Source organism: Ctenopharyngodon idella, chromosome 7 (genome assembly GCF_019924925.1).
Source record: "Ctenopharyngodon idella isolate HZGC_01 chromosome 7, HZGC01, whole genome shotgun sequence".
Taxonomy (NCBI): domain Eukaryota; kingdom Metazoa; phylum Chordata; class Actinopteri; order Cypriniformes; family Xenocyprididae; genus Ctenopharyngodon; species Ctenopharyngodon idella.
In genome coordinates, this window is record NC_067226.1 from 42,953,267 (window position 1) to 43,515,145 (window position 561,879).

Below are 561,879 nucleotides of genomic sequence, written 5' to 3' on the forward strand. Positions count from 1 at the left end.
AACTGATTATTAATGAGCAATTAATTTCTCACAGTATTTATTAATCTTTCAAATATTCATGTTAGCTCAGGTCTATTAAATAATGTTAACAGATACAACTTTTAATTTGAATTAGCAAATTAAAGGAGACCTATAATGCCCCTTTTACAAGATGTAATATAAGTCTCTGGTGTCCCCAGAATGTGTCTGTGAAGTTTCAGCTCCAAATACCCCACAGATCATTTAATATAGCTTGTCAAATTTGCCCCTATTTGGGTGTGAGCGAAAATACTCTGTTTTTGTGTTCCCTTTAAATGCAAATTAGCTGCTGCTCCCTGGCCGCTTTCCAGAAGAGGGCGGAGCTTTAACAGCTCACGCTTCTGTTGCTCAACAACAACAAAGTTGGAGAATCTCACGCAGCCAAAATGAGGATTATCAGTAACGGTGTTCAGCCTTACATTGTTCAAACCGGAGTCGACACTGATGGAGAGACTCGGAAAAAAGTTACAACTTTTAGAATGCAATTGGATGTTTCTGAATGGTTAGTGGATACATTAATGTAGTTGCTGTGAAGTTGATTCAACTCATCGACTAGCATGTGCCATCATGTTAATCTTTTGTGCAAATCCAGCGTTGAATTGACCCTCGTTTCTGATGCAGTCTGGTGTAAAATGACGGCATTGTAACAACACTCTACTACAACAACTCTTCCTCTTCTCTAAAGCAGCCCAACATGACCTCACCCCCTTTGATGCATGTTCTCGGGGGCGGGGTTTATGTAAATGTTAGGGTTAGTGATGTCACTAACCCGGGAAGAAGCTCGTTGTAGTTCTTACCAGCCTTTGTTGTAGTCCTTTAAAAAGCGATTTCTGTAAAAGAAAATATCTTTCTTTGCATTGAACTTTGAGCATTGTAACTTTGCAGATGTTGTTTATACTCAAACAGCAACATTACACACTAACTAGAGTTAAAAAAGTGAAATCATAATCAACCACCCCTTTAACATTAACAATGATTAATAAATGGTTTAGAATTATTTTACATTGTTAGTTTGTTAATTTATACCATGGTCTGTCTAAATACTCGACTTTGATTGGCTGGAAGGTGTGCATTAAAAACATTTAATGCACAGGTAGTTCCACGTCAGTTTAATCACTGATCTATATTAATGCGCTGTTTTTTTTTATTTGTTTTTTTTTATTGAAACACAGATATATACGTCACTCAGAGATTGTGCTGTGCTCACACAGAAACATTCAGGAGCACAGAAACTTTTATTAATAAATAATTAATTAATAAAAGCTTCGCTACCGAATCGCTACATTATATTTCTCAGCAACGAGGGAGTAACATCACTGGTTTTGAAGTAATTAAACTCACAGCTTAGTTGTTAATAGAGAGAGACACACTGAACGCACAGGTAATTCACAACACGTATCTCTCATCTCTCTCTTTCTAATTAATTTAAATAAATCCTATTCATTCATTCAAATGAATGTAATCTTAATCACTGCTTTATCTCTGTGTCTGATTCAAAGCGAGGAGAATGCTAGAACTAACGAGCCGTAACTGACGAAAATAACCGTCATTTTTACCCTTCCGATCAAATATTGCACTGCAAACATCAATAACATCTTTAAGTGGTCAGTGTTGGCAAATGACCATGGTAATTCAATGCATAGTGTATTATTTTTTTATCGTAAGCATACACAGTATATACACCTTTTGTCAATATTGAGTTTTGACCTGTTCTGTGACAGACAGGTTTGACTCAATGCTCAGATTCAGAGAAACAGGTTGAAAATTGATATAAAATCAATTGAAAATCAGAGAGGAAATAAAGAAAGCCATTTTTTTCTCAGTTTCAGTGTTGCTGTACTAAGCTACTGAATTTTGCCTTTTAGGGAAGTCTGCTATGATCATCACAAAAACATTTAACACAGACAGGTCAGGACATCCCACAAAAAAATGGAGAATTGGTTGTGTTCACTATAGAATTACTAATTGGGCTGTAGAATTACTATTGACTAACAGTGTTTATGTTACTCATGGGCTGAGCTTTGGTCATCTGTGCTTTAGCAGGAGTCTAGCTTTGCTTGGCTGTGTGTGTGTGAAGGTCTGTGATCCCAGCCTTCACCAGTGGGTCAGTGTGGCTCTCCCCTCAGGCGTTGTCTAGCTGCAGGCTCTCTTAATAGAGCATCTCTACTGTTTCCTCTAGAGCCTGGCCTGCCCTCCTCCCGGGTGTGCTCTAGGAACCTGGCCATTTAGAATGGCTCCGGTGCCATTGACCCCATCTGTGAACACAGCCAGTGAGAGGGTCACTCAGCTCTGGGCTTCACAATTCTTCTTTTAACCTGAAACATACCACCACACCTGTGTGTGTGTGTGTGTGTGTATGCATGCCTGTATGTGCCGGATGCCTCTGCCTGCTGCTCCATGGATTATTTCTTTCCTTTTCCATTTTTAAAGTCAGTTTTATCTAGCAATATTTTCAGAGCATTTGCATTGGTTTAAGTTAGCACTGATTTCTTTTATTGGGGATCATTCCTCCATGGATTACCAGATTATTAGTAATACTTAAAAGTACTTGTGACAAAGACATGCAGAAGGGTGTAAATTAATATTTTTAACAAAACAATTGGGAAAAATATTGTAACTTGTCAGCATAATAGCGCTAGCTTCTAAAATTGCTAACGTTATAGCTATTGCTAAAGAATTTACAAAGCTAGTTAATCACTAAAAGTGAGTTAGAGAATTACTGCCAATATCTTTAGCATATCTATGTGTCTAGAAAAGATGTTAGTCTATCTGTAACCACAAAATACAAGGTCAAATGTTGCTCATTAAACATATTATTTAAAGAAAGTTCTAACATACCTTCTGTCCGAATACCTGGAGAAAAAAATGGTGGGTGAAAATCTGGAGACACAGGTGAGCTTGTGCATCATGAAGTCAGACCAAACGTCAGATACATAATCCAAAATGTGAATTATGGATTATGCATTATGCAAGTAGTTATGAAAATAGTTATTGAGTTGAGAGAACTTTTTAATCTATTAATTAAAAAACCCAAAGCCAAAAGCTTAGTTAAATTGATTGCAGTGCACACCCATTTTCACTTTTTAGAGCATGTATGTGTTTTATTTCATTAATTTTATTTCATTAATTATGTTTTATTTCATTATCAACTTTATCAAGTTGATAAAGCTGAAAAAATAAATGTGCATTCAAATCAATCTATAGCAGTCAGTTTTATTATTAAAACAATAACTTATATTCTTCAACTTCAATAATTAATGTGGTTGAGATAACATAATATTTTGAGTTTCTGTTGATTAAATCAACTGCCTTCATTGTAATAACTCAAATTTTTAATTTCAATGAACTCAAAATTTTCAGGCAACCAGGTAACTTACTTTAAGTTAAACTAACAATTCTTTTTTATAGTGCATTAGTGGCCAAAAGTGATGTTCGTCCTAGGAAAATTGACATCTTCACTCTTTATTCAAATGATTAAAAATTTGATAAAGATTTTGTAAGCATATTGCATAGTTGTGCTTGTGATGATAACATAATGAAACATGACAAATTGAGTGGACATAATTTTTGGCCAGGCTATCATACAAAGATATTATGAACACATGCAAAAACAAGAGAGAACCAACAATATTTTAATAACTTATTATGAGCATTTTGTTTTTCTGTACATTTTTTTTTTATAAAATTAAACCTGTAGCTGCAGTTTACCCCTTTTTTGCCAAATAAATTTGTCAGATAAATACCTTAACCAAGTTTAACTTTAACCGAATTTTGTTAAAAATATCAAATATTTTCCTCATATTTTGATGGTTTAATCAAACTTGTAGAGACTAATCCCTTTTGGCCACTACTGTATGTGCAGAGACCACACCGTAAACTGTGTTGAAATGACCATTACTCTGCTTGTGAGAACTGTGCATAGCAGCGAAGCAAGTGGGAAGTTGCAGACGTTATCATGCATGTGTTTTGTGTTGGAGGCTGAAGTTGTTCATAGGGGAGGGCCGGAGGTGCGGCTGGCTTCTCTCTGTAATGATCCTCTTATTATTTCGCTTTTTCTCTTCAAATGGAGAAAAAGGGCATTCATCATTCTGTTGACCTGGGAGATCACAGCAGCCAACACGCCTTTGAAAAGTAAAACTGAACCTCGCTTTTAAATAAGATAAATAGTAAACAAATCCAGGCCAACCCTTTGAAAGGGCTTGCCAAGAGATTTACCTCGCCCTGTGGCAAATAATATTTCTTGAACTGGGTTTAAATTTCAAGTGTCTTGGGCTTAGAGAAACCTGCAACAAAAGAAAATGGGTCTCAGAACAGCAAATATTATCTGCTGCCGGGGCAAGATGTCAAGATTGCATTTTTGTTGTCTCAAATGTAGGAGCAGGGCTGGTGTTTGGCAAATCCCAGAATAAAACTCGATTTATTGCTGTTTATTTGGCCGGAACTGTATGGCTTTCCGCATTGCATAGGCTATATCTTATAGGCACTGATAACATCATTACTATATATAATTTAAATAAAAAAAAATTGCAACATGCTGATTTACATTTGTTACGTATGTACACAATAACACGGCATACCTTAAAGGCATAGTTCACCCAAAAATTATCCAATGATTTACTCACCCTCAAGCCATCCTAGATGTATATGATTTTCTTCTTTCAGACAAACACAATCGGAGATATATTTAAAATATCCTTGCTTTTCCAAGCTTTATAATGGTACTGAAGGGGCGGGCAGATTTTGAAGCCCAAAATAATTCATCCATCCATTAAAAAATAATCCATACGGCTCCAGGGGGTTAATGAAGGCCTTTTGAAGCAAAGCGATGGGTTTTTTTTTTTAAGAAAAATAACTAGCTTTCAGTAGACGACCGCGCGCATACTGCACAAGTGACTTGCGCCAAATGAGTAACCCCTGACGCGATGTATGATTTATGAGTATTGTAAGCTTAGACACCTCTCGTGATTTGAACAAATAGGGCTGGGCAACAAACTCAAGCTCCTCTTCTCTTATATAGAATTCCCCCGACAAATCTCATTAAAAATTATCGTTTTAGACTTCTAATTCGTGACCAGTGTTGTTTTGCTCTAACCTCTGCACTTCCGCGTTTGTCATTATGTCATGCGTCAGGTTAAAGGTTACTCTTCCGCCGCAAATCGATGTGTACGGCCATCTGCAGGAAGCTAGATATTATTGTTAATAAAGTTTTAAATATGGATATTTTTCTTACAAAAACTCATTGCTTCACTTCAGAAGGCCTTTATTAACCCCCTGGAGCTGTATGGATTACTTTTATAATGGATGGATGCGTTTTTTGGGGGGTTTTTTTGGCTTCAAAATGTGGCCCCCCATTCACAGCCCTTATAAAGCTTGGAGGAGCAAGGATATTTTTAAATATATCTCTGATTGTGTTTATCTAAAAGAAGATTATGGGATAATTTTCATTTTTGGGTGAACTAACCCTTTAACCTAATGCAATATAACCAATGCAGTTTGCAAATTGGAAGTTATTCTTGTATATTTACATTAGACTAGTTTCATGGCATTTATTCATCTTGTACCTAACATCAGCGTGCATTGTTGATTCACATTACATTCATTTGTTGCTAATTCGATCTTATATAAACCATGCATTCATGGCAACATCTTGGAAGATAAAAGGAGAGGATGTTATGCGCCCAGAGTTGTGTTGTGTACCTCGTGCATTTGAAGCCAATTACGATGATGACTGCAATAACCGTGTGTCTCATAATAACAGTGCTTGGGCCTCAATAATCATTTTGTCCCTTGATCAGCCTCACAAGGGGCTAAGATGAAAGCACACACGATTATGTTTTAGCCTCATCAAGGGTTTGTGTCTGACTTGCCATTTCGGCCTCCGACAATGCAACAACCCAACTCACCTGACTTAACGTCGTGGCTTGTTGCTTTTCTTTTAAATAAAACATCTGAGGTCAAACTAGTTGAATAAGTCATCCACGGAAGAGAGTTGTGCTTAATTGAGGAGTGAATTGCCAGCCCGAATGAGTACTTACGCTCCCTTTGAACTGATTTTGTGTGTGTTTGGAGTAAACACTTGCTTCTGCCGGCAGCATTTCCCCAGCACACACTGCAGCGGGCCATCGAGAGGGTGGAGAGGCGGTTTCCTAGCCTTGCTATCATCATTATATTTTGATTTCTTCCCCCTCTTTCTTTAATCCCTCTGATGAAGTCTGGACAGGCACAGGCATGCTCTCACAGACAGCAATTTCGGCACACCATATGCGGCTCGCACGTCTGGCCTCGCGGGGAGACTAGAGGACAAGAGGAGAGGGGCCTGGTTGGAGCTCTGAAACACAGTATCAGCTTATAGGGGAGATAGGGAGGACCGAAAGACACATGAAGTCTGAATTGGACCGAGGCGTTGGGTGTGGGGTGGGGTGTTTTCACAGCTTCTACACGCTTGTGATAACCCCTGTTTCATTCGCTCGCCGCCGACCACCCCGTTACAGCTGTCCATCATGCCTCCCGTACCTCTATATCCCAAATTTACTGCCTCAATAACAACACTGCCAGACCCCTGACGAATGATTATACAGGGGGCCATGCACAGTACCTGCAGGTAAACAAATAAGGCAGGTACTCACACAAAATGGCGGCCAGTCATCTCCCACCCGCTGGTCTGCTGGGGATGCGGAGCCTGCACTCCAGTCACGTGACGTAAGTGTGCAACGGAGACGTATAGTGTGATGCCGGTGTGGTACCTAAATTTCCTCTCTTTATCCTGGTGCTGCCCCTGAGGAAGATTTTGCAAGGTAGTGACTCCTCAAAAAAAAAAAAGTAAAACTGTACAAAAAAAAAAAAAAAAAAAATATGATATGATATGATATCAAATTATGTACAAAGCACAATTTTTTTTTTGAGCTCTTTGCATTCTCATGAAGGTCCTAAAACATGACGTGAGAGGGGAAACAGCACAAAAATAGTAAAAAGATACTGTACATGAGAGGAGGAACATATCTACATCCATTCCACATATCTTGCTGAATAGGTGAAACTGGTGGAAATAGACTGACCAATAACAAACTAAACAACTCATACACTCTGACAACACTAACGTATTTTCGACCAAATCAAAGTACATTTGAAATTACTTGAAATAATGTTCTGTGAATGAGACAGATTTTAGCCACCACCCAGCTCGGTTTAAGATGCTTACGAACATCATTACACTTTGCCAAGGATTTACTACGTTGTTGTATATATTGTATTTCTGAAGTGATTTAAAACAATATTTAAACACAGATAAACACAATGAGATGTTGATGTTGATAATGTGGTAAACATACAGTATTGATTGCTTGTTGATAGCGTAAAGTAAATTTATTATAGTTTGCTTGTTGATGGTGTAAAGTAAATAGTATAGTATTGTTTGCTTGTTCATATAATGTAAAGTAAAATTAGTATTGTTTTCTTGTTGATGTAAAGTAAATATAGTATTGCTTTCTCATTGATAGTGTAATGTAAATTTAGTATTGTTTGCTTGTTGATGATATCAATTAAATATTATAGTATTGTTTTCTTGCTTATAGTGTAAACATTTTACTATTGTTCACTTGTTGATGTAAAGTAAATGTACTATTGCTATCTTGTTGATAGTATAAAGGAAAAGTAGTATTGTTTGCTTGTTGATTATGTAAATATAGTAATGCTTTCTTGTTGATGGCATAAAGTACATATTTTAGTATTGTTTTCTTGTTGGTAGCATCATTTTTGTATTGTTTGCTTGTTGATAGTGTAAAGTAAATATTTTAGTATTGTTTGCTTGCTGATGATGTAAAGTAAAATAATATAGTATGGTTTCCGTGTTAAAAGTGTTAAGTAAATTGTTTTCCACAAGCTTATGACTTGAAACCATGTAAATATCAACAGCACATGAAAGAGGCTTCAGAAGTCCACCATACCACTGATTTTTGAACGATATAAAAAAGAATCGTTAGTTTAACTTAAAAAAGTAAGTTACCTGGTTGCCTTAAAATTTTGAGTTCATTGAAATTAAAACTTTGAGTTAATACAATGAAGGCGACTGATTTAATCAACAGAAACTCAAAATATTATGTTATCTGAAACACATTAATTATCTAAGTTGATTTGACAAAAGAAAAAATGTTGTGATAAATTATGAAAATATATTTTTTACAGTGTAATAGTGTATTGTTTGTGAATAGCAATTCTGAATATTACGTCAGTCACTGCTTACACTGCTACTAAAAAAAGTGTTTGAATAAATATCTAAAGTTTCTAAATCATGGACGTCAGCATTCATTTCATATTTTTATGATTGTGTCAGGGCACAGTATTCTCGAGAGGAGAGGGAATACCATAAAGCAGGGATGGTTTTGGTTGAGGAGAAAGTAAAATAATTCAATTTTGCTCAATAGACCTTGCTCAGTTACATGCAAGGAGAGATCCATAATCCCGTATGTTCTCTATCTGCCTGCATTTCTAGTTTGCACGCTGCTGACCAAGCAGCCTGCTCTTTAAACCATATGCCTGCTTCCCATATACATAATAAATCCATTGCGTTGCCCCCACCCCCCCTTAAGCTTCGGTTTGGCCGCTGGGTGATATATGAATTTACCTCAGGAGCAATGTTCTTCATTTGTACCCCTCTCTCTGGCCGGGAGGAACAGAAGAGAAGGTTACATTTAAACAGTGATTGGGGAGTATATAATTAAGGCTTGGAAGGGCAGCTCAGTCTTTTAGGTGTGAATTGAAGGGGAATGAGAATGACTCTGTCTATTAGATGCTCTAAAGTGAAGCCACTGTGCAAGACTGGATCGCACTCTCGGGATTTCGGCTGCGCCCTGTGAAAAACATCTTCTGTTCAGAGAGGTTTTAGTAAAAGGAGTGAAAAAGCTGAGGTGTGTGTGTGGTTAATAGTGCTTATTCTGTGATTTTGCTAGATGTCTTTTGTAGATTATTGCTAGTCACCCCTGAAACTCAACACAAATATCTCTAAATATAAATGAAGCATACAATTACAGGTTCGGGTTAGTGCCTGAGATGTTAAAATAAATGTATGCTATCAAAAAGATGTTCTCTTGTTTTACATGGCCTAAATGAATGCTGAAAAAAGGAAGAAAGGGGAAAAAAAGCCTACATATTCACTCTCTTCTTCGGTTCCTCCTAAACAGTCAGCCCATCACTCAGGGAAAGTATTATTTCCCGTGTGAAATGTGGTTGGGCAGTGGAGGGGACTTCTTTAATGGTACGTGGAGCAAGCTTAAATGTCTTTCAGATGACAGGGATAGAGCATGCTGGGAGATTGATGACATTTATGGGCACACACACCTATGCAGTCCTGCCCCCAGCAGGCCCTCATCGGACCCACATCACCAGCACATTAGGCAGAGGGAAATGTTAAATGCATGTGGGGAAGGAGATGGGAGAGAGGAAAAGTGAGAAGAAAGAAAGAAAGAAAGAAAGAAAGAAAGAAAGAAATATTTTGCTTTTGACTTGAATGATGTTATACTCTTAAAAATAAAGTTTTTTTATTGGCATCAATGGTTCCATGTACAACTTTTAACATCCATTGCACAAACGAACCTTTATAATGAAAAAAGTTTTGGTTACACTTTTACAGTGTAATTAAACATTTAAGTACTAATAATAATAATAATAAAACAAATAAATAATAATAGTAATAATAATTAACTACATGTACTTACTATAGGGTTAGGATGAGGGTTTGGTTTAGGTTAATTGCATGTAATTATGCATAATTTATAGTTATTACTACAGTAACTACATGTAACATGTGTAACAATGACATTTAAATTAAAAAAGTGTTACCAAAGCTTCTTTAGATTATTAAAATGTTCTTCACAATAAGAAAAAAAAATGGTTCTTTTTAAAACTGTTCAATTAAAGGTTCTTTGGAAAACCAAAAATGGTTCTTCTATGGCGTTGTTGCGAAAACCTCCTTTTGGAACCTTTATTTTTAAGAGTGTAGGTTCTTTTCCAACCTGGTCTCATGGAAAGATGTACTTGTGGGAACATTTTTGAAAGTCGCAAAATACGTACCAATACGTACATATCACTGCAGTACAACAGAAATGAACACTAGAGGCAGTAAAACAGCAAGCACTTTAAATCGTTTTCATACACAGTTACGATTACAGGGTCAGATTATGGATTAATAAAGACTTGTTTTCAAGTCTTCTTGCGTAATATTATGTTATGATCTCAAAACGCTTTTACCAAAGTGCACCATTTGTAAACATTTTGGACTTTGCCTCGCTTAACCAGCTCCATATGTTCCGATTTTCTGACATAACAAGTTTGCTCGGTAGCTCAGCTGGTACAGAGTACAGGAAGGCCTGGGTACTAATCCCGTGAAAGACGAGTCATGGTAAAAGAGCTCAAAGATGAGAAATCAAAAACAAGCTAAAATGGCAAGATTACGAATGTTTTTTATGTCACATTTGCTTTTGTTAACACTATCGGGTGGGTGTAGTGTTTGTGATACGTTATTTTAAAACGTAATGAAGCATTAGCACCACTCACCGGACATTTCAAATCAGAACTGTGGTGATACATATAAAACCAACATAATAAAAACGTATCTGTTTCGGAAAAAAAAAAAAAAAAAAAAACTGAGCATGCTTTTAGCGCCACTCAGTGGACATTTCACATTGAAACTATCACGAAACGTACACGGCGCTACGTATTTTCGTTTTGTTCTTTTCAAATGTAATGTTATGAAATTATATAAAACGTTTAACACACACACAAAAAAAAAAAAAAATTATACACACACTGGATGAAGAAAAAAAAACCCTGTAATATTATGCATTACTAAAGAGAACATAAAGTGTTGAAATCGAATGGATACAAACTCCTACATCTACAAGGTAAAGACCCCAAGAAGTACCCAGCTGCAAAATGCATGTCTTGACATACGAAAAAGATATAAACTCTAATTAACACAAATTTACAAACATAAATACAATTTTATACACATTGATGGGCTGTAGTATTAAACTAATGTGCAAAAAACTTCCCATTGACACTTATGTTGTACGTGTATACTCTATGTGTGTAATGATCATTAAATGTGCAGTAAGCAATTTCTGAGAAACTCTGTTGAAAGTGGATCAGACTGAGCAGCACAACAAACTTGTAGCCAATCATCAGTTGGGGGTGTGTCCACTCATGATGGGGGAGGAGAGAGAGTGAGCAAGAGGTAGATTTGAAGGAAGACTGTAGAAAGAGAGATGGCTGAGAGACATTACAAAAGAGATTTTCCAGTGCTGGAGAGACTGAAGCGGGAAGGCCTGAAAACTTTTCTGCTCCATTCATGAGTAACATTAGTGTTGCTATGTTACACAGAACCATGCTGTTGTTGTAATGTTAGTACTAGTACTATAACTATAGTAACAGGACAGTTTTGAGTGTCATTGTTTTTCTGGAGCCGGTGTGCTGCTTGCGACTAATGCTGGGTTCAGACCCTACGAAATCAGGCTGATTTTGGCACAATCTGTTTGTAGCGTGTCATAGTGATTCATAAATGACAATAGGCGTTGGGATGTAAGAGTCGATCGTTTAATCTCGTATGGTGTGTCATAGTGGACGACAACCGACAGGTTCCATCACATCTGTGAAATTGACCAATAGGAACACAGAAGCTCTTATGTACACAGCTTTCAAACATGGCGAAACGAAAGAGTGACGATGGTATTGGTGCTGTTAGGTGGTATTATGCAGTCGAGGAAAGATTTGTAGACCTATGGTAACAATACTCCTGCCTTTACGATGTTTCTTTAAGTGACAGCCAGGCGCTTCAGCAACCCGGTGAGTACTGGAATTAGCATTAAGCTAGCATGCCGCTTTGGTAGCCATATTTTGTTTACACTCTTGTTTTCAGAAGTCAGCCGCTAGTTCCACCTTCTCGATGTCATCAAGCACTTTTTGTAAGACAGCAAGCGATGATTGGTCGGGAAGCAACAGGTAGTCTGACATGTTTTTTGTCCATGACACGACGAGAGTATAGGAGTCAAAATCGCATGACACAGTGACTGGAGTAACAGACAAAAATATTGTGTAGTCTGAACCTGGCATAACAACAAACTCATTTAACTCATTCATTTAATTTTTTGTCCTTCCTTGTCATTCATTCATCATCTGTGCTTTATATTTGTGAAGCATTATTTTGCTTTGCTTCTGCTGCTATGATAAATAGACATCCACTCTTGCATTGCATGTTTGTGCATTTTGGAAGCGGTGCATTGAAGGGAGGGGTGTGTTTGTTTGGCTTGATTTCAAATATCAACAGTGTTTCTCAGAAATCGCTTACTGCACCTTTAATGCTCTGACAATAAAAAACATTCTTTCTATGCTTCTAAAGCTTCTTTCAATATTGAGTGAATGAGAAAGAGGCAAAAAGAGAGAGAGGGGACGTTTAGGCTCATCAGTCTCTTTGGTGACCATTCTCACCTTTATTTCTGTGATTTCAGTCACAGCGTCTCGTCTCTGAGATCACAGCACACAAGTTCATGTTTTTGTTAAGCATAATGGAATTTATGATGTGCTCAAATATTATTTGTAAGATCACTCAAATATTTGTTTTCTCTGTTCTACTCAAACGCAAGCTTTGAAACAATCTGTACTCTTTAGTTTTATTAATGTAAGCTTGTATTTGCACTTTTTCCGTTTCTCAAAATGATGAAATCTTTATTTTATCTCTGATATCGATAATATTATTTTAGAACTGTTTCAAAATGTGCACTTGACTTTGGAAATCGCACAGATTCAAAGGAGACATCTGTTTGTGTGTGTGAGCCAGAGAAATGGTAAGTGTGCACAGCAGATGCTTCTATGCATTTGTATGGGTGAGTGTGGTCCCTTGCCTGGCTAGACTTGACCTCTGACCTCCAGCTTTCAGCCAAGCATTGTCACAGAGAAGGTCAAGGCTACTGCACACATGTTCTGTCCAGACTCACTAGAAGTCCAGAGCAGAAAGGGAATTAAGACCCGGACATTTGAAAGCTTTCTATATGGGTTCACGGTTCAGAATATAGAGGTCTTTAATAGTTTTTTGATGTGGACAGTTCAAGACTGGAATTTTCTTCTGTGAAATTGCCTTTATCATCTTACATTATGAGATCTTTATTATGCTAACAACATAGAGAACAAATTATTTAAGAGTAATATCATGAATACACTAATGTATATGCCATTCTCAATTGTTTTAGCTGCTTCAAATATTAACAATCTAGTTATTTATAATTCACTTCCGATGAAACAAAATATAAACTTTTTATATTTAAACTTTTTATAATGTATTTATAATTATTTAGTTTATATATATAATTATAAGTATTATAAAAAGACCAAGTGTATAACCAAGTACAAGACGCATAGCCTACAAGACGCGACTCGATAGTGTATAAATGCATCGTGTTGTTCAAGGCACTTAGGCAAACTTGACTCCGCCCAAATGGAATTACGTCAGCATACGGAAGTTTGGACACCCGCAATCCTCACGTGAGTATGGCCCTGTCCCAAATGGCACACTTCTACGCACTTTCGGTCTTGTGGACTTACAATGGCTGCCACGTGCGCGTGTCCGTTAAGTCCACGAGTTGACCATTTGTCAATTTTAGGCTTCAGAAGGGTGCTCGCGAGCACCCCCTTTGCGGCCGATATGCGCCCTCGATGCGCACTTTTGCTGAGCCCGCACTGGTGCGAGCTCCGCGGCAGAATTCTTCCCGACAGTCAAAGCGGCGTTACATCACGAAAGTGCGGACTCATAGGAAGACCGTGAGTGTTTAGGGTGCCATCTGGGACAGGGCCACAGTCTTGCGGGCTCAGCAGAAGTGCGCATCGAGGGCGCATAGCAGCCGCAAAGGGGGCGCTCACGAGCACCCTTCTTTAAGCTTAAATGACGAATGGGACCATCGACGGTCTTCGGTCTAAGTCCACAAGACCGAAAGTGCACATGAAGTGTGCCATTTGGGACAGGGCCTATCTGTTTTTGCTTGAGCCTCGAAATGACGCAAATGAAACAAACTTTTGGCATCGCTCCAGTAAAAGTAGTGAACACTACATTCTCTGAATGTCGTTGACTCTACTCTCCTTTCCATCTTACTCTATGGTTTTAAAAATGTAACGTGGTTTACAAACAAAAAGCCTCATAAAACAACTGTTCACCTTTCTTAAGAGAAACGGCATCAGCATTACCACAGAAGGTATATTTACATATAGCGCGGGAAGGGAAAAATGCGTATTTATGAGTCCTAGTGTAAAAGAAAAAATGTTCATACATCTGCAAATTCAGTTTAAAGTTATGAAGGCATATTGCCTGTAGGGTACAGTGTTTGTCAGGTGTCAGAAGTCATGAACCTGACCATGAGTTATGATTATAGCCTATAGCAGCTAAACATTCTGTAATGTTACTACTTTTTGGATAAAAATAAAAGGAAAACGAAGAAAAAAAAATGAAAGATTCCACAAAAACATAGGCTATTTGGGATATTATTTTTTATATATACAAGTATATAAGTAAAAAGTAGAAAAACATTAAATACAACATCATTGCTTTAAACAAAATCATCAAAAATATGAAAACTGCATAATAAACAACCATACAGCATAAGAAACTATTTTCCCCCCAAAGTGTACTCAAAGGATAATGCAAATGGCTTCCCCTCCTGTAATTCACCAGTGTATAAATGTTGTCATTTTGTCACATAAAAAGATTGTTAACATCAAAAAGTGCTCCAGCAATATGCTGTCTTTTGTGTCTGAACGCATCAATCACCCTTATGACACACTGTACACAAAATTGCAGGCTGCGACTAGTCTGTCTATATTTGCAGATGTCAACAATTGTTTACCAAGAATGTTTTTCTGTAAATCAACAAAAATTAGGAGACTGTAAAAAACCAGTAGTGAAAAGCCAGGAGTTTTACTGAACTCACTTTTGACTAACCAAACCTCGTCCTCATTTTATCAAAAAAAAAAAAAAAAAAACATATTGCTTTCTTACAGTAGTACTTGCCCTAAGGTAATTGGCTGCATCCTATATGTTTGCGGTAACGTTGCAGCGGTTTTGGGATATTGTCACTGATCAAAGTACTACTCCTGTACGTTAATAAAGGCTTTTTTGTGCGAGCTTGATTAGCTGTAATGTGCCTGTCTGCTTGTCCATGTCTGACATGATCGTCAGATGTACAAGGCAAGAGGGGGGTGTAGAGAGTGTTGTATTTCAACATTGCTGCCTTTTAAGGGCGCTGGGGCTAGATTTGTATTGATTTGAATTTGATAATGATTCTATTTGCTCTATTAAATTTGTATATATTCAAGGGCTCAGTTACACCCAGCTAGAGGAAAAAAGGGACAAGAAGAAAACAAATTAGTGTGTGAGGGTGGATTAAGTTGCATGTAATCTTAGAGGAGGGCCATTGGTTAGCATTATAGGAAGTGTCCGTTAAGTTACTAAGAACCAGACACAAAGGCTCGGTGGAAGTGTGTGCGTTGTGGCTATTACTGCGTGTGAGACCACATGGATTTCAGTAAGCCTTTTTTTATTTGTCCTTGTCACACCTATTTCCACGCTCATTTGTGCGAGTTCCGGCATATTTACGCACAGACACACTTGTAGATGAGGGTCTAGTTGTGTCAGAAGGCCAGTGGGTCACCTGTTATTAACAGACTTGGCACTCGTAGGTACCTCATTGATGGTAGTCAGTGGGCCTGCCAATACCTGTCCAACTCCATCAGCTATAGACAGAGGTCATTATCAGGCTGCGACACAGACCTCTGGGATTGAGCAGTAACACTGGCCGACCCCTGGCCGCTCAGGTCAATGGTCCCCGGGCCGGTACGAACGGCTCTCTCCTCTCTCACACGCTCACAATCTTCTACATATGTCAGCAGCCTCTCAAGTCTGAACGTGCCCCCACGCAAATGACAGATTATCACCAGAGAACAGTGTGAAGAATCCCACTAGTGAAGTTCCACATTTTTTGGGCTGTAATATTGGGTTTTTATTCTCTCTCTCTCTCTCTCTCTCTCTCTCTCTCTCTCTCTTAGTCCTTCCCTATCTTTGTTCATCTTTCTTTATAAGAGATATATAGATAAAGGGAAGCATTTACAGCACCAGTCAAAATTTGGACACACTTTACTGAATTTATATTTCTAATGATCTTAAAGGCAATTTGATCTACTTATGCTCGTTGCAGTTATTAATTTTTGCCCATTTTTTTACAAACCTAAAATTTTAATTTTTTATTTTTATTTTTTCCATTGAGTAGTAAACAAAAAGCAGCCAGAGTCCAGCCTAGATAAAAGAAAACAACCATTTAACCTTTCAACCTTTTTGGTTTCATGATTTTGAAAAAGTTTGGGGGAGCCACAATTTGTTTTTCCTGCATGTTGGTCACACCACACAGTTTTGTTAAAATTTTGTATGTTTTTCTAATAAATGATAGTAAAAGCATTATGCCAAAGTACTTAACTACTTTTGTTTTCAAGAGCACTGAAAAAAGGTGGTTTAGGTGGTTTACTTTGAAACCATTTTCACTCGGAAATTGCTTGCAAATTTCACAAATAACAAAGAAACGGAGAATAACACATTGAATTAAACTTGATATTTTGAAGTACAAAGAATAAAATAGTATTTTCTTAAAACAAACTTCAGTTTATTTACTATGGAAGCTTACAGGGATGCACTGATACCATTTTTTAAGGACCGAGTACAAGTACCGATACTGTTTTTCTAGTACTCGCCGATACCAATACTGATGCCTATACATTTATTAATTTCTCTCTCTCTCTCTCGCTCTCTCTCTTTTTTTTTGTTTTTTTTTGGTGATGTTGCAGTTTTCCAAGCACAACACAGTGAGACTAATGAATGTAGGGCAGCTTCTTTATTATTACTTTAATGAAAAAAGAAAAAAGTAATAATTTTTATGTGCTTGTCACAAACTTAAAGAACAAAAATTTCACAGTGTCCAATAACCTTCAAAGGACATAATTACCAATATATATAGGCTAATTGTTGTTATATAAAAAGAAATTTACAAACAAATTACAAACAATACAACAAATACTATAGAGATAAAATTAAATAAACTTGTTTTTCAGATACAGTAGGTTTATTTACTATGTATACATTTATTTAACATCTTTTGTTGTTTTGTTAACATTAATGACAAATATAGGCCTACGGTCCCTTTAAGACCGAATCCATGGATACTGACACATATCCTGTTTTCACCCAAATGTTTACGTCCACACTTAAGCCATAACCGACTGTATTTACATGAGATACTCCACACGATGGACATTTTGACAACTATGTGTGCATTTGACCATTCAGGCGCAAGGAGAACTGATCGCGTGCTGTCTGAGAGAACTGGGTTCGCGCGCAAGAAAGAGAGAGAGAGCGCGCGAGAGGGAGCGCTTCTGGTCTGTGTCATTCAGCGCGATTCCGCTTATCGCTTCACTAATCGATAAAGAATTGTGATTGAAAGCATGCAGCTCGCAATGTGTGTGTTGTCATCATTAATTTGAAGTATTTCAACACACCTGGCTGAGGCTGACATTGTTTCTGCTGCTGCCGCCGGTGTCTCTGTGCACGGGAAATTCTGTCAGTTGCGTCACGTGAGGTATCGGTCTTTGGTATCGGGGGTATTTTTACAAGTATGAGTAAAAGTACATGAGCTTGGTATCGGGCCGATACCGATACTGGTATCGGTATTGGTGCATCCCTAGAAGCTTGTTTCCACCACTGAATAAAAAATAAAAGATTTAATTGCGACTTTTTATCTCGCAATTCTGACATTTTTCACAGAATTGCGAGATATAAACTCGCAATTGCGAGTTATAATGTCAGAATTGCAAGATATAAACTCACAACTGCGAGAAATAAAGTCAGAATTATGAGTTATAAACTCACAGTTGCGAGAAATAGTCAGAATTGCGAGTTATAAACTAACAATTGTGAAAAATAAAGTCAGAATTATGAGTTATAAACTCACAGTTGCGAGAAATAGTCAGAATTGTGAGTTATAAACTAACAATTGTGAAAAATAAAGTCAGAATTATGAGTTATAAACTAGAGAAATTTTTCTCCCAATTCTGACTTTTTTTCTTATAATTGCGAGTTTATATCACGCAATTCTAAGAAAATCAGAATTGCGAGATGTAAACTCACAATTGTGAGAAAAAAGTCAGAATTACTTTGCAGTTTAAGTGGCAATTACCTTTTTAATTATTTTTTATTTAGTGGCGGAAACAAGTTTCCATAATGTACACATAATTTCAAAAATCTTCAAATCTTAATTATTTTAATGAGGCTTAGTCATGAGAAGCTCAGATTGTGCAGAGCTGCAATCTAGACAGAATGCTGACTTTAACAAAGCTAAAATATAAGAGTTTTGTTTGAACAATTTTATAGTTCACTACATAATTCCCATAATGTCATTTTATAGTTTTCACAATTATATCATTTCCCACATTTTAGAATAATAGTAAAAATAAAGAATGAGTAGATGTGTCAAACCTTTACCTGCTACTATTAAAAAAAAAAAAAACTTTAACATTTTGTATTTTTCACACCCGCAAAGAAAATATAGCCTAATCCATGCATAATTGATTAGCTGTATGATTGCATGAGTTTAATGTCCTTTTTCTGTGGTGGGAGAGAGAGCTCAGGGGGCTGTTTAGTGTAATAGGATGCTGATATTTTAATTCTGATCTGTGAGAAGAATGGCACATATTTGTGTCACTTCGTCTTCTTGAGAATGTTTGACCACACCACTCAAATCACTCTAATTAAGCATGTTGGCCCAAGGTTAAGCTGGCTTTAATTGCCTGTCATTTCGATAAACAGAGAATTTGTTTGTCTCACGTTCCAGTTTGAGAAACAAGTTATTTGCAGTGTTATATGTGATTGTGTATGGCTTAGAAATCAAATCGGAGTGATGCTGTTTGTGTGTGTGTGTGAGGGTGATCATGCATGTCATAATGAACTCTTGAACCCGTGATCCAGACAGAAAAGCCTGAAGTGTGTGAATTGCTGTCAAAAACAGCAGCTAATGACTTAAATGCTCTAAATAGTGCACAACACTTATCACATAGATAATAGCATCTAGCATCTCTCTTAGGGTTGATGACTCTGAATCTATCATGTATCCTGTTGTTGTATGCATTTACACCAATGTTTGGGCTTTGAAAAAAAAATTGTTTGTTGCTCGGTTGTTTAAATTTTAGTCTTTAGACACACTCTCAGGAAAAAAAAAAAAAAAAAAAAAAGAAAAGAAAAAAAAAGGTACAAAAGCTGGGCCGGTACCCTTTAAAAAGGTTCTAATATGTACCATTTAGGTACTAATATGTACACTTTTGAGGTAGGGCTGGGCGATATGGCAAAAATAAATAAATAAATAAATAAAAATAAAATCTCATTTTTTCATTTTTTCAGAATGACTGACCGATTCACAATTTCTATTTCGATTTTTTTTTTTTATGTTTAACTAGTAGTCAACTTAAAAATGTAGCTAAAATATAATTCAAGTAACATTCTCTTTATTAACAATCTGGTTAAAAAAAGTTCTATTCGATGTGCACCACACCAGAAGTGATCAACATGGTGTAAATGTAAAACAAATGACTTATTAGCTAAATATTTTTCCAGAAAATATGCATGAAATATGAAGGCAAATATTGTACAAACTTATCTTAAACATATCCTATATACTCAGAAATAATGTAAAATAAAAAAAATGCTGAATATTTCTTAGCCAAATAGCAATAAATAACACAGTAATAGGCTATTAGCAAATGCTTTGTAAAACAGAAAATAACAGCACCTTTTAGCCTGTCACCATCATGCAAACATAAAAATCAATCAAACAATTCAAATATGTTTGGCTGTTGCACTCATATCTATATCTATCTATCTATCTATCTATCTATATATATATATCTATATATATATATATGTGTGTGTGTATATAAAGTTAAGCTCATGTCTAATAACTTTGCTTTTTCCCCCATTCCACTACCCGCGTCTCATTTTTATTATTATTATTTTTTTTACAATGCAATAACGCATTTGTGAGTGAACACCGTGGCTGTGTCCGAAAACTGGAAAATGCTGCCTTCGGAGGACACATTTTAAGGTAGTAAGGCATCAAGGCACATTCGAATCCCATGTTAGCTTCACTTCCTGTTTCATGAAATAGCTTCATCTGATCGATTTTTGAAGGCAGCATAGACAAAGCCACTGGAAGGCAAGCCTGCAACCTTTAGCAAAAAAAGCGTAATGGCTAATGCTAACGCTCCGCCTCTGGCGGTACGCAGGGAAGAAGACCAGAGGCCATTTTTTTAATGGATGTCAATGGATGAGAGGCTTCACTATGCTGATTAAACAGCTTTTGTGGGGAAATAGCTAATCATTTAATTAATCGACAGCCTGTTTGCTAATCTTCAGCATGTTTTACACTACACAATACTTTCGTTGGGAACTATATGTAGATTTTAGCTTGATAAAAATGTATTTTTTTAAGAGAAGGCAGACTAGGGAATGTTGCGACTGATGTCACTGCCATTACATGATAGGCTGAGAGGTGCCGCACGTGATTAAGTTAGCCGTTACGCTTTCTCCAATGGTAAGAGAAACCCTCTCATCTCCCTATAATATACAATCTCTGGCATAGATGTATCAAAGCCACTGGAAGGAAGGCCTGCAACCTTTAGCCAAAAAAGCGTAACGGCTAATGCTAATGCCTCGCCCCTGGCGGTACGCAGGGAAGGAGACCAGAGGCCATTTTTTGAATGGATGTCAATGGATGAGAGGCTTCACTATGCTGATTAAACAGCTTTTGTGGGGAAATGGCTAATCATTTAATTAATCAACAGCCTGTTTGCTAATCTTCAGCATGTTTTACACTAAACAATACTTTAGTTGGGAACTATATGTAGATTTTAGCTTGATAAAAATGTATCTTTTTAAGAGAAGGCAGACTAGGGAATGTTGAGACTGATGTCACTGCCATTACACGATAGACTGAGAAGTGAGCGCGTGATCAAGTTAGCATTTACGCTTTCTCCAATGGTAAGAGATTCAGACCCTCTTATCTCCCTATTATATACAATCTCTGGATGTATCCTTCACTGCCTTTGATATCCCATAAACCTGTGCTTTTCATTCTGTGACAGTTGAGCTAGAAAAATAAAGATGGCGTCCGAAAGTTGCGTTTGCTGTTCAGTTTGTGTGTAAATGTACGTTTTTTGACCAACATTTTCCACTTTTGATATCATTTCTAGCGAGAAATTATAAAAATCTAGTGTGAGTTTGAATATCATTTTGCGTCTCTTTTATAGCCGTTCTGAAAGCAACAATGGACAATTCACCTGAGATCTCCAAAACAAATGAAAGGAAACAAGAACGTTTAAACTGTCAACTCACTGTGAACAGTAAGTGTATTCTATGACAAAAAAAAAAAAAAAAGTTTCAGTAACTCAGTATGTATTTTTAATAATGTTAAATTGGTGTAATATTCATAAATTTGATTACGTAGCCTACTTAACCATTTCGTCGAGTGCCGGGAGCTTGCCGAAAGAGCCCGCCCATGCGCTCTTCTGATTGGCTGTGATTTTTTTATTGACTTTATCACGTCTCATAGTCGCGTCGTATCTGGTGTGGACAGACAAATTGCTTGTCGCTGGAATCCTATCCTATCGCATCGCGTCTGTTTAGGACATGGGCTGCATCCGAAAACCTAGGCAGCTGACTTGTTGCCTTGCTCCCCTGTTAGGCAATGACTTTTAAGGCAGTGTTTGAGCATGAAGGCACCTCACAAAACTGATTTCAGACAGACTTCTGAGGCAGCGTAACGGTTTAATGATCTACTGCAAAATAGCACGAGCTTTGGTGAGAACTAAACAAATATTTAATTACTACAGTAGTAATTTCTTGCTAGAAATGACATCAAAAGTGGAAAATGTTGGTCAAAAACGTACATTTACACACAAACTGAACAGCAAACGCCATCTTTATTTTTCTAGTTCAGCTGTCACAGAATAGAAAGCACAGGATTGTGGGATATCAAAGGCAGTGAAGGATACATCTATGCTGCTTTCAAAAATCGATCAAATGAAGCTATTTCAGGAGACAGGAAGTGAAGCTAACATGGGATTCATACGTGTCTTGATGCCTTCCTACCTTAAATGTGTCCTCCGAAGGCAGCGTTTTCCAGTTTTCGGACTCAGCCACGGTGTTAGACTCTATGTTCTACATACACTGTGTATTTTCTACGTCACATGAGAGCAGTTAATCAGGCGCGCCATCATGTGGTCGGATCATTTTCTTGTCTTAACTGTTATCATTGCAGAATTGTAAACATGTCTAACTGTAACGTTTGATAACATTTTTATTCAAATAAAACAAAACAAAAAAAACACGATTTCTCAATTTAAAACTAATAAAACCATGGCAAAACGAATTAATTTTCGAATTAATCGAAAAAATTGCAAAAATTGCCCTACATTGAGGTACTAATATGCACTCTTTAGGTACAAAGATGTACCTTTTGAAAGGGTACTGCCCCAGTGACAGCTTTTGTACCTTTTTTTTCTGAGAGTGCATCGGCAGTATGAATGTGCATGTAAGAGAGAGCAGAGGTCAGTGCACTTTGCTTCATTTGCGTGGCTGTAACCAAGCTAAGCCCATCCACCACGTCCTCCCCGGTGGGTACGCTGGAAGTCTCACACCGCGCATTCATCCGAAACCAGAGCCAATGAAGTCCGAAACACACCGTTCATCTTCCAGATTGAATGATTTACAGATTTATTCGGCACCACCTGTCTCTGGAGGTCCAGTCAGGGAACATTTATATTCTTTAAGCTATTTATAAAAAATAAAGTGGTTGAGATGCATTTGGAGCATTCCGTGCATAACAAGGCCTGAAACAATGTAAACAAGAAAATTACATAAGTGAGAGTGGATGGATGGGAAGGAGTGGACACTGCTTCTCTTAGGGAGTTTGAGGTCTTCCTGAAGAAGGAGGGGCAAATAAAAACATAGAGATGCAACAGAGATTGTTCTTTCTTCCGTGTGTTATCTCAAATGTAGAAGAAAGCCATTTTTTTCACCCTGTAACCTTTTATTATTATGCTCAATGAAGAGGGAAGACTGGATTTCACTCCTGTGATTCTCTCATCCCTCAGACATAGCCACCTGTCTCTTCCCTACATTCCCTTCCTTTGTCTCCTCAATAAGTATTTTCGTGCGGAGTGGAGAGAGGGAAGAGGAAAATGACTGCAGAGGAAAATAGAAGGTGTGAAAGTGAAATGCACAGAAAAAAAACCCTTTGGAAGAGAGGAAATGATTGAAAAGAGGAAGTATTGAAAGCAGCGATGTGACCTTTTTGCTGTTTTTCAGTCTTTTGCTCTCCACTCTGCCCCCCTCTGTCTCTCTCTCTTTCCTGTCTCGCTCATCCGGCACCAGCTATATCTGCTGGTGGAGGAGCCATTTTGTGGCCTGTCTCATTACGGGGTGTTTTATTCAGTGCTGCGATGAAGCGCTGGTCATCGGGGCAGGCGTCAGCTGGAGCGTGTGCAGGGTGGGGGACGAGGGGCTGCAGGGGGTCAGGATTAGACAGACACACCCCTTGGCTTGAAAGCTTGAACCTCAAGTTCATCACGCCAGACAATGGAAAGCTCTTCAGAAAGCCATTGGGGTCTCCATGACAGAACGATGGCTTGATTCCACGAATCGGTTCTTTCGAACTGTTTGTTTTATTCATTTGTTCATTCTGTTTGCTTTATTAACTGGTTTCATAGCTCAGAAAAGCATGGACTTCTCAGTTACGTATAGATTATCAGTTTTATTATTCATTTTTATTTCTCCTAGGGTATTTTAGGAGAAACTTCTTATAAAGAGACATACAGAGACATCTGATACAGAGTAGAGCTATAAAATTATATATATATTATATATCTATAAAATAGCACAGATAATTTGGTCTTGGAAGAATTCGAGTTCATATGGAAATTATGGAAGCTTGTTTCCGCCACAGAATAAAACAATTTAAAAGATAATTGCGACTTTTTATCTCTCAATTCTGACTTTTTTTTTGAAAAAAAGTCAGAATTTAGAGATAAAAAGTCACAATTGTGAGATGTAAGCTTGCCATTGCGAGTCATAAAGTCTAATTCTTTTTCTCAGAATTGCGAATTTATATCTCACAGTTCTGTCTTTATAACTTGCAATTGCAAATTATAAAGTCAGAATTGCGATATTTGAGAAAAAAAAAAGTAAGAATTGTGAGATATAAACTCACGATTGCGAGGAAAAAAAAGTCAGAATTTTGAGATAAAAAGTCGCAATTACCTTTTTTATTTTTATTCAGTGTTGGAAACAAGCTTCTATAGAAAATCACTTGCATATAATTGCCATATTATTTTTATATTTTCAGTTTTTGTTTAAGTTTTAGTATTTTATGTGCTTTTGTAATTTTTATTAGTCTTTTTAATATTTCTGTTTAGCTTTCATTTATTTTTGTCCCTTTTTTTGTCCCGATTTTTAATTATTTTCCATTAAGTTAACAATAATAACGTGTTTTTTTTTTTTGTTGTTGTTTTTTTTTTACAAAAGTCTTAGAAGCAGGTGACTCAAAAGTCTGTATTTGCTCTCTATTTAATGTCACTTCTACCACCCCCCTTCAAATGGGAAGACATTTTATATTTATATACACTTTTTTAAATTAATGTCTGTACTGACAATTTTTGCTTTTTATTATTATTTTTTTTAATTTATATTCATTAATGTGAATTGTTGACATGGAAAGCTTCTGCAAGTCCTATTTGTGAACGAACGAGTCCAACTGGCAAAATGATTCAAAAGAAAGATTCTTTCATGAATCTTTCCACTTTCCACTAAATGCCACTAATGTGAAAGGCTGCTAGAGTCCTGCTCTGCCTATGATCTCTCTGTCTTGTCTGTCTTTCTCCCCCTGTATCTATGTCAGAAAATACTTCACTCTGTGACCCATAACCTTACTGTCCTAATGGGGTCACAGTAAGGCACATGAGTCATTCACTCACAGTCAGTGTATGAGTGTTCTTATTGGCTGGCCTATTGTGTCATTCTGTATTGCGACCTACATATACACAACAGTAGAGTGTCTCCCTTCACGTATTTTCTATGCCTTAAACCTGAACTGACACAATCAATGTCACCGACCACCAGTCTGCCATTTAAAATGGCTGTAATGTTATGAATGGACGCCACTACTGAGTGTGGGCAAAGGATGGTCATAGGCAACTGAGTTTTCATAAATATATGAAATGTATTTATTTCTTTATAAAATGTTGTTTGAGGTATTTGTAATTATTTTTGATTTAGGGTCATAACACCTAAATCAAACAGAAACATGTAGATGCCCCCACATTCAGATTCTTCAGTTTGGTAAAAGACAATAGAATATTTTTTAATAGAAAAGAGAATATCTTTAATAACTCTGTGAAAGTTTCAGGTCTTTAGTTAAAAAAAAAGAGGGTGAAAAAAACTAAGGTGGGATTAATGAAAAGGCAATTTTGGTCTGAGCAAATTATCTTTTTGAAATTAATACTTAATATTTTATTATTTCCATATATATTTTATGTGCTCTTTGCATTTTTGCAAATATAATGTATCCGTCCACATTCATTTCGCCACACTGCCTTGATGAGTACTTCAAATGTGAATTAAAGCACTCCATTTTTAGGGAGAAAATGAGTAATAATTCAGAAATATTAATAATATATAATCATAATGCTGTTCAGGAGAATTGAAAGTTCAAAAACAGCAGGAAAGAACAGAGGCAGAGACAGAACGAGCCGAGACAGGTGGAGACGTCGAGGCAGAGAGGGTCCTGACTGGAGTTGTGTCATGTTAAGTGTTTTGCCGGGTCTGTGTGAGTGTGATGTTGGACTGGTTGAGGTTTGGAGCAGGTAATTGTGTGTATGGAGGCTTGGTTAGTCATTTATGGTGTGCCAGACGAGTTCTCCTCAGAGAAAGCTAATTGAGAATGAGCGTTAACAGGTCTCCCCCACCCCGTCAGCTCGGGCAGTTGTACTTAACCCATTTAAAAGTCTCTGCCAACACAGGCACCCTTATTAATATTAATTGTCCTTCGTGTTAATTTTAGCCAATGGAAATCTCTGTGGGCTTGTAAAATGCTGAAGATGACAGGAGTACTGAGGGATTCACGAATATCCTCCTCCCTCCATTCTATCTTTTTCCCTCTTTCCTGCACCTTGTCAATCTTGGAAAAAGCCTTTCTTTCTTTCTTTCTTTCTTTCTTTCTTGCTTTCTTTCACTTAAATTACCTCTGTAAGGGAAATGATTTCTTTTTTTAAGCATGGCTTTTAAAACTGATGTATAAAAATTTGGATGATTAGGAGTGTATTAGAATGATTGAGTTGTAATGGTACCTGTTCTACTCTAAGCCTTAATGGTTGTGCTGAAATGGCTGCGACTATTTCCTCCGCACCCTCATCTTACCCGCACACAATGGCTTTCTGAACTTCACGAGAATGAGCCATTCAGATGGTTTGGGGAAAGGCAAGAACTGAAGCGGATTTCTATATTTAAAACTGTGTTTTGACTTTGATATGCCTTGTTATGTTAGGTGTGCTGGTCGTTGGTCTGACGTCTGATATCTGGGTTTTGAAGTATGGGGTTTGTGGTTATGACATATAAATCATTGGTTCAGTGTGTGGTTTGGGTTTTCTAGGACTGCTGTAGTGTTTTTGGCCTACAGAGGCCTGTTGCCTATCTAAGAGTATCTAAAACCAGTGGTTCTTGACTAGTTAGTTAATCAAGACAAAAACATTATCTAATGCAACCCTGTCCTTTAAAACCAATATTAATACATTGTATGCATGTTATGGGTAATGCATTACAAGTAACACGTGGTAGTAATCAGATTACTTTTTTCAAGTAACTAGTAATGCATTGCTTTTAAATTTACAACAAAATATCTGAGTTACTTTTTCAAAGAAGTAATGCAAGTTACATTGTTTTCCAGTTTATTGACTGACACCTCTCCTGCCCCCGTGTTGAGAGAAATCGGGATTTCTAAACTAAATGTGAGCATGCATTTACTTCTCTCACTTGCACAAAAACAGATTCAGTATTGCTGAAAATAAATAAAAAATGAAAAGCAAACTCACAATATTACGCAAACCTGCAATCATTAAAAATGTTAAATAACTTTATGTATTTAGTCTTTGCTGCTGACCTTCGATGATCCAATTCAACCATACTAATAAGCAAAAATGATTTAAAAAAAAAAAAGCCCAACCCAGATGAAAAAAAGTAACACATAAGTAATGTAACACACTTCTTTCCATAAAAAGTAACTAACACAATTTGTTACTTTTTTAGGGAGTAACGTAAAACATTACTTTCCATAAAAAGTAACTAAGTAACACAATTAGTTACTTTTTTTAGGGAGTAACGTGACACATTACGTTCCATAAAGAGTAACTAAAGCAATTAGTAACCTTTTTTAGGGAGTTACGCACTATTGTAGTGCATTACTTTTAAAAGTAACTGTCCCAAACACTGGTTGTATGTGATTTACAAATGTATAAGATATATTTTTTCACTTTTCTATGAAAAATTTTGGTACTATGTTCGGTCACAGCTTGATGTCTGCTGTAAAATTGGAGTGCTAAAAATAAACCACTTTGAGAACCGCTGGTTTAAACTGTAATGCACTAGTATGAAGGCTCAACTACTCTCTGTCTGTATTGTAAACACATAATTTCCTTTTTTTATTATTTTTTGTTTTTTTAAGCATTATGAGTGGTCTTGCAGTATTTGTTATTAGTAAACAGCTTGATGTAAATGCTTATATATGATATACTGAACATATCTCTACATATTTTTTTTGTTTGCCTCATCTGACCCATTCTGTCTCTGATGATTTGAATCAGGCATTTTTGAATTGGAAGAGTTTGAAAATATGTACTGTATTTTCTGGAAAATGAGTTGCACTGAGTCAAACGTGCCTTGTTGAGAGAACAAAAAAACAAAGAAAAAAAAACAACAACAACACAAAAGTCACATCTGTGTACAAGTCAAAATACCAGTAAATTAAACAAAACATTTGCAAACATTATAAACACTAAAAACCTGTATTTTAGTTCTCCTCACTCCACAACAAATCTTTTAAATTGATCAGTATTCAGAACAGAAATTAAAAATACAAGTATAAAACAAAGATTATAGTAGCATTCATTATAAACAACATTTATTATAAACCACAAACATAAACAATCCAAATGCGATGTTTTGTGTGCTTATATAATTGCATTATATAAGCTGCTTTGGAATATAAGTTTGTAAGTAGAAGAACTTAATAACAAAACTGATATTTTATGTAAAAATATTTATTCAATAATTTGTAAAGAAGACCTAATTTTATTGACTTTTTATGTTTATTTATTTTATTTTTTTGCCCGATTTATTTGATTGTTTTGGATCTGAGGCTATCTTGCATGAAAGTGTGGACCCATTGGATAGCATTATTCTCAATTTTAGATATAGGCAGTAGCACACTCGCACACACGCGCGCACACACACACACAATGAATTGAAGTCATTTTGAAGAAAAATGAGAGGCAGGGTGATTTTGGACAGCTTGGAGAAGCTGCCAGTGATGTCATTAAGAGACACCGGCCTGATAAGGCATGCGGACTGGCTGAATAAATAAATAAATTAAATTAATATCTTATATATTCTTTTCACCTCCCTCTAGGCCTCGCTCACCAAATCATGACCACTGGCTATATCTCAAACCCCCCACAATAAAATCCTCGCACCCTTGACCCTACTCCCCCCCACCCCCCCATGCATCCCCCTTTTCCATCTATCCGCGTGTGCGGAGGGGGGGAAACTGAATGCGGCTTGGCAATAAATAATAAATTTGACTAATACACATTCAGCCTGAGTCACAATTTAGTTCACCCATCCGCCCCCCTCCGCCACGTCCCACAGAGACGAGCGGCCGAGGGACCGAATCCGAAAGAGAGCGAGGCATTCCCTCTTCAGAAACATGTGGCATCTCGATAATAGGCTAAAACGACTAGAATCAGACAGACAAAAAAGCAAGAGACTGGAAAGCATATTATAACTCATCCATCTGGATCATCCAAGTAGATTGGGAGCAATCCCTTGTCGAAATTGTCTTCTAAACACTTAGAGAGAAAAGAAAGCGCCGTGTGTGTATTCTCGCACCGGCTACCAGCTCTGCCAAAGGTACGCGTGCGGTTGCGTGAACGCCCGAGCCGGCGTCTACCTCTCCAGCCAGCCAGTGACTAGGAGAGCGTACTAGTGTTTGTGTGTGTGTGTGTGTGCGGGAGGGAGAGAGAGAGAGAGAGAGAGAGAGACGGAGAGAGGGAGAGAGTGGGGGTATTATGCACTCTAGATGTTGGCTCTTGCTTTAAGCAGCCTGCCTGCAAGCCCAGGTACAGCGTGCCGGCTCTCTAAATAAGCAGCACATTCAGGAACCCCATCAGGACAGTAGGCAGGGCTGCAGCCTGGGTGTGAAATCACACTAATGCGCCCGCTCTAGTCAGGTTGAGCAGGATCACTCACTCTCTCTCACTCACACACTACCGTTCCTCTACTACTGTAGCCCCAGCACCAGCAGCCAGAAGACAAGTGTGGATTGGACGTCAAGGAGGGCAAGAAAGAAAGGAAGGAGGCAAAAAAAGAGAGACAGAAAGGTCAGTACACTGCTTTCTGCTCTTTGGAGTGCTGTTCCACTCTCTCTCCCTGTATATATATGTGTGTGTGTGTGTGTGCGGTGGAGCTGGGACTGCTGCGTGGTGTTGGCTGAAAGTATTGATTGTAAGAGAGTTTGTGGGGAGTGCACGCTTGTTTGATCCTGCCAGGTGCGAGCGTTGGCTTGTTGGGGGGCTTTGGATTCAGGAGCAGGCCAACTGCCATGACAAGTGTCTGCAAGTTCACAGGTGCCATGTCGCAGGTTTTATGTGTGCGAAAGCCAAAAATGTCTCGCGTTTGCACCGTTATAGATCTGATTGAGTCAGAAACGGGGTGTTCTTGTGTCTCAGTTGGTGTGTGACGGGGGTGTCGGGGTCTATATTTAGGCACTGGGGGGCTGGCTTACTGGTCAGATAAAAAGATTTGGGAGGGGGGTGTTCGGGAAAATATATTAAGTCGCTTTGTCACCATTTGAGTCATAGCGATGCGTCTGCGTGACGGACAGCCGTGCCGTACGCAGGACTTACGTACGCAGCGCTGACATATTACACACGGGGGTCACTGCACTCATGACCCGAATACACGTGGGTGAAACCCCCCCGTCATGAGAAACATTGTCAACTACAATGCTTTTGTAAACAATTTTTGACTATTTGATTGGAACTTTTTTACATCGTATTATTTACATTAGTAGCTAATTGTAACTTGTACATATATGCACCAGGCCTTTTTTACTGGAAAAGAAAACTAGGACTGTTTAACGATTAATCGCGATTAATCGCATCCAAAATAACAGTTTGTTTTTACATCATACGTGTGTGTGTTCTATGCATACTTATAAACACATACACATACATGTATATATTTAAGAAATATTTACATATGTATTTATATTGTATATAATATGTATATTCTACTTTTATTCTGGATGCAATTAATCGCGATTAATCGCATTCAAAATAACAGTTTTTGTTTACATAATATATGTGTGTGTACTATGCATATTTATTTTGTATTTTTAAATACATACACATACATGTATATATTTAAGAAATATTTACATGTATATATTTATATTGTATATAATATAATATGGATATAATACTTTTAATCTGGACGTGATTAATCGCATCCAAAATAAGTTTGTTTACACATAATATATGTGTGTGTACTATGCATATTTATTTTATATTTATAAACACATACATGTATATATTTAAGCAATATTCACATGTATGTTTATATTATATATAATATGTGTATTATACTGGATGCGATTAATCGTGATTAATCGTTAAACAGCCCTAAAGAAAACACACTTTCACCCTTGAACATGGATTTCACTCACCGTCAACTACAGCCTTATGCATGCTTTTGATTAGAATTTTTTTACATTTAATCATATTATTTACATTAGTAATTGTAACTTTTACATTCAAACACCTGACTTTTTGACAGGACGAGGTTCAAATTGACTTTAGCAGTGTTGTGTCGTGCTGATGTCACTGTATGGGCCCCTTCTCGTAGTTTGTGTCAACATTCAGATGCCTCGCACCCCACACGCAATGCTGCGGAGAAACAGGAAAAGGCGAGATTTACCAAATTGTCGGCAACACTAAAGACATCAACACACGCATTTCAGCCATCTATCATGGCTGTCGCTGCATTTTCGTGGCGACAGTGATTTATTCTAGCGCGGGAGCCCATTTGAGCTGTGATGGAGAAATAAGCAGCACCCAGTCTGGCTGGAGGACTGAATGCTCACAAACACATATTAACACACAGCACGACAAGATACACCCTTGTGCGACTTCCCATTCACTTCATGCTAAACGCTACAGCAAATGTGCAAAATGTGTAAAGGTTAGTCTACACTAATATGCTTTTAAGCATCATGCATGAATTTGCAGAAGCCGTATAAAGTTGGATTTTTCTATTTTATCTTATTTATTCTAGATGTTAAGAAAATTGCAAACATATGCTACATATGTGAGATGTAAAAAGGAAATAATTCTGCTTCCAAACCACATGGTGTGCTGTGCTGCATCCGCTCTCCTCTAGGCTGAAAACTCTGCACAGAGATACTCAGAGGACAAGTGCATTCACACACATGCACACACACGCACACACACACACTCATAAACACTATGAAACAGTGGCTGAGTTTTACCAGCAAGAGTAGAGCATGATTTGGATTTCACAGCATGTGTTTTTGTGTGTAGCTTGATGTGCTGCCGGCGAGCTCTGAATTTCATCCAGTCGAGTGTGTGCAAGTGTGTGTGCGTCCTCATCTGGCGGTTTTAAGATGATAAATTCTCACTTCAGGTCTCTAACTCTACAGGCAGATTCATCAGAATGAACATGCACACTTGCATACACACGTACGCCAGCGCTTCAGATCTAAGATCATATAGCCCTGCACAAATGGATCTATATATAAATACAGTAGTCATTGTGTGTTCGTAGTGTTCAGCTTTTGATTTTGATCAAAGATTGTGTGAACATGTGTCATTATCAATGCCATTTTAGGGCCCAGATTTGTGTTTTCATATGCGTTAGATGTGTAAATGTGTGCATTTATGTCCATTTCTTGCCATGTCCGCTGACAGAGTGGATTACTGCATGATTTAAGTGCATGTGTGTATGTTCGGTGGTCCAGGTCTCTATATTCGTTCAAGTGGGTGGCTGTATCAGTACCTGGGATCTCAGCTTGGCCTGCTTGTGTCAGGGGAGAGAGAGAAAGTAAGAGATGAGGGTCTTACATTTGCATCACAAAACTATAGCTATATATATATATATATATATATAATAGGCTTTTGTACACTGTAAAAAATATTTTCATGATTTGTTATCACAATATTTTTCTTTTGTCAAATCAACTTAAATAATTAATGTGGTTCAGATAACATAACATTTTGAGTTTGTGTTGATTAAACTAATCACCTCACTAATCATAATTTCAATGAACTCAAAATTTTGCAACCAGGTAACTTTGGTTTTTAAGTTAAACCAACAATTGTTTTTTACAGTGTAATTATTACACCACAAAATATTTGAGTAAGTATTCTTCTTAGTATTAGGAAACATTACTTACATAATGTGTCATAAACTGTAGTGTTTAGATTAGATAGTAGTATTGTAGTGTTCCCAGGACGCTGCCTTGGTGATTTAGCCAGTTAGCTCTGGTGCAGCTGTTCTGGTGAATATAGAGGTTTTTGGCTCTGCTCTGATAACATGACCAAAATTCGGCTCTGCACCTCAAATCCAGGATTAATGACAGCTTTTGGGGCTTAACACAGGCAGTCATTCATATGGACGAGAACAGCGTGGCCGGCCTCTATCCCGTCTTATCGTCTAGGAGAGGCCGGAGATGCTCTACGCATGTGCTGTAGCTTCAGATGCTGACCCTATTGAACTGTGAACTGAAGCTTGACCTGCTAATGTAAAATGTGTTCAGTGTAAACATCACATTCAGATCGTTTATATTAGTTACTGTCACACTGTGTGCCATTTCAGCCTGTAGTTGTTATGCTTGTGGTAAAGTGATGGTGACAATGATGGTGACCATCATGGCGGCAGAGATATTCTTATAAAGCAATTACAAATGTGGCTCTTTAAAATGTACATGGCAATTTTATATATATATATATTTATATGCATATGATTTAATTATATGTATATTAAGGCCGTCAAATCGATTGATCACATCTAATATAAAAGTGTGTGTATATATATGTTACTACATTTATATATATTATAAATATGTATGTGTGTATACACACACACACACACACACACACACACATATATATATACACACACACACACACACAATCACATATGTTAGATGCGATTAATCGCGATTAATCAATTTGACAGCACTGTAGTTCAAAATTCTGTTTCAATTGTTTGCCATATTTTGTAATAAATATTAATTAACACCAATTATAATCGATTTTTGCAGTTATGTCTGAATGAATACGTTTCTTGATTCTATTAATTTACCTCTAATGTTAATTTGCTGTATATTGTAACATGTTAAACATTAATGTAATTTCATATAAACCAATTCATTGATATTAATATTAATATAAACAAATCTCTTTGTAAATGGTGACTGAAGATGTATAATCATTTCTAATTATCCTTCATGTAAACCTAAACATACTAATTAACTACTTGTTCAATTCTTTTGTAGCACAAATTCAGTTTAATTTTCCTTTTTTAAAAAAAAGAAAGAATAGCAAAGAAATAATTCAGATATTGTATTTTTTTTTTAAAATGTTTTATTGCATTTGTTAGTGTTTTTGTGAGAATATCGTTAGTTGTTATTAATTAATTTATTTTTAAAGAAATTAAGAATAGATTTGAATTCAAGCTTGTATTTACAGGTTGTGTCAGAACTGTGCATGTGAAACATGTTGGTTTCTCTTGTCTGTTGTGTGCTGCCCTGAGGACACGTGGATGTTCTGGTTGGAGATGTGCAGCATGGCTTATCTGAGTTGCTGGCTTTTTAAAGGATTTCGCAATATTTCAGTTGGTCAGACAGTATTTCAAAATGAAATCTGTGCAATACTAATGAAACTGATCTACAGTATTAAAAAGAATGTATTGTGAATTAAATAATTTTAAAATGTAGGCATAATTTTTGTGTCCATTTCAAATTCTTTAAATCCTGTATCTGTTTTTTCTACTGTATGCTTGCTGCTCACAAGGAAGTGTGTGAGTCCAGCATGCTGCGTCCACGGGAGACGAGCCTATTGGCTGCACGGGATGATTGACACCTGTTCTCTGCCTATAAGACATCTCAGTCCGTGTTGACAGAGCATCCGGGAGCCGTGGATTGGTTGCTTGCTTTTGATGTGCATGTTTACATGCATCAGCACAGGCACAACATTCTAGAATCCTCTCAACCCCATTGTGATGTCTGCTAAAAGTGGCCTCCTAAATTTCATTTACACCAGTGCACAAAAAAAAAAACCTTTAATCTTTAATCCTAAAAATCCTAAACTGAAGAACCAGAATTCCAGAGTTAGATAGGTGGAAGAAAAAGGAGCACTTTCATGTTCCGCCTGCTGTTTGTTTTGTGTTAGGACATCATTATGAAAGAGACGCAGAATGCCCAAGGCTGATAAAAAAAAAAAAAAAAAAAGTTGCTGTGCGTCTGGAATTAATTTAATTATACAAGTTTGCTTGATTTGCACGTCTTCTCCTGACATCCCCGTCACAGCGTTTGTTGTGTTTCCTTGTTGTTGTTGTTTCTCCGCCGTGCCGTGCTGCTCTGTTCCATGTTAGTTGAATGTGTAAAATCCCTCAGAGGGTCTGAGGAGCGATCGCGCCGTCTGGGGCAAATACAGATGGTCATCTCGCATCTCATTCCATCTGATTACTGCAATCATGTGGATAATCCTCATCAAGCTCTCGTGTCTGGGCTTCTGTGATACACTCGTACTGTACGTGGAGCCAGATCAAACGAGAGCTTTGGCTTTCCAGCCATCTCGGTTTATTTTCTATGTCACTGATATCCAAGGGGCTTATTACTTTACCTTCTTTGTCTTCCCCTCGTCCACCTCTTTTCCATTTTTGAGAAGCACCGAGAGGAAGAGAGAGGGCTGTCTTGCACCTCGGAAAAGCGTTCGGATCATTTGTAGGCCTGAATCACACATTCTAACTGAAACACACATCCAGTTAAAATATGATAATTCAATCCCGCTCTGTTTTTATTAAATCACGCTCTCGGAATGCTGCGCTCTGCCTGATAGCGCTGTTATTGTTTGTGTAAAACACATTTTCTTTTTCTGCCTCTCTCTCTTTTGGGCTGGGGGTGGATGTTAGTGGCCAGTATGGGGAGGTGGTACGTCAGAGAAGACTAAAATGAGATTTCTCAGCGTGTCGTGTGTGTGTGTGTGTGCGCGCACGCGCATGGGACGTGATGTGTGAGACTAATGGCTGTCGGTTTGATGCCTTGGTGTTTTCATTCTGCCTTCCTGTCCTGTAATCGGGGAGGGGGGGAAAACAAAGAAATAATGGGGAAAGAAAGAAAGAAATAGAAAGAAAGACGGAACGCAGGAGTGGAGGCGAGTCTGTTTATTCCTCCATCCCCCTCCCCGTCATCCGCCTCTTCTCTCTACCTCTGGAATATAATCCACTATCTCCTGACCTTCAAATCATGCCGCGCTGCAGTCATTCCAATTCACTGGCCACTATGAGCGTGAAATGTCCTCTAGCCCATTTCCCTCTCTCAGCATGGCCTCACTTCCTCTTTTGCTCTCTCCGCCCCTGCACGTATTACACACATCATGATCATGCTCCAAGAAAGCCGTAACACACTGAACATTTCACCATTTTAAAGCATCTTTTGTCTTTTTTCCTCTATAAATCAATTTAATTTTGTCAAAAGATTTTTTTTAAATGAGTCGAATTTTCACTATTTGTAATAATCCTAAAAAAATATGACAATTAGAAATATGGAATAAAGAAAAATGAGAAATTTGTCATTTAAGGTGTGTCTTCTGGTATTTTAAAATGGCTATTTCTTATAATTAAATTTTAATAGTGACCAAATTGTTTAATATTATATTTCATCAGCCTTATACCAGGTAATGTACAATATACAGGATTTTTGTGTGTGTGTGTGTGTGTGTGTGTGTGTGTGTGTGCTTGTTTGTGGGTCAGTATGTATCTGATATGATTGTGCATTGAGATGGTGATAGACTAAAGCTGCCAGATATAGGGGGAATCCCGTGGTATATATAGAAGTGTGTGTGTATGTGTGTGTGTGTGTGTGTGTGTGTGGTCCTGGTATTCCCTACATTATGGGGATGTCCCCAAAATGTCCCCACAAGTATAGTAATGCCAGTAAATTTTGACCTTGTGGGGACATTTTTTGGTCCCCATGAAGAAACAAGTTTATAAATCATACAGAATGATCTTTTTTGAAAATCTAGAATAGCAGAAAGTTTTCTGTGATGGGTAGGTTTAGGGGTAGGGGGATAGAATATACAGTTTACACAGTGTAAAAATGATTATGTCTATATGGAATATCCCCATAAAACATGGAAACCCAACTTGTGTGTGTTTGTGGTTCATGTATTCCCTACGTTGTAGGGACAAATTGTCTCCAAAAGGAAGGCAAAACCAGAAATCTTTGACCTCGTGGATATTTTTTGGTCTGCAAGAGGAGAACAGCTTATAAATAATATTAAATGATGTTTTTTGAAAAATGCAGGTTTTCTGTGATGGATAGGTTTAGGGTTAGGAGATAGAATATACATTTTGTACAGTATAAAAATCATTAGGCCTATGTTAAAAACATTATGTGTGTGTTTGTGTGTGTGTGTGCAGGTTTAGCTATACTTGTAAGGGCCAAATGTCCTCACTTAAATAGTGAAATATGACAACTGAAACTGACTAGTGAGGACATTTTACTGGTCCTCACTAGTTAAAAAGGCTTAAAAATCAGCCAAAACATGTTTTTATTTAAATCTAGTGTTTTGCACATGTTTCTGTGTAGGTTTAGGGGTGGAGGTTGAGTTAGGCCATAGAAAATATCATTAACATGATATAAAAACAAAGGAAGTCTTTACAATGTCCTCACTAAGATAGTGAAAGAAACATGTGTTTGTGTGTGTGTACATTCTGTGTTTTGTATAAATGTGTATATGATGTCATTTAAATATGACAGAAAAAAAAAAATATTAAAATGTATTTTTAATTAAAAAATGCACTTGTTTCACATGATCTGATCTGTTAAAAAATCGTCTGTCTGTTTGATGCTCATGAGCTCTTGAATCTGGAGGGAGTTTCTCAGCGCTGTGGGTCAAGAGGGGTTCTGAAGCTCTGGCATTTCAGAGAAAGAGAGAGACAAATACATTTTACAAAATTGTTCAAATATTTTCATCTATACTATATTGAGAAAAGGAAACATACTGGTAACAGTTTTCAGGCATTAATCAATGCTAAATTTTTGATACCTCTGCATCTTTAGAATTCCCTCCTGTACAACTGAATCATATGTTGCAAGGACACCATCGGTGGTTTCTTTCACACTAAATTGAAGGTGAGATTGTGACATGGTGGGCATGTTCATGGTGTGTGTGTGTGTGTGAGAAGGACGTGATTTTATTTCTTCACTTCCTGATGCAGTGGGTTTGAGGTGGCTGAAGAGCGGAACCATTATTGCACTCGACCTCAGAGCTGAGTTTATAACACCCTTTTTCTCTTTTTTTCTCTCTCTCTCCATTCACTTGCTCTTAAGTAAGTGTGAAATAAGCATTTGCTCTGTGTCCCTTCTGGATTTTTCGGGAAGTTGCCATTTTAAGATGCATTGCATCATCTTTGTCCATTCACCAATTATTTTTTTGCCTTACCTGTTTTCTTGTATAGTGCTTTATGAAAGTGATTCCCAACCAGGAGTACTTGTAGGCCAGTGGGTACCTACAGTATAAGTAGGATCCAGGGGGAACATTTTGACATTGTTAAACCTAAAAAAACTTTCTTTCTTTTTTTTTTTTTTAAAGGAGATTAGCATAGTGGCTTTTTCTTTTCTTATGCTTATCTTAAAAGTTTCTCCATCCTTGCCTCCAGAACTGTCAAAAACTGTGAAAAAACAAGAATCTTTTTTTATTTAAAAAATATGTAATTGTAATTTTGGCAATTTTAGTAATATTGATGTTTATGCTAAAGATAAAGGCTTTGTGTTGATGTTGAGAAGGCTGAGAAACATTTATTTCTTGAGAAACAACTTATTTATTTCCATTTAGTAACTAAACATTCATATTGTATTCATGCAGCAGAGCTATGTATGTTTTTACCCAATTTTAGAGCCTGTGATTGAATCAATCAGCTGATCATTGATAAGCATTGACGTGTGAATGTCTGTGAGTAATCAGTGTTTATGATGCGCTCTGAAGTCTGCGTGATTCGACACTATCAGCATCAATTCAACTGTGTGACGGGAGGATCTGTAATATGTAGTTTTCAAATTGTAGCTTTACAACTATTCGTAAATTAAAAGTAATTTAAAGTAGTTAAACTGAAGTCAAGCTACACTGGAAAAAGTAGCAACAGTTTAAGGGGGTGATTTTTTTTTTTCCCCCAAATATATAAATATCAGTTGGTATAATTAACTTTTACAGTATTTATTAGGCAAAAAAGAGAACTTAAATTATAGTGACAGCATTTAAATCTAAATAAAGCTAATAAAACTAGAAAATATGTTATAAAACAGTGATGAGCAACATTTAACTAAATATTTTGCTACAAAAAAGAAGACATTAAAATCCAAAAGAGTGATTTAAGTGAAGCAACTCAAATGAGTATGTGCATAATTTTTGATTGCAAAGTTTATTTCAAAGAACTGTCTGCACTAAACATGTTAATACAAGAAATTTACTGACAAATGTATTTAGGTTTGTACATATTGACACTATATTCAGTACTGATTTTGATTCCAGGATCCTGAGACATTCTCAAATGACTTTGATGATCTTTAATTGTATAAACAGAAGCAGATTTAAGCTAATTGAAACTAATTAGGTAATGTGATGCTTTGTTTGTGTGCGTTTGAGCAGTGTGAAGATGCTCTGGAGGACCTTGATTGTCTCTGGCTATTCATTCTCTCAGGCCCTGCTGTCCATTGAATATGAGCCGTGCTCATACACGTTATTGCGCAGAGATTCTGCCGCTCATTAATCACATGACCTTCAAGGGCGAGCTTAATGACCTTGCAGGAGCATATCAGGTGGAGATGGCTGATGCTGGGGAATTAAATTGTTTCTGATCACGTGGTTCATCATGGGGCCTCCACTGTCTGTAGCAAACGAACTGGTTCTGGCTCCTAAATTTCTGCATGACATACTGTACCATGGGGTGATTTTTTATTTTATTTTATTTTTTTAAAAAACACTGTCTTTATTGATTTTAGAAACATTAACATTAAAGCATAAAAAAAATCAACCACAACTATACATAAATGTCAAAACAACGGTAGATTTATATCATGACGTGATGCATGCTAAGCCAAGTTACACAGAAAATAGACTATTTGGTTCAGCTTCCTTCAAAAATTGTATAAAGGGATTCCATACATTGAAAAACTTTTTAGGTTTTAGCTTAACAATATATGTGAGTTCTTCCAAATGTAACAGACATAGGCCGGTAAGAGCTGTGTGTGTAAACCTCACTCTCCTGATCCAAAGAGGCGATCTAGTGACTGACGCTAGAGACTGGTGTTTTTAGCCTCCTTGTTAGTGGGCCCGACTCCCATGCCGGCAGACCCGGGTTCGAGTCCTGCTTAGAGTGGGCGGTTCAAACAGGAGGGGTTACATTGGTGCCGTGACCCGGATGGGAGTGAGGTTAAGGGGTTACACAAAGTCAAACATAAAACAATTCCTGTAACCATTGTTTAAAATTAGGGCTTTCTGTGTTTTTCCAATGATGAGCGACTACAAGTTTTGCTTGTAATAAACAGAAGATCAACATTTTCTTATCAGTGGAAGTTACAGGAAAAATATTTAATATACAAACTTTAGGACATTTTGTTTCAACACCAGTGATACAAAAACCTTTTCCCAAAAAAGTTGAACTTGGGGACACTTCCATAAGCAATGATATAAAGTTCCTATCTTTAGGTTACAGTTTATACATTGATTGGGAATGTTGGGATTAAATTGATGTAATTCTGGAGTTATGTATACTCTCGGGGTGATATTGTTTTAGTTTAAGTTTGAGTTGAGATGGAAGAACCTGGAAAAAGATGAGTATGACAGAGTAACATTTGTATAAAACATCACTGAGCCAGACATCCTATATTGTGCCATACTGAAGACCCATTATCCTCCCCCATAGGAGAGAAATGAAGTCTCTTTAAGATCTCAATTGTTCTCCTAGACTAAAATGAAGTTAAATGGAGAGGTTTCTTACATCTTCTCAGATATTTCTTTTTGAGGTAAAATACCTTGGTAATTTCACATGTTTCTTGAAGAGATCTCAATAATCTCAAACTGTGCTCATATTTGCCAAGAATGCAAGATTTCAATAAGAACTAATTCTTTAAAAACCAGATGATCTGAGCTGATATCCACATTCACTTTATTGCTTTGTACTCTTATACTGCATGCCAGCAATTGTCTCATTTGTTTACATCTTTATTTCTCATAATTTCGGAATTTTAGAAGAAACATCTGAGGAAAAAGTTGACGCTTAAATAAAACACAACTGACAACTCCATTAAATCCCCTGAGCTATGAAAAAGCAACCTCTGAGCAATGAAGTCGTCCTTTTGCTAAACAACCATCACACAGCTTTATAAAAAATGGTTATGCCTTTTTTTTTTCAGAAGATATGTGAAATCTCTAAAATATTTCACTTGAACATTTTCCTTGTAAGTTCTCTTTGAGAGTTCATCGCAATGAATCTTTTCTCTGATAAGTGTCTTTCAGCACTGAACTCAGTGAAATGCGCCTTTTTTCCCACTTTTTGTCATTCTACTTTCTCATAACCTTATAATTATTAAAGGTGATTATAATCCAGATCCTACTGATGTGTAAACTTCATATAAAACTGTGTCGGCAGCACTTTCGCTTCCAGCAGCAATCTTAGCATTAAAACATGGTCTTTCTTCTCGGTGACATTAAAATGGAGGGATTTTGTTTATCCGTGCCTTTGTTTATTTAACATTTCGCACAGCGGGGGGAGTTTTCAGATAGCTTGTTTTCAAGACAGTCCCTGCAGACAGCGAGCAAACACTCCACAGTTTCATCAAACAGAACAATGCTCAACTTTCCCCCCTCAGCGCCGTGCAGCCAAATACGCCAAAGCAGTGCACCACGGCTCAGGATGATTGAAAATGATTGTCAAAATTTTTTAGAGTCTGTTGCAATATGCATGTGAAATTTGTTTTACTGTCTTTCTCCTTTCCCCTCTTTTTCTGGATCAGAAACATAGGTGTGTACCCCTTCAAGGAGACACGCATAGAGGAAGACCTCTCATAGCATGTACTCTTAAAAATAAAGGTTCTTTATTGCCATTAATGGTTCTACAAAGAACCTTAAACATCCATGGAACCTTTTCGTTGCACAAGTGTTCTTTAGAATATTAAAATGTTCTTCATATTAAGATTAAGATTTGTGGACTGGTCACTGAAAGGTTCTTTTCAGTTTTGATAACCAATATGGCATCATTGCGAAAAAAAACCCTTTTTGAACCTTTATTTTAAAGAGTGTACAGACTATTGTAGAAAGATCTATGTGTATTGACACTGAGATGTCTTATTTTGGCAGCTTTTATTTATTGGAAGTGGAAGTTCATTCAGTAAAATTGTCTTGTCATTGACATGAAACTGTAGGGGAGAATGGGGTAAGATGTGTCGACCCTTAAAACGGTATAATTTTTGTGATTGCATATTTATAACAGGCTAATTATATTAATCTCTCTGTGATTCAGAAAGGTACATTTTTAGTGTGTGTGTGTGTGTGTGTGTCTAATTTTTTCCATGACAGGTAAAATTTATGTTAAAGCAAATTTATCTTTCACTACATTCAGATATTCTGTATATTTTCCATAATTTTGTGGATGGTTTATAATGTTCTGAAATATATGGTCACACTTTAGATTAGGGTCCAATTCTCACTATTAACTAACTATGACTTTTGCCTTAATAAACTCCTAATTACTGCTTATTAATAGTTTGAAAGGTAGTTGTTAAATTTAGGTAATGGGTACACTCTATATGAAGAATACTATATGAACCCAAAATGAAAAAAAAATCAGACACATAATTACTAGAGGCAGCAATAATAATCATAAGGTAACCATTTATTAATAAGCAATTTAATAAATGTTTATTGTTTTAACAATATTTGAGTTGAATTAAACTACCCAGCAGGTTGGGTACATTTAACCAACCGCTGGGTTAAAACAACCCAATCGCTGAGTTCAAACAACCCAATCGCTGGGTTTGTCCATTTTCAACCCAACTTGGGTTGTTTTTAACCCAGCATTTTTTTAGAGTGTAGGAATAAGGGATGTAGAATATGGTCATGCAGAATAAGGCATTAATAAGTGCTTTATAAGTACTAATAAACAGCAAATATCCTAGTAATATGCATGTTAATAAGCAACTAGTTAATAGTGAGAAATGGACCATAAACTAAAGTGTTACCTCACCAACCTGTTCTCATGGAAAGACGTAACTGTGGGAACGTTTTCGCGAGTCGCAAAAATACGTACCAATACGTACATATCACTGCAGTTTCCAACAGAAATGAACACGGTTCTGTCACTTAAAATGTTAGTTGATAGCAGATCAGATAACACATATATTCGATGTGTTAGTTTTACATTTATCTCATTTCTCCTTTTCTAGAGGACAGTGTAAATAAAAATTGCTACGGCTTACTCTATTCTCCCCTACTCAGTGCTGTTCTGAATGAAGAAAATTGAGTGTCTCCCTCATTTCTGTCTCGTTTTCTATTCCTCTTTCTTTGTGTATTCATTAGGCATAGAACAGAATGTTTAGTTTCATAATGAAAAGTGCATTATTAGGAACGAGACATTGTTCTACAAGGTCAACTGGACTGCCAGGATTCGATGTCAACATAAAGATGATCATGTTCAGAAGGTTTCAGGGGGCATAGCGAGAGGACAGACGCAACAGACTATAGTTTTGAACCTTTTTAAATTGCACTTACTCTCGAAAACATTGCATCTGTATAAACTTCTGTCTTTCTCCTCTATTTTCATCTTCTTTCTCTCAAGTGCAGACTTGATTAATATTTTCTTCTTTTTGGTAACCATGGCAATAGGGTCAGTGGATATGATGCTTAATTGAATCTTCCCAGAGCTTTTGTGTTCACCTCTTGTGTCTGAAATCTTCTGCTTATTTCTTGTCTTTCTCTCAGCACTTGTGCTTCATTTTGTGTATGTTTATGCATTTAGATATGAATGCATGTCTAGATAAGGAATGTCCGGTATATCAAATATTCACAATGTATTTGCATCCGTTTTGCTGGTGATATAACATTAAACAACATGGTGAACTTTGCAATGATTTTAAAGAGATTTATATGTAAAAAATAATGAGTGTTGTTGCATTAGTTGTCTCATGACTCTCGAGAATGAATACTTTAAGATTGAATAACACTTCTAGTTTGAAGATCATATTATATTAAAATTGTAGTTTTGTAGATACACACATTAAAATTTGCAGTCTTTCTCTTCTCAGAAAACAGACCCAAAATATTGATGACTCATCCTGCATGCACTCATTTTGTCCAATCAAATGCTCCTTAGAGTGAGAATGCCCCGCCCCCTGTAAAACCACATACTTCTGACTAGAATGTAGAAAATTGTGGCTGTTGGCTATTAAAAAAAGGGACCAATTCTTTGATTATATCCCACCCCAACTTCCCACAGTACTTCAATGGGAAATACATTAACACAGGGAATAAAAATCACCATAGTAAACACAGTAATATTGAGATCAACGGTCAAAGGCTGAAAAACAGTGAAATATATGATATTTTATATATGTATATACCCCCCACCCCTCTTTTTCCACATTGTTCTTTTCTTTACTTCTCTTGATGATGGTTATTCATCAGTGCAATTATATGTTTTATGTCTCTGTCTGTCCGTGTCCCTCTCGCTGCTTTTGTTTCTTGCTTTCACAGTGTCCTGCTGGGAGTGGAATTAAAGGATTTGACTCTTTAATGCAGTAATAGATGCTCACTGCCTCTTCTGCATCTCTTTCTTCCTCTCTTCCTCTCTTTCTCTCTTTCTCTCTCTCTGTTTTTCACCGCCAGGCCACATTTACATACTCAAATCATTCTCAGGAACGATTGTTAAATTGATTTCAAACGACTCTGATGATTCAAGTGGTGAAACAAAAAGCCATGCAGCCAGCCAGGCATTGATACACAGAGTGATCCACTGACACTGAAGCCTCTTCCTGAGCAGGTGCTCTCATTAATACCCACAAAATTGGGGTCCTTCAAGATCCAGGCATAAGTGGAACATCTAGTCGCTATGCACATGCTGATCCATACTTTGTTTATGTTGTCTCATGGGTTAATCTGTGACAACACTGGTGCATGTTTTAGAGAGAAGGTTAAAAAAAAAAGAAAGAACATTTTTTTTTTCTTCTTGTTTTAAAAATAGGCTAATTTATAATAATGATTCACAAAAAAGTAACCTAGCGCATCCATTTATTCTCATGAAATAAACACATTTTCTAAAATAGACATGGCCACCAAAAAAGATTAGATGAATTCTAAAAGATATTTAAAAAATGCAAAATTATATTTTGACAATAATGATAATAATAATGTATGATGCATGTTTTATTGTAGGCTAATGTTTGCAACATTGTAATAACTATGTAGTTATTATTTTATTAGTTATTAGTTATTGTGTCAAAGCAGAATGAGCAAACCCCCCATATTTTTACAGATACTACTGTTATTGTGTCACAGAATGTCGTTTTTTTAGGCAAGAATGTAGTTGTTTAGACCTCAAATATGCAATTGGGATTTGAATCTGTGGCAGAAGGAAGTAGTTTCTCACAAAAGATGTTTTTTAAAGACACTCTTATTTATTTACACTCTGTGCCATCGAACTGTTGTATAAATGCAGTATCACACTCGTAGCTATGCTATATGACTCTATATCAGCACGACTGTGATTTGGCCGTAGGCACAAGGCTAAAAAAAAAAAAAAAAAAAAACAGAACAAACTTTTGTATAAATATATATATATATATATATATATATATAATATATGAAGACTTCAAATGCAAAAGCCTCTAAGTGCCGTCTGATTGTGTTCAGTTCTTTCACTTTAATGCTAATGAAAAGGACCTATACATCTGAAGTCTTCATATATATATATATATATATATATATATATATATTATTTCAAATATATATATATTATATATATATATATATATATATATATATATCAATATATATTATTTCAAATGAGATTTTGCATTGAAATTATCTAGTATTATCATTTTATTACACACAAAACACTGCATATTATGTCCACTTTTTGACAGCTGTAGTTTTACACTCAACCACTGCACCATGTCAAGTAAGACGCTTATTAGCTGTAGCTTAGCTACACCAGCTTGGGAATATCATGATGTAAAAGATAGGTGGAATAGGAAAAAGGGAAAAATAAATAAATAAACCAACACACTCCACATCAGATTTGACATATGCACTATAAAATAACCATTAGCAGTTAGCTACAATCTGAAGTGACAGTCTATCAATAATGTCCGTCTGAAAATGGGACAGGTTTGTTGCTGCCTTTAAATCATTGGAGAGTCCATAGAGCTGAGACACAGGCAGGTATAGAAAATGCATTAAGGCGAGATGTTGATGGGAGTGGTGTGAGCGTGGGGACACTTAAAGCTCCAGGGGATGTGACTTTAGCATGCCCTGTGCTGACACACACACACACACACACACACACACACACACACACTGGAGTAATAGCTCAGCATTTCAGCTCACCACCCTTTACCTTTAAACCTTGTAAATCTGAGCGTGATAAAGGTGATGATGTGGTTGGGAGTCTTTGCGGGATTTTATTTGGATGTCGTAGCTCTGTGAGATTTAATTTAATATTAAGATCTTTCTACCAAATGACTTCTATGGCTGCCAAGCGTTGTTCCACTGAAAGTTAATCAAAAATGAATATGCATTTTGTATCAAGTCACTAAATTTCAATAGCCCAAAAATTTAATTTCCTCTCTATCTAAAAAAAAAAAAAAAAAAGGAAGAATATATTTGCCTGCCAGAAAAAGCCCTTAATTGCTCTTAATCTTTTATCTATATTGATGTCACTTATGATATTCTTTAATAAAACAGATTCATTATAGCTCTATTAAAGTTCTCATAAAAAGGTCTTAACAGTAGCATATATAAATCTCTTCTGCTGTGACCTCTGGTTAAGTCTGCGTTTATTTAGTAGACTAATTCAGACCTTTTACCCACCCAACAGCCCACTCTCGATGCACACAAACACCCACTTAACTCCGTTGCCTCCTCCCCTTAGCTACATTAGCATAAAATTAGCCTAGGCTGTGCATATGAATAGCCTCTATTCATGAATGAAGTGAATGTGGGCAGGGTGGACCAGAGCGCCACGTGCCTTTTCTCTCCTGCTGGTATTAAAGTGGCAGCGTCTGATTGTCTGCTTGCCAGCGGAGCCCAGCCATCTGCCTGCGTGCCGCTCTACTTGGCATAACAGGCTGGCGTTATGGCAACAAGTGTCTCTTTCCGCATTGCCACACTCACCAGCCCTGCAAACTTGGCAGCCAGCCTGCCCGTTTGCCCGCCCCCGTATGCAGATGAAGAGCTTATTATGCCCAGGCAGTGGGTGGGGGAGCAGGAGGCGGGGCTGCTGATTTACATATCACCGCCGAGTTGACACCCTCCAGATGCAAAACAGCCAAGTATCAATTAAGGCTGCTTAGTGCTTTTGTTTAGTGTGGTGGAGTGGGCAAGCCGGGCGGGCATAGCTCAGCCGCCTCCAGAGGGGACGTGTATGAGAATTTCAGCTCGGCACGTGGCTCCTACCGCCCCTCCTTTTTCGTAGCTCGGCACGCGTTCGGCTTGAAAATACGCACCCCCGTCGCTAGGTGGTCTGCTGACTTAGGCCTGGCACTATGAGCTGCTTGCAGGCACTAGCCACTGATTACATGCATCACAAACCACTGATACTGACCAATTACAGATGAAAAGCACTTTACAACAGCCAGCATATTCAGTCTTATTCACATCTTTATGTTGTGCTGGCTGATATGGCAGTCATGTTAGACTTTATACTGACACTTAGTGGCCTGGATGCAACATCTCGCAAAACCAAGTTGGCATTGTAGAAATGTTCTATTCACAGTCAGCCATGATTCATTTTCAAGTAAAAGTGTCTAATGATGGGCAGTTATAAGTAGTATCCATCTGGTGATCTTAAAATGGCAGCCTCCATGAAGTGATCCGCGCCATGTAAAATAAAATGATCTTTTTGTAACTGGAGTCAAATACACACTGTAAAAAAATATTTTCATAATTTATCACAACATTTGTCAAATCAACTTACATAATAAATGTGGTTCAGATAACATAATATTTTGAGTTTCTGTTGATTAAACCAATCGCCTTCATTGTATTAACTCAAATTTTTAATTTCAATGAACTCAAAATTTTAAGGCAACCAGGTAACTTACTCTTTTAAGTTAAACCTACAATTCTTTTTTACAGTGATAGGTCTATATGCTTTTCCTTTTCATTTTAGTTAGTTCTAATCATTTTTTGTGTTTAGTTGTATTTTCAGTTTTTGTTTGTTATTTTAGTACACCAGCTAACTGGTGTGGCAGCTAACTGGAAAAAAAAAGTTTACATTTTTAATATTTTATTTTAGTTAACGTTTATTTTATTTAAAGTAACAAAATTTGTTTTTGTTTGCTTTTTTTTTTAATTTTTTTATGGTTTTAGTATAGTTATAGTTAAATATAACTGTGCTCCAGCCCTGAACTGGAGAGAAGACAGAGTGAAAGGCGTACGCCTGAGTTTGCATGTGCACACAATATGCACTGATGAATTGTGGGTGTGTTTCTTCATCTGTTGAGACCTTCCATAGCTGCGGTATAGAAAAACACTTACTGCTAATGCAAATAACAGGGCAGTATAAATCAGTGGCCAGGAGCGGGCAAGCGAATATTGTGTAATAGTTATTGCGAAATGAAGTGGCATTGGGATCAATATCTCACTATATCTCACTCGGCCATGGTGGGCCATTGGAGGCAGGGGTCCTCTCTACTGCCTCCACGGGGCACCATAAATCTGTCGGTGTGTCTGGATGTGTATGTGAGCCTGTGCCCTCTTATTAAAAAGAGCCAGTAATTAGCACATTGCCCCAAAGCTACTTTAATGCACCGACAGGAAAGTCTAGCCTCACGTAAAGGTATTGCACTAAAATATGTGTCATAGTGTGCATGCTTTTTTTTTTTCTTTCTTTCTTTCTTTTTTTTCTTTTTTAAATGCAAGGACGCTATAACATTACAGTCTCAAAACATTCAATATTTCCATTCAGATGCTACAAAAGAAGGATTATTAGACTGGTGGAAAGTGGATGTCTTTTTTGTATGTTTTCCCACAATTCCTTGCACAGTAACTGTGTCAATACATTCTTAAAGGCTACTGTTTTGAATGCATTCTCGATATCATTTATGCTCATCTCCAGCTAGAAAATGAAAAAATTTACTTAACACATCATCTGTACACTTTACAATTTAATTTTTCTGTGCTCTTGTATTTATTGTTCTAATATAAAGAGCACAATAATGGCTGATCTCAGAGTGAGATGAAGTGGTACAGTGTGAAATATCAGGGTGTCCCTGTGCGTCTTTGTGTCCATATATGTGTTTAAAGAGTTAGTTCACCCAAAAATGAAATTTCTGTCATTAAATACTCACCCTCATGTCGTTCCAAACCCGTAAGACCTTCGTTCATCTTCAGAACACAAATGAAGATATTTTTGATGAAATCTGAGAGCTCTCTGACTCCTCCATAGACAGCAATTTAATTACCACTTTTAAGGCCCAGAAAGGTAGTAAAGACATTGTTAAAATAGTCTATGTGACTGCAGTGGTTCAACCTTAATTTTATGAAGCAACAAGAATACATTTTGTGTGCAAAAACAAAACAAAAATAACAAATTTATTCAACAATTTATTATCTTCCTTGTCATTCTCCTACGCTGTTCATGTTGTAAACACAGTGCAGCGCTTCCAGGTTCTACATCAGAACGCTGAATACAAACAGCATAGGAGACTAACAGGGAAGACCAATTTGTTGAATAAAGTTTTTTTTTTTTTTTAGTTTTTCTGCACAGAAGTATTCTTGCCATTTCATTAAATTAAGGTTGAACCACTGTAGTCACGTGGACTATTTTAACAATGTCTTTACTACTTTTCTGGACATTGAATGTGGTGATTAAATTGCTGTCTATGGAGGAGTCCGAGAGCTCTCGGGCTTCATCAGAAATTTCTTAATTTGTGTCCTGTAGATGAACGAAGGTCTTACAGGTTTAGAACGACATGAGGGTGACAGAATTTTCATTTTTGAGTGAACTAACCCTTTAAGTGCAAGGGCCTCACGCTATTGTTGTCACGATGTACACCTTTGTTCTTTGGCACAATATGCCTCCTATTGTCATGGATGAAGTTTGGTCGTTTCCCTGGTTTGTCCATTACAAGGTTTATTCACAAGTTGATTTTATATGGTGTTAAGTATGGCCTTGGGGCCAGAAATGATTGGGACCAGTCAGAAAGTATTCGAGTAAGAATGTTGATCAGTCAGCTTGGAGATTAGAGACCTTGGTGTTTTCTTTGAGACGGCTGATTGAAGTGGATGAGGAAAATTGAATTTCAGATTTGATTGAAGGCTGTTTGATTATGATTATTTCTTTGTGTGTCCTTTTTAGGTCTGTGAGGAAACGAGGAAAGGGATTTTGCAGCTGCTCTTCGTCGACTGTTGGTGAGTCTGAGCACACAAAATCATTAAAAATAGTTTGTCGTCATACTGTGTGTAATTTCCGAACGTGGCATCTATAACCTACCGCGTGGGCAAATTTTCCGTCTCTTTTCCACAGTGTCCGTATAGTGCATTTAGCTAGGAGAGTGAATTATCACTGTGGCAGAGACGTTTGTGCAGGTTTAGATGTGACAGTATATCTAAAAGAGCTCACTACAATATCGATCTCTCACACTGGAGTCGTTTGCCATGTGCTATTCCTGGCCTCTGTCACTCACTGAGAATTATGGGTAAAAAATGGGATGCCACTGCATGATAAAATGTCACATCGTTTCAAGCAAGTAAAGGAAACCGAGTTCATTTATGCACTCATAAACCACAGCGCTGTGATGGCAATTTTTTTGACGTTAGAGCACAAATGTTTGTAATAAGCAGTGTTGGGGAAAGTTACTTTTAAAAAAGTAACTAATTTACTCCCTAAAAAAGTAACTAATTGCTTTACATTACTTTAGCGTTACTTTTTCTCACCTGGGCTGGACTTGCTTGTTTGTTTTTTAATAGCAACAAAAAAAGTTCTATTTTTGGCAAATGTTACTTTCACACCAAAAGTGAAATGAATAAGCCTCAGGCTGAAGGAAATACATATTTACACCTGTACAGTAGAGGGCGCAGCTCAAACAAACCTGTGCTGCCGTTCTGGATTGAAGAAGAATAGGATACAGGAGAAGGAAGTTCAACACTCTTATTTCTAAATCTAATCTAAAGTCATTTTTACTTATTAGTATGGTTGAATTAGATCACTGAAGGTCAGCAGCAAAGACATTGGTTAATAAAGTGAGATTAAATACATAATGTATATTTTTGTAATTTAATATAGTTAATTATTACAGGTTTACGTAAAATTCTGAGATTGTATTTTACTGTTTTTATTCATTTTGAGGAATACTGAATGTGTTTTTGTGCAATGAGTAAATTCATGTTCACATTTAGTCTAGAACTACAATAACCATCATGTTCATACAGCGCACACAACACCTCTGAACTTTATTTTTCTCAACATGCGGACAAGAGAGCTGTCAGTCAATAAATGTGAAAAAGTATCTCGAGTTACTCATTTGAAAAAGTAACTTAGATATTTTGTAAATTGAAAAATTAAAGCGTTACTATACTAGTTACTTGAAAAAGTAATCTGATTACGTATCTTCAGTTACTTGTAAAGCATTAACCACACCACTGGCAATAAAATGTCATTAATACATTAACTTTCTATTTTAAATGAGCAATTAGCATGTGAGCTTCCTTTAAAATAATTACCAAATTTTTGGGCAGGGTTTTAGGAAGGATTTATTTTGTTTCCCTCAGGGTGAGAAGGTGGAAAAGCTCTCCACTGTTTTAATGTTGCTCAAAAAACATCTCTCTGCCTTTAAGACGTATGATCCTAAAAGGAGTGCTGCTTTTTTAATACTTTATATTGAAGCCCCACTGTTTTAAATGCAAGCAAGTAATTACCATATAAATATCAGCCTCTCTTTTATGAGAAATTTAAAGACACTTTCAGTGTAAAAAACAGATGTTGAGGCAATCTCACATAATTGGATATCGACATTATGTGGTTTTGCTAATCAACACCAATGAAGAGGCATTCTATTATTATTATTATTTTTTTAATTTATTAATCCACTCAAGTGCAGTTTTATGGCTCTGAAGTGGCAGACTTGTAAACCAACAGGCCTGCTCTCTCAAAGGGGAGCCAGATGGAGAGCGAAAGTGTTTTGGCAACATGTTTTCCAGCAAACCACACACACACACACACACACACACACACACACACACACACACACACACAGGCTAACAGTCTCTTCATTTGTAAACCGATGTTGGTCTGTGGGTCTTTGCTAGCCATATGGCTGCTCTTCAAGTCCTTCTTCTAATCTAGCTGTATCTCACCCCAGCCTAGCCTTGAACTTGGAGACACTGGATGGAGGTCAAAGGCCAAAGGTCATCCTGCGTGTCTGAGGTTGATCTTGTCGTGTGGATTATGAAGCGGTGGGTTGTTTGCACTTCCACTCTGGAGTGGAGGAAGGGGCAGTTGCTCAGCACAGCTCAGAGCTACAGCCTCTGGCGATCGAGTTCGACTCATGTGTAAGCTGTGTGTAGTAGGGTTGGGGTTAGTGACCTCTGACCTGCATCAGTGAAGGACGCATGATACAGCATGAACAGTCCTAATGCCCTGCTCAATGAGTGGACAATAGACACTGCTATTGATCCACCGGTGCTGTTTGTCTCACTGTTTAAGAGATCTCGGTCAGCTTGCTGTCAACAACTAGACTAAATCTACTAGAGATGTGCATTCAATATGCAACAGATAAATCAAACGATTATGGGGTGGGGTGATGGAGCTGTTTTTCTTTGTGAGGCTTCATGAATTTTTAGCATTTTTTGATGTCGGTGTCAAAATAATAACTTCAAAAAAAAACAAAAACAATGTCTTGTAAATTCCAGTACAATTCCTAAAGATGAATTGATGTAGAAAATAGGATGTAGAATTACAGTTGTAATCTAGATGTAAGAGCGTGGAATTACAATGAATTGCAGTTCAAAGAAATTCATGCAATTGTAATTTAAAACTAAATTTTATTAAGAAAAATGTTGAAATTTTTGAAAAAAAGTTTTAAAAAATGGTTGGTTGGTTGGTTGGTTGGTTGGTTGGTTGGTTGGTTGGATGGATGGATGGATTGTTTTAAAGTTGTAAATAAAATATATTATTGGACTAAGTCTTACAAGATGTATCAAACAGGATGTAGAATTACAATTGTAATCTAGATGTAAGAGCATGGAATTACAATGAATTGCAGTTTAAAAAAATCATATGATTGTAATTTAAAACAATTTTATTAAGAAAAATTTTGAATTTTTTGAAAAAAAATTTTTTTACAAACTGTTGGTTGGTTGGTTGGATGGATGGATGGATGGATGGATTTTAGATAGAATTAGTAAATTACTGTCATTCCAATTAATTTCCATTTCAACTTCCAGAGGGGTGTGACCAATTCACTTTCACATTCATGTACTGGAAGAGACAGTTTTGAATTTTACACGACCCTGAGGTGTTTGACCCCATGAAAGTTTTCCATAACCTTTGATGTATCGTGCTTTAAACTTAATCCTCAGACATGAAGAAATTATGTTGGCTTTTTCTCGGTCTGTGAGATTAACACTTCACGTGAGGAATCTTCACGCCAACTTGCACTATTCTTTGCTTCAGTTACGATTACAATAAAACTATGTGTAAAACATTGCAATAATAAAACATTATAGCTAGTATAACTGACTCAGGAAGCCCCCGTTTCCCTTCAGATGGCACCATGCGATAAGCAGCACCATGAGGAGTTGAATTGTAAGGGCCACTCATGCTTCTGGTGGGGCCAGGTGTTAGACCACCACCTACTTCAACCCAAACCAGCCAAACCACGTCCTAATGCTCTCTTTCTCCTCCCTACTGGCTTTGCAATAGGAACATCTGGATGTGAAAGCAGCCTAGAAATACACGGGCACAGCGGGCCCTGCTCTCCTTTTTTTCCCTCCTCCTTTTCCCTCTCTCCCTCACTTGTGTCGAAAATCTGCTGGAGTGGTCAGAGGTAGAACAACATGTGGAGCGGCCGTTTTCCTTTTTTCTGTTTTGTTTTTTTCCCCTCCTTCTCGTTCCAGGGGAGATCCAGGCCAGTGATAATCCCTCTCTCTCCTCATTAAAGGGAGCTGAATAAACACAGGCCTCTTCCAGTTGTTCCTGCAAATTTCCTCACCAGCCGTCAGGAGACCTTAGAGCGGGCCGGCCCTTCAAAGGCCTGGAGGGCTGGAGGTGGCTCAGGGAGTGCTGGGTCAGGAACATTAGCCGCCACTGAGGGAGCCCGGCCCGGCCCGGCACTCACTTAGCCTGCGGTCAGAAAGAGAGAGAGCAAGAAAGACAAAGAGCACACGGAGATAAAGCTACAGACATTTTGTGAAAGTTTTGTTGCATTTGGCCCTTCTTTCTGTATTTTGAGCTGGTTTTAGGAAGAAATACTTCAGAGTTTTAATAACACACTCACTTAGTACAACACACCACACACTAATAAGGTTTTTGCGGTGGGCAGGGATTCTAAATGAGTAGTAATACTCCAGACACAGGCCAATCTTCTCCTCGGTTAAGTTAGAGCCTGTTGTCGGCCTTGTTTTAATTTACAAGCTCTGTAGTGACATTCATTTTCTCTTCTCTTCACTTCCTGCCCATCAGCTAAGAGGGGCAGCGGTTCACTTGCGTCGTTTGTGGAAAAGGCAATTAAACAGTCCGAATAACTGCGGCAACTTCAGCGAGGAGCGAAAAGGAGCCAACCCTCTCGTTTAATTGCTTACTCAATAACTCTGTAGGATGAATAAATTGATCAAATTGTGTCCCAAGAGGTATTGAGGAAAAAGCGCCGCCCAAAATGCTAAAATTGTATCTATTATCGCAGTCCACTGTTTTTGTCCACTGGTTTTATTTCATGTTATGTTATACAACAGACTGATTTAGAATTTCATTTTTAAATTATAATCTGTATGATTGAGAGAAGATTGTATTGCCAGAAACTTGGGGAAGCTGTGCTTCGATACATTCAATGTAGTCATATTGGAAAAATGTGCCTTCAAAAACTTACCTGTATATAGAATTCACAGCAGTTTCTAGCTGAAAAGAACACTAGTGGCAGTAAAACGGCAACAACTTTTATTCCTTCCCACACAAATTATAATTACAGGTGCAGATTATCAATTAAAGGCACAATATGTAATTTTCGCCGTTAGAGGTCGCTTATTCAAAACAAAGGCGTAGCTTGGTGACGCAGTGAATAGGTGTGGATTCATGGGAGTTGTTGTCTTCACCTCCACAGCCACTGGACTCGGGAATTCGATGGACTCGGGCAGAAATCGTTCATGGATGAGCTAATGTATTAAAGTTTTATTAACGTTACGTTGGTATGAAGCTGGGCTGCTGGAGCGAATGCTGATGAAAGACACATATGCGTAACGTACACTGGCTTTGAGTCCAGTGGAGCTTTTATTATGCTTATGCTGCAGTCGGCTGCTCTTTTCGTTGCGTATGTAGGCTGACGCAGCGCTGTTTTCTATCGATAAAGGCATCCAAACAGTTGCTCACCTGTCTAATAAAACACATATTTTATTAAAGCATCTTTGGTGTTTCCATGGTTTCTACGAAAGTAAAACTGGAAATCGAGGATAACGCGGATATGGCGTTATTAACAGACGCCGAAATGACACAGTCCGTGTCCTTGTTAAAATTGCTGATTTCTCTGGATTTAAACATTGTTGGAAATGTTTGGGATAACGTAAGTACACAGGTCAACAATATATATATACAAAATATATATATATATATATATATATATATATATATATATATATTGACGTTTGCATCACGTATCCAGCTCCATATGTATGGCTTTTCTTATGTAGTAAACTTGCTCGGTAGCTCACCTGGTACAGCACTTCACTTGCAGGCACTTGGGTACAAATCCAGTGAAACACGGTGCGACACAAAAGCTCAAAGACTTGGAGAAGCAAACTAAAATTGCATGGTTGCTTGCTTCACAAATGTGTTTTTACTCGCTTTTTCTTTTGTTAACACTATAGGTTAAGTTAAGTGTAGGTGGTAAGTTATTTTTGAATGCGATAACCTTTTAATGCCACTCACCGGACATTTCATTTCCAAACTGCCTTGATACGTACAACAACCAATCTAATAAAATGTTTCCAGAAACATCTGTTTCTGAGAAAACAGAATGCGCTTTTAATGCCACTCACTGCACATTTCACTTTGAAAGTGATTCGAGATGTGCGAGAAGAATGTTAGATACATTGATCTGTGGTGCTTATGTGGGCATATTGTATTTGAATGCAGCTTGCAACATTTACCCATGCCATTTATCCAATATTTCTCATCATCGCTCTGCTGTCACTACACTGTAAAAAAAAATAGTTCCATGATTTATCACAACATTTTTTTTCTTTTGTCAAATCAACTTAGACAATTAATGTGGTTCAGATAACATAGTATTTTGAGTTCCTGTTGATTAAGCCAATCGCCTTCATTGTATTAACTCAAATTTTTAATTTCAGTGAACTCAAAATTTCAAGGCAACCAGGTAACTTACTTTTTTAAGTTAAACCAACAATTCATTTTTACAGTGTATAAATAAGTGGTAAAAACTTATTTATACTTAAAAAAATATTAGTTTTTTAGTAGCTATATATAACCTTAGCTACTATATATCAAATACATCATTCATTGTCTGCAGCAGCTTTGTAAATCAAATGTGGACTGGTTTGTAAATTATAGTTTGGATGCATACGTGTGGGTTTTTACGGTGATTGTGTGCGTGTGTGTGTGTGTGTACATGAGAAAGCCTTGTGGCCATCAGACTCCCATCAGGCCATTATTATTGGTTGAGCAGAGAGTCAGTGGCAGAGGCACCTGCCTAGAATACTAATGTGCACAGCAGGCAATACACACATTTAGCATGCGCATGTAGTGTTTGATCACTCACAGTTACTTGATCTTCTGTATCAGAAAGGAAACAAGATGGATACAAGATGGCTGCCACATGGACGTGCTCTCTGGACATAGACGTGTACACTTCACTTCATCAGCGGCACAGACACATCATAGCTTACACATGCTGAACTAACGTCACACACCACAGTGTACACACACCACCGGCTGCTGTGCAAAGGCAAATATGGCCTTCTACGTCCCCTTTTGGTCTGTTCTACGCATACACACACGTGAGGAGACATAGAGGAATGGTCATTACAGCGTATAAGGCAAACACGCAGTTCTGCTGCTTTTGGAAAAAAGCTTGTGTTTCTGGGTCCATTTTTACTCTGCATGTGTAGGGGAAGAAATTTGAAATTTGAGAAGTATCTAATTTTTTACAAAGCCTGGCATTGTGTATTATGAATATTGTGAAAAAAATTCTTGTCATGTTGCTCATTTGTAAGCCGCTTTGAATAAAAGTGTCTGCTAAATAAATAAATTCAAATGTAGTTTGTTGATCGACAAGCTACAGAGTAGCTTGAGTATTGAGTTATTGCGAGCATCTGTTAGTGTATGTTTCTTTTTCATTTTGTAGAGGAGTGTTTAGGGGTGGGGCTAAGGGCTCATTATAATAATAAAAAATGTTATATTATATACATACAGTATAAAATATTGAGACTATGGTCACTTCTGTATGTTGTGTCTTTCAAAAACATCATTATACCGAAAAATTGCCACATTTTGGTGGTGCATGTATAGAAGTTTCCCTGTCCTGCACAACACTTCTTCCCCCAGTGGTAAGATAAAGAGTCAGTTTCAGAATGGCCAAGAGTGCTTAAAAGACTTTTCTGATTAAAAAACTGTACATCCCTGTAAGAAGAGCTAATTAATGAATGCAGACGTATTGATTAGTACAGTGACAGGGCTGAGATGTAATGAGGGGCTGGACAGAAGCTGAAAATGTCAAAGCCAAAAGGTTTCCAGGAATGGAGAGAGTGAAGAAAGAAAGAGAGAGAGGTGGTGGAAGGGTTGGTTAGGTTGAGTTCAAGGCCATGGAGAGGTACGCTGACCCCAAGGAATGGGGGACGCTGGAGAAGAATCGTGAATGGCGTGATGGGCTCAACGTGTCCGACATTCAGCCGACTCTATAGGACCCAAGGGAGAGCAGGGTCAGGAGTGCCCCCTCCATCCCCCCGCACATTACTGCACCATTTCAAGCCGCCCAGCACCTATTTCCTTCAATAAAAACTAATAACCTTCTCTGTCAGGAATCACAGCAACCCTTAAGTGTTGGACTGAAGGGGCCCACGCAGGATGGGCTGTAATTGCAGAACAGGAGTCCAACCCCAACCCCCAAACCTGAACGCACACACGCTCAAAGATCCCTGTTTTACAGGACTTGTGTATGTGCACTTTTTTTCACTCATGGCGCTGATTGCATGCACTGCTCGGACTCTACTCAGCAATCAGCCAAAGGCCGTGGAGCAGCAGCTCAAGGACATTTTTAATTGGAAAGATGCTGCAAAACGGGGAACGGCACATTCACAAAATTCACAAGGAAAGCAGGCCAGCTGCTATAATGCATTATGGTGTGGAATTCAGATCTGCTCATATAAATATGCACTTTCGCTCTACATCTTGGTGTAAATCAGGATGTGCTGAGGGCCTGAATATTTGCGATCATTCATGGAATTTGTCCTCCATTTATTTAAATGAAAAGTAATCAGACTTCTTTGTGTTTAATCACTAGATTAACACTGAACATAGCATCTGTTCAGAACACTGCACTAATACCAGCTTCACTGTAGTTGCTATTCTAGATATGTACATCCAATTTATGAGTAACATTTTCTGTTCTCTTTTTGCAGTAGGCATTTGTTTACTAAAACTGCCACCATTTCCTGTAATAAAAGCCATAATGCTACGTTTGACAGGATGATTATTGAGTCAGTGAGATAAAAGTTCACCCTTCACTGCCATTATATTTTGATTTTAGATACACACTATTAAAGCGACCCAGAAAAGCCAATTTCTCCGATTTTTTTGTTTGTTAGGTACATATCTGCAAACTTTTGTGTTATAGAAATAGAACACATTAACGCTGCTGTGATTTTACTATCAAATTCACCGTTCCCACTAGCCCCCTCCTCTTTTCAACTCTATATCTCCATCTCTTCCTCCTACTTGTCTCATTTTTAATGGCAGATGAATGAGACAAATGGCCCCTCTCTGCTGCCAACACTCGGGGCCCGGATCAATCGGAGGCCCAGCAGTAATTAACTCTTTGCTAAACTTACACCATTGATTTCCATTTAATGCTGAGCACCACGGTCTAAATGAAGACCGATACCTGGGCGCAGGGGTGGAGGACACTGTAGGGTGGTGAGTTGTGAGGACTTGGGGATCTGACAAATTGGGCCCCCTTTAATTGGGAGTGTAGAAGGCTTAGCGAGGCCTGGTTGGATAGAAAGGCCCAGCTGGGGCCTAATTGGGGTGGGTTGTGCGCACCGGAGGGGACCCTGTCATTGTCTTTAGTTTGTTCCTCTATTACTCCACGGGGACCAGCTAGTCCAGCGACTGTAGTGATTCCTTATAGTCTTGGTGGAGCTGTCATGTGATCAGGCAGTAGAGTGTAATCAACAGCCCATGTCTGTCTGCTTTCTCCTTGTCTTTCTTTCGCCTTCCTTATCTATCCCGATCTGTATATCCATCTTTGCGTAGCAGAGCAGGGCAAGTTATTAAATACTTGAGGGCGTTAATGAATAGGATGCTTTCTCAGGCCTCGCTAAGCTTTTGTATTACGGCAGTCTGTCAAAGGCTTCCTTTGTTTGCACTTTCTAATTGAATCTGTACAAACACAATCCCCTTCCGAACGGGGGTCTGCGAGGCAGCGGTTTGCCACACCGAAGCAGTACAGATGGAGCTGTTCTCAAAGTTGGAGAACGTCAAATCTCATTTCGACAGAAGGCCGCTGACGGAGAACAGAAGGCGCGTGAAGCGCTTCCACAGTGGCGGATACATTCTGTCTTTTTCCGTCTCCTCTTCCTGTTTCATTTATTCCTGACTTTGATACATTCTTCAGAAGCATTAATGGTTTAGTCTCAGATCAGTTTACCATCCTGCCACCATCTATCAGGGAAATAGATGGAATTTTGTATTTAAGGCTATTGTTAGCTTGATCCGCTCTGTTCTCTGTAGTGTAATGGTTTGCCCATGGCTTGATGGCTCTTGTCTGAAACAGTTCTCCATTGTTCTATGGCGTGGTGGGGTGCTCAATGTCTCACTTAAACGGCTGTCACTTGCCAGCCAATGAACTTGACTTTAAACTTAGGGAAATCCAATTGGAGGCTAATACACCATAATGGGCTGATCAATACTAATTATGGGGCCCCACATCGAACAAAAGATATCACTCTGGGCTCAAATACACTTATGTGTGCACGCAGCAGTTGACTGAAAGGAAATGTGCGTGTGTGTGCACGTTTGCATGCATGTGCATACATGTTTCACGTGAACTATGTCCTAGTATTCATGCTGCAGTGCAATGCTTGATACGTGCACAATGTCCATTTAGGACCGCTCTACCAAACGCACATCTTGAAATCTCACCCCTGAGCTGGCCAGTCCAGATCTAAAATTGGCAATGCAGCCTGTTTTTAATGAGCCTCGTGTCATTTTAATTGATCAGCCAGCACTGTTAAATGCTGGATTCAGACTGTGAGTGAAGTGAGGCCTGCTTACAGTCTGAAATTTAAGGAAGACTCCAGACGGCCATAAAGAACCAACACTGGAAGTTTCAAATGGAAATGCAGGTCAAAAAAATTGTGTATATAATGACCCCAGAAAGTATTTGGAAACATATGCCATACTATAAAACGTTCTTTTGCATTATATCAGTATTATATCAGTACCACACTTCATTTGGAACACCAAAGTACCTTCTACCAAGTCTTTTTAAACGCAAGCTTAATGATATTTAGCTGCATGCTTCATATTTAGATGTTTAGAAGTTTTGCAGTCCAATTCAAAATTATTTTGCAAACCACTTCAAATATTCCAATCCAATTTAAACCCACTAATTTGTAATAAATATATTTATGATATAGGTACAAATTACTGTACAAAGTTACTCTGTCTGACGTCATTATCACTATGATTCTCGGAATTGAATGTTTCACATCAAAAAACCGATGTGTGTGTATATTTCTTATTTACTGCGGTGCACATGTGGGAACTGTATCATTAACTGTATCAATAACAGCGCATACATAGCCGAGCACTAACGCGAATGACTGATGTAACATTAAAGTTTGTGAAACAAATCTTGCTCCATCCTTTATCATTACTCAGAGTTGTAAGAACGAAAGACAATCTGCATTAATGGACTCAATTTTAGGTAATAGTGAGCCACAGCTGATTAGCATAAATATTTCAGTAAGACAGTAGTAATGTGCGTTAGCCGGAGACATACACAATATAGCTAAAACACAAAAGTATGTAATTTGAACACTCGGTATAAAATATATACATCAATAATTAATCATACTTACAGGTTGTAATTCTAAGGAGCAAGTTGGTAAAAAAAAATTACTTTCACAGTGTCTTGTCGACATGTTATCCACATGAACAAGCTACAGCGTTTGAGGGGGGTTCAAGTTTTAGCGGGTTGTCCACGCAGAACGTAGACGGGCATTATGCAAATGTGTTAACTTGTGTCGTGTGAACTTGGGAATGGGATTCGAATTACAAACGACTCGTTCAAGCGGTTCAGAGTTGACTCTTTCTTTTGAGAGACAATAACTTTATTTATGATGCACTTTCAGCTTTACAAATTTGCAGACCATTTACATTCACATACAACTACATTACACACTACATGATAGGTCATTTTCAAAAATCCATAAGAGGGGAACTTTCATGCCAGGTGTAAACAAGGCCTAAAGAAAAATGACCTATTTACATCATATGCTAATATCTGGCGATGTATGAAGATATATAAAAATTGTAATTTTCCTAAAAAACATTTTATGAATGAAATGTCTGTTTTTATATTCTGCTTTTCCAGAGTCTTTTTTCTTTCTTTTTTTTTTTAATCTAATACAGTATCCAATTTTATCTGAATTCATACATTTTAAGTGAAGTGTCCAAATACTGTATTTCTACATATGAGTTGTCTTGATGAATTTAACTTGATGAATTTGTCTTGTCCTGTTCCAGTGTCAGATTGGGTGAGGGTAGGCCTGTGACATGTGTTGCATGAAAAACGAACATTTTCCGCTTGCTCTCTCACCCTGTAGCACACAAATACGTTTGTGTGTGTGTGTGTGTTTTCTGTGCGTACACATCCTGTAATTGCATTAAGAGAATGACGCACTTTCTTACTCTGTTTAAACTCATTGTAATTGTCAGTGAATGGTGCACTAGTGTGGTAATGTGAGAGGACAGAGGGACATCAATGAGACATCGTTCATAAAACCCGGCTCAATGAGACAGACCCTGTCTGGAATGTCACGTGTGCTGACACAAACTGCCTGAGTGTGTTTGAAGCCCGAGTGGCATCCACTCATTGTGACATTACTTTTATGAGGAAGAGATAGACACGGCCGGACAGAGGGGGAGAGACAGTGAATGAGTGGAACTGGGATAAAAGAGGGAGAGGAAGATAAGACAGGATGCAGAGGGACAGAGACAGACAGATAAACAAAGAGAGGAAGTCAGTCTGATACCCTGATAAATTAAACCTCATATTCTGTTCAAATTGACTTTGTTTTATGTTTGGGGTCCCACATGTGTAAAACCATAAAAATTAACCTAATTTTCTTTAAAAGTAATTAAATATGATAAATATATAATCATTTTAATATGTTCCTCTGACTTAATCAAAACCCTGTAGACAGATATCATTGTAGCTTTAATCAAGTAGACTTATGCTGCATCCCAGTTCGACTACTTATACTTTACTCTCCTCATGTTTTTGCATAATAATGCATTTAAAGGTTAATGACCAAACGTATCTTTATAAAAGTTTACAATGCTGTTGCAGATGAAATATAATGTGGATAACACTGAATAAATATCTTATCGTCAGGTTAGATACTGATTATTAATCACTCAAACCCCTTTATCTAAACCTCAACCGTCTATCTCGCACATCCACCATATTTGTAGTTTTTTAACATGTTTTGTAGTTCTAATCAAATCCTTGTCCAACTCAAAATGGGTTGTGGGCAATATTCTGCACTTCGGATTCTAACCGGAAAAAGAAGCTCATCCGGGTAACTTTGGAATACTCATTTTAACATACTACGATTTGGGATACACTTAAACTATTTAGGACGGATAGTATGCGAATTAGGATGCAGCAATACACTTTTCGGAAATATGACAAGCATCTATAGAAAAATGCAGTAAAAATTGCAGGGGCTTTTTAGCACTCCACGCTACACCAACAAATCAAGAGGAATGACTTACACACGTTTGCAAAAACAGTACGTGGAGAAACACAGTAATACTATGGAATGTTTTCTTGGCATTATATGCTTTGTTCTGAATATTTCAGGCCAAATATAGCCACTATCTCCAGCATCTGTGGAAGATATGGTCACACAGTCATGGTTGACTTCCTTTGTATATAACTGTCAACCTGTTTTTACAAGCTGAAGTATGACTGTGTTATTTTCTATGGAAATCAACAGGCACCAACTTTATACTAAGTGTCTTTAAAATAATAAGCATTAATTAAAGTATGCAGTAGATACTTATTTTAAGTACACAATAAATGAAATGTAAACTTGATATTAAGTATTGAATGTAAAAAAAAAAAAAAAAAAATGTTTTATAAATAAAAATCTATTTATATGTGTATTTATATAAATATATTCTCATTCTCATATGTAAATGTATTCACATTTCAAGTTTAAAAATAATAATTATTGTGTAGTTACTTATATCCAGTATATGACACATATGGCATGGATAGACCTTAAATTGTATTTAACTTAGAATATTTGGTAACACTTTATTATAGGGAACACATATAAACTATTAACTACGACTTTTCTCTCAATAAACTCCTAATTTACTGCTTATTAATAGTTAAGTTTAGGTATTGGGTAGGATTAAGAATGTAGAATAAGGTCATGAAGAATAAGGCATTAATATGTGCTTAATAACTACTAATAAATAGCCAATATTCTAGTAATATGCATGCTAATAGTTAAAAGACCCTAAAATAAAGTGTTACCGAATATTTCTCTGTTATTCTTTCTTTAACTCTGTTTCTTTCTGATTGAATGATTTTGATGGTGACTTTGAGACCACCGACCCTCACGTCATTTTGATCACCCATATATTGCGACTTGTAATCATATTGCGGCTTATAATGATAATGGTCCTGCAGTCCATAAAAACCGCTTTATATTTCATAAATATGAATTCATACTACAGGTGTGTCAGAAGTGTACAGGCAATAATGACCTAAGCAGCTAAATAAAACGCTATATTAGTTTACGATCCCTTTCTCTAGATTAAGAGGAGAGTGCACAGGCATGTCTCATGCGTATGAATTTATATGTGCTAGCTGTAAATCCACTGACGTCATGCATTAGCTTAATGGCATTGTTTCGAAACATTGTATCAGGATGTGTGAACACAATAGCGTGTGCAGCGTTCCCTCCCCCGAATCCCCTCTTTTCCTATTCGTTTTTCTTTTGCTGTTTTCCCTTCTTCGCTCATATTTTTATGCCCCTGCACTATCTTGGACAGTCTCTCTCGCTCCCTCTCTCATCATTTTAATAGTGGACCTCAGAGCGGTTGCCATGTCGACCAGCCAGCATATTACTATGGCAACGGGTCTGTGCGGCGAGCCTGCTGATTAGGGAGAGATGTCTAGTGTAGCCTGGCCAACAGAGAGGTGCAAAGAGAGAGAGAAAGGGGAAAAAGGGAAAGGTGTTGGGGGGTTGTGTGTGTGTGTGCGTGTCGTCTTGAAGTGTGTAAGGCTTTCTATAATTAGAACTGGGTAGACATTTTTACCAGCCCAGATCAGATCCGTATAAAGCCACAGCCACAAATGTGCGGCTCGCTGCTTTATTTCCCACAGCAGGACATGTTTAGTTAGTGCTGTTGACCTGGGGCTCTCAAGTTAATTGTCTTTTTGCCTTTCTATTTCTTTGTCTGCCTCATACTTCCATCATGCATCTCAATATGTGTCCTGTTTGTTTCTATTTCTATGATTATGCACTTAATTTCTCTTCACCTGTCAGCTTGTTAATAGTTGTTCCAAATACACTAGTCACTTTTACTATTAATCATACTTGTTTGAAGCCCATAATGCAAACTATTAATTTTCCTTTTAAGTCCTTCTAGGAAGTTCATAATTACATTTTTACATGATGTGATTTTAGTCAGAGTAAAATTGACTTTTCCTTTTCTTTCTCACTTCTGGACAAGGACTATATATATATATATATATATATATATATATATATATATATATTGTTAATACAAAAAAATATATATAATATAAAAAAATAACAATGTTTCCACTTTATTTTAGGTGTCTTTACATGCTATGTACTTGTCAGAAATATTAATTATTTGGTACAACATACTTATTGTGTTCATGTTGTATTGCAAAACACTTTTGCTGCTGTCGAGGTGCATTTAATATAAAGTTGGTCCATGAGAATTTCATTTTTTTTTTTTTTTTTGTGTGTGTGTAAATACCAAAATATTATTACACTTTGTTTGAAGGTGACGTAGTTACATGTTACTACATGTACTTATTATAGTAATAACAGTAAATTATGCATAATTACAAGTAACTAACCCTAAACCAAAACATAACTCTAACTGTAACTCTATAGTAAGTACATGTAGTTAATTAATATTACTCAGTACTTATTTGAGTAAGTACTGTGTAACTATGTCACCTTAAAATAAAGTGTAACCCAATATTGTATTGTCTTTGAGAAGTGAAAAGTAGGGAAGCTTTTTAGTGTTAATACAGAAAAAAAGGAAGGGGGAAAAGGTTATTTTTTCATTCTTTTTTTGCCACAGAGAATTGATGGGAAATGTGGTTTGGTCAAGTCTGACCAAATGTTTCCTCAAAAACCGGCTAAATGAGTAGTATTTTCTATCCACCAACCTCCCCACCCCTGCTATTTTTAGTTCACAAAACTAAACAACTACCCTACTAGTCAAAACAGATTTATATATACAGGTGCATCTCAATAAATTAGAATATCATGTTATTTTTTCTGTAATTTAATTAAAAAAGTAAAAAAAATAAATATATTCTAGATTTATTGGACATAAAGTAAAATATTTCCAGACTTTTTTGTTTTCATTTTGATGATTACAGCTTGCTGCTCATCAAAATCAAATAATCAGTATCTCAAATTATTAGAATATTTAATTTCAAGTTCTATTAAATTACCATTCTCAGGGTATAAATACTGGGTTTAGGTCAGTAATCCTAACAGCAGTCATGGGGAAGTCTGCTGACTTGACAGTTGTCCAGAAGACGATCATCAAAACCCTCTACAATGAGGGTAAGCCACAGAGGGTCATTGCTGAAAGAGCTGGCTGTTCGCAGATGCTGTGCCAAAGCATATTCATGGAAAGTTGACTGGAAGGAAAAAGTGTGGTGGGAAAAGGTGTACAAGTGAAAGGAATGACTGCAGGCTTGAGAAGATTGTCAGGCGAAGCCGATTTAAGAACTTAGGAGAGCTTCAAAAGGAGTGGACTGGAGCTGGAGTCAGTGCATCAAGAGGCACCGCACACAGACATCTACAGGAAATGGGCTACAACTGTCACATTCCACGTACCAAACCACTTCTGAACCAAAGACAACGTCAGAAGCGTCTTACCTGGGCTAAAGAGAAAAAGAACTGGACTGTTGCTCAGTGGTCCAACATCCTCTTTTCATATGAAAGTAAATTTTGCATTTCATTTGGAAATCAAGGTCCCAGAGTCTGGAGGAAGAGTGGAGAGCCACAGAAACCATGTTGCTTGAAGTCCAGTGTGAAGTTTCCACAGTCAGTGATGATTTGGGCTGCCATGTCATCTGCTGGTGTTGGTCCACTGTGTTTTCTGAAGTCCACAGTCAACGCAGCCATCTACCAGGAAATTTTAGAGCACTTCATGCTTCACTCTGCTGACAAGCTTTATGGAGATGCTGATTTCATTTTCCAGCAGGATTTGGCACCTGCCCACACTGCCAAAGGTACCACAAGCTGGTTCAATGACCATGGTGTTACTGTGCTTGATTGGCCAGCAAACTCGCCTGACCTGAACCCCATAGAGAATCTATGGGGTATTGTCAAGAGGAAGATGAGAGACACCAGACCCAACAATGCAGATGACCTGAAGGCCGCTATCAAAGCAACCTGGGCTTCCATTACACCTGAGCAGTGCCACAGGCTGATCGCCTCCATGCCACACCGCATTGATGCAGTAATTCATGCAAAAGGAGGCCCAACCAAGTATTGAGTGCATAGAAATGAACATACTTTTCAGAAGCCTGACATTTCTGTTTAAAATATCCTTTTTTTTATTGATCTTATGAAGTATTCTAATTTATTGAGATAGTGAATTGGAGGGTTTTTGTTAAATGTGAGCCAAAATCATCACAATTAAAAGAACCAAAGACTTAAAGTACTTCAGTCTGTGCATTGAATTTATTTAATACACGAGTTCCACAATTTGAGTTGAATTACTGAAATAAATGAACTTTTCCACGACATTCTAATTTATTGAGATGCACCTGTATATATATTTTTGAAAGAAGACTCTTATGCTCACTAAGGCTGCATTTATTTGATTAGAAATACAGTTAAAACATTAATATTCTGAAATATTTTTTAAATATATTTTAAAATGTAATTCCTGCATTGCAAAGCTGAATTTTCAGCAGCCAGTAGAATTGCATCACCTTTCAGAGAGTCTTAATTCTTAAAAATTATTGTAAAAAAGAGTAATTATTTAAAAAGTTTTGAAAGGTAGTATATATTATACATATAAATATTTTCTTCAGAAAAATGTGCAAATTTAGTTTAAGCATTACACCTCCAACATTAATAGAGGCTATAAATGTTCACTTAGAAAATTTCAGAAATAATTACAAAGAAACTTAAGTAACACATTGAATTAAACCTGAATTTTGAAGTTGAAAGCCTGAAATAGTATTTTCTTGTAAAACGGATTCCAGCAATCTTCATTTTATTTACAACTACAGTGTAGTCTTGCATAGCTAGTCTTGCAAAAAGCAATACACCCTCAACATTAGTAGCTAAAATCATATTTGAGGCTATAAATGAGCTCTGTGCGGAGGGTCCGTTGATCTGGTTGGGAAGGGGAGGAGGGGGTCATAAAAGAGCTTCACCCACAGCTATGCCATTAATGAACAGCACACGGGGGGCTGTACAAAGTTGTCTCACCCCTCACGCACTTACTAGGGCCCCTCAGACCTTCCTGATCTATCAGAAAAACTAATTACAAGATCTAATTAGGGAGAGAGAGAGAGAGAGACTGACCCACACAGCTCATTTAGGACTGTAATTACGCCTTATTTATTATTCATCTCACAGCTAAATAAGACTCTGACATTTCAATAACAATAAAAGATGGAACATTTAAAACAAAAAGTGTCCGTACTAATTGACCATTTACAGATGAGAAGCAGGATGTTGTTATTTACATTCTTACGCAGTTTGTATCCGTGGAGGGCGACGTCACCCTGAAGTCGGAACGGAAAATTAACACGGAGAATAAGGTTGCACCGAGCTCGCAAACGAGGCTGACCCTCATCACAAGCCGACCATTATTTTTTAGTGGCGCTGCATTTATTAGGGAGTCTGATTTTAATGGCCCTCTTTTTCTCTGTTGTGTCAGGTCTTTACAGAGAGCGGCTCTTCCGCCTGGCCTCCGCCGTCCACCTCTTGAACTGCTTCGCGACACATTAGGTCGCCACTTTGTTATGAGCCTGTGTGTGGCCCGCTGCCAGAATGGAATCAAAAAATTACTAATAATAGTGTTCAGAAAATGGCCGCCATGAAGGATGCTGTGGGATATTTATTAGATTTTTATGGCCATTTTTTACAGTAAACCTCCCCCAGCCCCAGCCACCTTTGTACATTACAACGTTTTATCTCCCATTTCTCTAACAGTCCTACTCTGCTTTTACCGTTTGGCTCATTTCTGCAGTCCGTACCCACCCTGAACGCCGAAACAGCTCATTAGGGCAGTGTGCGACTGCTGGTCTCATTGGCTGAGCTGGAGGTGGAGGAATAGCACATAATTATGAAGTGGAGATGGCATTACGCTCATCAGGAATTATGGATGAGTCTCTGGGCGCCGGCCCCAGTGTCGAGTCACCACGGGCCCCGGCACGGGGAGGACGGTGGTGATAGCAGACATTTGGGTTACAGGTAGAAAGGTCACCTAGAGGAACTGCACCCCTCATCACTCAGCATTCACACCCATAGCTCACATCACCAGCCTTAACCTACACACACACTTACCGCAGACATCACTAGTCACAGCTGACACTTGTGTCCTCCAACCTTGTGTACTGTTGCTGAGGCAACCAACACCCATCTTAGTTCACCCTATAACATTCACGGACATCTCTGATGGAAACCCTGCAATCGGAATTTTCGCAATCAGAATCAGGGGGGCTCACTTAAAACAGGCATGTATGATTGGATGACCTAAATATCATGGATTTTATCCTGTGTCAAAAGTGAGGAACAAATTGTGATTAATACAAGCAAAAAATGACATGAAAATGTTATTATGGCTGTGCTAACTAAAGAGTATACACACAGACTTTTTGGCGCTTTTGTACAAGTAATTTAATTAATTAAACATTGTTGATAAAAATGTAAGATAAATAAGCAATCAAATGTGCGAATGTGCAACATTTGAACTGCTTTTTTAAAGTCCCCCTGTAGTCAATTCAATAATTGTATCCCTTAAAACTCATCTTTGATGACCAAAATGTTATATTTAAACATTTTTCCTGTGAAAAAAATTCAAATGTAACTCTACACCTTTGCCTCATTTAGTATACTTGAATACGCAAATTAGCCCTGCCTCCATTCACTCGCACGAGCTCAGAGATCCACTCGGTCAACTTACTGAGGTGCACAATGGTATCGCTCTTTACAACGTCGGACACATAAAGGTGATTAATATGATTTGCCTTTTGCTTGACTTTGTTATCAAACAGCTCATAATGTGTTGCTAATGTTACACAAACCATGTTCCTGTTTGCTATCTCAGAGTCAGACAGCTGCCTTCTACAAATCAGTATTCTTAGAAATGCTTTGAATGTCGCAATATACATCATATACATAATTCCCCCACTATATTGCTAAATGTACACAATTTTTAATATCAACAGAAAAATATACCGGGATAACCTGGCTTCTCTTGAAACTCCCTTCCTCGGAGCATAGTTAATGATACACTAAAGCCCGCCGGCTGTTGATGTGATTGGTTACAAGGTAGTTTGTGAAGTCAGAAACACCGGCGATTTCAAACCGCGTCTTTGAGGTTCACTGGAATTTTAAGGAGAAAATACTCAGCAATGGTGTTGACTTAAGAATTTGCACATGGTTTGTCTTAAAGCATATTAAAAACACCACATAGACATATAATCAACATTAAAACCTTGATTTTCACCACAGGGGGTCTTTAACAATTACAATTATCACTAAAATTAACTAATTTATCTTTACCCTTAAATACATGAATGTTTCGCTAATCATTATTACATATTCGGGTCTTTAGTGACCCGGCCCTATGTCTAACACGGATGGATCGCTGACTGCTGCAATAGTATAAAACTCTCCTGATATTTTAATAACAATTGCTAAGGAGTAAAATAAAGCATATTTCGTAACCTTTTGGAACTTGAAAGGGCTCAATTTGAGCAGATGCTTTTTACCATCATCTCTGTCATCGCCAAAGCTCATTTTCCCAGTACATTCAGCATCTGGCTCATATTTGCAATCTCAACCATATTGTCAAAACTATAATTTTCAATGTCTTCAAAATCAATATTTTGCTCTCTTACAGCTTCTTTACTAGATCCACCATCAGTGACAGCGACATTATATCTGATATTTGATTGCGTACAGTACTTGCTCTGCAGTAAATCGCTCAGTCATTTCAAGTTTTGCTGATGATACTTGTATTCTTTTGTTTTATGCCTGCAGTAATTATGATTGAAACATCAGGTCAATATTGTGTTTCAGACATTGCCACCTTCAGGAATAAAGGTGAATTGCACTTATTTAGTCATCAGAGATTCAATTATTGTTGCGCAGATAAAGATTACACTATTACACTAGTGACCAAATACACCCAGAACGCTGTGTCTCACAATGCGCAAATACTCTTTCATGTCTTTCTGAGCTTGCACAGACATATTCACACAAAAATATGCCAAAATGCCTGTCTTCTCATTCCCCATTTCCTGTCTATTGTGAGGGTGCAGGAGGCATTGTGCCAGAGTCTCGTAAACACAGTTGGTTATGTCTTAAATGAACGTAAACGTGAGATAAGATGCATGTGTAACAGTATATTGGATCCGATTGATTGGAGCTCTTAAAGTGACAGCAGCCTAATATTCCTGCTGCTAGGCCTATTTTATTTATTTATTTTTATTTTTTTATTTTTTTTGGTGAGGCCAGTGAAAAAATCCTTACTGTTGAGCCCTGCCTATACACATATTGTACAGAAACTGCCTTTTTTTTTTTTTTTCGATAGCATGCTTGTATTTCCTTGGCCATTGATGGTGAGTGCCGTAGTTTTTCTGGACCATGACCAAGAGATATTTGTGAGCATTCTGTAGGTGGAACTGATGCGTTTGAATACATTGCGCTTAAATTTAAGATGAGCTGCGATTTTGTAAAGAAGGATGCATTTAGGAACGTTTTGTGCATATGGACATTTTATAAATTGGTCTTTGGAACATTTCGAAAACTGTCGTATATTCACATTTAGGATAATTATGCTCACATCTTTATGTATATATATATATATATATATATATATAAATAAGAAAAGATGAACTTTTAAGACACACTAAAAAAAAATTGCTGAAATATCCCCATTAAAGACTTCCTGAATGACTCATTACAGATTGAAGAATTAACCTTCGAGAGTTTTTAAGCATCTAACTATTGATGGTATATATTTAGTTATGTAACGCTGTTTATGTGTAATGGGGACTTTTGGACAAGTTAGCTTGTTATTTAGTTTGGCTTGGCTCTCACATTACCATTAGATAGATGGGCTCCTGTGAGACTACTAAACCAGGCTGATCAGAAGAAAAGAAAGGAAAGGAAAAGGAAAGAGAGGAAGAAATTGCAATCAGTGACTTGCTCGTGATCCAGTGCATTTAGAGTGTTCGCCTCCTCCCGCCCACTCGAGACCTAAACCCAGAACTCACTGTGTGCCAGTGCAGTAAACAGGTCCAATTAGAGCAGTTTCCCCAACACACACACACACACACACACACACACACACACACACACACACACACAATATATAATGCAATGCCAGTAGCTGTTGCCAGCATCTTAATGCACACTAATCTTTCTGACGTTTACCTGCTAATATGGCTTGATTCAATAAGTCAAGTGGCGACAGACAGTTTTCCAGGGAACAAGAAATCAACTGTCAATATTTAACTTTGTATGCACAGTGTTTATTTGTGGTTATGTGTAAGGTGAGTGTGTACATCTGTGCGTCTTTCCATTGCATCAGAACTGATATTAGAGATAAATTAACATATTTTCAGTGATGTTGACCCTTATGGGTCAATGATGAATAAGCATATCCATGGTAAGGAAATTAAAAAGAAAATGAAATCATATGTATATCTCACACACACACACACACAAACACGCACGCACGCATGCACATACACACACAATTACTTAATAAGCTATTATTCTTTTAATTGGGCTTTTTTTTCATTATGATATCAGAACAGGATCACCCTGACAATTTTGACTATACCCCCCGAAAATATGCCATTTGAATTGCATTTTTTAATGCAAAAAGTCATATTAATAATAATTAGGGTCATGTCATTGACCCTTATACACATTTATCCACATATTTATATAGAAGCATGCACACTTCAACAGAGAAAGTGATTTGGTTGTTGACCTTGTGAATGCAAAAAGCAGAGTTGAAGCCCAATGACCCATATATACTCCTTTCCCCTCCCTGCATCCCTCCTTTCCAGTCTGCCTCGGCTCCCTCTTGCTTTCTACGCCACTTATCAGCTGAAATAAGTGCCATCATCAGAGACTGGGATTGATGGCGATCCCAGCATGCACTCTGCTACATTATTTAAACCTGGAGTGGACATCAAGATTTCTGCTTTTGTCTTCTAGTCTTCAGCTGTCAGAGGTCTCAGATCTGTGATTCCTGTTGTGTCATTTAACCAGGCTCCAGCGTGGAGCAGCACAAAGAAGTCCGACAATTTGACAGGGCCATGCCAGATTCGAGCTGCACCGCTGTATCTCAATAGCCCAGCCCCAAAGAAACTGCATTTTGGCTTCATGACCATTTGAATCTGCATGTAAGTCTTCCAAAACCAGATGCACAGACCGAGAGAAAGTGAGTGAGAGAAAGAGAGAGTGAGCTCTTCACCTCAGGGCTGTGGGGGAGAGTTTGAACAATGTCTCCCCAGGGGGGTGATATTTTATAGTTTGTGTCCATCAGTGGTGTGGCCCGGGGCGCTGGGGTTGACAGTAAGTGCTCTCAACACCGCTGACACTGATTCATCTGAGCTACGACATACATGAGACGAGGGGAGGGGGGTGAAAGAGGACGAACAAGGCAAAAAAAAAAAAAAGAAGGGAAGGGTGTTGGGGCGACATCTTAGAGCCTTGCGTGCATGACACGGACCTTACCTTTTCATCCGCTCACCCAAGACCTTTGTGTTTTTGCGTTTGTTGGTTGGGCCACCCGGTTTGAGAGCGGACCCTCCAATCTAACATGGCATTTCAATTTCTCCTCCACTCCACCTGCTCTTTTCCCCTGCTTCTACATTTATATAGAAGAGGAAGACTGCGAACCCCGTGCCCGCAGGATACGCATACTAAGCAATCAATGTGTCACCTCTTCTTGGCAATCCTTTTTTCCCCCCCATACAGAAGACCTGCTCATTTTTTCTTGTCAGCAGAAGGTAATTTGCTGTATTGTGATTCGGCCCAATAGCTGGGTGATGGAGGTGCATGATGGGTCCGCACCCAAACCCCCCCCCCACCCCGCGTACACACGTTCTAGACGGCTCCCCACCCAGAGCCGCATCTCCATCTGAGGCTGTTAAATGTGATAAGCGTGGAGTGTGGCGCAGGGGCCTCTGATTAATAAAAGATGGGGCTGCTCCGAGCTCCCAGGGGGATGTCCTTTCTGAACCGACCCGCCCCTCACACGCACAGACGCTCCACACAATGCCTCCTGCACCCTCACAATAGACAGGAAATGGGGAACGAGAAGCAATCATGGAAATATAACATTTAAAACGTCTGCGTCCTGTGCCCCTCGCATCTAGCACATGTGCATTAGAATGGACAGTGGTTTGCCTTTTGAAAAGCCAAAAATATGACTAATATATTCACATATTTGGGAGATACATATGTGAGACGAGGAGGTCTGATACCCTGCTGTTTCAGAGGACAAAAAACAAATTTAGTTTTTATATATTCAGATTTTGAACGTGTGCACTGATGCAGTACTGTTTTTATTGTAGATCTATATTGAAGAGAGGGACATTACATCCGTCTGCATATTTATGGGCATGTGTGTGTGAGAGTGAGTGAGCATTCCGGGCGCCTCCATGCAGAGAAGCTGCGTGGAACCATGTCACCTCTTCACTCATTGACATGTAATGGCTTTGTTACCAACAGACGCTTTGTCCTTATTCTCCTCATGTTTACAAGAAAAGACAGCATAACCCTGGTTGCCCATGGAGACCGGAGACATCCCCCTTTCTCCCTTCCTTCTTGGCACTTCAAATTTAGATGATTCATTTTCTTTAAAGGGATAGTTTGAAAAAATGAAGATTATCCCATGATTTACTCACCCTCAAACCATCCTAGGTGTATATGACTATCTTTGAGATATATTTAAAAATATCCTTGCTCCTCCAAGCTTTATAATGGTTGTGAAGCCAACCATCCCCCCCCCCAAAAAAAAAAAAAATCCATCCATAATAAAAGCAATCCATACGGTTCCAGGGGGTTAATAAAGGCTATCTGAAGTGACGCGATTTGGTTTTGTAACAAAAATATCCATATTTAAAACATATTTAAACTATAAATTAAAATAACTAGCTTCCGGCGGACGACCATACACATACTGCGCAAGTCGACTTGCACCAAACGAGTAACCCCTGACGCAGGATGTAGGAGTAGCGTAAGCTTAGACCCCTCTCGCGGTTCAAACAAATAGGGCTGTACAACAAACCCAAGCTCCTCTTCTCTTACATTGAAAATCCTCCGACATTTCTCTTTAAAAATTATCATTTTAGAATTCTAATTCGTGACCGGTGTTTTGTTTTGCTCTATCCTCTGAGCTTCCGCGTTTGTCATTGCGTCATGTGTCGGATCAGAGGTTACTCTTCCGCAGGATTTTTGGATATTTTTCTTACAAAAACCCATTGCTTTGCTTCAGAAGGTCTTTATTAATACCCTGGAGCCGTATGGATTTCTTTTATAGTGGATGGATGCATTTTTGGCTTCAAAATGTGGCATTCACAACCATTATAAAGCTTGAAGGAGCAAGGATATTTTAAAAATATCTCTGATTGTGTTCGTCTGAAAGAAGATAGTCATATACACCTAGGATGGTTTGAGGGTGAGTAAATCATGGGATAATTTTCATTTTTGGGTGAACTAACCCTTTAATTTTGGTTTTAAATGAATCAACGTTGTGGAATAAATCGTAGAAACACAAATGTAATCATAACTGGACACCCAGTCTTTTTTGCAAAATTAAGCATAATTGCATAGCCATTAAGCTAAACACACACTCACAAACACAAATGCTCATCAAACCTCTGTCAAGTAGCATGTAGTGTTTCTCTTTAAGATTCTTGAATGGTCCAGTTGCTGCTCTTTTGTAGACACTGCGTTTATCTTTTCGTAACCACGCCCCCACCACGGAACCAGACAATAGCTGGACGTTTCTAATTTTCTGCTGGATAATGGCGGTCATACTAAAATGAAATAGGTCAGAGGTCGGTTTTGCTGAATGCGATTTCTGGGGACACGGACCTTTCCCTTTTGATAAGACAGAATGCAATTCTTTAATTCGATTCTATTGAGATTGTCTTTTCAGAATGGCAGCTGAGAAAATAGATCATGCTTTGAATGAATTTCATATGACAACATTATAAATTCAGTTTTACGACCTGCATTTTGGAATTGTATGTCAACCTTTGGGTTTATTTACTTATTCTGTAATGAGTGCATCCAGGTACGATGCAGCTGTGCTTGTGTGCTTCTGATATTCATGTGCCTGTGTCCCTTTTGACCTCATCAGCGGACTCCTCCCACTAGCCTCAGCTGAAATAGATTGATATTGCCAGCGCATGAATATGTATGCATATGCACATTGACTTGAACTTGATTTTGACCTTTGTTTCCATAAACAGTATACATATACACATGAGCCATCCGCTTCACTCCGGAAAATTGAGGCACATAACGTTTCCATACATTGATATATCTTTTTTTTTTTTCCTTCACAGCATTTTAGAATTACATATATACACCCACAAAACAATATCATTTATTTTGTGTTGACCTGTATTTTTTACCAGCACACTGTAGTAGATATACTAGCCAAAGATGGCAGTTACTCTTACTAAAGGTAGTTTTTGCTCAATTTAATTAAAGGGATAGTTCACCCAAAAATTAAAATATTTGGAAGGAAGATATTTGGAAGAATGTTTGTAACCAAGCAGATCTCGACCCCCCATTGACTGCCATAGTAGGGGGAAAATACTATGATAGTCAATGGGGGGGTGAGATCTGCTTGGTTGCAAACATTCTTCCAAGTATCTTCCTTTGTGTTCAGCAGAACAAAGAAATGCATACAGGTTTGGAACAACTTGAGGATGAGTAAATGATGACAGAATTGTCATTTTTGGGTGAACTATCCCTTTAATATTATTGTCAAAAATGTAATGACAATTATCTAATGGAATTCTTGGCAATCTTGTCAAAATATAGTAACAGTTATTTGTAAATTTTAATACAATCTATTTGCAATTCCTGTCAAAATATAATGACTATTATTGACAAAACTAATGCTAATGTTTGGTCAAATCTAATGGCCATTCCTGTCAAAAAAAAGTAATTGCAAAACCAAATAGATAAGATATTACTGGCAATAATCTAATGGCAATTACATGTTAAATCCAATGAAATTCATTAAAAAAAAGAAAGAAAGAAAGAAAGAAAGAAAGAAAGAAAGAAAAACTATGGTAATTATTGGCAATACTTGTCAAAATCTAATGATACTTAATTAAAAAATCAAATGGCAAAATCCAATGTTAATTATTGGTAAAATCTAATGGGAATTCTTGACAAAAAGTTAGTGGAGAATATTTCATTATAAATTCCAAAAGTTATTGGATACTCTAATTGCAAAACTGAATGGAAATATATATTTTCTGGCAAAAATCTAATGGCAAGTATGTGTCAATTCTAATGGAATTCATGCAGAAAAAAAAAAAAAAAAAGATTTGCAATTATTGGCAATACTTGTCAAAATCTAATGATACTTAATTAAAAAATCAAATGGCAAAATCCAATGCTAATTATTGGTAAAATCTAATGGGAATTCTTGACCAAAAGTAATGTAAGTTAGTTGGGAATATTTCATTATGAATTCTAAAAGTTATTGGTTACTCTAATTGCAAAACTGAATGGAAGTATATATTTTTGGCAAAAATTTAATGGCAATTATGTGTCAATTCTAATGGAATTCATGAAAAAAAAAAAAAAAAGATTTGCAATTATTGGCAATTTTTGACAAAATCTGATGGCAAAATCAAATGCTAATTTTTGGTCAAATCTATAATGCCGATTGGTGGAGTTTATTTCATGACAAATTGTAAATTCTAACTACACTAATTAGATGCTGTAATTGTAAAACCGAATAGAAATTCTTGGAGAAATCGAATGGCAATTCCTCTCAAGTGGCACTCTTCATCTGAGCACTGTATTTATGTGTTTGACATTTCTCTCTGTTCCATGTTCTCATCTGCATTTCAGCCCATATGTATGCTGGCATGAGACTCCATTTCCCAGAGAGCAGCAGAGGAGAGGAGGTGGGGTTGCTGTACTCTCTTAAACTGCTGCCCTGGAAGGTCATTGCTCACAGTCATGTGAGAGGCCAGTGCGGCCCCTTGGGCCCTATGACAAACAGGGCTGCAGTGCTGAGGTGTGTGTCAGGGGTGTTTTTCCACAAAGCATTCTATAAAAGTGTAACCGCTCCATGTTTGCCCTTTCCTCCCTGTACGCACGCACTGCTCAGCCAAAAGGCCCCTAAAGAGCTCTTAAGAAGTGCTGAGCCAACACACAAGCTGGCCCTGCTAGCAACTCTAGTAATTCTCTTTCTCGCGCTTTCTTCCACTTTTCTGTCCCGTGTTCCGTCGCTTGTGCTGAATCACTGCCGCGGCGGGGAGAGCGGGAAAGGCGGTGCTTGTTTGGGGCCTGAAGCTAATTATGGAGCATTAGAGCAGGGCTAAATAAATGTGTAGTGTTACTAATTGCGTGCCAGTGAAAACAATAACTCTACAACAGATGCCCAAGGGCACAGGGGGACGAGAGGCTCTTGGCACGGGGCCATCAGCGGCCCCTCCTCCAACCCTCCGGCTACCTCACCCACTGTCTATGCCAGCAGCACTGAGAAACACATGCAACCTGGCATCGGCAGTAAGCAGTCAAGCTGCGTTTGTGCATGTGGATGAGCTTGTATATGTGTTTCCCAAGCTGATGTTGCAAACATGCGCCGCAGCAACAGCGGCAATCTGTCCCCGCCACCTTCACACATCACTGCATTAATAAACATGAATTAGTAATAGCACAATTAGACCAGGCCCGGGCGCGTCGGCTGCACTGCGTGCTTGTGCGGAAAATGTGAGCTTCTGAGAAGCTCTGTCACTCATATCCCAAAAACTCCTAATACTGTCCCATTGCATTCTTTTTCTTTTATGTCTCACACGTCTTTCTTTGTATTTCCGTGTGTCTGTGTTCTAGATTTGGATTCGCTCTGTGACGGGAGACGGCGTTTGAACGGTGCACACTGCTGGATCTCCGGTGGCCTGCCGGTACGTACACCCACTCTCACACAGATTTCCCAGCAGCACCTGAGTGAATGAGGCTAACGTGAGTCTTTACACCCGCTTAGACCACACGCAAGACATGAGTGACAGCGTCACATCACAACTTCACTTAAGTTCACATGTCAAATCGAAACTAGAGATCCAATCAGACTCTGTCCTACTACAAAAATGACAGTGGATCTGAAAAACACACTCGCATACAAACGTACAGTGGCCTCTCAGGTCTTTACGCAGTGTTTAGATAACAACCAACTATCTCTCACAGCCAGAAATGCTGCGATGAGTAGCAAACATATGAGTCTGAACTGTTACAGCTGGTTTGGGCTTAACACACACACACACACAGGTGGACCGCAGACTGCCTGTCTCAGGGCCAGGCCAACGCTCCCTCAGCAGGACTTACGCACGCACATTGCAACGGAATCTCACTGTAATCCAGTCGTAATGTAGTGCTAACATACTGGCAGACACACACTGCCACAGGCTCTTATTGATCATTTTACACACACACGGATACACTCACAGGTGTGCACGTATAGTCTTTTGTGGCCCACTGACATATTTGTCTGTTGCAACACTGGCCTAAGGAAGTGAAATCATTTCTTATTCTGCCTTTTCCTTGTTTCTTGAACCCCTTTCCCTTATTCGTCTCTTAATTCCCTCGTTTATCTATCTTTTTTTTCCCTCTACTGATCGTGGCATTAGCACAGATTACTAATGATCCCTTCGTTTTGAAGCTTTTCTGCATCACAGTCTCAAGGGAGCCGTCTCCGTTGTGTTTTTACTAATTGCTGTAATTTATTGACTTGTTAAGGATTTCTGAGCAATTAATTCTGTTTTTTATTTCTCTCATTCTTCACAAATACATTCCTTGTGCTCCTTAAAGTAGAAGAACATTTTGCAGATTACTTATTATAGAATAAGGTCATTCAGTTAAAAAAATAATATAATATAATATAAAAAAAATTATAAATAATAATATTTGGTTTCTTTTCATATAAAATAATATTGTTACATAAAGTATAAATATCATGCTTCTTTTTTTTTTTCACATCCATCTTTGAAGGAAGCCAGTGGATGATACCCACAGCCTAAACCTGACTCTAAACTTAAGCTATTAAGGTCTAGTAGTATAAGTAAAGTGTTTTAGTCTTTGGAGCCACAGCACACCTCAATTTCTCTAATGTAGCACCTACTGCAATAAATCAGGTGCGGATAACATAATCACGCTAATAACCTGCGGTGTGTCTGTATAACCACTTAAAGGGATAGTTCAGCCAAAAATTAAATATGTCATTCCAAACCTGTATGACTTTCTTTCTTGTGTGGAACACAAAAAGAGCTATTTAGCAGAATGTCCAAGCTGCTTTTCTCCATACAATGAAAGTGGTGAGCACAGCTCTGATCCTCATCCATTCACTTTCATTGTATGGAGAAAAGCAGCTTGGATGTTCTGCTAGGTAACTCGTCTAGAAAGTCATATGAGTTTGGAACAACTTCAGTACTGTTGTTTCCCACTCCATAATATACGTTTTTATACCATTGTATCTCTTTTAGATCCATGTTTCAGATGCTAGTTGGCAGCTAAGGCGCTACAGCCAGCAAGGTGTCATGCCAGAGGTGTACGCCTTGAATGTGTGTGTGTTAAAGTGTACATTTCCATTACACAAAGGTATTCATCTAAATAGAGACAAGGCTTCATTCTCATGGTTTTAGATTGTGGGCTGATAGGTGATCAGTGGTCCGACATCCTGCATCAATTCTCTTCATTATGGCCTGCAGACCAGGCCTGATCTTCAATCAGCCCTGATCACATGAGCTGAGCATAACCACAGTGCTGCCGAAATACACTTTGGTCTGGATCAATACAGGCCTCCCTTGGGCTCTTATGCCTGATCCCCCCTGGTGAGTCATGTGACTGAGTGGCAAGACAGGCCTGATTTTCTCCTCATCCATTGTTCTCCATTGTAAGACCAGCTTTTCTGTTAGTTATCCAGACTTTTGTCCAAAATGTGCTCAAGTTAAAAAATATTCAGTCAGTAGAAAGTTGAAAGTGTCTATACTCCAATAGCGAGGAACTGGTCCACGTCCAATGAGTAATATCCCATTTTTGAATGTTCCACCATGATCCATTGCTGCACAGTTGGAGTTTACGAAAAGATCAGACACCAAAATCCTCAAAGTGGCCCGCAATTATCCTCAAGGCTATCAAATATTTGGTATGTTGTTTTCTCATTATGAATTCCCTTTGGAAGTGATCACCGCCGTATTTAGCAGGCCTCCTTATGAGCGAGAAGTCATCGGGTATAGTCGTTCGCAGGTAAATTTTATGGTACGCGACTCCATTCCCGTCAACCACAGGCGTTTTTTTTTCCTAGAGAGAATAAATGATAATTAAATTTACAAAGCAATCAGAATTAATCGCGTACCATCTCCCACAGCGATTACACACCTCCGCCTCCCCCTGCGCACACATACGCTCATTTACTCACCAGGCCAAACCTGCGCCTGTTTTCGCTTATACGTTACCTCTCTCGCCCACTTCCTCTCTCTCCGTAAATTATTTTGTATACTTACGGCGAGACTCATTAGTCACCCCTCCCTTCCGCGGCTTAACGAGAAAGCGATTAGAATGCATGTTAACGCAGTCCCAATGGCTGCTCCTGCTCGCTTCTCTACGTCCACACCACACTGCTTTACCTTCAGCACTGCCTCCTTCTGCCTCTCTGTGAGATCTCCCCTTCTCTCCCCTCTACCTCTCTCTTCTGTGGCTGCAGCCTCTCTCTCCTTTCCTCTCTCTCTTTCCCTTTCCTCGTCCTCTCTGCAGCCTCTCTCTCTCTTTCCCTCGCTCCTCCCTCTCTTAGAGCTGCAGGCTGCTGGGGGTTTTAGACGGATCACTCTCACAATGCCTGATCAATACGGCTATTGATCGGCTGGCAAAATGTTTATAAAATCATCCCGGGCAACCGGAGCGACGGGGTGGAGAGGAGGAGCGTGAGCGAGGGGAGGGCCGTGAGGGCGATGCCATTCGGCCAGGGTAGAGGAGGCAGCGTGCCCGTTATTGGTTGCTTCTCTGCCCGCCTTGCCAGGCAACTAACGGGGTACGTTGTTCTGGCACGCAGCTCCCCGCTTTCGTTCCTGCGGCGCTGAGGCGAACTTTTCTGCCTCACGAGCCGCCACCTCCACCGCAGCAGCGGCACCGTTTTTACTGCACACCGTTGGCTGCCAGCCAAACTGTGACAGCACCCACCCCCCGACATCCCACCTCCCATGAGTCAGTAACCTTCATTTGCATAAATTAGCAGGCGGCAGGCAGTGCCAGGCTCTTAACGAGCCCATGTCATGTCATGTCGTCCCTCCTCCCCTCGTTCGCTTCCTGCTACACGAGGACACCCGTACTCCCGGCCCACCTGCCTTTGGCATGGAATACCCTCTGGACCGTGCTCCATTTCACCAGCTCTCTTTGTGACTCCTGGGACCCTGCTCCAACTATATCAGCATTATCAAACAACACGTCCCCATAGATCCCCCTGTTCCCGTGTGAGCTTGTGCTGGGAGATCTCAAACTAAAACACACACTCAGTGCTGCCCTTACTTTTCTGAATGGTTCCTACAGACAAGTTTTTCCACCTCGCACTTAGAGATGCTAACCACAGCAAACCTAGCTCACTGCTAATCTTTTCATCTAGAGCTCCATTCATGATGGAGAAGGACTCGTCCTTGACATCCCGCAGTCCTGACTGTAAAGGATCATTAGCATTCATCAGTCATTCATCAGCGTTTGAGGAACAAATCTGATATGCAGCCCTGAAGATAATGGAAAGATACCTAGAACAATTAAACTGCTGCATCAGGCTTTAATTCTCGAAATGTATCAGCAGCTGCCATGTAGTTTAGCAAATTTAGAAAGAAGATTACAGGTTATTGCTATAAAGTTTTCAGACACAAAATATAACCATTCCATATGGTGTATTTAGTAGGGCTGATTTCAATGCATATCATTTTTCTGTGTAGACGCAAATCTTTAGAAAGTTGAGGTGGCTTGTTTTCAAATTCCTTGTAAAGATTCTGCATAATAGCTGTAGAATACACCAACCCACCAATAGAAATGGAATAAGAGGCAGCACTGCAGCTTTATTCTGTGTGAATGAAATGCTCAATCAGAGCTACGTCAAACTTGATCAATTTGCCAAACAGTGCGTGTCTTGTTTTCTGTGGCTGTGCACAATGATCAACTTTTAAGTGTGTAATACATTGTTTAAACCTCTATATATGCCGGTAATGATGTGGCCTCAGTGTCGTTTTTGCATTGCCACGCACCACATGGCACTTATCTGTGTCTGTAATGGTTTTTTTGATAAATAGAATTTTTAATAAATAATGTTTGATGTAGGACTGTTTGATAAAGAATCACAGTGTATCTTTAAGTAGGTTCACCCTACTCCTAGTGCTTGGCAGCCCTAGCGCTTCTCCTCTGGCACTAGCCGTGAAACACTGTGTTTGATAGCCTAGGGCAAAGTCACGTTGGTCAAGCCATCAAGGGGAGTCTGTTCAATTAAGGTGCTGTTTTTAATTAACCATAAAAGCTACTTCTCTCCCAACTAATTGGAGCAGAGAGAGTCTAAGCATCAGGTCTGCTCTGAAATGCTGACTCCGCTGGAATTTATTGAAGTGCCTAACAATACGGAAAGTAGAAAAACACTATTTTTGCAAAGTTTTGCATTACCGTATAGTTTGATTGGATGCACAGCCTTTGACGTCAGCAACAAAGGATATGGGAAGACTTTTTTTTTTCTCCCTTTTTAAAAGTTGATAGGATGTTTATGTTGCTGTGCTAACTATATTCTCAAAAATGCTGGGTTAAAAACAACCCAAGTTGGGTTGAAAATGGACAAACCCAGCGGTTGGGTTAAATGTTTACCCGACGTGCTGGGCAGTTTTATTTAACCCAACTATTGTTTAAAAATTACTGTATTGCTAGCTTTAAAAGTTAAATAAAACTATGCAGCAGGTTGGGCAAACATTTAACCCAATTGCTGGGTTTGTCCATTAACCCAGCATTTTCTTGAGTGTATGCTTGATTATATTTTGAGTTATATATTATTGTATATGAGTTACATTTTATTATGTGCGTTTAGCATTATATTTTCCTGCTTTCCAAGACTCAATCAGAGCAGACTTGTGACCTGTGTACTTTTTTGGCCTACCACTTGATCGATGAGAACCACCATACTAGACCAGTGTAGGTGACCGATTCTGTTAGTAATAGCAGGCCCTAGATCTATACCCTTCTCTCCAGTTTTTTGTTCTCCATCTCATCTCTGTAACGTCTCAGTCTTTATCCTCGCACTCCTTTTCCTGGTTCTCTTCCTTCTTTTCTCTTCATTATTTTCCTTTTGCTTCTGTTCTCTCCCATTTTATTCTTTCATATGCCCCCTCCCCTCCTCATGATGCATAAGAGGGTGTTTTATTTATTCCATCAGAATGCAGAGGGGCTTGGGGTGTGCGTGCCTCACACAGAAATCAATTTCGGCTCAGCCAGTGGAACCAAACAAAGCGCCATGCTCATCGTGGCATCCATGTGCGCTCACAAAACCTAACGCACTCATCTCTCCTCTACTTCCCTCCCTCCTTGGGAGACATTTTGTTCTCACTCTACCGCCATTATTGTCAATCATTGTGCACAAGTGATGAGGTGTGAACACAGCTGGCAAATGAGTGATGGTCAAGTGTATATCATTAGCAGCAAAATGAAGGAAACTCAAACAAGAGCGCTTGTCTGTTTGTAGATATCTCTTTAATGATTTAGAGTTGCAGTTTTCTCTCTTTTTATCTGTCTTACTCTCATTCTTTCTCTGCAAGTCTTCCTTCCCCTTTCTTGTTCTTTCCCTTTTCTTTGTCTGTCAGAGGACAACTGTTTTGCTCATAGGGTGCTCCTACATATCTCAGGAGACTTAATGGAGTTCTCAGATGTGTTCTATTCAAGTATTTATTTTGATTTTGCTATTATAGCTATGCACAATTTCAAGATTGTTCACTTGATTTTCTCTTCTTGCATTTAGCATAATTTTTCCCTGATGTCTCAGACTCAATCAGAATAGACCTGTGACCAGATTTTAGGTGGCAACCTCATTGAGAATCACAAGAGGAGGATACCCCATAGTGGGTTACAAGTATATTCTCATATTCTCAACAATAAACTTGTTTATTATTCATATGAGATGACAAAATCATATGACTCACCCTCATGTACAAACCAATAAGACTTTCGTTCATCTTCGGAACACAAATGAAGATATTTTATAATAAAATCTGAGCGATTTCTGTGACTCCGTTTACAGCTAAGCAACTACCATGTTGACGCTTCAAAAAGTTCATAAAGAGATCGTAAAACTAATCCATATGAATTGAGTGGTTTAGTCCAAATTTTCTGAAGAGACTCATGATATGATGAAGAGATTGAATTTAGACATTTATTCACACATAAACATTAATCATCAAACATAAACAGAAGCTCAACCGAACCTGCTTGACGTGCGAGAACAAACCTCATTGGTTCTGCGTAACACGAGAACGAACCTCACTGGTTCTCGCACGTCAAGCAAACATGCTTGAGCTTCCGCTTACCACAACTGATGTGTGAGCTGATGAATGTTTATAAGTGAATAAAAGCCTAAATTAAATCTGTTCAGTGTATAAAGCGATAGTGTCTCTTCAGAAAATCTGGACTAAAACGTTTAATTCATATGGATTAGCTTACGTTCTCTTTATGAACTTTTTGAAGCGTCAAAGTGGTAGTTGCGTAGCTGTCAATGGAGGGACAGAAATCTCTCAGATTTTATTCAAAATATCTTCATTTTTTTTCTGAAGATGAACAAAAGTCTTACAGGTTTGGAGCAACATGTGGGTGAGTAAATTATGACAGAATTTTAATTTTTGGGTTTAACGCATTAGGTATCGTGAACTAGCATTTCTTAGCCATGGTTAATGTAATTTTTTTATATATTAATACATTTTTTAAGTTTTATAAATTAACATTAGTTGATTTATTATGAACAAACATGAGTTAACAATGAACAATAGTGTATTTATAAATGAGCATTAACCTAGATTAATGAATGCTGCATGTAAAAGTTGTTCATTGTTGCTTCATGATATGGTTGGGTTTAGGGGTTTGGCATTATGGTTAAGTATATGTTTTTTACAATATCTTAGGATTTCAACATCTCATTGAAATTATTACGACTTCTCATGAGGCCAAGTAGGAGAAACAAGAAGCAAGAGACTTACTTAAAGTAAAAGTCTCAATTGTCCCTCCATTTAATCTCATTGCAGCCTAGGAGAAAATATTGAGATATTTTTTTTTCCCTACAAGTATTTCCCTTTGTGTATATAGGCGTGCATATGTATGTTTATCTATGGTATGAGTCATAAATCTGTGCGTTAGCATGTGTTTGTGGGTGTAAATGTGTCCTCGGGGTGTGCTGAATAGTAAGTAAGTGTTGATGATAATATGCTTTTGTGGACTGTGCTGTATAGAGGCCTATGGAAGCCACATCTCTCTCTTGGTCTATTTTTCTCGTTCTCTTTCTCTCTCGCTTCACTTAATGTGAGTTCTGGATCAGCCTTATTCCTCGCTCCACTTTTATTGATTTCAGCGAGAAATAGAGGGAGGAAGAAAGAAAGGGCCTTTTCACAAAGAAGTTAAATGGTCAAGTAGCGGGTGGAGGGTGGCTTTCACCACTTATTGACGAGGTGGAAAAATGTCACTATTATGGAGGCCCTTTCAGGAGATAGCGAGCTGATTGGATGAGTGCCCTGGGGTCAGGTGGAGCGCATTCCTAGCACAACCAAACAAGTGTGTATAAAAGGCCAGAGGATTCAGTTGAACATGTAGAGGTGCCTCTTCACCGGTCGCCCTGTCTATTAGCTGTGTCCAGGCTACTGTCCGAGACTACAAGGCGCTGTGCGAGTCTTTCTTCTCAATCTCTCTGCGGGAGGGAGTCTTGCATGTCTGATCTTGCCACCCATGATCAGTGAAAGTGTTTGTTTGTTAGTGTTCTGGCCTCAGTGGCCTGTCTGAAGAGGAAGTCAAAGGAAGCCAATGCCTGATGTGGCTCAACCGCCTTCAAAGCCTCCAGCAGATAATGCCTGGTGCCAACTGGACGCCTGTGGCTGGTGTCCAAAATTCAAACTAAAGTGCAGTGAGTGGGTGCTTGTGTATGAGAGAAATAGGTTAATAGGAGCACAAGAGAATCAATGGAATTTACAAGGAACAAAACAGTGAGAGAAAAGAGTTGGGTGGACGAAACAGCCATGAGATTCCTAAAAGACTTCAGCTGACCTGTGGCTAGGGGTTCAAACATAAGTCACTCATGCAGCTCTGGGAGTTTGACGTCAAGGCCTTTAATTAGGGAGGCGCATCATCTGGCCAGCCAGTCTCCATAGAACGAGAGAGAGCCTAGCAAAGGTCAACGTGCCACAGAACAGACACTGGATGGCTTAATCTGAGGTGAAATGGTTGCTTTTCTAAATTGATTCCAGTTTGGCAAAGACAAGGGCTGTCTTGTGTTCTAATTGAGCCACTTCAAGACTGCGGCGGAAAGCGGGAACCCTCTCTGAGGAAGGGTTCATAAAGAAGGACACATGAACAAACAAAAATTGTTCAACTGACATCTGGAGCAAAGCTGTCTCCGGGCCTGAGCTGCTGCGGGAAAACCAGTAGGCATGCAAGCCCAACCTCGCACTCATTCACACATGCTCTTCCAACTGTTTCACAGTGCTGTCAGGGGTTCATTGTTTATATCAGTTATATAGTTATTGTGGTTCCAAAAATTGAAATCCCATTTAAATCACCATTTAGTAAATTCATTTCATTGCATTAGATATTTTGCAGAATAACAAAAGTTGTGCATGTGGTCTTTCTTTACAATAAATGCCACTTTGTTAAATATTTTATTCAGTGACTTTCATGCAATTTTAACTGTGGGTTAAACCATACATAACCTTGACAAACCTTGACAAAAAATAGTTTGAGTCTTGAAGATCAAATATATTATATTTTCACTCCAAAAGGCTCTTTTTATTAAGCTGTAAGCACAAGAAATGCAATTTTGTGAATATAGTCACAATGCTTTATGAATATAGTCAGCTAAAGGTTGAGTTTTTTATTTTTAAATATTATTAAAACATAGAAGATATTTTTATTAACAGTTTTTTTTTAGTAATATTATTATTTTAAGATTTTTTAAGATTTTATTTTAATTATTTTACTAAGCAAATTCATTAAGTCCCTGATATAACATTACTATGCAACAATAATAATAGTTTGCTGTTACTATATCTTAACTATTTTCACACAGCTGGAGTGCTGTATTGACCAATCAGAAACCAGGACCATAACTCTTTGTTTTATTATACTGTATATATTCCTACTGTAATAGGTTGCAACCCCCAAACATGGTGTAGCCACATGGTTGCCAAAGCCCTTGACCTAAGATGGAAATTGAGTTTTTCTCCCACACACACATTAACACATGCCACGTTGGCTTACAGACTTTTTTCAAGCTGAATGCATAATATATTAAATGAAATAATGTTTCTTGTGGGGATGGTTGTGGCATGGAATGGATATGCATTGAATCTCAATGTAGCTCAGATCCCTCAATTGGTGTGATGACAGGGGGTAAATGAGTAAGTGTGTGAGATATGGGGGAGGGCTTAGCATATCGCCTCAGGCCAGTCTGTGACGTCCAGAGACGTACATGAAGACTGTACCCCCCGCCATCCCAGCAGACACCGGCAGACCACTAGACATGGACCCAGCAGTCATTAGCGAGGTTAAGATTCATTGGTGCTAATTGATGACTATTCTCCCTCTCCTCACATTCTGTGTCCATGCAAAAAGCTCTTGCCCGCCTTCACCCCTCCAGTCCTCAGACCCTGAAGACTACAACTCCTAATTGGACCTACTCAACCCCCCCGCCATTAAAGATTTAGTAGGAAGGCGCCTTGTGAAGCATTGAATTTTGTGGAGTTAAGCTCAATAGATGGTTCTCACTAGGCTGTGCCAAAAGGTAGTTGTGAGTGGGAGATTTGATTGAGCCCATAATGGTGGTACCCCAGGCCTGAAAACTGCCCAGTACAGGAGGGAAAGGTGTTCAAACCTCAGATTGACCAGAAGAACCTTTTAGAGGCATAGTGGCTAAAGTTCAGGACTGGTGGATTTTCCATATCTGAATTCCAAACAGCATTTTTGCATCCATGGAAGGCAATGCAGGAAGTGGACACTATTCAAAGGGTCGTTCCAAGTGAAAGTGAGCAGCTGAACCCTTTCCTTCCATGAGGGTGATAGCAAAAAGTATGGTAAAGTAGGGAGAACCTTCTGTAGCAGATCTAGATAGGTGGTGCTGGGGTGGAGGAGGCCTGAAGAAAATTCCCAAGACATGCAGTACTTGAGCTGGATGGAAATAAATAAGGTTGTGTACATAGGAAAAAGAGATTGATTGGCCACACTTCCGATTTGGAAGAACCATTCAGTTACTCAGTAGAGTTTCATGACTGAATTATGCATTCATTTTTACTGTTATGTTATCAAGACAGCATTCTGATTCATGCTTCAGAGTACTCCAATTGTAGGACATTGTGATGCTCACTTTCAAATGGATTTCGCCCCATGTGTTCACCTTGAACAGTCCAAAAATTTTAAATATACTTCGAAAACATTTAGCACGGCCAGTGATATACAGCAGTTGATTTATTATCACAAGGGGTCAATGCTAAATTTTCAGATTCTGCCAAGAACTGAATTCTTCTTTTACTGTTAATACATCATATTTCCACTTTGATTTTGATCTTTTTACTCTCCTAGTTTCATAGAATCAGTTTGGCTAGTTGTTACCATACATAATTGATTTAACACTGACATTCAAGTAGATTTTTTCACTTCTGTGTTTGTTCTATTATGGTTTAAAGGGTTCCTTCATTATGATTTCACTTTTTTAATTTTAGTTAGTGTGTAATATTGCTGTTTGAGTAGTAACAACATCTGCAAATTTACGACACTCAAAGTTCAATGCAAAGGGAGATATTTTCTTTTACAGAAATTACTTTTTAAGGACTACAACAAACGGCTGGTAGGGACTACAATGAGCTTCTTCCCATGTTGGTGACATCACAAACCCCAAAATTTACATAAACCCTGCCCCCGAGAACACTCAACAAAGGGTGAGGTCTTGTTGGGCTGCTTTAGAGAAGAGGAAGAGTTGTTGTAGTAGTGTGTTGTTACTATGCCATCATTTTACGCCAGACTGCTTCACAAACGAGGGTCAATTCAACTCTGAATTTGCACAAAAGATTAACATGACGGCACATGCTAGTCCATGAGTTGAATCAACTCTACAGCAACTACATAACCACTAACCATTCAGAAATGTCCAGATGCATTCTAAAAGTTGTAACTTCTTCCTGAGTCTCTCCATCAGTGTCCGACTCCGGTTTGAACAATGTAAGGCCGAACACTGTTACTGACAATCATCATTTTGGATGTGTGAGATTCTCCAGCTTTGTTGTTGTTGAGCAACTGAGGCACGAGCTGTTAAAGCTCCGCCCTCTTTTGGAAAGCGGGCGGGAGCAGCAGCTTATTTGCATTTAAAGGGACACACACACAAAAACGACGTGTTTTTGCTCACACCCAAACAGGAGCAAATTTGACAAGCTATAATAAATGATCTGTGGGGTATTTTGAGCTGAAATTTTACAGGCACATTCTAGGGATTCCAGAGACTTATATTACATCTTGTGAAAAGGGGCATAATAGGTCCCCTTTAATACTGCCTTTAAAACGTTCAAGTCACTGACCTTTGAGTTGCATCCAGAATGCAAATGACCTCAATGAAAACTGATTATACACATGAATACAAATTAAGAGTTTTGTGAGAGAGTATTATGAAACTTTGTGGGAAAAAATGTCACTACATGGATATGCAATTATTTGGTGTCCTAGATATCACCTTGACAACCTTGTTGAACACAGAAAACAAACAAATGTGCAAAAAAACAAAACAAAAAAAAAAAACTATTTAGTATTTGCTCGCTCTCTGCTAGAAAAACTCAATACTTTATTAGACCGTTCCACTGTGTTTGTGTTCCTGGTGCGGCCCACTCATTGGGCCCGTGTGATCTGGAGACGGGGTGAGGAATGTGAGAAGCATCTTAGGAAACATGAGCTGCTATTTTCCCACAAGCGTAAAAAAAACAGATGCCAGTGCTCTGGAATCCTGGTGACGCAATGCTTTCATGGACGAGCCAGAGAGGAGGAGAGAGAGGGAACGAAAGAGGGCAAGAGGGCGAAAGAAAGCAAGAAATAGAAGGAAATGGAGGTCTGGCTTGAACGAGGGAAAAGTAAAGAGTATGAGAGGCAGCTGTAAGTTCACTGGGTCTCCGCTGGGACAGGTTCCTGGCCCCTGCCGTCTCTGTAGGAACATCTGTGAAGGAAGACCATTAATTGTTTGTTGGCTAAGTGATCATTACAAAAGCAGATGCTTGATGCCTTTTTTAAGATGCAAGAATAGAGACAAAGAGAGCGAGAGCAGCGAAAGGCAAGAGTATATGTTCCCTCAGGCTCTGATTGAGAGGAATACCATCAGCAGCAATTCCTCTACCACCCTAATTTCTCATACACTCCGATACCCCCTAAAACACAAAAACAGTGCACATCAATGCCTGCTCTTCCATCTCTGCCTCTCCTCCTGCTCTAATTATCGGTGCCTCTGTAATTGCTGTTATATTCATCATAGCTTTTGGTATTTATAGGGTCTGTTTTGATCATAGTAATAATGTCACTCTGGAATTCCCATGCTTGGGAGGAGAAGAAGAAAGAGAGAAAATGAGAAAAAGGAGAAAGGGGGAGGGCAGGGGCTGATGTTTGGATCCTGGCAGACTCTCTCAGACATCAGTTGCAGTAGGGCCCAGAGGCCACTGCTCCAGGCTGCTCTGCTGCTCGGCTTTAGGTGACCCGGGTCCCGTGTGGATCGGGCCTGGCAGGGCTGCATGCTGAATGGATCTACTCTGAGCTCAGCCAGGTCTTGCCTGCTGGGGGTGTTCAGGACCAGAGCTTTGCCGAGTCTTGGCGTCCCTGGGCCAGAGGAATTGTGGTCTCATCTTCCTTGCCTTTTCACTCTTATTCCCTCCCTCTGTCTTTCCTTAATTTCTGTTCCTTAAAAATCCTTTTTTTTTTTTCATTCTTCATTCAATCCCTGCTGCTTAAATGACCAGTTAAACAGATTTTTGCTGGTCACAAATCATGGCTACATTTAATTAAGTCAATTCAAGTCTAATTTAATACACATTGTTTTAAAGCAGCTTCACGGAAAATCATTATGTTAGTGTTTTTATATTATTTTAATATCATGCAGCTGAGATTTGATATAGAGTATGTATTGCTATTAATCACCTTCGTGCTGTTATTTTTTCCCATAGAAAAGAAAAAGAGAATTTTAAAGAATGCTCACGCAGCTCTTTTCCATAAAACGTTTATACAACAATACAGCGACCATGGACTGTCTATAAAAGCACCATAAAAGTAGTTCATACAAATTGTGTGGAATATTCCAAGTCTTCTGAAGCCATTAAATGCTGTAGCTTTTTGTGAGGAACAGATCCAAATTTGGTGTAGCATATCATTCAACCGCTGGTTCCTATGACATGATCATATTTTTTTTTTCTTTTTGCAGAGCTGCAGCTATCACATGGCAAGACTTGAAATATAGTGCACAAGTCATACAGACCACTTTTGTGGTGATTTTAGTGCTTGTGGTATCTGAATTACTGTTGTATGGAAAAGAGCTGTGTGAAAAATCTTATTTTGTGTTCCAAAAAAAAAAAAAAAAAGAAGAAGAAGAAAACAGTAAAATACAGTAAAAGTTTGGAATGACACACACGGTAAACCCGTTAGTTAGTTAGCAAAACTTGAGGTAAAAATTGAGGTAATCAGTTACATCAGCATTTTTACGTTAAGAAATTCAAAGTTTAAGTAAGCAGAACTGGCAGATTTTTATTTTGTACTTAAACATTTTAATTGCTCTTAACTCAAAATATTTGAGTAAGCTAATTCATACATTTAACATTAAATTAGCATGTAATCTCCACTTAAATATTTGTAGTAGTGGAAACTTGGCTAGCTTTAACTAGCTAATTCGGTAAATGCTAACACTAATTGGTAACACAGTGCTTTGATAGCATTATTGCTGAATGAGTACACAATTGTTGAACGAGTACATCAATATAGAACAGTTAACATATATCTGTTTCCAAGCTAATGCTCTATTCGACACCATGATGGTACCAAAAAAAAAAAAAAAAAAAAAAAAAAACACATAAAAGAAATTCTTCTAAATTAGCATAGCAAAACATTACACTTAGCATTAATCTTGCACACAAAAAAAACAAAACAAAAAAAAACAAAACATTATATAACATTTCATTTTTACTCTCCCTTTCAAGTGTCATGGCAAAGCATGCTGGGAAATAGAAATCCCAGCCCAGTTTCCATTCATTTAACTTTGTCTAAATAAAGGAAACAAGTTCATAAAACTCAAAACAATGAAACAATTCAGTTAACTTAAAATGTGTCAGTTTTGTGAACTCAAAAGAAAAAGAAAGTTCTAAATACTCATAAAAGTTAATTTGACTGAACTAATTTGTTTAATTTAAGTTTACACTACTCAAACCAATTAATTATTGTGAGCATTAGGGTTTAGGGATAAAATTGTTAATAATAAAATGTGCTATATTAAAATATTAAAAGTGAACCATGACAGAATGTTTGTTTTTGTTTGAAATATTCCTTTAAACAACTTTAATGCGTTGACATTAATGCACTTACGCCTAACTACTGGGCAGTCATGCATATACATATTTTCTATAGTAATCGGCAGCACGCCACCCGTTTGCTTGTAATGAATGTGGAATGCTCTTTCAAGACCATCTTGGTCTTAGTTGCAGGGATCTCACCTAGTCCAAATCAAGCACACCTTTCTTTAAGAGCTATGACTGACCTCCCCGCTCATGTATCCACATCTCTACACTTCTCTTGCTCTCTTTTTCTCCCCGTCTCTCTCCCCCTTCTGCACAGCTCCCAGTGTTTGGGTATATATTTACCACCCTTGTGTGAGGCCGGGTGAGTGGGCCAGGGGAATGGAAAGGAAAACAATCATGCCCTCTCTCCTGGCCCTTCGGTGCAGGCCGCCTATAAATAACTACGGGTGGCGCGCCAGTCCCACCGCCTATGGCATGGGAATCTCGTCTCCTTCAGCCCAGCCCTGGGCTACTCGACCACCCTGGGAACCCTTCAGCCAGGCCACTGAGGACGGACAGCAGGCCAGGGCAAAGTCAAGGCTGATGGCGGAGGAGAAGTGTTCTTTCTTCTTGACTTTTTTCCAACCCTCCTTTGAGACTGTAATTGTCTGTCTCTCTGTTGTGTCTCTAAGGAGAGTTACAGACTGTTTCATCCCTCTATACCTAAGCCTCTATGGTGCATCCTTCTCTTTCAAAGCAGTTTTACACTGCATTTAGTCTGTTTTTGCCTTATAAAGATTGTATGAATATGTGCTTTTAGAAGTGTTAGAAATCCGGTTCGTAGAACTCAGATGAAGCGTTTGTTTTACCCCACTGAAAATTGATTTTGACTTTCAAAGGCTTGCTCTTCACAGTGCTGTCTTCCGTGTCAGTGTGAGACAGGTTTAGCTCACATTTTTGGAATTTGAGGTAATAGTTTTAAACTGACAGACTAAACATCACTCTTCTTGACTGTTCCACTTCTGAATAGTAAATACTTACACAGACACACACACTCAAACATACTCTTAAATTCACACACACACACACACACATCGAGAGGCAGACGGTGAGAATGAATCTTGTAGCCAGTGGTAATAAAGTTCTGAAGATTTGTTATGTTAAGCACTAAAGCCACAACGTATCTACAGGTGGTTTTGCCACTGTGTTAGTCATAAACATCCAATTCCTCTGACACTGCACTACAATGGCAGGGTTGGGCAAAAATGTGGAATTTAAGAACTGGATCCTTTTCAGTTCATGAGTTAGAATGTAAATGGCCGCACCCCACAAGGAATTATAATTCAAAGAAATTTAATATAGTTGATGTGAGACATTTAATTAATTGTAAATAAAAATAACAAAATGGAGGAAGAGAACACATAAGTAGTCCTTTTTGAAGGTAAATCATCTGTTTACCCAGGCTGGCCCATTTATATTAAGTAATTATATAATTTAAGTGTTTAAATATTATTGTTTTTATATTATTATTATTGCATGATAATTTAGATTTGTGTTTCATTACATATATAAATTAAATACTTATGAATTGTCTGAAATATATAATGGAGAAATAAAACCATAAATGATTTGTTACAGAACCTTGACATCTTTAGTGAATGCAGGCAATTGTGCCTTCCTTGTCACTTTTTCTTCCTTTTTATCCTTTAGTGAAACATGTCAGTCTTTTCAAAATGTGAACTTGATTTATAAAAGATATCCCAGATAATATGAAAAGCAAAACTGGGTTATTCTCTTTTTTCAGCTCTGTTGGCTGTACTGTCTGGTATTAAACAGAGTTTTTGTAACAAATCCACCGCATGTCTGCTTTTTTCTTCCTTTCTGTTAACTACTACCCTCCGTTTTATGTCTTGATAGATTTTCAGTCCTTCCCTTTAGCCCTTAATTTTTTTTTTCTGCATATCCCCATTTTTCTCTCTTCCTCACGAAACCCCCCGCTCCCTCTCCTACAAGGCACACTTGTTATTTCTTCGTACAAGGTCCCGTAATTAAGTTTGACATAAGCGAAGGGATTAAATATGTGGTTTGGGAGGGGGAGAAAGGGGCTCTGTTACAATCTCAAGGCCAGCTGTAAAATGGAACCAGATTGCGACACTTGGAGTTGGAAAGTTTGGGAAAGCTGCCGAGACTGAAGCTGTGTTCATACAGCACTGGTGTATGAATCCCTCTGCAGAATAAGAGTGGCCAAAAAACTACTGCTCCCCCTGAAATCCACCCTGTCTCAAAACCTGCCCCCTCTCACACGCTAATAGACCACAAGCCCCCCGATGCCCACATGCCAAGCATCCATGCCAATGGTATTACTATGGTAAATGGCCCAGATCCATGACTCCTTTCTGTCTTAAGAGAAAATGTGACATGTCTTTGTAGTTGACACATTTAAACCTAAGACATACTTATTTAAGAAATTATCTTATAATTCAAATCAAGTATACTGTAGCCCTTTTATGGGTTGTTCACATAGGATGCATTAAAACAGCCATAGAGAACACAACTGAACGGAAAAAAGTGTGTATTACATTAGGTGCAATAATTCCCATAAATCATTGTTTGTCCATATGTATAAATGAATATGCTTGTCCATATGGTAAAATGCTTATCCATTGTTTTGAAACTAACACTGCACTGCGTCTCAAAAATTGAACGATTTGTAACCCTTTATGGTACGCAATATGATATCAGTGAGGAAAAAAAAAATTGTGGTGTTTTTCCTGCTTAAAATTGGATACTATAACAATATCAAAAAAACATTTTCATGTATTTTTAATTTATTTATTTTTTAAAAGTTTGTTGCCTCAAGGCAACATTGTACCACAACAGACAAATTGAAACATTTGACATTTTCATGTAGAAAAAAGAAATATATTTATTGAAAACATCTTTTTCATATTTAATAAAAAGTACAATTTCATATCCAGCTGTTGCTCTCAGGCAACATTGTACCATCATGGAACACAAGTAATACCAAACCATCATATCATCAAGTTATCTATATCAAGTTATCATATCCATCTTCATCCTCATCTCCATCTTCGCTCTCACCCTCACTCTCTCGATCGACTGTTCTTCTTTGTCTTCTGCGCTTTTTCCTGTTGTGGCGGTTAGCAAACGGTGTTGCATTACTGCGCGCCACCTTCTAGATTGGAGTGTGGATCGCCTATGACTGGCTGTATTCGTCGTCTGACTGTATTTACCGAACCGTGACGTCCGTACCGTATGGTTCGGAATGAATACGTGTACGTTACACCCCTAATATATAATGTAAAGTTCTTGAAAATGTTTCCGTGATGTGCACATGTGCTGAAACAAGACACAAAATGGATCCCTGTGGGTCATGTGACCACGTTTTTTTGCACTTTCATTGATTAGTATTTGAGTTCTTCTCCCCCGAGATAGGTTTGACCAATAAATGGGTGTCTCATTTTATAAAAAAAAAAAAAAAAAAAAAAAAAAAAACAGCTAAAATAGACTATGTTGCCTGGAGGCAACACAGTACCATAGAGGGTTAACTTGACACGCCCCGTTAAAGCCATGGCGTGAGATGCTGAAAAACAAACTGTGAGATGTAGCTTAACAACCAAAGACATTCATGTAGTGGATAATCAGACAAGTAGCGCTGATGGAATGCAAGAACGTGTCCTGTGTGAATGGCCCCTCAGACTGTTTTTATTTCATTCTATTTTCAACTATTTTCCTAATCCTAAAACCAGCATTCTTTGGATCTAAATATTACCACAAAGCCAAGGTACTTCCAAACAAAACCTCTCAGCCTGTTCAAAGAACAGAATTGCAAGAATTGCTTAGGTAAAAAAAAAAACAGTCATATCATGGAAAATATATTTGTGTAAATGAATAAATATAACATGTGTTCTGAGGATTATTAAAGCAGGAAGAGAGATTTTGGTCTTTCGTGCCAAAGACCTCTGCTTCTTTAGTCATAGGACTTTGGCCTCCTATGCCAAACCACTACTGCAGTGCTCTCAAAGAACCCTACATTCCTAAACAAAACACAAGCTCTCCCAGCCAAAACTCTGACACTCAAGCCGCCAAAACAAACACACTCTGCACCCTTTTCCCCCAACCGCCAACCGTACATATGATACATGCTCTGTAGCTGTTTCAATTATCACAATTTGAGCTGTTTCTTGAAATGTTGATTCACCCATTGTTTGCCTTGAACTTTGTAATTCAACTCCGCTGTCAGACACATGGATAATTTGCTGTCTGTCCTAATGAGTTCAGTGTTCGGGAGAGCCGTTTCACTAGCTAGCGCTCAATCCATGACACGGAGCGTGGAAATGTGAGCCGTGATGGTCACGTTATGAGAGAACACAGCATCTCCATGAGATTTCCCTCCTCCGTGAACTCTGTGCGGTCTTCGACGGGGAACTTTGCATTCTTAAATAACTCTGGCAAAAACGTTTCTAATCTTAATGAGTCTGAACAGCAAATCTCTCATCTGCGGCAAAAAGGGATTAGGAAAGCAGGGAGAAAAACACTGCCGTTCCACTTTGATGAATTGTGTTTAGTAAATCCCTGGGTATGAAGTTCCTCCGACGAACAAAGCGCTGGAGAAGCATGGATGTTTTTAGACAACATAACTTATCAGAGAGAAACAGAACATGCATTTAAGGGGAAATACAAAGGAAAAGCAGATTCGTCACTTCGGCATATGATAAAAGTGGTTAACTCTTTTTCTCAATCCACTTAGCTAGTTTTGGTTAAAAAAAAAAAAAAAAAATCAACCCAAAGTAGCTTTGCACAAATTAAAGGCATTGTGTTTCTCCCGGCCTTATCATCCTCGTGTTTATTTATTTTTACATGATGCGGAGGGTCTTTGTTAACAGTAAATAAATAAATTGATAATTTCCTGCCTCTTAGTGGAGATGCTATAAACAGCTGTCATAGTGATTAAGGAGTTAATGAATAGGCATAAGCGGAGACCATGAAGCTTTGCAGTTTTGAAGCAAATTGTAAAGTTACACTTGGCCTTGAAACTTTCCCAGGTCTGAGCTTCAGGCTTTGTTGTAGGTCTATGTGATTTATTGTGTATTTATTATAATAAGTTGGGCTAACTCAAAAAATATGAGGTAATCAGTTACATCAATTATTTATGTAAGCAGCAATTTTAAGTAAGCAGAACCATCAAGTTTTAAGTTTGTCGTACTCATGCATGTTAATTGCTCCTAACTTGAAGTACTGAGTTGACTCATACATTTTGATAGCAATTAACATAAAACTTTTTTTATTTTGAGTTCTTGCAAATCAAATTAGTTATTTACTTCACTGTAAACCCTAATATGTTGCCAGAACTAAAAAGAAAAGCCTTGCCTTGCCTTGTTCTTAACTTGAAATATTTGAGTACACTAATTTATAGATTTAACTTAAAATGATCAGGTTATCTCAACGTAAATATTTTGCTAACTATAACAAACTAATTCAGAAAATGCCAACTTGCTATTTAATTGAACTAATTTCTTTAATTTAGGTTTGTTCTACTCAAACCAATTAAGTATTTTAAGCGTTAGGGTTTGACAGACTAAAAATATAATAAATGCAGATTTATGTTGGAGGAAAAAAATGTATGTAATATCTATGTATGTGTGTGTGCAAGTATGATGAATATTTTCACACTTGACCTCTGTTAATGTGGGAATACAGCATGTTCGTCACATATACATCTGGTCGCCAGTAGTCTTCTCTTGAGTGACAGATAACATCTGGGAAGTCTGTAGCTATCACAGAATACATGGGCCCTATCTGCTCCTCCCTCCCCTTATACACACTCACTCTTTTCCCTTCTCCCTTTGCGTTATTCGGTTCATTCATGAACGTATCCCTCCGTTATTGATTTCCCATTAACCCCTTCCAATCTGGGAGGATCTAGGCGGATTGACGCGGAAACACCCATTTCATTGATTAGCCATGCGTCACTCATTTTAAATTCTCATTTTGACTTCTAGTTTAGCTCTGTCTACTCACAGGCCTGTGGTGTATTGGTCTCATTGCTTTTGTCGCCATAATTTATTTAACCTGTGCTCAACACATCAGAAGCACATGCACTAACCAGCAGGCTATGGGTCTGATGGGCCCTTTTTATTTTATTATCATTTTTTATACGTTTAAATATTCCTTTTCATATGTTGTTTTGATGCCCCATGTTTTCTCTGTTAAATATTACTCTTGCCTTCTCATTGATTTCTCTCTGTTTTTTCTCCACCTCCTTTCCCATCTCTCTCCACCCCTCCTGCTGTTTCTGACAAGTGCTTGCTAATGCTCAAGTAGCACAGTGCCTCTAGGTCACACATGTAGACGTGCATCAGAACTAAAGACACATAGTGTTCCCATTTGAATTGACAATTCCCTGACAGAACGTCTATGATCATCCAATGGGCTGAGCGGTTCTCTGACATCCATCTTGAGAAAGTGCTGCATGGGCCTTAACATGGGCAAAGATGGAAAGTGAGCCATTGTGTTTTAAAATGTGGCATAAGAATAGACTTGCATGCAGACTCTTGTTATTTAAGAGGTTTTAAATCAAGGGTCTGTCAGCTACATAGACTCCCATGTCATTTTCTGTGAACGAAAGTATTGTGTGTGTGTAGAAGTGGGTGGAAAAGCGTACATTTCAGCTTTTTCATGTATGTAAAGTGGGGTCTAATCTTTCTTTTTTTCTTTCTTTCTTTCTATTTTAAAAAATAAAAGAAATAATTCAAAATTTGTGACCGAACAAAGAACAAAACTGAACAAAATTCCATTGAAGCAAAGGCTCTCAAATTATGTTGGAGAACGTGATCATCAGGTATAATCTCAAAAGGTTGCATGCAGCTCGGGTGCTGCTGTCATTAAATCAAAAGGGAGACAAACCAAATACTAAGAAATTCAGAAATTCATGACTAACTTTTCATATTTTAACTGTTTTGTTAACACTCTAAAAAGTAATTTAGGGGACCTGTTACCACAACTTAAATAAATGCATGGTTGCAAGTTAAAAATTCTAATTTATTGTTTTTAATTAAGTCCTTTTAAGTCGCAAACATTAATTTGTAGAGTTCTGTTGACATAATAATGTTGATCATTACATCAACTTAATATTGGCTGTAATTTTAACTAATTTTAACTTTAAAGCGTTAATTCGCTTTAAAAAACAAAAACAAAAAAAAAAGGTTGTAGTAACTTGTCTGAATGAAATTGTCTTGATAACTTCAGAAATTAGGCAGTGGATTTCTAGTTCCCAGCATGCTTTGCATAGGACTGGATAAGGTTTTAAATTTATTTGTTTTTAGTGAAGAGAAAGACCTGTTAGTTTTTAATGTCGTTATGTTTGACTTTTAAAAGAGTTTCTGTAATGTTGGAATGTTGGAATGTTCTGTAAGTTTTTGTGGTCATCATTGTGCCGAAGACTAGATACATGAAGGTAAAAACTACATTGACTCAATAAGCAATGACTGCGCTAATGCCAGTGACAAGTAATATCTTACTTATTCATTAAATATACATGTAAAATAAGTTATGTGCTATGATAGCTGTTAATTTGAACTGAAATAGATAAGATTAATTGTATATAATAATTGGTTCCAGGGCTACAACTTGGCGCAACTCAATTTTTTTGAGTAATCACCTTAAAAATTTGTGTTTATGCTACAAATTATTCAATTCTTCTAACTCAGTGTAACTTGTTGATTGAACATAAATTCACTCAAAGTTGTCGTAACTCAAAAAAATTGATACAAACTGTTGCGTTAATTTTTTGGTTGAGCCAACACATTATTTTTTAGAGTGTAGTGACATAATTTGGCATATAAAAATAAAATAAATATTATGTCATTTATGAAAAATGTAAAATCCAATACTTTTGGAGCCCTCAGTATGACTGTGTGCAGGAGTGTTTGTGGAAAGAAGCAGTTTGCATGTGTTTAGAGTCTGAGAGAGTGTAGTGTATGTTTTGCATGTGTATTTATTCCCGTTCAGAGTATTTGCGCGAGATCGAATGCGTGTGTTCGTGCTTTTCTGTTTGTCTGGGAAGCACACGAGAGAGAAAAAGTGAGACGCAAAGAGCAAGAATATTTTATTGAGGCATGGCGCACATGTACCGGTCCAGCCGTCTGATGTACAAAGAGCCCAGAGGAAGGAGGTTCACAGCTGTTTGTAGACTATACGAACAGGAAAGGTCAATGTCGTAATGCAGCACGTTTCTGTAACGCGTTTTCATTTCTCCCCTTTCCAAAGTGCCACTTCTGTAGCACTGGTGCATTTAAATTACTGTTCTTGCCCAGAGAAGAATGGTTCAAGCATAACCCCATTGTATTCTTTGATAAACTCTGTAAAATGCACAGTATAAGCTGGGGGAAGCAGCATGGTTTAAGGGCACAATTGCCGTGCAAATTTACCATGGAAAGTTCCGCCACCCTTCCTCTGCCGAAGTGAGAGAGGGGAAGAGAAGGATCGAGAGAGAAGGGTCTGACTGTTATCTGTAGATGCAGGGCAGAGCAGGGAAGATTGTCTTTGTGTTTGTCATCTCGCTATGGGGGCTCAGCTGTAAAGGAACAATAGTGCTCTAATCCCAGCTCTGATGCCAGATTAATATTCAAGCCCACCAAAATATTAATTCCAGCCAAGAGCAGCGCATGCAAAATAATGTCAAAACACTCAAACAAATAAAGACAACAACAAATCGAGAACACACAAAGAAAACTCTCCAGCTTGCTTCAGCGGTGTCCGCACACACGCACACACATCTCCGTGTAGAATTCACAGTTAATCTTCATAATAATTTCGTTTTCAAAGCAGACTATTTGAGGTGTGCTATGTTGTTTTTCGCAGATTGTCTTCACTTAGCCAGGGGTTTTATTCTAGGATTTGAATATTTACAATTTGAAATAATGGAGGTTGTAAAAATAAACCCTGCTTTATGCTCTGTAATCCACAAGGCTCGAAATTGCCTCCCAACTTCAAAGACAGTCCTGGAGTTGTCGGCCGTTAATATGATTTGATGCGAAACTGTTGCAGCCACAGAAAGTGTCCGATATCGATTTTTTTGTCAATGTTTGCACGTTGATATCGGTGCCATCTAGCGGCAGTGTGGATGGAAGTGTATAGAATGACCCTGTTTTCCCAATGGCGGTGATGTGATGGCAGATCCAGGGCTTTTCAGTCAGCGATAGTTGGTGATTTTTATGGGTTGAGATGTGTCAGAGGGGTCTTGAAGGTTTTCTAGTGTCTGACATGTTGAAACGGACAGAGGCCTGGAGAAGGTGACAGGTGAAGAGTTTTAGTCACCGTCATGGCTTGATGAACAATGATGAATTGCCTCTTTTTGCTTTGGCATGGGCATGAGGGCTAGAACGGGCCAATGAAGCAGAGCTAAGTGATGGAGGAGAACGGGCAATGGGACGGCATTCGGCACGGGTTGTCTGGATTGCATGGCTCGAGGTGTTAATGAAGTGTTTGAGGTCCTCTCCTGCTTTAGTATAGGTGCGATCCTTTGTCAGTTAAAGCTCGGTCAGCACGCGCACACACATACACGCGTCTCTCAGTCACTAATCCAACAGCAGGGGATGGGTTGTGCTCTGGCCGACAGTGAGATCTTCTGCACAATGATAAGGTCTAATGTGATCTGGGCTAGTTAGATTAATCTCTCACACATGGCACTAAATATGAAGGGTCAGCTTATTTTAATCCTCAAATCTCCCCCACACAGACGCATGGACCACTGTCTCACAAACTTCACCAATAATCTCACTCTTAATTCCTTATCTTAAGCCTTTATCTGCCTTTCAAACCAACCAAGGAGTGTTTTCAAATGTGTTTTTGATGGGCCTCATGGTGCACCGAAAAGATGATAAAAAGGGATGTGGGTTTGCTCGAAAAATTACACTCCAGTTGAAGTTACTGTTTTATTGGCCACCTTTTTTTTATTTTTTATTTTTTTTTTTTACTTTTTTTATTATTATGTTTTTTTAATGGTTTAATGAAGCAAAGTATTTTAGTTCAGAATCTTAAAGCAGTATTTATGGAAGCTTGTTTCTGCCACGGAATAAAACAGTTTAAAAGATAATTGTGACTTTTTATCACCCAATTCTGACTTTTTTCTCAGAATTGCGAGATATAAACTAACAATTGCCAAAGTTAGAATTGTGAGATATAAACTCGCATTTGCGAGTTGACTATTTTTCTCAGAGTTCTATAACTCGCAGTTGCATGTTATAAAGTCAGAATTGCGAGATATAAACTAGGGCTGCACGATTTATCGCACAATACGAAAAATAACATTGAACTTAAACGCGATTATCACTTAAACATGATTCTTAGTGCGATTATGAAATCGCAAAGGCTGTGATTATTTATTTATTTATTTTATGCACAGCTTGTCAGTGAAGGATGGCTCTAAAATGCTAATCCATCTGAAAGCACTGCGAGTTTGAGTTGCTTATAATGTACATTTGAAGAAGCAACACGCGTCAAACATCTTTCCAGACATGAGAAGCATTTATTAACAACTTGTCCAACAAAAGACACCATTTAATAACATGTTTTTACTCACTTCATAACGACAGTTGAGCATCCTTCTGTGAGATGATGTGGCTTCTTACACAGAATAAGGCAGTTGTGTGTTTATTAGCCATGTTTAATCAATCAAAGCGTTTCAATCTTCTGTTTATTCAGCTACAGCGATATGACGCGTGTTTTCTTCTGCGGCAGGGCATATTTAGAGTTTCTGCGCAAGAGCGCCCTCTAGCTTTCAGATGGAGAAGCATTTACTACTGATCACAGAGCCGTAAAGCTCTGACAAGCTGCACATTAAATAATCGCAGCCTTTGCCAAATCGTGTGTGGTTTAATCGCGATAAATCGTGCAGCCCTAATATCTATAACTCGCAATTCTGAGAAAAAAAGTCACAATTCTGACTTTATAACATGCAATTGTGAGTTTATATCATGCAATTCTGAGAAAGAAAAAAAGAGAGAAAAAAAGTCAGAATTGTGAGATAAAAAGTTGCAGTTACCCTTTTTATTTTTTATTCAGTGGTGGAAACAAGCTTCCATAAGTATTAGACCTGTGGTTCCAAACAGGTTTTATTTCAGGATCCAGATTTTACATTTTTAAATCGAATGGTGGGCCAACACAGTCCTAAAATTGTTTATTTTGAATTTTATTGTTTTGTTTTTGACTTTTGAGGATGTCACATAACCAATCCATCTTAGCATCAACCTAATTTTTGTCTAGTTCCTATAAAGTTACAAATGAACCATATTAAAATTGTCTTTTTGTAGAGTAGTAAATGAAAATGTATTTAAAATCTTATTGGAACTTTAAGTAAAAGTAATATTAATATCTTCATTTAACCCATAATTAATGTAGTCAGTCTAGTCTTTTTTTTTATTATTATTGCATTGCATCGCATCGCATGTTATAATAATGAATAACGAATAACGACTTAAAGTTATAAATACGTATTTAAAACAGTTCATGTGACTACAGTGGTTCAACCTTAATGTTATGAAGCGACGAGAATACTTTTTGTGCGCCAAAAAACAAAATAACGACTTTATTCAACAATATCTAGTGATTTGCGATTTCAAAACACTGCTTCATGAAGCTTCGAAGCTTTGCAAATCTTTTGTTTCGAATCAGTGGTTCAGAGGGTGTATCAAACTGCCAAAGTCACGCCCCCCAAGTGGTGAACCATTGAAATTTCGAAACACTTATGACGTAACGAAGCCTCGTTTACTGAAATCATGTGACTTTGGGAGTTTGATACATACTTCGAACCACTGATTCAAAATAAAAGATTCGTAAAGCTTCGAAGCTTCATGAAGCAGTGTTTTGAAATCGCCCATCACTAGATATTGTTGAATAAAGTCGTTCTTTTGTTTTTTTGGCGCACAAAAAGTATTCTCGTCGCTTCATAACATTAAGGTTGAACCACTGTAGTCACATGAACTGTTTTAAATACGTCTTTAGTAGCTTTCTGGGCATTGAAAGTGTTAATTATCTTGCTGGCAATGCAGTCCTCACTGAGCCATCGGATTTTATGAAAAATATCTTAATTTGTGTTTCGAAGATGAACGAAGGTCTTACAGGTGTGGAACGACATGAGGGTGAGTAATTAATGACAGAAATTTTATTTTTGGGTGAACTAACCCAAAATAAACTGATACCGACTGTCCACTATTCTAAACATCTATGGTGTTTAGAGTCCTGCTATCACCCACAACACATTATTTATTTATTTTCTTTTTTACACTAATAGGGTACCATTGATATTCCCGTGTCTGTCTGTAAAGAAGTTATCCGTGATCCATGTAGTCTACAGTATGCAGTAGTGTTTTTACAGCTTTTTTTCAAGCACCCTCAAATAAACCATCATCACGTGGGTCTGACGGGATCGCCTCGCTCATATCTCTTTAAACTGTTGTTGATATCCAGCTACTGACATATGACATGTCCTTTAAAGGGAATATCATGAGGGATGTGTCCAAACGTAATTGTCCCATTTTCCTTCTGGGGCTTATTTTGGGGCTGTTTTGCTCTTTGTTGCTCTGATTGATTTGTTCCATAACCGATTTAAATTCACACACAACAAAGATAAGAAAGTGCCCAGCTTTTGAGGGAAGTCAAGACAAATTGAGGTCAAAACTTCATTTTGATGCAGTGTCTGAGATACTCTCGAATTCACGTAGACCACTGGGATTACTGTCTAAAACTAGGGTTATTGTTTAAAAAAAAGAAAAGAAAAAAGTCTTGGTTAATTTGTTGTTTTGAAAACCTGTTTTCCTGTCTGAAAGTGTGTCATATGTAGACAGATGCAAGAATATTTATTCAGACACTGAGATTGTATTAGGATGTTATTGTTTACTTCGTTACTTCGTAACCCCCCACAAACACACACTTTTCCAATGATACAGTTTTCTGCCAAAATCCAACCAACACGCATCAATTTGAACAAAGATCGCCCTATTCTGTAGCCTTAATTAGAAGAAAATTGTAAACAGACGCACGCCTTTCTTAAGGGATTATCCATACTTTATGACAGAGCGTTTGAAGTCAGGAAGCTTTCTGAATCAGCATTGCTCAAGTGGGTCTCTTATAGGACATTGTTGTCTTCAATTATTTTCCCGTTATATACGTGTCTGTATGAAGCCAGGATATCATCTATTATTTAGAGATGCAATCGTTTCTGTTTATCAGGTCTTTTTAAAAAAGGGGTTATCTGCATGCATCACTTTTTTGATTAAACGGAACAAAGCGTAATAAAGCAAGAAGGGTTGAAATAGCTGCTCGTCTCTCCTGCTCCGCAGATTCCCGACCTTTATTGTCATTTAATGCGAGCGATGCCGAGCGAGAGAGAGATCTGAAGAGCAGCTGGCACTATGCTACTCTAACACACAGGGAAAGGGGTTTTACACAAGTTCGGTTACACAAATACACACACATTTGTATGAAACTTTCTCAGAATTGCTCACATGCATACTATTGAAGCCGGGTCTACACAGAAGCTGACAGCTGCTTAATCTTACAAACAGTTTAGGCTTATGAGAGTATCTAACACTGATTTGTTCAGGTGCTGATTACTGCTGTGTCCCTTTAAATGAACTGGTTTCAAAGGGACGCAGGGCTTTAATTGGACATTAGATTTTGGTGTTAAAAAGTTTGATATCTGACATACATATGGCTGCACTTAAAGTATAACATTTCATCTAAAAATTATTTAAAAACTGCTATCATTATTTACTCACTCTCATGCCATTCTAAGCCTGTGTGACTGGACATGGAACATAAAGGGAGATATTCTGAATATTGTACTAGGTACTCTTTTCCACACAATTGAAGTGAATGGAGCATTCAAGATTCAAAAATGATGCTATCTTAACCCCTGTGTAAAACCAAAATAAAACCATTTCAGAACAAATTTCCTGGTTAAACATTAAAGCACACTAGTATGATAAACCGTGCCATTATGTTTTTTTTTCATATTTTATGTAAACTTGACAAAATTATCCGCTTTTTTCACTCAAAAACTAAGGTACATAAGCTCAGATAAATAAAATCAATCAATTCCAAAAAGAAATATAAACCCTGTCCCAATTGAAAGAAAACAAGTTGACAAAAAGATTGGATCCAATATTTGGTCATAAGGTAGCATAATGAGAGATTTATACGCCATGTTTTGTAGGCCGGTCATTTTTGACTGGGAACATCACAAGTGTTACATTGTGGAGAAAATAAATAAATAAATAAAATACAAAAAAGTGTCAAAAAGTTTATTGGGAAGTTGTTAGACTCTGGGTGAGTAAAGTCAGTAAATTTTAGTCAAATGCAATAGCATTAACTAGCATTTTCAGGTACAGGAAACTCCTCTCCGAGTTAACTATATAATAGGGTTAAACGGGGGTTAAATGTATAATAAAAGTACATTCTAATTAAAAGTGTATTTCCCATATTCTGGAGGTTACACGTTATTTAACAGTACATGTAATTACAGTGTACGTACAGTGTAGTTACCCACGAAAGTAGGTTTAGGGATAGGTTCAGTGTTAGTACCTAGTTATAACCTAGTTATTATAACTGTAATAATAAGTACATAGTATGCACATGCAAAACAAGACTGTAAAATAAAGTGCTACCGTTCTGAGTTACGCATTGCATTGTGTAGTGTTTTAGGGTTAAAGAAAATGTCCGTAAACTTAATGGATAATGGCCTGGCAGAAATTTACTAGTATCTTTTCCAAATATGCCTTTATTCACCGATAATCATCCATTGCAGTGGGCTGTTAACCACTGCGACTGGATCATTGGGTCACTGAATTTAAGTATCTGATCTCTCTGATTTTCAGAGAAAATGAACTGTATTAGCTGATTACAATGATTGCATTGAAAATACTTACCTTTTGTGTTCCATAGAAGACAGAAAGTCATGAGTACATAATGCCAGAATGATCAAACATTTCAATTTTAATTTACAGTTGCTCTGTGAAATTTTGTGGGTGAAATCCAGTCATTTCAATAGGAATCCATGAGATTGGGAATTTCACGTAAGGGTGAAAGATTTCCCCATGCAGATTTTGCATCGGGTTAAGTTGGTCATGCAAATTCACTGCATTGACGAACAGAAAGCTGCTTGGTTTGAAAGTGACTGTTGTGAGATGTGCTTCATATATCGCAACACTATTGACAATCGATAATAAATATTTTTTGCCCACAAAATTTTGCTAATGCGACAGCACCTTTACATAAAGCAAAGTTACTTAAGCTGAGTCATTTTCATAAGCAAGAAACCTTGCAACTCTTTTTTTTTTTCCCCCCTGTGTTCTCTCTAGTCTCAGTCACAGACACATCCACTGGTGCTTAACCGTCCTTTGGAGACTCTGCTATTGGTGATTAGCGTGGCCTTGACATAAACGGCTGGATCAATACGTGATGCAGGCAGTCAGCCAAGGTCACTGCCCCTGCTGTACGATGACCTGGCTGGGCTCGGTCAACTCCTGCCTGATAAATTCAGGGTGACTGACCTTTGCTGACCTAGGCAGTGCATGTCGGACTGACCAGAGAGACTTGGGCTATGGTAGCTGGTCATTGGGCTGCTTCTATAATGAAGTGTTCAGTATTGCCTTCCTGTCAGTCAGTAATTAAAGGAAGAGATATGAAGCCTTAGATAGGTGTTGAATGGACAAGCAGGCCATTGGCTACAGAATAGCAATGAACAGGCAGTGGAGCAGTAAAGTGACATGTAAACTACTCTGATATGGACTGCTAATGGCTGCCTGGAAGATGGATTAGATGGGCCGCCTGCGAGTGCTGTACGCAAACACGAACAGATCTTTAAATCTACATGATGAGTGTCTAATATCCAAATAATTTACTAAGAAATATAGCATTTTAAATAATTCTTGTTATTTTATTTTATTTTATTTTATTTATTTATTTAAAGAATCTTTAAGAACTTAAGACATGCTAAGTTTAAATTTAAGTTTAATAAAATGTAATATATTTTTTTTTATAAAAAATAATACGTTTTATAGAAAATTATTGCATTATAAATAATATAAATATAATACATTATTTAAAAAAAAAAAATCATTTTAAAAGTCTGTTAAAGGTAAGTGATTTCTGAGAAACGGTGTTGAAAGTGGATCGGACCGAGCACCAAAACACACTTGTAGCCAATCAGCAGTAGGGGGCGTATACACTCATTAGGGGGGAGGTGCCTGTGTGGGTAGGGGCGTGTTTGTTTTGGTGATTCCAAATATCAACAGCATTTCTCAGAAATGTAGTTTGTTTGTCATTAGATGAAAGTGATTTTTGGAACTGTTGGTCTTGCAGTGCCAGTGTTTCACATGTATAAGAATTAGTTTTGACCTGGTCATGCGGCACCTACATACTGTAGGGCTTTCCCACTGCAGGTGAGGGGAATCCTGGGAATCCCGGCTTCCCAGTCATCCATGCAGCCAGCTGCCACCACCTGAGACCTTGCACATTCCTCCGTCCACTAACTATTTAGTTGTCAGTGATTTGGTTAAGTGGAATTGACTTTTATCTTCACTGTGCTGTGGGGCTGCCACTGGCGATACACATTCCCCCATCCCTCAGCCGCCTGTCTGCTCTCAGCCCCTGTGTCACATCTAGCACATTGCTATTGGCAGCCGAGGAGCGGCTGATCAATAGCCCAGGTCAGGGATGGCCCGCGGCCCTGCTGCGCTGCAGGCTGGGGTATTGATCCAGATCCGCTCCGTTCCGCTGCTCCGCCCAGCGTAAGGCCACAGTCTGCCCAGTGGAGAAGGTGTGAATGGGGAGGTATGGCCTGAGAGAGCACAGCATAGGTGCTTTGCAGGATGCATGTGTTTGTGACGCACCCATGCGATTGAACTGCTCATTTAGTGTTGTCCAAGTTTAACCAGTACAGTATGTTGTAATAGTTTTTTGCAGTCAGACCTTTGTCAAGTATCAGTATTGATTCTTCGTTTATTTAGAGCTATTTGTAGAGTGTAGTTTCTGTAAAACTAGAGTCACCCAAAAGAGTTTCAAAAACCACAAACAGGCTTTCCCATCATTGGCCAGATAGCCCCGCCCCGCCCCCAAAGACAGGTTATGGTCTTTTTATTTAGAGGAATTAAATAGATATAAAGATTTAAAGAGATTTAGGGGAATAAAAAAGGGGAAAGAAGTCCATTAGAATAACTGGAATTTATTGTTATAAATTTAAACTGTATGCACATATATATATATATATATATATTTTTTTTTTTTTTATTTATTTATTTTTAATGCACACATTCACTCTTAATCATATACCTACACTCTAAAAAATGCTGGGTTAAAAACAACCCCAGTTGGGTTGAAAATGGATAAACCCACTGATTTCTTATTAATTAATGCGTATTAATAAATGTTCGCCTTTCGATTATTATTGTTGCCTTTTGTAATTATGTGTCTGATTTTTAATTTCCAACCTATTTTGCGTTCATTTTAAACCAGCCATATAGTAATTTTTAAACAATAGTTGGGTTAAATAAAACTGCCCAGCATGTTGGGCAAACATTTAACCCAACCGCTGGGTTTGTCTATTTTCAACCCAACTTGGGTTGTGTTTAACCCAGCATTTTTAGAGTGTAATATGTTGAAAACAGCTTTGTTAATGGTTCTTGTTACATTCAGTTATAAATTACATGAATCACATAAATTATACCCTTTTTTAAATAATTTCCAACCTATTTTGGGTTTATTTTAAGCCAGCCATTTAGTAATTTTTAAACAATAGTTGGGTTAAATAAAACTGCCCAGCACATTGCACAAACGTTTAACCCAACCGCTGGGTTAAAACAACACAGTCGCAGAGTTTGTCCATTTTTAACCCAACTTGGGTTGTTTTTAACCCAGCATTTTTAGAGTGTGTTGAAAACAGCTCCGTTAATGGTTCTTGTCACATTCAGTTACATAAATTACATGAATCACATAAATTATAGCCTGTATTTTCAATTCAAAAAGGTGAAAAAGTTTAGTGGTTTGCATCACTGGTTGTTTTACATTTCTATCATAAAACATAGATATTAAATGTTTAGCTACTTACATCTTACCTTACTCTTTTTCACCATTAAAACTGATGCATGATGTTTGGCTTATGTGAACCTTCTCACCATCTCAATCTTTTTGTCATTGATGATCACTGTTAGATCGCAGAGACAAACTTTTTGTAATCCAAACAACAAACAGAGCAGTGCCTAATGAAATGCAGCATAGTAGCATCAAAAGTATCAAATATTGAGGGGAACAATTTGGCGGTTTCTAATTCTTGGCAGGGACTGGTCCCCCTCATTGTCTATAGTGGTAACGGCCCTGGCGCAGAGACAGACCTGCAAGCATAGGCATAAGTCGGCGTCAAAAAAGTTAAGACCTTCACACTCCATCCATTTACCGTCAATCTCGGAACCCCCGTCGCACCTCCTCCTCCGTCCCCTCACAAACGCGCCTGCCTCGACTGCTTGTTTTTGTTGCAGTTTTAAGTGCTTCTCCCTGGAGCTCCTCATCAACAACTTAATAAGAGCTCTTGGGAACAATTAAACAGCATCTTTAACCCTGCTCTATCCACAGAGGTAAAAATAATCATAAAAATGTTGCCAAATAGAAGAGACTCCAGGGGGACCGTTCAGAAATCACAGTCTGTCTCCTTCTCTGTCCTTTATTCCCTCAACTGAAGCCCAAGCAGCACAGGCGAGAGCTGTCAGAGCCGTAGCCTATGATAGACACATTTACTCGGCTTTCTATCCCAGCCCCATGTGGCGTTCCCTTTTGCTTTTCCCTCCTCCTTTTTTCTCTTTCAATGTTGGAACTGACATGTGAATAAATATGTACTGTCTAAGTGGCTTTGTTGTTGTGTATGAGAGATCTTCCGCAGAGTGCACAATTATGCATGTTATTACAGGAATATGTCTTGTTCTGGTTATGGGGGAAATTAAGTTTCTCCGGAAATTTCGTTTTTTTTTTTTTTTTCTCCCCCTTCTTCTTTTATGGAGAGAAAGAGCCTCTAATGCCACAAGAGGAAAAATTACTCAAAGAAATGCACTTATTACTTAATGTAATCTGGAAAATCATAAGGTTTTGTCCTGCAGCAGTAATAAAAATAATTATATATTAATTTTCTGTTCTCTAAAACAGCTTATTACAGAATTCAAAAGACTTGATAGAAGCCATATTGTTCTGTGTCCTCCCCTCCTGAAAGAGATTTAGCCGCTCTTTCTCAGGGGGAACGAGCACGCAAAGCGAAAAATCTGCACTCACTTATGGAGCATAACTAACAATGGCCTCACCTCCTCTCGGCTCTGCTTTAGAAAAGGCAAAGTGTGTGTTTATATGTCTGTGTTAGAATCTATTAAATGTGTTCCTTGTTTCATCCTTTGTTCCTTTACATGAAAGAACTTTTGCTGTGAATGCTAATAGCTTGTTTTTATTTCTTATCCCTAGGTGGCGCTATCACTCCGAAAGGCTTTTCCACAGACTGTGGATGCTTCAAACCAAATCTCATAACCGGGTCTCGTAGCTTTGAAAAAAAACCTGGAAATACCTGGAATTATAGGACTACATCATCCCAAGCCCTTGCCAAGGGACTTACTAATAGTGCCGAGGCACTGGATCTGAAAGCTTTACGTTCTTCTCTACTTTTGAATATACCAACAGACCAAAAAAACTAAAGAAGAAGAAGAAAAAAACGATAGCTTTAGCACTAGCGATAGATTACGGCCATCCGCCTGCCATTGCACCAAACCTGCTGCGACCGCAAGGGTTGTGACCTTTCCGGCGCCCACTTCAAACGGACACTTGAAAAGAAGGACGCGGTCAGAGAGGGCTTCCGAGCGGTGGCAACTGAAACCAAAAACCCCATCAGGTAAGGCTGTGAAGTCACTTCTCTTCCTGCTGGCAACACCCCCAAAGCTCCTCGGAGGCTTTTGAAGCCCAGTTGGCCCCCCTGCGTCCACGCCCACATAGGCTGCCTCTCCTCCATGCTGGGCCTACAGGAGAGCCCACTGTAGATAAAGGCTTCCCGGTTTGAAGACTCAATCACCTGTCTGCTGCTGTAGGATTAGAGGGAATGTGTGCTGATTGAATTTGTTTGGCTCAAAGATGCTTAGGTGCAGGGAAGTCCTGGAAAGAAAATGAGAAGGTGATTGATAGATTGACTGATAGAAAAGAAAGAGTGTACAGACACACGTTAACATCATTGGCACTTGCATATTTTCACGTTAGGTTGTGCTACAGGAATATTCCGAATTCAAGTTAAGCTCAATCGAAAGGCACAAAGAAAAAAAAAAAAAAAGAATTTCGACTTTCTTACAAAAAGCGAGACACTAACAGTGTAATAGGGCCAATTCATGAAAATCTGGTAACACTGTATTTTACAGTGTCATTGTTACATATGTTATAGTTACTATAGCAATAATTACATGCAACTAACCCTAAACCAAACCAAACCCTAATCCTAACCCTATAGTAAGCGCATGTAGTTACTTAATATTACTTAAATGTATAATTACAGTGTAACAAAGACACCTTAAAATAAAGTGTAACTGAACATTTAAATACGCATTGTTACTCATACAAGACAATGTATGTTAACATGATTTTAGAATTTTATGAAATAGTATGAAAAATTGCATACAAACTTATTCTGGTAACACTTATTTGGTAACACTTTATTTTTCAGTGTCATTGTTACATGTAGTTACTATAGTAATAACTATAAATTATGCATAATTACATGCAACTAACCCTAAACCAAACCTCAATCCTAACCCTATGCTAAGAACATGTAGTTACTTAATGTTACTCAGTACTTAAATGTATAATTACAGTGTAAAAAATACACCTTAAAATAAAGGTTTACACTTTATTTTAAGTACTGAGTAATATTAAGTAACTACATGTTCTAAAATAAAGTGTTACCCTTATTCTGTATATCCAACTTCATTACAATATATAATGCATAAAACCCTAAAATGACTGTTAAAACTTGTGTATTATTTCAGCTGTCAACTTTTTCTTCATCATTTTTACAGAGAAATTAATGTTTTTTTTAACTTTCACATTTCTGGATACTTCCTTTGAAAGTGCCTCACTGTAACTTTTTTTGTTGGAAGAGTTGAAATTACTTTTTGTGGTTATCAACACATTGCCACGAATGCTGTCAATTGAGCTTAACTTGCATTAACCCAGAATCTATTCATTTAATACTTGAGAGTAATTTTTTGTACGTTTATGATGAGAGATGCGGTATGAACAAATTTCTCACCTTGAATCTGAATACTTTGCCACACAAATTTAATTTTTAATGTTCCTCTGACCATTTCACCTATATTGTGCATTGTAGTTGTTGCCTTATGGAGTTTTTTCAGTCTGATCTGGCCCTTAAAATGACTTTCATTGGTGTATTTGGTGATTATGAAATGATTTATTTGATTTGAATAAAACCAATTAATTTAAATGTTACCACATGGGGTACATCTTAAGTTAATTCTATAAACATTTTACAGTGTAGTTACAAAACAGCCACACCGTGCTGCCCCGGTGACTAGCATATTCGTGTGTAAATGTTAAGCAGTGATATTTTTGTTTCACTAACATGACAGACATACATGCTCTTTAGCTGTTCAAAATGATGGTATTCGCTGCTCTCAGTGTAACCCTGAATGAAAGTAAATAGTGTTTATAGAATTAAGCATTTAAAAAGAAAACAGACGGCCAAGGATGAAGCACACAAGACTCTCTGGGAATCAGCCAGGTTCCGAGAAGAGAGCAGGGCCTTTGTTTTGAAAAGTTCAAAGTAATTTTGCCAAATTTAGGTCATTTCATATTAATACTCAGCGGGGAGCTGTCATTTGTGGGGAAGGAGAAAGCAAATAAATAAATAACCTAACAGATGGAGCACTAAAGCTTTCCGTGCATCTTGCTCATTTATTATTATTTTTTTGCTTAAAACAAAAAAATACAACACTTCAAAGCATTAAGCAAAAAAATCCATCTCTGCTAAACTAATTAGCGACTCCGAAATGGGCTCTCGCGAAGGGCTACGTCAAAGGTACAGGGTCTGAGGGGTCAGGCACGCTCACAACAGGACAAACGTAAGTCAGAAGAAGTCATAAGCGGTGAACGCCCCCGTCAGGAGAGCCAGTCTCCCCCCTCTCTCCTCTTCACCCTCCTTTTTCCCCTCCATCCGAGAGCGCTAATGGAACAGTGCTCTTAGCCCAGGGCTCCGGCACCAGACCCCGCTCTGCATGAGGGATGTACTGCACCGCGGCCGGGGTCGCTCCCTTTGTGCCGGCCCTCCTTGGCCTCGCGGTAAAAAGAGCCATGCATGATTTCATACATGAAAGATATATGTAATTGGACAGCAGCAATGCCTATACGCCATATTTACAATTCTAAACAGAGGATGGGAGAAGCAATTCCCTTTATCTCTCTCGGTCATAGTCTCTTTCTCTGCAAGGAACGAATTTCTGCATATCGCAGAGTCCATGATGTACAAAAATACATGAAATGCAGATTATCACACTTCTTATTTACTTTCATTATGGATGAGTTGAATGTGTCATTTTGACACAGCCCAGCTCCTGTCTCTTTGCTAGATCTGTGAGACAAAAATAGAGGAATAATTCCCGCTGGCCTCGCATACTGACTAATATTGTGGCGGTGATGCCGTCGTCCAGTTCCTGAAAAGGACGTCCCGATGCTTTGTCTGTGTAGAGATAGCGAATGCAGTTGTATGTTTGTGGCCTTCATAATACATTTCTAATAATGGAAGTGTTATTTTGCAAGGCTAAATGGTTCAATTTAATGCTTTTGATTGACTGGGGAACATATATGTAATTTATTTAGGTTTACTCTCTGTATAGCTGGACTTAAAAAAGAATTGTTGGTTTAACTTAAAAAAAGTAAGTTGCCTTAAAATTTTGAGTTCATTGAAATTAAAAATTTGAGTTAATACAATGAAGATTGATTTAATCAACAGAAACTCAAAATATTGTGTTTTCTGAACCACATTAATTATCTAAGTTGATTTGACAAAAGAAAAAAATGTGATAACAAATGAAAATAATCCGTTATATGTGACATTGAATTTTCTGTGTTGGGGACACACACAGTCGTGTTGTTTGGTGGCCTGTTTTCCCTCCTGGAGTGTTAATGTAGTGCCAAGTTAAACACCTCTCTTGTTAATTGTCCTAACGAGCTCATGCCTTGCCCGTGAACGGCTTTTTTAATGGCTTGTTTTATGGGCGTGTGGAGCTCCAAGGCCAGACGGGGTCTGCGTCGACCCTTACGGGGCAGCATTCATGTGTTACTGGCCGTGATGCACAGCTTGTCCCCCTTTTGACGTCAACCCTACCCCCACCCTAAATTTTGCAGGAGCCCACCTGCCTCCGAGTCCTGGAGGTCACAGGGGCGGGGGAAATGGCAGGGTTAAGCACCGTGCAACTATGTTCCAGCCGCTGTGGTCACTTGCAATTATACCACAGCTACATCACCCACAAGACTAGTTGCAGGTTTTAGGCTTTGGCAGCATTTGTTGTTCCACCTGGCCTTTTCCTCCTCGTTCCTTAATTACTCGTATTACCTTTGCTCTTATTCTGATATTCTTGTACATTAAATTTGTGAATTAGGATACTGAACACATTATGTATATTTCATAATATCATTATTTTTTCATTATGGTCAACATAATTACACTTATTTTTTTTAAAAAACACTTTGCAATTGCTATTAGTGCATTTTTTTTACATTTGCATATAACATCAATTTCAGACTATATTCATTGCTATCTAAATTAATATTAATAAATTCATTACATTAATTCATTAATACATTAAATAAGTTTAATGCATTTTGCTTTGTCTGCATTTCATGTCACTTTTCTGTTTATTAAGACTTTATGCATCATTTTCGTCTTCATAATGTTTTACTCAAAATTATTAACTAAATATTTAATTTGCATATTTAAGTATTTTATACATAATTACTTAATAATTACTAGATGTTTGTCAGGTAACTGTTTAAATATATAGTAATTGTGAGTCTCTTAAAGTCACATACACACACACACACACACACACACACACACATTAAACAAGGCTGCATGGAAGTATTTGTTCCTAGGTTTGTTCTTTCATTTGTCTTTGAAAAGATTTGTCAACAAAATGTCATCTGTCTAATTTTTAAGCTAACTATTCATGGCATTTGGGTCATGAAATCACCGTATTTCTCGGTTGGAAAGTCGGGGTCTTCGCTTTGAGATGAAATGATTTCCTGAGCAAAGCTTTGCACATAATCCTGCCATAGATGTCAGATGATGGAAGTGGGGAAGGATTTGCACGGTGACCCTTGGCGGGAGCCCCACGTCGCTGTTGCCCTTCTGTGTCTTCTGCTTCCACCTGCTATACATGAAACTTATGTGGGAACTGTGGACATATAGGCCTATATAGGCTTTGCTTTAATAAGACGCATTTTTCTATTAATATGGGTATCCTTTTATTTTATGGACAGGACAGTCAGGTGGTCATATTTGTTTATTATTATATGCTTAAATGTTTCGTAAGAATTGTTAAATTTAACGGAATGCATATTGAATAGTTAAAACGCATATATTGGCAGAATTGTTCAGTTCAAATGTAGGTTCAGGCCTGAAATACGCAGATTGCACGCTTTACTCAATCTATATATTGCATGTTGCGCGAAGAGAATCTTCACTTTTCTGCCTTTTTCTTGATTCCTTTAGATCATTTTGTTGCAGTTCAATTCAGACCGGAAAGTCGCTTTATTTCTTCTTGTTTGTGTTATTCTCTTACCTGCACAAAGATAAAATGGAGGTTGCAGAGAATCTGCGGTCTGAGGATGAGCTGCTTTGCAGTTGTTGTAGCTCCTCTGGACGCAGACTTGCTCCAGGCTGCTTTTCTTTCTGATTGTTGCACGACCGTGAACAGATACATTTGTACTGCTTAACCGCGCAGACAGTGAATATGATCTGTTCCTGGATTTTTAAAGCTTTATTTGAATGTGCTTTTGCTGTTTTCTGAAGATTATACACTTACTTAGAAACATAAATGACTGTATATGTATACGTGTTGCTTTTAAGAGCTCGTGTACTGATATCGATAACAATAATGATAGAATTTTGCCAGCAAAATGCCGAGGTAGATTTTGGATTAAAGTAATAATAGATAAGATGATCGGTGACACACACACGGACACACACACACACACACACACACGGACGCACGCAGGTGTTTTATGATACACTGCGTGCTATTATTCGATTGACATTCACATGTTCGGCTTTTTTCTTATTATTTTAAGAGGTTATGATAAATTAATATTTTTAAAAGTCTTTTCCAAATATGTTATCCATTTATACATCTAAACCGTTTAGGCTTCTGAATCTGAACAGGTCTCGAATGAAACCGAGCCTAATAACATCACCATACACAGCATTTTACCAGTCTGTATGCAAACGTACGGTTTTTAAATATCCTGTTCGTTGTTTTTTATTTTGTTTATTATTTTATTGCATAATTTATATAGCTACAATTGGAGTTCAAATATGTTAATTTTGTTTTTGAATTACACTTTTTGGACGCAGTATTAGGTAACTTCAACGATCCAAATCATATCAGAATGTAATGTAAGGATAAATATTAATTAATTTGAAGAAAAAATATTTGCATAATTAATTAATTAATCAAAAAAGTTAATGCGTAATTTTTCAAGAAGCACAAGATATGAGCTATTTTTTTCATAAATATTGTAACTTTGATTAATTAGTGTTTATCATGGTAAATTAAGTTTTTTATAATTAAGATGATAAATTGACATTTCTGTTGTGCGTTATTCAAAATATTCGTCCTTCAGTCTACCCAAAACAAGAAACTATGTATTACCAAGGTCGTTCTCCTTAATTAATGAATTAATTAATTTACATTTATGCTTCTAAAATCAATTTAAAAACGTATGTTAATTGATGTTTGGATTTTATTTGCAGATATTACGGTATACAAAACATACAGATAATGTGTAACAGCACATAACATAAAGACACGAACATATTTAGCCCCTGACAACCTTCTGTTGTATTCATGAGCACAATCATTGAAATATCCAAATATTTCGACACAGTAAAAACAATAGCCTACATTTTATAATTTAGCCCGCGTGTCCGACATTTTGCGTTAATTAAGAGCGTCCAGCTCTCATACTGGACATATTTGTTCCACATTTTAGGTGCTTTGTGGTATCAGATTATAACCTAACTGTAAAACATCATTCTCCTTACAAGTGTATGTTTTTATTGACAGTGCTTTCATTGGCTTTAATAGTTAATTTAAATGTTTATAGTTCAGAAGCATTTAGGAGGGAGTTAGATTCTTCGATTAAATAATAAAACCATGTCAATAAAACAGCGTCTTTTATAAACATCATACAGTGACATTTGAGATGGCATGTCTTCATCTGTATGTAAAAAAATAAAAAAATAACGATGTTTGTTTTGTTTGTCTTTAAGGTGCATAATTAAGACGCGCATCATATTTGATTCACTCACCTGCTTATCATATCTGCGAGCTGATTTATATCATAATAAGACGGATGTCGTTTTATCTATGTGAAGCATGATGTTACACAGTCATAAAATAATTTAGCAGTAAGTGCAATATTATTTATTCTGTCTTAGAGCGTTTATTTATTTATACAGTGCGGTTGTTTCTGCATTATTATTATTATTATTTATGATTTCCTTCATATCAGATTTTTCCTAAGTCATGATATTTTGTTTTTCTGCTTTAAAATTGGCCCCAAAAACTCACACAAGTCGTGCGCGCTGCACTCCTTTCAAGTATATGGTTTCGTGCGTAAAGTTAAGATGTTTTATGATGGTGGATGGAATTTGAAGCAAGGAATCTGTTAATTTGCCAGCAGACATTTACATTTATGCAAATGTGTGCTTGATTTGACACTGTCCGGTGACATAGGACGCGTATAGAGATGGCAGATAGGGAGCATATATCCCTGACAAGGCAGGTTCATGTGGTGTTTGAGCCCCATGGCCAGAGTGAACATAAGAGGGCGCTGCCATTGCACCTGGTAACACGTCCTGCCCCATGCCGCCACCCGCGGCTTCAGACCGGACAATGCTCCTGTGCTGTCAATGAGTCCCAGTGTGTGATTCAGACCAGCCATGCGCCAACTCTCACCTCCTCTGCTGCGGACAGTGCATGGAGGGCCCATTCCCAAAAAAAGCCGCTGCTGTTGACTGGTGACTAAGTTAAAGTTGCATTAGTTAACCATGCAGAAAAATGTTAATTAAGCGCGATGTTCTTTCATTAAGGACGCATGAAGATGAAAAACCTTTGATAGCTCTATGCGAATGCAACTTGAACTTGCTTCCATTTTAGTAACAAAATCCCCTGTGCCTATATTTAACCTGAACTACAACACTGTAAAAAAAAAAAAAAAAAAAAAAGAATCATTGGTTTAACTTAAAAAAGTAAGTTACCTGGTTGCCTTAAAATTTTGAGTTCATTGAAATTAAAAATTTGAGTTAATACAATGAAGTCGATTGGTTTAGTCAAGATATTATGTTATCTGAACCACATTAATTAAGTTGCTTTGACAAAAGAAAAAATGTTGTGATAACAAATCATGAAAATATTTTTTTTTTTACAGTGAACGTTCTTCGCCTTCTTTGCCCTTAAAGACAGCTGTCTTTATTTCTGAACGCTTTCGCCTCTTTTTATTTCCTTACTGCTCTTCATTTTTCAATGGTGGCACGCGTGGTGCATGATGTTTTTGAAATAGGCCTACTAAAAAAATACATACACGCACATTGATTTAAACCCGTTTTTATCATTTTTGTCCTCTCAATACTATTATAGCTTTTTGTTTTCATCATAAATAAAATGGCATCGGATTGTGATTTTGTTACTGCAGTTTAGGGTTCATATGTGGAATTCATTGTTTGCACGGCGATGGGCCGAGGTTTACGCACACATCTCCAGTCAGATCAATCAGCATGTTCACCATGAGGGGTTGGTCATGCATATTTGGTTGTCTGTTCAGTCATTCCCAGTCATATTTAGGATTGGACCTAACAGATAAGAAACACATTAAAAGAGCGTGCAATGACGATTATGTGCGTATATCTGTTGAAGAAAACGAAGCTGAGGTGATACTTGCGTCCATAAATTCGGCTATCAAGCGCCAGACAGGACCACACTGCATATTCAAATGTGCTTAGATTGGCCATGGCAGGTTACAAAGCGACAGACAAGCTCTGATTCTGTCCCTTTTCACGCACCGGCCTCTTATTATCTCACTGCCCCTCTAACTCTTCACGCACTCTATTTTCCATTCATTCATTTTTACAATCCCTCTTTCCCAAGAGAACAGGCACATCACCAATCCTGAAGATTCTCTCAAGGCAAAGCCTGTATGCATATCAAACATATCGACGTTTTATTTTGTAACTTTTCATTTGTCACTTGTTTTTCCTCGCACGTGACGGAAGTTATATGTAGTCCTGCTTAACATTTCACATATCTATGCACTACACGCGTCAGCAATAATAAAATATACGCTTTTAAATCTAGAACTTACATTTACGCGGGCACACACACACGGACACCCACGCGCACTGTCACGTCTAACCTATATTATTCCACGAGGATGTGTTTAATATTGCTATTGTTTGTATAATGCATCGATAGCCGTTTGTGATAATGCTTCAATGGCTTTCATAGAGGTGTGTTTCCTTGAAAATCCCAAAGCGAGGAGTTCCATGCTCTCCAACATATTCTGTATGATATGACATGAGATGGAAATAAAATAAAATACAATGCTTATTATATTCTAAATATTTATTAAAACATAAAATATTTTACTGGAGTGTTATTACATTGAAATATGACATTTCATGTTAGCATTATTATTCTATATAGCATGTTGTATGACCACTTCAATGTTTAACATACAAACATCAATCAATTATAATTGTACAGCACACAATACACATATTTATTAGCATTATTTCAGATACATTATGTATAATGCGGCAGCACGGAATTTGTCAACATGTATTCTGAAAAACAATTCGGCAAAATACATTCTGTCTAAATGTCGTCGTGCAACCAAAAAAGGAAAAAGAAAAAACAACTTACAAAACACAACAACAACTAAAAAGTTATATCTGATCATTTTCCAATAAACATTATGTAATCGATAAAAGCAGGTTAGTTGTATTTGGCAGGATTAGGGCCCCTTAGAGTTGTCAATAGTGAAAGTAGTCATTGAGGGAGAGAGAGAGAGAGGAATTGTCATTTCTTTAGTGAGAATCAACAATAGAATTATCATGAGAAAGGACACTGGCCTGGGCTCAAAGGTCGGAACTGGGATACACGCTTTTGATTCGGGAAGAGGGCGTTTTAAGTGACCACCAAGAGTAGAAGAATTGTTTTGGGGCAAAGTGAAAAAAGCAAACCTGTGGAGAAACCCACCGATCTATACTACAGTTGTTACTATTGATCAAATGTCACCTCTTTGAACGCACGCGCTTGAAAGTTACACTACTTATCGAGAATTATTAAAAAAACAAAAACAAACAAAAAAAAAAACATAGCATGTAACGCGTAGCCTATCGTGTCGTTTTATGCCGCTGCCTGTTTAAGGAACGATTTACATGATACTGAAATGTATAACTAAATAAACATTGCGTCTTTTCAAATGCTCTGTTTAAATTCTTGAAATAACATATTAAAAACAACATATTGAGCTGTTTAAAGTAATGTTATAACATGACACAAAGTAACTAAATTACACCGAGGAATAGAATGTTCATTAAAGAACTTGTGATTTTTACATTGCACTCTCTCCCTCTCTCTATATACCTACTGTGTGTGACTGTGTGAGAGAGGAGAGAGGGGGGAACAGAACCAGAGAATTTCATATATTAAGATTTTTCATATGCCTAAAATCTATACAGTGCTTTTTGGTTCAACTTTCTATCGAGTACTATACTCCTAAAGACAATATCTGAAGAAGCATCTCTTATCATGTAGGTTACTGCTCGTCTCAAACTCAATATTGTGTTTGACTCTAACAGGAATTATTTCAATTTGTCCAGAAAAGCTAAAAAGAAGGAAGTGCATGGTTGCTTTTGCACAGTTTTTCCTCGCATTCGGTTCCTCCTCGTGCACTCATCTCAAGATCTAGTATGATGGGACTGACCGGGAGCGTAAATACAGGCTGTATATTAAGGTGTTACTACGAGAGATAAAAGTCCAACTTAATTTATTGCACTTAAAAATTACTATGCTTTATAACGATGTTATATGCATATGCTGCATATTGCTAACGTGTCATTTAAATTAGCAGTCTATATTTACCTCAGAAAATAAAAACACAAAAAAATCTACAGATATAATCCTATATCGTTAACGTGCATGCAGATCACATTTAAGATTACGCAGTGTTTTCATAGATCCTATACTACAGAAGTTCAGAGGCTCAGCCTTTCAGTCAGATTTTAAAAATGAAGGTGTTTATTTTTCTCAATGATTTGTCAGTACATAGAGTGTTTATGCAAAATGCGTGTCGTTACAAGCCTACTTTTTGAAAGTAGCCTACTATTTTGAGTTTGTTGTTTACGATACAGCAGATAAGTGCACTGATGTATTTTGCTTATTTAACATTTGCAACGATAAAGCTTCACTAAGAGAGTTGCGTTTTATTAGTGTCCACATAAAGCCGCCTTTGTTTCACTTTTGCCTATTCTGAAAGAAAAAACAAGAAAATCTAAACAGCGTTGATCCTGTCATAAGATGATTTTATTAAATAAGAGGCGACTGAAAGTGTGACGAACTTGTCGGGGTTTGTAAGCGCTCCAAAGTTAGCGTTTTCGAGGCTAAAACTGCGCTATTTCATTTCATAAACATACACGTTTTGATTTCTAAATCTAAACTAGCGTCTCGCGACCAAATAACACTGTGCAGCAGGGGCTGCGCGCGCCTCTCCACTATTAACTTTCAGTGTCTTCCTTCTCATCCAACTCTTACTTTGTGCTGTACTTAATTCCATATTTTCAATTCCCGATCACTACTTTCCTCTTTCTCGTTCTCCATCTATCCATCCATCCCTCCCTCCCTCCTCTATCTCCCTCCTCCCTCTCTCTCTCCTCGGCTCTCTGCTGAATCTTATTGATCCAGAAGGTGGCTAATTAGCCCTTCCCGTCGTGCCTGTGTAATGAAGCACATGCGCACTGAATTAATCACAGCCATTTTTTGCAGGAAACTAATTAGCAGGAATAAAGATCCAAAGAGTTTTTTTCTTTTCAATCATCAGATCTCACTTTCACCTCTTCCTCTCTCCCTCTAACACAAGACTCATCGCCTGCTTTGCATCCAAATTATTTTTATATTGCCTTTACAACTAATACTCCGGTTTTTTACTCTCCGCAACAACAATGATCTTTCTTTTACCATCATCCTAAACGCAAACTGACCAAAAGGGACTGCCTTGATGGGATCTTTAGCCAAAGCGTCTCAATACTGGATTAAAAAGCAAGGATCTCAAAGCGGCAGCCAAACATTGTAAGTTGTAACTTTGCTTTCTCTTTCTTTCTGTCTTTCTCTCTCTTAGCGTTACGATTCTCTTTAGTTTCAATAACAGACTAAAGCGATGGCTTTCGGGATTTCGCCGTACCAGCCCCGGCTTTGCCTATTCTCCTAGCAGGATAAAGAACAGGCGATCGCAAGTTATTTTCATGCAAGTTGCTTTTATTTGCTGCCGTTTATTAGTATCGTTACCTGTGTTTACATCTGGCTTCGTCCTCGCTCTTCTCATGACTGGAAGAAAAGAAAAGGGCAAGACAGCGATTCCTTTTCCAAACAGTTGGATTTAAAACACACTTCTGCATGTTCGTGTATTCACACGGGTCACAAAAGGACCGAATAGTGTCAAGAAAGAGGTTTTTGAGAGGGTGTCGATGTGCGAGGCTGGTGGGAGAGTAGCGGGAGCTCTGCTCGATCGTAGCCGGGAGAGGAGCGTCTTAGTCCAGCCTGCGAGTCCGTCCGCGTCCGCTGAGCGGGAAGCGTCTCCCGCTTTTCCATTTTTTACACCAAAATGCTCGTTCGTCCTTTACTTTCATTTCCTCCCTCATTTAGCGAGCAGAAATCCTCAATATTGCGCCCATCGTTACTTTTTCGAGTCCCTTCTAGTGTGGATTTTTCCGCCCTTTGCTGTGCATTTCAGTTCCTCTACTTTTCGCTCCTGTCACTTTCACCGTCTTTTCTCGTTTTATTTTTCATTCCAAGCGACGTTAAAGTTGTTCTTTGCTGCTTCCCAGCCGGAGTCACATGCAAATCGATAGGCATGTGTGTGTGTGTGTATGTGTGTGAAGTGTGTGTGAGTGTTTAGGGGAGTGTGTTTGGTATAGAGACGGAGCCCCGGGTCTCAGGAGCGGATCAGCCGGAGCTCACAGAGCCCGAAGAGCCGCGCGACACACACAGCGAGGACGGCAAATGACTTAAAACAAGAAACCCACACATACGGCGTGAATTTGTACATCTAAAAATCAAAACAATGAAATGTAATTTCAGCAACAAAGACAACGAGAATGAAATCAGTATTGCATTTTACAACTTGCGTACGTTCTCCTGAGGGAGAAAAATACGACGAAAACGACTGTTCAAATTATAAACAAGGCTAACAACTTCGGGACGCTTAGCTCGAACTAGCTTAAACTATTGAGGTGAAATTGCCCCACAAATAGACGAGGGGCTCGAATTTTAATAAAGCTAAAACTTAATGAAGACCACAGGTGTAGCATGAATTTAAAAAAAAAATGAGATGGGGACCTCAAAAGTGGCGTGAACGAAGAGCTATTGAGAGATAGATAGTCCTTCCAAGGTATAAGAACAAACGGAAATGTGGATCCATAACAATGATACAATGTAGCCCACAGTGAGATAGAAAACGAGAAAACATAAGAGATGCAATGGAAGGACAGACAGACCCAGAGCTGACTGACTGTTTGCGAGCTGCTCATGGATGTGCTGGGTTGGGGAAGAAAGAGAGGGGGAGGTTGAGAGACTTGGGGTCAGACGGCAAGAAACAAGGGAGCAGGGGTCACCGAGTGAGTGGAAGAAAGATAAAAAAGAAAGAGAAGGGAAAAACCCAACATTACCGAGCCAGCGAAGAGTGGGAAAAGAGTGGGGTGGGTTATGTTGTGGGGTCAAACAATACACAGAGATTGTGGGGGTTAGCAAGACTATAAAAATGTACCTCAAGTTTGACCAACAAAAGAGCAGCCGAAAAGAGAGCGTTTGATTTTTGCACTGGGAAAAAGTCCTTAGTTTGAAGTAATGAATTTTTTTTTTTTTTTTTTTTTTTTGGAGAAAGAGAGAGAGAACGCTTATGAAGGAAGGCATGCATGCAAAGAGAGTTGAGAGGATAGACGGGGTCAAATAGCCACGGGCCATATCGAAGGAATCAGGGAAGAGGTCAGAAAAACACAAATCCCAAGACCTTTTTATCCTTCCCGACGTGTCGTAACAAGATGAACCAAGAAGCTAATGCAGGGACGACACACACTTCTTTAGGTTAAGACTGTGCAGTGTCTGGAAAGCATAGGTCTATTCATTTTGTTTTTTTTATATATATACAAGGAAGAAGTATTACAACAGAATTGCAAAAATCTGTGTGTGTGTGAGGGGAAATTGGCAGGCAGAGCCATTGTGTGATTTCGTTATTATATTTCAATCTTTTTCCTTTTCTTAACCGTTTAAAAGGGGGCATAGTGGACAGCCCAGCGTCTCTGTTTTTAGGAGAGAGAATAAGGGAGGGAGGGAGGAGAAGGACAGATAAGTCAGGGGTTTAATGTCTCTCGGCTCCCTAGTAGAGGGGTGGCAATAATTACAAGCGTCACACAAAAAGTATATATAGTATAATTCAGATGCTGTGCATGGACTCTCTCTCGCTCTAGCTCTCCCTTATCCTTTCCCTTCCCCTCTCTCTCTTTCTCTCTCTCTCTCTCTGCTCTGGCTTTCACCATCACAAAACAAAGACAGCAGGCAAGGTCTTTGCCATCTCACTCACTCTTCAAAAACTCATGGAAAGGCTATTCATGGCTAATCCTTTTGCGGACAATGATTTTGATGGCAGTTGACTCATTTCTAGGAAGTCATATTGTTGCAGTATTTGTTGTCTGTATTGCCTTTTGTGTTTCACCTGGTCATGAAACACTTAAACACGTAGCATTTAGTAACTCGCGTCCATATTCAAGCAGTGTAAAACTACGCTGTGTTGTGTGTATGTACTTAACACTGTATTATTATAGGCTCTGAACAGATTTGTGTGCTTGTTGGGCTGCTGTAAGGATATTCGCTGTGTTACAGAAAATGTCTGACTGAGTTGTGCATATGTTTGCGTTGTGGTTTGGCAGAACGTTTGCATTGTCTCGAAATTCTTTCAGGCTTTTCTCAAAGCTACAGGAAGATACAGACAGGCGTTGTAGTCCGTCTTTTTGTACCTGATTTGAATAAAATAATAAACTTCCCACCGTTTCTGACATACAGGAACACAGACTGGAGTGTAATGTTTGATTTTTAACCTTAGTTTATATTTATATATATATATATATATATATGTGTGTGTGTGTGACTCTGATTAATTTAGCTTTCAGTATAGATATTTTTAATATATAGACATTGTGTTGGATGATCAGGAAACTACTTCAATTAAGATCACTTTTTCTTAATTATAATTTAATAATAATTTATTACACACATATATATGAATTAATGTTAGCATAGAACTTTTTTAATTGTATTACAATTCAGTTATTAACATTTTTTTCATAATAATTATGTTATTATTATTCCTGTTGTTCTTACTGTTTTTAACAATGCTGTTATAATTTTGTAGGATTTTCATGCTGTTCATATGATACTGTCGCTTAGTGAAATTGCTTGTTCAGCAGTAGATTTGCTATATTTGCTTTCTTTCCCTTTCTCTTTCTGAGGCTTGATTTCTCGTTGCTTCATCTTACAACAGCAATTGTATATATTGCCAAGTGTACTCATCCTGGTCATCTATGGCGCATAAATTGGAGATGCTGCTATGACGAGACGGCTTGCCGAGTGGCATGTGAGTGTGTATGGATGTCGTTGTGGAGATATAGGGCAGGGGGAGACTGTGCTTTTCTCTTTACCCCTCCCTATTCTCTCTCTCTTTCTTTCTCTCTCTCTCTCTCTCTCTCTCTCTCTCTCTCTCTCTCTCTCTCTCTTGCTGGCACCCTTAGGGAAAGCCTCAGTGATGTCCTCAGTGGTAGAGGGCCCTCTTTGGGTCAACATCAATGACAGGCCGCCTTTTAGTATGCTGTGTGATAATAACAGTAATATTACATGTTTATAAATTTTATGCACATTTTTTTGTAATCACTTACACTATTTAATATGCATTAAAAGCAATATTTATTTCATAGTGTGTTATATTATTTTATATTTGACAATACAAAATATCATAATCAGTGGTATTTTTTAAAAACACACTAAAAATTATTTTCATGATTTATCACATTTTTTCTTTTGTAAAATCAACTTCAGTAATTAATGTGGTTCAGATAACATAATATTTTGAATTTCTGTTGATTAAACCAATCGCCTTTATTGTATTAACTCAAATTTTTAATTTCAATGAACTCAAAATTTTAAGGCAAACAGGTAACTTACTTTAAGACAACAATTATTTTTTTACAGTGCATATATATATATATAATGTACATATGTATGTGTGTGTGTGAGTGAGTGTGGAGCACTCACAGCGCTCTGAGATGGTCCAATGTGAAGGTGAAAGCAGTGTGTGTATGTGTGTGTGGAGAGGAGACGATCTCTGTCACGAGTTTTCCATTAATCCAGTCGTGCCGAGGAGGAGCGCAGAGAAAGCCCAGCCACCTCCATTTGCTGTAGGGCTTGGATTGTGTGTGTGTAAATTAGGTTAGCAGGAGCACTGGGTCTGATTACACATGATGGTTTTGAATATGCAAGCCTGTGCAGTCAGGACCAGTTCTTCCAGTCGTCCCATAATGAGGGGGAGGACAATGGCGTACATGTCAGTGCTATCATTAAACCACAGACTGGGGGTAGGCTGAGCGTGGGTGGGGAGGATGGTCTGTGTGTGTGTGTGTGTGTGTGTGTTTGGGGGGGGTGTTCAGAGATAGCTAGGTACGCTATACCTGTGTAAACTCAGCTTTTACCACAAGCTCAGCTCAAGCCACGGTTTCACCTTTCAGACGGTTGCACTGACTGTCTGCATGTTCCTTTCTGCTTCCTCTTTTTTTCCCCCTCCTCTTTTTTTTTTTTTTTTTTTTTTTGCTGTTTTCTTTTATTTGTTCCTAGTAAAGTTGGCAGAAACGTCTGCGGCTTGCTGTTTCACAATACGTTATCATGTTAACTGTCTCCAAATCATTGTGGTGGAGATTTATGATAGACTATGTGTGTGCACATGATCTCATCTGCCTAATATGTATATAAAGATATTATTTTTATTTATCTTTTTCTTTACCTAAACATTTTGTGCATATACAAACTCATGTACATTATACATGTTATAACAGCATGATTAAACTAACACATCCAAACTGCTAAATAAAGTGATTTTATTTTGGTTTTGAAAGGAAAAAATGAGCGATAGAAGAGAGAAGCAGAAGTCCTCACCTGATCTAGTAGATCCTGAGCTGTTTATAGGCTGGGTCAGCCCTGAAAAGGAGACATTTATGTGTGTGTGTGTGTGTGTGTGGAACGGGGACAGGAATTCCTCTTTTATTGCAAGAAGCTGCTTTTGCACATTTTCCGTCGGTCAGGGAATATTTTGAGAGACAGACGTAGCCTTCAGCATTTGTCATTCACAGCTAATGTCATGAGGACACACAATGCCTGCATTTCACAAACTCATGCGAAGCAAAATGGCTAATTTATGAAAATCCAGACAACAGAATGAAGCCATTTTTGTGTATATACTGTGAAACTGTCAAATAGCAACTGAAGAAACGAATTTGATATTTGCGTAAATATATAATAGATGTTATCTCAGGGTGTTTTTGCAGTGGTACACCTCCAAGCGTGTCGTGTGTGTGTGTTTGTGAGGGTGAATTCTAGCATAGTAGCATGGCTGTGCAGGCGGCAGTGTTGTGGAGGCCGTGGTTGAGGTGGATAATAACAGCGTAGCCGGCCGCTAGTTTCGATAGGCAGCTTCATGTTCTCACCACGGAGATGGACCAGCTCTCAACCCCTCCTCTTCGCTGCACCCCGGAGCCCAGCGTCCGGCCCTCCGCGCTGTCTCTTATCATCACAAAGAGGCAGAATGCATAAAACATGGAGGACACACAGACACTGGCAGCCCAGGTCGCCTTTCTCTCCATGCAGAAACAAAGCGTGGGGTCCTGTGGCCTGTGACTTTGACCCGATCCTTGCCTTCTCTCTCTCTTTCACTCTCGTTCCCTCCTTTATTTATTTTTTTGTTCCCTTTCACGCATTTCATAAGTGTGCACATTTATTTTTGTGTAAGTCCAAGTGTATTACAAGTGTCATTTTCAAATGAAAAGTCCTCTTCATGCACATAGTAGAGAATGATCTAGTTTTACATATTTATTCCTTTAAATATGAATAAATACAATATATGAGAAAAAAATGTTATGTTTGTGTATATATATATAATAAATATTTGATATATATAAATATATATATATATATATATATATATATATACACACACACACACACACACACACACACATATAAATATATAAATGTGTGTGTGTGTGTGTGTGTATATATATATATATATATATATATATATAATCAAATAAGATTTTTTAAATGGCAATAAATACAATAAATAAAGAAAACATTATGTATGTGTATATATATATATATATATATATATATATATAAAATAACATATACAAAATGTTCTAATATTCTAAAGCTCTGTTGTAATGGCTGTTTTTGTGATATGATATTAATATGATTTGTCAATTGTGTTCGTGTGAGAAGCAGACTTGTGCGGTGGAGTTGATCAGTCAGGCTGATCGGGGCCCTGAGAGCGTCTGCAGATGTCATTTTTCCAGCGCATTTTACGCTTAGCATGCCATGTGATACAGCCAGTGTTAGCCTCGGCTAGATTAGCACCATGACATGAAAACAGACCTGGATTGAGTGTGTGTGTGTTTCGGTCAAGGAGTGTCGCTGTATCATGCTCTGTCTCTCGATTTCGCGGCTGGGTAATATCACAGAAAGCAGTCATTTGTTGCATTACTGCTGCATTTCTAAAGAATATAATAGTGTGGTTTTGCAGCTATACAGTTTTTTTGCGAGAGTATTTGTAGCTAGTTATTCATTATTTTTAATCATATGAATTTTATTTTATTACTTTTTTTTTTTTTTTTTTTTCCGTTTAGGCTGCATGTTGCTCAGCAGTGGTGCGGACATAAAAATAGATTTTTATGAAATGTGCAGCACAATTCTTTCCTGAATGACAAATCGGCGAGCGCGCTTAGATCATGTGCTGCATGTGCTGTCAGTAACGCGGGCCTTTTCTGTGCATGTGAGTGAGTGATCGACAGCACGCGTGCGTGTGTGTGTAGTGTGTGAGGGCTGCAGGAATGCTGAGTGGGAACGGGTGAAGCCCGACAGGCCGATGGCACTTCCTCTCTGTGTACGGCACAGCTTATCCTCCTCAGGATTAAAGACAGCAGAAAAGAAAAGAGCGATGGCAGGAGCCCCCCTCTCTCTCTTTCTCTCGCTCGCTCGCCCTCCTCTCTCCCTTTTTCCATGTTTGGAGAAGGGGAAAAAAAACTCAAACAAAAAGCGTGATTCATTTGCAAATGTGCAGCAGCCCATACGGGTCCCCCATGGTGCACTGGGAGAGGAGGAGCGGAGAGAGCGAGGATGAGAGGAAATAAAGGTATAGTAGAGTCGTTCGATTCTGTCTTTGTGTTGTTGAGGCCTAGCTCTACCCGTCAGACCGGTCTGACTCTTGTATCCATTAGTATGGTCTGAGACGGAGCGGCTATTACAAACTGTCCCATGTATCGTAGAGTGTTTATGTGCGGGGTGCTTGTGGCTTCGATGTGTGTGTGTGTTTAGCATTGAAGGGGTTAAGAGGCAAAGAGATACCCCTTTGTCTCGGCGGCCCTCTTTGTCATTGTTGTGCTGGAATTGAGCTCGCTGCACCTCACTTGACCACAGCAAAGCAATAAAATGGCCCCTAAGTGCTACAGGCTCCGTGTCCCTCTAACAGCACCTCTCCTTTGGGCTTTCACCTCACACACACGTGTGCAGGATTTAATACCATATATGTTACATCTGTTTCCAGTGCCATTTTTTTGTACACATTTTTCTTTCTTATTTTGAAAAACAGGAAATGAGAATTTGTTTTGTTCTAATTTCCATTCTCAAAATGTACACTTAATCATCAAATTCATAAACTGGTACTAAGCTGTGTCAGTGATTGGATGTTAACCTAATATTAGTACATATATTTTTTTTTTTTATATATATATTTAACACATTTTTTTAATCAGTTTGTTTATTATAGTATTTATTTTTCTTTGTATATAATTAATGTTTTGTAAGAATTATATATGTATGTATATATATATATATATATATATATATATAAAATGTCATGCACCTAGATATAATTATTATCTTTTATATAATATAAATAATTATAAGGACTCTGAACAATATGCTAAAATTAAGCATTTTATGGTCTGTATTTATATTTTCTCACGTATAATTGATAAATGATTAAATGTAAATAATTTAAATTTAACTTTACTAAATCTAATGTAATAAATAAAAAAAATGCATTTATGAAATTTGTTATTTTTGTACCTATTTATACACCAATTGTGATCCTGTTTTGTCTATGCTAGTGTGTGTATATATATGTGTGTGTGTGTGTGTGTGTGTGTGTGTGTGTGTAAGGATCAAGGCCAGTGTCTGGTAGAGTGTGCAGACAGATCACATTCGTCTCTGATGGCAGCCATTTTGGTGCCATTTCAAATATTTCTATGAGGAAATAAATTTAGGATTCAGTTCTGCTTTGCTTTCTATAACGCATCATTTATGAAACCACAGTCTCAGACTGACAATTTAATATTTTTAAATGATTCTAAGAAGCACTGTAATATGTAAATGCATATTTTATTCAATAAATTATTTTGTTGAGGCTTTTAATTTAGTACTTTTACACTATTTTAGTAGCTTATTTACGAGTTGTAAATAAGCTGTATAAGCTTTGTTTTAATAAAAGAAAAATATGACAGCAGTGTGCAAATATCAGTGTCTGTGTCTCGGCGCTCAGAATAAGTGGTGTTGTTTTCAATAGTAATGATGATTGTTTACTTCACTCTTTTCTTTTCCTCCCAGACATTATAATTAAATGTTGGGCGGAAAAAAAAGCTGTCTCTCCTTGTCGCCTTCCTATCACATAGGTATTTAATGAGACATGAGAGGTGCGGTGTGATTGGTTTATTGGCACGAGGAGTCCTGTGAGAGGTCAGCTCATTGGCTAAGGTGTTTAATTGGTACTGTTGGACACCCCTCCACCCCCTCTTGGGTGTAACTTGTTTTTGCCAGGTGCACTGTGCTCTCTATTAAGTGTTACATAGGACCACAATTAAATCAGGCCTGAGTGAAGTCGTACTATTGCTGTCTGTCCTTCTGAGGATGGGGCGTCTGGTTACTCATCTGTTACCTACATGTGCACACACACACAATCTCTGTCTCTGTGCTGCTAAACACTTGTTTTATTCCTTTTATGCATTTTAAGAATCTTAAATGGGAAATAAATCAAAGGAGCTATGTGACTCTATACAGAGATGGACACACATGTAAAAAACACTCAGAGGACAGCGGGCGACAATGTGTGGAAAAAGGCTTGAACCCCTTCTGTTGTTTCCGTTGAACTGACCTTGCGTCCTTAGGTTGTAACATATTCAAGCAGCTCCTCACCCTGATTCTAATTTGGGGGACTGGATGAGTGGGCTTGGGGTGCAATCGTGCCACTGGGGATTCCTCAAGGCCAGACAGCCACAATAGATCGGTGACCCCCACACCGTGACGTCACACATGCTGTCTGCCGTTCTGTCATGTGTCAGACCGACCTTTTGTGACACACAATCAGTATCAGCTGCTGTTTTCAAATTCAAGGCAACATAATTGACAACCAGTGTTGGGGAAAGTTACTTTTAAAAGTAATGAGTATTGCATTACCCCCTAAAAAAGTAACTAATTATGTTACTTTTTGTGAAAAGTAATGCATTACATTACATTTGTGTTATTTTTTCTCACCTGGGCTGGGCTTGCCTGTTTGTTTTTTAATAAAAAAAAATAAATAAAAAAAAAAGTTTTTGCAAATGTTCAATATTTTGGTTGAATTGGATTATCGAAGGTCAGCAGCAAAGTTATTAAAGTGAGATTAAATGCATAAAGTATATTTGTATTATTTAACATATTTAATTATTTCAGGTTTGCATTTCACTGTTTTTATTCATTTTGATGAATACTGAACCTGTTTTTATGCAAGTAAAATGAGTAAATGAAAGTTCACATTTAGTCAAGAACTACAATACCCATCGTGTTCACACAGCGCACAACGCATCTGCACTCCCGATTTAGCTCAACTTGGGGACAGGAAAGCTATCAGTCAATAAATGGGAAAACTTGCGTTTCTTATTTGAAAAAGTAACTCAGATATTTTGTTGTAAATGTAAAAGTAATGCGTTACTTTTCTCGTTACTTAAAAAAAGTAATCTGATTACGTAACTTGCGTTACTTGTAATGCGTAACACTATTGACAACATTGACTATATTTTGTTTCTTAATGCACATTCCTTGTATTATTGCAAACAATTTGTCTGTGCATGTAATAAAAAAAATGATTACCTTAGCTATTAACATTACTAAAATACTGTCTAATTTTTAAATGTAATGACTTGCCATTCCACTAAAATCTTTCCTAGTCACATTTCATACACATGTGTTTTGCTCTCATGGAGCTGCTGTGTCCTTATCTCTCAGCTGTTTTTCATCTAATTTAAAGAATAATAGATGATTTTTTTTATGTTTGTATTTTTGGTTCTCTCTAAAGCTGAGTGAACTAACCGGACAGCAAATAAGCGAGAGAGTGGGAGAGAGAAAGAGAGAGGAGTGTAGGGGGGTCAGGCAGAGGTGAAAGACAGGCTTGGCGCTCACATGAAACATTTATGGATCAGTTACTTTGTCAAGTGCCAATCTTTTGTTCCCTTTTTTCTGTCGCCTTTTTCGATGCGCTTTGTGATGAGTTTGTAACTATACACATGAGCAAGATAACCTATTCTCCCCTCTTGTTTCTCTCACTGTAGTTTAACCTGATGGCTGTTTAAAGGTAGACTGGATGACACAAGTCGAGGGACGCATTGGCTTGCGGTTGCTAGAAATACACATCAAAAGCTAATTTGTTCAGTGGCACGTAAATATTAATGTCTCAAGCTGGTAATGACAGACGTGCTGTCAGGGAATATGACACTCGTGTGACAGGGCGTCAGAATTTGTCAGAAGTCCAAATCACATACAGTAAATGGAACTGAATCATGTTGCATGTAAAAATATCTGTCTGCTAAATTCAACATTGGCTCCCTCCCATAGAAAAGAAGAAATGTTAATGAGGTCTATTTAATAACTCAGTTGTTTCTCTGAGCCAGCTTAAGTTTCCTGATCCTCAGATGTTTCTCCTGAGGAAAAAAAGACTTCTCTAGAATTTCAGAAAAGATCTCAACAACGTCACACACTGTGCCAAGATACCACCGTCTGCAATTAAAGCCAAAGATTTCACAAACGTTTCTCATCAAATTCATCCCAGAACAAATTGTTTGAGCTATGCTATTCACTAATTGCATAGCTTTGCTCTAAAAATTGTCAACAATTGTCTATAACTCTATCTTTCCTAAGGAATTTTAAGAAAAACATCTGAGAAAAAGTTGCTACTTAAATAAAGAATAACTGAAAACTCCACAGAGAATATCCCGAGCTCTGAAAGAGCAATACAATTTATCAGAGTCCGACGAGTGTTAGTTTTAGGCAGGGAGAAGAACTGCTAGCAGTCACTGCTGCGAGGGCCAGCTGTGTGTGTTTTTCTGAGTGTTCTGTAGCTTATCTCCGTTCTGGTGTGGGTATCTCCTGTTGGTGACTTTCATTGTGTTTACAGTGGATGGGACGGAGGGGTGGAGGGTGCACAGACACTCGTTTCATCACTTCCTTCCTCCACTCCGTTTTTATGAATCGATCTGTCATAACAACTGCTAGAGACGTGGAGGAAACTGAAAGAGAGAGAGGGAGAAGGGGGAGGCTCATGGAAAGGAAAGAATTGTTGCATGTTGTACAGAAAGAGAACAATAGCAGCCATCCCAAGGCTAGATGAGGTGATCACAGAGCAGTTACAGGGAAGAGGTCTTGTGTTATTTTTGTTTCTCAACTCCATCTATGGGGCCAGGCGCTTTACTAACACAGTCTGAACGGACTGAAAGAAAATGTATTAAAGAATTAGTTCACTTCAGAATTAAAATTTCCTGACAATTTACTCACCCCCATGTCATCCAAGATGTTTGTCTTTCTTTCTTCAGTTGAAAAGAAAGAAATTTGAGGAAAACATTCCATGATTTTTCTCCATATAGTGGACTTCAACAGAGTTCAATGGGTTGAAGGTCCAAATTGCAGTCTCAGTGCAGCTTCAAAGGGCTCTACATGATCCCAGCCGAGGAATAAGGGTCTTATCTAGTGAAAAGATTTATAAATAAAAAATATATACTTTTTAACCACAAATGCTCGTCTTGCACTAGCTCTGTGATGCGCCACGCATTACGTAATCACGTTGGAAAGGTCACGCTTGACGTAGGCGGAAGTACCGAGCAAGTGTCTACAAAGCGAACGTGCAAAGAATAAGTCTAACGGCCTTTACAAAAAAAAGGTAAAACAACAATGTCGGATGATTTTGAAGTTGGAGGAGAAAATGAGATGAATTTTTCGCCCAACTTCCACCTACGACCTTTCCAACGTGATTACGTAATGTCTGGCACATCGCAGAGCAGTGCAAGACGGGCATTTGTGATTAAAAAGTATATAATTTTTATTTTAACTTTTTAGAAAATGACCGATCATTTCGCTAGATAAGACCCTTATTCATTGTCTGGGATCGTGTAGATCCCTTTGAAGCTGCACTGAAACCACAATTTGGACCTTCAACCCCGTTGGTAGCCATTGAAATTTTAATTCTAATCCTTTAAAATATCCTGAGAACACTATGTGTGCGCCTGCCTGTTTTTGTCAGGGCTCATTTTATAGGGTCGAAACGCTCTCATGACATAAGCAGAGAAACAGGAAGCCTGGCTGCCATCTTTCACAATCTCCTATGAAACAGGAACTGAGAGCAGGCTAAGCCGTGGCCCCTCGCTGCTAGCAGATGGGTGCCAACCTGTTGAAGGCAACGGGCACGGGGGAGGAGAGCCACAGAGGGGGCTTGTGTCTGCGGAGGGCCCCCTGGGACCCCTTTCCCTCTCCTGGAGGGTCCGGAGGTGTGGTCACCGTCTGTTTTGGGCATGGTTCGTGATGGTGTGTTTAGCACTTGCCAGCAAGAGCATTTATATGCAAATGCTAAACAAGCATTGGTGAGACTAATTACGGCAGATCCCATTGAGTCCGTGCCAGCCCAGAGAGAGGAAGGGAGGTCCTACAAGCTGGGGTGGTCTTGCCCTACTTGTTTACTCATTGTCTTTCTTTATTAGCCCCTCATTGACACTCCTCCTCAACGTCAAGGGGGGTCTGTTTGCAGGGCATCTCCATTCTACATGGAACTGATTCCAGGGCTTGATATAGATGAGAATCGCAAGGCAACTTGTGTTCCTCAGTTCTTGTTCTCTATTAGGAAGGCAGTGGACTTTGTTGGAAAACCAGGGTGTACCAATTTAAGGTGGTCAGGTTGGTTTTTAGAATATGGTAGCTGGTTTGTTACTTGTCCAAGGTGATCTACCAGCTCTAACTAGATAGATCTATATGATCTACAAGGCTGAAACCAAGGCTGATCTCCAGAGTCTACCAAATGGGATCTCAGCTGATCAACTATTTAGAACAAGTTGGACCAGCTAGAAACCAATAAAATTGTCTTCCCACTAAAGGCCTCGATATACTCAGGGTGGCGTTCTTTTTCGTTCTTCGCTTTGGGGTAAAAAGAAATTTGAAATATGTGAGCAGCGGTATACCGGTAGCGAACATCCTGACGCCGTCCACTCTGCTGAGATTGCTGTTTAGATAAATATGTTAATATGTTCTGCACACTTTCCTCTCAATAACAAAATAAACACACAACAAAATCTGCATCTGATCATAGTGATGTAGATGTTTGCATGAGCTCTGCAATTTGGCACTCTAGTCAAGTGAAGTCATGTTTACTTACATTGCTTTAAACCAAACAGCTTTACAGTATTAAACATGAAAAAACGGTGTCAGTGTTTATGCTTTAAATTAGAATTACACTTCAATTTCTACTATAAAGCAGCTCTCCAATGTTTATGTTTTCACTCACGGAAGTCTGACCTTGGACTCAACAGAGGAAATTAACCAGAGAAGATTTCCACGTCAAAGAAGACGAAGTCCCAAAGCGCACCTACCTATTACGTAATTGCCATAGACTAATGGTAGTTCATAGGTGTTCACCAGCCGGAGCAAACATTTCCGGAAAGTTCACTTTGGCAAGCTGTTTCAAACTCCCAAAACAAACTCCAAACGAACTTTGTTTTGGCCTGATTTTGTTCGAAATGACGACACACAACTTCGTCCTTTGATTTCGCTTGAAATACATCGGGGCCTTAACAGGTTACCAAGTTGCTAGTAGTCATTGGTAGTTGCATGTGCATAAAGTTGAACTTTGTCACAGATGTCAGCTCAAATTGCCATTTCTCACTGAAGATAATGAATTTTCAGTTGTTGTCTTGCACTGCCTGTATGAACACTACATCAATCTAGCTACCATCTGAAGCTGGTGTTAGCTGGATTTTCCAAAAGGGGGGATAAAACCTCTTAACACATGCCCTCCTACAAAGGATGCTCTAACTAATTACTCGTGGTGCTCAAAATGCATTTAGGTCAGCTTTTTTAATCACATGCAAATTTATGGGTGGAAGAGAGGGAAATATTAACTTTTGGAGTCAGTGGCTCGCATTGACTGCGGACAGGGGCAGTATACACTCGACTCTGCAGTATCCCTGCAGTGCTGCCAGAGAACAGGGCCACACTTACTAACTTACAGTCCAGGAACAAGCTTTAGAGACCAAGAATGAGCCAGATATACAACAGCACAATATTTCACCATAAAAAGCAGAGTTTACAAACCTGGCAGCACATTATTTTTAGGCTAATTATTTTTAGGTGTTTGCCATAACATGGAATTTGAATTTATCACGTCGTACAGATCGTGCTGCTCCAAATGTTTACACACAACAGCAGATCTCATATCAGCCACGCTTCAGCACGGACAGGCTTTTGTTGATTGAAAAGTGTCCCTCTCTCGCAGAAATGACAACGGTGCTGGAAGCAATTAGCTCTGATGGAATTATGGCAGAAGCAGGCAACTCTCCAAGAGAGACAAGAGGGCAGGCGATACCTCCATTTTGAGCAGAAATGTTTTGAGGTGGAGGAAATTAATTTTGACAGTGTTTGAGACTAGCCAGATCCTTGAATTTGGGTTTGACCTCTGTGAATATAAATCAATTGGATAAGCTTTGCTCTGGTCTGCTTTCCAGCTCTTTCTTAGACTAGCTCATCCCTCAGTGCCTGTTTCTCCTGCAGTTAAAACTAATTAGTTGTGGTGCCTCTTTAGTTATCCTTATTGTAGGCTTAGGAGAGACACTATAGCTCTATTCCACAACCTAGTGAGCTGCCTATCTAGACAACATTATAAGGGATTAATCATAGGCTCACTGCCAATGCAGCAGCTGATCCAGAAAGGTAGGCAGCAACATTATGCTGGCTTCTAAGATACTTGTTTTATCATATTTTTAAAACAGCATAGATTCAAGATTATTGACTGTCAAGAGAAATGTCGATGATATACTCAACATTTTTGACTCCAAGGCCCTTCTTTGCAAAGGCTCTCCTATCTAAGCCATTTACCTCATGTACTTATTCTATTATTTTTTTTTTTTTTTTTTTTTAGTGTTTGAGCATAATAAGACCCCTGGAAGTTTGCAAAGGCCCCCTAGTCCAGTGTTGCCAAGTCCATGGTTTTCCCGCTGAATTGGGCTACTTTAATCCTGATACTGTGTGTTGTTTTCATGTTCGCGGGCTGAAGTGACTTCAAATAATATGATATTTAGCCCCTGGAATGCGAATTTTACCAGGGAACCCCAACAAAAATGTGAATTTTACTCCCCGGAACGGACCCCCCCGAAACATGATTGGGCTAGTTTTGAGTAGCAATTGGGCAGGTTTCGTTATGAAAACCTGGCAACCCTGCCCTAGTCAGCCCCGGCCCCTGATTGAGAACCACCGCTAAATTCTTGATAATTGTTCATTCATTATTGATAATTTAAAACTGACTGATTTTACCCAATGTTTGCAATGCCTTTTTTAATGCTTAGAGTATCATATCGTTAGCATAGCAACATGCTAAGATCAAACTGGTGGAATCAATTGCTGTGTCTCATATAGGCTACTTCATCTGAATAATGCTATTTTAAATTGGAAAGTAGATGACAGATTCAAAAGAAGTGTTTACATGTCCTAATTTTTTCCAACATTTGTCATGCATTTATGCAAGTATCATGTTGTTATATACAAACATGCTAACACCAAACTCTATTGGAATCAGTTATGTGTTGTGTCTCTCATATGCTTCATGCGATTAGCGGCATTTTGCCACAGAAGGCAGCTGTCTAAGTAAGCCATAGATGGCTAGGGAGCTCACTAGGTTTTGGAACAGAGCCCATGACTGTGTACTGCAGCCATGCATGCTAATAATTAGCATAGGAGACAGACAAAGTGAAAGAGAAAGATTCTTACTGTCTTTTCATTCTTTATTTACACTGCCTCTTGAGTTTCACACTATGTTGCCTTTTCACTATGCCAAGCTCAACTTCCACACACGTACACACACACTTAAACATACAGCTAGATCTATGACTGTTTGTATGCTCTGTGTCTGCTTAAGGGCATGTTTGGCTGGGCCACGGTGGTTTGATCAAAGGTTGTGTGTGTTTGTATAAGCCATGGTTCTTCACTGAACACAGCTGGTCAGTACTGTCTCTTGCAGAGGATAAAACAAGTTCTTATAGACCTCTGCCCTGGACAAGGGCCTCTCTCTCTCCCCTCATTGTGCCAAACAACTGTCACACATACAGTGGCCCAAAAACATATTCAGACGGTCGAGGCACACTTTAAATGCATCAGTTCATTACTGTAATCACTTTTCTGAGACATTTTTATAGTTATTTTTAATCAGCTGGTCCCAAGGTGATTTTTAGTAAATGTATGAAGTTAGTTCTTCTTAAGTTCAAACAGGTGTCCTAAAAGAGTAACTACAGATGTAGTTCATTACATTTAACAGTGAACAAAATCCAATAACGTTTGACAACAAGAAATATCTAAGGTTTTATCATATAAATATAAATATATATATATAAAAAAAAAATTTCTTAAAGTGTGCGTCTTTTTTCAAAAAGTAAATGTTTTAATATTGTATGATAAATGTAATTACATTCGTACATTTTAAACCACTGTTAAAGATCTTCACAACAGCTTTTTTTTTTTTTTTTTTTTTGTTATTGGTTAAATACATTTTCTTTATATTCCTGACTCTCTCCCTCTTTTAAGTTGTCTTTTTTTCCTTCTGCATTCCTTTCTCTCGCCTACTTTTAACATTTTTTTTGTATTTTCTCAAGGTGCTTTTCTTTTCATTGTCCTTTCTCTCTCTTTCTCCATAGCCTTTTCTCCCCATGTCGTCCTGCTTTTTCTCTCTGTGTTGTGTGTTCAGACTCTGTCAGAATTGAGAAAGGCATTCAGGGCCCTTAATCCCAATTCCCTCTATCAGGAATGCAAATGTGTGTGTGATTGTGTGACCCGCCAGGGCCTGGCAACATCTGCAGGGCTCAACAATAAGGTGGCCCGCTGGTCTGCGACCGGTGTGAGAAAGAGTTTGGGCCAGTTGACGGAACTGTCACTTGCCCTAGCAGGTCACAACATCACTACGCTTTATTACTTGAAAACGTAAACATTTGGGTTTCCGTAGTGTATTATGTAATGTTGTTATGGATTATGCTCGTTAAAACTTGTCACCAAGGTGATGTTATCTAGCTGGCATGCAATGCACTCTCAGAAAAAAAAGGGTACAAAAGCTGTCACTGGGGCAGTACCCTTTTAAAAGGTACATCTTTGTACCTACGGAGTCCATATTAGTACCTCAAAGGTAAATATTGGTACCAAAAGTGTACATATTAGTACCCAAATGGTACATATTAGTACCTTTTTAAAGGGTACCATCACAGTGACAGCTTTTGTACCTTTTTTTTTTTTTTCAGAGAGTTTAGATAGTTATATTGAAATTGTGAGAATGACTTATGTTATTGTTTGAAGCATCGGTAAGAATTGGCTGAAATTTAGATAAACAAATCAGTAGTTTTATATTAGATTAAAGGATTAGTTCACTTTAAAATGAAAATTACCCCAAGCTTTACTCACCCTCAAGCCATCCTAGGTGTATATGACTTTTTTCTTACACAAACGCATCGATTCACATCAGAAGGCCTTTATTAACCCCCTGGAGCCATGTGGAGTACGTTTATGATGGATGGATGCACTTTCTTGAGATTCATATTCGTTGGTCCTGTTCACTGCCATTATAAAGCTTGGATGTGTCAGGATATTTATTAATATAACTCAGACTGTGTTCATCAGAAAGAAGAAAGTCATATACACCTAGGATGGCTTGAGGGTGAATAAAGCTTGGGGTAATTTTCATTTTAAAGAGAACCAATCCTTTAAACTATATATTTATTTTTATAATTTTACTGGAGCCAAAAATCTTAGCTACTAGCTTGACCAGGCCAGAAAAAAAAAAAAAACCAAAACAACGTATTGTTTGTCCCTGATCTGCATGAGGAGCCCCCCTCATACTCGCACTCTCTGTGAAATCATTGTTTCTCTTCACGGCACCATTAACCCTGTGCTTCATGGCCAAGCTCCCAGCCCATCCCCTTTCAGAGGCCATGTTTCTATACCACGTCTGACCATCTGGACACTAGACATAACACACTGTTGACTTTCCCTCAGTAGTATGTATATATGCGTCTTAGGGCAGGGGGGTGAGCTGGGTGAGCCCTTCTGTCAGGCCTGTGGTTGATACTCATCTGGCTAGTAGCAACTGGAGGATTCATCCCTCATGTTTAACCCACTTCACGAGTTTAGGTGGAGCCTGTCCATGTGTGGGAGTGAAGCTGTGGTGTCGGCCAATAAAATGTAGTTATTAGATTTGCACCCGCCCCTCTCTGACAGGTATCAGAGGAGAGAGAAATGATTGTTTGGATTGTCTCTGTTTTCGAAATGATAAATTAATGGTAAAGCGCAACTGACAAAGTGAATCTGCCTCAAAGCCAAATGGTGCTGATTGAATTACAGTTTCAGAGACCTAAACTCTGGCCACATTCCTGCATTGACTCGCAAGCTGCAACATTGGCTTGTATGAACACATACACACCAGGGCTTCAACTATCTGTAGGGTGAATTCAGTTAAATCGGGCCACCATTTCACATTGACATGACTGTTAAAGTGTTGCCCAGTTTACCCGAATTTCCCATTTTTTAAGGGACGCATGCTCATGGAAAACCTGTAATTATCAGGGAATTTATTTCAGACTATCTATCTATCTATCTGACGTGCCGATATACGGTATATCATACGATATATCACGATAATGAATATGCATGTATTGTTATAGTGGGAACTTCAAAATACCGTGAATAATTATTTATTACGAATTAGATTTTTAGAATGCATTTTAAGAATACTTTTCCCATCAACCGGTTAAAATGCACAACACCGCTGCATCAAAGAGGCACTGAATGAAAATGCACATTCACTCTCTGACAGTAGATGGCGCTTTGGGAACAGCAAAAATGCAGCCGTTAAACTGGTAACACCGTAAACAAAGCAGCTGTGCTACTTTCTGTTTCTGAACAGTATTTAAATGTTTTAAACAGCCATTCAGATTTTTGAATTCACATTGATTTATTTTCAAACTTAAACATTTTTACATTTTAATCTGGACTACAACATGCCCTAGATAGCCTATTGTTTGAAAATGTTCTGATTTCTTATTATTGTTCGATAACACTTTACAACAAGGCTCCATTAATTAACATCTATCTATCTATCTATCTATCTATCCTCACAAGAGAGCACATAAGAGAGCCAAACTTTCAGTCAAGACTAGTTTTCCGATTTGTGTAGTAGTGCGAGCAAGCACGTGGTCACACATGGCCACACACCCCTCGCATTCAGCGAATGGTCGACAGCAGGGAGTGAGTGTGCGTGTAGATCTGTGTATGGATCCCCCTGCAGTCACACACTGTCTTCCTCACAGCATTTATGTTGGAACAGCGGTGCCGGCCATTGTTATCAAAGGCGCGATTAATCATTACATTTGTGCAAAGCAGGGGCGCTGTTGCCATGGGGACCCAAATGATCTACACTGCTTTGCATATCAACAGAAAAAGTTTACAATCGTGGCAGAGCAAGGGCGAGGCCTCAACTGAAACCTGCAAACCTGCCTCGTTCTCCCTCTCTCTCTCTTTTTCATTTTCTCATTCACTCTTAGTGAACGTACAAATAGCTCTTCAACAAAGCCTTCCGCAGCTAATCAAGATGGCCCCTAATGAGCAAGGCCTGAGAACACAGAGTAAAAAAAGTGTAAGCACTCAGGAAATCCCATTCACATTGATTTCACTTTGTTTAATATCAGTTGTGTCCACTAATAAACTTTGCAACAAGAGGGCTGAAACTTTTCACCTTTTTTTGCTGATGACATCCACCGATCAGACAGTGTTATGACATCATGCGATGCTTAACCGCTTGAGTAATCTGCAGGACAGAAGAGGAAGTGAAAGCGAGAGAGACTTGGCAGTGCTTGAGGAGAAGTTTGAGGGTTATGCAGCGTCTGAGGGCGTTTGCTTCCAGCGGTCGCTGTCTGCTGAGAGCTCTGGAATGTTCTTTATAATGCGTTCAGACCTCAAGCCCTGACCTGCCCGAGCTAAAGAGCTTCCACTGACCCCCAAAACACTCAGAAGGACTTGACAGCATGACGGTAATACGCCGTTCGTGCTGAGTGCTTCGTTTTCAGTCAAAACACAATGCGACCGCATTCAAACCATCCATATTTTTTCATTATCTGTGGGGTACGCATTGGACACATATTCATCCTGTTTGTTTTGTCGTTTCGAGCAAACTCTGCTAGCTGGTTTTGCTGGAATGATCTCTCGGCAGCCAAATGGGATTTGTATATGTAAATATCATTTGGACATGCAGCGAGGAACAAAGTTGGCTAATTATAGCAGCTCTGAGAAACATGAGGGTTAGTGTGGAAAATGGGCCCCAGTATGGCCCTCTTTTTAGAAACTACAGTGACTTACTCTATCAAAACAAATCTGGACATCATCAAGGACTGTGGGATTGTTGCGTACATGATTGGAGATCTTTGACAGGCATTTTGTGGAAGTGTTACACAATTTTCAGAGCATAAATCGTTCATTGTTTACTCGAGCACACACTCGTGTCCTGAATATTCTGGAAACCAGATTTTGTCCATTCTTCACATCGCATGCCATTCATGTGACAGCTCTGATTACATGTTACCAGTTTATTAACACTTGGTTAACAGGATTTTATGGCAGTAGGTGCCAAAATGGCTGTTTTGTGTTTGTTCATCTTTAAAGTATGTGTAGCAGGTTTGGGGGCTATAAAACACACACACTCACAGATACTTCAGTCTGTGAGTTTTTTTTTTTTCATGCGCGTAGTACAAGAGGAAGTTTTTCTTCTGTAATTACATGCAGTCCTGACACATGTTTATGCTAGAGTCCGCCAGAGTGAGGCTCACTTCGTGACAAAATAGCACTTAAAATTCCTCCCCAAATCATTTATCAGTGCCTTATTCTTCTCGCTCTCTCCATTTCCGGTCACTCACCGTCAGAAACGTTTGGTGAAAGAAGGTATGGTGTGCGTGTCCTCTGTTGCCTGTCGTGTGTATAGTTCGAAATGTACACACCAGCCAGTGTGAGGATGAATGTTGTATGTGGCATCTGTTTAATACAACCCAGCATGTGTTTCCTTTCATTTATTTATTTCACTCTTGAAATATACGAAGGAAGGAAGAAAAAGAGAGAGTGGAAAAAGATTCTTTAGGTATATTTTAAATGGCATAATAGCGTATTATTCTATTACTTTACTGCTGTATATTCTAAAGTATGCATACTTTACCCAGAATGAAAATTTATTAAAATCAAGGAATATCCAGATGACCTACTTCTAAACTAATTACTATACTACTAAAATGTGTAGTATACAAAGTTCATTGCGTAGGATACTTTATCTTACAATGCAGTGCGATCAATAAATGATCTGGAAGCAATATCAACTTTCTTGACTTATAAAATGTAGACAATTTTACACCCAGTTAGGTTAAAAAGACAAAATAATGTTGTTAAGACTTTACAATAAGGTTTAATTCGTTAACATTAATTTATATAGGTAAAGTTTTTTTTTACAGCATTTTTGTTGATTTTTTTTTTTTTTTTTTTTTTTTTTTTACAGCATTTTTGTAAATTATTGTTAATTCATAAATATAACTCAATGATTCATGTTTATTCTAGTGCTGTCAAATCGCATCTAACATGAAAGTTTGTGTTTACATAATATATGTTTATTTACTAGGGGTGTAACGGTACACAAAAATGATGGTTCGGTATGTACCTCGGTTTTGAAGTCACAGTTCGGTACGGGTTCGGTACAGCAGTGTGAGAAAACAAAACAATTTTTTTTCTCTTTTTTTATTAAACAATGTTCTACTGAACAAAATGTGTCTCTGTCTTTAAATGTATTCAATTATAATGATTTAATAAAGATAAAAAAATCTATCTTTGCTAATGCTGTAAACTATCTATTTATTTTTAGATATAATCATCAACACTCAAATAATAATAAAAATGTATGCATTGTAAGCATGTAAGTTACACATATGGCAGTTTTTGCATTAACTTCTGTTTCACCAATTCGTTGTTGAAATATAATCATTTACACAGTGGCTGTCATAACTTGTTTTCATGACGGACTTATTTAGGCCTTACATTAACTAACAGGTAAAGTAAAATATAATTAATATATAGGCTAATATAGTGAATATATTTAGCGAAACATTTCATTTCTCTAGCAAACTAACAAGCTGTTGACACCGAATGGCTTTTCTGAGGTAAATGTAATACTACGTGACATATTGTTTACAAACTTTTACTGACATCTTTCCACGGTTGAAACACTGATTAAGCGATTACACGAGATATGATACTTTTCAGTAAGTTGTACTGTATCTTTCAACATACCTTCATGTTCATTCTGTAGTAGTAAAGAGGAAGGGATGGTCACGTACACTCGCACTCCGCGCTGCCGTTTGAAGCGAGGCGCCTATACAGTGATCTGTCACGCCACATCAAAAAGCATCAAAACGGCATTTATTGTTTGAATTTCGTGATGAAGTGGACAGAATTTGAAAGATGGCACTTTGCTTCTAATCAAAAGTTACAAAACACAAAGTTTATTGCGGTTATTGGTGGTCAATGCTGGTTAAAAGTGTTTAGGCTAAAAAGCATTTACTGTGCGTGCCCCCTTTTGGATTGGAGTGTGGATTGCCTGTGACTGACTGTATTCGTCGTCTAACTGCATGAACCGAACCGTGACCTCCGTACCGTGATGGTTCGGGACGAATACATGTACCGTTACGCCCCTAATATTTACACACACAGACACACATGCACACACACACACACACACACACACACACATATATAAATATATATAAATATAATTCTTACCTGAAGGGTAGAACTTTCACTGTAAAGATTGGGTATAATTGTTACAGGGTACCTCAGGGCTCTATTTTAGGGCCGTTGATATTTTCTCTATACATGATTCTACATTGTAGTGGCAGTTTTCATCCTGTGTAAAAAGTCATGCCACTAACTTGGGCATACTTTTTTGATTCTGAGCTCAAATTCGATCGTCAAATAAACACAGTAGTAAAAAATAGTTTCTTTCAATTGAGGAGGATTGCAAAATTTATGTCCGTTTTAACAAAGAATGATCTTGAAAAAGTTAAACATGCTTTTATATTTTCATGCTTGTGATTAATCGATTTGACAGCCCTAGATTATTCATAATATGTAACTAATTTATACCACTAATTTATACCATGTTAAAAATGTATTAGTATATGTAGAAATTAATATTAACTTAGATTAGTAAATGCTATAAAAGTATTATCCATTGTTAGTTCATGATACCTAATGCATTAACTAATATGAACAAACTGATCACTATTGTAAAGTGTTACTACTACTGTTACAAATGTGTATCATTGCATACTGCATACAGTTTCCCTTTGTTTTTAAAAACTAGCATGCAGTATACAGTATAATAAGTGGTATACTGTTATTCCATTGAGAACATTGCCAACATTTTGATTGTACTGTAGTTCTAGTGTATACTTTCTCAGAGCTTAAAAGGAGTATTTCAAATGTGTGTCTGGGCTGAATGGGGGTGTGGGCAGTAGTGTGGTCACTATCTGCTGTTATACGGAGGAGAAGCTCTTGTGGATGTGTAGCTGGCTGGCAGAGCACAGCACAGTGATATTGAGGTCAGCTGTCCAGAATGATCTCATGTTAAGGAATCGGCGAGTCAGCAGGGTCAGAGCAGAAATGCTATGACGACACTTTCTCCATGCCGATAAGGACTTGCCCTCTTTCCGCTCTTTTCCTGGGAAAGAGAGTGAGAGAGTCCCACCGGCACCCTGCCCACCACACAGGAGAAACATCACAGATAACACACTGTTTACACACACTACTTCACCCCTGTTATGAAAGAAGGTACCTTCACCTTTTTACGTTTCATGATCTTTTCTTCACATTTCCTGAGCACAATTTCTCTCTATTCCAGACTTTTCTACCACACACAGCCTGTGAAGTTCTAAACAAATATCAAAATAGTTTAAAATAGCCATTGGGACGTTTCCTGGATGTCATGGTGGTGCAAACCGATGCCTGAACAATCCCTGCCTCTGTTTCCCATGTTGCTCTGACTCTCAGCCAGACGGACGAACTGAGCTCAGGAATTCGGCATACGGGCAACGAGAGCGGATTCCTCCTGAAGAGTTCCGTTTGGAAAGCACAGGATTGTAAACAGATAATGACTCTCATGCAGAAAGGAACCGGAAGTGGGAGGGATCAGGCCAGAGTTGGTGCTGGAGTTTTTCTCAACACATGTGACTAGCATTGTGTAATCTCGATGTCTTAATTTGGCCATTTGAATGCTTGGATTGGTGTAACAAACGCGATGGAACTGTACAAATCTTTGCACATGTGGCCAAACTCACACACCCTACCCTCAGCTGCCGCTGTTAAAAGATAGAGCCCGAGCTCTTTGTGATTTTGAGGGTGTGTAGATGTAAGACGATCAGCTCTGTTGGGGGCAACTTTGCGCTGCCTGCAGCTTAAACTTTCCCATCGTTTCACTTTTCAACGAAACAATTCCCCCGGCACGGACACATTCCACCACACACACACTGACACACAAACATATGTCTATAATTTATGGCTGCGAGGTCCTTGATCAATTGATAGCAGCGAATCCTTTGGTAAATAGAGTTTCAGACATATTGCCAATAGACTTGGGCTATTGATTGGAGTGTAAATTAAAAACTTAATCAGGTCTCTGAGATAAGATTTATCTCCGCCCCTAGCAAATTACAAGGCGGGCTCAGAGTCAGGCGAGGCGGCCAACAGTGCCCTAAGAGATCGTGCCAGTTCCGGGTATCAGAACGCACTCCTCTCTGCCTGGTTGTGGTCTACACTCACTCAGAAAATCTTTGCACGCTCTCTTTCCCAGCCTATTGAGTGTGCTTAGGGTATTTGACATAGTGGATTACATTGTCAAAGTCTTGAGAAATCGGGATTGGCTCTAAAAAGATTGCTTGTATTTCTTTAATGGATTGACTTGTTTTGTAATCCTCTTCCCCGCATTTTCACACTCTTTCCTCGCCTTGTGATGAAATATGTAAATCGTTAAACTTTTGCCTCGTTTCCTCAATAGCCGCAATCCCCTCATTGGTCATTTTCACAGTAGCATTTATGCAGCCTATCATTGTATACATATTCAGCACAAGCCATATTTTATATGTATTAAGACAATCCCTTTGAATTGCGCATTGATTAGATTATGGATTTTTACAGTAATTGCGAAGCGGAGATTTTCTCTGTCCCAACCTGTCTCCATTATTAATATTGGGAAATGAGAACACATCGGAATAAAAGCGTTCCCTGTGATGCTCATATCTTGGTGTAGGGATGATGCGCCAATAGAATAACCACAGATTTTGTACGATAATTGGCGTTTACCGGTTTTTCAAACTTCAGTGGCATTGTGCTCTTCGGATATCTTCCTTTCTCTGTAATTAAAACCAACATTTAGTCTGTGATTAGAGGATGTACTAGACTCCTCTGTGGGATTATACTGCTCTCATTATCTCTCCATTCTGCTGCTCATATTCAGAGCAGATAGAAAGACAGAAGGAGGAAGAGGAAGAAGCCTAATTGCTAGATCACCAGACTTAATCTATAGGTGAACTTTAGGAAGCCCTGGAGAGCAGATCTATCTGGAGATGCTTGTACGTTTTAATAAAAAAAAGTTTTCTCAATCAGTATTGTAATCCCCCTCCCTCCCCCAATATTTATTTTAATTGATTTGTTTCACATAAAATAAAAATGTATAAAGAATCTTAATGAAGAAACCAGGAGTTTTACCAAAAAAGTTTTGACGGTTGAGTTAGTTAAAAGGCCTTGTGGGGACACCAGTATCCCACAATGGGAACCAGTGTGCAAAACATAAAATGTTCTGGTGACTAGCCATGCAGGTCTCTTCAGCAGGGTCACTCGTGATGAGGGAAGTAGCCTCACCAAAAAGCCATGTTAACTCCTGTCCTCCCTAGTGAAGGGTGTATTGAAGGTGTAAGTAATAGCCTCTCTGGCCAGATAAGCTGTGGAAAGACTGGTTTAGTTAGGAAAAGTGTAGGGGGATCTTAGACTGATAAAACCACTCTTTCCCTCTGTAATACCCAACAGCTAAAATCAATACATAGGATAATACTGCTGCTATTCCTTCAGTCGCTTTTGTCTTGCTCAACGCTCTGCCCACATAGACTACATCAGAATAAGTGTGTGTTTTTAGACGCCTATGTAACTGGTAGGGACTGATAGGCTTAATCTACTATACTTTAGATTTACTGATATATTGCTAATTTAGTTCCTCCTGAGGTCATACATACATTTTCCCATATCACACTTCACTTTTTCTCTAGATGTGCACCAGTGTGCAAGCTTGTGTTGTGAAGTTACACATATAGGTCATATGGTGCTAGTGAACTGATTGCTACTTCCAAGGGATATGAAGCAAAAGGGTGTGCGTGTGTCTTCTGTTTTCACTCAGGTCAGGTGTATGGGTAAATCTGAGTGAGGGAAGTTCCTGTCAGCACCTTGATATTTCTGGAAGTGCATGTCTGAGTGTTTCTTTCGTCCACCAAACTTAGTGGTGGAAAAACATTCGGCTCAGGCCTGCTGGTTTTCGTCATACGTGGCGTACTCAAAAACACTTTTTACCTCAGAATTCTTGGACTACGGTGACCTCTTTCAGTTAGAAATTGTGTTTAAAACATTGCAAACATTGAAATTTGTTTAACCAGATCTGTGGCCTAGCAGTTAGCTCATATGCTAAAGTTGTATGGTGCTTATGTTAAGTTGATTTCCTCTTCTTTTTCACATTATTTCCAGTCTTTTCTATTACTGTACCTATCAAAGGATGTAACAAAAGAGCAAGAATAAAATTAACTAGTGCATGCTAAACTCGCTGCCTCAATGCTAAGGTGTTTTGGGGGTTTGCTGAGCGGTTATTAATGTTTTAGTGCATTGCTATTGTACTTGTAAACCTTGTATTGCATTTTGATAAGATGTATCATTTTGTCTTTAGCACACATGTGATGGACTTATTACTTTAAACTTTAGCATACTTTAAAAAAAAAAAAAGAATAATTAGTATGACAATAATATACTAAGAATGTACTTAACTGAATGTAGTGTTTTTAGACACTTGCATGTTAATTGCAATTAAATTAAAATGTATTATAGTTTAAATTTGTATTAAATTCAGTTAGCTGAACTTTAGAGTGCTTTTGTGACCCACTTAAGTAAGACTTAAGTACTTAATTAATTCTATTGTCTAATTTGATTGAAGTGTATACTGCTGAGGTCACAATTTAGTATATGTAAAATATATAATGACTTTGAATGTAACCTTGAATAATAGTTTAACAATAAAAACATTTTAACAATATAGGAAAAATTATAATCAAGTACTTTTACATTTAGTATGTTAGTAAACACATCAAAGCGTACATCTTTAAAGCATGACAAAAGATTATTATAGTTTAAAATGTACATTTAAAGTAAAACTTTGGTAACACTTTATTTTGTGACATAGTTACACGTTACTACATATACTAACTATAGTAATAACAGTAAATTATGCATAATTACAAGTAACTAACCCCAAACCAAACTCTAACTCTAACCGTAACCGTAAAAAAGTACATGTAGTTACTTAATATTACTCAGTATTTGAGTACAATGTGACTTTGTCACCTTAAAATAAAGTGTAACCAAAACTTTTAATTTGACATTATTACAAAAGTGTACTTAAGTGCATGAAAAAATGTTGTTGATTAAAAAAGCGCCATGAAAGTGTACTCAAATTACACTTAAAGGGATAGTTCACCCAGAAATGAAAATTCTGTCATCATTTACTCACCCTTAAGTTGGTAACCAGACAGTTGACGGTAGCCATTGACTTCCATAGTAGGAAAAAAAAAATAAAAATAAAAAATACAATGGAAGTCAATGGCTACCGTCAATTGTCTGGTTACCGACATTCTTCAAAATATCTTTTGTGTTCAGCAGAAGAAAGAAACTCAGATTTAGAATAACTTGAGGGTAAGTAAATTATGACAGAATTCATTTTTGGGTACTATCCCTTTAAGTTGCCTTTAATTTGAATACTATTATATTAAGTACAGTTTTGTAAAAATATACTTTTAAGATTTGAAATAGACTACAAGTGCACATTCAATACAATTAACCGCAATACAATTAAGGGTACCGATTGAAGTTTAATACTAAGATTCAAGGGGTTTGTTCAGATCTCTAATCTTACATCCTTACAAATGAGATATTTTAATTGTAAGACCACTAGTGTTTTCTTTTCCAGCCTTCTCAGCTGTCATAGTACAGCTGTAAAATATTGCCCAAGGTGCTGTGAGGTTAGCCTGTGACATCCTCACCCAAAGTGCAGTGTATTAAAAAGCAGTGGGGCCCCAGATCTCAGTATATCACTGAGAGAGAGAGTCTGTGATAAGGCCTGCCTGCCTGCACGTGGATCAATGAAGGTTACTGACATCATATCACAAAGTGATAGCCAGTGCCTTACCCCCGGCTATTTATCAGCCCACAATCTTACGGAGCGAGGAGACCGCTCTATGAGGGGTTTTCTGCTTTCTCTCTGTTACCCCTCAACTACCTCGTCCCTTCACCTTGTCACCTGTCTATCATTTGCTGAACTGCTTTGGTGGTGGGCTGTCCACATCGATGCTACTCAGATACTTTAGCACTACAATATTCTTTCTCACATTCGTCTCTCCGCCTTTTTGTTAGTTTTTTTCTTCTTCTTCTGTGTCAATACCGTGCTGTGTTTGGACTCAGCGAGCTGTTTCCAAGGGCTTTAATTGGCTATTGAATGCTTTCATTTTTTTTTTTAATCAAGTATTTTGATCATGGCCACATGTATCGAGCGTATGTTTGTGTACTATAATTTCCCATCCTGTAATCTTGTGCCTCTTGAAGCCGAGCAAAATGATTTCGGCGTAGAGAGAGACAAACATCTGTGTCCAAGGAAACATCAATGACCTTCACATCTTCACTGACCATTTTGCGCCCTTGTACGTCTTTCTCTTTGTCTCACTTCCTGTTATTATCATCAGACTTCTTTGCTTTGTCAAGTTTTCAGTGTGTCAGGCCTCGTTCTGTGTGTCCATGCCTCTGTGTTAGTGTATGTGAGAGAAAGCGTGTGTGTTTGTGTGCATATAGGCGCTTATACTCTCAGGTAGCGTATGAGTTCCATTTATCAGCTGCCCGGGGCACATTGTAGAGGATTTCCCCCAATGGGTTAGTGTGTAACTGCTCTGTCAATACCTGCTTGTCAAGGTAGTGGAGAGCAGAGGGAAAAAGACCCCTCACTCTGTGAACCGAAGCCACTTATTGAGCAGCCAATAGCTATTTACCTCCTGACAGGAAGGGGGAGAGAAGGCCCCAGCTGAGGTAGTCAGACTTTGGTTCTCTCTCTCTCTTTCTCTGCCATTTGTTTTCTCGTCTTGTTTAGCGTGATTTTAAGTGGACTTATGAAGTATACATTAACAGTATAACCTAGCTTCTGTGTATTTCGCTGATCAATAGCTGTGGAAGAACAGATTAAGAGCACGCTCGAGGTGATTGACCCTCCCAATTTAGAGAGTTTCACGCTACTGTAATGCTAATGTAACATTTCCTCTGAGATCTAAGCTTTCCAGACTGAATTTTCTCGTTTACTTTGCAAATTTTGGGGGGAAATCAGTGGGTTTAAATATGATATAATGTGTTCAATGGAGCTGAGAGTACTACACCGAAAGTTTGGAAGGAGCTAGTTTATCTAATCTTGTCAATCACAACACAAGTACTTACTTCACTGTGATTATTCCTCACCGTGCATCCCTTCACCACCCCATCTTCACCTTCATTTTTAATCTCTACTATTTATTAAGTAGTCCTGGCTGCACGGTTATGACAAAAAATCATAATTGTCGATTATTCCCTTGAAATCGTAATTGCGATTATTAATTACAATTATCGCATTTTACATTGAATGATGTTTTGAATAGCTTTATACTATTGTTTGAAGCAACTGCATGCCATATTTGTATATAAAAATAAAAAACAAGCTGAAAACACTCTTCCTGAATATTTTTTATTGCTTTTCTATAGCATTAAGCCTCAAATGTCAACTATACGTTGGTTTGGTTTCTTCTTTAAATAATAAAAAAAGTAAACATATGCATGATATAATAATAGGGGCTTTCGCACCGATTGTTCTAACTAGAGTTATAGGAACTAGCCACCAGGGTGGTTCCCTGAGAACTATAATGTATAGCGCCATTTTCCTGGTTGCATTTGCGCCGCCAGTAGGAACTCTGAAGTGACGTAAACTGCGCTTGTTGTTTTGACTTTTATTTTGACGGCGCCGAGAACAGCTCAGCCAGAGCACACAGTGCTCGCATTCTCTGTCTTCATTAGTTTATGATCTGTTTAACAGTCCTATCTAATATGTTATTAGATAGAACTGTTATACAAAGAAAGTATATATGAAAAAGTATTAGTTTTTGCCCAATGTCGCTAGCTGAGCAGAAATACATAATCATGTTTCGCTTGGTCCGCTCAAAGTCGTGCTAGATTTTCTCCTTAGCGTAAGGTTGAGAGAGAGGTCCATCTATCACAATTTTCCATGTTTGTAGAGTTAGTTTGTGGAGTAAATATATAGGCTGTGTACACAGCTTTTTAAAAATGGCGGGTGCTAGTGTGTTGCGTGACCACTCAGCGTACATTTACGTCACTGGTTCTAATCGCGATTAGAAATTCGATTAATTGTGCAGCCCTATCCTGAAGGGAACCAACAATAATGCATTTGTATGTACTGTACATGTATATCTAAACTATACTATCCACATTATTATTATTATTATTTTTTTTTTATAGCTTTATACCTTTACTTAATGTCAGAAATCGTCTTATTTGTGTCCTGAGGAATTTTAACAATAGAATCTGAGACAAAGTTGATACTGAGGTCTACCTAGCTATGAAAGAGCAACATCTACGCAATACAATGCATGTTGGGTGGTGGCCGGGTGCTCACGGTGCAGTGGTTTGTCCCTTGTGCTGTAAAGCCCTGTTTCCTCGGTGGATTCGCTGTGTTGACAGAGAGCATCTGGATCGGAGTTAGCTGCTACATACAGTAAATGCTCAGCGGCTCGCAGTGTGGAGGTGACCCAGCCCAGGCTGATTTTCATCTGGCAGTCACACCCTGCCCCTCACCCCCTCCGCCCCTGGGTCGCAAACACCTCTCTCCTCTACTACCCCACTGCCTGTGACCCACCATGAATGCCTGTTTTGGTGGATATTTCATTTAAGCTGATCTACTTTGATTCAACAAACAAAAGGAGCTTTCTCTGTGATCTGCATTTTTTCCTCCTCTTCTTTCCGTCCGCTTTTGTTTTCTTTAAACTTCTCACTCTCTCGCTCTCTCTCTCTTTCTTTGTGGGTTGAGCGGAGCGTTGTGTTCCATGCTGGGCTGTTGGTGGCCTGTTGGGACATGTTTGGTATACCTGAGTCACAGAGCAAATGTTTAACTCATGCAGGTCCACAAAGAAAACACACACACACACATACATGCATGCACAGCTGCCCATATCAGCCAAGCATCAGGCTTTGTGAGGAAAAAATCTGTACATTAAAGCAGGCACACACATACAGGCTCAATATAAAACAAAGCAAAATCATATGCCCGCACGAATGGCCTCTCAAACATACCTCACACGAATCGCCCTCGGTAACCCGGGAGCCTTCCCGTTGCCAAATTGGAAATGTATTTCATGTTTATTAAGTTGAAATGAGACGTTAATTCCGCAAAAAAAAGCAGAAGAGTCATGCTAGAGCAGCATCTGAAGATGTCCCGCTGTTAAAGGACAGCTGTCCAAACAAGGAGAGGGGGGAAAAGGACTAGAAAAAACACATTATATAAACATTTGACAACAGTTGCTCTGTAATCTGGTATTACTTCCACAAGCGGAGGAGAGACCCGTGGTCCTGGGTTGGGCCGGGCTGAAGGGGGACACCACTGTGGTGGGGTTGAAGCCTGGTGCGCTGAAGAGGTCAGTGGCAGATGAGAGAGAATGAGGATTCATGGGAATCCTGCTGCGGAGAGCTAATCACGTTTGATGTGCATGTGAACCTGAGCAGGTTCGTCGATCACTGCTGGGCATGTGTGAGGGGACACTGGTAGGGGGTATGAACCGGGCACGATCACCTACTAATTGGCTGCCATGGTATTCTAGTCTTATAAAGCTGTTTTTATTATATACTCCAAAATACAATGCACCCACATCTTCCTTTTTTCTTTTAAAAAAAGAAAGATTACACTTCTCATGTCTCACTTTCCTTGTGTGTTTTGTGTGTGTAAGATGACTGTTGCATGCTTGGGGGGTGGGGGGTTCCAGCATAATACCGCTCTAAAACAGAAGGAGGTTCATGTCTTTGGCCTGGTGGTGGGTGGAATCCTACACTCTAAAAAATGCTGGGTTAAAAACAACCCAAGTTGGGTTGAAAATAGACAAACCCAGCAATTGGGTTGTTTTAACCCATCAGTTGGGTTAAATGTTTGCCCAATGTGCTGGGTAGTTTTATTTAACCCAACTATTGTTTAAAAATTACTATATGGCTTGCTTAAAATGAACTTCAAATGAAACCCAACCGCTGGGTTAAAACAACCCAATTGCTGGTTTTGTCCATTTTAAACCCAACTTGGGTCATTTTTAACCCAGTATTTTTTAGAGTGTAGCATTCCCATGTACATTGCAATTATCTGTCAGACTCTGAAGGGAAGAAGTGTCTTTTTCTGATACATATAGCCTATCTGTGACTGAAACTAAATGGTAGCCTATACCATTAAGTACTAGTTCATAAGACCTACTAATATGCTGATGTATCGATGTAGTCAGAGCCATGACCTACTGTAAAAGTCAGCATGACTTGACACTTTGAGCCATAGTGCTCAAATGGGTAATACAAATTTGAATCTGGCTTGTGACATTTCTTGTTCCTATTCTTGTTGTTTTTAGTCACCTCTCAACTATTGTGTCAATAAAAGTGGCAGGAGGTCACAAAAGAACATAATAAAGTCAAAAAATAAGAAATATGTGTGTCTTGCTCTGATACATTCATCCGTGATTGAAACCGGATGCTTTACCATCAGACGTTACAAGAATCATAGAAGTACATAAGTGTAGATTTTTAGGATACAAAATGTTATCTTCTATTGCTTTTAGCCAGAATTTGAGTGTATTAATAGTTTGTGTTCTAGGCTTTCATATCAAATCTGTGAAGAGGAAGAAAGAGAAAAGCCATGAGAATGGTGATGAGTGGTGGTGAGTTGTACCAGGATAAAGTAGTTAAAAGTGAGTCAGCTGCTTCTTTGGATCTTATCACAGACACGCAAACATACACAGACTTCCCGTGCCCTGACTGTCATCCCTTTAATATTGTTTTGGAGCTGTTCAGGTGTGGCTACCTTTGGCAGCAAAACCTAGTGCTTAGGGCAATAACAGGCTAGTAGGCAGGTTGCCAGTTCAACTCTGCAAACTTCTTCAGCTACTCCCTCTATTTCTCTTCCGCTCCTTACGTCTCCCTTTCCCAAAGTGAGATTGACCTTTATACAAGACTTGGAACACTTCAGCTGTTACAGACTTCAAACATAGCTTAAAAAGAGCTCCGTCTATTAAAACATACATAAAGCCCTCATTTGCTCCTGTGATTCTGTGGGCATGTTAGTGACTCAGAAGGACAGAGAGGGACAAAAAGAGGGCAAGGGACGCACACAAAGCCATTCTTCTCTTTTAGTTGGCCTCAGTCTTTTTAGGATGTGATCTTCCCACATCAGAGTTTAGAGAGTAGGGGTCACGTCTGGAATCACTCTCCAGGCTTCATCTCTTGCTCACTTCTAACCCTCATAAGTCAGTCGCTCTTCATAGAAATGCTGTGTGGTGAAGGTATGAGGTTGTATCTGCCAGACATTCTCTCGTGCAAACAAATAGATAGCTAAGTGCATTTTCGGTCAGCTCTGGTAAAGCTGAGGACATTTTGTCACGGAATGGAGCTGTTGGAAAAAGTTAATATGAACACAGCTGAACATAGCAATCTGGCCGCTCAGCACTGATTCATTAGTGACTCATGTGCTTGATGCCAGTATTCCTGGCTGTTTTTAAAAATAAACCTCCCCATTTCTCAACCTCATCTCACTGAACTCTACATAATAGATGAGTTTATTAATTCACTCACCACAGCTTGTCTTGTTCAATCATTACTCCGTCCCAGAGTTGAGGAGCCCCAGTGGACTAGAGCAGTGCCTGCTTTCCCTCAGGTCCCTGTCAACCATTCGGAAACCTACAGAGATAGCAGAAAAGAGCTGGCCAGATTGAGTTGCTAAAGAGGTCTTACTTAAGCTACAACCTTCTTTTCACCCTGTTTCCATTACAAGAACAGTTTAAAAAATTAATTTAGGTCAGAGCCGTGTCTTAAGGTCCTTGCACTCTGAGTCCGAAATTCTCGTTCAAAATTTTCACACGTTACAAAAATAAAAACAAATAAAATTGTGTCAGTCAGGTTTACACACTGCCTCCAAAACTTTCATCCGTCATAAAAATCAATTTTCTGCGTTTTTCGCATCTGTAGCAAGCATTTTGAGAGGTGTTTTGACAATTCAGAGCCACTGTACAAAAGAACGCTAAAATCCAGAATACCGTTTGACTAGTTGATCCACTTCGTCTCGCAACACAAAGTATGACAAACAAAGTGCGGAATACATATACATTGGTGGTCTCCTTTTTAATATGTGGCTCCAGTATCACTAGAAAAGCATCAAACTGAGCCACTGACATCCTGAAGTAAACTTTGAATTGTTTGGGATAATCCCGCAGCTCCTTCATAAGGAGGTGGAACTTTCCTTCCTCTCTACACAATCTCAGGATTGGATGGACCCAGTATTTCCTCTTTCTTTTTCTGTTTTTAAGAAGAGAGGACAACCAAATAATCCTCACTGCTTGAAGACTCCATTTTGTATTTTGCGACACATATGAAAATTTCAGACTCCGTGTGCAAAGACCTTTAGTGAGCAGTGATGCCCATGCAGGAAACTTTAGTTCAGATCCCGCATTTCCATTTCAATTCTGCATCTTTCGCTATTGTTTACTTTCACTGCCCTTTTTAATTTAAAGTGACAAGAAAAGTAGCAATTTAGAATTGATGTGAAAAACAGCGGAAGTTTAAACTACGGCTAGGATGGTCTAATTGTAGTGTGCTCAGGAACACAGCTTCCCTTGTGTGCTCAAACAAAGACCTACAGAGGCAATTTTTCCTCAACTGTCTTAAAGGATAGAGAAGAGCAACAAACTGCTTTATTTTGTATTTTAAACTTTGATAGACTTTTCTAAACTGTACCTTTTTGAGAAAGCTATCAAGGTCATTCTGTCCATTGAGTTGGACTTTTTATTAACAATAAACTGTTTAAGGCTGCACACTGAACGTGTATATATATTTGTGGATTTGATTATTAGCGTGGTCATGTGGATGTTTTTGTTTGCACTCTAGTACAACAGTAATTAGAAGCTATAGGGGCCGTTTGCGAGCCTTTTTATTTGCTGGCTGCCAGGTTTAAGCTGTCATTATGAAAATGGCCATCCTTCCCCTGCCGATACCTTTCTTCGGCTTTTGTGTGGAGAGCTGTGCTTTAATTACAGGTCTGTGAGTGATGTCACTGCTGTGGCGTCTCCTGCCATTCACCCAGCGCCTCCCCATTCTCCCCATACACGTGTGCTTAAACACACACCTGCCCCAGCTGCCCTCCATACCTACCTTCATCTCACCCCTGAGTCCTCCTCAGCCACACTGGTGCTCGGATCTAAACAACTCCCACCTAACCCCAACCCCCACCCGCGATTGTTTAGAGATGGCTTGATTATTTGTTCTGTGAATGTGGTTATTTAACTTTCCTCAAGCGGAAGATAAGGAGCCCTACAACTGTTGTAACAAGAATGAACTTGTGCCAGAACGGAAAGAAGTTGGTATGTACGCGAGTATGAGCAAACGTCTCATTTAATGTACGTATGTACACCTTACACATGAGTTTTAAAGGTGTGGGAGTGTGCAGGGGACGTCTCGCTGAATAATTTGGATTCCTCAAGAGGCTATTGCCGGAAAGAGCAGAAGAAGAAGAGACACTCCACTGAGGGAACATTTCAGTGGTGGAACACCGGAGAAGTTAAAACGGCTGGACAAGAAGGATAAGGGAATGTTCAAAGCAAATTGGTGTGGACGTCATCAGCACTACAGCTGACCTAGGGAATGTGTTACCTAAAAGGCCAAAAAAACACCTGGGGACCATGGAGCTCTTATCGTAGATGTTAGATGACCCTGCTGAAAAAAGAAGGCTCCATCATGAAGTCTAAGAGCCCTGCAGAAAAACAGGATTGAAGGATTTCTCTCTGCTTTTTGTATGTGCGGAGAGAGCAAGGGGAAGAATGGTAGGTAATGTTATCTTGTTCACAGTTACAAGAATCCTGCTCAGAGAATTCTATGGGGTTTCAAGTTTCTAATATGTATATAAAGTTTCTCTGGCACAATGGAGCTTTTGTAGAGTGCAAAATGACCCCCCTTTGCCTCTCTCCCTTCGTTAAAAAAATGCATTCATATGCTAGCAGAGCTGCGAATGTGGACTCAAGTTTCTGCTATCTTTATGTGTTGTGTCGTCACGGAGCCCCCGCGGGCTGAAATGTGCATCTCATTCACCAGCTCCGGCACTCTGCCAGCACTGCCAGTGCTCCTTCCAGACATGGATTAAGAAGAAAATCTAGGAGAAACAACAAGCTCCTGACAAAAAAATAGCTGGGATGACAGGTAACCCAAGTCAAAGAGAAAGACATCGAGAGAACGAGGAAGAGAGAGAGAAGGCAGACGATAATTACAGAGCTTTTTGTTTTCGGGGCCACTTTTAGCTGGCTACTTAAGTGCCTGATCCCAAATATATGCCTTGTAATTACAGTAGTGGGCCCCATTAGGGCAGAGGTCTTTGGGGGATTATGCTTTGTGTGTGTGTATGTGGCGAGGGAAGAGATGGCACAATTGTGTACCATATCTTTGTCCTTGATTGGCTGCTTGGGTCCTTGGTTGAGTCCCTGGATTCCCCTTGTCAGAGAAGCACAGTACTTGCTTCCTGCTTGCAAGTCTGTGTGCGCTGTTTGAATTGCCCATTCTCAGAGTTCACAGCTGAAACATACAACCTTATTCACATCTGTGGGTGTCTCCCTCACTACAAGCCTTCCTTCTCGTTCTTTGTCTGTGTGCTGATGTAGGGAGATTTATGGAGATTATGACAGGCTGTCTCAGTGATGACTGCCCAGTGTGGCGTGTGTCATGTCGAGTTGACTGGGACTTTTTGGTGGGGTGTCCATAGAGGCCGAGCAGTAGGAGAACCACCAGTGCTGGATATCACTAGACTGAAGGAGATGGTGCCAGACCTCACTTACAGGGGGATTTTCAAGCCATGGCACCCAGCCAGATCTTTCCATTGTCTTAGCCCTTGTAGATTAGCATAGTGACACACAAACACAAGCTTACACGAACAAATGGGATGGAGCCGTGCCTTGAGACTAAATAGCGGAGAAGGTGAAGGCGACCAGGGGCGTAGCTGTGCCTTGTGTGTGTGCTTGTGGGTACATTAAGCCAACCTGAGAGCAAATGAGGAAGATCTGCCTCTTTAAGCTGTTGGCTTTCCTAATAGATTCTTAAGCACTGGCTTTAATGCATGTTAAACCAGGATTACCCAATCAATTATGGCCAGTACAAACAAGGATTACTTAAAACACTACATTTTTCTTGTGTAGAGGGTAAAAAAAGGTGATAAAACAAGTAACTTGTCCAGGTCAGCTTGACCCTGAGTGAAAGGGACGCAGGGAGATGTTAATTGTTAGGGGGTTGCCAGGAAAAGGAAACTGCATGCCCTTGCCACAAATGCCACTTTGCTACCAAGGTTATTTTCATAAACAAAAACTAAGACAGATTGATAAAAAAACATTTTCGTAAAATAAAATACATATGTCAAAATAAAAAAAAATAAAAAAAATAAAAAAAAGTGAAATGAAACTAACAATTATTGGAAAAACTAACTGATATAAAACAATAATTATCAAAAATAAATAATCATTTTTATAATCATTAAGCTCTCATCCCATGGTGGAAAAATGTGAGCTGTGTGGCGGTTTAGGGAAATACCTGTAGATGGCGCATCATGCACATGAGGTTAGCTGAGGGAGCGGCACAAAGCAGTGCACTGCGGACGTCATAATCAGGAATAAGGGATAATTGATACATCACTCTTAGGGCCGGGACAATAAATCAATTCCTCTTGCTTCGTGGATCGATTCTGAGATTTTCTGAATGCATTGCGATTCTCTCTTGAATCGATTCTGATCGATTAGCAGAACTAGTTTAGCAGACTAGTCTTTAACAGCAGATGGCGCTCTAGGCTAGTTTTTAACCACAGGCTCAAATGCTCACGAAAAAGAGCGCTCGTGCGTTCGGCTATGTACTTGCACCTTAGAATGCTTTTATGATGGGAGATTTGTAATTCGCTTCAACCTTTTTAAACTTTACAAATGATTTTTTTATAGAAGGTTCAAGTGGTGTGTGTAAGGAATCGGATGCAAGCAGAGTACGGGTGTTTCTAAAGCACACAGTGCCATCTGCTGTTAAAAACTAAGCTTAGAATCGATTCGAGAGAGAACCGCGATGCATTCGGAAAATCTCAGAATCGATCCAAAATCATTTCTTGATTCCCGATGTAATGATTTATCACTCTACTGGAAGTTGAGAGGGAAATTTACCCATATGTCAAGCACATCACAACATACTGTAAGAAGTCTGACTGAAATAAACATGGTGAAAAGATGTTGAAGCTCTGCTGTTGTTATTGAGTTTCATTAGTCCCAGATATGATTTATGCAAGGTTGTTTATGGAGTCAAAATTCTTGACTGATTCATTTTGGCATTTATTTGCATACTTTTATTATTTCATATCTGATCAGTCTCAGCATGTTTTAAGTTTATGTCACTACGTTTGCATCACTAAGCTTAAATTAAAATGTCTTGCTTTGGTCTGCACCCTGGAAGTGTTCTGTTAATTCTGCTAAACTTTAATTACTAAAAAGTAAATAGACGTGTTCACAAAATAAAAACTAACAAAATTAAATGAAATTGAAATTTATAGCAAATTTGAAAATATTCAAATAAAAACGAATTTAAAAGTGCTAAACTATAATAACCTTGCTTGACACCCTCTTCCGGGTCCACACTTTGGTGATCTAATGCCATGTAGACTTGTAGCCCACTACTACTCGTATCAGTGTGAACTCTGCAAAAGGTCATCTCGAAGGCACATATAGCGTGCACAAAGGGGGAACTAGTGAACAACCTTCTGCAACATAAAATGTCCATTGGGGCACTATATGGTTGTGCAGATATGTGCACACTTCAGGCATCACAGAAGTTCAGATGTGTGCATCAAGAATTTTCCTTCTGCTTGTTGTTTGCAATAAGACCCTAAGAGGACCCCATCCACAGATAGTGATTTTGCTATGGGTGCTGTTATATCAGCTTCTGGAGTAATTTATTTGCACAGGTTGGGTTTTTCATTTGAGGAACAAAGCAAGGAGTTATGCTTCTGTAGTGAATTACATGTTGCCAGTGTAATACAGTTCTGGTTTGGCCATGTTTAAAGGTGTTATGCAAGATTTGTTATATGTAATAATAGTTTCTTGGATTATAGAACAATACCATGAATGAATTGCATATTTCTTTAGCTGACGTTTATGTGTACGTGTCTGTGTTCTGGCTCTGACCTTCCTGAAACCTGATCCGGAGGGTGTACCGTAAAGTGTACGTGCTGATACATCCCCAACTCTGCAAATATACAGAAAGGGCATAACACTGTGACTGTTTACTTATTTTAATCTCAATTAGCAGCCAGAGTCTCGCTGCACAATGTAAAGCAAGTATGGACACATTCTTGCCAAACCAGCTCTGTGTGTATGTGTGTGTACTTTTGTGTGTTTAATTGAGCTCACCTCTCAGTGAACCAGTACATACTCAGTGCATGTTGTAAGCACATGATGGTTGGAGCTTGCCCACACTCTACCGCCTGTTCCCTTTCCATCGTTCCCTCACTTTTCTCTGACTCACATTTCCGTGACACCTTGACTGCCTGTTGTGTCATTCCATGAGTTTCTTTGATGGAGTATTTTACTCTGTCTTGCGGAGTGTGAGTCCTTCCTTTGAGACGATACGCAGGGCCTTTGAAAATAGCTTGTATGTCATCTTAACCTCCGAGTGAGGGGTCAGCCCCTGTTGAAAAGAGTGCTCAAGGCATAAGAGAGCAAGAGAATCCCACTGGATGTCTTTTATAAACCCTTTCACCCTTTACATTCCTGTGCCATCCCTCTCTTCTCGCATCTCTGTCTGGGTGAGTGAATGGTGACTGTAAACCTTCTCTACCCTTCCTTCTGGCAGGGTGAATGTGGTAGGAAATAAGAGTGGCCTAATCAGGCCTAATAAGAATGTGTTAGTGACAGGGGGGCTGTTGAAAGGGTTTGAGTCCTCTGTCGAGACACAAATAGACAGAAGACATGCTGGGTTTTAAGTTACCAATGTCTGGGCCGAACTAGCAGAGCTCTCTTAGTGTCTCCTACATAATGTACTAACACAGGGCATGCCAGTTATTGCAGCTACTATCAGTAGCAGGAAAGAATGTGGTTGCATGTGCTTTTGTTACATGGGTTATCGACACATAAGAGTGTCACAGTAATAAAAAGGAAAAATCTTTAAAGGGGTGGTTGATTATGATTTTACTTTTTTTTAACTTTAGTTAGTATGTAATGTTGCTGTTGGATTATAAACAACATCTGCAAAGTTACGACGCTCAAAGTTCAATACAAATGGAGATATTTTCTTTTAAAGAATTATCTGTTTAAGGACTACAACAAATGGCTGGTAGGGACTACAACGAGCTTCTTCCTGGGTTAGTGACATCACTAAGCCTAAAATTTACATAAACCTTGCCCCCGAGAACACGCAACAAAGGTGGCGAGGCCATGTTGGGCTGCTTTAGAAAAGAGGAAGAGTTGTTGTTGCCATGCCGTCATTTTATGCCAGACTGCTTCACAAACGGGGGTCAATTCAATGCTAGATTTGCACAAATGATTAACATGCTAGTCGATGAATCAACTCCACAGCAACTACATAAATTTATCCACTAATCATTCAGAAATGTCCAGATGCATTCTAAAAGTTGTAACTTCTTCCTGACTTTCTCCATCAGTGTCCGACTCCGGTTTGAACAATGTAAGGCTCAACACTGTTACTGACAATCGTAATTTTGGCAATGTGATATTCTCCAGCTTTGTTGTTCTTGAGTAACCAAAGCGCGAGCTGTTAAAGCTCCGCTCTCTTTTGGAAAGGGGGCCGGGAGCAGCAGAACATTTGCATTTAAAGGGACACACACAAAAATGGCTCACACTCACAGTAGTGGCAAATTTGACAAGCTATAATAAATGATCTGCTGGGTATTTTGAGCTGAAACTTCAGACACATTCTGGAGACACCAGAGATTTATATTACATCTTGTAAAAGGGGCATTAAATGAAATAATAATATATTATCACGTCATTGACAAACAAATGTTATTGTTGTTTTTTCGTAGTTCGATACACATTTTGTTGGCTTTAGACATGTGCAGCACTTGTATTTCAGATCTTCTTTGTCACACTAGCAACATTTGTCTTTGATATTGTTTGTGATGTGTCTGTAGTGCAGCTGTATGTTTTCTAGTGTGTGAATATAATCCCATCTTTATCACATCTGTGTCAACAGCTGTGGGAGCCCTCAAGCTAACTCCCACCTCCAAGTGAGCTGAGAGACAGGGAAAACACAACAAAAAAATGTGACTGTTTTACCCCCTTTAGAAATGAATCCTACTTAATTAAGAAGCAATGAAGAATCCACAGATAGCATTCTGTAATTAGCTTAAGCAGGGGCTGCTGTAACCAGATCCACTGCATTAACGACAACATAAGGCCCTGTGAAAAGCATCATTGTTCTCCGGATAATTGTCCTTTTAGTTAACGGTGGGCAGGGGAAAGGCTCTCCTTGTTAGAGGATCTTGGCTTGGGGCTGTTGACAGCCAGGGGAACAGATAAGAATGGGTATCCAGGGATGGGGCTGGCACTGGCCCTGTGCCCACTTTGACAAGCCCACTTGTGCCCTCTGCCGAAATCCGGATGGCATGTATAGGAATTAGGCCTCCCCTGGGTGTGAAGGGGGGCATGTGTTAATGACATGCCCCTAAAGGCTAATGAATGAAGAGAGATCAATAAAATAAGGCAGATGTATGCAAACAGCATGCTGATTATGCTGCCTAATGACGCCTGCTGGAGCAGAGCTGAGAAGGGAGGAACGGGGAGGGAAAGGAAAGTGCCATAGAGGCACATGGAACATTTACCGTCTCCTCACACACTACCATGGAGTAAATTAAATGGCTTCTACTCAAGGGGTAAACTGTCAACTGATTAAATGTCATAGATATTTATGCTAGTGCAACTTTTTTGTTTTCCTCTATGTCCATGTTGTCAGTGTCGCATTTATACAAATAAGCCAATGTTTTCTGCACAGCTTAGTCTACCGCCATTGCAGAAAAAAATATATATAATTTATCTGAATTGTGAGCTTGCAGCCTGAATGGAATGTGATGTAAACACTGTGTAGCACAAAGTTATGCCTTGAAAACACTGGCTGCAGGCAAAAACAAGGAGCGACCAGTGTAGTCCAGTTCACAAACAAATCACAAATAACTTTTTATCACATTAATTTAGGTTCATGTTAATTTATAAGTGTAATATTGTTTATTCATGTTCATTCATACTACATTTAACTAATGTTAATTTAAATTACTGTAAAGCACTAAAAGTATTGTTCATTATTTCATGTTAGGTGATGCACTAATGTTGAAATATGGAACGTGTATTCTTACAAAAGCTTTTGTATATAGTGGTAATATTGTGGTGTTAAAGGGATAGTTCACCCAAAAATTAAATTTCTGTCATCATTCACTCACCCTCAAGTTGTTCCAAACCTGTATGAATTTCTTTCATACACAAAAGAAGATATTTTGAAGAAAATGGGTAACCAAACAGTTTATTGAACTCATTGACTTTCATAGTATGGGAGAAAGAAAAAAAAATACTACGGAAGTCAATGTGGCCCATCAACTGTCTAGTCACCGACATTCTCCAAAATATCTTCTTTTGTGTTCAGCAGAAGAAAGAAATTCATACAGGTTTGGAACAACTTGAGGGTGAGTAAATGATGACAGAATTTTCATTTTTGGGTGAACTATCCCTTTAAGTCACACTCCACTGTATTCTTTCAATAACTTTTGTATTGTGGTTTATATCAGTGTTGCTATAGAGTGTTTTAGCAGCATTTAACAATAAGGTTATGTTATGAACATATCAATGAACAATACTCATCCTCTATTTTTTTAATAAACTTATACATATAGTTACTTTTAACATTTTATTACAAGTTATTCATTAAGCTTTTTTGGAAGTAGTCAGGAGCTGGGGGTTAGGGTGCAGCCTAAAAAAGCAGATAGGTTCACCTCCTCTTTTCTTTGAGCTCCCTTTTGTATCCAACCAGTCGGAGCTGTTAGAAACACGATATCTGCCTTTAAGCAGAGAGGGAGAGCAGCCAAGTCTTAACTGCTGTCTCATCCTGGCAACTGCATGGATGCTGTCTGCCTCCATTCATGAGGACTCAGGGAGATGGAATGAAAAGAGAAGGATGAGAAGAGAAAGAAGTCCCCTCCCCCTGTTCCCTCTCCATTTATTCCAGGATCAGGTCCTCTGAGGAATGTGTCTAGCTCTGTGTACTTGTCCAATTCAGCCAGAACTAGAGACACAGTCTAAGTTCAACAGATAAAGCCCAGGTCTGCACTTTCCCCAGCAGGACGTTTCTGGTGTTGGGTTTCGGTGTAGGAGACTGTACATCTTAGATTTTGAGTGTTGTTCTCTTTGTTTCCTCTGACCAAGCCACTTGGATTTACAAAACGACAGGCAAAAGACTTCATGAGAACAGACGTCCAACACCGTGGCTTTGTGCCAGTCTTTCAGTAGTTGAGGCGTTTGCAAGTGTGCTTAGAGAGATATTGTAAATGAAATCGTCTGGTGGAATGAAAAACTGATGACATCAGAGCCAGCCACTGATGACTGGGTTGACGTTGTAAGGCTGCATTATTTTAATGAAGACAAAGATCCAGCGTACATCAAGCCAAACAACGCGCTATGCAATGCATCAATTGTTTTATTGCTTTGGATTGAGAATATGATTACGGATCTGCACTCCCCTTGGGCTTGAAATTAAAACCCTAGTCCACTGTTGAAGACCTTGGAGGACTTTCCAATAAGAGGCCAGAGAGCAGGTGGTGACCCCCTGTGGCCTTGGAGTATATTATTGACCAGGGTCCGGCACCCCGGTTGATTGCTTTATTGTATTGCTATGGACCTCAGTGGCTGGAGACCTCTAGTTGACCCGGGACTGGAGGGAGCATTGCAGTGACCCTCACCTTAGTGGAAGAGATATGTGGCTTTGACCTGTGCCTTAATGAGGGAAGGCTTGACCTGCAGACCTGCAGGGATAATGGTTCCTCTTCCAGTCACCTTCTTTCTGTCTCAGCCTGTAATTTAAAAGCTGTTGGGTCACTGGTGTCCTTCGCATTTGTGGTGGGGCTCTGCCCTGACTGCAGACCCTGTACATGACCCATTGGTGTTCATCATGTTGGTCTGGCAGGAGGGAGGAGGAACAAAATACAGATTAATCTTCTACAAATAACAGCAAAATGCTGCAGGATCACTTTGATACTCAAGTGCTGAATCTACACTTCTACTGGTATCCAGTGACGCCTTCAAAAACCTCTTTATCACTGGACATGAAGGATCAGTAGCATAAAGGCAGATGAAAACTGGTTAAGCATAAACTCATGCCTCCCCCTAGTCGATAATAATGTGTTACTGAAGCCCCAACTGAAGACATCATGGATTTTTTGCTTCCTGTCTCCATTTCTGGATAAGACTACAAACCCTGGAGTGGTGATTGGCACATAGACCTGCTGGATCTCCCGTGCTCTCCATAAACTGTCACTCTGTCAACCTGATCAAGGCACTTTAGACTTGCAGGAGAAAAACCTCTCTAAAAGCACATACACACGCTTCTCACTTCCTTATTACCTTTTGTTTTCCTTTGTTTTGTCTTAAGTGCCAGTTTCCAAAGGCTTCCATCAAAGCTCCTGCAGTAAAAGTGGGTTGCTGAAATGTTTAAATAACAGTCTCGAGTGAAGCATACTTGATCCCTCTTACATGTAATACCACCAAAATACATGTAATGTGATGTGTTTCTCTTAAGATTTTATTTTCAAATTGACTTTTCTCTCTGTGTCCTCTTAATGAGGAACGAATAGGTTGAGATAATGAGCAGGCGGTGACAGGGCCAACAGGTGTTGCTTTGGCGTCCTTGTCCGTTCCGCCTCCCCCTCACCCGTCCCTTTATTCTATCATGTCTTATTGGCTTACATTTAAGTTTTAAAGCTGATCTTTTTAGTTTTGGCTGTTAATCTTAAGACTGTATGTAGTCCTAGGTTCGGTTAGGCTTTTATCCAAAGACGTCCTGGCCGTTCTTTCGCTTCGAGCATCACAGCACCGTTTACTTTAGTATGCAGAGCTTTGTTTGTCTAATGCAGGCTCGTTCACCATGACCCAGTCAGGCTAGCCACTGAACTCCCTCTGCACCTGCCCAATGAAAGGAGTGCACCTGGCATCATAGAGTTCACTTCAATTAATCCCTCCGAATTACAGTCCCTGAGCCAATTAAGCACCTCTCATCTTACACAGTCCCTCCCCAGCACGAGGCTCTGTCCATTGCTGACATCAACCATTCAGCCCCATTGAGAGAGGGGTTGGGCTTAACACCTTTGCTCTCTTCTCTGTGTAGTCCATGCAAATTTCGGCCCGTTCTCCTCTGTTTGCAAAGCAGGTTTTATAGATTGTCTGATCCCTGAAACTCTCCCTAAAGAGCCGGAAATGAAACACTTGGACCTTTTCAGAGCTTCCCAGTGGTGACTGCAACTCTAGATAATAAATGTCAACAACATTTCAGAGAAATACCTGTCAGATAACTTCTCAGAAATGATTGATTGGCATTTCAGTGCATGTCTATGCATTTGTGGCACAGCTTTGCTTATCTGCGTACTAGGCCATGTTAACCGTTTTCCATGTTGTCTTGGCATGTATACATAGCCTCCTACTCGTGCCCAGAGCCCTGGCACCGTCAACACACTACAAGCTTTCTGCTCCGCAGAGCGATTTCATTCACAGTATAGCACTATATCTGGCAGCTTTCCCTCACCTTGTACACACACACACAGGCACAGCATCTGTGTGTGACAGGTTCTCTAATGGTAAGGAAGATTGAGCAGAGTAGTACTGTGGCCTTAGGTTAAGATTCAAAGTGCCTTGCTGTTGATCTTTTAGTCCTGTTTCCTTTGGTAATCTAAAAACGCATATCCTGACAGCCATTGAATGTTTATCTTGTTTTCTGGCACGCTTCCTCTTTGTCAAAACAGTGACGACATTAATTAAGCACAGTTTCAAGCTCTTCAAGACCTGGCAGATTCCAGTCCTTTCGAGCAGCACACAGACTTCATTGTGTTATATTTTATTAGCATTGAGTGTTTGGATTTTACAGTCAGTGAGATATATATATATATATATATATATATATATATATATGTATATATGTATATATATATATCACTATATATAGTGTATATAATAAAGAAAAATCTTTTAAAAATCTAATTTCAAACACGTCAATATGTTTTTGTTTTTTTTTGTTTTTTTTTAAACCTCTTTAATGTGTAAAGATTTATTGGCTCTTCGATATCGAAACATCTATCAAGCTCTTATCAGCTGGGTTACGGTAGGTCACCACTGGAGTGTCGCAACAGTGACTCTCGCAACAGTGACTCTGTGTGCACTGCTGGAGAACAGATCTAAAAACCTTTTGCTTACTGTGCTCTAAACTAGCATGTTCTCTTTTTTTTGTTAGTTTTTTTTTTTCTGTTGCTGTTTTGGAACCATATTTAAGCTCAACTTACATATGAACAAGTCTCTGTTGCAGGTTAAGAGCATAGACATGTGGCCTTTCTTTAAACATGCTTAATTCTCATTGCTTTTCTGCCTCTTTTACCCCTCTTAATCCACCCGGCCTCCTCCCCCAGTGAGAGGCAGCAGATGATGGACGGGAGTTTATCCCTTCGACTCGCGGCAGTGAATGGGCCCTGTCGTTACATTATGATGTGTTTGCAGAAAAAAGGTCTCTGTGTAACTTCACCATCATGCCAAAAATAACTTTCTGGGTGTGATACTGATTTGTCTGTACTCAACATTTACTTGTTGGCATGTTCCACAAGTATGCATTGCTTACGGCTTATTTTCTGGCCCATACGTTGAGCTCTGGGAGACCTGTGGTTATTGAAGAAGGTGTGTGTGTGCGTTGGAGGTGAGGGTGGGGTGGGGGGTTTCCATGTATCTTTGAGTCTCTCATTCTGCAGGTAATTACACAGCAATGTAAATTACAGCGAGGCAGCAAAGAGCCATGGCCCCTGCCGGCACTAGCCTGGCCCTGCATGTGTCCCTCCTGCCTGACCCTGCAGCTAACGGCTTAACACAACAAGCCACATCTTAGCATAGACCCCTGTTCATGGCTGCCCTTGGATAAATCATTAGCAGATGATGCTTTCTTTTGAGTTCCATTTCTTTTTCTCTTTCACTTTCCATGTCTACCTAACCCTGCCATATACTATGTGTAGTTCAAAAGAAATCATATCTGGTTAATATTTAGCTGCAAGATCTCTGGATAAAGGGGTGGAGTCGGTTGCTTTGAAAAGCTGAAGCTCATAGGCACACATACTGAAGATATGTTTCTGTCTATGGAGGAATGTGGCTTCTCTTCCAGGATCTGACCTTTGACCCTGTTCTGACACATGACTGAGATTCTTTAAGCTTCTCTCTCTCTCTCTCTCTCTCTCTCTCTCTCTCTCTCTCTCTCTCTCTCTTTCTCTCTGCCAGGTCTGTCTATTATTACACACACATTGATCTGTCACCAGCAGTTATAGCTCCATGCTCCAGTCTCTTCCTCTGCTCTTAGACGTAAATCCTAAAAACATGACCACAGAGTGACTGGAGATCAGTTTCTTTCTCTGTTTTTCTACCTCTCTCGCTCCATCTCTCTCTCTTTCACCTTTTCTTTCCTCCTTTCTCTTTCTGGCCCAGCTGGGCTCCAGATGTAATCTGCATTTCATGTGGTGAAGTGCAGGGAGACAGGCCATTTGAGCGGAGCAGCGCTGGGCTGAGATTGAGCCGGGCTTTGGGTCCGCCGCTCGGCAGTTCAGCTAGATGTTGCGGTTAGTGTGATGTGAACTTTGACAGTCTGTGTCATGCCTAATGCCTCACTTCCCAAACACAGCTCAGTGAGGCTGATTTATATCTAACAGGTGCTGTGTTCAGCGCAGCAGCAGAGCTGATGGGATGTGGGACAGCTTGTGGCCGCCTCATTAAAGAGAGGAGGAGATGGAAGGCAGTTCCTCTGTCTGACAACCACACCCGCCAGATACGAAGTCTAAGTGTAAGAGAAGGAAGAACATGGACTTGCAAACAGTTGCCATGCTTCTTCAATTTTTGACTGTTTTTCTTCCTGTCGCACATGCTTTGGATTTCCTCTCGCCCTGCTTGGGCTTTTAGGCGCGGTGGGCTCGCTGACCTCTGCTGAGTGCACAGTGGCTTAAGCCCTGGCAGACACCACAATGCCAGGATTGTCTGGGAGTGTTGACATGCCAGCAAACTTTGACGGGCTTATGTTAGTGGCGCGGTGTCGGTTTTCCCCCTGCTGCCCCTGTGAAGGCAGTCCTTAGCCTCCTCTCTCTTCTTTCTTTCATCTTTCTGCCTGTTTCTCTCTTTTGCCTTCTCTCTGATAGCAGTTCTTACCAGTTGGCTTGTAAACTTGGATCTAGATCCGTTTTAAATCCTGATAATTGACCAAGGGTTTGCAGATATCCTTTGTAACTTTCAAGTCTTTGTCTTTAGTCTGTAGGTGATTATTAGGAATCTGATGTTTTCTGGTGAGTGTGGCCAGACTGACTAGAATGGCCGCAAGTGTGACAAAAACCAAAAATGTGACAATTTCAAATATAGTTTCCATTGGTAACGTCTGCAAAAAAATGTCAATATGCAATTTTATCAGATGTCATCTCAGAGTGCACACCAGCAACAAGCACAGAGTGAGGCCCTGTCCCAAATGACACACTTCATGTGCACTAAAGCCCAAAGTATAGTTCACATTTTATACTCTATGCGCACCGCCGGATTTTTATAACCGCCCATACTTTGTATGCGCAGGTCGCACATGCGCATTTAATGTTTTCTGCAGTAATTAGTTTATCAACAAGGTGGCAACCGTGCCCTGGGGGCATCGTTTCGCAAGGTAGTCGAAGAAAACCTGCATAAACAGAACAGACCGTAACGCATGCAAGCTACAGCGACAATGGAGGCCTATATAGATGACAGATTGTGCGAAGAGGTTAGAAAGTACCTTGATTTGTACAACTCTAGCATAAAAGAATACACATGGGTTGTAACTCATGGCGAGAGATTGCTCAAAACTGTGCATGTGCCGAACGCCTGTGTACATGTATGAGTCAGGTGAATCATACTTTGGAAGGCTGTGCGTCTGACTGCATATGCGTAAAAAAATGAAGTATACCCAGGGTTTTACAGTCTTGTGGACTTACAGTGGCCACCGCATGTGTTCAATGTGCCCATTAGGTCCACAAGACATGCAGCAGACTTCTACCCGACAGTCAAAGTGGTATTAAGTCATGAAAGTGTGGGCTCGGCGGAAAATCGCGAGGGCTTAGGGTTCCATTTGGGACAGGTCCTGAGTCGAGATGTCCGATTCATAAATACATGACTCTTGTAAACAGGTTCTTTTTAATGAGTTGGTCTGAAAGATTCACAAAACGTTTTGGGGTTAGTAGCAGTTAGCGGTTTGAGTCAGACTCAGAGAATCGTTCAGAGTGATTCCCCCACAACTGCGAATCACATGACCTTTATATGGCACAAAAAGTGGTGATAGCATCAAATGAGAGATAAATCTGACTAAATTATTGATCTGTAATTCATCACCTAAAAAAAGTCTGGCTTTTTTTAATTTTAGACTCCCTAGCAATTTTTTTTTTTTTTTTTTGTTGAGCACTTTTTTGTCCATCTCCTAGGTAGGGCATCCGTTGAGTGCCCTTCATATTATCAAATTAGCTTTCAGTTTATAAACCCGAACTTCATGCTGAGCTCAGCTTTTTAGTACCCCTCCCCTGCTGAATGAAATGTTCGTTGTGTGCCTCGACAAGTTGGAGGAAGACTATTAATTGTTTTCAACGTTCCTCTTCACCCAGAGCGTCGGCATCTTTCAGCACCTGCCTCGAGGCCACCTTGTTACACACTTAACTACTTGTATTCTCATAGTGTTTTTCTCTCTCTTCCTCTGTTGAGAGTTACTCATTTCATCACCGCTGAGGAAGAATGCACATAATTTCGCTTGCATTGCCTTGGCCTTTTTTCTCGTAAATAGTGCGGGCTAGGTCTGTACAATGCGATAAACCGCAGGCATCTGTAGTTATGTTTATGATTTATGGGTAGTGTCTACATACCACAAAACGATACACTTAGATAATGAAAATTGTTACAGAGCGAACCATCTGCAGGTGGATTGGCACTGTGTAGTTTAGAAAATAATAGTGTAAACCTTAACAATTTGGATGTTGTGAGTAAAATGAAGCTTTCAATGTCATTATAGCTGTCAGCTGCCCTTTTGTTTATGATTCTGCTGAAAACAAGACTGCTAAGCTTCTGTAGCAGCCCATAAAATAGACTGTCAGTAAGTCAGTGCATGGGTACCTAATTGGAGATGTATTCTGCTGCTGTTCGAGAATTTAGTGCCATCACTAGGAATCTCTTTAATTCGTCCCGGCAGTCCCTCAAACTCCCACCTGTAGGTTATGCTATGAAAGCGGCCTGCGAAAAAATGTTTAACCGTAATTTGTTCACTCTCCCTCATTCGCTTTGTTTTTCTTAAACGTCTGGACGTTCAACGCCAATAGCGCTCCGGCTTTGCTTCCCTCTGTTTCTCCAAAGAACACATTATTCCTTGTACTTTATTAACACTCCATAATTCTTTAAAGGGGGTCGGGGGTGGGTGGGGGGTGCAGTAGAAAGCCATCCTCCCTTGAGGTTTATTGCTTAAAGCAAGCACGGCTCTTTCCCAGGATAAGAGATTTAACTAAGCAGAGAGGAATTTGGGCCAGAACTCATAAAAGAAGTATTTGTGTACCAGAGAAAAAGTTTGTACTTTCTTTCCAAATCTTTGTCATTAATGACTTTAGCAAATGTGAAGTGGAGAGTGAATGGAGATGCAATGTAGGGTCTTCAAAGATAGCCTCTAATTATTTATCCAGGATATCCCGCTGAAGAATTAGAGTGAAGAAATAACTTTCACAGAATGGTTTCACTGGGACACCCTTTAATCCCCCTTGTTTGTGCGAGCGTGCTTGCCTTTGCGCCGGTTTTAGATCCTCAGTAACTATTTGAATACTCAGGGCCAGGATATCGCATCTTCTCCTCCCCATTACTGCTTTCCGACTCCTGAACCCTGAACAGCTGTCGCCCTCTTCGCTCAAGTTTCCTCCGTAGTCTGCCCTCCCATGCCATCCAGAAGGATCGTATCGCGCTCCTTGGGTTTAAACGTTTAACAAAACACCAGGCCTCGCCGTGACTCCTCTGCCTGGCAGCCTTCAAGCCTCTCAGTGTTTCTGTGCAACCTTTGCTAGCCTGTAACTCTTAGCACCCTGGCATGCCAGTTATTGGAACGTTTGTGAGTTTTACACTTGTTGACACAGAGTTTTAAGCTCAAGAGTAAGCCTGCCTCTTCTTGCATTATGATTCTCGTCACTTTTGGGACACCTGATAGCTTGGATTTGTTTCAGCAGTGCACTAAAAGGGTGTCTGCACCTTTAAGAATGCCCTACTTGGGTTATTTGGCAAATTCCAGGTGCTGTCTCTCCCATCGCACTGTTTTACCAGGTGCAGGACTGGGTCATTACTGAGGTATTTGTTTTCCAGATTAGTTAAAAAGGCCTTGGATTAGAGGCGGGTTATCCAAGCCTTATTCAGCCTGCCTGATGCTGATTCTTTAGTTGAAGCTCAGGTGCTTAGCACATAGTTGAAGAACATATTGTGGCATTACTCACGAATAATTCTTTATGACTTCTCCGCAGGGTGAAAAAAATATAACTAAGGGTCTTAAGCCCAAAGTATACTTCACTTTTTACGCCTACGAGGGTCAGTGTACAGTGCACATGACGCGAATTTCGTCATCAGAAGAGAACGCGCGTACTGTATGCGCACCGCCGTAATTTAAATTTTTTTGCAGTAATTAGTTTATCCACAAGGTGGCAACTGTGCCCTGGGGGCGTCGTTATCTTCGACAAGATAGTCGAAAAAACCTGCATAAACAGAACAGACCGGAACGCATGCAAGCTACAGCGACAATGGAGGTCTACACAGACGACAGATTGTGCGAATGGGTTAGAAAGTACCCTCGTTTGTACAGCTCTAGCATGAAAGAATACAAATACATTTACATGGGTTGTAACTCGAGGCGAAAAGAGATTGCTTAAAACTGCGCATGCGTCAAACGCCCGTGTACGCGTACGAGTCAAGTGAAGTTTACTTTGCAAGGCCGTGCGTTCACGCATAAAAAAACAAAGTATACCCAGGGCTTTATACAGGTCTCAAATCCTGAAGTGTACAGCTCTGGAAAACAAATCCAGTGTCCTAGTGCTGTGTGCAGCTGAAGTCCCTCTCTCAAGCGTTTACATGGAGCTTCAGCGATTATGATAATGAACAGTTTTATCATCGGCCTTACAATCAATAATGCGGCTTTTTAAGGTTTAATATTTCAATGGTATTGATCATCTTAACAACCGTGTTTGCGGTCGACTTGCCTTAACTGCAGCCTCAGTGAGAGGAGAGATGAAACAGTGAGGGTACATATGAGTGGGGGAGATGTTTGGACAGCAGGAAGTTGGGGAGGAAGTGATTGAGGAATGACAGAGAAGGAGTGGGCTTACTCAGAGGGCCAAACTCCTTATAGCAGATGAAATGTAATATTTCTTATTTGTGTAATAATTCAGTGGTGTCATGAGGGAGTCGGAGGGATGGTGGTCTCATTATTTAGATGTTGACAGAACTCAATCTCTTTATCTGACCCACAAGACAGATAAGCATGCTTTGGAAAAAAAAAAAAAAAAAACTCTGTAGTTTGCATATTTCTCTACTATCCTTCCACACTCACTTTTATGTTTTCTCTATCTGTCTGTCTCTCTCGTTCTGTCTCACTCCCTCACGAGAGAAGAGAGAGACGCTTCCTTGAGCTATTAATAGAGGAGATTTGATAATTAATGAAAATGAAAGCCTTTGGGCCTGGCTGCCTTTGACACACACACACACACACACACACACACACGAACGCACACTCATACATGTTTACCTAGCTATCTAAATGGTGACTTATCCTTGACTTCTATGGTTTTTAAATTACTGATCTCTTACTAATCCTAGGGTTAAATATAGCATTAAATTACTATATCCTAACCCTAACCAACTGCAAATTTAAGATTAAAAAAAGACATTATTTGCTTCATTTAGTTAGTTATTTTAATTTGCTTTATTTAATATTTATGAGGTAGTCTCCAGAGGGAGATTTTCCAAATTTAGCTAAAAAAAATAAATACCAAATTTGCCTTCCAAAATAATTTTTACAATTTACTTAACTGAAAAACGATATTGCAATTGAATAAATATAATACGTAATATATTTTTAAATGTTGTATAATTTGCATGGAATTTTAGGATATATTCAAAATTAAATTGTATCTATGTGTAGGGTTTCTGAAACACCAAATGGTGCAACTTGGACACATCATCAGTGATTAAAAAATAAAATGTTGATAATAATAATAATAATGTGTGTGTGTGTTTGTGTTGCGTGACTATACTAAGCATAGTTAGTAGTCATATACAACCAAATAACCCCTTATTGGAGAAGCAAAGTCTAATATTCTTAGTATTCTTTTTTTTTTTTTTGAATGATGTCTGACCATCACTTGCACTACTGTACCTTTGAACATGCACGTTTGAAGTCAGAATGTTGTGCTGTTCCTTTCTTTTTATTCTTTTTTTCCCCCAAAAAAACCTCTTCTGTTGGGTTTGCAGTGAGCACACCTTAAGCATGCCTTCAGTGTGCATGTGGAGAAAACATCCTGTAATTAATTGTTTGTTCAAATTGATCTCTTTCACAAATGCAAAGTGAACAGGCAGGCACATGAAAACAACATTCTTCATGATAGGTAAACAGGCAAATGCTCTCTCTCTTTCTGAAAAGTAACTACGCTCTCTCCACTCCTCCCTCCTGTGTTGTGGAGCATGCTGTGCGCACTCAATGTGCCTGGGGGTGAATGGAGGGCTTTTTGCAGCACGAACATGATCACCCATCTCTGATTATACATCAATACCTTTATCCCTGGGATAATTTATGCACTTACAAAACACAAAGCTTTATCTGAACCAACCACTGGGGAAGGTGGAGGCAAATAATGTGCTATTACTTTCCTGTAAGATTTGTTAAGAGGAGAGAGAAAATAGACAGGGGCCAAAACAAGAAGATATTTTCCTGTTTTAGAAACGCCTTATTCATATTCATATTATCATTATTATTAAAGGATTAGTTCACTTCAGAATTCAAATTTCCTGATAATTTACTCATAATTTGGTTTTTGAGGACAACATTCCAGCATTCGTCACGCGTGACCTTTCCACCGTGATTAAGTAATGTGTGGCACATCGCAGAGCTAGTGCAAAACGAGCATTTGTAGTTGAAGTATATAAACTTTTATTTTTTTTTAGAAAATGGCCAATCGTTTCGCTAGATAAGACCCTTATTCCTCAACTGGGATCGTGTAGAACCCTTTGAAGCTGCATTGAAACTGGACCTTCAACCCAATGGTAGCCGTTGAAGTCCACTATATGGAGAAAAATACTGGAATGTTTTCCTCAAAAACCATTATTTCTTTTCGACTGAAGAAAGAAAAACATAAACATCATGGATGACATGGGGGTGAGTAAATTATCAGGAAATTAAAATTTTGAAGTGAACTAATCCTTTCATTTTGATATGGTTCACTTTTATGTAGGTATATTTATTAGATTTACAAGATTTTCTAGTAAAAAAACGCTCCTTTTAGTCTTTGCATACGATGAAGAAACGAGTGGCTGTTGGGCAAATGGAAGCGCTTACCAAAAACAACAGTGAGCGGAGAATCTCCAACAGTATGCATTTTTAATAGGGGAATGTGGATATGTTGAGTGTGGTATTAGCTCAGTGGCTGCGAGTGGGCTGGTGTGAAGCTCATTTGTACTGCCGGCCCCGTTCCTCCGCCAGCCCCCCATGCTGCCTGCTAATTGGCAGGAGACTGGGAGCTTCCTGCTGCGTGTTCGCCACTTTCCCCACACTCAACCACCCCACCAGCTCTTTTTGCCAGCTTTCCCCTCCGAACTGAGTAATTAACCCACAGCTAATTAACCACTTCTAATTACACCGAGGAGCCTGTTTCTTTCGCACTCACCAAAAGTGATGAGACACTTTGCCGGCGCGTGTATTCCCCTTCAGCTGCCTTTGAAACCGCTCCAGATTTCATCGGCTGAATAAATGCCGCTAAAGGCAGCCTGACGTTGCATCACACGCTTTGTCAGGAAAACATTTTTATGCTCCCTTTGTTTTGCTACATTGATTGCGTTTACAGATCTTATGCTGTTACCCGAGAGCGAAAATTATCACCAAGATTCAGTTTCAGCCCCTAGAACAGAGAACGCTATTGATACCTCGGAATCAATTCGTTTGTGTTCAGGCCAGAGACCAATTAGTAACAGATGAGTTTGCAGATGTTTACTGTTACATTAAGTCACAGAGGAGTACCTTCCATTTCCACAACAAACATAATCTATTAACCAGTGCCAGCGTGCAGGTAGAGCACTCGGGCCTGACACACTAATGGCTGTGGCTCTGGGAGAGATGCATGCTGGGAACCGGCATTTAGTTCCGTTTTCAGCGCTGTGTTGGCAGTACAGTAGCAGCAGATAGCTGTGCTCTCATCTCTTACCCACAGCCGAGCTGTACCGATCTCTCTTTCTCTCTCTATCGCTTTTCCTCCCTCTCTCCACAGCCTCAGTCTCATCACAGCCACTGCTATTTCTGTTGCACAGACTGATAGCTTGAACTAAAGATCATTGATTTTACGGGAAGCAGTGTTTACAGCCAGAGTGCCATCGACCTGAGGTGACTTTTTGCCTTCTGACACAGCAACTCCTCTGAAGTGTCGCTGTGTCTACATTAAACGTACAGGACAAGGAAGAGTAGGTTGAGGAATTTTTCAGTCCTCTCGGTTTACCTTTGCTCACTAATAAAGCTGAAATTGAATAAATGCTGACTGAAAATAGCCAGTGTGGTGCTTTTGCATTATATGAGTCATGACATTCAGTCACTATTAAAGGGTTAGTTTACCCAAAAACGAAAATATTGTCATTAATTACTCACCCTCATGTCGTTCCACACCCATATGACCTTCGTTCATCTTCGTAAGACAAAATAAGATATATTTGATGAAATCTGAGAGGTATCTGACTAGTCCATATAGACAGCAATTTAACCACCACTTTCAAGGTCCAGAAAGGTACTAAAGACATCATTAAAATATTGACCGATTGACTATTTTTAATAAATGCCTATATAACAATAAATGCAGGGTTACTTATTTGGTGTGCATAACAGTGTTTTTCAACCTCTACCCCTTTCTTGGCCAGAAATATGAAGCATTATCATATTGTTATGGCCTTTATTATACAATAACTCACGTTAAATCAACAACAATCAACATTTAGTTTGAAAATATTTATTTAGTACTTTTATTTATTATATTTATTATTTATTGAATAACTATATTTACTGTGATATTGATTTATTTGCTTTGATTGGCTGAAACTTATGATGGGAGGTGAATGTTATAAAAATAATATGAGTAAAGAGCACTGCTGCAGAAATCTACCTTATTGTCCTTATATAAATATGAGTTATGCATTGCACATGTATTTAGCCACACGTGTCATCCACATATCGTCCCCTTGGAATTGTAAGGTTCTATCTGCATTCTGAGCAGTTTTGAGATATTGAGCTTCAATGTTTTTGCATTCCATATATCCTTTCAAATTTGTAAATGGGGATTTTTTGAACAGGTCAAATGCAGATAGAACCTTCTAATTCTAAAAAAACACTTTTCGCTTGGAATTATAAGGTTCTATCTGCCAAAAAATTAATTGAAGCAATAATTTTCAAGAAACACAAACAGTATATAATTTGTTTTAAAACATAAAATTAGTGTTGTAACACTAATTTTAGTGTTACAACATGACATGCATGAGAAAGTGACATGCATGAGAAAGTTACATTTAATGGTTTTTATGACATTTATTTCATATTCTAAATGAATATTTTTTTTCTTGTTCAGGTTAAGCATAAAAGGCAGTACTAAATCTTTTGTCCAGTGCAGATGTTAAATTTAGGTAGGAATATGATGGGTAATTTAACACATTATTGCAGGAACCATTTAAGTTTAATTTTCCTTTTGTTTAGACAGAATGCAGCAACTGTAATACATCTGAGCAGGACATTATTCCACAGAAAGTGGGACAGGTACAATGGCTTTCTCTTTAGACTTCAGTATGGCTGAAATAACATGCTAACTTTTATTGTTGTAATCAAGACCCCATCAATTAAATGGTCGACTATTTGACCTTTAAGGCTTAATATTGTAAAATTTAAGATATTTTAAGACTAAAAAACTGCAAAAAAACAGACAATGCTTCAGCAAAGGTGTTTAACAAAGTTGAATAAACATTGAAAAATGTTTCACCGACTATATATAATTAAAAATATTTCACATTTAAAATATTTAAATTACTTCAACTATGCAACAACTCAGTTTTTACCAACAATGTAAAATTTAACATTTCATCTCACTTAATCACTTTAATTCAGTATGCCATAGCGTAGAGCTTTATAGCTATACAACTCAATTCAAGTACACAGGATGGATCAAGGTTAAAACATATCCTAATATATACATAACTTTCCCTCGTATGACAATGACGTGACTGGAAATAAGCAAATAGACTACAAAACCCGGACCTATCCTCTTAATAGCGCTTCTGGCTAACGTTAACTGAAAATAACTCCTCAGCATCAGATACAGCAAAACACACAAAAAGACTGTAATTCCCTGGAATTTGGGCTGCTGTCATTGACAAGATCATAAATAAAATAGTCGATCATGAGTTTTCTAATAAACATCGTGCTGTGTGAAATTATTTAGTCTTCTCTTCACTGATTTAGCATTTTCTGTGATCTCTTCTGCTATTGCGGCGACATGACAAAGAACGCTGATCCTGATTGGTCCTCGTGTGTGCATTCGAAATGCTGATTGATAATACAGTAGTGTGGTGAACAGTTTCCTACATATATTTGCAATTCAATCTTTAATGAATACATCCCCTTTTGCAAAATCAGAAGGCCCTCCCTGCTTTATCAATAGGAACTTTCCCTTCCCATATCTTCCTGTAACTTGCCTAGCATTTATGCCATTGATTTTTCAATAAGCACCCTAACCCTGTAGTGGCCAGTCTGTGTGATGGCTAGATCTGGTGGGAAATGGGAAAAGAAAAGCAGGGCCTGCTGCAGACCACAGGGAGGTGATGATGAAGCCTTTTTCTTCCACTAATATTCTCTGGAAGGATATGTTTTTTTTATGTATTGAGGGGTGCTGGGGGTGGGGCATGAGGGTCAGGCCGCACCCCATGGCTGTTCTCAGCTGGGGCCAAGCAGGAGTTAATTCCCCAGGAGAGGGTAGGGAGCACTGGGCCTCTGGAGGCCTGGCCCCTGGGCAGGTGATTGTGCATGCTTATAATCAGACGGATCCTTAGCCTTTAATTCCCTTCTTGCTTAGCCAGTAAATCCCACCAAATGAAAAGGCCCATAAATAAAAACTTATCTAATTTTCTATCCCCTCTAAATGACATCTAGAAAAGCTTCTGACAGCATTCTTTATGTACTGTGTTTTTTTTTTTTAATAGTTAAAAACCTTATCTACTTTGTTTGGGAGGTTAAAAGGGAATGTTTTCTATTCTGTTTGACTTCTCTGCTGTGGCATTACATATTTTAGCCAAAGGCTCATCTACGGGGTGAGAATAAAGCCTAATACGCATTTCCTGTTGTTAACTGAGTGTGTGTCTGCTTGTCTGTTTGAGCCTTCGTTAGTGCGGTGAGATTAAAGATTCCCTTCTTTAAACAGGTGTTGCTTCGGAAGCAAACCTTGAGCGGACAAACTACATTATATCTGCCCGCCCATCTGCGACTGGCAGACTCCAGACAATCCTATTGCACATCAGTAACCACTGCAGGTTATTGAATTAGACCATCTCCATTTTAAAGGGCAATCCTGTTTTCTGTAAGCAGTAGACGCGCCCAGACGGCTTGGGCCGCCACTCTCTAGCACTGTTTAATTCTTTAAAGGAAGCCATCTCATTTGCGTTAAATGAAAAGCGTATCATGGCAGATTTTCAGGAATGACCATTTGTGAGTCATAATCTTTAAGCTGTTTATGTTTAACAATTTAAGCATCTACAACATACAATCCCATAATGCTGAAGCAGCGCTGGGGGGGGGGGGGGTTCTATTATTGTTTCATAATAGAAACAGGTTACTGGAAAGTTATTTTTGGACTCCTTCTAACAGAATTTAAGTGTATTGTTGTTGATTGACTTTTTTTTTTTTTTGTACTGGAATGATAAAACATTTTAACTTGGCATAGTATATATTTTTCATGTTTTAGTCAATAATCACCTCACTATTTATATTGGGTGTATTATTGTTCTGTAATTTGAGTTATTTTTTAGAAATGTAAGTAAAATTATATTGAATTAAATCACCATAATTAACTTGCGCATATATATACACATATGGGCATTGTTTGGAGGCTGTGCATGCACATATTGTGATTTTGATGGGTGGGGGAGGGGGTGGGTGGCTCTGTGTGTTGGAGTTGAGGGGTGTCAAATTTTCATCAGACATTCATGAAGAGGGAGTCAAACATTATCAATCTCCCCAGCCAAACGCTCTCATGTTAATACATTTGGTGGGGGTGGGGCCGCAGACACAGTGTCTGATCGCTTCTGAAATTTGCATCCCTAAGTAAATAAGTAAATAAATCAAGTACAGGCAGTGAATGTGCTAATCAGGCAGGACGCGGTGGTTAGCGTGCTGCCGGGAAACTTTGCTCATGTAATATTCAGCAATGGAGGGTGAAAGGGCAGGCCAGAGTTATTGGTTTCAGTCCGGTTGCCCCCTTTAATCAATGCTGCCTGCATCCCTTTATTAAAATTATTAGCTCAGCAGTATCTCTCGCTATCATTTTATCTCCTTTATCGCCTGCTTGAAATTGTGGCATGCTCATGGCTCTTTCATTGCTCGGGGCAGCACTACCCTCAGAAAGTTCAGCTCCCATTTATTATTTCAGAGGCAGAGGAGTGTTTGAAACCAGGCTGAGCATGGAGGTTATTGGATGTTAGATAGTGCATTTGGAGTACCAACATTGCTGTTATATTTAAGTTTTTAAAAATAATTTAAACAAATCTTTCTTTGTATGTTGTGTGCATTTTTATACACAAGTATATAAGTGCTTGCTGTAAAAATCATATACACATCAACTAAATGCATCTTATTCTCATGTTCTATTCATGCAGTGTGTTCTGTGTGTGGGATCTCTCTATAATGGAGGTCCTAAAACAGCGTGGCTAATATATTTTTGTAACCTTCAGTTCTTTCTGTGGGTGTGAGATGGATCATGTGCTGATGGCGGGTTTCACTGTGTCTAATTAGCAGCACAATGGAGCTTTTTTGTCCATTAAGTTATTCTGTTACTGTGTTTCTCAGACCCAACGTTAATTAAAAAAAAAAAAAGAAGAAAAAAAAATGTATGCAGGAATTGGAACATAGCAGACTCCGGGTGTTGTGTGTAAGGTCTAGATAAAAGATGGTAACTGGCTGATATGACAGGATAAGGCATCTGAGCTGCCTTATTAGTGCTTGTCTGAGGTATTGTTTAAGTACCTAATCTAACCTAATGAGCACTCTGTCATTTTCCACCATTATATCTCACACTTTTGTTTCTCATCTAATCTACTATACAGCTCCCCACTCTCTATACATGTACATTGCTTCACCATTTATCAAGATGCTTCTTATGGCTGGTTAAATGTTCAGCATCGCAGAACTGAACATTAGCTTGAATAGAAACAATGAAAGGAAAACATTATAGGTGTCTATTATGTACTTTTTTACTTTCTGAGACATTATCTGTTTCAAGCAGTGGGTTAACCCTGTCTCTTTCTCTCTTTTCTCATCAGGCCTGGATGCGATGAACGCCTCATGTAGGCATCAGCATGGAAAGCTGTGAGTCTCCCGTGGTTTCTGGGACAGACGATGGGCTTGGCTCCTCCGCCACCTCCCAGCAGCAGCACCATCCACAACCCTGGAAAGATCACCCTAACGCACAGGTCCCACCATTCAACCAGCCCCCTTCCTTGGAGCCCCTGTCTCTCTCTGCACCCCACTCAGCCCAGCTACAAAATCCCAGCATACCCTGCGAGGCTGTGAGAGAGCAGCAGAAGCAAACACAGGCTCCCAGCGATAACTCCAATACCAGGCGGCTGCACCCCAAAAGAGAGGGGTTAGAGGAGGAGCAGGAGGGAGTGAGCTGTGGAGAAGAGGACGAAGATTTTGAAGACTTGGATGAAATGGAGATTGACAGCTGTTTTCCTAGTCTGCAGCCCTTCCCTGGTGTACCTATGGTGCCAAGTGGAGGGGGTATGCCCATGCTCATGCGGCAACAGCCCTCCCATCGGAGGGGAGCCACCGAGAGTGGGAGCGAAGAAGGAGAGGAAGAGGAGGAAGAGGAGAGTAGTGACGTGGAAAACCTGGCTGGAGAGATAGTCTACCAGCCTGATGGCTCTGCCTACATTGTAGAGAGTCTCAGCCAGCTGATCCAAAGCGATGGGAGCATGGAACCAGGCCTGCTCCCCTCAAACTCTCTCCCCAGTGGGGGAAAGACTGGGGAGGCTGCTGGGACTTCTTCTTCAGTGTACCCTCAGATCATCAACACGTTCCATATAGCCTCGTCTTTCGGAAAATGGTTCGGCTCCTCAGACCAAGGTTTCCCCAATACCTCAACCCTGGCAGGCCTCAGTCCTGTCCTGCACAGTTTCCGCGTCTTTGATGTGCGGCACAAAAGCAACAAAGATTACCTGAACAGCGATGGGTCTGCCAAGAAGTCCTGTGTATCCAAAGATGTTCCCAACAACGTGGATTTCTCCAAATTTGATGGCCTGGCCCTTTATGGCAAAGGCAAGCCCATCCTCATGTGTTTCCTCTGCAAGTTGTCTTTTGGCTACGCACGCTCTTTTGTCACTCATGCAGTCCATGACCATCGTATGACCCTGTGTGAGGACGAGCGCAGGCTTTTAGGTGACAAGCATGCATCGGCCATTATACAGGGCATCGGGAAAGACAAAGAGCCACTCATTAGCTTCCTAGAACCAAAAAATAAGAACTCTCCTCCACCGCCTACCCTGGTACCCATAAATTCAGGCCAGAGCTTCTATGGCACATTCAGTGGGGTTCATTTAGAAGGCAGTAGTGAGGGAGGTGAGAGCCTCCTCAACAAAGACTCTGACTCGGGTCTCCAGCAACAAGCCCTCCGCACATTGGGGGGCCTTGGCAGCCCCAAACCATCCTCCCTTACCTCAACCCCAGGCCCAGCCAAAGACTCCAACACTCTGTCCAAGCCACAGGGTAGGAGAACAGAGGGGTCTGTGAGGAAAGAGGGGACTCATAGAAGGGAGGATGGGGATGCAGAAACCTGTGAAAGAAAGGCTCTCCTTCACAGTGAGGAGATGGCCTCAGAGGAAGAGGATGAGCTTCTTTTAGAAGAAGAGGATGAAGAGATAGAGGATGAAGGCACTGCGGTGGCCTGTAGTGGAAGTAGCAGCAGCGGTGGCGGATTTGTGGGGGAACCGGCTGTCTCAAACCAAAGCATTTCCAAATCTCCTTTATTAATGCCTAGTAGCGCTCTCCAGCCTTCTGCTTGTCTCTCTGCAGCCAGCCCCGCACTTAGCAGCAAAGCCTCTGCTTCCATGTCCTCCTCTTCTATCAGAGGGTCAGAGGATGGGATGGCTGCAGATGGTGGAGGGAGGACCTCAGAACTCCCTCTGAGCTTTAACTGCCAGGGATCTACAGTCCCCCCGGCAATGGCGGCAGTCGCCAGCAGAGGAGGCGAGGAGGATGGGGCTGCATGTTCTGCTGCAAGCACGTCCTCCCCTTTAGCCTCCAATGCTGCTGCTGAGGAAAGTGCCAATCGAGATAGTGCCACAGCTCATGAACCAAATGAATGCTCAGCAGAGGGAGATGAGGACAACGGTGCCCTCCTCCACCACCACCACCACCTTCACCACCATCACCACCCACACCCTTCGCCCAATGCCCACACACACCTCCATCACACAGCTGCTTGTGACATGTCAGGACTGAGTGAATGCACCCAGAACCATGGGGCTGGAGGCAGTGGAGGGAGTGGGGTGGAGTGCCCAAAGTGCGATACTGTCCTAGGCTCCTCTCGCTCATTGGGTGGCCATATGACCATGATGCACTCGCGGAATTCGTGCAAGACACTGAAGTGTCCCAAGTGCAACTGGCACTACAAATACCAGCAGACCTTGGAGGCCCACATGAAGGAGAAACACCCTGACTCTGGAGGCTCTTGTGTGTACTGCAGCAGTGGGCAAAGTCATCCTCGCCTTGCCCGTGGGGAGAGTTACACTTGTGGTTACAAGCCCTTCCGCTGTGAGGTTTGCAACTATTCCACTACCACCAAAGGCAACCTAAGCATCCATATGCAGTCTGACAAGCATCTTAACAACATGCAGACGTTACAAAATGGAGGAACTATTCCAACCGCTGGTGAACAGGTGTTTGGGCATGCGCCAGGTGGGGTGGTACCTGTCTCTTCTGCTACCCAGGCCAGCAGCCATCATCCTAGTCACCACCATCACCCAGCCCAGTCCTCCACCCACATGGCAGGGCCCTGTGGTGCCCCTTCACCTACCAAGCCAAAAAGCAAGCCCACCTGGCGGTGTGAAGTGTGTGACTATGAGACCAATGTAGCACGTAACCTGCGCATCCACATGACAAGTGAGAAACACATGCACAACATGATGCTGCTTCAGCAGAACATGACCCAAATGCAGCACGGCCGGCTTGGTCTAGGGGCCATGCCTTCACCGTCAGAGGCTGAGCTGTACCAATACTACTTGACCCAAAACATGAGCCTGCCACAAGGCCTTAAGATGGAGCCCTCTGGAGCTGATGCCCAGTTCTTGCTTGGCGGTTTTCATCTGGACCCCAACATGGCAGCTCTGGCCCCAGCACTAGGTAAGTTTAATGAGTTTCAATTAACACCTTGTAGTTCATGTGGGTTTTGAGCACTATCTCTGTTTTTAACTATTTATCTGTATTTTTTTTACTGACAAATAACAGCCTTTCCTGTTTACTTGGCTTACAACTGAAACTATTAAAAATGTATCTTATATGGGTGATAATTTTATTTTTATTTTTTTATCGGATATATTTCTATTTTATTCCCACATGTAGAATTTTTAAACTCACTTTTAATATATTTTTATCTCTTCACCCATACTAACACACAGCTACAAACACTTTATTTCCCCAAGCTGACAGCTCTCTGTCTGTGCCTGTAGCCTTCAGGCACACCTTCCTTGTTTAACATGCACTCACTCTCTTAAACAACTGTTAAATAGGTGTGTGAGGGAAGCTAAGAGAAAGAAATAAAGAAGAAGCACAAATAAGGCTGATTTGTATTTGAAGGACAGTGAGTGTCAGTATGCCGAGAGATAAGGGCCACTCAGCCAAGTGCGTAGAAAACTAATTGTATGTGGTGGGAAAGAAGTCATCATGCTTTATGAAAGGTTCACTCTTCAGTCTTGAACTAACATGAGTGACATCACTGAGGTGAGCTATTTAACCTGTTGTAAAGCATAATGAAAAGGTCAATCGCAGCATATTCAGTACAATATGTAGCTTTCTTGAAATAAAGGCACGACACAGACCTCATGCTCTGTCTAATGCCTAAAACAAGAAAAATAGTGTTTGTGTAAAGGCTGACACATTAAAAAAAATAAGCATAGCTGGTACATTGTATGATGTATGAGGATGTGGTTTTAGTGTATTTAATTTAGTGTATTCTAGCCCTGCAGATTTCAGCTTCCACAACAGACACAGGCACACAGAGAAAAAGAAGGAGTGAGCAAGTGGGAAAGACAGGCACACACATCTTCTTAACACTCAAGCTTCGGTTTATTTTTCGCATCCTCTATGTGTCATTCTATCTGGGTCACTTTGGCTGGGAAATTCCCCCTTTTGCTGCCCCTGTGTTTCTCGAGAAAGATAGTGTGACGGAGTAGGCTGGTGCCGAGGGAGTGTTCCTCATGATCCTGTCCTCTAGACTCCTACTAAACATCGCTGTTTTCATGTCAATACTATACAACTCGTCCTTTTTTTCCTACTTTTGTAATTGCAGCTATATACATTATCCATAGTAAAATTAAATAAATAAATAAAGTCAAAGGGCCAAGTTAGAATAATTCAGCAGCATAGTGGAGAATTTGGCATTCCAGCTACAAGCCCACAATTTGCACAGACTTGTTTCAAACTGTTGCCAGACACAAACAGGAATTGATTGCCATGACTAATAGTTTTTTCCCTCCTTCTTCTAGCCATTTAGTTGGTTTTTCAGTGAGGGAATGTTCAATAAACATATTACAGGGAAGAAATGACAGGACATAAGACTTACAGTGGTTCATTTCACAAGCAATCTGGAATGTTCAGTGCACTTCCATTTATTTAAAATCTCACACAACTAAATATAAAATATTTAGATGTGTGCATAGAAGTAACAAATTACATCTCTGGACTCTAGTCATCATAATATAAATTATTATTATTATTATTATTATTATTTTTGGTTGTTATAAAGTAGAACTTGTAAATTCTTTTAGATTAACGTTAACAATGTTCTCCTAAACATTTTTCCCTCTCTACTTTAAACATTAATATTGACTGACACAAGCAAAATATTTAAAATATTATAAGTTTATTACAATACATTCTTAAAAGATTATGAATGCTGAACATAACCTACAGATTTACAGGTGTTTACATGAGAGGTTTATGGAAAGAAATGAAAATGGCTTTCATTGTCAGAGGTCTCTCTGTCCCTGCACTAAAAGCTGAAGGTAATGGTGAAATGAGCAGGCCGCATGCTGCCCCAATAAATAAAAGGAGCTGCTGGAATTAATTTAGTGTAAAGCCATACTGGTTCAGCGGGTGCGCTCAATCTGGGCAGTGACAGATTGAAGATCAGCGAACTGAGAAAACGGCTTCTATGCATCTCTTGTCTCCAAATCTCAGCCTCTAGTGTCTTCCCCAAGCTGTTCTTAGATGCCTTGTGCTTCTGTTTTTGAATATTTAATTTCTTTGGCTCATACACCTTCTTTTCATTCCTTAAAAATACATGAATACATAAAATTACAGACACTTCGAGCAGGAGGGTGTTTGCATTGATTCCCAATCAGAGGTGAAAGAACCAGAGTTCAACAAGGAATATCTAATTTTTATATTACTATTTTTGTGGGGACAAAAAAAAAAAAAAGGCCTGTAGTTGATTTACAGTAATGTGTGCTGAGAACTCTTTAGATCTCCAGTAATGATTGAATAACTTTATTTTTACGCCTCTTCTCACAGCCTCTGGAGTTGATTTAATTGCAGGGCTATGAAAGTGCAGGACTGTGTAAATCCACACCTCCACTCTCTCTTTTCTCACTTTTTCTTTGAGCTCAAAGGAAAGGATAATCTTGATTTAATAAAATATTGTAGATAAATACACACATGCACATTATCCTAGAAAGCAAATCCACTTTGACAGGACAGACAAACATGACTCTTTGTTAAAAGGCTGAACTATGCACCTTTTCTCTGTTTCCCAGGACATTCTTGTAACTTGAGGAAGTTTAAATGAGGAGGGGGGGGGGGACAACACAGAGAAAATGCCCAACCCTCACTGTTACGTTGTATTGGACCATGTGTCCATAAGTCCCTTAATGTCACAGATAAAAGTTCATTGGTGTGGTGTTAAATGCTGTATTTCAAAGAGACAGTACATTTGTGAAAGCAAACATTCTGTCTGACAGATCAGTGATCACATTTCGTATCTTCTACTTTCAGTTGGAGGGGACATTGCCATGGATGTACGCCTGGGTGGTGGACAGCTGGTCTCAGAGGAACTGATGACTTTGGGTGAAAGCCTATCCCAGACCAGCGACCCCTCCCTCAAACTCTTCCAATGTGCTGTGTGCAACCGCTTCACTACCGACAACCTGGACATACTGGGCCTGCACATGAGCGCCGAGCGCTCACTCCCAGAGGAGGAGTGGAGAGCGGTGGTGGGCGACTCACACCAGTGCAAGCTGTGCCACTACACCACGCAGCTCAAGGCCAACTTCCAGCTGCACTGCAAGACTGACAAGCATGTACAGAAGTACCAGCTGGTGGCACACATCAAGGAGGGTGGCAAGGGCAATGAGTGGCGCCTCAAGTGCGTGGCCATTGGCAACCCTGTGCACCTCAAATGTAATGCCTGCGATTACTACACCAACAGCCTGGAAAAACTGAGGATGCACACGGTCAACTCTCGCCATGAGGCCAGTCTCAAACTGTACAAGGTGAGTCACTCTGGTAGTCCTACACTAACCAAGCACTATGCGACAAGTTTTCAGCCTCAAGTAATTTTTAACTCTCAAGGAATTTTTAACCAATAAGATTTCACTGTGGGTGGAGCTACCCAGTGCAACGCAACAACAAAATGCCTCATAGCTTGTTGTGGGAGGTTAGGACAGAAACTCTGATCAACATGGAAGAGATAGGGTAGCATCTTTCTGGTTAGGACACAGTGTTACACTATCCACAGGTTTTAAACACCTCTAGTCTACTGTACGACTGAATCGACCAGCACTTTCCGTCTCTACCGTCGACTATGAGTGATGGCCCAGTGCAGTATATTAAGGCCTAATGCGCATGCAATGAAGAGGGGAGAACAGGGGCACTTAGAGGGAGGGAGGAACATGGCAGGTCAGCAGGGTGGGGAGAAGGGCAGCTGATGAAATTGCTGGAAGAGAGGATGAAGAAGTGTGAAGAGACAGAGGTTTGGTGCTAATACCGTTCGGAGTGGGAAGGGCAGAATCGCTCTCGACAGCCGTATTGATTTTCGCCGGACTTGGAGCTTCACCTTCTACACTAATCATTCCATAATAGCCAATGGATGAACACTCTCTGAACAAATGGCCATAAATCTAACAGGCCTGATTCCATTTAGGCACCTATCCTGTGTGTCTGCGAGCCCCGCTCAGGCTGTGTTTAACCTAGACTGGCACGACTGCACACAGGGACTTCTCTTCTTAATTCTGCCTTTCTTTCTATCGCTTGCTCTCACATGCTCAATTGGATACTGAATCAAATTCCACCCATTTTAGCAGCATATCACTGCCCAAGCTTACTTGACCTTTATTTACTCTCCTTTCTCAAGTGTTTTACCTTTAGATAGTGAACAAAAATATGCAAGAAATGTAATTGCATTCTATTCAGGGAACGTCTTTAAAGATAACATGCAACAGTAGTTGCATGCTACTTTAACATAAGTCTGAGTGAAACAGAATATTCAAAAAGAAAAAAAATTGTAGGGTGGGACATCATTGCCTATTAACCTTACCAAACATACCCTAAAACAGTGACTCAGGAGCTATTTAGATATTGGCTAACATTATTTTCCTTGCCAACACCACCTAAATGAGGACAGCTGAAAAGAAGTGACTTCAGAGGCAGAGCTATGTTATGACATTTTGATATAAAATTACCAAGACTAGGTCCAGTTCACCATTGACTTCACTTGAAGTTTCCTAATTGTAAACCCTTTACAGCCAGAGATATTCTAGCATTGTCAAGATTTGCCCTGGGCTGAGGGACTCTTGGTCAGCTGTTCCCCTGTCGGACTAGTTTGTAATGGTAATTAGGGGAAGGCCAAAAACCAGCTTCCTCTGCATCTGGAGATAAAAGCTGACAAGTCTGAGCCGAGATTGTCTGCCATACTCAAGCTGGGACACGCATTGAGCATATTTACAAATACCACAATGATTCAAATATGTAACACAAGACTCCTGACGTGTTTGGCTGACCTGTGGAGGCATTGCTGTAGTCAGGGGCCTCGTGTAGCTCCAGGCAGGATTTGAGACCCAGGGAACAAGGCTGAGTTTTAGAATCAATGGCTAGCAATAGCAGAAAAAATTACTTATCTAGCCACTGACTGCAATTTATTGTGCTGTATGGAGCTGTTTCTCTGGGAGATTCCAGAATTCACCTCATACGTACAATAGGGGTGTCGCGATATACTGGTATTGACGATAACCGTGATATTTTAAAAAAAAAATGAAATATTGTTATCGTGTTAATTAGGGGTGTCGCAATATACCGGTATTGACGATAATTGTAATATTTCAAATGAATAGTACACGTATGATAATATGACATGTAAATTATCCAGCAACAGTATCTGGTTGACATCCACAACCAACGTACAGTAGGAGTTAGGGTTAGGTCAGGATTATGGAGTGCTAAACTCACATGTAATTAATGTTTCATTCATACACAACGCCGGAGGGCACCCTCGCACAGAACGTCCACAAGTGAGACTCAGGAGTAATAAGTTCCAGGAAATCCCTAATATGGACATCCAGCGATTACTCTAGCTGAATAAAACAGATAGACAATTTAACTGATTAAACATGAAGAGAATTAACGCGCCATTGCGACAGTATTATGGTTTATCTGTTCTTCAAGCCATTTAGGTTATTTTCATAAGGATAATGTATATTTATAATCCAATGCCAGTCGACATAGCCTTCATCACTGTATATAATACAGTAAAATAACATAATTTCTTTTTAATTTCTATTTGACTGACAGAAAAAATATTTTTTCAAGATTTCTGTAGATATCGGGATATATCGTTATCTTGAATTCTTTTAGCCACGATAAACGTGTAGTGAAAAATCTGATATTGTGACAGCCCTTACGTACAATATTAAAGTATACTGTTGGCACCAAAATGCTTTAGAAGCACCATAATATTCCTTCTGCTGCCAGCGCTCCCTTTAAAGAAGGAGAGCTAGCGGAGAAGAGACTAGTCCACCTAACTGCAAATGTTCAATACTCTGTGGCAGATTAGAAATGTTCGACACATCCAAGCATGATAATTTGTAAGCTTTAAGCTGCTTAAAATGGTTCCTCAGCCCTAAAAGCCCCACAGATCCGAACAGAGGAAGAGAGAACAGAGTTGACTGACAACAGCATCAGCCTTGTAAGCAAGCAGCTTCCATCAGTGGCGACAGGCCTACCCGCAAACTAAGACATTCACAGTTTGAGTTATAGCTGTATTTCATGACATACAAATGTGATTAGAGGACGATAAGCACATGCTGCTGCTGAGGTCTTGCTGTAGCATGGGTTTCTAACCCCACAATGACACAGGCTTCACTTTGCAGTGAATTTATAGCCCTGATAGACATACTGACTGCCTGACATCAACAGTATAATTTGCTTGTTCAGCTAAGCTGACTGTACAAGTGGTAAAACAGAAAAGGAAAATAAAAAACTCTCTATTTATCCCCCCCCCACCCCAACCCTAAATGCAATATGATACAAAATGCAAAATTTTTCGACCTCCTGCTGGGAGAAAATAAATTATCAAGTCAGCATAAACAGGCCCTAAGATGTGGTAGATCCTTGGGACACTTTGCCCAAATCAAACTGGTTTGCATTAAACAGGCCCTTTGTGTGCACAGCTCCGTAAATTGGAGCCTGTAATTACTGGAATTAAAAAGGAAGGTTTAAACTGAAGGCTAAGCTGGATGGGATAATTTGAGAGTCTGTGGTATGCGGCACATATTAGGGCTTTCTAAAAATACACCTTCCCCCACCACCCCACGGATTGGAATGTTCCGAAAGCCTTTGGTAGGCTTGGGAGAATTGTCTTAACCGCATGGACCACTGCACAGCAGGGGTGATGCTTCCCGACTTTGGTGTCTGTGGTACTGGACTGAGTTCCTCTCTGGTTTCAGACACACCCATCAGTCAGTCTTGCACTCATCTCAGATGAACTTTTACCTTCCACTGCTCCCTCCAAGTTCCCGCTCGCTGGCTGCTTTGTAGTGGTGAGAATGATGTCATGATGGTCACCCATAAGCATTTGCAGATGGGCCATACAACAATACCCAGGTCATCACAAAGCTTAGGCTTCTCAAGTTCTAAATTGTTGCTGGAACTTGCAATTTGCAGAGTCAGATAGTTGCCGCACGTAGTTGATCTATGTGTATTAAAGTGAAATTGAAATCGAGAGACCCTAATTGCTTTCTCAGTACACATTCCAGATTTCATTGTGCACATTTGATCTGTGTACATTATTCCAATTAAAAAAAAAATGTCTTCATAATCTTTCATCAAAATGTAATAACTTACTCTGCCTCTGAAGCTACTTTTCCTTTTTGGCTCACATTACCGATCCCTCTTATTTTTCAGTCTCACTCCTCCAACCACCTGTCATTAAGAAACTCTTCACAATCCTGACAGTTCTACCCTACATTTTGTGCTCACTGGATGTGTTGTTTCACTTAGAAACACATCGTTACAGAAGTAAAATGAGTTGTGAAAGCCATTTAATGATGATTTTAAGGATACTCCATGCTTATTCATGACTCGTCCTTCAATTTTCTCTGACACAACCCTGTAAAGGACACATTCACTTGATATTTGAGTTCGTGTTCATGCTGAGCAAGCATGTCTCAGGTGCTGGGCTGCACTCATGTCAGTCTTGAGTCTGAGACTTGGTTCTCCGCTCCAGACAGGATGGAGAGAGGCAGGTCTTCCAGGCAGGCCTTTCAAGCAAAGAGGAGGAGCTTCAGGCTGGCTACCTTCCTTGTCTCAGGGGCCGGTACAATCTGGGGTAATTGAGATTGATTGGATGTTATTTTTCCTCTTGCAAATGTAGTCCATTAGCTTGGCACATGCATAATCAGTTTAGAGCACAGTTAACTGAATGTAATCATGTTCTTCGGTGTCTGCTCGCACAAAATCCACTCCAGATGCCGCTTGGCCGTGGAAAGAGAGGAAGAAAGTGCCGTCACTATCACATGGGGAATCTTTACCCAAGAAAGGCCTCATAACATTCACCCCCGCACCACCAGCACCAGTGTGCTGGTCTCGCTCCATTAAACACACAAACTATACAAACTGTGTGCTGCACACATTTACACACTCCCTGTACATGCACAAATACACACACACATGCTCACACATTCTGTCATCTGTTCACTACTGCCCAAAACTCCTCCAAACAGAACCCTGTAGCACATGTTGATGTGTCTCAGCTATGCTAACAGTGCTTTGACTGCGCTCCAAGCACGGCCCAGGATCCAGCACAAAACGTCTGGATTTTGGACTCTCTCTACTTATTTTTCCCTCCAGTGCAATCCAACCAGATCAGCTGGGGCGTGAGGAAGGAAAATGTCTACGCTCTGGAGAAAACAAAGAAAAAACACAGTAAAACAAAACAGACAGTAATGCGTAGAAGGGGATTAACCATAGTGGCTATACTGAAAGGTATTAATGTGCTTCTCAGATATCGCTCTACCCTTTAAAACAGAATCCTGATCAATGAGGCCGACCATCTCCATTAATAATTATGATCTTTATCATGACTTATCCTTATCAGAGTAACTTACTCCAGTCATCAAAAACAAATAGACTGAGAATGCCCTGGCTCCAGCAAGATTGTGTTTGTTTTTTATTATCAAATAAAAGTGCAGAGTAATTTCGAGTTAAAGTCGCAAGGGAGCATTTTACCACTATTGGTACGGCCCGTGGTTATATCTTTCATCTGTGGACAGTGAAGCTTAACCTCTATGCCAGAGAGAGCGCCACACCCAAACTCCATAAGTCCCTCCAGACATCAGTTAGAGATGAGACGGAGTGAAAGATGATGGAAGGGAGGGGGGGAAGAAAGCAGGTCTGAGAGCGATAGAGAGAGAGAGAGGCGCTCGTTTAGATGGAGATACTCTGCTAATTATCATGGCTGGCCTGTGATTGTTCAGTAATAGTGCTCAGTGGGGAAAAAAGGTTTGCTGCTGTTCCAGGAAGGGCTGAGCTTTGATTTACCGGTAGTACCACGCTAATAAAGCGCCCATTCCATATCCACAGAGCTTCTACTGAGACATTCGGCCTCCCTCCAGTCAAAGATACAGTCCATATCACGTATATGAGCCCAGGTTTATAATTAGGAGACTCTTTTGAATTTGTATAGATCATATTTATGTATATCATAATATCTCAATGATGTAGATCCATGTCAGCACAAGGTTGCCCATAGGGTGCTGAACTCTGCCTCACGGAAGCCAAACAGAGGCTCAGCTCCCTTTAAGACAAAGGGCGGAGGGCTTTTCTCCAGAAGAGGAGTCGAGTTTTGCTGAGAGAGCTCTCCGTTAGCGTGGGAGGAGCGTGACATTGGTTTGTAGAGTAGTGGGCAGGCTTAAAGCAGTGTCTGGAAGTCTGCAGGAATTTCACAACTCCTTCAGCCCCCACCTCAGAAAGGCCAGGCGCTGACCCGTTGCACAGCTGCAGCTGATGATTACGCATGCATCTGCACCTATAAGTGTGTGTGTGTGTGTGTGCTCGTGCATGCGTTCAATGGAGGGACCAGCAGCCAAACAGATACACATGGTAGGCCATGCATAGTTTTCATATGTTGTCCTATATTACAAAAGTTGGGAGAGAGGGATAGGGGAGTTCATACGGATTGCGAGAGAGTGCGTATCTCTTTGTAGAGAAGCTGAGGAGCTGATATTATTGTGTTGTAATAGCTGTTTGTTTTGATCGCCACCCCCCCCCCCCCCCTTTCTCTTTGGGCAGCCAGACAAGAGCAACTAAGCAATGCTTCTGCCACTGCTGAAGGAAGCTGTTGATCCTATTATCTGCTGCCTGATCAGCACAAACAGGGGATTGGAGACTGATGAGGGACTGGGGTGTACACAGGGATCAGAGAGTATGTTACGCCACAGTAGGAAGGCGCAAGCTTGTGGTAGTTTGTAAAGTACGTGTAGACATAGGCAGAGATTTAAACAAACCCTAAGTGTTTGAAACTTTGCCTACAGACAATTGATACCCCAAACTGTGTGGCTTGTTGAGTAGAGGTATGCTATTACTTTTCTGGACAATCAGAATTAGTTTTTTCCTGGCGAACAATAACATTAAGAATCCCCCCCAGAACACTTTAGAAGCTAAAAACCCTTACAACATCTTTTTCACGTCTTTGTTATTGTGATTTAAAACCATATTCCCACCTTCGCCTTGTATTTGTGACTAACTTCGTCTGTGCTTCTACTGCCTGCATGTGCACTCTTTCCTCTTGCACATCTTTCTCAACTCTTTGTCTCCTTAAATTTAATAAACAAGGCAAATACCCATCATGCACAAAACAAACCAGCATGGGTCACAAGCTGGTGGGTGGTCCCTCTCCGCTGCTCTCTTCTTAAGGTTAAATAGCTTTAATCCAACCAGCCTGGAAAACTAAACATTTCTCCAGCCAAATCTTCTTTCTTCCTCCTTGTTTTCTCTCGATGTTTGCAACTTTTCCTTCTGTAATTCTCTCTTTAATATGCTGAAGATCTGTCTTATAAAACACCTTAAACAATGGAATAGGATAAACAATGGAATTTACTATAAAGATATAACGAAGAAAGTTCTTTAAAGGTAGACGCTCGCACCATCACACTGACTAAGTAATCTGTTTTAAATTGAGAGAAGTTATCTTGAGTGCAATTATGCTGTCGAGCATTAAACATGTGCAGGACTGACCTGACTCCTTTTTTTATGTAGTTATTTGACATTTAGTAGATGCTCTGAAGCAATTTAAAAGTTCACTTACTACAGGCACAATCCCCCTGGAGTTAAGTGGCTTGCTCAAGGGCACAATGTTGATAGGTCTCTGTAGTTCTAGCATTCATGGATTACACCCCCAGGTTTGCACCTCTTGACTTTTACGTTCCCGGTTCCCAGTCCAAATTTTTTAGCAACTTTGTCTATTTATAACATGCCTTAATCAATGTTTTATCTTAGTAGTGCCAGCCTCAGTCTTGTAAAAGATATTATAGTTTTATAGTTTATATTGCAATCTCAGCCCACATTCCTCTAGTCAGAAGCCCCTCAACCCAATCCCAATCCCTCTCTGGCATAGTAAGAGTGCACGTTTGCTCAGTCCGCAAAAATACTCTTTATTAGCCTAATTTGATCAGCTTGATGCATGTTTTTTTGTTCATTTTACATGTGTTTGTTAGTCAAATGTGAGTCAAATTAGTTCAAACAAAGCTTTTAGTGGCATAGTCCCTGGATGGGTAAGGCCGAACCTTCTCACTGAAAGTGACCACAGTAGCAAGTTGGCAGGTATGTTTTCTTTGAGGCAGACTTTGGGTGAGCCTAAGGAAGAAAGAGAGAGTGTTGGGGAGAAAGACAGTGGGTGGTAAAGAGAGCAACATGCAGGCTTACTGGTTCACCAGCATCAATACATCAGTGACTTAGCAACCAGATTAATGGCCTGTGAGTGACCCAGGCCACAAGGCTCCTCTCGGCGCTTAGTGGAAGGCAGAGCGCTGGAAAACACACTGTGTTTAGCTTTGGGCTGCTGAAGAGAGTCTTGGGACAAATAAATCCACACATGAAATGAGGCTTTGGACCTCACTGTTTTTCACTCACCTCTCATCACAGACAATGTCTCTCTTCTGAATATTCACAATGAAGTTCTGCTGAAATGAGGAAATCCACATCCTTCTAATGCTAGACAACTTGGAGTGTTTACATGTGTGAGATCAAGGTCCACTCTACAGCAAACTAGTTAGGTGCTGGACTGGAGCTTTTAGTGTGGAACCGTTGAATGCTGGGACAAGGGTTTAGATCCTGCTGGAACCACTGCTTAGAATTTCCAGGCTGGTTCAGACTGGTTTATGACATTTAGGTACTGGTCCAGTTGGTTGCCATGCTGTTTACCAGCGAAGCGTAACAGTTGAAGTTGGTCAGTCAGCATGCTGGTTTATGCTTGTTAGATACTGGTCCAGATGGTAGCCATGCTGTTCAATTGGTTGTGAAATTGGTTTACCAAGAGAATCTGGTTGCTGGTTGAGCTAGTTAATAATCCGCAACAGGGCAAACTCTCTGAGCTTTCTTGAGTTCTAAAGGTCTAAAACCGCAGCCCAGGGTAAAAAAAAGTCAAGCCTGACTTCTCCCCACTGAGATGGACATTCATTGAGGTGTCTTATGCATGGCCTAATTGCCATGCACTGAAGTCCAAGGTTAGGTCTGGGAGCTGTAAATCTATCAGTGTTATGGGGGCAATGTTCTCACCAGATGCAGACTACAGATTTTCATCCCTTTGTAATTAAGCAGTTCAGCCTGAGGTGTCATATGGTTTTTATTGAGACCCCTCTGGAAAAAATCATTTCACACCTTGTTTTCTCATCATGTGCTTTTATGCATGTAAAAAGAGGGAAAACCAAGAGAAGTGAAATTTAAAAAGTGGGAAATGAGGGATAAAGGCTATGGTAATATGTGGAGATGATTGTTTGTTGCATTAAAAGGCAGAGATGTGAAGTCATCAGCAAGTGACTCAATTAGAGTTCAGTAAGTTGTGCCCAAATACTTTCTTTCTTTCTTTCTTTCTTTCTTTCTTTCTTTCTTTCTAATGAAAAGAGGTTAGTGGGTAGAGAGAGAATGAGAGGGCCACAAACAGAGTGGTCAAGGACTAGCACTACATTTTCAAGGTCAAACTTTCATTGCAAGTTTACAACCCTTGCATTCTCTGCTTTCAAACTCTAGTCGCCCATACAGGACACCTAGAGTTTAAAATGACCAGTCTCAGATATGTATCCCAACATTCTCTTTGAGGTTTTCTCTTTATGAAGCCCCTCCCACTGATGAGGTGAATTCTGAGGTCATCCTCTCAGAGGTGCCTTATTTTACTAGCTGCAGCTGCTGAAAGTAGGGGAAACACTTTTGCTCTGTTGTTAAGTGGTTTCACACATTTGTGTATCATGAAGCATTTTTCAAACAGCAGTTCTGATTTATGAAGTGGAGATCTTGGCGCTGTGGGTGCAGAGATGGAACACAGAGACAGCGGAGGAACTCTTCAACACAGCCACCACATTCCTCCACCCACTCCCCACAGGATCAACCAAACTCTCTCTCTCTTTCTTCAGCCACACAGCATCACCACATTCAATCAACACCAGGCCTAAAATTAGGCTGCCGCAGACTTGATCGTTCGTTTGAACGGGTTATGTCTGTCACTGCAAAGGAATTTTCTTAATTTATACTCGTTAGGTTGGAATGGTCTTGTTCTGCTAATTTGAACCAGAAAGCCTGTCTTTGCTACTGAATAAACGAGGTCTCAGGGAGACGTTATATTTTTGCCACTAGAGAAGATTACAAGATCTTGGTATGCAAATGATTATTCAAATTATTGTTATATTAAATTAAGCACTGAGAGAAGAGTGCCATATTAATGAGTTATATGAAGCAGGCTTTATTAAATATTTGTTGATGTTGCAAAGGGAGCAGCATGTGTGTATTAATTCAGTACTGGCTGGTCCCAGTGGGTCCCTATATACACACATGCACATACATACGCATGCTCACAGAATTACATTTTTGTTCTGATTAGTATGAGCAGATTTCTAGATTTTTAAAATCACCTTCTATTAGAGCATCATATTCAGAGTTAGGAGATTCTCAGCTCTTGGTTGACCCTCGACGCTTTTAAATATGGATTTTTGTTACTTTTTGTTGCTATGAATAGGAAACTCACTTCCTTTCTATGTTCTTTCAATCAGAAATATGGCTTGTTCTTTTCCAATCCACCTTCTTTCTGATGAGTTCCTTCATTTCTTTTTATGGCTTGAGGAATCCTGCAAAACTTTCAAATTATTGGCTGTAAAATTCACTGCAGTTTATGGGAAATCAGTTGAATAAAGCATGTTATATGGGAGTGTTAGCCAAATTATTTCAAATCTCGCTAGACATTATTTGCTGGCCCTCATATTTAGTTCATTTTTTTTTAAATCATGAAAGCACCAAAACATATCTTATCGTTTAATTTTCATCCATTTTAACTCTTGTGTGACAGTGAGTACTGTCCCACAAATAGAGTGAGTAGATGGTGTCCTGTACTTAGTATTGTTTTAACTTGTGGAATGAAACTTGAAGCAGGTTGTTTAAATTTGGAAATCTGAAATCAGCGCTCTCCTATTTACAGAGAAGTCCTAGTGGATTGTTCAGACACTAAAGCTTCACCTCTATGCCTGGGCAGAGAGGAATTCCCAGTATTCAACTTAACTTTTAAATGATTTAACATGATGAAGCCATCTCCAAAAAGTCTGGGCTTTATATACAAAAATCAAACGCAATCTGCCATCTCTGATCAGAAGCAACAGCCATCAGAGCGAGGTTACGAAGGCAGAACAGGAAAAGCCATTAACTGCCAATCACAGCATCGATCGACAAGCCAGTCCACCACTACCATCACCACTGCCCCCCTTTTACTCACTTGCACTCTCAAACACTCCAGCACATACACAGCATTGCATATTTGTGTCCACATTGCGTGTTGTCATCAAGCTTAACAAGATATAACTCCAAATTGATCCAAATTTTTTTTAATAACTGAGTCAGAGCCCAATAATTTGTAATTCACTGTTGACTATTTCTGAAAAATGCTAGCCATCTTCATCTATTCTTTAAAAGCATGATTTTAATTCTCCCAAATATGGCTTCTCCATACAAACTTGAGTCTTCAAAACAATTTAAATTACAACACAACAAAGCCACACATTTCTCTAGAAACCAGACACGTGATGTATACAGCTTTGCATCAAACCGCAAAACACAGCTGCCCCCTCATCAGCACCGGTCTCTGCGTTTTTGGATCCCGACATCAGATAAAATGGGAAAACTAATAGAGTTGGCGAAGGACAAAAGAAAAAAGGCGATTGATTTTTTTTTTTTTTTTTTTTCCTCCATTTTCAGTAGTGCCGTTAGGATGGAGGGTCTTTAGGAGAATATTTACCTACTTCCCAGCTTAATAGAGATGCTGTATATCAGAGGGTGATCAGGAGCAGAGGTCAGGACTGGGGGGAGCAATTAAAGCCTGTGCATCTGCCAGTGCGGGCCGTCCCATTGTGTGCACTGCAGGCGGAAACAGATAGGTGTGCAGGGAGCAAGCAAAAAGGCAATAGTTATTGAGCACATTCTCATGTTCTTTATTGAGCTTTACTGGAGGAGACTCAGACCTCACCTTGCCTAGACCAAACCCACACTGAGCTGGAGAGGCTTGCAAAAAAACAGACCCCCCTATCAACTTTTTGTGTGAGCTTTTCAGATATCTTCCTCTATCTCCTGGATATCTAGATTTCCTCTGCCCTCCCCTGGAGTGCCTTTGACCTGCGCTCCATGACCAGCCAATAAAGCTGGACAGCGTAGTCATGATAGATGTGGCCTGGGGCCTGTGCTCTCTCACCCCACTGCTGTGGCGTCCTCGTCGACACATGAGCCGGGGGGAGGAGGAGGAGGAGTTGAGGGAGTGGGATGGGATGGGGCAGCTAGGAAGAATAGAAGGCCAGGGATATAAACCAGACCAGCCATTTTCTCCCATCCAGCTCATAAATATTTGCATTGCTGATTTATAAACAGGCCATGCTAAGACAAGATCAAAGTTAACTGTATCGGTTATAGAAAAGCCTGGCTTCTCACAACACCGCCCCGCACGCCACGCTTATACCTATTAGAGCTCAAGGCCATACATCAACAGACGTATTGGCAGGGTTTCAGATCAGCCCGCTCTCGCTGAAAGGCTAATGGTGCCCCTGCTGAGGCCGTATGGGGCTTCGGCCACAGCGCGAGAGACACATGGATTAGTTTAATACCACGTCTTTGTGCTAATGAAACTGCATAGCCTTGTCGAGCAACCCAGGTTGAGTGGCAGAATGCAGGTGGTGGTCAGGTTTCGAACTATGCGCTGTGATGTTATGTATAGCCACGTTCGGAAGCAGAAGCATGGACACCAGAGACAGCGTGTCCGCGAAGAGGACAGCAGACAGCTGCGCGGGCTTCTCTAGCTATCCAGCCAGCCAGGCGACCTACACAAAAGGCCAAGGTGGGGGTAGGCAGTTAAGGGTCAGTACTAGCGTGGGACTGGTGATGCCGGTCCACATGGTAAATCTGTGACACATAAACATATGTTTGCACAGACACACGAATGCGCACACACCACAGTCGTTGTGGACGAGGGGTGTCCAGGCCTGGGTCACTCACACATTAATAAGTGCGCAAGCTGGCAGATGCGGTCGGCTTGGGGAGGAGGGCTGTTTGTTGACCCCTGTGGGAAGGTTAGCGAACTCAGTAATGGTAGAGAAAGAGAACCATTCTCCATGGAGATCTCCTCCTTTTGTCCTAGAAATTGCTGAATAAACAGGGAATCCATCACCAGGACAGGGTGTGGCCCGGGTGCGAGCGCAGGGACAGCCACTGCTAAAAAGCCTGTCTGAAGACATCTGAATAAAAGACCAGGGTGACACACAGATAGCAAGCAGGACATACATCTACAAGACCCCCTTATGCAACATTCAAGTTATCTTAACTAATTTTAATGTTACTTCTCTCCAGGGCCAGGGGACTGTCTTGTGTACTGTAACAATACTGTTCACTTATCTGGCATGTTTGCTTTTACCACAACATCATTTTGACAGATTAGCCCCGATCTTAACAAACTGGTTTCTAAAAACCTGCCGTCTCAAAAAGCCTAATAGAAATTGCCAAACATCTGTTGGCCGTCGTGGTGCAGACATTAGAGGATATGCAGCTACATTTTTGTCTGCATTCAGCTCCATTAGTAGAAAACTGCAATGTCTTTGTGGCCTGGCCAGCAGTTGTGCTCTATTCTACAGGTATAGCCATGCGTAGAGCGCTGAGAGTTTGTTATGCACCAACTTCAAAGATCTCCCACCGCAACTGAGAGCTGCTGCTGAACAGGCAGACGCGGCTTTGGTCTGGGAAGGGTTACTGAATTATTACTGATGCTTTGGGGGGTAACTGTCCGACCGCAGGTCTGGGGAATATTAATCATTTATTTGATTGTCCGTATGTGCTGATTAATCAATTTGAGGGAGATCTTCAGGATTAACTACCCTATTATTCCCTTGTAAGAACAGATAAGAGATAAGACTTTAAAATATCATGTACCATTTATCATGTATTTTTAGTCCTCTGCAGATGAAGGCGGGCGAAATAAAAACTGAGGTGAGATTAGGCAGAAGAGCAACAGAGGAAAAGAGGGGGAGGGAGAAAAAGAGAGAGAGAGAACGATTCTTTAGATCCAACTAGGACAGAGCACAACAGATTTAACTGCTGTACTTCACAAGAGGTGCAGGATGAGGAGTGAGAACAGCTCATGTACTAGGCTTACATAACCAGACAGAGCCTTACTTCCAAAAGCAACATGCGAGGAGAAATCAGTAAGTGGAGGATCAACAGGAAGTAGAAAACAATAGCACTCTGCACCTGTAACCACCTGACTGAGAGAAAGGTAGCGAAAGGTGGGGGTTGGCGCCAATGAACCAGTGAACTCGGGACCTGTCATAGGTGAGTGAGTTGTACTTGCTTGTGGCTGTGCATGATCAAACAATGGCATAGTTCCTGGGTGCACCACCCATGTTCGAATCCGCCCTATAAATTCTCTATCCGCTGGCTGCTTGATGTGTTATGTCATGTGGTAATTCCTTTGATTTCGACATACCTCCGTTTGTAAATACATGAGCCTCTTAAAGAGCTGTGGTTACTTTTACAAGCATGGCGCTCCCGGCGCTTTGGTGGAGAATGCAGGGAAGGGAGAAGGCAAGAGTGAGACACAGAGCTGGTTTAGAAACTGTATACACTTCTCTCGTAGCGCCATTGCCAAGTGCACTTATGCCTCCAGCCGCTCATCGTGTATGCAGTTCAAAGTGAAGTGACACGGAAACTCGAGCCGGAGGAGGAGTGCGGGCCTCTCTGTTAGCAGCATGCTCAGGCCCAGTTATGCATTTTCTAGCAGTCTCTACCTGTTAGCACTTTGCACACTGCGCCGCTGTCATCCTGCATCTGCGGCGCTATTTGCATGCAAAACAGGGTTGGGTTTGGTGCCAACTAATGCCATTCTGCTAGATGTCATCACTTCTGCACTTCCTTTGACACTTAAGTGAGTAAGAACTACTTATTTTTGCTAGTACCTAAACTGGCTGCAAATCTCATAAGGAGGGCACTCTTCCACAACATTTAATGCATTAAAATCACAAGTCGTCCCGATGGTTGCTTAATGCTATCCTATAACTAACGTTCAATTTACGTTAAGAGCAATACAAAGCTTTGCTATGCTGACGCAGTAGCAGTGCACGGAATTAAATGCCTTCGAATGGGCAGCCATGGCCGCAACCTCTACAGTGACACAAGGACTGATGGCGTGAGCAAGTTATTTTAGGAATCGCATGCAGAGGTCCTTCAGAGGGCCCTGTACAGTATTTGTACAGCCCAGCGACGCTGAAGCAATGGAGCTGCCTCTAGTTAGACCTGCACCTTTTTTGATTTTAGTGATAATGACCATATCTCAGCTGTAATTATGCTGGACTTGGAATGATGAGGGCTTAGGTTATCGATCCACTATTGATTACTCTGATCAATGAGCGCTTTGTTTCTTTTTTATGGAAAGTGAAGTTGTATTTCTTCTTTCCTTTGCAAGCTAATGAGTCGGCACTGATGACGGATCCCATAAAGCGCTGTATGTTTTCAGCACCCTTGTGTATTCTGCTTAAAGAGAGAAGAGGGAGATTATGGGATGGACAGGTGAGCCTCTCTCAAAGAGCTCCACTTTTCAGCACAAGTGTTCAGGCTCCTCTGGGCATAGGCTAGAGGCCAGGGCTTATTTCAAATTCATGTCTTGCATACACTGTCAGAACATACACAGCTTCATGGGAGTCTTTTTTTTTTTTCTAAACTAAAAACTAAAACTTAAGCCTAAATAATAATATTACAGTATATTATTAATATAGTATGTATTCAGTGGAGTCTAAGCGAGAACAGTCCTTTTATGAAGAACAGATTGCACGACCACACCATATGTTTTGTTTCTCACAATATAGGCACTGTATGTTTAGGTTAATGACACTAATTAACAAGTTAATTCGCTCAAATCAAGTGACAACAGCTCAGTAGGCTATTGGGACTTTAAAGCTCTTTATGCAGTTAGTAGAAGTCAAAGCAATTGAGTGAAGGCAAACAAAGTGTATCTTTAGAAACAGAGAGAGAGCCACTAGAAATGGATAGGTGCTCAAAGTTTGCGTTACCACTACATTGCCCTCAGACACTCAGAATGCTTATGTGCTATGCAAATAAGGTTCCCAAAGTAACCACCCCCGGCCCGCCCCCGCTTATTCATTTGCATGTTAAGAAGGTGAGAACTCTTAGGGCCTGTTGCGCCATTGTAGGCCCAACACAGCTAATAAAAGCCAGGCTTTTTAAGCTGAGCTTAAATATTTACTCTGGCACAGGGCCACGATCTGGCCCTCTCATTACACTAGTCCTGTGGGTGAAGGTGAAGCTGGGCAGATGAGAGGGGCAGATCCTGGCAACTCAAACATTTCCTCATCGGAGACCAGTTCAAACACTCCGCGCAGCCGACTCCAGACTGCCCTTTGTGAATTTTAGAAAAGAAGAACAAGGAAGAGGGGAGCATTCTTACTGCCTCATAACCTAGCCTGGAGCATCAACCAATTATGTGGTAATGAAATATTCACGTAGACTAACAAGGAACGCTGGAGGTGAAAGCTAGATAATACAAACCTGAGGAGTTAATACTGTAGGGTGTCCTTTTCATCACGTCTATGACTTTTTAGGATAAGGGCTTGTTCACTTGGGTTGGATTTGAGTATTCGCTAATTTGTGGGTTATTGGTAAGTGTTTGCCTTTTATTAACTCAGATGTTGATGATCATCATTCAGGATCCTTCCATACTTCAATTTTGCGCTGACTCCGGTGAAGCATTTGGTATGTTTCCCAGAAGAATGTGGACGAAGAGTTTGATGTTTGCTGTTAGCAATGTATTTGCCCAACCTTGTGTTACATCAACCTCTATAGATAAACAAAAATGCAGTGAGTCAGTCCCTAGTTTCAGTTAAATTCAGACAGTTACTGTAACTACAATGTATTGTTACACTTGCTATTCTCATAAATACAACATGGCTTATTTGGTATCTTCTTTTATGTGTTTGACTTTGTGAAATAGATGCAGTGCTTTCTTTTGCAAGTATGTTTTTCTCACAAATCATTCTGTTCTTGCTAGATCACCAGAACAAGTCATGTGTTTTCAGCTAATATAACAAATAAGACATCATTGAACGGTCTAAGTACCTCTGAATGTCTCTCGATTGATCGTGTCTGTCTCCTGTCTGCATGCCCTGAGACATACACAGAATTCTTTCGCTGTCCTGTCCTAATAATTAGCAACATCGTTTCTTACCAAAATGGAGGGTTAGTTATGGGAAGCGTGCTGGAGGTTGCAGGGGGTAGGAGGATCTGTACAGGTCCTAAGCTGCCCTCCTAAATTTCCAGATGGCACCAGGCGGCCGCAGATGTCTAGGGACAGTTGGAACAGCTGTGTGTGTCGCCCCTAGAGCTCCACACAGCTGTCGCCTCCTGCAGGCAGAGTTATTGTACTACGGGGCTGGATGCGGCTTGGCGCTACAGGGCTTGCGTTCATAAAAACAATGGGAGGCTAAGCTGTTAATTAGCCCTTCATGGTGGAAGGCGACGTCTAGCGATTAATGTAGTTTTGCAACTCTTTTTCTTTTACCCAACCCTGGATTAAACTTAATTTTCTGCATGATCTCCAAGTCACTTAATGTAAAATGTGGCTCAGCTCATTGTACAAGTAAAATGTATTTATTTTGACTTCAAATACTACATTATGTGTATATTCTCGTCCTTATTCAAAAAGGCCTTGGCCATTGCCACTGCCGTATTATCTCTGATCTGGGTATTGATATCTCCACTGCCCTGAGTTCCCATTCTCAATCCCTTCTATAGAGTTCCCTTGCTCTCTTCCTTCCTCACCAAGACCGATTCGCACAATGAATTATGTGGACACATTGATCAGCTGATTGAGAACCATTGTTTGGAAATGCAGGGGCATTACTGGAGGAAGGATTACCCCATGCTTGTTTTGCACCGGTGTATGCGAGAGGGTATTATTTAACTGCTTGTCACTACACCCTCCCTCTAACCGCTATTGCTTTTTACTCAAAGACACAAAGAAACATACACAAACGAGCGTACGCATAATCAACACAAGCCAAATGACTGCAGGCATTGATTGCTTTCTTTCTACAATTATGTTCCTATTGTTTACTTTCTAGCTGCTTATTTATTCCAAAGGAATTCAATAATTATTGCTTTATTTACTGTTAAAGTGCACTGGGGTGGTATAAGCTGCTAGAGAGGATTGTTTTTAAGGCCCCTATCTCTCTGTTTTTCACCCTTATTTTTCCTGAACGCACGTGTACAGTAATCCATCCAAACCAGTCTAATCTATCACAGAGAACTGAATCACAGATTCAACACATCTATTGTTTAAATCACTGTATCACATCTGGAACATGACTTATTATAACTTGGTAAAGTTTAGTGAAGATAAATCACAAACAAGATCACTTTAATGTCTCTGTTGTTTCTCCTAGACAGAGATTAAATAGAGACTGACTTTTCTCCTCAGTAAATGTGAGAACAATATCACAAATTATGCTCAGATTGGACAAGATAGCAAAGTCTTTCATTTAAGAGACAGAGATTTCAATGCGATCTCAATTAAAATCTTCAAAGATCTCAATTTCTCATCAAATTCCTTAAAATTATCTGAAGTTCGCTATCTACATTCATTTATTTCATTATAAATCTATACTCCCACATTATGTCAACTGTTGTTTCGTTTGTGTCTGTTTTTATTTCCCATTTTTATCAGAAACATCAGAATCACAGCTGATTCTTGAGTAAAACATAACTGAGAACTCCATTAACTTCTGAGATATGAGAGAGCAACATCTGAAGTAATAAAATGTTCCTCTGGGAAGTGGTAGAATGGCTATTCCAGGAGAACAGAGCAAAGTGATCCTGAAAACACAGGATCTCAGAGAGTGAGAGAGGTGCAGGAAGTGGCAGGTATGCAGTTAAGGGGTGGGTAAGTGCTGTCTCTCCAGCCACAGTGCAGCGTCTGGGCATGTCGCCGCTCGCAGTGGCTAATTTGAACCAGCCGCTGAACTTGGCATCCAGTGCAGCTTCTGTGGTCGCGGTTCTGCTACTCCTTAAGCTACTGCTGCTAAGTGAGAAACGAGATAGAAAAATGGAGAAGTGAAGGAGGTAGGACAAACTCATTCACAGCATACTAACTATTAAAACACTGTACCTGCTGTAATGAAGATGAACTTAGACTTCTAGAGTTTCTGTATAAAGCTAATTTTAATTCAAGAGAGCACCTAACCGGATGTGTGTTGTGTTGACATGAGAGTGGACGTTGTCATGTGAACGTGCGATGGAGATTAATATTTTGCAAATAAAGTGGTAAATTATGTTTTTTTGCGCAAAGCACACCCGTCGCTTTATAAAACCACTGGAGTCACATGGATTACTTTTATGATGGCTTTACTACCTTTCTGGGGCTTGAAAATGGTAGTTGCATAGGTTGTCAATGGAGAGACAGAGAGCTCTCTGATTTCATTAAAAAGATCTTCATTTATGTTCCGAAGATGAACGAAAGTCTTACGGGTTTGGAATGACATGAGGGTGAGTAATTAATGACAGAATTTTCATTTTCCGGTGAACTAACCCTTTAACAAAAGCAAACGAGAGTTAAAAATGCATTTGCTGAAGCAACCATGCCATTTTATCTTGCTTCTACAAGACTTTGAAAAACAAGACATTACAACCATGCCTTTATAAATAAATCTTTATTACCATGCCATTTTAGCTTGCTTTTACAAGTCTTTAAAAAACATGTTTTTAATAATCGATAATCTGCCCCTCTAATCACAATTTGTTAGAAATGAAAGAGAATAAAGGATGTTGGTGTTTTATGTTCACTAGTGGTCAATTTCAGCTGAAATCTGCAGTTAACTGTAGTTTTGCAAAAAGCAGCCTAGTTTGTATTTAGATTTTTTTTTTTTTTTTTTCCCGTAAGTAAGGTTTTGCCAATTCTAGAACTTTTCGGGTCAGTTTAGCCACTGAAGTACAGCTAAGTAAACCTACACAACACACACACACACACACACACACAGAGTGAGATATGAGAAAGGGTGCAGCTTCCCGTCTCATCTCTGCTTGGGTTTTTTCTGCCCATTAGGCAAATCCCTTTGTCTCGTCTCAGGATGCAGAGCAGTGATCTCATTGGCTATTATTTAACCAATGACATCATTAGGCTGGTTACAAAGGTGTCAGTGCACTTGACTGTATCCATCAAGATGACATGTGACTGAATCCAGTTTAGTGTGCTGCCCTTAAGGCACTGGTGTGACCCCACAACAGCATGATATCAATTGATATATAACATAGCATGAAATGTTGTGGCCAGTGTTTAAGCATTTTGGCTTAGATTGTGCTTTAGTCCAGTTTCTGTTAGTTTCCTGTCTCTGCATCAGTATCAGTACCAAATGTCCCTACAAGTATAGTAAAACCAAAAATAACCTACATTGTGGGGACCAACCCCCACATTTCCCTATGAGGAAAATGTCTTAATAAACATGTCTTAATGAAAATGCAGAATGGTTTGTGCTGAGGGGTTTGGATAGGGTTAGAAAATATCATTAGCTTAGTATTAAAACAATAGAAGTCAATGGAACATCCCCACCATGATAGAAAAGCAGACGTATGTGTGTGAGCGAGTTTGAGTGGAAATCACCAGGCCTCGCCACTAAGTGCCGAGAATCATTGGGATAATTACAAAGCAATACACATTCAGACACTCTCTGGCTCACTCACAGTGGGAATTCGTCAGCTCTGGGAGAAATTGATAGCTATTTAGCCACTGGATAGTCATCTGTTTTAATGCATTAATTTTGTATTAAGAGCACTGCCAAATTTAATAGTAGAAATCAGGGTTGGAGCAAAAGGGGGTCTGTGTGTGTGGTGGGGTGGGGGAGGTGGGTGATGGGTTGTACACTCACCTCATGCACATTTTTGTAAGGCTTTAGGCCAGAAAAAAATACTCTACACAAGTACACAATTGCATACGTGAATATGCTTGGCCAAAGCATATCAAGCGTCCGGTCCTGTTGCTCATGCATAACGTGTAACAAACCACAGTTAGAAAAATAGAGTTACCTTCAAAAGTCTATAATATTAAACCAGATATTTTACTATTCAGGTAAGCATGGTGACAGTTTTAACTTACTATAAATAACATGCTTGCAATTCAACTTAAAAAAGAAAATTGGCTGTAGATGGTGTTAAACTCGTCAACAAAATTACTGATGAAAATGTCTTTCATCAGGAAGCACTGAGACAAGATTTTAAAAGAAATGTGCATCATGATGATTATTAAACAATTCCATTTTTAAAAAATGTTTATAAAAATGTGAGTATGGAGTAAGAAATATTATAAGAATATAATAGCAACAATTCAATCATTGTCAATAATGTCAAAAATTGATGTTTCATTTATGTTTCATTTATAACTATTTGAATATGTATTTTAATTTTGCACTTTCTCAACCATATATATTTATTTTGTAGACTAAAATTAGACAAAAAACAAAACAATGTGTAAAAATTAGTACTGACTCTAAAAGACAGTTTGTGCTAATACTCTGTATAGCAACTCTTGCAGCAACATTGAGAATCCCACACGAACCTGCTTAGTGTTATGAATAGCTTGAATAGCTAGAAGCATTTGTGCCCATGTACTTGTGTAGAGTATGTTGTGGAACTTAAGAGTTGCTTTACCACGATTCCGCTGTGGGCCTGGCATTTGTGGAGGTTTTCATAGAGTATGCTGAGTGCCTGCCCTGTATTCGGCTCTCTGGCAGTTAAAGTGGTGATGGGTGTGAAAGGTGTGTGTTTTTTCAGCCCACATAAGTGGATGCTTCTGTAGATCCATGCACAGGAGCAGGTAGGTGTTGAAAGTGATAGCTGTGCGTTATGGGAGCAAAACAGGCAGAGATGCAGTGTTGAGATGCGGCGGGGTGGACGAGGTGAGTCGCCCTTGCTTTTCCTCACCTACACGAGTACAGGGGACTGATTCATCCTTCACTTGGGTCGTTATGTGCATGTGTGTGAGAGAGAGAGCAACTCCTGTCCTGTAAAGATGGACCGCACTTGCTGCACACACGTGCATTTTCTCTCTCTCTCTCTCATACACACACACACACTCACACACTTACTCCCTCCAGCCCACTCAGGTTTCGCTCCACTGCACTTCCCCACAGCTCATGTGCTCTCCTGTAAGTCTGCCATTAACTTCCAGCCAATTAAATGAATTTTGAGTAGTAATGTAAGCCATGCTGACTCTGTGGCCTTCTCTGGCTCCAGGGGCCTGTACGCGGCTGTTCTGGGGCCCCTGCGGAGGGGAGCCTTCTCAACAGCACCCTGACCGGCCCCTCCCTGCTCGGTGAACATGACTTTTTCATTAAGCCGCTGAATTCCTGCACTTCAGTTGGAGGTGATTTATCAGCATGGAGCTTCATCTCAGGATCATAGGAAACAGACACGCCGCACACAAGCGCTCTCTCATGCGTTATTGTGTTTCATGTTCAGACCCAGGGGTGTGTGTGTGTTGGGTGGGAGATTAGGTGCAGGGATCATCTTAGGGATCCCTCGTGTGGATGTTTCAGATGGAATCATGTAGATATATTTGTGTGAGAGAGAGATTGTTTTGGCCCTCTGGTGTCAGACCTGAAGAGCAATTCATTTATCTCTGCTATATGGATATTTAGGAATATTATATCTTATGTTGTGTTGGAGAGACTTAAAGGGATAGTTCACCCAAAAATGAAAATTACCCCATAATTTACTCACCCTCAAGTCAACCCAGGTGTATATGACTTTCTTCTTTCAGCCAAACACAATCAGGGTTATATTAAAAATATCCTGTCTCACATTCGACTTAAGTCCAAAAAGCGTTCCGCGACGTAGTACACAATGACATGATGTGCTATGCGTTATAATGTAGGACATAGTGTAGTACGTCATGGTATAGTGTAGAACGTCATGTCATCGTGTACTACGTCGCGGAAGTTAATGCTTTTTGGACGCAAGTCGAATGCGTATGACTGTCGCACCGGAAGCATTATTTTACTTTATAAAGTTTTAAATGAGTATATTTCTCTTACAAAAACGCATCGATTCACCTTAGAAGGAATAAATGGATGCACTTTTTTGGACTTCAAGTCACTCCCAGTCAGATCCTCCAGTCACTCCTATTATAAAGCTTGGACGAGCCAGGATATTTTTAAAATAACACTGATTGTGTTTGGCTGAAAGAAGAAAGTCATATACACCTAGGATGGCTTGAGGGTGAGTAAATTATGGGGTAATTTTCATTTTTGGGTGAACTAACCCTTTAAACCTTCTAATATCCCTTATAAAAAGTTTTTTTTTTTTTTTTTTTTTTTTTTTTCGCAATATGGTAATACCATGTTATTCTTTGAAGCACCTGAGCACCATGGTACTCTGGAGTAAATATGTTAGCTGTACCAAAATGGTAATGATGCCATCACTGTATAGCATATTGGCTAACATATTTAGCATCCAGTGTGTGGTAGACTGGCTTTAGTTTGGGTAAAGAAGTGATATATTGCTCTTCTCTGGGCTAAGGTCGACCCGTGTAAATCCTACCCTTTTTATGGGCGCTGTAAAACTCCCCACATTTTTTTTCAAAGACCTTTGAAGTTTAGTTCAGGTGTCGTCTTTTTTGCTGCACTTATTTTCACAAAAGTCAGCTCAAGTAAAGATGTGCGTTTCAGTCCATATATTCTCCTCCTCGCTTGCGAAGAAAGAAGAAACCGTGCCATCTCGTAGCACACAGCGGATTGATTTGGTGTTTTATACAAGCAAATCCGTGACAGATCAGTGTACCTGAGCTCTGATACGCTGCATATGTGTTAGGGGGGTGAGGCGGAGAAGCTCAGCTCAAGTAAAGCCCAAAACATCCAGCAGCACCTACTCAATGACATCATACCCCCACTTCAAACAGGAAAGGGAGTGAAGGAGAGCGAGAGAGAGCGTGAGGAGAAAGACAGAGCCTTTTACGATCACCTAATAACTCCATTACATGGAGCTGAGGGGCACACACAAAAAGCAAAAACCCATTCCTGGAAGTCAGTGGCCCTAATGCACATCTTAGGTATACCAGGGTGACATATGATACCAGCACCACAAAAAAAAAAAAAAAACCCTTATAGCAATGTTACCCGAAAATTAAATATTACCAGAGAAGGAGAACATTTCAGGGAACACAATATTTTTTCCTCTCTCACTGTTGTCAACACCTGATGTGGCCTTAATTGGGTTAAAAATCTAATGTTACTCTGGCTTTGTGCATCCGAAGCCGATGGAAAAGCATCTCATCTCTGCGCTGCAGGGCAAAGCCAACTCAGCCGCGTCTTAATGAATCAATTTGTTTTCCCCGACCTTTGTCAGGGTTTGGGGGTGGTCTGTGCAGGAGATTAAGAGCTTCTCCACAAGAGAGAAAATACATGTTTTGCCAGGCAAAAAGGCAAAGAGATATTTTTACAGATTTGCATCATCTCATTCATGGTGCAATTTAGTTGCTTTTTCGTGACTCACGTAACAGAAGGAAGGTAAACAACCAATACAAGCTAAAGAGACTTAGGAAAGATACTGCTATTTGATGAGCAGATATGATTGGAAATGTTATGAGCCATTTTTGTAAACTCATATCACCTCTTTAAAGGATTAGTTCACTTCAGAATTCAAATTTCCTGATAATTTACTCACCACCATGTTATCCAAGATGTTTATGTCTTTCTTTCTTCAGTTGAAAAAAAAAATGAAGGTTTTTGAGGAAAACATTCCAGGATTTTTCTCCATAAAGTGGACTTCACTGGGGTATAACGGGTTGAAGGTCCAAATTGCAGTTTCAATGCAGCTTCAAAGGGCTCTACATGATCCCAGCCGAGGAATAAGGGTCTTCTCTAGCAAAACGATCGGTCATTTTCTAAAAAAAAAAAAAAAAAAAACATTATATATTGCACTGCTCTGTGATGTGGCGCTCTGTGATGCGCCACGCATGACGTAATCACGTTGGAAAGACATAGGTGGAAGTACCGAGCAAGTGTTTACAAAGCGAACATGCAAAGGCTAAGTCAAACGCCCTTTACAAAAAAAGATAAAACAGCGATGTCGGACAATTTTGAAGTTGGACTAGAAAATGAGATGGAGTTTTTCATCCTACCGCGGTACTTCCGCCTAAATCACGCATGACCTTTCCAATATGATTACGCAAAGTGTGGCGCATCGCAGAGCTAGTGCAAGATGAGCATTTGTGGTTAAAAGTATATAAATTTTTATTTTTTTTTATAAAATGAGCGATTGTTTCGCTAGACAAGAAATTTATTCCTCAGCTGGGATCGCGTAGAGCTCTTTGAAGCTGCGTTGAAACTGCAATTAGGACCAAAAACCTTAATTTCTTTTCAACTGAAGAAAGAAAGACATGAGCCTCTTAGATGACATGGAGGTGAGTAAATTATCAGGAAATTTGAATTCTGAAGTGAACTAATCCTCTAAGTACCACAGCTCAGTGTGGCGAAGTCGCTACAACCATATTGGTTTTTTTTTTTTTTTTTAGTATTAAAGTTACCAATGACCTTCATGCGGCTTTGTCATATAGTTGCAAAGATGTAGCATATGCTGTTCCTGAACACACAAAGGTTATTTGTTTCTCTTGTTCTACATGGAGGGTGAACAGTAAGTGTATGTATAGTCTGACATATATAAATTGCAGTTAATCTTTCGCTCTACATACACAAACATAATTCACCAAAGAGATGACGGCCATGAAGAATGAATAAGGGGAAAATTGCCATTGATTAACACTGACACTATTCACAAAAGTTCATTGATAGCTTTCATAAGGCTTAAATAACAATCATGACTTGAAAGAAGACATGAATCAAGGTTAGTCAAGATGTATTAGTCAGTGCTTTCAACATACATGCACAGGTGCTAACTAGGGACTAGCAGTCAGATATATAGGCCTGCAGTGTCCTTATTGTGTTGGTCTTATCTCATTGATTAGATGTGGTGTGCTCAATGAACACAGACTCGGCTTGGGATTGCTGTTACCGTTGGGTGTGCGGTGTGGTTGGCTTGTTTTGGGTTTGTGGATCATAGCACATATCTCTGGTCCCCCCCAAGGATCCCTATACCCTCTTCTGGATATACTCAGAGCACCCCACCACCACCCGTCTCTCTCTTTTTGCTTTGCTCTCAAAGAAGCAGGATTTGACTCGCTGGTGATCAATATTTAGCATCCCATGCGTGAAACAGGCAGATGTTTGGAGTTTCCTTTTCAGAGACGAAAGACTTCTCTTGAGTGAAAGGGATCAATGCACTTTTCTCAGTGTGTCCCTGCTCAAGCTCTTCCTGTAGATGCTGACATGCTCTTCTGGTCTACCTTGCCAGCCCAGAGGACGCCAACGTCCCTCCTCTGTCTTGTTTGCACACACTCATGCTAGGGTCCAGAGACCAATGTAGTGTTGAAGAATGACGTTGACTTTGTGTTAAACAACAGAGTCCTGATTGGCAATTGATTTATTCATTTGTAAATGGCATTAGGTGTCCCGTTCGTTAAAAACCCCATGCTAACTCTCTTTTTCTCTCTCTCACTACAGCATTTGCAGCAGCACGAGAACGCTGTGGAGGGCGAGTCGTGCTACTACCACTGTGTCCTGTGTAACTACTCCACCAAGGCCAAGTTGAACCTCATCCAACACGTCCGTTCCATGAAGCACCAGCGCAGCGAGAGCCTGAGGAAGCTGCAGCGCTTGCAGAAGGGACTGCCTGAGGAAGAGGAGGAGTTGAGTGCCATCTTCACCATTCGCAAGTGTCCGTCTGCTGACACGGGTAAGACTTAAATTAATACAAGCTTGTATGCTCACCTGATATGCATTGGGATGGATCCCTCTTTAGTAGTTGTGGCGTTCCCCTCTTTTGAAACTGAGAGTGGAAAATACCCACTCCATTCATAATTCAGATTGATAATAGATAGACATTGCATTATAAATAGACTACAATATTCATTGTTGCGTGGCTTCGGATCCGGTTACCAATAGAGCAGATTCTTTTAATGCCAGCATCTTCACCTGGTTTTTGAGACCTGGTCACACTGGAGTCATTGAGATGCTTCTAAGTGAAAGAGCACAGCACATCTTCAGTCCCTGGGCCGTGCCTATGACGTCACTGCTGTGGCTCTGTGCTCCATTGATGACTGATAAGGCGAGAGGATATCCTAAGGACAACGGCGATCTGGCACAGCACATTCATTAATACGAGTACAGTCCCATTGCTGTGCCGGCATTAAACAAACAATCATAGATGCCATTAAGCTCCAAACGGCGAGGGGAGGGGGCGCTAAAAACAAAAGGTGGGGGCCGAGGCCTTCGTGAGGCCATACGTTAGTTAGCCATTAAGACGACAGAGCCGCAGTCAATTAACACACTGTTTCAGCATGGATTTGGTTTTCTAATCATTTTGACTCTCGTGCCCTGACAAAAGACTTCCATTGTGCGTCGCTCCCCTCCCTCCCGTGAGCCAGGCGGCCCGACCGGCTCTTAGCGTTGTGCCATGGGGGAGAGAGAGAGAGAGAGAGAGAGAGAGAGAGAGAGAGGGAAAGACGGCGGGGGGAGTTGGCCTCTAAAGACGCTTTGTTCCGAGGAGGCAGGGATAATGAAGCCAGCGGCCGGGAAATTGCGCAAAAGGCAGTCACAGATCTGAGGAGAATCATTAGAGAACATATTTAGCCGAGCAATTAAGGACAATTAAGCTTTCTGCTCGCTGCACTCCAAATATGTTAATGACTATAGTACAGTGGACAAGTGAACATGCAAAGGCAATAGGAAGGCCCACTTAGGTTAAAAGGGTGGGGGTGCTGGAGATTTAGAGTGTGTTTCTGGGTAGGTGGAGGTAAAGAGTTCACAAACAAGTCTGGTTTTCTCTCTCTCCCTAGCTCTCTCTCTCTTTTTTGGTTGATGTAGCATTTATTTATATATTTTCTTGGCTAACCTTTGATGTGCGTTAATGGATTCCCTTGTTTGTGAGTCTGGTTGGAGGTTAGGTAATGACTCCTGCAGTAGGGATGTGTGGGCAGAGAAGCATGCAGTCGCTACACGCAGGCACACACACATTCGCAACCCTCTGCCATCTTTTTTTTCTAGTCGCAGCAATCCAGTCGTACCCCCTTGACGTCAAATGAGCCAACAACTCACAAACAACACATTATGTCTGCAACTTTTCCGAACTCTTCCAGGATTAGTCAGATGAGATGTTCTTTTTAGTGAGAAATGGCTGCGTGCTTTGATGATGGCTGATTGCGTGGCCATGCGAGCTTTTTGATGTATTTAATTACTGGCTTTTTCTAGACTAGATATTATTGAATTTCTGTACCTTCAGGAGAGAATATGTAGGTGATTAAGGCTGAGGTCTAGCCCAGTGCTGACTGGGAAATGCTGATGAAGGACAAGGTGAGTGTAAATCGACCAGCAGCTCAAAAGGGAACCAGCCTGCCTCTTATTATCAGCTATTGTTTCCTACGCAGACAGAATGAGCGAGAGAGAGGGGTCCCAGCGTCCCTGTCCTTTGATAGCTGATACCTGCTAACTGACGTCAGTATTGGGCCTATGAGCGCTCTGTTAGAGAGGCTGGGTCTTCAGAGAGGAACCACTGTCCTAATTGCCTTTGACGCTCTGTTTACCAAACGGAGCGGGCTGCAGTCGGAGCGTTGAACAGCTGATTGATTGCCCTACAGATGCAGGATCAAACTCGAGCTCCTGTCGACCAAGCCGTGGTGCGCTGCTTAGCTTGAAAACAAGTCCCATGCCTTTAAATAGCAGGGCCAAAGACGGACTTTTTTCAACTCTTGTATATATAAATAAGTACATATATTTAAAGGTCAGTTAAATTAAATGAGGTGTGTAATAAAGAATGTCGGCCTTCTTCGCCTACTCCAACTCCCTGCTTCAGCATCTTGTTCGAATTACACTGATAATGAACATACTTCTTCATCAGTGAGTACGAACATCGCTAATTCCTCACCGCTGTCGCCCTTGCTTATGAACCCGCCCTCCCCTAGACTACCTTTACACTTCTTAATGTCCTGCACCCCCCACCCCCCTCACCCGAGTGAAACCATTCCCTGATGGTGTAATATTTAATTTCCTCCCTGCTAGCTCTTCTGAGGCACTGGGCTCTTTCTTGTGGTTGAGACACAGTTGCTAAAGTGGTAGAAGGCTCCCCTGCTTGTTAAAACAAAGCTGGCCCTGGATTTCTGGGTCAGCTAGGCAGCAATTCCCTTGGCTGCTGCCGTGTAGTGTGCAGCTCTGTTGGTGTTAGGTGCTGGGCTACTTCCCTAAGCAGAGCTCAACTTTCCCACTCCCCAGTTTTCCCAAGTTTCCGACAACCCTGGACAAAAACAATATGGATTTTTTTTGGAAACCCCTAACCCTAACTCTAAGTATTAAACTTCGGCATGTAAGTCATCCTGCGCCATTTGTGCTACGGACATGAATTATACCTCATATTGACTTGTTGAGGAGATTTGTGTTTTCAAAGCGATAAAACATTGTTTTTACTTTTGCATGTCATAATGATGTCTTTAATGAATTTTTTTGTGTGATTTTTTTTTTTTTTTTTTTTTTTTTTTTTTTTCTTTTTCTGTTTGGTCATAACGTATTGTTTTTTGGAATGTTTTACTTCATTGGAATTGCACAAAACTTGGTAAAGGTTTTGGCACTTGCTGTGTGAACACACAAAGGTTATTTGAAAAGATTAAGTGGTCCTGGAAAGAATAGTCACACTTGTATTGTTCGCGGACAAAAATTACTGTATTGGAAATGAATAGGAGACAAATTTCATCTATTGGAAACATTTGGTACTGAGCCCAACCAAAATCTTACTGAAAGCTCAATTTGAGATATCAACCTCAAATTTGGAACAAAGCTTGTTTAGATTTATGGCTTTGATTTTTTTTCTTTTTCCACAGATTTAGAGTAAAACATGTTTTGGAAAATATATATTTCATATAAAAATTGAAAATTGTATTTTTGTGCATTTTTCATAACAATAAATGTAAAAAAAAAAAACAAAAAAAATTCCCTTTTTTGCCAATAATCTGCCAAGTGTCATCTGTAAAAAGAGACCAATCTTAAGTCTGTGCTCAAAAGCATTCAAGATTTATGACAGTTTAAGCTGGAAACTTCATTTTCAGGTCCATGCTCAAAAAATGAATAAATGGATTATAACTACTGCATAAATATAATTTAGTACCATAAAATCTCCTAAAAATACTAAATAAAAAAAAAAAAAACATTATTAAACTAAAATATAGTACAATCATTTCATTGAAATAAAAAAAATTGTCATTTTTGAACGACACACAAACAGCACCAGAGGGTTACAAAATGGTTATTTTCATGAATCTTTTTAAGTGATTCACAATGATTTATTAGAGATTGAATTATATTTTGTAAAACCTTATCGAGTAACACCTTAGCAACCTCATGGCAGTGCCCTAGCCCAGAATATAATTTGTGTTTTATCATGGCAGCAATTTTTGCACAGGCAAGGAGAATTTTATTCAGAAAATCAAAACATCTAGTTTTTAATTAGTCTAGAATTCAATCAGTTCACAGCACAGTACGCAGACAGTCACACAAACTTGGATATGTGACAGCAACCTAAAACTCAAAACTCTTTGACGATCAATTAGTGTAAAAGTTTATGAATTAAGAGCCCCCAGTAACACACATTAACCAACAGATACAGCACTTTAATAGTTCCCAAATTAAGGCTGCACATCCACCCCTGAGGGAGGTCTTTCACGTCTCTCTCTGGAACTGTCACATTCCATTTTCTGGTCATTTGTTAACAATATCAATGAGGATCATTTTTTAAAAAAGATCCATACCACTAATTCAGAGAAAGTGTGCCATAGCAGATGCTGTTGATGAAAACAATTGATTGTGGAAATATTGATTAGCTTTGTTTTCAGTTCTGATCCATATAGTGTTGTGATATTGTTTTCTCTCAGAACTAACCATGTTCAGGCTTGATTAAAGTAACCAATCACCCGTGAGTACATTCCAGCTAAGCATTATTAGGCCCATAACACACACAATATAGGATATTCACATATGATGACAATGCATACACACATGCACAAAATACATTAAATCTGTTATGGTTATGGTGTCGGGCGCAAATGCAGATATTGTAGGCTGGTTTCTGTGCCACATTTTTTTTTGCCCTCTGATTCGCCCACAGAGTGCCAAGGCGGCAGAGTTTCCCATCCAATTAGAGCAGCGCGCGGATAAAAGGCATGCATTGTTTTAATTCCTGCCTTTGCTTCGAAAATGTGCTCAAGCATGCCATTCTCTCACTCGATGTCCATTTGTCATTCTTAACCCTTTCTCTCGCCACAACACAAAGGAGCTCTCTGCGAGAAGAGTTTCCCAAAATTATAAAGCTCAGACACCCAAGACAACACACACTAACACATGCTTACATGCACACAGTCGGCTTCCAGAGTGTGTGTGCGTGTGTGTGTCTGAGCTTGATGTGTGGGAAGAGACACTACAGCAGCAGATGACAGGTTCTATGAGTGATGTTCACCAGGGCATATAGCTGGATGACACATTGGGGTCTCTCATTTCAGAAGACTTAATGGACTGAAGTTTTTTTGAACATTGCAAACTGACAGATACAGGAGAGAGAGAGTAAGAAAAGAGGTAAGTGAAATTGAAAGATGGTTAGTTGGCTTTTTGATGGCGCTATAGGCCTTTGGGTGGCATTGCCAGCCCAGAAGATTTGTGTGTGTTTGTGGGAGAGAGGAGGGAAAGCTGTTTTGGAGAGCGAACACATTGCACTGACGCTGTGGATTAGCTGCTGATGTAAATCTTTTTCGGTCGCAGATGGCAGCACCGTGATTGCTGAGCTATGACGTGCTGCAGGAAATCCCTGTCTGTAGACACGGGAACAGTGGCCTGCTCGGATTCTTGTGCCAGCTGCAACCCTCCCCTCTCAGTGCCCAGGCGGGAGATGGAAGTGCACTGGAGACTCTGAACTAGTCTTTGACTGATCCAAGGGTCACTGACATGACTTTTTTATTATTATAAGAATGCAGTTCATGCTTAGAATGAGTTGAATACACCTCTTCTCTGATGAGAATGTTTTACATTTTTTAATTAAAATTCATTTTGATATTTTTGGAGAGCATAAAGTCAGAATGTCAGGGTGATATAACTGTCCTGATATCATTATGAAGAAAAACAATGCTAATTCTTCAAAAGAAGAACCTTATTAAGTAGTTTGGTGTAATATTTTATTGTAATGTAACTTGTTATATATATATATATATATATATATATTTTTTTTTTTTTTTTTTTTTTTTTTTTTTTTTGGTGTGACTCTGTGGACATGGAATTGTGGACACTCTTTATATATATATATATATATATATATATATATATATATATATATATATATATATACATATATACATATATATTACAAAACAGTAAAATCTTTTTTACAAAACAGGGTCCCAGTTTCACCCTGTCCCTGCAAGCATGGCATCTCTCTCCTCTCCCTATGATCCACCTGCAGTCTCATGAATAATATCAGCTTCTATGCAAAAATACCTTTCATGCACAGATTGATTCATTATTAAAGCAAACGCTGGATGTTTGCTGGGCTCTTTGCTTTACTTACTAAAGCTCTTGGACAGCGGACAGGAAATGTCAAGTGAGGGGAGAGTCGAGTGGTGTTAAAAAGTCCTTACCTTTATTTTTACTGGACTGGAATGTCATCCTGAGCTAAGAGGGATGTGGATGTGTGTATGCACATTTGTATGTGTCTGTTTCTTATTGACCGGGGCCACATGTCTGCATGAAGCACATAAACCATGTGCATTCCGCAGGGGAAGAGGCGCTATGAAGGCTGGCTAGGGCTATCTAGGGCAAGGCTCAAGCCTGGACCCAGGGCCCCGTACAGTCCTGCAGACAGCAGCCGGGCCTGGAATGCCCTATACTTTTTACATGCTTGTTAAAATGCAAAGTAAACCTTCCTAGAAACAGGATATTATAGCCGCTAACCACGACCCCCGCGCCCCACCCAAAACCATGCCATGGTACATCTGAGTAAAGACAGGGCAAGTCATGCAACAAACATCATTGAGGATTCTTTTAATAAAATCTGGTATGATACTGCTCGAGACCAGGGGAAGCGATCCGATTGGTAAGGGCCCCACCGAGGGCTTCGGGTCGGCTCCTCTCGGACGTCTGTCCCTTAATCCACAGCTGAAGGGCACAGCCTAGCAGAGGAAATTGTTTTTAGTCCGCTGAGCGTGCCACGAATTTCATAAATGCATTACCTTTCATTTTGAAAAATATTAAAATGAAACTGGCCCTTTTATTAAAGAGCCTAAGTGATGGCTTTATGGATTTTCCACTCAGCGCAATGTTGGGCTGGGCTCATATGTCCGCGCCAAGCTCACACAAGGAAGTCTTTTCTTTGCCGGTTGGTTTATAGACAGCCGCTGTATAAATTCCTTCCCTGGCTCATCCTGCTACTGCAAATTGACCAAGAAGCGCAATTGCTATTCTGGGATTGTCTGAGAATCAAAACGGATTGCGTGGCGATTTCTTCTGCCGTTTTACTGGCCGGGCCCGGATAGCTCTGACCATTGGCTGCCCTAACAAGGAAGTAGAAGGGACATGGGTCAAACGGAGGGCCTTTCGAGGCAGCACGTGTGTGTTTTTGTGTGTATACGTTGAGCAGAGCGGTGCAGAGAACATATTTCTTTGCTCCATTTTGATCTGGAGATGATAAGAGGGTGTAAATTATGCTGCAGATTTGTACTGTATACAGGCACATGCTCACAGACACCCAATTAACACACATGTGGGTGTTCACCAGCCCACAGTGGGATCCTACGTGTGGGTGAGAGAGGCCTCCTCTGTCATCAAGCCCACTTCAGGGCCCTCCATTTCAGGCCATTGCGAGGTGCACTGCCCAGAGTGAGCGCAGAGAGCATTATAATATTAGTTTCTCTCCCCCTCTTTCATTCCCTTCACCCGTCATTACGAGACACTCTCCCTGAAAGCTGATCCAAAAGATAGACAGTCCATCAGGAGGCAGTCATCTCATTTGTACTTACCAAACGTGCTAATGAGTTCTATTCCGGGGCCTGGAGGCTGCGGTGGGGAGCGCGAGCAGGGCGCGAGGGTTTCGGGTGGCAGGCTGAAGGCTCGCGCTCGTCCTGTGTCAGTCAGGGCACTGAGACCGCAGAGGACAGGAACTGTCAGTCATGTGTCCAAGCTGACTGCAGCTAAGGAGAAATTTGTGGCTGGAGGAGAAACAGCAGCTGACATGGAGATAGTTGAAAAGGTCTTTCGTAGTCATATAATGGTCTTTTCTATAGCAATTTTTGGTATCACCCGCTGACTGTACCCATTGATTTAATATAAGTGCCCAAAATCTATTTTCAAAATTGTCCAAAATGAATGTTAGTTTGTTTGTGTACATTTTTAGGTTATCAAAAATACAGTAGAGGCTCAAATACAGCTAGATTATTACATTACATTTATTGGTTTAGCCGGCACTTTTATCCAAAGCGGTGTACAATTGAGGAACAAGTACAAGCTATATACATTAAATAAAGCATTATAGTAAGTATATGATGAATTCAGATATGTATGTATGTCCACAAACACACACACACACTAGACTTAATAAATGTAGAGCTCTTCTCCAAGTGATATTTTGTACATCTGGCTTTGAGAAATCACTGTACATTCATATAGATTTTCTGTTTAGTTAATGGATCTCAGGTACACTAGAGACTGAAGCCAATGAGTTTTTAGCTGCTACTTCAGACGGGTATTTTTTCCCTCAGTTAGAGTTTCATCAGTTTGGTGTGACCACAGGTGAGAAAACACTGAGGGATTGAGAGATGGAGTTTTCCCATTGTCGATCAGTTGAAAGTTTTAGATTTTTGTCTTTTTTTAATAAGCTGATTTGTCCCCTCTAGAGAGGAAGTGAAAGATCAAAGGCTATGATCTTTGGCTGTGGTTGAGCTGGTGTATCTACAACATACAGCTCTGACAGCAGAATGCCCTCTCTCTCGCTCCGACTTCTTAGGGCAACTGGCACATGAAACAATCCCTTGCTGATGAGAAGATGTACATTTCATCGCAGACATGCTGTCTGTTGTTTTGCGGCTAGAATGCAGAAGATCAGGCTTTCACACACACATAAATACTGAAGAAAGCCATCTTGTCCCTCTGACCTGTCAATTAGAGGCAGCCAAGCAGATGGCACTGATGAGAGAAGCAGGAATAATTCAATATTCCACCCTGCTAACCTTTACCTGTGGAGCCGCACGGCAGCCATTGATTCAGCCCTCGCTTGATTATTCACACACAGCCCAGAGGAGAGAGGAGCGAGCGACAGAAGTGGGGACGGAGGGATGTTAGGGAAGGCAAGACGGCTGATCAATGTGACATTAGTGTATTCTGACAGGGGTCTTTGAGGGGAGCGAAGGCTGGATTCCTACACGAAGATGCCATCGTGTTCACTCCTTGTACATGCCCGGCAAAACTTCACAGGCAAGAAACAGTGATTCTCACGCTGTAGGCCGTCGCAGTCCCCTTGCTATGGGGCTTATCGATTAGCCACACTGTAACGTCTGGTTAGCGCTGTTGATGAAGGCTTCTGATTAGTCTCCATAGTACTGCAGAGTAGTGTTGTCAAAAGTACCAACTTTGATACCAAGTCGATACTGAAATTTTAAAAATGTGAAGCTTTGAGCGTTGTTGAGCGGATTTGTAAACACCTCTGATTGGCCGTTGCGTTCACGTGCTCAACATATAGGTCTGTGATTGGCTACAATGACCAATGCACGGGAGCGTTTGAAAGCGTTTTGAAAGTGGGAGCGTTTGAAAGCAGGCATCTATCAGCGGACCGGTATCTGTACTCGGTGAAGAGCGTCATTGATGTCTATTTACCACATGTTTTTGAAGTGTTGATCATTGTAGCCAATCACAGACAAATCTGATGAGTGCATGAACACAATGGCCAATCAGAGGTTTTTACGAATCCGCTCAACAGCGCTCAAAACATCACATTTTTAAAATTTCAGTACCGACTTGGTATGTAAGTTTTGACAACACTACTGCAGAGGCCTTCTGGGGCAATATGATGCCTCATCAAGGCCTTGTTTGTCCAAAATGGACTCGACCGGATTCCTGACAGAGCGCAAGGTCTGTTTGACCAGATGTGAGGGCTCCTTTGCCCAGCAATGGTCGGAGACAAGCTGCTATTTGTTTTTGACAAACTGGGACATTCCTGGAGTTTGACTGGGCCAGATTTATGATGTCTCAAGCTTTCACACTATCTCTTTGTCTGCTTGGACTCGGTCTCTGTCATTTTCTGTTTTATTAGCTGCTAGCAGACACATTCTCACCGCAGCTCGTTCAGATGGGCCTGAGCCAACTGATTGATGATCTTTAGACAAAGACATTCAGTGATTGTGTATTTATTCTAGCACTTTGTGTCCTGTCAGACCACTGCTGGATAAAGTACAATGAAAGTCACGATAGCTGCCATGGCACATCAAAGGACGAGCTCTCATGAGAAGAATCAAAGCCATTTTTGCAACTCTTGGTGTCAATTTATGGCCATTTGGCAGCGATCGCACCTTTATTTTAGCCATATTTTACCAGCTCTATGTAAAGACAGCGGAACAATAGCACTACTGAGCCCAAATTTCCCTCTTTCTTTGTTTTACACATTGCTTGTTAAACGCTTACTGCATATGCAATCATTGTCTGTTGATTTCCAATCCTTGCTGCAGTTTACAAGCTTTTTTGCCCTTTTTTATTGTGCTGGGATTCTTGGCATGGTCATTCACCAAGGTCTTGGAGTGCATTATTTTTTCAGTTAGAAATGAGTTTTAAAGACACAGAGGAGGGAAGGGAGAAGGCAAATATGTCAGAAGGTTCCAGCTCAAGCCACCCTGACCAATTGAAAGCATTAGAGATGAATAATCCACAGTTCAGAAAGCAAGCAAAGGTCAATTTTCATGCTAACTGCTCAGTCACCATACAGGAGTGCTCTGCGTATCGAGTCAATTCAGCTGTGCCGTACAGTCAAGAGGGAAGGACACGCAATTCCGACCCCACTGCATTAATAGTGAGTACCACTATTAAAAGCTGCCCTCTCTTTTCTCCCCTCATTCTCTGTGGTCAATAATTCTACACACCTGTTTTGAAGACTTTCTTCGAGTTCTTCTCATTCTGAAGGAATAACAATCAGCTCATACGCCCTTAAAACTTTGCAGCTCCTTAAAATGGAGTTTTTATCACTAGATATTAAGTTTTATAATGTTCATATGTTTCGTAACTCTCATGAAGATGGATAGCATGCCAGAAACACTCTTGAGGGCTTCGTTCTCTCTTTGTCTCTCTATATTTGCCCTCTCTCTTTACTGATGCCCATATATAGGGGGTGCAGATGGAGCCCAATGTAGGACTTAAATCAGAATAAAGGGATTTAATTTGTGCGTTTCTGGTCCCTGCTTATCTGAATATTCAAACAGGCACTAATAGTGTCTCAGAAGGGTGGTAGAGCAGACAGGGACGGAAATTAGCATGAACTTACCAGAATCACTCCGCTCTGTGTCCTTAATGAGCCAATGCTGTGGAGCAGCCATAGAGATGACAAGCCAACCCGTGCCTATTAAAGAAAACATACTGTACACACACATACACACACTCGCTTCACATCTACTAGTGCGTCAATTTCATATAAAGTCCCATGGTGTCAGTCATTTAAACCAGCGCAAAACAGGACACATCAACAAATGATAAATAATACAGTGAACCTCTGTTTATCTCTGAGCACAGCCTGGAGACTCGAACGATTATTAGCAGAGTGCAATATATTAATAGTACATAGCATTTCTCGGGCCATGGTCAAAATGAAGCGAGGAGACATTTTTTAAAATGTGTCTTTCGCGTGTATTTGCTGAATATCACACGCCGTTGTAAAGGAGGTGGAGAGACGCTCACGGAGAGGGAGGGAGGGAGAGGTCATGGTTGGGATGGAGCCGCGGCGTAGGTGTCCAAAACAAGTGCGCAGGTCGCTGTCAATCATGCCGTGCCTGGCGCTAATCTGCTCCTGGTTTAGTTTCCGAGGTGCCTGTGTCAGTGGCAAGGAGGAATTAGGCAAAAATGGACCCCTTTTTTTGTAATGTAAAACGGGTGAGAAAATCTAATTGGGAAGGGAGGAAAGAGCGATGTCTCCTTTGTTTAAGGGTCTTCCGCAGTCACTTCGCAGGCCCTATTGTGCGCAAACTCACAATAGCATTAATTTGTGCTCCTGGCCCGAGTTCTTCCTTTCTTAGCTTCGCTGTGCAGTCAGCTCCTGTCCGTTCCACTCTGTCTTCAAGCTTCACCTCCACGCCCCAACAGAGTCCAAAAAAAGGGTGGCTGAGAAACAGAAGTCCCCATGTCAAAATCCTATATATGCACCCATTTTTCTTATTCGGTCCCATTAAAAAAAAAAAAGGCAAATTCTTTCAAGCTTTGTCTGTTCACAATTTCCCACCTCCCGGAAAGTTTTTTTTTTTTTTTTTTTTTTTCCCAGAGAAATCCATTTCTCGGACGAAGCCAGAGTCTCTCCCCAAATGTTATCTGATTTCAGGCGTTCAGGATTTTAATGAGAAATGATTGAGTTTTGATTGCTCAAAGAGTTAAGTGCCGCTCTCGCCATCAATACAGAGTGAGTTCCCGGCCACGAGAGATTTCGCTTCCGAAGTCTAAAACCGCTCGACTCCCATCTAGAGAAAGTGAGGGGGAAGGACTACGACTAGTAATAACTGATGAGCAGATAATTAAAAGCACTTCGCTGCTGATTTTATTATTCTTTAAGATGAAAAAAGTTCAACCCAAACACTTTCAAGTGGATCCGTCTGTTGGAGGAAACCCTCGGAAGGCGGAGGACGTCTTGTTTGTCCTAATGGCCGAGCTCTAAGTCATTTTGAGTACTAACTGTATCAGAGTGATCAGCTGAATGATAGCGTAACATTGTGCTTGATCATAAACAGACTTGGCTTTGCGAGTGATTCCTCTCAAGTGCGACAGCTGCTCCAGTCGTCTTTTATCTGAAGATAGGAGCCATCTTTAAATTAGCTCTTGAACATCGCTACAAAAGAAGTGCTCTTAAAGCATATGAGATCCTCTCACAGATGCTACATGTAAATGTAGTGTGACTTTGCACACTGCTGCTTTTTACTCCGAGTAAGCAGGAATTGAAAAATGTGACACTTAAGATATGAAGCAATTGAAATAATATGAAAATGATTGCAATGAGTGGCAGCACAATATGTTTCTGGGTTAGTCCGCTCGTTCTGTGCCACACTGAATGACAGATGGATGTCCAAAGAATGACAACCCCCATCTCTCTCACCGATTTGCCCCTTGCCCTCTTCTTTTGTGCTAATTGAATAATGACTAACCTTGTCATATTTAGTGCACTATTAATGGCCCTGTGCCTTGTGCAGGTGTAATCATGCGTGATAAAAAATGGGCCAAAGTTACTCAGCTACATGTAGTCTTGTGCACATTAAAGTGTCCTTTTTTTGTTGGAAAGGTCATTCATAACTTGGTTGCGCCGTTGATGTACAGTGAGAGATATTGATTGATTAATGCATAAGTGCTCGGAATCCATTTGGCTCAGTGAAAGGGAATGGAGGGAGGACCTCTCTCTCTCTCCCTCTCTCTCACTCTTTATATTTTCACCTCTCCCCCCATTGTTCGAAGGGCATCATTTTTCGCTGGCTGGGTTTAAGGGACAAAAGGCCTGTTTCTGCCAAGTAATGCATTCAAAGGAGCATTGATTCTCATCAGTGTCAGTTGAATTACTCTCAAAGCCTTGACAAGGATTGCTCTTATTTTAACCTCCTGTTTTTTTCTGCCTGAAGAGAATTTCCAGCCCCAAACTCCCCCTGTATGACCAAAAGAAGGGGCCCTTTCCAAACATAGGTGTTCACCATGCATGAATTAATAAGGTTGTGTTGGATATGAGTGTAAAACGCAGGCCCTATGATTGACTTGTGTGTGCACACACACACACATTCAGAGCTTCCTGGACCTGTGTGTTCATTTATGATGCAATCACTCCTCATCGGCTGTTACTATAGACTGTCATGGGGTGTTAAACCATGCCACTGCTGTGCGCCTATTGTCTGTCCACAGATTAATTCCGCAAAGACATGGATATGCTCCCCAACAAATGCTGTGAGACCCCCCCAGTCTGGCCAGGAGGGCTTTTTAGGCCAGGGTCAAGGGGTCAGTACCTTTGCACAACATGACAAGGCAGGAAAGAGCTTCATCAGCCAGCTCCTCAGCAGGGAGCTCTGTGAACCGAGCCCCTGAAAAGCGGCCGCCCGCCTGAGAAGCTGAGAGAGACCCCGGGCCTGTGAACCCACTCAGCCCTGCGGCTTTCATCTCCTCTGGGGAAACCTCCATTACATGCCCTCTCCCTCTGGGCTGATTACTGCTACTGATAATGCCCGTACACACACACACACACACACACACACATACTCTGTGATATCCTGCTGGAGTTTGCTCAAAGTGAGTAGCGAAAAACGAATTTTAAAGCAATAGCTGTGGAATATGTATGCAATTAAAAGGAAGTAATGCAAGTTTTTTTTTTTGATAATGTCGTTTTACGTTCGTTTTCATCAAATACCATCTTTTAGGGAAGATGGCTACGTTACAGCCTGACTTGAACACAGCACAGTGAATACCGTATCACCCGTCTGTTGAAAGCTAATTCTGCGGAATATATGGAAAGTCACCACGTGGCCAATTGTGCGTCCAGTTAAACGCAATGAGAAACAACATATTAATGGCAACAGCCATTCAACAGCAGAGGCAGTGGGCAATATCTGAATTAGCCCTCTTACACTCACGGTGAAATTGCATTAATGCCGCTCGCAGCTGTCATTCTCTGAAAAGCCCATCTTTAAGAACTTTGCTTTGGGGGAATGAAAAACAATCATATAATGGTATAGTAATTTATGCAGGCCAATGTTTTTCAAATGTTGTAGTAATTATGAGAAATACTCTTACTTTCTCCTGCACAGGCGTGGAGAGCGAAATCTCATTTCCGAGGGAAAAGCGGGGAAAAGGAACACCCTGAATAATCATTGTGTTTAATGCTCTAGTCATAATCCCAGGTTTTATGATGGTTTTCTAATGATTTTCTAATGATGTTAAATATTAGTAGAGAGTGCAGCTATAATTTGAACGCAGCGGTCGTTTTTGCAACGCTCTATCAGCGCACCCGATTGCAACAGCAATGAATATTGCGGCGGGAAATAAGATTTAGGGTCCATTCCTTTTGGTGTTTTATTTTGCCGTCTCGCTGTCCTCCATAAATCCTCATCAGGTCCCTTTCCCTATTCCTCCCGCCGAAGCCGCTGCCTTCACCCGCGCTTCCCAGGTGGGAACGCAATTAGGTGCCGGGGCCATTTCATTCAGTGCCACTGTCTGTCTGCTCGCTCTCTGCAGTCATTCGTACTGAAAAAAATGCCCCTCTCAAATGAGTTGCACCAGCCCTGGTGGAGCAAGCACCTCAGCGGTCCCCTGGGAAATAACAGCATAAAAAAGAGGGGATGGGAGGAGGTGGGAGAGGTAAAGAGATTGGAGGGGGGGGAAATGGAATGGACCGAGAAGGGAAAAAATACTCTGAATGGCTATCAAACGAACGCCAGCAAAAGCACGGTCCCTGATGACTGGCAACGCACAGCAAAATATGTATTGGAGACAAAGCCTTTGTCTTCTTCCTGGGCCCCTACAATGAATTACACAACCCCCCCACCCCAACACACCACCACCACCACCACCCAGCTTTTTAATTAAATGGCTGCTGTTCCATCTCTCTATCCGTAGCTCCCCATTACAGAGGCTAGATAAGGGATTGCTATCTGTAGCATGTTAAGAAAGGCTGCTGGGCAGCCAAGCCTCATGAAATTTGTCACAAGATCTCATTTTCCTCATTGCCAGACGTGATGCTTATAATTGATGTGGAGGCAGTAGTAATTTATTGGCCGTCTGCAATTATCATCCCCTACGAGCTGGGGGTTGTGACTGCAATTTAGATGGTGTGGTGGGGTGGAATGGGGGGGGGAGCAAGAAACAAGACGGGAGGGTGTGCGTGCATCAATGCTGGATCCTTTTGTAATTCCCTCCTTTCAAAGCCATGATCACCTGAGGATGCAAAGTAATGTCCTGACACTGTATGAATGAGACATAAAGTCTGGATCTAAATTGCAGCTTATTCTGGCAGGAAGCATTCATTTGACAGGTAAAGTGACCAAACGTAATGTCTTTTAATGTGTCCTAGCGCCATGAAATTGTGTGAAGTCAGCCAATCAGATTGAAGCTTTCCATTTTCTGAAAGCTCTTGCAGTTTATTTGTGCATTATGCATCAGGCAGGCTTCCATCACTACTTTTTCCTAACACCTCTTCCCGATCCTTCCCCAATTCCCTCATCTCTCTTGGGAGCGTTTCTAATGCAGTCATTTGAGTACTGAAGAGGATCAGGGACTTGCACTCTATCAGTGCAAAATGCAATCAAGCATTCATTATTATATTTTAATCAATTCTTGAATTTATTTTCCTTATTACCTTTTACTGGCAGATCTAATTGGGAAAAGAAAAGAAACAACAACCAAGGGCAAGTAGACACTGTATACCATGAAGGAAATGTATCCATTCAATGCGAAATAGCAAGAAATCAATCTCTTTTTTTTTCCTCTTGTTTAATGTTCACTCTCACTGTTTTGATTTTCATCTGTCTCAAGTTCATTAATTTCCCTTTTCTGGTCATAACATTAAACAATCGATAAATAAATCCTCCAATTGCCAGTATGAGCCGAGCAGCTGCTGCTTTAAAAACAGGCAGTCATTAACACAGAAATATCATTAGTGATTTCAGACTGAAATGAGTGTTTGGGGCACGTGAACTGTCTGGTAAAGGGTTTGTGTGTTCATTAGCAGTGCCCGCTGTGTGTGGGTTGGTATGTAGTGTTTATATTTTGCCACGTCCTTATTTACACCCGTCACTCTGAATGACTCACAACATTAAGGGCAACTCTCTGAAAATCACCTCTATATTGGTGCTCATTTTAGCGACTTGATCCAGACACGCATGTGAATATTTCCCAGTTTCTGAAAACCCCGGAGACTCGCGATTTTGCGTGAACACGCAAGACAAATTTTTGATGCACCCGTTTTATTGTCACTTTGCAGCCAGACGCTACCACAAGAGTACAGTTAGCTTCCTGCCTCTAGTCTCCGCTACACTTTGATGTGCACATTGTACGTGGGCTATTGCGGAGAGGTTGATCAGAATCAGCGGTTAGCGCAGTTTCTGCCGTCACAAGCTGTCACGCAGCCAGCCTCCAATGGCAGCGGATGATAAATCTGTCACCACCCCTCTGCACAGAGCATGCTCAGTGCATCACGGGAACCGAGGCGGTTTGTTTTGTACAACCTGTACGCCTGTTGTGTTGCGGCCAAATTAGACTTTCAAATCACCCGATGCCAGTGGGAGACTGAGAATCTCATCTTTTTTCCCCCGTTTTTTTTCACATCCTTTAATAATCATACCTGTTTACTCTTCAGGGAGTCCTTTCTATATTTTTCTTAAATGTGCTGTCTGAGTGTAGAGCGTCTGTAATGAAGCCAGCAGGCAGCACACTCAGAACTCAATGAATGGGGAAAGCGCATCACACGGGACTGGAGGATTGGAGGCGGTCTGGAATTATGGGTAGGGATTGGAAGGGGTGGGGGGGTCTAGACTGTGGCGCCCTTCATGCTATTATCTTTATGGTATAGAAAAGCATGCTTCAGGCAATCAGCATGAAATTGTTAATTGCTCAGCCCACTTACGTGTCGCCCAGGGGACTGAGTCTGGGGGAGCTGCCTGAAGGACACAGATCGTGTGAGTGACTGGGTGCCCGTCGAAGCGCCTGTGTGCATGTGCTTTCCAAGGCAAACTAGTCTGAATCCAGCCTTTTCCTTTGCATCACTCGTTCCTCTGACCTTGATCTTCCTCTTGCTGTCGCTTCTTCTGCTAATGTGCGCATCTGAGCTGCCTCGGCTTCGACAGTGCCCTTGTCTAATGTCAAAATGTCTCAGGAAGCCTGGCTGTGTGCGAGTGCAACTAACCTTTGTGCTAGCCCTTATTCAAGTTTAAAATATGCTTTTCAGGAATTTTGTTTGCAGTCTCTGATATGTGCAGTCTGAGTTAAAGGGAGGGGAGAATGTTAGAAAGGATGCCTCTGGGACGGTGTGCTCTGGGTCGGGCTGTCATGGCTGCGTGGAGAAATGTGCCAGTTGAGTCATTTAGAAGTGAATGAGCCGCTCGGGCAGATGAACTCCAGCAAAACGAGTCTCTCTTTTAATAGGACTCTAGGGGAGTTTGGATTCCACATCTTCGCAGGACAACCTCATTTGATGTGCAACATTTGACCGATGTTCTACATCTACTTTGAAAAGGGAATTTAAGGAACTTGCAAAACAATTACACAAAAAAGTAATATATTTTAAAAAATAATAGTGTATTTTACATATTAATGTATTTTTAGAGGGCGTCTACACGTGTGAAATGAACATAAAAATTTCTTTTTGGACATAAAATAATTATATTTTTCCCAGCTAAGGATAGTTGCTGGTGAAGGGTTTGGGACTGTGACCACTCTTGGTTTCATCAGCCAATCAGTGTTGTCCTGACGGCATCATTCTTGCAGTATTTTTAGTTACGTGGCATTTATGGCTCAGATGATAACCTGGCTTTTGCTATTACAGTTTTCAAATTGTCTACTTCTGAGGTGTCCTGTGTCAGCCGAGCAACTGCCATTGCCTGAAAAATGTTCTGCGCAGGTGATATAACACTCGTCTTCACGTTCTCGCCATCCAAATGATTTGTTATTAGGCAAATGAAGTGCTGCACACCTGCCATTAAATCCCTCCATTTTGTCATGGTGCATGTCCACCTATGATGGGCTGTTTTCCCTTTGTCCTCTACCCTTGTTTTTCCACAAGAACATTGTGTTTTAGTTCACTATGCTTCTGTAATATTTAACATCTGCATTCCCTGTAGAACCCTCGGTGATAGAGAGAGGATTTTAAGTGCAAATCAATGTGTCTTAAAAAGCAGCATTGATCTCAATTAGAAAAAGAAAGAGGGAAGTTTGGAAAGGAGCGGCTCTAGGAGTGAATGTAGCACGTTTAACAGCGGTAAGGATGATCTTGCTCTTGACGTTGTAAAGGTTATAGGTAATCCTACAGAACATTCCAACAAGTCTTGAAATAGTGGTTAGAATTTCCCATTGCTATTTCCGTTTTTAGTGGCGTCTGTCTGCACAGATGTCGCTGTGTCTGCCTGTCTTTTCTAGAAGCACTACATTGTAATAGTCAGAATTTGAATTTGAATTAATAATTAATTACAAAAATACAGACAGCTTAAACCAGCAGATCATAAAAGACCACAAGAAACAGCAAAAAAAAAAAAAAAAAAAGAAAGACAAAATTTCCATGCTTTTTGTCCAAGTCCTCTTGACTGTCTGCTTTTGGCGCTAAAATTAAATTAGACTGACTTGTGGAATAACACATGGCCAACTTACTTTTTTAATATTTTATTATTATTATTTTGCCACCTGCTTGTGTCCTACAGTATCTCTCTGTACTTCTGCTTCCTGTCCGAGCTAAGCAAGCTAGCACTTCCTCTTAAGCAGAAATGAAGGAATCTCTCAGTTAATTCCTGGATGACATCAGGCTGTTGTCTGGCCTGTCCGAAGGAATGATGGGGATGAGAGGGAGCGAGTGCCGGGCCCAGGGAGGGAGGAATGGCAGCTGCTCGGCAGGAATTGATTGCATTAATTGATATGCCAATATGTAAGCTTGTTACATCCACCATTGCTTAGGATGATGGCTAACAAGTCCTGCTGATCAATGGAACCAATAAAGGCTTCATCCATTAATGAGCAATGTGGTAATTAATGTTAGCCCTAAACCAATTAGAACGGCTACTGCATCTGCTGGTAAGAACCGAAAGAGGTCCTGTCCATTTTATCTCTTTTCCTATTGCTCACTGCCCTGTTCTCAGCCGACTCGCCCAAGTCTGTGGCTTACATTGTAGCTTTACTGTACACCATAGTACTGTATGACTACCGTACAATTTCCAAGAGTGTAGTGAATAAAATAATAATATTCTTTTAATTCTTTGATGTTAAATCAGTTAACTCAACTAATTTGTTCATGAATTTATTTATTTGTTTATTTTACCGTGGCGCTATATGTTCAGCAGCGGCACAGGAAACACTTTTATGTCCATGATGTCTAAAGAAATACCATCACTGTAAAAAAGAATTGTTGGTTTAAGTTACCTGGTTGCCTTTAAATTTTGAGTTTATTTTGTGAGTTAATACAATGAAGGCGATTGGTTTAATCGACAGGAACTCAAAATATTATGTTATCTGAACTACATTAATTAAGTTGATTTAACAAAAGAAAAAATGTTATGATAACAAATCATGAAAATATTTTTTTACAGTGATGATATTACCATCATGGTAGTGTCCAAAAATGCGATGACGTGAATAAATAACTGTGGAAAAATTAAAAAAAAATTGACAACATCAGAATTGTGAAGTTGCATACTCACTTTCACACAATTAGCAAGTTAATAACACGTCACTTTCACCCTTAACTACACACATGATCATTGTCATGTGATGACACATTGCTGAAGTCTGATATCAGCCCTAGTAAATGTTCACGTTGCAGCGTTCTGGTTTAAAAAGGACGTGATTCTTACACGCAGATATCGGGTTACAGAGCTAAATGTGAATCTCATTCCACTCCTATGACATCATCACTCACCTGCCTATTGTGGAGGTATTTTGCCAAGAACCTCTTTCCCCTCTCTTTTTTTTTTTTTTTTCACCGCAGCTGTGTAGACAGAGTGACAATCCCAAGCACTCAATCAAAGGGCCTCTGATAGACACCCGGTCTGTACAGGAAACACAACACGCTTATAAATCAATACTATTGTTTTCACATTGAAGAGCAGGACCAGTCCTGCCTGGAATCCATTACCTCACTTATCAGGCTACACCATTTTAACAAAGGACATTTTTCCCTACCCTCCCCCCTGCCCTTCTAGACTGATATAGCAAAAGTAAGTTTTTTTTTTTTTTTTTTTTTCTTTTAATCCAAGAAAAGGTTATTACCGCAGGAATAGATATTGTAGATAAGGTGGGACATTGTAAATCTCAGCGAGAAAAAGGGACAGGAAAGGAGACTGAATTTGGAAGGAGAGGACAGCTCACAGAAATGATGGTAATCTTGGTTTATTTGCCATTATGGTTCAGCCTCCCAAGGGCTTGTAATGAATTTATGCACTTTAAGTGAATGTGAGAGCTGGCACTGTGATGGGTTGTGTGTATGTCTCATTGTGTTTCATAAATTATGGAGGTCATCCTTAATTATGTATTTGTTTTTACGTGAGAGATTATGCGAGGGGTGTAAAACGTGTTATGTTTTGCATGTTTTGTGTAGTGTCAGGGGACAGGAAGTGGAGACTCTTGCCAAGCTGCCAGCAGATCGCAAAGATACAGTATGAAATGGTACATTCACCTCTCAAATACGTCTGAAAGCATACACAGGAAATTAGGACATGAGAAGACAATTTATTGCTCAGAGATTGCTCTTTCATGGCTCAACAAACCTAATAGAGTTCTTAGTGTTGTTACTTTTGAGTTTCAAAACTTAAAATCCTTTACAGGAAAGAAGATTGTTGACATATAAGTGTATAGAGCTATAAAACTAATGTGGATGACATCAGATAATTTGGTCTTTGAAGAACTTGATGAGAAATATGAGTTCATATTGGAATTTGACTTTTGTATACATTTGTGAGATCTCTTGTGTTTTCAACCAGGGGCCTGAGGCCCACTAGGGGGCCTCAGCAAACTTGACTTAAGCAAGATGACTTAAACGTATTTAAATTAATAAATTATTAGTAATATATTAAAATAATCTAACTTTAATCAAAATTAAAATGTCAATCAAGCAAATAAAACCCATATGTAAACTGAAATCATATTTCTTTTTATTTTCCCTCTATTACTATTGTTTTATTAAAGAACATGCAGTTCTATAATACAGAACATGACTTCTGGAATCACAGAATGAATCATGATTAATTATTTAATATTATAATATATTCATTTAAATTAAATTAATACAAAATAATATATTAAATTAACCATGTTATGTAATTCAATATATATCAAAGTTTAAAAATAAGCAGCTTTGTCATAATTGGAGCAGAAATATCTTGGCGTATATGGAAGTCTAATAAGATGAAAACCATATAGATCTAGAGGAGACATGTGTGGGTGTCTTTTTTTCTTATTAGAAACATCTGAGTAGTAGTAAACTCAAGCAAACATCTCCATTTGCTCTCCATTTATTCTCATTAGTGTCTAAGAGAAACTATTGAGATATTAAAGAGCTCTCATTTGTGATTATCCTACAAGATTGACTGGAAAAAAAAGTAAAAAGCAACATGCAAAAGATAGCAGGAGTGATTAGAACAAGAGAGGCGGGCGCTCCATCCATCTCTTGGACTGAAACCTATTCTCCTAATTGGTGCTTACAGCGGGGCAGACCAAATAAACAGTAAGTAAGGTGTCTCGGTGGTGGAGGAATGTCAATTCTTGCAACTTGCTCAAGCCTGCACTCTGAATGGTTGTGTATTGACCCTAGCAGACCCCCGGAGGATACTCTAATTGAAAATTAATATTGAATCAATGCCGCAGGCCATTTGCATATTGATTATAAACATCCAGGAAGGCACCAAGTATGCGCAGGATCAATAGGGCCCTTCTGCAGCTGGGTGAGCACACTACATCACATGGCAGCTGCCTGCTCCGGAGGTTAATGACTGGCGCTTGTAGAGCTGCTCTTGTCAGGTGGAATCCAGCCATAGATGCGGCTTCCAGATCTAGAACAGGCTGCTAGAGACAGACAGATGGAGAGAGAAAATGAGGTATGAGAGACGTGTCAGTAGAGTTTGAATTTTAACAATTCCGATTCTGATTCTTATCGATTCCTAATTTCGATTCCAACAAAGTAACATTACAAATATAGTTACAAAAGTTACTCAGTCAAGAACAGCGAGTGAATTTTCTCTTTTCTCTTGTTTGATGGTAACATTTTGGTATAGGAAACACATATTCACTATTAACTATGACTTTTGCCTCAATAAACTCTTAATTTACTGCTAATTAATAGTTAGTAAGGTAGTTGTTGTAGTGTTTAAGTTTAGGTATTGGGTAGGATTTAGGAATGTAGAATATGGTCATGCAGAATAAGGAATTAGTATGTGCTTTATAAGTACTAATAAAGCCAATCTGCAAGCTAATAAGCAGCTAGTTAAAAGTGAGAATTGTTCCTCATACTAAAGTGTTACCTGATTGATTAACGTTATTATAGAGACTGCAGCATGAATATTAGGCCGCTGTCACTTTAAGAGCAGCATGGATCCAATATACTGTCGCACATGCATTTTCTTTGCTGTTTATGTTCACTTAAGACATAACTGTCCGTGTTTATGACGATATTTTTCAGTGTATTTGTCTGTTTAAGTGCAAAAAGATGCAGAAGAGAACAGTATCGCACACTATACGGTTTGAGAGGTGGCTTTCTGTGTGCACGTTTTGGATGTTATCTTGCGCTTGAATGGTTTAAAGTCATATTAAAATGCACACAAAAGAATCAAGAAAAGGAATCATAATTTTTATTTTATAGCAAGTATCTGATTCCTGACCTTAAGTATCCGATTCCAGAATTGGAATCAATTTTCGATTCCCAACCCTACGTGTCAGCCATTCTTGAGGCCAAACAGCTAAGTTCTTTTTCTGTAGATTTAAGCATGATTTACGTCCGGTCTTTGTTAGCCCATAATCCTATTTTAGAGTGGAATGATGGAAGGCATTTTTTAAAGGTCCAAATAAAATCAAAACTTGCTCCATCTTGGTTTTCTTTTACTTTTTTTGACCATTTTTCACCTCTCGCTCCACTTTTTTTCTCACTGTCACTTATAAATATGTCACATTACGGAAGTAAAATGCACTGAAAATGGTGTTTCATTTAGTAAATGTGTGTTTGCTAGAAAGGAAAGGACGATTGAGGTCTGTCTTTGTTGCTTTATGTGAAGTGTTACACTTGTTAAAACCCAGCTGAACAGCACTGAGTGTTGATTTAGGAGGACACATTGACCTTGTTTTCTGCCCTGCAGTTGAACCATGAACCTACAGAAAGCAAATTATGAGTACATCTGTGAAGCCTGTGATAGCATGGTAACCTTGACTTCCTCTGTCTTTTGAGGAAAAGATGATGATATGAGACAGATCAAACGGGCCCCGTTTTAATTTTGGTAGAACATTCACAGCATTACGAGACAAAGGAAAACAGAATCCAGCACTTTAAGGTCCAGATTATGATTCAACACATGCATTCCTCTCCCCGACTCCCTGTAATGTTTTCCACATGTTGGACGGGGACAGACCAGAAGAGGTTGAGAGGGGAGAGGGCAAATAAATGAGAAAGGGAGAGGGTGAGAGTTAGCTGTGAAAAGAAGAAAGAGAAAGTTTGGCTGGATATAGTTTCTTCTCTAAACCTCTCTAACACAACACACTACCACAGGTGATGGCCCTGCTATCAATTCACTGTGCAGTGTAGCCGCTAAGACACTTATAACCATTACTATTGCTCAGGCACAGGGTGTGTAATTCATGCCATTACTTGTAAATTATGATGATTTTTGCCTGCTGGAATTCACTGTAAAACCTAATAAGTTGGCAGAACTCCAAAAATTTGAGGTAATAAGTTAACAAACTCAAAGATTAAGTTAGCGAATGTTAGTTGAAATTTATTTGAAATATTGACTAAACCAACTCGTACAGTCGATCACATAAATGTCATTAAACATTTATAGAAACCCCTATAAATCCCAACATACAGAGGTGAAAACTGTTCAACTTTGGGTAAACGCAGCGCTCGTCACTGTCACTTTTTACCCAGCCATCCAATCACAGTGGAGGAGGGGTGGGACAAATACTATACCGACCAACCATCCTACTTGTACACAGACTGAACAGCAATGGAAAAGTTAATATTGCCGGATTTCTGCATTTTTTTTTATTCAGTAGTATTCTCCAAAATGAGATACTAGTAACACGTTACTGCCTTGGATATTCTAAATCATAGCAACCAAAGCGTCTCAGCTGAAAAAACTCTGCGCCTCTCTAGCACCCCCAGCCATTTTCAGAAGAGCACCAGGCATTTTTTCAGCTGGCTAAAAGCGCTTTGGTGGACACACGTTAATTGAATATTTATTTTTAGGCATATGGCCTATTAGTCTCTTTTGCATTTACGCAATATAATGGAACCAAACCTGAAAAGGGAGTCCAGAAGTTTCCACAGCATTCCTGGACACGTAATTTGCGTAATTCATAGGTGGGGATTATTCTAACTGTGAATGAGCGTGAACGCGCGCCCTATTTACGAATGATTGGAATTCAATATCATATACACGTTTACCTATCAAATCTAATGTTAACGAAGCATTTGTGAATCCGGAGGAGAGTTTTCGGGAAGGTTCGTTTTACGTGCAAATTACTCCGAATTTACTCATGTATTTACGAAAGTTTTGTGAATGAGGCCCAATGAATTTTCAGTAATATTTGAGTGAAATGAACTCATTTAATTTAGTTGTTCTGTATTGCAATTTGTACGGTTTTTCAGTGTTCATTGTGATAAAAATTCGCAAAAAAGATTTATATTGAAGGAGAGAGGCCGGTGCTGAGATCAGACTGATCTTCTCCCATTTTTATGAGCAAGATCTCGATCTTACAGTCGTTATAAAGCTGTAGACCATCTGCGCGAGCACAAACTCCCCCCGCAGGATGGGCTGGCCTGCTCGGGAAGCCTGGAGCCGAGGCCGGGGCCCTGGGAGCCAGGCTGCATCTGATTGCTTCATTACAAGCCCTTTCATTGACTTGGCTGCACTGAACTGATGAACTGAAGCAGTGGACAAGAGCACATAATTGGGAGAAATGAATTCTTATCACAGCTTTCTCATGAGGCCGCCAGTCCTGGCTGGAGCCATGTGAGGCTGTTTTTGCTGGAGCTCAGACAGAGAGGGAAAAGAAAAAAGCACAAAAAAAGAGGATCTGGGATGAGGCTTCCGCTTGTATCTGGTTCTGGATAAAGGGAAGCAGAATAAATGTGCAATTTGGGCTTAATTTGAAAACGGAGGCAGCCTAAGCTTAGTCGGCCCGCCGTGAAACTTGCGCTTAGGCAACTGTCCCGTTCTAATACCTCATTGCTCCTAGCGGTATTAGAAGCGCTGTTGTTTTGTTACAACTAAAAAAGTCAAAAGGATTCTTCAGCGTCTAATGCACTCTGTTTATTTTCCTCCCAGCAGCCCCCGGGGGAGAGGCCTGTATTAGTTAGTGGCTTCACCCAGCTCATCTTTTCAGTCCACTCATCAGGCATGGCCGCCCCAATGTTTACCTGTGGGATGAATAATTAATGTGAGCTACCTGCTCCCTCATTTCAATGAGACAGACCTCTGGCTAATTAGAGAGAGAAGTCTTCCGCTCCAAGCCTCCACAGCGGGGATGACATCAACAGCAACAATAAAAACAGCAATAACAGGAGCTCTGTAAATAAAAGCGGGAATTTGCAGCGCTGGCCCGCGATTGCAGAATTTGGTGGAGGGATTGGTGGAAAACCATGGAACCAATTTAGGTGCACTGGTGGTCTCAAAGGAGCAGAATAATAGTTAATCCCATGCTTGCCCAAGAGAGACCAGTGACAAGCAGGCTCTCTCTCTCTCTTTCTTTCTCTCTCACTTTGCAGAGTCAGCACAAAGAAGACACAGACACACACACACATACAGTATACACACACACGTACACACAAGCTAACCTTTCATTCCACAACATGCTGCTGAGTTGATCCTGAGACCATTAGCCTTACCGTTTCCTCTGAAAGTTGGAAAGTAATACTAATTGCATGGCCAAGCATTCCTCTCACACTGCATAAATTAATAAGAATATTTAGCTCGCCTGGCTGATGAGCCCATCAGTTGCTGTTTTTTCATTGGTTCTTCTTATAGCTACCTAAACCACAAATATTTGAACTTTACATCATCAGCATCATGTTTTTTTTATTTCTATATTTAATTCATTTTGTGAATACCTCACAACATTTGGCCCATATTAAATTTATATTAGATGTTCACATTGCAGGCATTAAAGCCTTTTTTACCTCAAATTTTTGTCTGATGTGGACACAGTTTATCCTCGTCTATGTTGTGGACAAAAGGTAATTTACAAAGAATGCTTGTTAAAGGGTTAATTCACCCAAAAATGAAATTTCTGTCATTAATTTCTGTCATCACCTTTGTTCATCTCCAGAACACAAATTAAGATATTTTTAACTACCAAAGTCACATAATTTCAGTAAACGAGGCTTTGTTACGTCATAAGTGTTTCAAAATTTCAATGGTTCTCCACTGGGGGGCTTGATTTTGGCAGTTTGATACACGCTCCGAACCACTGAATCGAAACAAAAGATTCTTAAAGCTTTGAAGCTTCATGAAGCAGTGTTTTGAAAACACCCGTCACTAGATATTGTTGAATAAAGGTGTTATTTTGTTTTTTTGGCGCACAAAAAAGTATTCTTGTCGCTTCATAACATTAAGGTTGAACCACTGTAGTCACATGAACTGTTTTAAATGTCTTTAGTACCTTTCTGGGCATCTGAAAGTGTTAATTAACATGCTGTCAATGGAGGCCTCACAGAGCCATCGGATTTTATCAAAAATATCTTAATTTGTGTTCTGAAGATGAACGAAGGTCTTACGGGTTTGGGGAGACATGAGGGTGAGTAATTCATGACAGAATTTTCATTTTTGGGTGAACTAATCCTTTAAAGAAAAAGAAATCAACATCCTGTCCTCCAAACCAAATGAATGACTACAAATGAATATGCAAAATCTGATATTTATTGAATTTGACAAAGCCAATGCATATTCTAAACATAAATGCATATTCTAAATTCTGAATTGAAGGCAAGTTATTTTTCATGAAAGGAAATGTAGATGAAGTTATATAAACATTAATATTAACTTTTTCTTTTGTCAAATCAACTAATTAATGTGGTTCAGATAACATAATATCTTGAGTTTCTGTTGATTGAATCAGTCGCCTTCATTGTATTAACTCAAATTTTTAATTTCAATGAAAGAAAATATATATATATATATATATATATATATATATATATATAGGCCTAAACTTAGGAGCATTTTAGCATTTTAGGACTTAGGAGTCCAAAAAGCATTTTATGTGATATTGTGAATAAAACACAGGCAATGTTGGGGTTCTTTTACTTCCTGTTATTTTAAGGCAGCCAGCGTGTGTTTGAGCAATGTTAGTGAGATCATTCACATTTCTAGTCTTTTCCTTCTCTTTCCCTGAGCCAAAGATAACTCGCTGAGTAACAGGAGTGACTGTAATTATTTCTGTTCCCCTCTCCAGGAGCTCGTCACAACGCAGCACTCAAACTTCACACTGCACCACGTGTCCTGTCTGTTCAAACTGACTCATGACACATGTCAGATGAAGCCGAACTCTTATGGCTAGCTGAAGTAAATATGAAGCACAGTAATAGGTATGTTCTGAGGTGAAGGACTGTGCTTTCGGCTGTGGGAGGAAGCGGAAGGCAAAACAGAGACGCTCTTGGAGCAAATCTGTAAAAGCACAGACGTTTCAAGGGCTCTGCTTAAAATTTAGTCCTGGGTGCCATGCGGCTGTATTTAAAAGCGTAAACGGTGTGTGAAAAAAAATCGAAAAGAAATGAAGTGTGTTCACTTGACATATGTGACCCACACTGGTGGAGCTGAATACAACCAAACTGACCGTGGAACTGCAGCCGCTGCCCATCATTAGGGCTGAAGAATAGATAGATCGAGCAAAGAGTGGAAAGGAAAGGCACAGCCAAAAGCCCAAATTTTTGCGTTGTTAGCATCAATTTTTTTTTTTTTTTTCAAAGAATGTTTTTGAGTCCTTTCTTTCCAGTGAGCCAGTCACCATACAGCAAATTGGTAAACTGATTAGACTGAGATTAGAGGCTGCTGATAAGAGATTGGATGGATATACTCTCGAGATTAAATGGATAACTAGATCGACTGATAGCTGAGTTGGTGCGTCGCCTCTCTTCCTCGACCTCCCCAGTTTCTATTGTAATTAAGGCTTTAAGGTGTGCATGTAATCAAATAAATAAATAATGCCTGAATTATGCGATAATGAATTAATACATTACAGGAGGAGAATAAATAAGCCCCAGCTAATTGCATAAGATGAGTCTTTTTTCATTAGCTTTTTGAGGGGAAATCTCATTATATGCATCACAAACTATAATCCTCCTTTAGAAATATGTAAATTTGCAATCATAGAAATAATAAATAAATAAACTGACAAGAGGAAGGAGAGATACTTTTGAGCAGTGTAGTGTCATGTTCGCATTCTGCTTCCTTGGGCACCTCATTTGTCTCGACGTGACAAAAATTATCTTCGCCCACCAGTACATTTGATGAATTTTGACTGCTGTGTGTATTGAAATCAAAACAATCGTCTGGTTAATGATACTGCAGTAATTCTACGGTTTTATTTCATATTTTATTTATTTTTTTATTATTTTCAATCAAGCTTACAGTGAATAGTCTCTTTATGGACGCTAGGCTGTCCTAATATTTGCCTAATGTGCAGCTCGCTATTGTTACCATACACATTTCTTTCTCAGTCCTAGATGCTCTTAAGCACTGTAAATTTTCATTTTGCTATTTACACTTTTCACCACATCATTTCCTAGATGAAAATGTGCTCTGCAACCCTGTAATGAGAATGTAGTGTGACTTTAATTATGAAAAAATGAGCATTTCCTTTCATTTGGCATGAGCTCTGAAGTACAACGTTTTAGTTGGGCTGTCAGAATGCATACATATACTAGGGCATATACTCATGCACAAAACACACACACAAATATTAATTGTCAGCCGGATAAACATATCTATAGTAATTACATCAGAAAATGGAGATGGGGCCGATCATGTTGTGCATAATTACTGCAGAAAAACAATGCATGTCTATTAAGCGTCATTATGGAGCTTTCACGGATAGCAATCCAATTACCACTAGTTTGTTTCTCACTGTAAATAGGCACATTCGAGACAGTGCAGCCCCACAGTGTCTGGGCGTCTCGCGGCACGAAAAGAGCAGCGGTGATGCGATTCTGCTGTGGGTTTGTTAAAGCTGCCGTATTAGATATGTGACCATCAGCTGATCTGAGATCAGAGGGCAGGCTGGTTGTTTGCCACGCAGCCGGGGCATCTGATGGCTGCTGAATTATTTATCCCGGCTGCAGGACGTTAGCCACAGAGATCCAGACCCTGGTATGGCGACGGCGGTCCTCGCTAGTGGCCATTAGATGCTGGCTTGTTCTACAGAAGGAGATTGTGTGTGCGGTGGAGGGCGAATAACGGGGGTTCGGGATGACCCCCCTGCTCAATTACTTCACGCTGGGTTGACCCAAACGCCTCTTTGTCACTAAAGAGAGTGAGCAAGGCGAGATTCTTCAGATCAAAGTGCAGAACTTTTTAATTAAGAAAGAGAAAAGGCTTTATTTGTAACGAAAAAAAGATAGATAGAAGCAACCAGACATTTTCCTATTAAGGAGAAATGTCAAGCGCAGTGGTGAAGCGATAGTCTGCGCGCTTTCCTTTGTTGTCCCTCCTGACATTGCGGGCTAATTTTTCATGGTTATTTGAACTGGAAAATGAAAGAGAGGTTTGCGATTATTTCCTATAAATGACAACACAATCGCATTACGCTTCAGTACAAACACAGAGAGGATATTGCCTTTTCATATTTCATGTGAACGTAATGGATGGGTTATGCAAAGAGGCCCAGAAAGAAAGACAAATGGAGGAAGGGAGCAGCAAGTGTTTGATTTGTATTAGAAAATGGCCTGAAAGTGGGACGGATGAACCGTATTTCCCTTTTTTTCAATAACTGGTGGCGGTACTGAGCTTGTTTTAAGTGCCTGCACGACGTAAAGATTGGATTTCTGTAGCGGATTGCTATTAGCTGCCACTGGGGGTGGAACTGCAGCGATCCGGTGTGTGTGTGCAGGGGGAAGCTTTTCTGTGTGTCCACACCGCTGCCTCTGCCTGGCTGTGTTCCGAGTGGAATGCTGGTGTACTGTTTACTACATACTGCACACTGCCTACTATTTTTCAAAAATAGTATGTGAAAAAAAAAGTAGAATGCTACAGTATTATCACAACAACAAAAAATGGTAGCACTTTAAATTGATGGTACCTTTTAAACATTCTGTTGACTATAAGTAATTTTACAACTCAATGTCAGCTAACTCTTATTAGAGAATTAGTAGACTGTCTTCTTAATAAGCTTTATTGAGATACTCCCCCAACAGACATTCTACTGACTATAAGTATCTTTGCAAATACATGTCAACTTATTCTAATCCTAACCCTACCAGCCTACTAATATTCTACTAACAATCTAATGAGAGTTAGTAGACATGTAGGTGCAACGTTACTTATAGTCAACAGAATGTGTTAAATGGACCTTCAAAATAAAGTGAAACCAAAAAAATATTGAATTTCTGTGTAAAAATGAGTGTTCCAAAAACTACTTGGCAGTCTGATTAGCCAAGAAGGATTAAAGTAAAACATGTGGATATTCCTTCCAGTTTGCTTGTCTCACTGGAAAAGAATTGTCAGATATAGGGATATAACATTCTGCGCTGTATGATTTTTGCATATATGTTGGTATTCCATGGCCAACAAATTAGCACACTATCCACAGTACACTACATTCTAAAAAAATGTGTTGGCTCAACACACACACAAAAAAAAAAAAAAATAATAATAATAATTAACGCAACAGTTTGTATCAATTTTTGAGTGATTTTACGTTCAACCAACAAGCTACATTGAGTTAGAGGAACTTAATAATTTGTAGCATAAACAAAAATTTTTTAAGTTGATTACTCAAAAAAATTAAGTTGCTCCAACTACCAGAGATGTAGCCCTGGAAGCAAATAATCTCATCTATTTCAGTTCAAATCAACAGCTATCATAGCACATGCTAACATAACGTATTTAAAATGTATATTTAATGAACAAGTAAGATATTACTTGTCACTGGCATTAGCGCAGTCATTGCTTATAGAGTCAATGTAGTGTTTACCTTCATGTTTCTACTCTCCAGCACAATGATAACCACAAAAACTTCAACATTACAGAAACTTTTTTAAAAGTAAAACATAACTGCATTAAACACTAACAGGTCTTTCCCTTCACTAAAAACAAATAAATTAACACTTAATTTCAACATTTATTCCCCTTATCCAGTCCTATGCAGAGCATGCTGGGAACTAGAAATCCACTGCCTAATTTTCGAGGTTATCAAGACAATTTTATTAAGTTACTACAACCTAATTAAAAAAAAAAAAAAAAAGCCAATTAACGCAGAAATTTGAGTTTAAATTATGGACAATATTAAGTTGATGTAATGATCAACAGAACTCAACAAAAGAATATTTGCAACTTAAAAGGTTTATTAAATCAATAAATTAAAATTTTTTACTTGCAACCATGCATTTATTTAAGTTGTGGTAACAGGTCCCCTGAAGTACTTTTTAGATTGCACTGCATACTGCAGAAAAAGTAAATAACATACTAGAATGCTATTCTAAACACAACCCGACTTAACTTATGAACGCTACACACGGGCGGCTCTTCCCACACCTCTCACGTCCTTCCCAGCTGCGAGGGCGCAGTGAAATCCCAGGGCTCAAACACATCAATATAAACCCCACTCTTATATTTCTAAAATAAAATTGATTAAGTCATCTGGTATTCATAAACCTTAAAAATTCTGTTTTATCTCCTGGTCCGCTGACATAAACAAGCGGGTGGTGCTACACAGGGTCTTCAATTGCAGGACACACTTTTCCTACAGAACGCCTCGGTGCGTACAGAGCCCACCTATGGCGGGATGCTGCCCTGTTTGAGTTTGTGTTTACTTAATGTCTGTTTTTTGAAGAACGTGGACTCGTGTTGCATTATCCACACGGGAGCCGCGAGCAGCAACATGCTTACGCCGTAACGACCGCACGCCAAGGTGGACGCTACATACATACGTGCGTACGTTCAGACCGCATTGATTTTCTGAGCTAATACCTCTACAGAGTGATCCACAGGCAGATGGATGCACTACAAAGATATGCAAATGCCACGCTCAATATATCGACAGGCGGAGATCTTTCTCAGACGTCCCACTGTACCAGGCAGAGCAGTCTAAAGAGAGACGTAAACAGATAAGTAGCTGTTAATGGACAGGCTCTGGCTTATACAAACATTGGACAAACCTTGCTGGACCTCCACAAGTTCACAGTCAAACTTTTTTTTTTTTTTTGGTAGGAAGCCCGGCATGTTGGTTGATGTGCAGTATCCACCTTAATAGTGAACATTTGAATATGAAATATGAAAAGCATGGAATATGAAAAGCAGCGACTGTATTGTGTTCTCACAAAGGGGAAATGTGATATAATGACATCTGAATTTCGTTAGAGAAAAACTAGTGTTTATTCGCTTCCGTCACAGTTTGTAGATTAGCACTGTGTTCACATTCAAACACATGCATTTCCACATCAAATATGACTGATCAAGTCGAATATCACATTTAATTCTGTTACAAATGCAGTCGTATGTTGTTTCTCTGTATGCAAACACTCCACCTGGTAATTAAATTGAGTTTGTGGCCAGTGCCGTACACGAGGAGAGATGAGCTATGAACAGAAGAGCTGTGACAGTTTCAGGTTATATGATTTTTATGTCCCTTTTTACCAAATGAAAAATCAATATGTTTTTTTCTGGGTTATACATATTCAGTGCGCCGTCAAGCCCCTGCCCTTAATGGGAGGGGGGTATCCGCTCGGCTGTCACAACTGTACCATCACATTTTCCGAGCCACTGGTGAATATATCAGACTGGATGTGGATGCCCTTCTTGACTTTTTTTATTTTTTGTCCTCCTTACGTTCCTCTTCCTGTCTCAAAATAACAGAAAGCAGTGTAGTATGAGATAAAGATGAAGAAGGAAAAGATAGGTTAGGGTAGAACGAGAGCAGTAGGCCAGTAGTGCGGTGCTGTGGCTGTTGAGGGACGCTCTGACAGTCTGTTCTCTCCTTTGTGCAGCAAAATGTCTCCAGGCGCAGGAGAGCAACGTCCATGCGGCCCTTTCAACCTCACAGAGTGCAGGGCAGAAAAAAGCACAGCGCACTACTCTGCTATTAATGCGTTTTGTGTTTGAGAGACTGCTGTCAAACACTGCCTAATGGCTCCTGTGTGCACAAATGTCCCCGCAAGGATGGTAAAACCTAAAATCACGTACATTGTGGAGACCAGCGTTCCCAGTGGTATTATCATTTCATGCCATGACTGTACCATGGTATTGATACAGTAGTTTTTGTAGATATACAGTCAAACCAAAATTTATTCAGACACCTAAACCTGAACCACAGTTTATTCACTATAGTTTAAAAAAAATGGTAATAAAATATGACAAGATCTCAGAGTTAAACTGTGTCAGAAAAAAATAATCTTAATTATGTCAGATAACACTTAAGCAAAACATGGTCAGGTCAAAGTGTCTGAATAATTTTTCGTTTTTACTGGTAGTCCACTGTATGAAGAATTTTTGGGTATAATATGTCACAGTTTATTTTATTTTGCTATGCTCACTTACATAAATTGACTATAGTGTCCTGCACCCACTTGTAAAAATATATCAAAAATATCAAAAATGTCTGAATAATTTTTGGTTTGACTGTATATAACAGTTGAGAGCTTGAAAAATCATCCATGTTTTGATTGTACTTTAAATACTTATCCATAATTTGTTTTTAAAATCTTTAAAAATCTGGGTTCCTATGGCCTGGAATTTTAAAATAAAAGTCATGAAAATTTCTATAGTTATTATGGTACGCTTTACAAGAATGCATTAACTAACAATGAGTAATAGATTTGTTACAGTATTTATTAATCTTTGTTAAAGTTAACTAATACAAATATGACTGTTCATTGTTAGTTAATGTTAGCTTGGATCCATTAAATAATATTAACAGATACAACTTTTAATTTGAAAAATGTATTAGTAAATGTTGAAATTAACATTTAAGATTAATACGTTCATTATATTATATTATATTATAATATTATTAAAAAAATATGTATTTTTAATGGGATTGAATTGTTCTTTTAAGTTTTTTTTAATAAATTGGTCAATTCAACACACAAAATGTTCTGAATGATTAATTAGCGATTCAATCTGAATAAAAATGATTTTTAAAAATTCTCTTAAAGTAATAAAAAAAAATGACTGGACATTATCATGGATGTTTATTGGACAAAAAAAAGTGGGAACCAAAAATTGCATCTTGATGTGGCTCAATGCCCAAAGGCATTCAGCTGACATGTGTACATAGACAAGCAATTATAAAAAGCATGGACAAAATGCAGGCATGCGTCCTATGCGAACAGCTCCAACACGGTAAAACTGCCTTCTGTTTATTTATGTATTTCACTGTAATTTTGTGCGAACGGTGTGATATATGTCACTTTCAAGTCACTTCCTCATGATGACAGGCACAGATCAGAAGCTATTGGAAATGTCATGCCTGTGATGCGATGTCACATCAGGTATTGAAACGAAATGATGTCTGTTTAGAAGAGGAGGATTTGACAGTGCCGGTGTAAATTCGATTTCCCCTGATTAGCCGTCTCCTTCCGCAGCGGACTGCACCGTCCACTGAAATGGCCAATGATTTTGAAAGGCTTGGGGGATCAAATTAAGTGTTGCGCAGAGGGCGTGTGGGGTCGGCTCGGAGGGTGTATGGAGAGCCGGGTGCGAGACGGAGAAGGACGGGGGAGGGGCGACGTGAACCTCTTGTTCTAAGGCAGAGTGAGCTTTCCCTTCTGTTTGTGATCAACTTGCTGTTTAAAGTTTGCTAGCTGTTAGCTAGCCCACCCTCCTCCTCTTCCTCCTCCTCCTCCTCCTCCTGCGCCTCCCCCCTCTGGCGCACAGCCCCATGGAGACACAAAGTATTCATTCACATTTAGATTTGGGGGTCACGACAGGGCCAGTGCTGAGCGAACGCCATGGCTTCTGGAAGGCAGGTCAGGAATCTAGCACATAACTCAGCCCCGCTCCGATACAGAGCCACGGCCCTTTAAACCAAAGAGGTACTTAGCTTTTCTTTTTTCGTGCTCGAGGTGAGTGTGTGCTTGTTTGAGAGTGAGGTTGTCCTGTTTTCGTCCTAGTGTTTTGGGGTGTGCGTGAGAGGGAGGGTGTTGCCGTTGCTTGGGAGTGTGGTCACCATGCGTACTATGTTGGTCTCGCTGACGTTTGCCTGACTCACGCTCTGTGTTTATGGTGACGGAGGGGTTTACCCAGAGTGCATTGTTTTGAGTGCATGAACTGTTTTGCTTCAAAAGCAGTTTTGGCGAGCAGCTTAAATATTTTGTCATGAAATTGTTTTTCATGTCAAGATTATATGGTTAGGTTTGCTCACAGCATTTATTTTCTAAAACAATGTAGTAGTGAAGTGGCTTTGACTGGAAAACATTTTTTTTTTGTGTGTTTATATTTTTTAGTGTTTACTTTATTCTTGATTCTGATTGGTTGACAGATATTCCAAGGTGTTGATTAGTTTTCTATAACCTCACGACATGAAATTTCACGTTTACTCTGCATGTTTTTCTGAACTAGTGAAGAAAGATTCAGAAGTGGGGCAATGCAAGAGCATGTTAAGGACGAAAAATGTCAAATATACAGCTTATGTACACACATACATGTGGTAACTGTGGTATAAGTGAATTTTATTCCGGACTGCTACGTTGATCTGCTTTTCATTTTAAAAATTCAGCGGACAATCATTAATTATTCCTCACATATTATATATAGTGCTTTTGGTGGACAGTTTCAGAAGGGTTTTCGCCCATCTACAGATCATGGCTGGTCTGGGACGAAGGCAGTGTTTTTTTGTGTGTTGTGGTTTAGAGGGGGGTCCTGTTTGGGGTGGGAGGGGCACGGACGGGGCCGGAGAAGTGCTGATATGAGGAGCGGACAAAGCGTGAAAGCCCCCAGCATGAAGCCTATGTCCCATTGTCCCGCAGAACCCTTCTGTCACTTTCATTTTACACCGCGCTCTCCGAAGTCAGGACAGCTTTGATATAGGGAAGGGGTGCGGGAGGGGATGGCGGGGGGCCATAGGGGGATCTCGTAGAAAAAAAAAAAGAAAAAACAGGACAAGCAAGGGAGAGAGAGATAGAGTCCGTGAGGTGTGAAATAAGATTGCTTTTTTATCCAACAGTGCAGCGTTAAAGACAAGGAAGCTGTCTGTTGTGGGGCAAAAAGAGGGGGAGAAAGAGGTAGACGGAGGGGGAAATGTGGCCCCACAGATTTACAGTGATGTGCGCTGTGACACCTGGTTAAAATGATAACCAGTGCTTCAGTAATCCTAATGAGAGTAATGAGAAAGAGCAGCCGCTCACAGAGAGACTGGCTCACACTGCGCTCTGGCTGGAGGAAAGGTGAAGCGAGGCAGGCCAGAGACTCGCCTCGCGAGCCAATGCTAGACCTACAGAGGATCCCAAGAGCTTCTCAGGTACGGTCCCTCAATGTGTTTTCGAGAGCACCAAGCTGATTTCTGACGAGTTCGATGCTGGGTTTGTGGTATGAATACGCACACCGGCCCTACGGTCTGGGTAGGAGAGGCTGGATGAAGCAGTGGTTAGCATGTATTATTTATTTGGCGGTTTGTGCCTGTCAGTATGATTAGTATGTGTGTAATCACCGTTCTTCTGGGGAAACGGGGGAAGGCAGCTCGGCCTCATCTGAAGGTAATCGCACTGTCTTCTGAGTCTCATCGCTTGGCGCTGACTTCCTGTCTAGCATCTGCTTTTGTCATCTCCACATATTTCTCTGTCCGCGTTCTGTATATATTTGTCTGTGCCTTTCTAACCTCTCTGCCTTCATCTGCTGTGTATGTGTCTTGCCAATTTCTCTTCCTTGCTTGTATAGGGTGACACCTATAGGTCAATGTGAGATCCTGCATGCTGGGAGAGACTTGAATGTTTCATCTGCAGTTCTCTCACACATTATGCGTTTCTGAGTCCGCCGAGACGACCTCCGTACAAAATTAAAGTCCATTTTCTGTATCCCTCCACATTGAAATGTTGTGGTATTGTGTTTCCTCAGAGAACAGACGTGCTTTGTGATTTCAGGCGCTGCGGTGGGCTTATTCGGTTGGCGTGATTAGATTAAGGCAAAAGTTTAATATCACTGTACGAGGACGGGTTAATGAGGACGATTAATTAGAAAGCCTAACCTTCAGGGTATTGTCCTTTACATTTTTAGGATTTGGGTTAGCAAATGGCCTCTCGCCATAGCTGCGAGTGCTTCCTCTTAATCTATTTCCAGGCCAGATCTATGACTACATCTGGGTGGGTCCTTTCATTTGCAGCCTACTCTAAGGCCACTTGTGACCTTTCATTAATTATGGCTGGCCCGGGTTTAATCATTGTGTACTGCGGTGGTGGCGGAGATGAGGAATAGGCACATTCATTTGCCTCTTAGACACACGGCCATGGGTGGAATTAAATGTCTACCTATCTGAGTACTACTGGGGGGAGGGTGGCCGGCGTACAGTCAGGGAGCGAGATGTTGATGAGAAAAAGGTGAGAGATGATTTTAGGGTGGCAGCTGTTGCATGAAGTGACTCCCTATTAAGAGACGCAAGTGTGCTGGAGCAGGAATTAGACACTGGCGACGGCTCTTCTAGAGGTGTAAAATCTACCTGGGGATTATTTTGTAATCTGGCTGCTTCTGACTCCGTATCATATAGTAATTCCCAGCCTGGTGAAGGTGGATTTATCTAGACTGCATGTTGCTTTTTTTTTTTTTTTGCCTTTCCAGCCCATTTCTCAGCCCAATGCTGGGTAATGTTGGGTTGTGGAGAACGGAAATTGCTGGTTGCCTTGGGAACATAACAGAAACAGGCACGTTTTTGAAAGAATGAAATTTTCTATATGTATATATAGGCAGTTATTCCGCTGTCATTTAAACAGAATCAGTGTGTGCTTTGGGTAATATGGCCTAACTGCATAATCCATACTGCGATCAAGCGCTAGGTGCTTCATCTACACCGAACACTTGTGCAAAATCACTGTGTTTTTGCTTTACAAAGCTTTAGTGTTGTTTTTAGAAAAATGAGACTGTTGAAATGAAATGAACAACAGCTCTGTTCATCTACCGCCTCCTTCGAATCTGCACTCCTGTAGGTTATTATTGAATAATTTGCCTGTTATGCTGAAAAACTGCTCTTGTGAATTAACACATGTAGTTTTATAACCTTGCAGTGTACGGAAGACTCCGTATACTAGTGTTTTCTTGTGTAATTACTTTCTCCCAGAATGCCACAGCGGAAACCACAGCGATTGTAGGCTTTGGCAAACGGTCTGCCCCAGTCGTGTTTCCTCTTGGTGCATCAATAATTAAAACAGTGCAACAAAATGCAGAATTACACATAGCAATCCACACAAGACCATCAGATGTAAATGGCTTTAACTGCTCTAGATACACACACACACACAAGCTCACACTCAAATGGTTTCTTGTAGCACATTAAGTCAAGGAGATGGAAATGTTTAGAGATGTTGATGTATTACTCGCAGCGAGAGAGTTATGGCGGAGGCGTTTATTAAATACGCCGCTCCATGTTCACGCAGAGACCAAAAAAGCGTTTTTGAAGAATGATGGATTGAGGTTGTACTTTAACAGTTCTAGAAACCGAACACTGATGAGAATAAACTTTAATGGATTGCGGCACAGCTTTTTGGAACTGGCTGGTCCGGATTCAAGTCGCGTCCCGGGCGGGCTTCTAAAGTGGCTGGAACGTTATTGGACAATAAAAGCTGTTTTAAGTTAAGGGTTTGAATGTTGTCGTGGAATAGCTCTCTTTGAGCGTGGAGATGAATATTTGAACAGGATATTTCAACGGCTGTTGTTGTCCTGTCGATACATCAATAACCCACCTGATAGAGTGTAGAGTGCAGGGGGAGGCATTTTCAAAAGAACATTTAAGTACATTTGCTGAGAATTAGCTGACTTGTGTAATAACTGATAAGGCTTATTGACTGCCACGGACTTTACTGTTGCAAAATCAATGTTTGTGTGTGCTAGCCACGGTACTTTTAAACAAGCTCGGCCCGGGAAAAGGGGGTGCTCGGGGGGCACGAGGTGGGAATAAAAAGGATTGATGCCCATTTTATTATCTGTTTTTCAGCATCTTCTCTCTGTTACTTACACATGGCATTATTGGAGATCCATTGTTGGGAGTTCGCTGCCTTTAAATGGCCTAATATATTGAACAGGGGGCTTTTAAGATGGTTACAGGGGATTTCGGCATTTGACTTGGCAAAATAAAATGAATTGCGGGCTGAGTTTTAAATATTTATGATTTTTTTTTTCCCCCTTTGCATTACCTTGGGTTTTAAAAATGAACTTAAACCGATATTGGTGAGCGGCCCGCAGCAAACTGCAGCAAGGGACTGTAATTATGAACGTTGGGAGAGGTACTAGAGAGAGCAACGCGCAGAAACTCTCCTCTCTCTCGAAACTCGCACAATTATTTTTCCTGTCTGCATGCTCAGAGCCGCTGTGGAAAATGTGTGTATGTCTCTACCACATGTGTGCGGTTTGCTGCAGTTTTATGTTCATATTAAACAGAGGAAGCCATAAAGATATTTGTGTCATGGTCCTGCATAAATGAAGAATTATAACTGTGGAGTCGAGGCTCGTTTTAAATGAAATCTCTATAAAATGATGCCATCAAAAATATAAGACATCATGAAAATAATCATGTGCTTAAAAAGAGTGAAATATATAATTCTGCAAATGCATTTTGGAGATACAAATACTTTATTACAGAAAAATGCAAGTGTGTGTGTATATATATATATATATATATATATATCTCGCAATTGTATTTTCTGTAATTATATGGTCCTGCGTGTATGGTAGAGGAGAAGAAGCAGCTGCTTTGTCTCGTAGCCTTGTAAATGCTTGTAAGAGAATGTAATTGTTGTGCGCTCCTATAGAAAAAAACGCTACCGTCCCTTTAAGTGCTTCCACCAATTCTGATGGAGTGCTGATTTACATATCCCATCCTCTCCTCCCCCTTCAGGAGAGCTGAGTGAGGATGTGGAGGCTGCCAGTGAGACCACCACAGATCAGGAGGACCAAACCAAAGACAGAGAGAGTGGGGGGGAGAGGGAGCTCACCAAAGGGACAGGTAAGCCCTATCTTTCCAATTCACTAATATAACAGGGGGCTGTTAGATTTTTCACTTAGACACTGAGCAACCTTTATAGTCCACAGCTCCAGTGGTGTGACTTATTAAATAAGGTGATGTTTTACCACAGATACGTCAGTGCACTTTAAGAAGCTCAAATTATTATTATTTTTTTTTTTTTCCAAGAATCAAGCTTAATTTAATATGTTTTATTTCTCACCCCTGAGGATTGAGTTGGAATTCCCAGGAAAAAATTATCCCTGATTACAGCGAATCTGGTCAAGTGACAAAAACAAGCCAGGGCCTACGTACAGAGTTACAGAGCGGCCATGTGTCTAAACACATGTGACCGTGTTCTCTGCCTCACACACACACACCTCTGAAGAATGCGATCAGATAGGAGTATTTTGCAGGCGGGGATTGGGGGCGGTTGTGGCAGGTGCAGGTGTCAGGTTTCATAGAGAGGTGTGGTTTAAGAGGAGGGGGGCTGCCTGGGGTGTTGGAGTGGAGTGGAGAGCAGAGAGAGGCCTGTGGAGGTGTAAGTGGAGATCAGTGGTGCGTTGCTGTGCTGCTGATGTGTTCGGAAAGCTGCGAGGGCCTGAAGCACGTGCTACGTTACGAGCTGGTGTGTGTGTGTGTGTGTGTGTGTGTGTGAGAGCGTCAACTGGCCTCTGGTTTGTTACTATAGTCATATGTACCTGTGCATTAAAAAAGGGGATAAAACTTTAGTTCTGTTAGTTGGCTTAGCTTTAGTTGATGCACTAAAATGAACTAACAATGAACAATACATTCGTTACAGTGTTTATTAATCTTTGTTAATATTTGCTAATAAAAATACAGCTGTTCATTGTTAGTTCATGTCAGCTCAGGTCTCTAAAATAATATTAACAGATACAACTTTTGATTTTAATAACGCATTAGTAAATGTTGAAATTAACGACAACTTTAAATGTTTTAGAATTATTTTTCATTGTTAGTTCATGTTAACTAATGAAAATGTTAACTAGAAAACAGATATTTGGATGATTGTAATGTAAATTAAATGACACTATATTCTTTAAAATCTCGATTAAGACTACCTCTATGGTGTCTCGCAGTCAAGATTGTTACAAAAAGTTGCAATCCCATATATTTAATAAAGTGCAGAGGGAAGTTTAAAAAGATTTTTTTTTTTTTTTTTTTTAATTTAAAGCTATCAAAAATACTTAAATATCTTACCAATACAAAAAATATAACATTTGAATAAATAATAATTAAAATGAATTAATTAAAATAAATAATCATGATTAATCATGTTGATTGACACTCTTAGAAGAATATGTGACCCTGGACCACAAAACCAGTCATAAGGGTCAATTTTTTGAAATTGAGATTTATACATCATCTGGAAGCTGAATAAGTAAGCTTCCCATTGATGTATGGTTTGTTAGTATAGGACAATATTTGTTTGAGATACAACTATTTGAAAATCTGGAATCTGAGGGTGCAAAAAATTTAAATATTGAGAAAATCGCCTTTCAAGTTGTCCAAATGAAGTCCTTAGCAATGCATATCCACTCACAAAAATACATTTTTGATATTTTTAGGGTTGGAAATTCATGGAACATGATATTTACTTAATATCCTAATGATTTTTGGCATAAAAGAAAAATCAATAATTTTGACCTATACAATGTATTGTTGGCTATTGCTACAAATATACCCGTGCGACTTATGACTGGTTTTGTGGTCCAGGGTCACATATATATGTACTACTTGGCTGCACAGTATCGATTCTTCTTTTTTTTTTTTTTTCTATTTTATTTATTAGGTGACTTTAATATTGCTAAATGATATCTAGAATAATATGGTTTAATAGGAAAGCACTTATGGTTTGGTCTCAATGAATGTATATTATGAACAAAAAATGGTTGGGAACTTGGGAAACACATCAGTATATATGCATGCATGTGCAGTTTGGACGTTGAGCATTAGTCATGTCCTTCGACAGGTGTGTGCTGGTCTGAATGTGTTGGGTGTCCATTTTTGCTTGCCATCTTGCGTTTGAAGTTCCATTCATGAGGAGTTCAATTGGTGCCAGTGCAGAAGACGTTTGATTGTGAGGTGGAAGTAGTCCGGGCGAACACCTGTCTGGAACAAGTGTTTTCACTACAGCTGTGCCTCACAGGCGACCGGATATAACTTCATTCCTCACGATAGGAAAAACCATTTTAGTCTTTTGCATGTTCCACATTTCATTATTATTATCATTATTTTTTAAATTCCAAAACTACAGCAAAAAAATTCATTTGAAGACAAATCTTTTAAAGCGCCGTTTGATTTTTTGCAACTTTCATTTTAAATGAGGCTGAGTTGTTTGTGCACTTTGAGCGAGTGCCACTCAGCTTTGATGGGGAGAAATAATGATATGCATCGCCTGCCTGAAAATGGCTAAAAGTATATTTTAACACATCAAAATAAAGCACTTTAAAAAGCATTAAAATGAGCTGTTTGATTAATAATTCAGACGTTACCTGTGGTGCCGAAGAAGACGACTATGCGCATTAGGAGCCCTGCGTCTTTTTCTGAAAGGCATGCAATTCCATACAAGAATATTCAATTCTTTTCCTCCCCCTGTCAGTTGCTAATCACCAAATAAGTGTGTTTCTGTGTTTTCACAAAGGAAAGATGTGCTTGCATATGAAAAATTTACAGGCTTCCCAGCAGCTTATTAGGAACGCTTAGTTAAAAATAGCGTGCATTAGGAAGCCAGGTCTAGGGTGCCGTTTGATGTCTGAGGAGAGGTGGAGAGGGGAGGAAGGAGTGACGGGGGTGGAAGAGTGAAACCTGGCGGTGTTGTGATCTAAGATACTGGTGCTGCTTTAATGGAAGCTCTTTTATATTCTTCTTCTAATCGTGTTTAGAACTCACTTTCATGATTGACGGACAGAGCGGCGTGAGACGGCGCTACGAGAGGCTTTCTGAACCCTGCCTGGGAAGCACTGGAATGCTTTTAGTAAACAGAGGCACTCTTGTTTTGGCTGGAGATTGTCTGAGAATGTGTGTGGAGAATGCGTCAATGCTGAGCCGCTGGACTCTGCCGCGATGGGGACGTGGCTAACCTGTTATTTAAAGGCACGCATCCGAGCGGATTTGAGTCACACTGTCTGACTGGCCTGTTATTAGGGTCTGTCATTAGTGTTGTTGAACTTTTTCCTCTCATCCTAGTCATGCGAACACAGAGCGTTGAAATGTGTGGCTGCTTCACAGATGACACTCAGGTCGAGCGTGTTGGCACCATCCGAGTTGAGCCGTAGCCGATCCTGATGGCTCTCGTTTAGTGCATGTAGAGTGAGCTTGTGCATGATGGGTATCTTTTAAGCATGTCAACACATAGATTAAAGGATTAGTTCACTTCAGAATTAAAATTTCCTGATAATTTTACTCACCCCACATGTCATCCAAGATGTTTATGTATTTCTTTCTTCAGAAATTAAGGGTCTTCAAACTTCACCAGGGTGCAATGGGTTGAAGGTCCAAACTGCAGTCTCAGTGCAGCTTCAAAGAGCTCTACACGATCCCAGCCGAGGGATACGTTTCTTGTCTAGCGAAACGATCGGTCATTTTCTAAAAAAAAATAAAATTTTATATACATTTTAACCACAAATACTCGTCTTGCTCTAGCTCTGCGATGCGCCACGCTTTACGTAATCATGTTGGAAAGGTCACGAAAAACTCCATCTTATTTTCTCCTCCAACTTTAAAATTGTCTGACATTTTTGTTTTACCTTTTTCTGTAAAGGCTGTTTGACTTAGTCTTTGCACGTTCGCTTTGTAGACACTGGGTCAGTACTTCAGCCTACGTGACCTTTCCAACGTGATTACGTAATGCGTGGCGGATTGCAGAGCTAGTGTAAGACAAGCATTTGTGGTTAAAAACTATATAATTTTTATCTTTTTTTAGAAAACAACCAATCGTTTTGCTAGATAAGACCCTTATTCCTCGGCTCTGGGATCGTGTAGAGCCCTTTGAAGCTGCAATTTGGACCTTCAACCTGTTGTATCCTGGTGAATTCCACTATATGGAGAAAAATCCTGCAATGTTTGACTGAAGAAAGAAAGACATACACATCTTGGATGACATGGGGGTGAGTAAATCATCAGGAAATTTTGATTCTGAAGTGAACTAATCCTTAAAGTTAGTATAAGCCTTCCAAAAGTATTTGTTAATAAATATGTGACCCTGGACCACAAAACCAGTCATAAGGGTCAATTTTTTGAAATTGAAATGTATACATCATATGAAAGCTGAATAAATAAGCTGTCCATTGATGTATGGTTTGGATTAGGACAATATTTGGCCGAGATACAACTATTTGAAAATCTGGAATTAAAATACTGAGAAAATCGCCTTTAAAGTTGTCCAAATGAAGTCCTTAGCAATGCATATCCATTCACAAAAATATATTTTTTATATATTTACGGTAGGAAATTTATAAAATATCTTCATGGAACATGATCTTTACTTAATATCCTAGTGATTTTTGGCATAAAAGAAAAATATGATAATTTTGACCCATACAATGTAATGTTGGCTATTGCTACAAATATACCCGTGCGACTTATGACTGGTTTTGTGGTCCAGGGTCACATATATGAACATTTTAAAAAAGGTGAGCCCTGATCCAGTGGGTGAACAGGGTTAGCATTAGTACAATGGGATGATTGGGCTTTATTAAAGCAAGAAGGGTGGATATGAGGCAGAAAATAAGGATAGAGGAAGTTACGGATGGACAGAGAATGGGAGGATTCATGACAATGTGGAGCTGAAAGAGATGAGCAGAATTGTTAATTTACTTAAGGACTGAAGGAGCAACCACGATATGATTTGAAATGTGTAACATAAATATAGGTGGTGGTTTACAGGCAGGGCGTCCTCAGCAGGTTTATGAATATATCCTCTCAACCCCCAACTTTCAAATCACTGGGGTTATAGTGAGGGAGGAAAAATAATCTGATGCAGGTCAGATGCTATCGCGGCAGCAGCGGCCCTCCAAATTGGTTCCATCTCTTTTGCCTTATACATTTACTTAAATATATGAATGTCAGTAATTGGATGCACAGGGGACGGTGTGTATTTGTGTCTATGTATTCCACTGTGTGTGTGTACAGGAAAGAAGTGAGAAGGACAGCAAAATAATTGTCCTCTGACTGCAAGGTGAACATTAGCACCCCCTGGACGCGGAGGAAGTGTATTGCAAGCGGAGCGGCTTCCATCTCCAGCATTATTTCATGGCCTTGATGTCCATCAATAGATTTTACAGGAGTTGATGTGAATAGACAGGGGCTGTAGCCGCGGTGTGTTATAATCGTAGTAAATGCAACCGTAGCTGTCAGGGTTGTCAGCTGACTCGGTGAATATCGCTGAAGAAATGGCACATATACGGATGAAAACTGTCATGATTTTTATGATGCCATATTTATTGCATCATCCTGAGGGTGTTTTAAGATGAATTTACCAGGTAGTGAAACAATCTGAAAAGCATGTCACTGAAGTTCTTCCTAACGCCCTGTCTCTGAAACAAAGCATCAATCAGAGCAGTTTTAAAAGCACCAACGCGTTTGCATATTCATATCGTGTCCTTTAAAAGCTTGTCATCCCTAAATTAATTATTTTTTTTGTCTTGAGGACTAATAGGCTATAAATTGTCCTTGTTTGTGAGCCAGCGCTCACATAGACCTGTGTTTATGAGTCTTACTCCCTATATTCTAATTGGCATGCCGTCCTGAGAAAGAGAGAGCGAGTTGCATGTATGTGTGTCAGTGCGTGTATGTCCTCTAAAGGTGATTGCGGCGTTAGCTCCCGCCTAGCAATTGGAAGATTAATAACACGTCCACTAATTGATATCTCCTTTTAATTTCTTCATTTTAAATTTGTCTTTGTAGCAGTCACGCCTGTGGGGCTACATGGGCACTTCCTTTGCAGAGCCATGGAGGTGGTCCTTTCATTTAATAGTGGGTTATACACCAAGGGAACTGTGATATGATAAGCCGCAATATGGAGTGGCGTTGGCGTTAGGCTTTGGTTGTAATTTTCTTTATTTGAAATTAATTGATGCAGAGTAATTACCTGAGAAATATGAGGTGAAATGGAATATAGCCCTTTGTTGCTCAGGGCACCAACGCGGCCTACAGATTAAAAAGAGGAGGGAAAAGGGGGGGAGGGACTGAGCAGAAAAAGATAATATTCGGTTATTGTTAGCCGTGGTAAAAGTGAATGACTTATAGCACTGGGGAGTTAGACCGCTCCTTTGTATTAATGGTTAAATAGCAAAGGGACTAGGAGGAGAACTGTCATGAGGAGTAGGGATAGAGATGCCCAAGTGAGGTCTGGGGGAAAAAGCGGGAAAGACAAGAGAATGATGGAGGAGGTTTGACCTCCCAAAAAGGTCAAAAAGTGTTGTTTTGATTCTGCCGTTTTAACTAGTCTAACAGGTAGTTCCATGGTCAACCAGCTTACCCAGAAAGACCATACTGGTTGATCACCGTCTTGGTTTCCAGTACAAATATTTAAACATTCTTAAATCAAGATACAGTGACTAGAGATACTTAAAACAAGAAAAAAAAAATCTGTCAATAGGGTAAGAAATATAAAATTAAAGGGATAGTCCACCCAAAAATGAAAATTACCCCATGATTTACTCACACTCAAGCCATCCTAGGTGTATATGAGTTTCTTCTTTCAGACAAATACAATCGGAGTTATATTAAATAATATCCTGGCTCTTCCAAGCTTTATAATGGCAATAAATAGAGGATGAGATTTTGAAGCCCAAAAAAGTGCAACCATCTATCATAAAAGACATCCACACGGTTTAATAAAGGCCTTCTGAAGTGAACCGATGTGTTTGTGTAAGAAAAATATCCATATTTAAAACTTTACAAACTAAAATAACTAGCTTTCGACAGACGGGCGTACTTTTCGTTCGATGAACGCCGAAGCGAAGAGAGACCAAAACAAAACACTAGAAGTCTAAAATGAGAGTTTTTAGAGAGAAATGTTGGAGGATTTCAATATAAGAGAAGAGGAGCTTGAGTTTGTTGCCCAGCCCTATTTGTTTGAACAGCGAGAGGCGTCTAAGCTTACGATACTCCTACATAGCGTCAGGGATTATTCTTTTGGCACAAGTTGACATGTGTACGGTCATTACCGGAAGCTAGTTATTTTAGTTTTTAAATGGATATTTTTCTTACACAAACACATCACTTCACTTCAGAAGACCTTTTTTAACCCCTCGGAGCCGTGTGGTTGTCATTCATGATGGATGGTTGCACTTTTTTGGTCTTCAAAATCTCATCCTCTATTCACTGCCATTATAAAGCTTGGAAGAGCCAGGACATTATTTAATATAACTTCGATTGCATTCATCTGAAAGAAGAAAGTCATATACACCTAGGATGGCTTGAGAGTGAGTAAATCATGGGGTAATTTTCATTTTTAGGTGAACTATCCCTTTAATTCATAAAGAATTTTTTTTTTGTTTGTTTGTTTTTTCAGTGTAGACTAGGACCAAACCTCTCTAACCATCATAAACCATCATTGAGCATGCTGATGGACTGCTGCTGATTATGTTGGAAAGTGGTCAGGCTTTTTGTAGGACTCATTATGTCCAAGTGGAGACTTGCCTTTTTTAGGAGCAAAAGCTGGGCTAGATAAAGTAAGGATGAACTGATCACCTGATGTTTCCCACGCCTTCTTGGGAACACATCTGCTGAGTTTTTGCAAATGCACATGATGCACTCTATGTGCCAGGAGAAATAATTTTTCTGCTCTTTCCCTGTCCGCCCACTTTCAGTGTCCAGTTAGTCTCGTAGGAGACAACTTCCCAAGGACACCTGGGTAATGATATGATGGCAGCTGTGGTTACATTTGTGGACATTTTCAGTGGCGCAGGACTTGTTGCGTTATTGCTGTCCTGCTCGTGTCAGTCGCACACTTGTTCGGTGCCTCCCTTCCATGAAAGCGCTTCACGTCTCTGATTTAGAGGCTTAGCACTCAGCACTGACAGCCTCCTCTGGCTGGCTGAGAAATGCTGCTCAGCTCCAAGGGTTGAGAAAAGGTGCCAAAGTCCAATTCACTTACGGGACACTCCAGAACGAAAAGACCTCCTGCTTACGGAAAAGGCCCATGAATTAATAATCACCTAATTGACTTTTAAGACTTTTTTCACTGCTTCTCCTTTGGCTTTTGTGATGTCAGATGAAAGTCGGGGCGTTGTCGCTGTCTCTGTGGGTTTTGCTGCAAGCGCAGTCTACTGCTGAATGGTAGAATTGAGGTCAGATGTACAGATACTACATTAGGATGGTTTTGAAAAGACACAGGGGGCAAGAACTGCACATATAGGAAGACTGATATAGCTCCCAATGCTAGTAATTTTTCTGTAACTGTTTTTGTGAGGGAAAATCAAGTTTGGATATGTACTGAATATCAGTTATGCTATCTGTGTGGGCCAACATTTAGCCATTTAGAGACCACAAATGTTTTAAAACATTTTAAAATTATTTTATTCAGCCTAAATTTGACCATTTCGAGAGGATTCATCTGTCGATATTTGGGCATTTTGAAATATTTCAATGTAGACAATAATTATCCATTTTGAGATTATTTATATTGACTGATATTTGGACATTTTAGATTGTTTTATGATCTGGGAATACTTTATTTATACATTGTTTGTATCTGTTAATATTGTTCTTTTATCTCTTGACTAGCTGATACAAATAGCTAATAGTTGTATAGTAAATTTTCAATAAACATTTAAAACAATATATATTTGACATTTAAAAAAATACATTTTAACATGTTAATTCATTTTGTCTTCGTCTCCTTTAACGTTTTGTCTCATTGTATTACAAATATAATACCCTGCTCTCAAGATTTGGCATTTAAAAAACCCATACTGGTCGACCACTAATACACAGTGAACATACCGGAGCCTGACACACATAGCCAGGTTCATGAGCGGAGACCATGGAGAGGGAGGGGAGAGAAAGAGAGACCCCTGCCATCAGGTTCTGGTCATGGTCTCTAATAATGGATCTGACCTGCTCAGATGTTGAGGCATGTTCCTGCGGCCGCCCAACCGTGCCGAACACACACGCATCGCACATGCCAACAGTCCACTTTCTTTGCCTGTTTATTGGTCTCCATTTTGTTCCAGCGTGCTCTGTGATGATGTTTTTTCCCCGCTTTCTCCCTCCGTCTCTTGACAACAGAAAACAGGATACGGTAGCTGGGCTTTAGTCACGGGGGTTTGGTGGCAGAAGTGGGTTTTTGGGGCTTTTTAAAAGCAAACAATTGATCAGATTTATGGAGTCCTAACAGGGCGTGACGAGGTGCGACTGTGCCCAGAGGCAGCGGGCTGCCCTCCCCTCCACACGTGCTGCAGGCCTCCGGCAGGCAGCTGCTCCCCTGACCTCACGCTATTCACTTGCAATAGACAGAATTTACAATAACACATTTGCAAGTAATACTCAAAGAGTGTACTTAACCCCTTTTCAATCATACTTAGAGTCACAGGCAATTGTTTTGTTGGTTTGTTTACATGTATTTATCTTAAATGCATTTAGCATAAAAGCATTAGCTGAAGTTTTCTATGTTTTAGAGTAGCTTTAGCCACTACTCTAGCTCTCTATCCCTGCACTCACTAACAAAAACGTAACATGCAACCATTGCTTCCACCAAAATACCTTAGTTACTTTTAAAACACAATAATATAACTTGGCCTTCAAATAGCGTTAGCAATTTTGAAGAAATTTCTTTTTGATGACAGTGCCAAGTTTCCAGAGTTTTATTGTAGTAAGAATAACTCTGTGTTTTGGTGGACAATTTGGTTACTAAACAGGAACATGTCCTACAAGGAACCTGAAAAGAAGTTTCCTGAAAGAATGTTTGTAAGCAGAAAATAGAGAGGTTAGGAAGAGTCAAGGGACTGCCACTGTCAGTAGGAGCAGTGCAGTAAGGAGGAAGTGGCCAGGACAGTGCCAGGACGGAGAGTGGAGGTTAATGGCAACAAATGGGAGGTTCCTTTGTTTAACATTTCCTTTGTTTATTGGTGGATGTGTCTAATGGGATTGGCCATGACTGGACCTAATAGGGCAGCACTGGCTGATTGGGGGAGTCTCTGGGAGCCGCAGCAGGCAGCGTTCCCCAAAGTAGGGCCCCCCACTGAAGCCAGTGCTCAGCTGCCCTGCCATGATTGGACCTGACACTTTAATGTCTGCCCAAGGAACATGGTCAGTCCGGCTTAAACTGACCCCCACACCCCTTCCCACAATCCCCTGCTCTCAATTTGCTCTTTCAGGACTGGACAAATCATGCCAAATTTAACTCTTTATAGCCTCGTTATGGGCCGACGAGAGAGAAGGGCGTCTTAAGTTTCACTGTGAATTCTTTCCCTTAGCAGTGTGAACAGTGTGTCCTCTTGACCCCTCTCTTGCTTAGAGTGGATTTACTTTTTATATGAGGCTTTTTTTAATTCTGTGCTCTGATTGCTCTGTATTGCCAAAACAGTTTGTTTTCTTCAGTTGTTATTTTGTTGTTTCCAGATACATTCTGGTTAGCTAAGCTCTGGGCTTGTTGTTGTTAGGATTCGCTCTGTCAGTATAGAAAGTGAAAAGACTAGCACACAGATAGCTAGCTATAAACATGCTAACCCTGTTGAAAAAAACAGCATATGCTGGTTAGGTGTGTTTTGAAGCATGGCAACTGGTTTGAGCTGGTTTAAGCTAGTCCTGAGCTGGTTATAAGCTGGTCCTGAGCTTGAGCTAGTTGCTTAGGACCAGCAATTGACCAGCTTAAACCAGCTCATGACCAGCTGCCATGCTTTAAAATATACTTAACCAGCACATGCTGGTTTTTTCAACAGGGAATGGCAGTTTAAGTTGAGCTAACTGACAACAACACGTGAAATTGAGCTTGCTTAAAAACACCTACTTGAATAGACCACATTTCATGTGTTTGTTGTTTTTTTTTTTTTTTTTTATTGTTTTCCAGAAATTAGTGAGCCATGCCAATAGTGATAGATTCAATATTAGCATCCGACTAACATATTTGGATAGTTCGCAAAGAGTCTTTTCTCTTATAGCAAAACGTGAAACTCATGCAAAACTAAGATTTGCTGAAAACCTAAATAACTAGGGAATGTAATTTTGTATTCCAATGAGAAGTGCAAATAAGCAAGGGAAAAGAATCGAAATAGGAACCAGAACATATCTCTTTCTTCTTGATACATTTTGAAGCTGCCTGTGGTATATTTGACTCTTTTCAAGTTGGGCGAATCCCTTCGCTGAAGCCACACTTCAAATGGCTTCATCTGAGAGAGCATGCATCCTAAAGCTGCTCACCGTGGCAAACTAATGTTTTGATTAGATGTCTGTGCCGGTGTCTGATGTCCTAAACATCCAACATAGGGAGAGACAAGCCGTCAAAGCATTGCACACTGCCTCTTCTAAGTGCCATGGGAGGAGCGGTTAAAAGACTACATTGGTTTGGAGGGGGAGCAGCCTGCCTTAGCAATCTGCCGGCCTGGCTGATTCCAGTTCAATGCCTATATATCACAGTTTAGAAAGATATGCTACTCATTGCAGTAACACCACATCCTTTTTTTCCCATTTTATCGACATTGTAAGTGGAGAGATGACAGCATATTATATGGTGATATGACACAAGTCTGATTTGAACCACATGCGCAGCATTTGTTTACTTTTACTGAAATACTGAAAGCTATATTTGGCATTTGGCAGTAATACGTTTAATTCACATTACCATTCATGTACTACAGTCCAAATGAGCACACTTACTGAGAGCTGTTGTGTTACCATGTCCAGATGACCACACATACTACTGTACTGCAGACTGTCTCTAAATTTCCAGTTCCTGACTTCCCACACTGCTGCAGCTATATCAGAACATGAGAATATAGTTATAAATATTTCTTTCAAACTATTACGTGTTCCTTGATCAAACCGAAGGCAAAGAACTTTGCTTTGTTTCAACATTCAGTGAACTTTTACTGTAGGTTACACTTAATAGCAAGTTAATTTATTATTACAAATCTGCTTTTTAGCTCAGCATAGTAGGCTTCATAAAAGCCATTTTAACTGTGATACAATTTTTTCATTGTGCATTGTCATACTGCACAAAACTGTGTTTTACTGCATTTCATTTTTGTAAAGCCTGACTTATTGATTGATTGCATGCCCTGACTGCCAAATCGGTGCTGTGTTTTGACAAGTATGCATCTTTTTGTGTGTCTATGGCAGCATCCAACCAATCGGAGAGGGATCAGACGGATTCCCCGGTCCCCTCCAAGCGGCCTTCTTCGAGGTCCGAGGCAGCAGAAAGCCCTCTCTCGTCGAAACGACCCAGGACCGCTGAGAAGAGCAGTGGAGAGCAGGTATGTAGGAAATTCTGCAACATTTAGAATTCTCTCTGTCTGTTTCTGTGAAGTAGATTCAGAAAGACCTTATCTAATCCCCAGGCATGTAGGTCTCATTAACTGTACCCATTAATTAACAAAATATCTAAGGATGTTGTTTTCAGCCCTTTTTAATATAGAGTAGTAGAATGTAGCTGGCCTTTTTAAATTATGCATGCATTTTTTTTCTAAAAATATTATATTTCTACATCTTTTCTGCTGCTCTTGCAGTGCTAATTGTGCAAAAGGTGAAAAATCAATATGAAATTTGACAGATGAGAGCTCTTTGAAGTGTCTGCCTCTCAGAGTAGCCCACTGCTCTCTGCATGGGAGAGAGGCGAGTCTTGCTTTGCCCTTGATTTGACCACTTTTCTCAAGAAAATAATATTCTCTCTCTCTGTCTGCCTTCTTGTCATTGTACAGATGTACCAGTGCCCCTACTGCAAGTTCAGCAACACAGATCTGAACCGGCTCAGAATGCACGTGATGACGCAGCACTCAGTGCAGCCCATGTTCCGCTGCCCGTTGTGCCAGGACATGCTCAACAACAAGGTCCACCTGCAGTTCCATCTCACCCACCTCCACAGCGTGGCACCAGACTGCGTCGACAAACTAATTGCCACTGTAAGTTGCTGCTGAAAGTATTTACCACTGCAGATTTTGTCTTCCACTTCATATGCTTACATACCTATAATGAATGTCCAAGACATACAACCAAGTTTTCCTCCACGGTCAAAAGAACCTTACTAATAATTTCTAGTGGATAGATATCTATTCATCACAGTTAATTTCTCTCTGCAGTCTTTTGTTTATAATGTGAGATGAGAGCAAAGGCCTCAATACCCTTCTGTTGTGTGGTGCAAAGGCCATATGCTTTTACACACAGCCCATGTTCAGTGGTGTTCATGTCAGGCATTAACCTCACCGATGACTCACAGTTTCTTACTCACCCTGCCTTTGTGGACCCAAGGTTGTTTCCTTTTATCTAATTGATGACATTTTAAGGCTTAACTAAAATGGCAAAAGAAACTGATCATTGTCATATGGCCCCTGGGAATCCTGCATATATGGTTGGGTATTTTTATGGCCAATATAATTTCCATGTTTTATTATGCTAGCAGGGATTAACATGAAGTAGTGTTGTCAAAATTACAGACTTTAATACCAAGTCGGTATTGAAATGTTAAAAATGTGACGCTTTGAGCACTGTTGAGCAGATTCGTAAACACCTTTTATTGGCCATTGTGTTCACGCGCTCATCAGATTTGTCTGTGATTGGCTACAATGAGCAATGCACGGGAGCTTTTGAAAGCACACGGAAGTGTTTAAATTGGAAGGCGGGAGCATTTGAAAGCTGAGCCAGTGTGTATCTGTGTACGTGCTCGACGAAGAGTATCATTGATGACTATTTACAATGTTTTTGAAGCATTGATCATTGTAGCCAATGACAGACATATCCGATGAGCACGTGAATACAGTGGCCAATCAGAGGTGTTTATGAATCCGCTCAGCAGTGCTCAAAGCATCACATTTTTAAATTTCAGTACTGACCTGGTACTTTTGACAACTCTATCTAGAAGAGAGACATATAAGATTACTAGGGTCTTCTCAGGCAAAAAAATAATAATAATAATAATAGTAATAATATTTCTGCAAACCAGTAGTCCCTCCATTTAATTTCAATGCTGATTAGAAGAAACAGTTGGTTTGTAAAAAGTAGATGAATATTGTAATTCTTAACCTTAGAAGAAATTTTCTTGGTTTAGTGGAAAAATTATAAAAGCCTCTTCTGATTACCAAGGTCATTTGTATTCCAGGCACTCTCTAGAAGCAGTAATACTTACATCATCCCTTTACGTTATTTCCACCTCTCTAGTCCCAGAGCGCTCAGGCCTCCAGCAGCCTACTCTGCCCGGTTCCTCAGAGAATACTCACCTTATTCCATTTCAGCTTCTATTGAGACTACCCTGCTTTCATGGGTTTTTTTTTTTTTTTTCTCACCAAATTTTAGCAGTGAAATAATTACGTGCAAGTTTGCCTGTGGAGTTTGAATTGCTTGCTTGGCCAATCACTCTAAATTCTGTGAAGGCATCTCCACTCCCCCAGCCCGAAACAAATGGTGAACACATTAGTAGAGGCCAGACGGCAATATTTTTTCTTTTATAGAGGTAATAATGCACCGAGCGCTGCACAAGTGCGGTGCATGATAGAAACTGAGCTAATACAATGCACATTAAAACCAGCACCTTTTTTACAAGTAACGAGAGATGGAGAGAGGTACTCTATCCTGTTCCTCATGTCAGGCAGACAAGCTTAATGAATTCTGAATCAGGTGACTTTTAGTTCTTGCAAACATTGCATAAAGATGCACTCTCTTCCAGTCTCACTCACCCTACCTCCTCCTTCCTTCCTCTTCTCTCGCTCTCCCTCCCTCGCTCCCTCACTCTATGTCTAATGTTCTGTCTGTCTAAGATAGGGGTAATGAAAATAATTGTGCTTCATTAATTCTGAGTCTGGCTAGATGATAGCCATTTGGAACTATGTTTGCCAATTAGACGGTCCAAATTAAAAGTGACCTTGGGATACTCTCAGCACTCGGCGCTCTTTGCCTAATGATGCAGTTGTCTAGAAACAGTCCACTTTGTAATGTTAATCACAGGCATGTTTTGTTTCTGGAATTCTCCATACTGGTCACAATCATTTAACACTTTCATTTAGGAGGAGAGTGGGTTAGGGAGGAACCTAGAAAGCAGAAAAATGGCTACATTTTGCCCAGTGTGGTTTTGATTGCAGTTACCAGATGGTTATGAACCGCTCTGGTTCACTGACTATTTCTCAGAGTTTCAGATTCAAAGACGTTGGGTTGCGTGGGACTTTTCATTTGATGGCACTTAGTTAAAGCTGCTGGCTGACTTGGAATGTGATTAGGTTTTAAATCCACTATAAAAACAGCTCCAGATCTCAGAAGACCAGTGAAACAGACATGTAATGATACAATGTTTGCTTAGGTCTCTCACAGGTAATTAGACGTTTTTGGTTAACATGACCCCATTAACTTGACTAATATCATGAGGCAGAGTATATTATGTTTGAAGGATGTTATGATTTTGTTATATATGGAAAAAAAAAATGTTTTCAATGCAGTAATAAAATCCATACTCCCACAGACATGAAGCTGTTGTCTGATGTGAACAAAATAGAATTGGTTGTCTCTTGGGGAGGAAAAAGGGGCACTGAGTTGCAAGGGCACAAAGAGGGGATGAAAAATATTATACATGTAGAGAGAGGGGGCACTAGAGAGACAGAAGGGGGATATATTGGGGAGATTGGGGTATTGAAATGCATGATGAGTGAGGTTGATTGTTCAGTTTGGGAAGTTAATTGAAGGAAGGTGAAGCACACAGTGGCTCATCTCCCAACCTTTTCCAATCTCAATCACTGATTACTGTTAAATAGGAGCCTGTTAATGAATCTGTTTTTATTATTATTCTGAGAAAGAGAGAGATAGCAGGAGAGTGAGAGCCATGCATGGAGAATCATGTGCACTTAAAAGATAGAGGGGAGGTTGCTGTCATTCACACTTGATTAACTTCAACCTTTGAAGTGCCAAGCAAACCTTGGTGCACCTTTATCACAACAATATTCTTTGCTACTTAAAATTTCCTAATTAAATCGTCTGAAAAAACATGCTGTTTGCCATCTACCTACATTTAAATTTATCTACATTTTTTATTAATGACTTTGTTTCAAGTAATAATATGCATAATAGTTTAGATTATAATATTATGGTTGCTGGAAAACACATTAATGAGCACTGTATGTTAAATTAAGAGTGCTGATCATTATCCAGAAATTGACAGTTGTTGTATTACCCAGAATTCCAGGCTGAATGACGGCATTTCACCATTGCACCATGCTTTTCTATTGGAATGAAAAGCACATTTTATGAGGTGGAAGACTTATTTAATTAGGCTCTCTAATAAGCTTTTCAACTGGCCAAGGTAGACCACTCAGCCCATCACACTAATTGGCTGCAGCAGGAGAACTATCGTAGAGCATGACAAAACACCATCAGTGATCAAAGTGCAAATTCCATGGATGGCAAATTAAGTCGCTTGTGTGAAAGAGGGGGACTGTGAATGTATTTGTGACCAGTTCAAATAAGATGATTATCAAATTATATGTTTATAGCACATCTCTCACCTGTACCACCTTAAAGGGATAGTTCACCCAAAAATGAAAATTTGATGTTAATCTGCTTACCCCCAGGGCATCCAAGATGTAGGTGACTTTGTTTCATCAGTAGAACACAAATGATGATTTTTAACTCCAACCGTTGCAGTCTGTCAGTCGTATAATGCATGTCAATGGGAACACCATCTATAAGAGTAAAAAAAACATGCACAGACAAATCCAAATTAAACCAAATTATTGACATGCATTACACGACTGACAGACTGCGACGGTTGGAGTTAAAAATCATCATTTGTGTTCTACTGAAGAAACAAAGTCACCTACATCTTGGATGCCCTGGGGGTAGGCAGATAAACATCAAATTTTCATTTTTGGGTGAACTATCCCTTTAAGTTAATCTTTTTCTTTTAAAGACTTTTTTTTTTTTTTTACAATGAAGAAATTACTGTATATGATACAATAGTATATGATAGGCATAGTTAAAAATGTCTTTGTCCATGTCCTTGTCCTTTGTGCTTGTCCTTTACATTAATTTGAGATGTTCTACATTATAAAGAGGCTGTTGTTTAAGGCCTATAATTAACGTGACAAATACTATGTTTTATTTTTCCAGGTGGCAGCATCAGAAGTACTGCCAGCAAGCATGTTCATACCAGTCCCTGGACCAGAAAAAGATACTCAAACCGCACCTCCGTCCATAGCTAACGCAAACTCTGATGACACTAAGAAACAAACAGGTTAGAATGTTGTGCAATTGAGAAAACACATTTTAAAAACATGCACTTATGTATGTGTTATCAGAATTTTAATGTGTGTTATTTTTTTGATTGCAGAGGTGGCAGATGCTGAGCCTGAAAAAGGAGTTTGTCTGGCTTCAGACATCACTGAAGCTCGCAAGTCTCCTCTTGAGGAACAACAGCCTTCAAGGGACGATTCTACTGGTTTCCTTTGTTGGAAAAAGGGCTGTAACAAAGTCTTTAAATCATCCAATGCGCTTCAGATGCACTTCAATGAGGTCCACAATAAAAGGCCCCAACTGCCTGTCTCTGATCGTCATGTCTACAAATATCGCTGCAACCAGTGTAGTTTGGCATTCAAGACAATAGAGAAACTTCAGCTGCATTCCCAATACCATGTAATCAGAGCAGCCACAATGTGTTGTTTGTGCCAGCGCAGCTTCAGGACCCTACAGGCGCTTAAGAAGCATCTGGAGACCAGTCACCTGGAGTTAAGTGAAGCTGACATCCAGCAGCTCTATGGAGGTTTACTAATGAATGGAGACCTAATGATTATGGGTGATCCCTCACTTGGAGAGGACCAGGGAGGTCTTCTTGATGATGAGAAAGAGGGAGACGAAAGTGACCCTGAGGAAAAGCAAAGCCCAACTGGCAGTGACTCTGGATCTTTGCAAGAGGATTCTGGATCTGAACCCAAACGTGCCCTGCCATTTAGAAAAGGCCCCAACTTTACTATGGAGAAGTTTCTAGATCCATCCCGTCCTTTCAAGTGTACAGTCTGTAAAGAGTCATTTACTCAAAAGAATATCCTTCTTGTACACTACAACTCTGTGTCTCACTTACACAAAGTCAAAAGAGCCCTACAGGAATCCACCACTGGACAGCCAGAGCCTACCAGCAGCCCTGATAATAAGCCCTTCAAGTGCAGCACTTGCAATGTAGCATACAGCCAGAGCTCTACACTGGAGATTCACATGCGCTCTGTTCTTCATCAGACTAAGGCCAGGGCAGCAAAGCTTGAAGCAGCTGGCGGCAGTTCTACTGCTGTTAGCAGTAGTGGCCCAAGCGGAAGCACTTCCAATAGCACTTCAACCCCAAGCCCTATTCCAGCCACTAACTCAACTACCAGCTCCAGCAACAGCAGCAGCTCCCCAGCTGGAGCTCAAACAGCACAGAGCATAATGGGAGGTAATCATCTGTCAAGTCATTCTCACAGTGTTGAGAATTTGGGTAATTCTGCTTGTCACTCCTCCCCTTCTGAGAATCATGAAGTGAAAAAGAAGAAATTTGCAGATATGCTCTCCTCAAGAGGTCATCAGCAACAGCTCCAGCAACAGCAGCAGCAGTTGGCCCAGGCTCAAGCACAGGCACAGGCACAGCTCCAACAGGAGCTCCAGCAGGCTGCTCTCCTTCAGTCTCAACTTTTTAACCCTCTTCTTCAGCACTTCCCTATGACAACAGATGCTCTTCTCCCTCTTCAGCAACAGCAGCTGCTCTTTCCGTTTTACATTCCTGGGGCAGAATTTCAACTAAATCCAGAAATGAACCTGAGTAGTTCTTCACTGAGCTTGAGTGGATCTGCTGCTTCACTGTTGGAAGAACAGAAAAACTCTGCCCAACAGGCCCAGCAGAGCTGCTTACAACAACAGCTTATGCACCACCACCTTCAGCAACAGCACCAAGCTCATACCCACTCCCAAGGATCGAGTCAAATGGCTTTACTTCAACAGAGTGCCCTTTCTCACCCTGTAGACAAAAAGCCAAAGCCATCTCCTCACAGTGAGAAAGAAAGAGAGCTGCCAAAGGATAAAGAAATTAGTGATAAAACAGAGGATCATGTTCCAAAAGATATGTCAGACAAGTCCAAAGAAAAGAAAGATGCTCCTCAAAATGTAGTAAATGTAAACCATGACTCTGGATTTCCTCCTCCAAGGATTGCCTCAGATGCCCGAGGGAATGCCACCAAAGCTCTATTGGAGAATTTTGGATTTGAGTTAGTAATTCAGTACAATGAGAACAAGCAAAAAGCACAAAGAAAGCCAGCAGGATCTCTGTCAGGATGCAGTGGGCCAGCTGGTATCACCAGAGTGGTTGACCCTATTGAAGGATTGGAGAAGCTGGAGTGTGAGTCTTGCGGTAAGCTCTTTTCCAACATATTGATTCTCAAGAGTCACCAGGAGCATATCCACCAGGCTTTCTTTCCGTTCAGATTCCTAGAAAGATTTGCCAAAGAGTACAGAGAACAATATGACAAGCTATACCCATTGAGACCTCAGACACCCGAAACTGCTCCACCTCCTCCACCCCCTCCACCCCCACCTCCGCCTCCACCCCCCCAGAGGGTACCAACACCAAATATACCTGTTTCTGCTCCTAATCTGACACCACCAACTGCTCAAACCCCTCAGCCTCCAGTTCCACTGGCCCAAATTCCAATGCCAATGGATCTCCCTCTATTTTCTCCACTTATGATGCAACCTATGTCACTCCAATCATTACCTTCTCAGATTCCTGCCCAACTGCCAGCTGTGGAGCCCAGTCTGGCCACTGATCTGGCCCAGCTCTACCAACAGCAGCTTACCCCTGCCATGTTGCAGCAACAGAATAAGAGACCCCGCACCCGTATCACAGATGACCAGCTAAGGGTGCTCCGGCAATATTTCGATATCAACAACTCTCCCAATGAGGAACAAATTAAGGAAATGGCAGATAAATCAGGACTCCCCCAGAAAGTTATCAAGCACTGGTTCCGTAACACACTCTTCAAAGAGCGACAACGCAACAAAGACTCACCTTATAACTTTAACAACCCTCCAATTACAACTCTTGAAGATACCAAAATTGATTCAAAGCCACCTTCCCCTGAGCCTCAAAAACAGGAATCATATGGAAATAAGAGGTCCTCAAGGACAAGGTTCACAGACTACCAGCTGAGGGTACTGCAAGATTTCTTTGATGCTAATGCTTACCCTAAAGATGATGAATTTGAGCAGTTATCCAATCTTCTGAGCCTTCCAACTCGAGTCATTGTTGTGTGGTTCCAAAATGCCAGACAAAAAGCCCGTAAAAATTATGAGAACCAGGGAGATGGAGGAAAAGAAGGTGACCGACGTGAGTTATCCAATGACCGATACATTCGGACAACCAACTTAAACTATCAGTGCAAGAAGTGCAGCCTGGTTTTCCAGCGCATATTTGACCTTATTAAACACCAAAAGAAGCTCTGTTACAAAGACGAGGAGGAAGATGGGCAGTATGACAGCCTAAATGAGGACTCTATGGATCTCTCCCATGAATACTATACTCCATCTGGGTCATCAGGTCAAACACCAATGCCCTCATCCTCAAGCCTCTGCCCTCTTCCTCCATCAACCTCTGCATTCTCTCACATCACATCATCTGAAAAGGACGAGCCTACACCAGCTAACACATCAAACTCCTTTGATGAAAAATCTAAACACTCTGCAGAAGCATCATTGGGTCAAAGAGAGCAGACCACTTTAAAACAGGAAACCAGTCATCCACCTGAGACCCCACAGCAGAGACCGCAAAGAGAGGAAAAGATGCATGCAGTCCCAAAGAATTCAAAGCTTTCTTCACCGTCCCTCTCCCAGCAGCAACAACACAGTGGTCCCTCTGTTTCACATACCAGTCAGACCTCCCAGAGTTCCCACATGTCCCTTAATCCTCATTTAGCCTCTGCCTCACAGCAGCAGTTGGCCCAGCAAATGATCCCATACCAGTGTGAGCAGTGCAAACTTGCCTTCCCTTCATTTGAACACTGGCAGGAACACCAGCAACTTCATTTCCTGAGTGTCCAAAATCAGTTCATTCATCCTCAATTTTTGGATCGCCCAATGGACATGTCCTTCATGTTATTTGATCCTAGCAATCCTCTGCTTGCTAGCCAGCTCCTTGCAGGAGCAATACCACAAATGTCCAGCAACTCTGCCACCTCTCCATCAACGCCTACATCCACTATGAACTCCTTGAAGAGGAAGTTGGAAGAGAAGGCAGGAACTAGCCCAGGAGAAAGTGATAGCATGAATAGCGGAGAGGAGCCACAACGAGACAAGCGCCTCCGAACCACTATTACACCAGAGCAACTAGAGATTCTGTACCAGAAATATTTGCTTGATTCCAATCCTACTCGTAAAATGCTGGACCACATTGCTCATGAAGTGGGGCTGAAAAAACGGGTGGTACAGGTATGGTTCCAAAACACAAGAGCCAGAGAAAGAAAAGGGCAGTTTCGGGCTGTTGGGCCAGCTCAAGCCCACCGACGGTGCCCATTTTGTCGAGCCCTATTCAAAGCTAAAACTGCCCTTGAGGCCCATATCCGTTCACGCCACTGGCATGAGGCTAAACGTGCTGGTTACAACTTGGCTCTTTCTGGTATGTTACCTGAACAGGAAGCCATGCAGTTGAAGATGGATCCTCTGGATATCTCTAGCTATGCTCATCTTGCCCAGTCTAACAGTGATGCGCAATGCTCATCACTGTCGCCTGTGAGCAAAAGCATGGACTTGTCCCCCAGGGCTCTCCTGAGCCCAACATCTATCAAGGTTGAAGGAGTAGAGGAGTTTGAAAGCCCAACCATTTCCTCAGTAAACACAAACTTTGATCAAAATAAGCTTGATAATGATGACTGTTCCTCTGTGAATACAGCCATCACCGACACTACCACAGGTGATGAGGCAAACATTGACAATGACAGTGCTGATGCAAAGCACAGCCATAACAGTGGAGATTTCCTCTCAAAGTCTGGGGGTGCAGTCCCCTCCATTGAGAATGATGAACAGATGTCCTCAGGACTGGTGAGCCCTGCAACAAGTTACTACATGAAAGACTTTGAAAATGAAAATATGATAGACTACAGTGAAACATCTAGTCTGGCTGACCCTTGTTCACCAAGTCCAGGAGCCTCTGGAAGCAGAAGCATTGATAGCGGAGACAGGCCTGGTCAAAAGCGCTTCCGAACACAGATGACTAATCTTCAGCTGAAGGTGCTCAAGTCCTGCTTCAATGATTATAGGACTCCAACCATGCTGGAGTGTGAGGTACTTGGCAATGACATCGGACTTCCAAAGAGAGTTGTGCAGGTCTGGTTTCAAAATGCTCGTGCAAAGGAAAAGAAGGCTAAGCTGAGCATGGCTAAGCACTTTGGTATCAACCAGACTTCTTACGAGGGACCTAAGACAGAATGCTCTTTGTGTGGTGTTAAATACAGTGCTCGTCTCTCAGTGCGAGACCACATCTTTTCCCAACAACACATATCCAAAGTAAAGGATACCATTGGAAGCCAGCTTGATAAAGAGAAAGAGTACTTTGATCCAGCAACGGTTCGTCAGCTGATGGCGCAGCAGGAGATGGATCGTATCAAAAAAGCGAATGAGGTCTTGGGACTAGCACAACAACAAGCCATGCAGCAACAAGGGATGTTTGACACACCTGCCTTGCAAGCCTTGAACCTTCAGTCAGGTTACCCAAATCTACAGGGGATCCCCCCTGTTCTCCTGCCAGGTGTTGGTGGTCCCTCTATACCAGGCTTTAACTCATCCAACTCAGGTATGTCATTAACTCTCTAGTATGAGTAAGAAAGACTTTTGAAATAAAACTATAAAACTGACTACTAACTCTCAGATGTATATCTCAGTATTCATAATCATGTTGTGTTTTTCTGTGTCAATTTCTGCAGCTTTAACCCCTCCAAAACCTCCAAACCTCCTGAACATGCCTGGTGCCAGTGTACCCTCACCTAGTCTCCCCACATCTGGTTTACCCAACAAGACCCCTTCCTCCTCTTCATTGGCCTCGCCCAGCCCAGCTCAGGCCAGCACATCTGTTGCCCACTCAAGCCCTACCCCCACATCTACATCAAACTCTTTGATGACCCAGCCAGGCCCTCGACACGAAGCTCAGAAAGATCGTGATTCTGAGAGGGCCAGGGAGAAAGAGAAACCCAAGGAGAAGTCTGAGAAGCCCTCCACACCATCCTCAGCTGGGGGTACTCCCGCTCCTTCCACTTCTGCTGCCAGTGCCAAGAAAGAAAAACCAGACACTGCTGTTCCGGCCACCTCAATGCCAACACCTGGCATGGAGTATGTGGTCGATACTGCCCAACTTCAAGCTCTACAAGCAGCTTTAGCTTCAGATCCAACAGCTCTGCTAACAAGTCAGTTCCTGCCCTACTTTATGCCTGGCTTCTCTCCGTATTATGCCCCTCAGATACCAGGTGCCCTTCAAGGTGGATATCTTCAGCCCATGTATGGCATGGAAAGTCTTTTCCCCTACAACCCAGCTTTATCACAGGCCCTGATGGGGCTTTCACCCGGATCTTTGCTTCAACATTACCAGCAATATCAGCAGAGCCTGCAGGAGGCACTTCAGCAGCAGCAGCGGCAGCTTCAGCAGATCCAACAGCCCAAAGCAAGCCAAAGTTCACAAAACTCGGTGGACCGTAAGGACTCTGCCAAAGATCCAGTAAAAACAGAGGAGCAAAAGAGCACTCCCTCAGTTGAATCCTCTACTTCTTCCACTCACAACAACCTAGCCACTGAGCAGCATGAAGTGGATGGCAAAGGTGCAGACCCCCATCTTGACCAATATATTGTCCCCAAAGTTCAGTATAGGCTGGCGTGCCGCAAGTGTCAAGCTGTCTTCAGCAAAGAGGAAGCGGCTATCAGCCACCTCAAGTCAATTTGTTTTTTCGGTCAGTCTGTGGCAAACCTGCAAGAGATGTTGCTTCGGATCCCCAACAGTGGGAACGCAGCAGAGGGCGGCCTCTATGACTGCCTTGCCTGTGACACCACACTAGAAGGGGACAAAGCGCTCAGTCAACACCTGGATTCAGCCTTGCACAAACACAGAACAATCAAGAGATCCAGAAATGCCAAAGAGCACGCTACTAATTTATTACCTCACTCTTCAGCCTGCTTCCCCAGTCCTAACACCGCATCTACCTCGCAGTCTGCCACTCACTCAAACAACACCCCATCCCCTTCGCCAACAATGTCAGCCACCACGCCGTCCTCATCAGCATCTGCATCTTCATGCACCTCCTCCTCCTTCACGGCCACCCCACTCAACACAACAGCTACAGGCAAATCATGGTCCCAGACCCCTTTCTCCAGAGCTTTAGCTGGGAAGCCCAATCCCTCTTCGTCTGCATTGTCTTCTTTTCCTACAGTTTCCTCTCCTTCAACGGTTACCTCAAGTTCATTGAGCACCTCAGGGGTCCAGACCTCGATACCAACAGACGTCTTTACCGACGAGTCTGATTCTGACAGCAGTCAGAAGTCAGCAGACAGGCTGGGCAGGCCAGCAGAGGAGCCACAACAGCCTGGCTGTCTCAAAGACAGCAGTAGTTGTAGTAGTAATCTCACTAGTGTAGGATCGGACTCCATCAGATTGTAAAAGCTTTCAGTGATGAACAATATTTAAAAAAAAAAAAAAAAAAAGAAAAAGAAAAAAAAAAACAGAAGACAAAAGAAAACACAAAAGAAAAACAAAAAAGCAGCAATGTTTAAAATATGTTTAAAGTATACAAACCAATTTCAGAAAAAGATGTGTAAAGACTAACTGCAATTCCAAAGCTTGTAACCAAAAATTTAAATGTTAGTGGATTGTTTTCCCATATCAACATGCTGGTTTTAGTTTATTACAACTCTTAATATATATATAGATATATATACATATATGCACATATGCAGTATATATATATATAAATGAATAGAGATCACAGCAGTTAACAGTCGGTTATTGCTAGTGGAATGCTGTATTGCAATGGACTGCCTCAAAGTTATTTGAATGGCCCCACAACCCTCTCTACAAAGAACGAGTCAACAAGCTGTCCCTTGTTTGCATAAGTATTTCCGCTTAATAGCACAGTCACATAAAGCCAGTATGTACTGTATGGGAGAATAGTCTTACAGTTTTCTTGCTATCTAAGCATTCAGATACCAATGGCTTGCTAAAGAAAAGAAAAATAATGTAATGTCTATTTTATTCTCAGGTCAACAGCTCACAACCTTTTCTTGTGTTACAAAAAAAAGTCATTATTTTATTCATTTTGTTCCAAACAAATGATAGACATTTCTGTTTTTGTATGTCTTTTATTGGCAGAAAGTATTCAGAAATGATACAAACTCAACTAAAGTTTCTGGGCATTCAATGAGTAGCTGAATTGCTGGTTTTAAACCTTCTTAATTATTACTGTTTTGTTTTGTTTTGTTTTGTTTTTAATGGGAAAGTTACTAATCCCATTTTACCCAGACACGAAGAGCATTGCAGACTTGGTGGGGGAAAAAAGATTTTTTTTTTTTTTTTTTTTTTTTTTAAGAAAAAAAAAACCTTTCTGTATTTATGATAGATATATACATTTTTGGTGTTCAGTAGATTGTTGCATTGGAAATGAATTTAAACAGTATGGTAGATTGAAAAATCTTTGTGTACATTTAGCTTTTGTATCGTCCAACTTTAAGGCGCTTCATTTGATGTTGTCTTGGTCATTCCAATAGACTAGATTAAGGAGCAGGAAACGATCTCTACTCTATTTCTGTCCAATTCTCAGCTTCTTATTTTTGTTCTCCCAGCTGAATCTCTTTGTCACAAGGGGTTTCTCACCTTTGGTTTGTGCAGCATTGACCAAATCCGAAGAGAAATCTGGGGTGTGTTTGAAAATTGTTCAGTTATATTTGTGTTACCTTAGTGCACTTACCACTGTCTGACTTTCTCTCTTTTCGTCGTTATCTGTTCCTCCTTTCTTTCTTCATTCTGTACCCCCTGCCTTTGTAGATTTGGAGATAACTGCCTCTCCTTTAGCACTACAAAGCAGATACTTGTTTCCATGTAGTGTGGCTGCAGTCTGCTATAGGCTTTATGTTCATTTCAATTTTTTGTTGTTGTTGTCATATATGAAAATGAAAAAAGAATAATAATAATAATAATTCTCACGCTTTAAAACAAAAAGAAAATCCAAAGACTTAACACTTTCACCATTGGTGCATAAAGATGAGAAAAGAGGCTTCTTTATACTTGAGAATTTGTTGCTGTTTTTAAGGAAAGAAAACAAAGTTTTAAAATAAAAGAAGTACGCATCAGAGTTGCCGTTTTTGCTTCTTTGCAAGCAGACAGGTGGCTTTTTTACGTCAAATACTAAGAAAACCAAAAATCAAAAAGGGCCCTTGTCCTTGCATTGTGGAGTAGCACCGTTACAGAGCCATTGCAGTTTGTAAGATAGAAAAGGTTTTGTTGAAGTTTTTCTGTCACACATGAAATCCATTTTTTTTTCTTTTTTTTTTCTTTTTGTAAAAAAAAAAAAAAAAAATGAATATATATATAAGGTCTGGTCTTTGAGGACATATGTTTTGCTGCTAATGTAGATTTGGAAAGGAAGAATACCTAGATGCATGCTCCTTTTGCTTTTTGGCTAAGCTTTAAGAAAAAAAAAGAAACAAACAATAAACCATTTCCCTGCCCCTGCAACATCTTTTTTCCCTTCTTGTTGCAAAAACGGAACTTTGAAGACTGTGAATATATGTTCCAAAGGACATTTTAGCTTTTTTTTTTTTTTTTCATTTTTGAACAGACCAATGTTAAAAGCCAATGATCTATAATGTTTGTAAAAAATAACAGTGCATTCCAAATACTACACCTGAGTTTTAATTTCTTAAGCAAGGACTGCTTCATTTTTATTCAAATTGAGTATAATTCTATTTTATCCCATTTCTAAGGTGACTGTAAGCTGTTGTGTAACTCTGCCATCATGGATTGCTGAATATCACCTCACTCTGACTATGATGTGTCGAGAGTGAACAGAATCCCTGCAGCCATTAAATGACTTTACTCACTTGAACTAGATCACCAAGTCATAGTGGTTACCAAAAATTTACATACTGCGTGCCGTCTGGTACTTACACATCTTGCTGATACGGTGTCATCGTGCTTCTTGATTTTATAACTAGGCTGTTTGGCGAATTCGGCCTCCCCTCCTGGGAATTCGTTTTCTGCAGGGTTTAAAGCCATTTTCATGCATGAAATGTCTGTTGCAGGTCTGTAAGGGGCATTTTCATTCCAAAGCATTGTAGGACTGGGGAAAGCAGGATTTGTTTTAGGTGTCCCTTGTTTTGCATGGTGACAAGGTAGAATTATGCCGTTGTGTCCAAAGAGGTCCCTCACTCCAAGTCATTGCAATGGAAATGGTTGCGTTTTAACAAAATGGCCCCCATCCTTCCGTAAATGGAATTGCTTTTCCAAATCAAGTCATTTTAAATTTGCATTAGATGCTTTAGGGGGGCACAAATGTATTTGGCTTTAGTAACATATTTCCACACTTCTCCTGGTGTGTAAACGAGCATTACGTCTTGCAGAACAATTTGATCTGGTGTTATTTGGTGTGCATGCTATTGAAATTGGATTCATTTGATCTGCAAGCTGATCCACTCCTTTCAATCCATGGTATCTATAATATTGTTCATTTAATTATTTTGAGAAGTCTGCTATTGTATAGTTTATTTTTGAATGCTTTGCATTGTTTTGGTCTCAGATAATATCTTTATGGTTATTTTCATATAACTGTTTATTTTATTTTATTTCATTTTTTTGTTGTTGTCCATTTATAAATTAATGTTACAATGCCAGCTTTAAATTGAAATCTCATCTATTTGTTTTCTATCATTCTCTGGCCACTTTATGGTGTTACAATGTTCCTATATTTGTTTGTCTTGACACGGTTGTATCTCTTGCTTCCAAAGTGTTCTCGTTTTTTATAGGCTCTCGTGTGGGGCAGATTTCCTCACAACTGTTTCAGCCAGCATGGACTTTGTATGTGCGAGCGTGAGCGTGTGTGCGTGCGTGTGTGGGTTTCATAAGAGCCAGCATCAGTCTGAGTTTTTATACTTTGTATTCTATTTTCTACTTTCTTTTCGCACCAAAACATACTGAACTGCAAAGCTGAATCTTCAGTAAAGGGTTTGAAAAGTCCGATATTCAACACAATAATTGCGTAATGTGGTGAAAGAGGATATCGAAGCACTGAGCAGTTATTATTTTCATTAATTATATGAATGTGGCCAAAGCTTAATGCAGTCGAAAACACGAAAAACTTTAGTTGGTGCCCCTGATGAGTGTATATTTATTGTGGTTAATCCAACACGTGGCTGAGATACATCAACTCTCATTGGGATACTTGATTTTTGTGGACATTTTGCAAAGAGAGAACGAAAACGACAGGTTTTGCTGTAGAGGTCATCCTTTTCGCCCACTGTGAAAATAAACATGTATACAGATATAGATATATTTAAAGAAGACATCAACACTTTTCTTTGAAATGACAAAGAAGGAAATAAAGAGAACCGAACTCTGGGAAACTTGAGAGATGTCATTGAGATGTCTGAGAAGGCTGTTGGCACACCAAAACTGGGCATGGGAGCCAAAGGCGGGGCCGACGCGCCCCGATATCAAGTCATTACTTAACTAACACTATATGCCGATGGGAGTGGACTCTGCAACCAGTGGACATATGTGACACGGAGGGGAATTTATCTCCTTTTTCTCTCTCTGGTTCTGCATCTACTTGGACATTTTCTGCACTTCTGAACGGGATGGACTCAAACACTCGCATACGTTGTCTCCCAGTTCACGGTGTTGCTACCTGTTTCATTTCCTCCTGCCCGTTTCAGTGACTGACACATGGTTCCACTCTGGCGTGGAGTCGACCGGTTCCATCCAACCATAAAGAATGACTTTACTGTTCAAGGGGAGGGGATTTTCCTGGGTGTTATTCCTGAGGAAGCAGATAAACACAAAAAAGCGAAGCAACCAAAATTAATAACCAAACTAACAAGCAACCAAACAAAAAAAACATTTGCTCCAGTTTCAACGATGAACTGCTGCTGGAGCTTCCTGTTCCTTTAGTGGCTCCTGGTGCCACAGCATTTTTGACGCTTTTTGTGTTTCCTTTTTTGTTTCTTTTTTTTTTTTTCTCTCTTTCGTTCTCCTCAAATTATTCCTCCTCCTCCGAGCCTCGCAAGCACGGCTCTGTGGCTCCAGGTAGCCCATCCGAGGGTAGAACTTACAGCCTTGCAATGTACAAAAAGAGCAAGTTAAACCAAAAATGTTGTTCTTGATGTCTTTTCTATACTGTAGTCTTGTTAGCTTTTTGTTACTGTAATTATATGATGAAGATTTCCAAACTGTACCAAATTACATGGAGACTAACATACATAAACCACATGGAACTTCAGACTTTTAAAGAGAAACTTTTGTCACAAAAACCTTGTTGTCCTAGTTAAGTTGATTGTAGATGGTAATTGAATATACTCCTTTGAAAATATTTCATCAAGTATGTTTCTTGCTCATTGTGATACATTAAAAAGTATGAGCATAAAAGCCCTCTTGTCTTGGACCGTTTATTGTGTGACACGTTTTTGGCATGATTGAAGTGAGCGAGAGAGAGAGAGAGAGCGAGCACAACCAAAGGTCACATTTGTTTATTACTTTTAATTATAATTCACATTTTTGGCATTAAACCACAAATAGAACCAATAATAAGCATAGTTCATCTGATCGCTGGCGTGAGCTTGATTTTGAAAACATAATTAACCCTAATTGCAATTAATCTAATGCAACATGCACATGATTTGACAGCCCCCTAACACACATTCCCAGTAGTTCATTGTCTTGTTGGTATGGTATTCTCTGCAAGAGCAGTCACATTGAAATTCCTCTTAGGGAGCATTCATGAACAAGATTAATTAAAATATATTAAGCAAGATATGTAGACACGTAGCTAATTAGAAGTGGCTGTTTATGACAAATTGAACTTGATTAAGACTTACAATCAAATATAATTCCAAGTGAAGTTTGCTGTTAAAAGCACTGCTCGTAGATTCGTTTTGACTCGTGTAGAGGATCAAATGCAACGTTCCAGGCTAATTCAAAGCCTTGTACAGAACAGGATCAGATGAGAGCTCCCTCGTGTACGCCCTTTGTGCGTGTTATCATATACTGTATGCGTTTGCTGGCGATTACAATATGCCTGTGTTTTTTGTGCATGTGTCTCACTTTGTTTCTCTTGATTATTTGATTTACAATATTTGGAAGAGAACGAGAAAAGATCTGATTACTAGCAGCAGGGATGTTTCACAGTGATGATGCTCAGGTCCATTAATGAACTCCTGCTCTCTTTACAGCTTTCAACTAAGGTTTTTCACAGGATATTTGACAGGATGTTGGCAGAAACACAAACACTCACATATCATGTTGCAATCAGACACAAACAGTCTACATTTACATTTCTTCATTTGGCAGGTGCTTTTATTCAAAGCAAGTCGCAGCTTGTATGAGTCAGATGTAGCGGGGGTAAATGTAGCACTTTGGTCATTTACTCAAAAATATTTCGCCGAAACTTTGAAAAGTTTTCTCAACTGCTAAATTTATTACAATCAAGTTGGATGATAAACGTTCACACAGACAGATGTCGGGTTCCTTACTGTTCCTAGACTGTATAATTGTAAAGGTGCTATGTGACAAATGTAGCAGTAAATGAAAAAAGATTTATAATGTGAATTACATACTGAGTACAATTACAAAGCATTCTCAAACATAGACTCTTCTTAGATTATGAAGCACAGTAAAAGTATACACATCATATAAGTAAACACAGCAAGAAAAGTTGATAAATGAAGTTCATGACATAAGTTTGGCAGGAGCTTGTTCATCTAATCCAGCCAATCATGTTCCAAGGGGTATATGGGGGGGGGGCTTGAAGGTTTTACCATGGACAGCAAGCCAAATCTGTTTACCTATACTACGCCTTATGATTATGATCAAGCAAACTTGTGAAAATACATATTTTAATTAATGTTAAACTACCCCAAATATATATTTTCCTCCAAAATTACATTTTACATAAATCACTTAATACATCAACTTTTGAAAAAAAAAGATCTGTGTAGAACATGAATGTAACTGTCTGTTATTTTGGAAGGAGGTTGAGGGCTGCATTGTGTACAAATACTGTAAGTACACACCAGTACCGACTGAGTATTGAGCATTGTACAGTAAGTTATTACCAATGGTACACTTATTAATCATTAGAATTACTGTATCTCTTCTCTCAGTAGAATTTTTGCCAGCACCATGCTCTTACAGTAAAGCTTCAGCTACCTTAATTCATTAATCTCATCTGGTAAACACATGACATTAAATTTTGGACTGATTTGATTTTTATATATATATATATATATATATATATATATACGTTTAATTTAAAAAATATATTTTCACTGAACTTTGAGTGGCATGGCATAGATGCTAAAGATCAGGGGACTGTCAAGCTTCAAAAGAATAAAAAAGACCACAATAAAATGATCCATAAGTCTTTTTTACTTATTTTTAAAGGGTTAGTTCACCCAAAAATGAAAATTCTGTCATTAATTACTCACCCTCATGTCGTTCCAAACCCGTAAGACCTTCGTTTATCTTCAGAACACAAATTAAGTTCTGAATAATAATAATAATAATAATAACTTTCTGAGCTCTGATAGACTGCAACATTTTTACCACTTTCAAGGCCCAGAAACGTAATAAAGACATTGTTAAAACAGTTCATGTGACTACAGTGGTTCAACCTTAATGTTATAAAGTGATGGGAATACTTTTCGTGTGCAAAAAACCAACACAAATAACTTTATTCAACAATTTCTCCTATGCTGTTTATGTAGTAAACAGTGCAGCGCTTCAAGGTTCTACTTCAGAACACTGTCTCAGTATTGGCCGGCTCCTGCGTCAGTATCACACGCATGTGTTGTGCTGCTCACGTGAACAGCGTTGGCCAATGCTGAGCTGGCATTCTGACGTAGAACCCGGAAGTGCTGCACTGTGTTTACTACATCAACAGCGTAGGAGACTGACATGGAAGAAAAGACATTCATTATTTTTGTTTGTTTTTTGTGCACAAAAAGTATTTTCGTCGCTTCATAACATCAAGGTTGAACCACAGTAGTAACATGGACTATTTTAACGATGTCTTTACTACCTTTCTGGGCCTTGAAAGTGGTAATAACGTTGCAGTCTGTTGGAGGCCAGGAAGCTAATGGATTTCATCAAAAATATTAATTGATAAAATAATAATTTTTGTTCCGAAGATGAGCGATCTTACAGGTTTGGAACGACGTGAGGGTGTGTAATTAATAACAGAATTTTCATTTTTGGGTGAACTAACCCGTTAAGTTTTCTGAAGCCATAATAACTTTTTGAGGTCATTATTCACTGATAATATTCACATCTGCCAAAGCTTGCATCTATAGCCTTCATCTGTGTCCATATTCAATTTTATGTTTCTTTGCTCAAATTAAACTGTTGTTATATGGCAAGAGCCAGGTAGCAATTCTTCAAAGGGGGTGAATAAATATTAACAGTAATTAATATTCCTTTACTTAATGAGCTACTTTTATGTTATTCAAAGTGCCCACGTAGAGTGTGCATTTGTGCAGAACACTTTTACGCAGAAACTCAACTCTTGTCCTGTGTTGAAACCAATATTTCCTCATTATGAAGAGCAGCCAGTGGGTCTCTACTAAGGAATGTGACACACTCACACCATATTGTTTTGATTCTAATGCAGGAAACCTCCCTATGAAATGAGATGCTTTTTTGAAAAACAAAACTGCTTTAATATGGCAGGATGATGGTAGGCCACTCATGCAGCTAACCAAGGGCACGGTCTGCACTTTTGAAGTCTTCCCTGATAAAGGACTGTGCTATTGTATCTGCCTGTAGGCCACAGTTCGCATTATTTCGCCATTTGAAGCACTTTTGGTTTTGTTAGAACAGTCGTCGCAAGGGGAGATAGAATGACCTTGAGTGCTCCAAATTGTCTGAATTTTTAAAGAAATGTTTAAAGAGGATTTGAAAAGAGTCCAAACCTAATGACATGGTTTCAAAGGACTTATGGTTTTAAATTCATATTTCAAACAACCACAAAGGCACATTTATGCCACAGTTGACCTCCACTGTCCACTGTATTGCTTAACTGATTGAAGAGATGCAATTTGTCCTTAGCGTAAGAATATGATACTTGACAAGGTGTTGAATGACAAGGCACACAGTGAGATCAGTGGGCATGGATTTAGATGGGTGTCTGAAAACATGTTTTTCACCATCTCACGGCTCACATTTCCACAGCAGCGGATCAGCCCTCCTGTTTCCAATATTTCTTGCCTGTGGGACCAGCTCTCTATTGTTTTAGAGCTTGTGTACCAGAAGAACCCTATACTATGCATCCCTGGCCCTAAGTGTAGAGTTCTAAGAACAGGAAGTTGAAGAGGTGCCTCTGAAGTCCCTCTCTGCTCTTCCATACCCCCTACTGTCTGGACTCAAGGAGTTTAAGGAGTGTCAGATATAAGCTATCCTGGTCAGCAAGTGGCTTCAGATCCGCTAGGCATACTGAGCTAGTTAACACACAACAGGTCATCCTTAATTAATTAAAAAACGCCCTAATTGGATCAGTGTGAAAACCCAAGCTGCTTCCTCTCAAACTTCAGTCCAGATGGTATGCATACTCAGATGTGATGTTGGCCAAGCATGGGGCCTGAGTTTAGGAGTGTGAAATTGAGTTAGCGCCTGGGTGTAGTGCTGATATTAAGCAAAGGTGCTTCCTCTTTAAGGTTTCCTGACCTGTTGGTGTAGAGTTCACCTCACTGATTCAGGGCCCCAGATTTAATTAGCTTCACAAGGCTAACGTTTGAAGTACAATGTTCCCGAACATTTGTACACTGAGTTTCAGAGATTTAGCCAAAGTTTTGTCTTACACGTGAATGGTTTGGTATACCAAAAAAATCTGGATAACTCAAAGCAAAACAATGCCAAAGAAGTGCTGCACGGGGTGTAAGTTCTGTCTCGGTGCTCTTTGGATGCAAGGGATAAATCAGCTTTTAAACTTATGAATAATCCAAGGCACTCGAATCATGTAAAAAAACTATTTTAAAAAGCCTTTATTTCATCTTGGCTAAATCTTAAAAACAGGTGACACGTACAGACTGCACACCTACGCGTTGCGGCTAGTATTGCCTTCAACACGTTTTAAAATAGTTTTTTACATGATTCGAGTGCCTTGGATTATTCATAAATTTACAAGATCTGGATAACTTTTGCCCAGGATTCGATGAAAGCTAAAAGAGGAGGTAAAACAGTACACTTTCAATGAAATTCAAAATGGTGGACCATGGTTTGACTATAGGCTACTTCAAATAACTCAAAGAATCCGAAGAGCTTATAACAGGCCAATGTAATCAAAAGCTATAAGCATTTACTTTGAGTATCAGAAAACAGTATGGATAGTTTAGAAAACGGCATGAGAGTATTGTACCTGATTAGTATCTGCATGGTCTCAATAGGTAGCACAGTTGCCTCAAAACAAGAAGGTCACCAGTCCCCTACAAAAAGACAAGCAGCTTGGAGAATGGATGGATGAATGGAACAGATGTAAAGTATCTCTCCTTGAGGCATGATAAGGTAATCTCCCAGTTCAAATATCCAGTAAAATATTGCACAAGGGTGTTCCAGACTTTGTTGTCTCAGAGCTCAAGTTCATGTGTCACATGTCTCATATGTGGGGTAAGCACTGAAAAGATTCTTCCTATTTTGTTTAGTTCATATAAGGGCTTTCCACACTGAGCTTACCCCAGGTTATCGTCATTCTAAACCCATCTTTTAAGCCCGGGTATAGTGGAAAATTTAACACGTAATTTTAGTCTCAGAAAAAAAAAATGTGCAAAACTTGTACCTATAAGGGAGGCAGTGTCTCTTCAAAAAACTGGATGAGAGAATAATCGATATTACAAAAATGTAAACAATGCAAATATTACAAATTGTGACATTAAAAATTTTAAAAGTCACTCATTTTTATAAAGTAACACTGTCCAACAGTGACACCCGCAGGTGAAGTTACAGTGGGAGGCTTGCCTCCCCTAAACCCATTGACTTTTAACAGACACCCCAAAGTGTGCTGAGAATTTGATGGGGGGTAATTGAGAATGAATGGGGGAAAGTCACATGAGAGGAGGCAATGCCTCCATTGCGCTATGATTGGTTCATGCGATAAATCCCGCTTCTTGTTTTCGTGCACATTCTCAAATCGACCTGAATGAAGACAATGATGGTGTTAATGGGAAGACTAATTAAAAAGTAAGTAAACAACTCAGCCACTTATCACCGCTTTATTTCACATTAAAATCAAACTTGAAATGGCCTGAAAACATGATGACTGTGGCTGAGAAATCAACTTGGGGAAATGAAAGGTACATCTTCGTGTCTGTGAGCAGGGTGTACAAGCTTGATGACTGCTGAAAATAAGTTGACTATTAAAAAAGAACAGCTGAACATTAGTTCAAAAATAATATATACTGTTTTGTTTAAATTGGTACTGCCTTTAGTTATTATTTTGGAATAAATGTAAAAATACGTAAAAATACTAACTTGATGAAATTTATACTTGGTTTTAATAAATAGAACATTACATAGTGTAAAAATACAAAATAGAATTGTATTTGGTCTCTCTTTTTCATGTAATGTTTATTAAGTGTAACAGGGACATAAATTTTACAGTGTAAAAGTGTTAAGCAAGTATGGTACACTGTGGCGGTGGTGCTATGTGATGTCTCATGTATTGCATGTTCTCTCCTAATCTGTCTGTGGGTTTAGCAAAACCCTCCAAGCTCTGCTTCTATCATTTGTGGAACATCAAGGGTACGAATGTTCGACAAGTTAAGCCGGAGTGACTACAAAAGGCACAAGTGTACAGAAGGCTGTGTGATCACAGTCATTGTCTTAAATGGAAAACATGAATGGTTTACTGGCTGCTGGCACCGAGACGTATGACCACATAGGCAGCAAATGAGGAGCAGAGAGCTGGAAGGGAAGCCATGGCAGTACAGATCTCAGAGTGGCTTTAAAGTCTGCATGGTACTGCCCTTCCTTTCCTTATTTCTGCCTCAAATTTCCATTAGGTCTCAAACAGCCATTTTAGCAGTGCTTGCTAAGGCAAGCATATCACTATTGCTCATACTTGAACAAACACAAAACCGCAACCCCAAAACTAATAGGACAAAATCCTACTGTAAATAAATTACCGTAAAGCAATGGTAATGGTTAAAAAATGAGATGGGAGAAAAAATAACATTGCAATGCTTTTGCATTTCCTAGAGAAACTTTGCATTCAAAAAATGCAACGAAAAAATGATATTTCTACTATATTAAGTTCCATAGGGGAACGCAATAGTTTTGCGGGAAAACGCAAAGTATTTTCCTCCCATCTCATTTTTTCCCATCACCATATCCCATTAGTGGCTCTGTAGTAAATACATGAACCCTTTTATAGAATTATCCTATTTCAACACCAAATTTGAAATTGACAGTCACAAACCTATAGTATTATATTATTTGGTCAAGGTCTGAAATCAGTGCAAGGTTCCTTCTTCATTGCCATGCGTACTGTGATCACTTCCTTCCACTGTCTTCCCTCTCTCTTCCATCTATTCATGTCAGGCATCTTCCCTGCTATCAATGTCAAAGCCAAATTACGCTCGAACTGCGAAGACAGGTCAGACTAATTCAATCTCATCCGTCAGAAGAAATGATGGGTGAAGAGGATTCGAGGAAGAGACGTCCAGAACAGGGGGGAAGACTTAAATGGGAATGACGAGTTACTCCCTTGAATTGAGGGAAGCGGCAAGAGCTTTATTTAAATATGTCCTCCTCACAGGCAGGAATATGAGGGCGTCCCTGACAAGAGAGGGCGAACTGATCAATTGATCACACACACCTCCACTTGAACATTGCCAACAATTGCTTTCTAAATGAATAGACAGAACATGTATTAATAAAAGAATAGCTCATCCATAAATGAAAATTCAAGTGCAATCTGTCTAAAATTACTGATGAAAATAGTGATAACCAAGGATTTTTCAGCAACAACAAAACAAGACAAAAAAGTGCATCATAATGATAATTAAAGGGATTTTTCCCCCAAAAAATGAAAATTATCTAATTTACTCACCCCCAAGCCATCCTAGGTGTATATTACTTTCAGCCAAACACAATCAGAGTTATATTAAATAATATCCTAGCTCTTCCAAGCTTTATAATGGGAGTGAATGGTGCCAATTTATTTATTTTATTTTTTTATTTTTTTGGCCCAAAAAAGTGCATCCATCCATCATAGAAGTAATCCATATGGCTCCAGGGGGTTAATAAAGGCCTTCTTAAGCGAAGCCATGAAAATTAAGTGCTAAAATGTACATATAATGTAATATGTGATTTAATTTGCAGTTTCTATTCAACTAAAATATTATTTTCATCAACTAAAATTAATTGCCATTTAATCAGTAAAACTGACTAAAATGTGACATGATGAAATTCTAAATTTAATGGATATTTTAATTAAAGGACATGACTAATCACTGAAATAAACAAACAAACAAACATAAAAAAGACTAGGTAACTTTGTGAAACCTATATGAAAACTAAAAGACTTTCAAATCACAAGAGCCAATATTTTATTCACAATAGAACATAGATAACATAACAAATGTTTAAACTGAGAAATTTTACAATTTTATGCACAAAATGAGCTCATTTAAAATTTGATGCCTGCTACAGGTCTCAAAATAGATGGTCCGGGGGCATGTTTACCATGGTGTAGCATCTCCTCTTCTTCTTTTCAAAACAGCGTGAAGACGTCTGGGCATCGAGGTTATGAGTTTCTAGAGTTTTGGTTTTGGAATTTGGTCCCATTCTTGCCTGATATAGGTTTCCAGCTGCTAAAGAGTTCGTGGTCATCTTTGACATATTTTTCTCTATAGGTGAAAGATCTGGACTGCAGGCAGGCCAGTTCAGCACCCGGACTCTGCAGTGTGTGGTTTTGCATTGTCCTGCTGAAATACACAAGGCCTTCCCTGAAATAGACGTCGTCTGGAGGGGTGCATATGTTGCTCTAAAACCTTTATATACCTTTTTGCATTCATAGTGCGTTCCAAAACATGCAAGCTGCCCATACCGTATGCGCTTATGCACCCCTATACCATCAGAGATGCTGGCTTTTGACTGAACGCTGATAACACGCTGAAAGGTCTCCCTCCCTCTTTAGCTCGGAGGACACGGCGTCCGTGATTTCCAACAAGAATGTCAGATTTGGACTCGTCTGACCATAGAACACTTTTCCACTTTGAAACAATCCATTTTAAATGAGTCTTGGCCCACAGGACACGACGGCACTTCTGGACCATGTTCACATATGGCTTCCTTTTTGCATAATAGAGCTTTAGTTGGCATCTGCAGATGGTACGCTGGATTGTGTTTACCGACAGTGGTTTCTGGAAGTATTCCTGGGCCCATTTAGTAATCCCATTGACACAATCATGCCGATGAGTGATGCAGTGTCGTCTGAGGGCCCGAAAAAGACCACAGGCATCCAATAAAGGTCTTCTGCCTTGTCATTGTTTTTAAAGTATTTTACAATCTTTTTACGCACTCTTTCACAGCTCTGCCCATCTTTAATTCTGAGAGACTCTGCCTCTCTAAGACATCCCTTTTATAGCTAATCATGTTACAGACCTGATATCAATTAACTTAATCAGTTGCTAGATGTTCTCCCAGCTGAATCTTTTCAAAAATTCTTGCTTTTTCAGCCATCTGTTGCCCCCATGCCAACTTTTTTGAGACCTGTAGCAGGCATCAAATTTGAAATGAGCTCATTTAGTGGATAAAAGTGTAAAATTTTTTCCTTTAAACATTTGTTATGTTATCTATGTTCTCTTGTGAATAAAATATGTGATTTGAAAGTCTTTTAGTTTTCATTTTATTCACATTTAAAAAACGTCCCAACATTTCCGGAATTCGGGTTGTATATATATATTAATAGTTATATATGTTTTTTAAATCTTTATATATATCTACATATATACAGTGTATGTCTTTATACAATCTTTTTTATTCTGCACACAGAATAAATTTAAACCAAAATAGACAACAAGCTTTTTATTGTTCAATGGCACATTTATAACACTCAAGCATTCTGGTATTTCATACTCATATGTATCAAATCTCTGCACCCTTTCATGATTATCTTCGACCAACACCCCTGACCCGTCCCACTGCCCATTTTGAATCCTAGGGAGGGCGTCTGTGGAGAGGGTGCGTTGGCAGGCACCAGGCCTGGCGGTGCACTTCCCGTCTCTTGGACACAGGATCAGGTGTCGCAGTTTTCACAGCACCTTCTGTTTCTGGTTAACATGAAATGAGCTCCATCAGAAGGAGTCTGAGCAAAACTGAGCAAAAATCAGGGCTGACAGGCAGGAATATTAGCCTGTGACGGCAGCCAATAATTGAGCGATCGGCTCCCTCTCTCTGGTAATGAGGAGAATATGTGCAGGGAATGTGGTTGTACTTTTCTCTCTCTCTCGCTCTTCCTTCTTGTTTGCCCTCTCCTTCCCTCTCTACTCTAACCTCCTCTTTTCTTCAATACCCGATATATCATTTCAACAGAAACGGAGGGATAGTCTTACTTCACTTCAAAGTTGTGCTCCAGGTGTCATCTCGGTAACCTCAAAGTAACGTTATGCAGAGAGCTCTCTCGGGCCTCTGTGAGAGAGCAAAACTTTTTCTAACTTCTGAAATGTTTGCTAAGATTTATGGGAGCGAAAGTATATGGTGCCGTGAGAGAGTGGACCATTACACTTCATTACTGTTTGTTTTTTCTTTCTCTCCCATGCAAAAATGATAATGGGAGGACCATGTACGCTCTTTTTCCTTCTTCTCTTGGGGTGTCCCAGTGAATGTGCTTCTCAGATTTGTCTCAGATGGGTCTGGCAAAGTGCTTTAATGGTTAACCCTTTCAAATGTCTTTCAGATATTCATTTATATAAAGTGCTGCAGTGATGACGTATTTTTGTAGGCCAACCCCGAAGTTGGGGAAGTTGGTTCCCTCAACAAAAACCCAATTGTATTTTTCCATTGGCTTTTCGGTTATTGCAGAAAATAAGGTCTGTGACTAACAAAAGCTTATGATTCTTACACGTTTTGTTCATTGTGATCACAAACGAACACAACTTTTATGAATTTTGAGCGTAAATACAATCGGCAGAAGTCAAAAGCTAAATGTAGGGTATAGATGAACTACACCACGGTCGTATGACTTCAACGTCACCATCACTAAGCTTTGGACAACTATTTCAGTCTTTGTTTAAACACATTTTCCCTCAAAGTTTGAGTTATAACAGTTTGCAAGTGTGTGATTATAAACCCATGAAGGCTGTGAAAGCAGACAATTGAGTAGATGAGTTTACCTGTTTGGCTGATGATGTTTTATGTCTCTGACAACCTCTCTAGTCCCATTTAGCCACTTGTTAGCAACCGTCTTTTACAAGACAAGAAAAAGCTTTAAAAAAAATCACAAGAGGGTATTATTGAACTATTTTATATCATAGAATAAAACGTGAAAATATCTTGAGCTTATGTTTACCACATGACCATATGCTGCCTTCACATGCTCTCTGAATTATCATAAATACAAGTTTCCTAAGTAAAAATTGCACATGAAAGCCCTCCCATTTCGAAAGTTGAATGCGATGAGCTCGTAATATTTCCGATAGCACATGAAGCCAACATTATTTCAAGCATTTAACCAAAAACCCCAATGACTTCAGGACGATGGAACCAGAAGTGCTAAAATGCTAACTCGTTTCCGGATTTTGGCCTACAAAAATACGTCATCCCTGCACCACTCTATTGTCGTGAATAGGTAACAAATTATCAAAGTAAAATCGACTGACATGTTTGGGGTCAAAGGTCATTTTGACGTGGTTTCGCAAAGTGACCACAATACATTAGGGTCTTCCAGCAAAACTGTGTAAAACTACACTTTACTGATTCATTCTACTAATATATTGTTTAAGTTTTATCAAAATACTTTTTGATTTGACTAATAGTGTACATTTTGTTTGATTATTTAATAAAATCAATTAATATTTCCTTTTTCTAAGCAGAACTTTTTATTTAGCCATTTAGCTGTTTGTTTAGCTTTGTTTTACATAATTTTGTGTGTACATCTGTGTATATTTTACATATACAGTATGCATAGTATTTAAAACCATTTACCTCATACATTAATACATCTTATAGCATAAAATCTCACTCTGCAATATTTCCTTTGGTAAAACTTACAGGAAAGTGTGCATTAATATAATCTAGTTTATCTGGTAAGAAGTATTTCAGAAGCCCCAATCATCTGACAACCTATTGGCTTCTTTCCCCCCTAAGAATATTCATGAAATGGGACAATTCATATTTTAAACTGTTATTCGAAATGAGAGGTGGTTTCTCTCTGAAAGGGTTAATTATGTGGAAAAGCGTCAAGGAAAGGGAGGTGAATGAGAGCGAGGCCTTGCAGATCCATATGTCTCCAGCCGTCACACTTAAGAGTATGTTTAGGAGGGAAAGCCTGCAAAATAACCAGAATAAATCTACCACTCAGCATATTTCAGCCATATTCATGTTTGAAACCAAGGGTGTGGATGCATGTGTAAATTATCTTAATGTACCCCTGCTTCACTAGGTTAGATTTTTCGTGTCTGTGTGTATATGTGTTTTTAACAGCTAACAGTGTGTGAAGGCTGTATGGAGAGCAGTAGAGGTTACAGCTGTATCGGAGCGTCACTTACAAGCGGGGTCTGTTTCAGACAGACAGAGACGCGTTTCTCTCCGAGACCCTTTGAGGTACGGCTTCAGGTTTCACATAGTTTTTGGGACAAGGTCCAACCCCAAGCAGAATTCTTAATACAATAATTGGTAGAAGACTTGCTCTTATTAATACTTCTCAGACTGCAGCCTGTTTCATATTTCTTTCTTTCTTTTTTTTCCTCCTCCACCTTCCTTTTTTTTCCTTAACCAAAATCAGTTTTGTGTGTTGCTGCTTGGAGGGCTGCGGGACAGGGCCCTGACCCCGGGCGTTGCTGCTCTAATGATGAGAGGATGAAAGCAGTGAAGCTGGTTCCCAGGCTGGCCCGTGAGGGGGTGCAGGGCTGTGAAATGGGCAGATAATGGAGACCAGGTGTGTTTAGGGGATCCAAAGAGGAGAGGGATTCTCCTCTCCTTTTTTTTTGAATGGGAGGTGCATTGGAAGTCCATACCCTGCCTGGCAATTGATGCATTTATTATTATCTAAGAGAGTGGAAATTGAAAGATTAAATTAACTGTAGATGTGTGATATTATACTGTCACTTTTTTTTTTTCTTTTTTTTTTTACTTAAGTGTGGATTGTATATGAGCATGATGTGATGATTAAGCATCAAAAATGTCAGAAAGTGGTAATTCTCCTTAAAATGTGGTCACATCAGGAAACATCATGGCTGACTGGGTTAATTTGTTAAAGGGTTAGTTCACCCAAAAATGAAAATTCTGTCATTAATTACTCACCCTCATGTCGTTCCAAACCCGTAAGACTTCGGAAAACAAATTAAGATATTTTTTTATAAAATCCGATGGCTCAGTGAGGCCTGCATTGACAGCAAGTTAATTTAAACTTTCAAACGCCCAGAAAGCTACTAAAGACATAATTAAAACAGTTCATGTGACTACAGTGGTTCAACCTTAATGTTATGAAGTGACGAGAATACTTTTTGTGTGCCAAAAAAACAAAATAACGACTTTATTCAACAATATCTAGTGATGGGTTAAAAAACTGCTTCATGAAGCTTCGAAGCTTTACGAATCTTTTGTTTTGAATCAGTGGTTCAGAGCGCGTATCAAACTGCCAAAGTCACATGATTTCAGTAAATGAGGCTTTGTTACGTCATAAGTCTTTTGAAACATTTAGAAATTTCAATGGTTCACGTGACTTTGGCAGTTCGATACGTGCTCTGAACCACTGATTCGAAACAAAAGATTCGTAAAGCTTCGAAGCTTCATGAAGCAGTGTTTTGAAATCGCCCATCACTAGATATTGTTGAATAAAGTCGTTATTTTTGGCACACAAAAAGTATTCTCGTCGCTTCATAGCATTAAGGTTGAACCACTGTAGCCACATGAACTGTTTTAAATATGTTTTTAGTACCTTTCTGGGCATCTGAAAGTGTTAATTAGGCCTCAAAAATATCTTAATTTGTGTTCTGAAGATGAACGAAGGTCTTACGGGTGTGAAACGACATGAGGGTGAGTAATTACTGACAGAATTTTCATTTTTGGGTGAACTAACCCTTTAAAGCTTACATGAACAAGGTGGAAAGCCAAATATGGGACTTTTAACTAATCTCAATCAACATGTTCATGTTTAGATGGAATATAGTTCTATTCGGAGATAAGAGAGCAAATTCAGCATAATAACATTCTCATCAAAACATTTGCATAAAAACATTATTTAAATATAGTTCATGGAACATTCTTAAAAAATACCTGGACATTTACATAACCAGTTCAATTCACATTCAGAGAACATTCAGAATAATGTTCCCATACCATTTGCAAAATGATAAAATTGAACATTCCCGTTTGCATAACCAAGAAAAAAACAAAAAAACAAAACATAAAATATGTTCAGAGAACATTCAGAAATAACGTTTTCATAACTTAATGGGAATGTTAACAAAAATGTGTGTATTTTTGTTTGCTGGGTTTCTTGAGCGTTAATTAACTAAATGCATCTTATAAGAGTAATCATATACATATACAACATAAACAATATTACAACTTACATGTGCACAAAAGGAAGCAGATGCACAAGTGAACTTGACCGCGCTAGTCAGAATGTGTAACTCCCATTGTGGATGCGCTCTTACCATAACAATGCACTAAAACATAGACAACAAAGAATTTATAACATTCTCTTAGTAGTATTCTCATTATAATATTATGTATTTGACAGTTTGGTGCTGCACTTCTTGCACTTAAAGGGATAGTTCACCCAAAAATTATCCCATTATTTACTCACCCTCAAGCTATCCTAGGTGTATATGACCATCTTCTTTCAGATGAACACAATCTGAGATATATTTAAAAATATCCTGACTCCTGTCCTGAAAAAAGTGCACCCATCCATCATAAAAGTACTCCACATGGCTCCAGAGGGTTAATAAAGGCCTTCTGAAGCAAAGCGATAAGTGTGGGTAAAATATCCAAATTTCAAAACATTATTAACTAAAATAACTATTTTCCGGTAGATGGCCATACGCATCGATTTGTGGCGGAAAAGTAATCTCTGACTCGACGCATGGCGCAATGACGAACGCGGAAGCGCAGAGGATAGAGCAAAACAAAACATCGGTCACAAATTAGAAGTCTAAAACAAGAAATTTTAAAGAGAATTTTCGGAGGATTTCAATATAAGAGAAGAGGAGCTTGAGTTTGTTGCACAGCCCTATCTGTTTAAATCGCGAGAGGCGTCTAAGCTTACGATACTCCTACATCCTGCGTCATACATCGTGTCAGGGGGTTACTCTTGTGGCGCAAGTCGACTTGCGCAGTATACGTACGGTCGTCTGGCGGAAGCTAGTTATTTTAGTTTGTTTTAAATATGGATATTTTTCTTACAAAAACCCATCGCCTTGCTTCAAAAGGCCTTTATTAACCCACTGAAGCCGTGTGGAGAACTTTTACGATGGATGGATGCACTTTTTTTTTGGCTTCAAAATCAGGCACCCATTCACTCCCATTATAAAGCTTGGAAGAGCCAGGATATTTTAAATATATCTCTGATTGTGTTCGTCTGAAAGAAGAAAGTCATATACACCTTGCATGGCTTGAGGGTGAGTAAATTATGGGGTAATTTTCATTTTTTGGGTGAACTATACCTTTAACTGTATTTTTATTATCTAACTGACTCCAGGCATCACTGCACACTTTAGTTCTCCAGTCTGGACCACATTGTCCTAACTCTAACCAATCAGACAAAGTATCGCCAAAAAGCCACCATAACCAATCGGTAAAAAAAAAGTGTGGGGGGGGGGTAATAGTCACGCAATCATCATTTTTATGATCAATCATTGCTGTCGCTTCCAGGTACTCAAGTACTCGGCAGACAGTCATGAGGCTTCATGTGGTCAAGTACTGCAGAAATGAATTTTATAGCAATGAACCAAAGCTTATTGGTTCTTCTGTGGATTCCTGCACAAACACCCTTTTATCTGGAAACTTCCCACCGATTAAACCAGACCAGAGCAGTGGTCCTGTGATATAATGACTCTCTTTGATGCTGATAAGTGTTTTGCTGCATAGATGAGCCTTTGTGTTATCTTTCATCCAGAAGACCTTCATTTGTTGAGCGTTTACCCCTGATGCTTGCTGTTAATCTCGAGTAGCTGAAGTTTTAAAGGAAAGGTCAGGAGGATCAGGCCACAAAAGTGTTTCTAATCAGAGCAGACAGTCTCACAGAGCTCCCCCGTAATTACAATCTAATTAGCAGGCACCAGATGAAATCCAGCATGCCATTTCACATCAATAATTTAACCCCTTCCTAGACTGCCTTTAAAGAACATGTCTGAGGAGCGGATATTGCAGCTGGGGTTAAAATACAGAACGGCTCACTCTCTCTCCTCACCGCAGGTCATAGAGTGTGTCAAACGCAGGCGGTTAGAGCTGCTTATGAGGGCCTTTACACTAGGGGACCAATTTGGGCCCTCGACATCACAGCTTTTCTCAAAACTGCTCTTCCTTCAAAGGGATAACATTATAAAGCTGGATATTGTTTCACTCAGATTTTCCCATTATGATCTCGGCTGTGTTGAGCAGAAATTCAGATGTTTCTTGGGGGGTGCATTTGATGAGAAGGGACAGAAAGTTGACGGATGCTAAGGCAATCATTTCTGAGGAATATTGAAAAGAGGAAGATTTCCATTTGATTTACTCACTCTGGCTATTGAAATGCCTGTCACTTTCAACTGTTTATCTTGTGAGGGAAAATACGCAATTCCATTTTTGGCGTATTGGCTTTTCTGGCATATTAATCAAATATTGACACTGTGTTTACTATAGAATTCCAGGAAGAGAGGAAATCAAATCAAGGAGTTAAAAAAAAAAAAAAAAAAGCATGGAAGTGTTGTATACCACAGATATTAAAAAAGAGCCGTGTGGCGAGAAGGTGGCTTCCTATGTCCAACCTCTTTATAATTACAGGCTTTGTCTAATGTGGAGAATCGCTTTGACATACAATCGTGCACAGCTATCTGAAGTTATTCTTATAAAAAGCTCTTTTGGCAGAAGCAGGCGTACTGAGAGTCCAAACAGAAGGAAATAGGATTTCAAAGACAGATCCCTATTACTTTGTGAATTAGGCTGTTTGCAGCAGAAATGTGCGCTGTACTGTTAGTCAATTGTGATGTGTTGATCACATTTTTGTGTCCTTTCCTCTCAGACTGTGAAGTCACCTGACAGGCCCTGATAGAATAAGTATTGACTGCACAGGAGGGATCAGTATTTTGAAGTCTTGAACTGACATTGTGTATGTGCTCAATTTTTCCTTGTCTCACATTTTTTCCAGCAAGTTAGCCGCAAATAAATCTTTTTTTCTAAGGGATGTTATTTGGTGTCCGATTAGAACATTTTCTAATACTGCACTCTAAAAAATGCTGGGTTAAAAACAACCCAAGTTGGGTTGAAAATGGACAGACCTGGTGATTGGGTTGTTAAATGTTTTATTTAACCCAACTATTGTTTAAAAATTACTATATGGCTGACTTAAAATGAACCCCAAATAGGTTGGAAATTAAAAATCATTAAAAATTACTAGAGGCAACAATACTAATCAAAAGGTTAACATTTATTAATAAGCAATTTAATAAATCTTTATTGTTTAATTATTATTAATTACACTTATTAATAAATGTACATTTATTAAACATTAATACGTTATTTTCAACATATTTTGGGTTCATTTTAAGCAAGCAATACTCACTAAATTGAGTTTAATAAAACTATCCAGCAGGTTGGGCAAATATTTAACCCAATCGCTGGGTTTGTCCATTTTCAACCCAACTTGGGTTGTGTTTAACCCAGCATTTTTTTTTAGTTTGCCTTGTTTTAACATGACATTTATGGATGGATCAGTCAATAAACATCAGTTTCCACCAAGAACTCAAGGTTTGACTGGCTAGCATGGTCCAGTTAGCACCTATTGATAAATGTTGTAACTACAATATCTGACCGCAAAAAACATCTTTCTCTATTTTATGACTATTCAAAGGTACCTGTGTATTAACAAATAACTTTTTTTTGCAAGCAACATACACTGATGAGCCAAAACATTATGACCAGTCACAGGTGAAGCGAATATCATCGATCATCTCCTAACAAGGCCACATATTAAGGTCTGGGTAGATTAGATGTAAAGCAAACAATCAGTTTTCGTAATCAACATGTCGGATGTCCTGTTTTCTTTAATTTCATGTGGATGTGTGTGCTGTGAAAGCACCAGGATGCAATGTGGGCTGACGACAAGCTGGTGGAAGAAGTGTGATGCTCTGAGCAATGTTCTTCTGGGAAACCCTGGGTTCGGCCATTCATGTGGATGTAAATTTGACACGTGCCACCTACCTAAACATTGTTACATCCCTTCATGACAATGGTGTTTCCTGATGGAAGTGGCCTCTTTCAGCAGGCTAATGCACCCTTCAAGACTGCACACACTGTTCAGGAATGGTTTGAGGAACAAGAGTACAAGGTGTTGCTCTGGCCTCCAAATTCCCCAGATCTCAATCGAATTAAGCATCTGTGGGATGTGCTGGACCAACAAGTTCGATCCATGGCGGCTCTACTTCGCAGCCTATAGGACTTGAAGTCTTGGTGTCAGATACCACAGCACACCTTCAGGGGTCCTGTAGAGTCCATGCCTCGGCGGGTCGGTGCTGTTTTGGCAGCACGCAGAGGACCAACAGCATATTAGGCAGGTGGTCATCGTATTTTGGCTCATCTTGTATAAATGACATACAGATGAAATTAAAAATAAATAAAAAGTTTACTGTTGCTAATGTTTTTTGCATCAAACCTCTCAAGATCTATCAAATATTAAATGCCATGATCCTCACACAAATCCAGCGCTTGCCATTTATGTGTGTGTTTTGCAAAAGGTCCACATACATAAAAACGACATGCATATGCATATCATCACTAGTACCTTGTGTTTAAAAAACGTGGCTTAAACTATTACAAAAGATAATTTCTGAATCCTTTTCCACCTTGTTGTGCCTTCAAGGAATTTCTGAAATCATTATTTTTAAGAACACTTTGGGACACACATTTTCCTATTAAACATCAATCAAACTAAATATTATTTTGAAATGAGCAGCAGAAAGAAGGAACATTTGACCTGAGGAAACACATATTAAAAAGTTTTCTCTCCAATGAAAGATAGACGCTGCACAAAACTAATCTTGTTCGCTGCTTATCTGATGATAATCACTTAACAAGGAAATTGCCTCATATTAGAATCTGGGAGACTGTAAACGTGTAAGTGTCTCGTGAACACAGATGTGCTGGATTTGTATGAGGTGTTGGAGAGCAGTGATGTCGTTGCCTGTTTGAATGACAGGATTATATTGTGTATGTTACTTCTATCATGTGGAGATAAAAGCCTTTGATGCTTCATACTGATGTTTTCCTCACTAGTGCCACCACCATTTCAGCCTTGCATTCCCTTTCTGGTCCCTGAGAATATCTAAGCATTTTTTTTTTCTGTAAAATACACAGACATGCTTTCTGACATACTGTATGAGGCATTTAGGCTTAAAGTTAAAAGACAGAAATGAATCTAATTTAAAATCGATAAAAAAAATCTCAATAAACAGCATTTGTGGCATAATGTTGATTACCACAGAACTGTGGTGTAAAGTATTTGAGTAAATGTGATTAGTTACTGTCCTTAAGTATCTTTTTGGCTACTTTGTAATGTGACAGTATCAATAAAGGATCCATGATATTAGCAACTATTACTCTTTACATGACTACATCTTTGAATAGTATATGCACTTTTCACTCCAATACATTTTGCATGGCACCTAACTTTTTCTGCAGCATTTTATTTCTGCTATAAAAGAAGTGTTATTGCCATCTACAGGGCATCGATGGTTGAAACTTGTCAACAGGGCTACTTTGAACGAATGTAGGTGCATTAGTTGCTAAATTGCAGGTGTTTCATGTATGAGATAAGGACATGACTGCAGCCAGTGATGAGGCCGAAACCAGCACGTCCAGTGCAAGTCTTTGATTATTTAATTTTACTTAATGTTATTTTATTTATCTGTTTTATTGAAGAGCCTTTTTGAAGGATATTGGTTTACTTATGCCCTTTTTGAGCACTTGAGCTTAACTGGGACTAGCGTTGGAATCACTTTCAGAATGTAGAATGTAGTTTAGGAATATTTCCAGAATGTCTAGTGATGAAAAATTGATTAAAAAAAAGCCAAAATGATGCCAGAAAGCAATTGATGTAAATGATTTAAATGCACAATATGTAAGATTTTTGGATTAAAATATTAAAAATCCACTAGAACAGTGTTATATATTTTATTGACTTATGTACTCACATCCCAAATGTTTCCAAGAATGTTTAAATCCAGAGAAATAAGCAATTTTAACCAGGACACAGACCGTGTTATCCTTGATTTCCAGTTTTATTTTGTAGAAACCATGGAAACACCAAAGACGCTCTAATATGTTTTTATTAGACAGGTGAGCAACTGTTTGGATACATTCATCAACAGAAAACTAATCATTGTTATATAGCTCAACACAGTGAGTCTTATTCAACCTGGTCTCATGGAAAGACGTATCTGTGGGAACGTTTTCGCGAGTTGCAAAAATATGTACCAATACGTACATATCACTGCAGTTTCCAACAGAAATGAACACTAGAGGCAGTAAAACAGGCGGTATGAAATAATAAAGACTTGTTTTCACATCTCCTTGCACAATATTATGTTAAAACGCTTTTTACCAAAGTGCATGATTTGTAAACTAATATATTTTGGACTTTGCATCGCTTAACTAGCTCCATATGTTTCGCTTCTCTGACATGACAAGCTTGCTCGGTAGCTCAGCTGGTACGGAGTTGTACTTAGGACGAGGAGGCCTTGGGTATGAATCTGGTGATACATATAAAACCAACGCCATAAAAACGTACCATATTCATGTTTATCTGTTCTGGCCAAAAAATGAACACGCTTTTAGCACCACTCATTTCACACTGAAACTGCAGTGATATGTACGTATTGGTACGTATTTTGCGTCTTTCGAAAATTTTCCCACAGGTACGTTTTTCTAATGAGACCAGTTTCGTCTTATTGTTTAAATGTCATTTTCTTGATTTACCGCAAGTACCACGTTTTACCATGACTAATATCGATCTAGCTTACTGCAGTGTGCAACAAGTGTCTCATAGCAGCCGCCAAACGAATGCACAGAGTAGCATTATAACAACTTTCAACACACAAATGTATCTAATATGATAAACAGCGCTGTGTTACCCCACATACTCATGACAGGAAGAAGCAGATGTGCTCGTCTGCGGCATAATAAACGATCCACTGCTCTCTCGTGTGTCGCACTCGTCTTTCATTAGCAATTGCTCCAGCGGCCTCGTTCCACTCCAACGGTTTTCAGCCCTGCCCTGCTTCATACTACAGTAATGTTAATAAATCTTTAATACATTAGCTCATCCATGAATACGATTTCTGCCCGAGTCTCGTCGGATTCTTTTCCACTGGCTGTAGACTTCAAGACAACACCTCCCATGATTCTGCAAAATCAAGGCGTCATCAAGCTACACCTTTGTTTTGAATAAGTGACCTCTAGAGGCAAAAACTACATAGTGTAACTTTAAAGGCACAATATGTACGATTTTTGGATTAAGATATCCAAAAACCACTAGAACAATGTTATATATTTTGTGGACTTAATGCTGATCCCAAATCTGTAATTTTACAGGGTAAGGGCCCATGTCATTGCACCGTTTGTCAGTGACGTCATATCCGCATTACCCTTGATTTCCAGTTTTTCCGTAGAAACCATGGAAACACCAAATACGGTTTAATATATTATGTGTTTTATTATAAAGGTGAATAACTGTTTGGATACCTTTATCGACAGAAAACTAATCATTCTTATGTAGCTCAACACGGTTAGTCTTATTGTTTGAATCTCGTTTTCTTGATTTACTGTGAGTAGCATGTTTGTACCATTCTTACAACTCTGAGTAATGATAAAGGATGGAGCAAGATTTGTTTTACAAACTTTAATGTTATATCAGTCATTCACGTTAGTGCTCGGCTAACGTTAGCACTATTATTGATACAGATAAATGATACAGTTCCCACATGTGCACTGCAATAAATTAGAAATGTACACACACATCGGTTTGTTGATGGACAAACACTTTTAGTGCTGATGGTGAGGAATTACAGTTGCAACATCTCATGATGAATGTCAAACTGAGTAGCGTATCACTGAGAAACGTCCTGCTCAAGTCGTCCTTGCGATGGAGGTTCAGGTTGAATAACTCATTCTTCCAATATTTCATCATCGGACTCGCGGTCGGATTAATATGGTAAAATCAATGCCATCGTTACTGTCTTTACAGTGTGTACAATCGCTAAGCTCCAGAAGCTTCCGGACCGGAACTGAAGTTCTGTTATGGTAATGGGAGTTTTGCTTCCAACAGGCGCTGTAAGCGGCAGACCAATCACAACAAGAGAATATAGGCTATATTCGAGGTGAATATTTCTTGTTAAACAAGTTGTTTTTTTAATGAGGAATTAGCTAATCTAACATCTTATTGCAACACGTCGGTTATGTGGTGATGCACTATGTAATAAAAGTAGCCTATAATTATCATCTTCATCATTCAGATCATCGCAGAGGGGGCTTGAGATTGCCGGGCCTGGTCTGTGCTATTTGCAGCGCGTTTTTGCATTTGGTTGCGTTGTTAGTATTTGCAGCGCATTTCTGTATTTGGTTGTGTTGTGGACTTTTGCAGCGCGTTTTTGTATTTGGTTGTGTTGTGAGTATTTGCAGCGCATTTCTGTATTTGGTTGTGTTGTGAACTTTGCAGCGCGTTTCTGTGTTTGGTTGTGTTGTGAGTATTTGCAGCGCTTTTTTGTATTTGAAGATGTTTTCTTTATTTGCTGGTGTTTTTTCTATTTGCGTGCATTTTCTTCGGTTGCAGTGCGTTGAGCTCTCTCTGCAACCATATATAAAACAGTGCTGCGTTACCCCACAATTTTAATTCGTTAAAAAAAGTGACCTGTATGAGTAGTAATTCAAAACTTGCGGCTATTTCATTAGAATTAAATAAAATAATGTGAATTTAAGTGATCAAACCTAACTGTAACAAAGTTTAAGTTCAGGGAAGAAGGAGACGGGAACAGGTAAACATAACTTTAATCATAAAATAAACATAAACAACGAAAAGAGTGGCAGCAGCCGACTGCAACATATAAGCATAATAAAAGCTCCGGATCTGCTCCATGGGACTCGGGACTGGTGTGTCTCGCAGGTGTCTCTCATTGGAATTCACTCCACCGGCTTCATTCCGCTCCCACGGCTCTCGGCCCCACTCTGCTTCATACCACAGTAACGTTTATAAAATGTTAATACATTAGCTCATTCATGAACATAATTTCTGGATACGACAACTCCCATGATTCCACGCCTATTCACTGCGTCTTTTTTGAATAAGCGACCTCTAGCGGTGAAACTTACATACTGTGCCTTCAACAAAAATATATACTTCACATTTTTAGTATTTTTTTCTATAAAACTAAGTGACTCGTTGGTAATTAGCATTATGCCACAAAAACTGATTGAGCTTAACTTGTATTTCATTCAGGAACATTTATGGTCAAGCTGGCTTTTAGCAGGTTTGTTGTTTGTCTACAGGGCTGTCCCAGGCATGGGGCGGGGTCCAGTGCCAGTTAGTGGAAGCAGGGCCCCCCTCGGTCTTGTGGGGATTTAGAAGTGGTCCATTCCGCGGGTGTGGGAATGGGGTGGTGATGTTCTGTGCGGGACCCCCTAAAGTGGTCGCACTAGTTGCACCTTCCTAAGGACGGCCTTGCTTGTCCACCTACTGTAAACCAGCTGGAACAAGATGGTCAATAACATGGTAGTGCCACGTAAAACCCATTATAACCTTAAGCTTGTTTTAGCTGGATTTTTATAGTAACAATCTGAAATAATTTAAAAAACAAATGGTAAAATGCAGGGTAATCAGTTTTCTGTAACAGATACTGAGCAATCCATCCCATTTTTTCTTCGATTTATTAATTTTTGACCAAACGTCCCCGCTTGACTACTGTAACGAGGTATGATGTATTGAGCCTTTGCTGTTGCCATGGAGACCATAGTCCCCTGTTACTTGTCGCTAGAACACAAACACGCACCGGCATCTAATGTCATTCCATTCTAAATGTGGGAGAGTAGTGAGGAAAAGACAGAACATCTGTGTGTCTCTCTACGCACATACACATACACACACACACACACACACAACATTCTGTGTGCAAAAATTGTGTTTTATTTTTGTGAGATTAATCATCGTGATCCATTCCCGTGTGTAAGCAGGCAGGGGAGAGGAGGGCTTCAGGGGAGGGGAGACACCTTGTCTGCTGCCTCCACCCAAGCCTTCAGAGATTGAAGGTGGATCTGTAGATTACAAAATGGAGTCAGCATGTCTCAGAATAATTGCTTTTTCCAGAGAGACCTCTGTCATCTCTCTCTCATCCTTCAAAGCTGCTAGTCTGCCGGTGTCTTGCAGGAACCATTGAGGAATCCAGTGAAAATAAGGAGATAAAATATTCATTCTATATAGCTGAGCTTCATGAAGTATACATTTAATTTGATGCTGGTTTCAAATTGAGAACTTAAATTTATCATTGACTTTCATAGCACAAATATTAGGCCACAGGTCAATAAATAGTTAAAAATGTCTACACTGTGGCTGTAGTTTTCACCCAAATAGATACTATGGTTATTGCTCCGGTCATCAAAATAAAATAAAATAAAATTAAATTAAATAACACGTTAACATCAATGTCATGGCATTTACAGCCCTGGTAACTGGAAACTGCCATTGAGATGATGGATAGCTTTCTTCAGATATTATAGACCTCATTAATCTGATAGAAGTAAAAATGGAATTTACATACAGGTCAAGGGGCATGATTAATTGTTAGGGGTGAGCCATGAGATCTCACGATATTAAAATGTGACAAGATTTCTCGTTGAGTAAAAAGCTGTCTCACGATATCGCCATGACGGAGCGTGAGGGTGAAATTATCATAGAATATGCTACCGCTACCTTTATATTACATTATGGTGCCCGCTGCGGCATCGCCTCCACAGTCATTTTGCCTTTATAGAAATAAAAACCATTTAATTCAGTTGGATAACGGTCACTTCAATTGTAAACGTCTGCTCTGCTCATCCAGTACGAGCTGCAGAGTCGCACACAGTGCAGCAGGAATCAGTTCAGTGATCACGTGATGAGAGTAAGGAGAGATGACTGACAAGACCATGGCGGAGGATTCGTTGCGCAACAGAGCCTAAGCGTCTGATAAATGTCTTATCTTGTAGAAAGCATGCTCAGCACCGCCGCTCTCTATACACAGAGTACGTGCAATCGCGAATTTGAAAGCGAAAGTAAAACGCAAGCTCCCTGTTGCGAGCAAATTAGGCTACATACAATAGCCTGTCTCCCAATATCAAACCTATCTTAGGCTGAGCTGTGTAGTTGTAATCTCCTCTTAACTCTGGTCTCTGTTTTAGTCTCTGTTTGAACTTTGAATATTGAGAGAGTACTTTGATTATGGTTGCACTTATTGTTTGCACTTAATAAGACTAAGAAAAAACTGTTGTTATTTTTTTTATGTTATTTATACTGTTTTTATTTCTATGTTCAATTTGTGGAATGAAGTTCAATTAGGATGTCACACGCAGCTTCAATCAGAAGTTCTGGAAGCTCATAATTCATGTACAGTAAGGTCTGAAGAGACTCATGTGAAATCATACAGGAGAGAAGCCAGTCAGTTGAGTTTGTGGCTAAACCTTTTACAGTGCTTGTATATTGTTGTCTTTCAATGCATATATTAATTCATACTCAGAAAGTAGAAATGAAATGACATTTATTACAATATGATTAGTTAAAACATTTCAAAATGCACCTGCAGTCTATTTTTCCAGTCATGAACTTTGTCATTGAGGATTTTTAAAAAAAATACTGTGCAAAAATCTTGTCTCGTCTCGTTCTCGTGAACCCAATCTCTTGTCTCATCTCATCTCGTAAGATAAGTGTCTTGTCACACTCATATTAATTGCACTACTTTGTTTTATTTTATTTTTAATTAACTACACTACTGTAAGTGAACACCCTAAAATTGACTGCCATAATTTAAACTATAGAATTGAGATTACGATCGCTTTGTGAGAAAAAAAAAAAAAAAAAGTCATATTCCAAACTTGAATGAGATTCAAAATGAAGTAGTCCTCATTCAGAAGTGTTTTATTCTAGTGCTGTATAATTTGCAAGCTGCTGGCTGTCCTCTTGAGCTTAGCTGTGGTGTCTTTATTGCTGAATATTGCTCTCATTTAAATGGAGATATGGTTGAACAAGCAAACAGATTAACAGCAATCAGAATACTTCACACCGCAGTGACTCACACACAGCAGAACATGATCTAACTGTCACAGTGACCTAGACACAACGTGAGTGAATGAGATTGTTTATTATATTACAGCTAGCTCCAGACTTGTATCCTGATTGTTCAATACAGAAGTCAAGCTGTGCTAAAATTTACCATATAGTAACAGCTATGACAAAAAAACACGTTCACCAAAGTCACTAGAGGCTGTGATGTATTGTGAATATCAAGGACTCACGGTTTAGCTGGTTAGTATGGTCTAGTTAGCCTCTGCTGGTAGACTCTGTAACTACACCATTTGGGCTTAAGAAGCATCTTCTCCATTGGCAGTCTTTCAAAAGTACAGAGCCCTACACATGGTAAGCGGGAAAAAATATGTATATCGTGACCAGTAATTAACAATTCATTCCCACAACTTACTAATACGTCAGCATGTTTTGACCTACTAAAAATGGTGATGGAGTGCAGCAGAGCAAATATCAAATATTGGTGGGTACAATTTGGCCATTTCTAATTATTGTACCCCTCAAAGAGTTAGTTCACCCAAAAATGAATATTAATCTGTAATTAATTATTCACCCTCATGTTGTTCCAAACCCATAAGACTTTAATTCATCTTCAGAACACAAATGAAGATATTTTTAATGAAATCTGAGAACTTTCTGTTCCTCCATAGACTGCCTTCACAACTGAAACTTTTATCAGATCCAAATTTTCTTAAGAGACACGATCGCTTTATATGATGAACAGATTTAATTTAGGCTTTTATTCACATATAAACATTGATCAACTCACACATCAGTTGTGGTAAACGGTTTATTCTCGTGTTACGCAGCACGTTTGAGCTTCAGCAAGAGGTTGGTTCTCTCGCATCAAGCAGGATCGGTTGAGCTTCTGTTTATGTTCGCTGATCAATATTTATATGTGAATAAAAGCCTAAATTAAATCTGTTCATCATATAAAGCGATCGGGTCTCTTCAGAAAATTTAGACTAAACAACTCAATTCATATGAATTAGTTTTACAATTTCTTTATGATCTTTTTGAAGTGTCAAAATGTCAGTTGCGAAGGCTGTCAATGGAGGAACAGAAAGCTCTAAGATTTCATCAAAAATATCTTCATTTGTGTTCCGAAGATGAACGAAAGTCTTATGGGTATGGAACGACATGAAGGTTAGTAATTAATGACAGAATTTTCATTTTTGGGTGAACCAACCCTTCAGTGTCTATGGTGGTTACGGCCCTGCATTATAGCACGGCCTCTGATATCACGTTGCTTGTTTAAATCACTGGTGAGAAAAGGCCTCTTCTCATACTGAAAACCTGTGCTCTATTGGATGAATTAGGGGAGAAATTAAGCTGAATTATGGGTAGTCAAGATGGTGTTGAAATGGCTGTAAAAACAGAAGTGCTGGGGGAGTGATCACAGATGAGTGACGAAACTTGTAGTGTTGAAGACAGAATGGGATACTGTTCAGAAAACAGTTCGCACATTCTAGCTTTCTTCCTTATTCTGTCATCATCTTTTTGTATTGATAAACTAGTTACCTTGTTATAATATTCAGACAAAAAAAAAAAAAAATCACCACAAACAACAACATTGACAAAAAACGATGGGAAAAAAAAAGCATAAAAATGACCCATTATGATCTGTGTTATTACTTTTATAGCCCCAAAAAATTATTTTATACAGGTAAAAATGTCTAAATGGCTTTTGTTTCTTCTTTTTTTTTTTTTTTAAGTTTTAACCAAATGGCCACAAAAGCAACTTTAGTGTGTGTAGAAAGTCAGAGTAACTACAGGTGTAGCTCATCACATTAACTATGAACTGGAAACATTAAAGTAATTCCACTAAAGTTTGAAAATGTTCATTTACTTCAAATTAATTTTGAATGCATTTCTGCTGTTTTATTATTCAGCAACACTTAACAAACATTTGAAAACTGTGCTTGTACCTCTGCTTGTGTCTTTCTTAAAATAAATGCCATTTGGTTTTATATGGTGTTTGGTAATGCAGCAATATTCATACATTTTTATGTGTGGCTTAGGAGTCTAAATGCGTTTTTTGCAATACATCAAAGAATACATAATTTTCTAGGTTGTCCAAATCAGTCCCAAAACAACATAAAAATGTAACCTTTAAAGCAGAGATTAAAATTATGAATTAATTGTAACATTTGTTTATTGGCTGGGTGTTATGAATGTAACATTATCTTTCTATACTAATTGAAAGACTAATGTTTGTACATTTAAAAAGGTATTTGTCTCATCGCAGGAACATTTAAAATGAACAGGTGGGGGCAATAAGGTGATTATAAAGGGTGAAAATTAAAAAAATAATAATAATAATTTCTAATTAAGATAAAGCTGTGTTACCCTGAGAACACTTCAGAACACTTTTTGTAATAGCCAACCAGTCTCTGTCTCATCCAGCACTGATTCATCCAAGTATTTTTGTTACATTTTCCCCTCGTTCTTCTTTTTTCTGCTCTTCAGAGAACAAAGTTTGACTGTTTCTTTCTAAAACTAGCACAATGCCAAACAAAGGCTATTTCTCCCGCCTTACACCCCTCCCAAACCCACGTCTGCCTGAGAGCGAGACGGGGCTTTTCTCACCTGCAAGTAATAAAGGGTCCAGCACAGAGAGAGAAAATAAGTGAGGATTAATGTTCAATGTGAGCAGATTATTTTCCAAGAGAAGACAGGAAGGAATGCAGCACACAGACAACAGTGCCAGAGGAGAAAACATACATGAGATCTGCACTGCATGTAAACAGAAATAGGCGAATAAAAATGATATAATGAAAGGGGAAAGACACAAAGATTCACAAGGTCACTGTTGTCTGGACTAGCAATAGCAGATGACTTTTAACATCAAAAACACTGCACAGAATGAAAAATCTTGAAAAACCTGACTTGTCATTCTAAGTAAATATCTTGACTGAATAAATGTCAGGTTGCCATGACTCAAAGGGTTAGTTCACCCAAAAATGAAAATTCTGTCATTAATTACTCACCCTCATGTTGTTCCAAAGCCGTCGTTCATCTTCAGAACACAAATTAAGATATTATTTGATGAAATCCGAGAGCTGTCTGACTCTTCTATAGACAGTAAGTTTTCCAGAAAGGTACTAAAGACATCGTTAAAATAGTCAACGTGACTACAGTGGTTCAATCTTAATGTTATGAAGCAATGAGAATACTTTTTGTGCGCAAAAACAAAACAAAAATAAAGACTTTATTCAACAATATCTTCTCTTCTGTGTCATTCTCGTCAACCAATACTGAGCCGGCGTTCTGACATAAACACAGAAACCTTCACTGTGCTTACTGCGTCAACTGCGTAGGAGACTGACAGGAAAGAGAAGAGATTGTTGAATAAAGTCAATATTTTTGTTTTTGTTTTTGCACACAAAAAAGTATTCTCATCGCTTCATAAAATTAAGGTTGAACCACTGTGGTCATGTTGACTATTTTAACAATGTTTTTACTACTTTTCTGGACCTTGAACGTGGTAATTAAATTGCTGTCTATGGAAGAGTCAGAGAGCTCCTCAAAAATATCTTAATTTGTGTTCCGAAGATGAACGAAGGTCTTACGGGTGTGGAACGACATGAGGGTGAGTCATTAATGACAGAATTTTCATTTTTGGGTGAACTAACTCTTTAAAATTTGCCCTCATTGTAACAATTATTGTAACAGCATGTGACATGCTCACACCATTACAATATCAGATAAATGCATGAACAATTCAGTCCTCTAACTTCTCCCAAAATAACAGTTCCAATAAAGATCAGCATATTATTATATATTTTAACGTATATTTTTAAATGGGTTCAGTAAAATGTCTTCCTTGTAAACTTTTGCTTGCTTGTTTTATAATTCACAAGAAATCAAATCATATACATTATTTTAAACCACCATTGCTTGTTGTCGTTGTTATTCTTCTTCAAAAAATAATATATATAAATATATATAATATAAATATTGCTAACAAATCAAACTTCTCTCTCTCTCTCTCTCTCTCTCTATATATATATATATATATATATATATATATAGAGAGAGAGGTTTGACTTGTTAGCAATATTTAAACACATCTGAATTTTTATGGGTTTAAGGTTTATTAAATGATATATTTTCCACATCAACCGGTTTGTCTTGTTTGATGTGTGTTTAGCAAAATTAATATCTATATTGATATCTGTGTTACTAGTTGTTTTGACAGTGTGAACTTAGAGAAATAAATGAAAGCTTATTTCCACAATTAAATAAAAAATAAAAATACATTTATCTTAGAATTCAGATATTTTTTCCCTCTCAATTTGTTGTTTATCTCACAATTCTGAGAAAAAATTCAGAATTATGAGTTATAAATTTGAAACTGCAAGAAATAAAGTCAGAATTTTGAGATATAAGCTTACAATTGTGAGTTATAAAGTCTAAATTGTGAGATATAAACTCACAATTACGAGAAAAAAGACAAAATTGTGAGTTTATATCACACACATATAATTATAGTTCTATCTCACATTACATATAATTTAAACTTTTTTTCTCAGCAAGATATTAACCATATAAATGTCTGATCAGCTGAGAAAAAATAAATAAAAAATCTACCTATCAGGGGATAATATGCACAACTGTTTAAAATGAATTAATTTAGGCAATTATTTGCCGCAAAAACGAATACAGTTTTCTTTTATGGGATTGTGTTGAATTTATTTGAGTTTCATTTTAACAAAATTCCTTTCTTGTCCTTCCAATTCCACATCCTGGGTCTGTCCAGTTCAATTCCAACCATTGACCAACCATCATGGACTGGAGTTTGTTTTATAATGAACACCATGAATTTGACAAATTACTGACTAATTATGCTTTTGGTGATGACAGCCATATCAATGAGATTTTAAATGCTCTAAATAGCTTAATTTTAGCTTGAATGCCACATGAAAATGTCAACATGACATGCTGTATATCTATACAGTGCATGGCTACCTGCTTGAGAGGAATGAGGAATGATCCTGGGCCAGACAGTTTGTCGACTCAAACCCCCTACTTTCCCCTCTGGACTTTCTCTGTTTTCCTGTAAGCCGCTAAACTGAGATCCCATGTACTTGCAATGAAAAGTGACAGGAAATTGACTAAACCATTGGAAATCAATGGAAAGTAAATGCACTTCTTAAGTACAAGTGAACAGCTGAGAGCTACCCTTCTGTCTTTTCTCTCCTTTTTCTCTCCTTCTCCTCAATCTCAACCTTTCTCTCTCTCTCTGTTTCTTGCTGTATCTCCACATTTTCTCTATCTAGAGCTTTCAATCTCTGTCTTGAGTCTCAGTGTGGGTCAATACCTGAGCAAAGGCATGAGAAACGTAGCTGATATGGATGGTTGGAGCCTGAAATGCTGTTTGTTTGTTTGTGTGTGAGTATGTGTGTGTGTGTCTGAACAGAAGCTTCACCAATGCCAACACACTCAATAAAAGTAAAAATGTGCAAGTTTATGTTGCACACATTGAAACCAGCACCTGGCAGTCTCAACCTCAGAAAAATCACATCAATGCAAACCATTCATGGACCATCAGATGGATATTGCACACAAAACTGGTAAGAGTTTTCTCAAAACTTCAAGCTCCAATGAGATTGGCTGGCACTTCCAGGAGTCAAGCTGCTCTGTCCCAAATGTAGCCCTCAGCCCTTATGGCCCTCCACATAAAATATCGGGTGGTAGTGCACCATTTAAGCCTCTACTCAGAAAAGGGGCACATTGAGGTGCTTGTGAGCACCATTCAGAATCATAAAATGACACAAGAGACACCTTGCAGTCTTGTGAACAAGCACAAGCCACATCAAGTAGGCCATTCAATCAATAGTTGTGTACCTAGCAAGTCCCTAGACCCGGGGTGTCTAATCCTGCTCCTGGTGGGCAAAATTTACCTGTCCCAACACACCTGCCTTGAAGTCGTTTCTAGCAAAGCTATAGACCTTGATTAGCTGGATAATAAATCATATCTATTCTGCCCTAGATTGTTACTTTATGCACTTCTAAAGGAACTCACTAGATTATTCAAAATTTGTGTGATTCATGCTATCACATAATAGATATTCAAGAGTTTAGTTTGAGACTTAAAGCAAGTAAACAAGAAATCCTTAAGCACGCCTGTATATTCCACTTTTGTATTTACCTGCCAACAGAGCTGGGTAGTAACTAGGGCAGGGTTTTTTCAGATCTTTCCATCTAAATGGACAAAATAAGCTTGCGCAATTTACTTATGAACATGCCCGGAGATGACGAAAAAACATACAGCGTTAGCTTTCGTTTCTGCTCTGATAGCCGCAATGGTGAGAGAACTCTGTGTTTGGTATGTTTTTCGTCTTCGAACCAAACTTGGGTCTTCAGCTGACAAAGTTTAAATCCCATCTGGCTAGAGCGCTTCCCATAATGTTTACGCATTAGATCAGTAGGCGGTCTTTTGTGGCTGTTCGAACACATTCAACCACATGAGCGTTTACACTACAAAAGCAATCTGGTCAAAAGCGTTTTCGACTACCTCTGGAAGTGGTCGAAAGTGGACAAGCTCAAAACGTTTTACATCCCATTTACACCTGCATTTAGCGTTGTCCACTTGTGATCCAATCGACCAACGCATCTTAATACCAGGTGGAAACAGGGCCTCACCTAGATTACATTACTAACTACAATTTTTGTCATGTAATTTGGAATGAGTAACTGACTACAGTTTGTAAGTAATGTACCCAGGACTGGCTGCCACAAAATGTCACCTAAAAAGCAAACTGTGGTTGGTTACTAATCACTCCAGCTGTCTTTTCTGATCGAAATGGACTGTTTTTGTCCAGAATAAGCTGCAGTGTGGGCCAGACCTTATGCTGGTTAGTAAAGTCAGTCTATAGGGTGTTTTTCGGGTCAGAAAGCCATTAAGACCATAAAAACCATCAAAATTAAAGGGTCCAATGTTGGGAAATGTACAAATAAGGAAAACTTAATATACAGAGATGTAGGTCATGTCCCAAGACTAAACTTTCTCTTAAAGAATGCAAGAACCAAAGCAAATCTGTAGCTGTCTTGAGAAGAACACTTGAACGTGCTCAGATGAAATCAAAAGAATAAAGCTCATTTACTTCTCCAAATGATGTTCCTGAAATTGAGTCAGTTCCCCTCCCAAATCTAGTTACCTGTACCATATTTGGCCAATGAGGCCTGGGGAGCTCTTTGATGATGTAATGCCCCATCCAGGTTAAAAGACTTTCTTCTTAATCCAGACCACCGCTGACACTCCAGAGATCAATGGGGGTGGGGCCTGATCAATAGAATTACATACAAATCTCTGTCACTTTCCCGCAAACAGTGCTGGCACACAATCTGTCTTTCTGTGAGTTGTCTTGCTCCTGTTCTTCCTCACTGTATAGTCAAAAAAAAACAAAAAAAATCAAATAAGAACCTAAATGCAGTGTAGTACAGTCTTAATGAAGCAGTGCATCTGATGCAGAAAGAAGTTACAGTCTTGCAAAAACATTATTACACAAATGAGAAGACATAGGAGCACTGAATTAGACTGGATGGTATGACAGTATATATACAACACAGCCATACTATATGGCTTATTACACTTACTTTATTAACACGTGAGAGTCACAAAAAAAAAAACAAAAAAAAACTTAAGAGTAATGTAAAAAAAAAAAAAAGAAATACAGAGCTGGGAACAATTTTATATTTTGGTTTGCGTGATACATACAGTATATGCCTGCTACTGTAATATACACCATACCACCCACATATAGTTTCTGTGAAGGACCTTTGCCATGTTTGTGTCTGCTTTCTTTAACAAGTCTGCTCAGCCTGAAAGGTTAATGAGGTGTGTGTATCACAGCAAGAGAAGTGAGTGAATGGAGGCCTGCACAAAAAAGGGCCTATATAAAAAAAAAAAAAATTGTTTTATTTGTTAATTAGAGCTGCCCAATTCTGGATAAACTGAGAATCACGATTTATTTGTTTAAAACATAGATCACAATTCTCCCTAAATTCTGAACAGACAACTAAACAAAATAGCATGTAATTTACTAGCGGTTCTGACAAAATGTTAATTGCTGCAGTCTAATTAAAATGGTTAAATAATTTGAATGAATTATTTAAAAAAAAAAAAATAGGTTTAAATGAACGATTCAATGACTCACTCATAAATACTTCACTTGTTTCATAACTGGATGAATCAGCGTTTCTGAACAAATCTCTTGAATGAATGATTCAATGTCAAACACATTTTATAAGAGTCACTTGTCGCCACCTACTGGTGTAGCAATGTAATCGATACAATTGTTATTTGAATTGTCAAGTTACTTTCAAAAGGTGATTTGCTGTACTTTGATCACTTGCTTCAACATTAGTGTTTATATCTTAACTATAAACTTTTATTCCAGTACTTCCATTTTAATTTGAATATTTGTAACACGGAAATAACGATACTGTGTGGTAGGCCTGGGCGATAAAACGGTATCGATATTTATCAACGGTACGTCTTAATCGATAACGATAGAAAAATTTTTTGATATAACTCTTGATATAGTTTCACTTAAATGCATTAAAATGTAAACAGACATGAAGTTCGGTTGCATGAATAACTCTCACAGACGCGCTACGAGTGACACGCAACAAGTTGCTGTGGCGTTCAGTTGCGCAATCGCCACGTGAAATCATAACATACAAACACATGAAAATGAGTGCTGTACCTGCCGGGGACGAGGAGATTGTGAATAAAAAAGGACAGATCAGCTCGTCAATGTGGCAGTTACATGGTTTCCTTACGTCTTACAGTTGATCTACTTCAAAGTTCGTCTTGAGAGAGCAGTTGTCATGTAGGTATTAACAGCTGCACAAACAGTGTTTTCAACCACACAGTATCTTTATTTCTGTTACAAATATTCAAATTATCACAGAAGTACTGAGATAAAAGTTTATACTTCAGATATAAACGACAAAAAAAACATTGCGCTGAAAATGATGCATTTATTGATTACATTGTTTCACCACCAGGTGGCGAAACAAGAGTATTTATGGGTCATTGAATCATACATCCAAACAGATTTTTTTTAAATAATTAATTCAAATAAATTAAAAATTTTAAAATAGACTGCAGCAATTAATCTTTTGTCAGAACCTGTAATAAATTACGTTATTTCATTTATTTGTCATTCAGAATCGTGATCTTAGTTTGACAAAACAAAAAAGTTTCTCAATTTATCCAGAATTCTGCAGCTCTAAGTTTCTTTAATGCTTATTTATTTAAATTTTCATATAAAATATAAGAAAGATTTAACATTTTATTTATTTTGTTTTGTTTTAAAATTATTTGTTGTTTGCCTTAATTAAAAATGCATTTGTTAAATTCAAACTGTTTTTTTTTAAAAAAAAAAAAAAAAAAAGGTTATTAAAATATTTTCAATAATTATCGATACCGAACAATATGAAACATCATATTGTGATAAATTTTTTAGCTGTATCGCCCAGCCCTACTGTGTGGTTAAAAAGACAGCTGTGAAGCTGTTTCATACCTAGCATTACTGCTTTCTTTGAGTCAACGGCAGCACAAACGCAGATCTAAATGTTACGGTGTGATTTTGTCAAAGTTTTAATAGACATGGCCAAAGAGTTGTCATTTAGGAATGAGAACGTGTAGGTGTTTGAATCGAAATCATAATTTTTTAAGGATTAATCACGCAGCTCTATTAGATACAGTCGAACAGGCCAATAACTCTGAGGTAGACAAGGCCATATCACAGGTAGCAAATGTTTTAAATTAGGTATTTTATGTTATTTTAAGTAACATATCTAATAGTTCACACAACAACAACAACGACAAAAATGCACACTGTAAAAAAGAATTGTTGGTTTAACTTAAAAAAGTAAGTTACTTGGTTGCCGTAAAATTTTAAGGTTATTGAAATTAAAAATGTATGTTAATACAATGAAGGCGATTGATTTAATCAACAGAAACTCAAAATATTGTGTTATCTGAACCACATTAATTATCTAAGTTGATTTGACAAAAGAAAAAAAAATGTTGTCATAACAAATCATGAAAAAAGTATTTTTTTAGAGTGTATTTATGGCTCTAATGCTTTTTTTTTTTTTTTTTTTTCTTAAAGTCATGGGACACTAAAGTGTACCTTTTATTGGTAATGGCTAGCTCCTGGCAACAAGACTAGGTTGTTTCTCATTTTGCTGCCTGTATTTTCATTACATATTAAAAACCATCTCTGGGGAAATTAAGCTGCAGGTACAACAGAAATTAAGAACAGATCTTTGTCACGAGGTAGCCAGTTGTAGATGATGAACAGGAAGATGTTTGCGACAGTTTATCTCCATTATCTCCCAGCCCTGCAGCAAACACACTCGCATGAGCAGGGGTGCGACTAGGCAGGGGTTAAACCCATTGCACCATAAAACCAGAGCTGTTCATAAAACGGGGGAATAAGACGGAGAAATAATATTTCAAGTGTGATTAGTTCATCCGCAGGGCACCTTGTGCGATTGAGGACGGGGATATGTGGGGGGGGGGGGATGGGAGTGTTGTGCACAAAGAGCAGTAAATTATATCTAGCCTTTGAATGATTCTTGCAGATCCTATTACAACAGTGAGCGTGAGAGAGCGAGAGAGAGGAAGGGAGAGAGAAAGAGTTGCAGCAGAACAAATCGGATGAATTCTGTTTCCAGCTGTCTGAATGATGGGGGGGGGGGGGGGGGGGGGGGGGGATTGCTGAATGCTAAGTGCAGCGAACTGGGCTTAAGGGAAAGGGGAGGCAATAAAAAATGCATTTGTCTCAATTCATTATGCTGTCACTGTTACACGCAGGTACCAGCTGCTAAAACACAGCGCATACTGTAAATTCTCTTTGTTATTCACTTCTGCCAGCCTTGTGCCCTCTCTCTGTGATTGGCCTGCCTCTCTTCCTCCAGCCTATAAAGAAAACTAAAGTGTAACTATCTTCTTCCTCATCTGAGCCTGTACCTGCTGGCCTGCTGGAATATTTGAGATGCTCTTGTCCCCCATTTGTCACCTCGAGTAATGATAAAGTAGCTGACACTGGCTATTGCATTAGCGCTTCGGTGAAGATTGCCTCCTCACGAAAAAAACGTAAGACAGGCAAAATTTACTCGCCCCGCTCTTCTGTCTGCTGTGTTTGTGTGCAGTCACCCAAACATTGTGCCTGATCAGAGTTTTCCCCAGCTCAGCTGAATTAAAAACACACACAAGTGATGAATAATTTCCACATTTGTCATTGTGCCCGTGTATCTCTTAAAGCTGAAGTGTGTCATTTTTTGTGCTATAATATTCTATATACTATCGCTACAAGTAAAAGTCATTTGTAGGATGACATCCTCATCAAAACATCGTTTAAAAAAGAAAAAAAAAAGAAAAAAAAAAGAAAAAGAGGAACGCTGGCTTAACCAATAGCATGATTTTGGGGCGGGACTATCTACTTGACTGACCACTGGCAGATTGGGGAGTGTTTAGGAGAAGGTCATAGTTTCTGCAATTCAATTTTGTGATGCTAGTGGTGCAGAAATTATGCATTACAGCTACAGATAGAATGGTACTTGTTTGGGTAATCAATTGTAACCTTTTAGGTAACCTTTAGGTATTATTTTAATATCTAAAGACTCTTTTATAGTGTTACTAGAAAGAAACAGTACTAGAAAATAATAGTGTGATATTATAAAAACATGCGGTTTAAAAATTAAATAATTAGCTTTTATATTGTCATCACTAAAATCTAAGAAATTATTATTAAAATATTATCTCTAAAATTAGATGTATAAGAAACACATTTTTGATTCAGATTAATTTGCATAGTGCTTCTTATAATATTGTTCCAAAGCAGCTTTACAGGCTACCATATTGCCTCACAAGAAACACCCTGGAAAGATACAAAACGCTTACAAACTTTCAAAATCATTTAGCTACATTTTAAGTAACACACTGAAAAACTTTTTTTTTTTCTTTACAAAACTGTATGCAGAATTGTTTCTTAAAAAAAAAAAAAAAAGTCTTCAAAAAATCATAATTAAACTATAATAATGTCAAATTCTGTAAACATGAGATACTTTACATTTACTTTTTCAAAGCTGCATACGAAAGATGAGGAACAATGAACAAAATTATATTACTGAGCTAGTAGCTACATACAAATAATCTGTGCCTAAATTCATATTCCTGTCCCGATTCACTATATTTTGAGGTGTCGGGTCTGATTTCGCGGGAAAATACCAGGCTTGCGTCATTCGTGCGTGTTTGTACCATACAGAAAACTAGGCTGTGGCTTGTAGATATAAATAGTGCAGGTGCGAAGAATTTGAACTAGCTAGTATTTTGTGCAATTCGAAGAAGGAAGTCGGAGTCCGTGACAAAACAAAATTTGAACCACAGAGGCAGATAATACTTACTTACTTGCTCAAATATCATGTTCCTGATATAAGTTTCGTTGAAAAATCGTCTTGCTATCAGCGAGGCTTGATGTAGCGTAGATCCGCTGCGATATGGCGATCACAGGTAGGCTACCATAGCGATTCCTCAAACCATCTAATTCATCCGCACAGCAGTGCCGAAGCACAACTAACGTACAAGAGCAACTCCGCAAGTAGGCCTAACGTGCAACTTTATTTTCAACCACAGAAGGCGGCAGAGATGTCAAACTTCCATAGTGTAGATCTCTCATGCAGATTTAAATTTATTCATGCGAAATTTATAGTGAACCCTTTAGCAAAGCATATATGGACCGCCATTTTGAAATAAGCTATCCTGAGTAAATGCAGTGTTTTTGCATTTAACAGCAAATTAATATAGTAATTCAGATTTGTGTTCAGATTTGTTGGCTATTAATAGGTCAACATAATACTATGTTACTGTATATGAAATAGCCTATTTAATAAACCCTAGGTTTGAGGAAATTATGTGGACTTTAAAGGAATAGTGTGGACTTTAAATTTTAATTCTGTCATCATCATCCTCACCTTGCTCCAAATCCTCTCAACTAGTCCTCACACAAAGATTTCTTATGTCGACTTGGAATACAGTAGTCTTATGGAAGGTTTTTTTTTTTTTTTTTTTTAGAGGCTGGGTAGTACGGAAAAGTGCAGCCTTGAACTCTAACATCTTTGTGTTCCACGGAAGAAAAAAAATAAAAAATACCAGATCAACATGGGGTTTTTTTAGGTGAACTAGGCCTATTGCTTGAATGTAATACAGTGTTGTGTTCATCAGCACCACTGACATGAGTGAAGTAACAGCAAATAAAAATAAACTTGTTCAGGATTTGACCCTTTCAAACAGCCAAATGAGCATCTCTTTATATGTGGAATTTATAGACACAAGTGTTGCCACCCGCCAGCATACTGAGCGCTCAACATTCTGCAGAGGATGAGAAATGAAAACAGGTGAGACTCTGACAAAGACACACTCCTCATAAGTCACCTCATCTTATTGCGTTGTATTACAACCCGCCGTGGCATGTGCTACGCCCCCAACCGCAAAAATCCCTCCTGCTGACCACAGTCTCACACGTTCAGCACCAAAGAGATTCCACTGGGGTCAGAGATCAAGTGCCCTTTGGTACAACATTTGTCTCGACAGAAAATTCAAACTGCAGACTGGAGAGATAAGAGCAGACTAATCATAATATAACCAGAAGCTAAATTAATGTCTTTGTGCTGGACTTGTGGGTTAGTTAAAGCTGCTCAGTCCCTGTTCTGCTGAAAATGTTGTACTTACGCATTAGAATATTAATCAAGTCTTATTTTCCCTCCAAACATAGGGAGGTAGACATAAACGTAATAGGGTGGCCGGACATGTAATGCAGAGCATTATTAATAAAGTGGGGGTTGGGGGTGATTGGAGAGGGAAAATTAAAACGAGAGAATCTTGCACCCTACCTCCTTCTTTAATTGCAAATTTAAATTCCCCATAATGGATTCTGACATCTCAAGTCACCAAAATCCATCATTCTGAAGGGTATTATTCTTCAATTAACCCGTCACCCCACAGCGTTTCTCTTCTTTCTGCCCAGGTCCACACAAAAGAAATGAAGAATTCTAATCACCTTCAAATGTAAAGCAGATTGATAATTCACTTTCCCCCACCTCCTCCTGTCTCCCTCTCTGCTTATTTTCATCTGACTTCTCTCAGATCAGAGAAGCACCTGCCAAGAGTTGCTGCCTCCCAATTTCCATCCACACATACAGTTCTGTCAGATGGTGTTTATTTCATTTTTTCCTGCTATTTAATAGAAAAGTCATATCGTTGTCATAAATACTAATCATAGGAGACCGTAACTGAGACCATGGCAGCCATTTTGGTTTAGAAATGGTCCACCCCTTCACAAGTGCGAAATATATCCCTAATTTAATTTAATATTTATATTTTGAGATGTTTATTTAGGGAGATGACATAGCATAATGCAGTTTATGAGCACCAAAATAAATTCTTTGTCTGATAAAATGTTCTTATATTGGTCACATGTACAATAAGGTTTCGTTCTGTAACATTACTTACATAAAAACATTAGTTAAAGTGCCCCTATTATGCTTTTTCAAATATTACCTGTCATGCAATGTGTAATAGCTGTTTGTGAATGTAAAAGGCCTGCAAAATTTTCAAAGTGCACAACAAATAAAGTTATTGTCTCCCTAAACAAAAAAGAATAGATTCTGAACAGCCTGAAACGAGTCGTCAGCAATTCCAGTCTCACTTCCTTTTACATATCTATGTAACAATGTAACAAATTTGCATGATGCCAGCCAATGATCTTAAATGGCTGCCTGCGAACAACATCTACTTTGACCCGCCCTCAAACACTGTACTTGTAGCTGAGACTGAAAGAGTTTGCTTCGTGTTTTCGACATGTTGAGAAGATGCTGTTTTCATGTACTTCAAAAGGATGAGGACTTACACTGGAATTGATAAGGAAAAAAACAACGCCATCATTAATGTTCATATCACTGTGTATCAAGAGCTGAGGAAGCTTCTGAAGCTGAAATTCAGATATGGTAATGGCCATTTAGTTTCTGACAAGCGCTGTAAGCCAATCAGAGCAGGCTCTCAGAAAGAAGGGGTTTGGAGAGACTGTCTTCAAGTTCGAACAAATCGTTTTCAGAATTTTTGAGAAATTAGGTAATGTGCAATGTACATTATGAAAAAATTGAGTGTTTTTGACCTTTGATGCATGTAAATCTATTGTAGGAAACATCCAAAATAAAATTAGGAACATTTAAAATAGCATAATAGGGGCACTTTAACATGAACTAACAATGAGCAATACTTCTACAGCATTTTAAAAACTTTTTAGAGCACACTACATGAACTCATACATCAAACAAAAGCCATTAAACTCCTATTTGATTATTAAAAACCAATATGGGCCACATACATTATTGGAACACTCTATATACTGCTCTAAAATGCAAAACACAGTAACTTGTCAAAACTAAAAAAGGGATTTTTTTTATGGTTTAATTTTGATTGATTTGATATAATTTTTTAGCACTAAATTTCCTCATTTAAAGAACAGATCATAGTCTAAGGGTACATTTACACTACAATGGTGTAAAAAAAAAAAGTTTTTTCTTTGTATAGATGACAAAGCTGTCAAAACCGCCACTGAAAAAAAAAAAATAATAATAATAATTGCGACTTTTTATCTCAAAATTCGGACTTTTTTCTCAGAATTGCATGATATAAAGTCACAATTACGAGTTATAAAGTCAGAATTGCATGATATATATAAATATATATCTCACAATTCTGAGAAAAGAAGTCATGCAAGGAAAAAAAGTCAGAATTGAGAGTATATATCTTGCGAGTTTATAACTCGCAATTCTGACATTATAATTCGCAATTGCAAATTTATATCTCACAGTTCTGAGAAAAGAAGTCAGAATTGTGAGATGAAATTTCCCCATTTGTGAGATAAAAAGTCGCAATTACCTTTTTCATTTTTTAAAAACGTGGCGAAAACAAGCTTCCACAGATTCCCTATTCACACGGATCCGCGAAAACGACTAAAAATGCTGTATTATGCATGCCAGGCCAGTAGTTGGCAATGTCACTTTGTAAAGAAAGACGTATAAATGAAAGGCCAAAATGCATTAAGAAGTTTTCCTTTTTTGGTTCTGGTTGAAAACAGTCCCTAAGGGACCTGATTCCATGCAAACCTCAATTTTGACAAAATGCGTAGATACCGTGCTTTATGCACAGCGGTATATATGAACGTCACCAGCCTGAGTGTGTGCTTCTCTGTTAATGTTCACGATCTCCCTGTTGCCAGCACATAAAGCTTCTGAAGACAATACATGAGCAGGTCTCTATATCAGCTTTTCAGACATGAGACTATTCAATGTGCTTTTGCAATAATGTTTTTCAAAGAAAAAATCATTTATGTTTTCACTTAGGTTGCATGCACAAATGATTTTAGGCAGCGGTTGCTTTTATTGTACTTATTCACTTTCCATTTAGAAGATGCTTTTCACCCAGAGCCACTTACAGTAGACTAACTGACAGTCTTCCAGGGGCAACCTAGGGTGAAGTGCCTTGTTTAAGAGCACAATGGTGAGAGAACAGGACTGCGATGTCAGTTCCTAGGTCAGCTGCTCTTGAACATGTAGCCCAGGTGCTAATCCATTTAAGGAAACACCCAGCCCATTTTCCTTTTTAATTTTCCCTTTTTAAATGTTTCAAAAGAAATGGTAAGTAGAGAAATATCAAACATTTTCCATTAATATTTTTTTTCTTTCAGCACAATTCAAGGGAATTGAAGAAAAATAAAGGGGGAGCACCATTAAGACAGAACCTTGACCTTAAAACATGATTCTGAATGTTTTTGTAAGTTACAGCAATCTTTCAATGAGACAAATGACAGGCTTTGCGGAACGTTTTACGAAATGAGGGCTGAGAAAATGTGTTTACGAACTGTCTTTTTGTTGTGGGACATGAAATAATAATAAAAAAAGATTCACTCTGACAAAATCCTGCTTAACTTCTCAGTTCTTGGCGGATGAGCTGTTTCTCTAAACAGTGACATTCACAAAGCCGATAATTAGTGACGACAGACATGGTTTTACACACAATATAATTGTGTTTTCGGTGTCTGTCTAAGCTATTCACCACAGTCAATCACTTTCATGTCCTTTCATGTATGTGGAATTAGATATAACACAAAGAGAGTGAAAGCACTCAAGAAATGGAGTTTTTTTTTTGTACTGCTATTCTGTCACCACAATGTCATAGAAAATTGCATTGTCTTGATTGTAAAAGAGAACATTAACTATTGGTATGCGGCTAACCAGCATTCAGAGTTAATGGGACAGATTCGAGCACTAAGCTGAGGAATTTTTAAATCAATAAAACAGCCCTGAAAGACTTTAAAGGATGGGTGTAGTCGGTTTGAAGTAATGCACTATTCCATTAAATCATTTATTCCTAGATCCATCTATGTAGCAGAAATAAATGATCCACACACAGACAACTGAGTGGACTGGAGGAAAAACTGGAGGACGGACGGACAGACTTACTAGATTTCTATGGTCAAGGGGGACGATGGCATAAGAATGAGCTGTAAGCATGCAGGGACAGTCGAACGGCATGCAGGGACAAGGCACCTGCCTGCTGGCACAATGTCAGACTAGCCAGCAGTTAGATAGCTGTTGATTTTTCTTTATTTTTCATAAGATTCAAATTTAATTAAGGGGTTGGGAGAAAAATGGCCTAAGCTGATGGTATAATGAGTTGCTGCGGGACATCTTTTTAATAATCTCAGTTTGTAACAAAGACATTGCCAAGTCTTAGTGTGCTCATGAGTCACAGGCTTCGGTGGCCATGTACTTTCATTGCCCAGATAAATCTCACAGAGCCTAAGGAATGCTTTTGTTTGCACGTAATCTTCTGATTAAACTGATGACTTCATTTCACCTTCAGCTCTAACCTATAACTGACAATAGAGAAAAGCTAGCGTTATACATCACATTCACTGTGTACTTTTCTCAGTGAACCTCTAACAAAGACTTTGCTGTTGCACATTCATAGCTGTTGTCTTTAAGGATGTGTTCACACTTGTAGTTCGATTCTCTTGGCTGTTTTTGAAACAAAATTATACATTTAGTCTTAATTCGCTTAGCGTTCACACTGTCATTTTTGAAAAAAACGGATTTTATGACGTATTTGTATGTATCGTTGTATGTGCATACATATGATGGTATTTTTACTAGCTGAGAAAGAAGTCAAAACAACAGCAGCAGGAATTCCTCCGTGACACACATAAACGAAGATCTGCTGCAAGGAGATGGCATTTCTGACGCCTTTACTGAACTGTGATGGGCAACGTAACTCATGACAAGAAAAACCAGGGCTGTGTCCGAAATCGCCCCCTATACCCTCATTCAGTATTCCCTACATTAGTGCACTAATATAGTTCACTTGAGTGAGTGAAAGAAAACAAGTGAGCGAATTCGGACACTAAGTGCCCTGGAAGGGCTGCCGCTTTTGTGGTTTGTGCTTGCTGTTTAATATTTGAAACTTAGCAAACTGGCAGCTCCAGTAGAAGAAACTATGTATAACCCTTAATTAAACAATTTAGTAATCAATTAAAAAGGAATTTATACCTGTATGTGTCAAGCCCAAAGTATAGTTCACTTTTTACACGTACGCGAGGGTCAGCGTACAGTGCGCGTGACGTGAATTTCATCATCAGAAGAGTATGCGAGTACTGTACGCGCATTGGCAGATTTTTGTAACCGCACGTACTTGTACGCACAGGTCACACATGTGAATTTCAGTTTTTATTGTTGCAGTAATTAATTTATCCACAAGGTGGAAACTGTGCCCTGGGGGCATCGATTCACAAGGTAGTCAAAGAAAAACTGCATAAACAGAACAGACCAGAACACATGCAAGCTACAGCAACAATGGAGGCCTACATAGACGACAGATTGTGCGAAGAGGTTAGAAAGTACCCTCATTTGTACAACTCTAGCATGAAAGATACAAAGATGTTTTCATGGGTTGTAACTCATGACGAGAGATTGCTCAAAACCGCGCATGCGTCGACTGTGCGCGTACACTAGCGTACGTGTAAAAAAACTAAGTATACCCAGGGCTTTACTCTGTAGCCATGTTGGACCAGCGGTTTGGAAAATGGATGGATGGATGGATGATTCAGCTGCGGACAGCATCTTCTGATCAGACGCGGGAATTCATTTCCTCAGGACTCTCACAGTGCATTATGGGTATTCTCTACCCATTGAGCATACATCAGTTGTACACTTGTTACTGCGGTGCATTGTGGAATTGAATGAGTGCACTTGATAATGTTCACTATGGTTTCGGACGCTACTACAAATGGCTGTCACCTCAAATAGTGCCCTATTTAAGCGTATAGGGGGCGATTTCGGACACAGCCCTGTTTTCTGAACTCAGGTGTGCGCCCACAAACCGTATCCCGGATAAAAAGGGTGGTCTGGGGTACGATTCATGTAACTTCCAGTACGGTTCACTGCTGATATGAATGCAAATGTACTAAATTACAGAAGTGAACGACTATTAATGATGTATGATTTAATAAAACTCTGTGTTTGTGTGTTTTCACTCACTTCGCTGACAAGTGTGACCGACAAACTGCAAGCAGAGAGAATGTATATAGCCTATCTGCTCGACTTCAGCAGAAATGGACTTTTGCAGTACATTGGCAGCAGATAGACGCAAGTGCTGTTATGTGCTGATGCTTTGGAAACAAAATCGAAGATTCAAAATTTTGTTGTTACCAAGCAGCAGGGGTAAAGAGTTGCTGCTTTGATGATGCGAAAGCTCTGTGGTTCGGAATCAAATAATACAGTGTGGACACAATCCAGGGAGAAGGGGGAGCAATTGAACTCTGGTTCAGACCAGGCAATCGAACACACCCTCAGGGGTCTCGGTCCGCTTGTTTGGTGCGTCCAGGGGCCTCATTTATAAAATGTTGTGTAGAAACCATCCTACATTTGATCTTACGATCACTTTTCAAATGTGCGTACGTGTGATTGAGAGAATGAATGTACTTCTCTTCCAGAAATGAAATTTATAAATCGCAAATGATCTTGAAATTGTGCGCAGCTGAATGGTTTCAGATCTCTGCCGCATAATTAATGTCATTAACATATAAAATAGCACCAGTCAACATCCAAATCCTACTTGAGAATGGTGAGTGGCAAGAAATGCTTAGATTTCCAAATACCTGCAGTACTCCGACTCTCTGCCACAAGGAAAAGTGCGTACGTCTGCTTAGACCCTGACCCTTAGCACTTTTCCACATCAAAGACCTTTTTTATAAACATGAACATTGTTGCCATGGATTTTAGCGTACGCACAATCTAAGATCAAATCTGCGTGTACACACGTTTTATAAGGTTCGGGTGGCAGCATTCACACTTTTTCAAATGAAACGCACTAACAGAAAAATTGCACCAGAGTTTGTTCTAATCAAACCAAACCTGCCAAGTGTGAACATAGCTTAAATGTATCCAGACCAAAAAAAAACTTTTCTCAGTCTCATTACTGTAACGGAGTGTCTATTTACACTAAGTGAAAATAGTGTCCCTTGTTGGCAAACGCTATTTACACTAGCTCCACCCACCAATGTCTGGTTGGGCCACTCAAGTTTAAAAAAAGACGTGCAGTATTCAATGTCTTCAGTGGTGCCACAGAAGCAAGTAAGCCTCACTGTCCTGGATTTTACTGCGTTCTACGTGGGTTCAAATCCGCTTTTTGCCGAGCTCGCTCTTCTCCGTTTTCCCATCACATATCACATCAGAAAGGCATTTATTTTTAATAAAAATGAAAATAATGTTCTAAAAGTGGAAATAAACTGCCTAACGAGTGTTTAATGATATTTTAATGAGTATTTATTTATTTGTTAGGGGAAGGTGTAAGGAGGGTTTTTATTCTCCCAGTAAGGCAGTATCCATTTAATAATTTTAATAAATATAATCATTTACACTATTATATTATTGCATCCTGATAATGTACAAAATACATTAACAAAAAAAAGTAAATCTGCAAATAGTATCTGCCAATAATATAAAGTATAGCATCTAATTACTATTTATACTTCTTGCAAAAAAAATGCTACTTTTACATGGTGTAAATGGAATATATTGCTATTTTCACTTAGTGTACATAGCATCTACAGCGATTTGCACTTAGTGTAAATAGCATCTATCACTATTTGCACTTAATGTAAATAGCATCTATATACACACACAAAAATAAAAACCAACAAATTAAAAAAAAAAAAAAAATTAATGTCTTCTCTTTTTCTTTTAGGCTGAGACTCATATACATATTCATATTTCAGCAGCACAGGATCAGTTGGAAGTATACAGATGGCTGGATGGACTGACAGATAGAAAAAGCACCAGCATGCTTTAATAAAATGAAGCATGGTTTAAAACAACATTAAAAGACACTGATTTAACATCAAATCATATAACACTGAAAGAGGCAGGGTCTTATTAATATTTATATAAGCTTTAAATCTGTTCACAGAACATTAAAAAATCATTGTTAGTAATTTCAATTGGAATTCACTCAAATTTATGAATGATAATCATGCTATGACAAAACATGAAAAATAAATTATAACTGACACTAGGTCAATCACTGACTTACCAGTAATTGAAATAGAAGTGAAAATAAAAATGGATTCAACATAAAACAGGGTCCAAGTTTACCAGAGGCAAAAATAATCACACGAAACAACTATTTACAACAAAACAACATCAATAATACTAAAAAGAGCTAACACCTCTGAATTCTTAATGACAGTTATCCTATTTAAAGGCCACCATGACTAGCATACGTAATTATATTAATCAAAGAGCATATGGGTAGTCTATATCACAGCTTACTTGGTCATTTTGAGCTATTAACACTTAAAATCTTATATAACCACTTAGCCTTTTTATAGGACCCTAGATAGGCTATTTGAGTTATGATTTCATGGTGTTTAATTAGGACAAATTGGTTGTTTTCGCTATTGACAACAACATTAAGCTTAACTCTAATTACAGCAATCATAATATTGGATTCGCTTGACTTTGTATTAAACGGAACATACAGTCATTTGAATAACAAGGCCAATTTTTACATATGAGTATATTATCTCCATGTGCTTTTGGTTATATTACTGATTGAAATAAAACCTACACAAAATCTCATGTTTATAAAGAGCAGGCTACAGGTTACCAAGAGACTTTTGCCTCGTACTGCTCTCTAGAGATGAAGATCCTCAAACGACATTTTCATCTGCCGCTTACGCTTCATGTTTGCCATGTTCCCATGGAGACCAGCACCTTTCACTGATAGAGTTCCGCCCACCTGGTCGCAGCTCTGACTACGATTGGTCGTCAAGTAAGTGACAGGCGAGTTCTGAATGGCCATTGGCTCGCTGCGCTGTTTGTCAATCTGTGAGCAGGATGTGTACGGGTGGGTGAAGCGGGAGAGAGGGCGCCGGAGCGGGCGTTTAGAAATGATGAAGAAGTAACAGCACAGAGATTTCACTCTTTATATTGACTGTTGTGAATGAATATACTGGGAAGTCAAACGTCTACAGCATGAAGAAGATGAGAAACAGTCATCAAATCACGAGACACGGGTGAAATGAAGCACTGCCTGTGTAACTGTGCAACAGGTAGATGAACTTTATGAATTCATTTGTGTATTCCGTCAAACAGGAAAAAAAATACGATGATTTGGTTAGAAATATGTAGCAGACTTCCTATTTACAAACATAATCAAAGCCTGTCTAATATTCTAACATGCAAGACCTGTTTGTGTTTACTGGACACACTTTTTTAGGCCAAAGTATATTGAGAATAATTTACAACACCTTTAAAAAGCTTAAAACATGTTTTCCCTCTAAGTATAATCAGAATAATTTGTAAAGTTTTTTTTTTTTTAAAAAGCAATGCTAATTGCTTGTTTATTCAATGTGTGGAGTAATTGCAATTATTGCATTCAACAAGAGCTGCAAATGAAACATAGCTCACAGAGAGTTTATTTTATTACATTTTCTGAGACTGCCGGGATGTTTCCATTAGCTGTAGATTTTCTTCTGTAATACTGAATTACTGCTAATCAGATTGCTGGAGTTTGTTAATGCAATTGGTGTCAGATTTACAATCTTCTCATTAACTTATTAAGCAGATAAATGTTATTGATATCTAATATTGAATGAATTTCCCTCTTGATCATGTTGGTTTGCCTGATGGCGTCTACCTTAAATTTCCAGTCCAGAAATGAATATGATGCAAATAGAAAAAACACTTTACAATAAGGCTGCTTATATGTTAAAATTAGTTAAAGGCACAATATGTAAGATTTTATCCAAAAACCACTAGAACAGTGTTATATATTTTGTTGACTTGTGTACTTGCATTATCCCAAATGTTTCCAAGAATGATTAAATCCAGAGAAATAAGCAATTTTAACCAGGACACGGACCGTGTCTGTGCGTCGCCTATAAATGACATCATACCCGCTGTCCTCGATTTCTGGTTTTATTTTGTAGAAACAATGGAAACACCAAAGACACTTTATTATGCGTTTTATTAGACAGGCGAGCAGCTATTTGGATACATTCATTGACAGAAAACTAATCATGTTATATAGCTCAACACAGTAAGTCTAAATCTTGTTTTCTTGATTTACAGCGAGTACCATGTTTTACCATGACTAATGTACCATGACTAATGTGGCAGTGTGCAACAAGTGTCTCATAGTAGCCACCAAACGAACGCACAGAGTAGCATTATAACAATTTTCAACACACAAATGTATCTAATATGATAAACAGCACTGCTTTACCCCACATACGCTTGACCAGAAGAAGTGGAAGCGGCAATTGTGGCATAATAAAAGCTCCACTGCTCTCGAGCTGTGTGTCGCGCTTGTCTCTCATTAGCAATCGCTCCAGCGGCCTTGTTCCACTCCAACGGTTTTCAGCCACACCCTGCTTCATACTACAGTAATGTTAATAAATCTTTAATACATTAGCTCATCCATGAATATGATTTCTGCCCGAGTCTCGTTGGGTTCTTTTCCCCCAGCTGTAGACATGAAGATGACAACTCCCATGATTCCAAGAAATCAAGGCGTCATCAAGCTACGCCTTTGTTTTGAATAAGCGACCTCTAGAGGCGAAAACTACATAGTGTGCCTTTAACATAATAGTTAACATGAGTTCAATGACCTAACATTAGCAATAAAAAAAAAATAGTATGTTTATAAATTAAAATGAGTATAACATATAGAACCTTATTGTAAAATGTTACAGAATAACATATGGGGTGGTGAATGTAAAATAAAGTGTGATCATTAATTGTTTTAGAAGTGTGATTTTTATATTTAATATTCATATGTCATTTATATTTAATAGCCATAAATGTACCAAAAAAGACATTTGAAACCAGAATTATTATTTTTTTTTTGTAAATTCTTAGATCAGGTAAATCTGACAAGCTGGACAGCTTTTATTTATTTATTTATTTATTTATGCTACAGATGACAAACTTGGACCATTTTATTTACATGCTTTATTTTATGTCTCCATCTCATATAAATGAAGCACATCCTGTCTGATTCCACAGAGATATGAGTGTTACACTGTATTTTGATGATCAGTCACGGTTCATCTGGTGTAGATGTTCTCCGTGCCATTTGTTTTCTCTTCAATGATTTTGGTTTTTGGTGCATTTCTTTACTAATACGAACCAGGTTGCATCAGCACAGACAGAGATCAGGCTTTTTGTCACAGATGATGAGAACTCCAAGGTCTATCTGGCAGAATTTAAGCCATATATTCTCTCTATGATGTACTTTTTTCCCTAAATCTTCCTTTTTTTCATGAAAGAGTTTCATGAAAAGTCTGGTTTTCTCATTAATTACAGCTGTGGTAGAAGATACAACTAGCTATTGTGATCAGAGGCAGCCAGACCTCGGTAAGTTGTGCAGCACATTGCCTAATTAGAACTGGTTACATGTGGAAAACAAAGGCAAAGTACACTTGGGGATTGTGATATGTTATTAAAACCGTTTATTGCGGGGGCGGCTGGCTTTTAGGACAATGAGGGGGCCTATTGGAGATCTGAGGAGCTTTAGCTGTCAGCTGAGGCTGTGGTTCACTTTCTTTTCTTTACTGCTGCTCGAGGGAATTTTTAGTTTGTGTGCCACAGAACTTTGTACTTCTGACCTTCATGTTGAATTTGTCTGTGCGCAGATGACCAGCCCCATTAAGAAGACAATGGATAATCCAGACCAGAGGAATGGTATTCTATAATGCATGTACTTTTGAAGGAGACTATCTGCACCCGGCATATTTTATGTACCGCAACTGTTAAGTGCTCAGTTTTAATGACTGACAAAATGTGATTGAAGGGGTTCAAAGATGGGGATGGGAACATTATGCTGGGTTCAGACTTCACAATATCAGCCCCAATTTTGGCATTATCTGCTTGTGTCGTGGTGATTCGTAAACGACAATGGGCATCGGGATGCAAGAATCGATCATTTTATCTCGTATAGTGTGTCAGTAGCTGTGTTTCCATTACCCTTCAAATTGCACAAATCGAAGTTGTGAATTAAAAATACGCCCAGTGGAAACACGTCAATTTCGCAAAAACTGCCATATATTGCGAAAAGTTTTTACGCTTGCATGAGGTGGTTTTTTAGGCAATTCAAAAAAGGAATATTTCGCAAAACTGCAATACAAACAGTTTTTTTTCGCATTTACAGGTACCTGCCGTACGTAAAAGTCGATCATTCTTTAAAGAAGGCGTGGTGTGTTTGGACACAAAAATGAGACAGAGTTCTTTATTAAACTTTTTACTGGTCGCCGAGAGTTGAAGAATGTTCAACTTTGGATAAAACGCAGCGCTCATCACTATTACTTTAGGGGCGGGACTACACCGAGGAACCGCCACGTTCTACTTGTACAACGTCAACAGATGACAACAACAAGCACAACAACCAAACAAAATCATTTAAAACAAAACCCAGAGCAAATACTTTATATAGAAACAATGCAGAAACAAACTATTTGTGAAATGAGATACTAGAAACGTTTCTGCGGACATTCCGTATCATAGCAAGCGAGGCGTCTCAACTGAAAAGAAAAAAAAAAAACACGCTGCCAAAACACTTTCAAGCGCCCACAGCTAGGCGTTTTCAGCTGGCTAAAAATGCTTTGATGGACACAGTTGCCTTAATGCTTGGATAACATGTCTACGTCTCCTTCTGTTAAAAATAATGGCTAGTGCTGTGGCTGTGATATACGTAAACCTACTAACATCCAATGCTATGAGTTTTGGAATGACTTATCGCGGGATGAAAAAATTACATTTAAGTCGCATAACATCAGTTAATGGAAACACCGTCATTTCGCAATAGTTTTTTATCGACATTTAGAAATATCACAAGATTTGCGCAGATATGTAATGGAAACCCAGCTAAAGTGAACAACAACCGAGGTGACACTTGTGACACAATGTCACGACAGAAAGACTAGCATGTTTAATTTTTTTTCGGTCCTCTGTGGCGGGTTCCATCGCATCTGTGATGTTGACCAATAAGAGCACAGAAGCTCTTTCAGAGATGCCAAAATGAAAGAGCGACGATGGTATTGGTGCTACTAGGTGGAATTATGCAATAGAGGAAAGGTTTGTGGAGCTATGGTAACAGTACTCCTACCTTTATGATGTTTCCTCAAGGTACGACCACGACAGAGTGAAATAGCGATAGCATAGGCGCTTCAGCAACCCAGTGAGTGCTGGAATTAGCATTAAGCAAGTACAACCATTGTTTGTTTACGCTCTTGTTTCCGGAAGTCAGTCACTAATTCCACCTTCTCAATAACATTACGCATATCGTTAAAGTTGGCAAGCAATGATTGGTCGGGAAGCAACTTGTAGTCTGACATGTTTTTTGTAAACGACACGACGAGATTATAGGAGTCAAAATCACATAATCTCACACAGTGACTATCGTAACAGACAAAAATATTGTGTAGTCTGTAACCGCCATTAAATGACCGGAGCAGGTTCATACCGTGTGCACTATCCACCAGGCCACATCTGACCTATATGCTCTCTTTTATAGGACCATGAAAAACTTTACATTGTTTATGTTGGCTAAATTACTTTTAGGGCCACAGTGTAAAAATGGCTTTAAGTTCTTGTGCTGTTCATGTCTGAAGACTGAGTCTGATATGAATGAACAGCAGGAAATCTGATATTTTGAGGTACTTTGAAACTCTATTACCACAGTGCATGACTGCTAAAAGGTATTGTACCATAATGAAAGCCTGACAGTTTGATCTGCATCTTTAACAGAATTAGTTTCTTTACATCAAAAAGCTTTTTGGGTTATATTTTCTTACTTTTCCATTAAGTAGCCTCGCACTGAATATCTTTCAGATGCCCTTTTTCACCGGCGCATACCAGTCAGAGAGGAAAAGAGTATTTGCCACGACATGAAGAGAGTAATTTCTTTACCTGCACTTGCTCTCAGCTCATGTAAATGTATTACTAATTCATTGGGTTCCTCCTCAGCATTTAAAAAGGAGCTGTTTTTTTAGATGATTCTGGCCGCTGATGACTGATGAAAGCGGGTGGTGTCATGTCACAGGTTCAGGGCTGCTGCTAAGGATTGTGGGAGAGGATAATGCGCACCTAGCTTTGATGAAAGATGATGAAAATTTCAGAGAGTAAAGGGCCCCAAAGTGTCTTCCAGCTTCAGGAAATAATAAATGTCATCTCCATGCTTTAAGGAGCGCTGGAGGTTTAAGCAAGACTTTATTTTAAGAATGCAGATTTTAGGTGTATTCTTGGAAGTGTCAGAGAATATTTTTAGCAAGAATGAAAGAGGTGCACAAATTTGACATCCTAATTGTCGAGTATTTCTCTTGATATTATAATTGCGATTATAAATTTCAATTAATTGAATTGACATATATTTAAATGAAGCTATTACTGCAATATGGATGTGAACATTTTTGTATTTTCATTTTTCAACATCAACTAGATGGCTAGTTGCCTAAATGACTAGACGACTAATTGGGCTCAAAGATATTGTCCACCCAAAAAGGAAAATTTTGACATAATTTTATTCTTTGCTCAACATTTGCTTCTGTCAAACACATCTACTGTGTAGTGACCATGTTCAATAGTAGAAATAATGGGGACAAGTACATTGAAGCCTCAAAAAAGATGAATATAATAAAAGTTTTGCATTCCAAAAATACATCGCATCACTGCTTATACAGTATATATTGGGTGTTGGCCCGTCTATATTTCAAGCTGATTGAATCAAAAATTTTTTGCAATGCTTAATTGCTGGAAAAACAAAACAAAACAAACAAAAACAAACACAAATAGAATTTTTAGTACTTCAGGAGTAGATATGAATGGAACACTAGTGCACACATTTTATTCTTATTACAAATAGCTATTGTACAAAACCTTTTACAAAAATGTGTATGTTTTAAATTATGAAAAACAATATTTTTTCATCAGTTTCTGGTTGTCAAATATTTGAGCATGTTCATAGTTAATGAATCACATCTGTGGTTATTCTGCTAGGCATCGAAGCTTGTTTCCGCCACTAAATAAAAAAATAAAAAAGGTAATTGTGACTTTTTATCTCACAATTCTGACTTTTTTTCTCAGAATTGCGAGATTTAAACTCACAATTGCGAGTTATAAAGTCAGAATTGCATGATATAAAGTGAGAATTGCGAGATATAAAGTTGCAATTCTGACTTTTTTCTTACAGTTGCAAGTTTTTTTCACGCAATTCTGACTTTATAACTTGCAATTCTGCCTTTTTTTCCCCTTAGAATTGCATGATATAAACTCACAATTATGAATTATAAAGTCAGAATTGTGATATATAATTCTTAGAAAAGTCAGTTTTTTCCCCTATCAGTTGGACATTATAACATGCAATTGCAAGTTTATATCTCACAATTCTGACTTTATAATTCACAATTCTGACTTTATAACTTGCATGTGTGAATTTATGTCTGAGAAAATTCTGATTTAAAAAAAAGTCCAAATTATAAGCCATAAACTTGCAATTGTGAAGGGAAAAAAAGTCTGAATTGTGAGATAAAAAGTCGCAATTACCTTCTTTATTTTTTATTTCATAGTGGAAACAAGTTTCCATAGCTAGGACACCTATGTAAACTTAAGAAAATCTGTAATATGTTTGCAGATGCCACTTTTATTCTAATATTTTAAGTCAAATACACTGACATTTAGACATTTCTAAGTGTTGCTGAAGTTTGATGTTTTGTTGGCCACTGTTTTTGTAATTTTTCTCATACCAAGTTTGCAGTTTACAATGAAATGTTGTTTTGACAGATAGTCTGTAGTTTCATTGCACACAAAGGACCACGGCATAAAGGGGATCATTTGTGATCCATTTTCTCTGTACATCTCAAGTTCAACGTGGTCAGAATAAATGCACATTTTCTCTGAACTCTGCGTCTGCCCTTCCCAAACCTCTTTGGCATCTGTCCTGTTGTGAAGAGAAACCACCATGACCCAGCCAGTCACATTAAATGGCATTCTGCTGTTTACAAGTAGCAGTTTACTTGCTATTACGCTTGTGTAAACAAGAGTGAGTGCGGATCATTGTAAAAACAGGGTCTGAGTGGCTGGGCTTTTATAGGGCATATTCTCTTACCCTCTCTGACACTGAGAAAGCTTTATATAGACTTGTCCGATAAATAGTGTTTGTCCTCCCTGGTGTATTGTGGGAAGACAGGGGCGGGCAAGTGTATGGAATCTCTGATACGTCAAAGGACAGGTCGGATGATTTAGTAGACGTGTAGGAACCCGCACGGACAAATGAGCCTATAGCCACAATTTACAGAGACAGGTCGGGCTTTGTCTTTTAGATGTGCAAGTGGTGTTGTGATGGTCTAAGAAGCAATTCATCTACTTTGAAAGGATGCTCCCTGAAGTAGGCCTATGGCTTAATACCTTGACAAGCGCTTTAAAGACGTGCCTCTTTGTCAGTCTCCACAAACGTCTCTCCGTTCGTGCTTGCATGCAGTGCACTACGGGAGCTGTGGGGGTATTAGGAGCAGGGAAAGATGAAGAGATGTCTGTCTGTGGTCTGTTTGACGTTACAGACCGCATGCGCTTGCTGATACTTGATCTGATGTTAATGTGCCGCTCTGTGAGAGGGAGAGAGCGAGTAACGGAGGGGGAGATGGGCAGATAATCCCGTCTGCCTGATGAGATTGAAGGCTCGGATTGATTGATCGCCTAATCATAGGAGGAAATGGGCCTGAAAATGAATGGGACTCTGCCCTTGGCTTGCCGGGGAGCCGTGCGGCTGGATCGCAGGGGATGTTAGCTGCAACTCTACATGGCCTTAATGTGCACGGGACCTGATTTCATTTGCGTCTGATATACAGTTATACGATCCCCACTAAATGATCAAATATAAAAAGCTAGAGGGGGAGCCAGGCAAAGGGTGTAAATCAAGCTTTATTGCTGGAATATTACTTTTTCATGCCATCTGAAATTGATGCTCGCAGAAAGGTGAACGAATGAAAATCCAATACGAATTAGCACGAGTGGAAGCTGCAAAGAGAAAAAGGAAGCTGAAAAAGAGATGACGAGGATATGAAATACTAGTTAAGGGTGCCAGCGGATTATATTTTTCCCTCCTGATTAGGTTCGCATTATCAGCCCGGTTCCTCGCAGATTTGTTTTGAGAAATTTCCTCGCAACTGGAAGGCAGGATTACGAGAAGATCCTGTGCCGTCATGAGATAACGGGTGGGGCTGAGCATGTAACCCAGAGCTATTCTTCACCTGAGTGAGGTAAACTTCATCTCAGAGGGATCTCTGCTGGTGGGCTCTGCTTTGCATGAAACCCAGCCCTCGGTGGTGTCTGTAAATGAAACGGGCCTGTCACATCCACTCGGTCTGTGAATCTTTGCTGGTGGAGATGCACGTTGGACGTGAGTAGCTTCTACTTGCACTGCGCATTTATCTCTATTTCCACCTGAAGCCCGACAGACCGGCAATAATACTGGCGTGTCCATCCATAGCAAATTGTAATCTTCAGCCCAAAAGACAGCAGCCCTTTTGTGATTGGAGCGCAAGCGTAACGAGGGTAAATTTAGCTCATAGCTGCCATTTGTAAGTGGAGGTGCCATGGCAGATCAGGGGCGGTATGTGACTAATGAGATGATGTGTGTTATCACCAGCAGTCTCGTAAACAGGGAGGTCATTTGGTGTGCCAGCCCGCGTTGTGGATATGTGAATCTTATGTGACAGAACGATGACCCAACCCGCCCCTCCTGGCTTGTCCCATTGGATCAGTGGCAGCGGCTGTCACAAAGCTGAAGATGATTCCAACTTGCTGGATATACTCGGAGCTGGCAGAAAAGGCTTCAATTAAGCTCTCTTTCTTTTCACGCCATCCGTTTTTCACTGAATGCTGTCAGTGACTAAGAATATATTGTGTATTTTGCCACACTCAAATGTACCAGTTTTTTTTTTCTTCTTTTTTTAAAATTTATTTATGGCCTTTTTGCACTTTTATTAGAGAGGATAGACAGATTCCAGGGATCGTAATGTGACATAAGCCAGCATTGAACCTGTATTTTCACAAGCACGTTGGCTTTTATATGTTCAAGCCCATATACTTTACCCCCCAGTATTCTGATTTGGTTGATCAATTGGTTTTTCAGTGATGAATTCACTGAACTTTTACATTTGTTCCCACCCATGACTCAGACACCTTGCTTGTTTCATTTAGTATTTTCAAAATGTCATTTGTGTCATTTCAAGTAGGCCAGGTGAATCTCACTTCTGACAGATGACTCCCTGGTAGATGGTGGTTGATTCTCCTCTCTGTCTCCTCCTAGAGGAAGGTGTCTCGGCTGCAGATCTGGGCAGGTTTCCAGTCTGCCTGTGCTCTGGAGTCAGCAGAGGGCGAGATGGAGACTTTGTGAGGGCTCAGTGTGCCTGCTGAAGGAGGGGGATCTTGCTGATCAATAGAATTGATCATGAAGTCAATACCCCAGTTTATATCCCTCTCTGTTTACTCCCACCCGGCTGTTGGCGTGTTAAACCGAGCGTGCTCTAAGCAGTCACCCTTGGGACCCTCTAAAAGCCGCCCTCGCACCCACCATTGATTGACGCGCAACAAGCAGCATGAAGTGTCGACAGTGCGGTGGCCAGATTCTGTTTCCAAATTCCAGCAGAAGATCAAGACGGGAAGGCTTTGCATATCCCAGCAGCTTCACACGTAGCGATTTCAACAAGCATTCGCACATCCTAGTGGTGCTGAGTTTCTGATTAGCCTGGCTCAAAGGCTCAAAGAGTCTCCAAATGCAACATTTAATCAATTTTGTGATTGATTTCTTTTCAAGGCTAGGAATGGATGACCTCACTCTCACTCAAAATGATTTCTCTTACATTTTCCTGGCCATTATTAACAAGAATCTCAGTTGTTCTGTATATCTTCCGTCCAGAAAAAATAGCTTTGTTCATTTATTTGTAAAAGCTCAACATGTCATGTTTTCGGTTTTGAAAAGTATTTGCGAGAAATATTTTTAATGATATAGTCTACATAGTTTCACGCTTCCAGCTAATTTCACCCTCTTTGTATGCAGACCTTGGGCTTTGCTCATGCAATTAGGGGTGGGAGATATGGCCAAAATCTTTTAATCAAGATTTGAGTCATTTTATTTCATGATAACAATATATGAAGAATTCCATTGCAAAAACCTCTAAGTCCATCTGACATCTTTTCTTATAAATGAGCGTTTATCAGGCTCTTATGTTTAGGTTTAGTAATTTCACTTTAATTTCAATGGAAAGGTTGTTATTCAGTTATTGAAATGCTTTATTTTCAAAAATGTCACTTTAGTCAATTCATTGGTATTTAACAAATTTCACTGTCTTTTGCTGCAAAACCAGCTAAGTCCATGTGTGCTTTTTTTTGCAAAACCTCAAAGTCCACCTCTTTGGACAACAAGACGTCAGTTTCTGTCAGTTTTACAGCAGCAAAAGGAACTCTGTTGGGTTTACTTGCTACTCGTGAAAACATCGTCATTGACAATGTAACAATGGACAAAACATGATAAAAACTTGCAGCTCTGCAATTGAAAGCAGCTCATACGCTCACTGTCATTCATCTTGAAATCATATGATTCAATTTGCATCTTCTGATTGGTTGGCTTGCTGACAAAGGTTTTTATATCATTTTTTTATACCATTGAAATTTCATAATTCTTGTCACCAATTTCAATTTCACAAAAAACCCTAATACTAGCCTACGTTAAAAACAAACAAACAAACAAAAAAACCCTCAAGCTTACTAAAGACAAGTAAACAGTCAGTAATAAAATAAGAACAAGGAAACTAACTACAAGCAATAGGACAACAAACTACAATAGAACAAAAAAGTAGACCTACCTGAAAAAATGTTAAGCACTAAAAATAAGAAATACTAGCCTAGATAAATTGTATAAAGTAATCAAATGAATAAAAAAAAAAACGCAAAGTGAGAAAAAAGTGATTCAGTCAAGAGCATTGAGAGATTTTCTCTTTTTTTGTTGTTGTTTGATAAACAGTAATGAAACAGACTCCAGCAGGTTTATTAGGCTGCTGTCACTTTCAGACAGAATGCACAGATCCAATATACTGTTACACATGCGTTTTCTTTCTCAACTGTTTACGTTCACTTAAGACACAAATGACTATGTTTACAGGGATACTTGCAAAGACAGGCATTTTGACACATAAATATGTGTATTTATCTGTTGACCTCAATTAGGCTGCAAAAAAAACTCAGTTCAATACTCACTTGCTCAATGAGCAGCGGCTTTCAAATGTGCATATAGCAAAATGAGTTTTCTTTCACTGCTTGTTGCATTTCAATGGTTTAAAATCACTTGTTTTTAAACTGCAATGCTTAAAAAAGGCATTCAAACGATAAGCTGTCGTAGCCACGCAGAATAGCAACGTCACGTGAGCATTACCGTGATAGCAACAATGTCCAAATTCTCTACTGGTTGGCAAATTTCTACTGGTTAATTGTGTCTACCAGTGTATTGCCCACCCCTACAGGCAATATAATGAGAAAGATAATTGAGATATCAAAACATTGTGTTTGGAGAGTCTATTCACTTCAATTTTCCATTAGCACAAGCTCTGCTCTGTAAAGTGAGCTGACAGTAATCATGAAACAGTGAATTATAACTATGACACTTGACAGAAAAGTTAAATGACTGTTTTTGTGCTGGATTGTTCCAATAAGACCAGAGTTCTCTTGAGAGTGACTGCTTTTCTCTGTCTCTCTCGCTATTAGTCCAAGTTTTCTCTCCCTCCCGTCCCTTTCCCGCTCCTCCCTTTCCAAAGACACTGACCTTGAAGACCCTGCAGTGATTTAATCTTCACGTGATTTGAATAAGTTTGACCTGTTACAGACAACACTCATTAAAAAAACCAAATCAGCCTTTTAATACAGTCCTGCACATATTTGTGAATATTTGCCACTTTGACAGTGCAGAGCTGCTTCTGTGATAAAACTTGGCTGATGTCTAGCTCACCCTATTTGCCTGTAGGGTTGAACATCACATAGCCTTTTTAGGGCCAGAGTTTAATTGGTGCCAGGTTGTCTTCGGCATTTCGGAGTGCAGTTGTACATAACAAGTCAACATTGCCCCTCAGTGTCTGTTTGCTTGACAGCTCAAGATGTGGTAATTTGGGATGGACGATCCCAAATCAAGACGAATTTAATGATTACAGTTCTGGTTCTGATGATTGTCATTCCTTAAGGGTTCTATTAATGATTCTTTTAGTACTTTTAAGGAATAAATATTTGGAAAAAAAAGACATGATATTCCATTGCAAATAGTGAGGTAATACATACATACATAAAAACATATATAATGAAATTTTTATAGTTTAGAGTTGCCATACATTCAATAATTGGTCATAACTATATACTACATAATAATTCTGTGGTAGTATATTTTATTCATTTATTTTCTTAAAACACTACTGTCAAAATTTGTATCTTAACCTACATGTTATCAAGTGAAAAACCAGTCAGTAACCAATAACAAAACCAAACCTATATTGGTTTTGGTATTTTTTTTTAAAGGAGATCTATTATGCCCCTTTTCACAAGATGTAATATAAGTCTCTGGTGTCCCCAGAATGTGTCTGTGAAGTTTCAGCTCAAAATACCCCACACCCCTTTTTTTAAAAAATGGAAAATTCTCTAGCGTTTAAATGTGTGGGCAACAACCACTTTTGAGAGGCCGACAGTTGTGCGAAGCCAACATGCACTACCTAACCCAACACAGCCTCTTTAAACCCACCAGCCATCCTGTTTTCTGTTTAATGCATCATTTACTGCCCGTAAACAGTTTGTGTAAAGGTGTTTATAGATGATTCGTGAGCACCCCTCACCCCACCCGTCCTCCAAAAGTGCTGGCCTGAGTTACACAACTTTGATAAGGGCTCAGTAAGGGTAGGATGGGCTAGACTGTAGTGGTGGAGGTGGTTTTGGGGTCTGAACACATAAAAGCTTCACGCTCAGCTGGGGCCATCTGCCTTCCAGCTTCTGAATTACTCCACACAGCATGGCACCGACTGCAAACGAGAGTGTGAGTTCATTATGGTATGCCGCATGTGTTTTTCTGCACACTTTTTTGGTCAGGCATCAGATAAAAGTCATCCTGCACTGGGCGGAATAACAGAAGCTGTGGAAGGCTCTTCTGTAAAATTGACTTTAATCTTTTTGCCTTTTCCATGTCACCTCCAAACATGCAGAGTCTGATATGATAATAATGTGAACCTGTCCTGGGTATTAGAGTTAAGCTGGCTGATTAGGCCACACATCGATTAGTCTATCACTCAGTACTGACCGCACAGGTTGAGCAGTGCAATGCCGCTCTGAAGGACGAGGGCTCACACACACATACACACTTTTTATGCATTTCAGAGGGAACGTGGCTATTTATCACACAGACCTTCCATTCATTCTCATTTCTGTTTAGCCCGTTACTCTACTGGTGTGGGTGTTTACGCTTGCGAAACAGAGAAAAAACATTTTTTTTGGGCCTTGGGAAATAAGAATCGAGGGTAGTTTTTGTCCAGAGGGTAATTAAAGGAATAGTTCACCTAAGAATTAAAATACTGTCATCATGTATTCACCCTCAAGTCATTTACAATTTTGTGTGCGTGTGTGTGTGTGTGTGTGTGTGTGTGTATATATATAGTGTATATATATATATATATATATATATACACACACATTAAAAATAGAGACATGAAGACTGAATAGAACATTTCTGTCAAACATATGTCTCAAGACTTAATCAACTGTATGTTGTGTGTCTTTCATTGACCTTTAAGGTGATAGATCACATTTAGGAATTCTTTTAAGGGAATTTTGAAGTGAAAGAGAAAGAAAAACAGAAAGAGAGAGAGAGAGAGTAGTAAAGGTTATAACCCAGCTCTTGTCTGAACAGTCTGAGGCCTTTAATCGAGGAACAAAGTAATTAAAGTCCACCTTTGCAGAAAAGGCCAATTAAAGTGGACCGCACATCTCAGAAATGTGAGCATTTGCTGGAGAAAGTGATCAGAGCAATGGGAACCTTCACCCTGCTTCTCATGCTATCCTTGAGAGCACACCAAAACTGAGCACTTTAGGGCCAGGCCACACAGAACGCATTTTTGCTGTTAAAGACACGAGACACAGGTCAGTGGAGCTTCTTTTAAAGTCCCCCTGTAGTCAATAATTTTATCTTTGATCACCAAAATGACATTTAAAAATTTTTTTTCCTGTGAAAAGAAATTTCTTCATGCCTTATAATAGCTTGAATGTAACTCTACACCCTTGCTTCATTTAGTATACGCAGATCAATGAATATGCTAATTAGCCCCGCCTCCACTCACTTGCACGAGCTCAGAGATCCACTTGGTCAACTAGTAAATGATGCAAAATGGTAAAGCTTTTTACAACATAAAAACTGGATTTTCACCACAGCGACACTTTAACTTGAGTGCCATGTTTTTAGAATGCCATCTAATGCGCGAGACGCTGCAAAAGATGCAAGCTCAACGTTTACATTGAAAAGTAACGCAATGAAATGGAAAAACTTGTTCTGTGTGAACAGCCCCTTACATGCTAAGAACATGTGCTGTATCCCTTTTCTGTAAATAGTGAAAACTAGAGCTGCGTATCACTAACTACTGATACATATGCAATACATTAATCATGATTCAGTACATTGCAGTGCATCATAATTAGATTGGGATGGAAACTATGCTAAATGTGTAAGAGAGACCCAGCGTGTCCACAGGAGAAATAGTAAATTTGTTGTTGGTTCATGTTAAATCTCTCTTGCTCCTCATAGAGAAGGTCTGAGTTTGAACCTTTTTAATTATATATAAATGAAGTAAATAAGTTACAATTAGTGTACTTCAGTACCAACGCTTCAAAGATGTCTGTTTACAACATGTTTTTGAAGCGCTGATCATTGTAGCCAATCACAGACATATATGTTGAGCACGAGAACACAATGGCCAATCAGAGACATATATGTTGAGCGATGGCCAATCAGAGGTGTTTAAGAATCCATTCAGCAGTGCTCAAAATGCAGGGAAATGCTGGTATCATCGCATTTTTTAAATTTCAGTACCGACTTGGTACCGAAGTCGGTACTTTTGACAACACTAGTTATAATACAATTTCATAATATATCAGTATATACTGTGTTAATGTTTTTCAAAGAGCTTGCTATTCAAAGAGCTTGCTTTTTTCAGTTTTATTGTTGGCTTTTTGTTTAAAAATAGACTTATATTTCATTCTGTTCTGAAAACCATTAAAAATAAAATGCTAAGTCTATAAGTATCGTTTGTGAGTTGAATCTCTTTGTGAGGCCAATTGCTTCAGATGAGTGCTATTTGCTTGATGCTAGTTGCTACCTAAATTATCCCAAATCAGTGACTTTTGAAGTTCTTTTTAGTTAGGGTGCTGCCTATGTAGACAGCAGTAGTGCAGTAGTGTTGACAATAGAATATATTTTGAATTTGTTTTCCCCAGTGTTTTATTGTCCATACAATGATAGATAATGTTGTTTTGGACCACACTTACATTCATTGTATGGGCCAAAACCGGAACAGCACTCTTTCAAAATAAGAAAGTCATACAGGTTGTCAATGGCAAAGCATTTCATAGATGTCACTGGAAAAGTTTGATTGAGTGTAGTATGTTCAGGGTGATATCAGCATTGCTACTGTGTTATTAGATAAGACATAGCTTAGGTTAGACAAACAGGCCTGACTTAAGACCCTAATGTGGAATATTTGGGAAGAGAGTATGATGTTGGTTGCTGTGCCAGGCCCCTGTCCTTAAATCCTTCTCCAAATATTAAGAGCACTGGGGTTGAGAGGCGTTACAGTGATGAAAGAGCCAGCAAAGCAAGGCGAACAGCCTTAAATGCAGCCAGAGTTCTATCAGATTATGTTTACTTAACCTCTGAGCATCTATTAATCTGTTCCCAAACTCTCTGGTTACAGTGAGCGATGGGCACCCCTGCCATCGGTCTCCAGTACAACTGGCCCCAGCTGCTCACCAGCTGTGCTCTCTGGGTTTTGGCCCGTTAAAGGAGCCCCAGCCTCGTTCACATCAGCCCATCAAATCTGCGCATACATCTGTAGCGCATTCACCTCACAAGGCTACATTAAAGAGTCCTGCGTTTACCCAGAAGTCACCTCGACACATGATGCACACACATTTCTTTGCCTCACAACTCATTCACTAGGGAGTTCTGAAGGATGATGGATAAGTTGTTTGAGCTATTGGGCTGATTGTCAGTTTAATATGCATGTATTGAGTGCTGCTTTACTTTGTTAATTTGTTTTGGCTAAAACTCAGGAGGGATGTGAGTTGAAGTCTGGTGCATGTTTGAATCGTGTATGTGTGTGTAAGACAGATTAGGAACACTGCAGGCCTGCTGTATGGAGGGATGAATGCTGTTTGTGCTGTCAGGCCCAGCAGTCCTCCTCGTGTGAGCTCTGCAGCAGCATTCAGCAGGTTGCCACTGTCAAACACTAAATCCACGGCGGGGACCCTCTCTTCGCCTCTGTCCTTTCTCCCTGTAGATGGTCTCTTAGTCCTTCTACAGATCCTTAAAAACACACACACACCCACATACACCAGTCTAAAGAGGCCACATCACACCTTGAACTCCCTACTTCTTTTGACAGGCTCAAACAGAGCCACTGGTGGTCTTGCTCTACTCAGCATCAGCCTTCTTCACACACAGTAGTTAATCAATACTTTTCTGGCAAAAGGCCTATTAATATTCATAGAAATTTTGGATGATAGCTTGACCAAAGCTGTTAGATCAAGCAGTAAAATTTTCACAGCACTAGGGTCAGAAGTCTTCATTAAGTTTAAAATCTTTATAAAAGACAAAATATGCAGAAATTGAGTTTAGATAAAAACGTCGTCTTCAAAAATGATTCTGTGTGGTGCAAAATTTTAAACAAACCATGTTAAAAAAGTCAGATTCACCAACAATCCAATTTTGCAAATAAGCTACTGTAAATAAAAAAGTGGAGTTTTTTAAATATCTAGTTTAACATTTATTTTAAATATTGCAGTTAAAAAAAAAAAAAAAAAAAAAATTTAAATATGAAATATCTACCAATCTTAAATATATATATATCCTTAAATCTAAATATGAATCTTGAGTTAAATCTGCATTGTGTAATTTCTGTGCCATTATACTCACTAAACAGAACTGCAAAAATAACACTTTTCTTGAACACTCCCCCATCTACTGTTGGTTGAAAAAACGGATCTTTTTTCTCTGGAACACACAAAATATATTGTGATGAGGAATATTTCAACTGATTTTGTCCATTGTGACTTAAAAAAAAAAATTAAATTTCTGTCATTAATTACTCACCCTCATGTCGTTTTAAACCCATAAGACCTTTGTTCATCTGCGGAACACAAATTAAGATATTTTTGATAAAATCCGAGAGCTTTCTGACCTCCCTATAGAGATAGACAGCAACGTCATAACCAATTTCAAGGCCCAGAAAGGTAGTAAAGACATTGTTAAAATAGTCCATGTTACTACAGTGGTTCAAACTAATGTTATGAAGTGACGAGAATACTTTTTTTGCACAAAAACAAAACAAAAATAACGACTTTAACAATTTCTTCTCTTCCTTGTCATTCTCCTACACTGTTTACATTTTAAACACAGTGCAGCACTTTCGGGTTCTACATCAGAACGCTGTCTCAGTATTGGCTGACGCTGTTCACATGAGCAGCACGATGCATGCGTGTGATGCTGACGTAGGAGCCGGCCAATAATGAGCCGGCGTTCTGATGTAGAACCCGGAAGCGCTGCACTGTGTTTACAATGTGAACAGCTCAGGAGAATTGTTGAATAAAGTGATTTTTGTTCTGTTTTTGCGTGCAAAAACTACTCTCGTCGCTTCATGACATTAAGGTTGAACCACTGTAGTCACACGGACTGTTTTAACAATGTTTTTACTACCTTTCTGGTCCTTGAAATTGGTTAAAAGGTTGCAGCCTATGGGGAGATCAGAAAGCTTTCGGATTTCACCGAAAATATCCTAATTTGTGTTCTGAAGATGAATGAAGGTCTTATGGGTTTGGAACGACATATGAGTGAGTAATAAATGACAAATTCCATTTTTGGGTGAACTAACCCTTCAAGCTTCTAATAGAGTTCATGAGAAAGTACCTGCACATTACTATAATGTTGTTTATACTCATATTTTGTATATTATAAAAGTGAAATAGACCCATTTCCATTATCACATGTATGGAAGGGCATAAATGAAGACGGCATGAAACTGACTTTCAGAGGATAGAGACTAGAGGTGGATTAGGTGAATGGTCAAACAGGAGAGAAACCTGTAGATTGTTCTTAATAATGAATGAAACAGGCTTTACAGACTTTATGTCATAAGAGCAGCTCTTTAGTTGCTGCTTTACATGTTCACCAGGATTACATGCAGTGGGCTGCTGGGAGAAAGACCGCACTGGGACTCTCTGTCAAGATTCATAGTATGGTTTCTTGTAACATGTGGAAACTCAAGCTGTGTTATCCAGTAAATGAGGCTTCCTGCAAAATCTGTTCAGTAAGCAGTCCGGGAGGCCATTTTCAAGGCTGCTGCAGTATGCTGTTAAAGGGATAGTTCACTCAAAAATCAAAATTTTGTTGTAATTTACTCAACTTCATATGGTTCCAAACCTGCATGACTTGCTTTCATTTGTGGGAGACAAACCGAAATACAGTAAAAATGAATGTAGACTAGTCTCCAAATGGACAACATAAAAGAAGCCAGATACCAGGCATAGGATAGCTTTGTGTGAAGATAAACTAAAATTTAAGTTGTTATTCACTGAAAAAATTCTTTGGTCACCATTCACTTTTATTGTGTTTATGGCTACAATGAAAATGATTTGTTTCAATCTTGTTTCCCATTGACTTCCACCGTTAGATTAAATCTTAAACCTCCCGATCTGCTCGCAGACACATCGGGGTCGCTCCAATAATTTCATATGTGTTTGATATTTAGATGATTGATTACATCAGTACTTTCACAATAGCCAATGAGAGACAAGTCAGCAAGGAGATGGAGGTGAATCAGAGAAGTTTTGAAACAGCAACCACGAAACAAGCTGATGTACAGCTGAGATGGAGGAAACGGCTTGTGGAAGTGTGGCAACAACATGACTGCCTGAACTATAACGTATCTTCGAAAACGAACCACAACCGTACTGACAAAGAGAAGAGCTTGGGCGAAATCGCCTCAGCTTTGAATGTACCGGGTGCGCCACGATTTTCTAATGTGCATGTTTGAGATTTGAGAGAAGACAGTCTGTAAAGATTATTCTATTATGTGTAATGCAACCAGACTTCATAAATAGGATTTAAAAACTCCTGTAGTCTGAGCACGGGGGTTGTTCTAAACCCCTAACCCTAACTTTTAAACTTTGGCATGTTAATTATCCCACTCCGCTCGTGCTAAACCTCAAATTGCAATCAAACTAAATAAAAAAAAAAATCGAAATATTCATATCTATAGAGGAAAGAATATCATAGGGGATGGTCTCTTCTGATCATTGATGCCCTGAAATTTTTTTATTTTTAAGAAACACAGAAACCAAAATGAAATATTTTATTTAGCTGAAAACCAAAACTGAAAATAAAGTTTATTTAATAGTCAGTTAACTAATTTACACTTTTAATTATTTAATTAAGTTTCTATTCCAATTTGCTGTTGAAATATAAACATTTAACTAGTGGCTGTAATAAAAACTTGACAGATTTATTCAAATATACATTAAATAATTACAACAACACTACCAGGTTAAGTAAAATATGTATGCATGTAAAATATGTGAGTATGTAATATATTGCATTTTTAGCAAAATGCTCGTCTCTAGAGTATTTTTTTTTTTTTCAAGCTAACTAATGAGCTATGAACATCGAATAGCTTTCCTGAGGTAAATGTAACATAACGTGACATTGTTTACAAGCCGTTTTATTGTCTGGTTGAAATGCTGATTGGACAATTACATGAGACATACACCACTTTCTCAGTCAATGATTTTGGCCTTACAAAACCATTTTGAATGAAACTTTAAAGTCATTTTTTGTCAGTTTCCACTAGTGTTGTCAAAAGTACCGACTTCAGTACCAAGTCAGCAAATTTTAAAAATGTGATGATACCAGCATTTCCCCCTAGCATTTTGACCGCTGTTGAGTGGATTCATAAACACCTCTGATTGGTCATTGTGTTCACAAGTTCAACAGATATGTCTGTGATTGGCCACAATGATCACCGCACGGGGGCGTTTGAAAGCACACGAAAGTATTTGAAAAGCGTTTTGAAAGTGATAGCGTTTTGTATCTGTGTAAGTGCTTGGTGAAAAGCGCCAAAGATGTCTATTTACAACATGTTTTTGAAGTGTTGATCATTGTAGCCAATCACAAACATCTGTTGAGCACAAGAACACAATGGCCAATCAGAGTTGTTTAAGAATCTGCTCAACAGCGCTCAAAATGCTAGGGGGAAATGCTCACATTTTTAAAATTTCAGTACCGACTTTGACAACACTAGTTTCCACCGAATACTAGCATCTTGGTTTTGGGTTTGCACTGGCAGGAACCACTCACGTTTTTTGTTTGTTTATACTAATATTAGTTTTTAACATTTAAATTTGCTAATAATAATCATGCTAAATTTTTTTTTTGTTATTTTCATTCCTCTTCTATTTGGGTGAACGATATTCCTGGCTGCAGTTTGGTTTTTCAATTCAATTTATATTCAAGTATTTTAAATTCAGAATGCTGTCTTTCTTTGTCTGACTGCGTCGTTCTTTCTTAAAGCACCTTAAGCCGAGCGTCCACCACTTGTCCATTTTATTTCACCATTGTAAACAAAGCGCCCATTTTTATTTGTCTTTATTCAGAGACAACATTTCAGCCACCGCCACGGTTACCTACTCGCAACAGACCCACATTATGATTAAGCGCAATTTCATTCCCTACCGAGCTCAGAATAAAGTGCTCGCTCATGTTAAATGGCCAGTCTGGAATAACAAGCGCTTCCTAATATGCAGCGGAATCAACATGTTCAGGAAAACAACCATACACAGGAAGCAGATCATAGCGAGGGCGGTCAAGGAGAAGGATGGTGGGGTACTAGAGGAAACCACATTGTGTTCTAATTATTTTCAGAAATGTCATCATCACTATTCTTTTATTACTCTCCACATTGGCGGAGAATGGCATAGGGAGATGGTTATCTCGGGGAGCCATTTTAGTGAAGGAATACTCCTTCAGCCTCTTCCCCTCCCTCAGCGGTCCATTTTAAATGTGAGTGGCTGGCTATGTGGTGGGCTTGGTAATTTTGCTGGCTTTTCATGTGTTGGAGGGTGATGAGTCCTCCTCCATTAGGTAGCGTCGGCCTGTGATGTATGATGTATGCGCGGCAAGGCATTCTAATGTTTATTCATGATTTTCAAGGCAATGTCTCAGTGAAACCCTCTGATTTCCTTTTAAGGAACAAACTTTGTGAGATTGAGATTTCAGTTTAAAGGCGCAGAGCCCTATATCCTGCAGCGATTCAGCCCCGCTTCTTTTCGTCCCTCTCTCTTTTTAATCTTCGTCTCTCCTCTGATATTACCTCTGTCAGCTTTCATTTACTTGACCACCCCAAGTAAAAAGATCACATATAGTTATAATTCTGCAAGCTAGTTTTCCTTCCATGCCCTCTCCTCTCTGAAGGACTTTGTTAAACATTTTAAATGTAACATGTTCATATCTAAATTTTTCACACACTTTTTATATTTATGAGCTTTAATGTTATTTTGTATTTATTGTAAAAGACAGCAGAGATTAGACAAGAAAGTGGAAGGAGGTGTAACGTGGCGTGACTGGGTTAAAACCATTCTTACCATGAGCATATAGCTTTTATGTCATGAACATGTTTACTATTACTCTATGCTTACAGCTGAACAGCTGTTTCAGTTTTGAAAGTCTTATATTATAAGGTCATTTTAATAATAATATTAAGAATTAATAACCTTTTTGTTAGTGTGTCAAAGGAATGCTTGGCATTTAGTACAAGTTTTTTTTTTTTTTCAACAGCATCTGTCATGTTGTTATTTACCACAAAAACAACACATATAGTCACCAAGCACCTTAGGAACGCAAAACTTCTCGATTCTTGATGTACATCACTGAAAGACTTGCAGTTTTTTAAGTTAGTCAGATGTTGATTCTGTAATCATTCAGATGGATTCTGTTTGTTCAATAAGGGCTGACTCAGAGCGATTAGCTTGTGAGTTCATTAATCCTTTCAAAATGTTTATTAAAAGATACGGCTCATGCGAGTGAATCAGACTATACTAGACAACCCAATAACCATGTAAAGCTAATAAACCTGGTAACCTCGACTTATTACGAGGTTGCCAGATATTTACTTTTTGCAAATTGAGGCGGGAGTTAAAATTATTTACTATTGCAATTAACAGCATGTCACTCAATAGACCATAATTCATATTAAACGTGGAGCATTCTTGTAACCTGGTGCCAATCATAAGTCAAGAGTAAACATGAACTCGTTGTTTACAGAGAGGCAAACCAGAATCTGCTTTAGCAACTGTAATGTGCAAAGCTAGTCCCTATTTGTCTTGTAAATTACTTTTTAATGATAATTAAGCCACATCCATCCATCACATAGTACATGACTCCTCCTATATGAAAAAAGGGACATATTTTCCAATAACCGACCAGCAACGCAACAAATGCATCATAATGTAGCAACACAGAGCAGGAGAAACATTAAAGATCTACGCAGAGCTAGACAAAGCCAGACGTTGTTGCATTGTTCAATGTGAATAAAAGTGGCGAGGCTACAGCGCCACCTGTCTCCAGAAAAAGCCTATAATAAGCTTCCACACAGAGTGGGAGAGCCTCATTGTCCACATATACACGCTCTCACTCACACACACGTGCATGACAAATGGCCTCGTGCCGCCAAGCCACTTCATGCTAATGCCTGTTTGGTGTGTGTGTGTTTGGCCGAGTGCCTCTATTTGCATACGGCGAGCAGCGAGTGTCCTGGCACCTCGCTGTGTCCTCCTCTCTACCCTCCCTGCTATGTTTGGTGTCAGAGCCTCTGGGATATTAATAAGAGCCCTGTTTTATTTTCAGGGGCTGAAAGCGGTGCAGTGGAGCGTTAGTAAAGGGAATCCGTCTCCTTGTGCTTAACATATGTAATGCCACACTAATCAGCGTCAGCTCTGCCGCACAGTGGCCCCATATTCACACTGATATGATAAATAATGCAAATGTGGCCAACCACCGCAAATGCCAAAGTGAGCCAGGGAGCAGAGAAAGCGTGCCGAAGACCGAGAGCCGGCGGAACAGAATGATTGTTGTGCTGTCAAATTGATTTGCATGATAAAGGGCAGCCTAATTGCAACACTTAGCTGTGGCGTCCTGATAATACGCTACAGGATTATTAAAGGACGCGTGGCAGCTCTCCTTTGACTTGACTGATATACCCTGGACTTTTTGGGAGGCCCAACTTGGAGCTGTTTGCTGCCACCACTCCCAGTGTGAAGCCTAGTAGTTGCCGTACACCACACACTTGCATTCCCACTTAAATGGACACATGTATTTCTGTTTCTCGTTCATTTCCTGTCACATGGGTGGGATCGCATAGTGTGGACTTTAATTCTATCTTTCCTACACTCAAAAAAGTGCAAAAAGTTTACCTTTGCAACAGCTTATCACTAGGGCAGTACCCTCAAAGGGACATCTTTGTGCCTTATTTAACCCTAAAGGCCAATTCACACCGCAGACAAATGCCAACAAACAAGTTGGCCGTAGGATTTAGAATTTTATGAAAAATAAATGTTCATACTGCCCCAACAGACATAGACAAACGCTGATTGAACATATTCACTCGGTGAAAACAAACTCTGACCAATGCCAACAGATGCCGACAAGGGTAACACACTGATCCAACAAAACCCAACAAACGTGTTTGTTGGCATTTGTATATGCAGTGTATTGGCCTTACAAGGTAGTAGTAACTTAAGGGTACATTCTGTAAGTTACTAATATGCACCTTTAAGAGGTAGATAAGGTACAAAGTTATCTTTTAAGGTACTGCCCCACTGACAAGCTGTTGTATCGCTAAAGGTAAAATTTTGCAAGAGTGTATGGACATAAAGAAATAAATGCAGGATATTTCCTTCTTCCCTTCCTTTTTACTTTCCTTCCTTTCTTTAATAATAAATGATGGATGTTTCAAATTAGAAAACAATGTAGAAAATCCAATTTAGTCTCAAGTATTGGAGGAAAGAAAAAAAAAGGAGTGGAGTTCTGTATCACTGAGCCAATCTTTAGCTTTAATGCTCACAAAGGGGCCAGCACTCTATGATTTAATGTGGCTTGTGAAAATGGCCGCCATTATGTACACTATTAACAAATCAAGTGCTGTGCTATCCCAGAGTGAATCTGTGGCACTTATGCCTCCCGCTTTTGATTTATGGACCCTTTATAATCAAAGCGATTGTAGAACACTGGAAGTTAGAGATTAGTATTCCAGTTTCAGCTATTTTTAATCAAAGAAAGAACCAAACGTTTGGTCCAAGGTGGTCTGCTAGTCAGTCTCAGCTCCACCATCTGGTAGTCTAGCTGATCAACCATCTAGACCAGCAAATGACTTTAATGACCAACTTGGATCAGCAAGAGTCTATGCAAGACTAGCAGGGACTCTTTAAAGACATAGTCTTCCCACTTCTCCCTTATGTGCTCCCTTCTTCTTCCTTGTCCTGATATTCCAGCTCTAATTCCTGCTCTCTCACTCTGCTGGAATCCTAATGAAGCCAGCATGACCAGCGAGCTTCAGCCAGGAGGAAGTCTGGCTTTTCACTCTTGCTGCAGATTGGTTAATATCCCTGTGCACCACATTAAAAAAATAAAAGAAAAAATGGGCATTCCTATTTAATGAACCATTTCCTCAGAACAGGGACACAAAAGCCAAACCATAAAATTGCAGAGAGAGCAAGGAATAAAAGCAGTGTACGCTATAAAAGACACATTTCCTCTTTTTGTTCTCGCTGTGATAGCAGTAATGCTCGGCGATCGCATTGAAAACACTGTTAATTCTTTTGGCCTAAGTGCAGAAGGAAAAGTTTGCTCAACTCCCAAATGTGCTCAGCAATGTCCATATGTCCATAATCTTGAAAGCCTTAAAATACTTATTTTTTTCAACCCTACTTTTATGCCTCCCGAAGGAACTTCAACAGAGTCTGGATTTAAGGCAGAATTATCTGCTTATATTACATATCCACTACAAAATTTTGAGCCAAGGTAAGAGACACAGATCTAACAAAGCACTAGTATATATCAATACTCATAAAAAAGCATGTACTGACATAGTCCTCAGCATCAGGTGACATATTAACACTCTGACAACCGTCTCCTCCTGAGAAGCAAAGCGTAAAGCCCTCTGTAGGTCTGACACCCGCAGTCAACAAACACTCACACTCTCAGCTCACACATAAACAGGTACAGCTGCTCTAAAACAACAACCCGCCTTTCATACACTTCATCATAGCATGCAGATGTTTTTCTAAGTCTTTTCACACGTTAGAAATGGCTTCTACTTCCAAGGCCACAGCTGTGTGGATCTAATGTCTTTTCCCCTCCCTCCTCTGCTTTAGTGAATGACTCTCAATTGTGAACTATGTCAGCTCTATAAAGATTTGGCTTGGAAAGGGGACAGCTCTGTAGAGTACATGTTAGTTTTATTTACGTTGAGGTTTTACTCGCGATTCGAGCTGGGCTTAAGTGGGTCTCCTGCGTATTGTATTTAAGCAGCTACAGATGCCGTCCTGTACGTCTCGGGGTTCCCATGTTGAAATTGGCTACCACTTTTGAGAGGTACCTCTGACAGGAATCCCCGAAGTTGCCAAAAAAGCTGCAAGATGCATTTTCTCTGATCCAATTAAGTCTGTCATTGCCCTTTAAGTGAACATGTGGACATAGCAGAAAGATTTTTGCAGCAGTCAGAGGTCATATACCAGAGCCTCCACTCATCTGTTTGGAAAGAGTCATCTTGGCCTTTCTCTTGTCAGGCGTGCAGCCCGATCTAATTTGGCGGGGTCCGAGACTTGGATGCCGATCTCCTGACAGAACACGTAATTTGGAGGGGTGACAGGCACTGGGCTAGGACTGAGTGATTCAGCAGGACACTTCGGCTTTATTAGATCAGTCCGGCGATTACCCATCACCCCATGCGCATTGGCTGTGTTCATGGGAGCCTGGACACAGGTGTCAAGGTAAAAACGCACAAGTCAAATGCGATAGAGGAGGTAAAACAGATTCCAGGCTGAGAATTTTTTGGCAGTTGTAGCTGTATGAAAGATTAGTCTGCTTATTCTCATGTTGTGTCTGTAACATGGAACTGTGATGACACAAGCTATATTCCAAAACCAAATGAGCTGCCTTTCTATCAACTGCCTAATTGAACAGTTGCCTTCTAAGCAAACAAATTATTTGAAATGCTCTATATGAATGTACACACTACAAAAATAGCACTAAAACTTTAACAGAGTTTTACCATGACAGTGCACTCAAATTTCTATGAATGGGAGATTCTCAATATGGCAGAATCTGTTCCACCTTCTAAATAAAAGAGCCAGTTGCCAACTGGGAAAGTCATTGGTTCACTGCAGCTAGTGTTAGAAGCTCTGGTTGCCATAAAATGTGTCAGTGTCCAGAGACGCGCGCCTAGGACTGCACATGTGCATTGGCTATTTCAGCCTGAAACAACATTTATGGAACAGTTCATGGCAGATTTTGTTGTTGATTTGAAATATTTATATTTAAATGTGAGTATGACAAGCCGACCAACTAAAAAATCCAGCATTGCTGGTCACTGGCATAACTTATGTTTGTCACCTGCTCAGTTTTTGCTTGAGAACAGCATGACTTTAGACCAGCACTTCACTAGCTCAAACCAGCATAAACCAGCCTGGTCCAACATAGAATTCTAGAGTTTATGCTGGTTTTATATGGTTTATTCTGCATTTTTCAACAGGGGGTTTTTAGATTTCAGGATTACCCCATTCAAATAGACTTGGTTTGGATGCCCGAAATAGCTTCCCGGAGGCGTTGCAAATATGGTCGCCGAGTGAACAGACTTTCCTTGAAAAGGACTTTGGTTTGATGTAAGCATGTTGCTAAGCTAACAACTTGATATTAATCTTAAAAAGTCAAACAAATATTAGGTAAGATAGTTTTTTATTTCATTTTTATTTCGATATAGTTTTATACTACCCAATATGTGTGTATCAGTATCATGTTAGCTTAGCAACATGCTAACGCCAAACTGTAAATGTTTTGCATTTTTACTTTTTTTTTTTTTTTTTTTCAATAATTATTGAAAAAAGGTGTACTTTGAAATTCGATCTGAAAATCACAGATTTTCATATGCAGTGCTGCTTTATATTGTGAAAACAAGGCATCTTAATGTTCCCTATCTTTTGAAACAGGCAGCTCCCTAGGTTTTGGAACAGAGCTACAGGTAAATACAACACCATGTAGTGTAGAGCTCAGAGGTAGCAGGAGTTTGAGTGTTCAAGCTCGCACCCTGGACCAGATTATATTCTGATAAGTGCTGTTCTTTGCCTTCTCTGCAGCAAAGTGAAGACACTATGTTCAGCAGGTTGAGTCCTTTGATTTACTCACAGCTTATGGTGACTACAGTCTACCGTGAACCAAGCCAGGCTACCCAATCATACCACATGTCCCATGGAAAAGAAGGGATTTGAGCTGTGTTTGGGGAAAAGGAAGATGTCTGCTAGCATGAGGAGTAGGGCCCTGGTGGAGAGAGAGAGAGATAGAGAGAGTGTGGACTACAGGCATCCTCCTGCTGTAATGAGAGCATGAGCTGTCAGAGGTGCGTATGTAATGACTCCCCTGCCAGTTGCTCAGTTCAGGCCCTGCGGGACGACATGCAAACCTGCAGATGCGAAGACATACACTCTGACATGCACACTACACCCACACACGCACATTACAGACAAACTTCTGCCCTCCCCTCTTCTTGATGAGAGTCACAGCTTGATGTTTCTGCACACACACTTAAACAGTTCTAATCAGACTTTTTATATAGTTTACACATGTTTAACATTTGTTTGAAATAAGATCATATGTTGCATTCTGTTTTTTATACTGACTTATAGTGAACAAGACTTAATGATCACAAAAGGCTGCAAGTAGTCAGCCAACATACAATAGTACAAACCAAACGGTTTATAAAATGTTAAACAGATTATTTTGTGTTTAAGTTAAGTTAATATCAGGGCAGTAGGCTACTGAAAATATATAGTACAGAACAGTATGTAAACTATGTAAATGTTGAGTCTTGCTGGTTAAGCTAGTTGAGGACATCCAAAACACATTTGATTTTGGATCTCGTCTGAGTGGTCCTGGCCATTGCGCTAAGCTATGATGGCATGTTTTCAATCTTAATGCACCTTTGACAGCTCTGCCAGGCCTCAGCCAAAAAGCTCCTAACAGCACCTGCTTAGCAATGTCAATTTGACTAATTCATCAAGACACTTCTCACATACCAAAATGAATGTCAAAGGCACTGAATATTCAGGCTTTAAAATGAACAGCCTGCTCATGTGGGAGCTGCAATTTTATAGATAATGCTGCACAGATGACTTATTTTCCTGACTTACATTTTTAGCATTCTTGCAGCCGTCATATTTAAATTCCACAGCTGGGTTCCTAAACCTAATAAGCAGCCTTTCTAGATAGCATTTTAAAGTATGCTGTAACATTATGCTGCCTTCTGTGATGCCTCATTTTGGGTAAACTGTAAGACTGCATATGACAGACTAGGCAATATCAGAATCCATTACAACTGGCTCAGTGAAAAGAATAAATCTAAAATGGCAGACAGAAGCGAAAGGTAAACTATACAGTATACAGTAATTTATACCCATTTTTGGTAACGCTTTACAATAACTTTCATTACTAAATCATTAACTAACGTTATATAATAATTAACCAGATCATTAGTTAACATATTCACATAGCTAGAAATATGATATGAGTTAATGAATAATGTGTTAAGATAAATAGTATGTGAAGTGCGTAAAATTACTAATTAAACTAATTTATCATTTGTAAATATAAAAAAGTGCATTAGGTAATATATGAACTGAAGTTGAATGACATTTGTTAGCATTCAGATGTACATTACTAAATAAGCTTTTAATTATTGTATAATATAACATTGTTAAAATCATTTATAGATTAAGAAGCGCAGGATCACATTCTCATGTTTCTATTTGTATTTATATTAACCAATGATTTGTTAAGCATTATATGTTTGTTAATGATTTATTAATGAAAGTTATTATGAAGTGTTACCCTTATTTTTCATTTAATACCAAAAGTATGACTAAGAATAGTTGTCATACTGAAACATTTTACCCAATATTTGTTTGTGCTATGCATTTGTCGAGTTTTGCTTTGTCATTTTAGCAACATTCTAACATTAACTATTAGAGCCAGTGTTCTACAGAGTGTTTCAAAACGATATATATAATATATATATGATATATTAAACTCCATGTCCCGCCCTTTCAACTGGTGAGAGTTTTGCGTCTGTCTTTTTAAAACATGCTGTATTTAAGCTACTGCATATTAAGAGTGCTCCAAATCAGTCACTTATGAGGATGTATTTTTGTTAACATGTTGCCTTAGAAAGTAACTACCTATGTAGGCATAGTTCCCATCAATCCTCTAAACCAGTTGTATACTGCCAATAACATCTCTTGGTCTTATTATAATATAAGGCCTATTATCATATTGTGTGGAATGATTGACAGTTAACCTTCACATGAGTTCATGCTGTACAGTTAGTGCAGGTGACCTCTGCGGCTTTAGCAACGATGTATTAATACTAATCTGATAGAATTACCGGGAACCAATTAATGCGCAGGCTGGTGCCTGGGCAGCAGTTAAAGAGATAAATGTTACTGCACTGCTGGTGCTGCAGAAGGTCTGCGGATTTCAGCGGCAGGAAGTGCCATCCCTGCAGCCTCCGTCTGGAAATGTGAGAGGCCAGGAGGTGAAAGCATCAGCATCCAGGAAGCTTGTAGGTTGGCTTACAGTGTCCCTGCTTGGTCTGACTCAAACCTCCCCACTCAGCTCCCTCATTAACTGTGTTGAGCAGAAGGGGGAGAGGACGTTGAAAAGGGCAGTGTTTTAAGGTCACTTAAGAAAAATACAGCCACAGTTATGTGGCGAGAGGAAAGCATTGATCAAACTGCACATGCTTTACTCTAGTTTTTTTTTCTTCAGATCATTTTAGGAGAAAAGCCACTCTTCTTTAATGCAACTAGGTGCCGGTATTTTTAGGCTGCCTGATGATGCTCTTCATTATGGCATTTTAACATGAACACAGGCTGTGTGTGCTCTCTTAACAGTGTCAGCGCGCAGAGGTTGGCGACACAAAACCATTGATTGGCTGTATTTTTGGACAGCAGCATTTAAGTGGATTTGGGCCCTGGATTTAGCAGAAGTGCCTCTGAATGTAACAATATATCCAGCCAAAGACATGGATGCCCGTGCCTGCCTACTTATATCATGTGACCAGACAACCTTCACCGCTTTTTAAATCTTCATTAACCCTTAAAAGAATGTTCTGGGTTAAAAACAACTTAAGCTTTGTGGTCAAGAACGTGTTGACAGTCACATACTTAAAATGGAAGTGTATAGGGCAAATTAAGTTGAATAAAGTCATTATTTTGATTTTTTTTGGTGCATAAAAAGTATTCTCGTCGCTTTATAAAAATAAGGTTGAACCACTGTAGTCCCATGGACTGTTTTAAATATGTCTTGAAAGTGTTAATTAAATCGCTGTCAGGGGAAGCCTCACTGAGTGTTCTGAAGATGAACGAAGGTCTTATGGGTGTGGAACGACATGGGGGTGAGTAATTAATTACATCATTTTTGGGTGAACTAACCCTTTAACAATCACGTCATCCGCATCCCTTCAGTTCTCAGCCTCGCCCCACTCATCATAATGTTAAATACATACAGTTCATTTATATAAACATCACATTCAGATCTTGGATAAATGTTAGATAGCAAATAACACATGCTATTATAACTATCAAAGAGACTGTCAATATATACTTGCATGTATATAATCAAACAACATGTGGTCTTAAAATTTTCCAGCCCATCCTCAACCTAACCACAGGCTCTACTCTTCACCACAATGGTAACCCTACAAAACTAACAGAACCACCTGTAAATCCCAACATAACACAACATTAAACACTAAGTTATCCCAAAAAATAACCCTTAATTTCAATATTTATTTTCCTTGTACAGTATGATGCAAAGCATGCTGGGAATTAGAAATCTGCTGCAACTCAATCATATTAAGTTCAGCTTACTACAATCAAATTGAGTTCACGCAACTTTCTTCTATTAAGTACAATGAACTTTCATTATTATTTGAGTGAAACGAACTCAGTTCATTTAGTTTGGTTAGAATAGTCACTGCAACCAATGTCCCTTCTCTTATTATGATAATGATCCCAGGCAGATACAAGTTCAGCTCCTACTTGATCGACGAAAGAGAGAAATCTCCAAAACTATCTGTCAAAATTAAGTTTCGGCAATATCTTTTAAATCAGCAATGAAATTTGACTAGAGTGGTGTCATACCTTATTTCTTTAGCTCAAACCACACTGAAAATTATTTTCTTTCAGGCTGGTCCAGTTAATGGATGTGTGAAATGATGAAGAAATCATAATGAATCGCATTCTAGGGTAAACAAACAGCAGTACCTCAATGAAAAAGGAAAGTGGCTCTTTTAACTGAAAGAACTTCCAGGACTGCCATATTGAGCGTTATCATCTTTCCCATTCATATTTCTACAGGTTGTCCGTCTCCTCAACTTTCCTATTTGTAAGAGCAATGTTCGTATGTAGTAAAACAGTATGTCTTGATGAATAACACAGTACAAGTATGAGCATTCAAACTGCACTACTTCTAGAACCATTTAAAAAATCAATCAATCTTAAAAAATCTATTCATTAAAAGTACAATCTAATACCCCAACAGCAAGCAAACACCATGACAGGGATGATTTCAGAGGACTTTTGAGTTCACGCTTGACTGATGCAACATGTTGCTTATGTTGGGGTTGCTAACACAACAAGTAGTTGATTCCAAACACCTTTGAAATCTGAAATGTCTAGAATTTTATATATTAGTCTGTTTTAACCTCACAGGGAATGATAAATGGTCTCTTGCTGAGAGATCAGCCAGCTCTGTAGATAAGGAGAACATAGAATTACTGTCCCTGACAAGGTCAAGAGCTTCCGAAAGGGCAGAATGAGCCAGAGGCAGGATTACTGGGAGCAGGTAACTGAGTTTTGCCATTGGTTGTTGGCAAAACCCAGTTACCTGCTCCCAGCAATCCTGTCTCTGGCTCACTCTGCCTTTTCAGAAGCTCTTGAGTTAGTTAGTATGACCCTTTAGTGTCGATTTAGACTCGGAGGGATGGGAACCTGACCATGGCCTGCGTTACTGATGGGCACGACCCAATGATATGATCACAGTGAGCACTGGACTTTGCAAAATGGCAGTTTTATTGCCAGATTTTTGCCAAATGGCAGTTTTATTGCCAGATCTTGAACACTGTCCTATGAATCTTCTACAGAGATTTTCCTCTAATTTGATGTTATTTTTCAGGATCTACATCTAAAACTGATATGACACTGCTTGAGATGGTTGGTGTGCCTCTCTGCTTTTGCTAACTGTCATAATATAGTGCCACTTTGAATCGGAGACGTCTGGTGCATAAACAGTCAGTCATCTGCCTGCTTGCACTTGAATTTCTTGTGTTTTCTTTTTTAATCAGAGCAGCATATAATTAAATATTTTGAAAGTGGTTAGTGAGGAAAAAAATGGGAGTCTGTTTGCTCTGAGAAAGATAATGTTCGGCTACTGTAACAAGAGCATAGCTGCAGCTCCAAACAATATTGCTTTAGTGCAGGTCTGCATAATAAAGAGGCTGCTTATGCATATTAATGAGGGCACTTTGCATAATGTCTGCTCCATGTGACATGCACAGCAGAATACAGACACTCTGTCAGTTGTACTTTACTTAGGCGGTGCATGAATAATGTTATTTTCGTCCACATTACTCCATACAAAGATCTCTGGTTTAACTTCCCCCTCACCCCATCTTAACTTCACTTGCCCCCACGGCCATGCCTATACCCCAATTCCGACACACATGCGCGTCTTTAAAAACATATGGTAGAGGGGTGTGTGTGATTCCAAACGAGGTCCTCGTTACACCACCCCCCCCACCCCCTTCGTTCGTGCGAGCTTTTGGAAGAACTACAGCGACATCTGCATGTATCATGGCTCAAAAGCGCCAGGCAGATACCCGCTGCGAGCGGGCTCTTTCTGCCAGGCTGCCGCCCCTTTGCCCTACAGCTCTCATTACAGCCTTCATAAACATGGCTAATTGCGCCATTCTGCGTCCTCTCAGCATTTGCATATGCTAAGAACCACCCAAGGGCACTTAGCAGGTGAGACGTGGGCAGGATGGACGCTTTTTTGCCGTTTGCGATTACATAAGCTAGTTTAGCGAAGAACAGAATGTAATGTAATCTAAATATGGATGTAAATATTTTTTAATATACTTCTATTTTGTATCCTGCAACTTTTTGTGCCACATAAAATATATTTTATATATTTTAATAAAAAAAAATATTTATAGTTATGGCTTCTGTTTGGCTCTGTATTTTTCAAAATTGAAAAATGTATTTAATACATATATTATATATTTTTTTCTTTTGGATAAAGTGCCTAGAAAGGTTCATAAACCATGCTAAATCAGGCTTTTGTTTTTTTGTATTGTCAGTCTCTTCCTGTTAATTAAGTGTGTGTACGTTTGTTTACATTCACGTGTTTGTGTAAATGCGCATATGTGTAAAGCAGCTCTTTTATCTATTCCGTGCCAGACATAATGACAGCGAGCACATTTAACCAGAAACAAAGGATCAATTTTGCCAAGTGATTTAATACAGGCAATCATAGTCTCGGCAAGCATACTAATTATGCGCATAGTTTGTTTGATGGGTGGTTGGCAGAGGGGGCAGATGTGAGCAAGTGTTGGATTTGTTTCATACAAGGTGAAAGCTTGTGACAGAATGCCCCTAGCAATTCCCACGCTTTCCTCCCAACCCCGAGTTGCCAGTCCCCTGCCTCCTGATCTCGTTGGCGCCCGGTGCCAACTTCTCACATCCCCACTTCTGTATCAAGCATATTTAATGTTTCACAATAGCAACAAAATGCCCCAGGGCTCCTTAATAAACATGATATTTAAAAGTGTGCCTTTAAAAAGCAATGTACAAGATAACATTACACATGAGAAGTCTACAAATATACATTTCCTTTCTGTGTAAAAGTGGCCAATGTTTTGGCCTTCTTTCGTAAAAAAATATAATTCCGGTGATTACGAACAGACGTATCCGCATTCACCCAGCACATAAACAGTACTCTTGTTCCTTGGAAGACGGTCAATTAATCCGCATATGACAGGCTGAGCGAGCCCCTCCTTCTTTTTTTTTTTTTTTTTTAATTAACGTTGAATTAAAATGAATTGGCAGGATGCCGGAAAGCAGGCACACAGCTTTGAAGATTGCCATCGCATAATGAGTCGCTTTCTTTTTTTTTTTAACACTTTGTGCTCCTCATTTCCCCACTCCCTGTTCTCCGCTGCCAGTTGCCAGTGTGCCTTAGCGATTTAATGATATGCAAATGAAATATGCATAAAACCATTCTGCTGTACGATGATTAAGCGCTGAGGACATTAGCAGGTGCCCTGCCATAGGCTCTCTTGTTGTCTCCTCTCCATTTCGCTTCGCCCGCAAACGCCACCTCTATAACAAAGCTCAACACTAATAACAGCAGAAAACTAACCATTTTAATAATGACGGTAATATCCAATCGGCAGAAATTTAATCCCGTGTAGCGTTTGTCTCGCCCATGTTTTGTAATATCCACATCCAGAGAAAGCAGAGGTCCTTGGCATTTGAAGGATTTGGCTGCAGTGAGCAGGGAGAGAGGAGAGACATGCTGGGTTTTCCTGGGGAGGACTTGGGAGAGACTAGCATAGCCAAGCATTGCAGTTGCTTTTCTCTGCTTGTTTGCATGTGGTATTATGTGTATGTTGGCTCACAAAGAAGGAAAATATTCTCCCTTTCTTTTCCTTCTGCCTCTCCCTCTCCCCCTCTCCCTCCTTGTTTCTGCCAGCCAGTTTTTTCCTCCTTTTTTTTGTAATCCATTTGTATAATGAGGACGAGACGCAATTAACTTCCCCTGTGGAATTAAAATAAAAGACAGATCATCCAAACCTCATTAGCTCCAAACGATTATATCCACACGTGTTCCGCGGCGACAATTAAAAAAAAAAAAACACACACACACACACAACAAGAATTATGAATTAAAACACTAATCGCATGTGCGACAAATACTTAATCGATCGCGCTGGCGATGCCCTAAAAGATGCCACCATTGCCCAGCCTATCCTTCCTGGTGGCAGCCTTGATTCTGTCATCTTGGTGGTTATGCCAAGGCAGTGTAGGAAGCACAAAGATCTTATAATCCCTCCCTTTGGATGACTTCTTCAATTATTCATATTCCACAACCGTGCCCCTTTGTCCAACAAAAATCGAGAGCCATGAGAACTGGAAGTAAAAGTTTGGAGTATCCACTCGTAATTAGCGCACGCTGATGAGCCTCCTTCCCCCGCACTAATTGCCGATTTAATTTTCGCCATGCATTTTAATCAGTGAAAACGAACTTAGGCAAATCATCCGTTCTCGCTGGTTGCACCGCCGCCCGTAGTTGGCTGTGTGCCCGATGCCCATCGTCTTTGCGGAACCAGGGCGACATTCCTCCTCCGAACCCTGCAGGTACCAGCTCTCAGAAAGGGCTACTACTTCTGTGGTCTATTATATATCTAAAACATAAACAAAACGAACGGGAGGAGTTTGCCCATTTCTTGATTGGGTGGCAAATAGGGGGCATGCAAAAAAAAAGTGGGGGCTGCTGAAAAGGTTCCCACAGCCCCCCTGCCCCATTTGGCAGAGTTACAGGCGGGCTGGTCTGGAGGTTACCGCCTCCCCAAAGAGTCTGATGGTGTGATTCTGTGCCCCCTCCATCAGGTTCCTGCTTGGCTGTTGTGGGTGGCACCCCCCTTGTCTCTTGTCTCCCATACGGGTTGATGGCGTAAAGAATCTACAGTCTTAGCCATTCATCTCCCTGGTGATTGCTGTGAATGTAGATAAATCGCAAATGCCTGCCTCCTCCTTCCCTCTCTGGCATAGCCTTGCTTGCTGCTGAAGTGGAGTTTCATACTTCTTGTATTTCCTCTTCTTATTTTGCTTTTTAAAAAGTCGATCTCGAGCCACACCTGAAAAAGTCCACAAAGCGGGAAAAAAAATGTGTTTCTTCGTTGAACGAATTAAAACGATTAGTGCGTCATTAAGAGAAAATGCATTAATTAAACCCCATCTGGTTAGTTGATTATAATTTTATGTGCTGGCTCATTAGTATGCATCCTCATGTTTGCTGGTTCTCTTTCTTGCCCCTTTTTTGTGTTTAGCTTTTCTAAACAGCTGCTGTTCTGCCATTGGCACCGTCCCCCAGGTCCTCTCGTGTTAAAAGGCGATTGGCAGATTGGCAGCATCTGACGCCGCAATGCCCGTCCTAGACAGTCTTCACTGCATTGGTTGGCAGGCGGTTGACAAGAAGTGGTCGTTTATATAGAGCAAAATTAAAAAGTAAAGGGGGGAACGGGGCTGGCACAAAAACAAAAACACCTCCCCTTTTCGTATAACAGCTTGCTGCTTTAGTTTTGTTTTGTCTTGTTTTTCTTGCGCCAATTTGTTTTCATTTACAGCCTCCTCGTTGCCTTATTGAATCCGTCACGCTAATTAGCTGAGCAAACTTTTCTGTTTAATTAGTCAACAAAAGCACCACCGTTGTCTTTGTTTGTTCTTGATTCCAGTTATCTTTGCCAACCGAGCCGCGTCGGGTACGTACATGTTCACCTTGTCCATCTTTCCACAACAGATGCCACTGCAACGATCCTGGCATCGTGTTCAACAAAAACGCCTTGGCATCCCCAGGAAACACATCGCCGCGGTTCTGTAATTGTTGAAAGGTGCCACATGTATCCACCCGGTGTCTGCAGTATGGTTGCCAGCAAGGAAGTTGGCATGGCATATGCTGCCTGGCTGGCAGACTGCCTGCTTGGCACAGGGAGATGCGCAGTAGGAGAGAAGAAAGCGAGGAAGAGAGAGGGAGGCGCTTCCTCTTGCCCCGCCTCCAGTGCCTTTCGGGTGGACAGCGCCACCATTGCCATTTTGTCCATAAAAGTGTGGATACACTTTGTACCTTTCCCGTGGGGTAGTGCGGTTTTACTCGACTGCCATTGGTGTCCATTGTGATGGCATGCAAGGACTTTACGCCGCTTGTGTTGTCTGTCCCGCTCCAATGCCAGGCAGGCATTGTCGACTTCTTCCCAATCTTAAATTCCGCTCTGAACGTCACCAATGTTCCGTAATCACGGGCAGCAGATGGTATTCCCCTCCTTTTCCTGTTCTCATTGAGTTGAGGTTTAGCCTCGTACTCAAGAACCCCCACCAGCAATCCTACTTTTAATATTAGTTGTATACACGCCGTTTAAAAATGACCGTTCTCTCTTGCCAAAATGAACCAAATGGCATGGGTCTTCATGTATTTTTCTTGTGTCTACCCGCCTCCCCCCCACAGCAAGCGCCAGTCCGCCTTGGTGCTGCCACTGAGTGGATGGCACCGTGCCAGCTTTTCACTGCCACAATCCGCATTCGCAGCTTGTTTCTCGCACTCGCCCATCCCCTATCCTCTCTTGTCTTTTCGCACCCTCCCCTCCATCGCTTTCAGCTCTGCCAGCACATCCCCCCCCCCCCAACTTTGTTCCATAAGCCTGACATTAATTAACATACGGGTTAATTGATTCTAAGAGCTGATGAATTGCTCGTAACATCTGTCGTAGGCTGGCTACCCCGCTGCCCGCCCCACTGCACCATTACCCTGGCATCGCCCGCTTGTCTACTTTGCCCTTCCCTCCATGGAGGTGCTCAAAGCCCTGCAGCCCAGCATCTGAGGTGAGCAGCTCCCCTGCTCCTCTGTACGCTGGAAAGGATGCTCCTTATTGGACTATAGCTGATCGCAGTTGACGTTTGCCATCTGATCCCTGCGCAGAATGTTGCATGGCATTTTGTTATAAATAATCAAAGTCCTCCTCGTAACCACCTCCCACCTTTTTTTCCCCCTCTCAATCATGCTTCTATACTCTCTTTTCCCAATCCACTCAAGTTTCCAGGGAGACAGGAAAGATTTTTTTTTTTTTCGGGGTCTTAATTTTGTTCTAATTCAAGCTATTTTCATAACCATCTGATCAATAACAACACAAGACGAGTGTGCCATTTATTTTAATCGCCGTTCTGAACTTTTCATCTGCACTTAATTATCTTCTGTCTTATGTGAGCGCCACTGGAAACGCTTCTGCAATTTACCACTGAATTAACAGTGTCGTCATATTTGATTAATCAATTATCAGAAGCGTAATTATCAAATATTATCGCACGGCTTACATCTCCTCTCGCTTTTTGGTGTAGCTCTATTTGGAGCTGACGATGCTAAAAACACAAGGCTGTTTTGAATTATTTAATCATGTGATTTCCCCGTCAGCTCAGTCTCCCCTCTGTAATTAATTAGTCTATGGCATTATACTCGCATGCTTGATATCACTTACTCATTAAGATGGATACATGCATGCTAGCGCATTATCTTGTCTTATTTTTGCAAATAATACTTGTTAGTTTTCTCAACCACACCATTTAATCAGAAAATGTAACTCTAGAAGATCTAGTTTTGAATTGCCTTTATCTGTCGGTATTCCATGGCAAGTATTGCCCTGAATTTTTCTGGGAATCAGTATGCATTTTGGGGCACTGGCACACACGACTCGATGCAACATACTTCCCACTTTCTCGTCTTTTAGCTTTTTTTCATTATTAAATAAAAAGGAGCACAAGGCTTCTGAGGCAACAAGAGGAATCCATTATGCAAATTGCCTGTTATTTGCATAATGTCTTATGCCAGGAATATGCAAATGAAGCATATAATTTATGAGTGCCTGCATCTGTCTCGGAGTGTTCCCATAAGTTACAAAGAGAAGATTTATTTTTATTTTTTATTTTTCTTTCTCTCTGTTCTTTTTCCCAAACTGGCAAAGATGACAAGCATGGAAAACAAGCACAAGGTGCATTCTCACAGGCTGTGTGCCGTCAAAGAGTGAGAAAACTTGGCAGCTGGTGGCTAGGAGACAGGGGAGGGGATGTGGGGATGGCAGATATGGGGAAACTGGCACAATAAATCGCTTTTCAAAAGGGCGGTAGCAGAAGGCACTTTTCTAAAACAATTGATCGTGTTAGCGCGACACAAAAAGAAAGGGAAATGCAAATGTCAACAAGCCTCATTTAGGGGGAAGTTGGAAGTTCCCTGCTGTCCCCCCACACTATTGGGTGCCGTCCTGCCCACTTGGCTGGGCGTGTGCCCCTCTGAGGAGCTGCCAGCTTTGCTTCTTTCCCCACAGGAGTGTCTGCGGAGTCATTCGTGATGTTGGCTGCGTAGTGCAGCTTAGCTAGAGAGAGGGAGAGAGAGAGGGACGTAGAGAGAAGCTTCACGAGGAAATGTAAATGCATGAGTACGTAAGTATGTGAGAGCACGGGCTCCTACAGCACCCAGGAATGCCAATGCTGCCTTGGCCAGCACTGCGATGCTGAGAGCGGGACCGTCGTTGTCGTCGGGCATTCCCTGCTGGCTGCAATCTCGCTAATTCCATTCATTCTTACCTTTTGTGTTTGGCTCCTTGTAATCACTGGCCTGTTTTGCATACTTGATCGTGCAACACTGTTGTAGAAAGCAGAGGGCGGGTGTGTGGTAGGAGGAAAAAATTGTCTGTTTTTTTTGTTTTTGGTACAGTTGACTGGAAAAGTGATAATCGTTTTTCTATGTTGTTCATCGCAAGGCCTCCTTTCAAAGCGAACAAACTTTGGACGTTTTTTCTCACCTACTGTCATGTCGGAATTCTTCAGGACAACTTCAGGATTTTGCCCATTTGTTGTTTCTGGAACTATTTCCTTTGGATTGGGATGAAGTTGGCATGACGCTGTGCTCACTTACCCGGATTACTCTTTGCCCTGGGGATGTTCTCAATCCCTTTTGTAATATTTCCACAGAATTATACAGCCAAGTGTGTACTTAACTGCTTTCATTCAACTGCCCATTGTACCCTACATGACTGCTAAGACTGATGGTCCAGAGGTCGTGTGGCAGTCTGGCAACTGCTCGGAGCAGTGTGTGGGCATCTGGATGGGTATGAGAGGATTCTAAGAGCCTGAGTGTACGGGGCTGGAACTCTTGTCCTTGGTTTCAGAGCGATCTGATGGCTGTGGCGCTCTGTCTCGGCAGGTCTCCTACTCTGAGATTCTGAGAGCCATTGTTAATTAAAGCGACGAGATCATTATCCGCATTCATTTCATTCGCCTGGAAATTTTTGCTTTAAGATATGAGTTCGTTTGGGTCATGAATATTAGCGTGATGTAATTGGGAGAATTTTTTTTTTGGTAATAGCAATTCCTTTTCTTTACATTGCCGTTAAGCCTTCATCTTAATTATGCAGAGCAGACGTTTCATTATTCGCTTGCATACTGATGAGATTCGTGGAGAAAATGATTTTTTTTTTTACAGCCGTTTCTTGAATTAATGGTTTAAGAGATGATGTGTATTTCTTTTACTTTTTACATTTTTCCAATTTTTTTTTTTCTTCAAAGACCATTTGTTAAAAAAAAACAAAAAAACAAAACATGAATGGCATTTTAATGAATACAGGACATTTCTAAACTGTAAAGCGGGATTTATATGGAACAAAAATAGTGTGACTATTACTTCCACACAATTATCAAGCTTTCTTTGTTTTTAATTGTCTTGTTTATTGTCACATGATGCTTCTGTAAGCATATACTGTATGTATCTTCATTTACTATTCCTTCATTTGTTAAACCAAAGAAAGACAAGTTTTAATGTAGTTTGGCTAAGAAAGGAGATTAAAGAATTTAAATACCTCAAATGATATTTGTTCTTTTTCCTTAAAAATAAATAGTGAGATTTTTTAAAGTCAAGAGAAAGACACAATTTGTATGAATAAAAATGCTTGCTCATTTAACTTGACATTTAACATGAGTCAGCAGTTCACCAGGATACTAAACTCTAAACTTAAGATGGCAACCAAGAGGAGAGACATTGGAATAAGAATTTAAGTTACATGAAGTGAAATGAAACATTGTTTGTCAATAGTTAAATGATTTGTTCTCTTTATGTGCTTGAGAAATACTGTAAGATCTGCAATGCTTAATTTGTGGAATTAGCTAATATATTTACAAAAAAATCAATATCATTTCAAAAATGTTTTTAAAAGTAAAATAATTTTGTTTTATTTTTTAAAAATATATTTTATCGCATAAAATAATTTTTTAATAGAAAAATGTAATTAGAAAATAAATACAAATTTTGCTAGTGTAAACATTCATGATTTATACAATAAACTGCAAACATAGATCATGATAGTGTGCCAGGTTAACATCTGTTTTGAAAAGTAATTTGTATGCACTGGTGTGCAACATAATCCTTAAACTGGACTATATGAGAACAATACACTCGCATACGCAACAACATAAAAAAAAAAAAAAAAGTTCCTATGTGCTAGTGAAAATTAGCGCTGTAGCTGGGAAGGCTGTATAATTGTTCAGTAATTAAAATTTGTTTCTTTTTTTTACATTGTCGTTAAGCCATTGTCTTAATTTCGCAAAGCAGACAGTTCATTAATTGCTTGCATACTAATGAAACCATTCAATCAAACCTCTTCTAGCAGAAAGATTTAACGTGCTTTCTAAAATGACCGCACAGTAATACTTTTTTATCAAATATTTTTAGATTAGAGTTACAAAGAAATAGTTGTCCTCTAAATAATTAAACTAATAAATAAATAACTAAACAATTGTGTTTTTATTTTTTATTTTAAGTGACTCTCATTATGTTACGATGGACTCACTTTTGGCGAGCCAATTTTAATGTGTACTGTACTCTCTCTAACACACTTTCAAATTCATTCTTCTTTTAATGGAGCAGTCGAGTGTGTAGCCTTGATTGTCTTTATGTGTAAAAAGCATTTCTAATCCTTGCTTCTGTGTAGCTTGTGTACTTGACTGCTCTGATCAGAGGACACTAATGAAGATGTATACACAGTGTTTGGTAAGAAGAGGGGAGCCATGCTAGTGCCGCTCTGTTTAATTGTGTGTTGTGCAGTTTATTATCAGTATTTTATTTTCATTTCATGTAAAGCCAGGTTCACACTGTATGATTTTGGCCACGATATGGCCGTCTTGAGACAAATTTTGAGAATCCTAAAAGATTCCTCTGATCCTGGGCCAAAATCTGAAGTCTTTGATCGCTAGTTTGACATGTTCGCCCACAGCCGACCATTGCGATCAAATTTGACCTGAGACAAAATTCTGGCAGTGTCAAAAATTTTGAGGCGCAGTCCTGCATTGTGACTTCTCCTGTGACAACGGTCAATTAAAAATCCAATAGGAGCGCAGAAGCTGATGACGCAATTAAGGAGACAACAACAAACCACACTAGGGAGGCTAACAATTAATCAGCGATTGATTAATTGTCGATAATAATTTAATCGATAAAACTTAACAATGGTCGATTAAGCAAAGTCATCATTAGAGTACCTTGTTTGAGGTCCACAAAACACGTGTAGTAAGCAAGGAAAAATGAAGTGAGCGCAATATGGCTGCCGTCGCATCATCCAGGTGGATGCTGCACATTGGAGGTGGTTGAGGAGATTCCCCCTTCCATATGTAAAAGCGCTTTGAGTACCCAGAAAAGCATTATATAAATGTAACGAATTATTATTATTATTCTGTTATATTATATTCTTGTTAAGTGTTGGCCATATGGTCATATATAAGCTTCTAAGCTTTAAAACGACACCTATTCCGTGTTGTTTAGGTTTAAGTGTTTAAGTGTTTGTTGAGTAACATGATTACTTAAAAAAAGTAATCATGTACTCATGTAAATCATGTAAAGCCCCCCACTTCGGATTTAAGAGGTTAACAGTTAATCAATTAATTGATCGTTAGTTTTAACAACGATCGATTATGGGAATTTATGTAAACTGACATGACGTGAAGGCCAAGTATGGTAACCCATACTCGGAATTTGTCCCCTGCATTTAACCCATCCAAGTTAGTTCACACCCATTAGAGACAGTGAGTAGTGAACACACACACACCTGGAGCAGTGGGCAGCCATTTGCTGCAGAGCGATTGGGGGTTAGGTGCCTTGCTCAAGGGCACCTCAGTCATGGGTATTGAGGGTGGAAGAGAGCGCTGTTCATTAACTCCCCCACCTACATTTTCTTGCCGCTATTGAGAATTGAACCCAGGACCTTCGGGTTACAAGTCCGACTCTCTAACCATTAGTCATGATCAAAATTAACACTAGATATGGTTTTTGTTTGCTAGTCCCCATATCCCACGTCTAAGTGCAGCTCACAGTCACCAAATGTGTCACAGATTAATGATGTAAAACTACGGATGAGTCTTCTTGCGTGCGTCCATTTTAATGTGTCTTGACTGCTGTGCAGTCTGACATTAATGACAGCTGAGATCCCACAGCGTAACATGGCTTACAGTGGGGATCATTTTCGTAAAGTCTGACAAGCAACAGTCATAAAGGACTATTATAAATCGTACAGTGTGCACCCGGCTTAAAGGGTTAGTTCACCCAGAAATTTCTGTCATTAATTAATCGGCCTTGTGTCGTTTCAAACCCATAAGACCTTCGTTCATCTTTGGAACACAAATTAAGATATTTTTGATGAAATCCGAGAGCTTTCTGACCTCCCTATACACAGCAATGTTATAACCAATTTCAAGGCCCAGCAAGGTAGTAAAGACATTGTTAAAATAGTCCATGTGACTACAGTGGTTCAACCTTAATGTTATGAAGTGACGAGAATACTTTTTGTGCACAAAACAAACAAACAAACAAACCCCCCCCCGACTTCATTCAACAATTTCTTCTCTTCCCTCTCGTTCTCCTACGCTGTTTAAGTTGTAAACACAGTGCAGTGCTTCCAGGTTCTACATCAGAATGCGGGCTCAGTATTGGCCGATGCTGTTCATGTCAACACCACAACACATACGTGTGATGCTGATGCAGGTGCTGACCAATACTGAGCTGACATTCTGATGCAGAACCGAAGATGAACAAAGGTCTTACGCATTTGGAACGACATTAACGAGTAATTTCATTTTTGCGTGAACTAACCCTTTAATTTAGTTGACTACAGTCATTTGGGAGTCATATTTAACAGTTTTGTGTATTTATGAGGTATAAGATATAAATAGCCTAATATAATGAGAGAAATGCAAAATCAGTAGCTTTTGTTAGTTTTCAACAGTGGAAATGTTTTAGTTTAATCAGCATTGAAAGCTGATTAATTGCTGTTTAATTTTGCCATTCCAATGCGCTACATTCCCATTGTTTTTCTATGTAAACACGCACTAGACGGACGTGTATGACCGTTGCACTTGCGTCTTGCATCTTTTGCAGCACCTCGCGCATGACACAGCGTTCTAAAAATGTGGCGCTCAAGTTCAAATCAGTTCAACTTTTAAAAAACTCGAGACCTTGCGTTTTCCTCCCATTCCACTGCCCGCGTCTCTCAATTTTGAAAGTGTGAACCAGCTCTTGGCCCAGCAGGAAGTGCACATGCCCTGACAAAGTGATGATTATGTGTACAATCCAAGTTTGAATCTGTCTGTTGTCGTTTTCTGATCACATCCCTCCCCCCCTGGCTCCTGTCCTAATCTGTCTCCTACTTGACTGTCTTTGTCTATAACATATATTAAGTTTTTCATCTATTTCTCTTTTATTTCAGCTTTATTTCAGTTATCAAAAACAATTTTCAAAAATCGTTTTAACAGTAACAATGCCAATGGCTTTTGAAATTTTTGAAAAAAAAAACAAAAAACGAATAGACAGTGATTAAAGTGAAATCTCGCTGAACCTTAGGTATAAGCCTGTTTAGGATTTGATTGATTTTTATAGTTATTCTAGCCATAAAGGGATATTTAATTTCTGTAACACTTTATAATAAGGTTTAATTTGCCAACATCAGTTAACTACATTATATACTTACACTTCAGCATTTATAATTATTTGTTAATGTTGATCATATTTTAAGATCAAAAGTTAACTAACATGAACATGTTTTTTAAATAACATTAACAAAGGTTAATAAATGCTGTAAAAATATATTGCTCATTGATAGTTCATATTAGTTGACTGATTAACTAATGTTAATAAATGAGACCTTATTGTAAAGTGTTACCTTAATTTCTGTCATAAATTACTCACACTGTCATTCCAAAATCATTCCCAACTATTATGACTCTCTGTTGCCTAAAACAAACACACACACACACACACACACACACACACACACACACATAGGGTTTCCAAGTTTTATGGGGACTTTCCATAGGTTTAATGGATTTTATACAGTACAAACTGTATATTCTATCCCCTAACCCTAAACCTACCCCTAAACCTACCCCCAAACCTACCCGCCATAGAAAACGTTCTGCATTTTTACATTTTCCAAAAAACATCACTTATTATAATTTATAAGCTGTTTTCCTCATGGGGACCAAAAAAACGTCCTCACAAGGACAAGGATTTTGGATATTGCCAAGGATTTTGGATATTGCCGTAGCGTTTACCAGGACCACAAACACACACACACACACACACACACACACACACACACACACTAGTGTAAAAAAAAAAAAAAAAAACCTTTTTCCCTTTAATGAAAGTGAGGAATGCTGGCCATAGATGTCCCTGGTCTTTATCCACTTTTATTGTATGGGAGGGGAAAAAAACCTTAACGTTAATGCATCAAACTACAAGAATAAATAAATCTCAGAACCCCCATGACACATAATGCAGTGTCCTTTTGTTTCTGTTTTTCGCACTTTTATGTGAATTCATGTGAAAGGTACTTTTTATGAAAACCATTCAGGGACAGTCTTACACAATTTCTTTAAAGTCATATATGTCCAGGTCTGAACTTTTATAATGTGTTCTATTCATTACAGTTCGGCTGGGCACTTGAGATGTGCTCTATTATACCACTCAAGAGTGAATAAGACATGGTACTTGATTACAACCCAATCCATGCGCGCTCCTTCACATTTGCTGTGCACCTTGACCCCATGCTGTATGTCACTTGGCTAGCATTTATTTCACAAGATGCTCTCCCATAAAACTGGCAATCTAGCTTCAGCTCTGTGAAGGTTTTAGCATGCTGAGTAACAGCTCCACAGAGCACAAAGACACAAATAGGCCTAGGCTATGAATAATTGAGGTGGCCCTTGGAAAAGATGGAGATTGGCTCTCTCTGAAAGGACGTAGACTGCTCTCTGTCATGGTAATCACATAAGTGACTCAAAACACTTCAAGTAAACAATCATCCATTCACTGGTAGATAGAGAGGAACAGCTTGCTTTGTGTTTGATGTTTGACGTTCAGCGGGTACACAACTACATATTGTCAAAATCAAGTTGGTGGGTTGCGCACTAGTATCCATCTGCATGTGTATGTCTGTTGTGGCATTGCTTTAAAGAAGATAAATTTAAGGATGTTACTTGACAGAGATACTAAACACGCTACTAAAATATAATTGACAAACTAATCGATGATTCAGCTTTTGCATGACTAGAGTTATTGGAGGAGCACTGAGACCTTGGCTGTCTCTTGTAAAGCCTAATACTAATTGCATGTGATTGATTTGTTTCAACCTAGGCTCATTGGAACACGTGCCTGTACCTACATTTCTGTAAAAGTCCAAAAATTAATTCACTGCAGATTCCAGCTGAAATGAACACTATGGGCCCTATCATACACCTGGCGCAATGTGACGCCAGGCTCCACGCAAGTGTTATTTGCTAGTTTCAGGCCGACACAGTTATAATTTTCATGTCCAACGCCCACGTTGTTTAAATGTTAAAAAACAAATGCACTCGTGCCAATCTGTTTGCCCATGGGCGTGCTGGTCTAAAAACGATGTGTGTTCAGGTGCATTGTTGGCGTGGTGCTATTATGAGGCAACTGAAAATGACAGTATTTATTTATTTTTGTTATTTAAAGGGCATGTTAGTAATATGCAGGGCTGGGTAGGTTACTTTTAAAATGTATTTCACTACAGATTACAAATTGCATACTTTAAAAAGTAATTTGTAACGTATTTCGTTAGATTAAGTTACAAAACTTGGGTAATCTAAATACTTTAGAATACTAATAAGTATGTAACACAAAAAAAGGTAATTGCAACTTTTTTCTCAGAATTGCATGATATGAAGTTGCAATTGCGAGTTATAAAGTCAGAATTGTGAGATATAAACTTGCAATATTAAGAAAAGAAGTCAGAATTCTGAAACATAAACTCGCAATTTCCCAGAAAAAGTCAGAATTGCAAGAAAAGAAGTCAGAATTGTGAGATTTCTCGCAATTGCGAGAAAAAAAACCAGTCAGAATTGCAAGTTATCATGCAATTCTGACTTTATAACTTGCAATTACGAGTTATCTCCCATTCTGACTTTATAAAACGCAACTGAGTTTAAATCTCGCAATTCTGAGAAAAAAGTTCAGAACTCTGAGATGCAAACTCGCAATTGCAAGGAAAAAAGTCAGAATTGTGAGATAAAAAGTTGCAATTACCATTTTTGCAGTTGCAAGGGACTCACAAACAACTATCGCAAAACATGAAAACTGTCGCGGATCATCAGGTAATGACATGACAGTTAAGATTCAAGGGTTTATACATTTTTGAATGGAGCAATCTTTATAAATTCAGTCATTTTGTCTTGTGGAGCATATGTAAACATCTGTTATGTGATATAGCTTATTCTGTCAGAGTCGGAGAATCACCAGTTTCTTTTTACATTAATTACCCGTCACAGTTTACATTAATGTTTAAATGAAATTCAAAGTAATCACTTTGATTACCACCCATTTATGTGTTGCCAGTGTTGGGTGTACGCGTTACTGTAATTAAATTACTTATCCACTGAAAAAGTAAAGTAAGGGATTACTGTTCATGTTCAGGTAATTTAATTACAGTTACTTATAATGTACTTGCGTTACATACTGTAAATTAGTTCAACAGTTCTGTTTAAATCAATAGGCTATTGAATTTAAAATCTAAATTTGTCGTCTAAAGGTAAAAGTGAACGCTGCCTCTTTAAAATCGTTAAATGTGGTGAGTTGCGCCGAAGAATATACACTAACAAGAAGCGACACTTAATAGAACGTTCCATTGCAACACCGGCGCCCAGCAGCCGCCCTGCGCTTCCGCCATTTTGGGGTGAAAGCGAGTCGGCAGTCCACTAGTTTCTATGGCAATATCAGCTGCTTTGTTAAAAAAAAAAAAAAAAAAACCTACATTAAAGCTGAAATCAAACTTGAACGATGACAACACGGAATAAAATACTATCACTAGTGATCATCAAATCCTTTTAACAGTTTATTTTACACACTTTGTGTTTAAGTCTTCCACTTTTTTCACAAAACCTTTTTGCTCTCTAGAAACCCAGTCAGTTTGGGTTAAAATTCTTTGAAGTATTAGCATTATGAACACTGAATTAATACCAACATATGAAATTAAATTAAGCACATGCATCAAAAGATTGTTATGTTTGTAGCGTGATCCATTAAAACGTAGTATATATATTTAAATTCAGACCTAGTGATAGCCTATATTATTATTATTATTACTCCTCTAGGTCTGAAATATATTGTTCGCTGGAAACATGATGATCTTAAATTTATAGATTATTAATTTACTATTAATAAATGTGTAAAGTTGCATAAAATGGAAATACTCAATAAAGTAGGCTAACTACGTTACCTCAGATGGTTGAATGGTTGGAGTCCACAACTGGTAAAATAAAACATATATAAGAGAATACAACATTTACTGTAGGAGCCTATGTGTATGCGCTTTGGTTGAGAGCGCACTGACTAAAGACCGTCTCTCAGAGAGCGCGTGCAGTTTTTTCTCTCTAGGACATATATAGCTTACATTTTACCGTAACGCCAGTGTCAAATTTTCACGGTTTATTACACATAAACGTTCAAATGCACACACAGTTATGTCAATATGCCCGTCTTAGCGTATATTCGCGTTGCTTATGTGAATGTGAACAGCATGTGTTACAGCATATTGTCTCCGTCCATTAGGTCTTAGTGACAGCAGCCTTTAAAACATGCTACTGTAAACTATTGGCTGTCTAAATGAAAATCAAACAACAAAAGAAAAGCTTTAATAAGGATTAATCTATATTTAATTTATACAGTTATGACTATGCAGAGTTATTTTATATTTGATTATTCAATTTCTGTGGTATTTTTACTAACTACTATTAGACCTACCTGAAAAAAATATATAACATTGTTTTATTTGTATCTTTATATATTTTTATCGTGGTATCGACTTTGGTATCGAGTATTGTGCACTTTTGGTGGTATCGGTACCGACTACTAGATTTTTGTTATCATGACATCCCTGTTTGTTACTAAAATTGTTTTTAAGTATAATAGTATGTTTTAATAAAGCTAAAATGTTTTAAAAAGCTAAAAAAGGCTAAACTATTCCATGTTTGACTCATATTTAAATTATTAAAAAACTTTCTATTGTCTATCCTGTCAAGGTTTATAAGGATTTTAAGAAGTAGCCTAATTAGTAACGAGTTTAATTATTTATTGAGTAATTAAATTACTTTTCAGACAGAGTAATTAGAAAAGTATTTAAAATACAACATTGATGATGTAATTAGTAATTAATTACTTTTTTGAAGTAACTTACCCAACACTGACGGTGTTGCACAGCTGCAGAGGCTTGCGGTCCATTTTCAAGAAGTATGTCCTTTTCATGTTTTTCCCAAGTATTTGCTAATATATGCATATAATATCCAGATTTACCAAGTTAATTTGCATCTGGATTGGATGAACACTTCCATACGCATTTTATGACCCTGTCCGACTCATTTCCACAGATCGGTTTGTTGAGTCGGAGTGCGTTATTATATCACGTTATCACAAACGAGACATGCAGATGGAAATGTTGTTCGTTGTGTTGTTTACTGTAACGCTTGTCTATACATAAGTTTTGTTACTGCCGGCGCTCACTGGAAGACTACGTTATCCAGCATTGCTTGAGAGCTACAGCAAACTACGGCAACTCAAATAGCTCAAAATACACAGCACTATTGTTCCTTGCGGTTGTTCTAAATGGTATAATTTTGTATAAAGTTGGAAAGTAATAGTAATGATTTAATTAGTATTTTGTGTGCTTTATTAGGCAATTTTAAAGTAAAAGTAATCTTAGTTTTGATATTTCAATACACTGTTAATTACAATAACAAATAGCTGAAAAAATATTGCTAAAAATAGAACAAAGACTTGATTTGAGACTTGACTTGGACCCCTAAAGACTTGAGACTTGACATGGACTTGGACCGCAGGGACTTATGAACTGTCTGGTGTTTGGGACTTATGAAATGTCTGGTGTTTACATCACATAACCAGCTCCTTATATATGACTTTTCTAACATAGTAAACTTGCTTGGTTGTTCACCTGGTACAGCACTGCACTTGCAATGCAGAAGGCTTGGGTACGAGTCCTGTGAAACGTGAGTCATGCTAAAAGATATCAAAGACTCAGCAAAACTTTGACAGATTCATGTTCATTAGTTTCAGCGACGTTGTCTGCACAAATGAAGCCATAGGCACATTTTTCCGCTTAGACTGGGTTGATTTTTTTCCTTGGTTGAAGTTAGCCTACTTCATGTGAGTTATTGCTGACATGTATTCATTTTCATTTAGTTAAACCTAAACATTGATGTGGCATCTCTCTGTCTCCCTCTCCCCACTACTAGTTGTCTGAGATATGATGGAAGCCAGTCAGGATGTTGTACAGGAGCAGCCTGAGGAGTCTCTGTCAGATCAAAGCACAAAAGCTAAAGTAAGTATCAAATATTGAATTTCCATGAAGCCTGAATCAGCTTTCTCTGTTGTGACAATCACTGTGTTCCAAACTTTACTGAGCTGCCTCGCTGTGTACTGTTTTACAACTTAGCATGTTGTTAAATTCTTGAATTCAGAATAGCATATTAGCTTAGTTGCTAAGGGTAATTCTGGTAGAAATAAGAATATAAGAAATATACACACTTGGTGAAGCTCATTTAAAAAATGTGCCTCTATCTACATTTTTTGCAAAACTTTAATTCACTGCAGTTTCCAGTGGAAATTAACAATGACCGTAAAACACTCATCACTTTAATTTATTTCACTATTACCGGGGCAGATTTTCAAATAATACTAGGCTTATTTGTGTACAGTTCCTTGCACAATACTATGTTATGACACTTTTACCAACTTTTAAACATGATGTTTGCATTACTTAACCTTCTCCATATGTATGGCTTTTCTGATGAAGTAAACTTGCTCAGTCGCTCACCTGGTACAGCATTGCACTTGTAATGCAAAGCACTCGGGTACCTAACTTTTTATCTCACATTTGCTTTTGTTAACATTATCGGTTAGGTTTAGGGTAGGGTTTAGCATAAGTGGTTTTAATATTTTTAAACGCGATAGAGCATTAACTTTTTATCACCACTCACTGGACATTTCATCTGAAAGTGAAAAAGTGAAAGTGACATGATGTGTAGCCAAGTATGGTGTCCCATACTCGGAATTAACGCTCTGCATTTCACCCATCCAAGTGCGCACACACACAGCAAGTATTGAACACACACCGTGACATCAGTGGGCAGCCACTTTTTCCTGCGGCGCCCGGGGAGCGACTGGGGGTTAGGTACCTCGCTCAAGGGCACCTCAGTTGTGGGTAATGAGAGTGGAAGAGAGCGCTGTTCATTCACTCCCCCCACCTACATTTCCTGCTGGTACTGAGACTGGATCCAGGTCAGACTCTCTAACCATTAGGCCACAACTGCCCTTATTTCTGAACTGATGCAATATGAACAACAACCAGCATAATTTTTGAAAAAATCTGAACATGCCTTTAGTGCCACTCAATGAATATTTCCCTTTAAAAGTGTCGCTAAATGTGCAAGAAGTCACGTGATATCATTTTGCAGAAATGTCACCACAGGCACATTTTTCCAATGAACCTGGGTTGAATAGTCCAGTTTGTAACTATTTTCCATCATTATTATTCAGTCCTGAATAAAAAACATTTAGAATTTATATTTTTTCTTGATTCTGTCAACTGTCTTGGGATGAAAAGTTTTAAAGGGATAGTTCACCCAAAAATGAAAATTCTGTCATCATTTACTCCAAACCTGTATACATTTCTTTGTTCTGTTGAACACAAAGGAAGATATTTTGAAGAATGTGGGAAACTGAACAGTTCTGGGGCACCATTGACTTCCATAGTATTTTTTTTTCCTACTATGGAAGTCAGTGTTGCCCCAAAGTGGCCTGGTTACAAATTGGTTACAAAATATCTTCCTTTGTGTTCAGCAGAACAAAGAAATTTATACAGGTTTGGAACAACCAGAGGGTGAGTAAATGATGACAGAATTTTCATTTTTAGGTGAGCTATCCCTCTAAAGAGTTCGTCATAATGACTTCCTGGATTGCATTTTCCGTGAGCGATACAAAACTAAAACATGGTATCTTATAAGGCAACATACTTTTTCTACCTTCTTTTCAGTGTAGTTACATGATTGTCAATGCAGGCAAGTAGCTCACTAAGTATTACAACAGACCCAATATTTACACAACAACAGCCACTACTGACTGGATGCTACCGTGTGTTGTTGCATATGCAGTGCATGACCTCATTCCCGTTCCTCTGCTCTCCATCTGCTAAATGGAAAAACCCATGTGTCTTTATTCAGCGTATTGCACCTGCCTGAGTGTAAGGAGGACCTGAAACACATAGATACCCCTGAGGGTATCTGATGCTTGGTTAGGCAGTTATGTTAACTATAGCATGCCATAAACGCCTACATAAGCAAAGGACTGAATAATTCAAAGTGCTTGGCAGATCTGTAATTAAGAGTATTTGGTGGGCTCCTCCATAATTCATATATGCTGCCCATGTGTGGTAAACAGAGCTGGCACAAAATGAGGTGAGAGAATGAGGTGACATGATGCTCAGACCCAACATGTCCATGTTCCTTCATTTAGCCTGAAGGGACGTGAGGTCCTCATGAATACCATACATACATGTATATATGTAGGGGCACTTGTGTGCTAATGTTAGCATAGGCAGCATTAGGTGGTCCTGAATTATTATTGTTGTTTGCCTTTTTTTGTGTGAGCAAAATTGAGTAATTTTAATAGGAATCCACACAATCTGGAAATTCACTTAATCATGGAAGATTTCCCTATGCATAGAACCACGTCCCTATCCTACATTTTTTTTTTTTTTTTTTTTTTAATAATCCGTTACGTTAAGATGTACGTTACGATATTCAAGGAATGCTCTAGCGCAACTTCAGTTTCATCTCAACTTTAAAAGCTGTTAGCTCACTGGAATTCATGTTTTAATCTGATCTGGATCATATCATGATCCTATTCCCCTCCTTTTCCTCTATTTACTGACTTATCTACAGGAAAATGCTTTATCATAATATAAGCTTCACATTGCTGCTTTACATTTTTCCTCTTTTCATAATACATTTTTTATTTTTTATTTTAGGTTGGCACGTGTAAATTTTATTATATATTCAAAGAACAACACCAATGACATTTTCACATAAAATGTTAATTGATTTTTGAGATATATAGCTTCATATCGGATGAAGATCACAGTCTAAAACGATTATTCAATATGAAAAGTTGATGTTAATTTAAGTGAAAGTCTTAATTTCTTTGATAGATGCACCCTAAAATGTGGCTGGACTCCATTTTCGCAGACGATGGTGGGGATTTAGAGCTGCTATTGATTTGGCATATTTAAACAGCTCCAAACTAAGAGAAAGGCTTAAAAAGGGCACAACTAATTAGTCAGTTGTCAATAATTGACACTTAGATGTATGCAGTACGACTAGAACTGGCTTTGATTGAAAGGCCCGCTTATCTTTTACAGATCTGAACGGGGAGGTTTTTTTTTTTTTTTTTTTTTCATTTTCTTTTCTCAAGTGTTCAGTGTAGAAGGAAGTGAATTAAAAGCAAACTCTGTTGAGTATAAATCATTAACTTAAAGCAGACCATCTCTGTTTCATCAGACATTGAATACTTACTAATAGACTGTCAAATTGTTGCCTTTGGGTTATGCTGTGATAACCTTGGCCTCAGTCCATACATACACACATATGAGATGTGCTCTGGCAGGGAATCGAGTCATGTCAGCTGTCAGCCTTGGGGACAGTGGTTCAGTTCAGTGTCTAGCTTCTCCCCTTGAAGTCTGCTAAACACAAAGTGATTCCCAGAGCTGTTTTCTGAAAAGACGTTTATACCACAAAAAAGGTTAAAATTGAATGAAAATGTGACCACATGACCTTGATTTGGCATTTTCAAATATTAATAAATAGTGAAAAAGTTTTGTTAAAATACTATTTTTCTAAGAAATAATATTCAAAGGTAAGTTTTTTTTTTTTTTTTTTTTTTTTCCCCAAGAATAGTATTTTTCTAATAATGTTTTTCTGCATTATATCAGGACAACTCTGATATTTCTGACTTTATGCCCCTGGAAAAAAAAAAAAAAAAAAATATATATATATATATATGTGTGTATTTAAAATGTTTTCCTTAAATTAAAGAGAAGAGGTGTATTCAGGCCATTGTATTTTTCTATGTATGTTTTAAGCAAATTAACAGATCTGTCATTGACCCTCAGAGCACCCTAGCAACCACCCACGTTTTCTTTATAAAATGCAAAAATCTAGTTACAATGCTGACAATATTGTGGGTTTTTGCAATACTGGTGTTTATTAAACTCATCAGTATGACAGTGTTTGTCCTTGTGCCATGTCACACTAAGGGGCCATACATGGGGTCATCGCTGACCTCTCCCTCTCTCTTTTTACCTCTAAATCTCATTTTCAGCGCCACGGCATTGTGTGCAGCGTGCTCTGGTGGCTAAAGGTGCTTGTTAAAAGCTATAACTTATCTCACGTTTGAAGCTAATGGGAAGAACACTGGCCACAGTGAAAAATAAATTACATTTTTCCCCCCTCTCCTGCGCTGCCCTTCTAACCCATCGCGTAATATAGCAGTGGTGAGAGTATGCATTACATATCCGAGGCATTAGAATTTATCTGTACTGCACAACGCTGACTGATGCATTTGAAAATAATGTACTGCAGTCCCAACATTACAGGACCCTGTAACTAATGGACAGCTCTCGCCTGAGCTCGCCTCTGTATATCATTCAACTGCTGCACCTCATCAAGCCCAGAGTCCTTTACAGAGCAGCACAGAACATCCTTTACTTTCTCTCTTGCTCTTATGGTACGTGTCCACTGGATTGGAATAAATCTGCTCACTGCTGCTTTGAGTTTTGTCTCTAAAACATTCAGCAGTGTGGTTGTCGGTCTGTGATTGCTTGAAATAGTCATCATATATGTTTTTTTCTAGACTCTGGGCACTTTATTAAATCTAAGAAATTTTAGCATTTAGTTTTGCCATACTTTTTAATGTTTATGCCTTTTATGTATATGCCTATTTTGTTTTACCCTTGTACCAGAACCAGATTTTCAATCTTAAAGTGATCTTTCAATCATAAAAATAGTAATTATTAAATTTTAAAACAATAATAGTCTAAACAAAGATTAAAATAATCATAGACCATTTCAATGTTTGTTACGTGAAAAGGATTTAAATAATTTGATAATGTTTTATATTTTATACTTATTAGTTAGTGTACTTGGTAACCAAAGAGACAAAAGTGTCAATTAAGATCTTGATTGAAATGGAATATAAGACATGATGCATGAAGAAAATAAGATATATCAATATCACTTATGAACGGAATATTTTTATTGTGCAGCATTTCCAATCAAGCTGTATATTTGTCAAAAATGTAAATATATTATTTAGTTGTGTTTAGGAAACAACAAATGCTATCTATGAATTAGAAGGAAACAAATTAAATTGTCAAAGATTATTATTAAACAAAAAGCATAACTTGAGATGTGGTGGAAACGGCACTGTCATGTAAATGTTGTGAATTATTGAATTTGTTTATTATTTCTACATCACTATCAGCACCAAATAGAATTCCAAACAACGTAAAATAGTCATTTATGGTCATAAGATATGAGTAAGACATCATTCGAAAATGTAAAGGGTCTATTTTTCATTTGTGTACACTCACAATAAAAACAAAACATTGTGCTTTTGTACAATAAAGAAAACAACCGGGATGCCGCTTTCTGCTGTCCTGGTTTCTTTTCCGTGAAATTTGTGTAGCGCGTCCCAAAAATTAATCGAAACTCAGCGTATAGGCTACTAGCAAGCTTTTGTGTGCCATCTGAACTCTTGTTTTGGGTTGGTGCATAGATCGTCTCTTCTTCTGCTCTTTGTCCTGTTGTGGTGGTTAGCAAACAGCATTGCATTACCATGCGTGCCCCCTTCTGGAATGTAGTGTGGACCGTCTGTGACTGACTGTATTTGTTGCCTGACTGTATGCACCGAACCGTGACGTTCATACTGTGATGGTTCGGGACGAATACAAGTACCGTTACACCCCTAATGGTTAGTAGAGCTTTCTAGATTGATAGGTTGTTCTGGGTGGTTGCAGATGTTCATACACTTCTAACTTTGCTTTTCTTGTATTGTATTTTAGTATGATCATTATTATTTTTCTCCATGATTAAAGGCCTGTTCACACCAAGAAATATACTATAAAGATAACCAAGGGACGGTAATGTTTTTTTTATTATTATTATTATTATTGTAAGAGCGTGCTGCAGTAGACCTTTCAGAGATTTAAAAATAAATTACATGCATACAACCTCAGATGCAGTATTGTCATGATAATAATATGAACCTTATGAACTTCTAGATTATTAATAAATTAAGTCTCAACTGGTTCTTTATGATTATCTATCTTGTTAATGATGTTGAATCTCTCAACACTCTACCAAGGACATCTAGCATTTGCCATCAGTGTATAACAGTAAAAAGGGCTGTTCTAACTTTTTTTTATCTAACCTTTTTTTTTTTATTATTATTATTATTTAATAAAATAAAATAAAATGTGTATTATGTGGACTTATTTAATAATTATTGTCAAGGTTAAGCCTTTTGGAAAGAAAAAACCCCAAAAAAACATTCAAAACCTGCATACATATAAAGTAAACATGACCAAATCAGTCGCACATCCGCATTCAGAAGGTAATAAGCGGCTGATGAGTCTTCTTTGAAGCGCAGCTATATCCCAACTCTTTTATCCTCCATCCTCTTTCCACTGTCCATATTTCTTTAATAGTGTTTATCTGAAATAACCATGGCCAGCTGCCTGCTTAAGCCAAATCAGCCCAAAGAAGGAGAAGACGGAAAGGCCAAATGAATTCCATCCACACAGAGGTCAAAGAGACAGAAATGCAAAGCAATGCAGTTTGGTCAGCAGGCAGGAGAGAAGATGGGATGCTAATAAGATCACAGAGAGATGGGGAGCTCGGGCCCCTGGGAAAGGTATAAAAGTGTGGTCCGCGCATTACAAAAAAGGACTAGCTGAAAAAAATAATGGTGCTTGCCTTAAGGTTTATTAATAATCAGAGGCAGACTTTTTTGTCCAGAGGATTGTTATGGTGTGGAACCAGCGCAAACCAAATCAGAGTAGATTTGAAGAAAGAAAGAGAGAAAAAACAAGAGTTGCTTTGATATGAGGCCTCTTCCTTCCAGTACTGTCTAGGTGTTTGGCTCAGCCGATGTGGACTCTCATTATCTGCACTCTCCTTTTACTCTTAATGGAATACTCAGAGGGTGCAGCAGCTCACGTTTGGCATGCTTTTCCTCCCAGACAATGCCCTTCCTCTAAGAAAGGTGCACGGGAGCAGTTCTTTGTAAGAGTACCTGAACAGGGCTTGCTCGTCCCCTGTGATAAAAGACCTGAAAGCTCTGTCTTGTTGCCCTCAGCCTAATTGGAAATTCATAGAATAGCTAATGAAATGAGAGACCTGGATGAAGCATGCAGTATTTTGTATCGCCCATCAGGAAAGGCCAGTGCTGCGCTGGCTTTATTATGCTGTGGATAACTTAAGTGGATCAGATCTCAGTTATGAAAGAGTAATGCGATTATAATGCAACAATGCGGAGTGCCGAGTGCTGCGAGGAGAAGACAAATATGTTCTTAAGCCCTGTGGGTGTATGAAAGCCATACATCAGCAATAACTCTGTCTAACCAGATGCACATGCTTCACTTTGAAGCTCACTTTAAGGTGTGATGTCTACGGGTGCTTCTTATTTCTTATTTGTGCACCCTCGCTTCCTTTCCTCGCGTCTTAGTTCTACCTTAGGATGCGAGGGAAGGGTGCATCTGTGTATCCTCGCTCGTGACTCCTCAGGAAGCTTCCTCGTTCCTCGCCTCCTTGTGGTGCAATCAGAGAATTGAGATGTCCTTCAATATGGCTGAGTACGATCGGTATATAGGTCACAGTTTGAAGGATGTAGGAAGCATCAATTTGTGTATTAAGAAGCACCCTTCATATTAACTTTCTTGGTTTGTCTGCTCACCTAGATCATTTGTTCCCAAATGAGCTGATGAGTTGAATGAATTGTGATTAGGGAATCCTCTGAAATGTGCCTCCATGAATAGGGCTGGAAACCACTGACCTAGATGACCATTTTGCCAAGTGCAACTTGTTTCTGGATCTCCTGTTGGTACTAGAACAACAGGACCAAGGAAACAAAAGTCCTAACATTCTTCCTAACCCCACCACTAAAGCCAGAAGAATGCTTCATAGTTTAGTTGTTACATCTCATGGACTGTGTGGATGATGACAATTTCTTTATCACCAGGGTCTGCACAGACTGTCCGTGTAAGTCTTGTCTTCTTCTTTGAACGCTATTAAATAAATATGAACAGTGGAAAGAGGATCGTCTTTGCATTAGAGATACAACGGTGAAGAAATTTTTCCACCAAACATGGAAAAAGTCGATGAGTTTGAAATTTGGTGTTTGAAAAAACAGAGCAAATGGAAAGAGAAAGGGCAAACTATAGCTCTCTATATGAAGCATATAGATTTCATTCAAGCTACTGAAACAAACATTTTACTGAAAAATACACAATACACAATCTTCCAGCCAAAGGTGAAATCATTATGTACATTACAACGATTCTGGGACCCATGTAATGTTATTTAATGGAAAACTATGTGAGTGGCATTCTGTAGCGTGGCAGGATTTTGAAGCTGGGCACTGTGGACAGATGCCGAGTGGCGCTACCTGTGGGTGCGGTGGGCAAGTAATGTAAGCGGCGAATGGCCAAACACTGTTTAACATCGTTAACACCTACTACTGCGGCAAGCCTACTTTGCATGTGTTTGAAATTGTCTGCACTACTAGGACAACTCACAGTTGAACTTTTCTGGACAGACCATCTTCTCTTTTTCTTATTTTCTTCTTCCAGAAATATTAGGTAAAACAGTATGTCTTTCTCCATCTTTTTTGTTCTTCTTTGTAATTCAATGCAGACGACCTGTAGAGGATACAACTCTATCTGTCCAAATGGGCGTACCATCAATTAATTATACTTAGAAAAGTTAGAATGTAAGATTATCCACAATAATGTCTAAAAGCTATACTCCAGTCCTGCACCTGGAGGGCCACTTTCCTCCAATCTCCTCCAACACAACTGTTTGAAATTTACTAGTAATCCTGAAGACTATAGCTGGTTCAGGTGTGTTTAATTAGGGTCTGAACTCTAGGGAAAATGTCCCTCCAGAACCAGGATTGGACACCCCTGCTCTAGGCTTATACATCAATTACTCCCAATGATAGATTGATGAGAACGTTTCACAAGTCTCAACCTCAAGCCTTAGCCCAACTCTAACCTGAATTCTAAACCTAAAATCTGATTTTCTTTTTATAGCAGAGGTAGCCAGCCCTGTTCCTGGAGGCCTACCATCCTGCAGAGTTCAGCTCCATTTATAATCAAACACTTTATCCAGCTGATCAAGGTGTTCAGGGTTACTTGAAAAATACCAGACAGTTATGTTGGAGCAGGGTTGGAAATGAAGTCTACAGGAGGGTAGCTCTCCAAAGCAGGGTTAGCTACCACAGGTTTATAGGAATATTTTTTGAAAAACCAACAAGTCTTACCCAGTGAGGTCTCATGTCAGAGGTCTCAGTGTTTGAGCTATATATGGTCTAGATATTGCAAATATTTTGTTTGGATTTATGCAGGTTCATACAATTCGGCTGGTCTCCACTGTCTTCTTAAATGAGCTTGCTTCAGATGAATGGCATGGCGAATCAGACTTGAGAGTTTTAGTAATTGGCCTATGTGGAAAACTTTGCTGGGAATGGTTTTAAACCTGGAAAGCACTGAAATGCATTCTGGCTGGTTATCTGTTGACCGCACCTGATGCAAAATGGAGCCAGGGAACGACTGTCCCAATTTTAGCAAATTCCTGCTGCTTCATTGTCTCCTGAAGTGGCCTTGCACTGCTCACATTTATTAATGGTCCACTAGAGGATTTATTTGATTATTGGCTTTATTTCTTTTTCTGCATGTTTTCTGTCTGGCTATCATTTATAATTTCCCAAACTGCGTCCATTGCATCAGCTTGATTTAGATGGATCTGATGGAGTCAGAGTGTTTTTTTCATGGTAAATAGCTCATGTTTCAATGTCAAGGCATTAACGGTAAAATTGTGCCTGGTATATTTTCATTTGCTGACTATAACAGCCCCAGAACATAGTCATTGTGTCCTACCCCACCCCCACCCCATATTTTCCTCTCTCTATAGCTTTGATGTGTGCTATCAGTAAGCCACATCGCTAACAACCCTCTGCACCCCAAACCACTCCATGTCAGCACCTTTTGATGTAGCCTATGTGCACATCCAAATAGAATTTTTAACAAGCCGCCATTATCATTTTGATTTCTGCCTGAATGAAAAGAGTGACCTCTGGCATTTGTGCGGAGAGTGAGGTGGAGGAGGCAGTGCAGCAAATATGGCTCATTGACATAAAGCCCAATGTTGTGTGTGCCGTTTCTGAGATTGTAGCATAGGAGTGAAAAGAGATGACAGACTCACAGATAAGGCCTCTATAGTTCTGTGTTTACTCAGAGGGGCTAAGCTGACATGTGAGGAGTTTCTGTATGATTTAGCTGAGGAGGAGATTTTATGTAGATGCATTTATTTAGAAATTGTTGGTCTTAGAACAACACTCCTATCAACCAGTCAGAGGGTTTGGTTAGGGTTCAGTTTAGCGCTGGGGTTGAGGTATCAAAATTTATAGCAAATGTTTCACTCCTGATTTTAGAGGTAGTTTATGGTTACGATTTAAAGTTTTGGGTTCAACACAATATTTTGATCCTGAAAAGATCTTAGTAAAATAACAGTCACCCTAGAACGTATGTGTGTGTTAGCTGGACTAACGTGAAAAATACATTTGGCCTGATTCTAGCTAAAGAGCCAGTGCCAATGATTGCCAATGGTTATTTGACAGGTTATTGAAACAAATACAGTTTTGGAGATTTTAGTGTTTCCACATTCAAATAAATAGCATTCTAAAAAATGGATGATGTTATCAAGATGGCCACCAAGTGAACCGACTGTACTTCCAAAAGGACTTTTCTGCATATCAGTTGCTTCTATTTATATATTAACGAAGTGTTTTGGTAACCACAGACAGTATATTAGTGTATTAATCTAATAATATAATATTTTACTGTATTACAAAATCAGTAAAATAAATACAATCACTTTAACACAAGGCTTATCATAATCTTTAAACGTAAATTTCATGATATAGATCACTTTACATTAGTCAATGGTTGGAGTATCATGTTGTGAACTTTTATTTATTGTGATTTGTCCAGACTCGCTCTACCTTTTTGGAGGTGAGATACATAGGACATAATGTAATTCTGATCAAAAAGGCTATTTGTAACAGCTGATTAAAAAGAAATCCCATGGCCCTAGCCGGACAAAGTGCTTCTCTTCTTTTCTTTTCTCTCTCCCTCTTTTTTTTTTTTCTTTTCAGCTCCGCAGACAAAGTTGCAATTAGCATGCTAATGCCGAGATCTGAACCTCAAAAGCTATAGAGTCAGTAGGAGGCTTTTCTGGGTGTCTGGAGATAACAAAGGACCTTTTCCAAAAAAAAATTACTAGATGAAACACTGCCATTTATTCTGAAAGGCCTGATTTCCTCAAGATACAGATGTTTGGCTCCTTTTAATCCCTTTTCCTCAATATGCTATTGAAGTTGTGTGTTTATGGCTTGTTGTGGTTAATTAAGTTGCATACACTTTACCATTCTCCTTTGGACAGAATACAGTGGATCATCCAGGGTTTTTTAATGCTGTTGGCTGTATTTTAGAGTCTGGAGTGGTTCATTTAGGAGTCCTACCTGGTTTGTCTTTTCAAAGAGTTGAAGGATCAAAGGATCTCCTAATGCAGAGGTGCTGGGCACCAGCTAAGACCTGTGGTTCAAAGATGGATGGTCTTAGCGTTAGGTTAGAAATAATGAAGAGTGCATAATAACCCTATTAATGGGACCTTGGAGTCCTGACCCCAGTGCCTATAGTACAGGAAACAAAGAAAAGTGTACAGTGCTGTAGTTGAGAAAGAAAATAGACGTTCTCTTTGATTATGCAGTCAAAGGGAAACAAATGGTGTGAAAAATGGCCCCACTAGTATAAAATACAGTGGGCTTCTGTGATCAAAGCACTTAAGGCCTGGTCTTTCTTTGCTGAGCCCATTATTTTTTTTTAATAATTCAATAGCCCATCATCAGTTATTACTTACTTATGTCATTCCAAACTTGTATGACTTACTTTCATCTGTGGAACACAAAAGAAGACATTTTGAAAAATGTCTTAATGTTTTTGGTCCATTCAATGGTGTCAGTGTATGAGCAAAGACAGCTGAAATGGTCTTTAAAATATTGTGTTCCACAGAACAAAAAAAGTAATATTCACTGTAAATAAATATAAGTACAATGATATATCATCATTTTGAAGTAGTAGCAATAGCATTGTGCCATAAGCTACAGTAAAATTCTTCAAAATGTATGGTTAATTTTCAGTTTTCACTCATGTTTCAGTTAATATCTGTAACCTTTGCTTCATAAGCCATGGATCACAATCTTCTGTAGATTTCATACAGCAGTCTAAACACAATTAAATCTTGATTAGATCATTCAACAGTTTACATAACAGGCCTTCAGTTTATTGCTCTCAAATGAGTTCACTCGCTTAGCAACATCAGATGTTCAATCTGATGGAAGACAGTGCCTGGAGAAATTGATTTCCTAACCCTTCTGTATCACAATCTGATTTATCGGTGCACATTTCAGATGTTCATTAAAACATCTTTATGTGTGTTATCCAAGATTTTCCTCGCTGATGTTCTCACTTATGCTCTCTAAGATATGAGATCGACCTCTTCAGTGCATAGACTCATTTAGACTTTGACCTTTTGAATTTATATATATACAGGGTACTTCAAGTAGTTCACAGTGAGATTGTTGCTTCCAAAGTGAATCCTATTGGGTCTTCTCACTTCTGCTGCATCTCTCACTGTATATCATATTGTGACCCACAATTGCATAGGCCAATTTAGCAGTAGAAAACGGATTCATACAATCACCGGGGCTCACTTACAAGCACCGCCATGCCAAGCAATTCCACACGATTGATATGTACTGTAACATGTCACAGAATGGTGCCATATCTCTCATACTGATATATTCACTTCATATGTGGAGCTTTGTGAAGGTGTTGATGTCCCTCGTCAACATTGTTTTGAGAATTGGAAAGATGAACTAGGTTTTTATATCTATTCTTCCACTGGTCCGTCTGTCTGTCATGTACACTATCGGTCAAAAGTTTGGAATAATTAAGATTTTTTAATGTTTTTGAAAGAAGTTTCTTAAGCTCACCAAAGGCTGCATTTATTTGATCAAAAATACAGTAAAAACAATAATATAGAGTGGTGCAGGAATTACGTTGCTGGTTCCTTTCAGATTTTCCTGTGGGGTTTTATATTGGAGTTTTCAATTTATAAGTAAAATAATGCATGTGGTAAACATTACTTGACGATACTTTGACATTTTGTTCTTCAACCTAAACTTCACAAACCCACACCCCAAACTGTCTTATCTCGTTACTTATATTAGAAACATACGTTTTCAAAAATAAACATAACTGCTTCAAAATTTGCTTTTTTGGTATAGGTGTGTATAATTTACGTTGTAGAACAAAACATCAAAGTATCATCATTTTATGTTTACCATAGGCTTTATTTTATTCATAAATTGAAAAAGGAACCAGTGGCAAATTAGTCTTCCAGGTTCTGACTTCATCCCTGCACCACTCTATTGTGAAATATTATTACAATTTAAAATAACTGCTTTTTGTTGTGAGATATTTTAAATGTAATTTATTGCTGTGATGCAAAGCTGAATTTTCAGCATCATTACTTCAGTCTTCAGTGTCACATGATCCAAATCATTCTAATATGCTGATTTGCTACTCATGAAACATTTCTTATTATTATCAATGTTAAAAAATGTTTTTGTTGCTTAATATTTTTGTGGAAACCATGATAATCTACCATTCAAAAGTTTGGGGTTAAAAAAAGAAAGAAATTAATATATTCAGCAAGGATACATTAAATTGATCAAAAGTGACAGTAAAGACATGTATAACAATACAAAAATGTCCATTTCAAATAAATGCTGTTTTTTAATCCAAAAACTGTAAATTTAATTGTATTTTACTATAAAATTACATTAAATGTATTGTTAGATCTATTACAGTTATTCACCATATATAGTACGGAAACTTTTTGTAAACCAATTAACTGTTTTTCACCATAGCATTTTTACAGTCTTTTACCGTTAAAATCACCATAATTTTTTACAGTGATAGTATGCAAAAAACAGTACGCCAAAAGATTAATAAGTCCGAATACAAAGTATTCGAAAAACAGTAGGCAAAAAGTCCCCTGATGACCGATATTTTGAAATGCGCATTCGATGGACACTTTACTATCCCATGAGGCCACGGGAGAGGATTTGTGAATGGCACTGAAGCGACGCAGCTGACGCTGGTAGGTCACGTAACAGTAACAACATGGCAGATATAGTACGTCCGAATATCATTCATACTACCCATATTCATATTTACAGTAGAATGTAATTTTTAATGGTCGCAATGTAAATTCAAATGTAGTACCTACTCAAATTTTGGATGCAGTGGATGTGACACTGAATACTGGAGTAATGGTGCTAAAAATTCAGCTTTGCCATCACAGGAATAAATTACATTTTAAAATATATTAAAATAGAAAACAGTTATTTTGAAGTGTGATCATATTTCACAATATTACTTCCCCCCCTTTATTTCTGAACAAATAAATGCATGAAAAATAATAGACTTCTTTCAAATACAATAAAAAAAAATCTTAATTATTTCAAACTTTTGACCGGCAGTGTATAATTAAGGGTTCTCCTCTAATTACAAATTTTAATTATATCAGTAATGAAAAAAGCCCCCAAAGGACCCATTCTTACATTATTGTAGCAGATGTGTAAAATATTTAATTGTTTTTTTTTTAAATCACATTATTTTGTGATTTTGTTTCTTAGGCTTGTCAGAGCCATGGCACAGTATGTAGTGAATGTTAACAAAACATAAAGCTCATGGGGATGCAGGTTCAAATCTGGTCTGTGTCCATGATTCTCTTCCTCCATTTGCCTGTTTTTTACGGTCTTAAAATGTAAAATAAATAAATACTAAAAAACCTTTGGTCTTTAACATAGTTGATGTTGTGATGGGTGGTTAGGGTTAGGGTTATGACATCTGTCATTGTGAACACACAAAATCAGATTTAGCTGCAATAGCAAGATGGCATGACATGGACATTTGTTGGTGATTTCTTCCCAACTCTCGCACTTATGTATACATGCTTGTTAGGCTGAACATGTCCCTGCAGCAGTCACTATATTGAAACCCAAACATCTGTGTGTGATCTTACAGTGGCCGAGTGTTTGTTTTGACATTCTTAATATTTAATACCATCACAAATAGCCATCCAACTCCACACATAACTATCATGGATAACAGTGTTTTGACATGACAGCGGTCATGTGTTGTAGGTGGAGGAGCGAGAGGCTCTGATCCTGGAACTACAGGATGTCATCACTGAGCTACACCAGGAGATGTCTCTGAAAGAACAGCATGAGCTCCAGCAGCTTCAACAGCTGCTTCAGCTGGAGGCCAGAGTCAAAGAGCTTCAAGAGCAGGTATCAGACAAACCACAGACTTTTACAGGCCTAGCTGGATGTGAATTCCTCATATTTTAATCCCATATACTCCATGTGAAATGTGCTTTCACTACTACTCAAAAGTTTGGGATTGGTAAGATTCTTGAAAGAAGTCTCGTATGCTCACCATTTATTTAAAAACAGTAAAAAAAAAAAATAATAAATATTATTAGTTTAAAATAGCTGTTTTCTATTTTAAGATATATATTCCTGCGATGCCAAAGCTGAATTTTCAGCAGCCATTGTACAGTCTTCAGTATCTCATGATCCTCCAGAAATCATTTGAATATTATGAATTGGTGCTGCTCAAGAAACATTTCTTATTATCAATGTTGAAAACAGAGCTACTTAGTATTTTTGTGGAAATCGTGATACATTTTTTTTTCCATGATCCTTTGATGAATAGAAAGTTCAAATGAAAATTATTTATTTGAAATAGAAATCTTTTTTAACATTATCTTTTGTCTTTACTGTCATGTTTGATTAAATGAATGTGTCCTTGCTGAATTGAAATATTATTTTTTGACCCCTACTTTTGAATGGTAGTGTATGTGTAATAATGAATTCTAATAATGAATTCTATGGAAGCATGTTCACACACAGGTTGTGCACAAATACTGAATGTGACTCTCATTTTCCTAGTAAAAACAAACTAACAGTTGTGATGTGATATATTCCATTGTGAGATAAATGAAAGGTAGAAGAGGGAATGAAGAGTAGTGTGAATGCAGGCCATTGCAATAAATGGAAAAGAGAAATGAGGTCATATGTATATTGCAGGCAGTTCAAACTCTACAACATCATTAAGTTGAAAATGGTTTTAATACATTTTTCTCAGGATTCTTTAATGAATAGACAGTTCAAAAGAACAGCATTTATTCAAAATGTATATTAAAAATGTGAAAGTCTTTAGTGTCACTTTTGATCAATTAAATGCATCCTTGCTGAATAAAACTATTAATTAATTTTTTTTTAAATCATACTGACCCTGAAATTTTGAACTGTACAGTGTGTAGTGTATAGAATATATATTTGTAATTGTCCTTCATCCTTGCACATATTTTAACATCAACTTTTCTTAGCTTCATAAATGTTCTTCATATAGTCCTCTCCCCTTCCATGTGAGTGAGGGAGCAACGAATTTAGTGTGCTGAGCATCTCATTGACTTTTTAGGAAGTTCGGTGAGAGAACAGAAACACTTCAGGAAAGAAGCTTTAGAGCAAACTATTCAATCAGCTCAATGTTCCCGTTCAGCCCAGATGACTGGATGAAAGATTGGCATGTCAGGATTTGATTGAAGAAGTCTTTCACAGGCATAATACTACAGCAGGCATTCTCTAGTGTTCACAGTGATGTCCAAATAAACCTGTGAAGATGGGCAACCTAAAGCCTCTTTATGCACCCATTCAGAAAGACAAATGTATCAGTTTATAATGTTTATTTTGAAGTGTTCAGTGAAGACAGCCTCAAGCTGTTGTGGTGCCTCATGTCATAAAATGGCGCCCAATCCAGATAGGTTGAATGTATTTATTATAAATGATCCGCTCGACTTAATTGCTTACTCATGATACATAGCAACAATCTAAAAGTATTCCTAAGATGTTGGACCATTCATTGAAAGTAGCCTATGTAACCCCTCACCCAGGTCCTACTCGCCCCGCTCTGAGCAGGCCTCGAACTTGGGTTTCTGGCGTGGGAGTCGGACGCTTTAACGAGGAGGCTAAAGGGTGCGACCTCTAGCGTCAGTCGCTAGAGCATCTCTTGAGATCAGAGGAGTGAGGTTTACTTGCACAGCAACTACTAGCTGGCCTCCGTTACACTCACCCCCCTAAACCTCACTCCCATCTGGGTCACGGCACCAATGTAACCCCGGTCCTACTCGCCCCACTCTGCACGGGCCTCGAACCTGGGTCTCCGGTGTGGGAGTCGGACGCTCTAACGAGGAGGCTAAAGGCTGCGACCTCTAGCGTCAGTCACTAGAGCATCTCGAGATCAGAGGAGTGAGGTTTACTCGCATAGCAACTACTAGCTGGCCTCCGTTACACCTACTTTTACCTGTTGAGACATGCCTTTACAAGCACCCATAAGAGCTGTATTTGTGATGTTTGAGTTGGGGCAGGCGCGACACATGAAAGGGGCGTTTGCAAGGTTGTTCGAAAGTATGCTTTATTTTTGTAATTCTGCTAGATGCCACTAGTGTTGCAGAAACTACATACTTCACCTTTAAATTGCTCTTGGTTTGTCCTTTGTCCTTCAGGAGGGACAAACTAAACAAAGTTTGTTTCTCCTCTGTTCAGGTACAGGGTTCAGAAGAGACTATAGCTCAGCTGAGACTAGAACTGGCTGAGAGAGCGCAGAGCAACAGCGGCATGCTGAATGTTGTAAGTACCCTCAAAAGCAAGCGTTTGTTTACGAGTGTGTGCTCACACCTCCTTCACTCTTAACCTTATGTGAGCATGGTTCTTATAACAAATCTAACGTGTTGTAAAAGGTGTTGGAGTTAAATGAATATCCTAATGGTTTTAATTATTTTAAATGCTAAACAAGATGATCTGTGTTCATACAGTATTAGTAATTTGCATTTTCAGCGAAGTCTTGATGGAGAGTTTATGTGAACCCAAGCTCCTGTGTGCTCTCATGTCAAATGATTGTGCAGTCATAAATAATACAACACAATACACAAATTTTTACGCCATGTAGTTCATTATCCTGTATGTTGTTTAGGGAGCATTGTAACAACCTTGTACATTAAAATAGAAGTTAATGGTACATAGGATGTATGAACAGCTTCAAATGTGGTTCATCCAATCAGATTGAACCAAAACAGAGATCTGTTTAGTATAGTACATGAATTAAAGTAAATTTACCATTGGATTAGTGAGCTTCTGGTACGAATAGCCATTATACAGTATGTTAAGCGGTGATCAGTGTTCATCTGAATTAGCTGTTTCACTGCATTTTCATGATAAGGTGATTCTCTTTGCTCTTATGTCAATTGACTGTGCAATCATGTATATTACAAGACGCTATTGGATTGATCCATATGGGAGCTGTAGCTCTCTGAACTGTTCATTACAAAACAGAATCAATTAAATTCAATTCACATTTATTCATACATTATCAGGAAGGCTATTTCAGAGTTTAGGAGCCAAATGTGAAAACGAAAAGACAAGTTGCTGTCTAATATAACACCCAGGTCTTTAACTGTAGAGGATAAAGTAACAGTACATCCTTCTAAATGCAAATTGTAGTCTAAGAGATTCTGTGTACAGGTTTTTGGTCCAATAAGTAATACCTCAGTCTTATCTGAAATTAACAGAAGAAAATTACAGGTCATCCAATATTTTATATCTTTAATACACTCTGCCAACTTGGATAATTTGGAGATTTCATCTGGTCGTGTTGAAATATATAACTAAGTATCATCGGCATAATAGTGGAAACTAATTCCATGTTTTCTTATAATATTACCAAGTGGCAGCATATATATTCAAAACTACAGGGGGCCTAACACAGATCCTAGTGGGACTTCATAATTTACTTACATTATCTTAGATTTTTCCCCGTTTAAATAGACAAAATGGTAATGGTCTGATAGGTACGATCTAAACCAATACAGAGACCAGAGCAGTTCATCTGTCCTGGTTTCAAACACATATATGAAAAACCCCTAACCCCATTGAGTGATTGGAGGAGCAGCGAGAGTCTGCGTTAAATGGTTCTGATGAGGCTGAAGTGGGAGCTGAATGGAACCACTGTCCCTCCTTCGTCTACTGACATCTTCACGCATCTGGCTGAAAGCCCAGAGACACTGGGAGTCAGATAACTCTAATGAATTGTAATATTGTGCAATTTTAATCAGGCACTAATTTGGTATAATTATCTTATAATTTCTGGATAGGATTAGATGGCAATTAAATCCATGACAGAGAAATGGGAAAGAGGTCAGATGTGGAGCGAATAGATAGACAGTGACGAAGTTCATTTTGTTTTTGTCTAACACGAAAATTGTTCTAAGAGGAAAAAAAAGTGCTTTTTCCTCAGTCGGTTATTGGATTTGGTATGGTTGGATGCAGTGATTCAGGATGTAATTATGCATGTTGTTTCATGTTATTAGGTGACGTCTGGAGATGAGAGATTTTTTTCTTTTCCGTCTGAGGTTTGTGACCCTCAAGTAAAATCAAATATCAAGGGTCTTAAGGTGGTTTGAGACAGTGTAGGTGATTGATTTGGCTGTTTTTAAAAGCTTGAGAGTGTCTCTTCCTGTTCATCATGGAATAGAGTGGTTTCAGGATTTGTTTGGCAGAGGTGAAATGTCAGATGGCACACGTGTTAGAGTCAATGACAAACAACAGTCTCCCTGATCAAGAAAAAAAAAAAAAATTTTTAAAACATGTGCCAAGATCTTAGAAATGTACTTTTTGGATTCAGTTTGATTCCATGTGGTTTTGAAAAACTTGTGTGATTTTCAAAAAAAGTTTCAATTTAATGTCTCTAAAATGTCATGTGGTGTAACCATCAAATAAAAAGTAGTAACATATTTCCCTTACACCTTAAACACGTTTTAAAATATATTTTTCTATGCAAAAAAGCTTTTAACCAACACAGTCATGAGAGTTTGCAGAGGTCCGGTCTGTGAAATCACTTCCTGTTATATGTTTTTGTGATTTGGTGGACAAAAGTTTTTCAAATATTAATAAGTAATTTTACTAAAATATTATTTTATTTTATTTTTCTTAGAAATATTAATAAAAGATTATGCCAAATTACTTAAGGATTTATTTATTTATTTTTGTCCATTTTTGTCTTGACATTGTCCTTACTGCTCCCAAATATCTTTTAAGGGTTTATGAATTAATTTTATTTTAAATGTATTGCAGGCAAATTAATAATTCTGAAAAAAAAAAAAAAAAAAAAAAAAAAAAGAGCTTAAATATGGGTAGTTTCAACACACAAATCTATTATACGTCACATGAAAACTTGGAATAAACTGTAGCTCTCAAGTTGAATAAGTTACTTCTGTGGTGCTTTAATTCATTACAAATACAGGATTTATAAAAAAAGTGCTACTGACTTTTCATTTTTGAGTGAACTATTCCTATATTTAGAGAAACTGTGGCGGTTTGTAAAGGTTGCTGTTTTATTCCTGTGGTGCCGATGGGCAAAGTAAGTAGAAGGGGAAGGTTATCTGTGTCAAACCACTTGCTCTTACTGCCCACTCTTTGGGTATTTCCCATCTGCCCCAAGGGCTGTCAGGATCCTTACCCTTGCCTTCTATCTCCCTACTTTGCTCTTCTCCTCTCTCCTCCCCATCATTCTTGCCCTCACTGTAGTGGAAACGCATTGCAAAGGAGAGCCAAAGTCACACAACATTAGTTTGGTAGTAGCAGCAGCAACAGAAAGCCATTACTCTTCCCTGACAGTATCAAAGAGAACACTGGAGCAGGGGTGCGGCCGGTCCCCCTCCCTCTCGCTTCCTCAGCTACACGCTGCTCGCAGGAAATTGCCTCATACTTCAGTGCGCAGGAGGTGACACACTGGTGACAACCACGCATGTGTCACTTTCAGGGCCTGGGTGGGAGCAGCCTCCCAATTCTGAGACAAGTGCTGCCCTGGGAGTTGCATGAGGCCAGCGCCTTGGAGGGCTGCATCCAGCAGACCCGCGGCTTATGCGCAGTCTTGGGTTTGAAGCTTTCTAATGCTAGCAGGGCTCTGTCGCTGGATTCCATACGAAGGTCAACACAGAGACGGAGAGTCAAGTTTGAAGTGAAGTGCTCCTGTACTTGTTGTGCGACACTCTCTGAAGCACTCTTCTAAAGGTGAAGCTAAAGAGATGCTAACAGGCATGCCTGCCCTGAGACGTGTGAGCTGAGCCACACACTCACCAGTGAAGAGCTGTTGTGCTTTTGACCCTGTCTTTTAAAGCGCAGGGGCACATTACATCCCGAGATAATGGTGTAGTAGACCCCTAAACGACCCTCAAATGCTTTCCGAATTATTCACGTCTACTTTGTCTGTTTACACCAGGGGTACTCAAATTCAGAGGCCACATTTCACATATCACAATATATATATATATATATATATATATATATATATATTAGCACCATCAATCGATTACAAAAAAATGGATTAATCACACATTTTTCAATAATTAATCATGACTAATCAAGATGTTTTCCTCAATTTCTGGGGATGAAATGAGTAATTGTAACCATTCAACATAGCCATCATTTTTTAACATTTAATAATTTATTTGAACTTAAAATAATCTTCACATAAACCCATTATAATAAATGTCACATTTAGTTGTACCTTTAATATAACAAGGCTCAACACACTTTTTTCCCCTACTGGCCCCGCCACATTGTTTTTGACCCTTGTAATCTTGTATTTTAATTAATAAGGAAGAGGCTGTTCACTGCAGAGCCAATTGGTAGGACTTGGCATCCAGCTCCCCCTTTCTCGACATAATGGGTGGAGCTTGAAGGTCTAGCCACACCCTAACCTTACCCCTAAACCTAATTAGGTAAAGCTCCTCCCATTCGGTTCACTTGACGGTTTAGCTTGACCTAGTGTAGCTCCACCCATTGCGTCCAGGGATGGGGAGCTGGACGTCATTTGGCTTTGCAGTGAAGCACCACTAGAAATAAGGTTGTTATGACACTAACGTTTTTATGGTCAACATACCAGTGAAATTTCACAATTCTCGATTACACTTTTTATACCATAACAAAAACCATTAACCTAACTAATATAAAGTTCAAATTTTTTTAAAGACAAGTAAACAGTAATAAAATAAGAACAAATAAAAAAAACAAATTACAAGTGATAGCGCAGATAAAGATAGTAGAACAAAGATAAAAATGAAATAAACAGTGCTTTAGCTTTTTTAGTTTAACAGTAGTATTCAGGTAATAATACAAAAATTGAATAAAGTAATCAAATGTAAACTAACACTGCATAGTCTTCACAGTATAAATTAAATGTAGATTAATTCTTATTAAAGCTACAAAAATTATTCAGTCAAGAGCAGTAAGTGATTTTCTCTTTTTCTTTTATTCTTTGATTACCATTAATGACAAACTGCAGCAGGAATACTAGGCTGCTGTCTCTTTAAGACCTGGCACACATTATGTGAATCTGACACACATCCAATTTTTTCCCAACTCTTTACACTCATTTAAGACTTTTTAACTCATTTAAAATGGGCATTTTGACATAATAGTGTTTTGTTCATTCTAGCGCGACAAGATGCAAAAGAGAACTTCAGGTTCAGACTACACTATATATTTTTGTCGGTTACGATAGTCAATGTGTCAGATTATACAATTTTGACTCCTAAAATCTTGTCACGTCGTGGACAAGAAACATAGACTACACATTGCTACCTGACCATTCACCTCTTGCCGTCTTTAATGACGTGTGCTGTCATCGAGAAGGCGGGACTATCGACTGACAGAAGGTGCTGTAAGCGTAAACAATGGCTAGCGGTGTGTTTTGCTCATTGTCTTGTCATCAGAAAAGCCCAAAAGTGGACACATATCTTGATTACATGGATATTTGGATTTCCTCCCAAGAGAACTGAGGTAACATAGGTTTTATTTACCTTTTTTCTCTCTGTCGCGGTAGTCCTTTGAGGAAACATCATAAACACAGCAGTACTGTTGCCATAGCTCCACAAACCTTTCCTCCATTGTAAAATTCCACTTAGCAGGAACGATACCATCATCTCTCTTTTGTTTCGGCATGTTTGAAAGCACCTATTGGCCAGTGTCACACGTGAAGAAACTCGTCGTGGACGACCAAAAAAAATTAAACATGCTAGTCTTTCTGTCGTGATGTCGTGAAGCATCGCAGACGCGGCATTGGTTGTCGTCCACTATGACACACTACGTACATGAGCTGAAATGATTGAATCTTGTGCCCCAGTGCCCATTATCATTTACGAATCCCCACAACACCCTACATCAAGCAGAAATCGTGTAGTCTGAACTGGGCATAAGAAGCATTTTGTTGTGGGTGCCATCTCGTTAGACTGTGCATCTTAGGAGAAACCTGTTAGAAATATGTTAGCATTTCCATTCATCTCAATGAAAGTTGTGACATTGCTCTGGAGAAAATGACAAGTCATGACAATGCTAATTGGCTATTGACATCGTAAGAAATTCCAAAACTGTAAGAACTTTCTTTCTTCTGCAGAACAAAAAAGAAGATATTTTGAAGAACGTTTGGAACCAAACAACATTGGAGCCAATTGACTTCCATTGTATATGAAAAAAAAACAAACAAACACTGATACATTTCTCAAAATATGTGTCTCACAGAAGAAAGTAAGTCATACCGTTTTGGAGCGACATAAGGGTGAGTAAATGATGACAGAATTGTCATTTTTGGGTGAACCATCATTGAATAAACTTTAGCGGGGTTTCTGTCAAATGTTTGTGGGCAAAAACGACTCGTGTTGTTGCTGCCCCTCCAACTGGGCCCCACATATCCCTCCATTCTACCACTCAACATTAAGCTTCAGACTTCTGGAGGAGCAGGATGTTTATTACTATTCTGCAGCAAGCCTTTGTTACTATTGTCTGCGTTGTCCGTCCTCTTCTCCTTGCACCCCCCCAGTCCTTTAATTTGGCGCAGGGTTGGGGGGATTGCGGCAGGGGCCGGTGCGGTGGCCGCGGCTGTGTGATTAGAGCAAGAGTGCTTCTCAGCAGGACTCTCTGTTTTATATTCATCAAAAGCGCTCGCTTTGATTTGCTCCTCCTTGACGTGTGGCGGCGCAGGCTGTCGCACCGCTGCTGAGGAAATCATGCGCTTACAATGTCCCAAACTCCTCCTCCTCCCCCAATTCCCTTTCTTAGCCAACCCCCTCAAATCCCCCTCCCACCCAAAAGACTCCTCTGCCCAGCCCTCAGGCTGCCCTGCCATCTTATTAATTTCTCTATTATTACTAATATCGCCTTTTTCCCTCAGATGGGCCGACTTTCTCCAAGGTCACTCTGGAAGATTTGCTGAGCTGAAACTTAAAATACTCCCCTGCTACTCTCAAGCCCACATATATTGGCTTGAATTTAGATCTTTGGTGTAGTTCATTTCATGGTAAAGGTGATGTTTTCTTGCCTTTCTTTGTCTGTGTCACAGACACATTTTAAGAGAATGCATTCACAAAATATGTATTCAGCTTGCTGCTTCTATTATATTCAGGCATTATTTCTATTAGCCTTTTTAAAAGCATGTTTTCATTTTTGTTTAATATACATTAGAGAGATAAGTAGGAAAGGACATGGGAAAAGAGGGGGAATGGGATCAAAAATTGTCACAAGCCAGTTTCAATGTATGTATCAGACACGGAGCATGTATGTTTACCACTTTGCCCTGGCTCCATCTGAATTTAGCAATTTATTCAAACCCTGCAGTTTTGTGACATTTTGTTTACAGCGCAGTTTTTGGCATTTGCACTTTTTTTTTTTTTTATTCCCAGGGGACTGTTTAAGAGTAGACAGGTAACACTTGGGAGAAAAGGGCAAAGTGGGACTGGAAAATGACCAGAGTCATATTCAAAATTCAAACGCATGTCAGAGCAAGTGCATTACCCACCAGGTCTCATCCTCAGAGCAGTCATTCATAGGGCTGTTAATAAATTAAAGTTTGAATGAGTTAATTATAGAACCAGCTGATTAATTCATTGAATTAATTGCAATTAAATATTGTTGATTAAAAAAAGAAAAGATATAAAGATATTACATTGTGGAAGACAAGTAAGTCACTGAAGACATAGGGATAGGTTGCCAAGGGATAGTTGACCCAAAAATGAAAATTATCCCATGATTCACTCACCCTCAAGCCATCCTAGGTGTATATGACTATCTTCTTTCAGACGAACACAATCGGAGATATATTTAAAAATATCCTTAGTCCTCCAAGGTTTATAATGGTTGTGAATGGGGGCCGCGTTTTAAAGGAAAAAATAATGCATCCATCCATAAAAAAAGTAATCCATACGCCTCCAGTGGGTTAATACAGGCCTTCTGAAGCAAAGCAATGCATTTTTGTAAGAAAAATATCCATATTTAAAACTTTATAAATTTAAATAACTAGCTTCCGGCGGACGACCGATTTGCGGCGGAAGAGTATCAACGTAATGACAAAACGCGGATGCACAGAGTATAGAGCAAAACAAATCACCGGTCATGGATTATAAGTCTAAAACGATAATTTCGGAGGATTTCAATATAAGAGAAGAGGAGCTTAAATTTGTTGCACAACCCTATTTGTTTGAACTGCGAGAAGCGTCTAAGCTTACAATACTCCTACATCCTGCGTCATACATCGCGTCAGGGTTACTCATTTGGCGCATGTCGACTTGCGCATTCTGCATACGGTTGTCCGCCGGAAGCTAGTTATTTGAAATTATAAAGTTTTAAATATGGATATTTTTTTTTACAAAAACGAATCGCTTCACTTCTGAAGGCCTTTATTAACCCCCTGGAGTCGTATGGATTACTTTTTTTATGGATGGATGCATTATTTTTTACTTCAAAATGTGGACCCCCATTCACAACCATTATAAACCTTGGAGGATTAAGGATATTCTTAAATATTTTTCCGATTGTGTTCGTCTGAAAGAAGAAAGTCATATTCACCTAGGATGGCTTGAGGGTGAGTAAATCATGGGATAATTTTCATTTTTGGGTGAACTATCCCTTTAAATAATATAATAATAAGAACCTCAAAGTATTTTTTTTATTCTTTTCAGATCTTTCAAATAATAAAGAAATCTTTAGAAGTTCAAGTTATAGGTTAAACTATATGTCATTTCTCATTCCCAAATATACGTGTGTTATCAGTAAGAATAAATTAATGTTGCTAACTTAACATTTAATTTACTTTCGATTCAGGTCACTGTAGTGTTGCTAGTAACTCAAGACATTAAACAGTAGCGTAAATGTACCTATACATATACAGTGCTCAGCGTAAATGAGTACACCCCCTTTGAAAAGTAACATTTTAAACAATATCTCAATGAACACAAAAACAATTTTCAAAATGTTGACAAGACAAAGTTTAATATAACATCTGTTTAACTTATAACATGAAAGTAAGGTTAATAATATAACTTAGAGAACAACATTTTCAGTTTTACTCAAATTAGGGTGATGCAAAAATGAGTACACCCCACAACAAAAAACTACTACATCTAGTACTTTGTATGGCCTCCATGATTTTTGATGACAGCACCAAGTCTTCTAGGCATGGAATGAACAAGTTTTGCATTTTGCAACATCTCTTTTTCCATTCTTCAAGAATGACCTCTTTTAGATACTGGATGCTGGATGGAGAGTGATACTCAACTTGTCTCTTCAGAATTCCCCATAGGTGTTTGATTGGGTTCAGATCAGGAGCCAATGAATCACTTTCACCCTGTTCTTCTTCAGAAATCCAACAGTGGCCTTAGATGTGTGTTTAGGATCATTGTCATGTTGGAAAAGTGCATGACGACCAAGGGAACGGAGTGGTAGCATCTTCTCTTTCAGTATAGAGCAGTGCATCTGTGAATTCATGATGCCATCAATGAAATGCAGCTCCCCGACACCAGCAGCACTCATGCAGCCCCACATAATGACACTGCCACCACCATGTTTCACTGTAGGCACCATGCATTTTTCTTTGTTTTTCTCACTTTTGCGACGCCATACAGTTTTGAAGCCATCAGTTCCAAAAACATTTGTCTTGGTCTCATCACTCCAGAGTATAGAGTCCCAGTAGTCTTCATCTTTGTCAGCATGGGCCCTGGCAAACTCTAGGCGGGCTTTTTTGTGCCTGGGCTTTAGGAGAGGCTTCTTTCGTGGAAGGTACCCATGCATGCCATTCTTCTGCAGTGTATGCCATATTGTATCACGGGAAATAGTCACCCCAGTTTGGCTTTCTACTTCTTTAGATAACTGCAATGAACTTGCATGCCGATTTTCTTCAACCCTTCTCATCAGAAAATGCTCCTGTCGAGGTGTTAACTTCCGTGGACGACCTGGACGTTTCTGTGAGATGGTTGCAATTCCATCTTTTTTTTTAAATTTTTGTACCACTTTTGCTACAGTATTCTGACTGATAAGTAAAGCTTTGCTGATCTTCTTGTAGCCTTCACCTTTCTGGTGTAAAGAAATGATTTTCTTTCTCAGGTCTTGCGACATTTCTCTTCCATGTGGTGCCATTGCTGACAGGATGTAATGGGAAAGGGTTTTAACACCCTTTTATAGTCAACTGTCTGCTGGACACCTGTGTAATGAATAATTAGACTCACCTGTGGTTGAATTCTTGTTAAATTAGACATTTGTAGTCTTAAAATTTAGCTTTGCTCCAGAGACTTTTAGTGGGGTGTACTCATTTTTGCATCACCCTAATTTGGGTAAAACTGAAAATTTTGTTCTCTTTCATGTTATAAATTAAACAGATGTTATATAAAACTTAGTCTTGTCAACATTTTGGAAATTGTTTTTGTGTTCATTGAGATATTGTTTAAAATGTTACTTTTCAAAGGGGGTGTACTCATTTACGCTGAGCACTGTACAATTCACCGCAGTCTCCAGCTGAAATTTACACTAGTGGCAGTGAAACACCAATAATTTTTATTCCTTTTCATACAAATTATGATTACAGGGGCAGATAATTGATTTTGCACTGTTCCTTGCACAATACTCTCATGACCTCAGAACACTTTTACTCAGCACATAATCAATACATTTTGGTGTTTGCATCACATAATTTGTATGGCTATAAAGAGTGCTCAGGTAAGTCCCACAAAAGTCATGATAAAAGCTAGCAAGCTAAAGTAGGTAACCCCCCAAAATAACCAAAGCAAGCAAGTACAACCCCCCCCCCCATATTTATACCATGGTTAATGGAAACATAAAATCGGCCTATTAATTAATTATATTCTTCGCATGTTCTGAGCTTTTATAAGCACTAAGTTTCTGTATGAACTGAATGCCTGTGAATGGGCCATAAGCGCAATATGACTGCATGAGGTGCACGAATCACGCGCATTCACAAGCTTGCTCTAAAATTGTGATAAGATTTGCGAGAGCTGTTCCTATCACGACACTGAAGATAAAATGTGCAACCCATTTGAATTCAATTGAGAATGTACAATATTAAAACGCTATGGAGAAAGTTAAACATGATCATAAAAAAGCCACATAAACTAAAAAGACAGATGAAAAGAGGTGAAAACATCATCCTGTACCAACATATATTAGAAAGTTTTTTTTTTTTTATGCTATTCATGACCATCTTTACTAGAGTTTATCACGTTCTATTGTATTTATTGTGGGAAATTTTTACTAACTTGTAGAATTTATAATAGATAATCTGTTAAAGGGTTAGTTCACCCAAAAATTCTGTCATTAATTACTCACCCTCATGTCGTTCCACCCCCGTAAGACCTTCATTCATTATCAGAACACAAATTAAGATATTTTTGATAAAATCCGATGGATCAGTGAGGCCTGCATTGCCAGCAAGACAATTAACATTTTCAGATGCCCAGAAAGCTACTAAAGATATTTAAAACAGTTCATGTGACTACAGTGGTTCAACCTTAATGTTATGAAGCGACAAGAATACTTTTTGAGCACTAAAAAAAACAAAATTTCAACTTTATTCAACAATATCTAGTGATGGGCGATTTCAAAACACTGCTTCATGAAGCTTCAAAGCTTTACGAATCTTTTGTTTCGAATCAGTGCTTCAGAGCGTGAAAGTCACGTGATATCAGTAAACGAGGCTTCGTTATGTCATAAGTGTTTCGAAATTTCAATGGTTCACCACTGGGGGGTGTGACTTTGGCAGTTTGATACACGCTCCGAACAACTGAATCGAAACAAAAGATGTTCAAACCAAAACTAAGCCCTTGGTTGAGATATGTTATTTTCAAACATGATTAACAGCATCAAAGCATTAAAGCATTAATCTTTTTGCGCAATCCCCAGACATTTTGAAGTGCCACGATATGTGCAACAGCCAACATAATAAAGTGTTGCCAAATTCACACTAATCTGTTTCAAATTAAACTGAACACACTTTTAGCACCACTCACTTTAAAAGTGTTGCAAAGCTTCACTTAGCAGATTTCACTTAGCAGAAATGTCGCCACAGGCACATTTTTCCAATGAGCCTGGGTTGGTTAAAATGATAGCCCTGTTCTTTTCACATAACAATTTGCCAACTATTATCTCATTTTTAGCATTATCTTCAAAAATAGGGCTTACCAGAATACTGAAAATACTGGCTCTCCTGCAGTGAAGCACTTTGAGGCTATACAAGTCGCCAGTGAGGACAATGGTCAAAGGTTAATGAAGCTGCTGGACCTGTAGGCATTCCTTACCGAGTTTTATGTTGTGACATGCAATTTGTAGTGTTATTTTACCTCTTACATGATAGTTACTGATATTGGATGGAATAGGTTGGTTTTATCCCACACTTAATGAGCTTCCAGTCTCATCCCATCCGCAAGCGTTTACATTGGAATCTCATTACCCAGAGCAGCCGTACAGTCAATACAGCAGAGTCTGTGAAGCCTCCAGCTAAACTCACACACACTCATTTCTCTCTCCATACAGCTCATTCAACGCACAGCTCGGGGGATTTCTTGTCACACGCGTTCCTGTTTGAACTGCGCTGGTCTGAGTATGGCCAGGAAATTAACTTTGTAAATTATTAAAGCTATTTCCAACTCGGCAAACATTGTCAGAGAAAACACAGCGACCATAAGAATGCATGAGTGTGCATGGATGTAAGTGTGCAGACACACGTGTGTGTGTTCAAGCTCCATGGGGAGGGATGGACCAACAGAGGCCGTTTGCTTGGTCCAGAAGTGGACGACTAACAAGGTCACACCAACCTCAAGGTCGGGAGGGAACAAACGCCTTGCAATATTTCACAAGTGTCTCAGTAGACACTCAAACAAATGTACACATACACAAAACACGTCCCTTCAGTAAGTGAAAATCGTCATGAAGTGTGCTATTTGCATTCAAGAAGAGCAGTAGCAAAATGAAGTGCAGGAAAAGGCAGGTTTGTGTGTGTTCAGGCCGTGCATTTCATTTCTCACTTTCAGAAGCCTGTGCCGCATCTAATTCAGCCTCCAGTGCCCCCCACATCATGTAATGTACTATATGCAGGTGAGCATATGAAGGCTTCTTTGTCAAATTCAAATTAATGTGCGCTACAGCAGTGGTTGAGTCCCCTACCGGACTTTTTGTGAATTAGATCTAGCGTGGATAGGAATGGAAACTCATCTACATTATTTTGGATTTTCTCCCTTGAGCTCGCAGAGTCTCTTTTAGAATAAACACCTGGTCCTTCTTTATGAGCTCTCCACCAAAAAGGAGTATCCACCAAAAAGGTACCATCACTGTTAACCCGAATAAGTTGGCAAAACAGTTACATCCAAATTTTAAGTTAAAGGATTAGTTCACTTTCATATAAAATTTTCCTGATAATGTCATCCAAGATGTCCATGTCCTTCTTTCTTCAGTCGAAAAGAAATTAAGGTTTTTGATGAAAACATTCCAGGATTATTCTCCTTATAGTGGACTTCAATGGACTCCACTGTTGAAGGTCAAAATTATAGTTTCAGTGCAGCTTCAAAGGGCTTTAAACGATACCAGACGAGGAATAAGAGTCTTATCTAGCGAAACGATCTGTCATTTTCGAAAAAAAAATGTAAATGTATACGCTTTATATAAACAAATGATCGCCTTCCAAGTGGTTCAGCCAAAACCGCACTTTCGTATTCTTCAAAAAGCTTACGCTGTATGTCCTACACCTTCCCTTTTCTACTTACGGAAAAAACGGAACTGGCGCCGTGTTCTTTCTGTGAGTTGAATAGGGAAGGCGTAGGACATACAGCGTAAGCTTTTTGAAGAATACGGAAAGCGAAAGCACTTCCAAGGCGATCATTTGTGTTTATAAAACATATACAGTTGTATTTTTTTTTAGAAAATGACTGATCGTTTCGCTAGATAAGACCCTTATTCCTCATCTGGTATCATTTAAAGCCCTTTGAAGCTGCACTGAAACTGTAATTTTGACCTTCAACCGTTTGGAGACCATTGAAGTCCACTATAAGGAGAATAATCCTGGAATGTTTTCATCAAAAATCTTCATTTCTTTTCGACTGAAGAAAGAAGGACATGGACATCTTGGATGACATGGAAGTGAGTAAATTATCAGAAAAATTTTATTTGAAAGTGGACTAATCCTTTAAGAAATTCAAAGTTTAAGTAAGCAGAGCTAGCAGATTTTGTGCTCATACATTTTAATTGCTCTTAACTTGAAATATAGAACATTTAACGTACCTGTTCTCATACCAATCACATGCTCCACTTGTCACCATGAAAAAACCCACATAACAGAATCTCTTCTAAATTAGCATAGCTAAACATTAAACACTACTAAATCTCCCACTTAACATTAATTTTACACACGGACACACACACACACACACACACACACAAAAAAAACATTATATAACACTTAATTTTAGCATTTACTCTCCCTTTCGAGTGTCATGGCAAAGTATGCTGGGAATCCCAGCCCAGTTTCAGTTAAATTTAAGTTTGTCTAAATTAAAAGAAAGTTCATAAAACTCAAAACAATGAAACAATTCAGATTATTAAAATGTGTAAATTTTCTGAACCCAAAAGAAAAAAAGAAAGTTCTATATGCTCATAAAAGTTAATTTGATTGAACTCATTTGTTTAATTTAAGTTTACCCACACACCCGGAGCAGTGGGCAGCCATTTTGCTGTGGTGCCCAGAGAGCGACTGGGGGTTAAGTGCCTTGCTCAAGGGCACCTCAGTCATTTCCTCCCAATATTGAGAATCGAACCCGCAACCTTTGGGTTACCGGTCTGACTCTCTGTCTAACCATTAGGCCATGACTGCCCCTAAAAAAGCTAGTTTTATCAAAACAATGTGTATGAATAGTCTGTGCACATGTTCCTGTTGTGCTACAGACAGTTTGAGACTGAAATAATCACATGCTCCAAACGTGGTGCTTATCTGGGAATTGCAGGTTTGTTGTTTTGTCCTGATTCTCCTCTATCACCTTAAATATTATCCCTATAGTTTCTATAAAAGTGGCAAGAATCTCCAAAATACAATATACTCCTTGTAGCTGTGACATAGTATCATCACACTCAGATTAAACTGCTGAGGCATTGTAAACTTAACAAGCTTGCTAGAGTGTGATAGTCATGGGCAAATGTGTTTGGAGTTGCTTCCCTTGTTTAAGCTACACTTTTGTTTATCTTTACATATGGCTTATCGGCAAGTCCTACGTAACAATCCGACTGCTTCACGGTTGTCTGGTGCCGGGCTGCTAGTTTTTTTTTTTTTTTTGCCCTGAGTTCTGAATATAGTAGCCTTCCACATCTGGACACCACACTGGAAAAAAAAAAAAAAAAAAAAAAACTAATTAGAAATTAGTTAAGAATTAATTAACTGTAATTTATGCTGCAGATTATTTAATAGCATTTTAAACCATAATTGTAAGTACTTTCACACAGGACAGGTTCTTGCTTTTGAGTATTTTTTTTATTTTTTTATTTTTTTTATAATCAGTTCTCAGGTGCCTTTAGCTTAGTAACCAAATATATCAATTCCTTTTGTCTGGCCTGTAATATTTATTATATTGTTTTTTTTATGGCGTTATTTTCTAAGAATCAATTACACTATTGGCACCCACTGTTTAATAAATCGTTTAATATAAAGACATTTATTGTCTCTCTTTTCTATTCATTCATATTGCTAAACTCATTCCTCAGGTGCCTTTAGCTTATGTCTCTTATTCTTCACTCTCTCTGTTTGACTTGTGCAGGTTCTTAGAGCTTCAACATCTCTGACAGCCTCCTCAGGATCAGTGCAAACATCGCAATTCAAATTACACCAGGAATCACTGACGAGCCTTGTGCTGTTTGTTTCTGCTTATTTTGACATGTGTAATGTTTTTATTTGCAGGCTGTGTGTATGATTAAGAAAAGGGTTTGTGAATCACACCAGCATCATTTGGTTTATCTGCATGAGCTCCTCAGTATCATCCTCTCATCCGTCTCTCCTCTCACCCTGTGAAGTCAGAGAGTTTGATTGTGCTGTTGACGAAGTCAGCTCTTGGCAGCCGATCCTTTTGTTCTCCATCGGCTTAAAGTGCCGGAGGTGTTTCAAAAGCAATAAAGAGTCAAGCCATTTCAAAAGATAGAAGTTCTCTCATCAGACGAAGGAAAGTACTTAAAGGCAAAGCTAGACAATGTGATGGTTGTAGAAATTTAACTTTAGGGGTGGCGTTGCAACCAATATCAGCTTGGACACTTCATCTTACACTGATCTTTAGATAACAGGTTTCTCGTAGAGGGTTCATATCATACATATCTTTTTTCGTTTCCCTGAAGTCAACTTAGAGTGTTTGTAAAGGTCTTCATTTAATTTTGTTCACAACCATTTTCCACTCTCACTCTCTTTCTCTCTCCCTCTCTCTCTCTGACCCTTTGAATTAAGTGAGCCATTTTTAGCTGCCTTGCTTTTAATGAGGCAGTCACACTAGACACATGCGAATAAGCAGGCAAAATTTCTATGGACACTGCAATGATTGTGATATGACATCACACTGAAGTCTTAAAAAAACAGAAAACATGAATTCAACATATAACAAGTAATAATAAATCCAAAATGTAAAAATAAAAAATATCCCCTTTACTGCAATGCTGCAAACCTGCAACTTTAAAGTTTGCATTCTTTTAATTCAGCTAAGAGGTCACGCCATTCTATTGGTCACACAAATTCACAGGTCAGCGGTCATCTAACTTGATTTTTGGGATGCAGCGAAATTGGCACAAGCATTCATTTTCGCTTCAGTCAGTGGAACGATAAGTGTAGTGTGACTGCCCCTTTATGTCATGATGAAACTGAAATAGCAACAGATCATTTCTTCTGTATAGTGATGTACATCCGAGTATAACCAATAATTAAAAAAGAAAGAGAATGAATGGAACAGATTTAAAATTAATTCAAATTCTGTCGGATGGATTGATAGATGGATGGATGGGATGAGACAGACAGACAGACAGACAGATAGATAGATAGATACATACATACATACATACTCCAGAAGATACTCAGGTAATGTGTCCCGGGATTGTTTGATTTTTGGTTCATCCACACTGCCAGTGATTTTCTGGAGTCTGTTCGTGCGTTCACACACATCCCGTAAAGATCCTGTAAAGACATGTGACATTGATGTGATGTGTAATGTCTCCACAGCGTCTTTAAGTTTGCTTACGATCTGTGATTTCTCACTTGAGAAACCACGCTTGTGCATTTTTTCTTCTGATTCGATCATAAACTAGCGCATCGCGTACCATTCCATAATCTGGCGAACAATCTCAGCTTCAGCGGCTTTTGTTCACACAGTGCATGTTCCAGGACTGATCCTGGCAATGTTACTAGGTCCCCATCCCGAAATCCATCCCTGGATGTGTTTGCTTTCACACAGAAGGCACTCTGGCAATTTTATGGCAATTTTATGGCATCAACGTGCTGTGTGAAAGGGGCTTCAGACAAGACAGACAGACAGACAGACAGATAGATAGATAGATAGATAGATAGATAGATAGCATATTGAATTTCTTTGAATTGCTGTCACTCCAATTACAATTCCAATTCAATTTTCTGTGGGTTGTGTCCAATTCAAATTCACACTCATGAAATTTAATTTTGAATTTTGTCCAGCCCTGATCTAAGTCCAAAAAAAAAAAAGTCACCCTAACTCCCAGACTGAAACACCTGGCTTTGAGAGAGCTGAGCGGAGGCCATTGCAGGCTCCCAGCCAGTGGATCAGATATGGGCTGGATTTATGCCATTGAAGTGCTGACTATGACTGTTACCAGCACACTTGGTCAGCTGAGGCCCTTTCTGGACCTGTAGGGCTTCATTAGAGCAACTCTACAGCTGTAGTTTTGTTGGTTCCTTGCAGACTTTGTAATGTTAGATAGGTAATCATTACATCTGTCAGCAAGTGGTATGGGTCATTACAGCATTGAATCTGATATTATTTCACAGAACTGGTTCATTTACTGAGGTAGGTTAAATGAGGCTTAGATTTTTATTTGGTACGTTGTGTGTATATAAAGGTGAGCGACCACATTGTGAGTCTGTGTTCTAGCTGAGGACGTGATTGTGTTTTGATGAGGTCTCTGTGCCGCGTCCTGCTCTTCTCTTGTTGAGATGCTCGGCACCATGCGTCCCCTTCACTTTCCCAATTTGTCCGCTGATGGGATCTTATATGGAATGTTGGAGAGTTTGAATTGCCCGCAATATACATAATGACCTAATTTCTCTTTTCCATCCATTTCTCCTCACCTCACTTTCCCTCTGTTTTTACCTCTTCTACCTTTCATTTACCTTTCACTGGAATACAATATCTCACTCCCAAACAATTGATGTGTGTGTTTTTAATAAAAAAATTAGGGTCTCGTTTAATATTTGTGCATTCAATCTGTGTGTGAACATGCTTGCATATAATTCATGTTAGGGGTCAGAAATTAATATTTCAATTCAGCAAGAACACATTTATTTAATCAAGTATGACAGTAAAGACAAATGATAAAGTTACAAAAGATTTCTGTTTTAAATAAATGCTGTTCTGGAAAAAATATATGATGATTTCCACAAAAATATTAAGCATAACTGTTTTCAACATTAGTAATAATAAGAAATGTTTCTTGAGCACTAAATCACCCAATGATTTTTGAATGATCATGTGACACTGAAGACTGGAGTAAAGATGCTGAAAATTCAGCTTTGTATCACAGGAATAAATTACATTTGAAACATATTAGAAAGAAATATTAATAATATTTTACAATATTACTGTTTTTACTGTATTTTTTGTTTTTGCAAGCAAAAGGTATGTCTTGCTTAGCTAACTTTAGCTAGCAACCTAACAAGCTAATGTTTGCAAAGTAATGCTGTTTCGGGCCTAAGACAAAGATATTATGATGTTCTACTTGCAGATAATATAATACTGATGAAAATAAAAGGCCACTTAAGTGTCCTAAAGTAAGTACAATTTCCTGACTGTTTCTTAACACACTTAAAGGATTAGTTCACTTTCAAATGAAAATTACCCCAAGCTTTACTCACCCTCAAGCCATCCTAGGTGTGTATGACTTTCTTCTTTCTGATGAACACAATTGGAGAAATATTAATAAATATCCTGAAGTGATGCATTTGTCCTGAAGTGATAAAGTGATCCTGAAGTGATTAAATAAAATAAAAATCCATATTTAACAAGTTATGAAGTAAAATATCTAGCTTCCACCAGACCGCCTTCCGTATTCAACTTACGAAGAAAGTGTAACGTCTCTTGCAGTTCAAAACACTTACGCTACGTCCTACACCTTCCCTATTCAACTTACGGAAAAAGCTTAACTGACGCGACGCCAGTTCCGTTTTCTTCGTTAGTTGAATACGGAAGGCGGTCTGGCAGAAGGTAAATATTTTACTTCATAACTTGTTAAATATGGATATTTTTTTTACACAAACGCATCGCTTTGCTTCAGAAGGCCTTTATTAACCCCCGGAGCCGTGTGGAGTACGTTTATGATGGATGGATGCACTTTCTTCAGCTCATACTCGTTGGTCCCGTTCACTGCTATTATAAAGCTTGGATGTGTCAGGATATTTATTAATATAACTCCGATTGTGTTCATCAGAAAGAAGAAAGTCATATACACCTAGGATGGCTCGAGGGTGAGTAAAGCTTGGGCTAATTTTCATTTGAAAGTGAACTAATCCTTTAAGTACACTTTTTAAAGTGCACTTTGTAATAATGTCAAATTAAAAGTTTTACTTTAAAGCTTGACAAAGGATTATTAAAACAATGATTAAAAATTTACTTTTAAAGTACACTTATTTTGATGTGTTGACTAATATACTAAAGCACATGTAAAGTACTTAATTATAATTTGAACTGTAGTGTGTCATTCAATATTATATTTAAAGTTCATATATTTTAAATGTACTAAATAGCAACTTCATTACAAATGTGTTTTATAAAGACATACAAGTTTCAATAGAAATGCCATTAAAGTATATTTTAGTTTACCATAAATGCTTGTCAGTACATTCAGCAGTACACTTTAACCATATTTGACAATAAAAATAATTATGAAATTACATGTAATTACTTATGTGGGTTGAAAAAAAAAAAAACTCTCAAAAGTTCAGCTAATTGCAATTGCATAAATGTAAACTTTAATACATTTGACATTTATACATGTCAATTAACATGAAATGAATGACTGAAAACATTACTTAAGTATATTCTTTTGAAGTATATTATTTCCGTAATAAGTACTCTTTTTAGGAGTATGCTAAAAGTGTACTTCTTTTTCACAAAGGTAGGCTTGACAACTACATTAAAAATGTTGGTTCTATGTTATGCATTCCTTCAGATCTTCTTCCTTATATCTGGTGGTGAATTATTTGAAAATATAATATTAAAAGCATTATGCTAAAGTCTATGATATAATGGTAGTGGAGCAGAAGGTACGCACTTCATATGTTTTGCGGTTCTTGCTGTGGGATGATTCTGACATGGGCCTGCAGGCACCGGCTATACTTTCTGCTCCATAGCTCATCACATCCAGAGCCAGAGTGGGGAATATTCATACACATCTACATCTATACATCATCTTCAGCAGCTCACTTTAAATTTGTATTTACCCTGCTCTGTTTTTTATGAGATCTGACTATTTATGGCATTACCACAGTCTATTGTTCCCTTAACACAAACGTGTTCAGCATTTGCCTCTGTGTATTTGGATAAACTGCTTTTTTGCCCCCTCTCCCTCTGAGCAAAGCAATCCTGTTTTATTATTCATCAAGCAGACACTGTTCCAAATCTCCCTGCAGCAAAATGGAGGTGCGGTCGTGGCAGAGGAGGAAGGCATGAGACGGATAGTCACATGGACACGGCCACTCCTCCAATTCCCATGTGAGTTGATGCTGGGTGACAATGGAATTCATTTCCTAAGAGCTGCCACGTTTGTGTGTGTATGCGCATCAGACAAAGCTGCTGTAATGAGCTCTGGCAGCAGCCTGCTTTAGTATTAAAGGCGCACATACACTTTTTTTCACTGTCTTCTCCACCTTTAGTGGGCTTCAGTGAACTGTTTACAGCTAGCAAAGGAGAGGCTCCAGTCTTGCCGAATTTAGCCATGCAGATTACTGCTTCCTTCCTCTCTATAGACCTTAGTCAGGATAGACCACTGAGTTCTATAATACCTAGAGATCTGTTAGCATTCCCATTTATCTCATTGGCAGTTGCTTGGCTGGCTATTGTCATTTTCTAATATTGTATTTTGTTTATCTTAATACATGTTACATTTAATATGTTTATATTTTTTATTAGGGCTGCACAGCATGCAAAATTTGGGAGGGTGAAATTGAGATTTTCTGTTATAAAAAACTGTCCTTATTATTAATATTATTTTTATTAGGGACCAAGCATCGAAGGTGCGTAGAAAGTAACCACTTGCGGGAAAGTTATGAAAATTGGCACACTGATAGACAACAGTCTGAACTGACACCATAGCAAATTTGGAGTCTCTAACTCAATCTCTCTAGCACCACCAAACTGTCCAAACTTGCACTTATATTTATGCTAATAACTTTTGAACCGTAAGGGCTAGAGACAAAATTCAAGGCTCAAGACAATTAGATTCCCTATGATGTCATTTTCTGTCACTACAATTTGGCAGCACCACCTACTGGTCCAGAGATAATGGCTAAAAAAAAAAAAAGAGGCTATTTTCATAATCATGGTCTTGTTAGATTCGGGGCATCATGTCAAGTTGAATCATATCCAATTTTCCCATATCAGCTATTTTGGGTGTCAGCCATTTTGAATTTTGTAGTAAAATGCTGTATTTAACGAACGCATAAACGTATCGTTACAAAATTCGGTATGGGTCATCGGCACGCCAGAATTATTTACATGCTTATAACTTTGGATGTGGTTGAATTTTATGGGAGTCATCTCCTTGGATTCCCGAATCCTTGCCGAGTCCAACGATACCAAACATGCTAGGTTTTGCCTTATGGTTAGTGCAACGTTGTGATTTAGCGTTTAAACAACATTCATGAATACCTTAGAAACTGTTAGTCCAATCAAGACTAAACCACTGTAGGAAAATCGAAAACATAGGTCGTTGACTATACGCTAATTTTGATAGTAAGTGGCAAAAAATTGCAATCAAATTCAGGTGTGGGTCATTTTTTTATGTGTTTATACATACAAATGTCTATAACTAAATGAGATATTTTCACAGAATTTGACACGCTTATGTATGGGGGCACTCTGAGGACACACTTAAACAGCGGTGGGACTGTGCCACTTGGTGGTACGCAGCGCATACCTGTATTTATTTCATTGAATTGTAGCCTTTGCGATTTGTTAAATGCACTGAACCATATCACGATTTTGGTTTTATTTCATAATTTTTAGTTAGTATATTTGGTATATTTTGAAAATTTAGTGTCAGCTGCTAAACAATCAACACCAATGTACCTCATAGTCTTGTTTTCATTTGTCCAAAACTAAATATGGAGTCAAAGCCTATAACAGCTCACTTCTGACCATCAGTCCCATACTTTAGGGTCACATCCCCAAGGACTCTCTCTGTGCTAATAATCATCAAATGATGTTAAACATGGTCCATTATTCATAATGATGTGCCAGGACCCATAAATGGGGCGGCCAAGGATTTGGTCCACTTGTCCAGTCCAGAAGAGGGCTGTAAAGGGGGATCGCCATGGGCAGGAGGTGTGACCGCATGTCAGAGTGAAACTGTAGGGGCTGATGGAAGCTTCCTGAAAGTCATTGGTGGGACGGGGAGGTCAGTAGGAGCAAGGAGGTGTGAAAGTGGAATAATGAAGTTGTGCTGTGCTGAGTTTGAGGGTCACAGTTCGGCATAAATCACCTCGGTGGCTAAATTGGATTTATATGCCATTCAAAGGGCCACATAATCTTTTACACAAATGATCCACTTTTTGGATAGATGGAAGTTTGTGCCATCAGAGTGTGAAGGGAGTTTTTGACAGGCTGTTTTCCCTTCCTCATGCCAGGGGTAATCAGCGTGTGAGAATGGTCTTGTGGTGGAGATTCCCTGTGTCATTATGGGGTAGTAGTGGCTGCCTGTTTATCCTAAGCCACCACAGCTGCTCTGCGCTGATTTCACATGCATTCTGTGGGGAATTGCTATTGCACACAATCATCACATTGGATTAAAAGTTGTTGTGATTTTTAAGTACTCAACTCCTTTGCCAAAATCAATAGAGTAGGTCAATAGCTAACCGTACTCTTGCCACTATGCGGTTTTGCTTAGCGTGGCCAACTCACTTTACTATAGCACCTGAGTTACAGTCGTGTGTCAGACTAATCCTGGAAAACTCAAACACCGCTGTTTAGTCTCACATCTGTCTTTATCCATTCAAGGTCTTTCCATTTTGATTATCTTTAGGCAGACCTACCACGCAAAAGCCGGAAACATGCAGGTATGTGCTAACTCTTCTACAGTACATGCTAATGTTTCATTCTTAAATGTGCCTGCAATTGCTGTAAGAAGATCTATAATGGACAAAATGTATTTTATGGTTTTCTCTTTTTGCTCAACTACTATCAAGGCAAAACAGTTGAAGAGAATCTGGCAAAGCAAGTTAAAGTAGCTGTGGACATGCTGACAGCTTTGAGGTAGAGGTACTTAAGAAAGCGCTTTTATCTGAATCACACACCAGCAATGTGTTGCCCGAGCCTTCGCGTGAAATTATTGTCAAATACAGTTTACTTGTGTGTGTGTGTGTGTGTGTGTGTGTGTATGTATATATATATATATATACTGTATATATTAGGGCTGTCGATTTAATGCACCTGCCCTGTCCTAGACTTACTTAGGTCATCTGACATTTCATACAGTTGATGGTGACACACATGAAGCAGGGCAACAACTCACTGCATAATGGAGCCTATAGAATGCAGTTAGAAATGCCCCTAAAATTCAAGATATTGCCCCTGTATGGGTTTTTCTCCCATATTTAGGCTATATCACACAAGTAACTAGTGCAATATCACACGAGTGGTGTTTTTGTTCCAAATAGCATGAGTGCCAATGTGATAGTTCACGTGACTCACGTGACAGAGCGCGTATCAAACTGCCAGAGTCACGTGAACTATTGAAGTTTCAAAACGCTTATGACGTAACAAAGCCTCGTTTACTGAAATCATGGGATTTTGGTGCTCTGAACCACTGATTCAAAACAAATGATTCGTAAAGCTTCGAAGCTTCAAGCAGTGTTTTGAAATCGCCCATCACTAGATATTGTGAATAAAGTTGCTATTTTGTTATTTTTGGTGCACAAAAAGTATTCTAGTCGCTTTATAATATTAAGGTTGGACCACTGTAGTCACAGGAATTGTTTTAAATATGTTTTTAGTAGCTTTCTGGGCATTGAAAAAGGGAGTATTATTGCTGGTGATGCAGGCCTTACTGAGCCATCGGATTTCATCAAAAATATCTTAATTCGTGTTCCAAAGATGAACGAAGGTCTTACGGGTGTGGAACGACATGAGGGTGAGTAATTAAAGACAGAATTTTCATTTTTGGGTGAACTAACCATTTAATATTGTTATATTTTAGACACAATATTGTCTGTTTTTATCAACAAAAATATTACATATAAAGCCACAGCAGTCTCCAAGCAACACAGCTGTGTTACTGGATAAATTCGCGTTTTGAACAAATCAGGTGAACCAATGATTCAATGGCCGATTCATAAAGAGAACCTTTTACTTCATTCCTGAATGAATCAGCCATTTGAATGAATCAAATGAATGAATGACTCAATGTCTTACTCATTTAGACATTTACCGCCACCTACTGGCAGTTTTAGTTTCTTATTTAGAGTATTATTTCATTAGGTATAGTTCACCCCAAAATGAAAATTCTGTCATAATTTACTCACCCTCATGGCCATTGTACCCTAAAAGTTTGTGTAATAAATTATGTTGAATCAAATATAATAGTTCTTTCAAAAGCTACTTTTTGTAATGTATATTTGATGCTTTTTTGATGCTCATTTAACAAAATAATGACTTTAAATGATCTTTTGGGGGTAATTTCTCAGTCAGATTTGATGTGAGATTAATTTTGTTTCACATCATGTAATTGTGCGCCGGCACGTACATGCATATCAAACAGCAATAGAAAAAGAGCCCATAATTCAACATGTAACACAAATGATTGTATTTTTATGAGAGCAGAAACAGTAAAGATACTATTGTAATGGAGAATAAATGTAATGTCTTCAGATGAATATGTGTTCCCTCTACTGTACATTGTACCATCTGAAATACTTAATTTAGTGACTTCTACTTTCTAATGGTAAGCATTCAGTTTAAATTTTAACCCATTTTTGCATGCAATGTTTAATAGCACATAGCCTATATAGATACATTCATAATATTTGTTTTCATTGCCTTCAAATTGCACATTGTTTTATGGACTGGGCAGGATGTGTTAAAACATGTATTTTTATTCTTATTTTTAATCATTAATGGGGTATTTTTTATTCGACAAATCGAAGAAATAATCGATAAATGAATTAATGATCAAATATAATTGTTAGTTGTAGCACTGTTTTGTTGTATATCCGATAAATTGAAGTCATCAGTTGTAGCCCTAATATTTTATTTAATTTACCTCACACAGATTTGTCTCACACCTTCACCTTGTGAAGGTCAAGTGAACGCCATCTTTACACAGACTTCCGATTCTAGATCCAAGCAGACTTACTTTTGTTTGTGAAACAGGCTGAGTGCTGATGTTAATTGAGCAGCGCTAATAGCGAAGTGTCAAGGATGCACAAACATTCTCAGCTGAAGCCAGTCTACCAATGGGCTCTTGAGAATTATTTTTAGCTCATTCGATAGACAGATGCAACTTTTTCTCTCGTTTGTGTAGGTGGCGGCGATAAAATGAATGTTTGGCCCAATGTCAGGAGTGAGAATAACCACGCAATGTGATACTCAGCAAACAGAGTTAATGGTGAGTGCTCAGTGGAGCGAGCAGAGCGAGTGGGTGGCAGGTTTACAGAGGACAGAATGGAAAACTGATTAGATGACTTTCGCTTGCATTTGTGAAGGTGAATACGTAAAGAAATGGGCAAAGTCTCCAACTTCTGTCAAATTCTGGTGCCAGAGTAGAGGAAAGGTGGACCTATTTAAGGTTGTGGCTTTGAAAATGGTGTCCGTGTTCTGTCTTTCTCATTCTCTCTCTCTTTTTCTCTGTTACTGTCTCAGCTGTTCACACACACATAGATACGTCTATGTCGAGGGATGAAATAAGCTGCTGTGTGCTGTAAGACAGGTGTCAGCGTGTCCTCTTCGGCAGCCATAAAAGTTAATTAAAGAAGAGGAAGGTTTATTGTGCTCCAGTACAGACGCAGGACCGCTGCTTAATAACAGCCTGTCCTGGATCTGCTGTCAAGACGACCAGCCCAGCTGAATAATACACCTCTGTCTGTTATTTGCTGCTCTTCAAAAAAAAAAAAAAAAAACTTATAACGTGAGATATTATTGTTTCTTAAATAACCTGTGACAGATATCTGTGAATAAAGTGAATTTATATATGTATTTACTTATTTATCTTAACTTTATTTTCTTTTTTTTATTTTACTTTTTTCATTTACCGGGACATTGAGACAGGAGCCAGATGTCATTTGAAATCACGTCGCCATTACTCAACAGCTGTATTCAAAAAACTAGTGAGCTGCCTTGCTTTTTATAGCCTACATAGACAGCTGTCTTCTAAGGCACCCTGACTAAAATAGACGTTATGCGGTTATTGATAAACTTTTTATAGACAGCAACTCCGCATGGTGCACAAAACGCACAGGATACAGGGGTCAAAATTGATTCTCAATACAGTTTGATGTTAATGTTGCAAAGCCAACACAACAATACTTTACTAAGGATACAAAATACATAGCACTCACAATGAGAAAAACAGTTTTTACTTAGTACCCTTTGAACAAATTTTTGGAAAATTTGTATATTTATTATTGGCATTTCTTTACAACTCATTACTCCTCATTTAAAATCTTGGAAGAATTTTTTTTTTCTTTGTGCTTGTGACAGTTAATTTTGGGATTGCCTACCCTGCTGAAAAATCCAGCTTAAACCAGCGTGAATTCCATGTTGGTCCAGGCTAGTTTATTCTGGTTAGATCTGGCATATAGTGCCAAGCTTTCATTGTGATTTCGCCAAGTAAGACATGTTCCTGGATCAACATATATTGTTGATCCTGGAACAACATTTTTGCCCTAAAATTTAGTCATAACCCTGTCCCTACCCCTAAACCTAACCCTAAACATAACTTATCCCTAAAATCATAGGGAAATGAATATAGGTGAATATAGAAGCGTCTACCCTAGGTTGTAAGCCTAAACTTGACTTAAACTGTAAACTTGTTCCTCTAATCTGATGTTGTGGACTGTTGTTCTGGGACAAACAAAGATGTTGATCCAGGAACATGTTGTACTTGGTGAAATCACTTTCACCAGTGCCCAGCACTCCTGGTGACCAGAAAACCAGTAACCAGCATCCCATGCTGGTCCCAGCATGTTAAACATCTTATAATGCTTTAACAATTAGCCTGCTAAAATAACCAGCTTACTGGTGGATCTGGTAACCAGTAATAACCAGTAAATGTTGTGTTTAGGTCATGAGATGTTGTTGTTAAGCCTTTTGACTTTCTGGGTCAACCAATCTCACCAGGAAGACTATAACTGAGTTTTACTGGTTAAAAGTAATTCTGTGCTGTCAACCAAAATGACCAACACCATACCAGGTCTTATAAACTCATAAAAACACCATTTTATCATATATGGTCGCATCTGACCTTTTTATTATTTTTTTTTTTTTTTTAGATTTCAGATTATTGTGTTATTTCTTGAGTTCTACTATTGTTTTTTAAAGCCCTTTATTCTGTTTTTAAGTTGTTTGCACTTACTATGACAGATTATGTCTCCATGGCATGACAAGCATTTCCACCTTATGTAAAAAATATACATAAAGAGTATCAACCCCTTTTCATTGACCAAATTAAACATAGTAAAAAGTCTTGGCATTGACTTGTACCTGGACTTTAAAGTGGACTCAAACCTCTTTTTTTAGTTTATTATAATAAATGATTATTAGGGGCCAAGCACCAAAGGTTTATATCCATTGTACCTATTGCTCTGAAGAAGTCTGAGAAGTTTCAGACCACCTAATGGTGAAAAAATTGCCGCCTAGTGGTTAAAAATAATTTGCATGCTTATAACTTTGAATATGGTTGACTTATTTTCACAACTTTTATTTTCATCTCCTTGGATCCTTGATTTTTTTGTCGAGTCCAACGATACTAAACATGCTAGGTTTTACCTTATGGTTATTGCAACATTGTGATTTAGCGTTTAAACATCATTCGCGAATATCTTAGAAACTGTTTGTCTGATCAAGATGAAACCACCATGGGAAAATCGGAAACATAGGTCGTTGAGGATATGCTAATGGCCAAATCTCCAAATTTTCATAGTAAGTGGCAAAAAAATACAATCAAAGTCAGGTGTGGGTAATTTTTTATGTATTCATTCATATAAATGTCTATAACTCCTAAACGAAATGAGATATTTTCACAAAATTTGACATACTTTTTGGCACTCTGAGGACACAAAAAAAAAAAAAAAAACAAAAGCTTGGTGGCGCTATAATTAAACAAAACATGAAATTGGCTCTAACTACGGTACTATTGGTCTGATTAACTTCAAAATTGACATGCAGTGTCTTTGTCTCAGTTGCTACCATACTCCATTATGACATTGTTGGTCTGCTGGTAGCTTCCTTTGTTTCTGTTTCTGTTGTGCTTGGCCTCTTAAAGTGTTATTTCACCCACAAATGAAATTTCTGTCATTAAGTACTCACCCACATGTCGTTCCACACCCGTAAGACCTTCGTTCATCTTCGGAACACAAATTAAGATATTTTTGATGAAATCCGAAGGTATCTGATCCACACATAGGCAGCAACATCATTGGACCTTTTGACATCCAGAAAGGTAGTTAGAAACATGGTTAAAATAGTCAACGTGACTACAGTGGTTCAACCTTAATGTTATGAAGCGACGAGAATACTTTTTGTGCGCAAAAACAAAACAAAAATAACGACTTTATTCAACAATTTGAACCATTGTCATACGTAATGAACTCAGTGTGGTCTTCCTTGTTTACGTCCGAATGTCGGTTCATTATTGGCCGGATCCTGTGTCAGCATCACATGCATGCGTTGTGCTGCTCATGTGTTCAATACTGAGTTACCGTTCGGATGTAAACAAGGAAGCCTGCACTGAGTCAAAAGTGTTTCGAAGCTGAACGAAGATCTTAGGAGTTTGAAACGACATGAAGGTGAGTAATTAATGACTGAAATTTCATTTTTGGGTGAACTAATCCTTTAATTGCTGCTTGCAGCTATATTTATTATTATTATTATTCATTAATAATAATATTACAATTATTATCATCCCTAAGACCGTAATATATTACTATTATAATACAACTGCACTATGAAATAAATGAAAAAAATATATTTCATAAGTATATTAATTATTTTGGTTTACACTATAGTAAAATACTAGTGTATTAATTTCTCTTGCAAGAGTTAAACTCACAAGCTTTTATTTCAGCAGAAAACTGCAGTTTACAAACTGTTTACAAACTCGACTCAGTGAAATGCTGCAGTCATCTGTCCACAAACAATTATGCGAATGTGAAAATACAGTATCTGGCGCATATTGCGTTCCCAGATGCAGTACAAAAGACTGTATACTTATTTCATTAAATCACAGCCTTTTGCAATTTGGAAAGCACACTAAGCCATATTATGTTTTTGATTTTAATTCTATTGACATACTTTGCCAAAGCAATGATACAAAATGTTAGATCTTTTATGTTACAATGAGATGTGTAAACATATTTTCGGTTCATTGTGACACTGTGGCAGGAGAGATTAGACTGTGGTGGGTTGACAGAGTCTAGTTAATAAATGGGAAACACTTGACTGGAGCTGCCTCTAACTACAACAAAGGATAATACTTGAAGTAACAAACTTATGTTTTCACTGACAGATATCTGGAGAATTCAGAACGACATAACCTCATGTATCTTTTTCAGCAAACGTTTAGAGATCTCACAAAGTCTCTGACTTATGTAAGAGAAAGCTGAATTCATTGCAGATCTTTAGAGGGTCTGAGATGAAAAAGGGGGGGCTGGGGTGGGTGTTCTATGGAGGCGAATAGCCCACTAAATAGGTCTATCAGCGCCTATGCATGAAATGGTGGATGTCATCACATTTTGCTTTATGTCCAGATTCGGTTTTAATTAGCAGGGCTCAGCTGCAGTATGCTGCAGTGGATGTGAGTGAGAGAAACAAAGAAAAGAGAAAGTGAGTGAGAGAGAAGGAGGGAGGGAGGGAGGCAGAGGGTAACAGTCCAGCAGTAAAGGATGCATTAAGCAATTAAAGTTAGGGAGCGCAAGAATGAAGTGAAGCGATGATTTCTTTTTCAGTAATTGCCTGGTGATCACAAGGGAGTCAGGCATAGGAAAGAAGGCAGCAATATACTGTGCATCAGCATTTTATATTGACAGCCTTTAATACACACACGCACACACACAAATACAATCCTTTTTTCTCCTAGTCACACAGAAACAGCCTTTCTTTCTGTGTGCCTCCATATACTCTTATACTAATAAGTCTTATATATCAACCTACGTGAATGAACACACAAACATACCGTATGCATGCATTTGACATTGTCTAATTATGCATGCATAAATATTTGATGAAGAACACAGGCATTCTCAGTTTACTGTATTAGTCAGTGTGAATGGTGGGATTATATGATCAGCGCTCAGACTGGCTCATCTATGATTTATCTGGTGGCTGTGGCAGAGCTCGGCTTGCTTTCCTGCCGCTTTCAAAGCATTTGTCTCGCCTGTCTGCGCCAGATAAGATAGAGGAAATTCTCCAGTCAGGATGCAACAAGAAGAGAGCGGAAGAATAGGAGAGATGGAGAGAAAGGGGCCAGAGGAGAAGTGTAACCTTTTGTTTGTCGCTGGTATGAATAGTGCAGCAGGGCGCAGGGCTGTGATTAATGCTAATGTATGCGGTTTGGTGCGGGCAAGGCCTCCTGGCCACTGATTACCTATAGTGGAAGTGTTGAGGGGGAGAGAGGGAGGGTGGCCTGGCTGGCCATCTTATTTCGGTTAATACGTCGCAGCATGCAACACACAAAGCGTTGAAGAGGCAGGAGATAATCAAGAGCCCAGCCCATGGGGACATGCCAGATATTGGACTTCACAAGGAGCGAAGGCAAACCAAAGCCAGATGGAACACGATTTATTCCTTTTTTTTTTATCCCCACTGAAGTATTGAGGAAAAACATGAATTATGGGTTAAATAAGTCTTTTTATCCAGTTTTACACCGAAAGAAATCTTTAGTTGTGTTTAAAATGTTTAGATCACATAACCAAGAAAATGTAATTTTCAATTCAATTTTATGTTGCTTTTTCTCAATTTTCTCTGACACTTCTGCCTGTGGAATAAGTTATAAATATGCCAGATAAGGTATTTCTTTTCATGGCAAATATTAAATTTGAGTGGCAGTCAAGAGGCAGAATTTATAAAACTGCTTGTTTGTTTATATATATATATATATATATATATATATATATATAAATATATAAATAATTTTACTTTTTTTTTTTTTTTTTTTTTAATTCACATAAGGGTGCTTATGCTTATAGCACTGGTTCTAACTATTTATGTCTGTAGTAGAAATAGTATGTCCACTATTTCTATGAAGGGAGACAGTAACAATGACAAATTAGCACAAATCCCTAAATTTTCCCCCTAAATTAGGGGCTGCCATGATAGTTTTGAGGTCAGGGGACATTTTAAGACTTATATTTATAAAAAAAAATAGATTAAAATATGTCCAACCTGTAAGATATCAGCATTACACCACAGACTCTAATTAAGTGTGACACATGAAAATTAGCAAGCTTTAGGAAAATGAATAAGAATGAACTCATCATGCACCCTCTGATCAACCATCACCTGTAATGACCTTTACACACAAAAGTAGTCCAAATATAATTCAAATATAAAACTTTTTTAACACCACAGACTTAAGGCCCCGATATACTCACAGCGAAGTTCTTTTTTTTTTTCTTCGTTTAGGGGTAAAACGAAGTTCGAAATACGTGAGCAGCGATAAACTGTTATCGAACATCTGACGTTGCCCACGCCGCTGAGAGTGGCGTTTAGATGAATATGTAAATATGTGCTGCAGGCTTTCCTCCCAGTAACAAAATAAACACAACAAAAATGAGAAAACAGCAAGCATTTTTTATAGAAAGCATAAGAAAAGCATCTGATCATAACAACATGGGTATGTTAGCATGAGCTCTGCAAATTAGCTCTCCAGTAAAGTCATGTCACATTTATTTATATGGCATTTTATATTCAATAGATTTCTTAAAAGCACAGATGAAATGAATCAGAGAAGAGTTCCGTATGAAAGAAGGCGGAGCCTCAGCGCACAACTCCTGTTACGTTATCGTCACTGACCAATGGTAGTACGAAGGTATTTTGCAGCTGGAGCAAACTTTTCCCGAGAGTTCTCTTTGGCAAGTCATTTCGAACTCCCAAAACGAACACAAAACAAACTTCATTTTGGCCTGATTCTGTTTAAAATGACGTCACATCAGTTCGTTCTTCAATTTCGTTTGAAGTATATTGGGGGCTTTAAAGTTTGGGGACTAACTTTTTCTTAAAATAAAATGTTTTTTTTTTTTTTTTTTTTTTTTAAGCAGTACATGTTAAATATTATTCCAACAATGTGTTTAATACGATTTAAAAAACAAACTTTAGAGCAAATTGCAACTTGGTCAGTTCACAGACGTTAATGTGAGCACCACAACATGTCATTGTGATCCTGTGTTTAAAATAAACAAATGCAGCTTTATTCAGTTACACTGAAGGACATGGGGTCTTTACTGCTGATTATCGTTTCATGAAATGACGCTAAGAATTAGCATTGCTTAGGCTAATTTGATTTATTACTGCTCTGAGAAATGCCAGACCACTCTGACAGTTTGAGATGCTTGTCGGGGGTCAAATGGAGCCATGAGCTGGATTAAACTTCTCATCTGAAAAGTTCAGTTTGGATGAGTTCAGTGGATTAAATGTACAGTGGTAAGGTTGGTCCAGAGCAGAAGACCTTTAGATATACCCAAAGAATAAGATCAATATGCAAGGAAACCGAAACATTTCTTAGTGCACAGGAGGCCATTTTAAAGTGCTTAAAATGGCCTAAAAAGCCTAAAAACTCAGATCTTTGAGTGAACATCTGTCCTGAACCTTCATATAAATATTTCACTTTGTTTAAAGACTTTTTTATTTTACGTTTAAGGGCTCTAAATCCAAGGCTGGATATGCTGGGCTGTTTAATACAAATGATTTGATAAGTGCTTTTTTTAAGTAACTTAAAATTATTAGCTTACTCAAATGTTGATGACTTATAGGCCATTCACACAGAAGGCTTTTTTTTTTTTTTTTGCATTAAAAAAAAAGAAGACATGAGCAATTTAAGATTTATGCATTTGAATTGCATATAACATTCCCATCCATTTGAATAAACAGTTTCAACATAAACTAATACATTTAATGCAATGCATATTTGTTTGTCATACTGTACGTAAATGAAATGGGTAAGATTTCTGTAGTAGTAATAAGCTGAATGTGTTTTAAATACACAATAACCCTGTTTGTATATTTATCATCAATAAATCTAATTTGTTTCAGGCTCATATATTTTGACAAATATGCATCATGTGCTCCTAAATATGTGCAAAACGCTGCTGTAAGACACAAGATGCAAGTACAATGGTCAACAACGTCCATCTATCACATTTATGTAGAAACACAATGGAAAAGTAGTGTAGTGGAGAGCAAAAACTCCTTAGATTTGTTTTTGTTCTTGCATTAAAATTTGTGTGTAAGTGTGCAAATATATTAATATGATAACTTGTTCTTATTTGGTAGAAATGATAAACTTACTCTTACAAATCAAGCTCAGGAAGATTTAGAATCTGTTAATATGTATAAAAGATTAGTTAGATTAGGATAAATGGGAAACTTTAGTTTGTCCAGGGCTTATTTTAGAGAAGAGAACGAAAGGCTGGACTTTCAAAGATAGGCCATATTGTGCCAATAAGGACAGAATTTACACTGAGCATGGATTGTGCATTCCCATATATGGGAAATACTAGAGGTCATAGAAAAACAAAAAAAAAAAAAAAAAACATGCTCATGCTGTATGGAGAAGTCCTAAGCTCTCTCTGCCATCAGCCTATGTGACCTTTCCCCTCTTCAGAAGAGCTCTCAGGGTCACATTAATGCATTCATTAATGCATTTCCATGAACTTATTGCAAACCAATTGCTGAATGGTGAGCAGACTGGAGACCCACACAACCCCAGAGAAAAGGGGAAAGGGAAAGAGAGTGACAGAGATAGATTGTGCTCCCCTCCCCATTTGTGAGATGGAGCAGTAAAGTGTTGTCTGGCAGACGAAGAGCTCGTTTGGTGGAGTGTGCCACTAGGGAGCGTGAGGCTGGGGCTATGAACTTAATGAAGTTTGACTAAAGTCATCAGCGTCTGAGTATCAGGATCTCAGAGACAGAGAAAGCAGATGCGGAGGGGGGAAAAAAGCAGACATTTCCAAAGGAAGCGGCTCACTTAGAGGTCATTACTGTTCTACAGGAAGTCCCGTGTGAACGGAGAGGGGGTAACAGAAAGAGTAGGGTTGTGGGGTTGCAACCCACCTGCTTGATCCTCCTTCCCTTTTTATGTTTTTTCTTTAGTGAGGAAAAAAGTACAGAGCCCTGCAAATGACATGCGGGAAATAAATATGTATATCGTGGCCACAAATTAACAGTTTACATGACTTATTAATACATCAGTATGTTTTACTAATCCGTTCCCTCATTTTAAGTAAACTGTGAGCATGATGTAATAATTTGTTCCCTCGATTTACTAAATCTTGACCACATTTTAATAATTTGTTCTTTGTTTTAGTTAAATCAAAACTGGTGAACAAATTAGTTCAATGTGGCCATAATTTACTAAAACAAGGGAACAAATTAATATATCTTAAGAACAACTTCTTAATTCATGGCCACGATTGAACCAAAACGAGTGAACGAATTAGTAAATCGAGGCCATGACTTACTAAAACGAGAGAATGAATTCTTAATTGGTGGCCACAATATATATAATTATGTCAACACATCATGTGCGGGGCTCCGTAGAAAAGAAATCCAAAACTGACTTAACTTTAAAAAAATGCAGGGATTTAATGTACTAATGGTATTATGATGGTTCTATGTAATGCTTACAACTTTTTCTTAAAATGAAGCAGTACATGTTAAATATTGTTCACAATATAATGCCTCTTTGATGTATGGCAGTAACATGCAGATGCAAATGGTTTTGCCCTACAGAATACAATAATGCAAACATTTTGTGATTTTTATTGGTATTTCAAGTTTATTTCAACTGTTGCAAAGTAGAGGGACACTACTTGTCGCCACAATGAAGAATGGCCCATATAACTGAAAGCTCACTTGCGTTTGCGTGATACTTCCTCCACGCCAAAGGGTGTCAGTAGAAAGTCCAAGATCACTGTGGAGCCAATTATTTATGAAGACAAATTAGAGCTAGTGAAACGACACAATCATTAAAAAAAAAAAAAAAAAACACAGACAGCATGTTTAATAAGATTTAAAAGCCAAACTTTGGAGCAACTAAGTCAGTTCACAGACATTAATGTGAGCACCACAACATGTCATTGTGATCCTGTGTTTAAAACAAACAAATGCAGCTTTATTCAATTATGCTGAAGGACATGGGGTCTTTACTGCTGATTATCGTTTCATGAAATGACGCTAAGAATTAGCATTGCTTAGGCTAATTTGATTTATTACTGCTCTGAGAAATGCCAGACCGCTCTGACAGTTTGAGATGCTTGTCGGGGGTCAAACGAAGCCATGAACTGGATTAAACTGCTCATCTGAAAAGTTCAGTTTGGCTGAGTTCAGTGGATTGAATGTGCGGTGGTAAGGTTGGTCCAGAGCAGAAGACCTTTAGATATACCCAAAGAATGAGTTCAATATGCAAGGAAACCGCCACATATCTTACTGCACAGGAGGCCATTTTAAAGTGCTTAAAATGACCTAAAGATCCTAAAAGTGCTTTTTCAGGTGATTGATATGTCATGTTGAAATGACCACAATGCCAAATCAACAACTCTGGGATTTTTCTTTAAGAATTTTAGGCTCTTAAAAACATTCTTCATGAAATAGACTTATTAAAATGTCGCTCAGAAGAAATCTACAAGCGGCATTAAGTGTAGTTTATGCCTTTTATTTAATTTCAGCATTTTATATATATATATATATATATTTTAATGTATGCGTTATAAAGAAATTATCAATTGGAAAACAATTAGAAGTTGTAAAGCTGCTATCATTTTGGTTGTTTCAGAGTTTCAGGTTTCAAGTCAGAGTTTTCATACAATTCCATGTTTCCAACTTTTTACTCAAAAAATATATTTTATTCAATGCACTTATCAAATTTTCAACACAGTTAAAATGTATACAACAAGAATAGATCATGTTTTATTGAACAAACTTTATCTAATAATTAACAATACATTTATTACAGAATGTATTAATCTTTGTTAACATAAGTTAAAAAAAAAAGTAATTGTTAGTTCATGTTAGCTCATGTTAGCTTAGTTCATGCTAGCTCAGCTCAGCTCAAAACTTAAGTGAATTAATGAAATCCAAGTAAAAACTACATTTATTAAAGTAACCCAAATTAATCTCCTTCTACAATTGAGCATATTAGCATGCTAATTACTCTCCCAGTCCAGTCACATGCAAAGCATGAAAATTAAAAATCCACTGTCCAGCTCAGCTGTCAACAAAAATGATTTATGTAGTCCCAACAGAAAAAGATTAACTTAACTTCCATTTTACAAATGTAAGTGGACTGAATGTAATAGAATTAAGACAAAATTTTCAGAATTGTGTTGTAGCTCATTTTAATTAAGTAAATTCTGTCATGACATCTTTTGGAGTATTTGGCATGGTAGTGGATATGACAATACTGATATGTTTGATCTCGGCGGAATAGATCTGCTACTCTGATGCTGCTGCAGAGCAAGTACGAACTTGCTACTGCCAATACAAACACAATACGCTGCTGTGAGCAAGTTAGACCTGCTGCTGCTATACAAAATAGCACATATGAATTACCCATATCAGATCTATACAGGTGGAGCTGGGGAAGGTGGAGGGTTTCTGAAAGCGTGCTGCACTGCTATTGCTAATGCTGAGTATTTGAAGGTTGAGCAGCGAGCTCATTGGCTACTGATACAGCAGGAACTAATCAGCTGTGCCCTATAGAGAATGATGTGATTGCAAGCAGATTTAGTTAAGGACCTATCAGCCTGTGCCATCAAGAGTTTCATGACAGAACTTTGTATTTGAACAAGCAGCAACAAGGAATTAAGAGTTCTGCAAAGGTGAGATTTTTTTTTTTTTTTTTTTTTTTTTTACATTTTAAGTCATTTTAAGCAGTTCCAGTGTGGAATGACTGCAGCATAAGTTTTGAATGATGAAATATGAAAATGTGTTGTATAACAGCAGAAAATAAGGCACAAAGACCTAAAAAAAACAACAACAAAAAATCAAAAAAAAACAAATAGGTCTGTCAGATATAAAAGTATCACTAAATCAAACTAGTTTTGTACTGACTGTACTCCTGAGACTAGACAAGTCAATACATCTGTATACTGTAGTATAATATAATGTCTATCCATAATATAAGCAGTAGCAGCACACATGTACTGCAAGAAAACAGTCACTGAAAAAAATATATTAAAAAACCAAACACATTCTTAACATAGCTGAGAAGTGAAGCACATACTTAGGACCATCTGGGCCATTAAAACATAATTCATAATTCTACGCACGCAAAAGTTTGTCCTTGTGGTGGGCTGAAAAAGTGTCATTTAATATTTCAAAACCAGCTTTAATGAACCTGTCAGTTTAACTTGCATTCACTATAGCACTTCAACAAAACCAAGTGGTAATTTGGTTAAAGTCAACATTCTTACATTTTTAACACAGATTCCTGGTCTTATTGTAAATTGGCTTGTAAAAGGTATTACTGTAACTTGCTACAAAAACCTTGAGCATTTTTTTTTAACTACAGAGGTTGTACTTTGAACATCATCAGCCAAACTAATAAACTCATCTACTCACTAGTCCACTTTCACAGCCTCGTTGTGTTTTTAATAACGCTCTTGCAAACTATTATAACTCAAACTTTCAGGGAAGTTGTTCTTAAACAAAGAAGTCGGAAGCTTAGTGATGGTGACGTTGAAGCCATTGGACCGTGGTGTTCGTTTATAGCCTACGTTTAGCTTTTGACTTCTTGTATTTACGCTTCAAAATTCATAAAGGTTCTGTTCATTTGTGAAGATTATTGCGATGAACAAAATGTGCAAGAATCATAACCCAGCAAACATTTGGACATTTAATGACCATTGAAAAGACGTCCCTCTGACACGTCCCGTCGTGGTTGAAAAATTGTTTCAAAATGAAATTTGAATTGACGTCTTTGATGTTATCTTATCAATCAATCAATCAATCAATTAATTATTATATATTGAACTACACATAGCTAAAAGTCAAAGTAAGAATTATATATGCAACCCCAGAGAACTGTAGACATGTACGAATGTATCTGAATGCATTTTTAGGAAATGTTCTGTGTTACATATTTTTACAGATTTATCCCGTCCTACCACGACTATTTTTGGCCAGGGACACGACGTTGCCATCTGACTAATGTTTGCTGGGAAACTTTTGTTGGTCACAGACCTTACACTCTAAAAAAACAGTGGGTTAAAAACAACCCAAGGGCTGGGTAAATATAGGACAGAACACATGTTGGGTTAATTTTACCTAGCAAATTGGGTTATTTAACCCAGCATAATGGGTTGATTCATTTCTACTATAATACTAGCTTATTGTTTTTACTTCATACATGAATTAATGTTTACGGATTAACTTAAATCCTCTAAACTTTTTTTAAATACTCCACACAACCACTGGTTTGCATGGTAATTTCTTTATTTTCGATCATATTTTATAGCATAATTTATATTGTTTTTAATACATATTGCTTACATTTAATCTTGTTTAACAAATATGAGAAGTAAAAATTAAACATTTAGAAGAAATTCAAGAGTAATCGACCAGTCTCTGTTGTCCTGTTTCCACCATAAACGGCGCTGTATCTCGTGCCGGAGATGGCTCACGTTCGGCGGGGAAACTGATAACTTCAGACTGCCGCCTGCGTTTCACTCGTAGCCGAAAAATGCTGTGACCCACTCCATAACCTGTCCATAAATAATCAGTGTACAATTCTGAGAACATATGACATCCTAAGTATTTATGTTCAGTATCTTTTTGAATAAAATCATAAAATTTTCTTTTCCATCACACGAAAAGACTGATGGGACACTCGTTTAGGTGACTCGCATCGTGCCCCTGTATGTTGCTTTGCATAAAATTAAAGGATATACAGACCAATAACGAATTTTTACACAAACCTGGATTTTACCAAAGACATGCACTAATTTGACGGAGCTGCATTGCTCTCTCCTGAAGAGGTCGCAAAAAGCATGCGATAAATAACTCAACCCCTGGGTTATTACATCTGACCCAGGAGCTGGGTAACACAAAAACTACCCAAACACTAGAAAAAACAACCCAAGATTTTTTAGAGTGCATTTTCTGCAATAATCCAAAAGCCATTGGAAAATCCTATTGGGTTTTCCTCACATTCGGTCCGGCTCCATTTTGGTATGGAATGCCTACTTTTCACAAACCACACAAGATGTACATCACATTATGGAAGTAAAATGGGTTTGAATGGAAATTTACATTTAATTAACAGATATTGTTGGTATTATTAGAGTTCTTTATAGTTCAGAAGACTTCCAGTAAAGATTTATGGTTAATAATTAAGCCAAAGAATACAAATAATAATAATAATAATAATAATAATAATAATAAAATCGATAAATAATAGTGGCAAGAACACAAGCTCAGACAGACTGTAGATATATAAGTTATGGTTAAGAATTCATCTGGCATAGCAGTGGCTTTTCAAACAGGGTAGTTCAGTATATATTACATCCCTTGCATACAGAAATAGATAAACATGTTGCACATGAGAATTTTTTATTTTTACAGATTTTCCCTCCTCAGTGTTTCGTTCGGCCTCACCCAATGGTGCGTTCGCTTATATGGCTGTTTTGTTTGTGCTATTGATATGAATGAAGTCTTCCTGACTTGTTTTTCTCCTTTCGCCTCTCATGCTTTTATTCCGTGATGCTGTTTTTCTCTGTCTGTCGTCCTGCTCGCACCCTCCCTCCCCTCTTCCATCTCTGGTGGCAGGGGGGAACTTACAATGCATTTCACGTCCAAGAGGAAGTGTGTTGCTATGGTGGTTGCTAGGGATTTAGTCTGGAGTGACGTGAAAAGTCCGAATATTTAAGGTGTCCTTCTAACACAGGGATGTTTGAAGCCGCTCGGAATGAGCAATCACCTCTGAGGGTTTCATTTTCTCGCCTCTCTCTTTCATTATCATGTCTGCCTCTCTGGAAATATCACCATTGATTTTCAAAAACACACTGACTGAAAAACTCAGAGACATCAAGCTATGCAAAAGAGCGTGGCTTTCTAGTAAATACCTGAACATCGCTATTCTACAATATCTCTGTGTGAATCTGTGGTAGGAGTAAACATCATTTTGATGATGTGATGAGAATGTCACAATAAAAAAAAAATAAAAAAATCAACAACACAAGGCAGCATCACAAGGCAGCATTTCTGTTTTTTTTTTTTTATCTTTCTTTGCCCGGCAATGAGAAAAGCAGGTTCCTAATGTCCTTTCCTCACCTTCCTAATGGAGTGTTTCTCTGGTGCAGATTGTGTGCTTTAAGGATGTTCTTGGCCATGGGTAGTGAGGAAATAATTGATTGTGTTGAAGTGGAGTTGGCCGAGGCCACGCTAGTCATTGTGAACAGGATTGTAGACAATCAGTGTTAACTAACTGTTCTCCAGAGACATTACTGAGGAAAAGGCTCAATACGAGCGTGGAAGGAAGGATCAAGTGTCGTCATCATCTCTCACCAGCAACTCTTTTGACTTCTTTCTTGTAAAACTTTCTTGTAAATTTTCTGCCTTCACAACAAAGCCTATCTCATGAAAGACATGTTCTTCAATTACACACGCTCTGGAAGAATAGATGTTTTTCCCTGTCTTTCATCTCTGTATCGTTAGACGTGTTTATAGTTCGTCTCTTTAGTGTTATTCTAATCAGCTCTATCTCCTAAAACTCCTTTGGAGAAATAAAAAAGGACCAAATGTTGGTGCTATAGAGTAGGAAAATGGAGCTGTGAAATTAATGCTGCAGCTCAGATAATTTGGTCTTGGATGAATTTGATGAGAAAATGAATTCATAAATTAAAATGCCTGACTTTACTCTTTGGTATTTTAATATATAAAATGTTTATCTGCATGTATGTATACTGTATGTAATGTATGTACAGTGCAATTGATTTATAATATAAGAGTCTCCACAATAAAGAAAAGAAGAAAGAAAAAAAAAACATGTGCCAAGGTGTTTCAAATGGTTTCGAAAAAAATAGTCTAAAAATGACTCTAAAAATGTGATGTGGTGTAACCATCAAGTTAAAAGTACTAACCTCTTGAATACATGTGTACATCATTTAAAAATAAATAAATATTCAAGACAAGAAGTATATTTTACAAACGCCATGAATTAATTATTGTTTTAGGGAATTGTACAACATGACTTTTTACAACGTGAACTAAGATTACCTTCTCATAAAACTGTCAAACTATCTAACATTTTTTATGACCTGTCCTGTTTAATGATTGTCTCAATTTACTTTCCATTTAATTACTAATACAGAAACATTACTGGTAATTTTTCTTTCATAGTCTCATCGGATGCATTGTCTTACTCTTTAGGCTTCCACTGATTTCACAGCCCTCAGAGGAACACAGCTGTTGAAGACTGAGGTACGGCCACAATGCATTCACAGAGTTTTTGACGCTCATTGCTCTTAATAGTCTGTCCTTAGACCTTTTATTAGCAGTGCACAAATTATTCTTATAATTCACCTAAAATCCTCCTCAAAATCTAATCGCAAGTGGTCAACTATTGAGATTTGTTATCTGTCTCTTCTGACGTCTGACCGAATCACCTGAGATGGGTGTTAATGGAAGAGGCATTCTCAATTAAATTCTGAATGGCCACGACCCTGGAGGACCCTTGATTTCACATGGATGAGAACAAGTCAGTAAGGGATAGATGTACAGTCTTTTCAATGGGTTATGCTGTTGTTTTTGGTGTTTAATGTTTAGCTGTTAAAGCTTTTTGAATATGCCTTCACCTGACATGGAAATTACATGTGAACCTACAAGAATAGTTCACCCAAAAACTAAACATTTTCCTCACCCTCATGTCGTTTTTTGTAGGTCTTTCTTTCTTCAGTGGAACACAAAATGTCTTTTTTTTTTTTTTGTCCATACAACCAAAATCAATTGGGACCCCACTGATATTCAACCAATTTTCAAAATACCTTCTTTTGTGTTGCACAGAAGAAAGAACATCATGCAGTCTTGGAACAACATGAGAGTGAGTAAATGATGACAGAATTTCCATTTTTGGTTGGACTGTCCATTAAAGTCTCTACAGCCTATTGAAAAGACTCTACGTCTTTCCCTTACAACCTTGTTTTAATTCGTAACCCATGATATGCACTCATGGTTATATCTTCCCAAGAACCCTGATATCTGCAAAACATGGCACTTTTTCTTCAGTGGTCTTGGAGACACATCTGGCTGCGTAGTGTATTGACAGTTGTGTGGTCTACATTAAGTGCATACATTGAACATGCACGTCTGTCTTGGGAGGGGGGTTGTTTAGGAGGAAGATCAATATAAGGTTAAATGACCAGGCCCTCTTCGGCACCACAGGCCCAGCGAGAGCTAGAGGGAGTAGCCCTTCCAAAGTCTCCCCCTCCTTCTCTTTTTCCCTACTGCTTCTGCAGCCATCACACATAGCTTAGTTAGCCTGGGAAAAAGAGCCCCAAACCCCGATCAATAACTTTGGTCTTGTCTGCCTAATTGCTCATTGGTTGACATTGACACCCGACTATATGTAAGTGCATGTTCCTGGAGTGATTCACTCTTCCCTTCCCTCTCTCTCCACCTCCCTCTCTTTACTCTCAAAAACACCTCACGCCCTCCGTTCCTTCCTCACCGCCACGTTTGGGATGGGAAACCCGAACCGCAGTTGTCACGTCGGGACGTGAGCATCCAAAGACTCCGGCAAGACCTGCTCCTCTCTCATCAGGCCCGTGACGCCCAGAGCGTTCAGGTAAATAAGCTCCGCTAATGACCATTAGGCAGATAAGACTCGCTCTCTCGTGCGCCTGTTATGCAGATCTGCGACAGGAAATTACCTTTTTTTCTTCTTCTTCTTTCTGCTCCCACACCCCCCTGCATCGATGATTACCATCCCTAGTCTAGACCAAGTCTTAAGTGTGGAGTGTTTGCATAGCGCTCTGATTATTCTTACAGCATCCTGCATGAATAAACAAATGCATGACGGCGCATATCATGCCACCGCCAATGCGTATGGCTACATGTTCTTTGTGTATGGAAATATCATTAGGGTTTGTTTCAGCGGGACATGACGATAACGTCTGAAATACGTGTTGATTACGGCAGAGCTATTTGCATTTCATTTAACGTCGAGAGCTAAGGCGACATTCCCCCTCTCTTTAGATTCAAATGCGATATTGATCAGTCAGTCTCGGGAGCTCAAAACAAAACAATGATATTGGTCCTGAGCGTCACATGCATTTTAACCTTTGTTTTTACATATAAACAAACAATTATGGTCACTATTTGAATGTATGATCCATTTTCCAACACTCCATTTGCCACAAGAAGCGTTTTGTTATTCCTTTCAGCTTTTTATCCAGTTGTAGTGTGCTAATGTCATGATTTAAATGAAGTATTGATCAGTTTAGGAGGGGAGAATGGAGAGAGAGCGCAATTGTAAGGCAAAGAAAGAGCAGGGTTATCGGCTTGCATCACACACCGAAAAGCAGAGCAAAAGGATGAGCTGGGTTTTTAGGATTAAAGGGAAACGATTCTCATTCTTCCCTCATCGTTTTAGTCCACAATCTGGCAGGAATTCGAGCGTTTGCTATGCCAACAAACGGATGGGAAGACGAGACAAGGTTTGAAGTGCTTGTCACCAGACCACAATCAATGGGTAAGGCGAGGGGCGACTTTTTGATTTAGGTGACTTAGGCGAATTTGTGGATTACTCTTGGGCCTCTAATGAGCACGGCTGATTAATTGATCGTTGCGGGGAGTCCCCGGGCCTCCATTTTGGATATGCAGCTGTCATCGTGTGACAATTTGAAATGCAGATGAGGATGCTTGATAATGTCGGACTGGACCGGAACCAGGGGTTTGCCAAACCTCCTCCTCCTCTCTCTTTTTCTTGACTCCCATCTTCCCCTCCTCTCGGTTCTCTTTAGCAGGTGACCATATTGTGGTAATTACAATAATAATTATTTATTTTTGATGTGACGTGGTGGGCCTTGCTTTAATGATTTGAAAAAATAACACCATTAGTGAATACTTTTTGTTGCAAACAGTGAATAATGGATTGACGTTTCGCAATGGTACAGCAAACTGCTTGTGTATGTAACTGGAAATCGTAAAGATTAAATATTGCTTGTTCTCTTGCTCTTCCTGTCGAACAATGAGCTGCGATTTCGCATTTGGTTAAGAAGCATTGATTTTTGTTTCTGCATTCAGTGCAGGGCTGTCCTAGCCTGTCTAGAGTGTCAGGGTGTATGTGAAGGGTAGAGCCGCTCAAGGTGGATGTTGGGGCTGCGATGAGGGCCAGATGGACACCAGTTCCTCTTTGCCGGAGCTCTAGTCATGGCGGGTTCTGCGAAACGGGGAGTATGAGAAGGAGACTCTTTGTAGTGGATTGATTTTCTCTTCCTCTGCGCCCTGCCCTCTATTGTGGTTGGATAGCTGGACGTCCAAGAGCAGAGGCTGTGGGATCTGCAGAGAGAGCTGCAAGAAAGCCAGCAGGAGCTCCAGAGGGGACACAACTACAACCAGCAGCTGTACGGACAGCTACAAGATGCCAGGAAGCAAGACCAAGAGCTACAAGCTCAGGTAAAAGCTTCACGGCCAGGCCCAGGCTGCTCAGGCCCACTCTCTCTCTGTCTCTCTCTCTCTCTCATTCTCCATGCTTTTGTTTAGGGCTCTTCTTTGTGAGATACTTTGATCTCAGACCACTGCATTTGCAGTCATTTATGTATTTTTTTTTCTTCTTCTAAGAAGGATGATTTCCCATAAGATGAAGAATAGCTGTAATTATAAAGAATTGGCTTGTGCTGTTACACACAAAGTTTACCAAGAGGAAATGTTCAGATGGGGATGATTTTGAAAAGGCTTTGAGAGGGAGAAAAAAAAACAAAAAAAAAACATGAAATGATCCTAATCAAAGCTACCTTATTTAGTGGAAAGCTTCTGTTGTTTTTATACATTACAATGTGGTACTTGCTGTAATGGCAGCGGCTTGTAAGCTGCAGTTGTTATTTTAACGTGGACGAATGATTTGATTTGCACAGGATGGTGAAATACTTAATATGCAGTTTTTGGGGGTCTGAAATCTGTTGTTTTTTATGTATCAAGTAAACTCTTTGTTTGCTTAGGTAACTCTGCTAAATTTGTTATATTCCATGTTTGCTATAGACCGTGCAGTACATGTGTTGAGCAGCTGGCAGCTCGACTGAAGTGAGAGTTTACTTTGAGACAGGTGTTTGCCCCTCCCCTGTTGAGGTGAGGAGGGTCCCAGAATTTTTTTCTTGCCAGATGCCAGAGAGCATGATCCCAGAGAAGTCAGTTTACTCTGGAAGGAAAAATGCCGATAGATACTTGAAACATGTCACAAAACCCTACTAAATTTGCACTTTCAAAGCTCAGGAGACTTAATGGGGATCTAAGTTATGTTTCTTTTTTGTATCAACCTTGTCTAAGATGTTTCTCAAATTCCTCAGGAGAAATAAAAACGAGACAGTTGTATTAATAAGTGTGATCTTATGAGAATCTGATGAGAGTTCAGATTGAAGTCTGATTTTTGGAATCATTGTAAATCTGAGCACAGTGTGAGACATTTTGGAGATCTCTACTGAATCTCTAGAAAAGGACACATAGCTAAGAAGGACAAAAATCTGAGAAGCAGGAGACTTGTCTATGTACTCTCCGTTTAGTCTCACTGCTCTTATTTAGATATTGAATGTGATTTTCCTTTCTTTTAGACTGTAAGTGTAATACATGCATACTTTAAATGCATACAAAACAGTTTGTTGTATTAGACATGTTGCTACAAGCTAGTGTTTGCTGCAGTGAGACTCTCAGCCCTCCCCTCCTGGATCGGACTGCTGACCAATCAGAGCTCAGGCCAGTGCTGTCCGTCACCAGTGGCTGTGTCACCTGTCGCTAGGCATCATGGCAGACTTATTAAGGGAGCTCTACACTGATTGCTCAGAGAACAACCTCACAGTGCCTTTGTTTACTAACACACTCACAGTTAAGTTCATGGCCTTTTTACGCTCCAGTCGCAGTTTGTTTGTTATCGTGTGAGGCACCTTTATTATGTCTGTGTTCACAGCTTCAAACGCTTTTAAATCAGATTCATTTCTTTGTGATACTGAATTTCATGTACAACATTTTCAGTTCCAAAGACTTGAGCAAGAATAAGTACCTCAAAAACTATTTATAGTATTTAATTATTAAAGGTTCACTAAGTATTTTTTTTTCTTCATGATTCGCTGATTGATATGTCAGTGCTGTTGCACTTTATACTGGCACCTATTGGTATGGATCACGTTTTTGGTTACCGATGCCATTTTAAATAAATATCATATTCAAAGGCATAACTGATTCATTTATACTGCAGTAAATGGGCTGGGGAGAGCTATCTGGATGTTTAGTTCTGTATTGGTTGATCCAATCACTAGTGATCATCTGAGAAAAATTGCTGTTTACATCTGGTAGTAACATGCATTAGCGTTTACAACAAGACTGTAACCATGTCTTGAACATTGGGGGGACCAAACCAAATTGGTGGGATAGTCTTTTTATTTAAAGTAATTAAATAATTAAAGGGTTTAGGAATTTAAGGGAATAAAGAAAAAGAAAATAACTAAACATTTTTGTAAAGTAATCCATTTGAATAATTTGACAAAAAAAAGAAAAAAAAAAGTGTTTTGCATCACTGGATATTACTGTCGTTCGCTTAACATTAAAACAGTTGTCAAATATTAAATGTTTAGATATACTTACATCTTACATCACACTCACTCTGTCATCGAAACCGAACTGAAGCGTCACACTGGAATCCATATTCATTGTCTGTAAACAGTAAATTAATATAATTTGGCTTGTCAAGCTATTTGTCAGTGGTGGTTATGGCCTTGGTTTACAGTGCATTGTGGTCATATGTATTTTTGTCCACTTCAGAATGTGGTTGAAGTAAACTAATCTCAAAACATTTGTAACGCAATTTATATTTCTATTTAGCCTTGTACCATTTCAAAGTGAGATCACCTGAACAGGATGTTAATACCGGGTCTAACTGAAGCCAGAGGATGTAGTGCTCTAATCATGCTATCCACTCTATGTAGAATAAAACAACTATTCTAGGCCACTTGTCTTCATTTCATGTGAGTGCACATGATCTGTCAAAAGTATGTATTGCTTTAGTTTAAAAAAAAAAAAAAAAAAAAAATGTAATGCTAAATGAGAGCTATATGAAGTGTGATTGCTCTCTTGTAGCTCTCGGAGGTGAAAGGGAATCTGGTGAAGGTGCAGGTGGAGAATGAAGCTCTTCTGGAAATTAAACGGCACCAGGCCACTGAGGTACCATTTTTGATGTCAAATATTCACTAAAAACTAAGCATTTATCTTAATGTCATATTTTATTGGAGCTTTGAAATATGGTATTGGCATGTAAGCTCAGGCAACAATTTTGTAAATTTTGGTCTATCATAATTCAAGAATTTAGGAGCTATACTTGCATGACTAGAAAATAAGTGCTTGAGATGTTACTTGAAGGCCGCCTTGCTTTATAGGAACTTTTGTACCAAGTTGTTTCTTTTATAAAGTTTGTTACCATGAGAACCTGATTCTGATTCTGAATGGTACAAAAAAATTAAGTTTAAGAAAGTTTAACCCTGTGCCACAATAAATACTTTGATAGGTGCAACTTACATATCTCATACCTTTCATAACATCCGAGATCTTTCTAGCTTGTTTGTGCAGCGGTGTGCTTGTGCTCTCTCTTCCTAATTAACCTGTATGGCCATGGATCTGAGCTCTAGCAGATGTCTCTCTCTAGGGGGCTGGATTTTTTATTGGAGTTATACATAGCCATGGCTGAGGGGCTGCTGAGAAAAGGTCAGGCCTTAGTGAGCGAGTCTGATTATAGCTGGGAAATAAGTGCTCCACGGGGCTGATTGCAAGGAGGTCACCTCCACCAAGGGTCAGATTGAATGAGTGTGTCTGTGTGTGCCCTTGGAAAGAAGATTCTATTGCATTATGTTTCTCATGTATGGCGCCGCCCTGTAGGTGGACAGAGTCTCTGCGGAGCTTAGTTTGGTTCGGTCCACGGTGTTGCAAAAGTGCGAAGAGGCCCAAGAAGCTAGGAAGAAATGCCACGAACTGGAGGATGAGCTGTCTGTTGTCCAAGCCAACCTGAGCCGGCGCCAGGAAGGGACGCAGGATGCCAAAAACAGGGTGAGATTGGATAATTCACAATTTACAAATACAATCGCACTGATGGTGACAACTGTATATGCTCTTGAGTAGATGTGCTAGGAATGGAAATGTACTGAATGGAGAAGTACTCTGGAGATACCATACAGGATTATTATTGTTAACTAAAACTAAAACCATAAAAAAACACAACAAACAAAATAAGCGTTAACTGAAATAAAATAAAATATACAAAAAAATTCAACTTTCAGCTAGCCAATCAAACTTATTTCAGCTAGTTGCCAAGGCAAGATTTCACACTTTTGTTTAGTTTAACTTGAACTACTAAAATAACTAAAACTAAATAAACTAAAACAAATAAATAAAAACTAATATAGGCATTAAAAAAACTACAAAAAGTTAATACATTTTAATAAAAATAACCAAAACACACAAAAAATTACTAAAACTTTAACTAAAATTAAAGTGAAAACAGAAAATATAAAAATAAAATCTAATTTAAAATATTAACAAAAATATAATAGTATATCAGTGATACTAAAATAACACTGCTACCATGGTGCAGTGATGCTATCAGCTGGAGATACCATAGTACTGAATGATAAATATCCATACACCATAGCATCTACATGGTATTCCAGGGTACTTCAGTGAATACCATTTATTACAATGGGATATGTCCAAGAAACCATGGTAATACTGTAGTACTTGTTTGTATGGCATTACAGTTCCTGTCATTTATAAACCATCTGCTGCTTGTTCATAGTCTCTGACCTCTCTATAATGTCACATGGTCTGGGAGTCATTACTGCGGTTAATGCTATTCTGTTCATCCAGTTGACCCCTACTCATTTTACTGAGCTGTCTTAAGCAATTCTAAAGACTTAAAATTTTCTGAATAGTTTGTTTTTACCCTGAATACACATTATACTGACAGATGTTTACAATAGAGAAACTTGTTAAAGAAAAAAAATAGAAGTATCATGGCTGAGCAGACGAGGGAGAGTTGTTATGCTTACCAGTGTACTGTCTTTTATGTTCTTGCAGATGTTAGCAAACTGCATTTTACTTTATTTTATCCATGCTAGTGTAACTCCTCTGGTTCTACTCGCCCTGCTCCGAGCGGGATTCGAACAGGCGTTTCCGGCAAGACCACAGCCTTTAACGCGCCTCTTGAAGCCAGAGGTTCACTCGCACAGCTCTTACTAGCTGGCCTAAACCTTACTCCCATCCAGGTCACGGCATAAATGCAACCCTCAAGTTCTACCCGTCCCGTTCCGAGCAGGATTTGAACTGCCGTTTCCAGCATGGGAAAGACCGCAGCCTCTAACGTTAGTCGCTAGCCGCATCTTGAGGCCAAAGGACTGAGGTTTACTTGCACAGCTGCAGCTCTTACTAGCTGGCCTAAACCTCACTCCCATCCGGGTCACGGCACCAATGTAACCCCTCCAGTTTTACTCGTCCCGCTCCAAGCAGGATTTGAACTGGCTTTTTCAGCATGGGAAAGACGGCAGCCTCTAGTGTCTGTCGCTAGCCACCTCTTGAGGCCAAAGGAGTGAGGTTTACTTGAACAGCTGCAGCTCTTACTAGCTGGCCTAAGCTTCACTCCCATCCAGGTCACGGCACCAATGTAAGCCCTCCAGTTCTACATGTCCCGCTCCAAGCGGGATTTGATCTGGTGTTTCCAGCATGGGAAAAACCGCAGCCTCTAGCATCAGTCGCTAGCCACGTCTTGAGGCCAAGGGAGTGAGGTTTACTCGCACAGGTGCAGCTCTTACTAGCTGGTCTCCATTAAACTCATTCCCATCCGGGTCACGGCACCAATGTAACTCCTCAGGTTCTACTCGCCCCACTCCGAGCAGGATTTGAACCGGCGTTTCTGGCATGGGAGGTGGGCACACTAACAAGGACACGAAAGACTGCAGCCTCTAGTGTCAGTCGCTAACGCACCTCTTGAGGCCAAGGGAGCGAGGTTTACTCACACAGATCTTAAGGCCCCGATATACTCACGGCGAAGTTCTTTTTCATTCTTCGAAATACATAAACAGCAGCATACTGTTAGCAAACATCCTGACGCTGCCCACGCTACTGAGAGCGGCATTTAGATGAATATATAAATATGTGCTGCACACTTTCCTTACTATAAAATAAACACACAACAAAAGTGACAGTGATGAGAAAATAGTAAAGAAAGCATCTGATCATAGCGATGTGGATGATTGCACCAGCTCTGCAATTCGGCACTCCAGGCCCGTGAAGATTATTTATATACCACTTAATACAATAGATTGTTTTAAAGCAAGCAGTTTTACAGTATTAAACATGAAAAATAGTGTCAGTGTGTCTTTCAATTAGAATTACAACTATATTTTACTATAAAACAGCTTTCCAGTGTTTTCATGTTTTTACTCGCGGACGTCCGACCTCGAGGGACTGAACAGAAGAAATGAACTGGAGAAGATTTCCATGTCAAAGAAGGTGGAGCCTCTGGGCACACCTACCTGTTACTTAATCACCAATGGTAATTTGAAGGCGTTTACCAGCCGGAGCAAACGTTTAGGAAAAAATCGCTTTGGCAAGCTGTTTCAAACTCACAAAACAAAATCAGTTTTTGCCTGATTTTGCCTGATTTTGTTCAAAATGATGTTAGACCAGTTCGTTCTTTGATTTTGCTTGAAGTACATCGGAGGCCTGTACTAACTCTAATTTGACAATAAAATAAAATGACCTTTTTTTGTGTTCATTATTATTGTAATGTTATGTGCTTTTGAGACATGGTTTACAGCCATCTCTTGTGACGCTTTTGTTTGCTCCTTGCTGTACACGTTCATATGTTTTGAAGGAGGCGTGGCTGTGGAGATGCTCTGAAGTGAGGGTGATATCTTATGCTTTCAAAGCTAGCTATTGCTAGCCTCTACAAAAATGACCTACCCTACCTTTAATATTTACAGTCTAATAGTTAAAATATACATTTATTTTTATTGTTCTTTATTTTGTTCTTAATTACCTCTAGTTTCTTCCTCTCAGCTTTCAGATTTTCTTCAGTTCCAAGAAAGGCTGAATTTTGTATTGAATGGAATAGTCCTTGTCAGAATATCAATGTGTGTTCTTATTCTCAGTGACTATTATCTTTTGTTCATGATCTGGTGCTTAAAACAAATTTCCTCTATTGAGAAGCATAGTGTTTTTCAGCATTTCCTGCAAAGAATCAGACCTAAAATTTATACATTTATACTGTGAAATCATACTGTGATTTTAGATTGTCAAGCTCAAAAAATGACTAATGACATAGAAGTGGTCCATAAGTCCTTTACTCTATATTCCAAATCTTCTGAAGCCATATAATAGCTTGATGTGAGGGACAAAATTCCTAGTCCATCATCTTACTCAAATCCCATACATACTTCAAATAATTTTAATAAATATTTTCTCAACAGAGTGAAAGAAGATGGATTTTGATCTATTCTTCACACAATAATCACATGGACTACTTTATACTTTAGAATTTTGTCCTTTTTTGAAAAGAAAGAAATAACATTTATAAATACATTAGTATGAGTAAATAAAAGAATTAGGTTACACTTCATTTTAAGGTGTCCTTATTGCAGTGTAATTACACATTTAAAATTGTTGGATGATCTATCCCTTTTAAAATCAGTATTTCACCAATGCACAGCTGGACAGTTTTGCTTTTTGAAAGAACTTCACATCTGAGGTTAAAATAAGCCCCCGGCACAAGCCCCTCTTCCCACAGATCACACACTTTCACGCTCTGAACAGCCATGATTTTCACATAGAAATGATGCTGCATTTGTGATTGAAACTGTGGCCGCATTATTACTCACCGGTGGCTCTGTGAGTGTGTACGTGTCTTTCTTGTGTGTTTTAATGACGCATACATCCTTTATCTGCAGCCTGCACTTAATCCCAGCACTGCTGGCTCAGGAACAGATTACTGACAGCAGATGTGATGAGAGCAGAGCAGGGGAACATGACACACACACACACCTCCGATTCTCATTATGAAAGAACAGTGCAGCCATTTTCTCACTGCTTTGTTTGTTCTGAGCTACCATCTTTGCTCTGGTTATTGTCTCCTTCTCAAAACATTTCTGTGTTTGATGGTAAACATTTGTGATGTGAATTTCATAATCTTTGTGCATGTGTGTTCACAGACTGAGCTGATACAGCGGCTGGAGGAAGAAGTGTCCAGGCTGAAATCTCAGCATAGTTCAGTCTGTCAGCAGGTATCTGTCTTTACTACCCCACACTCTTATTTCTGCCTTTTGGCTTGTCCCACACCTCCCAGTGTTACCATGTCAACATACTGTAACTGCCACATCTCCACTATAATATTGAAAGGCAATCAAAGGTTGTATGGTATTAATTCAAGTCGTATGGTTTTGGCAATGCCCTCAAGCAGTTATTTAGTATCTAGACAAGTTAGCTAAGCTTATATTTCAATAATAGTAATACAGTTTAATCAAATGTAAGCAAATGTGTGACACTGATCATGATCACTGATCATTCTTGCTTTCATAGAAGCAGTAAATGCTTTTTGGATCAAGACATGCTAGACAACATGATCTGAGTTTTCACAGAACTTGTGAAGTTTATGCAGCTTGTGTGGCGCTGCCATTATAGAAAAAAATAAAAATAAAATAAAAAAAATATATATATATATATATATATATATATATATATATATATATTTTATTTTTAAATAAAAAATCAAGGTGAAATAAAATTAAATATTATTTATATATATTTTCTATAATGGCAGCGCCACACAAGCTGCATAAACTTCACAAGTTATATATAATATATATATATATATATATATATATATAATGAAAAATAATGGGGAAAAACGCCAAAAAATAAAATAATAGAGGTCACCACTATATGTAAAATCACCAATAATATTGCTTAAAAAAACTGGCAAAAAACTGGGGATTTGCGGGGGAAACTGCAGGCGGTTTGTGGTTTGTAACAGCTCTCTGTGCATGTAATTTAAACACAAAAAAAAATCACTTTTTTTTTTTTTAAATACATAAATAAATAAATATTAAAAAACATTAAATAAAAACAATAAATATTAAACACTTTGAATAAAACATTGCTTGCATGCCATGTGATGATTAACCAAGATCAGCAAACTGTAAACATTGGAATGTGTTGTTAAATGATTAAAATATTAACTTAAAACCTCAGGATGTGGTTCATGTAAATATTTCAGATCTGACAAAAAAGCAAAAGATAGCCTTGCGCAACCTTCTGGTCCCAAAAAACATATTAACCCATTTAATGGCTATTCAGCTGTGTATTCTTAAAAAATAAAAATAAATAAAAAGTGAACTGCATTGTTTTATTGTTTTATAATGTTTCTTGGTGTGCACTTATAATGTTAGTATGCTTTTTACATTAAAAATTGTCATAATTTAGAAATAAAAGGCATTTTTCTTACCCTGATTTTAGCCCTCTTATTTGAACGCTCTGTTTTAAGGCAGGGGCATGTCTGCTGTGAGACTTCAGTGTAAACGCCCACTGCTGTGATTGGCTAACATCTTTCTATTTGAAATAGCGAAGGATTACCCTCTCTTTTAGCACGTTTTTACTATTACAACTCTCAAGGTTAACTAATCGTGAAAAGTGCTGCATTACATTTAGATCTGTGGCATTATATTTAGATCATGGCATGAAAGGTTGCAGTGATGAACATTGTAGCCGATCACAGACATGTTGTTGAGCGCATGAAAGCAGTGATCTCGTCACTGTAACTAAATTTCTGTACACTAACAAATGCTTTCATCATCACTAATAGTGCTAACACGATGTAACTAAGAGATTCGTTGAATAAAATGTGAGTTTTGGTGCGTGTCCAGAACTCAGTCACTGATAAACTTGTGCTGTTTGATTGACAGCTCCAGCGATTGTAAAGGGAGCGTTCTTTGAACACTTTCTTTTTATAATTTAATCACTCTTTAAATAACAGATTATTTTCATCCTACTAAGAGAAACAACGTGAAGTTGACCGTTTAGTCACTGGTTTGATTTTTTGACACATAGACAAAGAACATCTGACTGTACATGAATCATTACATATCAGATCAGGCATTAGAACAGTAGGAGTAACTCAGTTACTTACATGTTGTTGCATTACTGTCGAGTCTATATCATAAAAGTCTGTTAGTAAAGCCTGCGCCGAAATGTGATTAATTTACCAAAGAATCCACAGTGAAATACCGAATAGAAATAAATAAAGCTCAACTGAGATATTCACGTTGTTGAAAATAATTAACCATATTCCTAGCATAACGATCCTTTGAAAGGTAATGTTATTTTTGACCTGTTATATCGCTCTTCTCTCCCCCTCATCTCACTAACACACTAACGTCACAATGATGAAGTAGGCGTTGATTTCTTATGCGGAGGCGGCGTTTCACCTGTCTATGACAGATAGGCACATTCCGGGACGAGTTGTTCACTGGGCCTGGTGTCAATAAAAGCTTTTAATGGACTAACAAGGAAGTTTTCAGTTCTGAAACTTACAGGATATTCTTATAGTACGATGAACTCTTATATATCAATAGCTCAAGGAAAAGTTGATTTCTCAATTCATGACCCCTTTTATTCAGTGCTCAGTTCTTTTTGGAGGCTCTTAAAAGTGCTTATATCTTAAAATGGACTTATGTTATTCCTTGTTTGCTGCTTTTCTCGTCACAGCTCAAGATAGTCGCTGTAGTGAATTGTTTGGGACAGTGCACATTCTTGTGGTGTCAATATTCATCATTGAAGTCATGACATCCCAATTCGCAAACTATCCATCCTAAATAGTATTAAAAGTTAGAGTTAGTGTGTCCCAAATCATAGTATGTTGAAATTAGTATCCTAAAGGTACGTGGGTGGTCTACTAATTCTGATGAAAAGTTGAAGTGCAGATCCATACACACTTCAAAGGGCTAATATTGCCCACAACCCATCGCGCTTCAGATGAGGATTTGGTTAAAATACAAACGCATAAAAGGTGTTTAAAAAAACAAAACAAACAAACAAAAAAAAAAAACCATTGCAAATGTGCAAGACTGATGGTTAAGTAGAGAGGTTTAGATAAAGGAGTTTGAATGATCAATAATCGGAGGTTACACTTTATTTTGATGGTCCACTTTAGACATTCTACTAACTTTGCAACTACATGTAAACTAAAGGTGATGTTACACGGGGCAACTTTTTGAGCAATGTTGCTGAGCGTTGTTGCTTGGGCACTTTCTTATTGAGAATGGGCAACAAATTTCGATCTAAAGTATCCAAATAGAAATTTGTTGCCCATTCTCAATGGAAAAAGTGCTCAAGCAACATCGCTTGGCAACATTGCTCAAAAAGTTGCCCTGTGTATCAACACCATAACTCTCATTAGAGTATTAGTAGACTGTTAGGTGTAAGATTAGGTGTTAGGGTTAGTGTTAGTGGAGTATGTTGACGTAGTTGCAAAGATACTTATAGTCAGTAGAATGTCTGTTGGATAAAGTGTTAGCAGATATTAAGCAGACAGTCTACCAATACTCTAATGATAGTAAGTTGACATGTAGTTGCAATGTTACTTATAGTTAGTGGAATGTGAAAGTGGACCATTGAAATAAAGTCTTACTATAATCGATAACATTTATTTCAGCTGTAAAATATAAAGATGTGTTTGGCCATTAACTTTTAATGCAACTTCTTGATGCATCATGCAAAAACTTGAGGAGAGTTCTCGACAGGCAGATCAACACGCTACTTCTTTTGTTTCCAAGGTCAGGCCAGTTTACATATGCGGTCCGTTAAAGTCACAATTATGATGTGGTAGTATGTCGCAAAACAGACCTACTCTTCTACTACACACTCAAAGGTATGTACTTTTTCTTCACAAAAAGACCACTTACTTTTAGGACATAGTTTAAGTAGGCGAATTGGGATGCAGCACAATTAGAGACATTTAGAGCTCAGGTGATTGACTCAAAATGTTCCAAATGTAGCAGATTTCAAATCGTATGCTTCAGGGTGGAAGTATTGCTAGAATTGAACCTGCATGTCCCACATGAGCACTATAGCCATGGTTCAAACTGCCTTGCGTCTCCCCTAAATTCTTTCTTTGTATTCTTCTCTCTGTTCTTTGCGTCTCTCTGGTTGTGTCTCCGTAACCCTCCGTCCTCTTGGGGAAGCTGTAGGGACGGCTGGCCGCTTGAGCCTTCATGGAGGTTAATGGTGACTCTGGCTCCAGGTGGGAGTAATCAGCTGTGTGCAGTCCAGCATCTGTAGGCAGCTGGGGAAGCGGGGGTCAGCGGGTATCAGCACACCATCCTGAAACCCCTCTCGCTCCCTCCCTCGCCCCCCTCCTTCCTCCGGCAGAGGAGTGTTAGGGCCCGGAGAGTGCCGAATGATTGCTAATAAAACATTTGATTGAGAGGAGAGCGGAGTGCCAACCATAAACAGGCTGGATTCTGCCCTTTAATTTCAGCATCTCCAGAGAATTGCTTTTGCTGTGCCGCAGAGCGAGGCTTATACACAAACAGTTAGTTGTCTAGCCTAGAACTGAAGATCTAATTTTGCACGCGCGAGCGTGTGTGCGTGCACACGTTCGGGTGTTTGTCTATTTTGTGTTCCTGGGGACAAAAACTAAGGGCTTTTCATTTTAAATTCTCACTGCTGTAGATGCTGCCTCGACGCTGATAAGAAAAAAAAAAAAAACAATCATTTCATACTGCTGAGAAAATTGGCCGTAGTGCAGCTAAGATGGCAACAGCCTTGCGCAGAACATGCCGGATTCTAATTTGCTTTTTCTGTCAGGTTGAATCGTGTTTCTGATGTGTGTGCTTGCATCTACGTGACTGCATCCAGACGGCTACAGTATATTAATGTAACGTATGATTTACTAAATGCCTTTCTGCTGCACTTCCAGTATATAATCACCATGTTCCACTATAACATTCACAACAACACAAAATTTCAGTGCATTTCTGCATAAAACACATGCCTGTGTGTGTGTGTATGTGTTGGGCTCAGATGAAAGGTTAACGCAGGAGCATATATCAGACACTAGCGTGCAGTAATAAAGGGCCGGCTATAGAGCTGCTACTCTCCTTCTGGGAACTGTGCGCATTTTTATAACCTCACTGACAGCAAGATAAAGTGCTCGTCCAATTAGAAAAATATTTGGGCGCATACCTTCCTGCAAGAGTCCCTGGATTTTTTTTTATTTTTTTATTCTCAAACCCATTTTATGTGGTATTTTCATTGTTTGTTTTTTGCTCCATGAATACGACACGTGTGTTTTTGCCCTCGCAGCATGTTGCCGTGCGCCTCGTTTCTCGATTTAGAGGAGAATGATCACATGCATCCAGTTTTTGTAAGGGTTACAGTTGCAGACATTGCAATGCCTGCACTTCACAGCCTCATGCACGCTCCCTGATTAATTCTTAACCCTTGTCCGTATTCTTTCCTCCTCCTTTTAAGAATAGATGTATTTTGGGGGGCTTTTCTTACAGAGTGCATTAAAATTAAATTCTCTCTTGTTGTTGTGAAAGAGGCTCACGTTAAAAATAATTGGATGAGGGAGAGAACAAAGGGCTGCCTCTCCCTTGTGCGGCTGCATGGCCCAGCGAGGCGTTAATGCCGCGCCCGCCGCATTGTTCGGCTGTCTGCAGCCATCTCCCCAGCCAGACACTCAGCGCTGCTCAAGTCACTTTTAATGTCTGATAATCAAGGTGAATTTTCAAAAAGCTGCCATTTTCAAATGATGGTGTATATATTATGTGGAGATGGGGTTTTTGAGGGAGGGGAGGGGGCTGGCAGTGGGCGGGAGACAGGGTGAGGTCCATGCACAGTGAAAGAGAGACACCTACTGGTTGCGGGCAGAACTGCCGGGACGCTGTGCAGGGGGTTTGATGGTTGCATGACAGATGTGTGATTGGCTTGCGTGTAAGCCGTATAGCTTACGTGGTTGCGACGGTGGAACTTGGCACTCTGAGAACCACAGTGTTTTTTATCAACTGTACTGTTCATGGTACAGCACAGTAAAAGATAGCCAGACTGTATGAAAATGAATAAAACTAGGGGGTGACCATGTACTTTAAAAAAAAAAAAAAAGGAAACTGAAATGTTAGCATTAGTTCATATGTTGTTTCATGCATTAGCAATCATTAAACTAGTCATAAATATAATATTTGTGCAACTAAAAATGTATTGGTATATGCATAAATTAATATTAATTTTTATTCATATGTTTATAAAAAATATATAGTTTATTGTTAGATCAAAACTATTTCATGATTTATCACAATTTTTCTTTTGTCAAATCAACTTCAATAATTAATGTGGTTCAGATTACATAATGTTTTGAGTTTCTGTTGATTAAACCATCGCCAACTCAAATTTTTAGTTTCAATGAACTCAAAATTTTAAGGCAACCAGGTAACTTACTTTTTTAAGTTTAAACCAACAATTATTTTTTACAGTGTAATGAATTAACTAATGTTAACAAATTAAAAAGTGTTTAATTTTGCTCACAAACCTGGCTAATGGTTTGTGTTTTTCTGGACTTTTAAATGGTTTGTATCTTTTGTGTGTTGTTTTTGTGTGTGTGTGTGTGTGTGTGTGTGTGTGTGTTTTTGCCACTGAGATGCACCGGGATGAGATCACAGGAATTCTTGTGTAATTTTTTCATGAATTTACATTTTTGTTTGGGCAGTGTAGATGGAGAGAGCCATTTGCTACTCTACCTGAACCTTTGTCACGCTTTTTACGCCGGTTTCACAGTTTGAGTGAGGTGTTTTCATTTCAGTGAATTGGTCAAATTTTGGGACATGACAGTGTGAATGCTGTAATGTTAATACGGTCGTATTTGCTGATTGAAAAGTAGTTTGACCAATAGCGTACAGGCATTGTACCTACTCGACCAATTGTAGTGTGCAAGAAGGCAACAGTTAAAGCAAAGCAAATATGTGTACACAGAATGTCAGGATTCTAGAGAGCACATCAATATCTAAACAAACCTCAAACGCAGACATTTTAGGCAATTTATAAATTGCTTTTTTAAGGTCTGAAAAGAAGTCACTTCCCAGAAAAAGAAGACGTGTGGTCACTCTAATAAAACCAATGCTATTTTTTTTAAATGTATGTCTGTAGCTGCTCATTACCATGGTAAAGTCTCACTTCATTGCTGTAGTGTGTAGAAACCAAGCTCTGTCTCCCTATACATCCTTTTTTTTTTCTGCAGTGCTTCTGCATTCTCATTTTTCACCCCAGCATGCACCACACCGAATGCTGCAATACATTATGGAGGTGAATGTATGCAGCACGTAGAATGTAATAAGTGTGTATTTATTTCCTCCAGACTGATTTACTCTCTCCTGTCTTGGAGGAGGGAGAGGAGAACAACCATCTGCATTGGAGTCTGGAGAAATGAGCTTGATGTATTGAATCATGCTGTTTTTTTTTGCAGTACGATCCTTTTTATCACTACATTGTGACTGTTTTTGGCTTGTATGTGTATTTGTACACCCCTATCAAGCAAAACAAAGTCTCTGTGGTGCAGGATTAAGGGGACTAAATACAAAAATGGGATGGAAGCCTGAAATTGCAGCTGATCTTTGTGAGGGCTGTGACGCGACGGGTCCAAATGCATTATCCTCTCATAAGGCCTCGACCAATGGTAAAGATGGAGAAAAAATACTTTTTGTGTTCTTAGAAGAAAATGTGCGAGTAAAAAGCCTTTGGTCCGGTGCGTCTGTTTTTGTCATTGATTATGAGAGTGGTGGGGTTTGTTTTAAGATGCCTGTCTTCAGTGGACTGACTTAATGCACCGGCAGAGCGGGGGAATGTGAACGAGGAGGACAGGAGCCTGTGTCTTCACTTCTCTTTCATGAAGAGGCCTCTGCGGAAGTGTCGTGCTTCCTGAGAAGGATCCTTTCCTTTTTGCATGTTTATGGCAGCGAACGAGGATGAAAGTATTTTTGAGGCACACAAACATTCATAAACAGAGAGGAGGGCTTTTAATGGGTCACAACACAGGGTTGTCAAGGGTATTTGTGGCTTCAGTAGTAGTGGATGTGACTCTGGCCTGTTGATTGACTGTGCTGTTCAGAATCATCAAAACGGGAAGTTGGCTCAAGTCATGCACTAACCAGATGCAACTGGATAGGGTTCCAGCTGCAAGTTTTCCTCACTAAAAGCAAAAATGCAAATCATAGCCAATCAGAACATATTCAGTGTTTACTATTCAGATGTGGAGAGGGATTATGGACCAATTAGATTTCACAGTGGGCGGAGCTACTTTAATTTAAAAGTAGCGATTAAAATATTCTTATAGTTTTTATTAAAGGGGACCTAATATGCACCTTTTCACAAGATGTAATATAAGTCTCTGGTGTCTCCAGAATGTGTCTGTGAAGTTTCAGCTCAAAATGCCTCACAGATCATTTATTGTAGCTTGTCAAATTTGCCCCTGTTTGGGTATGAGCAAAAACACGCCATTTTTGTGTGTGTCCCTTTAAATGAAAATGAGCTGCTGCTCCCGGCCCCCTTTCCAGAAGAGGGCGGAGCTTTAACAGCTTACACTTCTGTTGCTCAACAACAACAAAGCTGGAGAATCTCACACAGCCAAAATGAGGATTGTCAATAACGGTGTTCAGTTCATTCAAGTGTTGAATTGACCCTCGTTTGTGAAGCAGTCCGGTGTAAAATGACGGCATGGTAACAACACTCTACTACAAAAACTCTTCCTCTTCTCTAAAGCAGCCCAACATGGCCTCACCCCCTTTGTTGCGTGTTCTCGGGGGCGGGGTTTATGTAAATTTTGGGGTTTGTGATGTCACCAAGAAGCTTGTTGTAGACCCTACCAGCCTTTTGTTGTAGTCCTTAAAAAAATGATTTATGTAAAAGAAAATATCTCCCTTTGCATTGCACTTTGGGCGTTGTAACTTTGCAGATGTTGTTTATGCTCAAACAGCAACATTACACACTAACTAAAGTTAAAAAAGTGAAATCATAATCAAGGACCCCTTTAATTTTTATTTCAGTTTTAGTTATTTTAGTACATCAAGTTAAACTAAATGAAAATGAGCTATGTTGCCTTGGCATCTAGCTAAAGAAAGTTTTTAGTTTTAACTATTATAACTTGATTATGTCACATCTAGTTTTATTCCCATGATGCCTCATATTTGACCTTCTGAACAACATATATGTTTATTTGATTGTTTTCCACACTGTTTGTAAGTAGCCCATTCTATTGTGTGATTAGTTGGATTTAAGCTCATTTTGATCCATTGAGGTCTACAAAGTGTAGCCATTTGATAAGGTTTGATTATGTGTATGAGTTTTGAGCGAGATCTGGCACTGTGGTTTCTTCTGGTCTTCAGGATACAATAGATTAAAATATAACAGAGCTTAGCATTGTCACTGTGCAGCAAGGATGATGAAAGGAGAGTTGAGTAGAGGATATTTTGCAGCGGTTTTAATAAATAAAGACAATTCAAACAGGAAAATCAAATCAAAATGCAGTGTAACAGCTTTGCTTAAACAAAGACAATAATTGACAACTCAAGATAGACACACAGGGCAATATATACTAGAGCAAACAAGCAATCAAACAAGACATGGGTGAAGAACATAATCAGTAACTAAGGCCCCATTTACACTAGTGCGTTTTCGTTTTAAAACGCATAACTTTGGCTTTCGTATTCCGGTGTTTTAGACCCTCGGAAACGGAAACCCTGTTTTAGTTTGATAATGCCAGGGTTGCGTTTCAATGTAAACTGACAAAAACTGAGACTTTTGAAAACGAAATCCTTGTGAATCCTTGACATCCGCGTTCTGAAACACTATGGAAACAGTGTAGACGAGGAGTATAAACGGGGCCCTAAGGAAACTCAGGGAAACTGAACACATGCAAAACAAGGAAATACAAACTAAAAGTCCATGAATACCAAAATGTAACAATCATACACTTACACTTTTATTATAGCTGAAAGCCTGATCAAGTTAGCCAAATGCTGCTTTTTTACTGCACCACCGTGATGGACTATCATCACCAAACGTGATTGCAAAAATAATGATTGTTTTCAAACACTCCCTCTATATGCCATTGGTTTAGCCAGTGTTCCTGTGTTGGACTGCAAATGCGCAAATGTTAGGATATGATCACATTAGCAAGTATGAAGCACTTTCAAACCAAGCAGCTTTCTGTTGATCAGCCCGGCATATTCGCATGAACATCTTGAACATGAGTGAAATCTGCTCATGCAATTCTCTATCAGAATGATTTCGCCAGTGAAAATTCACTGAACAATGGTAAATGTGATCACACCTTTAAGGTTAAAGTTAAGATTAGGGGTTTGTATCTTGTAGAGAGCTGCAGGCAATTAAATATGCCATTCTTTTGGTGACATTATCATACTGGTGTTTTGTAACACAGCAGTTACAGGACGTATGTATCTGTATTGTGTAACTTCAAACTATGTGAAGTGGTTGTGTGGCACACAGAGCCCAGTTTGATGCCAATACGGGCAGGGTGCCCACGAGGAGGCAGTGTGTGGCCTGAGTCCAGCTTCACACGACAACATTTGACCTGCCAGTAATCGATAGAAAAGTCAGAGTTCTGTGTGTCTGTGTGTGTGTGTGTGAGTATATATATATATATATATATATATATATATAGTTCATGCAATTATTTTGATAGTATTTTTTTGAAAAACTAAAAATGTGTTTCTTTGCAGAGTACAGAGAATTATTTTCCCCATCCCCCTTTACTCTTTCTCATTCCTCTTCTCTGCTCTCCTCTTTGTATCCTTAAAATATTCCGCACATCTCGCTGCAGTTCCGCATGACAGACACCCCTAATATAATCTGTGTGTCTGAATTCTAATTTATACCGTCAGGATAAAATAAATAGTCTGCAGTTAATTATAGGGAGCCAGCGCCTGCCTTTGCCCGGGTGATTTATGAAGTGCGTGCAGGCATTCTCCAACGCATTTTTCTTAATTTATTTTTAATCTGTCTTTCTATTAATTCTACAGCAAACGTCTTAATGATGTGCGAGGTGTGCGTTAATGAGAGCAGGTGGAAGGAGAGGAGCTGGGGGTGGGGGTGGGGGTGGGGGTGGGGGTGGGGGTGGGGATGGGGTTCAGGGGGGTCTGGACCTACCAGGACCACTCTTAGACCCCCCTTTACTCTAACCCCCAAAAGCTTTCCCTGCCTCTCTCTCTCTCTCTCTCTCTCTCTCTCTCTCTCTCTCTCTCTCTCTCTCTCTCTTCATGTGTTTGCTTTGTTCCAGCTGCTGTGGGCTCTGAGGCTCTGTGTGTAGTGTTGTAGTATCCAAAATGCCAGTACAAAAAATGGTGGTACCATGATACATGGATTGTATCAGATGGTAATATAGTTCTTTGATATATGTCTTTGATGACCATATTTATACCAATGTATTACATAGTTGTCCAAGGTACTTTAAAGAATACAATGATGCATATCCGAATACCATGGTATTACCATAACATGGTGCAATGGTATGTGACAGGCTAATATATCAGCTGAAGCAATTGCCAAATGCTTTAAACTTTGTGCTCTGTCATACAAAAAACCTCAAATGGAAAGTTCAGCCAAAAATGAAATTTCTGTCCTCATTTACTCAACCTCATGCCATTCCAAACCTGCATGACTTTCTTTCTTCTGTGGAAAACACAAAAGCAGATATTTTGAAGATTGTTGGTAACCAAACTCAAAATATGCTCAAATTATCTTCTTTTATGCCCCACAAAAAGAAAGTAAAACAGTTTTGAAATTACATGAGTAAATGATGACAGAATTTTAATTTTTGAAATAATGTTTGAAACACAGCCCTGAAAATCGATTAACTTTAGAAAATTCATATTATTTTTCTGCTGTATATGCCTCCCGCCATCTTTAATATCGATACTTTCGGATACTTTTCATTTTAGAATATTAAAAATTCAGAGTTTCCAACTGGTAGATATGACGTGCACATAATGAAGGCCACATAACTACTGTTGTAAAGGCTACTGTTATTTGCGATTATAAAAAATAATAAACAGCTATATTAAAAGACTGCAACATTTGTCAACAATAGCCATGATTCAGCTCCTGATAGAATTAAATTAAACTTTGGGGTTATGATACTTTAGCTGGTGTAGTATCATGAATATGATTAAGATATCATGGCAACCCTATTGTACACCTTTTTTAGGCAGAAATCTTTAAGGATGTTGATGAAGACATGGCATTTTCTCTGTTTAGCGTGCTCATGTTAATCTTTTAGATGCATGCAGATGTGTCCTCTCTAAATTAAACGGGATACAAGTGTGTCGCTCTGTTCCAAAGCTTATCTTGCTACTTTTGAGTCTCCCATGCACTTTATGTACAACGTGTGGTTTCGCTGCCTATTTAGACCGTTCCACGTCAGTCACTTATGAAGTTCCATTTGAGTTAGAATGCTGCCTTAGAGGGAAGCTGCCTATGTCAGCTCACTAGGTTTGGTAACAGAGCTTACCGATAAGTTCCTCAACTCCTTTTTCTCACATCCTTACCATTTTCTCCCCATCTGCCTTCCTTTCATTTCCTCCTCCCTAACAGATCCTCGGTGAAGCAGCTAAGCATGGGCGGCTGCAGTGCAGCTCCTGCAGGAACAGAGGGATAATTTAATTTATCTTCCTTTTTGTCTCTCCAGTCTGCTCATTTTATTCACACACAGATCATTACACACCAAGACCCCATTTTCATTTCCTACTGCGTACAGACACATACACACATACACAGGGCTTTAACTAGGCTGGCAGGCCCAGGCCTGGTGCTGCTGTCGATCAATACCCGTGCTCGGATAGGAGAGATCTGCACTGCCTTAATAGGTCCTGCAGGTCCTACCATAAAACACCTCTACAGACCTGAGGACCAGAGGCTTCATAAATTTCTCTCTCTCTCTCTGTCTCTGCAAGATGGAGTGGGACTGAATGCAGCCGCATGGGGTTGGGGCTGAAACAGAGTCATGCTGGGTGGCACAAGGGCTCGTCTGAACAGGTTTGAGCGTGTAGCTTGAAAGGAAAGGATTGGGAATGTTTTTTGAAGTGGACTGTTATAAAAAGACTTGTTTTAAATATGTTTCCTTCTCTAGCATTGGATACTTGTTTTCCCACCTGCCATCTTAAGCTTAACCAGCAAGACAAGTTCCATTTTTATATCAATACTGTAACCGAATGAATTTCATGACCTTTGGTTTCGTGAGTTGTTCTCGAACGTTCATTCGTCCGACAATGTATAAAATGTACTAAAAAACTCTGAAAGTGTTCCCACAGCGGCAAGGGCTCTTTGACAGCATTTTCCCCCTTCCTCCGGGGTTTCTGCACTAGTGTGGCAAAGTTCACTTTCAGGGAAGGAGGCGGGACCCAGCGAATGTTCAGACAGACTTTAATTATAAAATAAACAAACAGAAAATGAAAGTAAAGTGGCAGCCCCTCACGGACGACTGCCACACAAACATAAACAAAACACAACGTAAAGTCCAGGCCTGGTCTTCTCTCGTCCTTCACTGTCGTCGCTCCTCCTTTTATCCTCCTGGAGCTCCTCCGTGAGTTACTCGAGGTGCACAGGTACTCATTAGAACTTGCGCCACCGGCCTCGTTCCGTTCCCACAGCTCTCAGCCCCGCCCTGCTTGCCACACATTATAAAGTATATTTAAGACTATAAAGACCTGGCTATGTGAGACTATAGTTTAAATTAATCTCTTTTCTTTGCATGACACATTGACATTACAGTATAGAAAAGCTCTTTCGGCACTACCCATTGAACATTGCGTTCGTTTCATATGTCACAAAATGGAAGAGAGGCTCTCGGGAGCGTATATAAAAGTCACATCCTTTTGATTTTTTTCTGGGAAAAATGTCTCGAGTCTTACACATAACAATTCATCTACAGGATTTCATAGAAAACCTAGGAAGTCAGGGAAGGTCTCATTTTTTAAGTTTCATTACAAGCTGTTCATACATTGGCAATTAAAAAAGCTATTAATACATGAAATTAATACATTAATACATTCTTACATATAGCCCCTTTAAATTATATGCTTTGCCTTTCAGAGTGGCTCGATTCTCAGTAAATGCGTATTAGTATTATTTTATAGTCATATTGATATATAATCACACAATTTTTGACCAAATTGTACAGCCTTGCAAACAAGCACAGCAAACTCACAATTTGTATTTGGGAAAATAGCAATTAAATACCCCCCCCCCAAATGGAGCAGCCCTAAATGTTGTCTCTTTTTTCTTCCTTAAAATTTAAAAGAATCATTAATGGGACAATTAAGGAATTTGAATTATTAAGAGTAATTGTTTAAGTCATCATGAAATCAAAATGGATAATTATTCATTTTATTGAATATATTTATTATAAATTATTTACCTGTGCACATCTTTTTTTTTTGTTTTGTTTTTTTCTTTTTTTTTGTAAATGTATGTTCCCCCGTAATCTTTATCCAACAATCTAGTCAGTTCCCGATAGACAAAATCATGTCCCGTCCTACATTTTTTTTCTTGTTCGAGAAGCTGTTTCACTCAGACATACGTCACAGTAGGGAAGACAAAACTATCGCAACTTTCGTTTCATACTGACTTGCAATTCCTATACTTTGTTGCTGGTAGTTGCCAGGACATCACGGTTGCTAAGTCGTTGCTGAGTTTTCTGTGGGATTTAAATTAGTAATAGGGGTTATTTAGTGGTTAGTTCTATTTTTCTTAGACATGAATGTTGCTCTTGGACCAACAAAAGATGTTGATCACATCCTACTCTGTGAAATTACAGTCGCTAAAATTCATGCCGTCTAAGCTGATCTTTTCAGCAGGGAAAGCTTGACTGTTGATGAGATGTTTGTAAGACGAAAAGCATTTGTAGTTGAAGAGGTTCTCCAAGTCCCAGCGTGAATCATTACAAGTGATTTTTACCTTCAAGATGCTTCGCAGTAAGAACACACAGTCGTGATTTGGCGCGTGAAACACAGTGGGCTGAAATGAGGCGCGCCACTCTCGAGCGCGTGAGATTGGATTAAGAGTTACATTGGCAGTAAAAGGAGATGGCCGCCCAGCATCTGTTCTCCCTCTTTCCTCCTGGCCCTCAGGCAGCGTACGAGCGTTATACAATGTGTGTGCGCCTGCATTAGCCAAACAGATAGCTACCAACTTTAATTGCCTCTGCATCCACTTACTCACCCCTAACGCCCTTCAACCTCATCCACCCATCCCGCTTTCCTCGCCCGCGCAAATGAAAGAGCGAGAGGCGGGGAGATGGAGGGAGAGAGAAGGCAAGCATAATTACTTATTTTAGTGGACTGCTGTAGAATGCCTCTCGCCAAATGACTCTAATTCCAAATGGTTAACAAGAGCCGAATAGAGCCGAATCCGTGTGACAGCAAATTGCTTTCCCATTTGCAGCCTTAATGGCTTTTCATACTTTGCACTTCCAATAAGCAGTAAACTCGGAAATTAATATTGCACGCTGTGTTATGATGCAAATGGGAGGGAGATAGGAGAGCCGTACCTTCATGCAGAAAGCTCTGATTAGATCTGTAATTGCTTCACTCTGATTTCTTTCCCTCTCTCGCCCTCCGTCTTTCTCGTTCGTAACTTTCCGACGTATTTATTGAGCTATTTTGAGATTTGCCATTTCACTTATGCATCAACATTGACTGCACTTTTGATTTGTGTCACGCTGTGGTTTTTGTTTTCAAATCAATGCTAATCAGCGGTAATTTGCCAGTGGCGCGGAGACGCTCGTCCTGGGGGTTTAATGTCTTTGCTGTCACCTTTAAGGTGTTTGTCACACATTCTAGTCAGAACAGGTTTTTAAAATGAAACAGAATAATAACAGGAGGCTTGTAAACGAGACACGAGCGTTTTTAAGGTGTCTTATTGAAAATGCACGCCGCTTGCACGTATACAAACGTTTCACGGTGAATAGACAATCTCACAGGTTTGAAGATGTTTGCAAAACACTCCGAGGTGACGTGTTAATAGCGGTGCTAATGAAAGCCTAAACTCTAACCGCTCGCTCTTCTGCCTGATTAGCACATGCGTCTCACATTTAGCTGTGCTTGATTAAATGTAGATTGCTCTAGATGAAATGAAATTAAATCTTGATTAAATAACATCAGGGCTGGAATGAAGCATGTAAATGTGTAGATAATGTAAATAGGAAGATTTTCCTCTCTGCTGGGTAAAAGAGACATCCGACCATCAAACTTCAAGATTTGCTAAAACAAGCATCACTACTGTTGCTCAATCTCAGGGTTGAAGATCTGAACGAACCCTTAACCCTATGTTTTATACTTTGGCAGGTAACTTGTCCAGTACTGCTGGTGCTACAGACAAGAATGATAGGGCTAGGTAAAAACATTTATCTTTTATTTTTTTACTCTTTATTTTGAGTTATTCGGTTTAGTCCATTTCACAAATGACTCTTGTGAGCTGGTTCTTTTTAGTAAATCAGAAACATGCAGCATAGACAGCTTGGACAAAATGGACATAATTGAGAGTGTGAGAATGTGAATTGGAATCAAATCAGGTAACACCAAACTATATATATATATATATATATATATATATATATTAGGGCTGTCAAGCGATTAAAAATTGTAATCTAATTAATTACACAATGTGGCAATTAATTAATCTAATTAATCGCACATCAAATTTGGCTGAGAAATTATCCCCAAAAGATCATTTAAAGTCATTATTGTGTTAAATGACAAAAGCATCAAATAGACATTACAAAAATTTGCTTTAGAAAAAAAAATATTTTATTTGATTCAACATAGAATTTATTAAACATAATCTTTTAGGCTTCAATGGCCATGAGTAAATTATGACAGAATTATCATTTTTGGGTTAATTATTACCTTTAATGGTTTTTTTATTAATATGGAAAAATGAAATAATTTTTTATGAAATTATACTCTAAATAATAAACTAAAACTGCCAGTAGGTGGTGGTAAATGTCTAAATGAGTAAGTAATTTGGCCCCATCATACACCCGGCAAAATGTGAAAAGTGTTTTTCTGCTAGTTTCAGCCCGACGCAGTTATCATTTTCACGTCCAGCACCCATGTTCAAATAGCAAATGCACTAGTGCCCATCTGTTCGCTCATGAGCGTGCTGGTCTGAAAACGAGGTGTGTTCAGGCGCATTGTTGGCGTATTGCTATTTTGAGGCAACTGAAAATGACTGCGCCATTGACCAACAAACACTTGGTTAAAGTCAATGGCGCATTATTGAGTCATTCATTCATTCGATTTGTTTAAACGGCTGATTCATTCAGGAATGAAGTAAATGGCTCTCTTTATGAATGGACCATTGAATCACTGGTTCACCTGATTGATTCACTCAAAGCGTGGATTCATTCAAGAAAACACCACTGTGTTGCTCGGAGATGCACAACAGTTCTACTCTCGCTTTATAGGTAACATTTTCGTTGGTAAAATTGAGCAAAAGCAGACACTATTGTGTCTAAAATATAACACAATATTAACTTCTTATTTATTGAACTGTTGTATAAAATCAATATCACATTTGCACTCATGATTTTCCGGGCATTATTTCGTACTGTTGTGGGGAGGATGCGTTAAATGCATTAATAATTTTAACACATTATTTTTTCCCATAACTAATTGATTAAGTTAACGTGTTAAATCGACAGCGCTAATATAGATATATAGATATATATATATATATATAATATATATATATATACATATATGCAGACAGAGTGTAAGATAATATGGTTTTACCTCCTTGCAAATGCCATCAGTTTTATCCCTTGCTTTGGGTGGAAAGTGTCTTGTGTGTTTCACAGCCCCAGATGCACACAACCATCTGACCTTTGGACAAAAATAGCAATTACATTCAGCCTGATTGGCTGACGATTGTAAGCAGTGATTGAGGTTAAGTGCCCTTTGGTCTGTCGTGTGCTGCCAGGCCGCTGTATGCAGTAAGGCTGGAGGTTCACCTGACCACTGCGCATGTAATCTGATCCCCTCACATGGTTTCCATGGCAACCCTCTCTTTCTAGTGCTTCTTGTTCCCATTTCACTTGTCACTTCGGTAATTGCCTCAGAATTTCCCTGTCTCGGAGAGTATTGGGAAAAAATGATGATGATGACAAGAATGATAAGACAATATTTATGAACTGTGCATTAGTGGACAGCAGATAGAGAGGCAAAATTCAAAGGGAAACGATGCTGGAAAACAAATGCAGATGGTTAATGGTTTTACATGGTGGTCCAAGCTGAACATTTATGGTGACTGGTGTAGATGACTGATCAGCTGAACAGAAGAGACCGCATTCAGCTAGATAAGGGGTGGCGAACCTCGGTCCTGCAGAGCCACAGTCCTGCCGAGTTTTGCTTCAACCCTAATCAAACACACCTGAACAAGCTAATCAAAGTCTGAAGGGGTACTAGGAACCTACAGGGAGTGAGATTTTATCAGGGTTGGAGCTGATCTCTGCAGGACTGTGGCACTCCAGGACCGGAGTTCACCACCCCTGAGCTAGATCAACAGCACTGCCATACTGGAAAGGTTAACATCAGGTTAAAGCAAACACAATCTAGCCTACTGTGATTACAATTAAGTCAATGATAATGTCCATAATGACTAAATTGTTCATTTTAATAATAATATTGTATCTTTTACCTTAGACCAACAAACCAGTAAGCAAATTTCAAAAACCAACTCCATCACCTTAAAGGGATAGTTCACTCAAAAATGAAAGGTATCCCATAATTTACTCACCCTTAAGCTATCCTAGGTGTGTATGACTTTCTTCTTTGGGGTTAATAAAGGCCTTCTGAAGTAAAGCGATGGGTTTTTGTAATAAAAATATCCATATTTAAAACTTTAAAATAACAATAAACTAAAATAACACGTTCCGGCAGACTTCCAACACAAGTCGAATCCATTCACTGCCATTATAAAGCTTGGAAGAGCCAGGATATATTATAATATAACTCTGATTGTGTTCGTCTGAAAGAAGATAGTCATATACATCTAGAATGGCTTGAGGGTGAGTAAATTATGGGGTAATTTTCATTTTTGGGTGAACTTTCCCTTTAAGCTTACGCTACTGTTCAAAAATGTATTTATTTATTTTATTTTATTATTATTATTTTTTGAAAGAAATTAATACTTTTATTCAGGAAAGATGCATTAAATTGAACAAAAGTCACAGTAAAGACATTAACAATGTTCAATAACAGTTTACAGTAAGATCCATTTAGATCCAACTTTAACAATGAGCAATATATTGTTACAGTATATATTAATCTTAAGTTAAACATTACATTAATCTTAGTTAACGAAACTACAACTGTTCTTTGTAAGTTCATGCTAGCCTCAGGTCCAATAACAAAGGCACGTTAGAAAATTTTCATTGTTTGTTCATGTTAACTAATGTAGATAACTAATGTTAACAAATGTTAACAAATTTGTTGTAAAGTATTATAAACCAAGATTTCTATTTCAAATAAACTGTTCTTTTGAACTTTCTATTCATCAAAGAATCCTGAAAAAAATGTATCATAGTTTCCACAAAAATATTAAGCAGCACGATTGTTTTCAACATTGATAATAATAAGAAATGTCTCTTGAGCAGCAAATCAGCATATTAGAATGATTTCTGAAGGATCATGTGACACTGAAGACTGGAGTAATGATGCTGAAAATTCAGCTTTGATCACAGGAATAAATTACATTTTAACACATATTAAAATATTAAACATTTCTTTTAAATTGTAAAAATATGTCACAATATTAGTATTATTTTTATTGTATTTATGATCAAATAAATGCAGCCTTGGTAAGCATAGGGGCTTCTTTCAAAAACGACCCAAATCTTTTGAACGGTAGTGTACGACCTGAACTGATGACGTCAAAACATTTAGTTTAGTCGGCGCCGATAGCCTCGTGGGCAGCATGCCGACATATAACGTTGTTGCGCTTTGAGCGACCCGAGTTCAAGTCCTGGCTCGTGGACCTTTCCCGATCCCATCCCCCCTCTCTCTCCCACCTTGCTTCCTGTCCACTCTATACTATCCCATCACAATAAAGGCAAAAATCGCCAAAAATAAATCTTAAAAAAAATTTCTGTTCTCCTGTCACTGTTATTGTCATCCTTCAGTGTTTTCAGGCAGACTCCCCTGATTCCCTACTACAGCCATTAGCACTAGCGCTCAGAGTCTGAGGTATGTTTTACCCTTGAAGCAGTGCTGCATAAGTCTCCAGGGATTGATAGGCCAGGCTGATGCTTCTATCCATCATTATGTGCAGAATATCAACAGCAAGAGAATAGAGCACCTTATGCTTTCTGATAACAGAGAGATTCAGCTAGAGCTACTTGTCTTTCTCCTGCTCTCCTGTAACCTTTTAAGAGAAAGTTCTCAAGAAAAACAAATGTGCTAGCCAGTGGAATATTTCATAAATTAGGACATAAAAGTAAGAAATGGCTCACACATTCGCCCCTTCTTCCTAAAACAAAAACACGAAAGTTGCGGCCACATGGAATTTATATTGTGTGCTTTCGGGGGGAATGTCAGTGGAATTAATTGATTTGCCCGTATTTGTCAGGAAAGAGCAAGTGCCTGACTCCAGCCTGTGTTATTAAAGCTAATACCTCAGCGCTTTACCGCCGTGAATCAAGCTCTGACGTGTCCTTATGATGTATGGATTTATTATTCAAAGTGTTGTGTGGGGCCAGGAGACCCACTCATCCTGGCCCCCGGAGACCACCTGTGTTTTCGAAGTAAAGAGCACTTAGAGAATGGCCCGGGGCGACTGAATGTACCGCAGTGCCTCTGGACACACGCTACTGTCCAGACCCAAGGAAACATCTGCAGACGGACCTCACAGTGAGGACTGTTTGGATGAAATCACTGTCTCCAATGTGTTTCTGTATTTCAAAAGTGTCTGATAGACCATACAAATCTGTCAAGCATTTACGTAACATTACCTTTTATGATTTTATCCAACCGTGACAATAAAGTGCACAGAATGTTTCAGAAGATGCTGACCAAAGCAAACAGCACAAATCATGTTATTCACAATTTTTTAGAAAAGATCACTTTAAATATGCAAAATTGACTAAGCTAGACTTCAAAACAGTGTTGTTATTGTTAACTAACTCCCGGTTTCACAGAACAAGGCTTAAGCTAGCCCTAAACTAAAATGCATGTTTGAGCTGTTTTAACTGAAAACAACTTGGGCTGACATACCTAAAATATGTCAGTTCCATTGTTTTGTCTTAAGATGCACACCAGTAATGTATTTTTTCTAGGGTATACGTTTATAAAAGCTACTTAAATGTCCTAATTGACATAGACTAAAGCTTAGACTAAGCCCTGTCTGTGAAACCGGGCCTAGAACTATTTGTTTTTTAAAAAAATATATATATATATAAATATTAGATTAAAAATAAATAAATAAAATAAAATAAACTGAAATAAATGTGTTGAAATAAATTAATTAATTAAAATAAATTAAAGCTAAATAGAAATATAAAAACTAATAAAAAATGAAGCAAATGAAAGCACATAAAATTACTTTAAAAACTTACATTAAAATGAAAAAAAAAAGAAAAAGCTAATTTAAAATATTCATAAATACCATAATAGTTTACATAATAGTATTATAATGCTGTTTCTTATCATTTGTATTAGTATTTTTTAATGTCTATATATTTTTTATTACATCTAATTTTGTTTATTTAGTTTTAGTTGTTTTAGTACTTCAATTTAAACTAAATATTTTATTTCAAGTAATGAAAATGTTTTTTAATGTTTTAGTTTTAGCAATAATAACCCTAGTTAATAGCGAGAATCTTTAATGTCCGTAGCACAAATGGTGGAAAATTACACAACAATTTATTACAATTTATTATACATTTATTTAAATTGTATTAACTGTTTTTTATTATTATTATTATTAACAGTTTATTATGTAAGAAATAATGTACCATCAGCTGGTCAATATCACAGAATAAACCCAGACAGAGAGATCAGGACCCCAACATGAAGCAGAGAGGCCTCATATCATCCTATTGTGGTTTATGTTGCGACAGTGAACATTTAACTGAATATTTTTATGTGAAATAAGTAAATGGACATGTAATATTGATTAAAGATAATTAGTTTAATATGTGACAAGAAAGAGACCACAGTCACAACTACAGTATGTAGGAAACTGGTGGCCATGAGCAGCAGTCAAATATACTGTATAAAACCACAGAATTCCATGATCGACGAATCAGAATTAAATATATTCCAGAGAGGCTTGTAATATTTAGCAAGAGCAATGCTACTAATAGTGATGTTTGATTTAGCAATGAAGTCATTACTAAACTAATATATATCCTGAACATGTACACGCATGAGTTGAGGCAGCGAACATTGGGTGTTTTTTGTCCAAATGAGTTTTAGTTCAAATGTCATCTTTTTTTTTTTTTTTTTTTTTTTTACAAAGAAAGTTAAACTTTCCTTGTTTGTTAAGCCAGACTTTGAAAGGGTGCTTTTTAACACCTCTCTCCAATCAAGGAATCTGGGTCAAAGAATGTCCTTTTTGACTCATTTCTTTCTCTCTCCCTCTGCTAGAGTGTGAGGAATGGTATCATTAAGGTAATGTTCTTGAGAGGACATTTAGCTGAACTGTGATGTCCGTCTGCTCCTCCAGCAGCTGCAGTCACAGCCCAATCTACAGTGACCTTTGCAGCAGAATATATCAGCAGTGAATATGCAAACGCATCCTAAACCAAATGACTCTTCACAAAGTCAAAAAAGACCTGTTTATATGCACAGCCTCTTTCTACATTCTATTCATTAACATTTTTTTTTTTTTTTCTTAGCATTTCTGCATACATTTCAGCTGGGAAAGTTGAATTTTTCAACTTTGTACTTTGTACCACACAGCAAAATGGGCTGATGGCACAATACGGCTGTGTGCATTGTCCTATTTGCCAAGTTCAAGGGTCCATAATAGTTTAATAGTTTATAAAAAAGGATTGGTGCAGACAAAAACTGGTCAAAATTTGGATTACGTTCCCATCGGCCAATGGAAAAATATTGGTACGGTAAAATGTGCTTAAAAATCAGTACACCCTTTATTAAGCCCCTTTGTCGGATTTAATGCATCCTTACAGGTGGCGGAAAAATACTGAATTTCTTCATTCAAAACAGCGCTTATTGCAACCAGCGCCATAGATGCAGAGGACTTTAGGAAGCGTTGTGTTATATAAAAAGGGGAGGTTCACGCATCAATAAGTAACAAACGAATAAGTAGCTGGATTCAAAGTCATAGACTAACTACTCTAACGGAATCCAAATTTTGAGCACTTTTTATCGTGCCAGTCTTTGTTTATGAAGCATTGATCTTACTCTGTAGGACAATGCACACTGAGCCACTGCGTCAGCAGCATTTCGCAGTGCGTTTTCTCGGCTGCCACAGAGTTAAATTCGTTAAAGCGGACATAAGGCCTTGAAATTAGAAGTACTGCTCTAATGAGAGCCAAATTTTGAGCTCTTTTTACTGTACCAGTATTTCTTAAGGACCCTTGAACTTGGCAGACAGAACAATGTGCACAGCTGTATTGTGCCATCAGCCCATTTCACAGCATGTTTTCTCGGCCACCACAGAGTTAAATTCGTTAAAGTGGACAAAAGGCCTCAAAATTAGAAGTACTGCTCTAATGAGAGACAAATTTTGAGCACTTTTTACTGTACAGACCCTTGAACTTGGCAAATAGGACAGTGCACATAGCCATATTGCACCATCAGCCCTTTTCACAGCGAAGTTTCTTTGCCACCACAGAGTTAAATTCATTAAATTGGACAAAAGGCCTCAAAATTAGAAGTACTGCTCTAATGAAAGCCAAATTTTGAGCACTTTTTATTGTATGGACCTTTGAACTTGGCAAATAGGACAATGCACACAGCCGTATTGCGCCATCAGCCCATTTCACAGCGCAGTTTCTCTGCCGCCATAAAGGATGCTTTAAAGCAGACGTAAGGCCTTGATATTAGAGGTACTGCCCAAACAAAAGCCAAATTTTAAGCAAAAAGATCCCTATTAATATCTGTTAATTTATGTGCATGCAATGTTTTCTCGTGAGCACACAAAAAGTTTCTCGTGTGCACACGCAAGTCTGTATATTTTTTATTTTTGCAAAGGTCCCTTTAGGGGCTCCGTACCCAACAGTGGACAAACATGTTTTTATTTTTTGTTTTGTTTTCATGTTTCAGAATGTTTCAGACATTCTCTCTCATTCTCTTTGTGAAATGGACTGATCATGACACTGTAGAAGAAGGCCTCATCTTAAGCCATGTAACACTAATTTTATTTTATGTTTCAGACATTCTCACTCATTCTCTTTGTGGAATAGTCTGATCATGACACTTAAGACGACCTCATCTTAATCCATGTAACCTGACCAAACATGGGCAAGTCAGTGAGTCCACCCTCAGTCCTGCTGGGAGGGTCAATAGCACAGTTCATACTTTTATTTCCACATTTCTCTCCATTTTATTGATTAATGTTTTCTTTCGGAGCGAGACGGTACTTTTATTGCTTTGGCTTTTGTGATATGTTTTTGTTTTGGCTGAGGAGTGCGGAGCGCGCTCATATATCATACACTTCTGCACAGTTTGCCTTCGCTAGCCCGTGGTGTTCGTCAGTAATTAGACCAAAGTCACAGAGGTGGCCAAGTTCAACCTCTTCATTAAGGTTCCTCTCCTCACGGCAACAGCTGTAAATGGAGAGAGAACTATCATTCAGAGGTACTGTGTGGAAATTTAAAATAAATGTACAGTGGGAACCAAAAGTCTGATACCTCACTGAAATTCTAGGATTCATAATCTAATTTCGAGCTGGAAATAAATATTATGAGATGAATTGATTTGAATTAAAAACATTCTGAAATTCATGGACATTTTTTCAAATTTTCACTAATATTCTTATGCTGATATTAGATTAATGAACCAATTTGAATTGCATTTTCATTAGTGATGTAACACTGGTTGTAGTAGGGTGTAGTAGGGTGTTTAATGGCATTCTGGTAAGGAAATGACAGTTAAAATTAATATTTTATTTAATAATGTTTGTTTATTTATTTATTTTAAAATTTTCACTACATCATAATTATGTATTCTGTGACAGAAATTAAATAATAATATATTTATTATTATTATTATTATTTTTTTTAATTTTTTTAATTTTTTATATATATATATATATATATATATATATATATATATATATATAAAATCATGGCCAACCCTTCATCTTGCTCATCTGGGCTAATGAATATATATATATATATATATATATATATCTATATATATATATATTTAGATTTTTTTAATGTGATCATACAGAAAAAAAAAAAAAAAAGAAGTAAATGTGTTAGTTTTAATCAAAGTGGCAAAAGTTAAAGAAACACTCAATACGTGTTTTGTTAAAATCACCACAGCGCATGATTAATATATTTGGCCAGAGGAATATGGTGATGTCACGTTCCTTCGTGTGTCAGATCGGCGTGTTCAACCAGGTTAAGTGCAGGTGTGTGTGAGACAGCTTCGGCACGGTGGCCGTCTCTCCCCCCTCTCAGGGACCCGGGCAGAGCTTTCCCAATAGATCTTTATTTACAGCACAGGAGTCGGAAACGGCTGGTCAATCCATTTAGCCTAAGGCCACTGATTTGTTCGTATTTACTGCAACACCCAAAGAAAAGCCGAGGTATTTTTCCCTCTCTCCTTCCTATTGATTCGGCTCTTAGAAAATCTGCTCTGCTGTCTAAACACTATTGATCCCCCTGCTCTCCTCACCAGCTCTTGCACCAGTGTATAAAGGGACTGGATGAATTGAAATTTCATTTCCGACAACTTGTTCCTTTTATTTTATTTTTTATTTTTTTCGACCGAGAAGTAAGAGCGTCGCTCAGCGTGGGTCAATAGCCTCATGAAGGCTGAAGGTAGAGGTCAGTAGAAGTGAACTGCACTACTGAGGGTCTTTACTGTATGTGGAGCACTGCCATGAGGTGCGAATTTGATCAAAACGTGGTGTCATCCATTTTTTGTGCACTAAAACATTTGTGTGACCCATAATGTGTTTGTGTGTCTAACTCCAGGAATCATGTGGGCTCCAGAGAGCGCGAGAGGAGCTGACGGTGAGAGAGAAGGAGTGGAGGAAAGAAAGATCTTCCCTTCAGGAGCAGCTCAGCAGCGTCAGAAAGGAGCTCCACAGCGCCACCATCAGGGTACTGCCGCCGAAACTTTCTTCCCATTAGCCTGACATATAATCGATCCTTTTCACAACTGTCATAGTCATCAATAAGTTGTCATAGTTGGGTGAACTTCTATAGTGGTCAACGGAAACTACAACAAATATCATTTTTGCATTCCCATTTGCGTGAGATTCTCCAGCTTTGTTGTTGTTGAGCAACCGAAGCGCGAGCTGTTGAAGCTCCACCCTCTTCTGGGAAGGGGGCTGGGAGCAGCAGTTCATTTTCATTTAAAGGGACACACACAAAAACAGCGTGTTTTTGCTCACGCCCAAATAGCGGCAAATTTGACAAGCTATAATAAATGATCAATGGGGTATTTTGAGCTGAAACTTCTCTGGGGACACCAGAGACTTATAGTTATAGACTTATCCTGGGATAAGGGGCATAATAGGTCCCCTTTAATGCCAAGGTAAGGAAACACAAAGTATAGTGTTATAAATATATATATATAATGTCTTATAAAATATATAAAAAAGTTGCTAGATTTACAATGTTAATAACTGTGGAAACGCGTCATAAAAGTCAGTAAAAAGGGTTCATGCTGCTCAAAATGGGGAGGCCTTGTTTTAATTATCATAAATATTCATATAACGACCATGAGACCATCCCACATTCCATTCCCAGCTCTTAATGTTGATGCATATTTTAATACATTATCATTACCGCCATCGTAACTCTTATTACAGTAGACATAATTACCAGATTTACGGCAGAATATTATTTTCGTCCCCTGAAGCCATTTTGCTTAGCAAACCTAATTTTTCCTCGGTCGTAAACAGGCTGCTTCTTAGTCTGCGACCCCCTCCCAAAACGTCGAGCCGTTGATAATGATAAACACACAAACAGGCCACGGCGGCTGCGTCCGTGCCTGTACAACACTCCATCTGAATTGCATATCCGCCCTGCCGCTGAGATTGTCATAAGCCGTATTAAGAAAAATGGTCACGCAGTTTGACACAAATTGGAAAATGACATTTGGAAAGCGCCGCTGCGGTGGAAATTAGAGATATTAAAATTATAAATCATTGTCTGGGTAGAAGGAACGGATGGGGGGCGGGGGTTAAAGGTCCCCTCATGACTAGGGCTAATCTAAATCCACCGGGCTCTGATTGTTCATCCACTGTCCACTCATGAAGAAAGGAAGGGAGGATATTGTGTCTTTTCTATGGAGTCAAGTCAGCTTATTTAGCGGCTCCCACACCACAACCTGCTAATGGATCATCTCAAAGGTGTGATATGCATTATGCAAAGGCATCCACTTGACACTTTTAACGAAGTCTTTCCTCCCTATGCGTCTCACCTTCAGTTGCCTTTGTTCATGTGTGTGTGTAGGAAGAGGAGCATCAGCTGAAAGTGCTGCAGATTGATGAACTCCAAAGAGAGGTTGACAAGACGCTGGCACTGCTTGAAAAGGAGAGAGAGGTCAGCAAACCCTTCTTAATAGCCTCCTGTGCGCTCACATGCACTTTTACGCGTGCCATGCGAAAACGTAAGGATGTATCTCCGGTCGCCGTGCACTTGCAGTTCATACTTCTTTCTTTTTTTTGTATTTTTTATTTCTTTTTCAGAGTAAAGGGTCCCAGAAGGTTGGGCCTGCTGGGTTTCTGAAATCCTTGACAAGTCCTTATTCAACTCAAGACTCTTGCTGTGCCCTCGTACCCTTGATAGTGCTCAAAGCTCAGCGTGTTATGCACATTGAGATAAAATAGAACAGTTTGCCACATTGACACGTCGCTTTATTATTTGCGTTTTCTTCCTCAGCTCTCCTGAGCTCTGAACATCTGCTGCTTGGTTGCGTTGGTATTGTCAAGAGGCTCAGGGATCATACTTTTGTTGTCTGATTTCTCAGTTTGACCTTCAAACTGAAGATTGACTGTTTCTATGCCACAAGTATTCTGAGCACAGGAGCGCAATGTCATTTCAAGCACCTGTTGAGAGCTTTTACTCTCCATTTGCTTTCAGTAACGTCTAGAATCCAAACAAGACTATCTCAGGTCTGAAGTTGTCTTTCTCTCATAGTCAATTTATATTGAAAGGAACTATCAAATTTAGTAATGATGTAAATGAGATTTGATCCTTTGCACAATGATGTAATGCGTTGTTTATTATTAATATGATTTAATTTAATTCATTTTTATTTATATTAAATCATTTATTTATTTGTATATTATTATTATTATTATTAAATAAATATACTACTTTATAACATTCTGAAGACACAAATGTAACTGTAGGGACAATTTACATTTGTTGTAGAATATTGACAACAAAAAAAGGTAAAACTTTATTTTAGGGTCTTTTAACTAGTTGCTTATTAGCATGCATATTACTAGAATATTATCTATTTATTAGTACTTATTAAGCACATATTAATGCCTTATTCTGCGTGACATTCTTAATCCTACCCAATACCTAAACTTAACAACTACCTTACTAACTATTAATAAGTAAATTAAGGGTTTATTGAGGGAAAAGTCATAGTTAATAGTGAATATGTGTTCCCGGTACTAAAGTGTTACGATTAACAGTTAGTCATCTCCTGGTAACATTAATTTTCTAGTATGTTGTGTTTTGTTTTAGTTCAGTTTGTTGTATAACCTATAATGATGGCCTTTCATTTTGTTACATTTTATTGCTTCATTGTGTATCTTAGTTTTCATGTTGTATCCTTAGTTATCTGCTAAAGTAATAATCACAACACAAGATATGCACTTCTAAGTTTTATTTAAAAAAAAAAAGCCAGACAATAAATGTGAATTGATTGTTTCATCACTTGTTTAACACTCACACCTTGCATGAGACCTTGTTTTCCCTACAAAAGAACGATAGAGGATATCAATCGATGCACGCAATACAACAAAAAGCCATTGTTACATTCTCCTGTAGTTTACCTATTCAGCAGAGATCAGATAGATCATCTTCTCTAGGACACACTCTGAAGGACTGTGCATTTCTTTACTTTCTTTTCCTGTTGTTCTTATGCATTCATCCCTCAGCACCTCTCTGCTCTCTTCATCTCTCCCTCTCTCTTGATGCAGGATTGTGTAAAGGCCGAGGAGCTGGAACGACTGAGAGAAGATCAACTCAAGGACAAGGTCTCTGAACAATCCACTGCCTATTAGCTTCCAAGCAATGTCTTCCTCACCGCAGTTAAGTGCCAGTCATAACCTTGCCATAATTTGAATTAGAGCTGCAACAGCACGTGTTTTTAACACCGAGACCCCACAGCCACACACTCGCCTACACAATCGCCAGTGATGGCTTTGCTCAAAACAACGTCTAATATTATGACTGGCCCTAAAATAAGATCTAATATTAATGTGCTGCAGAGGCCAGATCTCAGCATCAGGAGGTACAGTTGACGGCAGTCACGCTCAACAGGCCACTATTGAAAAGCTGCTCTGAAAAAACTGACGTGCTAACTGTTAACTAGTCCAGAGGGAGATTATAAAGAAGATTGAATGTAATATTTACCTTGGTCAGTTTTATTTTATTATATTTTTTTATTTTTCTCAGAATTTTCTGCGGACCCCTAACAACATTTACAACCTTTACTGGACACCAGTTTGAAAACTCATGGAGTTGTAGTAATAATAATAATAATAATAATAATAAACATCACATCAAACTCTGAGTACACAGAGAAAGTGTTAAGACCCAAGCCTTTGGCCTCTGCCTTTGACCCATTGACCTTGAGAGCAGATGGACGCATTTGGGCCATCTAATAGACGTTTCTTTTTAAGCGCTCAATTTACTTGCACAGGTGTGTTGTTTTCCACACACAAGTCCGTACGGACACAAAAATTGGACTGCATGTAGACGGTGTGCATGGACATCAGTGCCGAAAAGTACATCATGCGGACTGTCTGTGAGACAAGGACAAGGGAAGCATACTTTTGGCTTTAGGTGGGCTGGACCCATGTAAGCGTGAGGAGGGTAACCTGAGGGCGAGCGCTCAGCCGCTCTTGTTTTTACAGTTTGGCCTCCATGCGCTTTGGGACCTTAGTAAACCAGCTGCTTCAAAGTGTGACCAACCGCCACTTACTGCTGTGCTTTCCTTGCTCCTCGGACAAGATTACTTTCCAAACAGAGCGCAGACAGCTTGATTAATAGAGGGGTCCGCCGAGGTGCCCGCCGCAGTATATTTTCACACTTACTTACGCTCATTTCATTCGCATAGACTTTCATGCGCTGATCCCTTCACCGCAGGAGGCCGCCGGTTCATAAAAAACATACGGCTCTTTGAGACGATGTCTGCGAAAACTCATTAAAGATTCTAGATGTGTTTGAGAGCTGATGGACAAGGTTACTTCTAGACTAACTCGCTTTCATCCGTGTGTGGACGTCAGTCACGTAGTGCAACATTCATTAAAAGATTTATGTAAATAATATAGAACGATCTTACTGAGGATTCTGTGTATTTGTAGCTGAAGATGTGATGTACATGCTCTATATGGTCTCAGCTGTCTCAGCTGCATTGGCCTTTTTGCTACTTTTATTTGTACAGACAGTGAGCGATAGGACAGGAAATTATGGCAAAGATGGATGATATCAGTAAATGTTGAAAGCCCGATTCAAATTTGATTTGTCCTCATGAACACCATGGATCAATGTGTCAACACACATGGACTAACCACTGGGCCTAAGCTCCAACAGAGTAGATATGTTTTTTAGTGTTTTTTTTGGAGACAGAAATTCGCTCTGTCATGGAAAGTTACTGGTCGGAACATATGGAAACCCTTTATAATTTAAAATCTAACTAATATATTATTGAAGGTTGTTTCCGCCATGAAATAAAAAAAAAAAGGTAATTGCGACTTTTTTCTCAGAATTGCGAGTTAAGTCAGAATTGTGTGATATAAAGTCAGAATTGCAAGTTATAAAGTCAGAATTGTGAGATATAAAGTCAGAATTGCGAGTTAAGTCAGAATTGCGTGATATAAAGTCAGAATTGCGAGTTATAAAGTCAGAATTACGAGATATAAAGTCAGAATTACGAGTTATAAAGTCAGAATTGTGAGTTATAAAGTCAGAATTGCGAGATATAAAGTCAGAATCGCGAGATATAAAGTCAGAATTGCGAGTTATAACGTCAGAATTGCGAGATATAAAGTCAGAATTACGAGATATAAAGTCAGAATTGCGAGATATAAAGTCAGAATCGCGAGATATAAAGTCAGAATTGTGTGTTATAATGTCCAAATGTAAGGGAAAAAAGACTGAGTTTATATCTCGCAATTCTAAGAAAAAGTGAGAATTGTGAGATATAAAGTAACTGGTACTTGGTTTGATATTTTTGTTTCTAGTCCAATGACTTTCATACATTTTGCTACATTTTCCAAATAAGATTTGGTGCCACTGTGCATCCATGTATAAAGCTTCCTGTACATGTGTGTGCAGATCAGGCATCAGGAAGAGCTGACTGCAGAGCTGCAGAGAGGATTTGACCAGAAGGAGAAAGAGCTGAAGGAATGGAAAGAGCGATGGTACTCTGTCTCAGAGAGCCTCCGGCACGCACACACACAGCTCCAGCAGGCCCAGTACAACCGAGACCGGGCCGTCAGCAGCCTGAAACTACAGCAGGAGAACAACTGCAGCCTGCAGGATGATGTGGACAAACTACACATAGCGGTGAGGGCAGGGATACGAAACACTAGGGGAAAAAAGCAGAGAGTAGAATTAAAGAATCAAGGTCAAAGGTCAATGGTGCACAGTTGGTCAAAATTCTGTCAATGGTGGGGAAGCGTTGTCTCACAAATGACGGACAATGCCTTCAATGGCGGGGAATGAGTTAATGACATTTAAAATATAAAAAAAAGTGCATTAAACATTTAATTAATATACATGCTTTAACCTGTTAACTCTTTACAGCCTACTCAAAATACAAAATTTATAGAGGGAAATGTAGAAGAGGAGTGAGATTATAAATGTAAAGCTAAGGATGGTGGGAGGTGAAGAGCTGTGATAGAGACCAGAGAAAAGACTGAAGGAAATAAATGAGGAAGAACAGTGGCGAGTGGATAACTAGAGGTCGACAGGCCGCCTGACTGTGGCCCCGTGACCTCTCTTCATTCACACATCAGCACACTGGGGACCAATTAAGCTCAGCTCCACACCAGTGTCCAATCAGCAGACCAGCAAAGGAAATGAGCTTTTTCAGCTCCGCCCCTTCCCCTCACACACACACTTTAAAACATGTTTAATGTATATGAGCACAGGGTTTTTAATCATCATTTTGCACCTACACAATAGTTTAGTTCCAGTCTTTAACAGGTAGAAGGAACAGAAGAAAAGCAGTCTACTCATGATGGCCAGTAAGTTAGGCCGTGTGTCCACCAAAACATTTTTAGCCAGCTGAAAACACTAGGTGCTCTGCTGAAAACGCCTAGCTTGGGAGTGCTTGAGAGCGCTTTGCTTGCTATGTTAAAGTTAAAAAAGTGAAATCGCAATGAATCACCCCTTTAAAAAATGTGACAATACCAGCATTTCCCGTAGCATTTTGAGCACTGTTGAGTGGATTCGTAAACACCTCTGATTGTGTTCACGCACTCAACAGAAATGTCTGTGATTGGCTACAATGATCAACGCTTCAAAAATAAACACCTTTGACGCTCTTCACCTAGCTCTTACACAGATACACACGGGAGCGTTTAAAAAGCAGGCGTCTCTCAGCGGATCTGTCTATCAGTGGATATATTAGGGATCCGCTGATAGACGCCTGCTTTCAAACGCTCCCGTGTGTATCTGTGTAAGCGCTCAGTGAAGTGTGTCAAAGATGTCTATTTACAACATGATTTTGAAGCGTTGATCAACAGCGCTCAAAATGCTATGAGGTAAATGCTGGTAAATAAAAATATAAAAATGTGACAATAATGCTACGACTTTTGACAACACTACTGACATATTCCAGACTTATCCAATCATCAAGTCAGTTTAAACCCCGCCCTTTTCTTACAATTGGCAGCAAGTTCGCATTCAGATCTGCCTCCATCCAATCAAAAGCTGATGAATAGAACTACCCGCCTTATTTTTTTTTTCTTTTTCGATAACCTGATTCACTCAGATGTATGAAAGAAAAGATCTGTTGCTACTTCTGTTACATCATGAATTTAAGCATTCTGCTGTCCTTGTGCAATAGTTAAACTTTAGGAATTCACCTGTTACTTAAGCTTATAACCTTCACATGACCCCAAATACCAACCCTTACAACTGACTCACCACAAATCCTTACAAAATGCTCCAAGGACCCCTGCTGCTTGAATTTGTGTTGTGTCTTCCTTCATGATTACCGTAGGCAATATGATTAGTCGACCTATCCTCTGCTTTATATCCTGCATCCACTCACAGAAATGCACTAAAATCATATTTTATTTGAAGTTGGATCATTCTGTTTGGAATAAAGGGGGGAATGGTACTTTAGCAGATAATTATGTGTAATCCACAATCATTTCCAATAATAACAGACAAAGTGGTTTGAGCCCACGTTATCCAATTTGCCATTTAATGTGAGAAAGGCTGTTGCTCGCTCCCTAAAAATTGGACCATTTCCTTAAATCGTCAATTTGCCCTGCATCCAGAATGCATGGAGGACAGAAAGAATGGAACATCATATTCCAGTACTGTCCTCATATAGAAACGGAAGATGATTTTTTTTTTTTTTTTTCCCTTCTTTGTTTTGTTTGTTCTGAACCCTGCTGTTTTTAATTGACGCCTGTTCAGGGTCTTTTAGCCTGGTCAGCATGAGGACAAACTGGAAGCTTTGAGCCAGGAAGCAGAATTCTTAAAGGGATAGTTGAAAATTAAAATTATCCCATGATTTACTCACCCTCAGGCCATCCTAGGTGTAGATGACTATCTTCTTTCAGATGAACACAATCAGAGATATATTTAAAAATATCCTTAGTCCTCCAAGGTTTGTAATGGATGTGAATGGCTGCCCAAATTTTGAAGACAAAAAAAAATGCACCCATACATAAAAAAATGAATCCATACGACTCCAGGGGGTTAATAAAGGCCTTCTGAAGTGAATCGATGCATTTGTGTAAGACAAATATCCTTATTTAAAGCTTTATAAAGTAAAATAACGAGCTTCCTACGCGAAAGCCATACGCATTCGACGTACGTCCAAAAAGTGTTAATTTCCGCGACGTAGTACACAATGACATGACGTACTACGCGTTATAGCTTAGTATGTCATGGCGTAGTGTAGAATGTCATGGCATTGTGTACCACGTTGCGGAAGTTAACGCTTTGTGGTCGTACGCCGAATGTGTATGGCTATAAGAAGTTCTTCAGAAAATCTTCAGTACTTGTTGTTCACTTTTACATGTTTTACTTTGCACTAGTTTTATTGATTGTTTATCCAGTAGTCTGCTGCTCAATTGGAATAAACAAGTGCTGTATAATGTGTTGTGTAAATAAAACCACGAGCAGGTCTAGATCAGAGAGAGATCAGAGAGAGCTTAAGACTGATCAGCATCAATACACTACCTGCTACACCCTCTCCTGACCGGCATGATGCAACCTGACCTACAATAAGATATCTTGCATCTCTTTTCCTATGCACGAACAGCTGGTTGAAGAGGAGTCCACGGTCTCCAGGCTGCAGCGCGAGCTACATGAAGCAGAACAGCAGAAGAATCTTCTGGCCTCCAGAATAGCTGAGCTGAACTGCGACATCCAGCATCAGGAGAAAGAATACAAGAGGCTCACAGAACAACAAAGAGCAGAGCAGGACGAGGTACAACGCACCACATACTTTGGTAAAACAGTGTCTGGTAAGGATCCTGTAGTGTAAAACCTGTCTGTGTGGTAGGTGTCCAAAAGAGATGAGACGGTTCAGAGACTGACGGCAGACCTGCGGACTGCTCAGGAGAGTCTGACTGCTACACAAGAGGAGGTGAGAAAAACCTGTCAATCATTTGGTCCGCTCACCTTTTGTAAAGGTATCTTTGATATACATGCATTAAAATCATCGTCTATCAGCCCAACCCTAATTCACACACTGATCAGAGAAAACTGAGCATGTGTTGATATGTATAGCACTTTTTAAAAAATGGTGTAGGATTTACTTTGAAACTATTTTCACTCAGAAATTGCTAGCACATTTCAAATGGCAAGTAATACATTAAATTAAATGACTATAAGACAGAAATAGTATTTTCTTATAAAAAGTACTCCAATAATATGTGTTTTATTTACAAGTTTGAAAAATTATTAGTTTTACATTAAGTGAACGTAGTCGGTCACACTGTAATTTAAGGATATTGCAAGTTTATATAAAGGGTCTGTGGCAGAAACAGAAGCCATGCTTGTAAGCAGTGTTTCATTTTACCTTGATCATATCAGCGTTTATTTTGGTGCTAAGATGCATATACACTGTAAAACCTGATAAGTTACGGTAAGTTACAAACCATTTACAAACCATATAAGTTGGTTTGTAAATGGTAAATTACAAACCATTTGAGGAAACCGATTGCCAGAAACCATTTATGTTTTAAAACCAATAAGTATGAGTACTGTAAACTCATATACATTGAGTTAAATTCACTTATATTTTAGTGTTGGTTTAGTCAATCATTAGAGTAAACTCAACTTAAAGATTTTAAGTTTATTTTATTCATTCAGTTTGAATTCAGGTAAAAAATCTAACTATGTCTTAACAACTACTATTAGGCTGCATTTACATTACATGGTTCACGTGACCCAATTTCATTTTTTTCCTCCCATGTGGCACACGAACGTGTAAGCAGGAATAAAGCACATGGATTATGACATACTCAGTTTCAGGCCTCATTCATATGTGGAAATAAATCTGATATGAATCGCATATGTGCACTTGCGTCTTCCATGTAAGCAGACAAATTGGATATTCCCCTGTCAATACGAGTCGTACGTCATTGAAAAAGCGACAGTGGCGAATGACGTCAACAGAGGTGGACACTGTGGTCACATGACTCTTTTTTTTGATGGCGCAACGGAGGACGAAGGCTCAACCCAATGTTTTACTGAACTTTAAAGATGGTGTGGAAAGCAGAAAATTGTATTATTTCATCTGCGTCCATTGCAGATCATGCCGTTTTTTTCGTCCTCTTCGGCCTAAGCTTTTCTGGGTCATTACGTCGACCTTGAGTTGTTTTGCCAAGTGTATAGCGTAAATGCAGATATTGGATATGGGTCACTTTTAAAAGAAGATGTAAGCTGGTCGTCAAAAAAAATCAGATATAGTCAACAAATTGGAATTGGGCATCAAAACCTGCAGTGTAAATGTGGCCTTAGATTAGAAGTCTGCATGTGAAGGCCTCTGTGGGCCGAATGCGGGCAGGATCAAGGACACGGGCCGTCCAGTCCATCCACTCTCACTCACACACTAAAGATGGACCTGACGCCCGCTCGTCTCCCGCTTCCCTGTGCGCTCTGAGCCAAACTTTTGCATAACCTGTCAATTGAAGTAGAAGCCTGTGCTGGTTTATTTATACATCTCAGACTGGTCAGTTATTTGTTTGGCAGAGTGTCCTTGTACGTTATAAATGGGACAAACCTGTCACTTCAGTGCTGACTGGATGTTTTGAGTTCTTTGAGAGATTTTCTTTTTCATATTTATTAATTTATTTTGACTTTTTTCAGAGCGAGCGAGCAGTGAATAATGCATTGGATTCTGCTCCATGTACTGTTTTTATCATTAGCATTCAGCCTCAGTTATCTTCCGAACTTATGAGTGCCTGTGAAATGTTTGTGATGTTATTTATTTATGTTGCCCTCTCAATTATTCATTTGTTTATTTATTCATGGCAGAACTAACTGCAATTGGAAAATTCATTTTTGCTGAAGGGCACATCCAACCCCCCACCACACCTCAATCCGCTCCCCCTCTTCTTGCATGAAGGTTTGTTAGTAACTGCTTCATGTGGCATTTCCTAAGACTTAAGGGGAGATGTCATTTTAATCCAAGCAGACGGCTGAAGAGACAGACACAGAGAGAAAGAGAAAGAGAGTACTCCTTCAGAAAAAAAAAAAAAACTGTAGGGGTGATGGTGCAGGATTATAGAGAGGCATGTAATGAAAGAGGGATGAATTTGAGAGGTCGTATATATCCACGGCTCTACGTGTCTCTGTGCCACAGCCATGCTTCATGCTGAATTCCCTCAGGCTTCTGTGCTTTCCTGCTTTTTCTGGCCATATTTGTTTATAAAAAATATATATATATGTTAAAACTTTTAATAATAAATTACATACTTTTTTTTGAAAGAAGTATCTTATTCTCACAAAGGCAGGGTTTATTTGATCCAAAATATAGTAGAAACAGTAATCTTGTGAAATATTATTACAATCTAAAAATTTTTTTAATTTAATATATTTTAAAATATAATTTATTCCTGAGATGATAATGCTGAATTTTCAGCATCATTACTCCAGTCTTCAGGGTCACATGATCCTTCAGAAATCATTCTAATATGCTGATTGCTGCTCTGTTATAAATTATTATTGGTGCTCAATTATTAATAATGGTTCTTATTACTATAAATGTTGGAAACAGTTTAAAATGTTTGTGGAAACCTTGATACATTTTTTCTTTTTCAGGTTTTTCATATTTTTTAAATTTAGAAAGTTAAAAGTTCAGAAGAATTATTTGAAATTGAAATCTTATGTATCATTATAAATGTCTTTACTCTTGCTTTAGATCAATTTAAAGGATTAGTTCACTTTCAAATAAAAATTTCCTGATAATTTACTCACTTCCATGTCATCCAAGATGTCCATGTCCTTCTTTCTTCAGTCGAAAAGAAATTAAGGTTTTTGATGAAAACATTCCAGGATTTTTCTTCTTATAGTGGACTTTAATGGAAAAAACGGAACTGGCGCCGCGTTCGTTCCGTAAGTTGAATGGGGAAGTTGTAGGACATTTAGCGTAAGCTTTTTGAAGAATACGGAATCGCATTCTGGTGGAAGCACTTGTGATGCGATCATTTGTGTCTATAAAGCATATACATTTTCATTTTTTTTTAAGAAAATGACCGATCGTTTCGCTAGATAAGACTCTTATTCCTCGTCTGGTATCGTTTAAAGCCCTTTGAAGCTGCACTGAAACTGTAATTTTGACCTTCAACCCTTTGGAGACCATTGAAGTCCACTATAAGGAGAATAATCCTGGAATGTTTTCATCAAAAACCTTAATTTCTTTTCAACTGAAGAAAGAAGGACATGGACATCTTGGATGACATGGGGGTGAGTAAATTATCAGGAATTTTTTATTTGAAAGTGAACTAATCCTTTAATGTGTCCTTGCTGAATATATATATTTTATACTTACTTACCTAAACATATAGAAGCATATTAGTATGATTTCTGAAGGATCATGTGACACTGAAGACTGGAGTAATGATGCTGAAAATTCAGCTTTGCATCACAAGAAAAAACTACATTTTGATAGAAAATGGTTATTTTAAATTATAACAATATTTCACAATATTACTGTTTTTACTGTATTTTTGATCAAATAAATGAAACCTTAATGAGCACAAGAAACTTACAGAAACATTTAAAAAATATATTAATTATTCCAAAGTTTTGACCAGTATTGTATATACGTTATATATATTTTGTGTATATATTTATTAAAAAAAATAAAAATAAAATCGTTACATAATGGCTTTACTATACTTTATTATCAGCTACCAGTAATCATAATACCAAGGAATCTCAGCTAAATTTAACACATTTACTATGTAGTTTAGTAATATTTAAATACAGATTTATATGTTTACAGATTTTTCCCCAAAACCATGACCAAGAAAATGCATAAAGCAGAATCCGGAGATTCCATCTAGGCGATGATAAGTCATCCTGCTCTCTAGACACTGGCACTGGCTTTCAAAAACCCATATTACTTGGCCATTAACATGCATTTAATATTGTCATTGTGTGTTTAGCTCGCAGAGCAGATGCTGGAGGTCACGTCCAGGAGAGAGGAGGTTGTGGCCCTGCAGAAAGAGTTGAACAGTGTTCGGGAGATCCTGAAACAGAGAGAGGAGGTGATAGAGAAGAACAAACACAACACGACACAGCTCCAGCGAGAGACAGACTCTCTTTACAAACAGGTAAACACACTAAAAATCACAAATTGGCCAGTCTGGGTATTGAGACCTGAAATAAAATATGGAGTAAGCATGAGTTTGGTCATGTTGTTTCTGTGTGTTTAGCTGAAGGGTGTTTGTGAGGTCTCCGGTGAGCGCTCTCACGTGTAATATTTCCTGTCTGCTGCATCGACAAACCACACATAGGCATGGAATTCCAATTAACTCCCTTTAATTAGGCCCTCACTTGCTCATGGCACAGTTCCTTCATTTATTTTAATCTTGTTTATGCACCTTGATTGTTTCACAATATAGATTTTTTTAATTAGGGAAGATTGATTAAATTGCATTGATTCTCTGTCCTTATTAAAATACCCCCCCCCCCCCCCCCCCCTCTCTCTCTCCCTCTCCCTCTCTCCCTCTCCAAACCAGTGTTATTTTTCATAATTAGTGGCTGTGCCTTCAGCTTGGCTTTAAGTGTCTGTGTGTGTGTTATGAAAATAATGTTTATCATACTTTATTACAGCATCTGAAAGACTGTTCTATTGGCAACCACTTTATGAGCCAGTGGAAGTTTTATTAGAAGGTTGTGTGCTATTTATTAGTTGCAGTTTCCTACAGAATTGGTCCTAACTACATTAAACAAAACAATTCTGTATTTGTTATTTGTTTCGTTACCAACTATTATTACATTATATATTACCATATATACACTACCACAATATTTACTTGATTTTAAGTTAATATTTCAATAATGTAACAACACATTCACATGTTCACTGTTCTCTGTTGTTGTTTAGTAGTCATGCAAGTAAATAGATAAAATATTTGATCTATTATTAATAAGTATTTTATTTTGGATTTGTAGCTAGACATAATTTTTTTTAATTAATCTATTTATTTATTTATTTATTCATTTATTATGTTGAATAAATGATGAAGACAAATATATTACTTTTATTAATTATAATAATAAATATAATTCTAAAATGAAAAATGAATGTTTGATGATAATAATAATAATAATAATAATAATTTTGGTTTACACTACTTTAAATATTTGAAAAATCCTCAAACTACAACAGGTTAAGGCCTGTTCACATCAAGAACGATAGAACGATAAATAACTACGAAAATAACTATATTGAACCCATACTCAGAATTTGTCCTCTGCATTTAACCCATGAAGTTAGTGCACACACATTAGGAGTAGTGAGTAGTGAACACACACACTGCAAACCTTCGACACACACACACACACACACAGCATTGGGCAGCCATTTTGCTGTGGCGCCCAGGGAGCGATTAGGGGTTAGGTGCCTTGCTCAAGGGCACCTCAGTCATTTCCTGCCGGTATTGAGAATCAAATCTGTAACCTTCAGGTTACCAGTCTGACTCTCTAACCATTTTGCCACTACTGCCCCCTTTTTTACACGAAGTAGCTGAGTTACTTTTTTCAAATAAGTAACGCAAGTTACTTTGTTTTCACTTTTGTTGTGAAAGGGCCTTTACATTTGCCAAAATTAGAACTTTTGTTTTCATAAAAAAACAATAAAACAAGTCCAGCCCAGGTGAGAAAAAGTAACACAAAAGTAACACAACATTGCTTTCCATAAAAAGTAACTAAGTAATGCAATCAGTTACTTTTTTAGGGAGTAACGCTATATTACAATGCGTTACTTTTAAAAGTAACTTTCCCCAACACAGTTTAAATGCTTGTGCTCTTTAAAGCTGGGTGGATTCTTGTTGGCTGGAAAAGTCATTCTGGAAGTGATTCCAACGAAGTAGCTTGTCTGTTATAGTTGGGGTTGGACAACTCTGTTCTGAAAGATATAGAACGGTTATTAAAAGTTTGTAGTTATCATTATAGTTAACTTACTTGATGTGAATGGGCTTTTAGTGTCTTTCTGGCAAATTTTGCACAGGAAATCAACACTGCTTTTCTTTACAAAATGTAAAAATGTATTTTCTTTCGTGGTGGCATTAGATTATCATAGTAGATTGTTGTAACAGCAAACGCTGACTGTGTAACACTTGAGGTCCTCTAGAAGATTCAGTGCTGCCACAGCAAGCATCTCAACCTCTGCTGTCTGCTTCACCTGATAAACACTTGATGCTGATCCGTAGAATTTTTAATCATGAAGCGAAGCTCAGCTCTTTTAATTTTGATCGATGACTCCGTTTATCCTTTACATAACACATTCCCATCTCTGTTCTACCCCTCCACCTCTCCCAGCACCCCTCCGCCTGGTATGAAAATGATATTAGAAACTAAATGAGATTTGAAATTGTGTGTTTGACAAGTGACTTGATGACAGGGTTTTATTGCAGGGCCTGATCCATGGAAATTTTATGCTAATAACACTGCTGGCCAACCGATCTAGTACGAAATTAATCAGTGGCGGAAAAGAACGAGAGAGCTCCATAAAAAGTGTGTCTCCCCTCCCTCTCTCTGTCTGTCTGTCTGAGTCTCATCTGAAATAGCCATGGGCTGTTGTCTGTGTGATGAGTTTGCGACCGAAATAGGGTCTTAGAAAATTACACTGAGTTTAGCACTGATTCATGCTGTAATGTCGCCATGCAGCACACTGCTGTCAACTCCCTCCAAGGACTCAGCAAGGTGCACTCAGTAATTTTTTTGTTTTTGTTGCCTTGGCCCATATGTCATCTTGGACTTATACTGACACCTAGAGGTGTGGATGCAGTGTCACGCAAAAGCTTTTAGTTAATAATGCCATTATTGTAGAAATGCACTTTTCTCAGCCAGTCATGATTCTTTTATTCTGCGAGAGAACATGTCCAAAACGAGGGGTTAGAGAGATAAAGTGGGTAGATTTGGGGTTAGATAGCTGGTCATGTGAACATGTCCGCCTACGACCCGCTCCATGTAAAATAAAACATTTTATTCGGCTACTGATATACTGTAACTGGAGTCTTCAGCTCATTTTTCAAAAGTCCTATTATATAAGCCAACTTGCGTTTACTTCTCCGTAAGTGTCATTCAGTTGTCTCAAAATATTTCAACAACATAGTGATACAGAAATCTGTAATCCAGAATATTGTCTACTTTTCATTATTACTATTAATAATAATAATAATTGTATTATACAGTAAAACATTTATTTATTTATTTATTTATTTATTTAATGTTGTTGTTGTTGTCATTTTTGGTACTTTTTTGGTAAAAAACCCCACCAATAATCATGATGTACTTATGTAATTGGTGTTAGGGACAATAAGAGACAATTAAATGCTATTATAATTATAATGCTATAATAATAATAATAATAACAACAATATTTTTATACAATTTTTTCACCCTAATGTATTCAGTTTTACATGGCTTTGCAAGGCTGACTGGTTAAACCTTCTAGATTTCATTAAATGCAACTGAATGAAAATCATTGCCACATGTTAGATTAAATTTATATTTGGAATTATGTTCAAAATGTATATTATAAGCTAACCAATCTGAACCATGAAATAATAATAACAATAATAATAATAAATATAGCTGCAAGCAGCAATTATTAGGGTTCAGTCACCTTAAGGCCTTTAAGCACATGCGTAAAAAGGTATGTTTTATTTAGCAAGCCTGTAACCATCTCGATCATAGATGGAAAAGACCATTTACAGCCAATACAAGTAATTTACTCAGGAAATATATGGTTTATCAAGCTTTTTAACAGTTATTGAGGTTGAGCCAAAAACATAGCACTAGTTCACCAAAGTTGGTTTTTGAAATAATCTCCGATATTTAACGAACAATGTCATAGGTGTGTGCAAAAAATTGCGCAATACACAATCCTTTACGCACGTGAAAAACGTGAAGGGGCCCCCAGTGGCCGATTTCTTTTGAATTTGTCACAGGCCTCTAAGGCCGTGAGTCAAACAGGCACAGCGAGTTTCGTTGCGATCGGCCTTCGTTATCCTTGTCTGATAGCTGCTCAAACTTCATTGGTCGACGGCGGACATGTTTATTTGAGATACACCAATGTCCTCATGGCATCTTGGACAAATTGAAATTTCAACTTTTTTTGATAATCAGACTCCGGAGAATCTCACTGCGCTGGTTTGGTTCAGATTGGGCCAAAAACCTAAGACTAGTTCGCAAAAGTAGGTTTTTCAAAAAATCCAAAATACAAGAAAATGTTGACGATCGAATCCAATCGCATGCATTTTGTCCATCTTGAGTCAAGGATTCCAACGATATAAGACACCTAGACCTACACCTAACGGTTTAGGAGTTATGAGCCATTTTGTACTTTTCACCATTGTAGCGCCCCCGTCAGGCCAATCGGGGTGAGCTTTAGTGACGTTGTAGACGGTGTGAGTACTACCAGCAATCAAAGTTTCAAAAGTCTCTACGACTTACGGTTTGGTCTGCCTGATCACTTTTAGTGGAGAACACTGATCCTTGGAAATTTTAACAATTACAATAGGGTTTCTGCACTACGCGCTTGAATCCCTAATAATTGAGAATCAGCATTTAACCATACTTTTTCCTGTTTATATGCATTTATATGTCATATCTGTGCCTCATTTAAAAAGTCTGTGTGAATGCACCTTTTCTGTGCCATAACTGCAATCAATTTATTTGACCAATCAGGCATCCTCAAAGGTTCAACTGTCCACATTTTTCTTTGTGGTTGTCGAGCCTTTTCTCAACTTTACCACCTTTTTCTAGCTTTCATCAACTTAAGAAACATTCATATTCTCTCCTTTCCTCTGCTTTCTTGCTTCATTTATCCCATTCATCTGTCAGCAGTTTTCCCACGTGCATGTCCGTGTGCCTCCTCCCGGCTCAGCTCCAAGGAAACAGAAGCGTAGGTGAATCACTAATGGACTCATTATCAGGTTCCACTCGTTTAAAACAACACAATTAGCGCTGTATTCTTAATGATGCTTGCAAAGGGAAGTTCAGTGCACTGAGGAGACTCCATCCAGGGCCTTCACCAACCTAATAAATCACGCAAGTTAACTCACAAAACTAATATACCGCATGTGTGTGCGCACAGTAGTCTGTGTGATTTATTATTTTCACCCTGCGAGACATCTGTTACAGTGCTCCTTATTTTTGTAATGCATCATCAGCCAGGGGAAAAAATAATATTATCCAATCTGGGATCGGCTCTCTCTGGAGTCTAATAATCTAATGTAGAGCTGCTATCAGTGAGCCACCACAGACACGCTTCAGGGAGCAAACAGGCTTCGGTGATTTCTGTCTGAGAATCTCTAGCATTCATTATATATGCCAGCGTGTGACTGTAGAAGTGAGTCTGTAAATATAGAGTTATAACAGGATGCTTCCGACTCTAAATTATATTCAATGAGCTGCATTTGAGGTGTACTAATACTAATTAAGGAATATCACACACAAGAGTGCTGTTGTACTAAATAAAAGAACAGGTGATTGTTGTGAGTGTGATGTTGCTTTTATACAACAGTTCTGTGCAGAGGTGTTGTGTGCGCTGTGTGAACATGATGCTTATTGTAGTTCTAGACTAAATGTGAACATGCATTTACTCATCTCACTTGTAGAAAAACAGATTCAGTATTCCTCAAATGTATTCCTGAATTTGCGTTTCCTTCAGCTTGAGGCTTATTCATTTCACTTTTGGTGTGAAAGGGTCTTAACATTTGCCAAAAATAGAACTATTTTGTTATTAAAAAACAAACAAGCAAGCCCAGCCCAGGTGAGAAAAAGTCGCGCAAAAGTAGCATTACCATATTACTTTCCATAAAAAGTAGTGCAATTACTTACTTTTTAGTGAGTAACGCAATATTGTAATGCATTACTTTTAAAAGTAACTTTGCCAACACTGTCTCTGAGCAAGAAATTAATAGTGAGTAACTTCCCAACAAAATATTACAAATTTGCGTGTCAACCAGTCCCACCACGATTTCGTAAGACTTTTTTTCTGATTTTCATAGCTGGAAATGGTTACTTTGTTGAAAATACTGAATTGAGACAATAGCTTGCACACTGCCACTGAGTACAGTATGGAATGAGTGACACTGATTATAGAAACTCATCTAAATAAAATATATTATAAATATATTTTAAAATATTATTTCATGCTCTTGCAATTGAACAGTTAAATTGTCTTTTGTTGTAATATTTGGTAACTTTATTTTGCAGTGCCGTAGTTACACATTACTACATGTACTTACTATAGTAATAACAGTAAATTATGCAAAATTACAAGTAACTAACCCTAAACCAAACCCTAACCCTAACTGTAAGTACATGTAGTTAATTAATAGTACTCAGTACTTATTTGAGTGATTACAATGTAACTACAGCACTGTAAAATAAAGTGTAACCTAATGTTTTGTTTTGTATTTTTTAATCCAACTTGAAACATTAAAAAAGTGCATAGCCAGTAAAATAATGTCTAATCTATTGATGAAGTAAGCAATAATAGCAAATATTTGCCCCAATATACATTATATTCTGCATTGAATAGTAGTTTAATAGTATCATTAAACCTCTAGAAACTATTATTTCGTCCCACACATTTAACACATACACTGTAAACCCGAATAAGTTGGGCTAACTCAAAAAATTTTAGGTAATCAGTTACATCAAATTTTTTTGAGTTATGATGTTCCCAATTTTAAGTAAGCAGAACTATCAAGTTTTGAGTTTGTAGTACTCATGCATGATAATTGCTCCTAACTTGATGTACTGAGTTAGCTAACTCATACATTTTGATAGCAATTGACATAAAATATTTATTTAATTAACTTTTTTATTTTGAGTTCTTCCAAATCAAATGAGTTATTTACTTCACTTTACACCCTAATAAGAAAATTCAGAAAATGCCAACTTGCTAATTAACATGTTAACAATAGCATAGTATAGCGCTTACTGAATGAGTACAGCAACTTAAAACATGTAACTTACCTGCTCTCAAACCAAGCCGCATGCGCTACTTGTCACCATGGTAACTCTCCAAAAACCCACAATAACAGAAACTCTTCTAAATTAGCCTAACAAAACATTAATCATTACTAAATCTCCCTTACCATTAATTTTGCACAAAAAAACATTATATAACACTTAATTTGAACATTTAATCTCCCTTTCGAGTGCCATGGGCAAAGCATGCTAGGATTTCCCAGAAATCCCAGCCCAGTTTTAGTTAAACTTAGTTTCGTCTAAATTAAAAGAAATGAGTTCATACAACTCAAAACAATGAAACAGTTCAGTTTACTTGAAATATGTCAGTGCTGTGAACTCAAAAGAAAAAGAAAGTTCTAAATACTCATTGCAGTTCATTTAACTGAACTAATTTGTCCAATTTAAGTTTGTCCTACTCAAACCAATTAAGTATTTTGAGCATTATGGTTTACAGTGTAAACATAAACAAAGATGTATCACTTGTGCAGCCTTGTCTCTCTTGCGTGGTTTCACAAAATGAATGTCCATTTTTTTATACTGTACATTATAATGTTCCGATTCCTAAATTTACATTATTTTAGTTTTTATTGTTTTATTTGTTATTAGTGTAATAACAGTGTATTAGTGTTATTAATTAGTGTTCAGTTGTTTATACATAATCATACGGAACTTTAATACTGGCATTAACTATTTCCATATCATTGAGATACTATTATATTTTTTATTAATATTTTGAATTCGTTTTTATTTTTTACGTTTTCATTTTCATTTTAGTTAAAGCTTTAGTATTTTGTTGTGTTTTTGTCATTTTATTCTTTTTTTTTTTATGTCTATATAATTTTTATGAATTTCAGTTTTAGTTAACTATAATGACTCTGGGTTGTTCGATTGATTTGAACACACTTATAGTGTAAAAAAATGCTAGCTAGGTAGGCAGCTCACTCAGTTGTTTTTTGTTGTTGGTTCTGTGTCAGTGTGAAGGCCAGAATGAAGAGCTGCGTGATCTGCGTGAAGAGATGCAGCGGTGGCAGCAGGAGGCCCAGGAGCAGAAGGAGAGACAGGTTAAGGAGGTGCAGGACCTTAAGAGAGAGCTGCAAAGCACACAAAGTCGCCTGCAGCTGCACAGAGATAACCTGGAGAGTCTGCACCGAGTGCTGGCCCACAGACAGCAGAGAGACACAGAGGACGAGGTGAGACAGCACAGCCGACTTCAGTTTCACTATATCACAACTTCTGTTTCTAAATATAAGTGTTTCTGTGTGTCAGGCCTCCTGCAGGGAAGCAGCTCTCCCCAGTCAGGATGCAGAGTTGATTCAGCTGAAGGCAGGTTTGCTGGAGGCTGAGAAACTGGCCACAGATGCAGAGGCCCGACTACAACCTCTTAGTGAATCCCTCGAGCTCTGCAAACACAAGTACCAGGCCTGCCTCAGCAAGATCGCCCAACTAGAGAACGCTCTGCATAGCCGAGAGGAGGACCTGAAAGAGGCCCACCATCAGGTTGGTACATAAATTAGTCTTAGTTACCTTTAGAATGAAGTCTGCATTGCAACTAATGATGCACAGTATATTGATATTGACTCATATTCTTTCCAGATGAACAGAATACCCTTTTTTTTCTTAAAGGTTTATTTTGTACTGTACAATAAAACTTTGTCCATCTTTTTAATAATCAGCCATAACATGAAAGTAATTATTTGGTAGGGATTTCCCAATGCAGTGCTATGTAGTTGTAGTTCTACTTGTTAAAATGCTTAAATCTGAGTCACTACCATCCAACGTACACTACCGTTCAAAGGTTTGGGGTCAGTTCAATATATACACGATCAGGCATTTTATATATATATATATATATAAAACAGTTATTTGAAATAGAAATAATAGTGCGTATTATTTCTATTTCTACTGTATCTTTGATCAAATAAATGCAGTTTTGGTGAGCAAAAACATTTAAAAACATTTTAAAATCTTATCTACCCCAAACTTTTAAATTGTAGTACATAACCGCACAAAGACTTCTACTGTACTTAGTATCAGCATTATTTATAAATACAGATATCATATTGGTGTCAACAAAGACAAAAAGTCACGCACTTGATTTATAAAAATGTATCCCTAATAATTTGTGCAACATTTTGAGCTACCCTGAAACTAGAGGCTGTATATGAAATTACTGAGAGCAGACATCAGTGGTGATACTGATATGTGGCTGACTCATTTTGTCTCCTCAGGTGGCACAGAGGGAAGAGCAGGTCCTCCGTCTGAGAGCTCAGGTTGTAGCTCTGCAGGGGGATCTGCAGGTACACTGCACCCAGCTGGAGAGTGGAGACGATGCCCTTGCCGCACTGAGCCAGCAGCTCCGAGACACACTGGAAGACCTGGAGCACAGCCGTAATCACGCACAAGAGTGTGAGCTGCTCATCAGCACACTCAGAGACACTGCTGCAAGCCTTCGTCACCAGGTAGCCCAACCGAACACTCCATTAACTAACCCTCTTCGTAGTGACCATGATTCCAAGTAAGATCGAACATCCTAAACATTAAAGGGTTAGTTCACCCAAAAATGAAAATTCTGTCGTTATTTACTCACCCTCATGTCGTTCCAAACCTGTAAGACTTTTTTGTTCATCTCCGGAACACAAATGAAGATATTTTTCATGAAATCTGAGAGCTTTCTGTCCTTCCATAGACAGCTATGCAGCTGACACTTTGACGCTTCAAAAGGTTCATAAAGAGATCGTAAAACTAATCCATATGAATCGAGCCTTTAAGTCCAAATGTTCTGAAGACTCGATCACTTTTTATGATGAACAGATTTAATTTAGGCTTTTATTCACATATAAACATTGATCAGCGAACATTAACAAAAGTTCGACGCGCAAGAACAAACCTCTTTTGGAAGCTCAAACGTGCTGCGTAACACGAGAATGAACATTATTGGTTTTTGCATGTGAAGCGAACATGCTTGAGCTTATGTTTACCACAAATGATGTGTGAGTTGATAAATGTTATATGTGAATAAAAGCCTAAATTTAATCTGTTCATCATATAAAGTGATCGTGTCTCTTCAGAAAATTTGGACTAAACAACTCAATTCATATGGATTAGTTTTACCATCTCTTTATGAACTTTTTGAAGCATCAAAGTGTCAAACTGTCTATGAAGGAACAGAAAGCTCTCAGATTTCATCAAAATGAACTTCATTTGTGTTCTGAAGATGAACAAAAGTCTTATGGGTTTGGAACAACAATGAGGGTGAGTAAATAATGACAGAATTTTTTGGGTGAACTATCCCTTTAAGAACCACTAAAATCAAAGAGAATGAAAGGAATCTGACTGGTTGGTAGGTGGGTCTCAAACAAAAAACTAGAACAATATCATCATCAAAGTTTTAAATATTACTTTTCATGCAGTGTGTAATACAGCTGTTTGTGAATATAAAACGTCTGCAAAGTTTTAAGGATAAAAGTGCACGACAAATAAAGTTCACCTAAGTGTCACCTGAAAGAAAGAATCAGTTCTGAGCTAGAGATGTCAGCAATTCCAGTGTAACTTCCTGACATATTCTTCACATTTGTATAAGGCCATCCTATGGTCTTCATTGGCTGCCTGCGAATGACGTCTACTTTGACCCGCCCTCAAACACTGTAGTTGTAGCTGAGACTGGAAGAGTTTGGTTTGTGTTGTCGACATGTTGAGAAGACGCTGTTTTCTGCACTGCGACAGCAAAGCACTTTGCATGCACTTCAAAAGTATGAGGATTCGCACTGGAATTGATATGGTAAAACTGATGCCATCATTACCGTTTATATCACTGTGTATCAAATGCTGAGGATGCCTCCGGAGGTGAAATTCATATATGGTAATGTGCGTTTTGTTTCAGACACATGCTGTGAGTGGTAGACCAATAACAACAGACTGGGCCTTCTGACCAATCAGAGCAGAGTAGGCTCGTGGAAAGGAGGAATGTAGAGAGACTGAATCCTTTATATCAAACCATTTCAGACACCGTGAGAAAAAATAAAGATGATACGGCAATGTATATTATGAGAAAATGAAAGTTTTTTTTGGACTTGGATGCATGTAAACCTATTGTAGGAGACTTTCAAAATAAAATTAGGAAACTTAAATACAGCATAACAGGGGCACTTTAATATTTTTTCTTTACGGCTTTTCATCATGATATAAAGACATGAAAAATAAAAAATAAAAACATTGAAATGAATATTAATTCAGAAAATGAAAACATGCTCATAATTAGACCTATAGAACGATGACGTCTCTGTGGGCGGAGCCTGCCTGGTGGCAGAAAATGACAGTTCTGCAGTATCGGTCTGTGGAAGCCACAGAATAAAAGAATAAAAAAAGTTAATTTCGAGTTTATATCTTACAATTCTGACTTTTTTTCTCGCAAATCTGAGTTTAAATTTCACAATTCTTAGAAGGAAAAACAGAATTGTGTGATATACTTGTTATTCTGTCTTTTTTCCTCATAATGGCAAATTTATATCCTGCAATTCTGACTTTTTTCCCCCTCAGAACTGTGATATAAACTCACAATTGTGAGTTATAAAGTCAGAACTGGGAGATATAAACACGCAAATGCAAGAAAAAAGTCAGTATTGTGAAATAAAAATGTTATAGGCTATGTTGAAAAGTTATCTATGTAAAATGTTATAGGTTTAAATGTTATTTCATGCTGTAACTGCTATTTATGTATGTCCCCTATGAACTGCATATGTGAATATTAGACTTACTGTTTACATCAAATTCATGCTTTAATAGTAATCATTGCAGGTTTCATCAGTCCAGTCTGTGACTTGCCATATAAACGTCTGTGTTTAGCTTCAAAGGGCGTCTTCAACGATGGTATTCTATAAAAATAAAGACTATATTTTTTGCATTTCGATTCTGACATCCAAAGGCACAACAAATCTTCTCTTATTCTGTGGATTTTACCCATTGTCCTCCACTTGTTACTGCTATTTTTCTGCCACCACTATGCATGCGCAGCTGGAAGTGATGTAACTGTGACGCCTGCTCCAAATTGGTCAATAGAAGTGTTGTATTTAAGACATTGTATGTATGTATGAATAGCATTTTTAATGTATTTTTGAAACAATTATTAGATCCAAACAAAACTATGAGCATCATTTCATTGACCCAGGAATGTTGCTCTAGGAATGCTGATCCAAGAAATGTGTCCTACTTTGGCTAAATCACTGTATTTTTACACCTGAGAGCTATTAAATTGAGTATTTTGTGTCCCAGAGAGATGCTGCAGATTTGCACTATGAATGCCCCATAATGCAACAGACTAAACACGCTCATCTCCTCCCTAGAGTTGAATTCTGTTGGGTTTAGATTGCATATCAAGCCAAATGAAACCTAGTTGTACAGGTGGAAAGTGGCTTGTTAGTGCAGCTTGAGGTGTGAACACAATGGGGAAGGGAATCTATGCCACTCTACGGGTGCAAAAGCCAATCTGAGCTTCAGATACGTTTGAGTGTTCTGACTGGATTGTATCGATCCAGGTCAGAACCCTCACGCTTCACGCTATGTGTGGAGAGAGCATTTTCAGGTGTTTCATTTCCCACAGTGTCAGCGAGAGAGCTGTGATAGGCTCTCTTGAGGAATTCTGGGAGTTGAAGTTGTTATTGATTTGTAGTTGTTGGGTAAAGATTGCGTGTGTGACGCTTTCAGACAGCGCGACTGGTGTTTAAATGGACCTGAAGTTGTTTTGATTTGCGTGTACATATACCGGGAGGGGCGGCTGGGTGGCGTAAAGTGGAAAAGCCTGCTGGGTCTGTGGTGTCTGGTTGAAATAATGGGCATTGCTCTCAGCGGTAGAGGGACAGGCCTTGTCTACAGCCCAGCGGTGCACTCACATTTGTCGGATACAGTGCACACTAGGTGTGAGGACCTTCCTGCCATACCTTCCCGCTCCTTCCTGTGCCTTTTTCTCCTCTAGCACCTCCGGCTTCTCCTCTCAGATGTATATGATGCCCAGTGTCCCATTAGCAATCCCTAAACATCACACTCATGCACACTATATTGATCCATTCTCAGTCAGGACCTCAGAACACACACGTCCTTCAGCCGTTTGCCCATGTCTCCTTCCCGTATGTGTAAGCTTCACTTAATTGCTTCCGCTCACTCAGAACCTGCTGTGCTGTCTGTGCCCCCGCATTACAGCACATAACCTTCAACAGAGTGAGAAGGAAAGTTTCCTTTATCCTTGATTGTGATGTAAAACATCACATCAGTTAATCACCTCACTTTTTTCATGCTCAGTGGGAGCTGTTGGCAATAATATACTCTTAAGGCCAAAAAACAAAATCGAAGAATAAATTGGTTGGGACATCATTCCAAACAAAAGTAGGCCAAAACAAAGGCCCTGTTTACACCTGGTATTAAGATGCGTTTTGGTCGATTGGATCACAAGTGGACAATGCTAAATACAGGTGTAAATGGGGTCTAAAATGTTTTGAGCTTGTCCACTTTCTACCACTTCCAGAGGTAGTCAAAAATGCATTCGACTGGATTGCTTTCGTAGTGGAAACTCTCAAATGTGTTCGAACCTCCACAAAAGACCGCCTACTCTCCGCCTACTCTCCGCCTACTGACCTAATGCATAAACATTATGGGAAGGGCTCTAGCCAGATGAGATTTAAACTTTGTCGGCTGAAGAGTTTGGTTTGAAGACGAAAAACGTACCAAGCACAATGTTCTCTCACCATTCCTGATTTCTTTCATGCACTTGTTCGGCGTAAAGACTAGAAGGGATACAGCTACGGACACTGGGCATGTGCAAAATTAATATTGGGCCATTTAATTACTGTATTTGCATTATTGTAAGGGTAGGTTTAGGGTTGGGGTAGGTGTAGTCGTTAATAAAAGCAATCTGATAAGTAGCAAATTTATTTACTGTTATTTTATTATGAAATTTTGCCTCACTTCCGGCCGTAGCTGTATCCCTTCTAGACACAACCCTTGTTCAGCGTGGTCTTGCGGCTTTCAGAGCAGAAATGAAAGCTGCTGCTCTCCTTGTGTTTTTCCATCGTCTTCGTTATTTCGTCCATTAGATCAAAAGATCTGAAAAAGCCCATACATTTACCTGCCTATAGACCCTCCCCTCTAAGAAATCAGGACAGACATGGTTGAAAGTTGAGAAAAGAGATTAATTAAGACACCAGGTGTAAACGGGCATGTATCTCCCTCGTCTTCTTGTGATTTGATCGACCAAAACGCATCTTAATACCAGGTGTAAACAGAGCCAAAGTTCGTTTCAGGAGTGCGAAACAGCTTACCAGTGTGAACTTTCCGGAAAAGTTCTCTTCGGCTGCTAAACACCTTTGAAATACCATTGGTCCCTGATGATTATGTAATAGGTAGGTGTGGCTCTGCGGCTCCGTCTTCTTTGATGTGGAAATTTTCTCTGGTTCGTTTCTTCTGTTCAGTCCATTGAAGTCAGATGCGAAAAACATGAACACACTGGAGAGTTGTTTATAGTAGAAACTGAAGTTGTAATTGACGTTGAAGTTGTAAAGCGACACTGACACTGGTTTTTTTTTTTTGTTTAATACTGTAAAGCTGCTTAGTTATAAGCAATGCATTGTATAAAGTACTATAATACTACTATCGTAAGCGTTAGTTCACCCAAATATGAAAATTCTCTCATTTACTCACCCTCATGTTGTATCAAACCGGTATTACTTTGTATTTTCTGTGGAACACAATGCACATGTTGCTCTTTACATAGAATTATAAAATAGGGACTGAAGCTTTCAAGTTTTAAGAACGTTGCAAAAGCATCATAAAAGTATTCTAAAAGTAGCCTGTGTGACCTCTGAATTAATATAATAGCTTTGTGTGAGATTTAAGTCATTATTCACTGATAATCTTCCACTCCAGTGACTGCTCATTTAGTCAGCTGAAGAATGGAATTAGTCAATGAATCATTCAGATGGTTTTGTGTACTAAATCAGCCGATTCAGTGAACTCAAATGAACATTTGATTCATAAACTTGACATCGCTCCTTTTCTCATGTTGCTTCTTTTTTTGCAGAACGTAAAAGAATATATTTTGTAGAATTATATGAACAAACAAGAAAAAACATTTCTCAAAATAGTCATACAGGTTTGGAATGACATGAGCATATTTTTAGATGAACTACCGCTTTAAGCATTTACTCTTAGTTTTGTTTTAATTCATGTCATTAATTGTATTTTAAGTCCTTTAATTTATTTTATTTTATTTCCTTTTGTTCGTTTTAATCTCCTTCAAATTAACTAAAGATTTATTTTTTAATATTTTGTCTATATTTTCTGTTTATTTCTTGTTTGTATTGTTAATGTGTAAGGCACTTTGAATTGCCAGTACGATATGTTCAATATAAAACCTCTTGCTTTTCTTGTTTTTTCCTAGCTCATCATTGACTTTGTCTTTCTCAGAAGAGGGAGCAACAGGCAGCATGACATAATGAAATATTATCTTCGTTAAGCCTGAGCCCATTTGGAACTGTTTTATATTCAATCTTCAGTTCTGACAGCACTGTGATGGACTGATTTATGTTTATGTTATGTTAAGAACTTAACAGGCATGTCCTGTTATCAGACCATACTCTGACTGAAGAAAATCAAGATTAGATCGAGACTGAGCTGCTTATGGTTTTACATGCTGTTTTACAGTTCAGAATAATGACTACCCAGTCTTTCTGTCCAGATTACTGCTTATTTCCCTGTTTTATAACACACAATAAACCGCATGATCATGGCTCATGAATATTAATTAGACGACAGATCATTTGTCATCTAATTAATATTCAGTAGTCTTAAAGGGGTCCTTGATTATGATTTCACTTTTTTAACTTTAGTTAGTGTGTAATATTGCTGTAAAGGGAGATATTTTCTTGTACAGAAATCTCTTTTTAATGTAAGGCTGAACACCGTTACTGACAATCATCATTTTGGCTGCGTGAGATTCTCCAGCTTTGTTGTTGTTGAGCAACTGAAGCGTGAGCTGTTAAAGCTCCGCCCTCTTTTGGAAAGCGTGCCGGGAGCAGCAGCTCATTTGCATTTAAAGGGACACCTCCCCTCGCTCACACCCAAATAGGGGCAAATTTGACAAGCTGTAATAAATGATCTGTGGGGTATTTTGAGCTGAAACTTCATAGACACATTCTGGGGACACCAGAGACTTATATTATAGGTCCTCTTTAATTAAAAGCCACAAGTGGCCTTTCGGGTTATTCAAGATATATTCTTTTTAGTATATGTGTTCCCTAGGAATGAAACCCTTTACCATGGTGTTTCTAGCACCATGTTTTACTCATAGTTACAAAAAGACAATTCTCACGTTTATCACCACTCAAACTTGAATGTGTGAATTGCCTGTTGCTGTGACAGCAGGATTGTAAATCTAAAGAACTTGTGAGAGCCGAGTGTGACAGATTGTGTATGTGTGTGTCTTCTAGGTTGAAGAGCAAGAAGAGACGATAGTTAAGACACAGGCTGATTTTTCCATCTACCGGGCCACTCACGTTCACTCCGACTCAGACTACGAATCCCAGCTGTCCCGCGTCCAGGAACTAGAGCACGTGAGTAAAGCAATATCAGTGTTTGTCTTTTAGTTGAGAAAAACGCCACATGCTACACTCACATCTGCATGGATCCATCACTGTAATCTCTGCCTGTTACAAAAATGGGCTTTAAATGGACCCACCTGCTCCCCGTGTCATACGTTACTGTATACATTGACACTGCAACTCACAGACTATTTATCAGTCATGAGCTGAGGCTTTGATTGGATCCAGAGAGGCTTCGTGCAAGTTCATGGGCACCTTTGTGACTAATTGTTTGTTATGTCAGCGTGGCAGCCAGCCATCCAGCTTTAATGGAGTGTAGTGGAGCGATCCATCAGGCTGTCAGAGAGCTCGCACGTCAGCCGAAGTGTCAGCGGTTCGTCGCACTCTACGCAAACGGCGACGTGATTTAGTGCCCTCCTCGCGCCACTGCCCACCCGCTCCCCGTTCTCAGATTGATTACCCTCCGGTCCCGCTGACAGTGCCCGCCATCTTCTGGCAACCTTTTAGCAGCGTTTTATAGATGATTCCAGCACCTCGTTTGGCTATTTATACATCTGTAAGTGGCCATGAAATATAGATTTGTCTTGACACATGTTCGCGTTGGAGTGGCGAGTCCCAGCGCCTTGTGACACCTCGTTATTTTAATGGTGCCAAACGAAGGGCCCCCAACCTTGCCCGTGTTTGCAGATTATGCCTCTACTTTATTAGTTTCGCAATCAGAACTCGCTAAAACCTGTCCCGTTCGCATGCAGCAGACGAGAGCATGGTACGTGTTCCCCGCACCGTTGTGACACACCGCTTCACCTGTCAGGTTGACGTGCGCACACAACAGAGTTGCCAGGGTAATTAAGCGATGGCACCCACACACAGAGCATCCCAGAGACTTAATTGAATGGTTAGCGTGTCAAAAGCGCAAGCTGCCGGATTGGAGGCGACACCTGTCAGGGACAAACCTTGTGTCGCAACCTCGTGTGTGTACGTGCTGCAGTGGGGATGCTAAATGAAGGCCAGACGGGGGTGGAATGGAGTCGAAGAGGCGAGCAGAAGCAGCGGGCGTAGCGATAGCCTTAGGGATGGAGACAGCTTGGGGGAAGAGGGGAGGTTCGTATCCGCTTTAGGTTGGCCCCTCCAGCGCCACGGGCATCAACACGACTCCCCCAAGGCAAAATCACTGAAGTTTGACAGCTATGTGACGACTTCGCGTGTTAGTGGAGGTGTGTGTGTGTGTTTGTCCTTAGGCGCTGTTCCAGTCACTGGAGCGCTGCGGTCAGAGCGGCCAAGAGCTGCGGGTCTGCCAGCTGGAGTTGGCGCGTCACCGAGATTGCAGTCCGGCAGGTGAGTGAACTCGCTACTCACATTCTCACTCCATTCTACCACTGATTCCAATCAGCTGTGTGTGCTGCAGAGGTGCAGCGACTGCAGGAGCAGGTGAGGAAGCTCCAGGTGGATGCAGCAGATGAGGCCCGGAGACGAGCACAAGTTGATACTCTGGAGCAGAAGGTAGCCAATCTGGAAGGAGAACTACAGGCAGCTCAAAGGCATTATGACCAGGTAAACATGTACACACACACACTCACAGGTGCAGATCAGAAACGCTTTGCCAATGGCAGATTCTCACAGCCGCTCTCTCTCAGGCTATCCAGAAGAGAGACGCCCTACTGAGACAGTCCGAGGCTGATCTTCTGCAGGCACGGGAGAAGATCCGAAGCAGGGCGGCAGAGGCAGAGAAGCAGGCTATCTCTGCTCGAGGGCTGGAAGCTGATCTGCAGAGAGCCAAGAAAGAGAAAAGGCAGAGGGAGAAGGAGTGTGCCTCACTCAAAACACAGCTGCTTCAGCTCAGAGAACAACTGAAGGAGGCTCACGACACCTGCAGAGACACGGGTAACACAGAGTGCAACACCTGTAGAGTTTACATGGTGGATTGCCATGATGTGAATAGTTGTAAATGTATACTTTATGAATCTCTTAGAAGATTCTTACCTGAAACTGCAAATACAGCAACCCCAAAAAGTATTTAGACACCTAAGCCAACAAATATCAAACCAATTGGCAATCATTTTAATGAAAAGTAGCACACTTTTCATGCAAAACATTTCACATAAAAAATGATTGTGACACTTTCTGGTTGCCACACACTACTGGATCATATGGAAGCTTGTTTTCACCACTAAATTAAAAAAAAAGGTAATTGTGACTTTTTATCTCACAACTCTGACTTTATTTCTCAGAATTGCGAGATTTAAACTTGTAATTGTGAGTTATGATGTCAGAATTGTGTGATATAAAGTCAGAATTGCAAGATATGAAGTCAGAATTGCGAGTTATAAAGTCAGATTTATGATACATAAATTCGCAATTGCGTGTTATAATGAGGAATTGTGAGGGAAAAAAGACTGATGTTTTTTCTCAGAATTGCGAGATATAAACTCACAATTCTGACTTTTCTCAGAATTGAGTTTATATCTCGCAATTCTGAGAAAAAAATTCAGAATTGTGAGATATAAAGTCAGAACATCAGTTTTTTTTTTTCCTCACAATTCCACATTATAACACGCAATTGTGAGTTTATGTCTCATAAATCTGACTTTATAACTCGCAATTCTGACTTTATATCATGCAATTCTGGCTTTATAACTAGCAATTGTGAGATAAAAAAAGTTGCAATTACCTTTTTTATTTTTTATTTCATGGCGGAAACAAGCTTCCATAGGATCATGTTTATAGTTTATGTCATGAACTACACAGGCGGTTCCTCTGCTAGGGCACAAGCACTAAAAACCATCTTGGGCCAGTTGTTCGAAAGTAATCTGATCGGATTTCGGCTATCGGATTGGATCAAATCTTGAAAAGGGGTTATTCAAAAGGAAAAAAGGATTCTGAAATCAGATTAGATCACAAAATCCAATCTTGGTTTTGATCTGGATAAAATCATCAGTTTGTGTTGTTTAAAACTTTTTAGTAAGATTGGGATACCTTTGATCCAAAAAATCTGGATTATACTGATCCCATCAGAAGGGTGGATTTCAGGAACAAAAATGTAATAAAACTTTAAAACTGGTCAAAAAATACAACATTTGTATCATGTAATATGCATACACACACATATTCTTTATTTTGCTCTTGATTAGTTAACTTTTAAAGTAATAAATTAGAAGTAGACATTAGACTACATATTTAGCCTTTCGATAACCTACTGTATAGTAAAAAAGAGAATTTGTTGCAATAAAATAATCCTCAAACAGCTGTAAATATCTAACAAAAAATATTATATTTAATTCAAAGTGTTTTTTAATCACTGTTTGTAGACTACATTGGCACAATAATAAGAGATGAACCAGTCAAAAGTTTCTCGGGTGAATGCCACGTGGAATTCTGAGAGAATGCAAAAGCATTGAAATGTTTTTTGTTTTTTTTTCTCCCCCATCTCATATTCTTTCTATCACCATGTCCCTTTAGGGGCTCCATAGAGCACTAGTAATCCAGATTTGGTAATCTGAAAAGGTGTGTATCTGGATCAGGGAGATCCAATCCAATTTTGCTTTGAAAAACCAGCACAAAAGTAAGATGGATAACCTGATCCTGGATAGCAAAACATGGGATTTCCAAATCCAGATCATTCTGATCCAGATTAAACTTTTTGAACAACTGGCCCCTTGGGACCTGTTGATTAAAAGGCATAACTAAAATGGCTCAGAGATGTGAAGTTGGTACTGAGAAAGCTTGTATGTGTGCAGGTGCCATTTGGTTTGAAATTCATACATTAAGTGTAACTTAAAGGGATAGTACTCAAAAATGAAAATTCAGTCATCATTTACTCTCTCTTATGTCATTCCAAACCCATAAGACTCTTGTTCATCTTCAAAACACAAACTAAGATATTTTTAATGAAACTTGAGAGATTTCTGTCCCTCCACTGAAAAAGTTAATAAAGAGAGTAAAAGTAATCCATATGAAACGAGTGCTTTAATCCAAGTCTTCTGAAGAGACGTGATCGTTTTATATGACAAACAGATTAAATTCACATGTAAACATTAATCAATGTACATACAAAGAGCACAACAAATATTGTAAACAGAATCTCAGAAGTGCTTGATTGACGACCATGAAAATTCATGCTGGTCCGAGTTGGTCATTTCAGCAGGGCAATGATTTTCTCTTGATTTTGCAAGAGAAAAACAATTGCATTTAAATCTGTGTGATAGTGGGTTAGTCAGAGTATGTGTGTGCACCTGATGGGTTCTCCAGCGGTCTGAATATCCCGTCTGAAATGAAACAGGCCATCAATTCAGCGCCTCCAGCCATCAGATACATACACATTTTAACTCACACCACTGTGGAAATGATGCTCATTAGAAACAATGTCCTCATCCCAGTGAACAGAGGCAGATGTGGCCATTGTATACCTTGGAAAGGGATTAGCTATATATATATATATATATATATATATATATATATATAGCTTATAACATCTCTTATGCTCACCAAGGATGCATTGATGAAAAATACAGTAAAAACAGTAATATAATGTGAATATATTTTAAAATAGAAGTTATTAAATTATTGAACTATTATTGATTGCTGAAAAAATGTAGCACGGTTTTCACAAAAATATTATGCAACAAAAACTCTTTTCATCATTGATAATAATAAGAACCATTATTAATATTTGAGCGCCAATAATAAGTGATCATAACTGAGCCATGAATCAGCATATTAGAATGATTTCTGAAGGATCATGTGACACTGCAGACTGGAGTAATGATGCTGAAAATTCAGCTTTGCCATCAAAGGAATAAATCACTTTTATTATGTTATTTCATATGGTAATAATATATCTCAATATTACAACTGTATTACTGTTTTTACTGTATTTTTGATCAAATAAATGCAGTCTTGGTGAGCTTAAGAGACTTTCAAAAAACATTAAAAAAATTTTAACAAACCCCAAACTTTTGAATAGTAGTGTATATATATTGTTATACAAATCCAAAACTCTGACACTCTTGAGGTGAGGTCTTCACAGATATCACGTTTTATATGTGTGTGTGTTTCAGCCCAGGAGCTGACGCGGCAGCAGGAGAAGGTGCATTTGTTTGAGGGAGGTCAGCGTCTGGCTCAGGAGCAGCTCTCCGAGCGTGTGGCGGAGGTGGTGCGGGCAGAGAAAGCCCAGAGGAGACTGCAGGCGGAGCTCAAGAGAATAACAGACAGTCTGGAAAACTGCCAGCAAGAGCTGCAGGACTCACGGTGAGCTCAAACGAGGGGGTCTGCTTGGTCCAGTTAGCTCCTGCTTGTAGATACCATAACTACACCATAACTAAAACAAGGTTTTAAAAAAGGTTCAGTGTCCAGAATTGAACACCTATGAGCAAAGATCAGCATGGCCTGTTTTTCCAGTGTGCTCAAATGCAGTTTGAGTGATTATTTGGACTACATAGTACAGCAGACAGCTTTCCAAACTCTGATGACACTCTCATATAACACTCATATTAAGGCTGCTAGCGAAGCTATGAGCCGATTAATCCAAATTTCTCATCTTTATACTGCCTTCAAGTCATGTCTGAATGATCATATTTACCAGATGAGCGCACACGAACACCACCACAATGCCAGTATTACCAGTGGGGAACTCTGGATTTTCTTTGAGCCCTGACTTTCCGAGTTTGGAGCAGGTCTATTGTAGAAATATTCTAGGTTAAATGCGAGCTAATCTTTATGGATGACAGCTGTGGATAACCACAGAAAATAATTTAGTAATTTAAAACTTAAGAATTTCAAACTACATTTCTCATGATGCTCTATGGAAGAATGAGAATAGAGTGTAACTGTCAAGTTCCAGAAGTTAAAATCCCATTCATTTCGGCCGTACACATCGATTTGTGGTGGAAGAGTATCCTCTGGCCCGATGCATGACGCAATGATGAAAGCGGAAGCTCAGAGGATAGAGCAAAACAAAACACCGGTCACTAATTAGAAGTCTAAAATGAGAAATTTTAAAGAGAAATGTCAGAGGATTTCGATATAAGTGCAGTATGCGTACAGTCGTCTGCCGGAAGCTAGTTATTTTAGTTTATAAAGTTTTAAATATGGATATTTTTCTTACAAAAACCCATTGCTTTGCTTCAGAAGGCCTTTATTAACCCCCTGGAGCCGTATAGATGCCCCCCATTCACTACCATTATAAAGCTTGGAAGAGCCAGGATATTTTTAAATATATCTCTGATTGTGTTCGTCTGAAAGAAGATGGGGATCATTTGAGGGTGGGTAAATCATGGGATAATTTTCATCTCTTTAAACCATGTTCCCAATGAGGCAACAGCTCTTACATGTTCTGAGTATGTGCACAGTCTGCGTCACTGTCTCTGACACTAACTGAGTTTTATTAAGCAAAGCTGCAATTCTCAGGACGGTTCAGAGTGTGTTTTTGCCAACATGACCCTTGATGTGCTACCTTTACCTCCCGCGCTGCCCTCCTATGAGAAGGTGTGCCGCTCAATGGAGTAATCACTGTGGGTCTGGATCCATGTGTGAAATCAGATGTTTAACTGGCTGGAAGAAGACGAGCAAGCGCATCTTAACTAGCACCTTGCCAAAGGTCTCTTGTTCAGTCAGCCATCCGCTGGTGCGCAGCACAACTTCCCATCTGCCAATACACATTACAGAGGATTTAGTAATTAAGTGGTAAGTTGAGGACTAAATTGGGTGTTTGTGGGCCACAGATCTACCCCGAGGTCCCTGCAGCCATGCAGATAGGGGATTCTAATTGCTAGGGATATTGATCATTCCCGGCGAGGGCGTGCTGGGGGATTTCGCGAGTGATCGATTAGCTGTTACCGTGGCCGCTTCGCCAATGGCAGAGAAAGAGGTAAGAGAGCCACGTGGGGCTTTTGCGAGATCTCCCCACGCTCTTCACCTCCTGAAAAAGTGACACATCACCTAGTCAACAGCCTGCTTCAGTGCCCAGACACCCTCTTTAGGACTGTCCTTCACTTGGGTTTCTTCTAAAGGTTTGGGTTGGTCAACACCTCTCAATTCTTCTTGGATTTCCAGTGTTTTGGGAGTGATTTGAGACGCCGTGGTGGGTATGATTTGTTGTAGTTGGGTGTGATTTGTTGATCCATGCTGAAACGGTGCATGAGCTCATCGTCGCCCTGCTCTCGTAATTAGTTTCAGCCCCGCTCATTAAATATTCACGCTTGCCTTCTCTAATTAAATCGAACCTCTCTCTCTCGTGCTTACCGTTCCTGCATGTTATCATGCCTCAATTAAGATGCGTTCTGGTCTGTTTGACTGACTAGTCAAGGTGAAGATGTTTTGCTGTGGACCGAAGTGTCCCATTCTCTCATGCCCATACACAATTTTTTTCTGTAAATAAAAATCCCACACTCCATACCTAACTAGACTTGGCCTCAGACAGCCCAAATAATCATCTGATGCATATTGCACACAAAAATGGTTGGCTGTTAAACAACCTCTTGAGGAAGGAGGACACTTTTGCATACTTTTAAAAAGAGAAATTATTACGGAAATAATATACTTTAAATGTACTTTACATGTAGTTACTATAGTTATAACTATGAATTATGCATAATTACATATATCTAACCCTAAACCAAACCCTAATCCTAACCCTATAGTAAGTACATGTAGTTAATTAATATTACTTAAATGTATAATTACACTTTAACAGGGACACCTTAAAATAAAGTGTAACCATCATTTCTATTAAAATGTGTATACCGTATTTAAATATATTTGCAATTACACATTGTAATGATGGAATTGCAATTTAGCACATTTAAAACAAAAGAACCTTAAATGTATAATTAAATAACACACTACAGTTAAACTTATTAACAAATACTTGTGCTTTAGTATGTTAGTCAACATATCAAATTAAATGTACTTCTTTAAAGCACGATGCTTTAAGTGCACATTTTAAAATTGTACATAAGTGTGTTAAAAACAGTCATGAAAGTGTACTCTCTTTAAGTACACTTATTTATTTATTTATTTATTTATATTATTTGCAAGTACAGTTTTTTTTTTTTTTTTTTTTTAATACACTTTTACAATTTAAAGTACACTACAAGTGTGCATTCAATACAAATGTGTGCACTTCTTTTTCACAATGGACTTTACACATTTGGCAGTCACTCTTATCCAAAGAAGCTTATGTTGAATATTATCTGTTCACACATTCTCTGAGAATCAAACCCATGATTCCACCAAGCTCTACTGTTTGAGCTACAGGAACATGACAAGAAACAAATACAAGGTTTATATAATAAGTATTTTTGAGGGAGAACTAACCACTGGATTTGTAAATGTTTGTAAGTAGCATCTAATTTTTAAAATTACTTGCAAAGATTTTTGTTACATTTCTGAGGGGATTTTGTTGGTAGCAAGAGGATTTGATATCCACATGCAAGACTGTATTTTCTGTAGGCCTATCTGTCAAATAATGACTTTCTAACTAATAGGTTTGAAATTATAATTACGAAGTCACATATTTGCCCTTTTTTGCAGTTGTTTGTTGTTGTGTAATTATTTGATTACTTTTTTTCTTTTATTATGGTATCAACTATTTTAGATTTATCTGCCTAATGGCTTCAAACAACATCATAAACTGTGACTGATTGCTTTAAATGACAGTCAGACTTTTCCACTGTAATTAGCAGCTCTTGGCCAGAATAAGATTGAAAGTGTACCAGACTTTATACTAGCTGGCTACACGAGACTAAGCTTAAATTAAAAATTTTGTCATCATTTACTCACCCTGATGTCATTTCAAACCCATAAAACTTTTGTTAAATTTTGAAACCCTAACCCTGTAAAAGAGAATAAATTCCAGTCTGGTTTAAGCCCTGGGTATCCTTTTTTTTACACGTACGCTAGTGTACGTGCACAGTCAAAATCAAAGCCTTGCAAAGTATGCTTCATATGACTTGTACGCATACACAGGTGTTCGACACATGGCCAGTTTTGAGCAATCTCTCACCACGAGATACAACCCATGTAAATATCTTTGTATTCTTTCATGCTAAAGTTGCACAATGAGGGTACTTTCTAACCTCTTCGCACAATCTTCTATATAGGCCTCCATTGTCGTAGCTTGCAGGTGTTCCAGTCTGTTCTGTTTTTCTTTGACTACCTTGTGATTTAACGCCCCCAGGGCACGGTTGCCACCTTGTGGATAAACTAATTACTGCAAAAAAAAAATTAAATGTGCATGTGCGACCTGTGCTTACAAGTACGCACGGTTATAAAAATCCGGCGGTGCGCATAGAGTAGGCGCATACTCTTCTTATGATGAAATTCGCGTCACGCACACTGTACGCTGACCCTCGCATACGCGTAAATTGTAGTATACTTTGGGCTTTATACTGGTTAGTGCTGGTTTGGGATGATCCTACTTCCTTTTAGTCGTCCCTAGTGATCTACATGAAAAACACACCATAAAGTGGTCACCAGCATATTTCCAGCAGGATGGTGTGGTGATTTCATCCTCATATCTATCTCCTTTATAGTGCACTCATGTCAGGACCGATGGAGAAGGGAGTTTGGTAAAATAAACACATGTTCTCCTCTGCAGGAGGCTGGTAGAGCGCTTGAGAGCAGAGGCCAGCAGCAGCAGACAGGATGTGCTCAACGCTCAACAGGAAGCTGTGAGACTCCAACAGGAGAAACGGCAGATCCAGGAAGAGCTGGACATCAGCAGAGAGACCCTCTCAGCCCTGCAGACTAAGGTGAGAGCCATTTCACACTCATCCTGCACCGATTCAGGGCTTTAAACGGCAGGATTACTAAACAAAAGTGCTTCACAAAGCCCTCTGTAAGGTCATGATCCCCTGTATTGATCTGTATTGATGACTGTGTGCCTGAGGAACGGAGCAAGCTTGCATGCGTGTATGCGGTGGATGCATTCTCATGTGTGTATGTGGGTTTATGGAAGAGCACGAGCTTCGCACGTTTGTGTAAAACCTGATGATCGTGATATCCAGCATGATTTGAGAATAATCCATCTTGTAGAGAAAAGAACAACTGACGGTCAGATATTCATATGATCAATGTCTCACATTTGCTAAATTTGCTAAATATTAAAAATCCCTTAAATTCTAAAACTTAATTTGTTAGGTTTAAAGGGGTCCTTGATTATGATTTCACTTTTTTAACTTTAGTTATTGTGTAATATTGCTGTTTGAGCATAAACAACATCTGCAAAGTTACGACGCTCAAAGTTCAATGCAAAGGGAGATATTTTCTTTTACAGAAATCGCTTTTTAAGGACTACAACAAACAGCTGGTAGGGTCTACAACGAGCTTCTTCCCGGGTTGGTGACATCACAAACCCCAAAATTTACATAAACCCCGCCCCCGAGAACACTCAACAAAGGGGTTGAGGCCATGTTGGGCTGCTTTAGAGAAGAGGAAGAGTTGTTGTAGTAGAGTGTTGTTGTCATGCCGTCATTTTACACCGGACTGCTTCATAAACGAGGGTCAATTCAACACTGGATTTGCACAAAAGCTTAACATGACGGCACATGCTAGTCGATGAGTTGAATCAACTCCACAGCAACTACATAAATTTATCCACCAGCCGTTCAGAAACAGCCAGTTTCATTCTAAAAGTTGTAACTTCTTCCTGAGTCTCTCCATCAGTGTCGACTCCGGTTTGAACAATGTAAGGCTGAACACCGTTACTGACAATCATCATTTTGGCTGCGTGAGATTCTCCAGCTTTGTTGTTGTTGAGCAACCAGGCGTGAGCTGTTAAAGCTCCGCCCTCTTCTGGAAAGTGGCCGGGAGCAGCAGTTCATTTGCATTTAAAGGGACGAACAAAAATGCTGTGTTTTTGCTCACACCCAAACAGGGGCAAATTTGACAAGCTATAATAAATGTGACCCTGGACAACAAAACCAGTCATAAGGGTCAATTTTTTGAAATTGAGATTAATACATCATCTGGAAGCTGAATGATGTATGGTTTGTTACAATAGGACAATATTCGAAAATCTGGAATCTGAGGGTGCAAAAAAATCAAAATATTGAGAAAATCACCTTTAAAGTTGTCCAAATGAATTCCTTAGCAATGCATATCCATTCACAAAAATAAATTTTTGATATATTTACAGTAGGACATTTACAAAATATCTTCATCGAACATTAACTTTACTTAATATGCTAATGATGTTTGGCATAAAAGAAAAATCGATATTTTGACCCATACAATGTATTGTTGGCTATTGCTACAAATATACCCATGTGACTTATGACTGCTTTTGTGGTCCAGGGTCACAAATGTTCTTTGGGGTATTTGGAGCTGAAACTTCAAAAACACATTCTGGGGACACCAGAGACTTATATTACATCTTGTGAAAATGGGCATAATAGACTTTGAATCCCTAATTTTCTTTTTATTTCATTTGTGGTGTGAACATGGTAAACATTTTAGAAAAAATAGTTTTTTGAAAAAAAAAAAAAAAAAAATGTACCAACTAAATCATTTTGTTTTCGACTGAAAATGTATTTAGCACCCAGAATATAGTTTAAATGATGTAAACGTGTACAAATCAGGAGGAAATATGATTTTATTGCTCCTCTCTGTGCTGAAGAGATGTTAGTCTGAAGCAAATAAGCTATTCACTCTGTTCATCTGGTTGTAAATTTACTTTTCTATCTTTAGAAACTTTCATAGATCTGATGCAAAAGTCTCTTGCTCAGTAACAGTTTTAAGTTAATCTCCCTAATCCCAGTTTAATATCTGTCATCTCTAATTTAGCCAGCCATCTGAGTGAATATGTCAGCCGTGGAGCTCCTTTCCAGTTTATCTGTGATGCTCTGCACTGTTAGGGGTTATATCATGAAGATTAAAATTTGCCTTGATCTTTTGAAAATTAAAAAGTGTTTAATGCAGTAGTGAAGCCACAACAGGGCCTGTGGAGGGGCCTAGGCCCCCTCATTTACATGTCCGGCCCCCTATATTTCTGATTTCTGAATTGCTGGTCCGCAAAGGATAACGAAGAGGAAGGTTTAGAGTAAATAGTAACATTAGCTTTTAATTCAACAACATAATGGAAAGAAACAAATCAACAGCGTGTACTGAAACACATTCAGAACTAGACAATGAGCGGAGAGAACTGAAGAACTTAAATACACAGGCAAACGAACTCAATACAAAACAGGTGTGCTCTAATTAGTAACATAATGAGTAACCATGACAACTAATGATGGCGGGAACCTAGGAACAAAGACAAGCGGACTAAACATCCATAAGGAAAATGAAAGTGAAACAAAGGTAATACGTGACAAGCGTGGCCTACGCTGTCATCATCTTTATGCCTGAGAGTTCATTAATTAACACACGGTGACGGAGGGTGCACAGATTTCCATAGTGCGCTTTTTCAGTAAATCAGGAAAGCTCACTTCAACTTTCCAGGAAAATATCAATACGAATTAATGCGTGCAGTAGCTGCGTGTTTGCCTGCTGTTCTGAATTGTTTTTTTTTTTTTTTTTTTTTTTCAAAAAGTCAAGGATGCCATGTGAACACTGATGTTTCATTTGAAGAAGCAGAACAACACATTTTCTTTCAACTTCTGCATAGAAAAATAGAAGATGGTCACTGTTTCTCTTCCCTCATGGAAGTTTTGGACACCTGATGTCTTCCCAAACATGAGTAGACTGTAAAAGATAATGATCACACTACCTGTGACTGAAAGACTTTTCTCAAGAGTCAAATCAGCTTTGAGATCATCCATGACATCCAGGAAAAATTTTTTTGTTTTTGTTGTTGTCTCACAAAATGCAAGATTTTTTTTCACAATGGCAATAAAATAAAGTAAAACTAATTAAAGTTAAAGCTGAATCTAGATATAGATTATGAATATCATTAAAGAATGTGATTGTCAGCTGGCCTTCTGTTTGTGTTTGTGTAGATGTGTGAACAGGAGAAGCTTATAAACACACACCAGGATCATGTTTCTGAGCTGCAGCTGTGCAGGAGACAACTGGAGACCAGAGATGACCAAGAGCAAAAACACCACCAAGAGGTATTATGGGAACGCCACATATTAATAAGAAAGCCTAAACTGCTGTTGATTGTACATGGTTTCTAACCCGTCCAAAGCTAGTCATTAGCTTCGGTACAAACTGGTGGTTGATCATTGGACTGAGTTAGTTGGGTCAAAGTTGGCCATATTGGTTAACCTGGGAAAAGAAAAAGTTTGCAAATTATGTCAAATTATGATGTTGTACACTAATGTTAAAGGGGTGGTTGATTATGATTTCACTTTTTTAACTTTAGTTAGTGTGTAATGTTGCTGTTTGAGCATAAACAACATCTGCAAAGTTACGACGCTCAAAGTTCAATGCAAAGGGAGATATTTTCTTTTACAGAAATCGCTTTTTAAGGACTACAACAAAAGGCTGGTAGGGACTACAATGAGCTTCTTCCCGGGTTGGTGACATCACAAACCCCAAAATTTACATAAACCCTGCCCCCGAGAACATGCAACAAAAGGAGTGAGGCCATGTTGGGCTACTTTAGAGAAGAGGAAGAGTTGTTGTAGTAGAGTGTTGTTGCCATGCCGTCATTTTACGCCGGACTGCTTCACAAACGAGGGTCAATTCATCGCTGGATTTGCACAAAAGATTAACATGACGGCACATGCTAGTCAATGAGTTGAATCAACTCCACATCAACTACATAAATTTATCCACTAACCATTCAGAAACATCCAGATCTAAAAGTTGTAACTTCTTCCTGAGTCTCTCCATCAGTGTCGACTCCGGTTTGAACAATGTAAGGCTGAACACCGTTACTGACAATCTTCATTTTGGCTGCGTGAGATTCTCCAGCTTTGTTGTTGTTGAGCAACCGAAGCGCGAGCTGTTAAAGCTCCGCCCTCTTCTGGAAAGAGGGTGGGGAGCAGCAGCTCATTTGCATTTAAAAGGACAAACAAAAATGGCGTGTTTTTGCTCATACCCAAATGGGCAAATTTGACAAGCTATAATAAATGATATGTGGGGTATTTTGAGCTGAAACTTCACAGACACATTCTGGGGACACCAGAGACTTATATTACATCTTAAAAGGGGCAAAAGGGGCATTATAGGTCCCCTTTAAAAGTGTGAAGTTGGTAAGATTTCTTAATGTTTTTTAAAAGAAGTCTTCTGCTCACAAGTCTGCATTTATTTGACCAAAAAATATAAAAAACAGTAATACTGTGAAATATTATTACAATTTAAAATAACTGTTTTCTATTTTAATATATTTTAAAATGTAACTTATTTCTGTGATTGCAAAGCTGAATTTTCAGCATCATTACTCTAGTCTTCAGTGTCACATGATCCTTCAGAAAGGATGAAAGTTTCATTCTTTGATGAAAGTAAAAATAAAATTAAAAACAGAATTTATTTGAAATAGAAATCTTGGTTTATAATACTTTACAATAAATTTTCATTTGTTAATACTACATTAATCAACATGAACTAACAACAATAATCTTAGTTCATGTTAATTTCAACATTTACTAATACATTATTAAAATCAAAAGTTGTACAGTATCTGTTAATAATATTTATTGGACCTGAGCTAACATGAACTAACAATAAACAGTGGTATTTTCATTAACTAAGATTAATAAATACTATAAGTGCTATCGAAATCTTCTCGAACTTTATTATTATCAATGTTGAAACCATTTGTGTTAATATTTTTGTGGAAACTGTAATACTTTTTTTTCAGGATTCTTTGATGAATAGAAAGTTCAAATGAACAGGATTTATTTGAAATAGAAATGATAAATGTCTTTACTGTCACTTTTGATCAATGAATTCCATCCTTACTGTATAAAAAGTTTTACTGACCCCAGACCTTTGAACAGTAGTGTATGATAAATGTTGCATTATTGCTGCTCTTTGGCTCAGATGAGCAGTCTGCAGGCTACAGTGTCCAAGCTGAAGCTGGATCTGGAGCAGGAGCGGGAGAAGTGGCGGCAGGGGGTACGAGAGGCAGCCAAGGCCGATCAGAGAGGGAGAGAGCTGAGACTGGAGCTCAGCTCAACACAGGCCTCTCATAAAGAGTATATGGAGCTGGTACGCTCTCTTCCACTGACACAGTCAATGTGAATCGTGCCTATCACACTGGAGACAAAAATACACATCCGTTCTGTGTGTTCTAGCTGGCAGAGTACAGTCGAGAGGTGGCGGCCCAGAGGAGTGAGCAGGCCCGTCTGCAGCAGTGCCTGATCCAGCTGACAGAGGAGAGGGCGGCTCAGGAGGAGCGAGTCAGACAGATGAGTGCAGATCTACAGAGAGCGCACAGTGAGAGCAGGTGCTCTCAAGAGGAGGTGAGACTGATGCAGAGCGCAGCCTGCCTGCCATATTGGGATACATTGTTCCATCCATATTTTAAAAACTTTTACATGTTACATTATGCATTTAGCTATGGAAGCTCGTTTTTATCATGAAATAAAAAATAAAAAAGGTAATTGCGACTTTTTATCTCACAATTCTGACTTTTTTTCTCGCAATTGTGAGTTTATATCTCACAATTCTGACTTTTTTTCTCAGAATTGTGAGAAATAAAGTCAGAATTGCGATATATAAAGTCTGAATTGTGAGTTGTAAAGTCAGAGTTTATATCTCGCAATTCTGACTTTATAAGATGCAGTTGCTAGTTTATATCATGCAATTCTGACTTCATAACTCGCAATTGTGAGTTTATATCTTGCAATTCTGTATAAAGTCAGAATCGAGTTATAAAGTCAAAATTATGTTATTAAAACTCGCAATTGCAAGAAAAAAGTCAGAATTGCTATTTTATATGTCACAATTCTGACTATAACGCGCAATTGTGACTTCATAACTGCCAATTGTGAGTTAATATCTGTCAGAATTCAGTTAATATCTCAGTCAGAATTTTTCTCACAATTGCGAGAAAAAAAGTCACAATTGTGAGATAAAAAGTTGCAATTACTTTTTAATTTTTTTTATTTAGTGGCGGAAACAAGCTTCCATATTTAGCAGACGTTTTTATCCAAAGCAATTTACATTACGTTCAACATTGTACGCATTTTTTTTTTTTTATTAGTCCCTGGAATTGAAGCCATTATCTCTGTTTTTTGCAGCTTTGTACAGTAGATGATTATGTATAGTCTTTATTCAATTAGAAATGGAATACGCAAAATGCTTGTGTAATATGTAAAGTGGCAATCCACTAATGCATTTCAACTGACATCGTCATTTTGCACCAAATGTTGCACATATATATATATATATAAAATGGTAACTTTATGGTTAAAAAGTTATTATCCTTAACACTTGTAAAGTCACCTGTAATTGCTTTTAGGTCACACTATTTTAAGGTGTCCTTGTTATAATGTAATTATACAATTTAATACTGAGTAATATTAATTAACAACATGTACTTGGTTTTGGTTTAGGGTTAGTTGCTTGTGATTATGTGAAATTTACTGTTATTACTGTAGTAAGTACATGTAACGTGTAACAACGACACTAAAATAGAGTGTTACCTGCTTTTATATATTTATTTATTTATTCATATTAATCTTCATTTTGTACCATGAATGTACCAAAATTCAATGTGGATTTGTAAATCCATTCCAAGAAGACAATTAAAGGGCTAGTTAGTTTATGTTAGTGTTTAATGTTCATTTATGTTGGACATTTAGAGGAGTTTCTGTAATGTTTTTTAATTTTTTGGTTACCATTATGCAGAAGAGTGGCGCCTGTGTTTAGGTTGAGCGCTTACATATGCATGTTTATAGGATGGAATTCCTGCTCTCAATTCAATTGAGTTTGTTCAATGAGTTATTTTTTTAAGTGCATTTCATAGAGCAAATAAGGTAAATTAAGTCAATAAATGTATTCACCTTACGTAACAAACTTTTATAAATTCAACATTACATTTTGAAGTAAACTGCACATACAAATATTATGTAAAAGTGACAAATTCAAATGATTTGTATTTACTAAAAGATATTTTGTCATTTTGGTCATACAACTAAATTGTTATTTGTACAAATTACTCAATGTAGTTGCATGGAACCACTTGAAACTGCTTTTTTAAGTAAATCCAACAATTATTTTATTTTTTTTGATTGTGTGATCTGACCTGTTTATTTGTGTCAATCATTGTTTAGATGTAGATATAAGCCTATATTAAATATGTTCATCATATAAAGTGATCGTAACTCTTCAGAAGATTTGGATTAAACCGCTAGTTTCACCACACGCCTTTATGACCTTTTTGGATCGGAAGTTTTGTGGCAAATTCCACGTGAGCATCCCTATTCCCTATTCACTCCAAAGGGCAGAACATGACGATAAATGATTAAATTACTTCCTTGAAGTGACCATCTCTTGTTCCCTTCGCTAACGGACCTGTGGAAGGGCCCTTCGTGAAGGGATTCAGTTGTTCGCTTTCGTTTGGAATGCTCCTACAAATGGCGTCCCCTTACCGAAGTGCCCTTCAAGGGTACAATAACGCCGTTTGGAATTCGCCCTTGGTTACTGAACTTTCAAAAGTGGTAGGGAAACCTCTCAGGTCTTAATTTGGGTTTCAAAACTGAACCAAAGTCTTTTGAGTTTGAAATGCCTTGAGGGTGAGTAAATGGTGACTGAATTTTCATTTTTGAGTGAACTAACCCTTTAAGTACCTCTTAAATTCAGAGGGAAATGGTTGGCTAATAAAAATTATTGAAGCCACAAACCCAAACCTAATCCCAAAATCTGATTCGTTGGTAAGAATGCAGTGATGTTTGTAAGTAGGGAGTTCTCTGACTTTGGCAAACCCCTCCGTGACACCTTGTCCTGAAGTACCTGAAATATGTGCAGAACTGCAGTGCTCCTTCAGACAGTAGGGCCAGTGTAGTTATTTAAACCACTCGCTCTCATTCTTTAAGTGCTGTCAGTGTTGTAGGGTAACTCTAATTGGTTTTGGATAACCATCCTCGTCATTTTATGGTCAGCAAACTCTGCAGGATAACAATAAAACTGAAAAATAAAAAATAAAGTGTCTCCACACTGTCCAGGCCCTAATGTATACATGCACACACAAACATACACACACTGCGCCACCGGTCGGACTGCAGAAATAATGATTATGCGTGTGTTGTGCATCGGTTGTCTGTTTTCAGCTCTGGCTTTTAAAAATAATTGCTGTTGGTGCTGCAGCCGTATCAGAGGAAGGCCAGTAATGATTCTCGCCAGTCGTGTGGAACGCAGCATGAGGGGAAGCGGGGGGAGACAGACGCGAGAATAAAGGCGGCTATCATTTCTGTGTGTGTGTTTGTCTGCCTGGCACATAATTATGGTTGCATAAGGTTGTGTATTCATATGGTGTGTGTGTTGGTAGAGGTGCTATGATTACAGTGAGGTGTGTGTGTGTGTATGTGTGTGTGTGTTTGCAAATATACTTCAGCCCCCGTCTATAAATCAGGTGTGAATTGAAGAAACTGATGAGTCGAGAATCTTATTTGAGTGTGTGTGTGGGATCACAGAGGGATTAGAGTTGGATATAAAGCTGCACAGGTGACTACATCATAACCCGCTTACACACACACACACACACACACACACGCACACAGCATTTTAATTGTCTTTCTCCTTTTCTTTACCGGCTTTTATTGGCTCTCCTCTGCAGTGTGTGCGCTCTGGGTAAAGGTCACTGCGCTCCACCGTCTTGCACGCTGACAGCGTTACTAGCCATGAAACTAGTCTGCCTTTTAATTTAAGCTGAATTCTCATATGCTGAAAACCTGAGATCTCATATGAGGTAAAATTGTGTGAGCTGCTATAGATTTGCCACATCATACGAGTGTAATAGTGATTTGTTCAGGGATAGAGATTTTAGCAGCTGAAGATTGTCAGCGCTTATATATTGTATCCTTTGCCTGCAAAGGAATATTATCAGCATATTATATACCACAAACGTGTGTGTGTTTGTGTGTGTGTGTGTGTGCGTGTGTGTGTGGTTCAGATTAACCCTACGTTATGGGGACACAATGTCTCCATAAAGATGGTAATATCCAAAAGCCTTGTCCTTATAGAGACATTTTTTGACCCCCATAAGGAAAACAGCTTATAAATCATAGTAAGTTATGTTTTTTTGAAAATGTAAAAATGCAGAAAGTTTTCTGTGTTGGGTAGATTTAAGGTTGGGGGATAGAATATACAGTTTGTACAGTATAAAAATCATTATGTCTATAGAGTCCCCGTAAAACACATATACAAGTGTGTGTGTGTGTGTGTGTGTGTGTGTGTGTGTGTGTGTGTGCGTGCGTGTGTGCGTGTATACACAACTGGTGAAAAGTTTGGAATAATTATGATTTTTTTATGTTTTTAAAAGAAGTCTCACAGGCTGCATTTTTCATATAATGAAAATGGTAAAAACATGACATATTGAATTATTATTACTCTCTCTCTCTCTCTCTCTCTCTCTCTCTCTCTCTCTCTCTCTCTCTCTCTCTCTCTCTCTCTTTAGCATTTTCCTTCAGGTCAGTCCTATGTTCATAATAAAAAATCTGTTTAAAGGTCCGATGTATTATCTTGTCCTTTTAACAGTTAAGGGGTTTTCCCGTGACTGACAGCACTAGTCAAAGCATTTGTTAGTTGTGTCTTGTTCCGTGTTCACAACAAGTCAGTCTTTTCAATGTAAAAGTCTTCGCTACTGACTGACACACTCATAAAGACAGTCTTTGCCGCCATCTAATGGCGTAATAATGTAACTTCTGTTGCTGTTCACAGTAAGGTACTTTTTTTTTGGGCGGAAGGCTATTAGTAAAAGTTTACTTCATGAAAGTTGCATTGATACATATTTCTGGCTTGAATATTTGTATTGTGTGGTAACCGTTTTATAAAAGCAATAAGGTACTCGAGGCTAGTGCTGTATCGTGAATAAGTCACGGCTGAAGGGGTTGCACAACAATTCATGATACAGCACAGCCTCTCGTACCTTATTACTTACATAGATATATATGTATATATATATGTTTATTTGATTAAAAAAAAAAAACCAGTAATATTGTGAAATATTATTGCAATTTAAGAATAACTGTCTTGTATCTGAAAATATTTTAAAATATAATTTATTGGTGCGATGCAAAGCTGAATTTTCAGCATTATTACTTGTCTTCAGTGTCACGTGATCCTTTAGAAATCATTCTAATATGCTGATTTGCAGCTCAAAACACATTTCTTATTATTATCAATGTTGAAAACAATTGTGCTGCTTATTTTTGTGGAAATCGTGATACATTTTTTTCAGGATTCTTTGATGAATAGAAAGTTCAAAAGAACAGCATTTATTTCAAATAGAAATCTTTTGTAACATTGTGAATGTCTTGATTGTCACTTTTGATCAATTTAATGCATCCTTGATGAATATAAGTATTCATTCCTTTAAAAAAAAAACACAGCAGTGTTTTGAAACTAACACAGAGCTATGCTGTTTGGGAAAGTCAACAAATAAATGGCTAAATTTAACATCAGAATTACACACTTCACCTTTAATTAGGTCCAATTTCTCTCTCTGTCTGTCCCTTCAGGCCAGGGCGTGTGAGGGGCGACTGGCGGAGCTGCACTCCCAGCTCTCACGCTCACAGCAGTGGGCGCAGCAGCACATGACAGCCCTGCAGGCCAGAGAGGAGGAAGTGCTGCTGCTAAAGATGGAGATGGCTGCTCTCAGAGAGAACTACAATGCTAAAGTATCTCAGGTAAGACACTATAACCTAACACCATTTATAATATTCTGCTGTGTTTTTGTGTTAATTCATCTCTTCACATGCAGGTTGAGGCTTTGCACTCACAGATGGACACTGTTGATCAGAAATATAACGCAGCCGTGTGTGAGGTGGATGTTTTGCGGCAGTGCTTAGGAGACGCACGGAGTGACAGCTCTCGACTTCACAGGGAAAGTGAACTAGTCGTGACCAATGTGAACCAATGGGTGAAGGAGCAAAAGTAAGACATGCAATCAGTATCATGATATTACCATCTAATGTTACCACAGTACTTTTTTGAAAGTCAAAAAAAGCTAAACACACAGCTGTTCTGATTGGTCGATTACTCTACAGTTATTGTACAAGCAGATGTTTTGGTATAATGTCCACTAAAATGTACAATTGATCATCCCAGGCAGTGTTGTTATTGCTAACTAATTAACTATATATATATATATATATATATATATATATAGTCACATACGTATATACTCACATAGCTAAGTAATTTTAACTCAATTCATAATTTCATGTCTATTTTTTGTATTTATATTTTGTTCATATTATGTGTTTTGTAAGGAGCCATGTATTAACGGTATATTGTGCAGTCAGACAGTCATTATTGCAAAATAAACCCCATCATACCTACCTGATCACCCTTTTGGTGTTCATTTTGCAATAATGACCTAGCTATGTGTTTTCCCTTACGTAACATCAAATGTGGCTTCTTACTGCATTACATGTCACAGATTGTATCACATGTTACATGTATGGTTTCTGTTGGAACCAGTATATAAATTTGTGGAGTATAGAAAGTGTCTGTGGCGCATCAGAACTTTTGCATCCAGAGAGAGGCTGTGTTATAATGGCTGTATCATTATCATTCAGCATCATGGTTCATTGTGACAGCAGCTCGCAGCTTCCTCACTGCAGCCCATTATCTCTGCCCCTGCTCCACTCCAGGCACACTAATGAGAAACTGGCACTCAAGATCAAAGACCAGAGCAGGAAGATCATCCACCTGACAGCCGAGAGAGAGTAAGCCCCGCTCACCCTGTCCAAATCTGTTTCCGCTCCTCTCAGCTTGGAGTGTGTACAAACATGGATTTTAGGTCCAAGTAGCAGGGATGTGCATGCAAACATATGGAGAGAGGGTGCACTTGTGTGAAATGGGATTAGGCTGTAATGTTTGTCCTGTCTTCATGCAGTCACCTTCAGGAGAATTTGAAGGGTTTGCAGGGGGAAATCAGGAGGCTGAAAGCAGAGAGAATGGAAGCAGAGCAACTGAAGGTAACACATACTCCAGCGCAAAGCCCTAAACACTCCAGAGCACATGTCCATAGATTTTTTTTTTTTTTTTTTTTATCAGCATTAATTTTTAAGTTGAATTTTAAAACATTTAACTGAATTGATTAAAAGTGATAATAAATTTATTTACTGTTACAGAATAATTTCTGATATTTCAAATAAATTCTGACCTTTTGATCTTAAATCCAGTGTCCTGGGGGTAACTCATTACAAACTTGAATTATGTAATCAGATTACTTTTTCAAGTAAAGTAACGCAGTACTTTTTTAATTTACAACAAAATATCTAAGTTACTTTTTCAAACAAGTAACACAAGTTACTTTTTCTCATTTATTGACTGACAGCTCTCCTGTCTCCATGTTAAGAGAAATAAAGTTCAGAGGTGTTGTGTGCGCTGTATGAACATGATGGTTATTGTAGTTCTAGACTAAATGTGAGCATGCATTTACTCATCTTACTTGCACAAATCATTCAGTATTCCTCAAAATGAATAAAAACAGTGAAATCCAAACTCAGAATTTAAGCAAATTAACTATATTAAATTACACAAATATACTTTATGCATTTAATCTCACTTTATTAACCAATGTCTTTGCTGCTGACCTTCAGTGATCTAATTCAACCATACTAATAAGCAAAAATGACTTTAGATTAGCTTTAGAAATAAGAGTGTTGAACTTTCATCTCATATATCCTGTTTTTTTTTTTTTCAATCCAGAATGGCAGCACAGCTGAAAGGTTTGTTTGAGCTGCGCCCTCTACTGTACAGGTGTAAATATGCATTTCCTTCAACCTGAGGCTTATTCATTTCACTTTTAGCCCAGCCCAGGTGAGAAAGAGTACTGCAAAAGTAATATAATAAATTAATTTTCATAAAAAAGTAATGAAGTAACGCAATTAGTTACTTTTTTAGGGAATAACGCAATATTGTAATGCATTACTTTTAAAAGTAACTTTCCCCAACACTGCTTAAATCATATTTTAAATTGTAATAATATTGCAATATTACCATTATCACTGTATTTTTATTGATTAAATGCAGCCTTACCAAAAATCTTACTGATTTTACCAACCCCAAACTTTTGAATGGTGTTATGTAAATGCACAATAACACTAAAAACGTGTAAAAATACATAGCATTAATTTTGATTTCATAACAACTTTAAATTTTATATTAATATGTAAGGAAAAATGTACATCTCAGATCCTGTACCATTTTTAGTCACATTTTTGTGTTTTAATTTTAAATGGTCGTGCTTTGTGTTTTGTGTGATGAATATGGAAAAGTACAAATAATCCATGTGGTCTTCCAATTATATTTTAATTAACAAATAAAAAGGGCAAAATACTGTTTAAAATACTTTCAGATGGAGTATAGCATGTCACACTGCCAAATATATCAACTTTTCAAAAATATTTTATGTCAGCTACCCTCTAGCAGTCATATTTCTCTGTATTTTTATCTTTATTCTAATAATATTCCTATTATTTTATTTGTAATGATCAACTGTATGTCATGGTAACCGCAGCACCTCATTACAGTCGTCATTGAGTGAATATTAACATTCACCTTTGTGGCTAACAGGCCGTACCACATTCTGACCCCAGTCTTCCATATAAACAGGTCTTATATGCAGGTTTTGCCTCGGATCGCCTGTCCAGTTTGATCTTTCTTCTCCTTCTCTTATAATTCCTGAATGACCCAATGCTGGCCATTTCCTATTACACCTCTCCCTGTCTCTACCTTTCATTATTTTTTCTCTCTTCCTCTATTCTCTGTTATCCCGTACTCATGCATAGCATCAGCGAGACCGTCTTTGTTGTGATTAGGCTGGTATTTCTATCAGATGCAGAGAAAAGGTGTCCTATAACCACAGTTGAAGGTCCGTGTCACCATTAGCCAGCTCATTCTGGAGTGCCTGTCCTCTCACTGCCGAATGATCCGGCTCTGTAGGTACAGGCTTATCCTCTGTAATAGGGTCTGATCTGATTCACACTTGTGAAATTGGAAAGGAAAAGTTTAGAGATGATTGGAGAACTTTTGGCATAGTAGAAGCCGAGGGTTGGAGCTGCCGCTCTGAACCCAATCATTCAGGCATTGTTGACTGTGCTGATGAGCCCGTCCTGCAGGGTTGAATCCATTCTGCTCCCTGTTTGTTCTGAAGGTCCAGAACCTGCTCCACATGCCACCTTATTCCATTATTGATGATAGAGAGAGCAAGAGAGTCAGAGAGCTGCTCAGGGCCTGGCTTTAAAGAGTTATACTACTTCAGAAGTTGAAGAGGCAGTGAAGCATCCGGTATTGCATAGTCTGCATGTTTTCCCATATAGAAACAGTTCACCCATATTCATTTTTTTTCTTTTTCTTTTTTTCTCATGTTGTTCTAAACTTCTATGACTTTATTTCTTCCTAGGAACACAAAAGGCTTGTGATGTCTGGTTTGATGTCAGTGATATTTGGTCATGAGACACTTGAGAATGAGTTAAGTTTGGCAGTGAGTCAAATGCCACCAACTCACCATTTTTATAGTGCGTATGTTTTATGTCGTCCATTGGAGATCTTTGGTGGACATTGTCAGTGAATAACAGCTTAAATTTTAGTCTGTTCTTCAAATCTATCATATGGCTTCAGAAGACTTGGAATTTATCTCCATATATATTAACAAAACTGCTTCACTACTTAGTAAAACCATGTGGTCATGTGGTCATGTGGTCCAACCAACAGGCAGAAAAAAATAAAACAGGAAATGATATCATGACTGTTGTTTCAATTTCAAGTCCAGTTAAAATGTCATGTGGTGCGACTCCCGAAAACTTCTTTTCATGTGTATTTAAGGTGTAAGGAATATTGTTTTATGTTTTATTCTTTTTACTTGATGGTCACACCAAATGACATCAATACAAAATATATATTAACAAAACTGCTTCACTGCTTAGTAATATTTAAAAAACTTTTTGTCAGCAAACCATGTGGTCCAACCAACATGCAGAGAAAAAAAAAATAAAACAGGAAATGATATCATCGGACCCCTGCAAGCCCTCATAACTGTGTGTCTCTTAAAATATCAGATAATTTGACCATTTTGTTTCAGATTCAGGGTTAGTTCAGTTCAAATGTCATGTGGTGCGACTCCTGAAAACTTCTTTTCATGTGTATTTAAGGTGTAAGGAATATTGTTTTATGTTTAATTCTTTTCATTTGATGGTCACACCACATGACATCAATACAAAATATTTTGTAACTATTATTTTAGTATTATTTATATACTATTACAGTATATATTACTATTTTGAATTGGCATTTATTTTTATATTTTCAGTTTTTATTTTAAAGTTTTACTAATTTTATGTTCTTTGGTCATTTTTGTCATTAGTTTTTGGCTTTTTTTAATACTTCTATTTAGCTTTAATTCATTTTTATTTCAGTTTTAGTTTTAGTAATTTTAGTACTTCAGCTGAAACTGAATTTCAGTTAGTTATCAAGGCAACATTTCTCATTTTGGTTAAGTTTTTCATCTAATATATTCATATTTTATTTCAAATAACAAACAATGTTTTAGTTATCAGTAATATCTCTGATTTCTAAGAACTTGACATGTGTTTTAAATTAGATTGTTAAAAGATTTTTTCTTTTCCTTCTTTAATTATGGTGCTTTTTTTTCACATTTATTCACATTAATTATATGGAAAAGGGGGGCAATGATATTCTTCAAAAAATGCTTTTTGTGTTTCACAGGGGGAAAAAAAGAAAGATTTGTAACAACATGAGGGTCAATAATGATAGAATTTTATGGGTGAACTATCCCTTTAAGTGTGCATGTACATTCTTAGATGTGAAACCACTAGAAAGGACCAACGACAAGCACACTTGCCCATTTGCTAAGTTCGGGTAGCAAAGTTCAACTTATGTTCTTCTAGGACACCCCAAGTACCTTCTGGACTCCAAGATAGACAGAGTAAATACAAATAAATAGACAGGAGAGGAAATAGCTCGTAGGCTTGTGGTTTATTTATGACATGCCAGGCTCTTTCTGCATGCATGGATTCCCAGCTTTCATTAAGTGTCATTACTAGAGCTCTTAGACCAGGTGTGGCCTTACAAATCTGCTGAGACCTTACATACAGCCCGGTACAGGGCAACATGTATATGGATGGACTCTTCCAAGAAGGGAAGAGGGGCTTGATCCTTTGGATGAGCAGATTCAGCTGTTAGTAAATACAGAACAGTATCACTGCTTGATTTGTTGTGATAAATAACTTATAATAGCCTCAGTCGCTCCACCAGAAAGGGATGGCCGTGTTTATACGCTGCATATATGGACATTTTTAATGGCAGGCCTTGATCAAGATCATCGGGAGGGATGTTTATCACTGCGCTCTAAGCTTCTTTTTTTTTTTTTTTTACTAATGTATACATTTTTGAAGAGAACTAAAACAGACGCTTTTACAAGACATGCTTTCCCCCCCAAACCTTGCTATTCATTAGCAATTTCCACTTTCCAGTTCACTTCTTGCAGCGTCCCCTGATTGATGGAAAGCCTGCCATGTTTATTTGGATATCAGGGAATGAAATATTCATATTGTACGCTTTTCCAAGCAGAAGTTATCTGGGTGCAGCGTAAATGGTACTTGGGATTAGATTTTCACAGCAGATTGCAGTTATTAAAGAGCAAAAAAGGAGGGGGATACAGGGAAGCTGCCATCTTCTGGGGAGGCAATCTATTTCTTTTCACGCAGACTTGGAGCGGCTGCATAGCCTCTTAATGCACTGGAGCAAAAGTGCTTTGGTCCGCAACCTTTCACGCCTTCCTCTCCCTTTTATATGATTGAATACTTAATAACTTTGACTTTGCTTTGAAAGCCTGCGCCATGGGGCCTGTTGGGTTGCCTCATGGTGAGGCTGGCGTACCTGAGTGTTTGTCTGCTGCTAACTGCCCTTATTACCGGCTGTCTGTCAGCCTTTGCCCACAGCTCATCCGGCATCATTTGTGTCTTCCGCACGTCATCTCCCACTCTTTATCTTAAAATCAGTCTGGCTTTTAGGCTGTTTTCACACTTAAGCTGCTTTTTTTTTTTTTGTCTCTTATGATTGTTGCTTGTCACATTGTACAATGTGACCCCAGTGAGATCTTGGGTAAAAGCCTTGGCAAACTGTGCGACATCAACGGTTTGCTTTTCAGACAAGTCTGATCACAACTGACAGCGTTTATTGGGTGATCAATCACGTCATGTCACGTCTGACATCCTTATTGACATTAGGGGTGTAACGGTACACGTATTCGTACCGAACATTTGGGTATACCGGCAAAGCCACATAGGTTTATGATTTAGTTTGAAGCACAACATGTGCAGCGACTGTATTCGTTCAGTAAACATGCATACTGAACGGCAAATGGTCCTTCGGTTCGGTATGCATGTGTACCGTAATTTCAATGCATGTGGAACGTAATTTTAAACTCCATGTTGCGCTTCAAACTAAATCATGAACCTGTGTGGCTTGCCCTACTGTCAAATGTGTGTGTTGTTTAATGCGTTTGAGATGCTTTTTCCTCAGAACTTTGAAGAACTTTGGCAAGTGTCATGTTGGAAAAGAAAAATAATAAGGAGTCTGTTGTGTTTGGGCAAACTTTGGGGACTGCTCATTCTTTGGATCGAACTTGACTTGTCATTTTCATAGTACTATCATAACGTGAAGGCAACTCTATATAACAAACATAAATGTTGAATATCATATAGACAAGCTAATATCAACATTTTTAACTGAACATCCCTCTGTCTCTCAGTATCATCAACAATTCTTGCTTTTTTCATTAGACAGATGAACAAGGCTTCACAGTGCATGGCCGTGATTTCAAATTTCTGACATGGTCAGACCTTTGTAGGAGACTAAAATTCATCGCAATTAATCACTCATTGCTAAGCATGTCATACAAAAGCCCAAAGTATACTTCAGTTTTAACATGTACTCTATTGTATGCGTACAGTCCATGTGTTGTAGGTTCGTTTGCTCGCCTTAATTTTTATTTATTTATTTATTTTGCACTAATTATTTGGACCACAAGGTGGCAACACTGGCCCAGGCTGTTGTTTCACAGTCGAAAAAGAAACTGAAGAGACGGAGTATGTATGCTGTATGCTATGCTGTATGCTACGCTGTATGCTACGTGTCGGTTATCATTTATACTTTTGCATCGTTGTCTGTGCCGATTTTTCTTTTTGACCTGAGGGATTGGTTCTAGGAGACCAATCACAGCGCTTATGGTCCACGTAGAACTGATGTGTTGTTACATTTTTGGAGAGGTGCACGTCAGGCTATGCCGCAGGCTATGCATGCTACACACAGCCTATGTCATAGCTACAGCGTAGGTTTGACAGACGTATAAATCAGCCTTAACAAGGACATCAAACTAATGGTGACACGACAACAACAGAAGCCCACATCGACGAGCGTGTGTGTGAGTGGGTTTAGAGATGCCCACAACTCTACACTGAAATTGGTGTAGAAACCATTTTAACTTTTCACACTTGTAGTTCAGTTCGTTTAGTTCATTTGGTCCGGACCAAAAAAGAAAAAAAAAACATTTAGTCCTGGTCCGATTAGCATTCAGATTGGCAATTTTATCACCGAACCAAAAGATACCGAACTTAAAGGCATAGGGATACATTCACAACCTGATTGGTCGGATTTTATGCCCATTTTGAGACAGAACTTACAGAACATCCAAAACAATGCTGTGTACTGAGGTAAATGCGCTCGTTGTGTGTGCGTAGCCTGCATGTGATGGTATTTTGGCCAGCTGAACTCGTGAAGAGCTTATAAATGTGTAAAGGAGTCAAAACAGTGGCGGGAATCCATCCGTCACACACACAAATGATCTGCTGCATCTGATGCCTGTGATGGGCAAACTCACAACTATGACGAGAAAAAAACGATATGCGTAAGGATTCTGTCCTTTTTAGGGTCTCATCTTCCTGTTTTTGGTTTGCTTACATGTCTTTGGTCCGTGTTGCATTCATATATCATCCGAACCGCACCAGAGTTCGTTTGGAAGCGGACCGAGACCCATCTTTTCAGCGGTCTCGGTCCGCTTGTTTGGTGCGCACCAGGGTTCGGATGGCAGCATTCACACATGCTCAAATGAACCGCACTAACAGAGCAATCGCACCAGCTTTCCATGTTTCCACTGTTATTCGGTAGGGGGCGCTATTACAGAAGTTCTGAAAGAGTACAGATTCTCTGGATCAAAACACAGGCAAAAAAGGAGCAGAAACAATTGATAAAAGCATTGCTTATGCACATTTTAGTCTTTGGAAAAAACACTATTTTCTCAGCATTTTGTTCAAAGTATTTTTTTTTATGAAACTTACCCACATTCAAGTGTTGAAAGAGTTCATTTAAAAGAAACAGCAAGTAACACATAGAATTAAATGTGGAAATTTGAAGTAAAAAAGGCTGACAATATTTTCTTGTAAAACTCCAGTAATCGTTTTTTTTTTTTTATTTACAACTTCGAAAAATTATGTTTTACAATGTTGTTCACATTATACAAAAATATTTTTATCGCTCATAACTTCTCGAGAGAAATAGCGCAGACACTGGACAAACTTGAAACGTTCCAATGTGTGTGTGTAGTCCGACTGTGTTCGCACATGCTAAGCGTATACTTCACGCTAAGTGTTCGTGTCAAAACTGAAGAATACTTTTGTCTAAAGTGATCAAAAGCTGCTCTACAACAAAAGAAATCCTTCACAAATCCTGAAGTTTGTCTTGAACACAACAAATGTGGCCAAAATTGCACCCCAGTATGTTGGCGTCATCAACGGGAATAGCACTGCAAGAACTAGAGCCTGCGTTTTACCACTGTAACATTTTTTCATTTTTATTCATGTTTTTGTCACTTTGGATTCATCACAGCACTTGCATTAATACTTCACTCTGTGACTTGGGACAGACTGTTCTTACCAACTGTGAACTGTACCTCAGTTCAAATAAATTGCACCTAAGACCACCTTTTGAAGAGAACTCGGTTGTTCCCTATAACCAAATAAACCGAACTCTCACATCAAATCGACTTCGGTTTGCACCAAAAGCTATGGTGTGAAAGTGTCCTAATGAAGCGCTATCTATACCGCAGTAAGTGCTCTGGTTGTAGGCTCTTTATTCAGGCAATAACTGTCTCTCTCTCTGTCTCTCTCCCTCTCCATCCCCCTTTCCCTGACACGCACAGAGCTCATTAGCACATGGAGTGCTTGCAGCCCTCGCTGAATGTGACCCTGCCTAATTGTGCAGCAGGTTCATTTGCTCGCCCTGCGTGATGCAGTGATTGCTTATTTGTTCTCCTCAGGGCTTCTCTCGCACATTAAAATGATTGACTCATTTCATTCAGGGTACATTTACCGAGCTTTATTTGATAAGCTCATGCCCAAGGTACTCACATCCATCTTATTCTCATGCTCAAAAGTTATAATGTCTACCACTGTGGATTATTATTCACACAGCTGATTGTTTCCCCGGTTAATTATCTGTGTTTGAATAATTTTGCATGCGCAAGCCTGTTTATCCTTCTGGAATTAAACAGCACAAAAGGTCTCGCATTAACCATGCCGCTGAAGTCGCCGACAAGCCCATCGTATATGCTAAGCTGTCCGCTGGAGACAGCGAAGAGTTCGGGGAATATGTGGAACGGTGATTTTCTCCTTAAATAAAGGGTGAAATTTACATGAAGCCACAGAAAAAGAGACGCATATTTGGCTAATAAGGTGGATTTGTTTTCCACAGAGAGCATAAGGCTCAACTAAAAACCTTGATGAGCTGTTCAAGAATGAGAGTGCTCATTATATTTAAGGGAACATGGCATAGATATCATAAGTAGCCTTTGACCTTTCGTCTTCCATGCAATAGTGTTCAGACTCTCAGTGCTCTCAGAAATGAAAAGCAGAGGTAGGAAGAAACCAAAGCCAGCCAGAGCAAAAAGACCAAGAGAGAGAGAGGATGTTTGAATAGAATATAAGCATGAAAGCTCGTTTGCATGAAATGTATTTGCCTATGTCATATACACAAGCGTAATTATGATGGACATAATGGTTGTTTAGTTAATTGGAGAAGCCCATTGAATCAGTAATGACCTTGTTTATGAGGTGGCTGTAAATAAAATTGCATGTTGTTTGCTTCTTACAGTGAATAAAGAGGCAGAGGAAGAAGAAAGCACTTCCTGACCACCTGCAGCGTCAGTGCCTGTGTCTGGATCGACTGGGATGGCTACAGAATTGTTGTCTGCAAACAGTCTCTTGGATCCTTTCTTAATCACTGACTCAATGAGTTCTGGGAAAACATGATTTTCAAATGATGGCTGACAATTGACCTTGTGACTGATAGCTTAAATTAATAATGTCCAGCATTTATATAATCAAAAGGCTGTGCTGACTTTTGTTCTTCAAACTTATTCAACTGTCTGACACACGAACCTCCTTTTTTGGCAAATTCCCAACATTATGGTAAAAAGGTGTTGTTATGGTACATGTAATTCAGATAGTTGGTGTCCAGAGAGGCTAATGAATGGAGTTTCATTCGTTCTGTTCAGAAACCAGCCAGTAAAATCCAAGCGTTGGATCAGACTAGGCAGTAGGCCACATGAACTATTAAACTTGCAAATTTAAACTAAACTCTCTACATTTGCACAAAGGAAAGGAATGGTAGAATACAGTATGATGGATGTTTTTAGAAAGCAGAATAATTTATTTCAGTCCGCAACAATACTGGGGTGCATTTCCCAAAAGCGTCGTTAGCCAACTAACGTTGCAAGTTCCGTCGGTACTAACATAGTTCAACGATTACGAATGTCATTTACATATTTTAGTTTGTTAAGATATTTTAAGCGCCGTTTTTGAAGAGTGCGTATGTGCGTCAGAACGAGCCTAAGATTGAATCTGGAAATAAAGCAAAATAACTGAGAAAAATGAGAATTGGTCCTCAGATTCCACGTAATTTATAGCAAAAAATCTAGCATTAATTCGATCTCAAACGGATTAATTTAAAGTTATTACTACACCACCTACATGACATTATTCACCGACGTGGCTGAACGACAGGTTTGCGACAATACGCTTTTGGGAAACAGTCGTGACTAGCTAGTTGATTTGTTCAACAATGCATCGTACTATGGTAGTGAAGCAGCGAGTTACGTTGTTGTACGGGAAACGCACCCCTGGTTGGTTAACCTAGGATTTTTTTCTTGAAATTGTGTGACTGTTTCTCATTTAGGGTCATTAACATGCCTGCAACTTTCGAAAACTCTGAGGTGTTGGAGAATGTGCGTATAAATGTTCTATTACCATTGTGATGTTAGCGGGTCAATTTGCCCCGCAAATTTCATGGTTAATGGTTAGAGCTGCATGACTATTCGTTAAAAGATTGCAATCTCAATTCAAACACCAACGCGATTCCATTCCTAAATAACATCGCCTGCGTCTATTAAACCTTTGACAAAATCACACTGGAACATTCAGATCTGGCTTCACGCTGCCGCTGACCCAGAGAAAGCAGTTCACAGCTTCACAAACAGTCTTTTCAACCACACAGTATCGTTATTTCTGTGTTAAAACAATTCAGATTATCACAGAAGTACTGGGATAAAAGTTTATAGTTACGATATAAACACTGATGTCTACGGAAGTGATCAAAATAGAGCAAATCACCTTTTGAAAGTAACTTGGCGCTTCAAATAATGATTGTATCGATTACGCCACCAGGTGGCGACAAATGACTATTAAAAATGTATTTGTCATTGAATCATTCATTCAAACCGATTTTTTAAAAAATAATTCATTCAGATTAATTAAACATTTTAAATAGACTGCAGCATTTTATTACCTTCATGTTATTTTGTCGTGGGAGAATCGTGATCTCTGTTTGAAACAAAAAAAAATTGTGATTCTCAATTTATCCAGAATCGTTCAGCTCTAGTTAATGTCGTTCACTTCAGACTTCAATGACTTGTTTTCTCCATTAAATACAAAGACTACATACATGCAGCCAAAGTTACCTTTATTTTAAAAACAAAAAACACTTTATTCACATCTGATGAAAGCGTCCGTTACACATTTTTCCTTTTTCCTTTGTTAATGTCAATATTTCATCGACTGTCCAACTTCTTCAAACCTGGGTAGGTTTCCTCTTGTCATTTCACTAATTTCTCATCTTCTACCTTTATATTTAGTGTTTCAGTATAACCTGATATAATAGCTTGTGCTTACTGTTGTTGGTTTTCTTGTTTTTTGCACAGTGATCAACTGTATTCAAGGTAATTTATTCCAATCAGGTACATGAGTCACTATACCTTGCTGACACCAATCTTAAGATGGTTTGCTGGTCTAAGCTGGTTTAGGATGACCTCCCAACCTAACCAAGCTGGTCTTCTGCTGATCTCTTCCAGCCTGACCAGTCTAAAAATACCTAAAACCACACTGGAAGACCAGTTAAGACCAGCAAACCATCTTGCACTGCTTTAAGCTTTTTTCCTAGTAGCTTAACTGCCTTAACCAGCAAGACTTTCTTGGTCAATCAGCTTCAACAGCAACACAAACAAACCTGGACCATCATGGAAGTCCATGTACTCATCTTCGACATGATTAAATCTCATCTATGTTGATAAAACTTGATTCATTACTGAATAGCTCTGCACTAAGCATCTGATTCCTCTTGTGTTCATTTATATACTGACATCAGCTGCTGATTTATTTTTGCCTTTCAAATGAAATTTGTTGACACACGATACTTCATATTTAATGAACATTCTACTGTGAATTTTCTTCCTAATTATATTTAAAGTTTACAGAGATGAATGAGAGTGTAAATTCTAATGGCAGGTAAAGTTTCAATGCTGCTTCTGTCATAGTTTGTGGTTTAGAAAAGTTAAAGGTAATACTCGTATTTGTACATTAATCAATCATATACTAATGCCTCATATGAATGATGGCGTAATATATAATCTTTTAATGGATTTTATGTTTAAGAGACAATGAAAAGATTTCGGGGATGTGTCATATCAGTCATCCAGTGACATTAATAGCATTTTTAAATTATTAAATAATGTCATGCCTTATTCGCTATGTCATCATGCATTTCCTATAAACACAAATCAGTCAATAAAAGTGATACATGTTTTATTTGGCTGCTTTTTTAACTAGTAAGGATTAAATGAAAGCATTTCAGCGGATGACTGGAAGACAGCAGCAAAAGATCTATTTTCGTTACATGTCAAGCACATGCTTTCATTTTCTATTTCAGATCATGATGCTATTTAGAATAATATCCTCCTGCTTGAGTTGTACTGATACTTGTATTGCGCTCAGTGTGGAAAGCGTGTCAGTGAATGAGAGGGCTTGTTTGAAGTGTTCTGAGTCAATGGAAGTTCAACCCCAAGTGACAAGCAGCGAAATCAATAGGCAACAGTCAATATCCAACACTAAAGCTGCCTGTAGAAACTAATGGACACCAATAATTGTTATTAATACTCTGAATTTCCCTGTGAACTGTGTTTAAGGCCAATTCTAGTGAAACAGACTTCACAAACACAGTGGTGCCCTGAAGCTACACAACCATAATCACATGCAAAACAAGGTTGTGATTATGTCGTAAATAATGAGGAAGGACTGTGAGCAGCAGTGAACAATAGCGTAAATAATATGTGGGTCATATGCATTTGTGTAGCACTGTTGATCTTCGCACATCTCATTTTCAAGCTCATCTATGAGTGGGTTGTGTTCCAAAAAAAGGAAATAATGTGACTTTATTCATGCAGCATTATAGACGAATCATCTGTGATTATTTGAATTAGGTAACAAGTGACATATTTACATTTTTTAAATAAGGGCTGAATGTACTTAAACTTTATTAATAATATCGGCCAACAGCACTGGGACTTTTTACAGTGTGTATCACTTTGCTTGTACGTACACTAAAAAAAAAAGATATTTGGAAGTGGTAAACAAAGATTATTGGAGTATGTTTTACAAGAAAATGCTATTTTGGGCTTAGTGTGTTACTTGTCATTTCTTTGTAATTATTTGTGAAATTTACTAGCAATTTCTGAGTGAACATTGTTTTAAAGTAAATCATACGTCAGGTGTATTTATTCAGACATACTGTGGCTGCATCCAAAAATGCATATTTCCCTATACAGTAGCCTATATGAAAAGGAGTATTATGTCCGAATTCTCAGTGTTCAATAACAGTAGTTAGACGAAAAGTACCAGCATAACCTACTACTTCCGGTGAGATTCTTGAGGCCGCGGGAATGGATTTGTTAATGGCAGTGAAACTAAATTTGATGCTGGTAAGTCAATGACAATGTTTTAAGTCCGGATTACATTCATACTACACACATTCATACTATATAGAACGGTCGTGAGGTAAGAACTTATTCAAAAGTAGTACCTACGTAAGTCCCGTTCAGGCAAGTCATTTTACTCGGTGGCCATCTTTGAAACGCCTCTCGAGCAGCTATTTCAGTTGTGCAATTACTCTTTGAATGGGAAAACATCAAATTCTCCAAATCTGCTCACCAAGCTGACGATTAAATATCATATTTGAAATCATTGAAATCTGACAACTGTTTCAAATGTGGTCTCTTTTGCTCAAATAGCGTTAAAGTTTATTTTTCAGGCTGGACCAGCCAAAGCGCATGCGCACTCCTGAGCGCGCGTCTCAGAACAGTGACTGTTTCTGTAGCAACCAGAGCTTCTAACGGCAGCTGTAGTGACCCAATGACTTATTTAGAAGGTCATATTTGGGTGTTGCACTTTCTCTCATTCATATAATACAAGTGTATCTAAAGTCTTTGGTACCTACTCAAGAGTATTCGATTTCAAACGCAGCCTGTCAGTCTGCATGGTGAGGATTTTTCAGCGAGTTACATCGTTACGCCAATAGGTGGCGACAAATGAGTGAGACTTTGAATCATTCACTCCTATCCAACTCGTTCAATAACATTGATTTATTCAGAAACAAAACACCACTACCGAGCGTTTCTGGAAGAAGCGGCCTTGTTTAAAAGTGTCTGTGTCAGTTAACAAAGCAAAACTGAATGTTTTTAGATGTTAGGCTTTCCTAGTTAAAGTTTGAGTGGAGACTGAACTCTTTATAGGTTGTTTGCACATTGCTGTGGTGCGAAATGCGGCTGGAGGGCAGGAAGTGATCACAACCTCAAAATGCCTATGTTTTGCATCGTTTATGGTTGCTCAGCTCAATCAAACCGAGAAACCACAAGGAGCTTTCGTCGTTTACGTAACTTTTATCGTTATTTAACTTTAAAAGTTGTCACCTTTAATAGCGTTTTGCATCTGCTGATACTGAAATTAATATGGATACCTGCTTAGAATTAGAGTTAGTTTTGTAGAATTCCGTTCACAGTGTTGATCTGGTACTGTGAAAACAGCTGCTGCTTCAGCCATCATATGGTAGAAAATGTCCAAATAAAAAAATGGGTTCAACAAGCTGACAGAAGTCGATCCATTTCTTTGTTGGAAGGGTGTAAATGTAATGTTGTCTTTGTAAATATTCACTTTACGGCAATGGAGGAGAATCGGAGGGTCACATTCAGCGGACAGACACCGACACGCTGTATTTTTTTTTATTTATTTCGACAAATGACAACCAAAATCAAACCCATAGAAGCTCGTGAACAGTTTTGAAGTGGCTGCATGCAAGTTATAATCATTCACAAGCCGAGTGAGAGTCATACTCACAAATGTTAGACCAAACAAAATGCAAAACTTTCAAAAACACTCAGCAATGTGATTATTTTATTGAGTGATACTGATAAGCAGTGGGTTCAATCAATGATATTATTAGATTTGCTATACGGCGTCTTCCCATCACCTCCTCAACCTGCTACCCTCAGTGTTTTTACACGTAGAAAAGGCGAAAATTGTATTACACCATCTAGTTTTATCCCTGAACAATGATGTGAGTTCCTATGGCAATTCTCGATTCAGCATGAATGACCTACAATGGTGACATTTTTCACAATCAAAATACTGCCCAAAACTCGCTAGCAGAAAGGCAGCGTGATATAAACAAACCAGACTAGAACTAAACACGGCGTGATGGAAGCTTCACATTCTCTATATCTACCGCCTCGATGGCAGGCAAGTCTTTCAATTCAGTAGAAAAATCGCTCCTCTTCATAACATAAGGATCACGTCCAACATATGTGGTGATTTTTTGTTTATATCTATCTTTTGAAATGGTGTCTAAACCGTTACAATACGGACTGTCCTCTATGTCTTCCATTCTGTTTATTTACTTCCTGCCCTCCAGCTGTATTTCGCGCATCATCAGAACCACGTGATTGCAAACAAGCTATTGCTTTTCTCTTTGTTGACAAATACATGACATGATCCTTCACTCTTCAGTCACCCTAAATCTCAAAGCAGAGTGGAGGGAATCTGGTCTAAACCCTTTTGTAGGCTTCAAGACCCAAAGCATCTTGGGATCCCAGAGCTCATCTGTGAGGTAAGGTTTTACACTTAAGCCACTGGCTCCTATTCACACTGACACCAAGGCCATTATAATTCACTCCATCATCACAAAGACCTTCAACGGAAATCTCTTGTAAAGATGACTGCTGGCACTGCCATTCAGGAAGAGGATTTTAAAATGTCAGCCAATATCAGAGATTTGCCTCATTAAAGAGGGTGAGGGGAGCTTCTCCCGAAGACCATTATGAGAGGGAAGAACCAGGGGAAATATAGTGTATAGTGGTCTGTCTATTAGCTCTATTGCTAAAAGCACCAAAATACCACAAATGGGGTACAAATTTTAACTAACTTCCTCAGTTTATTACAGTTTTTTACTATGACACATTATCACTACTTAGGTCACTTTTTCAAAACTCTTCAAACTCTGGTTTTCATAACCAGCTTTTAGCTTGGCACAGCAGTTAATTTTACATTCAAAATGCACTAAAAATACCAAAACACATGTCTCAAATCAAGTCATTCTTCCATAAAACTAGCAAAGGTTTTCCCTCAACAACACACGTTGTCTCTCATAAAACAATGACCTAAAACACAAACAACAGGTAGCACTGAACAGTGATTTTTGTAAAATGTCTTTACAAGACAAGAAAAAAAATAATGGTTTTGTCTGTAGTGTCTTCATGCCTTAAACCACATAATCGGTTAACATCTTGTAACCTGTTATAGGCCTCTTGTGTTGTTCATGACAGTGCCTTGCAAAATGAATAAAACACAAACACTCTGCATCGAAGGACATTTTCTCACACAGGGTCATCAATCATAATTATAATCAGAGTGTATTACCTCACCTCTGCCTGATGGACGTCTGATTAAATGTCCCCTGGCTGTGGTGAATAATTGAATTCTGGGATGTCTGTCTGGTGAGATCACACTAATAGTGTTACAGAGTTGATCTTTCAGCTTTTCTTTGAGCTCACCAGGTGTTTTAATGCACTCTGGAATATCAGCTGTAATTGGAAAGGGGAAAAAACACCAATTAATGGGAAAATAACTCGTTATGACACCTAAAATGAATTCTTGATCAAAGGATAGCAGCAAATCTTATGAAACCCTGTTTATGAGGTTACAGAGAGCTCTGTTAATGGCTCGTGGAGAATGAGTGCAGTTCAGTCCACTGCTGTTCCCAGATCAGCCCTGCAGATGTCAGTGTTTTCACTGACCAAAGTAAGTGTAGCCTAAAGACAGCTTGACCACACTGGGAGAGTCATGAACTGTTCCTTCATACTCATTTTATTCTGCAGCAAAGATCATCTGCAGGTAATAAAAGGGAATCTGAACAATGAGCAAACAATTTGAGGGTTATTGTTGTTTATCACTGACCTTACCTAAGGGACATCATCAGTGCCTAACCATAACTGTAACAATAACACTGATTATCTCTTCATCACGGCACCTGTTAGTGGGTGGGATATATTAGGCAGCAAGTGAACATTTTGTCCTCAAAGTTGATGTATTAGAAGCAGGAAAAATGGTCAAGCGTAAGGATTTGAGTGGGTTTGACAAGGACCAAATTGTGATGGCTAGACGACTGGGTCAGAGCATCTCCAAAACTGCAGCTCTTGTGGGGTGTTCCCAGTCTGCAGTGGTCAGTATCTATCAAAAGTGGTCCAAGGAAGGAACAGTGGTGAACCGGCGACAGGGTCATGGGCGGCCAAGGCTCATTGATGCACGTGGGGAGCGAAGGCTGGCCTGTGTGGTCCGATCCAACAGATGAGCTACTGTAGCTCAAATTGCTCAAGAAGTTAATGCTGGTTCTGATCGAAAGGTGTCAGAATACACAGTGCATCAGTTTGTTGCGTATGGGGCTGCATAGCCGCAGACCAGTCAGGGTGCCCATGCTGACCCCTGTCCACCGCCGAAAGCACCAACAGTGGGCACGTGAGCATCAGAACTTGACCACGGAGCAATGGAAGAAGGTGGCCTGGTCTGATGAATCACGTTTTCTTTTACATCACGTGGATGCCCTGGTGCGTGTGCGTCGCTTACTTGGGGAACACATGGTACCAGGATGCACTATGGGAAGAAGGCAAGCCGGCGGAGGCAGTGTGATGCTTTGGGCAATGTTCTGCTGGGAAACCTTGGGTCCTGCCATCCATGTGGATGTTACTTTGACACGTATCACCTACCTAAGCACTGTTGCAGACCATGTACACCCTTTCATGGAAACAGTATTTCCTGGTGGCTGTGGCCTCTTTCAGCAGGATAATGTGCCCTGCCACAAAGCAAAAAATGGTTCAGGAATGGTTTGAGGAGCACAACAACGAGTTTGAGGTGTTGACTTGGCCTCCAAATTCCCCAGATCTCAATCCAATCGAGCATCTGTGGGATGTGCTGAACAAACAAGTCCGATCCATGGAGGCCCCACCTCGCAACTTACAGGACTTAAAGGATCTGCTGCTAACATCTTGGTGCCAAATACCACAGCACACCTTCAGGGGTCTAGTGGAGTCCATGCCTTGACGGGTCAGGGCTGTTTTGGCAGCAAAAGGGGGACCAACACAATATTAGGAAGGTGGTCATAATGTTATGCCTGATCGTGTGTATATACGTTAAAGTCGGCATGAAACGTTGTGCGTTATAGTCCATCCTTACTCGGATACATGCAGTACACTCATATTAAGCGCTATGCACTATGTGAAAAAAATCATTGAAAAAACATAATATTATCACCCAGCGATATATAAAATATTTTGATTAAGGCAGTGTCCACCATAGTTTAGCCAGCTGTAAATGCAAGGCGCTATACAAAATGTCCACGGAATTGTTACTAGTATCTGATTTTGCAGATAGTTTGTTTCTGAATATTAAAAAGTCGATAATGTAAAGTCTCTTCTTTTAAATGATTTTGTTCCAGTGTTGTGCTTGTTGTCGTCTTTTGCCGTTGTACAAGCAGAATGTGATGATTGGTCAGTGTGGTATTTGTCCTGCCCCTCCTCCACTGTGATTGGATGGCTGGGTAAAGAGTGACAGTGATGAGCGCTGCATTTTACTCGAAGTTGAATATTTTCAACTCTCGATGTCCAGAAAAAAACAGCGAGCGTTCAGCGTAAAATAGACGTCCAGCGCCTAGTCACGCTTCTGCCGTTTTTAAATATGCGGGGCTTCCATTGAAAACAATTGAAAAAAGTTATGCTGGCCCAAGATTTTTTTTTTTTTTTTTTAAGCGTTTTTAGTCAGCTAAAATGCCAGGAAAATGCCTTGCTGCGGGAGCTTGAACACTTGAATGTATGATTTTCATTTAAAAAAATAGCAACATTTTGAACTAAAGCTGAGAAAATCGCATTTTTGCAAAGATATTTCATTCGGTAACATTAGGCAGTTTTGATTTATATGCTTTAATGTTTGATGATTGTTGTTAGCTCACATATGCGTAAGCAATGCTTCTATCATGTTTCTGCTTCTTTCTGTTTTGATCCGGAGACTTTTTACTCTTTCAGAAGATGCATAATAGCGCCCCCTACCGTATAACAGTGAAAACATGGAATGCCGAGAATTCCGTCAATGGTGGAGAAGCGTTGTGTCATAAATGACAGAAAATTGCGTAAATGGCGGAAAGAGTTAAAGATTATGAGGGCACATGAATTTACAAAAACATTTATAATAAATAGTGAAATAAGAATGGTAAGAATTATCAATAATAGTAAAGCTATCAGTGTAGTAATAACCAGTGCTCAACGTGGAAAAAAAAGTGCTGGTGCTTTTAAAGGGTTGAAATCGTGTTCCAGGACGAGGGTGGGGGCACGGGCAGTGTAACGGTGTGGTGAGAAATCAAGTCCCCCCAGGAATCAGGTCTTTAAGGACCCTGAATGATCCCATTGGTTCAACAGCCTTTTAATGGGTATTTTTAGCACCTGATTATAATTCCTGCGAAATTAGGTTATGATTTATTTAATTTAAAATGGTTTAAGAAAAAAGAAAAAGTGAGGGTACTCTACAGATTAAAATATAGAAGTGGCGGTGTTGCACAGAATTTTAACTCCCTGCCAAATTATTGCCCCCCTCATTGAGGCTGCTACCTGGTTGCCTAATCCTAACCCCACAACTAATCCTAAACCTACCTATACTGGGGACTCAGGGTGGTAATAATCTGGTGGGGGTCAAAAATCAGGACAACACCCACTTCGAGCACTAGTAATAACTCAGTAGTTCTGTCTTGGTGCTGAAGTTTCCCAACATTGCTCATTTTGGATTATGTGACACCCGGTTAAGGCCCTTCATTCAGCATGAGTGTCAAATCCTGCTTCTGTAAGGCCATGTCTGCAGAGTTTAACTCAACACCCCTGCCTGTAATTGAAGTAATCCTGGCGACCTTCACCAGAAATCTCTTGTGTGTTTAATTAGGGTTGAAGCTCAAGTCTGCAGAAATGTGGAAGGTGAAGGATTGACACCCCTGTCTTATGGTTTCTGTGAAGCTGATGATGTGGATCATGTGTTTTAAATCAGGGAGCCATCCAAAATGTGCCATGCTGGGCTACTTTAGGCTTCTCACTGATAACTACTGTACTGACTGGTTTGTTCATTGGTTGCTGGTTGTCATTATATTTCCATAGAGGAAATTTTTCAATCCCTAGTTGTCTATTTCCACCTTTGAAATGAGACATTTTTAGTATTACCAAATGACAGTGTATAAATTAGCATGATTTTTTTTTTTTTTTTTTTTTTCATGAATACTAGAATATTTTTTTATATAAATGATCATATAGAGACTGCAATGACAAAGAGTGAACTGAAAAAAACAATTCAGAAATGTAAGTAACTACAACAATTTCACTTTAGAGTTTTTAATATATTTTCAAGATTTTTCCAGACATAAATTTACTTATATTTTGAGGACTGTGGGAACATATGTGTTTTACGGGGACTCTCCATAGGCTTAATGGTTTTTATACTGTACAAACTGTATATTCTATCCCCCTACACTACCCCTACCCCTAAACCTACCCATTCTGCATTTTTACATTTTTAATAAAACATTGTTTAGTATGTTTTTAAAGCTATTTTAAATATGAGGACTCATGAAATGTCCTCATAAAACACGTTTATGTCATAATACCAGTGTAATACCCATGTCATTATACAAATTTGTGTCCTCATAAATCACAAAAATGCACGCACACACACACACTTTTTTGCATTTAAAAATGCGATACTCACAGCAGTGGACTTAAAAAAACAAACAAAAAACATCCAATTCCTGAACTGTTGACGTTGTTTTAAAAGTTAAACTTGTGTCATTTTTTTTCGCAGCAAAAGACATCCAACAAAGATGTCCATTTAGTGCATGTTTGCACTAACAATGGAAAAAAGGAATGCAAAATCGCATTCTGTTTAAAGGGGACTTATAATGCCCTTTTCACAAGATGTAATATACGTCTCTGGTGTCCCCAGAATGTGTCTGTGAAGTTTCAGCTCAAAATTCCCACAGGTCATTTATTATAGCTTGTCAAATTTGCCCCTGTTTGGGTGTGAGCAAAATCACGCCGTTTTCGTGTGTGTCCCTTTAAACGCAAATGAGCTGCTGCTCCCGGCCCCCTTTCCAGAAGACGCTTCGTGCTTCGGTTGCTCGACAACAACAAAGTTTGCCCCTTGTTTGTGAAGCAGTCCGGTGTAAAATGAAATGTCTGCGTGTTCTTGGGGGCGGGGTTTATGTA

The 561,879-nt window shown here is 38.9% G+C and overlaps 2 protein-coding genes and 3 long non-coding RNA genes across 8 annotated transcripts; 3 read left to right on the top strand and 2 right to left on the bottom strand.

Annotated features, from left to right (window-relative positions):
* The first annotated feature begins 29,528 nt into the window (after positions 1 to 29,528).
* Positions 29,529 to 113,729, top strand: LOC127515176 (uncharacterized). The gene is made up of 4 exons (XR_007930778.1): positions 29,529 to 29,787; positions 50,282 to 50,334; positions 79,201 to 79,271; positions 113,601 to 113,729. It is a non-coding gene; the product is annotated as an uncharacterized LOC127515176 (long non-coding RNA).
* A 9,303-nt stretch (positions 113,730 to 123,032) lies between these two features.
* On the top strand, positions 123,033 to 291,796 carry zfhx3b (zinc finger homeobox 3b). 2 transcript variants are annotated; one of them, XM_051898497.1, is made up of 10 exons: positions 123,033 to 125,755; positions 188,254 to 191,332; positions 194,201 to 194,697; positions 221,038 to 221,269; positions 261,910 to 262,017; positions 274,321 to 274,454; positions 274,899 to 275,099; positions 279,283 to 279,406; positions 279,503 to 284,974; positions 285,105 to 291,796. In XM_051898497.1, the coding sequence occupies exons 2-10, from the start codon at positions 188,290 to 188,292 to the stop codon at positions 286,820 to 286,822; spliced, it is 11,529 nt and encodes a 3,842-aa protein (XP_051754457.1). In that variant the 5' UTR covers positions 123,033 to 125,755; positions 188,254 to 188,289; the 3' UTR covers positions 286,823 to 291,796. The 2 variants fall into 2 exon arrangements, with proteins under 2 accessions (XP_051754457.1, XP_051754458.1); XM_051898498.1 differs by lacking the exon at positions 261,910 to 262,017.
* LOC127515177 (uncharacterized) lies at positions 170,017 to 211,989 on the bottom strand. The gene is made up of 3 exons (XR_007930779.1): positions 211,662 to 211,989; positions 210,986 to 211,273; positions 170,017 to 171,360 (listed from the first exon to the last, which is right to left on the bottom strand). It is a non-coding gene; the product is annotated as an uncharacterized LOC127515177 (long non-coding RNA).
* Positions 291,797 to 315,933: 24,137 nt separating the features above from the next.
* Positions 315,934 to 330,702, bottom strand: LOC127515175 (uncharacterized). Of its 2 annotated transcripts, XR_007930776.1 has the most exons (4): positions 330,538 to 330,702; positions 325,268 to 325,392; positions 318,317 to 318,428; positions 315,934 to 316,084 (listed from the first exon to the last, which is right to left on the bottom strand). It is a non-coding gene; the product is annotated as an uncharacterized LOC127515175 (long non-coding RNA). The 2 variants fall into 2 exon arrangements; XR_007930777.1 differs by lacking the exon at positions 318,317 to 318,428.
* Positions 330,703 to 340,609: 9,907 nt separating this feature from the next.
* Positions 340,610 to 551,477, top strand: LOC127515159 (plectin). 2 transcript variants are annotated; one of them, XM_051898500.1, is made up of 34 exons: positions 340,610 to 340,798; positions 391,980 to 392,065; positions 407,353 to 407,499; positions 409,819 to 409,902; positions 451,872 to 451,922; positions 453,202 to 453,285; positions 454,971 to 455,117; positions 457,785 to 457,868; positions 458,577 to 458,744; positions 462,899 to 462,970; positions 488,920 to 489,048; positions 490,408 to 490,497; positions 492,114 to 492,170; positions 494,476 to 494,706; positions 497,648 to 497,815; positions 497,891 to 497,974; positions 502,005 to 502,172; positions 510,030 to 510,245; positions 510,322 to 510,552; positions 511,284 to 511,514; positions 518,529 to 518,651; positions 519,878 to 519,974; positions 520,045 to 520,190; positions 520,274 to 520,520; positions 523,694 to 523,883; positions 528,232 to 528,385; positions 531,572 to 531,685; positions 533,565 to 533,732; positions 533,819 to 533,986; positions 539,207 to 539,374; positions 539,449 to 539,621; positions 540,344 to 540,418; positions 540,589 to 540,670; positions 549,867 to 551,477. In XM_051898500.1, the coding sequence occupies exons 2-34, from the start codon at positions 391,991 to 391,993 to the stop codon at positions 549,867 to 549,869; spliced, it is 4,425 nt and encodes a 1,474-aa protein (XP_051754460.1). In that variant the 5' UTR covers positions 340,610 to 340,798; positions 391,980 to 391,990; the 3' UTR covers positions 549,870 to 551,477. The 2 variants fall into 2 exon arrangements, with proteins under 2 accessions (XP_051754460.1, XP_051754459.1); XM_051898499.1 differs by lacking the exon at positions 549,867 to 551,477 and having other exon boundaries at positions 540,589 to 541,075.
* The last annotated feature ends 10,402 nt before the right edge of the window (positions 551,478 to 561,879 follow it).

What these genes read in the sequence shown, in the direction of transcription:
- LOC127515159 (XM_051898499.1), top strand. Translation starts at nt 391,991, where the DNA reads ATGATGGAAGCCAGTCAGGATGTTGTACAGGAGCAGCCTGAGGAGTCT. An exon ending in AAGATCAACTCAAGGACAAG is followed by an intron (nt 492,171 to 494,475) that starts GTCTCTGAACAA and finishes ATGTGTGTGCAG; the next exon opens with ATCAGGCATCAGGAAGAGCT. An exon ending in CGACACCTGCAGAGACACGG is followed by an intron (nt 520,521 to 523,693) that starts GTAACACAGAGT and finishes TGTGTGTTTCAG; the next exon opens with CCCAGGAGCTGACGCGGCAG.
- zfhx3b (XM_051898497.1), top strand. Translation starts at nt 188,290, where the DNA reads ATGGAAAGCTGTGAGTCTCCCGTGGTTTCTGGGACAGACGATGGGCTT. An exon ending in AGAAGAGCAGTGGAGAGCAG is followed by an intron (nt 274,455 to 274,898) that starts GTATGTAGGAAA and finishes GTCATTGTACAG; the next exon opens with ATGTACCAGTGCCCCTACTG. An exon ending in TCGACAAACTAATTGCCACT is followed by an intron (nt 275,100 to 279,282) that starts GTAAGTTGCTGC and finishes TTATTTTTCCAG; the next exon opens with GTGGCAGCATCAGAAGTACT.